Source organism: Cnephaeus nilssonii (genome assembly GCF_951640355.1).
Source record: "Cnephaeus nilssonii genome assembly, chromosome: 10".
Lineage (NCBI taxonomy): Eukaryota > Metazoa > Chordata > Mammalia > Chiroptera > Vespertilionidae > Cnephaeus > Cnephaeus nilssonii.
Genome location: NC_137081.1, coordinates 39,280,381 through 39,759,526, shown reverse-complemented (window position 1 = coordinate 39,759,526; position 479,146 = coordinate 39,280,381). Strand labels below are relative to the sequence as shown.

The following is a 479,146-nucleotide window of genomic DNA, read 5'->3' as shown; positions in this document are numbered from 1 at the left end:
CAAGCTACCCTTCACTTAAATACCCCATTTATCTTCTCCAAACACTCTCATCTAAACACCTCTTCAAATGTGGCATATAGAACCGACTTCAACATTCCAGCTATAAAGGGAGGAGTCGGGAAGTACAATTTTCTGCATTCTTTGAATGATATTTCAAAATTCAGTTTGATTAATATTTTTCTACCATCCCATGCTGTTTTTATAAACATTGTTTTTGCCAACTAAAAACAAACAAAGATATCCCCAAAATATTTGTTCAGTCTTTAGCATGCAAACAGCTATAAAACTCTAGCCCCTCCCATCTGTACTTGCACAGTTTAGTTTTGGAGACTGAGTGCAGATCTTTGGCATTTACTCTTCTTAAATACTATTATGGAAGTTTATGTACCAGGAGCCCCTATCCAATAGAAAGCAGGGAAATGAGAATAACATTTAAAACATATTCAGGGGTGAGAGGAAGGATTCCAACGTTTCTTGAAGCAACAAGTTCCTCAATTCCTAATTTCTCCCCTACAACTTCTCTTAGGCTTTTTATTAAATACCACATTTAAATATCTTCCAAAATTATATCACTTCTCACCCACAGTTTGCTTTATAGTGCACATTGCTCCCTGGAACTTCTGAAAAACTCCCTAAGCTAAGACAAACAGGTAATGCAATACCATTTTCCTGAAGCTCAGCAGGGTTAGGTAATTGACTGAACACTCCACTCCCTTTGCACCAAAACCTACTTCTTGGAGAAACTGCCTCCACACAGCTCCTGCTGAACTGGTGGCCCCAGGCAGTACTCTTCAGCTCTGGGAGGGCACCTGACCTATAAACAGTCAAGTCATACCTATTCAGAAATGACCTGGGGGCAAAACTCAATTCCAAAAAGCTGATCCAATCAGACAATCACCTGGGGAAGCTGAAAACAAAAGGAGGCACCCAGGGTGGTGGCCTTGGGTGATGTCACCAGTGAGCAGATGTTAATACCAGCCAATGGTACGCAGAAAACATCCCTTCACACATCCATTCACTCATTCATCCAGTAAATATTTACTAAGCATCTTCTCTGGTTTAGGGGCTGGGAATACAACATGAGCAACATACACCATACTTCTGCCACATGGATCTTGCATTCTGGTGGCTGAGAAGGGCAATAAACAATAAGTCAAACAAAATTTTATTTATTTATTTATTTTAATATATTTTATTGATTTTTTACAGAGAGGAAGGGAGAGGGATAGAGAGTTAAAACATCAATGAGAGAGAAACATCCATCAGCTGCCTCTTGCACACTTCCTACTGGGGATGTGCCCGCAACCAAGGTACATGCCCTTGACCGGAATTGAACCTGGGACCCTTGAGTCCGCAGGCCGACGCTCTATCCACTGAGCCAAACCGGTTTCGGCTCAAACAAAATTTTAGAAGGTGATAAGTGTTGGATAAATATAATGCAGGGAAGAGGACTAGAACTGCCAAGGGGGTGGGGTACAATTTTTAATAACAGGAACACAGAAGGCCTCACTGAGAAGGTGGCATCTGAGCTAAAGCTTGAAGGAGGTAAGGCAGTGAGTCTGTGGTCCAGAAAAGACACGTAACAGTAAAAGCTGAAGGAGCCAAAGGGTAGTGGGCTAATCACGAAGCAGACACCAAAAGTAAAGCAAAATCCGGCCACACTGAGAGCGGGGTATTCAAAATCTAGCTGGGAGATTTTAAAAACAAAGTGGTCCCGGTACTTCCCCAGGTGCACTACATAAGAATCTTTGCTAAGGGGGCGTCAAAATCTGTATTTTTAAAACATTCCCCAAATGATTGGGATGAGAACCCCTCTTCTAAAGAAAAGGTCCACCAATTCCTTCTGATACCTTGAGTTCTGAACATCCTTCAAAGTCTGTGTTCCAGAAAGCCAAACTCAATTCGCATTTCTCTCCTCCTAGGAGGCCTGATTATTCAACTTCTCTGTTATTCCTGGGAAGCCTATTATCATGGCTGAGATCTCAGTTTTTCTAATTTGCACATGTATACTTCGAAACTGAACAAACAGGAACCAAACCCCCGACACCCTATTCCCTGAGGACACATGTTGGGAGTTTCTTGCAACCAAAATTGCCTAACATACCACATGCACTACGCTGTGAGATGCCGGTGCCAGAACTGCAACACTGGGCTGGTGTTCATTCTGCGCTTCTTGCCTTTAGGGACAAAACAGAAATGGCAATTTGTGGTTCTTTCTTTAGCCTTCCAAAATCAATTTCTGAAAAATTGTGCCAGTATTGTATTTTAAAATCTAAAGGTGAATAACATTCATTTCATAATGTACATTTAATACATGATCAGTTTCTCAAGAAAATAATAATTTTATTTAAAAATTACTTTGAATAGTCAGCGTGTCAGTTTTCCCATTTGACATTTTAATTCTAAGCTCAAAATTTTTCTCTTTCACCGAGGTGGTTAAAAATATCTAACATATTTTTAAAATAGACTTTTATGGTTTGTGTTTTCGTTTTAGTTCTCCCCCTCCCCCCCTTCAATCATAATTTTTTATTTTATTTTTTGTAAACAGGCCAAAGGAAAGAGTAAAAAGCTGTGTTTGATTTTTTTTGTAAAGTCCGAAAAACCTTTTTCTAACAAAACTAACTTCTAGTTGTGGAATCATAGGATTTTAAAGCTGGAACATATCCTATCTATTTCAACACCCTCATTTTCCCGTGGCCCTGAGATACCCAGCAACACACCCAACTCTAGAGTTAGTTAACAAAACATCAAAGACGATATCCAGGCCTCCTGACTACTCATTACTATAAGCTGAAAGTATTTGAATACTTGCAATACCAACTGTGTGTATATAAATAGATGTTACATAATTTAGGCATAGTGCAAATTTATCTCTTAAACATCAATAGTACTTTAAAAGTCTTCTGAATAGCCCTAGCTGGTTTGGTTCAGTGGATAGAGCGCTGGCCTGCAGACTGAGGGGTCCCAGGTTCAATTCTGGTCGAGGGCACATGCCAGGGTTGCGGGCTCGATCCCCAGTAGCGGGTGTGCGTGCAGGAGGCAGACAATCAATGGTTCTCTCTCATCATTGATGTTTCTATCTCTCCCTCTCCCTTCCTCTCTGAAATCAATAAAAATATATTTTTTTAAAAAGTATTCTGAATAATAGAAAATGAAACAAAATTTCAGACTAAGGAAAGGTCCCTAATTTCAGCATTAATTTACTGTCACTCTTAATTAGTATAAGCTTTGTAATAGAGTTTAACAGGTGCCAAGTTAAAAGCAAATTGTCCAGGCAAATTGTTTTAAATACTTCTGGCAATGTATAATACATTACATAATGGAGTATAGTATTGCCAATTTTCATAGTTCTCACCAATAAATTTCATTTCAGAAAGTACCATTATATGACAATACTATATATGTTCAAATAGGTATTGTTGAGTCAGAACTCTTTGGTTGCAAGAACCAAAGCCAATTTGAACTGGATTGGAGTAAAGGGATGATAGATTTTTCTGGAACAGTGCTCTGGATTTCCTGGAATAATACTGAAGTAGCTCAAGAGCATTGAAGAAAGAACTGCATTTTGGGGGACTTCAGAGACCCAAGTAAAGTCAGCATCTTTCTCAGTCCCTTCTTGAAAACCTGTTCCTCTCTGACTCATCTTCAATCTGTCCAACAGCAGCAAACCAGTCTGTTTTACTAGAGAAGACAAGTCCCAGGTAGCACTGGGTGTATATCCTCTAGCTTATGGATAGCTCATGCAGAAAAATATCAGGGGTGGCTGGTATGTTGGGTCACATAAATGTTCAAACACCTGGGCCCTCAGAACAAGATTGGCAGGGGGTGTGGGGGAGTTCTGTATCATAACTAGAAGCTTCCATCATGGAAAGAAGTTTCCTTTGAAGGAGTTAGGGAAACAGCAGGAAAAGGGAAAAAAGGATCATCAGGCCGACAAAAAACACCACTCATCGCAAGATATGTGCAAGATAGGTTTAGAAAACCAAACCTCACACGAAAAGGAAATTTTTGTGAAATACTTTTTTTTTACCCACTCAAATATGAACATTAGAATGTAAATTATTTCTAGTCTCATTTTATATTAAAACCCTACACTCAAGTACCTTTTTTTTTCTAGTTTTAACGCACCTTTAAAACCCTACCCTAGAAAAGTCCTTCGATTTATTTAGGATTATGGTAGAAAAATACAATTTTGCTTGATCAGAGCATGTTTACTGATTACATGCATTACAGTTTTAAAATTTTCGATCTAAAAATATTTTATTCAAAGTTCAAGATGCATAAGCACTTAATTGTCCAATTCAACCTGCATAGTGACATATTCAGGTCTCATTTAGAAAGTATTCGTTATGGAGAAAGTTCTTTAGTCGCTGTTGCATGGTATTTTAGTATAGGGCTAGGTCCCAGTTATTAGTAAGACAGAAAAGAATGTGAAAAACAAGCTTGGTCCAAGTCACAAGGTTGCCTTTTGTTTTTCTAATATGCTCCAGTCACAGCCTGAACACAAAGGTCAAGAACATTTACCTCTGAGATCAAGCGATATGTGCTGCTCTAGACTTAAAATCTGAGGCCAGAGACTAAACTGTTTCTTGCTAGCTTCACTTCTCTCATGGTCAGAAATGGCGCTCTTGTTCATCTACATGTGAAGAAAACAACAGCTCTGTGTTCTTGAACAAAATAGAGACAAACCACATTTAAAAATAATCTCCCCCCATTGCCAGGTTCCTTCCGCTCTGTCACTCTCTCCAGCTGCTTGGAGATGTGTGTGAAATTCAGCTGTGACTCCAGCCGCTGAACAGCAGGCCACTCAGGAGAAACCCCATTGCATGAACTCGGAGGAGGCACCCGCAACACAAAAGCAAAGAATTGATTTGGTTGTGGGATAAAGTAGAAAAAGGCAAGAATTGCCTTTTGTATCAGTCTAACTTTTCCTCTCCTTCTGAATAAAACATTATTAGGCAACAAAGAGCCTTTAAACAATTACTTTCTTATTTCAACTGGAGATTTGACAAATACAGATTGTGTCATCCTGGGCTAGAGCCACTTCTCAGGGTGTGGAGTTACTTGATTCCGGCCCTGTGGATCAGTGTACTCAAAACATGTGACACAAGCTAGGTCCAGGCCTCACTGATACTATCTTAGATGCGGGGGGCGGGGGGAGGGAGAGAAAAGCATGTCTCTGTTTGGGGACTCAAAGAAAGGCAACCACAGAGTGGGCCCGGGTTGACCATTTTATTCCAAAAGTTTTCGTACAAATATTATGCAAATAAACCAAGAAACATATTCTATCACCATTCCTGATGAGGAGAAAAATTACAGCCTAGACGTCTCCATTTAAATGATGGCAGCAAATTTGGGACAAGAACCGTTGCAGCTGCTCAACTTACCTTCTCGAGAAACAATCCTGGAAGTCGTGTCTTTACAAAAATTATGCCTAGAGTCTTCCAAGGAAGAATATCTTACTATGGAACAGTTTTTGGAGATGCTGTGTTCCTGAGTGTATACAGGAAGATGTGTCATTTTCATGTCATGTGACCAATTTTTGAGCATTTTACTTGGAAAAGGTGAGAGAGAACACAAACATGGGAAAAGATGTTCAGTGACTTACTTGTTTGTGCAACCAAAAATGTAGCGTTGGTACTGCTTTAGAGACCTGGACAGTGAAGAGGATATTATGCTTGCTCTCAGTCTAATTGGGGGACAGGAATCCAAACAAACTTTCCAATGCCACATGGAACCCACTGCTAGAGTTGTCATTAAATTCTACACAAAATGCTATTGAGACCCCGAGAAGAGTCACTGCCGAGTTGTCTAGTGAAGGCTTCCTGGAGGCTTTGCCACTGGAACTGAGTCCAGAAAAAAGAGGATTATCTAGGTTAGAAAAAGGGAGAAAAAAACACAAGAAAGAGTGTATACAGTGGTTGAGAGGCACTAAAAAACATGCTACTTGGAGGAGAATTTTGAGTATTCTTGCCGTGGGTACATGAGCATAGAGGGGGCCATTTTAAGGGAGGATCCAAACGAGAAGAGCCAGTTGGCCTGGAGGTCAATTTCTCCCAGTGATACCAATAACAATCAAGGCTTAACTACAACAAGACTGTGCATACAGCCCACAAAGGGGTGCACCAAGAGTGTCCACCTCAGGTAACTGGGGAGGCTGAGCCACTGGGCCCTATAAGACACCTAGCACACAAAGCCACTCTATCAACACAGGGAAGCAGCCAAAATGCAGAGAATAAGAAACAGGTCACAAATGAAAGAAATGGAGGAAAGCAAACAACTGGATACAGAGTTCAAAACCACGGTTATAAGGTTTTTCAATAATTTTCTAGAAAAGGCCGATAAATTTAGTGAGACCCTCAAGGATATGAAAAAGGACCAACTAGAAATTAAGCATTCACTGACTGAAATAAAAAATAATATAAAGAGATCCAACAGCAGACTAGAGGATAGCAAGAATCAAGTCAAAGACTTGAAATACAAAGAAGCAAAAAACACCCAACCGGAAAAGAAAAAAGAATCCAAAAATATGAAGATAGTGTAAGGAGCCTCTGGGACAACTTCAGGCATACCAACATCTGAATTATGGGGATGCCAGAAGAAGAGAGAGAGCAAGATATTGAAAACCTATTTGAAGAAATAATGACAGAAAACTTCCCCCACCTGGTGAAAGAAATAGACTTACAAGTCCAGGAAGCACACAGAACCCCAAACAAAAGGAATCCAAAGAGGACCACACCAAGACACATCATAATTAAAATGCCAAGAGCAAAAGACAAAGAGAGAATATTAAAAGCAGCAAGAGAAAAACAGTTAGTTACCTACAAGGGAGTACCCATATGATTGTCAGCTGATTTCTCAACAGAAACTATGCAGGCCAGACGGGAGTGGCAAGAAATATTCAAAGTGATGAATAGCAAGAACCTACAACCAAGATTGCTCTACCCAGCAAAGCTATCATTCAGAATTGAAGGTCAGATAAAGAGCTTCACAGATAAGAAAAAGCTAAAGGAGTTGATTGCCGCCAAACCAGTATTATATGAAATGCTGAAAGGTATTCTTTAAGAAGAGGAAGAAGAAGAAAAAGGTAAAGATAAAAATTATGAACAACAAATACATATCTATCAACAAGTGAATCTAAAAATCAAGTGAATAAAAAATCTGATGAACAGAATAAACTGGTGAATATAATAGAATCAGGGACATAGAAAGGAAGTGGACTGACAATTCTTGGGGGGAAAGAGGTGTGGGGAGTACGGGAAGAGACTGGACAAAAATCATACACCTATGGATGAGGACAGTCTGGGGGGTCGGTGGTAAGGGCAGAGTGTAAGGTGGGAACCAGGTGGAGGGGAGCTATAGGGGGGAAAAAGAGGAACAATTATAATAATCTGAACAATAAAGATTTATTTAAAAAAAGAAGCCTAAGCACCGAACCACAGGTCGACTGGTTGCTACGACGTGCACTGACCACCAAGGGGCAGACACTCAATCAGGAGCTGCCCCCTGGTGGTCAGTGCGCTCCCACAGCGGGAGTGAAGCTCAGTTGACCAACCCATTCAGGCTGACCACCAGCCTGTTGGCAGCCACTCACTCCCTCAATAGTCTTGCAGGTCCAATGTCTGGAGAACAGGCCAAGCACTGATGAACCAGTGCCCCTGACAGGATCCCAACAGCACCACCGGCCTCCTGGAAGTCAGCCTGAGGCATCGTGGCTACTTCCCCTCCCTAGATGCTCCGCAAGGAATAAATGATATAAAAGCGGCCGCCAGGTGGCTCCTGACAACCAGCGTGAAAGTCAGTGGTTGGATCCAGATCCTAGGACAGCAAGGTTGTCCCACTGCCTGCCCAGGTGGCCGAGCACTTCCTGGGCCCCCCACACTCCCTCGGATGGATGCCAGATGCAGGGCTTACAGCTGGCAAGCTCCACTAAGGCAGCGCGAGCCTCTCCCAATCAGGACTGACTGGGTGTGAGCCCATGGCAGGCGCAGCGGGGCCGAGATGAGCAGGAGCGGCAGGCAGGAGTGGCAGGCTGCATTGGACTGCTGGTTTTGGCCCAATCCTCACAGGCCATGCCGAGGGACCCCACTGGTGCACAAATTCGTGCACTGGGCCTCTAGTAGATTATAAAAAGATCTTCAACATCACTGAACATCAAAGAAATGCAATTTAAAACCAAAATGATATATCACTTTACACCTGTCAGAATGGCTATCATCAAAAAATCAACAAACAACAAGTGTTGGCCAGGATTGTCGTAAAGGGAACCCTAGTGTACTCTTGGTGGGATTGCAAATGGGTTCAGCCACTGAGGAAAACAGTATGGAGGTTTCTCAAAAAATTAAAAGTAGAACTATCATATGACCCAGCATTTCACTTCTGGGTATTTATCAGAATTAACCCAAACAGTGTTTATTGCAGTGTTATTTACAATAGCCCAGACATGGAAGCAACCTAAGTGCCCAATTGATATACACTGCATAAACAAGAAGTGGTACATATACAGGGGTGGGCAAAAGTAGGTTTACCATTGTGAATAAATTATTATTTATTAATTTGTTGTATTACTTTCCATATGAACAACCGTAAACCCACTTTTGCCCACACCTGTATAAAATAGAATATTACTTGGCCATAAATGGAATGAAATCTTACCATTGTGACAACATGGATGGACCAAGAAGATATTATGCTAAGTGAAATAAGTCAGAAAAAGACAACTATCAGATGATTTCATTTATATGTGGCATATAAGGAATAAAATAAGTGAACAAACAAAACAGAAACAGACTGATAGATACAGCAAGCAAACTGATGATTGCCAGAGGAGAAGGTTGTGGGGGAGAGGGAGGGCTGGGTGAAAAAGGTGAAGGAATTGAGAAGTACAGATGGGTAGTTACAAAATAGTCACAAGGATGTAAAGGACAGCATAGGGAATCCTATATAATAAAAGCCTAATATGCTAAGTGTCGGTTGTCCAGTGACGGGTTGACTGCTCAACCAATCAAAGCATAATATGCTAATGATATGCTAAGGCCACTTAATGGCTTGCTATGACATGCACTGACCACCAGGGGGCAGACAGTTGACCAGTTGCTATAATGTGCACTGACCACCAGGGGGCAGATGCTTCTACCTGTAGATTAGCTTGCTGCTGGGGTCTGGCCAATGATGACTGAGTGAGATGGGCAGGACACACCCTGGAGCCCTCCTGTGATCCCTCCCCAGCCCGATCGTGCACCGGTGGGGTCCCTCAGCCTGTCCTGCACCCTATCACAATCTGGGACCCCTTGGGCTATGTCAGAGAGCCAATTTTAGCCTGATCCCACAGTTAACTCCTCTCAGGAGGGTGCCAGACGCAGGGCTCATCTGCTGGCAAACACTGCTGCGGCAGTGTGAGCTACTTCAGATCAGGACTGATTGGGTGTGAGCCCGTGGCAGGCGCAGTGGGGCTGGGATGAATGGGAGCGGCAGGTAGGAGCTGCAGGTGGTGTTGGACTGTGGGTTTTGGCTCAATCCCTGCAGGCCACCCAGAGAAACCCCACCCGAGCATAAATTCATGCACCAGGCCTCTAGTGTAATAAATAATATTGTAATAACTATGTATGGTACTAGGTAGGTACTAGACTTATAGGGTAGATTACTTCAGAAATTATATAAATGTCTAACCACTATGCTCTACACCTGAAACTAATATAAAATAATATTGAATGTCAACTGTAATTAAAAAATGAAAAAATAAAATTAAAAATGTGTGAGCTATGAATATGTGCATACTTTTAGAAATTTTTTTCATACCCTATATAGAATGTTATTTATATCCTGCTTTTTTTCAGAGAAAGAGTGGAAGGGAGAGAGAGAGAGAGAGAGACAGAGAGAAACATCAATGTGAGAGAGACACATTGATTGGTTGCCTCTTAAACGTACCCCGACCAGGGTCAAAATAACCTGCAACCAAGGTACATGCCCTTGGGCTGCAGAGAGCCTCTGGGCAGCAGGTGCAGAGTGGCCAGGACCCGCAGAGAGCTACTGGCGCCCGGATTTGTGTGCAGGGCTACTAGTCTATTATAAACATCATTTTGTACTAGTAAGATAAGTACTTAGGACTAGAATTGCTAGGTAAGAAAGTATGTGCACTTTGGAATGATTTTTGTGAAATTGCCTTTCATTGAGGATGTACCAAGTTATACCCCCCCCCCACCCCCACAGCACACTTGGTATAAAATGCTTGTTAAAAATTTCTTTTGGCCTGGCTGGTATGGCTCAGTGATTGAGCATTGACCTATGAACCAGGAGGTCATGGTTGGATTCTGGTCAGGGCACATGCCCGGGTTGCAGGCTTGATTCCCCAGTATGGGACATGTAGGAGGCAGCCAATCAATGATTCTCTGTCATCATTGATGTTTTTCTCTCTCTCTCTCATTCTCTCTCTCTCTCCCTTCCTCTCTGAAATCTCTCTCTATACATATATATACAGTGCGTGTATATATATATACACACACACACAGTGGCCAGATTATTATGATCTCTGAATACATAATAATCTGGCCAGTCAGTGTATATCCTATATAATAAAAGGCTAATATGCAAATTGTCCCCTTGACCAGGAGTTCGACCAGCAGGCAGGCCGACCAACCACCCATGTCCCCTTCCCCTGGCCAGGCTGGCTGACCCCACCCATGCATGAATTCATGCACCAGGCCTCATATATATATATATATATATATATATATATATATATATATATATATATATATATATATACTGAGTGCCCAGATTATTATGCATTCAGAAATTATAATAATCTGGCCACTCAGTGTGTGTGTGTGTGTGTAAAAGCCATTTTTTTGGCTTTTACCAGTCTGGTAAGTGAAAGATAGCATCTAGTGTAGTATATAATTGGGTGAGGACTGGCATCTTTTTTACTGGTTCAAGAGCAATCTATTTCCTTTTTACTATTTTTTATATCAATTGCTATCCTCACTCTAATTGTATTGAATAATTGGTCTTTTGTCTTGTTAATTTATAGGAATTTGATTCTGATTATGTTGTATAACTTAGTTCTCAATTTTTCAGTTTACATAGGATGGTTTTGTTTCCTGCAGAATTTCTGTGATTATTATCTATATATATAAAAGATTAAGTGACCATTACTACCGGTCAACCAGTCGACTGGTCGCTATGACGTGCACTGACCACCAGGGGGCAAACACTCAATGCAAGAGCTGCCCCCTGATGGTTAGTGCACTCCACAGCAAACCTCCCATGGCCAGCCAACCTCCCGCGGTCCCTCCCCGCAGCTGGCCCCGATCGGGACTGGGTGAGATGGCCCCAATCGGCCCCAATCACCAGCCAGGCCGAGTAACCCCACCCGTGTAGGAATTCGTTCACCGGGCCTCTAGTGTAAACATATTTACCCATCACTTCCTTATGGTGTCTGAGCTTTATGTTATACTTTGAAAACCCTGCCCATGCTGATATTATTTAAAACAATATTTTCCACTTTTATTCTTGTACTTTTATGGGTTTATTTTTATACCTAGATCTTTGATCTATCTGAAATTCACTTACATGCAGTGTAAAGTTGGAACCCAAATTTTTTTTCTAATTGCTATCCACTCGCTGCAACACTATTTGTCGAATAATTTTACTTTTCTGTTCATTTTGAAGTGCCATTTTTATCAACTCTTGTGTTTTGTGTTCTATTTCAGGATGTTTCTGTTGTTTTATTGATGAACATGCTCCAGCCTATTTTAAGTACTGTATTGTGTTTTATATAGTAGAAAGTCTCTTCTCATTTTTCCTTTTTTTCTGAAATTTTCCCAGATATTCTTGCATATGAAATTTTACACATGAATTTAGAATCATCTTGTCTAGTTCTAAATTTTAAAAATTATTATTGTTATATTGATTGGGATCAGGTAAAACTTACAGATTAGCCGAAACCAGTTTGGCTCAGTGGATAGAGCGTCGGCCTGCGGACTGAAGGGTCCCAGGTTCGATTCTGGTCAAGGGCATGTACCTTGGTTGCGGGCACATCCCCAGTAGGAGGTGTGCAGGAGGCAGCTGGTCGATGTTTCTCTCTCATTGATGTTTCTAACTCTATATCTCTCTCCCTTCCTCTCTGTAAAAAATCAATAAAATATATTAAAAAACAAAAAATAACAAACTTACAGATTAATTTGAGAACTGATAAATTTATGGTGCTGAGTCTTCCAATCCAAGAACATAATGTGTTTTTGATTTGTTTGAGTCTTCTCTTCCAGTGTCCTTCAGTAGTGCTTTTGGATTTGCTTTGTATTAATGATGCATATTTACAGTTTAGTCTTACATATTTCATTTTTGTATTGCTATTATAACATCTATTACTCTATGCAAATTACTTTCAAATTGATATTTCCAACTTAATGCTTTTTAGTTGCACAACACAAACATGTCCAGCTATTTTTTAGACATTTCTACTTGAAAGTTCTGCTGTTATTTTAAACTCAACAAGTTCCAGATATGACTCATCATTCTCCACTAGCCAAAGTGCACTCTGTCTTCAGTTTGGTATCCAGGCCTAGTACAGGGCTGTGTGCCTGGCACATAATCAGTTTATATTTATCTCCTGAGTTGAAACACTTGGATGTGTGCCGTCTCTCTCTTTTCTTATCCACCTCTCCCTCTCACACATAAACACACAAATACTGAAGGCCAGATACATAATTTATGGGACCCAGTACAATATAAATATGAAGAGCCCTTGTTGAAAAAGCAGGAAAATAGTGCTATTAAAGGTACTAAAATGTAAAGCTTTTTCCTTCTGTGGTCTCTCTTTCAACTTGTCCTGGTGTTTTTACTTGATATTTAATGCCATCCTATGTAAAGAAAAATACAAAAAAATTAATGATTATCTTGGATTTTACCATATGTATAATTAACCATATTACTCTCTAGAAATTTTTAATTATATGGAAATTTCATAAATGCTTAGAAAAAACTCATATGTAGGGGTACTTTTCCACTGAAACCATAAAAGCAACATTTTGAACTGAGGGACAAAAGACCTCCTCATGCACATAATAAGATGAGCTGCCACCTACTTAACATTTTCCTATTTATTATTGTCTTAGGTCATATGAATTTGGAGTCCACTATTTGCCTAGAAACTCTTCAGTGAAGCCTGAAATATGAAAATACTGGACATATTAAATGCAGCTAACACATGTCTTGGGTAGCTGGACATTTAAGTTGGTGTGTGTTAACTGGAAAGAAGGGGATAGTTGTTTTTTCATCTGACGTTTCCTCATCTCTTTTACCATTACTTACCAACACTGGTCCCACAGGCAATTAAGGTCCTGAGATAGGCTGGAGTAAGCCATTTATCACTGAACATTTTTAATACATTGGCTCATAGAAGAATAAAATAAAATCCTTGAGGGCACATACTTCCCTTTTACTTGTTGCACTTTGATGTACCTACTTTACTTAAAACAACTACTGGAGCCCCAACAGCGCAATGGAATTCGATGTAAAATGTAATCTATCCAGGAACATATGAACTTCTCTGCATATGTTTAAAGTTGGTCCACCCATTCCTCATATTTTGAGACACAAAGGGAAATGCCAACTATTCAACAGATTTAAAATTTCCAATTGGGTTATGGCCCAGTTCTTTCATCATATGCAATAATATCAGTGAAGTTCAGAAAAATAAACAGAAATAGACAATTAAGAAAGTTTTGTATATTTTTCTGTGCCGAGAGGGAGAGGGTGAGAGAGAGAGAGAGAGAGAGAGAAAAACTATCTCAGGTTTCAGTTTCTTTCAAAAGTCTTCAAAGGCTTCACATCTCTCATAATCACTTTCAAGGCCTGTCTTAACCTGGGTTCTCTAAACACAGATGCATCTGGAAAGTTTATTGGGGAATGCTCTCAGAAAATAGATCTGTAAAAAAGTGAGGCAAAGGGAAAAAGCTTAACTGCAGTTGGTTACAAAGGAGGCCTCAGCCAATTTTAAGGGGACATCTATGCTCCTTTTAGTTTTTTTTTTTTTTTTTCATTTTTATTCTGAAAACCCTCTGATGAGACAATCCAAAATGAAACATGAGCTAGTGCTGAAAGATGAGACTCCCAGGTCAGCAGGCTCTCCGTTACTAGGCGAGAGCAGAGAGTACGAATAGCATTATTGCTAATGACACAATGTGTCCAAAGTGGCTTATGTGCACAAAGGTGGAAGGAAAGTACGATACTGCACAACGCATAAAATCAGAACATGGAACATACGAAGCATGAACCAAGGTAAACTGGAAAGTGTAACGCAAGAAATGGAATGTCTAAATAATGCAGTGCTTGGTGTTTGTGAACAAAATGGACTGAAATGGGACATTTTCAGAAACCACTACAAAGTGTTTTACTCTTGAAATGACAAACTCAGAGGAAACAGAGTGACTTGAATACTGAAGCAAAACACAGCACAGCCAGGGGCTACAATGCAAGGTCTGACCAAATAATGTCTGCCAGACTTCTAGGAAAACCTAGTGACATAGCCACCATTCAAGTATATGTGCCAACTGCAGAAGCTGAAGAAGATGAAACTGAAAGCTTTTATGCAAGTGTCCAAGAAGAAATTAATCACACACCAAAACAAGACATGCTGACAAATACAGATGAGTGGAACACAAAAGTAGGAAATAAAGCAGAATCATTGGAAATTTTAGACTAGGGGTCAGAAATTAAGCAGAAGATTGGCTTATGGCTTTCTCTGAAGCCAACAACTTGTCCATCAAAATCACATGCTTTAAACAAGATGACTGTATACAAGGACATCACCAGATGGCCAATACAGAAATCAAGTAGACTATGTAATTGGAAGCAGGAGATGAAGAGGCTGTATTCTCTTTGCCAAAACAAGACCTGGAGCAGACTGTGGTACTAGCTGTGAACTGCTGATATCAAACATTAGAAGTAAATCTGAAGAAGTAAATCTGTCGAAACTGGTTTGGCTCGGTGGATAGAGCGTTGGTCTGCGGACTGAAAGGTCCCAGGTTTGATTCCGGTCAAGGGCATGTACATTGGTTGCAGGCACATCCCTGGTGGGGGTGCGCAGGAGGCAGCTGGTCGATGTTTCTCTCTCATCGATGTTTCTAGCTCTCTCTCCCTTCCTCTCTGTAAAAAATCAATAAAATATATTTTTTTAAAAAAAGAAGTAAATCTGTAGAAACAAAATAGAACATATATAACATTCCGGTGGATTTGAAGTCCACATAAAATATAGATTTGAATTGTTAAACTTAATTGAATAGGACCCAGAACTATAGCCTGAAACTAGAAATATTATTAGGGAAGAATGTGAAAAGACAATGCCAGAAGTAAGAAGGAAAGAAAAATCGAGATGGATGACAAAAGAATCATGAAAAGTTATTAAAGACAGGCAAAAGTTAAAGGTGACAAAAGTGGGTTAGAATTCTTAATACAATTTTTCAACGCCTATCATGTATAGGTAAAGAGAACTATTTACAATAGTCAGTGTAAGGATAGAAGAGAACAACAACAACAACAAAGAAAACAAAAAAAAAAAAAAAGAAAAAGAAAAAAGATTTCTACCAGAAGATTCAAGAAATAAAAGGGAAATTCAAACCTAGACAGGAATGCTGAATGACCAACAAAAATGCTCATTATCTGATCAGGAGAATATAAAGGGAAGATGCAAACAGTCTATTGAAAATCTATACTGCAGAGATAAAAGAATGACAGATACCTTTGAAGATGATTCTTAAGAAGAAGAACCTGTAGTTCTAGAAAAATGAAGTAAAAACTGACCTATAAGTATTAGAAAGAAATAAATTACCAGAGGGAGATGGGATAGCAATAGAATTATTTCAAGCCACAGAGACTGAATCTGTCAAAGTCCTAACAAGAATATGTTAACAAATATAGAAAATAAAACAATGGCCTACAGATTGGAAACACCAAGTAAATGTCCCACTCTTCAAGAAAGGAGATGGCAAGGAGCGTAGTAACTATAGGACCATTGCCTTAATTTCACACACGAGTAAAGTGCTCAAGGTGATGCAAATTCAGCCTGAAACATCGCTGCAAGTAAAAATGACAAAACCGAGACTGCCCTACTTTCAGCATATCAGGAGAAGGCAGGGTTCTTTGGAAAAGACAAGCGTGCAGGAAAACATAGAAGGCAGCAGGAAACGAGAAAGACTGAAGATGAGATGGATTGACTCCATAACAGAAGGCATGAGTGGCTGAGCAGGGTCTGTTGAGGCCAGGACATGGTGGACATCACTCATTCATAGAGCCACCAGGAATCAGCGTTGACTCAATGGCACATAACACATAATAAGGTGGACCAAATTGAGAGAAGGAGGCTAGGCCATTTTATCCCACATTAGCTCATCATTAGTCATGGGCTGCTCCCCGAAAGGTACACAACTTTAGGGGAGGCAGTTCTCTGCAGCGAAGGGCAAGGGCCATGGAAAGACACACCGTGAACCCATTGGCAGCTGCTAGGGCTGGGTGCATCAACCCTGGGGAGAGGATTGGCGTGGAGTGCCCATCCACGACAAGGCCCTCCATGATGTGACCTTTTCATTTTACTGACCTCATCCCCTCTTTAACTGCTTGGCCTTATTAGTTCCTTAAGCTGCCAGGCATGCTCCCATCTCAAAGCCTTTGTTGGGCCTCTTTCCTCTCTCTGGAACACCGCTGAGGAGATCCACAGTCTGGTTTGGCTGGGCTGGGACTGCCTTGGTTTTAGCAGCAGGATGCATCCTGGGAAACCTCTTAGTCTCTGACAAGCCAGGATGGTTGGTCACCTTGACCTCCTCCTGATACCTACATGCTTCACTCCCTTCCTCACCTCCTTTGCTCAGATGGCATCTTCTCTGACCATCCTATTTAAAATTGCACTTTTACACACACACACACACACACACACACACACACACACACACACACATTCTCAATTCCCTTTCCCTGCTTTTATTTTTCCCCCTTAGCCCCCTTAATACCTTCTAATGTACTACATCACTTATTTGTTTTATTTAGTTTAGGAACATAAACTCCATGATGATAATTTCTGGTACATAGTAGGCACTTGATACGTATATGTTGAATAGATGAAATAAATATTTCTAATATTTTATAGAAAATATACAGTTCCTGGTTCATATGAAATGTATGCATTCAATGATTAGTTACAATATTTCAGATGATAGTCATTTATCACTGGTAATTATTTGGCAATTATGCTGATAAAAGGTCAAATTGATCACGGAATCATTTCTTCGGTAAGTGAATGGAGAAAGGATTTAAAATTAAATCATTCTACTTGGTAGTTGATGGTAATGACATGCTATTTTAGAATTTGCAACTTGAAAAAATAGGCTGGAAAAAATGGGACAATCTAATTGACTGACAGTATTGCCCGCTGTGAAATTAATACATGGTACCAGACATTTCCTAAATGCATCTTTATAAGCAAATATTTAAACAGGAACAGAGGACAGCTCTGAGACTGAAATTTCACCAGACGTAAAGTCAAATAATTTGGTTTTACTTATCTTCAGTGATCTGTATTTTCTTTAAAAAATGGGGTGGAGCAGAGGAAGAGGACAGGTATTATTTGGAGAGACAAATACTAATTTGCACTTGAGAAATATTTTTAGAAAACATAACAGATATTGAAACACACATTCCCATTTTATAAAATGTACTAAATGCTTAAGAAGTTAGCCCAAACTATAGTTTCCTTTGCTCCACAAAATGTGAAATACAATAAGAAACATGGGCCTAGCTGGTTTGGTTCAGTGGATAGAGCCTCGGCCTGTGGACTCAAGAGTCCCAGGTTCGATTCAGGTCAAGGGCACGTGCCCGGGGTTGTGGCTTGGGGGCATGCAGGAGGCAGCCAATCAATGATTCTCTCTCATCACTGATGTTTCTAACTCTCTCCCCCTCTCCCTTCCTCTCTGAAATAAATAAAATATATTTTAAAAAATAAGAAATATGAAGTTTTCTTTCATGATATTTTAAGTGAACTTGTTTGCTTTGGGTTTTAGTAGAGAATTAAAATTCCTCTAAACCCATTCATCAACTGACCTTTATTACAGACAAATAATTATCATTCTCAAGTCAAAAATAGAAAATTATCCTTTAATCTTATATCTGAAATATTTTATCCTAACAAAATGTAACAAGTGAAACCGAACTGAATACATTATGGAATTATGATAGGAATTATGTATTTTGATAGGAATTATGTATTTTGCTTCCCATGATTTATACATAGATTCATTCATAATATAATGGAGCTAAAATAGATCCTGTATCTTTGTTCTATTTACAGAACAACAGAAGGAGCTAATTAACCCAAGTGCTTTATCTGAAAAGGTCTGTGGTTGCAACACAGTGCCCAAAGGCTCGCTTTGCTAATCAAACTTTTGTTTCCTAATATTGAAAAGGCAGCGACTTCAAATAATGTTTATTGTATCTTTGCTGCAATTCTACTAAAGACAAATGTATTTTACTTTGTGTCCCATTAGTAGGTTTGCATTCTCTTTAAAGTTATACATTAAACTCCAACATGGACTCAAGGAATATGTGAAGAACTTTTAAAAAAATTAATTAAAATTAGGCTAAATTGTGTCTAATGTTATGGGCTAAATTGTGTCCTTATAAAAAGAGGAAATTTGGACACACAAGCACAGAGGAAAGACCCTGTAAGGACACTATGAAGGCGCCCATTTGCAAGGGGGACTTCTGAATTGCCTAATCCAGAAACTGGAGAAAATAAATATTCAAAGGTCATGATAGCATTTATTGAGCACTTACAAAGTAACGAGGAGGTATAAGTATATCTACATATATCCATATGTAGTTTATACAAATACATAATAAACTACAGATTTTGATTTTGATGGGAATACAATTGAAAAATTCCTTTTATTTAGCTCAAATTTCTCTCTGAAATGCACTTTCTCACTCTTAATTACTTACTCCCCGCTCCATGTTATTCCCAATAGCATTATCACTCTCTTCGATGTCTCCATTTTATATTTTGGAGTACGGTTCAGCTAAAAAACAAAGAGGAACTTTCCTAAATATCAGAAAAGAATTTTTGTAGGAGTATATTTTAGGTTTACAGTGTTCAACAAGGAAGGTAAACATATCAATCATCTATTCTGATAAAGTCACAAGGCAATGAAATCTATTATCTTAAGACTATGACCCTCGAGTAGGTTTTTTTAAAATTTTGTTTTGGCTTTTGAGGACAATTGAGACCTATATCATAAAACTTTAAGTCTGAAGAACAAAAAATCATCAACTTCATGATGGTTTTGTGATTGGCAATGAGGATAGGACAGAGCAGAGGAATGAGGTCATGGGCAGTAGGACTACTGCTCAATGGCCTCTGGTTGCCCAGTGAGTGTCTGAAGGGTCCAGAGCATTTTCTGCTCAGTTGTACTGAGATTGTTCAATTATTCATCCAGCCATGTCATGCCTACAAAAGGCCCACCCTGTGCAGATGCTGGAGAGAACAGAAAAGAAACTGACATCCTGGGTCTAGGTTACGTCAGTCATGTGTTTATGACACAGGTGACATGACTGCAGTGGGGAAAGGTAGTCCTTTCCATAAGCTACGCTGTTTCAGCTGGATTTCTGATATGGAAAAAAAATGAATCCTAACTCTCTGACTCCCATCATACACAGAACTCAATTACAAATGCATTAAAGATCTAACCCTTCTACAAGTTTTATAAGAAAACTTAAGACAATATCTTCTTAAGCTTGGGATAGGCAAAAATTTCCTTAAAGAAATGTAAAAAATGGTAACCATAAAGGAGCAAGTTATAAATGGGATAACATTAAAGTGATAAACTTTTCTTTATCAAGTATTTTTAAGAATAAAAAGACAAGCCACATAGATCTCACATCTAAAATGTATAGACTTCTGGTTTCTGCTTTCACATGTAAGAAGCTGGGAAGTCACTACTCTACCCTAACAAAAGCAAAACGCTGAACAGACAGACAAATCATCAACTCTTTTTGGATCCACGAGAGGGGAGGTCACAGACCCTTGGGTAATTTTGATCTTCAGATTCATAGGATTACAATGCTAATTTCCTTCTCTGCACACAGACTGCAGTCCAGGTACCAGCAGTACCAGGTGAACAGTGCTGTTTTGAGTTATGATTGCTTATCTCCACTTCACAGGTCTACCTGAGATATGTGTCATTGACCAAAAAGAAGACAAGCCTAGATGCTCATCAGTTCTCTAGAACAATTAGCTCAGTCTACATACCACAGTTTCCCTCATATACATTTATAAAGAATGGACCAGTGCCCCCTCAGCATCTTGAAGTCCCATTTTAGCTGGGCCTTCAACGGTGCTCAACAATCATTCTATGAGTCCACTGTTGATGGTTCCCTCATTCTTCACCCACAACATTTATTTATATATCTTCACAAGTCTAGTTAAACCCCCTGAATTATATTACCTCCCCCTTGGTCTCAGAAGACAAACTTGCTTCTATTTTAAAGAGAAAATAAGATTTTCAGGGGAACAAGCATCCTTCAATTTCCTGCCCTTCCATGTCAAGTTTGTGACCCTACCCACCTCCAATCTATCCTTATTTCCTTGCCAATACAGTTCCACCTCTTTCCCTTGTATTTCCTAAATCTTATTTTTTTTCTTCTTCTGTTCATTTCTCTAACCCTGAGCTCCTAGTTGATAAGTCTGATAGACATTTCAGGTCCTATCTTACTTTACTCCCACCTCTTGGACCATTCTTGGGTCTTCTGGCTTGGCACCTTCTTTTCTTCCTGACCTTGATAGTCTGTGCCTTGAGCCTACTCTTCTTTCCGCACATGTTCTCCAGAGAGAATCCCATCTATTTCATGACTTTAAACACAGCATCTGTGTTATATGCTGAGGATTTCCAGATTAACATCTCTAGTCCAAACCTCTCTTCTGCACTCAACTCCTGTGTATCCAATTGTGAACTTGTCATTCTCTTGAATGTCTCACTTAACATGTCCAAACATGTTTTCTCCTAACGTGTTCTCCTAGCTTGTCTCTTAGCTCTGTAGCTCAAAATGGGGCACCATCATCTACCTAGATGTTTCAGCCAGAAATCTGGAAGTTATCTTTAGTTCCTTTCTCTCCTTAACTGTCTACACCTATACTGTCTAGTCTAATAGCAAGGCCTGTGATATTATCACCTCTAAAAGAAATACCAAACCAATCCACTCTGTCTTCACTCTACCTCCTACTTTTAGGCCACATTCATCTCTCTTCAGGGAAGAGATTCCCTGCTTCTATTCTTGCTCTTATGTCATATTTCAGGCCCTCATCACTTTTCTTGGATCACTGCCATAGCCTTTTGCCTTCCTTCACTCTAATCCCTTCTCCACATTGCTGTCTTTGGGCCTTTTTCATGTGCAATCCAGAATCTTTAGCCTTGCATACAAAGCCTTTATGATCCGGTGTTTATGTCTCCAAATTTATTTGCCTGCCTTGCTCCCTGTCTCCTCTCATACATGCTATATACTTTGGCCACTTTTATGCTTTTTCTGTGCTGTTGTCATGACAACCACCCATTATACATCTGCCTTACTCTTATTTGCTACTTAAGAGACTCAGTTGAGATTTTTCACCCTTCCAGAAAACTACTCTTGATTTCTCACAATCAAGAATTATGCCTCACCAGTGTGGCTCAGTGGTTGAGTGTCAACCTATGAGACCTATGAACCAGGAGGTCACAGTTGGAATCCTGATTGGGACACATGCCCAGGTTGCGGGCTGGATCCCAGTGTGCGGCTGGCAGGAGGCAGCCGATCAATGATTCTCTCTCATCAGTGATCCTTTTATCGCTCCCCTTCTTTCCTTCTCTGAAATAATAAAAATATATATATTTTAAAATATGGCCCTTGAGTTCTCTAACTTCTGTCATGGCACTTACCACAGAATCTTCTTTCTCTCCCACCAGACTGAGCAATGTGAGAGTAGAGACTCACATTGTGTATGACAGACACAGAGATAGTGCTCATTTAACATTGACAGAATAAATTAACAGATGAAGAATTCAGTTTTGAATAAAATTAGAGAAGTACAAATGTCTGGACATGAAATAAAAAGATAACAAAACTATTCATTCTGGAGGGAGTTATGAGGTGAAGCACTGAGTAATTTTCATTTTTCTCTTTATGTGCTTAATTTTCTTAAAAACAACAACAGTCTGCTGTATGGGACTTAGGAGACTAAGAGAGCATGGTATCAGAGTTATCAGAACTGGGGGCTTGCCTTACATTAGACTCCTAACTAATTGAATAATCCTGGACAAACCACTTAACTAATCTGGGCTTCAGTCTCCCCATCTGTAAAATCAGAGGATTGGCTAAACTTATTGTTCTTTTAAGATCTTTCCCAAGTCTAAAATTCTACTGTTTTACAAAAGGAACAAATATACAACTCTGCAATGGAAATCTTCTCTTTTAAAAAGACAATTTAATTTAAAGGAGTTCAATTTAAACTTCTGTTTTGAGACAATTTTCATATACTCTCTGAATGTTAAAAAGCAATTCCACAGTTCCTGAGGACCAGTTTAATAACTAAGGGTGGCACCACAGCAGTCTTGAATTTTCTCTTTGCAGGATATCAAAGAAAGTGTTAATTTGCTCTCTTGGCATGCCTGACTTGTAGCAAAATATGTCTGAATAACTGCATGTTTCTTTTGAGCTGTATTTTCCAAGCCAGTGTTCCAGGAGATGGAAATAGCTCACCTCAGTAGAGGTCAAGTAAGTTTGGGAAATTGCAATGTCCTAAAGCCCTTTTTGGAGGTGCACAATCTATTTTGGCCTATTGAAGGCTCAGGAAGTCCTGTAGTGTAGAAATGTGCTTAATCCAGCATCTCCCTAACCGATGTGAGCATGGCACACTTTCTTCATGGCACATGTGTTCATATCCCGTGGCAATTTGTTCAGATGGCACCAACTTGGGAAACTCTGATTTAGAGCAACCTTCTACTCTTCCTTTTCATTTTCTTGTTCATAAAATCCCTTGTATACGCAGATTGACTTACGCTAGGACTATTTTTTGGCTTGATAAGTGCCCTTGACCATTCCTTTCCAACTGATCGTTATCGCTACCTAATGCATCTTTCTGTTTTGGACTGCCTGAATGTGAAATCCAATTTCTTAAATTCCACCTTATAAACTTCCATTTTACTTTCATGCTACTGATGACAGTGGCTGTGACCTTTTCTTTATAACATTTAAAAACTTTTTAGAGATATATGGTTATAGAGCGTTTCCAGCAAATCTATTGGGCACTTAAGGTTTTCTAAGAAGTACATTATCTTAAAAATTGCTTGAATTTCTTTTTCTCTCACACTCGAACCACACCTTATTGGTAGCTAAAGCACTTAAAGTACAGAAGAATATATTCTTTCCATATCCCTTTGCACATAATAGATGCTATTCTGAGAAGTGGGTTGAGTGAACTCTGAGTATGGTATATCATCCTGCTGTCAGCAGTACAAACTGAAAATCTGTAAAATGTCTCTCTCATGTTTTATTATTCAAACAACAGCTTCTCACCTCTTTTCTAAGCACATCTACTAATGCTTCATCAATTTAGATCAGAGTTGAGGCCCCAAGCTGAAACATTACAAAGCTTCAATCACTTGTCCTACTTTATAGGGATTTATTTTTAAAGCAGGCGGAGAGCAGTATGTGGATGGCTGTGCTGCTGGACCTCACATGCTCAGCGTGACTGCAGACAGCTGCAACCAAAGTTAGCAAGAGGCTAACAGGCTCTGACCCGTCTGCGGAACCATCAATAATCTGCAGTGAGCACTGTGGGCTGTAGCCAAGAGAGTTGACAGCTGTCTCCTTAGGAGCATTTCAGAACAATTTCCGCGAGCCTGCCTGTAACCTCCTTTTAAAATCTTTTGGTTTCAAATTTTGGAAGATTGAGTGGTTAAATGTGGCTAATTTGAGTCATGTCATAACAACTCCATTTAGAATTCAAATGAAACAATACGTTTGAAAGAGCTGTGAAGTAAATACTGTTTAGAGAGAAAACAAGGTATAATATAATTATTATAATTATTATTATTAGCATTTTTAAAAAAGTAACAGACCCAGCTCTAAAAAGGAAAGTGTGGTTATAAGATATATGGGTAAAATAGACTGACCCAAGCCCTCCAAAAAAGTTATAAGTATTTTAACATATTATTTGTAGATTGGCCATTTTATAGGTGTAATATTTAAAATAAGATATTGGCCTAATAATAGATAGATTAATGGGATAGAATAAACAAACCAGAAAACAATAGTATAAGAATTTAATATCAGATAGCAGCACAAATCAAAAGTAGATAAGAATGTTTCTGAGTAAATAGTATGGTAACTGGATAGCCACAAAGATAATTATCCCCATCTTGTACTAGTGTTTCTAATAGGGATGGGTATATTAAAAGTAGAAAGCTTTTAGAGTTAAATAAATAAATGCCAACTTAAACATTCAATAATGGGAATCGCTTATGTAAATTGTGGCATGTTTATGAGATGAAATTGCAAAGAGCCATTAAAAATTATGATTACTGTCTTAATTCATTCAGGCTGCTATAACAGCATACCAGAGATTGGGTGGTTTATAAACAACAGAAATTATTTCTCATAATTCCAGATGCTGCCAAGATCAAGGCACCAGCAGTGCCTCTGTGTCTGGCGCCCGCTTCCTAATTCATAGACGCCTGTCTTCTCGCTGTGTCCTCACATGGTGTAAGGGGTGAGAGGGCTCTCTGGAGTCTTTTTTAGAAAGGCACTAATTTCATTCATGAGGGCTTCTCATGACTCACCTCCCAAGGCCCCCCCCCTCTCTCTTTTTTTAAAATAGTTTTTAAAAATATATATTTTATTGATTTTTTTACAGAGAGGAAGGGAGAGGGATAGAGAGTTAGAAACATCGATGAGAGAGAGACATCGATCAGCTGCCTCTTGCACACTCCCCACTGGGGATGTGCCCGCAACCAAGGTACGTGCCCTTGACTGGAATCGAACCTGGGACCCTTCTGTGCGCAGGCCAATGATCTATCCACTGAGCCAAACCAGTTAGGGCTCAAGGCCCTATCTCTTAATACCATCATATTAGGGGTTAGGATTTCAACCTATGAATCTTGGAAAACACAAACATTCAGTTACAAGAAATATTTGGCAAGCCTGGCCAGTGTGGCTCAGAGGTTGAGCATCAACCTATGAACCAAGAGGTCATGGTTCAATTCCTGGTCAGGGCACATGCCCAGGCTGGGGGCTCTATCCCCAGTGTGGGTTTTGCAGGAGGCAGCTGATCAATGATTCTTCCTCAATGTTTCTATCGCTCTTTTCCTCTCCCTTCCTCTCTGAAATAGACAGAGAGAGAGAGAGAGAGAGAGAGAGAGAGAGAGAGAGAGAGAGAGAGAGAATGGATATTTGGCAATAAAAATGTGTTATATAGTATTAAGCAAAAAAGGTGGACTATAGCAAAATTCATGCACCTATATTACTCACGATTAATTGCAAATATGTGTGAAGAAAATCCAATAGCAGTGGGTTAAAGTAGACAGAAGTTTATTTCTCTGTTAAATGAAAGTCCATTTGGCTGTCCAGGGCTGGTATGCTTATAACACACAGACATTAATCTTGTTGTTCCACTCTGCATGGACTCAGCCTCAAAGCTGAAGATGGAGGTGCCTGTGATTCAGGCAGTCGGATGGAGGAAGAGATTAACGAAAAAAGGCAAAGAGCACTGGTACTGTCTGTGAATGACAAGTCTCAGAAGTTGCCACATGGCCCTCCTGCATAGATACCTCTGGTCTCACTCTGTCAAGAGGCCACTCCTAACTGCAAGGAATGCTGGGAAATGTAATTTCCAGTCTGGATGGCCCTGTGTAGGGAAAAGTCAGGAGCTCTTATCCCCATAGAGGAAGGGAGTAGACATTTTGGAGGACAACCAAAAGACTCTGTTTTAACATCATTTTATAACTATATAAAAAAAGCAAAGAGGGAAACGAATGGAAAAAATAAACCAAAGGAAGCGAATATGTCACTGGAAGGAAAGACACCCAATTCCTACTTTCATGTTTCTTCTGTTGATTTTAAAGTCCCTGGTTGTGCTTCCAACAGGAGTTCTTTTTTCCTGGCCTCTTCTCTTAACATTGTCCTTACCTTCCCTGGCCCTGTTTTCTGGGTTTCCCTCCCCAAATACCCAAATTCTATATGCCTTCCCCTCTCTTTGATATGCAGAGCAGTCTGGCTCTGCCTCAGTTTTAGTCTTCAGTACGTATACAGGTGCTGAACAGCAAAAACACCTAGAGGGTTAGGGGATCCACTGCACAAGGCAATGATGTTTTATTATATCAGTTCTCAGATCTTTTCCCCCAAAGGAAGCTGTAGTGAGTACTACACCACTGTGCCCAGCTTGCCCACAAACTGAGCAAAAGTTGCCCTATTCTTAAATTAGAGCTGAGGCAGCAGGCTACAGGCTTGACCTCATTTCCTCTAAACCACAGCTGTTTGGACTAGAGATAAGCATCTGATCCAAGAAGAGCCTGGAGACAATAGTATAGGCCAGTGGTCGGCAAACTCATTAGTCAACAGAGCCAAATATCAACAGTACAACGATTGAAATTTCTTTTGAGAGCCAAATTTTTTAAACTTAAACTTCTTCTAACGCCATTTCTTCAAAATAGACTCACCCAGGCCGTGGTATTTTGTGGAAGAGCCACACTCAAGGGGCCAAAGAGCTGCATGTGGCTCGTGAGCCGCAGTTTGCCGACCACGGGTATAGCCTAAAGAAGTGACAATGGAGGTGAGCTGGGCCTGTTAGAGAACACAGTATTTTGAAGGCAAGCGGAAAGCTGTAGTAAGAAGTATTGGGGGTGGGGGGGGGGGTGGGGGGAGCCCAGGAGAGACCAAGGGGGAGGGGGTTGGTTGATCATAGCATTTCCAAGTGGAAATTTCTTCCCAGCATTTTCTCAGGAAATGTGTGCTTTTTTTTTCTTCTGAATTCTGAATCCATAGAAAAATCAGTTGAGAAACTGAGAAAACAGGGACAATTTACCAAAATTGTCCTGTGAGAACTAAAGCCCAACCATCAACTGGAGACATCGCTGGATTCATGGAAGCTCCTGATGTCAAGTCGAAAGCAAGTATAGGAAATGCTAACAAATAGAGTCAAATATTAAGGTTGACATTTCTGGGAACAGGTCAGGAGCATGTAGAATCGAGTGGTCACAATCCAACCATGTGCTTGTAGCCATGGCCATGTTATAAGTGTATTTTTATGGCCCCAACTTTTGTTATAATGATAAGTTATTCTTGCAAATTGAAATAAATTAATAAGTTTATTTGAAGAGTACACGTCATACAAATCCTATGAGCAGTGTTCTAAGACATGTGTTTTGGAAGCAAAATGAGTCCTTAATTGGTAATTTTCATGCATGATTCTATCAAATTTGCTAACTTGTTGGGAGATCAGAATGTTAGATAATTTTAATGCTTCCTAATAATGATCATTGGTATTTTCAGTGTTTGAATATTCACTATAGGCTACAGATCTTTGTAAATACTATAACAGAAAAACACAGAGAGAAAAAGATGTGTATGCTGTGGAATATTACTATATGAAATCAGAAAAATATCCAAGATCTGAATTACCTAAAGAAGATTGATTTCAACAGCAAAACCAAAATCAGGGCAACCAGACACAATATTTTCTCATTAAACAAGGAAATGAACTTTATTAAATACCATGTGCCCTGATGTTCAACTTGAGGATGCTTTTGGACACACTTTTAGCAATTTGACCAACATAAATGCAAAATAAAAATAATTTATATGTTGAACAAGCAATTAATTCTAGGTGCATTTTGAAGTTTTACTTTAACAGTGATAATTTTAAATATTAAATATTTATTTGGAAAACAGTATGGAGTTTCCTCAAAAAATTAAAAATGGAACTCCCATTTGACCCAGTAATCCCACTTCTAAGAATATATCCCGAGAAATCAGAAACACCAATCAGAAAGGATATATGCACTCCTATGTTCATAGCAGCACAATTTACAATAGCTAAGATTTGGAAACAGCCTAAGTGCTCATCAGCAGATGCGTGGATTAAAAAACTGTGGTACATCTACATAATGGAATACTACACTGCTGTAAAAAAGATGGAACTCTTACTATTTGCAACACCATGGATGGACCTGGAGAGCATTATGGTAAGTGAAATAAGCCAGTTGGATAAAGATAAATATTACATGATCTCACTCATTTGTGGAATATAATGAACAACATAAACTGATCAACAAAAATAGAGCCAGAGACACAAAAGCATTGAACAGAACGTACAACCTCAGAAGGAAGGCAGGGGAGGGGGGCGGGGTAAGTGATCAACCAAAGGACTTGTATGCATGCATATAAGCATAACCTATGGACACAGACAATAGGGGGTGAGGGCATGGGCTGAGGGGGTGGGAATGGCTGGGGAGAGGTCAATGGGGGAAAAGGGAGACATATGTAATACTTTAAACAGTAAAGACTGTAAAACACACACACACACACACACACACACACACACACACACCAAAACAAAACACAAAATCAAAACAAATATAAACTTGACTTTAAAAAAAAATCCACATATAACTTTTGACTCCCCAATAGCTTTACTAATAGCCTACTGTTGACCGAAACTGATAACATAAACAGCCAATGAACACATTTTATATGTTATATGTATTATATAGTCTATTCTTGCAATAAAGTAGGCTAGAGGGAAAAATGTTAAAAAATATATTAAATATTTATGGCATTCTACTATAATTTTTGAAATTGTTTTTATTTGACATTTATTTTGTGTTATCCTTCCCTTCTTTTAGTGTTTTATAATGATCAGGTAGAGATTATTTTTACTTGTTATATATGTTTACATGTTAATATATATTTTATGTGTGTTTATATTTATAAAAATGATATTTACATGTTTATATGTAGTTACACATTATATATATTTATATATTAATACATTAGGACTATAAGAATAATAACCATAACTTATTATTATATTACTTTTATAGAAAATCCTCTAAAATTTTGTATAATTCTTTCATAGAAAAATGAATCATGATTTATTATTATGATAATTTATTATTATTGAACAACACATAAATACTTTTGTGGAAAATATAGAAAACTTGGGATTTCAGGAATACGTTGGAATTTGCAGGAATTCTGATTTCTTACTTTTGCATTCTAAAGGTTACGGATTAAGAAGATCATTTCAAGAGTCACAGAAACAATGACAGAAGGAAATAAGCCACAATCAAGGTGAGAGGCAAAGAGACTACTACTGCACATGCATGAATCTTGCCTTATCAGAGTTGCTGTGAGTGTTCTAGTTGGCCAAGCCTCTTTCCTGCATATAATACAGTTCTCTTTATTGCCACATGTCACCTTACTATAAATTATTGGAGGTAATCTGAGCATATCAAAAGACCCTAACATGCACAGAAATTTAAGAAAAGTGGCAATTTTCAACTGGTGTGCCACAAGAATTTTTAAAACATGCAGTACCTGACTATTTAGTCAGAGGCATTGACCTCATTTTCCTTAGATTTTCAAATAAAAAATGACAACAGCGGACACAACAATAGCCATCCAATGTAAAAAAATCAAAATTACACCTATTTTTTTGTCAGATTGGTAAAAAATATTTTTTTGATGTGCTGCAGAATGTTAGTGATTAGTTTACATGTGCCATGAGATGAAAAAGGTTGAAAAATGCTGAATTAAATTGTCAATCAGGGTGTGATTGAAGAACATTAGTATTTACTTTCAAGTAAGTATAATCAATGAACAAGGAATGATTTTATTTCCCCTCTTGATTGAATAGCTTTATTTACATTAAAATATGGTATAATCCTAGGTTTATTAACTCAGAATACTCCACTACCTCATTAGCCCAGGTCTGGCCTCCGCCTGATGTAAGAATTGTTAAACAGGCTAAGGAATCATGCTGATTTTCCAGGTAGCACTATAAAATGTCTACTACACTTAGTAGGATATAAAATTATATTTGGTCTGAAGTCATTATCAGAAAGAAAGCCAACACTTCCAAAACAGAACTAAACATTGAAAAATTGTGCAGATGTATGGAATTCAGGAAACATTTAACAACTTCTATTATAAGTTATTCAAATGTGTTACTAATTGTGTTATCCTTTCTCTTTCCATAATTTGAATAGAGTTATTTCTTTATTCAATTTTTGTGTCCCTTGTTTTGTTGAGTTACAGCCAAAATAAATTTTGTATCTAGATCAAAATGCCCTAAAATGAAAATGATGTATAGACTCATTTCCACCTCTATTTATAATTATTTTTTTTCTTTTATTGAAAGGGCAATTAACTTCACTTTAAAATCATCTGTGTATCCACTATCTCAACATGACTATTTTCCTTTTGGAATATTAGTGTTTATATGTACACATAACTTACACATATTTCAATCTCAGGCAACTTTATTATATTTTAGTATTTCATTTTAATCATGAATGCAATTCTTCATTATTAGACTATTTACTGTTGGGATGCAAATGACCTCATACACTGTATGTAAGATTTCATCACACTTCTGTAAAGGGTCAGCTAGTAAATAGTTTAAGCTTTGTGTGTCATACAGTTTCTGTATAAATTATTCAACTGTTCTTTGTAGCATAAAAATGGCTGTAGATAATATACAAATGAAGGAGAGTGGCTGTATTTCAATAAAACTCTATTCATGAAAGCTGAAATTTAAATTTCACACACTTTTTATGTATCAAAAAAATATTATTCTTCTGTTTAATTTTTTCAAGCATTTAGAAATGTAAAACCCACATTTGTGGGCCATACAAAAACAAATAGTGGGCTGGATTTGACCAACAAGTCATATTTGACAATCTATGTACTGTACCAGATCCATAGCCTATCTAATAAAGAGGGAATATGCTAATTGACCATCACACCCTCACAAAGATGGTGGCACCACAGCCAATAAGGAGGGAATATGCTAATTGACTGCCACGCCCTCAAAGATGGCGCACCCACAGCCACAAGATGGTGGCACCCAGTCCCCTCAGCCCCACCGGGGCAGCAGGCGTGCAGCACGGCTGAGCCCGCCCCCAGGTGGGTCCGGCCGCTCTGCAAACCTGCCTTCAGAGTCCCCCAGTCCCCTCAGCCCCCCAGCTGCCCAGGGCTGGCCCGAGGCACAGGCAAGCCTTGGATGTCGGCTGCCCAGCCCCCCAGGGCTGTCCGAGGCTCAGGTAACCAGGGCTGGCCAAGGCTTGTGCTGCTGGCAGTGGCAGCAGCAGAGGTGTGATGGGGGCGTCACCTTCCCCTGATCGCTGGGTCACCTCCTGCCCCTGAGGGCTCCCAGACTGTGAGAGGGGGCAGGCCGGGCTGAGGGACCTCCCCCTCCAGTGCATGAATTTTCATGCACCGGGCCTCTAGTGTGTTATAATATTTTTCACATGATGTTTCTCTCCACTTTAAAATATATATATATATTTTATTGATTTTTTACACAGAGGAAGGGGGAGGGATAGAGAGTTAGAAACATTGATGAGAGAGAAACATTGATCAGCTGCATCCTGCACACCCCCTACTGGAGATGTGCCTGAAACCAAGGTACATGCCCTTGGCCAGAATCGAACCTGGGACCCTTCAGTCCGCAGGCCAACACCCTATCCGCTGAGCCAAACTGGTTAGGGCTCTCTTCACTTTTACTGGTTAGGCATGAACATTAAAATATTAGTTAGTAGTAGCCAGAAATCCAGTTTTATAGGTAAATCTCTGACAATTCTGAATTCATTTAAATATTCTAGTACTATGTTATCAGGATGAGAGGGAGAAAATAAATAGCTTTCATTTCAGTCCAAGTGGTTTAATCATATATAGAAATAAAATTGGATTAATAATGCTTCCTTCTCATCCTCAAAGGAGAATTAGAAGTAATGTATGATTTTTACATCATATAAGAGTAAAATTGCTATATAAATGTGGGATTTAATAAGGTATGTGGACCTGGTTTTAATCAAACCTAATTATGAATGTCTAGATTTACACAAAGGAGAGTACAGGGTTATTGCTGACTTTACTGGAGAGCACATGCTTGTATCTCTTTATTCAGCAAGCTCACTGAGTACCTTTAAAATATAATTTGGTTTGCACATAGCTTTTTCATAATTTATCTATCGTATAAAAAGAAGAATTGTAAAATACCACAAAATTATCTACAAAATTTTCACCCACCCACTTTCTACCATGCACATGAAAAGCACAAATTGAAATTTAAAAGGATATATTATCTGGTTCTTACTTGAGGGTGATCAGTAGAGGTCGGAAGGCCTGTAGCTGTTACCCTACAAAGATGTTTCTCCATGCCTCAAAGAAGCCTTTTGGTAAACACAGAGCAGAGTTTACCTGCATATTGAATTGTTACATTTAGGAAATCCCAAATGGCTAGAAATAATCCTTTTAGTTCCATCACTTCCTAAGTCTGTCTTCCTGATCCGCCTTTCCTATTGTCTGTCCTCTGCTTCAGTCATTCTCTAAGGCTTTTGAGTATGGCTTAAAATACAAGCCAGGGACTGAACTGACCATGGACAATTTGCTACCTTTGCCTTTGGAAATGTGAGGTTTGCAGCAGCTTCTATAGTAGATACCATATGTGGGTGCTTGCTATGAACTAGATGCTTTCTCATGGGTGGCAAAACCTTTGCTCTTCTCTTATATTTTAACATAAATTGCAAAGTGGAAAATCCTACGCATATCAAATGTGCGTATAAAGTGACTCATCTGAATTTGGGCTGGGTTCTACTTGTTGCTATGTGGTAGAGGAGCCTTCAAGTGTGACTTGGTGGTTTTGGAGTCAAACCTTGCCACATATTGTAAGAGTTTAATTCTGGTGGAAAAATCTCAAGCTTCTAAAATCTCCTTCCATGCTTCCAATGAAATATTTTGTATTTGCTCTGTTGACCTTCAATTCTCTTCATTTCTGGCTTAACTATAACTAGATCATGCCAACATAAAACTGACCTAGTCTCAAGTGGAATATTAATTTACTTTCTAAAGGAAAATTAGATTTTAAAATTCCAGATTTATATAGTTTTCCACAAAGTACTTTGTCTGACATTAAAGCTTACCTTTATTAAAGTCCTTATTGGCAAATGATTTTACAGATGTGGAAAGTACCACAGGCAAATAGAGTAACTTTTCTAAAAGTTGTCAGGGAATCCTGGATTCCTTGAATTTGAATATTTTGCTTATCCTTTTGAATTACTCCCCATCATAGATTTTTAAAATCGCCTTAAATTGGTGTTAAGCTAAATAGATTTTCCTTAAGGCTGAGTCCAATTTCTTTGGACATTACAGAACATTAAAAAATATACATAAATATAGCTCAACTTTTTTCTCTTGAAATTTTGATACTGAATTTCCTCTTTTATTTTAAAACATAAAATAGCCTCCTAAATATGCTTCCCTGATTGGAATTTGAAGGCTTTTTTCCCCTATATTCTATTTAAAATGATATTTCAGATGGTTTTGGAAAGGTTCACTATGACATCAACTTTTCAACAGGACTCACTTTTCATTTTCCAGATGAAATCACTTTTATAGAGTGAAATTCAGAAACAGACATAAAAGTCAGTTCTTATATTCAAGGCTTAGATCACTGAACCGTACACTCTTCGTAAAGCATATAAGAAATGATGTACATAGTAATATTATTTCCTCTAGGTAAATAATTTTGTATGCTTCTCTAGTGCCAGTAAGAAAGACTAGGTTCTCAATTTTTAATTCATAAGTTAGTACTAGTATTAACATTTTACATAGATCTCTAGATTGATAAAATGATTAAATATTGAGACTTTTATTAGATCAAGAACTAGAAAAGGTAATACACAGATACCTAGCTTTACAAATGTTTAAGGAAGAATGTAAACTGTGGCTATGTAGCAGTGCCTGAAAAAACATGAAGATGCACGACACTATCTAGAATATGAAGGTTATTGTTAATCAGAAAACTAAACCAAGGAAAGGCAGGAAAAAACCAGAATTGTGAGTCCTCATGAGTAGAATAAGAAGCAACCACAGTATTTTATTCATTCTTTCTAACAATAAGTAAGGATTTCTTGGACATTCACTATGATCAAGGCATTGTATCACACACTAGACATCCAGTCAGGCTCCTGCCCTCTATGAACTCAGGATCTAGCTGGAGAGCTCTTCATCTGTAAGAACAAAGCATCTCTTACCATTTGTAATGAATTACTCCTCATTGCCCAATTCAAAATTCAAAGGATGTCTTAACTACATTAGCAAAGGTATACAAATGCCATAGAAATTGCTTTGACTGTGGTATGAAATGGCTTAACTTTCAGGTTTCAGTGATTAAAGGTAAGAGGCTTTATTGCATTCAGATGTGCAGGCTGCTCGATCTGAGATTAGAAAAGTGTTCAGACATACTGAGATAAACTCAAGGAAGAGAAATGTGTATCTTGTCATACAGTAAAAATATTGACTTTATTTTTGAATTTATCGCTGATGCATTCTACTCGTCCTCTTGGTGCTTCAGTTTTCTCACCTATAAAATAAGACACTTGGATTTAATCTCTAAAACCCCTTTCTAGGTTTAATTCAATATACAGGGTGGGGTAAAAGTAGGTTTACAGTTGTTCACATGGAAAATAACACAATAGCTAATAAATAATAATACAAAAATAAACTCTGCTTCGAGTACTCACAATTGTAAACCTACTTTTGCCCCACCCTGTATTTCAAGAATTTAAAAATGAGAAGTTGGTTTATTCATCAGATGCCAAGGCTGATATAAATTGAGCAATTGTAGGTTCTATAGCTAAAATGGCCAGGAAACTATAATAAATAGGAAGAAAGGAACAGTACAGAAAGGAAGAATGCTTGTTCCCTAGGCTTAGGAGCCAGACAGCAAACATTAATAGCAATCCCTAACTGGAGCATGCTTGAGTTGAGTTTATTGGACATGCTTCATAACAAAACAAAACTCTTTTGACTCCATATTCCTTCCTGCCCCAACCCCATTTCTTTGCTTCCCATTCACAGCAAATGTACTGAAAAGAGTGGTCTTGATTCACTAGCTACATAATGTCATTGTCGTTGGGTTTTTGACCTTTTACTCCACTAAAAGGCTCTTTTAAAGTCAACTGCGCTTCCCATTTACCAAACCCAGGGATTAATTCTTTGTCCTCTTCTTGTCACCAGGAGTGACAGTCAACAACTCCCTCTGGCCTCTTCTGGTCCCTTGAGCCCGACTTTCCTGATTTCTGCCTACCTCACTGTTAACTCTTTGCAGTTCCCATCTCTACTTCTCCTCTGCCGGCTCTCTAAAAGTTGGAGTGTGATAGAATTCAAGCTTCTCTAACTATACAACTCTCTAGGTTCCTACATGATCGTATTTGCCCCAGGGCTTTATAAAGCATTTATGTTCTAATGACTTCCAAATATTTATCTTTACACCCAACCTCCCCCAAATTACAGATTTGTATGTTCACTGCACACTGCTATCTCCTCTTGGATGTCAATCAGTATATTAGACTCAACATGTCTAAAGAAAATGATGGAAATGATCGTCTATCACCATTTCTAGGAAAGCTGTTCCTCACTCAGGCTTCCCTATATTAGCAAATGATACCCATAAACCTCTTATTGCTAAGCTCAAAACTTGAGCACAATTGTTATTCTTCTTTCTCTGACCCTCCGTCCTCACTTTTACCCTACCATCCAATCTTTTGACTAGTCCTGCCAACCTAACCTCCAAAATGTATCCTAAATCCATTGGCTTCATTTCCACCACATCCACTCTGAAGCCACCACATATTTTGCACAGGTAATTGAATAATCTAAATGGTCTTCTTGCTTCTACTCTTATCAATCCACATTATTTTTTTTACTGAAAAGGTTAAGTTTGTATTTGTTTTTTGATTTGCAATTTATACTCAATTATATTTTAATTCCTCTATGCCTTACTATCAAAAAATAAGTTACAAGTCATCTTTTAAAAACATATTTTGAAATATTTGTTGATTTACAGATGAGCTGCAAAGAGCATACAGAGTTCCCATATACCCTTCACTCAGCTTCCCTAAAAGATAGCATCTTATATACAACCTCAGGACATTTGCCAAAACTAAGAAATGAACACTCGTACAAGACTATTAACTGAGTAGAGACTTTATTCAGATTTTGCCACTAATGTATTTTTTCTGTCCCAGGATCTAATCTAGAATGCCACATTGGAGTCTTCATGTCTTTGTAGTCCTCAAATCTATCACATTTCTCAGTCTTGCCTTAGTTTTCATGACTTTGACACTCTGACGAGTAATGATCAAGTATTTGGTAGAATGTCCCATGCCCCTCAATTTTAGTTTGTCTCATGTTTCCTCATGATTAAACTAGAATTATGGATTTGGGGTAAGAAATACCACAGTGGTGAAGTGCCTTCTTCTTTTATTTTTATTGTTGAAAGTTTTATAGATGTCCCCTTTTTCCCCCTTCGACCCCCTCCACTCCACTCCCGCCCCCCTCTCCAGGCCTTCACTGCACTATTATCTGTGTTGAAGTGCCTTCTCATTGCATTGTACATTATCTTTTAAAAATACGAATAAGGCATGATTTTTGCTTTATAGTGATGCTTATAATGGCTCCCTACCACACCTAAAATAAAATTCAAACTTCTTACCATGGTGTACAAGGCTCTGCACTCAGGACTTAGCTCCTACTTACTTTGTCAACTGCCTCTTGCTCTACTCTCCCTCTTAATCATTATGATCCAGCTATACTCGTCTTTCGGTTCTTCAAACAGACCACGCTCAATTCTACCTCAAGGCTTTTGTAGCTGTTTCTTCAGCCTGGTGTGTTTATTCCCTTCAATATTTGCATGACTTGCTCTTGCTTGTCGCTCAAATGTCATCTCCTAAGAGAGTTTTTTCCTTTTTTTTTTCTGTTTAAGATGACCTCCCTTTTAGTCCCTCTCTATTACATGATTTTTTTCTTTTACAATACCTATTACTATTTAAAATTATATATATATATATATATGTATATATATATATGTATATAAAATCTTGTTTATTGTCAGTTTTTCTCTCTAGAATGTAGAAAAGTAACTCATCTTAGTTGTTCATTACTATAACTTATATCTTAAATAGTTCTTGGCACATATTGATAATACTTGTCTAGTATTATAAATAAATGAGTATCACAAAGAAACAATCATAGACTTCAGATTGTAGAGCTCTATGAGTCTTTAAGATTAACTATTTATTCCTTCTCAGTGTATAGATGGGATAAGTTCCAGAAAGGTAAAGGACAGATAAGCTAGCTGGCTAATTATCCTAGTTAATGGCAAAGCCAGTGGTAGAATTCAGATCATTTGAGTCCCAGTTCACGTTTTAAAATATACTCCATACTTCTTCAGTATGTTTGCATAAGATTTCAGGTATAACTTTGGCTATCAGTGATTTCTAAATCATTTTTGAAGTCGTGTTATAGGTAATAATGGATTCATTCTTATCTTCCCCTTCTGTCTTATACAACTGGGCTCCCAGAGGAACTTATATAGTGACATAAATTGGTGTCACTTTAATTCATATCTTCCAGCCTCACCTGGGTTCTATAAAGTATTTTTGCTTATTCTTACTTGCCTTTCTTTTCTACCCCTTATATCAGCTGTCCCAAACTTTTAGAGTTCACTCATTTATATTGATTAAATGACTCCATCTTCAACTTCTCGTGAAAACAGAAGTGACCTGGTAAATAGTTTCTCAACTTCTCACAAGCCTACCCATAAATTTCCCTTTACTTTCTTTGATTCTTCTCCTATTTTTCCGAGCCTGCTATAAATTAGAAATTCTATTAAAAATGCTTTGATGAGGTAAATCCCCCTTCTCCTTCTTGGAACTCTGTTTCCCCTTGAGGTCCCTGTCACCATTACCTTCTGCTTTTCTTATTACCTCTCAGACCACATCTCAGACTTCACTGAGCTTATCTACCCCTTGTTTCACTCTGGGGTTTCATTCCAGTACTTTTCTAATGTTTAAATCTCTCTCCCTAGGAAACCTCATCCATTTCATATCTTTGCATAACACCTGTAGGTAGGATCCACATTTCCTATAGTGAGGTGAAGGTGATAATGGCTATATTTTCAGCTCCCATATTTCATCTGAACTTCATATTTGTATTTCCAACCAGACATGGTTATAGGAGAGATCTGCTTATCATGTGATGAGGTTCCCAAAGCACTATTTGCATACCACATCTGAGATTTGCCTGGAGATACCAGTTTTCAATCACTGCCATCAAACTAATCAGCAGATGCTTATTAAGAATCCACAACAGTCACAGGGTTGTGCTGGGCCCTTTATCTTCTGCTTCTAACATCTCCATCAGGGCCTGCCTGCTTCTGCCAACATTATTTAAATCAGTGAGAATTTTGATGAAATTAATCTAGAAGAAAAGAACATATAGGGACACAGCTCCAAATTCAGTTAAAAATATTTGTCCTTTTTCCAACAAAATTTATTGTTTATGAAAATTGATGTGCTCTGCATTGTTGCTAAACAAACTCTGAAGACGTTTCTATATTCCAATCTGAAGCAAATGAGCACATTAGAAAAAATATCAAAGGGCTGATGCTGTGCTATTGCAAGAACCCAAAATTCACGTTCTGCCTCTGGAAGCTGATCACTTCTGACTGGCTGATTCTTTTTTAAGCAACACGAGAAAGGATATAGTCTGGACATCAAAGATAACAAATACTAAATTGATTGATTTAAAAATGTTCTAAGAATGCTTGAAGCTGGTGCATGCAAAAGACAGAAAGAGCCAATGTAATATGTGGCATTGGATTTCAAGTTTAAGTTCAAGCTAAACAGGAAAGATCGATGAGTGATATTTGCTTTGGTTGTGTAGGTGGGGAATGCAGGCCCCCACACAGTGTGTTTGCTGACCTGAGTTTGAGGATATTAATGTCATGCCAAAAAAGACTCTGGAATGGAGTCTGGAGTGGAAGATGTAAACATGATTTCTGAAAATGGAAAGAAAAACCCATCATCCAGCCGCTATACAATATGTGAAACGTTGGTTAGATAAAAGGCAAGGTCTATTATGGGAAGAGATAATTACTAGTTCATGAAGGAAATTCTTCACCCTAGTAATGTTTGGAATTTGTAAACTTTGATATAGTTCAAATAGCATGATATCCGAGGTTTATTATCAAATAAGTATTGGGATACCTATAAATCAAAACAGGGAAAGTGCGCATTTCTATTATTCAGAGATGAGTAGCCCAAACATCACTGATTAGTTCCACTAAATCCAAGATTCGCAATCTTGAATGCAAACATGACATAAACCCAAAGTTTAAACAGCTATCTCATGTCCAGGCTCTTTTTCTATTTTGTTTTTATGCTGATTCCAAGTACAGCTTTTTTTTCATAACTTGCCAATCAGGGTATCTCCCTACTTTTCACTTTCAGTTTAATTTCTTTTATAAAACAATTCTGAGATGAGATATAATAAGAAACAAAGAAAAGACAAAGGAAATTCAATGACTAATTACTAATTAAATTAGAGGCTTATCTCCTTTCTTCCCTTCTAGCTGACTAACATCTATGCATTTATGAGGAGCTCAGCATGCTTTGCAAAACCCAAGTGCCACAATGAAGCTTAATCTGTTTCAGAGCTAGCTAAATAAAAGCACTTAGAAAACAGATGCCTCTTACCACATTTTCTGGCTTAATTTATGCACTTGTTTCTTAAAAGGGGTATATTATAAAAGTACATGCACATTATGCCATGTGTGATGAAAAAAATTCAAATCATCTCTAGGATTCAGACTAAATTTGTTCTATTCATCCTGTGAAAAAATTTTTTAAAGTCCATTTACTAAAGATTAGAAGCTCTTTAAGCTTAGTAAAATTACCTCTGTGCTCAGTCTTCTCCCTACATCATTCATCATTCATCTTCTCCCTTGAAGAAGGGAGACACAAATAACTTTTGAGAAGTTACAGTTTTGTTGGGCAAAGTACAACAGAATATTAGCCTTGAAGCAAAGCCTCCAGGAGCAAATGAAAGCTCAACACAGATGTTTCTCAGAGGTCTCCCTTAATTAGTTGATTAGTTCTGGTCACGTGAGCACACTGTACCTAAACATCTAGAAAAAGATGTGTTAAATGTGTCTTAAAAAATACTTATTGAACATTTACCTCAGTATGTGCAAGGTTCCAGGCTAAGTACTGTAGAGAATTACCAGGATAAGGTAAATTCATTTTGCATCAGGCAGTTCTTGAATCCCTGAAATGTTTCCAATGATTTCAGGTTACAAGACTATCTAATATGAAATCTTGATACTTATTTAAAAGAAAAAACAAAGTACATCTTCCAGAACATATTTCACCAATATCACAATAGCCCTTTCCTTTCTCACTTCTCACTCTCATTTATGCATGTAATGTTAATACATAGTGAGGTCCTATTGCAAAAGGCATCAAATTTTAAACCTAATGTTTAAATTGCATCTGTTATTTTCAGTGGTACATGGTCCTCTTTTTTTTTCTGTTCATTTAGGTGTGCAACAGAATTGCATCACTAGGATACCTAAGATAAAAATCACAGCTGAGTAAAATGTAAAGTTGAAGGTTTCTCATAGACAAACATATTCTTGACTGAATGTGTGTATTGACAAGTTTCAAGATAGCAAACTAAAAGGGAATTATTATCTACAGTTTTAACAATCTGGAATTTCAGTTCTTGGTTGAATTATTTAATACAATCCACAACATACAATACCAACCCCTCCCTCTTGTTCACCTGAGAATTACTAGGATAAACAAAAGACAGATTTTGCCATCAAAGAAGTCACAGGAAAGTGGGGGCTTGGACATTTATATAAATCTGTCTCTACATAAAAAATGTAATAAGGGTAAACAAAATACTGTATAAGCAGAATAATGGGGTCAGAGGATCATCTTGCTCAGTATGATTTATGGGGCAAGTGGCAAGTGGTTTTCTAATGTCTTCACAAACCACAAAATACTCATTAGGCATGCATTGGAAAGAGCCCAATTAAATAGGAGAGAGGAGATGGGAGTTAGGGTGTGGAAGTGGGAAACAATGGAATTAGATGACATTGCTCCAGTGACGTTATTTACTTAGAATGATGATTAGGGAATGTTTACAATTTATAAGCCAAAAATGGCAGTAGGCTATATACATATACTATTTTCTTGCTTCTAAGGTGCATATTTGTTTATAGTTTACTATTTCTGAATTCAAGAGTCATCTTACAATAAACATTTACACTTAATATAGAAGCTGTTATTAAACTGAAGTTACTTCTTATAATCAATGACATCTTAGATGAAGAAACCCTGGTTCTGTTACCCACCGGCTATTTAATCTGGGCTCTCTGAGTCTCATCTCAGCTTCCTCATCTATAAAATAGGAATGACAGTACCTCATATAATTTATGAAGATTAAACAAGGTAGTGTATGTAAATTATTAGCAGTACCTGGCACACAGTAGGCCCACAGCTAAATGTAGTCATAGTCATTTGTGTTGCTGCTGATGTTTACCAGTTCACAGGCTGAGCATCCTTCATAATGAATCAGCTATAAAATACTTTCTGTCAGAATTTTATCATTATACATAAAATACGACCATATATCAGTTACCAGCCTAATTTGAAAGAAAGGAGTTATGATAGGGGTAAAAAAGGAGAGGCAAATTAGGGGGGTGGGGTTGCCAAATGTTGCAAATCTTCTTTGGGAATGTAACCTTGAAGAGAGGAATTATTTCTCTGAAAGCACACTATTTCTCTAGTGCATCGTAAGAACGAGTCAATTTTCTATTGTGTGGAAGGATGAGAAAATTGTGGCTTCTCATCAAAGAATTCAATAGTGACAATAATATGATGACAATTATCCAATGACAATGGCAACCATGAGTGGGGAGAAAGTCTTCAGAAGAATAAAAATTATAATTAGTCTACAAGAAGGAAGATAGAAGAATGCAGAAAGCGGAGGGCTACTTACAATACTGCTGAGGTTACCTGGCAACAGGATAACTTTTGTTGTTGTTGTTAGAAAATGACAAAATAGAATAGCAAGAATAGGATGCAATACTGAGCTCAGGAGGCCTAAAATGCATGACTATCATTAGTTGCATTCATAGCAACGTCAATATAAAATGGGGATTTGTGGCACATGCTTCAGGGGATTGGTTGCATAAATAGGTCTGTGTGTGTATGTATTATAATTTTATAACCACATCTATAGGAAAAGGAATAGCCAAAATATAAAGAATTTAGATTGTATTGCGGGGAGGGGGGAAAAAACCTTAGGTACCACCCTCAACTAGAATGTGCAAGACAAAATATTAAACTCAAGGAGAGTTTCTATATAAACCAGATGTGAGCTGGCTAAATATAAGGCTTTCTTTTCCCAGTAATATTTACATTTTAGGAGGTGATTCATGAAATAAATTCTTCTAAGCTGTAAGGTACAGGGAGGACTAGGAATTTCAGCACCTGCTAGGTAGATAATTTTGAAGCAGAGAATCTTTGCAACAGCTGAGATGAGTTTTTATGACACACACTCTGTTCTCCTGTCCAGGGTCAGTGTGGCCAGAAGAAAACTGCCCTCCTTTAGAAAAGGCTAATATCTGTAGCAGCAGCTACAGAACAGCATATGCTGTCAATCCAAACCAGCGCGATGAAAATTATTCAAATCAATCAATTAAAAATAAACACATACATAATGCATTCGCCACCCAACTTTGTTCTGTTTTCCTGGCAGGGTTCATAATCAAGGGAGTTCATAATGTTCTTTAAAATGCAAATATACCTGCTTTTAATCTTTGAAGACCTTGCTAAATAAAAAAATAATAAAGTTCTACCAGGTGCAGTTCATGAAAGCTTTTAGATGGAAAGCTTCTGACTGACAAATTTCAGTGTCAGTCAAAAGGAGATCATAAAGAGAACAACTCCTATGTCTCCATAGGTACTCCAAGATCTTTGAACGTGCTAACCCAGTGTTCACTGGTGTGGTCCTTAATCTCCTCATACAGGCAAAGCAGAAATAAGCAAATGGCCAAATCATGCAGGAAAAATGTCAGGTACTCTCAATTTCAGTCTGTAGCTGAACCCCAGGATCTCTTAAGTTCTAAAACCTTCACCCTCATTATTCTCTAGGTCTGTCTTCATTGTGCTAAAAGCAATACAACTGAATTCTCTTACTTCTTGTCTAGAAGGGCACCAGCCACACGCCCTCTTCAGTCAGCAGGGATGAACAGGTACCTCGTGCTCCAGAAGCAGATCTCCCAGCAAACTGAGTCTCTACATCTGGAAAATATTTGCTTCTTAAAGCATCACTCCAACTGTGCGCTGTTGGCAGGAATTCCTGCTGCTCAGGCCTTTGGTATTTATTGGGAGAGCCCCGCATGCTGGTGCAAGGATGCCCAGAGGGAGTCCTGGAAAATCCTTTTGAGCTTCACAGCTGGGCTCTCTTTTCAGGCTGCACAGCTGGCATTCTGTTTGGGCAGTGTGCCCTAGCTTCTGTCTGCGGATGGAGAGGACACCCCCCTGTGATGTCTGAACACCTTCAATTTCTTCCACTCGTCAGCTGTTGCCTTTATGAGAAGAAATCTCGAGTTGATTGGTTCTGAAAAGCTTTCAAATTGCTAGCAATTCATTAATGCTCAGTCCTCAATTTAGTAGGTTTTCACTGAAAATACTATAGATTAAATGGGTAGTGTCTAACTCAGAAAATGGCATTAAATTTAAAATAATGTTATTATGTAGCAACTATGAAAAGATAATTAAAGTTGGATTTTCTTGAGCATTCCACTGAAATTTTAGAGGACTTTAAACTCATCCCTAAAACTCTTCCTGATGTCAAAGTTCAGGAAAGTAGTTAGATTTTATAAAGGACATCAAAATTGTCTTCCAGCCTGGTTGGCATAGCTCAGTGGTTGAGCATCACCCTGTGAACCAGGAGGTCATGGTTCGATTCTGGGTCAGGGCACATGCCCAGGTTGTGGGCTTGATCCCAGTGTGCAGGAGGCAGCCGTTCAATGATATCCTCTATTCATTTATGTTTCTATTTCTCTCTCCCTTCCCCTTCCTCTCTGAAATCAATAAAATATTTTTTAAAAATTGTCTTCCAAACATCCTCTCTAAACCCTTCACACTATTCTGTCTGAGTAGTCTTGACTTCATTCCAGGTCTTAGCCATGATATATGGGAGCCAATCAGGGTAATCCTGTGCCCTTGACGCCTTTATCAGGTGACTTCAGCCAAGATAATTAGCACATGAAATTTTCCTTGTTAAGTGGTTGGGGGAAGCCTGTCTCTTCTCTCATTTGGATGTGAATAAGAAGCAAGTGGCCCCATCTGATACTGGCAACCATGGTGTGGAACTAACCTGAGGGCAGAGCTGATGGATGAAGGAAGGTAGACTCAACGACCATTTCCCACAGAATCTGTACTCTGGCTGAATCTCATCTCCACCCCCACACAATTGGCTGGACATATGAACCCCAAATTCCCATGCATTGTTTAATTCAGTTTGGGTTGAGATTTTTGCTTATTGCTTCCAAAAGAATTTTAGCTGACATAAATTAAGGTGCAATCTGTATCCACAAATTTCTCGGGCCTTTGGTGGTAATTCTTTATTTTAATGCTATAATTCTGGCCCTCATCCTGGGAGACTGCTAGAAGTACCTCGAGCTTTCCAAGTTCTCTCAAATGGCCAGGGTCTTTCTCATGTTCTCTTGTCACCCTTTCTATTGTGACTGGGCCCACTTTTAATCAGTTCTCTTTCTCTTTCCCTCTTTAGTTTCAGAAAGACAACACTGCTCTTTCAAATCAGTTATTATAACAATCTCTACATTTGGGGAAGGCAGCCTTTTTATGTAATTACTAGAAGCCCGGTGCACGAAATTCGTGCACGGCAGGGGGTTGTCCCTCAGCCCAGCCTGTACCCTCTCTAATCTGGGACTCCTGGAGGGATGTCCGGCTACCCGTTTAGGCCCGATCCTGGTGGGATCGGGCCTAAACGGGCAGTCAGACATCCCTCTCACAATCCAGGACTGCTGGCTCCCAACTGCTTGCCTGCCAGCCTGATCACCCCCTAACCACTCTGCTGCCAGCCTGGTTGATGCTTAACTGCTCCCCTGCCAGCCTGTTTGCCCCCAACTTCCCTCCTCTGCCAGCCTGGTCACCCCTAACTGCCCTCTCCTGCAGGATTGATCACCTCCAACTGCCCTCCCTTGCAGGCCTGGTCCCTCTCAACTGCCCTCCTTTGCAGGCCGGGTGTCTCCCAACTGCCCTCTCCTGCTGGCCATCATTTGGTGGCCATCTTGTGTCCACATGGGGGCAGGATCTTTGACCACATGGGGGCAGCTATATTGTGTGTTGCAGTGATGATCAATCTGTATATTACTCTTTTATTAGATAAGATGGAGAGTATTGTTGTCTCTCTGTAACACCTCATTGCCTGAATACTGCACTCCCACCCCACACCCAAACACTACTTTAGTACCAAGTTTTGGGCTTTATCTTGACTAACCAAAAATTCGTTAAAATATTTTTTCCAAGAAATGGTCAATTTTCCCTAAAGAAGCTGCAGCCATTACCATTAATACAGAACACACTTCAGTTTTTTTATGCTACTGTATATGTAAATACTAGGCAAGAAACTGTGATTATGGCTGACCTTTTTCTAATGCCTAAAATTGATTTCTGCATTTTGAATAATAATGAATACAATTTGAGAAAACTAATAGAGGGTATGAACTGTCTTGTTGACTAACATAGCACAGTACAATGAATACTCAAAAGTTCAATAATATTACTTAATACTCAGGTATAAAGTCAGTAAAACAAATTTCTTATTTTATTGGGATCCTCTTTTGGATGTAATTTAGCAGATACAATCCTTTCTATACTTTCTATTACATTATTTTTTCATTAAGAAAGGCTTTGCTTAAATCTACTTACTCATCAAAAGTGCTTTCATCTGATTTATTGTTCCATTTCATCAGGGAACGTCTAGGCAAGTAAACATCATTGGGGAAGTATTTGAGTCTGGAAGAGAGTATTATGATTAATATTATGCTTTAATTAAGTTACATTGATATTCATAATACATCTCTATCTGGCTAATAAGAACGAGTATTTTCTTGGATAAAGAACAATGCAAATTACAGGCAGACAGTGATCAACTACTAGTGCTTGGTTTTAGTACTTCAGATAAAATGGATCATATTCTATGGGGAAATTATAGAACTAATTATAAAGAGTAATGATGCTCTGAAAAATAGATTCTAAGCTGGAGATAATTATAACAGTTACTGATAAGTCTAAAATTTTTAATATCTAAAACTTTTCATGAGTGGGTCAGATTTTAACACTGTCATTTTTCTCTTCAAGAGCCACCATGTTTGGGCAGCTTCCAAGATAACTCAATGTGCAACATGCAACATAAAGTGATAGGATCAGACACCATTTCTGCTCATGGTGAAGATCATGCCAGTAGGTCCACTTGTGAGCATTAACAGAACTCAAGTCAACCCAGCCCAATACGCAAAGAATCTTCCTTCCCTTACAACCAGAGGCTGTAAAAACAAAAGGAATTACTGCACAGCTTAGGGCTTCCAGGCTAATTACATTGTGCTCTCATGTCATCTCCACTTTTCCCACACCCTCCACCACACAGACATGTATCCATTCATTGAATCTTTGCCAAATACTTTTTTTCACACTACTCTCTATCTTGCTCAGTTTGTTACAGACACTGATATTCTTTGTGTTCCTCCCTGAGGGCTTTTAGTGACTGTCCTCTCCTGGCAGACTCTTCCTGCAAGGCTTGTATGGTTAACTCCCATTCAGGTCTCAGAGCAAATGTCACATTCTCAGAGCCTTTGCCCGGTGAGTCATACAAAGGATGCTCACATTTCCCACTCACAATCACATTATCCTGTTTTTTCTTATAACCAGCCAAGGTAATCTTTGTTTATTTGACTAATTGTTGTCTCCTTGTTCACATTCTAGATCGAAGCCAGTTTTCCCAGAGCAGAGACCTTGCTTCTCTTTTTCCTTTTATATCCCTAGTTTTTAGAAGGTACTTGAAAATATTTGTTGAATGAATGAAAAAAAAATGAGTGAATGAATGGAGGTACAAGTAAAATTAAGAAGGTAAAAATCACAAAAGTGCATCTTTAGAAAGGAGGAAGGGGTGTCTCCACAAACAGGCTTCATGAACTGTTTTTATGACGAGGATTATAAGAACCCCCTTCTCCCCCAACGCTGCCTTCTTGAGTTATTGGCCAGTGCCCTTTTTTGAGGATGGAGCCTGAAAGATTCACCTCAGCCCAGGAATAACCCCATCAAATAGATTTCTCTTTCCCCTCAATATATTCTGGCACAAGAACTGATAGAGAGACCACTCAACCATAAATCGATTTGTAGTGAGTGAATGATCAGAAAACACACAAAGCCTACAGAGGCAGGAGGCCTTATATTTCAGACTTTTGGGAGCATTCTGCTGCTTTTTCAATTTCCTGCACTTGTACCTATTAAAAGGGGAAACACTGAAGTGTTCTTTTGGGTTAGGTATTAGGACTACTCCTTGAAGTATACATTCATTTTTAATATTTGTCTGGAATAATCTATTGATTTTTAGGCAACAAAACAGAAGTGTGTTTTGTTCTTTTACCTTGATTTCCCCAAGTCTTAGATTTTCTGAAACCAATGACAGGGTCAGGAGGTGAACCCTTTCTTGCTCAAACTCTACTTCTCTCTACCTGCACATGCCTTGCACACCCAGGAACTGATGTTGGTAGGAACAGACACCAGAATATGGAGGAAGACCCTGGGAAAGCTCACCTGGATGTGGCAGGAATTCTTGAATGTGTATATGTGAAAATATTTATTCCCTGTCTTAATACAAAAAGATTTAGAGCAGTTGATACTAAAAGGGATAAATAGCTCTCACATTCCATTCAACCAACCAAATAAAGGATGGTGAGAACATAGAAATATTGTCAAGGCATATGATTTCTCTGTATCTGAATAATTCATTTACTCATCCATTTGTTGATCATCTATTTATCAAAGTAATGTTCTAAGAGTTAGAAATGCAGTTTTTTTTTGTTTTTTTTTTGCCTAAGTCATACTGTTAGAGGATGAACTGAGGAAACTAAGTAGTGTGACTGTAGAATCCCTGAGCAAATATACTTCTTCAAACTTACAATATGTCAGCCCTGCTCTCCCAAAGGGGAAAGTAGACAAAGAGGACCCCGAAGTTATGGAGCCAGTGCTTCTCAAACTTTAATGTGCGTAAGAATTACTTACGGAATTCTGTTAGAATGTAAATTCCGATTCAGTAGGTCAGGGTGAGGCCAGAGCCGCTGCTTTTCTAACACGCTCTTAGGTGATAATGCTGCTGCTGCTCTGCGGATCACATTTTGAGGAACTACGGCTTAGGTAAGGAAGATCCTTGCTGACCAAATTGGCTTTATAGTCCCTGATACGCTGCCCTCGTGTGGCTCCTGAAGTTATTGCCCTCTGTGCTAGCATTTTTATTCTTGAATTAAACATCTGCATTCTCTAATTACCCCAGGTAACTGCTTTCCAAACTTTAGTCTTCTCATACCACTTTCATATTTTTCCATACCCACATATCAGTACATATGTCCTCATCATTTCTAACATATCTATATCTAATCTCTAATTATTTTAATTAGCTTTCTTTTCCTTAAATAGATTTGTTTTCCAAAGGAAACTTATATCATTAACTTCAAATGAAAAGAGCAATGTCATTTTTCACAGTTACAAGGTAACTGTAAAAATAACTGAAAGGACAACAAAACAATGCTCACAAGTCCAAGCAGATGTCCTCCAAAGCTCCCCGCCTAAATCTTTGTTAAAGGGAGATTACCAAGTGGTAGAGTTAAAGACTGAGATCCCTAAACTGGCTTTAGCTCTGATGATATCAGAAGGATTGAAAAGGAGCTGAATACAGATTAAGTGTTGTTATGCAACTCGGTGTTATTTAATGCAGTGGATATGCACCTCCTAATCATCTCTTGGGAAACGTGCTGTAGATAATGGGTTAAGGTTCTCATTGTTCTGCATATTCATGTTATTTGCACTTGAAGTGAATTTATATATCACACTTAATCACTATCACAACAGGATTGGACTCTAAGGCAAAAGTATGTGTGAGTGTAACCAATGGCTTGGAGGCACTGTGTGTTCTTTATTAGGCAAACATGGTTTGTTTCTGTACCAATTCACTGTCAGGTTTCTGAATGTTACAAGAATTTCTACCTGGAGTCCTAAATAAGCTTGTTCTCATTCATTCATTCATTCATTCATTCCTTCAAGAAGTAGTAATTGAGCTCAAAAGTACAAAGTTCTGAAGAGGGTAGTAGATGAACGCCACTTCCCTTCAGATGATTGATCAGATCAATCCTGAAAATACATCTCCCTTTACTAGTGAATGGTTCAGCGTGGGCCAATGAGATGCACAGAGACTAGCGGACTGTAGGACATAAGCTTTTGTTGTCCTTGGTAGAACTACTGGGAGGTAGCTTTCCTCTCCTTTCAGACACAAATGAAGTGTGATTGCTACAGGTTACTGCAGATCACATAGCCCTCCGCCACCAGTAAGAGTAATAAGCCTTTGAGTGAAGCAGATCCTGTGGATGGTGGATCAGACAGAAAGAATTCAGGTCCTTACTGACATTGTGGATTGCAGAATCAACCTCTCAGGCCTGGCCAGGCCATCCTCCTGTGTGAGGTAATTGATTTCTTTTGTGCTCAACCCAGCATAAATTTGGTTTCCAGAACATGCAATCAATAGCATTCTAACTGACAAGAAAGATACAAAAGAAGTAGGAGTCATAGGGTTTTTAATTTAGCTGGGGAAACGATAACACAGAAAAAAAGTGAAATAGCAGTACATTTCAGTATAAATCAAGAATTGTATGGTCATAGTCTGATACATATTAAGCACCTAGTATGAGCCAAGCACTGTGCCCCATGTTTTACATACATTATCTCATCTAATGATTTTAACACGGTAGGTAGACATTGTTATCCCAGTTTTAGTGCTGAGGAAATAAAGGCTCAGACAACTGTGTACTGTGACCAGTTACACAGTTAGTGAGGTGAGAATGTGATTTCAAATTTTGTTCCTTTCTGTAGGGTGGCTGAAAGTAGAAAGTTAGGTAGAAGTCAGTGTAGCAGATTAGCTGGCCAAACAGTAGAAATAAGAGTGGCTTTGAGTTTAGATAGACTAGGCCTCTGCTTCTTACGTAGTATAATCTTGGATAAATTACCTAATTTCTCTGAGCCTCAGTTTTTTTGTTTAAAATATGGAATAATTATACCTACTTCATATGGTTTTTGCTAGAACAGGCAAAATGATATAGTTATAATGAGACCATGTTACCCAAATGGTAGCTGATGTGTGTATGACTGACATTATGGGAAGTGTTTGAAGAGGGTTTTATGGGAAGTGTCTCTGTGTTTGGGTATAACCAGTGTCCATTCTTAAAGAAATATTGTTGAACCCTGGCCAGTGTGGTCCAGCTGGTTGGAGCATTATTTTGTACACCAAAAGGTGGAAGGTTCAATTCCCGTTCAGGTCACACACCTGGGTTGAGGGTTTGATCCCCAATTGGGGCAATTGATCGGTGTTTCTCACATTGATGTTTCTCTCTCTTTCTCTAAAATAATAAAAGTAGAAAATATTTTTTAAAAGAGAGCAGAAAAACTTTAAAAAATATTGTTGATTCACAAGAAGTTGCCACCGGTACCCATTTCTAAGGTTTATGGTGCCAAGCTTTACTTGTATATCCTGCTACACGTCATTTTTTTTTTTTTTTTTGCTTAAAAAGTTTACTTTCAATTCAGTGTCCTTTGAGAAATATAAAATGGAAAGTTCAAATGTACCTAGATTTTGATTTTGAAGCAGTAGATATTTAGAGATCAGTGGCTAAATCAAGGCGTCCAAAAGCTCAGAACTCTTTCCCAATCATCTTCTGGGTACTCTGCTGTTTCAGGAGCAGAAGTTATCTGCCTGTTTCACAGGTGAAAAGCCCTAAGGCTGAGGCCCGTAGAAAAGATGAGAACTCAACAGAACTCTCTGCAGTCCCAGCCAGGGCTGAAGCACTACCTTCCTGCTGCTAAATGAAGGAATTTTCCACTCATACAATTTTTTCATTTATGAAATATGATCTTCCACAAACTGTGTGAAATGGACTTTGGGCCTTTTACCCTGCGTGAACTTCTCGCCCACTTTCCTGATCCTCCTGAATTTGCTCACTCTTGAAAGTGAACTTTTAAGTCCGAGGAAATGATTGTTTTTTCAATTGACGGCTGCTGCCCACAGAGTCTCTAGTTCCCTTCAGTGACTCAGCACCTTAGAGAGAAAAATTGTTCTGGAGGGAATGTTAAGACAGGCCACCCTGCTGTTACAGGAAAGAAAGAGATCAAATGCTGCCTTCAGGGGAAGTGGAAACACCAAACTTAAATATTAGAGAAAAACAACAGATGATGGAAATCCTGTAAGGACAGGTGAAGGAGAACGAAACCACAGGAAATTCTCCTAGTTATGAACAGGGCAGGTACTGTGAACAAAGGGGCCTTGGTGACTGCCCACACTGTTGTTGGCGGGTATGCAGAGCCTTCTTTGTTCTGATTCTTGGCTTTGTTTTTCTTTTGCTGAAGTTGAAAGTTTGTAGGTAGAGGAGTTTGTGTCATGAATGGATTCAATGTAGAATTTGAACTTGGAAAATTGCAAAGAAACAGAAAATGTCACTCTTACCTGCCTATCTGATTCATCCACTCAAAACCAAAGCAGCTGGCCTATTCCCTGAAAAAATAGTCCATTTTCGGTTGTCTATTTTCACAGTGAATTTTGTCAGAGCTGTCTCTGTACCTGGAACTTGAACTCTGTTATTCTTCTTGAAAACAAGTAGTGGGGGGAAGTCTTCCATTTGTCATGTTTTCATCAAGTCAGCAACCCTTGAATCACTATAGATTGTTCTAGAAAAACAGAATGAACCAATAAACCTCTCCTCTTCATTGTGTTGACTTGAAATTATAGTCATAACTTCCCATCACATCTTTGCTTTTATTTATTTATTCATTCATTCACTTCTCTCTTCCCTCTCTTACATGCTTTGAAGAAGTATATAAAAATAAAAAAGGAGGAAATCAATGCCTGAATAAAATCAGAGATCAGTACACCGAACATACATTCATACACTTGCTGGAGGAACACCATATATTTGGCCCAGAAATTTACAGCAGCTAAGACAGAGGGGTGTGTGTGGCCTGTAGTTTTAAATTGATAATATAAATTATAGCGTCCAGAAGATTACAACAAACTCCTTGCATAGAAAGATCATGGTGATTTTTGATCTGAGAAAAGAATGTTTCCTAAAGTGTAACAATGTGGTGAACAACTGTTTCAGCAGCACTTCTATATAGAATGCAATGATGGGTTTCATGGGAGTTTTACTTATAAGACCCCTCAATGCAAGCTAATGCTCTCATGGCCAAATTCAGCTCAGTAATTTTGTAGGATACAGCAGTAAGATTTGGTGGTAAAACGTCAAGTCCCAGAGAAATGATAAGACTATATGGCCATCTGGGAGTTTTATCTCAAAAATAAACTTTTATTTTTACAGTCAAGGTTTTTAACTGTTTTGGACAGCAGAGTTCAAGGTTATGCTCTGTGGAGAGATGCTCAAGTATAGATAATCTATGACGACAATGAAGGGCACATCTATCAGAGTCAGTTGAGCTGGTAGTAGAATTGGCATTTTCTTATGAAAACTAAGGAGTCCAACCCAGAGAAAGGGTTGGAGTGGAGACCCCTACCTCTGGGTAGAGGTGCCTCTGATTGTTTCAGATAGAAACAAAACAGGCTCCTTTCGCTTCAATGCTGGAAATTAGGAGAAGTTTATTTTAGGAATTTTTATGCTTTACCTTGCCCTAATTTTTGGAATTCAAAGGTACTATATGGCCATTACAAAATTTAGAAAATACAGAGAAACATAAAGACAAAAAAAATTAAAATTACCTTTCATCCAATCACTAGAGAGCATCAGCATTGACATTCTATTTTCTATATTTTTAAAAGTACAAAATTCGGATTTTAGTGTGTAGCACTTTTTCATCTCATATTACCTTACGTGCATTTCCCCATATCATCAAGTATTTGAAAATCATTATGTTTTGTTATTATTTGCTATTTCATTGCATGGGCTAAGCATAACTTAGTCATTTCACTATTTTGGGCATATTGCTTTTTTATTTGTTTTTTTTTAAACAAACATTCTGGTCAGGGGACCAACCCTCACTTGGCTTCTGCAAAGATAAAGTCTCTACAGTCAGACTGCTTGGGTTCAAATCTCAGTTTAACCACTGTGTGACCTTGGGAAAGTTACTTAACCTCTCTGATTCTCAGTGTTTCATCTGCATAGTGGGAATAACTCCGAAGCCTGTCTCCTAAGTTTTTATTGCAGATGTTATCTGTAAAAGAGCTATCACATAGGATGGCGAACCAAGTGATAGCTGTTATTATGATTATCTTCTAGGGAGCCTAACCAGAGTTGCGACATAAAAAATCCAAGTTCAGGTCTTGGGTATCAGATCCCAGCCTGCTTCTAAGAGAATTGGAAGCTTCAGGAGGAAGGGAAGAAGGTAGGCATTGCAATGAACATTTCAGTATTTAAAATAAAGGTAAAGAGGAAAGCAATTAAATACATTGGGGTTCTAATAGTACTATATTAGTTTGTTAGGGGTGCCATACACAGTACCACAAACTGAATACTTGTATTGTATCACAGCTTTTTGAAAAGTATTGTCTCACAGTTCTGGAGGCTGGAAGTCCAAAATCAAGATGCCAGTAGGATTGGTTTCTTCTGAGGGCTGAGGGAAGGATCTGTTCAGGCCTCTCTCTTTGGCTTGTAGATGACCAACTTCTCCCTTTGTCTCCTCACATCGTCTTCCCTCTGTGTGTGTCTCTGTGTCCAAATTTTCCTTTTTATACGGACACCAGTCATATTGGGTGAAGGCCCACTTTAGTGACCTCACTTTACCTTGATTACCTCTATAAAGGCCCTACCTACTAATAAGGTCACATTCTGAGGTCCTGGAGTGGGGGGACTTAAACATAGGAGTTTTGGGAGGGACACAAACTCTTAACAGGCTCCAAAGTGAGCTTCATTTTACTCTCCTCTTTGGAAGAAAATCACTTCATCAAGAAAGACAAGAACCATACCTGTTCTAACTTTTTAAATGGCCCACAGTAGCATCAAAAGCATGTGCGCACACTATAAGCTCTCTCTGACAGCCATGGCAGCTGGTGAAGGGGAGGATGTGGGAGAAAGACCTGGACTAGATAATAGAGAGGTCTGCAGGGCCATTTTGTCAAATTCTACCACTCAAATGGTCTGTCTCTTCATCAAGCAATTCTTCATGAGTGCTGAGGCATTATATTCTTAAGTTAGCTACATGAACATTTTACAAGACGTGCATTATACCGTAGCATGAAACTTAATACTGTTTCAAGCCTACAGGGACCTCACATCCTTGATAAAAATCAGAGAACAAAATTGAACTTCTAATGTGACCAAACAATGGCTTAAACAGATAGTAGAAAATCATGGAGAAAATGTTTTATTTCCTACAATTCAAAACTCAAGCAATAAGCTAATATGTAACTATACATTTAATTGGCTGAAGGAAATAAGCATTGTAGAAATAGATCATATGTAGGGCTCAATATATAGAACTGGATGTTCAAGGCAATGGAAACCTAATGGATCAGCAATAACTGAGAACAAATATCCTTGGGAGGGGAGATGGAGATTAAATAGAGCCTATTCTATCCGTGGTCGTTCTTCTTAAAACCAAGTAATAGAATCATGATTCAAGTTAACCATTCATGGATTTACTGAGACGCAGGACTTGAAGAGGCATTAACTGTGAAAGTGGCAAGCAAAGAACTACTGACAAAATTATAACTCAGAGTCTCAGGTCTTTGAAGATTGTCCTAAATTTCAAAACCTTTTACAAGGCAGGGACTCAAGCTCTAATGTCCAATCTAAAGGCTGAAAACTGATCCTGTGACACCCTGGAGCCTGACAGATTCAAAGGCTCCTCCTTCAGATTTGATTTTTGACTTCCCTTGGAGCAACTGCTCACAGGATGGCCTAGGATCTCCCTGGTTTGTGCAGGAGTTCAGCATGAAGCATGACTCTGGGACCATTTTACCTCCCGTGCTGGCCAGCATTCCTCCAGAAGTGGGGCTGAGACTAAAGAATCTTCAGAAAGGAGAGGAAACTGAAAGTAGGACAGCACTTAGAAGCACGTTCGTCCCAGTGGCTTTGCATATATTATCAGATGTTGTGGAAATTTCCACTTTGAGGAGTTTTAATGTTTGCTAGCCTTTCTAGTTGAAATATGGTTTCCTCCTTTTTATAACATCAAACAATAATGCCACAGGTAATTGAGGAGCAAGGCAGAGCAGGTTTTTGGTAATATTTCACCAGAGTTAGATAGAATTGGACAGCAGGAAATCATAGTGCTTTCTGAGAAATGTTTGCTTCTGGATCTTGCTTCCAAATTGCCATCAGTTCTGATGTGTGCAGACAATGAGGCTGTTTGGGAATCTTCCTCTTGGTTTAGTAAGAAGCCAAATGCAGAGACATTATTCCCTGGCCTTTGAAACAATGATATTTGTAATTAATGCATGATTTCTTTCAAATGCTCTCTAGTGTGGGTAATTTACATCTCCTCACCAGAAAACTTAAATGCAGAGGGATCTACCCAAATTTTAGTTTTACAGTTGTGATAGAAACACATAAAGAAGGGTATATAAATAAAAGGTCATGAGTACCTCCATGTCATAAATACTTTATTCTTAAGTTTATACTTCTCTCTCCATCACAAAGACTTGTGACATAAGGCTGAAATATGTGTGTGTAGCAACCTTCCTAACAGATACTTGGTATGAGTAATGAAAATGGCTTAGTGTCTTAATTTAATTATACTGTGTTTTTTTCTTTTAGTAAGGTAGCAAGGACTTTGATTCCTGAAAAATTGGTCACCGAATTCTTAATATATTTAAGAATAAAAATGAGTTAGCTATTGCCTTCTATTTGAAAATCAAAATTAGGATGTCTTTCCCCCAGTAATTTATACCATGCTATAAATAATATTTGCTTATATTAACAAGAAACTGACCTACTTCTTCTTTTTAACCAAGAGATAAAAGGTAACTGACTTTCCAATTACTGAGTACTGCTCTTGCTATCAACTTGTCTCATTTTATAAATATATTGAAATAATTTAAATTCCAAACCTAGGGGGGTAAAAACTGGTAGAATTAGAATTCCCTTGCTTTCTTATCAGGAGCAACAGGAAAGTATGCCTAACAACATAGCTGGTTCCTTAGCTTTAGAGTTCCAGAGGAAATATTTGGAAATATTTTTAATTAAAACCCAACAAAAGATAAATTGCAGAGTAAATGACAGAGAAAAATCAAATTCCAACTTTATCAGAAGGAACCCGTTAGGGAGATCCATTAAAACTAAGAATTCATGGCAACTTGCGGTTCTGGGAGACAGAAAGTGGGTCTTCTGCCACTCAGAAAATGTTTCACAGAAATATAAAATAAATTCAACAACCACGGATAGCTCAGTTAGACACCTTAGTTCTTTGGATGGTCAGGGACAAGCCATATGGACCAGCCCTATCCCTCCGTGGTTGGCACCTGGGCTGTGTACTGAGCTCCCCAAGAGCAGGGCCTACATCTACTCACTTTCAACGTCCCCGGGGAAAAAAGATATATGCTTATGGTAAAAATTCGAGTGTCACTGAAAATATCCAATGAAGAAAATGAAAGTAATCTATGGTCATTTCCTTAGAGATAATTTATTGTGTTTTTTAAAATATTTTTATTGATTTCAGAGAGGAAGGGGGAGGGAGAGAGAGATAGAAACATCAATGATGAGAGAGAATCATTGATCGGCTGCCTCCTGCACACCCCCTCCTGGGGATTGAGCCACAACCCAAGCACGTGTCCTTGATTGGAATCGAACCTGGGACCCTTCAGTGTACAGGCCGAGGCTCTATCCACTGAGCCAAACCAGCTAGGGCAGAGATAATTTATTGTTGACAGTTCGGTAGTTTGTTTTGTAATCTTTTCAGGGGCTATCTATATCTATGATTTACCTTTCTATTTTAGAAAACAAGGCAGAAATATTTTTATCTTAATTGCTGACTTGAAAATTCATCATACATTGAGGCTGCTAAACTATTTTAATAAATAATTTATTAAAAGGTGAGGCCAAAGCCTGGCTGGTGTGGCTCAGTGGTTGAGTTTTGATCCAGGAACCAGTTCGATTCATGGTCAGGGCACATGCCTGAGTTTCAGGCTTTATCCCTAGTAGGGGGCATGCAGGAGGCAGCCAATTAATGATGTTTCTCTCTCATCAGTGTTTCTATCTATCTCTCCCTTCCTCTCTCTCTAAAAATCAATAAAAAATATTTTTAAAAAAAGGTGAGGTCTTAGAGGTGCTGGCCAGGGTGTAAGTTGATAACTAAATTTCAGAAAATAGGGCAGAATTGCTTTGTGTGAGACAGGGAGAGGAGTTTTTTTTTTTTTTTCTTCTTCCAAACATGGGAAGAGGGCAGAGCTGAGAATAAATAATCAGGGGAAATAAATGAGAATTGTGTGAGACAGGGCCCTGCATGGAGGAGGAGTAACAAGAATTCACGGTACTGGGGTGCTAAGAAGTGTGTGGACACCAGCATTGTCTCATGGGGCTTCTTGCCATTTGGTTCATTTCTGGGCCCTCAGTGGTTTAGTAAAGACGGTTATATCCACAACATTTTTGGTGTGAGTAGGCTTTGACTGAAGCTATGTGAACAGAGAACATAGTACTGCACAAGTGCACAGTTCTGTAGCATTACGTACATTCACACCAGAGGAGACTGTGAGACATAAATTCCTTCCTTTGCTCCCGGAACCCCTTGAATTCACAGAACACTTGGGGAGGCTTTAGAATCTGTAAGAATTGAAATTGGAATTTGGTGTTTAACCACCTTTACCTCTGAGAGTTATATTACTCCAATCCAAACCATAATGGCAAGGCCTTTCACCAATCTTCTTTATAAACTAAGATGAACTTCCCTACAAAGAATGTCTTTTAGAGATCTCTCATGGTTTTGGTACTTAACAGATGCTAGGGAACATGACCCTGAGATTCTTCCTGCTGGTCCCCTCTTTCTATCAAAGTGATTCTCCTTGCTCAAGGGATAATACTCACCATCTTTAGTCTATAGGATATGACAGCTTTTGACAGTGACAGCTGCCCACCAGCATGGACACAGGCTTTCCAGTAATTTCCTCTCAACACACCTGAGAGCTTATAGAAGGACAGGGACCAATGGAAGGGAAGTCTAACATGAAAAATAATTTCCACTGCAGCTAAGTCCAGCCTGCTTTGGATCCTCTATGGGCCGAGCCATCTTCCTGACTTGTCATCAGCTTGTCTCCTTGTGGTCGGACACAGGTCAGGGCTCCTGGCCTCTCACAATCTCTAAGTCTCAAACCCAGAGAAAGAAGGAAGTTTTTTCTTACCTCAGTCTAGTTCCTGCTCACTAAATCCTCACTTTCTGTCCTAGAATGAATCTAATATCTTCCTAGTGTGACTGACAGCAGAGAACATCCTTCTCTTATATCAAAACCCAACTCATATTCAAAAGTGAGATCTGACTTTGTGTCCCTAAGAAGAAAATCACAGAGATGATGCTTTTCCATCATCTGGGTTAGATTGCCTTACTCTTGGTTAATGATATAATATTATTTTTATAAGGGAATACATATAAAAGAACTGTAATACAATATTCTATTTCCATTTCCTCATTTCACTTGACAATGTATAATATTCATCAATCCATGTAAGGACATACTCACATCATTCTTTTTAATAGCTGCATGCTACTCCATTAAGTGATTGTGCCATAGTTTATTGATGGACATTTTGGTAATTTTTAAAACATATTGCAAGCATTTATTTTAAAATACTTTAATAAATAATGTAAGTGGAATGTATACCCTACCATTTACTATCCAATACTTTTAAAGTTGTGGTCAAATATTCATAACATAAAATTTATGTTTTTGACCATTCTTAAGTGTACAGTTCTGTAGCATTAAGTACATTCACATTGTCTAGCAACCACCACCACCATCCATCTTCAGAACTTTTTCATCTTCCCCAACTGAAACACTGTATCCATTAAACATTAACTCTCCATCTCTCCTTCTCTCAGCTACTGGAAACCACCATTCTTCTTTCGGTTTCTATGAATTTGACTACTCCAGGTACCACATATAAGTGGATTCATATAAAATTTGTGTGTGTTTTTTGTGACCGGCTCATTTCTCTTAGCATAATGTTTTCAAAGTTCATCCATGATGTAGCATCAAAGTTCATCCTTCTTTTTAAAGCTGAATAATATTCAATTGTATATTTATACATTTTGCTTATCCTTTCATCTGTCAATAGACACTAATTGCTTCCGCATTTAGTCAATGTGAATAATGCTGCAATGAGCATGGATGCACAAAATCTGGTCAAGTCCCTGATTTCAGTTATTCTGGGTATATATCCAGATGTGAAATTGCTGGATCATATATAATTACAATGTTTTGTTGAAATACTTTGTTTAATTTTATGAGAAACTCCCATATATTTTTTACAGTGGACATTTGGGTCACTTTTAATAATATAAAAATAGACCTATACATACATCTCTGCACATTCATGCAAAGTACTTATGTAGGATTAGGTCCTAAGATGGCAGAAGTAAAATTACTGAATCAAAATACTTAAATAAATATTGCCAGATTTACTTCCCAAAAGACTGTATTAATTGACATTCTTACCTGTACTACTGAAACACCCTGTTTCATCATACTTTCAAAAATTTCACATGATAAATTTTTAATATTTGCCAAGATAATCAGTGAAATTATTAGCTTGTTTAAGTTTGTGTTTCTGTTATCATTAGTGATGCTGAGCATGTTTCCATTGCTTTCGGCCCATGTGCATTTGCTCATCTGCGGTTTACCGATTTACGTGCTTTGCCAGTTTTTCATTGGGTTATCTTTTTCTTAGTGACTGCAGAGAGCTCTTTGTAAGTTAGAAAATTAGCACTTTGTCCTCACAAATACTAGGCATATCTTTTCAAGTCCTACCTTTCTACCATAATTGTGGAAGACTTTTATAAATAATTTCAAAGTTTAAATCTGTGTAGTATTGTATTAATAGTTATTTTTTTATGGTCTATGGGTTTCATTTTATGCTCATAAATACTTAGGATATATTAAAATACTAATTATTATTTATTTTCAGTATTTTACTGTCTTTTAAAATTTAATTCATGGATCTTACTGGAATATATTTTGGTTTGAGAAGGGAAGTAGGACTTTGTGTATTTTCTCTAAATGGTTAATTAGTTGTTTGGATCCCTTTTTCTTCACTAATTCAAAGTATCAACATCGGCATTTACTAAAATCCCACATATTATTGTTTGTTTTTCTATTCTATTGATGGACCTCTTTTTTACTGTGCTGAAAACAGACAGTTTTATTCATTATGGCTGCATATCACCTTTAAACACATATTAAATCTATTCCTTCCTCGATTGCCCTTATTTTAATTTTGTTGTTGTTCTTGGCTATTTTCACTTACACATTTTTTCAGATAAATTTTAGAAACATTTGGTTAAGTTTATTAAAATTCCATCAGATGTCCCTGATTTTCTAGATTAATTTAGGGAAATTGATATCTTATAATACTGAGTCTTTTTATTTAGGAACAAGACATTTTTACCTATTTATTAAAGTCATTTTAATTTATGGTTATCTCTTGATTACTGCCTGTGAAAATAAGTCTTAATTTCAAGTTTTTGTTGAGAACCACCTGTTCTGTTTGATTAACTCCTTTGTTTTTCTTAACTGCTTTTATTCTCACCATCTATATCGAAACTGTAACTCATTAGGAATTTGAAAGCAAAAACTTTAGAATACAAATATCTAATTAAATGTGTACCTGAGAAGAATGTAGACAGAGATAGCAATACCCTTGGCAGCAGCTCTCCCAGATCGCGTGCCTGCCTTTAGTTTAAAGATGTGCCAAGGCCCCTCTTGAGGTGGGCAGAGGGAGAGGGCAGAGGGGATGGCACAGTAAGGAAGGGAGGAATAGTGGACAAATCCCTAGTTCCTGCAGAATCAAAATTTTCAAGTGCAGCTTCTTGATTTTATTTCAAATGTTGTACATTCTAGAAAATAAGATGTACTGATGGCCCAAAATGAATAAAAAGGGCCTCTAAAAACCAATATAAATATTTTGGGATATTCAGAGTGCTGTATATACTTCCTCCAGTTGCGTGAATAACTACCTCCTGGCAATAGCCAAAATTTCTTTCATTTTGGAACGAAAAATTAAAACATTTTAAAAAAGTGGAATGCAATTTCGGTTAATAAAATGTGAGGGAAATGAGTCAATCTCCCCTGGAACTATTTGTGATGCCTTTCTTTATTTATAAACACCATAGTGTAATATAAATGATTTTCATTATTTGCATCTCTAGAAAGATTGATAAAATTCCTTCAAACTATACACTTTACAGTACAAGTCCAAAGAATGAAATAAATACATTTTAAAGTAAACATGCAGTGAGTTTACAGTAAAAGGCCAAAGAATGGAATGAAAATATTTTTTTAAAAGACTGTCACAATCACCACTAGAGGGTACAGTAAGCAACCTTTCTTCCAGTTATTTGAGAAGAAGAATATTACTGAGAAATAAAAGGCAATTTAGAATCACAGTACTTGAAACAACCTCTACAGGTCATCTGGAAGAGAAATGGTTTTTGGGAAATGTTCATCAGACTTGACATCTAACCAAGGGCAGAGGGTATCAAATGGTTTTCAAGGGCAGAGTTTGACTTCGATAAAAGTAAAGTGAGTTTATCAAGGCATACAGAAATGTTTCTAAAGTAATTAAACAGAAATAAATAAGCCTGTTATACTTAACACGGAATTGCCCATCCACCTAGCTCAGCAAGTCTGTTGTTTAAAGCTCCTGAAATGTTTTTTCTCTGGAAAGATAAATTCCATGAGGGATTAGAAAACAAAATGATGACGTAGGCTTTCAGAACTTCAGCAAGATCCACGTTGGCAGTAAAAGAGAGACAACATTTTCAAACCAGCTAGTGCCCATTGGCATGAGACAGACGCAGAGTGTATGAATTCCTCATTTCAAATATTTTACCCGACTAGTGGAGCCCATGCTGTGAAAAATAAACACATTCCTCATTAGAATTCTAAGAGCAGTTTTTTGTTTGCTTAAGTTGGACAATCTCATCCAATGCATCACCTAATCTTTTGTAATGGTCCCTGAAAAAAAAAGGTCCTTTCCTTAATACATGATTTTCACTGTCTCCCATTATAAACATGCTTCCAACCTTCACATTCTAAGTATTAGTCTGTGTTCCAGAATAATTGTACTTAAAACACACCAAAGAGATAATAAGGTAAGCAAACCTCATTATAAGGAGGAAAAATTTAAGCCTTCCTTTATTAACTACTTTTTAAAGCATAATGTTGCTTAACAGGTACATAGAGCTTTACAGTATATAATTTAACTTTATAATAACCTTTTGATCTAGTCAGGTCTGTATTTTTATTCACAGTTTCTAAGTGACGAAACAGAGACTTGAAGCAGTGAAAGGCCTTCCCCAAAGTCTCTCAGTTAGTAGAGGATGGAGGTGGAAAGATGGAATTTTGGATTCCTTAATCTAGTCCTATTGCTACTATACTGTGGTGCCCATGCAGCTACAGTGAATCAGAGTCAGAAATCCTTCTAATGGCACATTTACATTTCTCTGAAAGTACTTTACACTTACTAAGAGAAGAATTTTCTATTTGTCTGTGAATGTTCTTGTGTTTGTGTCTAGAATGTCTAGTTACTAACCATTTCGACTTCTTAGTACTGTGATTTTAGTCACTTTAGTTTCCCAGGTCCATTTCATCATCTGGGTATGACAGCGCAGACAATATATCACCAAAGGATTACTATATTTCTCCAGTGGTTGAAGTCCTTTGGCCTTCCTTATAACATTGCCCTGTCTTGTTTTATTGATTACCTGGAAAACATTCTCAAAATGTACAAAGTTGTTGAGTGTATGCCGAAATCTTCTTAGCATTTGTTAAAGCATTTAAGAATAGTTTACAGTGTTTTTATGCATATACATACACACTATAAACTATTATGTACTCAGCAATTTTAATGCACATATATTGAATGTTAAAAAATACTTATCCTATATAATAAAAGCCTAATATGCAAATTGACCGGATGGTGGAATGACTGATGGAATGACTGGTCACTATGATGTGCACTGACCACCAGGGGGCAGATGCTCCATGCAGAAGCTGCCCCCAGCCCTCAGGCCCCAGGCTAGCCAAGGTGGGTGCCAATGGGGCAACCCCCCGCAATTGCCCCGCCAGTCGCCCTGCAGAGAGAGGTGACTGGTGGTAGCAGTGGGGCGATCGGGGGGCGGGGGGCGACACCGAGGGAAGCGACCAGCAGTGGCAGCAGGGGGTGGGGTTGGCGAGCGGGCAGCACTAGGCCAGACAAGGCGGGTGCTAGTGGGGGGTCCCCAATCGCCCTGCTGGTCACCCCACAGATTGGCCCTGATCACCGGCCAGGCCTAGGGATCCTACCCGTGCACAAATTGCATTCACCAGGCCTCTAGTATTTTTATATTTTAATATCTTGAATAGAAATAACACTAGATGTGGATTAAAAAACAATAAAAAATGCAATAATGTCTTCAACACCCTAATCATTTTAACATGATATGGAGATAGACTACTATAGACATATTTTTTCCTAAAAATATTTAATTTAAATCCCAATCTTGAATTCCCACTGGACCACTTTTCAAGGGATTTCCAAGATGTTGATTATAATTTCACATGAACTAAGATGTGGTGTTTCAAACCTCTATTATTTATCTTCAATATTTTTGCCATATCTATTATGTCATCTGTTCTATTATTTACTATATACATATATATGTATACATTCATAAAACAAAACTTGCTTCTTATTACTTTTCCAAAATATATTAAAATAAATTTCTAACTTTAAACTTTTAAAATATATTTTAATTATCCATTTAAAGTCATCATGGAAATCATAAATGCTATGTGTACCAATTTCACAGAGAATAAAGTATTTTGTGAGATACTATTTAGTAGAAAGAGTTCTGAGCTAAGAGGTAGAGGCCTGGATATGGTCTGAACATTACCATTTTCAAACTTTGATCACTGAGCAAGTCAGTTGACTTCCCTGAGCATGAAGCCTATAATGCTGTGAGGATTAAAGAATAATGAGGTAAAGGCCTTTGCACATGCAATGTCCTGAAATGTTAGTTTCCATCCCTTAAAGGGAATTCAACTGAATTAAAGACTATGTTTACTCAAGTTAAGACAGTATGATTTGATTCCCAATACTTTCTTCTCTGTGAAATTCTTATCCACATGACATGCAACAAAATTCTGATAAAAGACACAGAAGCTATTTCAGAGGCCAGGCTATTTTATTGATGAAACCAAGTGAGGAGGCAGATCTCCATTGTAAATGCTTTGTATGGAAGGTCACACAATTATTTATCACACTCTCTTGGGAACCCTATTGTCCTTTTCAAGACTGTAAGAACAAAGGCCCACATCAAAGGGGAATGGGGCTATTGTAGGTACTCAGAGATCTCGTGGAATGAATATAAGGACACCTAATGGCATTCAGCTAGCTCTCATGTCAACTAGAATTGGAAAACCAACCTTTCTTCCAGAGGCAACCTGGTCTCTCCTCTGTGTTTGTCTTGTTTCTGCTTGTTTGGGGCCATTTCTCATCACAGTTTTCTTTGCTCATTTATCTTTCTTATGACTCCAAAACGGCAGTAAGAGAAATCTGGTCCAGCTTGTACATTTCCATGAAGCCAGATGTCCCTGGCTAACCAATGGATGGCCTCCTTTGGGAATCCACTTCAGGAACAATGAGCTGTGAAGGGAGGGGAGATGCACTTCATTTACTCAGCTATAAATATATAAATTCTTTCCACTACCCATCCCTTCCTCCCAAGGTATTAATAACATTTTGTTAGGTAGTGTGAGGCAAACTGAAGATCAATAGAAACACATGATTTTAAGATTGTTTTATTTTTTTATGATATGTCATATGTCTCAAAAATATCCTGTCTGTACAATATACTTTAGTCTTTTAACACTGTTATTCCTGTGGTTTTGGCTCTCAAGTTAAATCTACAATCCTTTCTTGGGTTAGACCACATTCATACTTCTAATTTAAACACACACACACACACACACACACACACACACACACACACACACACACACACAAAACCTTTTCAGAGAAATTGGATTCATGACTCTGACTCCTCTATCTGGAGGAACATAGTTTCACCAAACCCGTCTAAAGTGGAAACTAAGGAAACAGTATTAACACTTATGTGATGGCTCACTTGCTATGACAATGTTGTGATAAAATATTTTGTTTCTTAAGCAGAGAATCAGTAGTTATTTCCCCCGAAATGTTGCTATCCCATCATGCAGACATAGACTAAAAATGCTCAATACCATTCATTAAAGAAGTGAAATTTTATATTTTCAGTATAATTTCAAATATGGAGTGAATTCAACACAAAATAACTTATACAAAATTTTGCTGGATTCTCAACACAAGACATGTATGTTTAACTCCTCTGGGGGTGATCTGGTTTCTGCTTTCTGAAAAGGGATCATCACATCATGTACTTTACATTTGGGAGACTCATGCGCTAGATATACCAGCCTAAGTCCCAATTACCTACTTTGAAATCATTATATAACAACTGCTTTTTGAAAACAGGGTTTCTCTGTGCCTAGGGAGAGAGCCAGGACTCTACCTAGTTAAGCCTAAGCTGGCCGACCTGGTGCAGGGGGATTCTGGTGTTGGTTTTGTGTTGGACCACAATCCTGTAACATACATCACTACACTGATGGTCTGTGCTTTCAGAGGATGCTATGAAGTAAGAAGCTTTGTTCCACTTTGAAACAGGTTTTTCCCCAAGAGAAATGTGTCTTATGAAATCAGGTATATTTTCTTGGGTGTCAGAATATATCATTGTAGCAAATGATTACAGAAATGTTATGATGGTCTTCAGGGCTATTTTCAAAAGTTGTACCACATGATTGTTTTCAATCATAAAAACTTAGAAGTAATATCAGTTCAAACTGAATATTGTATGAGAAAGAACTGCAGATATCCTGGAGCCCACAGGGGCTTTTTTTCCTGTCCTTAAAGGGAAAATGTAGGAAAATTGAAGGCATGTGATAGATAAGAGACTTGAGGTTATTTATCCTAAAGCTCTCCTGGGTTTGCAATGGAATTTCAAAATATGATTGTACCAATCTGAAAAGGAATTTAGAAAACAAAAATATAAAACGCATTTTCCAAAGTTTAATCTGTGTTTTTACAGCTAATACTTTCTGCACGCTGCTTATAACCCCCTTTCTTCTTTACCCTTAGGTTTGATGCTGGCCCTGGGTCCTTAAAAATCTTTTTTCTGTTTTAAGTCTGTTCTTAGCTGTGGCGGAACTTGTCTTTATATTTTTTAATCTCTGGACCATGAAGAAAGTTAGATTCTGGAAACTTGTTTATTTTTTCTGATTTTCTCCTTGGAGATTTATTTTATCAGCCATTACACTTTTCCAATCAAATTTTCAAAAGCCTCCAATGATTCTAGCTCTGATTTAACTCCTAATTGCTCCTTATACTATTAAAGCAAAGCACATTTTCTAAACTAATTAGACTTGTACACCAGGTGTGCTTTTTCATGGTGTCCCTGATATAAAGCTTGTTTCTTTTCCAGTCTCCAGTCTGAAATATTTCTACTTATCTCTATAGTCTCAGCCCAGAGCTCCTGCCTTTGAAAGCTTTTCTTGAGAATCGTCTTCTTATTTTGGTGTTCTTTGTCCCATTTTCTAATGTCTGGTCCTAAATAATCCTATTGTAATTTGACCTATCTCCTTGTTATATGCTCATGGCAGGCAGGGAACTTATTTTTTTTTTTTAAATATATTTTACTGATTTTTTACAGAGAGGAAGGGAGAGAGATAGAGAGTTAGAAACATCGATGAGAGAGAAACATCGATCAGCTGCCTCCTGCACGCCCCCCACTGGGGATGTGCCCACAACCAAGGTACATGCCCTTGATCGGAATCGAACCTGGGACCTTTCAGTCCGCAGGCTGACGCTCTATCCACTGAGCCAAACCGGTTTTGGCAGGGAACTTATTTTGAAATCCAGAGTGCCTAATGCATTGTCTACTGCAAATAAACATGTGAGGAACTCTATCTTACACTCAAAATCATATGCTGCAGTTTACATAAACATTTAAAATTTTATTTTGGACAAGAAAAGCTTTTCTTCAAATGTGTTTTTTAAAAATATATTTTTATTGATTTCAGAGAGGAAGGCAGAGGGAGAGAGAGAGAGAGAGAGAAATATCAATGATGAGAGAGAATCATTGATTGGCTGCCTCCTGCATGCCCCAACTGGGGAATGAGCCCGCAACCCGGGTTTTGCCCTTGACTGGAATTGAACCTGAGACCTTTTAGTTCACAGTACGACGCTCTATCCACTGAGCCAAACCAGCTAGGGCTAAGTGTTGTTTTTTTTAAAATTCTTACCCAAGGACATTCTTAGATAGTGGAAGTAGAGTGGGGAGAGAGACAGAGAAAGAGAGAGGAAAAAAGAGAGGGGGGGGGAGATAAAGAGAGAGAGAGAGACCAGTTGCCTTCCATAAGCTCCTTGATTGGGGGTTGAATCCACAACTCAGGTATGTGCCATGACCAGGAATCCAATCAGCAACCTTTGGGTGCACAGGAGAATGCTCAACCAACTGAACTACTTCAGCTGGGCAGAAACTCTTTAATTTACTGGAAAATGCGTTATCAAACCTTTTATTTAAATACAGTTGTCTCTGGAATCCTAAAACATGGTCTCTTAATCTTGGCACTATTGACAATTTTGACTATGTTGTGAGGAGTCTGTCCTGTTCATCATCAGAGTCCTTGGCATCTATCCATGAAATGCTAGTAGCACCCCTAACCCCAGTTGTGACAACCAACCATGTCTCGAGACCACCAATATATATATATATATATATATATATATATATATATATATATATATATATATATGTATATAGAGGCCCAGTGCATAAATTCGTGCATGGGTGGGGTCTGGCTAGCCTGGCCATGGGGAGGGGACATGGGTGGTTGGCCAGCCTGCCTGCTGGTCGAACTCCTGGTCAAGGGGACAATTTGCATATTAGCCTTTTATTATATAGGATATACACTGAGTGGCCAGATTATTATGCGTTCAGAGATCATAATAATCTGGTTACTCAGTGTATACTCTGGAGGGAAAAATTGTGCCTGGTTGAGATATCCAACCTTAGAAAGAAATTTCAAAGATTAGAAATCTAATCCTGTTAACTGCAAAAAACTCATGTAAATGTTTTAATTGACATTTTAGACTTTCAATTAGCTCACAATATAAACATAATTTCTCTTTAGTATTTACCCTAAAGTTTATATTTTTAACCACCCTTTCAACATGTATTTCAATTATACCTATTGTTGTAGTTATCTATTGCTTCTTAACAAATACCTCTGAACATTATAGCATAAAACAAAAACCATTTTGTTATGTGTATGATTATGTGAGAAATTTGAGTGGAGTATAGTAATGGTAGATGGAGATGCCTAAGACAGCTTACCTGGGCCAATTGTGAGACTTGGTTCTGCCTGTTGGTTGAATTTCTCTGTGTTGTTGTTTTTTTCCATGTTGCATCTGCTGGGACTAAAATGATCAAGACGGTTCTCTAGGTTATGTGACATCTCATTTTGGGGGATGTATCTAAGCTCATTAATAAAGTTTTGTTTTCATTTTTCTGGGATATTTTTCAGGAAATACGATTTGTTATCCTTGGGGGCATAGAAAGCTAAGAGAAAGTTTTTCCCTAGAAGGGTCCAGTCATGATTTTTGGCTTGTCATAAAGATAAACCATAAACACAGATGGGTCTTGGGAGTGGTTTAGTGAGGAGAGGGCATGGAAGGAGACAGGCTGGGTGTAAATCCCATTGCACCACTGTGGGGTTTGGTGTGAGTTCCTTAATCCTCTGACCCTCATTTCTCTTCTCTGCAAAGTGAATGAAATATGCTTACTCTTAAGGTTTTTATTAGGCATTGATTGTTGGAACACAGTCCTCTTCGTGTCTCATCATTTCACACATCTTGGAGACACTGACTGCTTTCCCTCCAGACTATCTTTTCAAGGTTGAATGTATAGCGAGCAGATTTGGAGGAAAGTGACTCCCTCTGTGACAGAAGGCAGATGTATTTCCTAATCATGATAATATCTACCTCTGGGGCAAAGTTCAGATAGGCTTACCGTCCATTATAAAAGATTCAGGTTTCCTAAACTCAAAGTTTCCTGTGCTGTGATTAACTAGTATGCAGGAGTGAGGTGGCCTTCTTCCTGCAATCTGTGGACATTCAGGTTTTAGAAAAGGTTGACACGCTGAATACCACTATTGCCATGACGAATAAGTCCTTTGTTTCTGATCGGGAGTCTGTGCTGTGAATTTGGTGCTGGAGGCAGGGAGGGTATCCGCAGCCTCAATATTTCTCCTACTCACTCTGCTCCCTTCTACTCTGTCTACTGCACTTCCTAATCCATCAGAATAAGTTTGTGTTCTTAATTCCTCTACCTATGTCAATAGCATATCCCTTAAGCAAAACATCATGATTAGGATCACCAATCTTGGCTCTCTTAAAGGAGAAGATAAAGAAGTCTAGAAAATTATTTTAGTCTTTTCTCCATAAAAAGTTGCTGACTTTTTTTTAAATTTTATTTTTATTTATTTTTTTAAAATTTGCTGAATTTTGGTGTAAAAAGCTGAATATTAACACTATTTTTTCCTTTTTGCATTCCTGTTTTAAAAATTCTAAATCTCCCCTAAGCAAATTTTATTCACAGAATAGAATTAAGATCAGATAAGAAAAATGCAGAACAGAAAATCTCATGAATATTTTTTAAAAGTACCCATTATTACTAGCTCTCAAGAACTACATGGAGTAACTCCTATCTCCCACTAATCTGTAGAACTGATCAGTGCATTGTGGTTGTTAGGCAGCACCCCTTTGCGTAGAAAGTTTCTTTGAGGTAGCTGGCTATTTCAAATCTTATATTCCTCCCCCTCCAGAAAGCTCAGTGTCCTTCATGCCAGGTAAAGAAAAGGAACACGTAGAAACCTACTGAACAAAATGAAGACATTCCTATATGTATTTCTACAAACATGCCTCTCTCCAGCCATTTCTGAGAGCTGAAATATATATCTTACTCAAATTCTCAATGTCATTGTCAGCTTTCTTAAGCACAACTTAGGTTGGCTGAAAAGCAGCTGAAAGAGAAGACACTGTCTAGCAATGTCATAAAGTACATTTTATTTCCATTTTTAGAACTGGGTGACTCTGGATTAATTCTTCCCAGTTTTGTGCAGTATTCAAATTAGAACTCATATCACCTGGGGGTGAATTTTATTTATGGACTTCAAACTACATTCTTTTCCTGGACCTAGAGCATCAATTCATTCTTTACAAGGTGGAGACAGGGGAGGTCAGTCAGTATGTCCACCAACAGCATTGAATCACCTCTCTTCTTCTCTCAGGTGTATACTGAAAGTCATTGGAGTACTTACTGTTCTCAATTTATCTCAATTCAACATATTGATCATTTACTAGGTAATTAGCATGTGTCTGAGCAACTGAGTGGAATATTAAATAAGTCCCTGGAGCTTATAACCTTGTTGGGTCAACTTGACCCCTGAATGGAAAATAATATAAAGCAAAATAAAAATTGTGCCAAATATACAGTAAACCAAAAGAAATGGAAGCATATATGTATACAAAGCTTTGTCTATAAATGTTTATAACAGTTTTACTCACAATATCCCAAAACCTGAAGCAACCTATTTTAACGTCCTATTGTTGTATAACATATTACCTAAAAATTTAGTGACTTAAACCAACACACATTTATTATCTCACAGTTTCTGTGGATCAGGAGTTTGGGAACAGTTCAGCTGGGTTATTCTGGCTCTGAAGTCTGGACTGAAATGGGAAGCTTTGCTTCCAACATGGCTCACTTGCATGGCTATTAGCAGTTTCTCATTGCATGGGCTTCTCCATAGGGCTCAATGCCATTGAGTTTCCTCACATCATGGTAACTGACTTCCTCCACAGTGGGTGATACAGAAGAGAGCAAGGAGGAAGTCCAAAATCCTATGGTACCTAGTTGCATGCCATCATTTCTGTTGTATCCATTAGAAAAGAGTTGCTAAGTTTAGGCCACATTGCAAAGGAAAGGAGAATTAGGCTCCATTTCTTAAATGAAGTGGTAGCAAAAACCTTGTGGACATATTTTAAAACCACCATACAACCTAATTGTCTATCAATAGGAGACTCCATAAAGAAATTGTATGGATATCATACAATGAAATACACTTAGTAATAAAAACTAATAAAATTTTGATACACACGGGTAAATCTCAGAATAATCATGCTAAGTGCAAACAATCAGACAAAGAAACATATTGGAAGATTTTATTTATATAAAATTCTAAAAACTGCACACTAAGGTGTATCTAGAGAAAGCAGATCAGTGGCTGCCTGGGGACTGGTGAAGGGAAGAGGCAGAGATTTCAAAGGAACACAAACTTTGGGAGGTGATGGATATACTCATTATCTTGTTGTAACAACTTTAGAGATATGCAAATATGTCCACTCATCAAAGTGTACGTTTTAAAGATGTGGAATTGATTGTATGCCAATTATACCTCAATAACGCTGAAAACATTATGGTAAAGACAAGAATTTCTTAAGTTCATATGCTAATTATATTTTCTAGAACTTTATTTTTTAGCTCTGTCTCTTTAGTCCCTAAATATCATTAATAAGTCTGGGACTTATTCATTATAGGATAGTTTTTGCATGGAAGGAATGTATTAACCTCTTTTAACATAAGGTAATACTTTTGGGATTCTGGGTTCTTACTCAGTTAATCAATACATTTCAGGTTATTTTTATTTTTAAGAGGCATCTTGAAGAGCTTTAATATATATAGCCAACATGTCTATTTTGCTTTGTGTGTTCATCCAAAATGAAAACTATTTCTTCCTCCACAAATATGCTCCTCTATCTCAATTTGTTAAATCATTCACCCAGAACCATGGTCTAGAAACGTACTACTTTTTCATTGATATTTTTCTTCCTCAACCCAACCCTCACAATTTGTTTATTACTTCAACAAATATTCACTGAGCAACTACTATATGTCAGACATTGTACTAGTTATTAAGTGCCCAGTGGTGAGAAAATGTACTTGATTCCTTCCCTTAGGTATTTTACATTTTAGTGGAGAATATAGTCTCCAAATCTGGTCAATGAAATGCCTCTTCTATCTTCTCAGTTGTCCATCCCCATCTTTACTGGTTCTGTTTAAAAATTTGTCATATCTTGCCCAAAGTAATTTTCTAATTGGTATCTCTTTTTTTCTCTTCTCAAACTAGTTTGTTCTCCATAGAGCTGCCAAAATCTTCTAAAACATATATCTGATTATGGTATTTTCTTATTCAGATCATTTTGGTGGGTCCATATTACCAGCTGAATGAAGTCCAAGTTCCCTTCATAACTTGACCATTACCTGCGGACTCAGCCATAATTTCACTAACTCACTTGCCTAATTTATTCTAGCATACTGTCCAACTCAAAGTTCCTCATCATGCTGTGTGCTCACATCTGCTTATGTACTTTGTTTCTGCTTGGAAATTACCTTTGGTCTCTCCTTCACCCAATACATTTCTGTGCATCCTTAAAGCTACCATTCACATGAAAATCCTTTTTAAAATCACCATCCATAAGTAGAATTGATCAGTTTATCAGTCTCTCAAACTCCCACAATATTTGTATATTTTTATAATTTAGCAATTACCAGGGTATTAGCGTAACTCAGTATTGAGGAAGAAAAAGCCACCCTACCTCCCAGCTAGGCCGTGGAGTTATCCTGCTGAACATAACATTATCACAGAATATCAAAATGATATGCGGTCACTGTGTGACTTATCCACATAATGAATTAAAACATAAACAAGAACCCTCCATAATCACATCTGAGCTTAGACAAGAACAAGGATACTGCACTAATCACAAAGAATAGCCACACACAGCCCCTCCCCAGCTAACATGGAGGCTGCTGGTTCTTTACAATGACAAGTTTAACCCCATTCCATTCTTCCTTTCTCCTACAGAAAAATTATTGAGATATCCAATGATAGAATTGTCCCCACTTTTTGACAGTACCTAACCCAAAGCAAATCTCTGCTTCCTTGAACCTTCCTCAAAATTATCCAACATGAGCCCAAATCCTATAAGTCCCCCTAACAGGCTCTGAGATTCCCTTTTATTCCCCATGGTGTAAGGTCTCCTTTGCTGCAGTAAATAATAAAGCCACCTTTGAATGCAGGTATATTTCTGGTGTGGTTTTTTTTTTTTTTTTTTTTTTTTGCTGTTCGGCATCAAAGCATTTGCATATTTGATCTTTTTACTAGACTATGAAGATTTTGAGACCTGGGGCATTTATTCATTCATTCATTTTGGCACTCCCTGTACCAAGCATAGTGCCTGACTATATAATGAGTGTATGCTTGTAGAACAACCGGATGAATGGGTATTTTATGATTGAAAGCACACACTTCAACAGATAGAAGAAGCTGCTCTCAAAAAAACATGTTTTTTTCTCATCAGAGTGTTCCGCTAGACTGCTACTGACTGAGTTTGCTTTTACACGTGATGGTGCTCCTGTGGTGTGGATGTGATTGCCTTTGGCCAGTTCCCACCCTCAGCAGAGCTTATGTCTTTGTTTCTGAAGTGGCAATGTCTTGTACTGTACCTGTACAGTTCTTCATGATCCTTACCACTCCCAGCATGCATAGCTACACTGCCCACTAGGTATGAAGATGCTGTTATGCCAACTATATATTCCCGGAAATAAGTCACAGTAGGAAAGCAGATTAGGACAGTTTAAAGTAAGGGGAAAGAGAAACTATAAAAAAGTAGAAAGAAAATTGATTTCTAACTCCAGTTAGACCTCATACTTGTTCTGACTTCATGGATGAGTCAAGGTATAGTATAGTTGTCCTCTCTCTCCAGAACTTATTTTATCTATAGATTTCCAGAGCCTCCTCAACTTTAATCTTATGGATTTTCCTGTTTTATGCTTTAGTAACATGTTATTCAAAGTGGAATAAAAAATGCTAGTTCTATTCAAGGCACTTATTCAATTTTGTGCAGCATAGCAGAGTGGTTAAAAACTAAGTTTCTGCATTAGAAAGACATGGATTGGAATCCAGGCCCATCAAATTACTGAAGTAACTTAATCTTTCTCAATCTTAAAATTTTCATGTGTAAAATAGACATGTCAATAATAAATACCTGATAGGATTATGGTAAGAGTGAAATGAAATAGCATATAAAAATCTCTTCCCCTGCACATAAATTGCTCAAAAGTTATAGCTGTTATTAATGTAATTAGATCATTATTTTTCATTAGCAGAAATGGCATTTCTCAATCTAGGATGGAAGTAAAATATTACATGCTATATAATATTATATTTATAACATACTATTTTATGCATTATCATCATTTATAATATATCATGTATATTATAGTTTATAAACTAAAATATAATGGCTTATATTAGTCAAACTTGTCATTTCCGTAATAAAAATTTTGCAAAACTGGTATAATATATCTTGCCTGAAATCAACTTCTAAATCTAGAAAAATAAATTATTCATAATACCTATCACAGCGGGAGTTTCAGTGATTGGACTGGATGACTTTCAAGATTCCCTGTTGTCAGAAAGAGAACAGTGAATTTCATAAACAGCAGGACAGACTAAACCAAGTGGGAAAAGAAGCAGAATCTAGAGGGATAAGCATTTTTGTCATATCCACCTGCAGATGACAAAAGGAAGTTCAGTGAAACTGAAAATGTTAACAAGAGTGATGATAGGTAATTGGTTGGACTAAGCAGACAGTTAGCAGCAGAGAATTCAGGAAAGAGTTGGAATACAGCAGAGCAACTGGGTTAAATATGTAAATAAGATACATTAGTATTAGCAGTAGCTAATATTCATGAATTCTTTTTCTATGCTAAGGGTTGTTCTGAGTTACACTTGTTAGTTCATTTAATCCTCATAACACTCCAATATAGTGAACACTATATTAGTTGTATTTACAAATGAGGAAATGAAAATAAAATGGAAAAAGGTGAAACTTGATTCCAAACAAAAGTCTTGGTCAGGCCTCTTTGGGTTGGAGTTTCTTCAGGTATATGTAATCTCTGCCATTGTATTATTCATGTTTAGAAGATCAGTTTGGATAATTTTAATATCTTTTCTTGGGAATGTTTTCTTACATGGCAGCCTAGACTTACATCCTAGCAGTTAACATCCTAGCAGTTAACTACCTGGAGACACATCTCTTATCAATTTAAAACCTCTCAAAGAAAAAAGATATATTTTCTGATAGCACTTGTATAAAAATCCTCATGTAGGGTCAGATTAGCCAGTTCGGGATCACATGACCATTTTAGATCCAATCACTCTGGCCCAGGGACTGATCATGTGCCCTCCTGAGTCAGATGGAATGGGGTGTGCATGGGAAAGTAGGGTTCAATTATCAGAAGAAAGAGATACGTTTTTGTTCATTCAAAACAGGATGTACATATTAGACGTGGTGCATAAAATAGGATCTCAGTTTCCGAAATGCAGGAACTCAGTAGCACATTTGACCCACAAAATTGAGAAGACTTACCTCAAGTTGAATGTATCTGATGAACTATGGAATAAAAGCCAAAATCTCTTGGACTGAGAACAGCTTGGTCAAAGAATTTTGGGTGTGATGAAGTCTGCTAATTGAGATCGGGTAATTCCATCTATAAAAATAAGATACTGTGAGAGCAGGGATAACACATTGCATTTTAAGTACTGAGAGTCTATGATTCTATTACAATGTAATATAGAAAGAATGCTTTCATTAGCAAAATGCCCCTGGTACATACACTCTCAAGGTGAATTTTTGTTAACTGATTTTCAAATTAGAGCAGGGGTCCTCAAACTTTTTAAACAGGGGGCCAGTTCACTGTCCCTCAGACCGTTGGAGGGCCGGACTATAGTTTTAAAAAAACTATGAACAAATTCCTATGCACACAGCACATATCTTATTTTGAAGTAACAACAACAACAAAAAAACAGCAAAAACACCCGCATGTGGCCCGTGGGCCATAGTTTGAGGACGCCTGAATTAGAGGAAGACATCACTCCTAGATGTCTTTTAAGATAAGCTTACTAACATCAAATTGTTTGGATCTCTGAATTAAGAAGTATTTTCAACATTCAAATGAAATAGAAATCTTGTTATTGTTAGTGAAAAAGCACTGGGATTAATAATTGTGTTTGTGTTATTCAACTAATAGGGTTTTCTGATAAAAGTTTGCTCCTTTAAAAATTCCAAGAAATTGGTAGTGACTGTCTGATCTATTGTCAGTGTAAGAATTCCGAGATTGTGTTTGAACTAAGCTGAAAGGAATGACTTTTCCAGGTACTTTATTCCAGTATTACCTCTTATAAGTATTAACTTGGAATGACTTTATTCCAGTATTACCTCTTATAAGTATTAACATGGCTCATGTTCTGAATCAAGAAGGGTTAACTACATTGGGCTCTGGTTCAGTGGGCTGCTTGGCCTTAGGTAAGTAATATATAGTTACCTAAGTTTCTATTTCTACAAAGGAAAATGGCTTATAACATATATTCCACAGAGATTTACTAAAGATGAAAAATATATTGTTTAGTGATAAATACATATATTATAAAACTATATTTTTTTATTGAGGGAAAGTAAAATTTAGGTTAGTGATCATCTTTAGGGAGGGGGAGTTAAGAGGATAACAAAGAGAAAGATTTCACAGATACACTAATATTAGTAATTATCTTGTTCTTAGATTGGATACAGGGCTCAGAGTATTTATTACCTTCATAATTTATTATCATTTATAACTTATCTAAGTATTATATAGTATATCTTCTGACTGTATCAAATATTACATAATAAAACATAAAATAATAAAATTAACTCCTTTCAGCTCGGCTGATGTGGCTCAGTGGTTGAATGTTGACCTATGAACCACGAGGTCATGGTTCGATTCCCAGTCAGGGTATATGCCCGGGTTGTGGGCTCTATCCCCAGTGAAGGGGGTGCAGGAGGCATCTGATCAATGTTTCTCTCTCTCCCTCTCCCTTCTTTTCTCTGAAATCATTAAAAATATATTTTAAAAAATAATTCTTTCAGAGAAAACACGCCAGCACCTTGAGTAAAGGGTACTCAGAAGGGCAAAATGATTCAGTTCAATTCCCTAACCCTGTACATCTGTGTTCCAAAGTAGACTCCTTTCTAGTTTATCACACACTAAAGGGGTTGCACAGAGTATTTTGGGAGACGGTTGACACAAGCTTACTCTGACTTTCTTGTGGACACATAAAATATAATTTAACTCATATAAACTCTTTTTTTTCAGTGCTTATGACATATCAGTCACTGTGCTCTATACTAAGGATTCAAATATGGAAAATGTCTCTGTACTTTATAGTGTTTCAAAAGTACTATTGGTCTTACAAGGTTGTACAAAGTGCATTTGAAATACAGGAGAAGTTGTACAAAGTGCATTTGAAATATAGGAGAAGGTGACAGGAGACGCAAACTGGGATGACAACAGTTCCTGGTTCCCATAGTGGCCGACCTTGATCTATCATCTCATCTAGCCATGCTATCTCTCCCTGGAATTTGATATGAATGTAAAACTATTGGTCATGAGTCACTTTTGGGTAGGACTCTGGAGGGAAAATCCAAAAGCTCTTCTGTACAGGTCTTTGAGGTTGTCCTGGTTTCTGTTCACCTCAAGGTTGAGTTGTTTAGCTCTTCCTGAGGTTCTGGGAGGCATCCAGAATTTTCCCAATAATTCTTCTCTTTCCATTCTTTAGTCACAATCCATTTCTATCCTTCACAACCCATGAAATTTGCCAGGTGCTGGAGGTTTCAGAATGGAGGCAGCATTTGTGCTGAGACTTGAAGAATAAACATGAATTTTCTAGCTAGACATCTAGGCAGAGCATATATATTTTTTATTTGCATGTTGGCTCTTTGTCAGTGCCAAATTATTTTCACCCAGGGTAGTCCTTTGGAATCTGACAGGTCAGGGTGAACAATAGGAACAAACACTACTGAGAATAAACTTTTGAAGGATCTAGGAAAGATTGAATTAAAATATGTCTCTTTTCTTCAGCAATCCATGTACTTCAAGTGTTTGAGCAGATACCAAGTAGAGATTTATGCTTTTGGTGTTGTCAGTTTAAAACTAGGTATTTCGTGCCAAGAGAAGTTTATACAAACAAATTATATAATTAAAAAAAACTACATTTTACATATCTAAAAATGAGAAAATTTAAATCATGTAACTGGAATACTCAAAACTGATCATTTATTTGCAAACATGACTGGGAAACTCAATAATGGATTAAATGTAACCATTATAGAATGCTTAGGCAAATATTTTGGCTCTAGTAAAGCTTATAAAATGTTAATTGAATTAAGGTCTCATTTGTTTATTACAAAGATTAGGTAAGCAGGTAACCAAATCAATCAATTGATTTACTTGCCTTAACCAAATAAAAAGTCAATTAAGTTGAAGGGAAAAAAGCCAATCATATAGATAAAACAAAACAAAAAAAAAATCAGCGTTGGATTAAAGAAAAGTTCTGTTTTGAGAGCAATTGGGTTGGCATAATAAGAAGGAACTGAAGAGCTGAAAGTAAAAACATGAAAAGTTTTGATTGTAAAAACTTTTTGATCATCTATTTTTGGTCTGATCATTCTACCCAGAGGGCAACTGGATATTTCTGCAGAGGCTTTGAGGATTGGGAGGTTCAGGGTAGTTAAAAGGAATCAGCAATTTTCCCAGGGACATAATGTAGCAGGCACTGACCTGCTCTCCCTCGGTGTATAAGCACCATGGCAGGAATTTGACAAACTAATCTGATTTGCCATGTAATTAGCAGATTTGAACACATGACCTCTCTTCAGACCCTCCAAAGATAACTAAAGGACTTACAGCTTTTTCTGTCTGAGGGATTTGGAGTGTTTTCTGACCAAATTCCCATTGGAGATTACTTTGACAATTTCTTAAACTTAGGATTTGTATGTCTAAAAATCCACAAGACTTCAAGTAGCTAACAAATTCTCAGAGCCTCTTAACTGTGGGAGGGCCAAGTGCTTCTCTAAAGAGCTGGCAGTTGTACAAATCTTACATTAGAATTCCGTCATAAAATGCAGAAATGGACCAGCTGAAATTAAGTGAGACATCAGCTATGTATACACTCAAATAGACTACACTGATGGAATCAACAAAAGCGGTTTGTCCTTAAATATTTAGAATTTGTCTGTGTAGATATAAACCAAAGGAGTCTGTCAACATGGCTTGTCTTCTGAGCTGTAATAAATAAATAAAGCCCAGGTTAGTGAGACAGGTATCCAAAGATTTGGATATCACTTTGTTTTTAAATGTTGTCGCTTTTAAAAGATTTACTTGGGAAGTAAAAAAAATCAATAATTATGCAACTGGTTGGAAAATTGAAAAGTCCCATTAAGCTTAAAAGGAAAAATAAGTCCCTGACCAACCTTCATGTCTTGCTACCCAAATAGAATCTCTTGACTTTCTAAGCTGCCTCCTCTATTAAGTCCATATTTCTAAATGACAAACGGGTACTACTATTTCTTCAAGTTATTAATGTTAGGCATCTTGTTATGATGTTATACTACCTTATATTTCCTCCTACCCATCTCCTATTATATACAACTATTTTAAATTAAATCAATACTTAGTGTAAAATCATTACAACCTTGTAAATACTAGTCACAGTAGAGCTAAAGCCTATGCTATATGCTATGATACATTTCTCCTTTTGCAGCAGTTTTTTACCTAGTCAATTTTTTTCATGAGTGGTGCTTGCTATCTACATATCCTCTCCTAACCTGTGCCCAACCAAAATGCTCCAGAAAATAAAGTGAACTTATTAATAGTTTTTTCCTGGAAGAAATCTGATTATGGTCTCTCTGGTCTCTTATTCCAATATGGGCTGCATAGCCAGTTACCTTGGAGTCCTCTGTTGCTTTATTGGGCTGGTTCCATTTTTCTCATATTTCAATTTTTTTTCTTTTCATTTTATTCCCTGAGTTTGCTGGAGCCCATTCTTCTGTGGCTCCTATTGAAATAATGAACGGAAGGAAAATACCTTATCCTCTGTATATCTGAATATGGCCTTATTCTTTGCTCATCTCGGAATAATTTGAGAAGGAACGCTTCATCCTTTTGAAGGTATTGTTCCATTGTCTTTTAACTTACAATGCTACTTATTAAGTTATAGGGACTTCTCTTCCTGGCACTGGAACCTTGGGCTGGGGAACTTGGTGTGAGTCTGAGACCCTTCCCTCGTAGGGGAGACCTCTGCAGCTGAGATATCCCTCCTGATTTTAAACCACACATGGGTGTGGAACCAGCCTGTTTTGAGTCTCCACGCCCTCCTACCAGTATTGATGTGGCTTCTTCTTTATATTATTAGTTATAGGACTTCAGTTCCTTGATTTCAGGCATTTTGAATGATGGCTGTCATATAATTTATTGTAATTTTGATGTGGTTGTGGGAGGTTCCGAGTACCACATATACCCATGCCTCCATCTTGACTGGAAGCCCACATTACAAAATCAGATGAAAAGGTTCTAAAAAGGTGGGTCTGACTTTTGGCAAGTTATATTATATTGGGTTTGAGTAGAGATCTAGCCATTTTACTAGGGAACCTCATAGTGCCAGTCCTCTTGATCTACATGGTTTCTCTCATAGAAGCCTCCTATCTTGTTCTTGGGACCAGATATTCAAGTTGCCAGTGTGGTACACAAAGATGTAATGGGAAGGGGCAAAGGGGGACCTAAGCACCTGTCAATTAATTCCCACCCTTTTTATCTGCTCCAATTTCATGTGGCTCTATTGGGATCATCAATCGTAAGAGACTTCCATCTGATCACAGAAGTGAGCATGTCACTCAGGGATGGGTAGTTATAGATTGTATACAATTGCTGTGTGGTTTTTTTTTTCTCCCGGTATAGATATGACCCAGGAAGGGATAATCAGATGACACAGAGCTGGAGGAATCATAGCCTTTCTTCGAATGATCCTAGAAATGTGATCTGGATGCCATTCTGAACTGCTAGTGGTCACATTACCTCCTCATGGAGAACACCTGTTCGAGGCAAGAGAAAGTGATGTCCAACTGAAATGAGGGATTAATGGAGAATTAATGTGGTAAAGTTAGTGTTTGAGTTCTGGGAACCAGTCATGCCCAAGCTTGCTTCACCTCGGAAACTTTATAGAGATGAGAAAATAATGAGACAGTCTCTCTTAACTTACACACAATTAAAATTGCTTTCCATTCCTCATAATCTAATGTGTCCTGACTAATGCAATGTTGTTCTATGGGGCATATTTAGGATTTTGGTATGAATAACTTTCCTTTTTTTTTCTGAATGGAAATAAGATATTTTAAAACAAGGCATTGGAGCTCTTATTTTTGTATAATACAAACATGGTTCAAACTGCTTTAAGCAAATCATTACTTTTATAGAAATAAAAAGTTAAGGCATTGACCAGGCACAGCTGGATTTAGGTGTTCAAAAAATGTCTTTAGATTATCCCTCTTGCTCTGCTCTGCTCTGCTTTCTGTGGCTGCACTGTCCTCAGACAATCTTCCTGTGTGGTGGTAAGATTCCATCAGCTCTAATCTTACTAGGTGTACCAGTTAATAATGCGGATTTTGTAATCAAAGAAAACACGATAATTTCAAGAGAAACATCAAAAATGCTTTATTCAAAGTAATGTCCATTGCTAGCTACACATTTCCCCCATCTTTCAGGTAATTTGTGGATGCCGTCCAATAGAACTTTTCTTGTTTTGAGGTAAACTATTCAGAGATCCAATTTTCCACTTCTTGGTATGTTTTGAAGTGCTGCTCAGAAAGTGCGTGTGTTATCAATCGGAACAAGTGGTAATCTGAAGGAGCAAGGTCTGGTGAATATGGTGGGTGGGTTACTTCCTCCCAGGCAAGATCTTTTAACATGTCTTTAACTGGTTTTGAAGTGTGTGATGGTGCGTCATCATGAAGCAAAATTACTTTGCTGTGTCTTCTGGCACATTCTGGTCATTTCACGATCAAAGCGTGGATCAAATTGATTATTTGTTGTCGGTAGCGATCAGTATTACAGTTTCACATTGTTTTAGAAGCTCATAATACACCACACCTTCCTGATCCCACCAAACGCAGAGCATTGCCTTCTTTCCAAAGTGATCTGGCCTTGCAGTCGATGTTGATGGTTGACCTGGATCAACCCATGATTTTGTGCATTTGGGATTCTCAAAATAAATCCACTTTTCATCACCAGTCACAATTCGATGCAAAAAAGACTTTCCTTCGTGCCAATGAAGCAACATTTTACTGATGACTTTGCGGTTTTCCATTTGTCTTTCGTTCAGTTGATGTGGCACCCAATTTTCCTTTCTGTAAAATCTTTCCCATTGCTTGTAAACAATCAGAAATTGTTTGCTGAGCAATATTTAATCTTTCTGCAAGTTGTTTTCGAGTTTGACATGCATCTTCATCCAATAATGCTTATAATTGTTGGTCTTCAAACTTTTTCGGTTGACCTGGACATTCTTTGTCTTTCACATTGAAATCACTTTTAAAGTGTTTAAACCAGCATTCACAAGTATCTTGAGATGGAGCATGTTCACCATAAGCTTCCCAAAGTATATGATAACCTTTTCTTTAAGATAAAGTAATGAATTAAAACTTCCCGCAAATGCCCCCTTTTTTTTTTTGGCATGAAATTCGACATTTTTAAGCGTAAAAATATCTATGATGTTAACACCTTCAGAAAATTTGACCTATGAAGTTTTGAAGCTTGTCAATACAACAAAATAGCATACATATCAAATCGCATATATATCAACATATGTGTAACTCCATCTATTGAAAAAAATCCACATTATTAACTGGTACACCTAGTTAAATCCTATCAGCCTAGAAAACCCTGAGATCAATCTTTTTCCAGAGTGACTCAGCCTGGATCTTGAACTTATCCCTGGACCAATCACTGTGACCAAGGTGAGGGGTGGTGATGATAGTGGAGTCAGGCCTGCCCAAACGTCATGGACACAATCAGATATGATTTTGAATGTAGTTAGAAAAAAAGCACAAGCCAAATCTGGCATAAAATGGTTAGACATGGAAAAAAAAACTTAGTAAGGATGAACTGAGGAGTGACTCTTGATAAAGTAGTAGAAAAAACACACACAAAGGAATGGCCAAAAAAAAAAAAAAATAGGAGAAAGAAATACTGAGCTGAGGCAATTCTCATGTTAAAGTTATAAAGATAGCAAGAAGAAATTTTTTATAAAGAATATGGGTTTAGACCATATGTTAAATATAGACAATGTTTTTATTGAAGTTAATTTCTTCTATATGATACTTCTCTCATCTACTCAGAAATGGCTAGGGAAGGAAATTTATAATTATATTTGCTGATCTATTCAAGTAGCATACATATGAATGATGGCCAACTGGGGAAATTGTGAACTAAATCACAATTTATTTGTAATAAAGTAGGAAAATATATTCATTGAAAGAAGAGTGGATATTTTCAGTGCTCTGGAAATAGAGTCCTAATTAATTTATAGATTTAAAAGGCCACTCTGACTCAGCCTCATAATTTGAGTAATAAAACTCTTCTAATGGCTTTATAACAGATTTATAAAATAAATGAGCAAACTTAATCAAACCACAGTGCTTGGCCAATACAAATGTTACTGTTGTCAGCAATGTACTCTTTCATGTGAGAGATTTAGTTGTAAATATGGGTGGCTACATCCTCATATTCCATGAATATATTAGCTGGATCTTCATAAATGCATTCTCTATGGTAGATTAAGAAAGGAATATTCTTAGCGATCAGCTGAAGTAAAGAAATGATTTTCTTCTTTTTTATAGTAATGAACAATAATTTCTTTGAAGTTCCATAGAAATATACAGATGAATTTTTAAAATAATCTCCAGGATATTATATTTAAAGGAGTTAAGTTTAACCGTTTATTATCACTTTAGTTGACTAGAACAAATATACAGAAGTGTCTACTTATTAGATGCTTTATGTACATGGGGCTTCAACTTGAAAATACTTACACAGGCAGACAAGGTTACTGATTTATGATTTGTATTTTAAAATTATAGACCAGAAAGAAAAATAATTGTAGCCTATAGTCTGTAGTTGTTTCCTTGAATAAACAGACCATGCAAAGGGGCTGCCTGCAGTGAGAGGGAGGAGTCAAGGAACCCCTCCTTCTCATAAGGCTCTAGTGAGGCTGACCTCGCCCATATGTACCTGAAGTTAATTCCATAACAGAAGTTGATTATACATTATTATGGGGTCATAAACTTTTTTTAGAATATGATGGACGTCACAGACCTAACCCCTGGTAAAATTTCATACTCACATACACACATAGTATATGTAATTTCTGAAGATCAGCTATAAAATCCATATTCTTTGGACCAGACTAAGTTCTCTTATATAGAGAGAAATAGATATTTCCTCTAGAATATGAGTTGAAATGAACATGTAAAACAAGACATAGATTAATGCATTGATTTAACTTGGGAAGTCACTTGTGTAAAAATTTGAAGAATTTGCCCTAGCTGGTTTGGCTCGGTGGATAGAGCGTCAGCCTGCGGACTGAAGGGTCCCAGGTTCGATTCCAGTCAAGGGCATGTGCCTTGGTTGCGGGCACATCCCCAGTGGGGGGTGTGCAGGAGGCAGCTGATCGATGTTTCTCTCTCATTGATGTTTCTAACTCTCTATCCCTCTCCCTTCCTCTCTGTAAAAAATCAATAAAATATATTTAAAAAAATAAAAATAAATTTGAAGAATTTTATTCACAAGAGAATTTGCTTTACTAAAAAGAGCTAGGAAAGGAGAAAAACTACACTTACTAGGTGAGGCATTTACCTCCACTGAGTCAAGGGAAAATGGAAGGTGGTATAGCCAACCAAGTACTCTGCTGCCCTAGAGGGTTTCAGTTTGTGGGAGAAGATGACCTGGAGGAGGATAGTGATAAGATTGTGTGAAGGTTTGGGGTTGGGACTTGAGAGTAGGAGATATTATTTGGTAAAAGTTATTTGCATTTTATGTGGAAGATATTGGGAGGAAATGAAGCAAAGGGGAGAGAAAAATTGTAAGGTGTTTACTGTGCATAAAGGAGGCAATACCTATATATTTTATGTAACAACTTTGAATAAATTTGCCAATTTTCAATAAACCTAAAAATGCAAATGCTCTACTACTCAGCATATCTCCTCCAACAGAACTCATACATATCTACAGAGAAATGTTTATAGCAGCAGTGTAAATAGTAGCAAAAATTAGGAAATATGGAAATAATATAAATAATAATATGAGCATAAATACATTGTGAAATGGTCACAAAGAGAAACACTACACACCAGTAAAAATTAATGAACCAGAGTAACATATATTAACATGATGCAATTGAAAATATGTTGAGTAAAAGTAAACAATTTAATATATTATATATACACACATATAAAGTTTAAAAATGCATAACCAAGCTATTAGAAATATTTAAATATTCAGTAAAAGAACAAATAAATGCATGGAAACAATCAAAATCAAATTAATGAAAGGGGTTATGTCTGGGAGGGTGGGCATAGTTTTCTATCAAAGATGTGTACACAGGTGGCTTCAACTCTATTAGCACTTTTTTCTTAAGGTGAGTACTGGGGATATCTGTGTTTGTTGTATTAGTCTTTGTTTCCAATTTCTCTCTCTCTCTCTCTCCTCATCCCCTCTCTTGGGAGCATCTTGACAATTCTTGGTTGTGGCCTTTCTATAAGAATTTTAGCATTTGTCAAATTCCTAGAAAAGCCCTGAGGGAAATTTGATTGTAATGCATGGAATCTATGCATTAATTCAGAAAGAGTTAGGACTCAAGATTTGAATTTTCCTATCACTAAGGTATCTTCTTTATTTATTTAGATGTTCTTTCCTGGCTTGCAACAAAATTTTATAATTTTCCCTATAAAAATATTAAACATATTTTATTAGATTAATTTCTAGGTACCTGATGTTTTTATTGCTACAGAAATTAACCTCTTCTTAAGAAGTATGCTTTTCTTTCATTTTTTTTTTACTGGTGTATAGAAATACAATTGATTTTTGAATATTGATTTTATATCCAGTCACTTTGCTACACTTCAATTTGAATAATTAAAAATGGTATTTTAATGTTATCTATGAATAAATAAAATTCAATTTGTTCCTTTTCAATCCTTACATCTTTTTTATTTATATTTATATTTATATTTATATTTATATTTATATTTATATTTATATTTATATTTATATTTATATTTATATTTATATTTATATTTATTTTCTTCTCTCACTGTGCTAACTAGGAGAGGAAAATATAGGTGGACTAGGATGAGGTATCTCAATGTGAGAACAAAAGTACCATGTTGAATATAAGTATTTATAATAGTTATATTTCTCAATACTGGTTTTTGAATGGAAAATTTCCAAAATTTCTCCATTAAGAATGATACTGCAGTAGTTTTTGGTAGATACCCTTATCAGATAAGGAAGTACACATTTTTTTACATGACTTTTCTAGTACCTATTTGTATTGTAGGCGGGGATGGGGAGCTTTAGCCGAAATGCTTGGACATTCATTTTTTATATCCAACATCACACTCACCCAGTTCTCAAGAAATGAATGTCATTCTTGGGAGGGAAAAGGAAGTCAGTGATTCAACTGCTCTTATAATTTGAAGTTTCTGGCCAGTACTCCTGCTAGTGATTGGGTCCCCAAGATGCTTAGTAGCCGAGTAATTGCTATTCAGATTTTTTTGCAAGAAATAGTATGCTAGGGACTAGAGAAATGGACTTTAAGGACAATAAGGACATCAATAAATAACATAGTTGTGAAAACCATGATAATTGAGAGACACTGTCAGCTAAATGAGTGTCTAAACTTCTAAGTTTATGGAAAAAAAACTTCTAGAGAAGGCATATACACTGAGTGGCCAGATTATGATCTTTGAACGCATAATAATCTGGCCACTCAGTGTGTGTGTCTATATATACTAGAGGCCCCGTGCATGAATTCGTGCATGGGTGGGGTCCGGCAAGCCTGGCCATGGGGAGGGGACATGGGCGGTTGTCCGGCCTGCCTGCTGGTCGAACTCCTGGTCGAGGGGACAATTTGCATATTAGCCTTTTATTATATAGGATATACACTGAGTGGCCAGATTATTATGCGTTCAGAGATCATAATAATCTGGCCACTCAGTGTATGTTAAAATTGTCAGTTAACTGGGATTCGCATATCAAATTAATAACCAAGCTTGGAGAAATATTTCACCTAGGTGTTCAGGATGGACAAGCTATGACATTGTGCCATCCACCGGGGGGCAATAATGTGATGCTTGGAGCCCTGAAGTTCCTAAATACTAGTGCTGAAAATGGAGTTGGGATCCAAGCAAGGGTGCCACCTTGAGCACAAGTAAGGTAGGTGTTCTTCCCTTCTGCTTGACAGGAGGCCCCAGATGACCACCTCTGCCCCCGTTCAAGCTGACGGTGTGTCAGGATGTGTCACAATAGGATCACAAATTTTTACCACTCATTACTGGGTATCTTTCAAACTCATGTATGGGGGGAATGATTCATGAATCACTCTCAGGCTGCTCAGAAGTTTGGAGATGGGAAATATCCCCATTTGTTACAATTGTGAAGAGATATATCACCTCCAATGGTAAGGAAACAACCAAATCACTTTCTAAACAGGACCTGTAGGGCACCAGGATTGAGTCCTCATGATTGCTTTCTGGGAAGTTCCCTTCCTCCCAACTCCAAAGTTTGTGAGTAGGGTGGGCTATGCATACCTGAGAAGAATTCTGCTCAAAGAAAGAAAAAGGAGAGAACAAACAGATAGAGTGAACTTCCTTCTCTGAAAAGAGCCAGAACGATGTAATTGGGACACAGAGTATTTAATTCACTAGATGGTAGAGGTTTAGGCTGGGGTGAAGGTTGGTTCTCTGTTGATTTCTATACTAAGTTCTGAGGCAGGACAGGAAGACATTGATGGGGTGGGATGGAGTAACCCAACATGCAGATCAGAAGCACAATGAGTATTTGTTTCCTTTTCTAGTGTGTAGTGGGTATGCTCATATCCTTGTTAGAATAATGCTAAAATGTAAATTTGAAAGTATTTAACCTACTCACTTTTAAAAACAAATCAATTACTTTAGCATTAAATTTTTGTCCTAAATTAATGTTTACCCATGTTTCTTGGTTGCTTTTTCTTCTCCCTTTTTCAATTCCTCATAACAAGGTGAAACTTGGTGGTTATGGAAGGATAAAAAGCTTTATGTTGGTAAATAAATAAGGAAAATTTTTATCACAGAATAGAAAGAAAACTACATGATTTGTGAGGCCTAGTGCAACATGAAAATCTAGGTCCCTTGTTCAGAAAGCAAGAAAAAGTGCCATTAAAAAGTACTGCTATATAAAGCTTTCTCTTTAAAACTATTTTATTTCCTATAAGATGTAATAAAGATAATTGTCATTTTAAGAAAATGGGGTGATCACTTGGTGAGATATGCAAATGTCTAATTATTCTGCTGCATAGCTGAAACTAATATAATATTATATGCCAACTGTAATTGGAAAATTAATTAATAAAACAAAATTAAGTTTCTCACAGTTTGGCTTTTGCTAATTGCAACTTCATGGTATATTTTAATATTTTCTTCTGTTCTCTTGTAAATTGATTGCTTTCTCAAGGTTTGATCAGATGGAGATAAGAGATTTATACCAATCTTTTTCTGGGTGCAAAAAATTTCAAAGGTGGAGTCTTCTGGTTCCTTTAGGAGGCAGATAATGACTGGTTGTCTCTCCCCATGCATATCCGATTATTTGTTTACTAGAGGCCCGATGCACGAAGATTCGTGCAAGAATGGGCCTTCCTTCCCCTGGCTGCTGGCACTGCCTTCGCTTTGGCTGGAGCAGCCTTTCTGCTCCAGCCCGGAGCAGCCTTTCTGCCTTCCCATGCTGCCCAGAGGCCCCGACTAGCTGGGGTGGTGCAGAATGCCTGCGTTGTCAACCACGCAAGCATCCCACCCCACCCCAGGCCACTCGGCACCTGCATATGCAAATTAACCCGCCATATCTGTTGGGTTAATTTGCACACTCACTCCTGATTGGCTGGTGGGTGTCGTGAAGGTACAGTCAATTAGCATGTTACTCTTTTATTAGGTAGATATTATCTGGTAGCCAGTGTTGTGATTCACCAGGACCTTCACATGTTCTTTGCATTCCCTGTTAAGGATGAGACTCTTTCTGAGGTAGATATTATCCGTGTTCTGCCTCCTCTAGGCTTCTTTCCTCTATAATCTGCCTGTATTGTGAGATGCGCTCTGGAGCTGACTTTGATAGTTTTGAATGTTTATTCCCTAATTACACATATATTAATGCCTGCAATATTCTTTGCCTCACAATTATGCTGTAGGCATGGGTAATAGGTGATTTTTATTTCCTTTTCTGGTTGGTTTTTGGAGGATGTGAGGAAACATTTGGATTTAGGTGGCCCTTATAACACAACATTCTGTAGAATTAATCTAATGTACCCCTTCCTCCCCCGCCACCCCAAATCTTACTCCTTCTTGCATCTAATTCATTCCTTTTGGATTTTATTTCTTCTTTTCTGTAGTACATCAATGAAGGCTCATTTATCAGTTTTGGTAGACAAGGTTATGATGAAGTAATTCCAACATGGATTTAGTACAACAAGGGTTTATTTCTTGGTCAAAACCATGTTCAACAGAAGTTGGAGGAGAGTTCTACTTATGGTAGTCATTCAGAGACGAAGGCTGATGGGACTCCATCTCAACATGCTCTTCCATGATAATGAGGAAGGACAGTTGAACACAGGTTCTAAAAATTCCCCCTGAAATGACATTTATCACTTTTCTTCTACATACTTTTTTTTTTTTTTTTTTTTGGTCAGAGCAAGTCACATAGCCATGAGTAACCTCAAAAGGGACAGAGGAGTGAATTATCAGCTGCTGAATCATTACACTAGTTTTCAATTTCTTCTTCATTTTAGGCCTCTAGGGATTTCAATACTTTGTTGAGAGCTCAGATCGTCATTAAAAAGACATGTTTATTATTACTTACTCTATATTTCTAGGTATTTATGGTAATTAGGAGGGTTTATTAAAAATGTTATTGTGGTACACAACACAGCCTTCAAATACAGCAGCCAACAGTACCTACCATTCTTTTATGCTCATGCTGCTCCTCTTCAAGAAAAGGAGTCTAGCCCAGCTGGCGTGGCTCAATGGTTGAGCATCGACCGATGAACCAGGAGGTCACTGTTCGATTCCTGGTCAGGGCACATGCCCAGGTTGCAGGCTCAATATACAGTAGGGGGTGTGCAGGAGGCAGCCAATCAGATCTTCTCATCATTGATGTTTCCATCTCTCTTTCTCTCTCCCTTCCTCTGAAATCAATTTAAAAATACATAAAAAGAAGCGGAGTCTATTTTCTCTTCTCTGAGTCTTATGAATAGAATGTGGTGGGAATAACACTTTGGGACTTATGAGCCAGGGTCTTAAGAGTTCTGGAAACTTCTGCTTTTATCCCCTTGGCGTCCAGCCACCATGCTATAAGGACATTTATGGTAGACTAATGAATTATTAGTGACTACAGGAAGAGAAGTCCTGGCTTATGAGTGGGCATCTTTGAATGTTCCAAACCACAGCCCCACTTAGAGCTAAATGCAGGTATATTTGTAACCCTAACTGACATCATGTGAAGCAGGACAACCCAGCTAAGCCATGCCAAATTCTTGACTCGCAGAATCATGAGAAATCATAAATTGCTGTTTTAAGCCATTAAAATGTAAGGTAATTTGTTTAACAACAGATAATGAGACAGTGCTATTTGCCAAAAAACATGAAGGATCTTTTTTACATGCAAATATAACATATTATGTATTTGATGCCTCTCATACACACAGAATAGTGGAAAAGACAAATGAACATATATAATTAAAATAAGATTTAGTAAATCTATAATAATAAAAGCATAATATGCTAATTAGACCAGATGTCCTTCTGGACGAAGCCGGGGCTGCAAGGAAAGCCTGGGTCCCAGGTGCCAGAGGGAAGCCAGTGCGGGGAGCTGGGGGAAGGAAGGCCTATTCTTACATGAATTTCGTGCATCAGGCCTCTAGTAGTATAATAAAACCATGCACAATAATACTATGAGGCTCATCCAAGTTAACCCTGATGGAGGGAAAAAGGTGTTAGCCACATAGAGAGTTATTCCTAATCTTGTTTTAAACTAACTCTCCTATTCCTTTTGGACAAGGACTATGTCTCATCATTTTGAATGTACACTGCCCTGTGTGCTTTTGGGTACATCGTTGGCACATAATTGGTGAGTGAACTTAATGTGGTCTATTTGCAAAAACCATGTAAATCCCATTGTTTTTAATCTCAGTTTACTAAGGGTATACAATTGATGTAGCATTAAAATACATTTTCCATGACTCAAGACTTGACTTCCCATAACTGAATAGTAGCATGGTATGATTTCAAGTGTTTTATGAAATAAAACTCCTAGTTTCTTCCTTCTCCTCTGGCTAGAGTTTCAAATTTCAGTGTAAGTATGCAATTGCTTGAGCTAAGGGCTTTGAGGCTAGCCAAATATACCTCCTCCCAGGAGGAGAGTGTCACTTTAAGCTGTGATGAGTTATTTCAACCCAGTATGGATTGACTTCTTATCATTGCAGGGAGCTTGTTTGAATGAAAAAGAAGCAGAGGAAGTCTTAGGATGTGAAGGAATCTGCCAAAGATGATCAATGCCTACTTACACTTTAGCTGAGGGACTGGTCCCAATCTTCTTGTTAAAAATGAAACAGAAAAAAGTAGAAAGAGAGTGCATATTGTCACACTCTGTATATGCCCACACATTTGCCCAAAGGACAGAATATCCAAATATCCATTTCTCCTAGATTCAAAATCTATTATTTTGTTAAAAAGTACTCTTTCAGAAAAACACACTCACAGATCTAGTTCTTTTTGGTATGTTTGTTTCTTAAAAACTATTTCAAACTAACTAATTTTTAGAAATTATGGTAAAATACATAACAAAATGACTTTAAGTATATTCACATTGTTGTGCAACTGTCAATACTACCTATCTCCAAACCTTTTTTTATTTTGAAAAACTGAAACTCTATATCCATTATACAATAACTCCCCATTTTCCCTTCCCCAGCCTCTCCAACCACTATTCTACTTTGTCTCTATGAATTTGACTACTCTAAGAACCTCATAGGAGTGGAATCATATGAGTGGAATCATAGAGTATTTGTTCTTTGTGACTGGCTTATTTCACTTTGCATAATGTCTAAAGATTCATTCATGTCACAGCATGTGTTAGAATTTCCCTAATTTTTAAAGCTGAATAATATTCCATTATATATATATATATATATATATATATATATATATATATATATATAATCACATTTTGTTTATCCATTTATTAGTGGATACTTGGATTGTTTTTACCTTTTGGCTATTGTAAATAATACTGCTATAAACATGGGTACACACTTATCTGCACAAGTCCCTGCTTTTAATTCCTTGGGGTGGCTACCCGAAAGTGTAATTGCCGGATCATATGGATTTAATTTTTTGAGGAAGAGTCAAACTATTTCCCTAGTGGCTGCACAATTTTACATTCCCACCAGCAATGCGCAAGAGTTCCAATTTCTCCTTATTCTTGTCAACACTTATTATTTTCTGTGTGTGCTTTTTTTTTTTTTTTTTAATAATAGCCATCCTCACCCTATGAAGTGATATCTCATTGTGGTTTTGATTTGCATTTCCCCGATATGCTGGCTTTTATGACCCTCTTTCAATGTTTGTATTACTTCTTCTAAAAGAGTCATTTCTAGACATAGAAAGTTAATGAACATAGAAAGAAAGATAACCCCTCTCTATCAGAAATTAAAAATGGATGTTAGTGCCTGATGGTGAAAACTCAAGGTATATATGTTTTTAACTTTAATACATATAAGAGTGAGGCTCTAAATTTCCCTTTATACCCCTTTAGGACCTGGAGTTCCTTGCATGAAGACTGGTTCTGGCAGCCTCCAGGGAACACCAGAGGCTGTGGGTTTGCTTGCCTCAAGCCCTGGCCTGGAGACCTTGATAGCCCGTGTAGAAATAGCAGGCTACCTGGGCCCTGATTGTAGTTCCATTGATATTAATCACTGCACAGAATTCTGAGCTGGGGAATTTGTGGGAGGAAATAATTCCTGGGGTTGCTGTTAATTCTGGTAGGAAGCCTGGGGAGCAGTGAGCAAAATAACTGTTGTATTCTGTTAACTCAGCTTAACCCTCAAGAGAATGACCTGAAAACCTGAGGTTTCTAAAGTCACACCAAGGTTATAGAATCTTTCACCACAGGGCCACAGAAGAGGAAATATTTATTATGTGCTAGGCATTGGATTAGATACTTTTCACATAGTAGCTTATAAATTACAAATTACCTTGTTTAAAAAATAATAACAAAGTAATTTGTCAAAGTCACATAGCTAATAATTGTCAGGAATGGAATAAAAACCAGGTCCAATTTTAAACCATGCTATCTCTGAAAATGTCTATTATGCAATGGACATACTTAAGGCTATTTTTATTATATTCCCTTTAATGACTGATAGGAGATCATCTTTGCAATTCATTCAGTAGATGAGTTTGGTCATCTTAAAAGTACTATGGAATTTTGAAATACTCTAAAAACAACCTGGTTGAGAAAAGATTCTGATTCTGGCTTGTGGCTTATATATAAAACGAATAACTAGATGTTCTATGATTTATTCACAAATGCTTGAGCTTGTCCAAGTTAACAAAATAGACTTGACATGGCCTTGTTTATCAAAACTAGATTCCTGAGAGTGCAAATCCCAGAAAAATTAGGATTTTTTAAAATCTTTCAAACTCTGTGCAGTGAGTTGAATATAGCAGGGGAGTGCAAATACCACTGTTTATGAATTTCTGTTCTAACAACACTTTGTTTACCTCACCCCATGTGTTGACTGAAAAAACATTTAAAATATATTAAAAATATAAAACCTGCCCTAAAATAATACCCCATCGCCTGTCATATGATAACAATGCTCAGGGGCACCTTTTATCTAAGGATTTCATAGTGCTTTAACTCACAGCCCATCTGTTTTGCTCCATTTTATAGCAGAGAAATGGAGGCGCCACGGAAATCACACAATATGTTGTTACAGTAGCTTAATAGGGAATTCTTCAAATTCTAAGCACTCAGCCTGCTTTTTCCTAACTTGGTATGAATCCACCAGACACAGGGAGCAAGGAACATAATAACTAATATTACTGAGAATTTATTAGATGCTAGACTCTGTACTAAATACTTTATAGGGGTTAGGCCATTTGCACCTTTAAGAATTCTATGGGTGCCGGCCTCAGCAGCACATATACTAAAAAACGAATTCTAGTCTGTAGAAGCTATTACTGTCAGATGGAACAACTGAAGACCAGAGAGGTTAAGTTACTTGATGTCAATTTACAGTAAGTGACAGAACCAGGATTCAAACTAGGCAGTGCCCATGTTCCTACTCATCACATGACATTGCCTTTCTACATAATAGGTCTTGTATTGTTAAATATATTGGAGCTTAGTGGTTGCAGAGAAAACAGTCATTTTGCTTCGAAATGTATAGAATTGTTTAGAACCAATAGGATGTATATAAATGTAAATATATATGTTTATATATTCCTATATAATAAAGAGGTAATATGCAAATTGACCCTCACGCCCTAGTGTCACAAGATGGGCACCCCCATGTTGTCACAAGATGGGCGCCCCCATGTTGTCACAAGATGGCCACCACAAGATGGCCGCCCCCATGTTGTCTCAAGATGGCCAGCAGGGAAGGGCAGTTGGGGGCAACCAGGCCTGCAGGGAAGGGGAGTTGGGGGGGACCAGGCCTGCAAGGGAGGGCAGTTGGGGGTGATCAGGCTGGCAGGGGAGCAGTTAGGTGTCAATCATGCTAGCAGGGGAGCAGTTAGGTGTCAATCAGGCCAGCAGGGAAGCAGGTAGGAGGTTATCAGGCTGGCAGGCACAGTGGTTAGGGGCAACCAGACAGCCAGGCAGGCTAGTGGTTAGGAGCCAGCAGTCCCGGATTGTGAGAGGGATGTCCAACTGCCAGTTTAGGCCCAATCCCTGCGGGCCTAGAATGGAGAGGGTGCAGGCTGGGCTGAGGGACACCCCTCCTCCCCGCCACAGTGCACGAATTTCATGCACTGGGCCTCTAGTGTGTGTGTGTGTGTGTGTGTGTGTGTGTGTGTGTGTGTATGTGTATATATATGTATATGACATAAATATATGTATTTATGGACTTGGCTTACATGATTGTGGAGACTTTCAGTCGTTGGGAAGTCCAGGATCTTTAGGGTAGGCTGAACATCCAAGAGAGAGTTGCAGTCCAAGTCCAAAGGCAGTCTTTTGGCAAAATTCTTTCTCAGTAAGAAGTAGAGTCAGGAGTTGAACCTAGGCAGGTAGTCTCACTCTGGAGCGGTGCTCTTCACCCGTAGGCTAGATTAAATGAGAGAAAGTGGTCTGTGAATATCAAAGATCCATACAAAATCAAGGTATTATGGTCATGATTATGATGGGAAGGTACATTAGAGGTCATCAGAACCCCTCATCTTGCTCCTAAGAGAACAGGACTGGTTAACCAACCTGCTCAAGTTTATAGGTGAGCTTCAGTAGAGTCTAAATTTGCTGTATTTTAGGCATCAATATCTTTAGCACCTTTGCGCCCCCGCCCCATTATATTGAGAGCATAGATTCTAATAACAATTGTGTTGCGATTCTGTTTCTTGCCAATGCTATCATAGTTCAGTGCATTGAAAGAAAGTGCAGGTAAACTAGAATAGGGAAGTACCGTATTTTCTGGCGTATAAGACGACTGGGCGTATAAGATGACCCCCAACTTTTCCAGTTAAAATATAGAGTTTGGGATATACCTGCCCTATAAGATGACACCCAGTGTATAAGACGACCCCCGACTTTTGAGAAGATTTTCCTGGGTTAAACCGTCGTCTTATACGCCGGAAAATACGGTAGATAAATGAAAAAGACAACAATCTATCAATTACTGAGCCTGCTTCTTGAAATAAATTTATTCCTGAGATTCAGCAAGTTTGTGTGGCTTCCTGACACTGTGGGCTGCGGTGAGCATATATGCACATTAAATGGCTGCCTCTACTTCTACCTCTATCACTGACCTATACGTCCAGCCCCTTGCAGAGCTCCCATGTTGGAAAAACATCCACCCACCTGGCCACACACCTGTCTAAGAGTTGCTGTGTTCCAAGATACCGACTGCAAAGACTTTATCTTAACCATGGAGAGGTGCTAAAATTTCTTTACTCCAGAAATGCCTCCATATCTTACTAACATTTCTAGTACCAAATAATGATTTGAAGAATGTACTTATTAGATGTAATTTGAATGTCCCTGGGCTTCACCAGCCTGTTGGAACAAATATCACTGAAGTGTTTACACCCACTTTTCACTTGGTGCTGGTGCCCTTGCTTGGTCATGTCCCCAGCTCCCAAGGCCTTGGTGGGCTCTGCCACGAGTACTGCACATGAGTGGCACTTCTGTGGCATCTGTGCTCTGCTGGGTGACCAAGTGTCTGGGGTGGAGTGATGAGACTATCTTTCCTCTTAAAATGACATTCAGGAACAGGATGGCAAATCAGTGTCACTTGGTGGCCAGTGTGTGACCGAATCAAGCACAGTAGTCTCTTTACTGCTCAGTACCAGGCCTGCACCTAGGGGTGCCATGCTGTTCTTAGTCAGTTCTCAAGGAGAAGGGACTTTAAGGAAAGTGCCTCCCTGGCCCACATAATCCATGGGTGGGCTTCCAAAGTCTAAGAAAGCCACTGGAGTTGTGTAAAAAAATGAGTATTGCAGGCGCATATGTACATTTTTCTGTGGAAAGGGCCCAATACTTTTAGCAGATTCTGAAAGGGGTCTTTGAGCAGAAAACATTAAGAACTGTCTCCCTCTAAAGGCCTTGCTATCAGGCTAAGCTCCTCAACCCATAACTCTGTCTTCCCTCCCTGGGGCTCTTTAGCCTTCACTTGGGGCAGGTGACAGTGAGAGAAGTCTTTTTGCTTTGTTTCAGCAAATAGATTTTCTCACCACCCTCCTTCCCCAAGCTCTCCAAATATGCTCCAATGTGCCCGAGCCCCCAGACGGTGGCTGCAAAAGACAGCCTTGCAATGTGAGTTTAATTAAATTTAGAAAAGATAATTTTGCACATTTTATTGCCAGTCCTCCTGCGTTTGTAACAGAGGTTGTGTAACCATTTTTAAACAGCCTTAGGGGGAAAATCCTCTTTCTTCGAGAGAGGGACAACTTATTCTGGGGAAATAGGAGTGGTAATGGAGAGTGTTGATTTAATTAATTTTACCGCCTGTCTGCATTGCCTGGGAACAGGTAAAATGACTAAATAAAATGATAACATTTCATCTTCATGATCCCCACTATAGAGTCGGGAGGACTTTACTCAATTGTGGAAGCCACTGTGCAAGGCCCAGGTCAAAGAATATGAATGAGGTTTTGAGATCCTGGGATCGGAGGCACACCTACCATGGGCCCTGTGAATCCAAGCTCCAGCGATGTTGGAGGAACTGAAAAAGCAAGGGAATGGTCCTTGCCTGGGAGAGGGCACCCCTATATTACCAATGGTGGTGGGAGAGGGAGAGGGGGGCCAGTATGAACTTTGGATGGAGGCATTATCTTCATAGGAGCCTTATATTTCTTTAATATGTATTGTTTCATTCTTAGCTCCATCCTTTTCCTTTTTCTTTTCCCCAGAGTGGCTCCATTAATGAACAAATGGCTTGTTTATCTTTTCCTGGAACATTCCATTTCCTTTCAAGTGTCTTTGGGGACCGCACAAAACTGTTCCCCACTTACCTGTGGGGGCAGCAAAACCACAGGCTTTCCTCCTCTTTGGGCAACTTTTGCTGTTAACGGTTCCCCGGGCTCCCCAGGAAGGAAATGAACACTGCATTGCCTTCCACACGTGCTGGATCCAGGTTTCCCACGGCTGCTGCGAATAGAGCCAGGCACATGCGCAATCGCTTCAGAGCCTTCCCTTTACCTCTGCAGCTCAAGCAGTGCCCCGCTCATCAAAAATAACTTCTGATCCTCAATGTCACATTGCTCCTGCCCCTAAGGATTTTGACTCATCCGACACTGTCGAGTTTCAGCATTACCTGAGAGCTCAGCCCCACTACCTGCGTTTGCTTGGAACAAACACGATTTTACCTGCTTTTTGAGACAGCGAGCGTGGGCGAGCAGGGCTGGGAATCAAACCCTGAGCGGGAAGGCCTGCGGGTGATTGCCTCAGGGCTCAGTCCTGGAAGTGAGCCCCCCAGCGGCGGCCCCACCTGCCCTGGGACTCAGAGGCCTTTCCATCTGATGCAAAGCCTGCTCCCCTCCTCCGCAGGCCTGCACTCACAGAGGATCCCTTAGCTTCCGGTGGGAGGGAGTGAAAGCGTGCCGGAGGCCTCCCATCACCTGTTGGTTTCTCTCTTCAGTGGCGAACTTGGGCAGAGCTGCCTAAGGGGAGTCAGGCCTGAGAGTCCTTGGTGAACGTGACTGCTTTCCTGCCTGTAGTGCGTGTTTTTCCGTTTCGCTTTAGTAGCATTGGAACAGAGGCAGAAAAGGGAGTCACTCTACTTTTCTCTGAGATAGTCAGGGTCAGAGAGCACGAGATGTTAGTTATCAGTGGCACCCCTGGATGAGAAAGCCCTTAGCCCAAGGATTTGTATCTGGCTAGCAAAATGGGGCAGAATTCAAAAGATGAAAAGGGAAAGTAGGGAGAGGCCCTCTCTCCTCTTTCTGTCTCATAAAATATGATCTCTCTCGGTTGCAGAAAAGATGATTCTGTTGTCTCCAGCTTTAGCAAGGATGGATGACTCTGTGTGAGGTCCCCCCTCGGTGGCTCATGAAGCTGATGATGATGATGCCACGAGGTCTCAGAGGAAATGAGATGGTATTATCACATGGAGGCTGGCAAAATTCACACTCAATGCAGATAAAGGTCATTGAACCAGCTTGGGACTGTCCAACATATGTCATGGTTCAGAAGCATTCAGGAATTTTTAGCACTAGTATCTCTACTCATCATTTATTATTATTATAATCTATTAAGTTGTGGGATCATGTTTTCCTAACCTTATTATCGTCATGATATAGCAAACATGTCTAATGCACCCAAATACCGCTACTTGATCTGAAAACCACCCTGACCTGAATTTAATACATGACAATTGCCTATGGTGATTTTTGGGGCTAACCATACAAGAATTTGTATAGATTATAGGCAGTTAAATGATTAAAATTATTTTGATCTAGCATTGGTGGTCTAACAGATTACTCTGTAATTTAGGAATTTCACATTTAGATGTGTAATTTTAGATCTTCTTCCAGACTTTATTCTTTTCCATCAGAATTTTAGTAATCAATGATAGCACTTTTCCCCTCACCTCTCCGTGAATACAGTGCCAGATGATAGTTCAAATGGTCTGGAGGTCTACACGTGGGTGGATTAGACGATGGTTTGAGGGAAGAGAGACTTCTTTTAACTAAAATATCCTCCCTCCCCTACCAATCATATATCTGGAAAGCTAGTTTCTTTGTTTTGTTCCTTGGGCTTGGGAGATGTACTTTGCCCTCAAGTAACAGTCATCAGAGGCACCCAATTTCTCTTGCCTTCCTCTCTGTGGTCTCTTTTCGGCTGGCTCTGAATGATTAGTGGACCTCAAACCTGACTTCTCATTAATGTCACCTGGACAGTTCATCTGTTTGTTTTCCTATCAATGCCAGGGGCTCACCACCTGAGATTCTGATTCAGTTCCTGGGATGTTAAGGCCACGGCTTTGACATTTTTCGAGAGCTCCTTAGGTGACCCTCACTGAGTTTAAGTCCTCTGGATGTCATGGTTTGTAGAATGAACCAAGAAAGTGATTATTTACTTAATAGTGATTCATAATATATGTCCAGAAGTCATTTGTATTACATCTTCAATTTGCAAACACTATGGAACACCTGAAAGTAAGAAAGGAAAAAAAATGCTGCATTCAAGCAGCTGAAATAAATGTCACAAAGTCTAAGAATGATTCCAGTATGCTTTACTCCTGGGAGCATCCCTCGGGCTGCTCTGGGAGCTCTGTTCTTATTTTGCACACAGTTCTAACAGCCTTGCCTCTCTGGTTCTCTGTCCACAGAAACTTCCAGGGGAAGGAGTGACTGCTTTGCAATTGGACACAAAAGGAAAATGGCACATCAAGAAAGTAAATCGTGGGACTTAGAGATTATTACAGTCTGGGACTTTTTAGCATGAGGGCAAACATTCTACACACCCAGCCACTCTGACTTTTGCCTCATCATTCATTCACATCAGGATTCACTGGAGTAAGGTTCCATGCAGGATGTGTGGAGATTACAAAGATGGACCCTTTCAATGAGTATCAGTGAGTCTCTTATTCTTTTCTTGCTCTTGAGTTGTTTAAAGTGCTGCTGCTTAAATCATGCTGCTGCGGCTGCTTGGTTTTGTATCATGGTTTCTGCTGTCCAAAGCATTTCATAGTTTTTATTACCATGGCCCCAGTTCAGTCATCCTTGTGACCTCATAACTGTCTCTCTGGTCTACCTAACTGTCTCCAATCCCTCCTTTTTACTTCTACAAAATAAGATTTTATTCAATGCGAATCTGATCATATTATTCCAATTAAAATCCCCAATTGAGGATTCGTTCAGACTTCTCAGTGAGATTCTCCATGACTGAACCACTTCTACCTCTTACCCTACTCCAACCCCTCCTGCTTCTCATTTTAAGCTTTATGAATTGTATGTGCCCCCCTCCATACACTGTATTTCATGCTTCGGTGCCTTTGCTCATGCCATTCCTTCTCTTTCGAATGCTTTTTTTTTTCTTGCCAGTTTAGCGATCCTGTTCTCCAGAAAGTTTTCCTTGGCATCTGCTCACTGCATCTGTGCCAGCCCCGCCAATTGGCCTAGTTTATTTTTTCTTTGCTTATTAGAGATTGAAATAATGTTCATATGTGTTGTATTCACAGACACTTGCTCCCTCCCCTCCCCCTTACGTCCCAGCATTTTAAGCAACTTGAAGGCAGGAGCCATTCTTAGCCATTTACTGTCTTTCCAGTGTCTGACATCAGCAAGAAGTGGCTGTTGAAGGACTAAACTGATAGCCCTTTCCCATTCATTTGCCCATTTTATTACTCATATGTCCTGTCTCAGCAGGAACCTCTGTGGTAGTTCACAAGCTCTTGTTTCCACAATGGCTTCCCAGGATGTGGGCCACGGACTCTTCTTTATGTAGTCCACCTTGTTCCTCTATTTATTTTGAATCACTAGGTCTTCTTCCATATTACAAACTATTTCTGACTTGTTTGTTTTGTTTTTAAGTAAAGATTATAGGTAGGATTTTGTTTGTAAGGGGGGAAAACTGGATTTATTCCTAGAGTATTTAAAAATCTTTATTGTTTGCCTAGAAGTATTTGGTTGTTTTGGAGATAGGCCTCTTTCAAGTCACAGTCTGTAGTTTGGTCTACTCAGTAGAATCTTTGGAAGTGTTTATTGCTTTAATCTGGATTTGATATGCAGCACTGTCTAGACCCAGGAGTCTCACAAGCATTCTGGGGCCAATAAAACTTTCTTCAGTTTCATGAGCCAGACTGTTCTTTGTCTTCTTCCTGTTACACTGAGTGGGTGGACAGAGGTGGGGGGATGAGGGAGAGGCAACTGCTAAGACAGATTTCTGGGCATCTCTTCTTCCCTCCTGAATAATTAATAATCTCTGGGGGTGGGGCCAGGAATATGAATTTTAAAAACCTTTATGGATGATTCTTCTACACATTGCTCTTTGAGAATCTGTGCTCCAGATTGTACTTTGCACCTCGGTGAAGACGGAGTGGTCAGTTTTTTGCCTGTAGACAAAGCTAAGCAAACACTTATTAGAAAACCCTGCTTTGTGGCTTGAGGCCAGTGGCAGTTTTCTCCTTTTGCTTGGTGTTCTACTTCTAAATCAATTTCAGTGCTTGACTCTTTAGTGTATTGCTTTTAAATGGGCTCATTCATGTTGAGTAAAAGCTATCCTTTTGTCTCAACAAAGGCATGAACTACCAGTGATCATAAAGCTACTGCATCTCAGGAGAACCTCCTACCAGGAGCTACAAGGAGGAGCCTACTGATCTTGTTTTTAATTTTTAAAAATTGATTTTAGAGAGAGAGGCAGTCAGAGGGAGGGAGGGAAAGAGAAACATCCATCGGTTGCCCAGAGGTGCCCTGACCAGGGATCAAAACCGCAACCTGGGTACATGGCCTGGTCGGAATCAAACCTGAGACCTTTCAGTAGAGGGGACAATGCTCCAACCAACGGAGCCACATCGGCCTGGGCGAGCCTACTAATCTTTATCTTGGAGAGCCAGAAACCAAAGTGCAAAGGGTTTATTCACTATAGAGCCTTCCTATTTATCATACAAGCTTCCATTTTAATGTTCAGTCCCATACACGCCTTGTTAATATTTAGTGGAAAGTGAAACAGTCCTTGGTATCCAAATGAGTTCGCTTAGGGAGAGTGTTTGGATGGTGTTCGGACTCTTCAACAGGAAAGAGCGCTTGCATCATTCTTTTCTCATTGGAAACTTCTGGGCCTTGTAGGTTAAATGCTGTCAGCTGCTCCTCAAGCAAAGTTTACTAGCTATTTGTACTTAAATAGCCAGTGCTTTTTTTCACTATAATCCTTCCCCACTGCCTAAACTGCAGAGAATAAAACATCAGACGAATATGCTTAAGATGACAGTCATCTCATAGAGGCAAAAAGGAGGGCGCATTTTCTTTCAGTTGGTGGCCTAATCATCAAACTACATTTTATAGTATAAATGCACTTCCAATCAACAGTGAAGGACAAATGTATTTTGATCTTATAATAATGTCATTTCTAGAATAAATAGGCACAATTTCTCAGTTTAAATAATGCAGCCATATGTCTCTATGCACTGGTAATGCAGTTCCCATAGAACTGGCATTTAGTAGTAAGAGACACAGAACTGGTTGAACACTAGAAGAGCCCAGAACAGGGGAGAGAGGTGGACAGAATCCATGTGAGAAGCATTGAGAATCATAGCCGTCAAGATGCTATTTACATTATTTAAGCAATTGGGTGTATCCTTTTTCAGAGTAAGCTTATAGTTTCTCAAAAAATCAGGAAAGTTTTCAAGGCAGAAAAATTTTTGAATAAAATTAGAACTCCTTGCTTTTTATTTTAAAAATGAATTATTCTTTTTTGATACTTATTATAAATTTATTACCCAATTATAATTTCATGGAATCTTTTGAAATTGCCTGTCTGTCATTCTATAGTGGAGATAATCTGTTTTGGTTATACAGTAATAGGACTACTGATTATACAAGATTCTGAAACAGTGACATGTGTTTTGTAAAAAAGTCAAACTATACCAAATATTATAAATAAAATGTAAAGCCATATAAAAATCTACAACTCAGGAGTCACTTCTTTCATCAGTCCAGATGACAAGTTTTATGAGATGTCTCTCCATGTATATATACAAACATACAGATATAGTTTTAAAATTTAGTACAAATGTGATCATACTGAACATGTTCTGTAACCATTTATTTCCCCTTCTTGGACACATATCATGAACATCTTATGTAAATAATTACAGAATTATGTCATCATTTTAAATGGTTGTGCTGTTTCCCACTGCCTATGGTTCCGTAATTTATTTACTCATTCTTTTTTTAAAATATATTTTATTTATTTTATTTTATTTTTTTTTAATTTTTTTATTGAGGTATTATATGTGTACATATCTTACCATTGCCCCCCCCACCCCACACCCATACATGCCCTCACCCCCCAGAGTTTTGCGTCCATTGGTTATGCTTATATGCATGCATACAAGTCCTTCGTTTGATTTCTTATCTCCCCCACCACTCCCTAACCTTCCCCCTACAATTTGACAATCTGTTTGATGCTTTACTGTCTCTGTATCTATCTTTTTGTTCATCAGTTTATAATGTTCTTTATTATCCACAAATGAGTGAGATCATGTGGTATTTTTCTTTTATTTACTCATTCTTTATGGGTAAATATTTTTTCACTATTTTGAAACATACTTGAGTGTAAATCATTTTATTTTTATTTTTTAGTGTGAATCTTTTTAAATTTACAGGGTTATATATTAGGATAAAGCATTGGACATAGAGTTCCAAGGCCAAAGGTTATGGATAATTGACATGATGATACATAGGACCAATCATTCTTCAGAAAAGTCAAAATAGTTTTCATTACTACCAAACAGTACATGAATGTGTCCCTTTCTCCACTCTCACTAATACAACATTCAGAAATTTAAAATTTTTTTGTTAATATGCTACATCAAAAATGTTTACTTTATTTGTATTATTTAGTGACAACAGACTTTTTTTCACATTTATTAAGCATTTGTATATACAGGGTGTCCCAGAAAAATGTATACACACTTTGTCTTTTTGTATTTTGTCTTTTCTGGATTGCCCTTTTAAAATATTGGATTGTCTTTCTTTTCTGAAAGAGTTCCCCCACCTTATTTTAAGAGTTCTTGGTATAACAAGATTATAAAACTACCTATCTCACATGACTTATAAATATTTTCCTTAGGTTGTCTGGTACCTCTATAATTAAGTTTTATATCAGAAAGAAGTTTTATTTTTTTATAACAGTATTTGTAATATTTTTACAACATAAAAAAGTTTTGATATTTTCAATTTGAAATTCTGTTTTTGTTATATGGACTATAAGACATAAAATTCAAACATAATTATAATATGCAAACACTTTGCATTTACTTTGGCTCAATTATTTTAGTATTACTTCTATTTGAATCATTGAAAATAGGAACATTACTTAGAACTAATGAATTTGCTATTTCTTCTTTACCTTATACACAGATGCATTTTTCTCTGAGTCTAGGTTAAAAATTCAAAACTGACTAATTTCAGAGTACCTTACTTAAAATTTAGAAATTTAAACGAGAAAATTGAGTTTATTTTCCACTTGTGAAAATCTGTCTAGCAAGCTATAATTTACAAAAGCTTTTTTACATGTTCAATTTTATTTGCTCTCAGAACCACCCTGTGGCTTGGATATTATTATATCAATTTTATACTATATATGTGAAGAACTGAGGCTCTGGGAATATGATATAACATCCATTTTCTGACATAAAATCACAAAACTAATGAGAATATAACATGGCCAGGACTTGAATTCTGATATTTTGAGAGCAAATTATGTATTATTCTCATTTATTTCTCTTCTACCTTAATTTTATTTGTTCACTGTAATAAAAATGAAATGCAGGTGCTTAATAACAAGCTTGTCCAATCATCTGTAAGTAAGTGACTTTTTATAAAGAATAATTGACATGAAGATATTTTCATTGTACCTACAGAATGCATTCCATCTGACAACCAGAAGTTTGATGCAATTTGAGCACCTAGTGTGTAGTAGAAGAATACATTTTATTGTCACTCTGGCTTTAGAAATTGTAGCCAAAGAAATGCGAGCAATTCCCTATAGTCACACTGCATAGCTGCTGAGAACCTGTACCATGTCCCTGAATTTCCCCATGGAGCTAATTACTTGGAGGAAGGTAGGAGGCAAAGACAAGCATCCCCTGTGGAATTTGTTCTTGGTCTACACAGCTTCTCCTCAGCCCACCTAGGTACCAGACATTGGCATTTTCCCAAAGAGGTCATGTCACCTCTGATATTGAGGGCTATCGTATTAACAAAACAAGCATCTGATGGAAGTAACACTGTAAGAGAGGCCAGAATCCACACAGCAGACCTACCAGAGGTGAAATGAAATTCTGCCACCTGTTATCTGAAGATGCTCATGCTTATCAAGGGTGTATGTCTGGATGCTAACTTAATCTTTAACTATCAAATAGTTTCTGGCCATCTCTCCCTCCCACAATAATCCTCTCTCCCATGGCACCCCTGGGTGTGGGTTCTTATTTCTCAAAACATCCCAAACTCAGTCTCCTCACTGAGTCTCCTTAGACTCCTAAAGAGAGTCTTACTTAGCATAAGATTTCCACCTGATGCTCTGTCAGTTCTTTCTCCTTTGTTTCCTTTCCCCCTCCCCATGGGAATCCCTTGATTCTCTTTCTCAACTATATTAACTGTAGTGTAGTTTTCCTTAAAGCAGTTTCTTAGAGAAAAATTCTGCACCACCATAACAATTTCTGCTCCAGAAAGTAAGAATTAGCTTAGAGCAGAGAAGGAACAAATCAGGGGCTGATGTGTTTGGTGCATAATACGAATGAAAATTTTGGTGTTTTGCTCTTAGAATCCTTCTATATAATAAAAGGCTAATATGCAAATTGTCCCCTCCACCGGGAGTTTGACCATGGGGTGGGGCCAGCCAGCCAAGGGCCCGCAGCCCCTCCCCCTGGTCGGCCCTGCCCCCAGTATTCCCCCCCTGATCAGGGGTGGGGCTGGTCCACCAACCACCCACAGTCGGACCCCACCCGTGCACGAATTCATGCACCGGGCCTCTAGTAGTTTAATATTGTTAGATAGGTATCTGTACAACTTTAAGTAATTCGCCTTTGTAGCTGCATTTCCCCCTGTTAATATATCATTGACTCATTTATTGCAGATCCCTTCCTCTTCCTATTTATGAGTGCATTTCACAATGTGCCTTTAAAATCTCATTATTTAGTTTTTAATACCCAAGAGGTTGCTTCTCTCCTGAGGAATAATGGTACTTGAGATGAAGAGAAATGCTCCTGAGACAGGGTTGCCAGACTTAGAAAAATATGCAGTCCATCCATTTAAATTTGAATTTCAGATAGACAACAAATATTCTTTTTTTCAAAAATATGTTTTTATTGATTATGTTTTTAGGGAGAGAGGAAGGGAGAGGGAGAGAGAGAGAAACATTAATGTGAGAGAGAAACATTGATTGGTTGTGGACATATCCTGACTGGAGACTGAACCAGCAGGCTGGGCATGTGCCCTGACTGGACCAGTGGCCTTTCAGTATATGGGGTGATGCTCAACCAACTGAGACACACCAGCCAGGGCAACAAATATTCTTTTAATATAAGTATGTTCCAAATATTGTATACTTATTTATGAAACATACTTATGCTATATGTAATATCATACTAAATGTTATTAGCATGTTATACTAAAAAATATCCATTGTATATCTGAAATTCAAGTTTAACTGGGTATTTTTTAATGTGGGCAATCCCACATTAGAGCAGTTTTCAGATTCTTCAGAGACCAGAGCTGGGCTATGTCAGAGTAAGCAGCACATTTTAAAACTTTCCCAATAAGTGGAGGGGGTAGAGTGGTGGTTCAAAAGGTTGCAGGTTTGATTTCTGGTCAGGGCACATACCTAGATTGTGTTTGATCCCTGGTTGGGGAGTATACAGGAGGCAAGCAATTAATATTTCTCTCTCACATTGATGTTTCTCTCTCTCCACCCCTCCCCTTTTTATCTCTAAAAAAGATTAAAAAAAGAACTGGCATAGGAAGGGGTATTAGTTCAAATATGTATAACCCCTCAGGATTGACCCACTCTGCTGCCTCAGAATCAGTGTGGATAATACGATATGTGTGTTTAATAATGTTTACAAATAATTGTTTGAAGCTACTCCTGACTTATTTTTGGATGTGATCATTTTAATTGATTGCTATTATTTTGTACTTTCTCCCTTAGGTGATTTTAAAAAAAATCTTTAACTCTATGAATCTAATCAGTAAATTCCTGAGTCTATTTAAATACTGACATTAAAATTTTTGAGTATTGCAGTAATCTCTAATGGAATAGATGATGATACAAGAAAAATGAAATATAATTGCCATTGGAGTCCATAAAAACAACAAAAACTTCTCCAAAGTGTTAAACAAACACAACTCTTTCATGTCCATAAGCCATGTCTGAAGGTCCAACCAAAGTTTAGTATAATTAGTATTGGTTAGAGTTCAAATTAGTCATATTAAAAAAAATCAAACAAATTCTGAATGCAACTGAAATCCTAATAGACTCTAAAAGTAACCTGATTATAAGTCTAGAATATTAAGGGAAACAATTTTCAAATAGTTGGATAAACTCTTTTGGTAGAGAAAGCCTATTGCCATGTATCACAGCTGCACTGCCATCCATTGGCCTTAATTTTTAGAAATGAGAATTTAGGTCCTACTCCTACTCCAATTCTTCTCATTTTTGAAAACTTACACGGTTTGGGCTTTATGGTAGGGGAAAAGGGAATCTATAATAACTTTGTTAGTACTTGTCTCAAAATTCTACAATGGAGTGGTAAAGTAAAGATGGCTACAAATTCTTTATCTTCTTCACGTTGAAAAGTGAATAATTTCCTTTTCCTTGCACCTGATTGGCCTTAGTGACTTACTTGATCAATAGAATGCACCATAAGTTTTGAGACAGTTTTACAAGAAGCCTTTGACTTCCACTTAGGCCCCTTGAAATCTTTGGGAGTTCAGAATTACTACGTAACTATCTGAGACCACATGGCTCTTGAAGACTACTCCAGTAGAGGTCAGCCTTCCGGCCATCTTCATCCAGGCAGACATATAAGTGAAGCCATGTTGAGCCTCTAGACCAGCCCACCCACCAGCTGAATATGACCAAGGGACCCCTTATTAGTGCCCCAAGGAAAGGAAGAACAGCCCAGCCTAGCTCTGTGGGAATTCCTGACTCCTGAAATTGTAACAAAATGATTGTTATTTTAAGCCAATACATTTTGGTGTAGTTCTTTGAGCAGCAAATAGATAACCAGAACAAAAGGGATGTACTAACCTTTACCCTTAAGAACAGAATGAGGTGGAAGTAAAGAGGGGTGGGGTGATTAAAGAAGATAAAGGGGAAGGAGTGAAATAAAATTCTCTAAAAAAAGAGTGTAATTGCCATGGATATGAATAAAAGATGGCCTAGGGATTTAGAAGACACACAGTAAGTTTAAAAAATTCAGTCCCAATTTTTTGGCAGGCTGCTACCATTATTTTGGGTTACACTCACAACTTTGGCCTGATTTCTTTGAGATTCAGAGGGAAAACAGCAGCAAAAGTCTCGCCTCATACAGATGCTGTGAACAGTAATGAATAAACATGACAAATAAATATGCTGGAAATGCTAAATATGTAAAAAGCAATCTTTGCATCTACTGAAAATCTTTCATCAGATGATTTCAAATTGAAGGTGTCTCAGGAGAAAATCACTTTGAAAATAACAAACATATTTTTATATTTTGTACTTTTATTGAAAAGGTACATTTAAAAAAATACACAGACATTTTACCATTTACAGATTGCAGATACAGATGCTCAAAAAGAGTTCACTCTGTTTTGTTGTGTTATGATACTTCTTACCCCTGATATCACAAACATTCCAGTTTTGTTGATATCAGCTTAGAAAGGGAGCATGGGAGCATGACCTGCAACATATTCAGTGAACAGAAAGACAAATTGTTCAATTATAAATTTTTTATCTTCTGTACATTATTGCATCAGGGAGCCACAAGATTATGTAGCATCATTACAAATGAAAACAGGTTAGAAACGAAGGAGATAATTACGTAGAAATACATGGATTCATTGTCTTCTTGCAGAATGCACAGGAGGTGCAAAAAATGTGCAATTTAGGAAGCTCTTTTCTGTTTGTATACATTTGCTTAGCAACTCAAACTGGTGAGGAAGCTACAAAATAAGTTAAACAAAAATAGCAAACAGGTAGTAATTATAGCTATGTTATATGGCTTTCTAGTTCATTTAAATATCACCCAATAAAATGGAAAATGAAGAAAAATACATTACTTTATCGCTTGTTCTCTTAAAGAGAAAATTCAAAGCTATTTTGCTTCCTAACATTTACACAGCAACTAAAAAGTGTTTAATTCCGACAAGAGATACAGATCTAGTACTACACAGGATACAACAGTACTTGGGTCTAAAACAGTACACAATCCCTGTCAACAATAGTACACCAGAAAGAAAACGTTGTGATCCATTGGTAGGATGGGGTCCACAAGGCAGCGCTTGTGTTCATCTGTTTTTGTGCCACACTAGCATGTGCCCAGTTGGATTCCAGAGTTATTTACAGACATGTGAGGAAGACCCTACTTTTCAAGTCTGTCAGGAAAATATTCCATATTGTTTCTAAGCCAGATCACACTCATGGAAAAATAGTCAGAGAATGATATAGGTCTATGTTTGTTTTTTCCTGACCAATAGAGTAGCAAGAAACCAAATATCTCAGATACACAGATTGAATGGGGCAGGGCCGGGGGAGGGAATAGGGAGAGAAAGCCTGTGCTGCTTGGGATTCCCAAAGGACAGGAGCGGGCCCTAAAAGCACGCCTGAATCTAGTGAGGGGCTATTCTTTGGAGTCGGGCTCACATCTTGTGGCTGGGTGAGGGCACTGCAACACAAAATGCTTGAATTGCTGAATCCTTTTGGCTTTTCTTCTCAGCGTTCCCACTTACTGGCCTCAACCGACGCGGGGCGTGCAGGCTTAGTAGGGAGCAAAGAGGATGGAGGCAGGTGTGGCGCGGATGGGCCCGTGGCCCGGCCTCAGGAGGGCGGGAGGGATGGCCGGCGCCTGGAAGAGCGAGGCGGACGGCCGGGGCGGCAGGGACAGCGCGGAGGACACCGCGGCTGCTGCCGCCAGGGGCGAGGACAGGAAGGCTGGGGCCAAAGGCTTCATCATGTCTTTCTGGAATGCAAGTTTTGCCTAAAAGGAAGGAGAAAACCAGGAAAGGGGTGGGGGGATTGTTTTGAATAAGCAACACAGATATATTTTTTGTAAGTTAAGCATGGATATTAAGAAGTCAAATTTAAAAAAATCTTTACTCTTGCCCAGCCCGCGTGGCTCAGTGGATGAGCGTGGACCTGCGAACCAGGAGGTCACCATGCGATACCTGGTCAGGGCACATGTCCGGGTCGCGGGCTCGATCCCCAGTGGGGGGCGTGCAGGAAGCAGCTGATCAATGATTCTCTCTCATCATTGATGTTTCTATCTCTCTCTCCCTGCCTCTCTGAAATCAATATATATATAAAATCTTTACTCTCAGAAATCAAGAAATGACCATTTTTACAAAACTGGTTTCAAAGGCTCCATGCATACCTTTACTTTGATTTGTTTCCATTTCACCTCTTTGTGGTGGTCTTTGCCCTTGGACACGAGGACATAGGAAAGCCCCTCTGAACAGACAGACCCTAAGGTGGTTTCGTACAGCTGCTCAGAAAGAAAAGCAATTGTCCCCAAGGGTTCCTGCTTAGACAATGGAACTCAATTCAAAATTCTGACGGTCATAATCCACAATGCAGCCTTGAAGAGGTTTTTTATCATTTAAAAAAAATTTCAAAGAATGTGCATGACCCTTCACCTCACTTCTCTTCCAAAAGCTGCACTGGGGTAGGTGACTGGGGTTCCGGACATTAGGGACTCATGAAGCGTAATGAAAACAAAGTCCGTTTACACCCCTCTCGCTGGCCAGTTAAAGAGCATTCCTTGAAAAACTGCAGCTAACTCAAATTTCCTTCACTGGGAATCACTGTAAGTGGGCAAGCAGCTTTCTCTGGAAAGGAATCCCAGGGTGGAATCTTCCTGTGAAGTAAGAAATCGATCCTTAATTTCTCTCTCTTGCCATCAGGAAGCGTTTTGAAGCTGGATTTGCTCAGTGCAGGTTACACTGCTCAGCATCAGAGGGAGGCTGTAGAGCAGCTGGAGGTAACCTGAGCAAGGCCTCCAGCTGGCCACTCCCAGCTTCACCCTCAGATGGAATGGCAGCCTGGGTCCCAGGGAGATTATGAAATCCAGTCGTCTGGGTATTTACATGGCATCTATCGCTGAAGTCCTTGGATAGTTTTTAAAAAAATATATTTTTATTGATTTCAGAGAGGAAGGGAGAGGGAGGGAGAGAGAGAAACATCAATGATGAGAGTCATTGATCGGCTGCCTCCTGCACGTCCCCCCGGCCCCCCTCCCCGCACAGCCCCCCCCCCTCCCCCCCACCGCCCCACACTTCGGATCGAGCCCACAATCCGGGCACGTGCCCTGACTGGAATTTAACCTGGGACTCTTCAGTTCGCAGGCCTATGCTCCATCCACTGAGCCAAACCAGCTAGGGCTCGTTGAGTAATTTTGCAAAAAAACTGACAGCAGCACATACTGAGAGCAGGTGAAACAGGCCGATTACCAACATGCCTCCTAGACATGGAAAGAGGGCAACACACACCTACTTTACTTACTGGGGGTAGAAGGGTTGAGGGGGAGGCAGAAGGAAAGAGGGAGGGAGATAGAGAGGGGAAGAAAGGGGGGAGAGAGAATGAGAGAGAGAGAGAGAGAGGAAGAGAGGAAGAGAGAAGTCAGAGAGAAGGGAGGCGGATACTAAATGGGTGAGTTTTAGTTTTCAGAAAGCAATCCCTTTTCCCAGGTCCAACAGTTATCACTTGTCCTTGTTCCTGAGCCTTTTTCTTTTCTTTATATGCTAAAGAAGGTCGTCTTTTCAAAAGGGCCTCCTAAAAGGGTGAGGTATTAGCTCTTGAAGAGGTTCAGCTTCTCTTCTCTAAGGAAGCTTTCTTCAAGGTGTCCTAGGGCAGGAACTAAGCAGTTCGTTCTAAAATTTCTGTCCATGCGGGCTGTTTAAGTTCCAAACCTTTCAGGACTAATTAGTCCCTAGGCACTCCTTACCCACAGAATCTGCCCAACCCAGCAAGGCTGCCCCGCAAACAGGTGAGCAGGCAAGGTGAACTTACTGCTAAGAGGCTTGGGCTCCGCTGGAGTTTGTTGTAGGGGCTGTATTTCGGCTTCAGTGGTTTCCCTGCAACTCGATCCTTATGCCTTCGGCTAGAAATGTGCTGAAAAAAGTTTGTTGCATTAGCTGAATCTAAATGTGAGTTCGATTTCATGTAAAATATATTTCCAGATAGAGGTAGCTGGTTTCACCATGATTATGAGGCTTTCATACCAGAGGTAGCTGGACCGTGTTCTAGGGTACAAATTCCAAGGTAGTGTGTGGGTCAAGACTTGCTCCCCACTCAATTGTAATGCCCCTCTCTCCCTTTCCTCTTTCTGTATAGATCTTATCCAACTTGGCCTGGTGTTACCACTGTGACTGTGGAGTTCCCCCCCCCCTCCCCCCAGATTTTGGGTCCTTGGATGATCGGCTGGATGGCCTACTTGTCTTCCAGAAGTTCCTGCTTGACTGTGAGCTACAGATGACTGCTGTACTCATCAGTCTGTAACACCTAGTCTGGAATCTGACATACAGTAACAATAGGTATGCAAATATTTGGCAGTGACTTTTTCTTCCACAGAGCACCTGTATTTTGCATATTGCATGCATCATATAAAGATTAGCTAATTTAACTGTGAGCACAGTGAGAACCATTATATAGATGAGGAGATACACAGTCAAGTGATGACCCCAAACAGTGACTACTAATTCAGAATACATTACCTGTTTGAGTTGAATTTCTGAATTAACATGAACATCACAGATTTCACAATGAAATGTCTTGTTCTGTAGTCCTGACCCCTTACTACCATTCTGCATCTTTAATCTTGATCCAGGTCTAGGATAGGACTTAATTGGACCAGCCCCATTACGAGCTTCAACCATGGTCTTGTGTTTAGATCCTAAAACAGAAAGAGACACATATTAAATAGTGACTTAAGAACTATATGAAGCTCTTTGTTTTCTTATTCTTGAGAGGTTATCTTCAGGTTGAATTTCCTAATGCTTTTATTGTTTAGTGACCATTTTAATTCTTATAAATTTAACATGTTTTCATTGTACAAAATGGGAAAACAGAAATAAAGATTACTTATATTTTCAAGACCCAGACATAATCAAAGTTATCATTTTAGTGCATTTCTTTTTAGTTTAGTTTATAGTATATAAAAATAAATATAGCCAATAATACTTTGAGAAATTTGCAAGGTGAAAGACAATTATTAAAACAACAATCATAAGGTATAAAAATGTCAAATCTTTATATTGTATACCCTAAACTAATATAACTAATATACTGTTGTATACCAACTATATTTAAACTTTAAAAATCAGCATAAAATACATTTTTTTTCAAAATTGGGATCATACTAATTAAATATTCTGAAAATTTCACATATCAAATTATAGACATATTTTCTTATAATTATATATTTTTAAAAAACACTTTTGTCTTTATTGATTTTAACTTTTTAAAAAAATACGTTTTTATTGATTTTAGAGAGAGTTGTAGGAAGAGGGAGAGAGATAGAAACATCAATGAGAAACATTGATTGGCTGCCTCCTGCATGCCCCCTACTGGGGATTGAGCCTGAAACCCAGGCATGTATCCTGTCTTGTGCATAGGAGTACCTCAACCCACTGAGCCACATCGGCAGTCTATAATTACATTTTAATGACTGAATAATATAATCTGTCATATTGAGTTACTGTAATTATTCAATATTTCCTTACTGAGGGACTTTTATTCAATTATTCAATATTTCCTTACTGAGGTTGTTTCTATTTTTTCCTCTTGTAAGTCTATTGCAGTGAACATTGTGCATAGATATACTAGTATGTCTTCATCCTCGTCACTTCCTTGTAGTGAGTTTGGGGAGGTATTAGGTACATTTAGAAAATATAGAACAAGTTTTATCGCCAATCTGCTTTTGCCTTGCTGTTTCTAAAGTCAGGCTTTTCTCAAAATCATACATCTGAATCAAAAAAGTAGAGAAGACACTGAACAAACCTAATGTTTGAACACCCAATGTATTCTGAAGGGAAAAGTTGGATTTTGTTATGTACATTATTTAAATCCCAACAATAGCCACTAACCTGTGTTGTGTGCCTCCAGCTGTGACAGGGAGTTCACAGCCACTTTGCATAGTGAACAATAAAGCAATTTTTTGGCTTTTTCTTCTTCTGATTCAGAGACAGTACCAGGGGCTCCATTTGTGCTCTTGGAGGGAGAAGGGTCTGCTCCCGGTGGCAGGGGTGGCAGGGGCGTTGTGCCAGATTTGAGGAGAAAGGAGCCACCTTCAGAGTTTGACGGCTGGCTGGAACTGCTGACTTTTAGCTTCCCTCGGTCTTCTAAGAGAGACACAGAGAAATGGTATTAAAGCCTCATGTATCATATCAGCACAGATAAATGAACAATAAAAGAGTTAAAAATAAGATTTTGATTTCTATATTTGGTTTTACCCCAGCACAGAGTTTAGTCTATCAAGTCTGATTAAAAGAGAATCCCATGCCACCAGTTTCCATATCAGGTCACTCCAAGGTCATGATGACATGAAAAATGACTTCATTCTCCCACTTGAAGAAGGTAACTTTCTACCTAATATCCTTGAATTGTAAATTTTGCTCCGGGATGTCTTTAATATATAGGGAAACCAGATACCCTCCAATATGATGACATGATCTGATAGTAACATGAAATAAGTCATTAGGCAACAGGAGTTTCATTCGACTACTCGTGTTTTAATTAGAACATGAATATAAAGTTAAAATTCAATTTTTACACGAAGTTAAACATTTCAAGTTTGGTGTGTGTGGCAGAGAGGAGGAAAGAAGCATGGTTTATTTTGGTTATGATTAGTTAAGTTTTTGCTGCTCTTTGGAAACGATTTATCTAAAATATAGGATGCAAAGATTCCATTATGCGTATTAACTACTGCCACTCTAAGTTATAAATTTCTATTTTTTTGTATAATATTTGTATAAATTTCTGTATAATATTCTATTTTTATCAAAACCCATTTTATTATTCTTTTTTCTGTGAACTGTTTTCTGCTTCCCTTAATTCTTTTTAAAAAAAATTTAACCTTGTTTTTGACAGTATTACAGATGTCCCCTTTATTTTCCCCATTGACCCCCTCCACTCCTTACCTGCCCCCCTCCCCCAGGTCTTCACCATACTATTGTCTGTGTCTATGGGTTATGCATTTATGCATATAAATTCTTTGGTTAATCTCTCCCCACCCAGCACCCCAAAATGACATTAACCATAAGTACAATATGAGGTTCAACCAAATAAGTTACAGACATCTGGCATTTTGATCATGCAGCTACTAAATGATTATAATCCTCAAGGCCCATATGCAGTCTGTATGAGGGGCCAGAGTGACTTTAACTCTTCAGGGTTCATTTGCTATTCAAGACGCTCTGTTCAGTGGCTCCTTTGGGAAAGAAAAGGGAACTTCTTAGGCAACGGCGAAATCCATCACAGGTTTAATCCTACTAGAGCTGGTGCTCTTAGAAAATGGCCATAGATATGCTAATAAACTCTCATTAAGAGAGAAAGGGAATTAAACCTGAAGATGTATTTGTTCGTTGCCCTCGCTAATTTGGAACTGTGTACCATGGGAACTGTGTGATGGCCAAGAGGCCAGGTGTCAACAGGGGAACAGCAACATGACAGTGTGTCTGTTCTGCATACCAGGCAAACCAAAGCTTTCACACACATCACAACTAAAAGGAGATCACATTTCTACTTAATTGATTGAGGGATCAGCTGTTGACTCCCATCCCTTTTTCTACCTTGGATCCATCCAGGTCAAGACCAGATATAGCAGGGATTCTACAGATGAATTCCAAGTCTGGATGGTATTTAGAATAAGTGAATGCTCAGATACTCTTTATCCTTGGATTCCACAATCTCTATTCCTTTCCAGAAACTTATTAAAACTTTAGGATGCCATGAAAAATGATGGAAAATATTTTAGATGTTCACTAAACTGACCTCAATAGTAGTAGAGAAGGAAATGGAATCATCCTTCCTAAATGAAAATAATGAGTAAATTAGATTGAAGATTATTTCAGGCCTGGAACTCTTTTATCTATAAGGACCCCTCAGACTAAAATTGCAATTTTATAGAACACACCAAGTGAAATTATTCAGTAATCTTAACACTTGCCCTTATGGCATTACTGTTTTTTATGATGGAAACTTAAGTTATTGCATAGCAAACTCTTTCCTTCAAACATTTCATAAAATATTTCATATAAATTTGACCTAAAGAATCTGACCTGTTTTAGTCACTTATTTTCTCTTTTTCATATTACTATTTTAATGTCCCTTATATTGATCTCCTCCATATGTTCCTACATTAACAAAGAATTTTACAATTTACAAAGTACTATCACTTACATTGTCTTCTTATCTCTCACAGCAAACTTGTGAAACAGGTAAGGCAGCAAATGATTATTCCTTTCTTAAAGGTAAGGAAACTAGGGCTCATATAGATTAAATAATGTCCCACAGGTTAGTAGGTGGCATAAATGAGCATGATGCTCTCTCTAGCTATTCATGAGTGGTAGTGAATTAATCTTCCTGCACAAAGGGAGGAGTTCATATGGCACTAACATGATAAAAGACATACAATAGCCACCCAGAAAGGTGAAAAAGCTGTTCCTTTGTTTTAAAATTATGGTTTAGTTTTAAGGCTTATTTTCCTTAAATGAAAATATTTACCTTATTCAACAATTATCCAATTCAGGTAACATTGAGAAGATGAACAAAATTACATCTTTTTATCTGTATCCCTATTTCTTTAAGAAAAATATAACATTTCCTTTTCATATCTCTTTTTCAAAAGCGGTCATTTATTCATTAACAGAGGCATATTAACAATATGCTAGTTGCTGACAATGTGCTAGACTGTAGGTATAGACTTGAAGAAAGTAACAGTTTAACATGGGAAATGAGACAGTCATTTAGAGATGTCTAATTTATGATGGAAACTAGTAAGAGGCATGAGAGCATAGAGCGGGGAAATGATTACTTCTGGCCTAGGAAAAGGGAGACATTTTTCATGAAGAAAGTGGCATTTTGGCTGGGTTTTGAAGGTCAGATTTAGATAAGCATAGAAGGGGGTGAAAAGGAGTGGGAGGTGAATGGGTGGAATAAGTGAAACATGAGGGAATGCTTAGGTGTTAGAAAGTGGGGTCTGCCTGGTGAATATCTGGTATCATCATAGATGATGACAACAATGCCTAACTTTGTTATTCCTCATTTTAATTGCTTGATATTTTTTATCAAATCCCATTATATTATTTCTCTTTCCTTACTGGCATTTTAAAGCCTCCTTATTTTGTGTATTAGAAAATTTAATTAATGTACTGTTTACTTCTTTTTTTTTTTTTAATAAGAGGCATGTCATCGGCAACTTCTGGTTAATATGAATTCCACTTTCAAGTATTCCCTCACATAAAGCAAGGCTCTGACTGTCTTAATTATTTCCTGATTACTCAAACACCTTTTCAAAGGTTTTATCCTCCAGGATTTTGAAGCAAAATTTGCTCAGCTACATCAGAATTGCCCTTTGTAACAGATATCCATAATTTATGCAGCCAAGTGCATTTATTTCTTCAAAGTAGCCTCCTTGGGAGGTTTCACGTTAATTTACTTATTTTCCAAAGCTCTCAACATTTTGAAAACCTTTTTGGGGGAGCTGTTTTCATATCCAGCTGATAAACCATGTGAAGGAAATCAGCTTTCAATATTTTTTACTCCAGAAACTTTACTCAAATCAACCCACCTATTCATCAAACTGAGCACTATATGACTCAAATACAGCCTCAGAGGACTAATATCCTAACACAGAAAATAAAAAGAACATACCCAATAATACATATTGGGCCAATCTGATGCCGGTGGGCCCTTCACGTACAGTGCCACGTCATCATGCCTAAAGCCAAATTCCAGAAACTCGGTGTCTTCAAGCACAGTTGATCACTGGGAAGCTTGCTAATTCCTAATGAACTACATTTCTATCTAATTTTTACATCTTAGCTTTTAGACTAATCCTGGAAGCAGTGAAAGTAGTCTATAAATTAAAGTGACTCTTCACTAAGTCAGAATCTGTATGAGCTTATCCTTTAAAAAAGCAAAGAATCTTATTCATTTTAAATAACTTAAGCCATGTCACTAATTTCTTAAGTTCAAAACAGTCCAGGGATGCAATTTTCTGCCAGGCTACAATCCTGGCTTAGGATATCCCTGCTCTCTCCATTTGAAAGCCTATGTCAATTGGGTCCTGGCCGTTGGACTACACCCTGCAGTGACATTGTGGCCCAATAATATGGCAGTCATTGCCCTCCTTGTCTGAGGTCTGCATGACAACTGCCCCACTGTCCCCTGCACCACTTTGTTGGGGAGCAGAAGCTGTCAGTGTCACACTCAGATAAAACAGTGGCACCTCCAAATATTTCCATGGTGAAAGCTGGCACTGATAGTAATGAACTTGTCACTTTTAGTTCTTTTTTTGGGGAACTTTTCTGAGAGTTTATTTGAGGCAAACAGAGGATATGCCCGCACTTGTCACTTTTCTAAGGGAGCACAAAAGAGGGCTTGTTTGCTAGTGTTTGAATCTAATGAACAGCTTTCTCCTATTTTGTGTAGTTTTCCAGCCATTTGACTCGTACAATAGAAAAGTCACATTTCAACTTCTTCAGGGTGAAAAATTGCCCCCTTTCCGATTTGTCACTAAGAGATGTGAAACAGTTATTTCTGAGGCAGCTTTATTATGGAAAATAGAATAACTAACTCATGCCACTCAAATCAAGTCCCTCAGGGAGTAGGTCCAGTAATGATTCCAAAGCCAGGAATAAGATTAAAAAATGAATTTTCTAGGTTGAATGAGGAGCAGGTTCTTTTTCTTCTAACTGAATGGCCCTTTACAAAGGAAACACAGGTTCTCAAGGTACAAGGAAAATGTTTGAATTCTGCTCCTCCCACCTCCTTCCTCTCTAGATGAAGAGTTTAGGGTTCAGCTTTGATACGCCAGGTAGGGGGAAATGCACACTGACAATGGGAAGGTCAGTCTGAGAGCTAATGAGGAAACTGAGTTTTTCTTCATCTAAAAAAATGTAACTTTGTTTAATACAGAAAATACAAAAAATTTACGGTCAGCAAACAAGCTTATTGCCTCAGGCTGTTTGAGGGAGATAGGGGTCAGGCCTCACTCTTTCTGGACCTAACTGGGGCTGTGCGGACATTCAGGGGCTGGACTGCCCAGGCACCAGAAAGCTACCAATCCTTTAAAAATATATTGCTAAAAGCTAATCGTATTTTTACATTTTAAATCTAGCATTTGTGCCTAGACTCAGTCTGCTGACTTACTACCAAGTTGTCAAAGCCAGCTGCATATTGAAGACCTACAGGATGCAGGAGAAAGTTTGCTGGCCATAGAAAGTGATATTAATTTAAGAAGCCTACGTCCCCAAAGGAGTTTGTCTGGGATTTCTCATCATGCTAAGTCCCTTAAGAATTTTGCAACATGGGGACTTATAACCGTGACCATAAGAGAATTGAGCAAGGAAGATATAGGATGTTGCATTACAAATTGTGAACCTCCCAACTATAATACAAAGCAAAAGACTAAGAAATTGTTTCTCATCTTATCTGTGGCCCGAGATACATAAACCTCATCAAGTCATCAGGAGAAGTTATCTTGCAAATGCCATGTGGAGAATAGGGGAGAAAAATGACAACCATAATCCTATCATACTGAACAAAAGTTTTTAACCTGGGTCTGTGGACTCCTAAGGGGCCAATGAGTTCATAGGATCCATGAACTTGAATGACAAATATATCTTTAAGTTCACTTATTTCTAACTGAAATGTAGCATTTCTTTCAATTATAAGTGAAGGCAACAAACTATAGCAGCTGTAGCAGTACCTATAACTTTGTCACCAAGATAAATCAGATATTTTCATTGGATATTATAATGGTCATAGGAAGCTTGAAATACCATTTATGCTCATCAACCCTTCAAAATTATGATAGGTATTAGTCCTATTGCTGTATGTTAATGAATGCATTGTATTAATTACTGTGTCATTATATCATAACAAGAAATTGATAACTACATTTCAATGTAATTTTTTTCTTTGTAAAATTACAAGTTTTATTTTATGGGTTTAAAAACATTTATTCTGGGACTAGGATTCACTAGTTGGCCATAAAAAGAGGTTAAGAACCTCCATATTTACTATCATTTCATTTTGCCTTCATTTCTGTCCTTAGCCACCATTTTAACCACATTCTACATATCCTAATTTTCCTTCCATGTCCCCAAGTTATTTAAACAGGATAGTCTTTCACATGTCAACTCCTGTGGAGTACTGGTCCCTTTGATGAGAGGATTCTCACCCTCCTCACCTCCACTCCCAAGCCAGGGTCCCTGTTTGCATAGCTACCTTCTCACCCACCAGACATAGATGCTTATGTCCTCTGCTTAGGCCTGCCCTTCCTTCCCAGACAAGGTCAGCATCCCTTTCTTTTCACGCATCAAACTTGTCATCACCTGTTCAGTTTCTACCCGTCTAGACATGCTTTCATGTGGGCAAAGCCCAAGTCTGCCTGACTCACTGTCATATACCCAGTCCTAGCACAATGCTGGATATTCCATGGGGGCTCGATAAATATATGCAAATACACACATGAGTAAACCATTTTAAACTTTCAATTTGATATAATTTGAAGTTTTTTGATTTAATGTATTGCATGCATTTTTCATGTTATTTTATTTACTGTAAAGCTGCATAATATTCCACTGGATACAAGAACTTTAAATAATTTTCCTCATACTGATCATCTTGTTTACAGTTTTCATTAACATAAATAATGCTATGATGGACATCTTCATTCATAACGTTTTATTTATTTATTTGCTTTGCATTAGGATTATTTCCTTGTTATTAATTAATTGGTCAAATGGAATAAACATTTTTTTTTTGGTTTCTTGATTTATCCAAGGACATTGTTTTCCAAAAGGGTTTTCTCAATTTGTAGGTATAGACTTGAAGAAAGTACCTAAAGTATATTATGCTTTAATATAAACAGAACATCTACTCAAGATTTTTCAAAGTACTTTAAAAAACTTTTGCTAGATGTTAATCATTATGTCTTATGGATGAGTCAAAGGATTGGGTAAAATTTTGGTTGAAAAGAATGAAATAAGTAACTTGCCGGAAGCTAGTTCCAGCATGTCATAATTGCAAGAGTTTCATTGAAAGGTTGATGGACCTTGGGGACTCAACAAGGGCTAAGTCACATATGTTATCACCTGTTGGGAATGGCCAAAGGCATTTCCCCAAACCAGAAAAGGATGATTGTTTACTGCCAGACAGCTCAGGGCATCTAAATCTACATGTTATTGCCTCCTACTGGCCAATCACCTGAACAGCCGTAGACTTTTCCCCAATCTGACAATGCTTCTGTATGAAACCCTACCCTTTGAAGTGTATATCTTCACCTTGCCTTAGGACAATTTTTGTTAATAAAAAGCAAGGGGTCCTGAGACAAGGAGAACTTAGCTCCTTTAGCTAGGCTCCTCTGACCCCCAATGCCTTTCAAAATTATCTTTCATCTCTGGGCTCTTACTTAAGTTAGACACAGCCTTTCTCCAGATTGCTGAACCCTTCTTAATGCCAGAACAAGAACCCTGGCAGTAACTTTTCCTAAACTCAAAATGTGGTACACTAATAATCACATTGAGTAAAAATATTTGTTAATAAAGAAGTAAGAACTAAGATATTGTGCTAGGAAAGACAATTTTTTTTTTTTTTTAAAAATTGATTTCAGAGAGAGGAAGGGAGAGGGAGAGGGAGATAGAAACATCAATGATGAAAGAAAATCATTGATCGTCTGCCTCCTGCACGCTCTCTACTACGGATCAAGCCTGCAACACAGGCATGTGTCCTGAACTGGAATATAACTGTGACCTCCTGGTTCATGGGTCAACACTCAACCACTAAGCCACACTGGCCAAGTGGGAAGACAAATTATTTTAACTTAGACACAAATTTTGCTGGTTAAATGGGCAAAAATCATCATAAAACTCTGACAGAAGTTCAAATATTGGGGATCAAGGGACAAAATAATCTCTATTGTGACAAGAATTTCTACTACTTATGTCATTTCATATTTGAAAGAAAATAAAGCACATTTTTTTAGAGGTTAAATAATTAACAGTGTACAAAAAAGAATTGTACACTAAGAAAAATTTTTTGCAAGAAGCTAGGAATACAATGTATGGAATGACCAGTTTCTCCTATTTTTATTACATAAATGCTAGCAGGAACTTGTCAGCCAGGGGTGTGTTTCTCATTCTGATTACAGCCCCTCCTCCCCTCCCGCTCCTTTGATCTTAGTAGCCAACCCTGGCTTCAGAAGGGCCACTTCTCCACATGAAGGACCCAATTTTCTCCTTCAACAAATGGAGATGTGCTAAATTGTCCCTTCTTCTATTACTATAGCTGTATATAGAGCAGACCGTCAACCTATGAGATGGGGCATCTAACTTATTAAATACGAAGAAAAAGGGCTAACCCATGACTTCTTGCCCTGTCCATATAGAGGGGGGCACCAGAGCTTCCCCCATTCAATTCCACTTAATGATATTCATTTAATACACGCTAACCATATGACTGCTGTGTACAGGATGAAATACCAGGAGCTGTAGGGGACATAATGGATGAGATACATTAAGAATGAGTAAAAAGACATTTCGTCCATTATACAGAAATGTGAGGAAGACCAAGAAGGTCCTTCTACATCTTTAAATGTCCCACTGGGAAAGTCGGGCTCATCGAGCCTTAATGTCCTGGAATGAAAACACAAGTGCAGTAATTACTATGAGACAATAAAGGAAGCACATAAAGAAGAATGTAACTGCAGATCACTGTTGCATGGCAGGATGGCATGAAATGATCCTAGAGTCAAGATAAGGACAGGGTCTGGGAATTTCTTTGAACAAATGGTTGCTTTTTATGGTTCCCATTTATTAAGTGTCTGTTAAGTGATAGGCATGGATCCAGGCACATTTATTAGTTCATTAATCCTGACAGCAAACTGGGGAGTTAAGTATTAGTCCTCCCATTTTATAGATGGGGAAATAAAAGGTCAATGAACATGACTTGGTCAAGGTTATATGGTCAGTGAGAGGTGGTGCTAATCTGACCTCAAGCTCATGTTCTTTTTACTATGCTATACATGCAAAGTAGGTAAATAACACTCAAGAATCATACCTTGGTTAATTAATATATCCCTATTCAAAGCCACTCAAAACTTTTTTTAAAAAACAAAACCAGTTGTAAAATAGGGTACATGGAAAGGGATAACACTTTCTGAGTTTTGAGACTTCTAGCAGTATTATCTAGTGAAAAATAATCTCAAACAGCCTTCAAAAAGCATTTGCAGTAAAGTCCACAAACCTTCATGCAAAGGTAACATATCATGGTAGTGAATTTGAAGGACTGCCCTGGGGAGACTCTGGCCTTGAAACTACTTCCTATGTGAATGACTCTGAGCCACTATTTTCCCTCTCTAAGTTTCACTTTCTAGCATTCACCCGAGGATTGTTATGATCATTAAATAAGATAGTATATATAAAACATTTAGCATATTAGTATCAGGCACATAATGATCATTCAGTTACACATTAATTATTACTAGTACTGCTGTTAAGATTATATTTTGCATATAAGCCTAATAAGCTTGGATCTGTTTTTCTAGAATATGCTCTATTAGGTGCAGCATAATGGAAGATGATAGCCAACCACCTCTCACTGATTGCAGCCAAAAGGGATAGCTGAAATAAGATACCACAGGAGGACAAAAAAAAAAAAAATCCAAGAAACTAATTACATCAATCATAGGAATATTTATTGGGTTTTACATTTGCAAAGCTTTTTCATGATTATTTCATTTGCTCCATCCAACACTGCTGTGATGCTGCGAGGGCTTTATTTGCACTTCGCAGATGAAAAAAGAGAGGCTCAAGAATTCAACGCCTTCTCTGGAGTCATAGCTAGTCAAAAGAGCAAAGAGTACCACAGTCTATAGATGTGCTTGCTGTCCAATAACATAGGCAGGAGTGGCTACTTAAAATTAAATATTCAGCTCCTCAGTAGCACAAGTCACACTTCCTGTGCTGAATAGCTATGTGTGGCAAAGGGCACTCATGTTGGACAACACGGATAACAGACCATTTTTATCACCTCAGAATGTTTAATTGGATAGTGCTGTCGATAGAAATGGGAGCACCAAACCAGTACTGCATAATACTATGCCCGATGTCTATAACAGTAAACCTGATTTTCAGAGAAAGAAGTCAGGAAAGATGAAAATACTATAGAAATGTTTCTATAAAAACACTTTAAGCTTTATACTATAAAGCTAAATTTGTATGACACTAGACTCTAAGCATCTAAGCATAATCAAAATTGGGCCCAGAATCCTCTAAAGTGCCTAATACCAGTGCCCATGCACACAGAATCTACAAATACTGATTGAGTGGTTAGTTCTATTTGATCACCCACCATTTCAGAAAAACATGTCATTTTAAGAGATTTCTTCCTGAAGCAAATAAGTGAAATGTCATAAAAATGTAAGTAATGACCTTTGCTAAAACTTCAAGGTCATCTATGGTTGTGCATTTATGAAATCATTCAATGTGCATACAAAGTCTTTTTATATTCCAATATAATTTACATGCAGAAAAGTTTTTTTCATGGTGATATAACCCTCAAGGAGATATCCAAGATTTTGCTCTTTTAGAATGTTTTATAACATATCCCTAGTACGTCATAAGTTAATAGATCCTCAGTAAATCATAAGTCAGTCTTAACTTTCGGTTTACTTTCTTAGAGCAACCGTGGGCACTTCTCTCAGATGTGGAGAACCTAACAATAAATGCTCAGTATTATTTGGAAGAGAAGAAAAAGAAAATGCTCAAAAGTTTCAGAAGTTAGTTTTCAGATCATGACACACTCTTAACTACCTAAGCGTCGTTAGCCTTGCCTGGCAGGTTGCTGTGTCAAATTCAAGGTGCACAGGCAAAGACGGAGGCAGCTTCATTTTTCAAATTGACTTTGAAAGTCTTAATGATATATGTACATTTCATGAAAATATGAGCCCTAGTATAATGGTCTGTTCTCCTTAGACAGATGGGACTCAATTTATGTTCTACATGATTGTACCCCAGAATTCATACTTAAGATGTTTGTCATAAATATAGTTAATCTATTATTTTATGAGGGATACTAAATCTCAGCCTCCTGGATTTGGATAGATGTATGCCAAATTTATGATGGTGCTCATCTATAAATGACAGACGCTGCCAAAGCAGAAAACTATCATTTTTTTCTACTCAACACCACAAGGTCCTGTTGCTGGAGACAGAAAGGGGGGAAGAGGCAGTTACAAAGACCTTGCTAGCTAATCGATGGAGTCCCGCGGCAGTCAGCGGAAATGAGAAGTTGTCATTTGGAAAACCTGGCCCCATTTGTAACAACACATAAAAACTGTGGAACACACAGGGGAACCCATAAAAATGACGAGGCGAGGGTCTGTGTTTGTATCCTTGGCAGAAAAACTCTTGGACAAAATTGAAAATGCTCTTTCATAAGGCAACAGGGTGATCATAAAAAGCTGAACTGCAGCCTTTCCAGGCAAATCACACGGATCTATTGGTTGATAACTGCTCTGGGTTCACACCCAAGAGGTTGGCACCATGCAGAGGACAACATACTGAACACTGAAAGGAGCTGCTTTGAGCTATCCTATCTTCTTTCCTTCCTTCTTAAGACTTTTCTGACATTGTCATCTCATAGTGTGCATGGTATGGTCATGGGCATGGGATAAATAAAATAATCTCCATGTCCCCAGTGGAAATATTGCAGATGGAATGGTTCCAAATGTTACTGAAAATTTGGATAGTGTTCAGAACAACTCAACTGGACACCCTAGGAGGCAATTCAAGGCTCCTGCCATATTGGCGATGCCCTTCCCAATGTTGATCTCTAGCTCAGTCAGTATATTTGGCTTAGACACATAAAGTCTACAGTTGTCAAGCTGGAGCTTTGAGAGCATTTGTCATTTACCTGAAATGAGTGTTTTCATTCAAATGTGCCCTTGAAAAGATCTGTAAGTTCGAAAGCTTTGCTCTATTATGGTTAAATGCTACAAACAACATGCTGCATAGGAATGAAAGATTATCAATAAAGCAATGCCTTAATGGCCCTTTCAATGCCATGGCTCCTACTAAAAAATATCAACAGTCAGCAAGCCATTTAAAAGTAACATATGGTCCTACCCATTAATTCTTTAAAAAGTGTTTTAGTGATCTGACTTTGCCCATTGGGATACTTGTATTTTCTCCCCAAAGTCAGAGAGAGAAGTTTAGAAGTAATGGGAATAACAGAATAAGCAAGGGGCAAGGAGCCCTTAGTTCCTGCTCTAACTCACCTGGGATATGAGTTGTGGACCTCACACAGGCCATTTAACCCTTCCAAGACCCCAGGTTCTTCATTATTACCTTGGTAGCAGCTCAAGGTGGTAACTATTACTTTTCTTTGTAGTCCAAATATCCAACACAATAAAAAACACACATGCTAGGTTAGAAATTCTTTTAGGGCAAGAAAATTTCTTTCTGTTCACTGTTGCATCCCAGTACCTAGCAAAATATACAGATGTACTATACTCCATAGTACAGTAATATATATTTATTTATTGAGGGAGTAAATGGATATAAAGTTACTTGTATAAATCAATGAGAGATGAATACTAATTTCAGCCCTACCAATTACAGGGTTGTTGAGAGGGTCATATTAAAACTTATATGTGACTGAATCTTATAAACTGAATAAATTTAAGGTGTTCCTACTGTTATATTTCAAGCAGAACATGCTGGTTCCATCATCTTTGCTCTTAATTGCATTTATAAAAATATATGTAGCATTTTAAATCATTCCATTGGCATTCATCTATTTAGACAGCAACTGATTAAAGGCTGTTTAGCTCTAAATAGCTTTACAAACTTTGAAGAACTAGAAATGTATTTTCCCAATCTTGATATCTAATTGATATCTATTGCTAAAGACTAGACATATGAACCATTAGGTTCACTATCAAAATATTTTTATCATTAGGTTGATTATCACAATATTTTATTATTTTCAAGAAATAAGGTTTTTCAAAGGCTCTTTTTTTTGAACCTGTTATGAGTGGTTAAATGCTGTCACAAAAGAACATTCAATTTGATGTATGGGGCATATTATCACAGGGAGGTGTATTGTCATATGGCATTATGGCACTTGAACTCCAGGGAGAAATTTGGGTAAAGTGTCTGGCCAATATGTTCTCACCATCTTCCTAAAGCTGCCTAATGCTTGCTGTGTTTTGACCCCAATTCTCCCAAAGCACATTTCTCCTCCTTCCTACTATGGTTTGAACTCCCATTAATGTGTCATTAAAAGTTGGGATAGATCCTAGGAGACCATAAAAGCCATTTCTTTGGATTTTACATCTAATTCTACGCCAACTTCTAAAATGTGAACAGGACAGCTATTCTTACTTAACTGCCTTGAATGAAACATTTTTTTTTTCTAATTGAGTGTATAATCTACGTAATACAATATTTGACAGAGTATTATTGTTTCATAGAAGCAACAATATCCTGTAAAAAAATAAAACCAGGTAGGAAGTCCGGAGATGATGAATCTTGTTCTTCCAAACCCTGGGTAACCTCCAGCAAATAACTGTTGCAGCAGGGACCTGGCCTCAGTTTGCTGCTTTGTAAACTGGAGATAATATTTGACCTTAATACCTGATCAATGTGGGTTAAAATTAATTAGATTATATAGGTGATCTGTTCTTTAAAAAAGTGTGATAAAATAATTCACTATTTATTACCTATTCATTAGATAACACAATTCAGTGATTCTATGACATAAAGAACAAAAAAATCTTTATTACCAAATTTGGGGTAGCTTCCTCCTAGGCTGCAGAGCTTTGGAACCAGTATTTACGGGACCTAACTAACAATAGTCTTTTCCTACATAGTCTCTTTAGCTAAAGGGGCTTTTCTAAACTTTCCTCTTACAGTAATGGAATTGTTCTCCAATGGCCTTGGGCAGCCCCAGGAAAGCATTCTGGAGTCTCTTCCTCAAAACCTACAGTGATGTGAAGAGCAGAAGAGAAGTGTGTCAGTGTGTGTGTGTGTGTGTGTGTGTGTGTGTGTGTGTGTAACAACAGAGAGGTTTCTAAAGAGAGAGGCAAACAGAGAAAGGGATATATTCTTTTTGTCTCCTTTAATAGACACTGGTCCTCAACTAGCCACTAAGACAAGATGACTCATCCTTCTTGGGCCCTGAGGGCAGATGTGAGTGTGTGAAAGCCTATTAAACATCTAATTTCATGGTGTACATGCTAGAAAAATGAATTTTTCCTCTTCTCTCTGAATCATTTAGTTTGAACTGACTCAGAAAAACTGCTGATTCACTGGAACTGTGAAATATGGACTCCTCTAAAAGGTACTTCTACTAGTGGCCCATTTCCAAGTACCAAAGCTTGTCTGTTAGTTAATTCACTACTTTGTACACAGTTCCCTTAAACTCCTAGAGTTCATTTGTAACTCTGAGGGGAACTCTACAAAGATCTTCAAAAATCAAAATCTTTTATTAATGAGCACGTTTTCACATTCATTTAATAATGCCACTCTCTCAGAAAACTTCACCATTTTGCTCCTCCATTCCCCTTTATTGTGGTAAAAGAATACAAAAACATCTATTAGTAGATAAGTTAAAAAATTCCTTCACTGACAAAATCTAGAGCAAAAATCAAACATAAAATGAATAGAAAGGAATCATAAAGTCAGTATTTTAGGTCCACTTCTTGATTTTTGTCTAAACACACTGTGACCAAGCAGCCCATATATACATATATATATATACATATTTACACGCACATATATACTTAAATGTATATATTTAACAACATGGAATGGTAACATATCAAATGCTTAGATTCCGTGCAAACACATAACCTCCTGTGAAGGAAACATATTCATATTATAAAAACAAATCATGGAGAAAACATGCAGCAGCTGAGAGGAGGAGAATGGGGGAGGGGCAAGGGACCAGGAGGAACACAAAGAATGTAAAGAACAAAAAGTGTCATTGACCTGATTTGTCAGAGCTGTTGCCTGTGAGTGGAGTGATGGAGCAGCTGGGGTTAGCCTTTGCGCTGTCCTTGGAAGAAACCATTTTGGGTTTAGTTTTCGTTGCCTCTAGTGCTTTGACCTTCTTGGCATGTTTACTTCCTTTGTAGTGGGCCTCGGCCTGGCTCTACAAAGGAGAACAAATCAGGCTCATTTTTATGGCTACTTACAAACACCACAATGGATGATCATGCAGGAAAATATACATTCAATCATATGCAACATGGACATTGACCACTCAGAACTCCATGTTTTGGTATTTAATGAAGTGGTAGAACAGTATCTAAGAGGTTTTTGCTTATTGAAACCTTCTCTATAACACGGAAGACCTGTGTCTTTGAGAACCAGAGGACAACAGGGCCAGGGCAAAATTGTGACAAAGGTAAGCTTTGTCAGCAGTGCCTTCCACACTGTCCGATGGGGTTACTTTTCAAACATTTTGCTGATAGCAAGGTGCTTTGAATGTCCTACCCATGCATATCCTTCCACAACCATTTCATTTTGTTTCCTCCTTCAACTAAAAACCTGTCTGCCCTGAATCTACTTTCTTCTGGACTCTGCTCTGAGAGCAAGTGATGTAACAAAGCAACTTGCCAGTGAGTGAAGGTGGCATTGCATTTTGGAGTCACCTACATGTGTTTCATATAACATTTTGATGATTTCAGTTCTGAAATAGGTGATATAAGCCAAAGGGGGTAGGGACAGTCCTTGTTTCTGATTTCTGATGTGATTCGGAAGTCGAAGCCATTATTGTTACAGTCACTTATACATGAAGCATGGGTAGAACTGTGACTTCAATATTGGATCAAAAGGAAGAAAAGAGATAAAGACAAGTGACTATTAAAAACCTTAAAAAGACAAAAACAAATTACAGCAAACCAAGAAAATATTTAGTCAATTTATTGACATTTGGAAAATTCCCCTCTGAATAAAGAACAAGGATTTTATTTTTTGGCATCAAGTACTAATGTAGATACTAATAAAAGAATATGTATATTCACTTTGATTTCATTTTGAATAGACCCTGAAAATATAAATACCTATTTGGTGAAAAAAAATTAAACATACATTATATGGCATATTAGCTTACTTATAAAAGTGAAATGGATACTAAAATTATCATATAAAATTAGTTTTTGTGAGAGGATTTCTAAAGTAATAACTCTTTTACATCAGTTCTCCTTAATATAACTTTATGTGTTTGGAGATTACTATACCAATGCTTTCATTCATTTTCCTCAGCAAGCAGCATAAAAGTGGTGTGTGCATGTGTGTGTGTATGTATGTATATGTGTGTGTATCTGTGTAGGTAGGTAGGTAGAACTGACAGTAGACAGAATGAGCCAGGTTATAATTCTATGTTTCAACAACAGATATATAAGTGATTTTTTCTAGTGTACTAGTATAACCCCAATCTCCCAAGGTCAGTGACCTGGTATTGACTGTACACAGTCCCTAACTTCCTGAATATTTATTCATAAGTGTTGTTTTAGATCATCATTGACTTATCATTGTTCTTTGTTGGTTTGCATAGGGACTTCTCATTATGTATTCTGTTGAGCTGTAAAAATCCCAAGGGAGGAGAAAAGTGTAACATTATTTAAGTATTATTTATTATCAACCAAGAATGGTTAAATCCAGCTAATATAGCTGGGTAGGTATAAACTAAGAAAATATACAAATAAACTTTTAAAAATTGACAATGTGAAGTTATAATAATAATAACAAATAATATTATTAAGCCTTTGCCAAACATAGTTCTAAATGTATTACATGTATTAGCTCATTTAATTCTCATAATACTTTGTAAGTTAGGATTATTAGCCAGTACATTACAAATAAAAAACGGCATAGAAAAGTTAAATAACTTATCAAAATTCACAAAGGTAGGTGTAGAAGCCATTTTGCAGATTGAAATGCTTACATGCTATTTAATTATATACCCATACACTATACATATACATACTCACACTGATGTAACATTACAATTGTATAAGGAGTGAAAAATTATACAAAGCACACTTTTAATCACTTAGTAAAAGATTATATTTTAATAGAAGTTTTTATGAATAGGGAATATCTACTTAATTCGTGGGAAATATACTAGCATAACCTATTAGGCCTGATCCTTCTGGTGAGTAGCTAAGAAAAGTCCCACTTTTTAGGTATATAATAATTTTTACAGATATTGGGAGACCTCCTCCTCTTCCCAAGTATACTAAATAGTGAGATGTTTACTTTATTGTCCTTTGTCTAAAGAAACTACAGTTCTCCAAATAAAACCTCCTAGCACAAGATAAGCAGTGTCATTTCCTCATTACTGGCATCAGTGCAGAAAGTTAACAGCATCAGTTAGCACTTGGGATGAAGATCCAGCTAAATGACACCTCACTGGATGCCAAGATGGAAAGAACTGTCCATGGCCATAATTCACTTTCCTTTTGAGTTGTGCACATGGAGAGAAGTACAACAAGGATTCTTAGCTTCTACTGATCATTGTTTGGGAAATTTCCTGGAATAAAGACAGTGGCAGGCACCACTCACTCACATCAGGCATCTTTTCAATGCCCCTGTGATATTCTTGGTATTAGTACCTTGCTATCCCCACTACTGTATCTGAGGCAGTGTCAACAGCTTCTAAATCCTTGGCAAATCTTCAAGTGAAACGGAGACACCATTAATTAGTAACATGATTAACCTGACTTAATTATCTAGGAATCTCCTTATTTGAGAAGTGAAAGAAATAAGGACAAGAGCCAGAAAACCCATGAACGAGGCAACACAATCAAGGTCAATCAGCAATGGCTCTTGCATCACTTCTAAGAGACCTGGTTGACCAAACTGACTTGTACTTTACACTTTAATGACTAACCAGCAGACACATAATTTGTCTGGCACTAGTGGCTTGTTTTCTGCTTCCACACCAAAAGTGATACTGTGCTCCCAACTAGAGTGATCAAAAAACCCTCTTGCCAAGAACTGCCAGAATTAGAGAGTTGTCTAAAGCACCATTCTGACCTCCATGCAAGAATTCATTGCTATCTAGCTTCTCCTCTCAGAGGTCTCTCTGGTAGCCACTTGACCACCCATGGGCAGAGAAACAGCATTGACAGGAAATGATTTTTTTTCTTTCATTCATATCCATTTTTGTTGCTAAAGCTGCTCACTTTCCCAAATCCTCTACAATTTTTGGGACCCTACTGGTGCAAACAAAAAAGATGAATAACGAGATAATGTATTGCTTTAAAAATAAAAATATAATGAGAAATTCTAAAATTCACTGTGCTCTCATTTCTAGTTTTTATTTTATTTCTAATTGTGCTTCAGAGTAGTGGCTAGGCTGTTGAAACATGTATTGAATGTGTTCACTTTGTAGAGAAACTGACAAAGTGGCTGGAAAAGGACGATGTCACAGGAGAAAGTCCTCAACTATTTATTTACCAATTAAACCATTTTATTTTGCACTTCAAAAAGTAATTTGAACTATTCCCTTATTTAAAAAAATTCATCATTAAAACTATTGGCATCTTTTTTTTCTGAGGCAAATTTCAATGTGTTAAGCAGTGTTATATGGGAAATAGCAGAGGCCAGTTAATTTTCAGAAAAACTCCATACACTAAAATGCCAACTATAACAGATGTCAAATGAACTGGCATAAAAAGAGGCTAAAACTAACAAAGGAAAAACATGGTTATTTATTCCACAAAGAATTATTTAGCACCTGTCTTGTGCTAGACATTGTGAAAGATTTAAAGCAAAGACCCCTACTTGCATGACTGGTAAGAAAAGACAAGCATACAAGTAACTAGAACCCGAAGCAGAGAGTGGAAGTGTAAAATGGGAGGTAAAGAGCAGCAGAGGCTTATGGGCAGCGGAGGAGAGGCAAATCTCTTCGGATTGCAGGGGGTCACCAAAACTTCATGAAAAAGGGACGTGAGAGCTGTGTCCGGCTCCGGGACAGAGTTCTGAAGTGGCGGTGTGAAAGGGGAGGCACGTCAGGCAAAGGGAACAGAAGGCGCTGGGCAGTGAAGTTCTGTGAACTATGCAATGTTCCTTGAGCAATCCGCCTTTCTGTGTCACAAGCGCACAGAGATAAAAGGAACAACAGGGAAGGGCTGCCACATTGTGCTACCTCAAAAATGATCTCCTATAAAACAAGAAACATAATACTGTAGCTGTCTAAAATTTTTTAAGAAGTTCTATTTGTAGGCACCTTGTATAGATGGTTATGAAGATGTTGCTTTTATGTCACAGATTTTATTCTCTAAACTATAATCATATATTAAAAGAACAAATTATTTCTATCGAAGCTTTCATAATTATTTGAGATAAAAGCATGGCATTTGAAATACTATAGTTAAACATATTAAGAAACAAACTAAAGATTACTGAGCAATAGCTAGATAATTACTTTAATCTTTGCTTTAATATAAGACTATTTTTAACTATTAAAATGCTCTTTGCATATACTTGTTGCACTGACAAGACCACACTCTCTCCGAGACGAAGCTACATCGTAAAATGCACTCAGAAGAAAGGCTTACGTAATCCAAAGCCTGCAGGTAAGTCTTTCTGTTTATATTTAAAATAAGGCCTGCAATATCAGTAATGACATACTACTGGCTTTGATATTCACTTCATTCAATCTTCATCTACTATGACCTGTTGGAAACAAAGTCTAGAAAAAATTATAACCATTATGAGTTTAGCTTAAAAAGATACAATTTCTTTGCTAATTTCTAATTTCTAGCTAAGTGAAACACTCCAGGTTTCAATGGCTTGTCCAGGGCCACTGCATTACGTTAACTCTCTGGGGGTGGAGGGCACTCACATGTATAATTCAGTGTGGATGGTGTCCTCTGATTCTTGCAAGGTCATAGTTCTGGCTGTGGCATGTCATATTTACTGGCTTTATAATATACTAGAGGCCCGTTGCATGAAGATGCGTGCAATAGGCCTTCCTTTCCCTGGCTGCTGGCACCGGTTTTCCTCTGGCACCTGGGACCTGGGCCGCAGCAGAGCCAAGCCTTCAGCCTTCAGCCTTCAGCCTTCAGCCTTCAGCCTTCAGTCTTCGCTCGGGTGGAGCCTTCAGTCTTCAGTCTTCAGTCTTCAATCTTCGCTTGGGTGGAGCCTTCATTCTTCTCTCCATGCATGCGTATGCAAATTAACCCAACACCGTTGTTGGGTTAATTTGCATACTCACTCCTGATTGGCTGGTGAGCATTGCAGAGGTATGGTCAATTTGCATCTTTCTCTTTTATTAGTGTAGATATGTAAAAAAAACCCATCAACTCCAAATATTTCTATATCACTAAAGACAAAAGTGGTAGCATCTAGGAAGAAAATTATGTGCACTCTAGACTACTAATTTTGGCCTAATTTAGATTCTATCAAATATCACAAGACAGAAGTAGCATTCATGGGTTAGAGCTGATTTGTAATGCCACTATTTGAATACCTGAGCATTATATTCTATTAGTTCACATTATACAACATTTCCATGTAGGCAAATTAACTCATTTCTTAAAACACTAAGATATATAAGTGGGCTTCCAGTTAATTTTTCCAGTGCAGCCTATTAATCAGCTAAGAGTCCTGATGCTCATGTTTCTGGTGCATGATTCACTGGTGAAAGCACTCTACACATGGAAACATGGAGAAACTATAAATGGACCTAACAACTATGACAGAATTTACATGATGAATTAATAAAACACTGAAGCTTGAGTTTAAAATCATATGGAATACAGCAAAGAGTGGCTTTTTAAAAAGTGCTTTAAAAAAATAAAATTGTTTCTTGTTGAATTCCAAGTGATCACAATTTTATCTCATTTCCCCAATGAGTTTTATATTTCAATTATGTGAAGGTGGAATCTTAATTTTAGGAGATTTCCAACAATCTAACATTCTTTACTTGTATATCCAAACATATACCCTATGTTTCCCGTTTAGAATTGAGTAGAGCAGGGCAAGGCATAAAAGAGAGTTATTTGAACTTGGCTTTGGTTTGAGCTACAAATTCTTTCATTTGCTCAACTCTGCTCTCTCTTCTTGTTCTTTCATTTAAAAATTAGACCATAATATATTTTTTAAAATTTATGTATTGACTAGAAGCCCGGTGCACGAAATTCGTGCACGGCGGGGGGTTGTCCCTCAGCCCAGCCTGTACCCTCTCCAATCTGGGACTCCTGGAGGGATGTCCGACTGCCCATTTAGGCCCGATCCTGGTGGGATCGGGCCTAAACGGGCAGTCGGACATCCCTCTCACAATCCAGGACTGCTGGCTCCCAACTGCTTGCCTGCCTCCCTTCCTGATTGCCCCTAACCGCTTCTGCCTGCCAGCCTGATCACCCCCTAACCACTCTGCTGCCAGCCTGTTTGCCCCCAACTTCCCTCCTCTGTCAGCCTGGTCACCCCTAACTGCCCTCTCCTGCAGGGTTGATCACCTCCAACTGCCCTCCCTTGCAAGCCTGGTCCCTCTCAACTGCCCTCCCTTGCAGGCTTGGTCCCTCTCAACTGCCCTCCCTTGCAGGCTTGGTCCCTCTCAACTGCCCTCCCTTGCAGGCCGGATGCCTTCCAACTGCCCTCCCCTGCTGGCCATCTTGTGGTGGCCATCTTGTGTCCACATGGGGCAGGATCTTTGACCACATGGGGGCAGCTATATTGTGTGTTGCAGTGATGATCAATCTGTATATTACTTTTTTATTAGATAGGATAGAGGCCTGGTGCACGGGTGGGGGCCAGCTGGTTTGCCCTGAAGGGTGTCACAGATAAGGGTGGGGGTTCCCTTGGGGTGTGGGGCAGCCTGAGCGAGGGGCCTGTGGTGGTTTGCAGGCCGGCCACGCCCCCTGGCAATGCAAGCAGAGGCCCTGGTATCTGGAATTTATTTTCCTTCTACAATTGAAACTTTGTAGCCTGGAGCGGAGCCAAGCCTGGGGCTCCGGCAGCCATTTCTGTGGCAGTTAATTCACCTTCTACAATTGAAACTTTGTAGCCTTAAGCGGGTGAGCCTGGACAGGGTGTGCGGAAAGCTTTGCTTCCCCTGTTGCCGCCGACAACCCTGGCCTGCTCTCTCAAGCTCCATTCTGCTGCCATTTGTTTGAATTTGTTTACCTTCTATAATTGAAACTTTGTAGCTTGAGTGGAGGCTTAGGCCTGCAACGGCTATGGAAAGCTTGGCTTCCTCTGTTACCTAGGAAACCTTGCTCTCTGTGGCTGTAGCCATCTTGGATTGGGGTTAATTTGCATACTCGCCCTGATTGGCTGGTGGGCGTGGCTTGGCTGGTGGGCATGGCTTATGTAGCGGAGTGATGGTTAATTTGCATATTACCATTTTATTAGAGAGGATTTTTAGAGAGTGAAAGGTGGGGGGGGGGAAGAGAGAAAAGAGAGAGAGAGAGAGAGAGAGAGAGAGAGAGAGAGAGAGAGAGAGAGATGTTGTTTAGTTTGTTGTTTCACTTATTTATGCATTCATTGGTTGCTTCTTGTACTAGTATGTGCTCTGACCAGGGATCGAACCTGCAACCTTGGTATACCAAAATGATGCTCTAAGCAATCAAGCTACCTGGCCAGTGCAAATTAGGCCATAATTTAAAATTATATCATTTTAAAAACAAATAATATATATTAGAGACCCAATGCATGAAATTCGTGCAAGAGTAGGCCTTCCTTTCCCCGGCTGCCGGCACTGGCTTCCCTCTGGCACCTGAGACCCAGGCTTCCCTCCAGCCACCAGCAGGCACCCGGACCCAGGCTTCCTTTGCAGCCCCAGCTTCATCCAGAAGGTCGTCTGGTCTAATTAGCATATTATGCTTTATATATATATATATGTCAAGGTAAATTTCATCCCAGAATATTAATTTCTTAATTCTATTTATGAATTCTGTAAATTCTAGAGACTGCATTTTGAAAATGACTTTCTTCCTTCTAACTTAATAAAAATAGGCTTATGTAGTTTTTTTCAATGTAGATAATAGATAATGAGTTTTATTTAATGTAGTTTCTTTAACATCACCACAATTTAGTCAAGAATGCAGCAAAAACTATCTGACATGCTTATCCTAAGAAATAAGACTGCTTACTTCTTCATTCTACATTATATTATATATTTTTGAAAGATATGTTTACTTTGTCTTCTGGATTGGGGGTCAATATCTGTGTTAATTTAATGATAAACATATGTGTAAAGTCCTAATATGTACACTAGAATTTAACTGAGGCAAAGTGAAGCAAATGAACCCTAGAGAAATATGCCCTTAATCTTTCTCCCAACTCATAAGGAAGAGTAATCATGAACTCCACACAGAATGACTTGACAAATCAGATTCTCTAAGTTAACATCCCCAAAGTGGGAAAATGAGTGCTCTGTACACTAACATAATCTTGATTATGAAATAATGGGAGTATTTATAATTTCTTAAAATATGTATTTTTCCTCCTAGAATTATGCATTTGGGAATGTAACCTGTTTGAACTTCTAAGTCTTAGAATTTTTATGAAGCATATGGATATTATCTTTTATTTTTATGATTCATTACAAAATATAAAGGATTTTTAAATTATTACTTGATTCTTGTCATTTATTTTATGATTCCCCCCCTAAGTATTTAAAAGTAAAAATTATTTACCACTCTTAAATTAATTTCACATTTATTAAACTGGGAAATTTTAGTTAATAATTCCCAATTATTTCAGAGTTTATAGCGATTTCACAGTTATATCCTAAATTTTTAACGTGTTCAAGAGTGCTGCTATCTTTCAGTGGGGAAATGGATTGCCATTGTGTGCTATATAAGAGCAATTTTTGTTACTCAGTGATAAGTAATGCAATATAATTCAAGTCCATGCATTAAAGCTGTGACTCTGCATCTAACTAATTCAAGTCTTCTGATGGTCTTTTAAATTAGCCTCCCAGGCTTCTACATATTAATTTTTAATCAGGCTACAAAGTAGTACATTTCCTTCCATTTCCATATTAAAAAATTTACATGAATGATACAAAACAAATCTAAAATTAGAATTTGCATTGTGTCTCCTAATATTTGATATATAATATCATTAATGTTGACCAAAGTCACAAAGTAACTGTAAAAGTGCAGTGCTTAGAAAATTGGTTAAAACAGGCTTTAGTAAGATTTTATATATATTTAATATATTACTTATGTATCATTCATTTGTAAACCTCTTTAACAATTAAGTTTTTCTAAAATTCATACTCTATAGCCCTAAACCAGTTTTTAAAACCCAGCAGATATTTGATAATTCAAAATTAAGTGAATTATATAAATGCAAATATTAGTACAATATTCTTTCAAAACATACAAATATAAATAACAGAAAATAAATAAACTACATTTATACCAGTCACCTAACCAACATGTAGTCATGTTTACACTAAAGTAACAGATTAAATTCAAAGTTTTAATTCCAGATTAATTTAACATATAAGAGATTGGTCTACTGGAGGCAAAACTAAAATAAAAATGCCTGTAACTTTTATTCACCCACAAATAACAACCTATTTTAATATAACCAGTAAAATGCTAAGTGGACTTCTAGTGTCTGATTCTCCCTAAAAGTTCTACTCAATAATAATCACAACAAAGGTTGTCCATATATTATACAATATGATTGATGTGATTGCTGTCTTACTCATCTTTGAATCTTCTGAAACACTTGCTACATGGTACACACTAAATAAAGAGATGTTGCATTGAATATAATAGATATGGGACAGAATAGGAATAATCTAAAAGCAGAAATTTAACGTTGAGGTTCTGTCCATTTATTCTTTCATTCAACAAATACCTGGCATCATCCTATGTGTTGTAGGTCTAGTAAAACTTACATTCTGGTATGGGGAGAGAAATAATAATTAATATATATATATATATATATATATATATTGATTGATTGATTGATTGATTTTAGAGAAAAAGGTAGGAGAGAGAGATAGAAACATCAATGATGAGAATGAGCCTGAACCCGGGCATGTGCCCTGACCCGGAATTGAACCCAGACCTCTTGGTTCATAGGTTGATAGTCAACCACTGAGCCATGCCGGCTGGGCAATTTATCCTATATAATAAAAGCCTAGGTGGCATCGCACAACATTGTCACAAGATGGCCACCACAAGATAGTCACCACAAGATGGCTGGCAGGGGAAGGCAGTTGGGGGCGAACAGGCCAGCAGGGGAGGGCAGTTAGGGGCAACCAGGCCTGCAGGGGAGGGCAGCTGGGGGCAACCAGACCTGCAGGGGAGGGCAGTTGGGTGTGACCAGGCCAGCAGGGTAGGGCAGTTAGGGGCAACCAGGTCTTCAGGGGAGGGCAGTTGGGGGAGATCAGGCAAGCAGGGGAGGGCAATTGGGGGCAAACAGGCCAGCAGGGAAGGGCAGTTGGGGGTGATCAGGCTGGCAGGGGAGGCAGTTGGGGGTCATCAGGCTTGCAGGGGAGGACAGTTGGGGACACAAGAATCAGGCCTAAACTGGCAGTCAGTCATCCCCCAAGGGGTCCCAGATTGGAGAGGGTGCAGGCTGGGCTGAGGGGTACCCCCTGTGTACAAATTTTGTGCACTGGGTCTCTAGTCTGTATAATAAAAGCCTAAGCAACCTTTACAGTGGAATGACCAGAACGTCCAGTTGCTATGATGCACACTGACCACCAGGGGGCAGATGCTCAATGCAGGAGCTGCTCCCTGGTGATCAGTGCACTCCCACAGGGGGAGTGTGGCTCAGCCAGAAGCTGGGCTCATGGCTGGTGAGTGCAACAGCGATGGTGGGAACCTCTCCCACCCCCGCGGCAGCGCTAAGGAGCAGTGAGCCAAGCGGTAAGGACTGAGCAGGCGGGTGGTAAGGAGTGAGGGATCCCTGATTGTGACAGGGATGTCCTACTGCTGGGGGATCAGGCCTAAACTGGCAGTTGGATATCCCCCAAGGGGTCCTGGACTGCAAGAGGCACAGGCCAGGCTGAGGGACCCCACCCCCACTCCAGTGCACAAATTTCATGCACCGAGCCTCTAGTATATTTTATATATTAAGTTCTCAGTGATAAGTGATATCTTTATGCATATGTTAAGTGGTGCTACAAAAAAAAATGAGAAAAGGTAAGTAGTATAGACTATTTGGGATAAGGTGTCATTTTAGGTATCAACAAAAATCTTTCTTTTGAGGAGGAATTTGCACAGAGACCTGAATGAAGTGTAGGAGTTGACCAGATAGATATCTGGGAGAAGAGCCTTTCAGGTCCAGGGAACAGCAAATGGCTATTATAAGGATTTTGACTTTTATTCTGAGTAGATGGAAAATCCCAGTAGTGTTTTGAACAGAGGGGTAACCTTGTTTGACTTTTGTTTATACAATGATCACTCTGGTTACTGTGTGGAGAACAGCTAATGTGTACCATGGGGCATTTGGGGTGAGGCGAAGTAGAAGACAGGCCATCACAATCATCTAGACAAGTGGTATAAAGGGTTCAAAATTAAAGCCCACTACAGGAGCAGAAAGGCTTCAAAAGAATAATTTTCTTAACCAGTATTATATTTGGCAGATCTACAATCTTGGACTTGACTCATTCATGATTTCTATAGAATTTTATTTGTATAACCATTGCTAACCATTACTTTTGTGTTCTTTTAAGTTTAAATGGTATTTTTTTAAATTAATTTTTTTTAGAGAGAGGAAGAGAAATAGAGAGGAAGAGAAAGAGAAACATCGATGTGAGAGAGAAACATTGGTTGCCTCCCCCATGTCCAGGGATCAAGCCCGAAATCTAGATATGTGCCCTGACCAGTAATCAAACCTTCCACAATTTGGTGTGGGATGTCACTCCAACCAACTGAGCAACACCGGCCAGGGCTACATTATTTTCTTTTTTGTCTAGGTAATATAATCACACAATTTAAAAGTATTTTAAAAAGTATAACAGTGAAAAGTCTACCTTTTGACTCAGCAACTAGTTGAGTATCCTGTGTATCCTGCCAGAGATAATTTAGATGCCTACCAAGCAAATTTATACATGTCTGTATTTTTCCCTTCTTCCATTTTTAGACAAAGGCCTACATACCACATATGTTGTTCTGCATTTTGCTTTTTCTCTTTAGCAATAGACCTTAGAGATTTTTTAAAATGAGTAATTAGAATGTTTTCTGATTTTTTAAATGGTTGTGTATATTTATTTCATTATGTGAATGAAGCATAGTTTATTTCAACAGTACCTTATTGATGGACATGTGGGTTGTTTCCACGGTTGTTCTGCTGTCCAGATGCAAAATAGGCATTGGATACTTTAAATGATTATTTTCTTCTTTCACAACTAGAAATAATTAGTAAGTGCTTTAATTGAATTAAAGCAGATATTAAATCTTTTCCTAGTTTCTATACCCTAATTTATAATTACGGATGTATTGCAGTTATATGTTCTCCTCAGCATATTTCTTGAAATCAGGCAACAAAATGTGCACCTCCTGCCCCAGGCTTAATAAAATGATATGAACACTGAAGAAAAGAAAGGGTCTGGAGATGGGTCTTCAATAATAAAAAGGATTTTGAAGGCAAGAGGCACATGTTCCTAAATGAAGAAAAGACTGATAAGAAAAAAAAATGTTGGGAAAAAACAATTTGTGGTTAGAAAAACATGAATGTGGGTGAGTGTAGAGTAGGAGTGGAAGAAAAGATTAAAAAAGCAAGTGCCAGATTATTTAGGCCTTAAATACTAGGTAGTGGGTGGTAGGTAACAAATAGCATACTTAATTACATAAGTAACGAGAAGCCACTGAAGCCTTCTGTCATAGTATAGTCCAATAGCAGCAAAGGCCTACTAGGCGGAAAGGAAAGAGGAGCATAACGAGAAGATTCTTACCACAATGAGTCAGGGGTAACGGTGTTCTTAAATACACAGATTTCAAATTTCAGGGGCATTGTAAACCAAAAAACAGAGCTTTTATAGAAAAGGAGCTATTCCTCCTATTAAGTCTCTCTAACTAAAGATTCTGTTCCTTTTTGCCATACCAAGTGTCTGTTATCCCTTCTCTTTTTTACATACGGTATATATTCAACCCTTATGACCCAACACTTCCTTATCATCAGTGCTTAAACAAGCTCAGATCTTCCCAACTCCAAATAAACCATCCCTCAACCTACCTTCACCCCCACCCTGTCACTCTCTCCCTTTCACAGACTGATTTGTTAAATTCATTTTAGGCACATCTCCATTTTCTCTTCCCTAATCAGTCCACCCCAGTCCACTAAAACAGACATCACCAAGACACCAATGCCCTAAATCCTAATCTTTTATGTCTTATCTTGTTTGACCAATCAGGTGCACCTGGACATGCTGATCTCTTGCTTCTTAGGAAAGCACTCTTTACCAGGCTTTACTCTTTCTTAGGTAGGTGTTCCTCTACCTCCATTTCAGAACCATTTGCAGGCTCATCCTTCCCTGACCAGTCATTGAATGTAGATATATTCCAAGACTCAGTTTTAGGCCTTCTTGTCTTCTCACTCCAAACGTCCCAGTCTACTCCCTATTCAGTCTCATCCACACTACAACCTTCCATCTATCTCTATAGCAATAATTTCCTGGTTTCTCTGGTCCCGATCTTTCTCCTGAGCTCCAGACTCAGAATATCTACTTCAATATCTCAAAGCACCTTAAACATAAGTTCAAAACCAAACTTTTGTTATCACTTGTCTCTGCGTAGTCCTCTTCTATCATTCCCTTTCTGCCAATAGCATCACTCTACATTGGCTGTAAGAGCCAAATCCAGGAATCAACCTCATTGTTACACTCTATTTACATTCTAGATTCAATCAATCCCTAAGTCCTATAGATTTTACCTCCTAAACATTTTTCTAATCAAGCCAATTCTTTACATCTCAGCCATAGCCACCCTGGTCTGAACTGCCATCATCTTTTGCCTAGACTACTGCATAGCCTCCTTAGTGATCACCCAAAAGCCCCTCTTGCTCTCTTACTATCTGTTCTCCACACAGGGGCCAGAGTGATATTGTCAAAATGCAAATCTGATCATGTCATTCCTCTGCTTAAAATACTCAATGCCCTTTCACTGTTTTTGGTTTAAAATCTAAAATCATCATATTCAAGACCTATGTGGCTGATTCAAGACCTATATGGCTGATAGGGCCTGTACCTATAAGATTTTGCTTTTCACTCAATCTTTTGCACTGAGCACACTGCCTGAAACATTCTAGGTGTTTGATAAATACTGATTACAGGGATGAATGAATGAATAAATGAACGGAGAAAGACTCTTTATTACCTGACAATAGAATTAAAGTAATGGTAGAGGAAGAAAAAATAATTGGAGCTTACTCTAAAAGTGTCAGGTCTAAATGACTAGGAAAATGGTGGAAACCATTAAAAAAAAAGATGCAGTTATGATGGGACATCAATTTAGACTGCTTAAGAGATACACAGTGGAGAGGTTCAACAAAGAACTGGAAATAAAATTTGTAGTTGAGGAAAGAGGCTGGAGCTGGAGACATCCATTTGACAATGACGTGATAAGATGATAAATAAAACTCTGGGGATATATAAGATTCTGGAGGAATTAAGTACAGAGAGGGGAAAACCTATTTTGAAGAAAGAATCTTGAGAAAGAGCTATATTTAAAAGGTAAGACGAGGAAGAAAAGTCAGAACAGGATAAAGCAACTAGGCCACCAGAAAAGCTGGATGTACCAGAGAGTAATGAAATAGAGGTCAAGGGAAGGGAAAATTCCAGAGGAAAAATAATTAAAAATACATACATGCAACTATCCAAAAGGAACGACTAGTATAACCTTACTGAGGATCAATAACAACCTTAATGCTAAAACACTTGTCTGTAACTTCAAAACAACCTCAGAAAATAACTGGAAAATAACAGGAGGTCTTTATGTGCTGGAAGAACATTTGATAATGCTGCACAAGAAGTGCAATGGTGGTCATGTTTGTGTGAAAAAAGGGCTTATTTATAGCTACTGCTCCGAGGAAAATTACAGCACCTCACCCATCACTTCAAAGAGCTGAGGAATGCAGAGCCATAGAGAGAACACAGCCGCCAGAAAGACTAAAAAACCATGTCAGGTTACAAAAATTACTCTGAATTCAAAAATAAAAATACTGACAAGTAGTTTTAATTGTTTGCTATGTACCAGGTACTGTGTTATGTACTTAAGAGACAGCATCTCTTTTAATCTTCATAAAACCATTTGAAGCAAGTATTATTAGCCCAAGTTTACGAAGACTCTGAAGAGTTAGGCAATTATGCAATATCACACTGCCAGAAATGGAAGACCCTGAATTCAAACGCAGGATCTTAGCCACTACACCATTGAAGCAAGCCCTAAGCCCAGAGTCCAAACAGCCTCCACTGGGGAAGATCCAAAACAGAAGACTCTCTCCCTTAGCCACCCTGGTAAGAGAGGATTTTCATTTCCTTGGAGTGAATGATCTGGAAGTGAAAAGCGGTCTGGGGATGTGACCTTTAACCTTTTGCACTCGGATGTCGAGTGTGACTGGACACGGTTAGCATTAGAATAAAGGAATCGAGAAAAAAGCAAGCGAGTGCAAAGGGTTAAGGTCATATAAATGACAGTGTTCATTGTAGAGAATGGATTCAGTAATTCTCAGCCAATCCTTGGGTTGTCATAAATTAAAGATTTAAAAAAAAAATCTCCTTAAGGACCATTTATTCAAGAAAATATATGTACTGTGCTAGGCACCAGAGAGTCAGCAATGCACAACACGTACTCAGTCCCTGTGCTTATGGAGCCAACAATCGTGTGCATGTGTGTGTGCATGCATGTTTGTGTTGGAAACAGATATTAAACAAAGAGTTACATAAAGATATCGTTACAAACTGTGACACATGTCGTAGAGGAAAAATACTGGGTGATATAAATTATTGGGAGTGGGGCGAGTTTAGACTGGGGGTTCTAGAAAAGCTCTTCAGGAAGAGACATTTAAGGTGAGCCCTGAAGGAGAAGTGTGGACTAGATCAAAAGTGGGAGGGACAGAAGCAGCTTGGTAGATGGACTGAAATAAAAGAGCCATTGTGAGTGGAGTCTGCAAACAATGGGGCCAGTGGCAAGAACTGACTAGAGATGTGCACAACTGGATAGAAACCTGAATTGGGAGGATGCTAGGTAACTAATAGAGTGAAGATATTGGTATCAAAAGCAGCCATAATCAAATCAGTACCTCTGACTTCCTCTAGATCAGCAGTTTCAACAGGTGTGCTGCAAGAATTTTTAAAACATGCAATACCTGACTATTTAGTCAGGGGCACTGATCTCTTTTCCCTTAAATTGTCAAATAAAAACAAATGACAACAGCCAACACAACAATAGTCATCTGGTGTGAATGAATCAAAATTATAGCTATTTTTTTGGTCAGATTGGCAAAAAATATATTTGTTGGTATGCTGAAGAATTTTAGCAATTAGTTCATATGTGCCATGGGATGAAAAACATTGAAAAGCACTGCTTTAGATTCTCAACTTATTTCTGCCTATGATTAGAAGCAGTGGATTGAAGTCAGGGTCACCAGTTGGTATGATTTTTGGGACCTGGGGCTTGATCAGTCATAACTGATCAATTGTGCACTTATTGGAAAAACAATTCTTAAATACAATGGTTCACTCACTTGTCTATTAAGATAACCCAAGGTCAGCCCTGGCCAGGTGGTACAGTTGATTGGAGTGTCATCCCGTGCATCAAAAGGTTGAGGGTTCGAATCCCAGTCAGGGCACATATCTAGGTTATGGGTTCCATCCCCAATCGGGGTGTGAAGGGGAGGCAATCGATTGATGTTTCTCTCTCTTCCGACCTCTCTCTCTCAAATCAATAAAAAAACATATTCTTGGGTGAGGATTAAAATTAAAAAAGGCCCAGGTCAGAACACAGAATCAGTGAATTATTGATCATTTAGTTAATTTGATAGTATAGGTAATTAAATTGGTTTATCATCTCTCAAAACAATGTCTATTTGGCCTGCAATATAAATCCTATATATTATCTAAGTTAAAACACTTGACTCAGAATATTTTCAGAGAAATTCTAACCAAGTCACAGAAATATCATGTGCTTTAAAAAAAAGGGATACTATTATATATTATTAAATGATTTATAATTTCAGAAAAACCTCATTAATGTAGACTAATTTGGATGAAAGGCATAATGAAATGGTATAAAAAAGTTGGAAAGTAGAAAAATTTTGAGGAAATGCTGTTAGTTGGTAACTGTTAGTTAAGAGAGATTCTTAGGTGATGTATCAAAATATATAAGAATTATTTTAAATTATATCATTTCTTGTATTTTAATGAATGTCTTTAAAGTGCTTAAGTAAGCTTGAAAAAAATGGTTCTGTTGGTATTCTAAATCTCTGTACTCTAATCTCCTTTGCAACATCCAACTGTATTTTCTTTGAAGAAAATATTTGGACCAGACAAAACTCCAATTCAGCCTATGCCTGAATTATCACAAATCCTTAACGATGGTAGTCCAAATTAACAAGAATTTCCTGCATTTATGAAAATGTATTCAAAAGGCATTCATTCAATGTCTAAATCTTTAGAAAACCAGCTTGAAGAGAACGTCTTTCAGATATTCAAGCTTTGTATTTTTAAATCTACATCTGCAAATTCTGTGATTTCTATTCTGGCATTTTACAAATATAGACATCCATCATTTCCCCAACATTGACAGATGTTAATGAATACCCCTTCTATGACCATCTGTGTAAATGTATAAATTAAATTTTAAAAAGAGATTTTAGTATTTTTAGTTTAAAAAAGCATAGCGAACATTTTGTTGGCTTAAACATTTTAAATTACAAACTATAACAAATATCCTAACTACCCCTTTAGTGAATCTATACTTTTCTATCCTTCTCCAATGATATAAGAAAAAGCCAATAAAATTCATGACATAAACAAATAAATTATCACATAAAAGGATTCCATAGATGTCTCTTAAATAATAATGCTACATCTTTCCAGAGCAAAAAGCAGGTAATCACTTCAAGCTCACAGTTCAGAGATAATGAAAGCTACATTTCAGGGAACATTCAGTGGGCATTATCAAAGATAAAAAGGAAACTATTTGTAGTATAAATCAGCACTGCACATCCCCCGTGCCACATGTAACACCCATTTAAAGCAGAAGTAGAATTCCATTAACAAACATTTACAAGCATCAGTGGTGTACTGAAGGTGGGGCAGTCCACCTTCAGGAAATGAGTTATACTGTCTGCAAATAATTTAAAAACAATAATAAAACTGATGAACAATCAGTTTGTTTCTTATTATTCCTATAATCTGGCCATTTTTAACTTTGTAATAAAATATTTCTTCTTGAAAAAATTGTTAGTCTAAGTTCTAAACAACTGCTGTGGTTACAGTTGAATTTTAGTAATATGTTTAAACTTAACCCTTTGCACTCGTTTGCTTTTTTTCTCGAGCTGCTACCGATGCTAACCGTGTCGAGTCATGCTCGACGTCCGAGTGCAAAAGGTTAAAAGTAGCACATTTTTATTACTTATCTTTTAAAATATATATTTTTATTGACTTCAGAGAGGAAGGAAGAAGGAGAGAGAAATAGAAACATCAATGATGAGATAGAATCATTGATTGCCTGCCTCCTGCACACCCCACATTGGGGATCGAGCCGCAACCCAGGCATATGCCCTGATTAGAATCTAACCGTGACCTCCTGGTCTGTTGGTCAACGCTCAACCACACAGTCACACCGGCCGGGCTGTGGCTTATCTTTTCATTAACTATATGAAAGTTCATACAGAGGACTTGCAGTGATATCAATAAACTCTGAATCCACAATGACTCTGCTACATCATTTACTTAGAAAATAAGTTCCTAGTGGTTAAGAATCACTGAAGCTCCTTTCAGATGCAGTTCTAGTAGCAAACCTTGTGTCACTCATATTCTAGCATTTCAGTTGTGGATTTGAAACAGGCGATGCTATCACAGTGACTGTATAGACAAAGAAACAGAACTTGAGGTACTGCAATTCTCTCGTTTTACATGACTGCCTAGAATTTTTATCTGTGTTTGAAATTTAAGATTGAGACAGTGACAACTGTGAGGTGTATTATTTTTGCTTGCTAAGTATAAATTTGAACTTACATATAACATATTTCATTGACTTTGGCTAATATCTTTAAAATGAAAATTTATGCTTCTTTGTAATTTTTATGTGTTTTAAAACTAAGGAATGAAAAAGAAAATATCAGTGGTACAATTTAGTAGCTATGTAAACTGTATCTTTTGTGTAACTCTGATTTCATTAAAATTCACTTATTTGTTACTATAATGTAATTATTCATTACTGCAATAGAATAATATAAGGTTCAAGTTTTTCTCATTTATAAATATGTTAATGTAATTAATATAATGTAATAAAAGGATTTAACTTTTACTTTTCCCCCTATTTTATAGTATAACTAGAGGCCCGGTGCACAAAATTTGTACACGTGGGTGGGGTGGAGGTCCCTCAGCCAGGCCTGCTCCCTCTCACAGTCCAGGAGCCCTCAGGGGATGTCCGACTGATGGCTTAGGCCTGATCCCCGAGCCATCAGTCGACATCCTTAGTGCTGTCATGGAGGTGGGAGAGGCTCCCGCCACCACCACTGCGCTCGCCAGCCATGAGCCTGGCTTCGGGCTGAGCAGCACTCCCCCTGTGAGAGTGCACTGACAACCAGGGGGCAGCTCCTGCATTGAGTGTCTGCCCCCTGGTGGGTCAGTGCACATCATAGTGACCGGTTGTTCCACTGTTCAATTGATTTGCATATTAGCCCTTTAATATATAGGTTTAAGTAGTATCCTATATAATAAAGAGGTAATATGCAAATTAACTCTCACGCCCTCACAAGATGGCTGCCCTATGAACAGACTGGCAGGGGGGTTAGTGAGGGACAACCAAACAACTGAACAAGCAGGCTGTGTGAGGTGACCAGGCTAGCAGGGGGGTTAGTGAGGGACGACCGAATGACTGAACAGCAGGCTGCGTGGGGCGACAAGGCTGGCGACGGGGCCATGAGGGGTGACCAGGCTGGTGGGGGGGCAGTTGGGGGGTGATTAGGCTGGCAGGCGGGGCAGTTGGGGGCGATTAGGCTGGTATGAGGGGCAGTGAGGGGTGACCAGGCCAGTGGGGGGGGGGAGGGCAGTTGGGGGTGACCAGGCCAGCGGGGGGGAGGGGCAGTTAGGGGTGACCAGGCCGGCAGAGGGGGACAGTTGGGGGTGACCTGGCCAGCAGTGGGGGGGCAGTTAGGGGCGATCAGGCCGGCACACAGAGGCAGTGAGGAGTGATCAGGCTGGAAGGCGGGGGGAAGTTAAGGGTGACCAGGCAGGCAGGCAGGCAGGTGAGCAATTACGAGCCAGCGGTCCAGGATTGTGAGAGGGATGTCTGACTGCCGGTTTAGGCCCACAGTCGGACATCCCCTGAGGGGTCCTGGATTGGAGAGGGTGCAGGCTGGGCTGAGGGAACCCCCGTGCATAAATTTTATGCACTGGGCCTCTAGTAGTAATATATTTAAATCTTTAAAACAATGTCTGAGTTTCTTTTCTGGTCATTATTATTATACATATAATTTCACAATTTTTCTGAAAGTGACTTTGTCCTTAAGAGGGGATGTTAAATATGGTCTAGTTTTGGAATCAGCTATGTTAGGTATATCACTGATAATGGAATATAATTATTATTTACTAGAGGCCTGGTGCATGAAAGTTCATGTACTGGAGGTGGGGTCCCTCAGCCTGGCCTGCTCCCTCTCATAGTCTGGGAGCCCTCAGGGGCGGGAGGTGACCCGGCGATCAAGGGAGGGCAACACCCCATCACACCTCTGCTGCTGCCACTGCCGGCAGTGCAAGCCGCGGCCGGCCCTGGTTACCTGAGCCTCAGGAGGCTCTGGGCAGCTGGGCAGCTACCATCCAAGGCTTGTCTGTTCCTTGGGCTAGCCATGGGTGGCTAGGGGGTTGAGGGGACTGGGAGACTCTGGAGGCAGGTGCACGGAGCAGCTGGGCCCACCGAGGGGCGGGCCTGGCCGTGCCGTGTGCCTGCTGCCCTGGTGGAGCTGAGGGCACTGGGTGCTGCCATCTTTGAGGGAGGAACAGTCAATTAGCATATTCCCTTCTTATTGGCTGAGGGCACCGCCATCTTTGAGGGCGGGACAGTCAATTAGCAGATTCCCTCCTTATTGGCTGTGGGAGTTGCCATATTTGAGGGCAGGGCAGTCAATTAGCATATTCCCTCTTCATTAGATAGGATAAGAGCTAAAAGTACATTGTATCTAAAGGAAAAACAAATTAATAAGAGTAAATCATATTCTCAGCCCCCAAGAACAGAACCTTAACAAAGTGATGTATTCTTGGGAGTTCTTATTCATCAGATCTGTTTTCTGAGCAGGGAACACAACATTTGCCCTCCAGGTGCTCTAGAAGACAGAACTAGAGTGAGAAAAACAAGTACGTTTCTTTCCCCTTCCTTCCTTCCACCCTTCCTCCCTCCCTCCCTCCCTTCCTTCCTCCCTCCCTCCCTCCTTTTCCTTTCTTCCTTCCTTTTTTCCTTCCTTCCTTCCTTCCTTCCTTCCTTCCTTCCTTCCTCCCATGTCTTCCTCCTTCCTCCTCCTCCTCCTCCTCCTCCTCCTCCTCCTCCTCCTCCTCCTCCTCCTCCTCCTTCTTCTTCTTCTTCTTCTTCTTCTTCTTCTTCTTCTTCTTCTTCTTTCTCTCTCTCTCTCTCTCTCTCTCTCTCTCTCTCTCTCTCTCTCTCTCTCTCATTTAGGTAAGATGAAATAGTCATTATTAGAATGGCTAAATCCTGAAATGTTACCAGTGGAAGCTGTGGAACATTCACTTTTTGAGAAGGGAAGAGTCAATCACCTTTAAGAGATCATTTTAAGTGACCATGGTTTCAGGTATGCAGATAAGCAAATGATTTTGGGAGGTTCATGGACCTCTTCTGCAGCCTGTTCATGGACAATATCCTTAATGAAACCCTATCTATTTTAGCTCTAGTATTTAATAATTCTTCAATATTCTCTCCTTCAAATCCTGATCATCTCTCAAGCCTCTCCCCTGGTTTCACCTCCTCCATGGGCCTCTGGAACTACAGAGATAGGTGGCGAGTGTCTAGTGGGGCCTGGCAGAAGAACAGGCACCTGCCAAAGGCTAGCTTTCCACTTGCGATTATTCTTCTAGCTTGGGTGCTGTCTCCTTTCCTAAATTTATATTACCCTATAGTTAACATCATACAGGTCAGCATTGATTCTATGTGGATTAGTTTTGTTTCCCTAGGTAATTAGATCTGTGAGAGTAGGGAACTTGTCTTATATTTCTTGAATTTTCCTTTCTTGGCAGGAACTATTTTGACACTCTTCTGTCTCTGATCAAGTTCACTGCTTCTTTACTCTCCTTGAAGAACTCCCATTAACCTGCAACACTATTTTCCTACAGTCTTCCTAGCTTGAAATTTTAAAAATTGACCAGAGTAATAAATACTTCCTCATATGCTATCCTTACACTCCCACCCTGGTGATGTATCATTACGTTTCTTATGGCCAGCCAGGTCTTCCCAAAAAACTGCTCTTTAAGCTGACCCACTATATCTAAAGTTCTCTGGCCTCCAGGGCAAATGCTGTCAATTATTTCAAAGAGCTGCCTGAGAAATGAAAGTAGCTAAACTTATGTTTTTTGCAGATTGTTCTGCACTGTATTTGACCAACTACTTGCTTGAAAGGAATGGAATAGACAAGATTACTTTTTGTTGAATGCATGTTTTTATGTTTTGTTTTGTTTTGCTTCTGTCTTACATAAGTAATACCTTTTTGGGGGGTGTAAAAGTTATGAAAATTAGTCAATTGTTCACTCAAGCATTAGAATAAAATACAATCTATGGGAAACCAAACATGTCCTAATAAAGTCTGAATATAAGCTTTAAATCAGCAACTAATCATTTAGCAAACCTATAGGTGTTCAGCCTAGAAATTCTACCTGATATCTAATTATATGTTGAATACATTTTTATATAAAGAATCCTAAACCACAAAAATTGAATGAAAAATTATCTTATTAAGGATTCCACAACCAATCTTAACTAAAGCAATGCATACTAAGCAAAGAAGGAAAATCCACAAGCTTTCAACAGTCTTTCCCTAACCCCCAAGGGGCAAGACAACTTTTAGATGACAAAATCACCAACAAAATGACTTGAAAAAAAATGGGGGGGGGGGGAGAGGAAGACCTATGTAATACTTCCAACAATAAAGATTTTAAAAAAGAAGAAGAATCTTTTACTTCCCCTAAAAAAGCTATAGAAATTTTACACAGGAAAACAGAAGACTCATAGTATTTTTAAAGGTATTGTTAATGTTTGATCAGCAAAGCAATGTGGAGTGGAAATACACCAAAGCTTGCAGTAGTGATGGTAAATTGTAGATACCATACTTAATGGTTTTCCTGATATGTGGGGATGGGTTTGGGTACTATCCTTATAACATCCACATTTACTGTTCTTTACAACATCATATTAGGCTGGTCATCCTACCTTTAAGTATTATTAAACACATAGAAATAGCTTGAGGAAAATGTCATATAAACATCTGTATGAGTCTTTATAAGTCATAATGCTCACTTTTTAAAAAACTTCACTTTTATCTTATTCTTCTCTTTCTTTCACTGATGAATTAAAAACCAGCCACAAATTATCCCAATGTCCATGCCAAATAAGGTAGTGCTGAAAAAGACTGACAATTTTGTAATATTACAGTACTGCTCTGGAGGCAAGTTTTTTTTTTAAAATTTAATAAGTAACTAATATATGCTTCAAAAAATGACTAAAATTTTAAAGAACTGTCAAAAAGCAGCTACCGAAGAAAACTTGTAGCACAGTATGTTCCTCCTCTCTGTAACCATGCTATATTTCTGTCATATCGAAGCAAAAAATGTTCATCATTTTGTCATCTCTGTCTGCAAAGCAGAGGATTACCTTCCCAGGATCCTGAGATTTATGCTTTTAATTACCTCCTATCTGCTTCACTACCTTCCATACCTAAGAATCAATATAAATAGTCTTATTTATGGGAAAAATGTAAAAAGTTTGACAAAAGCACACTATCACTTTCTAGATTTCCATTTGATGCTATCGATTCCTTCTTTCTTCCATACTTTTTTTCTTGACAGAATCAGTTGGTTTTTCAAACTTATGAAATTATTCATTTATCTTATCATTTGTATTGCTTAACAGCAGGTATAAACTTTACAACTCGCTTTGGAGTTCCAAACCCACAGATGAGATTAGTATCACTGTGGTTGGTATCTCTCTATTTAATCATCAGCTGCAGAATTCAGTTTAACGGTGGTTTTCTCCAAGCCCCTTCATCATCAACTCACTTTTCAGTGAGGACCCACTTTCATGGCTCATTTTGTTTCTGAAGGGGAGGTCACGATCAGCATAGGTGAGACCTGGCTGGCTAGGCACCTGTGTTCTTAAAAGTCTGCCTCTCACATTTTATCAGCACCAATTCTTAAAAAAATCCAAAACCCACCAAATATACATATAATTGCATATACATAATTAATATAAATTATATAAATATATTATAAATTAATAGAGAGGCTGCTAAAGGGCCTCAGGAGAAATAGAGTAGATGTTTATGGGTGGCCGACAGTGACTGTATATGAGAGGAGGCAACAGCTCATCTGTAGGATGAACATGTGTAGAGAGATACCTGTTGAACATACCTGATAGGGTGATGTAGGGAGGGTCAAATATTGAAAGCAAATATTCAGAGATTTCCTTGACATATTAGTTATCAAATGTGGTGTCCGAAAATTCAGGAAATATAATATAAACTCATTTTTAAAAACAGTGTGTTGGTTAGAGTTTCAAACAATATGCTTAATATGTTTTTTCCCCAACAAGGGAAGTGTCTCTGAATTTAAAGCAATGAATCCAGTCATTAACCTGAAAAAATCCCTCAAAACACTAAAACAAAAAAATGTAAAAAAGACACTATGAATATCCAAGAAAGAGCTAGAGGAGAAGGAAAGAGAAAGTAGAGAAGACTGAAGGAGCAACCTGATGGTCTGAGAATACGTTTAACACGGAAAGAGAAACACTGATAACTCATGGACAGAATTTCTAGAGTTAAAAGCAAGCACGAGGCAGCCAATAGCAAAACATAGACTCCCTTAGAAGAATTGATCCTTCAGAAAGGCGAGGAGTGCCCCTGTGGCCGAGGGCCTCGCCTGCTTTTGCTGCAAGGGACATCTTCAAATGTGGTGTCTAATGGTTCTTGTTTCCCGGCCATTCTGACTTCCCAGGGAAGGAAACACAGCTGCTGCAGGGACTTGCTGCCTCACGGCAGATGGTGGAGAGGTGGAGTGAGGGAGGCATGGTGGCCAAAGGAAATGGAGGGTCAGCCAAGAGCATGGGAAAGAACATTGATGTGGGACCCCAAGTTGTGGCTTTCTCTCTAATCTCATGACGCTGAGCTCTCTGCAGGATGACAGAGAATGCCAGGGCCTCTCGCAGAAACTGCACTAGTGCCTCTTAAATGGCAGATGGTGGATGGGCCAGTTTGTTTATACAATACAGAGAATTTGTATTATACGAACTGCTTAAAGAAGTCAGGAAGTAGGCACAAGCTTAGAACTAAAAAAAAAAAAAAAAAAAATGAGAGAGAGAGAGAGAGAGACCGACCTAGGAGGGCATACTTAAATAACCTTTTCCAATTGAAAACTGCTAAGATGACAAAGATGCAAAATGCCCAGGGAACTGGCATTGCAGACATTCAACTACACACTAATGCAGTAGTCACATGGGAACTGAAGGTGATCACTGAATAGTTTCACTTTCTAAAATTTAAAATTTCAGAGAGATTTAAAGTAAAGACTAGGATAGAGAGTCAGGTCACCCATAGAAGGTTCATACAAATGGTTGGTCCCTTGCCACTTTAACTTCTAAGCAAACCTTGAGTTTCTTGTCCATGTGTAATCAGTCTAACATAAATCAACGAAATGGCATGAGGTCATCTCCTTATGTCTTGAGACATGAGGAAATAGAACACAGCAAAAAGAACAGTGAGCGAAGATGAGAGCTGGAGATACTGGATAACCAAAAACCAAAACAAAGACAGAGAACAACACAACAACATTGAAGACCTAATCCTAGAGGAACCAAAAAGTAAAAGAAAATGTGAACGATAAGTGATTTGAAGTTTCTAATGCTATCCGAAAGGTAATATGGAAAATTTGATTAAGCCCGTGGGGTTAGCAATTAGGGACACTGCATCTCACGCTTAATAAATTGTGGTATTAATACTGAGTGTCAAAATTTCAGGGTCAGTTCCTATATTAGAGTATATAAAACTTGATTTAAAAGCTCATTATGCTTTCATCTTGATTTGCCTAAGAAGCATAAAGGATCCAGTCATGTATTAAGGGTATTTATAATTAACTGTTTGCAATAATAATAATAATAATAGATCATCTCTGTTTTCAAACATTTAAGAGAGTCAAATTACCTTGATTTTGTGTAAGAATCTATATAAGGATGAGTTTCCTTTATCCTTCTGCTACTATTCTCCAAGGAATTGAAGTTATATGCAAATTAGAAATTATTTGGGAAAATTATTGCCAACTTACAACCTAGCCAAAAAGAGAAATATTAGCTTCAAAAATATTTTAGAAGCCTATGTTAGGGACTAGTTTCCAGTGTTTTTGTATGAAAGACAAAAAACCCAATAATTTTGAGTCTTATTTAAAACCAACTACAGAAAAAGTATAGAACTATTTTCCTGGAAAGGGTTACCTCCAGCTAAAAGGTAAAGATTAAGATTTAGGCTTATCTATTTATGACCACACTACAGTCGCAATACACTCATTCATTCATTAGAAAGGCGCATTCAGGTTTAGGATAACCTCATTCCGTGCCAGCTTAAGCCATGTTGGGGGAAGTGGGGGCTGTCTACAGGAAACTAGGGATTCGTGAGCTGTACCCATTTGTGCAAATTTCTGGGACTCCGTTGGAAAGACTTATTATTTCTGGAATGCAATTTCTTGCCCCCTGGCAAAGTTAATGGTATTAATTTGTAAAGGTTCATTTGGGAAATGCTTGTGATTAATGCTTGCTCATTTGCATAACACTGTATTGTGTAAATAAAGCTGTAGCCTTTTGCTTTCCAACAGTGGAGTGCTACTGAGATGATAAAAACTGGACAAAGGGGGCTACTATGGGACCCTTAAACTAGGTCACATTGAATTTTAATGCATGAATCCTGCCCTGCTACATTTTATATGGGTAATGGGAAAATGCAGAATGCACTCTGTTTACTGTGCAAATCTGCCTTCCAGATTGTTCCATAACCATATTTTCTACACTGAAGAATGAAGGCAATTCAGTCTCAGGCTGATTTAGAAATGTTATTAAAGAAAATAAGGATGAGCATCTTCTTAATTCTTACATTAAAATGTAAATAGGATAATTATAAAATAATAAACTCTCCCCCAAATAAAAAATGCTCAGTTTCAGAGCCCAGTTATGCAGATTACAGCACCATTACTAAACACAGAGAACATGTATATGTGATACTTGTGAATTTGCCATCCAGATTATGTGATGTTACCACCCAGAGTCTAAGTATGACTCAGAAATTTTATTTCTTTCTCTATTATCAACAGAAATTTTGAGTGGTGACAAGGAAGGGGGCAGTCACATGCTCACGCATGTGCATTTGTCCATGTCTCTGTTAGTGAATACAAAGACAATTGCGGCCATGGAATGAAGCTCAAGACAAAGGTGCACCTACTCCCAAAGCAATTCTGGGGTGTAGAAAGAAGACTGGCCCTCATCCCCACCTCCCTCAGCCAACCCATGACACAAACAAAACCCAAAACTTGCAGTCATTCTTTCTTGGTCTTAACTGTCCCACCCATAAAATGGGGGTGTTTATACCCTGTTCTTCTAACAGAAATGCCATGGGAATGATTTTTAATCATGGAACTGGAAAGGTCCTTGTGAGGATCAAGTAGTCTATTTCAGTGATATCATAGAAGAGGAAACTGAGGCCCACAGGGTGAAGTGATTTATCAAGTCAAAACTTAGAACTTACATCACATTCAAATACTCTTAATCTAGTGTTCTATACCATGTGGCCTCTCTATGTATGGAGTATAAAAACACAGAGCTGAAGATCTGGAACAAGTTCTGGGAGGATCTGATCAGGTTGAACCTTAGATGCTTTCATTCACGCTGTTAATACATTTGCTGCTGGTCTCTGGAAAATAGTATGGTACTTGGCATAAAATAAAAGCTCAATAAATGCAAAGAAAACGAGCAAAGTTAATATGTGAGGCAACGTAATAAAATAGAAAAAGCTGTGGATTTAGAAGCAAGAGACCTGAATTTATGTCCTACCTCTGACATTAGTTGACTATGAAAATTTATGTAATTCCAAAAGACTGGAAATGACTTAAATGTCCACCAATAAGGGACTAGTTAGATAAACTGGAACATCCACACGTTGACTACTGTATTAGTTTTCTATTGCTGTTGTAGCAAATTATCCCAAACTCACTGGCTTAAAACAACACACATTTATTATCTTAATAATTCTGAGGAACAATGTTCCTTTGGAGATTCTAGGGGAAGATGAATTTCTTGATTTTCCAGCTTCTAAAGGCTGCCCACATTTCTTGGTTTGCAGCCCCTTCTTTCACCTTCACAGCCCACAATGGCCAGTAGAGTTGTCCTCACATCGTATCACTCTAACCTTTTCTTTTGCCTCCCTTTTCTACATTTAAGGACCCTTGGGCCCACAAGATAATCCAGGATAAAATATTTTATGGTCAACTGATTGGCACCTTAATTTTATTTATCACTTTAATTCCCCTCTGACATATTAGGTAACATATATTAGTAAAAGGTTCCAGAGACGAGGATGTAAATATCTTTGCCTAGCATATCTGTATGAAAACCGTGAGGAAGTTCTCTATGTTTTGATAGGGGAAAATTTTCTAGGATATATCTTTATGTAAAAAATACAAGGCAAAGAAAAGTACACTACCTTTTATGTAGAAAAGGGATGAAATAAGAGTATATATTCATACCTGCTTTTCTTTCTTTCTTGGTTTTCAGACCCAGGAAATATATACAAGAAATATGAAAGTGGTTACAGATAGACAGGAACAGCATGGAACACGGGAGGATGGGGAATGCGATGGAACAAGATTTTTCAGTGTATCTCTTAAAATTAATTTTACTTTTTGAACCATGTAAACATGTCATTATTATTTTTTAATTCAAGGGACTCATAATTGCCAAAATTCCCTATTATTCACTTGATAGTCAAGCCTTTTGTTTTGAAGAGTCTGTCATCAACCTTGTTTTTCTCTTATCAAGTTACCTTTTCTAATATCCTCAGTTGTCAGTGGCTTTGCATTGAGCAGTTCTCTAACATGACATTCATAGACTTCATGGAAATCTGCCTCTTTTGCAATATTTATATGAATTCACTTTGCAATCTGTTGCATTGTATTATCAGATGTTTTCAATATATAGCATTGCTGCACTGGGAATACTAGGACTAAATATGAAGCATGTCTTCAGGTGGGACTTTTGTAAGGAGTCAGTTAAGTAGGGAACATTTTAATTTTATATTCATAGTGTTACAGATATTTTAATTTCCCTATGTGACTATAGACATTTGTAAAATGTCTATTCAAAGCTGTTAAATATAGTTGGATCTATTTCAGTATTCATTGTTCTGTCTTTTCTTGCAAAAGTGCTTTAATTATTACACCTTAAATCTAATAGTAATATTGTACTTTAATATATCCCTAGTAGTTATGTATCTATAATTAATTAGTCTTCTATTTACAATGTATTTCATTTTTCCCATCACATTGATTTTTTTTCTCAGTCAGGTTTACTGAGTTATACTTTACAGACAGTAAAATTCCTTTTTAGGTATTAAGTTTTATGAGTTTTGAGAAACAAAAACAGTTGTATAATCACCACAGCAATTAAGATATACACTCTAAAAATTTCTTTCATGCCACTTTGTATTCAATCCCCTAACCCCACCATCAGTCCCTACTGATTTTATTTCTGTCTCCATAGTTTTCTTTTTCAGAAAGTTATATAAGTGTAATTATACAATAGTATATAGAGTATTTATTATTTTAGTATTTCCAATAAACATAAATCCTATAACAATGTTTTGCAAAATGACTTCTGGGGTGGAGTAACTCAAGAAATATCACATATGATATTGAATTTCCAGATTTGAATTTGCATTGGTCATTGGCTTTACTTGGTAATTGGGTTTTATTATAAACATTCTAATATTATTCATTTTTATTTCATGTTATTTTATGTCTAATTTGAAAATCAACTTTCATAAAATATTAATTTGTACCTTTTTTCTTGTTATCCTTCTTTAGCAGGATAATTAAACTGGCTACATAAAATAATTTACTAACCTTTTTCTATATTTTCATGTCTGAGAAAATAGAAATTATATAGTAAATTATTTTCTCGGGTACTTATGATTTGTCACACACACAAAATATAACACTTGGTAGCAAGAGTAACAGCTGATTTTCTTTAGAATTTATTACATTTTTTTCATACTTTCATTGCATTTTAAACTTTAAAAAATGTTTTCTGCTATTTAAGTATTTTTCAAAAGTAAACATAATTGGTGAGGTTAAGTATAAAATGGTATAGATGAGATTGATTACGTACAGAAAGCCTTGATTTTTTTTTTTTATATTAGCCCCTCTATTGCTCAAGTTTCTAGTGTTGAATCCAAATCCCTGGAAAACCTGGCACACTGCAGTAAGTGGGCCACCGAGAGGAGTGGCTGCTAGACAGTATGTAAATATGAAGAGATGTATGTATCCAGAACAATCAGACTTCCAGCTTGATAGACTACAGAGAGCAGGAAAAAGGTGATACTCACATCCGAATTAAAGCGAAGCTGACAGACATTACAAGAAATAACTTGTTTCTTCTTTGGGGGAATGGACACTCCAAATGTGTGGTTAATAACTGCTTTTTGCACAGGATCCATCTGAAGAGCAAATGATAAAATAATCATTTTATAACTTCAAAGGATAGAAAATAGTGTGAGCAAGTAAAAATAGCTGTATTATTCCTTAAGGCTTTCTCTTCGTTCCCAAACTAGGATTATAAAGACTCCCATTCAATAGTAATGTACTGTTTCCAGGAATTGAACAAAACCAAAAATAATAAACTGGTTTGAAATCATAGCACAAATCAAAGGAGAATCCAACCTTCCAATAAATCATATGCATCATAAGGAGTCTTGAAAAACTTTAAAAGAATCATAAAACAAGAATATTTAAAATCCAAAGGTCAAAGTTAAAATTAACTTGTTAATATTTTCCCTACATGAAGTGATAATACCTATGATAGTCCAAAATGGCCTCAATGACAATTATTACAGATAAATGTCAGTTTCTTAAATTTCGATTTATGGCAAAGTCATAAATTACAGGCTTGTCTCACAGCCCAGAAAATGTTTGTCTTTATTTTAAAATAATTTATTACTTTTCATATACTACAGGTAAAATTCATTCGACTGGAAATGCCCATAACAGATAGGTTAATATGCAACCCTTGTTTACATATTGAGCAAGTTTTTTGACTTACAATATGTGACTTTCCTCCCTTTGGTTTGCACATATACCATACATATTTAGAAAAACAAAGTGATGAAAGTACTTAACCACAGCAAATATATGGCACAAAGCTACAAAAACACATGGAGAAAGAAAACAACAACACTATTTGCAGAGCCTATAAAAAGAGAGACACAGCAGTGATTCTACTGTGTACTCCAGATAATAATCTCCAGCATTAACATTGAACAACTGGCAGTTCAAAAAACAATGCAGATGAAAAAGCATTGCTTATAAACAGATGTAACACAAACTGACACACCATCATCTAGGAAATCTCCTGAGGTTAGAGCTTAGGGTTGGATTAGTTGATATTTAGTAGAGGAGAAATTAAGATTATCCCTGGTCAGGAGTATAAATCAACTAAATGTAAAATTAGCAACTAGAAAAACTTAAGTGCAGTAGAAAGAAGGATGGATTACAGAATTATTGAATAGTAAAGTTGCCCATTTTTGCTATAAGTTTGAGATGACAGACTTCATTGCTACTATAAAAACAGTTAATGTGGTTTGGGACACTTAAAATTTCGAAGAGGGGAGTTTTCTGGAGTAATAGAACGATTCTGTAGCCTGATTGTAGTGGTGGTCACACAATTTATACATGTGTTCACATTCATAGAACTATACACACTCCCCCAAAGTCCATTTTATGTATAATAATTTAAAAAGTAAAAGAAAAAAGTGTTAATAGGATTATACTTAACTACTAAGTATAAAATAGAATTACTGGGAAATCTGGGGATTTGATTTGTTCAAGTCAAAATTTATTATATTAAATTTTATTTAATGAGAATAAAAAAACAAGCATCCATGGGCATTGAAATCTCAATGTTCACTTTCTTAGTTTACTCACAAGTGCATACACTTAAGTTTTATCTATTTGTAAAATATGAAACTATACTTTCTGATTTTTACCAGAAATAGAAATTAGTTTGGATACGAAAATAAAATAGCATACCTATGTTGACAGAATAAAAACTACACTGCTTTGCAAAGTAAAAAAATGAAAGCATTTTATTGAGATACTTTCTGTTCTCAGGCTCTAAAAAATACATTTGGTGATGCATAAACTGCATGGAATAAAACTATATGAATATTCTCAAACACTAGTTTTCACATGCCACTTTCATTACTTTTGCCATATCCATATACTATTGTGTTATTATTATTCATGTTTTTTCTTTAAATCAAAGTAAAATAGACTTTTTAAAAAACGCAGTAATAATTATGAAACCATAGTTTTATGTACATGCTTTCCTATTACTCAACATTAAAAATGAAAACATTCATCATATGAAATCAATACACATATCCTGATTATTCCCATATTATAAAATAGAAACACAGACGAAAGATACAGCTGCAAAAATCTAGCTCTAAGTTTTTAGTAAACCAAGATATTTGCTGACAGCTCCAACATGACCCTTGAATATAAACGTCCCCTTTACATTTCTGAAATTATCAACCTACATAATTTAAAAAATAATTCCTGGTGTAAATTTATCCTACTCCAATCTCATATTTGCGCATCAGCCTAAAATTTTCCATTTATATTCCCGAGGCAGAAAGCTTTCTGTCCTGACAGGTGAATTGTGGCTGAGCACTCCAAATACAAAGGCATGCCCAGCTGACATGGCTCAGTGGTTGAGCGTTGAACTATGAAACAGGAGGTCCCGGTTCGATTCCCTGTCAGGGCACATGCCCGGGTTGCAAGCTCAATCCCCGGTGTGGGGCATGCAGGAGGCAGCTGATTAATGATTTTCTCTCGTCACTGACATATATATATATATATATATATATATATATATATATATATATATATATATATATACACACACACACACACACACACACATACATATCCCATCCTCTCTAAAATCAATATATACTAGTATATACATATATATACAATACATATATACATATATTAGTATAATATATATAGGTACACACACACACATATATATATACTTTAAAACAGAATATATTCAAATACAAAGGCAGATGTGTTCCCAGTCACCTACTCCCTGATAAGCCAACTAAGGCAGTTCCTTCAAGAACCTCTAACCAGAATTAGCTTCTGTACTTTATATACATAATCCTACTTGTACCTATAAAATCAATTAAATAAACATAGCCCTTTTACCCTGTCCCTCATCACCTGTCATAAAAATTTCATCCTCCATGTTTGCCACTTGGAAGAGATAGTTTCCACTTCCCACTTGATTCTCTATTTTCTTGTAGGTAGTATTTCAGGAAAAGATCCACTTGTTTTTTCCCTGCCTAAATCTCTGCTGCTTATCACAGAGTTCTATACTTATATTTCTTATTCGTCAATTGGGGACATGATTTAATTGAAAGAAAACTTGAAGTAGGAGAAAAAAGATTGCTCCATTTACCAAATCATTTGATACCTTGAAACTGAAACTGTTTCAATTATATTTTGTGTATTTTCCATCTGATGTCATAATTATAAATACCCGAGAAATTTCAGTGAGGTCCAGACTTGTCAAGAACATAGAAAATGTTTTTAGATCTCTCTCTCCTTTTTAAAAGCATAAAGTCATAAAAATCTGATTATTTTCTTATTCTTTACAATATTCTAAAAGTTAGATGAAAATAACTATGATGTAAACTTATACTAATTAAAATTTTCCTCCCATTAGTGCAATGTAAGTTCTCATAATGAGATATGTATAACTCAATAAATGGTAATAATTTTATTCAATCACCAATTTTTAGGATGAATAAACAATCAATATGAATTAAAACATTCTCATAAATCCTAAAATGTGATACATGTAAGTGATTCAACTTAGTGTCATCAAACCATATATATATATATATATATATATATATATATATATATATATATAATAATAATTTCATATATAGAATATTCAGGAAAATTATTGGAGGTATAATAATTATATGACAAACTTATTTTTAAAGATTCAATAGACATTTGATTATTAAAAATGAGCAAGTGTCTTCTAACATTTTTATTAAAATGTTTATATCACTTTTAAATGAACAAATTCCTTCTTAAATACTCAAATTAAATTAGCTCATGTTAGTTCACATTGCACAAGAAAGTGGTCTGTGGATTGAGAAGATTGAGATTAATTGATAAATAATGCTGAAAACGCTTTTTTTAAAAAAGGAAACCCCTGTCTACCATATAGTTCTAGTTACTAGTATTCCTTACTTGACACAATTTATTGGTCCCAAATAAGCCCATTCTTTTCTAAAAGAGTAAAAGTTAGAAGTAATCTGCACTTTTAAGACTAGAAGCAAATTTATATAAAAATTTTAAAAATCTATTTTCTTTGTTAATCTCTGCTTTAAAAGCCTGAAATGCTTACTAACCAAAAAAGCAGCAAGTGTTAACATTTGCCACTTTGTCTAATGAAAATCATGTAGAAATGAAAGCAAAACCTATTAGATTAGTGCAATTAACTGGTAGGTAATAAAAATGAAAAATGGGGTTATGGCTGTTGCCAAGTATCAAGGAGATAACTGGAGGCTATGTAAGGAAAATTTAACTATTATAAAAAGGAAATTAATGAAGCTGACCTTATCATACTATCTATTCTATTTTCAGTATCAAAATAAGAACAAATAGTTATCTTTGGTGTAGTCACCAGATTATGGAACCATAAATGTGTGTGATTTTTTTAAAAGGTCATGACTTTCACTGAGTGTACCAGAAAAGTAATGTATGTTTGCACAGTGTAAGCAATCATATACAAATATGCAGCTCCAATAAAACCCAGCCGCAGGGGGAAACACTGCAGCACGTCACTAAGGGCAGGGCGAGCACTATGGGAGGGGCAAGAAACTGAGGGAGGGGCTCCACGACCAAAGGACTTCCTACTAGACTATCTCTAGATTCTCGACAGCATTGCTAGATGAAGCTTCAGGCATCAAAAACAGAATTACAAGCTTTTCAATGACCCCAATAATTTTCAAGAGGCCTGAAGTTTGAATTGTATTGTTGTAAGGGTCTTATGATTTCACTAGCTATCAAGTGGGACTGGGTATTGGGGTAAATTGAACACCGCCCAATTAAAAAGCAAAAAGGAATGCTCAGGAATTGTACAAGGCTTTCTTTATGTGGTGAAATGGCTGGATACCCATACTATCCTTAAAGATGGGGAAATTTCATCTTAAATTTTACCATCTACTTCAACCAGTGTTCTAAAAATCATTTGGTAAGCACTTGTTGTACAACTAGAGGCCCGATGCACAGAATTTGTACAAGGGGCTTGGCCCCCACTGCCGCCGCAGCTGCTGCCTTGGCCCTCGCAGCCTCAGCTTCATCGGGAAGGTTGTCCAGAAGGACGTCCGGAAGGATGTCTGGTTTAATTAGCATATTACACTTTTATTATTATATATTATAGTAGGCAATACTAGCTTTTCTATTAAACAGAAGTAGATAACAGGTTTTAGGCTTTTAAAATGTAAAAATCAATCATCCAACAAACATTTCTGGAAGCCTAATATGTTTCTGATGCTGTCCCAGACTAGATGGGGTAGGATGAGTCAAACACTAGAAGGACCTAATTATAAAAATTGAAAAGTGAAAAAGAGAGTGTAAACTCTATTAAATTTGAAGGTGGGAAAAGAAGGGACCACTAAGCAAAAAAAAGCGGCACAAGAATGTACATAGAAGTTTTTCTCCTCGGCCCCACCCCTACTTTGAGATTTCTCCCCTTTTCTGATTTTTCAACTTTAAGCACTCAGGATCCTCCCTTTAAGAGTGACGTAAGTGTGTTATCCTCCCAGGGATATTTGCCTTTTAATTCCTCCTCTAGTTGTGTAATAATACTATTAAACATTATCGAAACAGCAGCTTAGCTTTATAGAGCTCTTACTGAGTGCCAGAAACTATCCTAAGGGATTACCTGTGTAGTCTCCACCATCACAAGGGAGATACCATTATTATCCTCCTTTTACAAATGAGGAATCTGAGGCTTTGAGGGGTTTAGTAACTCGTCTCCCTCACGTTTGTAGGTCTGAAGCCAGGATTCAGACTCAGGCAGGCGTCTCTCCTCACCGTGTTCCCTGATGGAACACTGAGCAGGGACGATGGGTATCGTGCATGGCACTTCCCATAGGGTGTGAGATTTGCGACAAAAGGACGCCTGTGCCTAGAACTTTTGGAGCCTGGAAGGCAGCTGCGCAGTCAAACTACACATAAGGCCCACTTGGTGCCTAAATAGAGGTTTCCTGGAAAAGGGTCGTGGCTTTTCTCTTTTTGAGCTATTTATGCCCTTCTTAGGATAAACTAATTTCTCCTTGTGCAACTCGAGGAAAGCCATAAATAAAGAAGGAGCTGTTCAGTCCTCTTCCCCCAATGTAACTGTTGGGTTTACGCACACGTGTATGTGCACACAAACACACACACACACAGAGAGAACTTTCTGGAAATACCTGGAGATTACACATAGCAGTTGACCGTCATATTTTGCACCTGTCCTGGTTTTACTACAAAGACCTCACGTACTAAACCCTGGTGATTTAGGGCTTTCTGAAAGTTTGGCAAAGCATCGGTTTTTTGTAACTGAGGTATTATACAATTACAGTAGTACAAAAAGAATGACAACTTTTCATCCCTTCCTTTTTTTCAATACTGGATTTATAGAAAAGAATATGATAATGGGTTCTCATTAGAACCTCAAATATTCATGAAGTGACACATATAAAAGTGATAATTACGTCATGGAAGAGCAACATTTCTCTGAAGTTACTTCAAAAAAGGCTTTGCCTTTTATATTTAAATACTCTGGCCACATGCTTTTATATTACTGTTTTACTGTTCTCAAGTCCTTGAAAACTTAAATAGAAATAAAATAGACACAACTATCATAAAGACAATTTTTTTCTCAACTATCAAAAAATACAAACAACTGCATATCATTGGCGACATTTGCTCAGTCACACCACTTTGTACTGCTTTGGATTTCAAATCAGAAGGCTCAACAAAATAAACCACACAGAACATTACAGTGGGATTGCACGCTACTGCAAGACCTGCATTTTTGCATCTGGAATGTGTAAAAGCTGTGACTTGCCACACTGACACTGCTTCTCCTACCCAGGGCACCCTAACAGGGTCCCCCCTGAAACCATCATTGTCATTGAAAGGAAGACAAATGGCATGTCACTCTTTCCACAGACTGTTGATTCAGCCAAGACCCATATGTTTGGAGAGGTACTTCCCCCACGAATCCCCAGCTCATTGCTGAAACCACATATTGCCTGTGCCTTGCAAACAAAATAAAATATGCCCCCATTCTACTGGAATACGACTATTCTACCAGAAAGTTAATCAGCCATTCCTAACTGGCATAAAGACTAAACTAACACAACACATACTTAATAAAATAATAGTTCACCTTATACCAATATCTAAGTCTCAGACCTAACAATGTACTACCACTACTACCACCACCACCACCACCACCACCACTACTATTTTATCAAAATGTAGTAGGCTTTTAAGTATTTTGAGGCTGGCTGACAACTAAGAGTGCCTGATTACTGAGAACTGAAGTGGGATCCCATGATCCTTTTGCAGAGCTTCCCTAGTGGTGGCCAATATTCCCAATAGAAAATATAAGTGGGAGTCGGCCCACTTATTTGAAACAATCGGTGGAGAGCACAGATTAGGATCTCCTGCCCCCTTTTTCTGTAAAGGGATTTACAAAACTTGATATCTTTCACTCAGATTCCATATAGTCAGGCGAAGTTCTGGGATTCATCAAACAAGCTGTATATTCCATTGACAAAATGGGTAACTAGTGGAAGGAAAAAAACACTGTGATCTACTTTGAAGACCTATTTTGAAAAGAAAACTAAACTGCATTTCCAGTTGTGTTTTTTGTTGTTGTTTTTGATAAATTCCGTGTGTGTGTGTGTGTGTGTGTGTGTAGAATAAAAAGAAACAGAGGATGGGATGCTAAGAGATTTACGTTTTGTCATGAAATAATGTCCTCTTTGTAGACTGCTCTGATACTAAATGATGCAACCTTTTTAGAGGGTATTTCATATCAACTTAGTTCTGTTCTTGGGAAGTTTTGCTGCTTTCCAACACATTTATAAATAACTTTCAGTTTGCACAAAAACTATGCTTCTTGAAAATTAATTTATTTAACAAAAGTTTATTAAGAGGCTGTCATATACTCCTTTAGGAGCTCCATATAGAGTGGAGAATGGCCTTCAAAAACACAATATTCTAGTTGGGGAGACATATCTAAAGTAATAAGGTATTTCAACAGTGTAAGTACCATGAAAATAATTACAACAGGATAATGGGAATGAAACAATATTTTACTATGGATAATTCCCATAAACATTTTGGTTGTCTTGATATAACTGGGGTGCAGATACTTTTACATGTAAAACCATACTAAATATATAAAAATAAGAACATTATTCGATGAATTAGGGCAGTTGATACAGAATGCAAATGCATGCAACTTGTAACAACTGTAGAGTAAGGGGCATGTTCTTCAGCTTTCAAAGTGGTCTGCGAGACCTTTGCAGAAGATTTTATTCAAATAGCAAGTCCCAAGACAACCACTGAATCTCAGAGCCACCGCTGTCACCGTCTCCCCAAGGAGAAAGGGAGACTGAAGTGGTCTGCATGCTGGAAGTGTTCTGCATGCTGGAAGTTCTCTACGTGCGAGACGCATCTCACCTGGAGACCCTTCTAGTGGGTTTCTGTACAGTGTGATTGCCCTGGGACTTAGTGAATAGAAAAATGACCAAGAGTTACTTCTTTTGGTTTTTAAATAAGTACACGCTTTTCTCTAAGATCTGAGTTGTTGTGTGACGATATTACAAGAAAATAATGTTTTTCATTTGTAGCACTTTTAGAACTTTAAAGAGTTACCAAATGGTAAAAGCAAAAAAGCTAAAAGCAAATGAATGGGAGTTTCACCACCTCCCTCTCTTTAGTGGAACACCAGTTTAACACTTTTGACAGATAATTTTTAAATTGTTCTGGGTAAAAGGAATACTTTTTCAAGTTCTTTTTCAGTCAGTAGTTATTTTGTAAATGGGAGCTGCCGTAAGATTAGACCTGTGGGCTTTACTGAAGCTGAATGTCTAACTCTGACAGTGGATTCTTTTATGTAATAAATATGGTCAGTACAAATGTAAAATGTTCCATTTTCTTGGCTGGCTCCACATGCCTGGTGATTTTCCATGCTGCCAGGGATCAAGGGTGATGCAGCAAAGCTGTAGTTATGCCACTGGGTAATTTAAGAAGCCACATCAAAGAGCATTTCAAAAAGTTCAGTTTAACAAATAAGACTTTCAGCTATGTCAGCAATGGTTATGAGACTTAATTGAAGGTCCACTCATACCTCATTGCGTGGACACACACACAGCCGGCAATGTTTTGGGTGTTGATGTGCCTATGCAAACCTTAGGTGTGTAAGCTAAAGAACTGAAATTCAATTGCATATGTACCCATATCCAGGTTTAAAAATATATTTAGAAAGGTCTAATTGGTTGATGTGATGTATTAAGGGAGAGCAGACCACCCTCAACCCAATTGCAATTTCTCCTTGCAGTGTAGGTAAAAAGCAAGATGGTAATTATGAATTATGTCTCCCAAGGAAACCCAGTACTTTCCCCTTTGTTTGTTTCCATTCTTGAACAAGCAAATACTTAGATATGACTAGAAACCATTAGGAACAAGAGGTATTTTTCCATGAGGACACAAAAAAAGTTCTTGCAAGGGTTTCCATTTTATTAAGATTTGATGTTCCTATAAGTAAAATAATTTTTGGCCAATGGATGTGTATAGATATGAAAGATCTATAATATCTGTTAAAGGCAAGGTAACAACAGCATTCATAAAAAATTATTAAATGCCCTTTTGAAGTAGTATGAGAAAAGTTACAAAATTTTTAAGAAAAGTAAAAAACTATCAGAATCTTTCAGAGAATTAATAAGAATTCTATAGTGAGTTTTAATAGCACAGAAAAATGAAATGATGATAAATACTATTAATATTTTTTTCTGTGGAAAAGTTACTATCCTCAAAATATTTATAGCTTGTATTTCTCAATGAGATATATTCATATTTGAAAAAAACCCCAAACATCCCAAGGTATATATAGTTGACAATAAACTATACTGCCCACAGAAAAATAACAACAAAGTTAGTTAAAGTACACTATTCACAGTGACAGGAACAGGAGCAGGATTCACCAAGAAAATTTAAGATAAACGAGTCAGATGTTTCCTATGTTACTTAGTACTGTGACTCCTCAGGGTAAAATATAACAAAAAAATCATTTTACTGGACTAAAGAATATTTTTTCAATAGGTGTGAAAAGTACTAAGTAAGATATTCACATTAGTGATTATTCTACAGCACATTGGAAGAAAGCATCCATCCTGAAGTTAGCAAGGACAGACTAATATCTGACCTAGAAGACAGTCACCTAGTTCTTGCCCGTTCCTGTTGTTGAGTTTCTTTTTTAAATAGAGACTTTAAAACAACCCCCAAAACCGCCTCCAAGATTAAATTTCCACAACATAAAATTCATTGTCAAAAATAATTCTGAGAAATATTTTTTAAAACAGAATTTTTAATTTTTTTAGGAGAAAAACATGGCATACACATAACTAGGTTACTTGCCCATACTTATGACGGTAGCTTTAAAAGTTATTTTTAAAAAAGTTATTGGTGCTAAGTTTCCAAATCTAAGGAAGTAAAAATATGTTTGCCTGTTTTCTGGTAAACAGGCTAAAAAAATGTTACAAGGGCTTTCTAAGGGACTGGGGAAGTAATGAGCTTTCTTGATTTAAAAATCAATACACTTCCTGAACAGCCAAATGCATTAACTGACATTCTTTCAAAACCATTCTGTCAAAAGCTAAGTTTGAAAGGCTGTTCAGTAACTAATCAGATATATCCTGATACGGAGGTAAAACAGGTCCTTGACACAAATTAAAAGGTGTATGATGAAAAGACATTCCCACCAGACAGGCAGAAGTGAGAATCAGAAACCTGGGCCTTTTGGGAAGTATTTTTCGTTCTGCAAAGCAAAGCAGAAAAGAGGTATTTTCCCCCTCAAATGGAGGACAACACATTTCTTACTCTTGCACTGAGAAGAAACCTGATAGTTGAGGACTGAGAAGGCTCCATGCAAGGCACCAGACCTGCAATGCTCCAAGCATGAGCATCTTGGGCTCTACTCCCCATCCACTCTCCTTACAAGTGTCAGAGAACATCTCCATCTTCAACTACTTCTTAGTTTGTTTTAGTTGGAGTCCCAAAACCTTCCCTTCACCCTACCCCAAATTAGGATCCTACTAAAAACGCAATACAATGAAACACTGAAAGCAGTTCTGGTTCAATCCAATAGGCCAGGCCCCAGACCCACCAGCATGACTTTGCTTCAACTTCCTCACTTGAAAATGGGAACAGATTTGGAGAATTTTAATAACCTGCTTTTGAGCCTCTTCAGCTAAGACTAGAACCCACATCTCCTATTACAGTTCCAGATTTGCAAATAAAAATCACTTTTAAGTATAAATATATGCCAAACATTGCATAGGATATTCTTATTTCTCTGAAATTCAACTTTGACTGGGCATCTTGCATTTTATCTGAGCCCCCTCTCTGGTTCCCATTCAAGGCTGTCACAGCTATACCCACATTGTTTCTACTTGTCCTCCTTCCTCTTGCAGGCTCACTGTCACACTTACTATTTTAGGACTTTGATTAGAAAAGTGGTCCAAGTGGTTTTGTGGGCAGGTAATATAAAAATATTTTATGTCATTTATCCATTTTGCTATTGCCATTTTGTATGAATGTATATGTGTACACATTTAATTCTCCTCAGCAAAACATACCATACTTGTAAAGTAAAATAAGAACTTTAATAAAGTGCTTTCTTCTGCTCTCTGCAGTAATAGTTGCTTTATTGAATAAGGCTCTGTTAATGGCACACCTTGACATTTTACATTTATCTATCTGATTTATAATCATTTTCATCATTTGCAAGGGGGGCTATAGTTCATACCCAAAGTAATTTAAACTGAACTGTCTTTCTTAAGAATTTGTAAGGAAATGGAGTCACTTCTGGGTAAAACTACTTTATCCACAAAATTTATTTCAAATGTACATAAAGTCCTCTCTGCATCTACATATTCTGAATAGAGTGACACATATAAGATAAAAATGAATATACCAAGTGGCATCATCAAGTTAAAAATGTTGCCCTGGCCAGTTGCTCAGTGGTTAGAGCTTCAACCAGCAGACTGAAGGGTTGTGGGTTCCATTCCCATCAAGGGCATGTATGTCAGTTGCAGGCTTGATCCCCAGCACTGGTCTGGGCACATGTGGGAGGCAACCAATCAATGTGTTTCTCTCACATTGATGTTTTTCTCTCTGTCTCTCGCCCTCCCTTCCACTCTCTCTAAAATCAATGGAAAATTATCCGTGGGTGAGGGTTAACAAAAACAATGTGCTTATATTTCAGATACATTTTGGCCATGGATATGGCATCAAGATTTCCTAACCAAGCAGTAGAGAAAAACCTGCATGAACCACATAGCAAATTGTCATGAAACACAAAATCCCTCAGTAACATTCATGAAAGTTTTTACAGTTTTAATGTTATGAAGCAAAAATCATTTGTATTTACAATCTACCTATTCATTATGAAGATTTTTCAGAAATGTTTCTGAATTATTTTGTTGTTTCCTTCTGAAATTCAGAATATCAGGATGCTTGGCACTTAGAGTCTTCACAATACTCATTTGAAATTTTTATTCACTCCTCTGTCTTTCCCAACCTCCAATCTCTAACTCTTTTACTAAAATTGGACAAGTACCTATATCTAACAACATGAGAAATTATGTTATTTTAATTTAAAAGATTTCATGTGATTATTCATGAATCACAAAATTCCTGCCTCAACAATATTACAATAACCATTGTTGACAGTTATTAAACCATGCAGCAGGAGTGGTCTCCTAGAGCTGTGGTTAAAAGCTGGTCTCTGGAGCTCCGGCCAGCGTGGCTCAGTGGTTGAGCGTCAACCTATGAACCAGGAGGTCACGGTTAGATTCCGGTCAGGGCACGATCCCCAGTAAGAGGCATGCAGGAGATGGCCGATCAGTGATTCTCTCTCATCATTGATGTTTCTATCTCTCTCCCTTCCTCTCTGAAATCAATAAACATACATTCAAAAAATATATTAAAAAAATGCTGGCCTCTGGAAATCAATCATGTTCTTGGCAGAGAAAGAGTATTTCAGTGATAGGAAGGCTGAAACGGAGACTATAATCTTCTGTGATTACCGGTGAGGCTGAAGCAAACACAAAAAGGAGTCTATGAATTGCTGCTAACTTCCTGTGATGACTGATTCCCAGGAAATTCTGATATTACTCTTGCTCTGTAACACAATGATGGTTCCCCAGAATCTGGGTGTCACAGTGCTTCTGCAGAAGCTACTCACCTTTCAAAGGGGCCATGCCTGTCTCTCAGAAGACAATAGAGGGCCTGATTGCACAAGGAGCGATGAGCTATGTGCTACAGGCTGCCTTTATGGAAAGTTCTTTTATGAAAGAACTGATTTTAAAAGTATCTATTTTAAGCCTCTCCTCCCCCCCACCCCCAAAGGCACAGAAGTCTAAAGATTGATACATTTCTCTGCTGTTCCTAATAGCTATGGAGCTCTGACTATCTTGGCTTGCATAATTTTTAAAGTTTCATTTAGGCTAATACTTGTATTCTGAAAAAAAAAAGTTTACCTACATATATACATACCCTTAAGATCTATGCAATATTTTAGAATAGGATATAAAACTGCTAATCTGTTTTGAGTAAGCATCAAATTTAGAGTTAGATGTCACTGTTCAGGGCACAGGTTAAGTGGGTACTTCTGATATGATTGGTGATTTAAATTCAGGAAAAAAGAGGGAGGAGCAGTAAGGGGAGATCTGTAACAGTCAAAAAGCCAAAAAAAATTTTAGAATAAATTTTCACTATCACTACAGGAAAGATAACACAATATGTTGACTACTATGATGAGTTTAAAATATTTTTAAAAACTGCTATTTTAACTAATGTCAATTTGATTAATGCATAATTTGAGAAGAACAGTTCTGTGTTTGGAAATCAGCAGTATTTTAAAAGTATAACAGAAAACATTGTTACTTCTTAGGACTCACTGACAATGTGTCATAGGTACACAGTTCTCATATTCAAAATACCTTTATACATTGTCTTTAAAATCTAAACATCATTGAAGGTAAACAAGAAAAAATGTAATCCAACCAAACCAATTGCAGTTATTCCCAGCCTCCACTCAAAGTACCGTATTTTCCGGCGTATAAGACAACTTTTTAACCCAGGAAAATCTTCTATATGCCCAGTCGTCTTTACGCCGGAAAATACGGTACCCTCTCCTCAGTCCTGCTCCTAATTCAGTTGTAGCCTCTCTTCATTGCTTTCAGCAGTCAGGTGATACTGATCTTTAAGAATGCCCTACTATTGTCTCATTCGGCTAACATAAATTGAGCACCTGCTTAGTTCTAGGCATGGCTACTTTAAACTGAGTGTAAATTTCTTAATTCCAAAACCGTGTCTTGGCCATATGTATATCCTTACCATCTACTTAATTAGGATTGCTCCAATGCACACAGCTAGTAGCCTCAGGAGCCCCAGTGATAAACATAACTTGGTTTATTTAAGGTAGTTAAGAAAGAAGAGCTCAAAGTGACAGAAATAGCCATAAAATCTTAATATCATTTATAAGAAATGGTTTTGCTGTTTTAAGAGTTTTTAAATAAACATTATCTCACTTTATATACATGGGTATTTTAAATTACTAAAAATAGTATGGTGATATGTTATATAGTTATAATTTTTTTCTAAGCCCCCATTAAATTCCAGAAATTTTCTAGTTATTAAGTCATATCCTCAATTCTCCATAAACATAACTCAGATTTTAATGAGGTAATGGTATACGTTACATCATCCATAGTTTTCAAATGAGAAGTGGAGTAAAGTGGTTTTCTCAAGATAAAATAAAATTAGTCTAGATGCAAGTCTCTGAGTTCAGTGCTTAACCCCTATGCAATGAAGTTGGTGGCTCTACCCACCTCTCCACTCCACTTGGGCTCCTGCCACCCCAGATGGCATGAAGCAGAGTCAAGGTCAGGTAGGACTGTTAGAAGCTTTCTTTGGAACAAGTCAAGCAGCGTTACTTCTCTGAGAGATAATGCTCCAAGTTGCTTTTGGGAAGAGGTGGGATATACCCGATGAATGAGTGACTGACTAAATAAACGAATGTCACAATTTCCTTTAGAAGGTAAGTACTTCAAAAGTTAAAACTTAAGTATATGCCATGTGATAGCGGCTATTAGGAGTCATTTTAGCATCTAATAGCTTCAGCTCGTTTTGGGAAATAGAGATTTTGTGGCTTACATTATTATGACAATGGACCATTTTACATATTATGGAAGTTTGGTGTCTACATGAAGAAAACAAAGAAATTAGACCCAGACACATATTCTTAATTGTTGGAGACTTTCTGTACACCTCTAATTATATATAAATCCTAAGCCTGTAAAAGAGATCAGATATACTAGTATGTTCTATTATACCACTCAGATCCTGACTCTAGAAACTGTCCACAACAAGGGAAAACAAGTATTAAGACGGACAAGGAATAAAACCCCATCTTCTATAGAATATACTGCAAAGGAGGGTATTTCAACCTGACTTTAGGAGCCACAGGATTTATTGGGTACTTTATAAACTATGCCTCACATGAATAACCTGTGAGTAATACACACATTTAAGTTTAGGAAGTGGTAGGGTGGAAACCAGCTCTTGTCTAATATTTAGCTTTTCCCCTTTCAGTGGCAGAGCTGCCTGCTGGAAGAAATTAGAAGATTGGATTATATTCCTCAATCTTCTGATTTGTAAAAAAAAGGGTACAACAATGACACATGTAGCCTATTTCATATATGGATGCATTTTAAAAAACTAATTGTAGAATGTGTTTCAAATATGCTAAAGCCCGCCTGGCTGGTGTGGCTCAGTGGTTGAGCATTGACCTATGAACCAAGAGATCACGGTTTGATTCCTGGTCAGGGAACATTCCCGGGTTGCAGGCTCCATCCCCAGTAGGGGGTGTGCAGGAGGCAACCAATTGATGATTCTGTCTCATCATTGATGTCTTTCTCTTTTTCTCCCTCTCCCTTCCTCTCTCTGAAAATCAACAAAAACATATTTTAAAAAGTATGCTAAAGCCCCCTGATACTAGAATTCCATAAAAATTAAATGTTTATATAATTTATGGGTTTTTTTTCATCTTACTTCAAGCATCAGGACACAAAAAGGAGGGCAAGAAAACCCAAATTGACAGCTAAATCTCTGAAAAAAGTATTTTCCAAAGATTCCTACTGAGCTCCACAAAGATGTTGAAACTTCACAGATTGCTAAGTAGCACTTCAATTCATCTTTAGCACCCTCAACATCAACTATAAAAGTAAAGGGACTGGAATATCCCAAAAGATGCTTTTCTCTTTCCCAAAGAGATTTGAGACTTAATTTTGAATACAAGAATCTAGAGAGAGGGAGGAAAAAAAGATGCTCTGTGCTATTGGATGGGTTCCCCAGCTTTTGATAAAAGTTTCTCAGGGAACAGCACCATCAATTGATGTTTATAGAACAACCAATTCAGAAATACATATTCTGGGCTGGAGGGAATGTCCAATAATATTTTGCTACTTTTTATATTTATTAAACTCTTCTACTTTACCACAGGCACAGAAAAGCTCATTCATTGAGAGACCTTAAGAACAAGGTTGTTGCTGTTTTTACCTTTTTATATTAACTGACAATTTGTTAAGAATAATTTTTTTTTAAGAAGAGGGCCTGACATAGACACTTTTTCCAAGTTGACTCTACTCTTGAAAAATGCTGAGCTGGAACAGCAACAAGACTGAAGACCGGTCTTGCCAGAAAATCTGATGTACCCTCCAAGTACACATAATCCTTGAAACCCTAGCACTAAAGATGAAGCCCCAGAGCCATATGAGGTTGAGACTAGGATCATGAAAGGGACATGCAAGAGGACAGAGCATGGTGAGACTGCGGATGCCTCTTTTTTTGAGCTCCTGTGTCCTCGTACCCCATGAAGGCCCATCAAAGTCTTACTCTGTTGTTTTCAGGCAGCTTTAATTAACTGAATCGACTGTTATTCTCTGTGAGCAGACTCCTCTATTATGCTATGGTGAATTATACAAGAGAAGGAAGTAATTTCTATCAGACAGTGAATAGCTTCTGTCTTATTTGCTATAACTCCTCCTTAGCACGATGACTGGCACATGTACACATTCAGTAGGTGGTTATGAATGAATGCTTTGTTCAGGTACCCTGAACAAGTAATTTAATTAGGGAAAAAACACATATGACCACACATTATATAAACATACATGTACATCTACATACAAATAATACTGGCATTTTCTAAAAGGGTTTCAAGAGTCAGCAGAGAAAGGGAGATGTAAACACAAAGTCTTTAGTAGATAAATCTTGAGACTTTTGAATAAGGCAAGGGACATGAGTTACATTTAAAAAGGACACGTTTGCCCTAACCGGTTTGGCTCAGTGGATAGAGTGCTGGCCTGCGGACTGAAGGGTCCCAGGTTTGATTCTGGTCAAGGGCATGTACCTTGGTTGCAGGCATATCCGCAGTAGGGGGTGTGCAGGAGGCAGCTGATCGATGTTTCTCTCTCATCTATGTTTCTAACTCTCTATCCATCCCCCTTCCTCTCTGCAAAAAATTTATAAAGTATATTAAAAAAATAAAAAGGACATGTTTGTGGTTTCAAGGGGAAAGGTAGACAATAATGAAGATGTAGTACTATTTCCTTCTAGTGGTCATGTTTACATAATTTTTCACTATGTCACATTTAACAGGGATAAAAATTTTCTAGTCAGGAATCTATGCTTAAATATGTGTACTAAATCTTCATTAGTTTCGTACCACAGTTCAAAGATTTTCTAGAACCATCTTTTTTTTCTAGTGATCTGGGTAGTACTGCTGTTCACTTGCCTAAGTGCCATTTTAGGCCATTCTCTTCTTTTTCTAGTAAATTAGAGTAACCATGAAAATTTCAACTTGGTATATTTCAATACTATACATTTCTTTACCACATATAAAATAATATTATCCTTCAATATATTAAACACATCCTAAAAGTAAGAAATCAACCATATTCTCTCTCTTTTTATATATGACTGAGACGAATGTGTCATTTCAAGTAGTTAGACATACTAGTAGGAAATACGGAATATATAACTTTGTAGTGACAGTAAAGCATTATAGAATAAAAAAGAAAACTCCTCAGCAAAAATTCACATTTGGGTTGCATTTGAAGAGGGAGAGTATTTTTCTTAAATCAAGTTAAATAAAAATTCAAATAAAAGAAAAAATATGTATCCAAGTATTTAAATAAGGACTTAATTAAGTAGATAAAGGCATTAAAAGCAGATAAAAATGTTAAATGTTCTGCTTACTTCAGGTTTCCCTACAAGAATACTTCATAGGAAGCATGGCATGAATTAATAGCAAAATGTGACTTTTGACTCCCAATTCCTTTATTTTAGATCTCCTGGATATATATATTATTAATTCTATTACAAGAAAGACAAAATTTAAAAATTTGTTGCTATTGCCAAGCTATGAATGACCCATAATTTCAAAGAATCTAGAATGATAAAATAAATGGTAAACATACAGATCATTTCACAGTCTGTCATGAATGATTCAAAGAATCATATAGCAATTTGGGACTTCACACTTTTAGGAATAATATTTACTCTGTTCCATATATTTGTTCATGCATCAGGGGAAAAAATAATTTCAAGGTTGGAAGTAAAAATCAGATTATTTTTCACAAAAATATGATTGTTGAGTCTCTTGCAATAAAGCAGCAGTGACCTCCATTGTACTTGTGCTTTCCTGCAGAAATTGAAAAAACATGACAGAACTGACAAAGACATTTAAAATAAGCATAGAACACACCTGCCAATCTGCAGAGAAACTGACAGGTGACTGTGGTTTCGAGGCAGCTCTTGCCTATAGCTATAGCTCTGGGGAGTCCAACAAATACATTTGTACATGTTCCCAATATACGGCTGTTAAAAAGAAACTTGATCGACACATCATCACATACAATATATACATTGGACATGTGTCTTAGTCTGGTTGGGCTACCGTAACAAAATACCACAGACTGGGTGGCTTATATAACAGAAATTTATTTTATCATAGTTCTGGAGGAGGGAAGTCCAAGATCATGGACATATTCTGGTGAAAAGTTTCTTGTTGGCTTAGAAATGGCTGTATTTGCACAATGTACTTACATGGTAAAGGAGGGAAAGCTCTCTGAGATCTCTTCTTAGAAGGGCACTAATTCATTATGAGGGTCCCACCCTTATGACCTCATCTAACTTTAATTACTTCTCTAAATGTTTTCACTTGAGTGTTAGGACTTCAATATATGAATTTGGAGAGGAGGATACAAACATTCAGTCATTACAGCATGTGTGTATATGTCTTCTACTATACTTACTTTATTATACTAAACTAGAGGCCTGGTGCATGAAATGTGTGCACTGGGGGGGGGGGGGTTGTCCCTCAGCCCAGCCTGCACTCTCTCCAATCTGGGACCCCTAGGGGGATGTCCGACTGCCAGATGTACTGTGGGATCGGGCCTAAACCGGCAGTCGGACATCCCTCTCACAATCGAGGACTGCTGGCTCCCAACTGTTTGCCTGCCTGCTAGCCTGATCACCCCCTAACCACTCCCCTGCCAGCCTGATCGATGCCTAACTGCTCCTCTGCCAGCCCAATTACCCCCAACTGCCCTCCCTGACAGCCCCATCACCCCCAATACCCTCCCCTGCTGGCTCAGTAACCCCCAACTGCCCTCCCCTGCTGGCCTGGTCGCCCCCAACTGCCCTCCCCTGCCAGCCCGGTCACCCCCAACTGCCCTCCCCTGCAGGCCCGGTCGCCCCCAACTGCCCTCCCCTGCAGGCCCGGTCCCCCCCAACTGCCCTCCCCTGCAAGCCTGGTCACCCCCAACTGCCCTCCTCTGCAGGCCTGGTCCCAACTGTCCTTCCCTGCCAACCTGGTCGCCCCTAACTGCCCTCCCCTCAGGCCTGGTCCCCCCCAACTATCCTCTCCTGCCAACCTGGTCGCCCCCAACAGCCCTCCCCTGCCAGCCATCTTGTGGTGGCCATCTTTGACCACATGGGGGTGGCCATCTTGTGGGAGGATGTGAGGGTCAATTTGCATATTACCTCTTTATTATATAGGATTGATACTATCCATTGTGGTAAATACGCAATTTATTTCAATTCTGAAGAGTTCTGAAGAGTATCTTTTTTTTCCACCCCTCACCCAAGGGTAAGTTTTACTGATTTTAGAGAGGAGGAGGAGGAGAAGGAGGAGGAGGAGGAGGAGGAGGAGGAGGAGGAGGAGGAGGAGGAGGAGGAGAGAGAGAGAGAGAGAGAGAGAGAGAGAGAGACCAATGTATGAGAGAAGCTTTGATCGACTGCTTCCTGCATGTGCCAGGGATGGAACACAAAACCCAGGTATGTGCTCTGACTGGAATTGAAGCTGCAACCTTTCAGTGTGTGGGATGATGGATGATGCTCCAACCAACTGAGCCACACTGGCCAGTGCTGACGAAGTATCTTCTTAAGGAGAATTTAAAATTAAGTATTAACTCAATTGTTAAACACCAAGTATTATCCCAGTTGAACAATGATAAAAATTGGATTCACACTAAAGGAGATGGTAGATTCTAAATCTAATAGGAGAAATAAGTATATAAATTTTGGAAGCTACCAAAACATTATGTACAATAACCAGAGGATGTCCATGGAGCATTTGGCATTTAAAGTACAGTGAATAAAAAAATAATGAAAAGCTCTACTAGCATACAAAAATAATTATTTCTTGAACATTATAGTAGTTCAGTAACTATTTCCATCCTGTCTATATTTCTTGGGTTTATTTTCTTGTCTTTTGTAGTGTATTTATTCTATTTCTTACAAGTTTCTTGGGCCCTACGGTAATTTTATTTACCTTTTCTCTAAAACCCAGAACTCTTTAGTGTATAGACTATGTTTTCAATAAAATTTAGTAACTAATGACTTTGTTTTCTCACTAAATGCTCTTGAAACTGGGGTTTAGTATAGGAACTTAGTAGATACTTGCAAAGTTTCCACACCAACCATACAGAGGAAGCTGGAACTATAGCTGGGGAAAAGTTTGTAACTAATTATTGCCTTTAGATTAAAAAAGACAGTTCTCCGGAAAATAATAACAAAAGTAAACACCTGAGCCCATCACGCCGCACTTGGGAGTGCAGAAATGTTGGCATTCCCTTCGCTGGATGCGGAAACATGAACATTCAAAACCAAGGAACTGGGGACCTTTCCTTCTTCCTTCAAAAAAGGTATTATTATGCATGTGGGCCAGACAACAAGCATACACAGATAAATGAGATGTAGCTCCTGTTCTCAAGGACCTGGCATTCTGGTGAGCAAGATAGATAATCAGGTAATTAGACTGTGGTGGACCAACTACAATAGTGGACATTTAATCCAGACATGAAGAGTCACAGAAGATTTCCTGTGAAGGAGGTGATAGCTAAGTTGAGTCCTGAACAACAAATAATTGAAGGTGCAGTGGCAGGGTTTGAGGTGCACATCAGTGGGTAGCCAGGCAGAGAAGCCTATTAGGCTTCAGATATAAAGGTCCAGATCTTTGAAAATTTATGTTTTTGTTTGCACAGCCTTTTACCTATAAGTGGCTCAACACAGCGCCTCTCTAAAGTACAGCTGCTGAAGTGCCACGTTAACATCATGTTCTCCAGACATGCATCCTTGACATACAGCCCATCATAAATTATCAGTGATTGCCATTTTCCAGAGCAAAGCTTTTCATAACTCTGCTGGGTCACTGTCTAGAATGACTTCCTTACTCTTCACATATAAACACTGAGAGAGATTATGTCAGCCGTGGAGCATAAGGCAAGACAGCCACTAAACAAATGCTCTGCCGCACATCTCTTAATTGTGTACACTTCACGAGAAAACAGGCGCCTATTCTGTTTTGGAATCTGACAGAATCCCACTTCATTCTTGCTATGTTTCTGATGTAACATTATCATACTCCACTGTAAAAACAAGAGGAAACCATTACTTTACATACATCTATGTAATGAGAGAGAGAGAAGTATATATACTTTATATATAAATGCATACACACACTTTGAATAATTATAAAGGCAGTGTTTATTAAAATACACTTAATTTTCAAAATTGAGCTACAGTGTGTATACATTTTTTGAGATACTCTGCATATATATCATAAATTATCAGTGATTTCCATCTATACATTAAATGCACATAAAGAAAATAGCACCATGAATAATGCTGCAATGAACTTAGGGGTGCATATGTCTTGTGAATAAATGTTTTTGAGTTTTTCGGTAGATATCTAGAAGAGGGGTTTCTGGGTCACAGGGTAACCCTATTCTTAATTTTTTGAGGAGCTGCCATACTGTTTTCTATAGTGGTTGTACCAGTTTCCATTTCCACTAGCAGCGAATGAGGGTTCCTTTTTCTCCACAACCTCTCCAATACTTGTTATTACCTATCTTGTCGATAACAGCCATTCTAACAGGTGTGAGATGGTATCTCATTGTAGTTTTGATTTGCATTTCCCTAACAGCTGGTGAAGTTGAACATCTTTATTGGCCATTTGTAGATCTTCTTGGGAGAGGTGTTTGCTCAGGTCATCTGCACATTTTTTAATTGGATAGTATGGTATTGAGTCATATGAGTTCTTCATATATTTTGTTTAGTAACCCATTGTCAGAGCTGTTGTTTACAAATATCTTCTCCCATTCGGTTGGTTGCCTTTTTGTTTTGTTGGCAGTTTATTTTGCTGTGCAGAAGCCTTTTATTTTTATATAGTCAATTTATATATTTTTGCCTTTACTTCCCTTGCCTTTGGGTTCAAATTCATAAAATGTTTTCTACGAATAAGATCTCTAAGTTTAGTACCTATGGTTTTTTCTATGTAATTTATTGTTTCATATCTTATACATAGGCCTTTGATACATATTGAATTAATTTTTGTATATGGGGCCAAACTGTAGTCTAGATTCATTCTTTTGTATGTGGCTTTCCAATTTTTCCAGCATCATTTAATGAAGACACTTTCTTTTCTCCATGTGTTTTTTGGCTCCTTTGTCAAAAATTATTTGCTCTATAAACATGATGACAAAGACATAGAGAAAACCAAAGTGTCCTTCAATAGAGGATTGGATAAAGAAGATATGGCATGTATATAATATGGAATACTACTCAGCCATAAGAAAAGACTGCCATTTGTGACTAGATGGACCTTGAGAATATTATACTAAGCAAAGTATGTCAGTCAGAAAAAGCTAAGAGCCATATGATTTCACTCATATGTGGGATATAAAACTGAAATTCATAGACACAGACAACATATGGTGGTTGCCAGAGGGAAGGGGTTGGGGAGAGGAAAAGAAAATGGGGACCAAATATATGGTGACAGAAGATGATTTGACTTTGAGAGGTGGTCACATAATGCAATATAAAGATAATATATCATAGAAATGTACACTTGAAACCTATATGACCTTAATAACCAATGTCACCTCAATAAATTTAATAAAAATTTAAAAAATAGCAACACTTGAATTTCTCAACTTTTAGCTATGTTCTCAAAGTATACTGTTTTCATTCTACTGATAACTATGAGTTAAAAATATTTCTTATATTTACTAATATCCTTGTTTAAAAATAGTGATTAAAGTAGCATTCACCTCGGTTTTCAAAGAACAAGTGGATTACTGAGTAGAATATAGTTTTAAAATTGGCTAACAATGGGTCGGCTTTAGCTCATGGCAGACAAAAAATTGCCTAACAAGAAATTATAACTGTTTTAAAAATATCTTCTGCTTCATAGTTATTGTTTCTAGAGAGGTCCATATTATGCATTCAAACAAGAGGGTATGGGGGGATAAATGATGGGGGAAAAAATCCTTTCCTCTTTCTACTTTTGATTCCTGTGAAAATCATCTACCATGCTTCCAGACAAGAACACAAAAGATTTCTGATTGAGCTTTGTTCACAATGAAAGAGGTGGGAAGTGACAAGTACCAAAAGAGCTAATGACACAGAAGAGCCAGAATATGAGTTTCAAAGTTAGAAGATTCTAATTCAAATATCAGTTCTTCCTTTACTAACTCTCTTTCCTCCTCTAGACAATAAGAGATAATAATCATGGTCTACCCAAATATTCTACAGTCTGGGTTCTTTGAAGGATATAAACCATCACAAATATATAATAATCTAGTATAATTATTATTAGTGATGTAAATGGTTTTCTAGGAAAATGTTGACAGTGACTTTTATGAAATTACCATAGGAAATCTGTTGGGAAGAGTTCAGCACTATAATGGAAAAGCCTCTAGAGAAAGGGTTAGAGTAATTAAAACTGCAGTTTAGTGAAAAAAATCATAGGAAACCCTCCAATGATCCTAGAAATTCATTTTGTTACAAGATGATAGAGGGTCCCCTGTGATGACTTAATTTTTAACATACTATCAAAAAGGCTTTCTGTCTAATAAATGCTTTTGATGTAATACATAGAGAAAATTATTACTTAATATAGTTCTTTACTATATTTTTCACCTTAACCAAAAAGTATTTTCATTGGAAAATTACAAGTTTATTTTATTCCAAGAAAGGAAACAAAAGAACTTCTATTACTAGAATTATTCCTTGGATATTCTCAAATGTATCATAAGGTTAATTACTATGTATAATACAGAAACAAACAAAAGATAAGTTAGTACGAGTAAGCCCTACACAACATTATAAGCCATTATGACACTGTTTTTTATCTTAAAAAACCCTTTATGAACATATTCTTTCCACTTTTTTGTTTTACAATCCTTAAGAACTTAGAGGTATATGTAAGACACTTAGATAACTGAAAAAAGTGACTTAGAGAATAGTGTTAATTTGATCATAATTATAAAAAGACAACTGTGATTGTGTTCCTTTTAGGTATGCACATAACATACTTCTGGAAGGGAATAAGTTTGTTTGCAGGAGTAGGGAATAGTGAACGTCATATTTTGCTCTTTAAAATTTTTTTATCTTTATTGTTGAAAGTATTACAGATGCCCCCTTAAACTCCCCATTGACTGCCTCCACCCTGCTCCCACCCCCTCCCCAAGCCTTCACAGCACTATTGTCTGTGTCCATGGGTTATGCATATATGTATTTGCTCTTTGGATGTTAATGTTTTATTTGAATCTTAGAAATAAGTATCTATGCATTACTTGTATTAAAAAAATACAGAGGTGAAATACAGTAGGAGCCACTTGTGCCTACCCACATCTTCAATGCTACCTCCTGACAGCAACTGGACTTGTGCAATAGCTACAAATGCTGTCTTCCAAAGATACATTAATCAAAAACACTAACACCAGCTAAATGTTTTAAGAAGTAAATAACTGAATTTAGTGATGTTTGGAATATGCCACCTGTGTTTCAATAGAGTCTACAACAGTCATGCTTGAGTTCAAGCTCCCTGAAATGGCACAATCTTTGGGGTCACTTCTGATGGAGTAATGTGACCAGGGCAGGTGTGATCTATCTTACCGAGCTGTTCCACCGCACTACAAATGATGCTCACCTTTTAATGCCTTTTTAAAAGTACTGTCTGATTTGTCCCTGAAAAACCCAAAGAAGAAAAAACCATTCAACTGTTAACTTGGTAAGTCAAGGCCAGTTCTCCGTAAAGAGTTGGCTGATCCCCTAACTTCTAATTACCTTACCAATGCAAAGCCACAACAGAAGGCCTGTCAGCAGATTTTATTTACAGCCTCTGAGAAATCATCCTCTTGCTGTTTTCATTTCATACAAAAGATAAGTTTGCAAAAGGAAACATTTGGCAGTACCGCAGATGCTCGAGGTCTGGTGGTGTTGATAATGTAATTCTTTTTCTTGATTACAGCAGCTTCTATAATGCTGTATCCTTTATGTCAACCATCACGCCCAACTGATTGTATTTATTGACGAACAAGACATAATTCATGCAATCACCTGAACTGGTTTTAATCTTCTCTCTTACTATACATCTGTGATCGGATGATGGACTGATTTTTTTTTTTATGCTGAATTCTATGGTTGGCAGATGTCATGCTCTACTTCTCTAACCTGAAAAGTGTCTTTTATTCAGATTGAAGGTCAGCTGACCTGAATGAAGAACATTGGTAATAACAGGTAATTCTCTAATATTTATCATACATTTTATTTTATAATATATTTTTATTGATTTCAGAGAGGAAGGGGGAAGGAGAGAGAGACAGAAACATCAATGATGAGAGAGAATCATTGATTGGCTGCCTCTTGCACGCCCCGCACTGGGGATTGAGCCCACAACCAGGGCAAGTGCCCTGACCAGGAATCAAACAGTGACCTCCTGGTTCAAAGGTCCATGCCATCCGGGCTATCCTACATTTTAAATGGGATGTTAAGGTGTCATACAGACAACACATATGCAGATTTAAATGAATTTTTCTTGTTACTAATAGAGTCAAATTCACATAATCCACAAAAGGCTTCAAATAAAAATTCTGTTTGTATAAGAGTGTTTATCTAAAATATCTCCCAAATAAAAATATACCCAGGGAGATAAAGCATACACTTTTTTTTTCTTTGTAGTAGAAGGGAAAAATCAATGTGGCTCATAGCTCTAAATTGTGTTCTTGAGCATGTGAACAGCATCCCAGAAATAATATGGGTTCTCACACCACTGAAAAGTTATCAAAATTGTTCAAAGCAACAAGTGAAAATCTGTCTGTGGAAATACTTGTAAAATAAATATGCTGGCTATTATTTGGACTAATTCTCATGGGTGACACATTATCTTCCATAATACAGCTGAGCAGTATAACCAATATATGGTCTAAAATTACGCACTTTAGAAACAGGCCATACCAATTGCCTATTCACAAAAGAAACAGAGGAGGACACAAAATAAAAATGCATTTACTCACTGTGTTAAAATTTGGAAAGAGTCCAACAGCAGAACTACTGTCCACTGGAAAAGACATAAATGGTTTGATATCCAGTGAAGGCTGCATCATCAGAGTAGGTGTGCGCACAAGAGCAGGAAGGGTAGTAGTGTGGCATGTACTGCCTGCCAAGAACAAAACAAAAATAAATTCAATCTCTTGCCCACATCCATCTCCTTCTCCAACCTAGGGTGCAAAAATAAGACCGCTGATCCGTAACCTGCAAGCAAGAAAGGTACTCTAGAAGTAAGAAAATGGCACAAGAGGAGAAAATACAGTCAAAATGGGTTTTCTTGCTCATTGTCTAAGACTGTGATGCAAAATGCTTCCCTGTGGCAAGAGCTCAGGCTGCTCAGTCTCCCCTGAGATAAACAGTACACTGATCCTGCTGGCAGGTGGGGCAGAATGAGATCATCCTGTTGTCTAACCATTGTCTCTGATTAGCCAAAAATGTAGGAGAAGCGGGGAGGAGCCTCTTGAAGCCAGATGCTCTTCACTATACAGTTATTTGGTGACTAGTTGGCATGTTTTATGCAAATCAGAGATGATTATAGGCTTTTTACAAGGGGAAGGAATCTTGGATTCTTATAGTTACTGTCTGCTCCTAAGAAACTACGATGCAAACAATTTGTTCTCTAAAAAAAAGAAGCTGAAAATTGCCCTTTACTTTGTGGGAAAGGGGTAGTTAGTGAGGGGTTAAAGGGGTTATTACAACCTGGGTCTGTCCCACAGAGAGGAGTTGGGACAGGAACTCAAATTTTTATCTTCAGTCTTTATTTCTAATGAACCTTGTATTATTTTGGCAGCTATCCCTTTTAACAATGATATTAGCTATGATCTTTTTAGATATATGGCTTAACCCAGGTGTAGGAGATTTAATGCACTCCTCTCCGGTAGCAAGCATTCTTCTTTAACTGGTGGCCTCCACATACAGCAGGTAAGCTATTGCTGGCGCAGGAGGTGCTCTGCCAGGCAGGTTCTGGCACTGCTTGCCTTTAAAAAATATGTAACAGTTTTTTTGAGACCTATTTCACACACCAGACAATTCAAACACTTAAAGTGTACAATTCAATGGTTTATTTAGCCTGGTCAGAGTTGTGCAACCATCACCACAATTTCAGAACATTTCATAATTCCTAAAAGAAACTCCATACCCATTAGCAGTCACTCCCCATTTCCTCCCGACACCCCCAATTCCTGGCAGCCACTAATCTACTTTCTGCCTCTATAGATTTGTCTATTCTGGGCATTTGATTTAAATGACACATCATACAATATGAGGTCTTTTGTGACTGTCTTTTTTCACTTGGCATAATGTGTTCAAAGTTCTTCCATGTTGTCTTATATATCTGAATTTCATTCCTTTTTAAGGCTGCCTAATATTCCACTGTAGATGTACCACCTTTTGCTTATTCATTCATCAGTTGATGGGCATTTGGGTTGTTTCTACTTTTTAGCTATTCTATTAATAAAGCTGCTATAAACACTTGTTTCTAAGTTTTCATATGTTTTTAGTTTTTTAGGTATTCACCTAAGAGTGGAATTGGGATTGTTAGGTCATATGGTAACCATATGGTTTAACCTTTTGAGAACTTCCAGACTATTTTCCAAAAACAGCTGAACTATTTTACATTACCACCAGTCGGGTATGCAGGGTGGGGAACCTCTAGCCCATGGGCCATATAAGGCCTGTGAAATCATTTGGTCTGGCCCTGCCAAGGCATCAGGGGTGAGTTAATTAAATGTTTGACCATATATAGCAGGCTATTTTTCTTTTTTTTTTTTAAAAAATATTTTATTGATTTTTTACAGAGAGGAAGGGAGAGGGATAGAGGGCTAGAAACATCGATCAGCTGCCTCCTGCACACCCCCTACTGGGGATGTGCCCGCAACCAAGGTACATGCCCTTGACTGGAATCGAACCTGGGACCCTTCAGTCTGCAGGCTGACGCTCTATCCACTGAGCCAAACCTGTCAGGGCAGCAGGCTAATTTTCAATTGATAATTTTGTATGGCCCACGAATGATATTATAAATATCCAAATGGCCCTTGGCAGAAAAATGTCCCCCACCCCTGGAAGGATTCCAGTTTCTCCTGTATGCCTATATAGGACTCCAAATTATTATATGCATATAATCCCCTTCTTACTTCAAGAAGAAATGAACAGTATTGGAAAATGCTCCCAACTATTAAAATTTCCACCGATGTGCTTATACAGTGTCCCAGAATAATTAAAATTCCTGTTTCAATGATATTTTTGGTCATGAATTGCCTTAATGAACTTTGCATCGTATTTCGAATCATTCCAGAACATTACTGGCAATGGTGTTTAGTAGACTGTCATACCTCATTTACATTGATCCTAAAAACAGAAAAAAGAGAAAGGCACCTGAAGCATTTATCTGTAATGACAAGTCTTCATTCAGGTCAACCCCATCCATTAGGAAATATAAAGTCAGCAAAAAGAGAATCTGCCAAAAGTATAGATTGAACAGTAATGATTGTTTTCCTGATGCCAAAGTAAGGACTCTGATCTCAGCCTGGCATCCAGGTAAGCAGCCTGCATTTAATTATACTTATTCTTCTATGTAGGTAATATTACACTCATTGCTAACTTTCAGAACTTGTAGATACAAGATGATTATATCATATATCAAATGTTGAAAAGGCACTTATTAAAATACTAGAGGCCCGGTGCACGAAATTCATGCATGGGGAGGGGGAATGTATGTGTCCCTCAGCCTAGCCTGCACCGCCTCCAATCTGGAACCCCTCGAGGGATGTCCGACTGCCCATTTGGGCCCGATCCCGGACTGCTGGCTCCCAACTGCTTGCCTGCCTGCCTGCCTGATTGCCCCTAACCACTTCTGCCTGCCAGCCTGATCACCCCCTAACCACTCCCCTGCCAGCCTGATTGACGACTAACTGCTCCCTGCTGGCCTGATTGCCCTTAATTGTCCTCCCTTGCAGGCCCGGATGCCCCTAACTGCCCTCCCCTGCCAGCCTGGTCACCCCTAACTGCCCTCCCCTGCTGGCCTGGTCACCCCTAACTACCCTCCCTTGCCAGCCTGGTCACCACCAACTGCCCTCCCCTGAAGGCCTGGTCCCCCCCAACTGCCCTCCCCTGCAGGCCTGGCCCTCCCAACTGCCCTCCCATGCTGGCCTGATTGCCCACAACTGCCCTCCCCTGCTGGCCATCTTGTGGCAGCCATCTTGTGTCCACATGGGGGCAGCTATCTTGTGTGTTGGAGTGACGGTCAATTTGCATATTACTCTTTTATTAGATAGGATTTATTTTAAAAGCTTTGCTGTAAAATCTTAGCTAAGTTGAAAACATTCATTAGATCAACAGCCTTTTACAATTTACAATTATTATCATTGTTAAAGTCTAAAGTATAAACATTTTACAGAATTATTCTATTTAAAGCTGCCTCATGAACAAATGTATAATTATTTTGCCATGGTGGGTCTTCCCCCGAAAAAGAAAATTCTAAGCCCATGATGGTGGCTGGATAACAACTATGTAATACAAGGCCCCCGAGGGCCTGGCAAGAGTACTAACAAACTAAAATCAAACAAAATGGAACATGGAACTTGACAAACAGATTGCTCCATCAACAAAGGTCAGAATGTACAATGATCCCCTTATCCAATCAAATTTCTATGCTAATAAACTCAAGGCTTGAGAGCTACTAAACTGCCACCATTCATTAGCATAAAAAACTTAGCAGCTGTTTACCATTTCATTAGCATTTTAATGACAGACAATTTGCCATGTTAAACACAGATTGTTTTAAAGTGCTTCTGAATAAATATAAACTATGTTTTCATCAATTCCCTCACCTTAACCTTGCTGTTTTTACTTTTAAAACCTGCTTTTACTATTGCCTCACCAAGGTTGATTGCTTCAAAGCAAGTTTTTGCAAATGGGAAATGAATGGGACAGAGAGCATTTTCTGCAGTTTTTGAACACTTTGTCACCTTATTCCAGATTTTGCTGCTGCAGCTACTTTTGGGAAACATTTCTCTTCACCTTGGGATACCTAAAAGTCATTGGGAAATACAAGCAGAGAATAGGTGAAAATGCATTGCACCCCACAAGAAAATGCTTAATTTCTGTAAAACTCAGACTCACTGAGGGGAAAAAACATTGAAAATATAATGAGCAGGTATTTCAATATAAAGGCTGGTGTAGTGTATCCTTTACATCACTATTGTCATGAAACAGGACCAACCTTTGTTGTTTAAACTATTTGGCAATATGATATGAGACACCTCCTCTATGTAGCTCTGTTTGAATGCATAGGATATAATCTCATATCTATCATACTGAATCAAGTAATAATAGGGCTCCACCTTATTTGATAATAGGCTTTTTATACTAGTTGATGTATATATATATTTATCAATCTCTGTATGAAAATCAAATACAACATACAAGCACGCATACATCAAAGATCTAACATGGAAATGACACATGTCCTTATAGTCTCCCATAAGAATGTAATTAATCCTCTCTCATAAATTTTATTTTGATGGTAAAATCTAAGTTGTAGTCACCTATAGCTAGGAAATCAATAATATCTGAAAGACAACTCATTGCTATGATCATAAAGAAAACTATTATTTCAGCCAACTGCCTCTATAACATAATAGGTGCCTTATTATGTCAACAGATTATGTCACAATCCATCACAATAAAACCTCATTTGAGGACAAGGTGACACTTGAAATTATTGACTTAGTCTTTGACCTTTAGAAACATAATTTTGAAGGCCTATTTAGATTATAGCTGTGAGGATTCCTAGTGGCTCTTCTTTCTATACCATAACACAAACAAAAAACACACCTCATTCTTAGAAAGGAGAGTATGCCAAAATTGCAGAAAGTCTACATGGAGAAGCATTTATAGAATCAGATCAAATATGTATATATTCTACATTCTGCAGAAGTAGTTTCTTCTTATACCATAAGTATATATGTCTGCATTAATGAGTACTGAAATAAAAAAAAACACTTATCATATAAATATCTATTAGTCAGATATGATGTCAATTATAGGACTACCAAAGATTTCTTTAATGAAAGTAAATAAGTGGCATTTCAGATTTCCTACCAGTTTTCTCTTTATATTGCTTTCCCAGCTTTCTTGCCCCTTTTACTAAGTAACTTTCCCTCTTATCAGTATAATCTCCAACCAGCACCTCCTTCACCCCTTCTCTCATTATTTCTATTATCAGTCTGCATGTGAGGAAAACAAATTCACCAAGAAACCATAAAACATGGCAAGTAGGAGGCGACTATGTGATAGGAATGGGACTGATAAAGGGTTTTCCTTCTGAAAAGGCCACACAATAACATTTTCAAAGTGTATACTGTGTGCCAGCACTACTCTAAGCATATTACATATGTGTACATTTATACTATCCTAAACATGTTACATAACTGTATATATGCATGCGCACATATAAGTGTATATGTAATTATATATAAGTATATATACATATATACTCACAATAAACCATTAAACAAAGTACTATTATTAGCCTAATTTTTACAGATGAAAAACTGATGCACAAAGTGGTTAAGTCCAACCTCATCCATCAGAACATCTTTGTGACTTTGGAGTAAGCAAAGATTTCTTAAATAGGAAACAAAGGATGCTAATAAAAATTAGTAAGCATACTCTATTATTAAGAATAAAAATATAAGAATAAAATACTATCAAGGGAATGGAAAGGCCATCCATAGAGTGGGAGATGGTATCTACACTAATAAAAGGGAAACATGCAAATTAACCATCACTCTACTACACCCATAAGCCACGCCCACCAGCCAATCAGGAGTGAGTGTGCAAATTAACCCAACCAAGATGTTGGCCGGCCACAGAACTGGAGCAAGCAGGAGGCTTGGGTTGCCCCCAGCGATGGAGGAAGCCAAGCTTCCATCCTGGCCGGCCCTGGCCTCCACTCAAGGCTACAAAGTTTCAATTACAGAAGATAAATAAAACCTAGATACTTGCTTCCAGCCAGCCCTGGCTTCACTCAAGGAGACGCTGAAAAAAAAAAAAAAAAAAGAAAAAGAAAAGAAGGAGGGGCTGGGACCTTGGGTCGCTGGGGGGTGATCAGGCCAGGATGGGACAGTAGGGGCCGTTGGGGGTAAGCAGACCAGCAGGGGGGCCAGTTGAGAGTGAGCAGGCCATCAGTGGGGGTCAGTTGGAGGTGATCAGGACAGCAGGGGGGCAGTTGGGAGTGAGCAGGCCAGCAGGGGGGACAGTTGGGGGTGAGCAGGCTGGCATGGGGGGCAGTTGGGGGTGATCTGGCTGGTGGGGGGGCAGTTGAGGGCGAGCAGGCCGGCAGGCAGAGTGGTTAGGGGCAATCAGGCAGGCCGGCAGGTAGGTGAGCAGTGGGAGCCAGCAGTCCCGGATTGTGAGAGGGATGTCCGATTGCCGGTTTAGGCCCCATCCCTGTAAACTGGCAGTAGGACATCCTTTGAGGGGTCCCAGATTGGAGAGGGTGCAGGCTGGGCTGAGGAACACCCCCCCCCCCCCGCCCCGTGCACAAATTTCGTGCATCGGGCCACTAGTTTATTATATATACAAAGGACTTGAATCTAGAATAAAGAAATCCTGCAAATCAATAAGAAAATGGCAATATAATAGGAAAATTGGGCAAAAGACTTGAATGGATATTTCACAAAAGTAGGTACTAAAATGGCCTGTAAACATACAAAAACATGTTTAACTTAATTAGTCATTAGGAATATATGAATTAACCTTTTGCACTCGGATGTCGAGTGTGACTCGACACTGTTAGCATTAGAATAAAGGAATCAAGAAAAAAGCAAGCGAGTCCAAAGGGTTAAAATTACAATGATATAATGTTACATACCACAAGAATGGCAACAATGAAGAAAGACAGATTATCAAATGTTGGCAAGAATTCTTATCGGAAGTATTGTTACAACAACTTTTAAAAGCTATTCCACGATATCTACTAAATCTGAATATATACATAACCTGAATTAACAATTTCACTTCTAAGTATATACCTAACATAAATGTTATACACTTGAATATTCAATAGCAATACTATTTACAATAGCCCCAAACTGGAAATTAGCCAATTAACCCATCAACAGTAAAATAATAAATAAATGTTTTTGGTATTGTCACACAATAGAACAGTCACATAAGGAAATATAGCAATGAGAAAAAAATGATATGCAGGGTGGGGCAAAAGTAGATTTATCGTTCTTTGTATGGGAAATATAATCTATACTAATAAAAGGGTAATATGCTAATTAGACCGGACATCCTTCCAGATATCCTTCCAGACAACCTTCCTGACGAAGCCGGGGCTACGAGGACAGCCCGGGTCCTGGGTGCCAGAGGGAAGCCAGTGCCAACAGCCGGGGAAAGGAGGGCCTACTCTTGCACAAATTTTGTTCATCAGGCCTCTAGTAATTAATAAATGATAATACCAGAATAAACTCTGTTCTGCATACTCACAACTGTAAACCTATTTTTGCCACACCTTGTATGAGTACATGCAATAACAAACAGACTTTGCAAATGTAATGTTGAGAGAAAGAACTAAAGGAGCATACCAACATGCTGTGTGATACCGTTTATGGAAAGTACAAAATCAGGCAAAATGAATCTATGCTGTGATTCGTGGCTATCCTTGCAGAAGAATGAGATGGGGTGGAAGTGGAGTGACTGGAGGGGCTTCTATGGTGATGGGAATGTTCTACTTCATCTTAGTGCCAGTTGCACAGGCATGTATGTTTGTGCACATTCATTCAAATGTACACTTACGACATATGCACTTATGTATATGTTATACCCCAATAAAATTTTCTGAAAAGTAATGTATTCAATGCTATTAATTTTAGTAAACAATTTTGACAAATATAGGCAAAATTCCCCAATAAGAACATCTCTAAATACTGTCAAGTTTGTATAGTTTTAAGGTGGATGTGTTTTCTGAGTTCTTTTTTCCACTTCCAGCTTGATTTTAATTCTGAATGATTTGTGAGTAAATAAAAGTTCTCTTTAATGCTGATGCTTCCTCGCTGAATTTCAGACATGGATAGAGAAGACTGATACCGAATTCAGTGATGTCAAAAAGAAAAATGTGTGTCCAGAACTCTGAATCTACAAAATCTTAACAATTGGCAGTTTTGTGCCCGAATCTCCCTTGGGGTAGGTCAGGGTTCCCTCCAAAGAGCTCTGACAGCAGAATCCTGGCAGAACACTGCATTTAAAAATAAATCCTTTTGAGTACCACACTGAAGTTTATAAGCAAAATTGAAATGCTATATGTAAAAACAGCCGTGAAACCACATCATGATAGATTTTAAGCCACAGTGTCCTTTGGGTTTAGTAATATGCCAGCTTGTACACAAGATGATGAATCTTTCACTAAGATGCAATGGATAGCTTTTCCGATGCTGGCAGCAAAATGCATACAGCCAAGTGATGATTCATTTATAACGGAATACGTTGCCCGTGCACTGAGTTTCTTATATTTAAATCTTGGGGGAAAATGGGTAAAACTTATTTACTATATGTTACCAAATATAGTTTGGTTAAACATGTGACATACTTCACGAGTTGCAGAAGTTTTTTAAAGGTACATTGAAAAATCTGAAAATTTCAGAATTTAAGGAAAGAAGATAGTTGGTTTTTAAAAAAAGTCTTCAGGCCCAATTGCCTTCTTTTAAACTGCATTTAAGATATTTTGCCTTGTTATAGCTTTTCCACTTTTAACCTGATAGTATTAAGTATGACCGCACAAGAAAGGAAACTCTAAAAAGAAAGAAACAAGGTTCTGACAAATGCTTTGTCAAGTTTTTGTTTTTTAAAAATATATATTTCTTTATTGATTTCAGAGAGGAAGGGAGAGGGAGAGAGAGATTGAAACATCAATGATGAGAGAGAATCACCGATCGGCTGCCTCCTGCACACCCCCCACTGGGGATCGAGCCCGCAACCCAGCCATGTGCCCTTGGCCGGAACCGAACCCGGGACCCTTCAGTCCACAGGCTGACGCTCTATCCACTGAGCCAAGCCGGCCAGGGCTTGTCAAGTTTTTTTTTTAATTGTTTTTAATACACCTGACTTATCAAAAGGGAATGTCATGTGCTTAGTTTCTAAATTACTAGCCTTTAAAGAAGCCAAAATTATCTCCAGACAGGGATTTACTAAAGTTGTCTGAGGTCGAGAGGATTGGGAGGTCACAGTAGGCTGACGAAATTTTCTGGCAAAAAGACCCAGGGAGATGGTCCTGAGCTGCATTTGCCCAGTGACTCCTGTCTGTGGCATCGAGACACTTTTCTGAGGTCTGAAGCCTCCTTCTGTTACACACAGAGAAGCTATTTGCTCTCCCCGTACAGCATGCGAGGGACCTAATGGCAGCATAGCACTAGGACTTTTTTTTTTTTTTTTTAGAAACCTTCCTAAAAATACAGACTTTCTTAGGAAAAGCAACAGCTATATTTCCCAAACCACTGAATGCTTCTAGAGGAATTATACTTTATAAAATTTTAGAGGCAAACATAATTTAGGAATTCACCCTTCATTTTATGTAAGAAAGGTGTATTTTGGAGAACTTAATCCAGGCTGGTACCTGTCTGATTGTTAGGGTAGGTAGTTAGTTAATAGTAATAAAGGAAGGAAGCAAATGGAATCAGACATTAAGCCAGATTAACTAAGAAGCTAGAGCAGCCAGACACCCCAGGGGCTAGCCAAATCCCTGCCAAGGGGATTAACAACTTCCTTCCATCCCCCGACCCCCTGTGTAGGGAAGAAGGACTAGGTTCCCAATATCCCTGGAGGATAACTGGTCCACTCACCCAGACTATGTGGGGAAGGAATAAACAATAAAGAGGAAATTCCTCTGCCCAATAGAAACCAAGATGGTGCAGGGGAAGATAAGCGCATATGGAGTAGAAACCAGATAACAAGGCAAAACTTTGAGGCATGTGCAGTAGAAGGCAATATGGTGACATAAAGGGGCGGAGTCTAGCCTGGGAAAGGATTGGATTGGATAAGGGACATGAAACACAGAAGATACAGAAAAGAGATTGGTTAGTGGGAGGCTCCAGCATAAGCTCAGGAAAAGCCAGGAAAGAGATTGGATAGAGCCTACTCCTTCCCAAACCCAAGGATATATAAGTAAAGCTTAACGAAAGTTCTTCTGTTGAGGCCACTCTCTTTATAGCAGCTCCGTGGGTCCAAGTGCAGTAGCTCAAGTGCAGCCTTGGCAGAGGACGTGCAGATGGAAAAATGAGACCCAGAGAAGTCCTGCATCTCTGGGCCCTTGTCCTTCTGGGTGAGGGAAGGACCAGTGTGGGCTTGTGGCCCTATAGTGAGACAGAGCTGAGTCATCTGGTCATGGAGGAGACACTGGGCACCCGGGGGCAGTACTATGTTTTTACTCCAACAAATCTTACCACTGCACCTCATCCTCCTATGAGTGGGTCCCCAAAATACTTTTCTTGTGATTCCGTGAAAGAACCCTATTTCCACTGGCAACATGATAGAATCAAACCCAGAATTTCTTGCTCAGGGACACTGTTGGAATATTGAAGTCTGTAAGATCAAAGGTATGGAAGAATGATATATTACAGTTATCTTTTTAAAAAATTTAAGTAGACTGGTGTTTGGTCTGATATATATATATATATAGATTCAGAGAGGGAGAGGGAAGTAGATACATCAATGATGAGAGAGAATCATTGATTGGCAGCCTGCTGCACACCCCCTACTGGGGACCCAGCCATGTGTCCTGACTGGGAATCAAACCCAACCATGACCTCCAGGTTTAAAGGTCGACACTCAACTACTGAGACACACTGGCTGGGCTCTATTTATATTTTGACTGAAATTTAGAAGTATTTATTTTCAAATGAGATTTTAAGTTTAATATTTTTATAATATGACTAATAAAAGAAAGTAAATGAAACAGAAAAGCCCCAGCAGTCAGAGGCAACATTTCTTTCCTTTTTATAGAATGGCTGAAGATTGATTGCAACACCTCACTTTAAATAATCCTTCTAATATTCCCACTACACTTTTAACCATACTGTGTGGATCAATATAACTAGTTCAAATAGCCTCATAGTAGGATGCACACTCACATTTCTGTGGGTGGTTTTTACACTGAGGTTCTGTCAAAACTGCAAGCAAAATGCTATTTGCAAAGACACATGTATTATCTTTGTTGTTGAAAATATTAGATATTCCGCTCCCCTCTCCCTCCATTGGTCACCTCCTCCCCACTCCCAATGCCTTCCCAGGCCTTCACCACACTATTTTCTGTGTCCATGGTCCACGGCTTATGCATATATCCATATACGTTTTTTTGGTTAATCTCTTTCCGCTCATACCCTGTCCCCTCCCCTTACCTATGAAGTTCATCAGTCTGTTCCATGCTTCCATTTCTCTGGGCCAATTTTGTTTATTAGTTTATCCTGTTCATTTGACTCCACATATAAGTGAGATCACTAAGCAAAATAAGCCCATCAGACACTTTTTTTTTTTAAATAATGGCAACTGACCTTCCTGGGAGCAGATGGAAGCTGCAGGGCCTTAGAGGCCCCTGGCTGCCTTGAGGCCTCCCCTGTGCAGCTCTCACAAAGGGCTTTGCGTTAGGGGCTGCATTCCGCCACTCAGGAGGTCAGCTCACCAGCTCTAGGACGTGAAATATTTTGCCCCCTAGTCTCAGAGAATTTTAGTTCTTGCATTCAGTGTCTAGGCTATTTGCATTTAAGAGCCAAAAGGAAAGAAAAAGTTACAGTGGTTTACTTAATGGTCCTTTTAAAAAGGCATTTTTCCCCAGAAGCTTGCTCAACGTAAAGAAACAGAGTTAATATTTGTTCTGCCAGTGCTCTTTACTCCCACCTTCGTAGAGAAAAGAGATTTCCCTAGCTTAAATATTAACCAAACAATTCAAAGCTATTCAAAAGCTGTTGCCCATGTTTTTAAAAAAGTAATAAACTTCTAGATAGAAAGCACCATTGAGAATAAATAGAAATGGTAAAAATTGCTTTGTAACCCCTTTTTTCTTTTTTGTAAGTATTTGCCATAGCCACCAAATTCTAGTGGAGTATTATAATCACGGTGACTGTTGCAGAAGAAGACACTCTTGGTCCTCCATGGGTCAGGAAACTATTTTCACCCAGGAGCAGAGAGACGACACCCACCCAGCAGGGCTGCTGTGCAAGCAGCATGAGAGCCACCATGCAGCCCGGTGGAAATCTGGCGTGAGGTGACCAATCCAGCCATGCCAGGGATGGGGTGAGCAGAGATTGTAAGTAACAGGGAAGCAGAGGAGTTAGAATGGGGAAAAGGTGAGGGGGATTTGGAGAGGGAAGGGGTGGTGGTGAGTTTGAGCACAGATTCCTTATTTGGAATTTCCTAACATGTCACTCCCCAAATAATCTCCTTCCCTTTTATCTTGTGTGTGCGTGGCAGATATCTGTGCAGAATGAAGGATTGCCGAACAAAAACTCTATGATCAGGAGCAATCTAGTTAAGCAGGACATCTAACGCCTTCAAACAGAGGACCTGGACACCTGGGAGACAATGTGATATCACTCTTATCCTGAGAAACAGAATGTCCTGTGACCCAGGCGATGCTTGTACTCCGAAGCGTCTTTGGTGGGTATTGAACTGAATGGCCAATCCCTGGCCTGCCTTCTTGGAATTCTGCCATTGTCCTGACAGCCTAGAAATTGATGCTACTTGTTTCAGTGATGCAGGCAGCTTCTGGGGCAGGAGCGATAGGCAATAAGCATCAGACAGGGCCCTCTGAAGAATGCACAAGGATTTTCTGCATTGGAAGTGATTCATCATAAATGACTGCCCCTGTCCCTGCGTATCATGTTTATTCTTGTACCATTATACTGACTTTGTACCAGTTTTTCTTCTGTGGAATTTCTTTTTGGCTTCCAAAATGACTCCTCACTCACCCAATGATCCCTCAAAGTCAAAGACAATGGTATTTTAATAAGGAGCCATGTGGAAAATAGAGAATGAAATCACAGTACCCATCACTTTCCTTTTCAGGGATTTGCTTTATAAGGCAACAAAGGAATGGAAACATTTTCTAGACAAACATTTATTTTGACTCTTGGTCTCTTTTGAACTTCAAACAGCCTTTTAAGCTCTCTTTGTTTTAAAGGACACAAATGGAGAATAAACAATTCATAAGAAAGGACTTGGCACTCAATGTATTTAATTTGACAAAGCATATTTCCACTTAAAGTCCAAAAAAAGTACCCAAAGTTCCAAAATTGTACAATCTCTATTTCCAAACTTTGATTGACTTGTGACTGTCTATTTTTTTTCTTTAACACTCCCTTTCTCTGTCTCTGTCCTCTACATGTCTCCTGAGTTCTCCCTCTCACCTGTTTGTCTTTTCGGCCTCTCTCATCTCTCTCCAGTCTGTGGCAATTCTGTCTCTGTCTTTTTTTATCTCTTTTTGTGTGTTTGCCTGTCTGTCTGTTTCAACTTTTTGTCTTGGTCTCTGTGTCTCTCATCATAATATTGCCAGTGAACTAGAAAGCACTCAAAATTTGTCATTTGCCTTGCTTTGCAAGCTGTATTATATTAATTTTGTTTTCAATATTTGCATCTATAAATCAAAAGATTACGATTTTGATATAATATCAGAACAAGTTTGTCCCTGTGACAAGAGAAAACAGTTAAAGCCATATCTCTGGTAATGTCTCAAGTAGTCACGTCAGTTTCAAACACTTAAATCTGCCATAGAATGTAATGGAAGAAATTTATCATCACTGCCCTGAGTTGTATAAATAGGGGAGGGTAGGTGGGTGGGAAGTAATCAACCAAGGACCTTGTATGCATATATGCATGGCTCATGGCCATAGACAAAGGGGTGGTGAGGGCCTGGGGCGGGGTTGGGGGGGTGAGAATGGGGTAAGGGGGTGGGCTGGAGGGGGTCAATGGGGAACAAAAGGGGACAGATGTATTACTTCTAATAATAAAGAATTATTTTTAAAAAAGAGAAAAAAATACTCTAACTTTTCATTGGGGAGCACAGGTACTTTTCTATATTTTAAGTCCACTTCTAAACTATCATGTGGCTTACGATCACCCCATGTTTTTCTAATAAAGAAAATGATGCTCAAGAATAAACAATTCCATGACTAAACAAACATACAAAAAGTCTAATAGTGGTAACCACACTGAGCAACAGTGTCTGCTAAGAGTTCCCGCATCATAGTCTCTAGGACTTTGCACTGGCTTTCATCTATTCATTATTTGCCAGAATACACGGAACCCTCCGTGTTTACCCTTATAATCCACCAATGAGTAGAATAAAAGAAGTTGATGCTCTTTCAATCTTTTCCAAACCACCTGAAATCCCACTAGGGACCACGAGATACAAACATCTTCCTAGTGCCAAGAGTTTCTAAGCTCTTTCCTAACAGTAATATCTATTCATGTTTTAAAAATGGCAAAACTGAAAGAAAAAGCGTATTTTAGGTAGGGGAAAACTAAAGTGATAATATAAAAATAGAAACTAGAACTTCATAAATACCTATTGCATACACACAAAATACATCTATCTGCATAACAGACAATACTCCCTCTTGAGGAGCTAAACTTACCTGGTTTCCAGAGAGATTTCTATGTCCAAGGGTCTAAATAAACATGAAGTCATTGAGTTTTGACTTGAACTAGATGGAAGCTTAAAAACTTGAAACTTGCCTATCATAAAAATCACGTGACAGGAGTGCAAATAGCCCACGTCACTCAATGTTATTATAGGCTACCAGCCACTATTCTGTCAATCTGAATGTCCATTCTTGAACATGCACATTCATCACTTTAAATATACTTCCTGAAGCTAGGAGAAAAGAGAGGGAGGGTTCTAAGTACTTGGATTAAACATGAATCTCATTTTTACCTAGTAGTTATTCCGAGACAATCTTCAAAAGAAAAAGAAACCGTAGTTCATAAAGACAAAGGACATGTGGGAAATCAGTCGCATCTTCATTATATTCAGCAAAGTGACCCAATAGTACAATCTGAATAAAAACAAGTTTGGAAAACCAAGATGATATTGGACAAGGAAGTTGTGAAATTAGCAAATTCTGTTTGCTCTAATTCTGATATTTTTTCTACTTCTGAAATTTATTTTAATTGTTTTTACAATTTTGTCATGAAAAAGCTCCCTGAGGTGTAAATGCTAATCAATTTGCAAAGCTTACCTTCATTTTTAGGGTTATGTCCGTGGTCACTTCTGCATTTGAGTACTTTATGAGGTATTACATTGAGAGCTAAATAATTCCATGATTTCAACCTGGTGCTCCTGTGAAATGTGGTGCTAGGAAACAGAGACAGGCAGTGCATCCCAACAAATCAGAGGTCCTCTAATTGCCGCTTAGCTCTAATTACTATTGAGGATGGTGTTTGCAACTTGATTCCAGGGAGAGGGCAGACTAGGGCCCAACAACTTTGAACCAAATATATCCTAAAAGACTGGCAAGTCACTTTCTTTCAGGTAATTTTTCTGAGTATCTCCCAGAAATTACCACTTTGCCATAGTAAGAATGAAATCTATCAACACCCACTTCTCTTTCCCAGAAAAGCCATTCAATTCTCTCAAAAATATTTATGTATTTTAACAATTTGGATTTTTTGGTATCACTTAAGGGGATTTTTTTGTTTTGTTTTGTTTTCTAGGCTGGCAACTAAATCTTTATCTTAAAATGGTTTATATTTAAAAAAAGAAATGTGTTCTCGAAATATGGACTTTATTAATATTGTTAGTCCAGAATAATTTATTTGCATCTGTTAGGCATGAACAATTTGTTTCCTTTCCTGTGGATTTTTAGGTTTTAAATAAAGACTCACAGCATATTTAAAAAATCAGATAATTGGATGTTTAATTTGATAATTTGATTAATGGGGATGTTTCTGCATTTCAATTAAAAAACCTAATTTCAGTTATTTAGGGAATAATGGTGACATTAGCAGTTGTGCAGGCTTGGAACTAAATGATACATCATTTACTCATATATGTAACTAATTTCAGTCTCCAGCTTGGTGGCATCTGACCATGTGATCAGAACAGGGCTTCTGATATATCCATGTTACACCCGGTGGCTATGACTGACTGTTTTGCTTATGCTAAGCTTACTGTCATTGATACTGACGAGTTAGCTTAGTGGGCATCTGACTAAATGAAAAAAAAAACAAAAACAAAAAACAAAAAACAACACTTGAAATGACTAATGTTTGCAAATGTCAGGACAAATTTTACACCTTTGATTGTGCAACTTAGCACATTTGCTAACCACAGCCAACACTTTAGTGACGTACAGAATAAATTACACCCACACAAATTCAGCGATTTGGTATATCTGTTTATGTCAGATATGCACGGTAACTATCAGGGACAGGTAAACCTAAGGGAATAATTAGATGCAGCAATCAAAATGGTAATTATAAAACCAGCTCTTAGAAAAAGGTGCATATCTCCAGGGCCAATGATCTCAGTTGTTATAACAAAAGAGCATTCTAAATGGGACATAGCATGTTAGCGCTATACTTAATTTCCCCCAAAATAACAATTGTGCACTTCTTACTCACCTAATATTTATCTAGTTCTTCATGATTAAAACAAAATTATAGTCACTGCTGTGGTTCTTAATTTTTTATTTTATTAAAAAAAATCTATACCTAGGATAGTACTCTTCTAAGAAAACTCTTTGTTCAGTAGGGATTATGTTGATGCTTCCTTGAGGTATTTTTCTTTCATGGAGCTAGAAAAAATATTCCGTTTTTTTTTTCTTTTCAGAATATTTTTTCTAGAACATTTCCAGGTCTGGCACACTAGTCCATTCTCAAATTCCCAAATGCTTTACTTATACCTTTCATAGAGGCTTAGCTTAGTTCAATTGTACGAAAGTGTGGACCCCAGACCAGCAGCAAAATTCCCAGGCTCCATCTGAAACCTGCAGAATCACAAACTCTGGGGGTGGGACCCAACAATCTATGTTTTAATCAGCCCTCTAGGTGGCTTGAAGCACACTGGTGTTTGAGAACCACTGGTCTATGGTCATGAATGTACTAAGATCAGCAGGAGAATAGGGTAAGGGACATTTAGCCTCTAGGGGAGGAACTACAGGAGAGATAAAGGCTGAGCAGAGAAGTGACATGTAAGTGGTCCTCAAAAAAAATGGAAAACATCTGGATGAATTGGAAAGAGGCACTAGGCATCCCCCACTTGTCAAACTCATCACAAGGCCCAATAATTCCAAGATTTTACTCCATGAGTCAGCATCTTTCTTCAATCATTCCATTTTGAAGGAAAACAAAAAAGACATCTCATTCCTGTTAGCTTCTTTGTCTGCCAACAACTCTCTTTTTTCCCTTAACTTTTAATTCCTTTCAGAGTAGTCTATACTTTCTTTTTCACTTTTTACTATCATTTGACTTAATAAATCCAATGATCTGACTTCTGATTTCTCCAGCCTAATAAAACTATAGTTTTTTGAAGTTTGTTATCAATCCTTCTTGACCTTGAAACCATTGGTAGAATATGATTTCATATCTAAATGACCTCTTTTCCAAGTTCAACTTTTGTATTTCCAACCACTTGCTGTACCCATCCCACATGTATCCCATTAGCACCTACACTTCAATTTATACAAAATTATACTAGTCATTTCAGCCCCAAGAGATGTTCCTCCTCTGTGGTCCTTTTTTCACTGCCTGGAACCAGGAGTCTCCCAGTTACACAGACTCTAAATCTTGAAGCTGTATTTGACTTCTCCCTCTTCCTTGTCCCTGAATCAAGTTAGTTATCTTTATGACATCTTTCACCTCCTTCCCCCTTTCATACCCATTATTATTTCCTTTATTTAGGTTTTCATAGCTGTTCACTAGCATAATCATTTAATCACTGTATTCCCCCTGTAGTCAAATGAATTCTTAATAAAAATAGCTTGACTCAATCATTTTCCTACTCAAATGTCTTCCATGACTTCCCTTAGTGACTTATAGATTCTGAAATCCAATACACCTGTTCAGATCCCCACTCTGCTACTTACCATCTGGACAACATTAAATGAATTAATTGACTTGTTAAGCCCCAGTTGTCTCAGCTGACAGGTAGGAATAAAACAATAACCATATCTAATGAGGAGAACTGAAGGAACAAATACATTTAAATTCTAACTAAAATGCAGAGAACATTGAAAGATTTAGTACAGTGGTCAGCAAACTCATTAGTCAACAGAGCCAAATATCAACAGTACAACAATTAAAATTTCTTTTGAGAGCCAAATTTTTTAAACTTAAACTTCTTCTAACGCCACTTCTTCAAAATAGACTCGCCCAGGCCGTGGTATTTTGTGGAAGACCCACACTCAAGGGGCCAAAGAGCTGCATGTGGCTCGCGAGCCGCAGTTTGCCGACCACGGATTTAGTAAATAATAAATATTGCTATCACTATCACAAAAGCCATCACCATAGACTACACTCCTAACACCTTATTTCACTATCACCCTCCTCAAACTTAACTGGAAACTATTTTCTTACTCATACTTTCTAAAACACGCTAAACTGAATTATTCCTTAAGGACAAGGACCAAATCTTACTTTTCTTTCTGTCTTGGGCTCCGTAGGTAGACCTGTTCACTGTGTGAAGCACTGGCAGGTTCTCGCACATACACATTTTCTTAGTTCTATCACTTTGTTCATGCTTCCCATGATGCCCTTCCCTTTCTGTCCCCTTTCAAATTCTCTCCATTTTCAAGTGGCACTTTAAATGTCATCTCTCCCAGGAAGCCTTCCCACTTCCATCAGAAGAAGTATCTTGTTCTCTTCTGAACCCACAATGCATTTAATTTATGGTACTTAGGACATTCTATTGGGTATGTGTCTCTCACTCCCCACCCCCAAGAAGCTTTAACCAGTTAACTGCCACAATATTTTGAATTTAACTAAAAAAGGTCTGCCGCTTGCGTCTATAGATGCTTATGGCATACAAATGGTTAAGCTCCTCTGGGTTAGAGATCAGACTTGATTTATTGCTGTTTGCCTAGTGGCTTGCCCAGAGTAAACACTTAATGAATGTGTTGAGAGAAGAGTGAGGTAAAGGGAACAACATGTACACTCTTATTAAAAGAACTATGCCGCTGTATACTACCTGATTAAAAGTTTTCTCTTCCATTGATAACATGATGGTCTTCAAAGAGTGAATGGTTTATGAGAATTAAAGAAACAAGTTTAATAAGAACCCTTATAAATGGGGTATGTTCCTAACCTTGGGGTTAAAATTAGCATTCTAGAACTCAGTAGCATTTTCCATAAAAACAAAATCATAAATGGTCATTGGATTACTGGGATAGTTCTTAAAAGCTTAATTAAGCCACAGGAGAGGTGTATTAGATAGAACATTGCATTAGCAATAGACCCTCAATGCTGACATTATATGGGGTCTGGAAAAGGAATCAATATCCTATCAATGTTTGTGAAGATGTTCCGTCTTTTCTGCAAAACATAAACGCATGACTTTTCAATTCTTCTTTGTACTTTAAGACATACTCCAAAAGCCATAACCAGAAGCCAATTTTCTTGTTTATTCCAATGATTACTTTTCATTGTTAGGATGAACGTGATCTGGTTAAAGAATCAATTTAAATTGTCATTTACAAGTTGTAAATTTAGAAAACAAAAGCCCTCTATGAAATTGTCATTATATTTAAATTTTTAGAACTCAGAATTTGTTTTCTTTTTTACTTACAATTCTAAATTTCAGCTCCTCTGTCTGCATTCTGAATAATTTTAAATTGACTATGATGACTGATACTCTAACTTCAGTTCCTTTACCCATATCCCCTGACAAATACATAATGACCTGTTAATAAACATTTAATTACATTCATTAGGGAAGTTTGTTGTTTTAAAGTAACTCTTGAGTGAGTAAATAATTATTTTTTAATGGAAAAATGATTGCCTTTGCAATGATGTGAATTGCAGTTTCAGAATTTCACAAACGTACTTATTTAAAGTAGGCAAGTCCATAAAGAAGAAGTTATCTGTGAAAAAGACTATTGACTTTTGCCCCCCAACCCCAGCACTGTACTCAACATTATGGTAAACAGAAAATAGGGATCCCTGGTCCTTATGAAGATAACTATCTATTTGGAGAACAAAAATAATATATCTGAAACCATTTGTGGCTAATACTAAGACATAAAACTTAGTGTGGATTATGGGCATAGACAGAGAAGTAATATGGGCGAGGAGAACATAACCTCCAAATGGCAGGGATCTTCGTTCATTAATGTATCATAAGCACTCAGAACCGGGCCTTGCACATACTATGAACTAAAAAAAAAACAATGGCTGCACCAAAAGGAGAGACAACAGTGGGTTAGAATGGCTGGAGACAGTTACACTGGGAAGGCAGGACTTGACAGAGGCCATAAAATATATGACTCCTTGGTTCCTCCTTTTGCTTACCACCTACATCCAGACTATTAGAAAGCCCTGTTGTCTCTACCTCCAACATATATTCCACATCTTTCTGCTGCTCTCCATGTCCCTGCCACATTTTAGTCCAAGCCAGCAACAGCTAAAGGCTCTCAACAGATCTTTCTGGGAGCACTTACATGCCTCTACACTTGGTTCTCCACACAGCAGCCAAGCAGTTTAAAAATACAAATCTTATCATGTTACTTCAGTGCCTAATGGTTTCACACTGCACTTTGAAAAAAATCTTACCATGGCCAACAGTTAAACACATGATTAAGTCCCTGTTACTTCCAGAGCCTCACTTTCTATCCCTTGCTCGCTCCCCCACTTGTCTCCCATTCCCCACCAACATCTAAGCTTCCGTTCTCTTTCCCAACCATGTCCAATTCATTCCTACCAGGGCTTTTTTGCCTTTGCTGTTTCCTCAGCACGAACCTCTCTTTCCCCATTTCATTTGTGTCTCAGCTCAGCTGAGGCCTTCGCCAAGGCCTTTCCTCTATCACATTGCTTTGTTTAATTTACTCCCCTTACCTGTCTCTAAAAGTATCTTGTTCTGTTTATTTGTTCACTGTCACCTCTCACTAGAATAAGCAATTTAGATTTTCACAAATTTACTTATTTAAAGTAGGCAAGTCCACAAAGAAGAAGTTATCTGTGAAAAAGACTGTTACTTTTGCCCCCCCGCCCCAGCACTGTACTCAACATTATGGTAACAGAAAACAGAGGTCCCTAGTCCTTATGAAGGTAACTATCTATTTGGAGAACAAAAATAATATATCTGAAACCACTTGCGACTAATACTAAGACATAAAACTTAGTGTGGATTATGGGCACAGACAGAGAAGTAATATGGGCGAGGAGAACATAACCTCCAAATGGCAGGGATCTTCTATATTCCAGGTGCTCCATTCCCAGCTTCTCGAACAAAGCCAGGCCTATGGTAGCACTCAATATCTACTTCAAATGAATGAAAGAATGACTATACTTCCTCAGCCTTTTCAAGTATGAAGACACTTTTTAAAGATTAAATGGTTTGAAGAACTCCTCGTGTGTTATTACTGCTTTCCCCCCTTAGTATTCACTGATTACATACACTGCTGTCGTGCAGTTGGTACCATTTAAAATAAAGGTATTTCATTATCATAGTAGCGCTGACATACATTTGGCAAGAGTATGTTGGGTATGTGTGAGACATGGTGTTTATTGAATCTACCAAATTTCCTCAGCCCACAGATGTTATGGGACCCACTGCTATGCACACTTGATATAGGGGAGCAGAAGGAATGGCAGCTGTGCTCGTTAGGTTAGAACTTTCTCAAGACAGAGATAAGAATAAACTTAGTGTGGAGCCTTATCCTAACTAAGGATAAACTAACTTATTTTTAGAACCTTCTAATGCTAATGTAGATTTTATTGGTTATCTTTACTCATCTGTATAATAATGGCTAACACATAACATTTATTATATGTCAACACTGTTCTAAGCACTTTACACATATATTAATTTACTCAATTTTCAAATTAACACAGTAAGGGAGAAACTTGCTCTTTTCTGCATTTTGTAGATGAGGAAACAGGACACACAGAGATTATCTTGCTCAAGGTCACAAAACAGGTAAGTGGCAGAGCTGAGATTCAAAGGCATGTTGTCTGGCCCTAGATGCCATACTTTAACCGCTATGCTATGTACCCTTGCTTATAGAAGGAGCTGTCTTTACACTGGTAGAGAATCCCTTGCACCATATATAGCATATTTAAAAACTTACATATCAGATGTCAGCTACTTCTAAATATGCATATTCTGCTTCCAAACATTTTTAAGTACCCGCAGTTGTTTTTCTCATTACTGTCAAATAAAGGTCTGAGATTCTTAGCAGCAAGTGACTTCATGAAGCAGTTCTATATCATGTGGGAAATCATGAGGAAAATCTAAATCAAATACCAAATCTCATTGTGCCTTTAATATCACTGTGAAAACAGCATGATTTTCAAGGACACACTGTGAAGTCTATGATAAAATAGCATATCTTAAAATGACTTGAAACCAAAAATGGATTTCTAAGTGTTATTTCCAACTCATCAAGAATGTTCTATTCTGACATGTTAGGACATAGAGATTCAGACATCACCTTAATATATAAAGTCTTTAGGTGTGCAAACCTCAGAGATTTCTTCATAATATTGCGTCAGGCTATTTATGAAAAAAGTTCAATATCAGCTTATAGAACCAAGGCCAAATAACAATAAGACTCAGGTTGTTTTGTCATTCATGTAAGGTCCTTCATTTCTTCTAACCCCACCTACTGCTTCCTTTTTAAAGAGATGAATTAGATTTCTTACAAAACATGAATGAATCAAGGAGGAGTTGAGTCTACTGGACATAGCACATGTTGTGCAACATGACCCTTATATAATAAATCTTTCAGAAAGCAGGTCTTCTTTCCACATGGGGCTGTCTTCACTTTTCTCATGTGAGTCTTGGCAAATGGGACATTCTGAGTCTGACAGGCCACTTCTCTGCTCTTCAGCTGACAACTCTTTTATATAGATGTCAGCCAAAACCTTTGCTGGAGCACGTAGGGGATCAAAACTTTTGAATCACGTCCAGTCAAGAGAATCCATCATTCCTGAGCTCTCTGCCTGCCCCGTGTCCCAACAGCATCATAGCACTCCTGCAAGTCATCCCAGCTCCAAAGAGATGACATAAGAACACTGGATAGGAGGAGGATTAGCTGTCAACATGAGGCTGGCAAATATCTGCATGCAATTGTTTGAGAAAAGGGGTCGAAGATTCTAATTTAAATGCCTCTGGCATAAAGCCTAAACAAAAAGCCCCCAAACAAATGCTCGTTTGGGGGATAATGGAATCAGATGTAATCATTTCTCAAAGGATTCTGTGATTCAAAGAGATTAAAAAGCTCTGCATATGTTTCTGAAAATTGTATGCAAACTGAATATCTTTCTGTAAATCAAATTTGATTTTTAATGTACAAGAAGAGCCAGGGAATAAAGAACACCTACAGTGAATCTTTCTGTAAAGCAAATACTTGCTTTAATAAACTGCAGATGTAACCCAGAGTTTTTCAGTTTTTACAAAAGATTCAGATTATTCAATATCAGTGTTGTCTAAAATAAAACACATCATGATAGCATATGAATAGTGGCTAACTTCTACTAAAAATTTATAACATAGCCTGGAGGTCAAGTTCAGGTTTAACATAAACTGAAAAAGAAGGAACTCCAAAAAGTCCCTGCTCTTATGTGGACAGAACCTTAGTTATCCTCTGCTCCAAAGACCTCATTTTATGGATGAAGAAATTGAGGTTCTGAGAGGTTACATGACTTGCCCAAGGTCATTGCAATAGTTACAGACAATAACAGCTGTAAAAATAATGACAGCGATTATGATGATGATGACAGACAGCACTGTGATCTAGTGAGCATTTACTTGAGCTAAGCCTGTTAAAGACTTTAACCTCCTGTACTTTCACTACAGCCCTAGAAGAAGATTTTATTACATCTACTCAGCAGATGAAGCACCCTGTCCAGGGCTTCACAGCCATTAAACGAACAACTCAGAACCCTGTTTTAACTTGAAAGAATGTGCTCATAGGCACTAGTTTAAACTGCTTCCCAGAATACCACAGAACAGAGATCAGATGATTTTGAAGTATAAACAATTAAGAGGTTAGGAAAGATGTATGTACAACATTTAAGGTTTATTCATATATTTGAAAAAAACACACAATACAGTATTACTGGTAGACAGTCCTTGCTGATGCTACACTCTCACATATATTTACTACGAGTATAACTTGGGTATAAGTTCTAGAATAAATCTAGGTCATCTCCTGCTTGAATTATTACTCTTAGATAAAACGCTCTCTACCCAGGCTTCTCATCAGTCTGCAGGTCAAGGGAATAGACCTACACGGAGTCTATGCTCTCCCTCCCCAACTTCTAGATCACATTCTGGGTAACAGGATTCTATGTGTCCATGTCTTAATAACCCCAGAACCACCTCGAGGGGCTGCAAAAGTCTCTTTTCCAGATCTGTCCCACTAAGGTAGACAACACCTGCACAGGCCATGGCGTGGCCTCTGGATGGCTGTTTTCAGGAAATGTAGCTGGAGCTTGGCAGTGGGGCAGGGGGCCACACTCCTGTAGTACAGGGCTGAGCTGGGTGGGAAGAAAACGGGGTGGGATAGGAGCCACACTGTGATTCTACATTCTAGCACAGAATTTTGTGATATCTGGGAATTCTAAAACAATACCTGTCCTTCTTGTTTTGTTTTTTTTTTGTTTTTTTTTTCTTTAAAGACTATATATTTATCAATGTAAGAGGATAACATGCTTTATTTATCAGCTTAGTGGCATGCTTTTTAACTTAAGAGATATATTGTGCCCTGGCCAGGTGGCTAGGTTGGTTGAAGTATCGTCCCATATACCAAAAATTTGTGGGTTCTATTCCCAGACAGGACACATACTTAGGTTGCAGGCTTCATCCCTAGTTTGGGCACAAATAGGAGGCAAGCAAGTAATCTATGTTTCTTTCTCACATTGTTGTTTCTCTCTCTCTCTCCCCTCCCTTTCTTGCTCTCTCTAATCCTCTTCCTCTCTAAAATCAATATAAACATATCATCAGGTGAGGATTTTTTTAAAAAAAAGTAAAGTCCAAACTGAAAACCCTAAGAGTAGGATTTACCTAGAGAAAAGGGAATGAAGTAGGAGAACAGGAAGAGCTGGTTTCAGGTTTAAGTAGAGGGAACTACATCTGAGGAAGGCCTGAAGCCAGAGCAAGCGTGGTCAAGAATTTCAGGATTGACTGGAGCAGGTCTCTGGAGTGAGAAATGTCCCTGAAAAAGTAAATAGAGACCAGACCGATGCAGGTCTCATAAGTCATGTTAATGTGTTCAGATGACCTACAGGTAGTGAAAAGTCAAACCAGATTTTAAACAAGGTCATGACATGATGAGACTTGCATCCTAACCACTGCAAGTCAGGACTTTGGGTTTTCATTTTTCAATACCACTCGCTGAGACTGAGAGTCCAGGGCCTTAGTGCTAGACTCCTCTTCCCACTGTGTCCTGCTTCTTTTCTACCCCAGGGAGGAAGGGTGGACAGACAATAGCCATGAAAGAGGGAATCCCTGAAGGAGGCTCTCATTTATAATTCCTCTGTAAAAGATGATCATTTGCTTAAAATATGTAGCTATCATAAAGTTACCAGGACTATTTGATAAATGACCACGTGTTTGAATTTGAATAGTTACATTTGATTTTCGGGTGTCTCAAATATAACAGCAAAGATTCAGATTTAGTCAATGTATTAAGATTTTGCTCTCAAGTATTTGATGTTAACCTAATAGATGTTGATCCTTTCAAGGTAAAGAAAGTTAGATACTGGCTAACTCATATTCTCTCTAACATATCTCCTCAAACTTTACACGTGCGTTTTATAGGACACCTATATCAGAAACGAATCCTTATCAACATATCTCAGTTGTGTAGTCTTTTCTCAGCTTCCAAGAATTTCACATGTGCTATTACCAGGATGAAAAATTTAAATAATAAAACTTAATTTCAGATAAAAAATAATATGATTTTTATTTTTTATTTTGTCAGACTAAACTTCATCTGCCTTTGTGAAGTTAGCAGCTACCAGGAAAAAGCAAAATAAAAAACAACAACAACAAAAAAAACCCTAAAGTATGGATTCAGTTCTTGAAAACATACTTTCCAAAAGTACAGTGTATCATTTTGCTCAATATTGATGAATACCGTATGTATTATTCACTAGCTATATCATATGTAGTACAGTTGGTTCTTTTTAAAAACAAAAATCTAAAATTTAGGTGAAAAACAAAATTTAGGTAAGTTACTTTTGAATTTTTTACAATTGTACTATGTGAATTTTTGAATTAAAAAAATAGAAATCAATACTATGTAAGGAAAGAAAGAGAAACAGATGAGAAGGTTTTAAGGGCTCTATCAATATTTTAAGCAAGCTGATATAGAAAAGTCATGTTGCATCAGCAATGCCAAGGTTACTGACATATAATGCCTATGTGGCTTTGGATAAAATTCTTAATTTCTTTATATCCCAGTTTATTTGTGAATAAAAGAAATAGGGTCAAAACAAACTCATTAAAATGCCATAGAAATTGAGGCTTATAATGAGCTCTGACATTCACTTGATAGCAAGTAAAGCATTATTATTAGATTCACTGTATTTTATCTTTACACAGACCTATATTCTTATGAACCAAAAAGAATGATTTTTTAAAAATCACTCTTTTACTGTAATGCCATTTAAAATTGATTACAATATCTTTCCCCAGTAGGAATGGGCAAAATAATTTAACAAAAAGAGGGTATTTTTACAGAAGTGTTACCTATCCCTGGATTAGGGGGTTTGAATCTTGCATCTTCAGTTCATTAATAGTGGGGCAAATATACGGTACAATATATTATTGGGAAAACAGAACTGTGCCTTTCTGTTGATAAAATATGGACCAGGACTGCCAAGAATCAGACAGGCAGCATTGTCCTCACCAAGAACACTATACAACAAAGTGAACTTCTCTGTTTATCCTTCTCAAAATTGTTAGGAGTTCTTGTAGTACAAATAACAAAGTAGAAAGTCCTTGGAGCAGTTTGCCTTTATCCTGAACAAGGAGTAGACTGGACTAAAAAATATCCTTTAGCGAACAATGATAAAATCTGCTGGGTAGCCACAAAAATAATGACTATCAAAACACGCCCGTTATTGTCCAATTAATTGTAGCTAGTTACAGGAAAAGACCATTAACAGCCACAAAGCCTATAAACAAACGAGATGGGAGTGATGCTAAAAGAAACTAATTTAAAGTATACTTTCACACAGAGGAAATTATATTCTTCACATGGCATAAATCATTAACATTTATAAGTACAGAAACAACTACCTACTATTTTCCCTTATAGTTCAAAAGAGTTGGGTAATGATGGAGGATTATGAGGGAGACAAGTTAAGTAGGCAGGTTAATGAAAAAGAAGTGGGTTTTGCCTGAGGAGCTCTTTGCTTCACCTGCTCCCCTCCTCGTTCCTTCTGGAACTCTCTTTCGTCCTGCCTTCTAAGATATATCTCTCTAGGTCCTCTTCTGGCCTCTTTGGCCAAGTTTCTCTGTCTTTTTGAGGTTCTCTCTTCCTCCTCCAGTCCTGTGCATGTGCATGTTCAGGTTTCAACGTTGGTTTCCTGTAGCGGGTTCTCTACACCCTCTCCCTGGATGATCAACTGCAACTCGGAGACCTGGCTTCTGCCCAAGCCCCAGGTCTGTACAGCCACATACCTGCTGGGCATTGCCAACTGGATGCTCCATAACCATGTCTAGAACCAAATTTATTTGGACTGAGAGACTGTACTCTGAAATGTGATGCAATGAAGTTACTTATCCTAAAGGAATTACTTGAGATAATTGAAGATATATTTGGAAGAAGAAGAAAGCCAGTGGCAAAGCGTAAGAAAGGAAAAGTGTTAACAGTATTTCCTATAAATCTTCAGTGAACAAGAATTAATATATTTTAGCAATGCTTTTAACCATCTGAATACAAATTAAACTTAACATTATTTGAACTTTATATTCAAATAAAGTATGGCCCTTTGTTCTCTTGGGTTTGTTTTGCCCCTCAATAAATGTTAAAACTAGGTTGAGAAATAGAAGTAGAAATGCTGTTTTTATTTTCCACTTTTATTTTCCTTAGATCCATCTTTCAGGCTGCTGCCAGAACAATATATCAAAAATCGAATTGAACCACATGACTATTCTGCTGAAAATCTTTCTTTCTTTTTTTATCTGTTCATTTATTCAACAAATATCTGCCGAGTTTCAGGACCCATCTGTCAGATCAATATAGCACTGGGAATGTGGCACAAACAGGCCAACTGGGATTCCAGGCCATGAGCTTTGCTTTCACCATGTGATTTACACTGATTTGGCTTGTATGGTCCTCCACAAAGAGACCCCTAACTATCCTCTGAATTTCATTTCTCACCATCCCGGTCTCAAACGTTGTATCAGCAACACACATCTGTCTCTAATTTCCTGTATACACTGTGCTATTTCTCACCTCTGTGATTTTCTCCCACTGACGCCTTACTCTCCTCCCCACTTTCATCTGCCTATTGCTATTCATTCTTTAAAGAGAGGAAATCTCTCTTTGACCAGCCCAGGAATGTGAAGTATCCCTCTATTGTGTTCCTATACCTATATTTCCCATCACCAGACCTACCACATTGTGCTGTGATTTGTGTGTGTAGTGTGTATATAATCATTTTAGGCACACCAATTCTAGACAAATATTTATTTTACAATTGCCAAACTCAACATACTGATTCATATATTCTATAATAATTTCAGAGAAAATCAGTGGTAAAGGGATGTTGATTTTACAGAGAATTATAATTTTGGGAAGAGGACAGGAGGTTGAAGTTGTTTGGGTAGCAGCTCTAATCCCATATCAACAATGTTCCAGTAGTCTCTGCTACATTAGTATGTTTGCCTTCCTGGTCGCGGTATTAATAATTGTGTTGTGATAAAGGTGATCCTTTTGCTAGAATTGGGGGATTAGGAAAAGCTCTCTTAATGGATGGCTTCAAGCATTCTCCTATGGCAGTGGTCGGCAAACTCATTAGTCAACAGAGCCAAATATCAACAGTACAATGATTGAAATTTCTTTTGAGAGCCAAATTTTTAAAACTTAAACTTCTTCTAATGCCACTTCTTCAAAATAGACTCGCCCAGGCCGTGGTATTTTGTGGAAGAGCCACACTCAAGGGGCCAAAGAGCTGCATGTGGCTCGCGAGCCACAGTTTGCCGACCACAGTTCTATAGGATATGAAAGATCCAGGAGAGAACTGGATATGAAAATATACTGAGGCAGTAGAAAGTAACCATTACCTGCAAATGGTAATTATGACAGGGAGAAGAAGCTCCATACCATCAGGCTACTGCAGTAAGAACTAAGTCTTAGGAGCGGTATCGGTGAAGACATTGCTTCGGCATATGCCTGAGATTTTGCTGCCTGTGGATTCCTCTAAGATTTCTATGTTTTCCCGTTTTACCTTGAAGTCCTTTATCCATTTTGAGTTTATTTTTGTGTATGGTGTAAGTTGGTGGTCTAGTTTCATTATTTTGCATGTATCTGTCCAATTTTCCCAACACCATTTATTGAAGAGACTATCTTGACTCCACTGTATGCTCTTGCCTCCTTTGTCAAATATTAATTGAGCATAGTGGTTTGGGTCAATTTCTGGGTTCTCTATTCTATTCCATTGGTCTATATGTCTGTTTTGTGCCAGTATCAGGCAGTTTTGAGAACAGTGGCTTTGTAATGCAACTTGATATCTGGTATTGAGATCTCTCCTACTTTGTTCTTCTTTCTCAGGATTGCTGCAGCTATTCTGGGTCTTTTTTTATTCCAGGTGAATTTTTGGAGAGTTTGTTCTAGGTCTGTGAAATATGCTGTTGGTATTTTAATGGGGCGTGCATTAAATCTATAGATTGCTTTTGGTAGTATGGACATTTTAATGATGTTGAGTCTACCAATCCATTCACCAATACAGCTCCTAGGGCAATGGAAACCAAAGAGAAAATAAACAAATGGGACTACATCAAAATAAAAAGCTTCTGCACAGCAAAAGAAACAATCGGCAAAACAACAAGAAAGCCCACTGCATGGGAGAACATATTTGCCAATGTTATCTCTGATAAGGATTTAATCTCCAGCATTTACAGGGAACTCATACAACTTAACAAAAGGAAGATAAACAACCCAATCAAAATATGGGCAATAGACCTAAATAGATACTTTTCAAAAGAGGACATACAGAAGGCCAAGAGACATATTAAAACATGCTCAAAGTCACTAATCATCTGAGAGATGCAAATCAAAATGACAACGAGGTACCATCTGACACCTGTCAGAATGGCAATCATCAACAAGTCAACAAATGACAAGTGCTGGCGAGGATGCGGAGAAAAAGGAACCCTCGTGCACTGCTGGTGGGAATGCAGACTGGTGCAGCCACTGTGGAAAATAGTATGGCAATCCCTCAAAAAACTAAAAATGGAACTCCCATTTGACCCAGTGTTCTCACTTCTAGGAATATATCCCAAGAAACTAGAAACACCAATCAGAAAGGATATATGCACCCCTATGTTCATAGCAGCACAATTTACAATAGCTAAGATTTGGAAGCAGCTTAAATGCCCATCAGCAGATGAGTGGATTAGAAAACTGTGGTACATGTACACAATGGAATACTACACTGCTGTAAAAAGGAAAGAACTACCATTTGCAACAGCATGGATGGAACTGGAGAGCATTATGCTAAGTGAAATAAGTCAGTCAGAGAAAGATAAATATCACATGATCTCAGTCATTTGTGGAATATAATGAGCAACATAAACTGATGAACAAAAACAGATCCAGAGACAAAGAAGCATCAATCAGCTCAAACCTTAGAGGGAAGATAGGGGAGGGTGGGGGTAAGGGGGAGAGATCAACCAAAGGACTTGTATGCATGCATATAAGCCTAACCAATGGATACAGACACCAGGGGGGTGAGGACATGAACAGAGGGCGGGGGAATGGGGGATAAGGACACATATGTAATACCTTAATCAATTAAAAAATATAACAAATAAATAAATAAAGAACCAAGTCTTTCCTCAAAGCCTGCAGACCCCTACAGGAGACAATAGGCAACAGGCTGGCTATCCAGGGCCAGTTGGATTGAGGGCTGCTCTTTATTAAGACCAAGAATAGTGGGGCGTAAGACAAAGCTACCTCCTTAGATGAGATCTTGGAATAATTTTTTTCCATTTCAAGGAACTTCTAGTTTTTATTTGAGTAGATTACATAAAGTTGATTGTATATCAGATCCATAAATTCACAGTGAAACTCAATTTTCTCTATTAACATATGCCAAAAAGTACATGAATATAACTCCTTTCCATGTTTAAGACCTATTACTGTAATATAAGAGCTGGTGTCTACTTTAAATAGAAACATTGTATATGTCAGTATATTTCTAGTAGAAAATATGTCTATGCTCTTTTATAATTACCAATCTTGGGAAAAATCAGGTTAATTTAAGGGTTTATTAAAACCTTGGAAGTTGTATAACTTCTTATATTAGAAAAACACAACTATTATTGCTTTTAAAACTCCAGTTTGGATAATTATATTTCAGTATTTTTAGTAAATTACTAAGACGAATGCTAGTTATGTCCACAGTAAGAAAAATAATGAATAAAATAATTGTTTTGTGGTTAGTACTGACAGTCTATCATATTTTTAAAAAAACACCCAAATAACTGGTGGTCATGAATAAACGTGAGTGTGTTTAATTTCTATAAGTTTTCTTGGGATTATATATTTAACTCTCATAATGCTGTTGTTTTTTAAATTCTCACCCCAGGACGAGCTTTTATTGATTTTAGAAAGAGAGGAAGGGAGAGAGGAAAAAAGAGAGAGTGCGTGCGCGCGCGAGAGAAACATTGATGTGAGTGTGAAACATCACGGGGCGGGGATTGAACCCACAACGTGGGTATGTGCCCTGACTGGGAATTGAACTGGCGACCTTTCAGTTTATGGGACAATACTCCAACCACACCAGCGGGGTTAACCCTCATAATGTTTTTGAACTGACATATATGCATTTTCACCTTAAGAAATTAATGTTTAGTTATTTTTCCTGTTTCAGCAATTACTCATTATTTTATTACATATTAATATTGATATTATTATTGGCTAGACTCCTTAGATATTATTTACTTTCCTTAACAACAGTTCTCTGAATATGGGATATGTGTATGCTGGCATCCATATACACATGGATCAATTATTCATATCATGTTTTTATTTATGTATGCTGTACATTTAAGTACTATAGATATCCATTCATAAGCTTAAATCCATTTATCATTTATTGAGATACTTATTAAGCATCTAGTATGGGCCAGGCACTTTGTTCATCCTGAGTAAGACATTTTCTCTGCTCTCAAGAAGCTAGAAGGGAAAGCAAAATAAGAACACGTGACAAGGGCAATGAGTGAGTTATATACAGGGTGATGTGTAACTCTCCTTTCTGAGTGCACACAAGTTAAACCATAGCTTAAAACTATGACAATAATACATAAAAACAAACCTATGTAGTAAGTATATTTATCTTGCCTTCTCAAATCAACATCATCAGAGGCTGTGGTGGGTATCTGTCTATAGGTGTGCAGTCACTCTGAGACCATCTATGAGGCATAGAAAGAAGGTATTTTTATGTTACTATCCAACTTACTTATCTATGTATTCATAGATCCTCTTCTCAGATACTGAGAACTATTTAAGATGAACTCAAATCATCAATATCATTCATTCTCAGTCAAAATTATTCAGAATTGACTAACCTACAAACCTAGTGGAAAGCAGTCCTTTTACCCAGCAAAGTCATTAGACTCTGTTCCTGAAGCCTGGCCCTCCACTGTTTGTTCAGCTGATCACAAATCAAAGGTAATTTCATTCACATTGCTAATAGACTTTGCTCCAATGGGTGTTAATTCCTGGTTTGGTATAGTTTCTTCTACCTAAGGAAAGTTTATTTGACCTCTTGCATGAAACTTTAATTAGAACTATTATCGGAATAAGAATATTCCCTTACTCATACACCCACACACACACATTAAATCTAGAAATGCATAAAATTTTCTAATTACCTATTCCATATGAGCATCAGGATGGATGTGCAAAAGAAATTAAAGTATGTGTTTAACTTACCCTGACATACACATTAAATTACCCGATAAATCTGGGCACATTAGGAGAGTCCCTCCTAGTCATTATTGTTGACATATCTTAGGCTTGCAGAATCCCACTAATAGAAAAATATGTATTTCAATGAAGACTAAATCCTGGATAATATGGAGAACAATCACAAATAATTTGACTTTTCTGTATAGCAATTTAAGCAGCTAAATTTTTGCTTCTTCAAAGCTTCTTTGATCACAATTCTTAGCATATGTTGACTGTTATTAGTTACTGGTATAAAATGAAAAATGAGAATTCCAAACTCGATGTTTTTCATTAATGAAGACTAAGTAACCATAAACCAAAGCCAGATAACTAAAAAAAAAATCCTACTGGTTTGCTTAAATTATAATTGGAAGAGTTTTAAATACCTGCTAGTTACTGTTTTAATCTGTTGCTTGACCAAGCAAGAATAAATATATACACAGAGAGACAGAGGTTGAGATAATGCTCATATCTCAGTAAAATTCATATTATAAATTTTAACACATAACTTGTAAAATATTTAAAAATCGGTCGATAGTTTCATTATTTGAATAATGTTTTATCCTAAAGTCCAGTAAAATGTATACATTTTGTTTTAGAGTTAAATTAAATGCAATAGGATTTGATCTGTTCTTAAAAATAATAACCAACAATTTTGAGCAATTTTCTATGCAGCAGGTGCTATGCCAAGTGATTTATATGCATATATAATTTAATTTTCATTAGAACCCTATCAGGTGGACTCTATTATTTCCATGTCACAGAGAAGGTTGAGGAATTTTAGTGAGTTAAGTAACTTGCCCTCTTACTGTTAATAAGTGACAGAACTTGGACTGAAACCAAAGAGAGATTCCAGAGCCAAATTCCAGCTTATAGTTGGTCTACTGTGGATTAGAAATTAGAATGTGTGGAATGGAGTCTCAGTGTCAATTATTAGCCTTGAGACTTTAGGAAAATCACTGAACTTCTCCAAATTTTAATTATCCAATATATAAAATAGAGCCCTGACTATTCTCACAGAGTTACAATGAGGATTTAAGACAGAGAAAGCTGTACACTGCTCTATGAATATCATTTTATTACATTGTAATATGTTAACATTTTATAACTCTGAAAGCATTTTGTAGGGCCAAACAATGAGATTAAACCAAATATCTTACTAGAGATAGAGACTTTAGGAAGCCACTGGAGCAATCTTTTCTTCTACTCCAGGAAATGTTAGGCAGGTTGCTTGCTCAGGATGGCACAGGGCAAGTATTAGACAAACAATCACCCTTTGGGGATACCATGATACATACAAGGGAGATCAGTGTTATGGGCTGAATATTTGTTTTCTCCCAAATTCATATCTTGAAGCCCTAACCCTCAATGTGACTGTAGCTGTAGGTAGGGCCTATGAGGAGGTGAGAGTTAAATGCCATCACAAGTAGGGAGGGACTAATCGGGAGACCCAATGCCTTTATAAGAAGGGGAAGAGACACCAGAGGGTTCTTTCTCTGCCATGTAAGGACACACAGAAGGTAAAACTAACTGCAAACCAGAAATACTTTTTACCAGAAATTGAATTGTTGGGAACCTTGATCTTGGACCTCCTAGTCTCCAGAACTATGAGAGATAAATGTTGCTTGTTTAAGTGAACTGGTGTATGGCATTTTGTTATGGCAGCCCAAGACGACTAATACACCAGTATCATGTTCACCCTTCATGCTGCCAATGTCACCCAAAGATCAGGGCCAACTGAGAGCTGTCCAGCTGTCAGCAGTGTGTTCTAATGGATCACATGAGGGGTGGACAACCTGCATTTGGGGCCCATGAATGTAAGAATGTCCTAGGCAAGCTTAGCATAAATCAGGCGTAGTATAAACTGCTTTGCTTAGAACAAAGCTGTCCAAGCTCAACAGGTTACAGTAAATATCCTCAGGGAAACAATCAAACCAACCCCGCAGAAGAATGAAAAAAAAAAAATTCTGAATGGTGCAGTACTACATCTGTGCATATATAAATTACTGCTAATAGCTTGAAACTGACTCCATGCAAAGAACAGATAGTAGAAAAATTCTGATTAACAAAATTAGAAGTGAACCAGCAAAAGAATTTCTACATTAGAAATAAGGAACATAGTTCACTTTGTAAATTTCCCCTTTTTTGACAGAGCACAGCTCCTTCTAAATGAATCCACCAGAGTTTCCTGAGCTAGAAGGAAGCTAGCTGCAGCCATTGCACATAAAAACATGTACACTTTGGGAAATATTACTTCTGCAGCTTGTTATCCTTAGGATGAATACAAACCTTATTTCTTGGGAGTTGGGTCTTAAGTTACAAGAAGATAAACAAGTTTTCAAATACAAATATAACTCCCCAGGAAGGTCCAATCCTAAATCCAGACTAAAGCAAAAGACATAGTTGATAAAATTCTTCCACCTACCTTCTCCTTTCTTGCTAATCACCTGCCAGATGATTTAAAGAGGACATCATTTGGAGATCATTTATTTCATGGGAGGTACTACTCAAGGTACTTATGGCAGGCTCTGCTAGTTTTCTTGCCAAACTCCATGATAACAGAAGTATTAGTTTAGCAAATTGCTTCCCAGATAAAGAAAACATTTCCCAGCTCCCCTTGCAGCGAGCTGGAGCCACAAGACTAGGTTCTGTCCAATGAAAGATGAATGGAAGTGATAACTTCTGGGTCATGCCTTTAGAAGGAAAGGCGAGCTTCCTCTAGACTTCCTCTATTACTGAAGCATTTCCGTATAATCACATTGGTAGTAAGTGGTAAGGCTGGGATTTTAATCAAGTGCCTTTCCCCATTAGATCTTTTTTATACTAATAGAGAAAAACTTACCAATTTATAGAAAATGAGTATCATGCAGCTTTCTAATCCCTGATGTATAATCTCATAGGATTACAAAAAGGGTTCAGTTTCTTTGAATTAGAATCAGTGCTACAAACTCCTACTTTTCTAATAAAGTGCCTGACAGCCAGTTACCTATTCCTCCAGGACCCATCCCTCCTAAAATGTTCCATTAGGAAAATTATAGAGAAAAAGTATGCTGGTTCTCCAGGACCGTGAAATGAAGGACTAGTCAGAACGCCCTTACAATTTACAAAATAACACACTATAAAATCACAATAATTCAGAAACAGATCAGAGGGGTTTTGGTGTATATTTTATTCCGTAGTATCATCCTCAACTAAACACATACATTTGTTTTTAGAGGACAACATGTGTGCAGTCATTCAACATTTGACAAATATTTATTGAGTGCCTGCTCTATTTCTGGTACTTCTTTAGATATTGGGGAAACAGCAGGAAATAAACTAGACAAAGTCCCTGCATGTATGGGTATTATACTCAAATGCATCTACGGTAAGTAATGCCCTACACAAATGAACACAGCAGGCTTTCCATGTGTGCCAATAATTTGTATTTTTAGAATAAACTTTGTTTTAGAATAATTTCACCTTTACAGGAAAATTACAAAGGTAACACAGAGAGTTTCTATATACTTCTCACTCAGTTTCCTCTGATGTTAACATCTTATATTACCACTGTATGTTTGTCAAAATTATGAAATCAATATTGGCACATTTCTATTAACTAAATTCCAGCCTTTATTCGGATTTCACTAATGTTCTTTCTCACTCCAGGATCCAAACCCAGAAATACCACATTACATGTACTCACCCAGTTTCCTTAGTATCCTTTAGTCTGTGACAGTTTCTCAAATGTTCCCTTTTTTATGGTGATCATGACAAGTTTAAGGCGTGCTGTTCAGGTATTGTGTAAATGTCCCTCAACAAGGTTTTTAAATGCTCTTCTCATGATTGGATTGGAGATACGAGCTTCTGGAGAGAATACCACAGGGGTAAAGTTCCCTTTTCGTCACTTCATACCAAGGGATAGATGATACTAATGATTTATCACTGGTGATGTTAACACTGATCTCCAAAGACTCCTAGCTCTGTTTATTGGAGAATGGGATTTAAAACACAGATCTGAGCATTGGATGTCTTCCTTGCCATTGGGATGTTATTTTCCAGGCCCTCTCAGTAAGTAATATGATTTTTAAAATGAAAGAATTCTTTTTTCTTTTTTTTTTTAATTATTGAATGTATTGGGGTGATATTGGTTAATAAAATGACATAGGTTTTAGTTGTACAATTCTAGGATACATCATCTGTATATTGTATTGTGTGTTCACTACCCCAAGTTGTTTCCTTCCATCACCATTTATCCTCCCTTTACCCTCTCTACCTCCCTAATTTTCCTTTCCCTCTGGTAATCACCATACTGTTGTTGTTGTTTTTGGTGTGTGTGTCTATTAGCTTTTTTTTCTTTGCTTAATCTCTTCACCTTTTTCACTCAGCTCCAAGACCCCTCCCCTCTGACAGCTTTCGGAATATTCTCTGTATCTATGAGTCTGTTTCTATTTTGTTAGTTTATTTTGTTCATTAGATTGCACTTATAAGTGAGATCATGTGATATTTGTCTTTCTCTAACTGGCTTATTTCATTTAGCATATTAAACTCCAGGTTCATGCTGTCACAAAGGGTAAGAGGTCCTTCTATTTTTACAGCCACATAGTATTTCATTGTGTAAATGTACCACAGATTTTTTATCCACTCATCTACCGATGGGCACTTGGGCTGCTTCCAAATCTTGGTTATTGTAAATAATGTTGCAATGAACATAGGGGTGCATATATTCTTTCAAATTAGTGTTTTGGTTTCTTCAGCTATATTCCCAGAAGTAAATTGCTGGGTCATAAGGCAATTCCAATTTTTATTTTTTGAGGTAATTCCATACTGCTTTCCACAGTGGCTGCACCATTCTGCATTTCTATCAACAGTACACAAGGGTTCCCTTTTCTCCACATCCTCACCAATATTTGTTGTTTGTTGATTTATTGATGATAGCCACTTTGACAGGTGTGAGGTAATATCTCATTGTGGTTTTAATTTGCGTTTCTCTGATGGTTAGTGACGTTTAGCATCTTTTCATATGTCTGTTAGCCATCTGTATATCCTCTTTGGAGAACAGTCTATTCAGGTCCTTTACTCATTTTTTAAATTGGATTCTTTGATTTTTTTTGGTGTTGAATTTTATACATTCTTTATAAATTTTGGATACTAACCCCTTATCAGATGTATCATTTGTTCTCCCATTCAGTGGGTTGTCTTTTCATTTTGTTGATGGTTCCCTTTGCTGTGCAAACTCTTATTTGATGTAGTCTCATTTGTTTATTTTTTCTTTTGTTTTCCTTGTCTAAGGAGATATATCAGAAAAAATATTGCTACCAGAAATGTCCAAGATTTTACTGCCTATGTTTTCTTCTAGGATTTTTTATGGTTTCAAATATAAACATTTAAGTCTTTAATTCAAAAAAATTAAATAATTTTTGCATGTCAGATCTAATGAACTCACTTCTAAACTCTACATTAAAATACTGCAAATTTATTTTGCAATACATACACACATGCATATGTATATATACATATATATACATACATACACATGTACACACTAATTTAGAAGTGGTATTATAATATTAGGTATAGAATTCTTTAAGTGCAACAACATTTTTGTTTATATTCTAAGATGCTAAATCTTAAGGAATTTACACATGAGCAAACTTATTGTAGCATAAATGCATTTTGGAAGGATCCTTAAAAGAGAGAGGGCAGCCCTGGCTGGTGTGGCTCAGTTGGTTGAGCATCATCTCATGTACCAAAAGGTCACTGGTTTAATTCCCAGTCAGGGAAGCCAATCAATGTTTCTCTCTCTTTCTCCCTCTCCCTTCCTCTCTCTAAAACCAATAAAAAACATTTAAAAAAAGAGAAGACATAACCTTCTTCAACCTGTTGTCTAGTCTGCTGCTTGGCACACAGCAGAGGTGACTAGTGCTTTAGTAGGAATTTTGAGTATGAGAACCATCATTTAGGATCAGTAAAGCATTAAACCTGGACTCCTTAATGGCTTTGTGAAGTCGTCATATGAACCTTGGATTGCAGACATCCAGACTGCTTTTGTGTGGGAGAGAAATAAACTGTGTAAGCTATTATTATCAGAGCTCTGTTTCTGAGTGAAATGTAATTCCTAACAATATAGTTTGTTTGGAGAGGAGGCAGAGGGAAGTAGTATTTACTGAGAACCTGTTATATATAAAGCATTTTATTTATATACCTTTTAGTTCATGTAGTCATCAAAACAACGCTATCCTTACAGTTGAGAAAATTAAAGATTAGAGACACTAAAACTCTTGCTTAGGTTGACAAAGCTTAGTATTGAAACTAAACCAGAATTTAAACCTGTTTTCTTATCACAACATGCTAAAATGACTTGCTTATAATAGGTCCTATGCTGAAGACTAGCAATAGGCACAAACACATACGTCACTTAACAAGTAATAGAGAACAAAACTTAAATAAATTTATACATATTTAAATATGAAACAAAACAGATGTATGTATCCATAGTATGTATCCGTAGTTTGAGTCCTACTTCTCTCCATAATCAGTACATTGAACAGTAGAAGTGGCAATAGGGCCGTTTTTGAAGTATAACCTCAGAACTTATTGTCCTCAATCCACATGTAACTATAGTTTTTCTCTCTGACCTAGAATGGGAAACCATTCAGACCATCCATCAATCTATCTACCCACTTAAGCATTCACATTTACTGAGTATCTACTATATGCTTATAAGAAAGGGTTGAGGGCTACTGCCATCTTTGAATAGAGGTCAGTAGATGCTGCCAAATATCCTACAATGTACAGTCCCCCCAACAAAGAATTATGCAGTACAAAATGCCATTAGTGCTGAGCCTGAGAAACCCTATTCTATTGTAATTGCATATTCATATTTATTATTTTGATTCTCCCACTAATATGTAAGCTTTTGGAGAACAGGGATTGTGTCTTATTCAACACTGTTCATACAGGAAGTAACAGGCCTCACATCTCATAGTACTTTACCTTCCACTCTGTAGCTACTACTGTCACCTCTATCATCTCTCCCATGTGCCTCTGTAACAGCCTCCTACCTGGCTTCCTGGCTTCTAATCTTTGCCCTCTCCAAGTCTTTGCCATACTCTTCTAGGGTGATTTTTCTAGAATACATATGTGAACAGTGCACATGCTCTGCTTGGAGCCATGACTTAGCTTCTCACAAAATCCATAGTCCTTATGTCACACAAAACCTTTTCCATTTGTTCCAACCATCCATTGCATATTTCATCTCAGACTTATTTTACAGCTGTACGTGACCTCTATTAGGTCTGGAGGCTTTGTGCTGACTTAACTCCTACAGGCCAGTGCTCTTACACCTTCCATCTTCTTCTCAGTTGGAGAATGATATTCACACTCAGCTCAAGCATCTTCTCAGTAAAGTTTTATCAATCTTCTTTCTCCCACCCAAACCCAGAGAGAACTGACCACTCCTGTTTTTGGTGATACCCCCTACCCTGCCTGTACCTTAAACAAGTTTCTTTAAGAAGTTCAAAACCTCTATATTGCATGCATTCATTCTTACAGATGTTTCTTTGAACCTTCAGCTCCTTGAAGATAGGGGCTGCTTTTTATTTTTCATATCTTACTGAAACATGGCACATAATAGGAGCTCAGTATATATCAGTTGAATGGATCTAATGCAAGCCTCTGTTATTACCAGTGAGGAAATAAGACACAGAGAAGTTAAATCACTTATCCAAAGTCACCCACCTAATGAGTGGCAGAGTGGGAGACAGAAACTGTAGATATTGTCTGGCTTTAAACTAGGAATCATAGCACTATCCTAGGATGCCACCCAGGGCCCAACATTGTAGGTTGCTGACTTGGTTGAATAAAGTTTAATATCGAATATTTCAGGGAATATATTTGATGAGAAACTACTACTGTTTTTTTTTTTTTCTGGTAGAGAGAAATGTGAGTTAGATAATTTTAAAATGATGCATTGTTTGATTTTTTTTTCACCTTCTTCTATCCTCTCTGTCCCTTCTACCTGGTTGACCTCACCAAGTAGCATTTACTTAGGTATTTTCAGAGTTCAAAATCCCTAAGTGTATATCAACTGAAGATAAACTATTATCACATTCTTCTTATTGACAGAAAGAAAAGCAACAACCCCTGTCTCAGATTAAGAATTTACTGTATTTCATACTTAAATAATCAATAGTAAGCTGCAACTATTTTTGTTCATCTTGCCATTTAAAAATAAAGACTAAAAAAAGAAAGTGTAATACATTCTAGGCTCCCTTAGAATTCTGTGACTAAGTTGCCCGATATGAGGAGACTGGCTTTGTATTAGGTTAAGGTATTTTTTCTAAATGACCACAAAGATAACTAGCTTGTCCCTTTCACTTATGATCACAAATAAAACAGAGCATTTAACCGGTGAATATTTTTATTTGGAATACTTAAATAGTTCTCAGTATATAACATTAATATGTAAAGGCCCTAAAGAGTCCATTAAAACTCTGCACAACAAGCTGCATTTTAATAATGCAGAGACTATGTGAGACAGAAGCTAATTTCTGCCACTTAGGTAACATAAGCAGAAAACAATTTCCTGAAAGAGCTGAAGCTTATACGTAAAAGAGGTTTAATATGCACATGTCTCACAGATGGCAGAACTTTACATCAGTCCCAAAAGCCCAGGAAAAAGGAAAGATTAAAAAAATATCTCCAAACCCGGCTTCTTTCAAGTCTTCTGCTCAAAAGAGGCTCAAGGATACTAATGAATATTCAGCTTCTAGCTTCTTCTAATAAATTCCATTTCTAAATCCATGAAGTAAAACAAACTTGCCCTGCGTTTAGATTCTCTCAGAAGATAAAGTCGTCTTTCGTGTTCCTTTAGGAGTGGATGGTGTTTGAACAGGAAAAGACTTGACAAACCAGGGCCAGGGGAAAACCAAGAGCCATTTTGTCACCTTCCGTTTCTAAACTCCATTGGAAAGGTGAGCATTTTGCAGACCCTTCTCAATGGATCAGCAAGACTTCTCATATAATGAAACTTTGTTCTGCTTGGGCAACTTTTCATTTCAAAGGGTGGGCAATAAATAGGGAAGATTTATATTGAACATCCCACCAGCCAAGACCTTGTCCTGCCATCATTCCTCATGCAAGCAGAGAGGTAGGGTTCTGTCAGACCTACCCAGCATGCTTGCTAAAATCATCTTCCAACTTAGCCTCTCTCTCGGAAAGGAGCCCGAGGCTATGAAACCCATCAGTCATCACCTGCCACACCACAGTGATGCTCTGAGCAGACATCCTGGGCTAGCATAATTGGCTTGACAGCCCTGAGGTCAGCCTGCCTAGTGACTGAAGAATCTTTTCTTTCCCATCCTCAAATGGTATCATGCACTGTCTTTTGTGTACATGGATGATGTTCCTGTCCAACCATCAGTGGTGGTGGATCTGGAAAGCAAAAGGTGACCATACAGTAGAGCTTTGCTTGAGGGCTACACATAGAAGGAATATGTCATAAAATGACAGGAATTCTCAAAAAACCTTGTCCAGCACCACACAGAGAGCTCTGCATTTATTTGTATCATAGGCTTGCAGAAACCTGCTTCCATCCAACCCCACACCTCCGGCCTCTCTGGTATTTTCCTATTTTGGTCTTAGTTTTCAGGCAGATTTCTAGTTTCTGGAACAATTTTATATATTAACTGGTACCCGGTATATTTACAAGGACAAAGACACATTAAATAATAATCACACTCAAGCACATTGGGAAGAATTAAGAAAGGCACGTCAGCTTCAGTTTTGAATTTTCTCGTTACTTGTCAGTTTGCTTCTCAGACTTAAAGTCAGGAGGGAATAAAAATCATCATTCCCCTCTCGTTGCTCAATGGCATACATGAAATGAATAGGCTGCTTAACTCCCGACTAACTGGCTCAATTTCTGCCCGCATCAGCAGTGAGCCAGGGACTGAATGATCCAGCTGCCTGTCCATTCTCCCATCAAATTCAAACCAAGTAGAGCTGTCCAGACACACACACCTTTCCGAGGGGAAGGGAGGCGGCCAAGAAGAGACCAGAACAAGGTTGAGAAAGGGAGCATGTTTCTATAGTGGGCTGATTGGGAAGCTGTTTAGACATTTCTTCAGTGCACAGCTGTTTCCTGTCCCACATGGGAGAGAAATGGCAGTGCTCTCCCACCCTTCACAGCCCAGATTACATGTGTATTTCCTATTTGTATATTTCCTTTAACACTGGACCTCACACAGGAAGAATGTTTTACTGTAGGGTCCCAGAATTTAGAAATAATTAATCAAGCCTCACTTTACCTAATACTATAAAGTATATACTTATATTTTGTTTCTTGGAGGGAATGAGCCACTCTGGGACTAAAACACTTTATCTTTGTAGTAAGTAGCTAGATAATTAGAGAATCTCTAAGATCTCATTAAACCTTAACTTTCTGGGGTTGCTGCTACCATCAGTCATCATAAGTGCGAGTCTAGTAAAACATGTATCTGAAGGGAAAGCTGAAATAATCAAATAATACTTATGTAGTATTAACCATGTAAAATCCTCAGAGGGTGCAGAAAGGTCCTATAAAAGGCAGAAATAAAGCCATTACTTATTGAGCACTCGCACATTCTGGATGATAAAATAAAGGTGATAATAATAGCAACCGTAACTGCAGTCACAGGTAAAATAGGTGAAATGGGTGCAAGTGGAAGACCTAGTTGTCAGGCTTTAGGCTTGAACCCCAAGGGTACCCTGTCCTGTAATTCTGTGAAACACATTCTAACATCATCCCCATCTTACAAATGACCGATGTGCGACAGAGAGATTCACTCACTTCACCAAGGTCACCGAGGTTATGGAGCATGACTTCACACCCTGGTGGTCTGGCTACAGCGTGTGTGACCCTCTCTCAGTTCTGAGCCGCCATGTAAGACCCGTGTCACGTGTTAAAGTAGCTAATGGTTTCCTTGTTATAGGGGGAGGTTAGGTGACTTCTCGAGGGTTACACACAGATGCCACATGCCAGCAGGAATGTTAACCCAGCCCTTTTTCTTTAAATTTAAGTTCTTTATTGTTTAAAGTATTACATAAGTACATAAGTCTCCTTTTCCCCCCATTGACCTCTCCCCGGCCACCCCCACCTCCCAGGACGCGCCTCACCCTCACCCTCTCTCTGTGTCCATAGGTTATGCTCATATGCATGCAAACAAGTCCTTTGGTTGATCTCTTACCCCTTCACCCCTGCCTTCCCTCATAGGTTGGACAGTCTCTTCGATGCTTCTATGACTCTGGTTCTATTTTGGTTCCTCAGTTTACGTTGTTCATTATATTCCACAAATGAGTGAGATCATGTGATATTTATCTTTCTCTGACTGGCTTATTTCGCTTAGCATAATGCTCTCCAGTTCCACCCATGCTGTTGCAAATGGTAAGAATTCCTTCCTTTTTACAGCAGCGTAGTATTCCATTGTGTAGATGTACCACAGTTTTCTAATCCACTCATCTGCTCATGGGCACTTAGGCTGTTTTCAAATCTTAGCTATTGTAAATTGTGCTTCTATGAACATAGAGGTGCATATATCCTTTCTGATTGGTGTTTCTGTTTTCTTGGGATATATTCCTAGAAGTGGGATTACTGAACCCAGCCCTTTTTAAACATGTACTTTCTACTATACTAGGCTAATATTTTCCTTTTATAACTGTTGTCCTTGTAGTGATAGTTTAATGATGCATGTTGAATTAGATAGCTGACTATAATTCGATCTGCTTCAAAAACAAGTATCAGCAGGTCAATGCAGTTTTTAGACTAGCAATAAGTATTCACATCACAGTGCAATCCTTTTTTGCTTGTTTGTTTTTCCAATTGGCCAGAGGCATAGCTTCCCATAAGAATCAATCCCTATTACCAAAGGAGGATGGCTGTAACTAAGGAGGATGGCTGTAACTAAGGTGACCATTTATCCAAGTTTTCTTGGGACAGTCCCAGTCTATGCCTATTAATAGCATCCCCTTTCATTCTCAAAACTGTCCTGGCTTGACTGGTAAATTACATAGCCACCCTAATTATAACTAAGATGGGCTAAAGCATGGCGCAGAACATTTTAAAAATGTTGACAGTTGTTGATATTTTGGTAGAACCAGTTTAAGTTAGTATCTTATTAATTACAGCAGGGAAAGAATCGCCTTCCTTAACACTGGGCTTGCTGTATCCTCTTCAGAACTAAGTGAACTTTGGTTAGTGTTTTTGAATAGAAGGAAGAATGTCACTGAGACTTCATCAGTCTAGTCATTGGAATGCAAGCAGTATGTTTTTATATATGCTCAAACTTTCTTTATAATAATATGAAATTCTTTTATGCTAGTATTTTTAATTCTTTTCATTGCTTATTTTCTATTTGTTCCACATAATTAAAAATGATCACTCAGTCCTTTATACATTATCAGTATAATGTGGTTTCAAACATTAAGACAAAATATGAACATTTTTATTAAAAGATATTTTACTTTGAGCGAACATATGTTTTGTCAACTAGAAAATACTGATAGCAATTAAAGGGCTTCCGGGTTAAGACTCCGAAGCAGGTGGTTAGAACCCAGTGAAAGGCAGGGGGCTGGGTTGGCTAATACTTCTTTTAAGATTTTCTTAAAAGATTTTGTCTTATGCTCATCCCCAGAAAGTTGCTCTCTTAGGGAAACTTTAACGTAAGCCCTCTAAGTAGGACTAGTTGCAAATGCACCTGAAGATTGTTGACCTCAGCACCTGGTGGGACCCTATTTAGGGTGGAGAATAAAGCAATTGCCCCTTCTCTTTCTGCTTTGGCTTATCCTCTGCTCTGCCTACTGAACACTAAGAGCAGATTCTCCTTGGGGGTTCACATAGGTTTTCACTCCTGTCCTCATACATTGAGTATTATAGAATGTGTGAGTTTTCCCCATTCATAGCTAAACTGAGGCTCAGGCAACCTTTCAGGAGTTGACCAAGTGTCAGAGCTGGAGGCTGAATCTCCGGTCTCTCTCCAGGTCCATTACACAAGGTCACTTGGATGGGAAGGTCCCTGATACCCCATGACTCTAGCCACCAGCTTTTCTTTTTCCTTAGTGGAAAATAAGGCCCAGAACCTGCCCAGTGATCCATAATGTGAAAATATAGTAGTGTTAGCAGTAATGAGATTAGGTGTTTTAATTGCAACAGGGAACTCATACAACTTAACAAAATGAAGATAAACAATCCAATCAAAAAATGGGCAAAGGACCTAAATAGATACTTTTCAAAAGAGGACATACAGAAGGCCAAGAGACATATGAAAACATGCTCAAAGTCACTAATCATCCGAGATGCAAATCAAAACGACAACGAGGTACCATCTCACACCTGTCAGAATGGCTATCATCAACAAATCAACAAACGACAAGTGCTGGCAAGGATGCGGAAAAAAGGGAACCCTCTTGCACTGCTGGTGGGAATGCAGACTGGTGCAGCCACTGTGGAAAATAGTATGGCATTTCCTCAAAAAACTAAAAATGGAACTCCCATTTGACCCAGTGATCCCACTTCTAGGAATATATCCCAAGAAACTAGAAACACCAATCAGAAAGAATATATGCACCCCTATGTTCAAAGCAGCACAATTTACAATAGCTAAGATTTGGAAACAGCCTAAGTGCACATCAGCAGATGAGTGGATTAGAAAACTGTGGTACACATATGCAATGGAATAATACGCTGCTGTAAAAAGGAAGGAATTCTTACCATTTGCAACAGCATGGGTGGAACTGGAGAGCATTATGCTAAGTGAAATAAGCCAGTCAGAGAAAGATAAATATCACATGACCTCACTCATTTGTGGAAAATAATGGACGACATAAACTGATGAACAAAAACAGATCCAGAGACAGAGAAGCATCAATCAGACCGTCAAACCTCAGAGGGAAGGCAGGGGAGAGGAGGGGGAAGGGGGAGAGACCAATCAAAGGACTTGTTTGCATGCATATAAGCCTAACCAGTGGATACTGATACTAGGGGGGGTGAAGGCACGAGTGGGGGGTGGGGGGCAATGAGGGGGATAAGCACACATATGTAATACCTTAATCAATAAAGAACAAACACACAAATTAAGCAGGAACAGTATTTTTTCTTTTTTTTCCCATTAGGAACAATATTTTTTCAAGAATGAAACCACTGAAACCTGTGTATATTCCATTTATGAAGAAATAAATAGCTGTGAACCCCTTTAAATGAGGCAAACCTGGGACTGGCAGATAGATTTCTCTTTCTCTGTCTCTGCTCTTCATGTAAATCTCCCAGCAGTGAAGCAGTTAAGAGCTCACCACACCCCTTTCCTCTACTTGTTCACATAATGTCTCTTTGGAAAAACATCAACTGTTTCCCTAAATAACTGCCGTTTTTATTAATTCCTAAGTATAGCACTGACCACTGTAATTTAATAGTCTCAGTAAGGTGGATGGCAAAAATACACAATTCAATCAACAATTATGACGCAGGCTCCACTTTTTTCCTAGAATGCTTTCTTTTAGCAATAAGTACATCTCATTAAAAAAACTCAGAATGAAAGCATGATACTGTGATTAACCTCAGGTTACTTTTACAATAGCAGAACTGAACAACAAATTTCACCCTGTAGAAATGCTAATAGTAATTGGGAAAAAGAATACTGAACAAAAGTACACCATACGATATTTGGACAATGTTTTTTACAGAAAAAAAAGTACTATAAAGATTTCTGAAATTGTGTTTATCTCATAGTCCAGATGGGGTTGTTGCTTTATGTTAATTATTAACAAGAAGATATTAAACTGAAACTGTACTCTAATTGAAAGTTGTATGTCTAAACTGTGTATGGAATGCTTTTGGCAGCTTTCATCAGATATTTTACTCCTCTGTGTCTTCTTTTATTGATAATAAGCTCTAAAGCCTTTTTAAAAATCCCTGAAATCTTACATTAAGTATATTAGAATTGAACACTGAATATTCATGTGAGAATATTGTCTATTACAATCTGCTTGGAAAGTCTAAAACCTAGGTCTTCGCAATGAGCTTTATTTACTCAACCCACCATAAAAAGTTAGAGTTAGAAGGGAAAACAGAGGAAGTATTTTACCTGGGATTCAAACACATTTCTCTAAAATATTAATACCACTCTCCATTATGATAAAAACGAGTTACTTGCTATCAGTGGGAATAAAAACTTGGTTTGGGACAAGAAACCTTTTCTTTATAATAAACACTGAAACATAACACCAAATAACCCTCAGAAATTATATTTAAAAAAGAATACTGAAGTATCTAAAAAAGACAGCACTCTATTAATTTTATTCTGTTCGCTGAGCATTTCAAATATTTTCTATTTAAATACTTTCTCTACCTAAATTATCAGCAATTATAGAGTTATATAATCTTTGAAATTAAAAAAAATCCATCATGAATATATTTTATTAAGTCTCCATATCTATTTCTAAAATATAATTTCAATAAGAATTTTTATTAGGAATATTTTTTAAATTATTGAATTGAAAATGCCCTCTCATTTATTATAATTCTACAAGAATCTGAGTAGTTCAATGTTCATGCATGTAAATAAGAATAATTGCTTAAGTTCTGAAGAGGACACAGAGAGCCCAGTGTCAGGAAATGTGAATCTTTCCTTGTTGTAATTAATAAGACACTAACTTAACCTTAACAACTGTCAGCATCTTTCAGAGTGTCTACATTTTTCTACACCATCCTTTAGCCCATCTGAGTTGTAACTAGGGTGGCCATGTAACTTACCATTCAAGCCAGGACATTTTTGAGAATGAAGGGGATGCTATTAATAGGCATAGATTGGGACTGTCCCAAGTAAACTTGGATAAATGGTCACCGTAGTTACAGCCATCTTCCTTAGTAATCTTTCAGCTGTCATTCAGTTAAACAGCCCATGTGTAGAGTCACCCTCCTCAACTTAAAATCTCCACTTCTAGAACACACAAGTAGTGATGGGAAAGAGAGAGTGCGGAGTAAAAACAACCAGGCAGATTTCTTTTAACTTTGAAAAGGAAAAGCAGGCAAAAAGCAAGAGCAAAGAAAATAAGATCAGTTACTAGGGGAGGGCAAAGGTTAAAAAGTTTACTCTGCTGCCCCCGTTACTTCTTGCTTTCTTTTCAACCCTTAGCTTACTAGTATAGGTTAGTAATTTGTTTTTAGATTAATTTTTATTGTTATTAAGCAGCTCTAATTTCACATTACTTTGCCAGTCACACAACTAAATCTAAATAAATATTACAATGAGAAGAGGTTAATTCCATCAGGTTCCATTTATGAACAACGCTCAAAGGTACAGTAAAGGGGTCCAGTGCCCTCAAATGGCGGCTGTGCTCATTTAGTCATTAACGCATCAACATCCACTTTAAAATACGTACGTTTTCTTGCATGTGTTACAGCAGGGAGGAGACTTCACCACTACTGGTTTCTAGTCTTCTTTGTGATTGCCTATATCCAAGCCCTGATGTTCCGAGTGTTAGCACAGAGAACAATACCCTAACATAGGACTAGAGCCAGCTAATGGCACTTGCCTAAGGTTGACTCAGTTACTAAAACGATCATCACTGCTGTAAGCCCTTTGTTTAAACTGATGTTATTTTTGACATTAGTGGTTTTGAATCTAGTTCAGATAAAGAGGAGCTGCAGTGCCAAAATATGTTTAAGTAGGACTCTTACCTCGGGACAATATTGTATACAGACCATGATACGCAGCCACTGCCTCAGGTGACAACAGGTGAACACTTACTGTAAGTTAGAAATGATTAGCAGACTTTGCAGGTCTGTGTTAATATAATAAAGCAAATTTTATATTAACATAAAATGAATGTCTATGAAAAATAATAGCCTGATTTTTATCTTCATTTAATTTAATATTTATCACTAAGCAGAGAATTTATACTGTGAAAAAATGAAAACTATCATTTAAAATTTTATTAAAACTTAAAATTACTAAGATTCAAAGAAAAAAAATGATACTAAGTATCTGATCTTTTTATTACTACATCCAAAACAGAGAATTTGGCTTTCCTAAGTGAAATGGCTTTCCTAGGCCTTTTAAATGTAAATTATTAGGCTTGCCAGCTGATGTGGCTCAATGGTTGAAGTGAAGGTTCAATTCCTGGCCAGGGCACATGCCCAGGTTGCAGACTCGATCCCCAGTAGGGGGCATGCAGGAGGCAGCCAATGGATGATTCTTTCTCATCATTGATGTTTCTATCTCTCTCTTTCTCCTTTCTTCTCTAAAATCAATTACAAATAAAAATAAAATACATTAAAAAATAATTATGCTCAATGGGGGTTAACACCTATGTCCACCTTCATCTAATACTCCTTCCTGGAAAGCTTTCTTATGTGCTCTTGTGACTAGGGTTCCAGATATGATTTAGGTTCCACCAATTAGGAATGCTCAATTGGGTCACCCGGGGGGAGGCATCTAGCTGGAACAAAGGTGCAAGGTGGTGATGTTAGCCAATCCTGGCAGCAGCAGCAGCTCCTTTCAAAGCCCAGTTCTGTGACAGGGCTGTAGGAGTCAGATCCAGAAAGTCTAGCTAAAGGTTGGCTGTTTGTAGCTACCCAAAATATTCTGGAAGTCATTTAATATGTACTAATATAAGTTCCTTTCTTATTGAAATAGTTGATGTGGATTTGTTCTCTATAGCTGAACCCCAACCAATACATTATCCAAAGTGGGATAAATTTATTCTAACAGAGCTTTGGTCTTCTCACCTTGGCCTACCTCTTACCTTTCTCTAGTATTTTAGCAAATTCTGAGCACACTGGACAACTCTCCTACTTCCCTATACATTTTATTGCTACTCTTAAAGAAAAAAATGACTCAAGTTGTTATGTTCTGGAGTGTTAGTTTGGCCATTTTTCCAATCTCCCATCTCCACTGACATATGTTTAAAACATATAAATGTGTTTAAAATATGTCTATCTACCTCTCTATCAATCTATCATCTATCTACTTATATTATATCTTTTTTATCCATTCATCTGTCAATTGACACTTAAATTGTTTCCATATCTTGGCTATTGTAAATTATGCTGCACTGAACAGACTGGTGCATATATCTTTTCAAATTAATATTTTTGTATTTTTCAGATAAATATCCAGAATTGGGATAGCTGAATCATACAATAGTTCTATTTTTAATTTTTTGAGGAGCCTCCATACCATTCTCCATAGTGGCTGTACCAATGTACAATCCCACCAATAGTGTATGAGTTTCCCTTTTCTCCACATCCTTTCCAACACTTGATATTTCTTGTCTTTTTGATAATAGCCACATCGAACAGGTGTGAGGCATTATCTCGTGATTTTGATTTGCATTTCTCTAATAATTAGTAATTTGAACATATTTTCATGTACCTCTTAGTCACTGCAAGTTTTCCTTGGAAAAATGTCTATTCAGATCCTCTGCCCAGTTTTAAATTGTGTTTTGTTGTTGATTTTTATGAGTTCTTTATATTTTTTGGATATTAACGCCTTATCAGAAGTATCATTTGCAAATAATCTTTTCCCATTCATTTGGTCACCTTTTCTGGTTGTTGATGGTTTCTTTTCCTGTGTAGAAGCTTTTTAGTTTGAGGTTATCCTATTTGTTTATTTTTGTTTCATTTCCCTTGCCATTGGAGTCAAGTCCACAAAAACATTTCTAAGACCAACGTCAAGGATCTTACTGCCTATGTTTTCTCCTATGTATTTCATTTCTCTTTCTGATGGTTTTTTGTTTGTGTTTAGAAATACAATAGATTTTTGTGTATTGACTTTGTATGCTGAAACTTTACTGTTTTCATTTATCATTTCTAATACTTTTTGGTGGAGTCTTTAGGGTTTTTTATTTGTAAAATCATGTCATCCACAAATAATGACACTTTTACTTCTTTGTTTCCAAGTTGGATGCCTTTTACTTCTTTTTCTTGCCTAATTGCTCTGGCTAGAACTTCTAATACTATGTTGAATAAAAGTGGTGAAAGTGGGGAGCCTTCTGAGTCATCCTTTCTTTCTTTGTGAATGGCTGCATATGTTTGCAGCTGAGAAATTTTATTAGTCTTCTTCCTTTTAGTAGAATTTTGAAGTCCACCAGCCACCTTTCACTTAGTTCTCTCTTGCACCTTTCAGTCCAAGCTGGTGGTGTTTCTGCTGATATAATTTTCTTAGGAACTGTATGGATCTCTGTGCATGGCACACTAATGTTCTCCATTAGAAATAAGTCACATCTACAAATCTTTTTTGAGATAATTCCTTCTCTAACTCTGGTTCATATTGAGATGGCTGAGGGCCACACAGATTCCTAAGAGCCCTCTAACTTAATGAGAAGTTCTGTGAGGCAAAACCTTAATCTCTTATTATTGAACACGTACCTTTTTTAAAAAAAATTTCTTTATTGATTAAGTTATTATATGTGTCCTTATCCTCCCATTACCCGCCCCACCCACATGCCCTCACCCCCTGTTGTCTGTGTCCATTGGTTAGGTCTATATGCATGCATACAAGTTCTTTGGTTGATCTCTACTCCTTACCCCTCCCCCCTCCCCTACCTTCCCTCTGAGGTTTGATAGTCTGATCGATGTTTCTCTGGATCTGTTTTTCTTCATCAGTTTATGTTGTTCATTATATTCTGTAAATGAGTGAGATCATGTGATATTTATCTTTCTCTGACTGGCTTATTTAACTTAGCATAATGCTCTCCAGTTCCATCCATGCTGTTGCAAATAGATACTTTTCGAAAGAAGGCAGAAGGAAGGCCAAGAGACATATGAAAACATGCTCAACGTCACTAATCATCCGAGAGATGTAAATCAAAATGACAATGTGGTACCATCTCACACCTGTCAGAATGGCAATCATCAACAAATAAACAAACAACAAGTGCTGGTGAGAATGCAGAGAAAAAGGAACCCTTTTGCACTGCTGGTGGGAATGCAGACTGGTGCAGCCACTGTGGAGAACAGTATGGCGTTTCCTCAAAAAAACTAAAAATGGAACTCCCATTTGACCCAGTGATCCCACTTCTAGGAATATATCCCAAGAAACTAGAAACACCAATCAGAAAGGATATATGCAACCCTATGTTCATAGCAGCACAATTCACCATAGCTAAGATTTGGAAACAGCCTAAATGCCCATCAGCAGATGAGTGGCTTAAAAAACTGTGGTACATCTACACAATGGAATACTACGCTGTGGTAAAAAAAAAAAAAAAAAAAGGAGTTCTGAACACTGATCTTTCGAAGATTTTAGCAAAGAGTTGTATAGCCATGCTGTTCGCCATTTTTTTTTTCGATACCATGCTTTCAGAGGCACTTTCTTGATTTTAGTATCTTTTGTCATCTGATAATTTCCCACATTATCATGTCCTGGTTCCTTTTTGTTTAACTTTCAATTGATACCTCTCTTCTTACATTTGCTCTAAGCAGCATGAAACAGGCCACATCTTAAATACTTTGCTTGGAAATCTCCTTAGAAAGACATTCCAATTCATCTTTTACAAGTTCTGTTTTCTACATAACTGAAGGACACAATTCAACTAAGCTTTGCTACTATGTAAGAAAGATCACCATTATTCTAGTTCCCATGAACATGTGCTTCACTTTGTAGTGTAACCCCACCAGCAGCATCTGCAATGTCTATATTTCTACCAAGAGTCTGTTCAAGGGAATCTAGGATTTTTCTATCATGCTTCTCAAAAGTCTTCCAGGCTCTACCCACTTCTTGATTCCAAAGCCAACCCTCCATTTTAAATTATTGTTATGGCAGCATCCCACTTCCAGATACCTAATCTATTTCTGCAGAGAGATCCTATTTCCCTTGGCTCTTGTTCTTTTCTTAGTTCTTGTGTTTTTAATCACAACTGGTGTTTATATTCTTACTAGAGGCCCGGTGCATGAAATTCGTGCACGGGGTCCCCTCAGCCCAACCTGCACCCTCTACAATCCAGGAGCTCTCAGAGGATATCCTACTGATGGCTTAGGCCCACTCCGCATGGTTCTCTGCTCTCTGCGGGCCTGGAGGTTTCCCTGCAGCCATGGAGATGAAGCCTGCTGTGGCTCTCTGCCTGCTGCCGCCATGTGCCATGTGAAGGAAGCCCCAATGCCCTGCAGTGTGCTCTGTCTGCCGGGCCTGGGGTCTTCCCAGACATGGACACACTAAGGAAGCCCCCATGCCCTATTGTCCAGGCTCTGTCTGCAGGGCCTGGGGGTGTTCCCACCACCACTGCCCACTAAGGAAGCCCCCAAGCCCTGCTGTCTGGGCTCTGTCTGACATGTCTGGGGACTTCCCTGCCACTGCCCCACTAAGGAAGCCACCATGCCTGGCTTTGCAGGGCCTGGCGTCTTCCCGATCACCGTGGCGACCAACGGGAAGACGCCAGGCCCTGCACTCCGCCGGCTCCTTGTGTGCAGGGCCTGGCGTCTTCCCGATCGCCACGGCGACAGGACCTGCTCCTCCGCCAGCAACCATCGGGAAGACTCCAGGCCCTGCTCCTCCTCAGGCTCCTGGCATCTTCCAGATCTCCACGGCGACCATCGGGAAGACTCCAGGCCCTGCTCCTCCGCCGGCTTCGTATGTGCAGGGCCTGGCGGCTTCCCGCTGCAACAGCACTAAGGAAGCAACCATGCCCTGCTCTCAGTGCTCTGTTTGCTGGTGGGACAGGCCAGACACTCCAGCAGCGGGGCTGAGGGGACTGGGCGCCGCCATCTTGTGGGTATGGGGGCTGCCATTTTTGTTGCGGAGTGACACCTAATTTGCATATTACTCTATTATTAGATAGGATGGTGAATTTAGTGCTATCTTAATACATACAGAAACACTTTAACACAGTGCAGTAGTAGCCAACATCTAAAAAGTATATATTGCTTTGTTTGTATTTTACAGATAAAATATATTTACATTAACACTTATATTTGGATATAGGCATAGCTTAACATAACGTCAATGACTAAAAATGCAAAGTTCATTTGTATCCTTCACAGTTTTCTCCCTAAAGTCAGTACTTCATTCTTGAAATTAAGCTTCCATTAGTCTTTCACGTTCCTTCCATCATTTTTCCCATGGTCACACCATCTGAGCTTATTTGTGCCGACAAATCCTGGGTCCTATGGATACAAACTACATCCTAATACCACCTTATTTTGCATTTTAATGTGGCTTGGGAACATTAGAATTTTTCATGAGATACAAAGTATGTATTATGTTCATGTCTTATAGTTAGGGAGAAAAATGGATAATATTATTGGTTCATAGGCTTTTTCTCCTCTTAGTTTGACTTCAATTTTTCTTGCCTGATATAAAGAAATCAAAACATACAAAACTCTTTGAAAATATTAATTCAACTTTTCACAACGTGAAGAAGTAAAAATCATCTTTACTAGAGCACAAGCACTGGAAATGTCAGTCCAAAGAAAGAAAAATTCCAAGTTAGGAAAAAGAACGATTTATAGTATAGTTGCCATGGTAACTGCAGTGTTCCCTGTTGCAAACTAGGATGTGGTGAGTAAAGTGTCTCTGTATTAGATTCTTTAGAATAAAAGACATATTCCATAAATTCAAAGTTTTGAGAACTCAAAAATAATATTAGTAAATTTTGAAATGCTTCAATGAGATACCTTAAAAGTATAACAAACCTAAAGTCCATTAACATGAGGTACTTTTCCTGATATACCTGAGAGTACTTAATTGCTTCCTCTGCCATGGCTGTTTCTGGGGCTCTAGCTTCTGTGCTTTGTAGTCTGTATCTTGCTCCACTCTGGTGAGAGATACCACCTTAAGTGGTGTATGGACTGAGTTTTTCCATGAGTGACATGAATAGTTGTTATATCATGAACTCACCATAGAATTTTTCTTGTTCTATATTCTCCCCATCATGGCATGGTTCTAATGTACTTTGGTTTTAAGTGTCCAAAACATGTTAGTGTCCAAAACTTGTGAGAGCTTTTCTTTGTTGACTATACATTTCGATAGGTTTCTGTATGTCAAAGATAAAGTCCATTTTCAATAAACATAATCTGTATTATTCTAGTATGTATTTATTAAACACAAAACCTATATGTATGGACTATTTGCACATGATGCCTTAAAAGCATAAATCATATATTGCACATTATCACAGTTTTGAATTTGGGTTCTGAATATACCATAAAGTTGTACTAAATGCCGTAATAAATTTCATGTAATTAAGGTTTTGTCTTCATAACAAATTTAAAAAATTCTGACATCTTATAATACCTAGTTGTTTAGCATTTTGAAAAATTAGCCTTAGGATTAGTTTTCATTCTTCTAAAAAGAGTTCACTAATTCTTATGATTCAGAAACTTTATTTTGAAAAAAAAATTTGTACTCATTCTTTTAATAAATTAATGGGACACTTTACTATAAGCAACATTTTATATTAAATGCTTCAGATATTTACAATGTAAATAAGGAAATTATTCCTGAGGACACACTGCAAAGGATTCTAAAATGTGCTAGGAATTATGGTTTCAATCTATTTATAGGAAAAGCACATAATTTGACATAATGTAGAAAACAAATGAGTAAAAGAATGTTTTGATGATTGTATTTGTAAACATTGTGTGTGTATGAACAGATAACAGAACACTCTGTAGGAATGAACATTAGACCTATTTGAGTAACAGATGGTATCTGACTTTTCCAACAGACTGCCTTGCTGTTATACTTCTATCTTCTGTAGTATCTCTTGAGTGATCTAATTCTGACAGTAAATTTCATGTGGTTCAAAAAAATACCCACTTTATGGATTTAGAGACTGAATTCCAGGAAGGATCAGGGACTTGCTTAAAATTATGCTGTTTCAATTTCAAAGCTGAGATTCAACTCAGATTTTCTAATTTCAAAAACCCAAGGTATACATTCATTTGCACATCTTAGCACCGAATGCATGTGGATAGAAAGTATTTAACATAATGAAAATTAATAGCAGCAGAGTGAAAATTCCTGATAAACTTAGGTTGTATAGGGTCATATATATATATATATATATAAAAGAACATCCAAATGATTAATTTCAACTAATTGCCAAAATTTCTCAGTCGCAGCTGCATAGTGAGCAAAACTTAGAGAAATTCTCTTTAAACTTCCTTACTTAATATTTTCCCCAATAATTAAAAATATGAATACTTTTACAGGTTTATATAAAAATATGATCCCCTAAATTTTTGTCTGTTAAAGTATCTCCATTAAAGGAGATTCTACATTATTTAAATATTATGGCATTACATGTCAGTACAATATTTTCCCCAAAGTAGGGATGCAATAAATACTTTGGATGACAAAACCAGGTCAGGAGCATTTCTTAAAAACCACAAACAAGTATACCAGTAGAGATTAGATTCACCAAGGGATTCGGTAGGATAAATGTGGGAGAGCAAAGCAGTCTCTTGTAAATTCAAATGCCATTCTGAAGACTGGTGGTACCCAGGTTTGACGACTTTGTAAAAACAGAGTATATAATGATTCAGGAAGAAACTCCTTCTATGGTGACAGATAAGCACCCTTCCCCCAGTAGACAGGGCTGTGAGATTAAGCCACTGATTTGGTTCTGGGCTGCTCATAGATTCCTCATGGGATGTGGACTGCAATGACCATTTTGAATATGCCTTCCCTGAGGGACAAGGGAGGCATCAGGAAATGTGTCCACTAACTTATATTGATTTCACTTATTGTGCTTTTTGTTGGTTTATTACTAACCCTACATGAAACAACTCTAAATGGAAACTGAGCCTTCATTTGGGCCAAGCTTCCAGCCCAGACCAGATTCAGGGAGCCGCCTTATACAGGCCGACCATCACCAATAGTGAATGTCTGCAAAGATAAGGCTTATAGAATAACAGATCAAATCTGCATTCCAATAATGGTCTCAAAAAAGAAACAAATTCCAGCATTTTGGAAACCAAAGACACCACTACAAAGCAATGTGTCATTTCTTTTTTTTTTTTTAATATATTTTATTGATTTTTAACAGAGAGGAAGGGAGAGGGATAGAGAGCCAGAAACATCGATGAGAGAGAAACATCGATCAGCTGCCTCCTGCACACCCCCCACTGGGGATGTGCCCGCAACCAAGATACATGCCCTTGACCGGAATTGAACCTTGGACTCTTGAGTCCACAAGCCGATGCTCTATCCACTGAGCCAAACCGGTTTCGGCTATGTGTCATTTCTTTAAAATATTATTTTAATATGCAATTAAAGAGGGGCGTTTAGCATTTTGACTGAAAAACTAAAAATGTAAATTGGACACTGACAAGCTTGACAATATAGTAAATTACTTCTGTAGGCAAGTCAACCAGAGGAAATGTAACAATATTCTAATCAAAGGAGCATTGCATAGCTTCCTAGGTGGCCACTCGGAATGAGAAAATATTTATTTGGATGTGTAATCTGGGGAAATTATCATGTATCCTTCTCTCTATCTTTGGGTCAAATATTTTATCTCTCAAATCTTCATGCAGGTCTACTCCTTTATATTGAAAGAATAATGTAATTCCTTATGTTGGTTCTACAGAGGGGCGTAGCCATTGAATTGCTTAACAAAACTAAAGTGACTGCCTTGCATTTCATTTTGTATGACACTGCTTATTTATACAGCACTCTTGACTACTACACTGGGAGATACTTGAAGCCAAGAACCAATCCTATATTATTTATCTCTCTTTCTCCATCATAGAAGCAAGAACATCGTGAACACCTAGAAAAAGTTCCCAGAGTTATACCAACTTTCATAGAAAGACCCACATTTCATTTAGAAAAAAACACAATAGCAGCATTTAAACTCCCACTAGAGAAGGGGATGGTGAAGTGCAGGAGAGTTTCTCAAAAGTTTTATAGGTATACTAGTGGCCTGGTGCACGAAATTTAGCCCAGCCTGCACCCTCTCCAATCTGGGACCCCTTGGGGGATGTCCGAAAAACCGGCAGTTGGACATCCCTCTCACAATCCAGGACCACTGGCTCCTAACTGCTCACCTGCCTGCCTGCCTGATTGCCCCTAACCTCTTCTGCTTGTCAGCCTGATCGCCCCCTAACCGCTCCCCTGCCAGCCTGATTGACGCCTAACTGCTCCCCTGCCGGCCAAATCACCCCCAACTGACCTCCCCTGCCGGCCAGATTGCCCACAAATGCCCTCCCCTGCTGCGACCTGCCTCTTCCACGTGTGGTGGTGGAGACGCCGGGACCGGCCTCCTCCACACCACGCGGAGCTGCAGGACCCCTAGGCCTCACCATGTGGAGCGGTAGCTGGGCCCCACCTCTGCTGTGCACCTCTGCTGGGCCATCTTGTGGCAGCCATCTTTGTGGTGGCCATCTTGTGGCAGTCATCTTGTGATGACGTCGCACAAGAGGGATACCTAGGCTTTTATAAGTATAGATGTGGATAGAAAACAAAGGGCAAGGTGAAAGTGACATTATTACTACATCGGGCACTTCATTCTTGGAAGAATGAAAGCACATAACCCACTTGGGGATCCCAGTCGGAACCTTTGTCTTTGAAGATACAGGACAAAACTGCATATTCTTACAATCCTTTGAAAGCATTAGAATCTCTGGGTATATTTCTTTAGCAACATATAGAAACTACATTTAGGTTTGGCACTGCTGCCACGACATTTTAGCTTTATGCTAAGGAAAAGGAATAAGGGGTTGGGCTGGGTGAAGCAAGAATAAGAGATTTTGAAGTTCACTAAGCAAATTCTGAAAATATCCCGAAGCAATAATGAAGTACTCATTTCATGTATAAAATTTGTACTTATAATTTAGGATTGTCATTTTTTAAGCCTTATGAAACTGGTTAACAGGTATGGAATAAACACCTTTTCTGACTTTTAACATAATAGTAACTAGTATATAAAGTTTCTAAGTTTCAGTATGGTAACAACTTTGCAGTTTTGTGTTGCTAAGTATTTTTTATAGATCTGGCATTATGAAAAAATAGGACCAGATATAAAAGAACGAATCTTGCCTTGTGCCCTAGGGACTGGAAGGATCCTCCACTTTCAAACTCACATTTACCACTTGAATTTGTGACACAGTTGTACATATTTCTGGGTTACTTGAGATTCTGTATTAATTGCAATATATCCATTATAAATTTACCTGGGGAACAATAGCTACAACGTTCCTTGGAATTCACAGAGCCAGTGATATTGTTATACTAACATTTCATGATCAAAAGAAGAATTTTTAGTTCTTAAACATCTTTCCTCCCAAATATGCCATGAGGACAATTTACTTTTCAATTGTCTGTTTCTCCACTTAAAACTATGATCTGCTCATCTTTTACTATGAGAAGATCCAAAGAGTCAACAACAACAAAAAAGACATTTCAGGAGCAGGATAAAAATAACTCAATTTTTACTATCTAATGGCAAACATTGACGTGAGATTTATGTAAAGTTTATAGCATCAAATGTAATTAAATGCCTCTTAGTAGTAGGTTCTACAACAAGGAGGGAATATAACAATAGTAGATATATCAGGATTTTCAGGATTATCGGCCATTGGCATATTGTTTAGACTCACTCTAGAAGTAGTTATTCTATTCTCTAAACTACCTGAGACTTCATTAACCTGAGAAGATTTTGTTGAAATACTTGCTACTATCCACTAATAAAATGTACAGGTGGGAACCGACTATTTCTATGAGCTTATTTTTTTTTTAAATTTCTTTATTGATTAAGGTATCACGTATTTGTCCTCATCCCCCCCTTCCCATCCCACACCCCTCCCCACGCATACCCCCACCCCCCCTGTTGTCCTTAACCACTGGTTAGGCTCATATGCATTCTATGAGCTTATTTTTAACACACTGAAAAATTATAGGTTCAGAGTCTCATTAATCAAAATACAACACTCAAGCTTTCTTTTATTTTTCTAAAGTGTTACAATAATTATAAACATTCTATCAGCAAATTACCTAAGGCTGCCAAATTGAAATTGAATTTTTAAAATATGTCAACATTTCTCTATTAGCCCATCTAGTTATAAATTACTTCTTCTTTTTTTACCTTCTGCAATGGTAACTGCCCTGCAATTTTTCAAGGGGAAATACCCTATATATTGCCAACAAGTAAGAGTCTAGGAAACCAAAATGATTTTTCAATTGGAGTAATATTTTTTAAATGGAAGTTGTCATAATTGAAATGTTACAATAGAGAATAAAATCCTGATGTTGTAGCATAAATTACATATTTGGAAAATTCATGTGTTGCCGACAGACATGTCCTAAGCAATAACTCATTAAAGAAGTGTATTTTAATAAACAGTTTCCATCATTGATTAGTATTTTAAATATTCTTTATGTGCAAAGATGCTAACATTTTTCTTAACTATCTCTAAAAATCAACATGATTCCACAGGTATCTTCAACCCAATGTGAGATTAAACAATGTGATTCTTACTATTTAATTTTTTAACTCGTGGATTTGAATTGCTAGAAAATCGGTTGGGCTTTAGCTAACAGTATTGTCAGGACAGAAAAGAAGAAATGAGCATTGGTTCTGGTGTGAGACAATGTGGATTCAAATCCAACTCTGCCCTTTTCATCTGTATGGCCTTAGACACATTAGTCTATGTAAGCCACACTTTCTTCACCTACTCAGTGATGATAATACTGCCCACCTTTATAGGGCAGCATTGAGTATTAAATGAGACAGAGTACCCAGGGCAAAGTACTGCACTCAATATAGACTGGTGTTAGTACAGCTTTCCAAGGCACCCCAAAATAACAATCTGATCGTGTTGGGACCTGGTTCAGAGTATAAGTTTAGATCAGTAAAGCTTGGATCTTTTTTTACAAAATATATTTTTATTGATTTCAGAGAGGAAGGGAGAGGGGGAGAGGGGGGGGGGGGAGAGAGAGAGAGAGAGAGAGAGAGAGAGAGAGAGAGAGAAACATCAATGATTACGGAGGATCATTGATCGGCTGCCTCCTGCACACCCTACACTGGGGATCAAGCAGCCTGGGTGGGAATCAAACCGTGACCTCCTGGTTTGCTCAACCACTGAGCCATGCTGGCTGGGCAAGCTTGGATCTTTTAAAATAGGGTTTCTGGAATCGCAACTTTTCAAAAGAAATGGTTTTCAATTGCAACAACAATGCAATAGCCAAGGATCTTAGAACAACACAATCTTATTTTGTAACATTCAGTGTATCATTGTAAACACAGAGCATTATCATACTATATTTTTTTTCAACCATAGTACACCTTCAAGATTATTCTATATTGGTTTCAGGTGTGCAGCACAGTGGCCAATCACAAAGTATTCCTTCCGACACCTACCAGGCACCACGCAGTCATTGCAACATTACTGACTATATTGCCTCTGCTGTACTTTACATCCCCATGACAACTTTGTAACTACCAATTCATGCTTCTTAATCCCTTCACCTCTTTCACCCAGTCCCCCAGACCTGCTCTGGCATCTACCAGTCCCCTCTCTGTGTCTGAGTCTGTTTTAATTATTTTTATTTTGTTTTTAGATTCCACATATACATGAAGAATATGCATACCATACATTATAATGATATTTTATGGTATTCAGAAAATCTCATACATAATTTCATGCAATTGTAGCAACAATTCTATGAAGCAGGGCAAGCAAATAGTATCTCCAGTTGACCCTTGATAAAGGTGGAGGTGGGTTGATAGCAGCTGGTTACTTGAAAAAGCTCATAGGGCCAGTCAAGTAATGGAGCTGCAACTAGACTCCAGCGCCTCTCAGTCCAGGGCTGCCTCCCACTTTCTTCCACATGAACCACATTAATTCTTTACTTATGGAAGAGTAGAAAAATGCCATATGATACACCAACATTTATGGGAAGTTAAGCACAAGTCTCCCTTCAGAACATGCCTGTGGTCATGTGTGATCAGTTTTGCAGTCATGTCCGTTTAAAACTCTTATATCAAAAGCCTTCTCTAAGGATTAGCATTGTGGGAGTTACCAAAGGGAGTTCATAGAGACGCTGCGTTCAACAAGTTTAAAATCTAACTGGAAAAAAAATCATAAAAAGCAAATAACCTACAAGTATAGGGCAGACTATAAAAAAAAAAAAAGGTGTACATTTTCCTTGACTGGTGTTCTCAGGGGTTAGAGCATCAGCCTGCACACTGAAAGGTCAGGGGCACATACCTAGGTTGTAGGTTCGATCCCCGGTCCTAGTCGGGGCGCATGTGGGAAGCAACCAACTGATATGTCTCTCTCACATTGCTGTTTCTCTCTCTGTCTCCCTTCCTCCTTCCCTCTCATCTATTTTTTCTAATCAATGGAAAAAATATTCTTGGGTGAGGATTAACAAAAAACAAACAAAAAAACCCACACAAAATAACACCCCCCCCCAAAAAAAAAACAACACAAAAAAACACACAAACAAACAAAAAAGGACCAGCCAACACACCGTGTTTTTTTGTTTTGTTTTGTTTTTTTTTCTACCTTAACTCCTTATTGCAGAACAACCATGAGCTCCCAAATTCATCAGAATTATTCCACCGAGGTGGAGGCTGTGGTCAACTGCCTGGGCTACCTGCATCTGCGGGCCTCCACACCTACCTCTCTCTGGGCTTCTATTTCGACCAGGTCAAAATACCAGCCCAGATGTGGCTCTTGAGGACGTGGGCTGCTTCCGTGAATTGGTGGAGAAGAAGCTGGAGGGCGCTGAGCGTCTCTTAAAGTTACAAGGCAAGCATGGTGGCCGCATTCTCTTCCAGGACGTGCTGACGCCTTCCCAAGATGAGTGGGGCAAAACTCAGGACCCTATGGAGGCCGCCCTGGCCTTGGAGAGGAACCTGAACCAGGCCCTTTTGGAGCGGCATGCCCTGGGTTCTACCCACACAGACTCTCATCTCTGTGACTTCCAGGAGAACCACTTCCTGGATGAGGAGGTGAAACTCATCCAGAAGATGGGCCACACCTGAGTAACATCTGCAGGCTGGCTGGCCCCCAGGCTGGGCTGGGCGAGCGTATCTCTTCGAAAGGCTCACCCTCAAGCATGACTAGGAGCCTTTGGAGCCCAGAGGCCTCTGAAGGTCTCTCTGCATCCCCAGGTGTCTGGCTTTTGCCTGAGCCTTTCCCTGAAAACTACTAGTCATTCTTTTAACCACCCTGAAGCCCTCTCCCATGCATTGGACCAAATGAAACAATAAAGCTTTTTGCAGAAAAAAAAAGTAAAGTGAATTCCCAAGAAAGGGTTAATGGTGATTAGGAAAACGCAGCTATCTCAAGAAGTGGTGCAACTAAAAAAATAATCATAATTCTATTCCAATAAAACAGTTGTCCTATTATCTAGAACTTCTGAGTTAACTGACAAGAAATAACTGTAGTTGGAACCTAGAACTCCCACCAACCCTTCCTACAATTTAAAAACATTTATGTTTATAATTTTTATTGAATTTTATTCATCATATAAATCAAATGCAAATAATATACCAGTAGGTCTTAATATCCGAAAAGGTTTTTCGAAAGTAAATATTTTTGCATATTGTAAATATTCATAACAATATTATAAGGTTTATTCTGTACAGATTTTTTGCAAAGTGGAACAGCAACTGTTTTTAAAGAAACTTTCTTGCCTGCTTATAAATAATATCCTTTTTCAAAGTGGCTTCTGGGGGGGATGTCTTAAACTATGCTTCCAAAGAGTACTACAACATTTAAAATTGTAAAATATTACTGTGACTACACATACCTTCTCACTTAATCCAACAACATTTTATATTCAGTAGCACAAGGGAATAGTATTTTCTTCTCATACAAGGTACACAATCGTGAAGTGATTTGTTTTCCACGATGCATATTTTAAGAAGTACTCATATGATGTTATTGTGTTTCAGGCTTTACATCTGTTGAAACAGTGTACCTAATATCATTAATATAGCAAAACCATTTCCCCCATCTGAAGGCTTTTGAATACCTAATGGAAACATGTTAAAACATGTTTTAAATATAAAGTATGATTTTTAAAAATGCATATAGCAATGTATTTGGACATATTCAATGTTAGTAAACACCTTTTAAATATAGAATTTTAAAATTCTACCATATTCCACTTTGCCTACCATTCTTAGGATGACTAGAAATATTTTATGATTTTCCTTCTTGTGATGTTTACTTTCTGATTAAAATAGGTCCTCAAGACACACTGCTCCCTGTGCTATTTCATCTATGTCATATACTCTGGTTTATAAACCGTCCAAGTTATCTACCGACTGAAGAGTAGTTTTGTAAACATGAAACAACTGAAAATTTCATCAGAATAATCATTATAATAATTACTTTTTTTTTAAATGGAAGAGACTAGGAGGTGATTTGGGACTTGAAATGTATTTGTGGGTAGTCAGTCATGGAGGTAGGACTTAAAAGCAGTCATTCACGCTGGATCACCAAAGCAATGATCATATACAACTGTTTAGGGATGTGTGCATTGGCAGGCACTTAAATGAATACTTATTGTGTGATTTGACTCAATGTGAAAAGTGAATGGCTAAGAATCTTTATCACTGAGATGAATTTATTTTCATATATTATCAAATAAGCTTAATATTACAGGGACTAATTGCTAATTCATGTCCTTCAGTATAGTATTCTCAAGTGAATGACGGGGTCCTACCCAGCAAACATCAATGGTATCAGTGGTCTGCAGCCTCAGTATCCCAGGAAATCAGGGCAGCAAACACCATGAGAAAGTCAACTTTCCTTCCTCTCCACCCCGATTTTGGACCAAGACCTATGAAATCTCCTGACAAGAACATCAATATCTAGGTGAGGAGGGCTTTTTGGTACCAATGACTCTGAATTGATTTGTAAACCACCTTTGGAAAACAAGGATCCATTACTTTGGAAAGCTGAGTAGAAATTATTATTTTTTGTAATAGCATTACAAGTATAAGTAGTAGCTAGAAGTCAACACCTTTGTAGATATAAACTAAACATATCTGTTCACATTTATACAAAATTATCTCTGCTGTGCTTGCTGGTCAGAGTTGATCAAACCATCAACTAGAGTAAATCATGTTTCAGCTGGTTGTGCAGCATATGGGTTGAAACTAGAATTTGAAAAGGACTCTCCTTGTTCAGAGGGAAGAAAAGGTTAAGAGTACCCTGTGACACGTGACCTGAGCTCCTCCTTAAAAGGTGTCCAGAGTTGAGGGCTGACCAACAACCCCATATTTTTAAGGCCCTGTCATTTCTGTAGGGCTGGACGGTAGTGTCTGTTTCACTAGGACATGGGAGTCACAGATGTTATTGAAATGCCTCATTAGACATTTGGCAGTACAATATTGCTTTCAGAAAGTACAATTTCTACTTTTTGATTCTCCGTATATTTCTTCTCTTTGGCTCTGAGAAAAAAAAAGTCTCCTTTATACTTTAGGAGCTGTGGAAATCTATAGTTTTCTAAACTCTAGATGGGAGTTCAGGGAGATTACTATTGATAAAATATGCAGATAATTTAAGTTTAATGGCTGCTGTGCCATTCCAGGTTTTCATTTTTCTGTTCTTAAAAGAGTGTTCTCAGAAAAACATATTATTTTATAAAAATAATTGAAGTGCTTCTTCCTGATTGTAAAAGCAGTACAGCTTAATCATAGACATTTTGAAAAGCACAGGAAATGATAAAAATGAAAATGAAAATCGATATTTCTATCGCCTGGCAATAACTACTTTTGACATTTAGGTATTGGTTGCATTTTCATAATTTCCATAGATTCCAGACAGAGTGAAATCTGGATGGCCCGAAGGAGACTTTCTCAGACTGAAGCACTCTAGGAGGGCACACACATGGGAGTCTGTGCAGTGGTATCTGCTGGGTCCTGGGTCCACCTCACGTTGGGATCTGTGGCTTCTACTTTGATATCTCTTACTATTTGCTTACCTAGATTCACTGAACCAGATTGTTTGGTTCCCTATGGACCTGGTTTTTGGCTTGTGCAAGAAGGATGAGAATGTGGGCATGATCATACTTAATAAGCAGATATATGTGTGGTGTTGGCCAGTACTCTGGGTGAGTAGGGATGGGCCTAAATATTTCAGACTCAAAGTATTGATAAATGCGCCACAGATAACAAATGTGGGGAATATGGGCTAGAAAACTAGAAATAGGGAGGAGCTAATAAAACAATACACAGGTGGAAACCTTGAGTGCTCGCAAAGGAACAGCAGGTCATAATTCAGGGTGTGAGGAAGTGACTAATGAATGTTAAAAAAGATTTCAGTATCTCCTAGTGATGATGTCAAAATTTAATATTCTAAAGTCTAGGGTGAATTACTTTGTCCGGAAGAGAGGATTCTGTATTTCTGGTGACTGACAAATGCCATTTCTATTCACTGCTACTAGCTTATGGGGATGGAATTTTCCATACACATTGTCTTGAGACACGAACTTTGTGTGTCTTCTCAGAAATCCTTAACTGCTCCCATTTTTATTCTCTTTCTTGGTTTGCACCCTCCACTTTCAGACCTGGACACTGTGACCCAGAAGTTCAGGGGTCGCATCTTCCCGGGGTATGAACCTCAATCAGCAGAGAGCAGGATCCGCGTGTGAATCTTTCTTGCAGCCTGTCTGAGAAGGAGCTCGCATGCCTAGCCAACCCACCTGCTGACTGAGCTGCCCTGTCCTTTCCAGATTTATTTGGGCATTACAGATGGCATTGCATCTCATTGCTTTGCAACTTCCCTTGTCTGACTTCCCCTTCCCCCTTACCCATACTCACCTAGGCCTGCACTCACAAATAAAATCAGAACTTTAATTCTTGCCCCAGGTTATGTTTTCTAAAGCAGTGATTCTCACATTTTAGTGCAGGCACAACTCATGCGAGGATTTTGCAAAATAAAATGCAGATTCTGTGTCAGGAGATGTGGGATGGAGCCTGGGATGCTACATTTCTAAAAACTTCCCAAGTGACATCCACAGTGTTGGCCCCTCATATAGCAAGGTTCTAGAAGATACAGCATAAGAGAGAACTCATTACTACCTCCATGGAAGCTTTTTAGGGTTCAAGACTATGTGTGTGTGTATCTCCTCTCTCCCACTGTTCTATCCCCTGAATATACAAAAATAACTAGAATGTAGGAAAATATTCAATAGATATTTGTTGACTGAATAATAAATGAAAGAATTCTCCTTCATGACCAGTAATTCCTAGTTATGGTACCTTCAAAATTCTAGGGTGAACTACATTGCTTGGAAGTGGGTTTTCTGTGTTGTTTAAAAAATATATATTTTTTTTTATTTCTAGAGAGAAAGGGAGGGAGAGTGAGAAAGAGAGAAACATTGATGAGTGAGAGCAAAACATTGATCAGCTGCCTTCTGCATGCCCCCCACCAGGGATTAAGCCACAACCCGGGCATGTCCCTGACGAGGAATTGAACCGGCAGCCTTCGGTGCACAGGATGACGCCCAACAAACTGAGCAACACCAGCCAGGGCAGTCAGTTTCTGTATTTTTTATGACTGGCAAATAAATGTTTGCCATGGACTGAATGTTTATGTTCCCCAAAATTGTGATAAATAAATATCTGTTATTTAAAAGCCACCCAGTCTATGGCATTCTGTTATAGCAGCCCAAACGGACTAAGAGAATGTTGAATACCAAAGCTATCTATACACTTAAATGACCAGCATCAAGGGATTAAAGCCAAAGGCCAATTACATGTAAGAGTTACATTTTAGAAACTGGCTGCTGGTTTGGAGGCACAGATGGACAGTACTGAGGTATCCAGTTCAGGAAAGCTTGTTTCCGGAGGCCAACCTTCCTTTCGAAAGCCTGGTTGTCTTCTGAAATAGGTGCTAGAGAGCAAAGAGAAACGAGCTCAAGATCCACTACACTGGCAGCATCTCATGCGTGCTCACCTAGCACTTCATTTTTCATTTAATACCTTTTATTATAGAGGGCAAATGGCAGTTTTCTGTTGAATTTTAACATAGTGCATCATGTATAATTCATAAAAACTGCCAGTAGCATCAACATCCTCCTTTGGTGTTTGTTCTACTTAAGAAATGTGACACATTTCTGTGATGGGTGTTATGCCCATCATTGAATGTAACTGACCTTGTCCTACTGTCCCTTCCATTGCTACCAACAATCATTTGGACATTTAAGACGTTTTAGCTAACAACATCAGCAGCTATTCTTGTTACACTTTTACTGTTGTCATAGAGACACAGAAACAGCTGAATAGGGCTTTCATATATGGTGTTCCTGACCATGGTATTACATATCACTGAATTTGTTTCTAAATGATTGCATCAAGGTCAGGTCCTTCCCCTTGAATTTTTAAGGTATTTCCAAAAATCACAAGAATTTCTACCAGAAACTTTCTTTTACAGTGGTTCTCAAAGTGCGGTCCTTGTACCAGTACCATCAGCATCACCCAACAACTTATTAAATATACAAATTGCTGAGTCCTGTGATGGTTTACTGATAAAACATTTTTTTTTCCCCTGGGTGAATCTGTGAGAATATTTCTGGAAGAGATTAGCATTTAAATCAGGAAACTGAGTAAAGCAGATTCACCCTCACCAACGTGGGCAGACATCAGCCAGTTTGCGGAGGGCCCACATGGAAGAAAAGATGGAAGAAGGGTGCATTCTTTCTCCTAGAGCTGGGACGTCCATCTTCTCCTGCCTGTGTATCTCCTCCTGACGTGCACATTGGAGTTCCTGGTTTTCAGCCCTTCAGACTCTGGCTGAATTATACTACTGGCTTTCCTGGCTCTCCAGCCTTCAGAGAACAGATCGTGGAACTTCTCAGCCTCCATAACAACGTGAGCCAATTCCTATAATAAATATCCTCACCTCTCTCTATCTCTATACATCATCTCCATCTCTCTACATATCTATACTCTCAGTTCTATTTCTGTGGCGAACCCTGACTGATAGAGGCCCCATTGCAGGTCCATTACCTCAGAAACTCTGTAGTCTGCATTTTAACAAGTCCTCTAGGTTATTATGATGTATGCCAAAGTGTAAGAACTACTTCTCTCCTAGATATCTTCCTATCTCTAAAGATAGCTTTGATGAGAAATATTAAGATATTCAAGAATCCAGAGATACACTGAATACAGATGTTCTCCATAAGGACATTTAAAAACCTAAGGTATAGAACAGCATTTTTAGAATTGGGCATGAAATATATATATATATAACCATGGGAGAGATACTTATTAAAAATATGTAAGTCTTAACCTCACCCAGACCTAGTGAATCAGTGTCTGAGTTGGGGCTGATTGCCTCTTAAAGGGCATGCCAGATAGTTCTGAGGCATTAATTACGATAGCTTCTGTTAAAATCACTTATCTCTGGGTGATAGGGCAAAAGAATAAGATTTATTTTCTATGTACTTTATGATATTTTTCAGTTGGATGCAATAATCATACACTATTTTTATAATAGAAAAATAGGAACGAAGCAATTATTTTAAAAGGTTAAAGCAGACAGAATAGCATCAGCTCATCTTGGAGACAAGGGATTTGTGTATTTCCCTTGCATTACTTGTATCAAAGTGAAGAGCTTAGACCCTGGAGTAGTACTGCCTGGGTTCAAATCCTAGAGGCTTAATTGCTGTGTAACTTTCCTCCTAAAAGCATCAGTTTCCTCAATAGTGTCTATTTCATATTGTTGTCATGAGAATCAAATGAGAGTACTTAGTACAGTGCTTAGCACATAATGAGAATTCAAAACATTAGCCATTAGTAAGATAAGCATATCTATGGTTTATGGCTATTCTTAGCTCTATTTTCTATGTCATGTATTAATTAAGCATTTGTTTTAATTGTAATGCTTAAAAAACTGGCTATGACTCAAAGTGGAAGCCTTCTGTCTCTCTTCCTGGACAATAACTCCTCTGCTTCACTGTGGACCCCCACTCCTCTCACCTGGCTCCTGTCCTTGCCATGACTGGACTCTCCCTCCTCTGGACAAAAAGATATAACTTAGCTCTTTTTCCATCCAGTGCCCCATGCCTTCATGTTTCCCCTTTTGCCCTTTCAGTTTTATGTCTGTTACCTTCACCGTATTTATTTGACCCCCGAAAGGTTGCAACTGCCAGTTATCTCTGTGTATTTCAGAAATGTTTGCTAAATTCTCTGAGGTTGAAAGTTCAGTGTCACCAGCTACTTTTTTCATCTTGGACATAATTAATGCTTTGGGTTTCTGAAGCTCTGTCAAATAGAACACTTCTGAGTCTGAGATTAAGAATTGATTTTTTAAAAAATTATTCCCGGGTTTGTACATCCAGGGCAGGGCCTGATGCTGTGCCTGGAGCAGCCCCGCTGGGTCCCCCTGCAGCTAATGTTTGTCGGTCTGGCAGCCGCCCAGCCACACTTCTTTTTTTCAAAGACAGATTTGTATATGCCAAAGGCTGAGCACCTGATTGGGATTTTTTTCTCTCTCCCAGATTTAATCAGAGAACCGAAAGCATTGAGAGAGGAGTCCAGGAAAAAAATCTATCAACTTTCTACTTTCTGGAGCACTTTTAAAATATATATATTGATTTCAGAGAGGGAGAGAGAGAGATAGAAACATCAATGATGAGAGAGAATCATTGATTGGCTGCCTCCTGCACTCCCCACACTGGGGATTGAGTCCACAACCTGGGCATGTGCCCTGACCGGAATCAGACTGCAACCTCCTGGTTCAAAAGGTCAACACTCAACCACTGAGCCATGCTGACTGGGCGCTGGAACACTTTTATATTGAAAACAAATACTTTAAGGCAGTGATTTTTAAATTTTAACATGCATAAGAATCCCCTGGAGGGACACTACAAGTGGAATATTGTGTCCACACCCCCCCATTCCTATATTTAAATACTAGCCCCTAAGGTAATAGCATTAGGGGGAGGGGTCTTTGGGAGACGATTAGGTCATGAGGGGAGGGTCCCATGAATGGAAGTAGTACCCTTACAAAAGAGACCTCACAGAGCTCCTGGGACCCCAGACACCAAATCTAGCACTGAACTTGGACTTTCCAGCCTCCAGACTTGTGAGAAATAATTTTCTGTTGTTTATAAGTCACTCAGTTTATGGTATTTTTTGTTATAGCAGCAGAAATGGACTCAGACAAAGGCTTAATAAAAATTTGCTGGGTCCCACCTCAGAATTTCTGATTCAGTAGGCCTGAAAAATGCCATTTCTAACAAGTTCCCAGGTGAAGTGATGCTGCTAACTCAGGAACCTCACGTTGGGAACTACTCTTCAAAGAATTCTATCTAATAAAGAGGGAATATGCTAATTGACTGCCCCACCCTGAAAGATGGCAGTGCCCACAGCCAATAAGGAGGGAATATGCTATTTGACTGCCACGCCCTCAAAGATGGCGGCACCCACAACCACAAGATGGCGGCACCCAGTCCCCTCAGCCCCCCAGCCGCCCAGGGCCAGCCTGAGGTGCAGGCAAGCCTCAGATGGTGGCCGCCCAGCCACCCAGCCGCCCAGCCGCCCAGGGCCAGCCTGAGGCTCAGGTAACCAGGGCCATCCTAGGCTTGTACTGCTGGCAGTGGCAGCAGCAGAGATGTGATGAGGGCGTTGCCTTCCCCGATTGCCGGGTCGCCTCTTGTCCTTGAGGGCTCCCAGACTGTGAGAGGGGGCAGGCTGGGATGAGGGACACCCCCCCCCCCCCCCCGCTCCAGTGTCTGAATTTTCATGCACCGGGCCTCTAGTCTATTCATAAAAATCTTGAGTATTTAGTCTCCCTAAAAGAGGAGGGAAGTTAGTATTTAGCTATGCTAGGAGCCCTCCACTCACGCTTGCCTCTGTTTTTCTTGCTCTCTCTCTCTCTCTTTTCTTTCTTCTGCTTCTTGAACATTACCCAGATTTGCCAATTCTATTCTAATCTGAGAAAGTTATCACTCCCATACTCAGTAAATTTCAGAGGGCTTCATCAAAGAAGAATAAAAGAAAATTTTAAGCCTTGCCTTAGAAAGTCTGAATACCAGTTAACCATTGATTATAATTTTAACAACAAAATATAAAAATTTAGCTCTACTAATAACAACCTCTGTATTTTACTTATTTTACATCTCACTTACCTTTCCATAGTCAATATCTGTGGTTTATTCCCACTTTAGGCTTTTGCACTTATAGCTTCTCCTGCCCTAAATGGCACTCTATTCCTTTTCTATTCCAGCCCATACTTCTTTCAAAACATAGCTTCCTAAGATTCAAGGCCTCCAAAATGCCTCTCTTTTGCAATGTTGACTCACACAAATCATTCACTTTGCTTCCGGTGGATAAAAACAGTTTGATATTTCATTTTCTAGTATTATCTAGTATCTTCTGGCCAATTTTTCTTATTTTTAATTTTGCTATCTTCCTCTTACCATGGCACTCTTCTCCTAAAACCAGGAAATTATAGGGAATCAAAACAAAGTAGCAACAGTATCTCCTTTCATTGCCTGACTTTCTCCACAAATGACGCATTCGATAGAGGCCAGGCCACCTCTGCATGGCAGACCAAGGGGAAACTGACCTGGCTTTCCTGCCTCCAAGTTAAGAAGTCCACACTCCCGCTACCAGCAAAGACAAATTGCCCCACATTATCTTAGCTTTAGCGGCTCCAGATCCTATGTGCAATGTGCTCATTCTTCCCTTCCATGTAGAACAGACACAATTCCCATGCTTAGGAAGGTAGCACAACCAGAAGAATGGTTGCTTTTGTTCTGAGAATGTATATGCAGCTAGTGTAAAACAGCACCTGGTCTGTTTGCTAACACAATATTATAAAAGTTAAACATAATTAGAAAAAAAACAACCTTAGGACAAAACTCAACCACAAATTATCACCTCACACTCGTAATTACCACAATAATTTGAGAGTGGGATAGATGCCCAATGACTCAGGCCAGCCAAGTTAGATTTCCCTGCTGTGCGCATGAACGTTTCAGGTGCACCTTAACACTTCATTACTATGACTATCAAAAGCTCAGCAAGGGCCCCATGAACATGGCAACCACCAATAAACTCAGGGACTCACAGGCTTCCAGGAGCAAAATATAGTCAGCATTTCTTTTAGGAAATGATTTATTCAACTAGATCAGTGGTGTTCACATTTTTATTATCTTTAGTGACTTTTTTTTTTAACTTTGATGTTCAACATGCATACCCAAAAGCTTTGGCAGAAGCTGAGTCAACAAGCTCTGTCTGATTTCTGTCCCGTGTCCCACTCAGACAAGTACCTCTATGAGGATCTCCAAGCACCTCCTGCAGACCTCTACCACCCACAGAGCAGAGGTGGAAAAGCAACAATGATACCTTATTGATTGATAGCAAGAGAAATCACTGAATATTAAGGCACTAGGGCACAGTTCCAAATTTTTCTTTGCTCATTCACTCGAAAGATAGATTTATTTATAGGGAAGGAGGCACACACTTTTTAAAAAATTAATTAGTTAATTTTTAAAAATATATCCTTTATTGTTTCCAGAAAGAGGAAGAGAGAGGTAGAAAGAGATAGACACATGAGAGAGAATCATTGATAGGTTGCTTCCTGCACTTTACCCACTGGGAATGCAGCCCGAAACTGAGGTATGTGTCCTGACTAGGGGATCAAACCTTGACCTTTTGGTTCATGGGTTGACTCAACCACTGAGCCACATCAGCAGGGTGAGACACAGTCTTTTTATAAACCAGCCCGAGAACAGATTTCTATTAATTCTAAACATTTCAACCTGGTTCTTTGAAGGCTATTCTCTCCAAAATAGGTAGTGTGAATGAAAAAAATACATATAAAAATAAGTGAAAGTCCCATTAACCTTAAAAATTACTAATAAAGCTTCTCTGAGCACAAAGTGAGTATTGTGGCGTAATCAAGAGACTCAGAGTCAGAAAGATATGAGATGGAATTCCAGTTCTGTTATGTACTATGAGGCCTTGGCAAGTCTCTTAACCTTTCTGAATGTCTGTTTCTGATTTTTAAAAAAATGTTTTAATGCTGATAATAGTGCATTTCAGAGTGAATGTGAGGTTCAGATATTGACTAGTCAACTTCCTGTTTGGTCTCATGAGTGATTAGCTAGGATTAGAACTTCTTTCCCCTTGAAACTAGCTAGACACGGAAGTGAACATTTCCTGTTCACCTGGCTGAGATTTCCCCTGGTTGCAAAATCCCAACTGTAAATTCCCCAGCTGTAACTTGTCTACTCCTTCCTGTAAAAGACTACGGCAAAACCACTCTGTAGAGACACACTCTGATCTTTAGATCTAGGGTACTCTTCCTACAGCAATAACCTGAATAAAATCAATATCTTTACTCTATTGGTTTTTGTCTTTCATATCATATATGTACAAATGCTTGGCACACAATTGGTCCTCAGTAATTGGAAGTTTTTATGAAGGACCTTCGATAAATGGTGCTCTGTTTATAACCTATGGAGGGCATGGGGATGAGCAGAAGGCATCATTTGCATTGGCATCTGCTGAATCTAGTAATTCCATACATTTATGACTTTAAAATCTTAATTTTGTTAAATTTTCCTGACTCCCATGATAATAAACTAATTTTGGCAGATCATTACTCAATACAAGGTGGGGAAAAGTGTGTTTACAGTTAAGAGTACTACAAATGCAGAGTTTAGTCTTATATTATTATTTATTAATTATTGTATTATTTCCCATACATCCAACTGTATGTAACCCTACTTTTGCCACACCCTGTATGAATGAACTCACAAACTATTTTAAGGTGAACTTTATAGTCATTCAGTCATAAAAACTATAAATAGAGTTGAGTTATAATTCTTTCAGACTTATTTGAGATGGCTCCATCCCCATAAAACCTTCTCTAATTTCTGCAGTCAGAAATAATCTCTAGTCTCTGTGGTTCAGCTTGCATTTTCCTGTACTTTTTCTAATACTATCTTTCACATTAAGCTCTACATTAGTCTGAATAGTGTTCATGTCTGATCCCGCCCCCTAGGTTTTATGTTGCTTGAGACAAGGTACTATGTCTCACTTTCTGCGGCACAATGTCTTAGGCAAAGTAGGTACTCAATTAGTGTTTGCTGAATTGAGTTTGTATACTCTTTGATGCCTTGGATCATGCTAACCAGGCCATTCTCTTAACACAAAATATGCTGAAATAAAATGAAAAAATTAGCATAGTTTTGAGCACTTCTTCATAAAATGTCAAAATCCAAGAGTAGATGAAGTAATCAAGCCAGGATAATAGAGAATGGAGTAAAAAAATAGAAGGGAAGTGAAAAGATAATGCTGCATTGAGAACTCTAACAAGGTAAAATTACACAGGAAACAAATAAATCCTGAATAACTTTTAAATAGAGAAGATATTCCAACTCTGCATATCTATGATACACAAAGGTTTACATAAGGCAGACTATAGTCAAGGTGTTTAGAAATTTCACCTATACTGCAAGTTAGGAAAATGGTAAGGTTGGGATACACAATGTTCCTTTCAATAGTAGGTCACCAGGGGAATGCTAATAAATGTTAACAACCTGCTCTGAGGGAGAGGGAGCTCTGATTTGTAGCACTGACAATTTCTCCGGTGGAAATATTCCCATCATGGCTGATATTAAGCTATCAGCATGGTACTTAATGCAAGTTTGGGAAGGGATGCACACAATTGGCTCTCCCAAGCCATTGAGAATTGGTTCCATGCCAGCTCCTTTTCTCCTCACCTGCCTTCCTTCCTTCCTCCCAATGACAGGGGAAAGGGCAGCAGAAGAACAGGGCCCCAACAGGAGTGTTGCTCCTGTGTTTCCCCTCTGGGATTATGTTTTGGAGACAATGGATCACCCCTAATTTATACCCTCCATCTCCTTTTCACTGCAACCGGAAAATTCAGAAATCACTTTGGAAATAAAATGAAAACCTACCATCTCCTGTTTGGCCACTGATGAATATGTTGAAAGACTTGCTTCATGATAAATGTTACTCTCAAGTTGACAACATGATGTGAGTTTAGCCTCTCTGAATCTGACAGAAACTATAAAATTATACAAGAGAATTACTGAAGCTACAGAATTGTCAGGATTTTTTTAGCTTCTCCACTGTTCTATTAAGCTATAACCTTCTAGCTACAAGTTACAGCTCATCAGTTGAGCCAACATTTGCTTATTATAAATCTAATGCTTTTTTTTCTCTTAACACAAAGTATGCTGAAGTAAAATGAAAAAATTATCATGGTTCTGAGCACTTATGCAAATTAGTAAGGGCTCAAAGACCCAGAGCTAGGAATGAATCAGATCTCAAGATGTGCAACAATTAATAAAAATGTAATATAATAGCCTACCCCCAGAACTTGTTCAGGGTCATCACCACCAGATGCATCATCACCCTGACATCTTTCAGCCTAGCTCGGGCTGGTGTAAACAATGAGTCCATGAAGTGTCCTTGAAGAACATGCAGATGAAATCCAACTTTTTGCAGCATTTACTTTATGGCACATAATGACACTGGAAAATCCCTATGAAAACCTCCCTGGAATAACTCAGAGAGGTACCAAAGTTAAAAATAAACCTTATTTTCTAAGTTTAGGCTAGAATGGCTAAGGAGGGCGTCCACCAAGGAAGATTTAAAGGCGTTATTTTGGTTCCAGCTCTATATTTAAGAATCTTACAGGAGTTATTTATGTTCTTATTCTGCGTTTTCAGAACCTTGTATTATTTTAAACGGCATATAAGAAATTTAAGTCACAACTAGTTGGATACTCTGTCCATGTCCCTACTTCTATAACTGCCACACCAGAGTGGGGTCTGGCACGATTCTCTGTAACTTGCACTGTCAACTAACTAGAGACAGAAAGCAGACTGGCCCAAACCCTGGAAGAGCAGCAGCTGTGCAAAGTCTGGTGTGGCTGGCAGACCGCCTGGTGAATGGACAAGCTCACACAGCTGGCGCCAACAAGGACCAGTTTGTGCGTTACCGTCATTATGGAGGCTTCCCTGGGAACCCTCAGAGGGCAGACACGTGCTAAATTCCCAAACATTAGATTCATGTTCACTTGTTCCATTTAAAATATAAGCACCAACAACAGGATGAACTTGATGGCAGAATAACAAAAATAAAATCCATCACCACAGTTTCTTCAGGAGTGGTTGTGTGGCTATTTCTTTGCCTACTGAGAAGGACAGATGTAAGAATGACACTTGAAGAAAGAACTGTGAAGAAACTTGTTGCCTGATTATAAAGTGTGTATGTGTATGCATGTATGTGTATAAATATATATTTAGATATGTGCATGTATACACATATGTCATGATTTTTTAACTTATAATTCAGCCATTATTTCTTTCGTGCCATAAGCTGTGATAAATCCTTTGTGGAAGTTGGAATATGAATGAATATATAAACATGTGAATACATGTGGTCAAATAGTATGTTAGGATAAACTTTAGTCATTACCACTATTAACAGTAATTACTTATTCAGCTCATACTACTATGTGTGCAAGGCACATGATGGGCAAGAAGATAAAGACTAAGGCAAAGCTCCTAACCCCAAAAGTACTGAAATCTAATTGAGATAATAGGGCTGCTACATAAAAAAATAATAAATACACTATACTATAGTCTATTATAGTATATATATAGTATATATAATGTGTGTATGTGTATGCATGTATTCTGCCAGCCTGATCTCGCCCCCAACTGCCCTCCTCTGCCAGCCTGATGTGTACCCTAACCCTAACCCTAACCCTAATTATATATACACCCTAATATATATGCACACACACACATTATGTGTGCAAGGCCAAATAGTATTTGTCCTGCTTAAGAAAGAAAGAAATTAAAACAGGAGGTGCATCTCTACAACCACATCTTCCTAAGAGTCCAAATCCCCTCTCTAATTCATCTCTGCTGTTCCCAGTGAGGCTCAGGCAGACGCACAGCTCCCCCACCCCTCTAAATCCAGGGTGATTTTGTTTAAAACAACATTCCAAGAAGGTTTCTTTCCAGATATCATTTTGATGTGTATCACAAATGGGAGAGTTGTTGTTTTCTTATCATGGACTTTATTAGTGCACGTTTTAAAATATCAAAATTTTTCTTTTAGTGGGCTTAGTGACAAATTTTACTTCACAACTTAGAATGTACACACACACACACACACAAAAATAAAACTGAAACATGTTTCACAGATTATTGATCCTTTCTATGTGTGATACATGCTATTTTCTTCTCTATTTTGTTCCATTTCATTTCTTAAAAACATTCTTATTATAACCCGTTAAATTAAATTTAGCATAAATAGCACTGTTTTAAGGGAACAGTTCTAATTTCCAAGGGATAAATGTTTTAATTTTCTGAAAGAAACCTATTCTTTTAAAAGCAAAGGCAATTGGGCCCATTTCAGGTGGATGATACAGCATACTGCTTCTTATCTCCTAAGTATTTGCTCAGAAATTAAAAATATGTAGAGTTATGATTCATGAAACTCCTTCAGAAAGGGAAATACACCCCCCTACTTGTATTCCCAGTAGGAAGATATCAACCCATACACATAAATCAAATTTCAAATGCCTTCAGTATTACTGTCTCCAAATTCTAAACATGGGCTTAACTTATAATTGAGCTTCTCTCTAGCCTTGGTTATAGTGAACTTTAAAAATATTTTTATATGTGCATATAATTCACCAATTCTGAAAACTGCATCATTATAAATCAATGATGACCTTAATTTCAGATTTCTACTCAGAAAGAAATGCATTGTTCAGGAAAAAAAAGGGGAGGGGGAGAAAAACCCCTCTTACATTAACTGATATCATGGTTAATCCCCAACGTAAACAAAAAATTTGGAAAGCAAAACATTACTATTATTAATAACTCTGCTCAAACAATCAAAATTGTAAATGGAAACTTTTCCAACTTGCCAACATAACCTTTAGGCTTATTCATGCCATAACATTTCTGCTGGGTCTTAACATTCCCTAGGGAAAGATTAAGTAAATTATAGGTGTTTCACCTTGTCAACTTTGAAATAATACTTAATTCTTACTGTGTATTTGCAGTGCCACATCCATTGGAGAGAAACCCTACCTTTAACAGATAGTTCTCTTCTAGCCACAATCGTATCACTTCCCAGCCTACCTATTAATATCCAGCCAATTAGAACTTGGTGAGCTTCATGCAGGTTTGTGACTGTGCTTGAAACGTGCAATTTTAACTAATTATAGAAATTCTGGGCAGGAAGCCCTCTGAAAAGATGATTGGCCTCATTCCTTTCTTATGAAACTTTGAAACCACCCCAAACCAAGAGTTCTTGCTTCTATTTTAACTTGAAGAGAATAAAGGATGTTAGCAGGAACAATCACTCACTATGTAACTGGAACCATCGTAGGTCCTTTACATATGCGATCTCACATAATCCTTATATTTTAATGCAGTAGGAATTATCTCAATTTTATAGAGGGGAAACTAAGCCTCAGAAAAACCAAGTAAGTTGATCCAGGACCTGAAATGCATGTTAGAGCTGGGATCTGCCTAAGAGTCTGACTCCAAAACCTAACACGTCTCTGTGACCTCTCCCAGCAGTGGGCTGCCGCTGGCCGCACAGGCCCAGGAAGAGCTGAGGGTGCACAGCTCCTCCCAACTCCACACTCAGTAAGGCCACATCAATAGGGTGAAAGCAGCCATGGTGGAGTATTCATACTGTGCAAATGGGCAACATTACCTATCAGTGTCTCTTCAGAGAGTCATCTAACAGCACACTACTACCTCTATGTAACATTTAAAAAAATAGTTCACAAATGTCATGACTGGATGTTTCTAATGGTCAATCCTTTTTCATTTTCACAAACATAACAACTAGAGTCGTGGTATAAACTCTTTCAGTATGTGCTCCCCACCTTTGCCTATCATTAAGAAAAAATGTCAGCGTTATCTAAAAGTAGTTGCAAAAATATAAAAATCCCCATGTCTCCATCAACCAAATGTAATAATTATCAACATATGCCAACCTTATTTCTCTTTCCAAACTTTTCACTGGTGGAATCAATGGTTTATATGAAGTGGTGGATTAAAAATACAGGACATTTGTATTTTTGATCCAGTGTTTAGACCGTCGGCATGTGGACCAAAGGGTCGCTGGTTGGATTCCTGGTCAAGGGCATGTACCTCAGTTGCAGGTTTGATCCCTTGTCCCGGTTGGTGAACATGCAGAAGGAAACAAGTCAATGTATCTCTCTCACATCAATGTTTCTCTCTCTCTCTCTTCCCCTCCTCCCTCCCTTCCACTCTCTCTAAAGATCAATGGAAAAAATACCCTCCTATAAGGATTTAAAAAACAACACAACAGGACGTCTGTATTAATATATTTAGCCACTCTTGGCAGAACCCAAGAGTACAAGTGAAAATATTATGAAAGTTATAGCAAATGATTAGCTCTTATTCTGAATAGTACTATAACCACTCACTAGCAAGAATGACAACATACTATTATCTATAGTATGTTGTGCCTGTCAAGCACGGGAGTTGCCAGCAAGCATTTCAGGATAATTTCCAGAGCTATTATTAGATATAATATGGACTTTCCTACCTAGTTCTCAGCCTGGAGATTTCGGGTAGATGCCTTGGTGATTACGGCAGCAGCAATGCTCGGCATCCTGACAGACAGCCTCTCCGGGACTGGCAGCAGCAACTGACCAGGGTTTTGCAGGAGGAATTTTTATTTTTATTTTTCAGATACTTCAAAACAAGGACAAGGTCATTCTCAATGCCAGAACTTCTAGCTAAGCCATAACTTTTCCTTGTGTGTCAAAAGTACTGAGAGAGAAAAGTAAAAGACAAAAACAACAACAAAACCCACAAAAAAAACTTGTTACTAAGAAAATCAGCCTTTAAAATTAGGAACTGTGGATATCCAGAATGTACTGTTAAAACTTACACAAGCATCACCACCAGCACCACCCAAATCACAGGGATGATTCAGTTTGTACTTGCTATCCTCTAGGCACTGAGCTAAGTGCCTATGTTAAACTTTTCAGTATTCAAGTTTACACATGAGGAGGACAAAAGAACGAAAAGATAATAAACTGGACCTGGTTATAACCTGTAGGTGGAGTGGGGACCAATTTGCCCTCAGGCAATCTGATTCCAGGTACAATATGCTTGAAAAAAAATTCTCTTGATCCTGAACTTGGAGTAGTAATAAAATGTTGAATCTTTATTAGCACAAGGGAAAATATCTATGCTCTCTTAATTTCTAAAAAGATCTTGCATATGATGATGACACTGGATTTTGCATAGTTAGTAATGTAACATTTAGATTTATTAGCATTTAAAAATAGTAGTTTTTGCATACTCAAAGTTAGATGAACAGCAGTGGAATTAAATTCTTAAATCAAATATATATATATATATATATATATATATATATATATATATATATATATAATTTTGTTTTGTTAATCCTTACCCAAGGATATTTTTTCAATTGATTTTTAGAAAGTGGAAGGGAGGGAGGGAGGGAGGGAGGGAGGGAAGAAGGGAGAGAGAGAGAGAGAGAGAGAGAGAGAGAGAGAGAGAGAGAGAGAAACATAGATGTGAGAGAGACACATCGATTATTGGTTGTCTCGTGCATGTACCCCGACTGGGGCTGGGATCCAACCTGCAACCCAGCTACGTGCCTTTTACCAGGAATTGAACCTGTGACCCTTTGGTGCACTGGCTGACACTCTAATCACTGACCAACACTGGCCAGGGCTTAAATCAATTATATATTTTTAAAGTAAACTTAAACCTATATCATGCTGATAAGAAAAAAAATCCACATATAAGCAAGTATTTTACAAATATTCTGACTGTATATAGAGAGACATATTCTAAGGACAAAAAGAATTGTAAGAAATCTTGAACCTGGCACAGTAAGATTGTTGTTGGTAGTGGTATTGGTGTGGCAGATCTGAAGCTATTTTGTATGCATTGTAGGACTGAGGAAATGAATAAATACAGGGTGGGGCAAAGTAGATTTATAGTTGTTCATATGGAAATAATATAATAATTAATAAATAATAATACAAGAATAAACTCTGTGTTTCACATACCTACAACTGTAAACCTACTTTTTTGCTCCACCCTGTATATTGTGGGGTATGAGGATTCTAACTTGAAAGAAGAGAAATCCAAATATGGAATGGGGGAAGGAGAGAATAGTGCTGGAATGAAACTGATAGTAGCAGCATAGAGGTACTTATACTATATAGCAATAACAGTATACACACACACACACACACACACACACACACACACACACACACACTAGAGGCCCAGTGAACAAATTCATGCACCAGTGGGGTCCCTCAGCCTGGCCTGTGGGATCGAGCCAAAACCAGCTCTCCAACATCCCCTGAGGGGTTCCGGATTGGGAGAGGGTGCAGGCCAGGCTGAGGGACCCCACCGATGCATGATTGAGGCCGGGGAGGGCCATAGGAGGTTGGCCAGCTGGGGAGGGACCGCGGGAGGGCTCCAGAGTGTGTCCAGCCCATCTTGCTCAGTCCCAATCAGCTGGACCCCAGCAGCAAGCTAACCAACTGGTTGGAGCGTCTGCCCCCTGATGGTCAGTGTACATCATAGTGACTGGTCAACTGGTCGACTCTCTGCCCCCTGGTGGTTAGTGCACATCATAGCGAGCAGTTGAATGGCCTTAGCATACATTAGCATATTACGCTTTGATTGGTTGAAAGGACCACCAGACACTTAGCATATTAGGTTTTATTATATAGGATATAGGTATATGTATGTATATATGTAGGATGTAGATGTATGTGTGTGTATTTTCTATTATTCCCTGAAAAGGCCTAGAAGTGATGACACTCTGGTAGCACTGAGCAAGCCTAGTGTCCAGATGTGGGTTTTAGAGCTAGGCCTCCTGGAACAGGAAAGTACGAGTTAAGCCTAAATTATCTGGATATGCCATAGAGAATGTGTACAAACTGATAAGGACACATAAAAAAGAAACAGAAGCCAACTCTGAAAGGCTCCCACTGGTTAACTTTGGTACAATTTGAGCATCAAATAGATAATGAGAAGAATCCTATATAATAAAAGGATAATATGCAAATTGACCCTAAGGACAGAACGATCAGGAACAACTGTTCACTATGACATGCACTGACCACCAGGGGACAGATGCTCAACACAGGAGCTGTCCCCTAGGCCCGATCCCCCAGGGAGCAGGCCTAAGCCGTCAGTTGGACATCCCCTGAGGGGTCCCGGACTGTGAGAGGGTGCAGGCCGGCCTGAGGGATCCCCCTGAGTGCACAAATTTTCATGCACCGGGCCTCTAGTAGATTATAATAATATTGAATTCACAAATACAGAGTGGTATTAAAATATTTTTAAGGGGAGAAGGAGAAGCAAATAAATTAATAAGTGTAAAAGTAAATAGTAAACCAGAATACTACAACCACACAATAATAACCAATTCAGGTAATAATCGTCAATGGATACTAAAACCACCAGGTAAAAAGTTAGGGAACAGGAAAATCACACAATCTCAAAATCACTGTCCTACCCGTATACCGATTATATTTGAATTTAAAAGGGAAAAATTTGCTTTACAATGGAAAAATCATACAGACATTATCTTTACCTTAACATCACCAGTAATAGAATACATACATATCCTACATTTCCTGAGAAGGACACAGAAGGACACATTATTACCTATGTAGATATGCAGATATCCCGCCCAAAATGCTTAATCTGAATCTAGTCATGAGGAAACAGTCAAACAAATCTAAAATGAAGGACATTTTGAAAAATAAATACACTGAACTTTTAAAAAATATCAAAATTATGGAGAATAATAATATCACCAAAAAATAAAAAAATAAAGAGCTGGAAACCAGATAAATTTAAAGGAAACTAAAGAGAGATGACAACTAACAGTATGTCAAATCCTGGCTTGGATCCCAGATTGAAAAGAAGAAGAAAGTGACTATAAGTGATATCATTAGGACAAGGGGAAATATGAGAGAATGCCTGTTATATAACAGTACTTTTATCAGTACTGCTCTACCAATACTCCCTACTATTTTGCAGAGAATATTCGGGTTTCTTAGAATATCCATGCAGACATATTTAGGGGTGAAGTGTCTTGATTTCTGCAATAATTCTCAAATGCTTCAGCATGAGAATATATACACATATGTAGATTAATGATATATAAATGTCTGAACATAAGTATGTGAAACATAAATCAATATTCTATATACTTTAGAGAGTAAGAGAGCTAATGCCATGTGTAAAAATTAATAGTTAGAAAAGCTAGGTGAGGGGGTATACGGGTGTTCCTTGTACTATTTCTGCAATTTGTTGTGGTTTAAAATTGATCAGAGTAAAAAGCAAATTGGAGATATGAGGTTCAATTTAAAAATAATGATCTGAAAATTGCTAAGTGGGGAGAATATACGGCTAGGGAGATAGTGGAAGTGTAGATAAGTACCTCACAGGAAGAACTTAGGGTGAGCATTGAATTGGCCAAGTAAACTCAGGAGGTCCTATTTGGTATTATGACTGGTAAATTGAAAAAAAAAATTACAACTAGGAAAAACTTTTTAAATAACATTTTAATGTTAGCTTGATTGGGATTGAAGTTTTCACTTTTAATTTGTGAACAAAAGCATATGATAGCCACCACCTTAGGCCAGTCAAACTCATGGATTATTTGGTCACAAATTCTCCAATTTCTAGTTCAAAAATTATGAATGCATTTTATCCCTCAAAAGATAGATATTGCCTTAAACTTTTGTTAGTGCTCTATTAAACATGAATTTTCTGAAATCCTCTTAGAATCTGTTTATTTTAGAGGTCTGTACCATCTACCGTGGCAATGATTTCCATAATGTGACTACTGCATGAAAAGGTGATTCTTTTTATTTACTACATTTTATTTGCCTCTTTAGAACTCCAAAGGTTTTCTTTTGTGGTGCTTTTAAGGGATATTATGAACATGTGTGTTTGGTCCTATTTATATGCTACAAAATTTTATAATCTTCAATCACATTCCTTTGTTTTCCCAGCCTGAAAAAAAAAATGCTATCCCAATCTTTTTAAACAGTCTTGCTATTGCCAATTTGATGTCACTTCACTTACTTTTGTTTTTCTTCAATCTTCCCCAAGCAGTTAGTTTTTACTAGAGGCAAAACAACAGGAAGAAAGCATATTTCTCTATAACTCTCTGTACAGACGAAGGTACGTTCACAGTTTCATTGCTGAGACCCTGATGATGTCCACCAGTTATTTATTTTTTTTAGTGAAACATAACGTTTGTTTGCAACTGTACCTTAGCTTATAATTTCTAGGGACAAATTGCAGGGCCCCAGACCTGTGCCCCACCTTCTGGAAGAGGACTGCAGAGATGGGCCTTGTGCAACTGCACTTGTATACACATCCATGTGCATTGTTCTCTCTGTGGAGAAGTCAAAGGTTTTCATTTGATTATTAAAGGGATCGTAGCCACATTGGGTCTAATCTGTTCCCTCTGTTTCATCGCACTGCCTTCGCTTCACGTCAGCATCCTCCCCCTGAATACTGCAATGTTTTCTGACCTGCTCTCTTGCTTATGTCTCCCCCTCCTGCACCCCTGCCTCCACAACTCTGCCAAAGTGATTTTTCATAAACATAAACCAGATATCATATTCAACTCTGTTTCTTATTAAATACTTAACCGTGTGTTTATCACAAGGGGTGTACAATAAATATCACTGAATAAATGAATGGATAAAGGAACTGCTGCTGACCGTCTGAGTCCTCAGCCCAGGACCGCACAATAAACCTCCCTGACTCACTCCCTGGGACACACTAAGACCTTTGAGCCTCGCCCTAACAGGTTTGGCTCAGTGGATAGAGCGTCGGCCTGCGGACTGAAGGGTCCCAGGTTCGATTCCAGTCAAGGGCATGTACCTTGGTTGTGGGCACATCCCCAGCAGGGAGTGTGCAAGAGGTAGCTGAATCGATGTTTCTCTCTCATCGATGTTTCTAACTCTCTATCCCTCTCCTTTCCTCTCTGTAAAATATCAATAAATTATATATATTTTTTAAAAAGATCTTTGAGCCTCTGTATCTGGCACAGGATTAGGTGTAATAGAATATACTCCGATATTTTAAATTAAAATCACAATCTGAAAGTATATTACAAAAGTATGCTTCTTGTTTAAATGTCACAGGTAAACAGATTACCATTAGGTTACTAGGCATGTGGTACTGAGTTGGTTTAGAATGGCCGAGAATGTCTTCCTTTGTGGAGAAGATTTCAAAGAGCTACTACAGAAACGAATATACTATTTAACATACTATTTAGTATGTAAGCATAGACAGAAGCAAAGCGGTAACCTGGATCCTGGTTAGCAGAAAACTTTTAGGGATTAAATTTTTATACCATTTTTTTCTCCCCAGGTATCAGTGTGATATGTCACAGCTTTGACTTTTTTTTTATATGTATATTTTATTGATTTTTTACAGAGAGGAAGAGAGAGGGATAGAGAGTTAGAAACATCGATGATAGAGAAACATCGATCAGCTGCCTCTTGCACACTCCCTACTGGGGATGTGCCCGCAACCAAGGTACATGCCCTTGACCGGAATCGAACCTGGGACCCTTGAGTCCACAGGCCAATGCTCTATCCACTGAGCCAAACCGGTTTCGGCTCAGCTTTGACTTTCAGACAGGAAAGGACTGCCTGCCCTCCAGGTCAGGCTGACATAACTCATCCTGGAGTCCAGCAGCACGAACTTCCCATACCGCACTTTATCTACCTGACAACAGAACACTAAACAGCTGTGAACTTCTATAGTCTAAAACCTTCCCCAGAGAAAACGGACTACACTCAACATAGTGCCTCACTATGAAGATTCTAGAAGACCAAAGAAGTAGAGTGAGAGATTTCACTTCTAAGGATTGTGTGTATGTAATATGTTTTCAAAGAAGAAAGCACGTTTGAAGTATGAAAAGGAAATACATTTTGATTCACATGTAGCTCCATTATACCAAAGCCTCATATTTAGAACACTGGCCTATGGGAAATTTTTGCTTGACAAATAGGGTTTATATATTCAGGGGCAATCAGAAAAAAATGGGCATATATGAGAGGTGACATACATTTTCAAGATAAGTAACATTGGAAAATAAATGAAAGTAATAGATATTGCCAAATCCTGACAGGATAACAGGAGACTCTCATGCTTGAGGTTGGTGCGTAGGTTGTGGGGGTTCTTGGTGAAAGGAATCCTGTAACAAGCTGTCATTTTGAAAGTGGCACTGCGTCTTTTTCAGTCATTTGGCGATATCAGTAACTCGCATTTATTCCATACACAGCGGATAATTCATTGCCTTTATCTTAAGTAGAAGAAAAGCAAATTGATAAGGTAGGGAGGTGAGAAACCAAAACACAAAAGTCTTTTGTGGTTATCTACATAACATTATAAATTGCCTTTGAATCAATTAGTCACAGCATAATACTTGGTGGAATGATAGCTAAACCATTCCCTATCTTGCTAGATAGCTAAGGGGCATTACGTCTACTAGACAATTGATACAGTCATACCCTGATACAGGGGAGAAGTGATTAAGGCAGAAGAGCAGCATAATAGTTATCTTCAGAATAAAAAAGGCAAACATTTGGAAACAATGCCTATTGCTTCACCTTTGCCATTGGTATTACTCAAGGATGAAAATACAGAGACATACAACAATCAAATGCATAATATAGAAGAGACACATACACTTGTTGAAATAAATCTGACTTTAATCTCTTCAGAATGCATGTTTTCTTCCAAGACATTTTACCATTGGAGGAAAATCTGGCAAAAGAGTCAAATTACACAGGTTGTCTGCAAATTTAGATAACTAACATGGAATAAACATTATTATCATTATTATTATTATTGATATATAATTAACATATAACATTATATTAGTTTGAAGTGTACAACATTTGATATTTGTAGGGTAAGCTTACTTTTAAATAGTATGTAAGATACATTTAAAAATAATATGTTCAATATGTATTTTCAGGTAAAGGATCTCTAAAGTAAAGTAATGCATTTAATGGTTAATCTGGAAAAAAAAGTTAACAAATATACTAACAGTGCGCCAAACGTCTGGAAACACAGGGAAAATAAGATATTTATTGTATATAAAGTTTATATTTGTATATGTTGCTATATATCTGGAGTTATTTCACCTAAAAATGTGTTTGGAGGATAAAAGAAAAGTACACCAAGTATATTATTTAAAATGTAAGCTAATGTACAGTATAAAAATAAGCTTATACTCTTTCCAGCCTCATGGACACATTATATTATAGAGCGCATAAATCATTCAAGCCTCTTTCACCATAAATAAATAAATAAATGCAAAAACAAAATCCCAGTAAGACAGTCCCTGAGACTAAGAATGTTTTATGAGAACTCCAAATGCGATCTATAAGTTGATAAAGGAGGATGTGACTATTGCTCTGGAGAGGTCTCCGAGGTCTGGGCGCTAAACCATCAGCATGGTACCACGTGCGTGGGCTGGTGTTAAGGTAGGTGCTAAGGTCTGAACTCCATCATTGTCAATATGTTATTAAACCTGAAAAATATTGTCCTCCTCATGGAATATTATTACTATAGCTTCCCTTTTCTTTATCAGGAACAACTCTTCTTAAAAAAAAAAAAAGAAAGATTCAGGAAAAAATGAAAAATATATTCCATAGAAGTGTCATTACTTAGAAAAACAGGTAGAGATTCATTGGGCATGCCCAAACTGTACTGCTAGGGAAATGTTCTAGTCTCAGATTAAAAATAGGCTCCTTTTCAACGTGTCAGAGGATGAGCTAATGCTTACCCAGATAAAGCATTGTAAGGTGTGGGTTTGCAAACATGATAAGGGCTATGACCTCCTAAATAGCTATAGAGTCCATAGTTACACCTGCTAAAATATATAAACAACATCAACCACTATTAGGACTTTTTCATAATTATGTGGTTTCATTATTCTAACAGTTTCAATGAGTATTTTTTCCAGAGCACAGGTCTACACTATTAGTATAATGTACATGTTCAGTGATGTATAAAACCATAGTTTCTACTAAGCCCCCTAATTCAGAGTCATGTGGTTTATCCCCAAACAGTGTTAACAGTGTGCTTGGAGCTGTTTCATGTGTGTTCCAAAGAGTTGAACAGTTTGTGCCAATGGATTCTGGGAAACGCTGTTTTTACAAGTGACTGCTTATGGGACTCCTATTAAATAAAAGCACATATTACTAACAGGGAGGCTTTAAATTGCTTGCCTGAGCAGCCAGGAAATTGGGCATTATGGTTATTACCACAACTCTCATAGTCACCCTCATCCAAAACAGTGGAATTGTTTGCTAGTCCCATAGCTCTTGACATCCTGCCATTGTAGTTATTTGCATAACTACTTCCCAACTAAGCCTGAACACTAAGATATTTTATTAATTTCTCAACTGCTACATATACTAGCATATAGTAGATGCTCAGAAATCATTTTTTGAATGCATGAATGATACTAAACACAGTAACAAATACATCATATATTTATTTGGTAACCTCAACAGTTCAGAATTCAGCAAAGCACCAGAACATATGTCTCCCTATTCCCCCAAAAGCATCAGAAGATTAAGGATTCTTAAGACAGTCTCTGAGGTCTCAAAGACAGATGTAGTTTAGAAAAAACACTAAGTCAGAAGCTTCCCAAGGTTGAAAGCCCTTTCTACTTTGCTCACCTTGATATCCTCAGGGCCTTTATTGATGCTCAATAAAAAATGTGTTTAGTGAATGACTACAGCCTTTTCTAGCCTATTCTGCATAGACTAATGAAAATAGTTGAATTCAGAAATAGGAACCATAGCTGCTATAGACATGGACAGCTGTACAGATGCCAGCTGATGTCATAGAACATGAGTAGACCATAAAAATGCACGGTCAAAAATGCAAAAGTATGACAAGTTGGGACCGTTTATTTTAAGAGCAAACATCTCAGTATCTCACTAGACAATGTGCACTACTATTGCAGAGTCCAACAATTAAATTTGCATTAGGATCCTGACTTAAAATAACATTTTAAAAGCCAATAGATGTCTAGAATAATAAAGAAAATACAAAGGAATACAAAGCTCTAAAGGAACACTTCCATCAATTATTATTCAAATTAAATACTGGGTGGGGAAGATGTTTGGAAATGAGTTCAGTTGACCATGTATGCAGGTTGAGCTCTCCTCACAAATCCTTTCTCTACTCTTTTTCTGTTCTGTGTGGGAAGAAAAGAGAAGTTGGAGTATTTTTCTCAGTCTCCCTCTTTGCCTGCAATCTGGCAGTGGCATCTTTCAGTGATAACAGCTCCTATTGAGCAGTCTCCCTTTCAGTTTCCAAGTTCAGCTCTTACCAAACTTAACCTCCATTACCTCCCCTTCTTCAAGAATGGGGGAGCCTATGGTTGGTAAATTGGAAGCTTGACATCTAGTATTGATTCCCATAAACCTTACCACACCTCTGAAAACAGGTCTTTTATTAAATTCTCTTTGAAAATTCCAGCTGATTGTGCTTTCTTTGTTCAATTAGAACTTTTTTTAATTGATATATCGTAGAATAAACTCAGGTCCTTCTTACTTTGTATAGGTTTAGAACCAATATGTTAGGCAGAAGTCACTTATTAAACTAAACTAAACTACCTCTATTTCCTCCAATCATATGAAAGTACCCTGTCAGGCTCAAGAGGATATAAGACAAAGATACTATGAACATGACCGGCAGTGACAAGCATTCTCTCATTTCAGGAATACCTGAACTAGTGAACAAGTCCAAATTGGCCAGTGCTTTCCCCACCTCTGCCAAGGCCACTTTAATCTTTCTAAAGGGATGAAAAATAATTGGCAATGCTTCACCAAATTATTTTTAAAAGATTTAGACAGAAACAGTGAAATACATGTGAGTGAGAAGGGGTAAAAACAGTTTCAACAGAGAAAGGTTATGGATCTGACTCCGCTAATTTTCTAGTAGTCTACAGAAGAACTTGTATTTGGCAACCTAGAGATGCAAAAATTATTAAGGGGTGGAATAGGGCATTACATGACCTTCCTGCACAGGTTGGCAGGAGCCTACACCTGGGCTAGGGCTCTTGCCCACCCTACCTGGAAGACTGGAAGAGAGGAAAGCATAGGTAATGAATGGAAAGAAGTACTGGATTGTGTGTGTGTGTGTGTGTGTGTGTGTGTGTGTGTGTGTGTTGATTTCAGAGAGAAAGGGAGAAGGACAGAGAGAGAAACATCAATGATGAGAGAGAGTCATTGATTGGTTGCCTCCTGCACTCCCCACACTGGGGATTGAGTGCTCAACCTGGGCATGTGCCCTGACCAGGAATCGAACCATGACCTCCTGGTTCATAGGTCGATGTTCAACTACTGAGCCATGTAGGCTGGGCTGGATTGGGTTCTTATTCTAACTTTCCTAGATGAGACATCTTGTTAAATCACTTTGGCTATCATAAATGAAATAAACAAGGATTATGAAAAATACCATATTAATTAATTCCTCATGATGCTGTGGTTCAAACTAGATGAAGATTCTAACCTATTAGATTTTAAGTTTGGGGGAATTATTTCACTTGTCAGTCCTCAAAGGGGCTATCTTATAAATCTTGGCAATTCGGCTGAAACATATGTCTCCTACTATTCTGAAAACTGATTTTTCCACTGTAATGCAGTAATTGACATGAGACAATTCTATGTGAAACAGAAAATACCTATTGTGCACCAGAACTTCCAGGGTGTCATTTAGCAAATATGTATTCTTAATCCAACTTTGCAGCTTAATGGTTTTTTAAAGACAAAGCTTCTTCCAAAATCCTCTTGGAGTATGATTTTTAAAGCATATGAAAACAGAATCTGAGCCAATATATTTTATTCCAAATGAGGCTCTTTGATTTCTCATATGCTTTTGAAATATGATGTTTGTATACCTTGTGAAATTCTGTTCTCTCAGCTCCCTGGAAAGCTAGGAAGAGTCTTAAATAATAGTATCATTGGTGCTTTCTGAGTTCCACTAATTGTGGTCTATTTCTTTTGGATCAATGTGTTCCCTAACTATAGCATTCTTTTCACTCTGCTCCTCAAACTTTTATTTTCTGTTGTCAAAGCCAAGAATTACAAAGCCGGACTCTGGAGTAGAGAACACTACTTTATGGTTATTCATTATTAAAGGATTTTTATATCACAGAAAAGTAAGCATATTGTTGATGAGATAAATTACCAAAAAAGAAGATAAGCTGAAAAGGCAGGGAGAATATATTGCACATTTCAGAGTTGCTCATTTACTCTATTTTGCCACATTGAAATTCGTATAATGAAAGCATCCTCCATCTTCATAGAATTTTCATCTGTAGAGGTGATTCTTAATCTTATAAAGAAAGCAAAATAATCTGGGAATGAGGCTGGCAGGTTAGAGTTTTAATAGTATATCACAAACGCAGAACAATCAGCTGGTGGGGGAGGAATAGGCAGAGGGAAAGGGAGAGGGAGAGGGAGAGGGAGAGGGGGAGGGGGAGAGGGAGTGGGAGGGGGAGAGGGAGTGGGAGGGGGAGGGGGAGAGAGTATATGAATTGTGAATGCTCCTTTCAAGGAAACAAAATCTTCCACAGCGTTGTATCAATACTAAAATTTACCCAATTCCACATGCATTCTCATGTTTGAAATACTGGCTGATTGTCACTATTTCCTTTCATTAATTTCTCTAGCCTATGATTCCATGCAAGTTGGTGAATATCTAAAAGCAAATATCATCTTAACATTCTAGGCAAAAGTGATGTCACAAACAGACATAAATTTCAAATGATATTGCATTCTCATGGTACTCGGGGAAATCAAACAATGGCTTTACAGCTAAGTCCAAAGTAAACATATTTGAAGAAAAACATATTTCAACAGAATGGACAGAAAATTAATCCTCCTACATTTAACATTTAATATATTACATTAGTGTCTAGACATGTCAAAAGTCTAATTTAGAGAAACCAAGATGGTGACATAGGTAAACACCTAAACTGCTGCCTCGCACAACAACTTCAAAACTACAACTAAAAGACAAAACGGACATCATCCAGAACCACAGGAAGGCTGGCTGAGTGGAAATTCTACAACTAGAAGGAAAGAGAAAAGCACACTGAGACTCAGAGGAGCTGCAGGAGGCAGAGGTACTGAGATGCATGCGGAGAAGACTGGCAACTGAGTGCGCGGCTGGCTTTCTCAAGTGGGAGGGAGACAAAAGCTCCCGACTGCACTGAACTCCAGTTCTGGGCGAGACTCTGGGAACCCAGACTCATACGGGGTGAAACTGGACGGTCAGGAAAGAGAAAAGCACACTGAGACTCAGAGGAACTGTGGAAGGTAGAGGTACCGAGGCACACATGTGCAAATGAGTGTGCGACTGGCTTTCTCAATCGGGAGGAGACAAAAGCTCCCGACTGCACTGAACTCCAATTCCAGGTGAGACTCTGGGGACCCAGACTCATTCGGGGAGAAACTGGACTGTCTGGCAGCGGGCAGAACTCGAGGGCAGCTTTCTCACCGAGGTGCTTGCAGCAATTACCACGGGACACTGAAACACAGGGGCCTATTAGGGCAGGGCTGACAGGAAACCAATGTGGTCTGCTCCGCCCTGAGACTCCGCCCCATCCAAGCTGAGCACAGAGGCTTTTGCAAGTCTTGTCTCATAAGGGTGTCTCCAGCACAGAAGTTCTCCCAGCGTAGACACAGCTGATCCTCACAGCCAATTGGCCTGGAGGTCAATTCCTCGCAGTGATACCAACAACAATCAAGGCTTAACTACAACAAGACTGTGCACACAGCCCACAAAGGGGTGCACCAAGAGTATCTACCTCAGGTCACTGGGGGGGGGCTGAGCCACTGGGCCCTATAGGACACCTAGCACACAAAGCCACTCTATCAACTCAGGGAAGCAGCCAAAATGCGAAGACAAAGAAACCGATCACAAATGAAAGAAATGGAGGAAAGCAAATGACTGGATATAGAGTTCAAAACCACGGTTATAAGATTTTTCAAGAATTTTCTAGAAAAGGCCAATAAATTTAGCGAGACCCTTGAGGATATGAAAAAGGACCAACTAGAAATTAAGCATACACTGCCTGAAATAAAAAATATTATACAGAGATCTAACAGTAGATTAGAGGATTGCAAGAATCAAGTCAAAGATTTGAAATACAAAGAAGCAAAAAACACTCAACCAGAAAAGCAAAAAGAAAAAAGAATCCAAAAATATGAAGATAGTGTAAGGAGCCTCTGGGACAACTTCAAGCATACCAACATCCGAATTATGGGGGTGCCAGAAGAAGAGAGAGAGCAAAATACTGAAAACCTATTTGAAGAAATAATGACTGAAAACTTCCCCCACCTGGTGAAAGAAATAGACTTACAAGTCCAGGAAGCACAGAGAACCCCAAACAAAAGGAATCCAAAGAGGACCACACCAAGACACATCATAATTAAAATGCCAAGGGCAAAAGACAAAGAGAGAATCTTACAAGCAGCAAGAGAAAAACAGTTAGTTACCTACAAGGGAGCACCCATATGACTGTCAGCTGATTCTCAACAGAAACTATGCAGGCCAGATGGGAGTGGCAAGAAATATTCAAAGTGATGAATAGCAAGAACCTACAATCAAGATTACTCTACCCAGCAAAGCTATCATTCAGAATTGAAGGGCAGATAAAGAGCTTCACAGATAAGAAAAAGCTAAAGGAGTTCATCAACACCAAACCAGTATTATATGAAATGCTGAAAGGTATTCCTTAAGAAGAAGAAAAAGGTAAAGATAAAAATTATGAACAACAAATACATATCTATCAACAAGTGAATCTAAAAATCAAGTGAATAAAAAAATCTGATGAACAGAATAAACTGGTGAATATAATAGAATCAGGGGCATAGAAAGGGAGTGGACTGACAATTCTCGGGGGGAAAGGGGTGTGGGGGGTGCAGGAAGAGACTGGACAAAAATCGTACACCTATGGATGAGGACAGTGCGGGGGGGGGGGGAGGGCAGAGGGTGGGGTGGGAACCGGGTGGAGGGGACTATGGGGGTAAAAAGAGAACAATTGTAATAATCTGAACAATAAAGATTTATTAAATAAATTTAAAAAATCTAATTTAGCAGAGGATTGCCTCTAAGCAAAAAAAGAACAAATACAAAATTTAGATTTTACTTGTTTTGGATTTATGTCAATTGGGGTGGTACTGGTTTAAAGGATAACCTGAAGTGTTTCTTTTTAAAACTATTATTAATATTCATCCCAGAGAGGCTTCTATATTTTATGGACAACTAGAGGCCTGGTGCATGAATTCATGCACCAGTGGGTTCCCTTGGCCTGGCCTGCAGGATTAGGCCGAAACTGGCTCTCTGACATCTCCCGGGGGGTCCCAGATTGTGAGAAGGCACAAGCCAGATCGAGGGACCCCACTGGTGCACAATCAGAGCCAGGGAGGGACTCGGGAGTTTGGCCAGCCAGGGAGGGACTGCAGGAGGGCTCCAGGGCATGTCCAGCCCATCTTGCTCAGTCCCGATCAGCTGGACCCCAGCAGTAAGCTAACCTACTGGTTGAAGCATCTGCCCCCTGATGGTCAGTGCACATCATAGTGACTGGTCAACCAGTCAACTATCTGCCCCCTGGTGGTCAGTGCAAATCATAGCAAGTGGTTGAGCAGCCTTAGCATTTTATTAGCATACTACACTTTGACTGGTTGAAGGGATGACCAGACACTTAGCATATTAGGCTTTTATTATATAGGACAGTGATGGGAAACCTTTTGAGCTTGGTGTGTCAAACTTCGCCAAAAAACTGAGCATAACTCGGGTAGTGTGTCACTTTGAGGAAAAAACTAACTCCAAGACTCTAGTCGCAAATGTTTCATCCTCAGGAGCAGCAAATGTTTCATCCTCGGCATGCAGCCACGTGCCATCAGAAATGGCTATGCATGTCAGTGCTAACACGCGTGTCATAGGTTCGCCATCACTGATATAGGATAATACTTTTATCTATCAAATTTAAAAATCTTTTTCTATAATAACTTTAAAAAACAGTAACTGACACAAAAGGCACAACACATAGAATTACAGTTACTAATTGGCATATATGTATCACATAATAGGCAATGTGCAGGTTTTATGTATATTATTTGAATTGATTCTTATGATACTGAAATTCCACAATGTGAACCTTATGATCCCTGAGTAAACTAAAGACAAGGAAACTGAAGCTTAAAGAGAATAAACCATTTGCCAAGGGTCACAGAACAAATAAGAGAAAGAGGTATAATTCAAATCCAAGCACATCTTGTTCTCAAGTCCCTCCTCCTTATTTCCTCTTATAATTAAAAGAGTAAAAAAGTACAACAAAAGACCATATTTGACTTATTAGGACATAAATACTGGTTTCAAATATAAGTACTAAGTCAGACATAAGTTGCTTCATACTGAAAACATTTAGAAACAATTCAGCAAAATTTGCACTCTACAGGTTTCTTGAGTCTGTAATCTGGAGCAGTTTCTCCTGCTTTTTTTTTTTTTTCTTTTTTCATTATGGCATCCCTAAGGGGACTTCTTGACATTTTTTTTCTTAATCACCGCCCTCTCCCCCCGCCCCCAGTTAAAGTTTAATACCATAGATATACCATATGTCTGCTTATATATTATTTGAGTATCTGTGCTCTATACATAAAAAAGAGTTAATGTATATTCTTTTTGCCTCCTGGAATGAATTTTTGCCCATTGGAGAGCAATGAGAATACATGATCTAGAGGATGTAGCTGTTTTTCATTATTACTCCCAAACCTCTCAACTCACTGGCTATTACTTAAGATTGCATGGGATTAGGGCTTTAGATATTTAGCTTTAAGTTTTTCAGGATGTTAAAATGTAAATACATGGAAAATGTTGATGAACCACTATAAGGTATTTATATCTAGAATAGATATAGAGATTGGAAAGCTAGTTTGATAGGGGAAAGAGGGAGAATGTGAGGGCACTTCCTCCTGGAGCAGAGAGAAGGGGAAGAACAGAGAGCCTCTGCAGCTGAAATGCTGTCACAATTGTGCTTCAGTCTAGTCTTGTTGAACATGTTGACATGAAGTAAGTCCTTTAAGATGCTAGCTCCCATTCATGATGAATAAGAAATCTTAGTCATGAGCCACCTTAGGGACCATCACCCTACTGATTAATGTGTAAATATTAGGTTTCCTGCCTGTGAAGAATTTGCTGTTTGGTTCCTTTCAGTCCTGTTTGTATACTCCCAACTGCTACGTGGCCAAGAACAAGTAAGTTTATGTAATGTTCCAAAGAAACTGCTAGACACCATGGCTCATTTTAACCCAGGTATGAATAGAAGACAGAGATGAATTCACAAATACTTCTTTCACATGCTCTGTAAAATATAACTTTTCATTCCCAGAGGCCAAAATGGTCTTAACCATTGAAGTAATTATAGCTCAAAACTATAATTTAGAGTTAGCTCTGGTTGACTTCAGATTCACAGAGGAAAATAATTCACTCATCTTATTGGAACACTTATTTCATAAAACTCACATAATTTCAGCAATCCTGGAAAGAATGATGAATCCAAACAAATCAGTTGATAATTTAATAATACAATAGTAATAATTGTCTACCATTTGTTGGTCACCAACTTAAATGCTCAAGTACCAGTTGACATTTATAAGTATTCCCTATTTAATCCTTACAGCAATCTTATGAGTTAAATACTTGTATCTTCATTCATAGAGGAAATAAGTACAGAAAGGATGGGTGATTTTCTTAAAACCTCTCAGAACTAGAGGAAGAGAAATGCAAATTCCTGTCACAATGCTTTGCCACCTCAGCCACAGAGAAATTATCTTAGACTCAAGTCTGCAAACTCTTAATTTCCAATTAAATGAAGAAGTCTTCGGCAAATGGATATGGTATGTAGTATATTGAGATTTTGCCTGTGAGAAGTTACTATGTAGATGATTTCCATTGAAGGATTTTTTTTTTTAAGTAAATGACTTCAAGATGGGTATTTGTCAGAATTTTATGACTTTGAAGGTCGTGAAACACATGCATGTGTATCAGGAGCTTGGTAAATAATAAACAAATGGTGGCTACTGCACACAAGCACACTTTCTAGAGGCCGGGACCCCTGCCCCAACTTGTCTACATAACCCATTCTCCACCAATGGCAATGAGCCTTATGACCTGAAGGGAGCTACCAAGTGAAAGGATGGCCCTTGTTTGGAATCTCCAGTGTATTTTATACATGTATATAGTACCTCCAACATGACAAGATAATGAAAACTAAGAGGGCAGAAGTGAAACAGCAAAAATAAAGTAAAACTCTAAAAAGTCATTTTATAGCAGAGTTAACCCATTGGTTAGAAGTAGTGTTGAGGATCTGGAACCTAAACTTGGGTCTTCTAATTTCTAAACCAGTATTTTATTCTTAACAGTATACTGCTACCAAGTGGAATAATAAGTAAGCTTGAAATTAGAGCAAAAAGTGACCCATAAAATATATAATCAATTATGAGAATTCTCTGTGCTAATTGACCTATTATTTAAACTATTTAAACACACAAACAAGTAAAAACATAATTTTTCTCTTAAACTACTAACATAGTTATGTTTACTATGTCCCAAATGGGTTATCAAACATCCCTAAGTAGTGATATTATGACTAACTCAAAAATAAAGGTTAAAATTGTTCTCACAGGGGAAATAATGTGTACAACTGGTCAAAGTATAACCACTGCAATAAAAGATGTTTTCACTTAATTTCCTGGAGATTTCAGATGTTTGTTTAGCCGTTATTAACTGGAAAATTCCTCAACTCATCGTGCACTTACTGACATATTCTATTAGGCAAATGTTTGTTTTCCAAGTAAATAACCCATGGCATAAAACTCAGCCAGTGTGTCACAATATTAACTTAAGAGTAAAAGAAGCATTTTATCAATAAAACATTTTAAAAGTGTTTATGTGGCTTCCAATGAAATTCTTATTTAAATATACTCCTCTATGAAGTGAGAAAGCTTTCTATATCAGATCTTCTTTGAAAGGTTTTGCCAGATTTCTATTAAGACTAATGCAAATGATATATTTTAAAAGATCTTTTATAAGATATACTTGTAGTATTACTAAAAAAATATGCAGCATACCGATACTTTACCCTTTCAGTGTTCTATTATTGGAAACTAGTTTAAAACTGGCAATCTGGGTATTTCTATATACTTTAAATATTAATAGAATGATAATATAGAATGAGCCTTTTTAGAGGACATAGCATAGAATTTTAACAACATATGGAAGTCAAACATATTTTTAAACCAGAAATCATGTTAACATTTAGATCATGAAGACTTCTGTTGTCTATAACAACTACTGATTAAATCCCAAAATGTTAGCTCATTCTTATGGAAGGAAAAAAAACGTATAGTTGCTCTAATCATGACTGCCTCTTTAATTTACACACACATTTCCGAGATCATTCCAAGTGGCCCAAATTCATCACTTAAAACCCAGTAGGACAAATAATACTAATTATGGCATTGCCCAGCACTGTGTGAAATCTGTACAAACCTGGAAAATTTCAGACAAAGCCAAGTTTACCTCCGTATATATTTTCAAACACTTCAGCACAAACCTACCATTTGTAAGTTATGTTACTTACCTAGAAGCATGTTTCTTAGCAATAGTCAATTCAGTCGGTCTGTAATTTCTGTATCACAAAGGTATCAAGAGCAGAGAAGTACTTTAACCTGTCACACGTTTTATTACAGAAAGAGTGGGAGCCTTCACAAACTCTTCCTTGTCTCCTAAGCCGGCTGGAGTACTGGACCAACTCCACTCCCTCACTGTGTACCTCTGTTGAAACTAACAAACAATACAGTGACTGTCAGTAGACACTGCCTCCTCAGCCTACAGAGCCAAACTAAATTATGGAAAAGTAGGTTATTTCACTGGAGTTGGAAATGTAAATTCTGAGTTGATCATGCTGTTTCGTTAAAATTCCAAGTAATATTTTCTACCAAATTCACAAAGAAAAATTTGTTTTTTAATTTATGCAAATGTTATCATAAAATCATCTTTAAAGAATGTAACTATTCTCTTTCTCCAATATTTTTCTTTAATAATTTAATACACATTTGACTCTTAACTGGCATATAAAAAGGTGTGGGGTATGTATCTGTTATAAGTGAAGCAGATGTTCATTATTGGAGGGATGATAGCAATGTCAGGTTTTCTTGGAAAGCAGCCTTCTTTTGCATTATAGGATAAAAGAATGGTAACCATAAGTAGAAGAAGCTGTGGTACATGTAAAAGTTTTGTCTATCACAGGCCCAGTAAAGCAACTGAAGGCAGAAGAAATTGCTAAATCCCTCTGAATAGAAATTTCAAAATGATGCGTTGCTGGTGTGAATAATTCACAGGTCTGTGTCATTGTTTATTGAGAGTATTTTTTTTTCTTTCTTAGTGATACATAAAGTAATGTGACTTACAATAACAAAAAATCTTAGATTCGACAAGCTATGATGTTATTAAGAAATAAAACAATCATTCTTAGTGACAGCTATTTAAAAATTGATGATCAATGTATTGATTTAAAGCAGGGTGTTTTTGTTGTTCCAAGTGTGGTGTGAAGACTGTAAAGAATCGCTGGGATGCCTGATATCTAAATCCAGCCTACCACCAGGAATGCTCAGGACCTACTCAAGAAGGCAAATAATCCCTTCCATCAATATTTACAGGGTAAAACAAGATTATTGTTAGAGTAATAAATTTGACAGTAAAATAGTAGTCAAGTTTTCAGGCAAATTTAAATTGGCTAGTTGAAACAAGCGAATATTCTAGAAAAATTAATTGTACTGGACAAAAAGGCGTTCCTAAAGTGTCAACTAAAATTTTTATTGGTACTTCATCTCATAATAAAATTGTGCACCATATAATGAACCTAAAACAGTAATATTATGGTGCAAAAAATTAAAATTTAAAAGCCATCAAGACTACATTATAAAATTTTCAAAAGCCTCCTAACATTTAAATCAAAAAAGGAGGGGATAGTAGAGGAATATCATGTAAGGAAAAATATCCTGTAAGTAAATTACATCTAGAAAATTAATACTTTAGAAAGTTAATTGTAAGGCTAAAAGCAAGACACCCATGAAAAACACACAAGGTGACAAAACAAGCCAGAGGAAAATCATTTGGGCAAAAATTGAAAAAGGATCCCCAGTCAAATTTATAGAAAATATTTCTTTATTAACTTTTGGTCGAGAATATGTTTGTATATTTTCAGAAAACAACTCCGAGACCATGTGGATTCCAGCAAGAGAGGAATCGACAGGACTACTCCAGCCATGAAGACAGAAGAGAAGCAGTCCAGAGACGGAAGACGCTGATGTGGCCTTCCCATACTAGCAGTTAGCAGCTGTGCATCACTGCAGATTGCCCAGGACCAAACCAGAGTCGGACCTGCATTACCACCATTTGTCCACCATCCAGAACTGAAATGTCAGTGCTGACATGTACACATAAGGAACTGTTGGACATTGAAATTGGGTCTCAAAAGAACTGTTGGCCCAGAAAGAAACTCACTACACACTGATTCATTTGCCTGTCACCATAACCATTATTGCTTGTCTCATTTTCGGTTCTTATAAGTGTATTTCTAATAGCACATGATCTCACTCATCTAGGGGAAATAATGAACAACATAGACTGATGAACAAGAACAGACCCAGAAACAAGGAGGCATGGATCAGACTGTCGGGCCTCGGGGGGAGGGTAGGGAAGGGTGGGGGTAAAGGGGGAGATCAACCAAAGGACTTGTGTGCAGGCATATGAGCCTAACCGGCGGTTAAGGACAACAGGGGGGTGGGGGAATGTGTGGGGAGGGGTGTGGGATGGGAATGGGGGGACGAGGACAAATATGTGATACCTTAATCAATAAAGAAATTAAAAAAAAAAAGTAGGTGCCTGGGACTACTGGGGATCTATTGAATCAATATCTTCAGTTTGAGAACCACTGACCATTTCACCTTCAAGTAAATAGCAATTTAATAAAAATAGCACCATTGGAGGATTCCTATCTGAAAAACTGCCTTTGATTTCAAATCAATTACAATAAACCTTTGGTACAGTTTAAATGACATAAAACTATACAAGGACAATTCTGAGACAGCTTATTTCCACAGGAAGTTTTTTTTATTTTATTTTTAAAAAAAATATATTTTATTGATTTTTACAGAGAGGAAGAGAGAGGGATAGAGAGTTAGAAACATCAAAGAGAGAGAATCATGGATCAGCTGCCTCCTGCACACCCCCTACTGGGGATGTGCCCGCAACCAAGGTACATGCCCTTGACCGGAATCGAACCTGGGACCTTTCAGTCCGCAGGCCGACGCTCCAGCCACTGAGCCAAACCGGTTTTAGCTCCACAGGAAGTTTTAAAAATCAAAACACCAAACTGCATAAACTTTCCAGTGTAATTTTGTGAAGACACAGGCGAAAAGCCGAAGGCAATAGTGGATGTACATCTGACCAGGCCCAAGGCAAGCAGTGCTTGATAAGAAGACATGATGCGGGGAAGAACAAGTACGTAGAAGCATCACATCTCCACATCTGCAACTCCAGCACCAGCCCAGCACCGACTGCATCCCCTGTGTGCTCCTGCAGTGGTGTGAAGAATTTGGAAGAGGTAATAATAGAAGGCCAAGATATAACTGACTGACTGGAAAGTCACCCAATATCACAGAGTCTGTTTTCTCAGTAACAGAGTAAAATTCTACGGTCCATTCCACCTCTAAAAGTATGTGATGTTTAAAAACTTTTATAAAAGTAATAGGGTGTGGTTTCTTTCAAAGTTTTATTAGGGTAAACCTCATGAAAGCAAATGATTGATTAATCAAAGAGAGAAAGCATCTGTTATGGTTTGAATTGTGTTCCCCAAAATTCATATGTTGAAGTTTGGTATCTCAGAAAATGACCTTATATGGAAATAGAGTCTTTACAGAGGTAATCAAGTTAAAATGAGGTCATTATAGGCCGGCCCTAATCCAATATGACTGATGTCTTTATGAAAACAAAGACATTGAACACAGATAAGGTACAGAGGGAAGACAACATGAAGAGACACCAGGGAAAGCTGGCCATCTACAAATTAAGGAGAGAGGCCTGGAACAGATGCTCTCTTCAGAGGAACCAACCCTGCCAACACCTTGATTTTGCGTATCTAGCCTCCAGAACTGTCAGACAATTAATTCCTGGGAAGCCACCCCATTTGTGGTACTTTGTATGGCAACCCTAGCAAATTTATACAGCCTCTTTATCAGATGCTTGATATTAAGCAGAGGCTAACTTCAAAAAAGGGTTGGGGAGCTGATCACCACTTACTCTTTCTCTGAGAAGTGTGAATAGCAGGAGGAGGAGCTATTTTTGGAAGGTTACTTAGAACTCAGACGTGTTATACTGGTACTTTTTAAAAATTTTCCTTAGTCAAGTTGGTCATGCATTTGTCTATTGAAGTAGATTCCGCCCACACCCAAAGAACTTGCTGTTGTTTTTTGGCAAACTGCTTTATTTGTTTCTTGTGCTTTCTACTCTACTAATGCTATTTTACCTTTATTAACATCTGCTTCCTGACTTAATTAATTTTGATACATTTTTCTAGTTTTTAAGATGTATACATGGCTCATTTATTTTCAATTTTTGTTTTTTAATATTAAAACCACTTAAGAGCACAGTTTTTGATAAAAAGCTTTCCCTTCCATTAACTTTTAGATAATGTATCATTTTAGTTTTGATTTTTTCCCCTCTTTTCTCTTTACTTGATGGTTGAAAGAACTAAGAAATAAAAATAACAAGATATATTTTATTCTGTCTTTAGTATTAATTTAGTTTACTATAAATTTAAGTCATTGTTTTAACTATTTTTGATCAATTAACTACACATAAAGAGATTAGGGTACTTCTGAAGACATCAGAATTGCTTATCTTTTGAGTTTTAACTTTTCAATTGTTTTTTGGTGTGTTATTAATCATCTTTCAATTGTCTATATGTTTATAATTTTATGGTAAAATGGCAACCATTTACCTACTAGCACAGGTTTAATCACTGACTTCCATTCAAGGAAAAAAAATATTTTAGAAACCTACCGCTTAAAATAATCTGTCATTATCATTTAAAAGCATTAACATTTAATAAGCAGGAGTCAGTTATGTGTCAGGCACTCTTTGAGGTGCTTTATATTCAATTTTCATCACAACTATTGTCCAAATGAAGAGACTGATACTAAAAGAAAATAAGCAAATTGCCCAAGGTTATAAATCTTCTAACCCAGTGCTCCGTCCAAGCTTCCTCCTTATAAAAACCAGTGAATTGAGACAGTAGCAATTTCCAGAGAATATAAAATATTTCTTTCTTTTTTTGGAATTGAAAATATAAATCACTTTTAAGTAAAAGAAAATGTGTTTCCAAAAAGAAAATGATCCTGTGTTTCTATCTTTTTTTCCCTTCAGGGGAGATTTTAATTTTTTTTTTTTCCTTTTAGGGGAGAATGGAAGTACTTAAGAGTAAATCACTTTATTTTGAACTATACCATTATCTCAGATTTCATTATCATGCTAAATATTAACTTCTAGCAGCACATCTTATATATTAATTCAAGAATCCTCATATTTAGTGTCTAAAATATATGCAAAACTCTTTAATACCATTCATTTTTAATACTTAATACTTAGTACTTAGTTTTTTCTTAAGACCCCCTAAGGCATTAACTATTATCATTTCTGGTAAAATTATGCTCAACTGAGGAAAAATTGTAGCCTAATCAGATTTTCAATTTTCTATGAGTGCAGTGCTCTATAGATGAAAGATAATTACCATTAAGCAGGCTGCCACTTACTTGAACAGAGTGAATATTTAGGGAGTTATATGAGTTCTTAGTCTGACATCCAAATGGACCCAGAAAAGAAAAAGAATAAAAAGAGTTAAAATTGTTGTAGGAGTGAAGGTTTTCATTATACACTAATGCTCAATAGCATAAGAAACATGTTAAATGCTCAACAGAACAGGAATGGGTGTGTCGATATTATGAAATATTATAAAATACTAGAGGCCCGGTGCACGAAATTTGTGCATGGGGGGGGGTGTCCCTCAGCCCAGCCTACACCCTCTCCAATCTGGGACCCCTCGAGGGATGTCCGGCCCACCGGGATCGGGCCTAAACGGGCAGTCGGACATCCTTCTCACAATCCAGGACTGCTGGCTCCCAACTGCTTGCCTGCCTGCCTTCCTGATTGCCCCTAAATCGCTTCTGCCTGCCAGCCTGATCACCCCCTAACCACTCCCATGCCAGCCTGATTGATGTCTAACTGCTCCCCTGCCAGCCTGTTTGCCCCCAACTTCCCTCCTCTGCCAGCCTGGTCACCCCTAACTGCCATCCCCTGCAGGGTTGATTGCCTCCAACTGCCCTCCCTTGCAGGCCTGGTGCCTCCCAACTGCCCTCCCCTGCTGGCCATCTTGTGGTGGCCATCTTGTGTCCACATAGGGGCAGGATCTTTGACCACATGGGGGCAACCATATTGTGTGTTGGATTGATGGTCAATCTGCATATTACTCTTTTATTAGATATGAGGATAGAGGCCTGGTGCACGGGTGGGGGCTAGCTGGTTTGCCCTGAAGGGTGTCCTGGATCAGGGTGGGGTTCCCTTGGGGCGTGGAGAGGCCTGAGCAAGGGGCCTGTGGTGGTTTGCAGGCCAGCCAAGCCCCTGGTGACCCAAGCAGAGGCTCTGGTATCTGGAATTTATTTACCTTCTACAATTGAAACTTTGTAGCCTGGAGCGGAGCCAAGCCTCCTGCTGGATCTGTGGCTGCCGCTTGGATTTGTTTACCTTTTATAATTGAAACTTTGTATCCTTGAGTGGAGGCCTGGGCCGCCAGAGTGTGTGGAAAGCTTAGCTTCTTCTGTTGCCGGGGAAACCCAATGGTAGCCATCTTGGCTGGGGTTAATTTGCATACTCGCCCTGATTGGCTTGGCTGGTGGGCGTGGCTTATGTAGCAGAGTGATGGTTAATTTGCATATTACCCTTTTAGTAGAGAGGATATTTAATGACATGAGAAAATATTCTCTATATGACAAGTGGGGGAAACTATGTAGAACTGGATATACAATAGATGTCATATATGTAAAAGAAGCCTGTTCTATATCTATGTGAATGTATATGTGCACATATACAGAAACATATTTTGAAGAAAATATGCAAACCTCATTAACATTGCAGGTTCATAGAAAAAGTTACACTATTCTTTATTCTTTTCTTTATTGTTACTTTTTTTGGACTAAGCTGAAAAAGCACATACCACATTTTAAAATTTGCAGTGGGAGAGATTTGGCTATTTAAAAGATAATTTAGCCCTAACTGATTTGGCTCAGTGGATAGAGTGTCTGCCTGCGGACTGAAGGGTCCCAGGTTTGATTCCAGTCAAGGGCTCCCTCGGTTGCGGGCACATCCCCAGTAGGGGGTGTGCAGGAGGCAGCTGATCCATGTTTCTCTCTCATCTCATCGATGTTTCTAACTCTCTATCCCTTTCCCTTCCTCTCTGTAAAAATCAATAAAGTATTTTAGAAAAAAATAAGATAACTTATATAACTGATAAAAACCTGGAAGTAATAGTAGCTAATTTAGATAACCTCACTTAAAAACCTTAGTAGCTAAATGTTGAGAACTAGTCAGGTTCTCAAGTTTCTTTTGGGCCTAGTGATCCTCTGATTGGCCTGGAGTAGACACAGGCAAGAGACTCACATCGATCACTGACAAAAGTGCAAAGGTATAGCATGTAATCTATATATATAAAAGCCTAACATGCAAATTGTCCCCTTGGGAGTTTGACCAGGAGACTGGGAGTTTGATCGCTCGCTATGACATGCGCTGACCACCAGGGGGCGGTGTGGAATGAAGAAAGGCCCCAGCTGGCGGTTGGAAGGCCCTGATTGGCCCTGATCGCCTGCCAGGCCTAGGGACCCTACCTGTGCATGAATTTCCTGCACTGGGCCTCTTGTGAAATAAACAAGAAGGAATTAGGATAATGGCAATACAGTGAGCTTCAGCCATCAATCCCTAAAACTCTGTGACTCAGTCTCTTCTCCTGTGGTCTATAGATGACCATTGAGAGCCTGAAGAGAGGTGATGCAGGGGATCCGGCCTATGGATAGGCTTACGTGCCTGATTTCTCTTAAGGCATTAAATCTTTTTAACCACTATGGTAGCATTGCCATTTCTACCCAAGTGTTTAACTTATGCAGAGGAAATAGTTTATATGCTGAGAAGCTATGGCTCCCCAGAAACCTTGTATAACATGGCTCTCATTAAACTATTCTGTACCAATGTCCTCAGAAAATTTCCATGACAACATCGTGACATATAATTAACATGGTTTATACACATCAGATCTGTGCACAGCGGGACACATCAAAAGAACTCTTATCTCATCAATGGTGCTACCAGATAGAGCACCTGCTCCCCTCCTATACCAGAGAGCAGATGTTCAAATAATGCAATGGAGGTTTTCTTACGATAGATGCTCAGCTGTGTCAAGCTTTTCAATTGAGTTACATTAGAAATACTATCATTTTTTCTTCTTTTAAAAATCTCTACCTGCCAAATAGGCATCCACGCTACCTTGCTTATTTTTATGCAATGCCAGCCTGTCCTCTCAGGTGGAGTTTGCCTAGGGCAGCAAAGTGCTCTGCCACTGTTTATCCTGAGTGCACGATGGCCAGCTGGGAGAAATGGGCTTTTTCTGCTTTGCCTAGGGCATATGCTTGGAGGGAGACGGATGAGACCATCACACTTTGGACAAGTTGGAAAATTTTGTAGTGAGATGATATTCAGTAAACAAAAGTGTTTATGTACATCTAACTCGGGGAGATAAAATCCAAGGGATTTTAAAATTTGTTCTCCATTAACATAAAACCTCTTTTTTAAAGCCATTTAAAAAGTCACCAATGGGCTTTGTTTTCTTTCAAGAGCTGATTACAGTAGGTGTTTGGAAACAAAACTGGAAATCATTAAAAATATTCTCTAAAGGTGAATTCACAGGAGTCAAAACTGCTGAAATATAGTTTTAGAGGCATATGGGTACAGCTACCCTGCATCTGATCTGCATTGTTAAATTAGCTATAAAATATGTTTAGCATTAATATACTTTTCCAATGTAATTCACATATATAAACTCTAAACCATATTAATAAGGAAAAAAATAAAGAATGTTGTCTTGTCCTGGGGAATGAGTTTACTTGCTTTTACCATGCAGTTTTAAGATTTACCTTCTCTGGGGTTTTCCAACTTAAGAGAAAATGGGGGGGAAAATGTTGGACAGTTAAAAGGGGAAATGTCGAGCACAGCCAGTGTGGCTCAGTGGTTGAGCATCATCTCATGAACCAAGAATCCCCTGGTTCAATTCCTGGTAAGGGCACATGTCCAGGTTGTGGGCTCCAGCCCAGCAGGAGGCTGTTTCTATCTCTCTATCCTTCTCCCTTTCTCTCTCTCTGAAAGCAATAAAAACATATTTTTTTTAAAGGAGGGGAGATATTGATACGATTATGAGCTAAAACTCAGTAGTAAAGACAAAAAGTATACTAAACAGAATATCAAGAAGGAGCCCTCAAGTATGTATACATTATACAAAGCATAGAGGTGACATATGGAACTACTAATCAAGCGTCCTTAGTAGTAATAACACTAGCAACAAACACTTCAGTGCCAGGTCCTTCTCTAAATGTTCACCTGTATCAACTAATGTAGTATTACTCTACTTTCTTAAGTGAGGAAGCTGAAGCACAGAGACAGTAAGTAATTTTATCTGAGGTCACACAGCTAGGCAGTTTGAAAGTGGGGATTTGAAAGCAGAAGTTCTGGCCCTGCAGCTGGAACCCTTAATCATAGGTTGTTTGCCCTCTTTGTAAGTACTCTGACCAGTAGGTCTCAAATCAGTTGTTCATGAGAGCCAACTCAAGAGCATTTCAAAGCATACCAGCTCCTTGGCTCCACCCGCAGAGATTCTGATATGATGAGTCTGGGTGGGGCTTGTTATCAGTATACTGTCAAAAATGCTCAGGTGATTCTAAAGTGCTGAGAGGCAAGACCACTATGCCCAGGTCACCTGGCTATTTAGTGGTCCAGCCAGAAGCAAAATTCCTCTACATTATGACCGCCACTTTCAGCAAACAGAGGGGGGAAATGAAACACATTTTTACTCTGGAGTGATGAATTTGAATTTCTTAAACCGAAAAGCTGAGGATCATAAAACGTAAGGATGGTGTTACTTTGGGTGGTGATTAAAACTAAGATGAACTCTCAATTTTCTGAAATAAATGTGTTAATCAGAAACTGGTTTCCAAATTCCCTTTCTTAAGTGTTGTAGCACTACTATAATTTAGACACCAGAGGTCCCTGCTATACAATTTAAACTCTCTATATAGTACAGAGCCCTCCTGAGAATCAACTTAAGGCAAAATGTTTGAAAGGAGGAATGAAAGCAGTGTGATATCTGTTCATACTGAACAAATCAGAAATCTGGGGAAAAGAGCCCCGATTTGTAGTGCTTACCAAATCATGATGTAAACACTCGCACCACTGCCAATTTTAAGTTACCAATGTGACATGTGCAGCTGGGAAGAGATGCTCAGAAGCACACTGTCACGAAGTATTTCCACCATATGTATACGAGACACAAAAACTCCAAGGAGCATATGTAACACTCAAATGTAGTTAAATATTTAGGGAGCAATGGGTCCAGAATATTTATCGCCTTTGCTTTATTAAATACTAGTAGCCCATTTGCAGGAAAATCCTGCAAGCGGCTGTTGCGGCCGCGTGTGCGGCCGCTGCCACTGCCTTTTCGGCCACCGCGCCTGCACCCGCTCGCCACTGCTGCCCGCCCCGCTCCGCCCCGTTCCACCCCGCCCCGCCCCGCCTGGGCTTTCCCTCTGGCAGCCACCTTGCTTTCCGCTTTTCCTCCCTCTTCCTTCTAAGTTGTCTTCAGTCTTCACTCCTCCCTCCCTCAGCATATGCAAATTAACCGCCATCTTTGTTGGGTAACTTGCATACTCGCCCTGATTGGCTGGTGGGCGTGGCTTGGGCGTAGCGAAGGTGCGGTCAATTTGCATATTACTATTTTATTAGGTAGGATAGATCATTTAATGTATATTTATATAATTTAATTTTTAACAACACTGTATTTAATAACTGGCTTGTAAAATTGCTGAAAATTTAATAATCAGCTTCTGCATTCATTCAATCACACATTTTTCTTAGAGAAGGGCAATATTTAAGTAAATAAATTGTCAACCATAAGTCAATTTTCATGGTACATAGAATCTACCTGGGAGAAAACAAACCTTCCTCTTTTATTTGGCTTTCTCAGGAATGAGAACTCTTAAGTCTTCCAGGATAAATCCAGCCTTCATTGTGAGCAACAGAGCATAAAGGTTAAGAGCATGGGTTCTGGGTTCAGAATGCCTGAGTTTGAGTCCTGGCTTGCCCACCTATGATGTTAGGAAAGTTACTTCAAAAGTGTGGCCATCTGTAAAATGGGATGATACTAGCACCCACCTCACAGGATTGTTGACACAGTTAAGTAAGTCACTACATGTAAGACACTGAAAACAGCACCTGGCACACAGGGAATGCTCAGTGAATGTTAGCTAGTACTATCACATGAAAGGGCCTCCAAGTACGTAAACTATGCGTATTTAAGATGGCGTCCTAAAGTTCCCTGAACACACCAAGAGCTTAGAGCATCCTTGCCTTCTCTCTTCCTCTTCTTGCCACCTGACATGATGAGCTGCCATGTCTTTTAAGCTCAGCTCAAAAGTGTTATTTCTCTTAACCTTCTCTGATTAACTTGCACCATGGATGATTCAATAGCCCCCGACAAGAAGATACTACATTTATTCTTAACATGTATTTAATATGCTCTGAGGTCTAACATTTGAAGGCCAAGTGCAGAGGCTTGCATAGTATGAGGTAGGGTGAGGGCTTCCGTTTCCCAGCCTCCTCCTTCTTCACTGGTCAAACCCTTCTCACCAGAACTTGCATATCCATGAGCAGCTTCCGGGGTAATAGCTCAAAATCCGCCTTGACTGCCTAATTATACACAAACCTGTGCACAAAAGGTTTAGTTCCTAAAGTTTGGGACATGTACAAAAGTTAAAAATTATACTAAAGTTAAAATTATTTAAGTTAAGGGTTACCCATACTTCTGAGTCCATGTCTTCCCTCTATTTCCCACTGGCAGAATCTTAAAGGCATTTTGCTTTAATATAACAGGACCTGCAGAGCACAGGTTTAGGTACATACTAGGTGATCAGTAAGTGTCCGTTGTATTTCATTTTCATTTATTAGAAAAGTCCTACGTTTAGGAAAAGAATAACTTTGGTGTCTTCTGTCAATTTAATGTTGTTTGCATAATAAAGGAAGCTGTAAGACTATAAATTCCCTTTTCCTTCCAAGAGTAGCTCTAAAATTTTATTTAAATAATCAACTACCTTATGTAGATAGATTAAAGGGAAGAAGGAAGGGAGGGAGGGAGGAAGGGAAGTTAACTTTCTCTTTCTTAAAAGAAGTATCTCTTTAAATATACAATCATTGTTGCATTTTATTTCTAGCAATATAATGAACTGACAGATATCCTAAAAACCCTCCCCTTGTATAATGGATAAAGATATTTTAAGAATTCTTTCAGATGCGTAAGATACTTAGCAAGAATGTGAAGGAAATCCACAGAGGAAACAACCACGGAGACCAGCTTTGTGAGGTGGCACTACGGCCAGGGCTGCCCCAGGGACATTTGCCGTGTGGGCACCGTGAGTCCTGGGTTCAGACAACTGAATGGGAGCAGAAATCAAGGCTTTGCTTCTCTGCAAGGTGGAAAGCTGAAAACGAAACTCAAAGCCAAATCCTTTGAAAAGTAACCTTTCAGAAAGCCCACTTGACAGCAAAGAGAAGTCGCCAGGAAACCTGTTTTGTCCAAAGACTGGGGAGAAAGGTTGGCTTTCTGAGAATTTATGACCACAGTCCTACCATTATGAGGGTCTCACGATGTAGACATTCATTGCCTGCCTGGCCCAGGAAACCCCAAATCACAAAAAGTATCTGGTCCAGGATTGGTTGCATCCTAGAGCGTCTAGAAGTAGCTAAAACGATACTCTCCGGAAGGATGAGTCCTCAACCCGGGCCTTGCAGGGCTCCGACAGGGAAAGACCAATGAAACCTGAGCTCATAACTACAAATTATAAAATACACAAAGAAATAAGCCACCATGTGCAAGAGACGGTGACAGAAGTAGCATACTTTAAACTTCTTCACGGATCTCTTAGTTTTTCAATACAGAATATAAAATACTAGTGTATCTGAAATATTTGAAGAGTTATAGACTGCCGATACCATAATGGTCATTAAAGGATTCAAATGACGGGCATTTATGTTGTATATGGATTTAGGATGTAGAGAGAGACTCTGAGAACGTAAGTGTGGAATTACGGAAGTTTTAAAATAAGACTGCATAGACTGAAAAGGCAATTTTTCTTTCAAACATACCAGCTGCCTATATTCCTTCTGCCTCCTTCACCACCTCCCCTCTCCTCCATTCCCTTCAGGGGGCTTGGAATGTTAACAGACTCACCTCAGATTAAGGACAACGCTAGCTCCATAAGCATCACTGCCAACAATCACTCATGTTGCTACTTATATTTGAAGAGATTATTATACAATATTCATTTAAAAACATACCACTATGACATTTTAAAAATTTTGATAAAGAACCATGCTATTTCATTTGAATATGGTAGTCAATAAAATTTAAATTTACAAACCTGCTTTTCAATCAACTAGAAACCACACATACTTTTATCTGAAAAATAAAATGTTGTTCGGTATTACTATCAAAAGACGAAGTGAACTGTCTCAGCCTTAGAAGCACGGTGTTTCAAATACTGTATACAAATACTGTAAACAAATACTGAATACAAACTCAGTTGTATGTTCTTATTGTTTTTACAGAATTAGGTCCAGAATAATCAATTGCCTTTTTAATGCCAGGAGCTGCTTGCAGTGTCATTATTATACATTAAGAGGCTAATACTGCATTCTGTTTTTATACATATTTATTTAAAAAATATTTAAATAAGCATCTACTTTGTGCCTGATGCTGTGATATGCTCTGTGGATAATTAATGAGCAAAAGTGGTCACAGCTCTGCTCTTGGAGAGCCACAATCAAGTGAGGAAGACAGGTTATTACTAGAGTAATGACCAAATAATTGTAGAACTGGAACCAGGCAGCTATGACATATTTTTCTTGACTAGAGTTAACAAATACATTGGTCTTAAGAATTTTTGAAGGGATACTTACTTTCGCAAAAGAAAAGGGGCAATAAGTAATCTGTTCTTATTGTGAATACATTCCTCTTTTAAATATAATCCAAATTTCATGTGAGAAATTTTAACCTGAATCTCATTCCCACTGAATCTTCTTAAAGTCATTATCAATTTTGCCAATATTTAAGAACGTTTAGGATCCTTTCATTATAATCTCAAATGAAAAATTGCTGAATTTATTAATTTCTACATTTTACAAAATTTTATTTCTTTACTTATAAAGCAATCCAAATTATATGGGACATTTTAATGGATTTTGAAAATTTCTGCTTTTCAATGAGTTATCATAATTACATTTTAAGCAATGTTTAATTTGATTCTGAATCCAACTGCCTATTAGAGAAAGATGGAGACAAAGGCCAGCACATTGCGGGTACTGGTCTCAGTCCCAGTGAGGGAAACTCGAACTGTTGGACAGGGCTCACAGGTAAGGAGAGAGCCTACAGACATCATAATGCCCAATTACTGACTACAGCCTTCATAGTTCTCTAAGTCTAACTCAGTCAAAACTAATTGTAGGAAACTCTATAAGTAGTCAAACAAAAAACAAGATTTGTAGGTTTGGTGACTAAGTTCAGTAATTTGATCCTTTGGTAAATTCGTTTTTTAAAATGATTGGCTTTAACCCTACTGAAAGGTCCCAGGTTCGATTCCTGTCAAGGGCATATGCCTGGGTTGCAGGCTTGATCCCCAGTAGGGGGCGTGCAGGAGGCAACCAATCAATGATTCTCTCTCATCATTGACGTTTCTATCTCTCTCTCTCTCCCTCTCCCTTCCTCCCTGAAATCAATAAAAATATATTTAAAATGATTGGCTTTAGTCCAATTGGCCTAAAATTGCCTATAGCAGGTCAATCTGACTTGGTCCTAAGTAATTAGATAAGAATATTCTGGCAGCTTGAAGCTAGACTGGAGCCAGAACTGAAGGGTGAGTGTGCATTGATCAGTGGGGAGAGGGAGGTAGAGCAAGGCAAGAGAAGGGGGAAGGGCTGGTAGAAAGGCCTGACCGGCAGGAGAAATCAGGTTGAGATGAAGTCAAGGGGTACTCCCGGAGGTCCAACTAGGATAAATCCTATAGGGTATTTTTAGGAGTTCTCCCTTAATCCTATGTCACTGGGGAGCAGTGATGGTATTTCAAAAGGGAGTAACATGATGAGATTGGGTTTTGAAAAGAAAACTGGAGAACAGCTGGGGTGTGCCCCTGACGATCCAGCAGGAAATGACTGCAGTGCTTTGCTGAGTGATGACAGTAGCCTGGCCTGGGCAGGAGTGAATAAGATGAAAAGCAGTACACAGAACAGCGTAGTGGTCACAACTGGGGTGATTTTGCTCCACTGGGTCATCTGGCAATGTTTGAAGATATCTGTGGTTGTCACACTTGGGTGGAGGCCAGGGATGCTGCTGAGCATCCTACAATGTACATAACAAAGAATTATCTGATCCCAAGATGCCAATCGTGCCCAGGCTGAGAAACCATGGACTAGAGAAATACGGGGTAACATGAACTTCAGGTCAGAAATTAACTTTCAATGTGACATCAGACTTATCAAAAGTGAAATGCAATGAACACAAGAAAAACAACACGTGTCAGTAACTACTTTAGAGACAACAAAATGTAAATGAACAGGTGCAAATCAAAGCAGTCATTAAATGCATATGTATAGTTATTAAAATGCTTAGAAGGGATGGGAGCTGTAAACTGCATTCCTGGTTTGACAGAAATACACACTGACTAAATCTAGCATTGTGTGCAAAAGAGGCACACACTTCACTCTGGTGACAGTCAGCAGGATCTAAATTTAGTTTATACTCTTAGTGCATTAAAATAGCATCAAGAAGCGCAGGAAGTCTAAAACCGTCACACTCCACACTTCTGTCTATACTGCTCATAGCTATTTGCCAAAATCCCTGTTGCTAGTGTGATTATAGCCTATTAAAAACATGTCATCTGCAATGTTCTCCGAAAAAACAGGAAATGGAGTTAAAGCAATGATTCCAGATGAAATCACTGGCAACACAAATATCGTATCTTAACTTTCAAAGTTTTATAAGAAATTTTTGAGGCTTTTTTTACTGTTTACTAGAAAAGTTAAAATGCTTTCTCTCAGAGTTCCAGTGTCACAACAGTAAATTAGAAAACCAAATAAATATTATTTACTTGAATATAAGGTCTACTAATTGCCTATCGCGTGACTTGAGTAAAAGTTGAACTGTGGAAGGGCTGAGCAGGCCTATTACTGAAATGGGAAAAGATTAAGATTGTATCTCATTGCCTTAAGTTATCTGTTTAATCTCTCTTGTATTCAAAATTTGATATTTGAAAATATTGCTATGTTTTCTAAAATTTTAATTCAAGATGTATTCCCCCTAGTAAAGTACTCTCAATTGTTGCACTCTGTATTCATCTAAGCAGATACATCATACCACTAGAAGAATGAACCTAGAAGGAGTTCACAATTAATGTCTTAAAGCAAGAATGATAAATAATTGTATATTTTTTCTATCAAGGAGCCATGAACCACAATCATCATCATCATTATCATCATATTATCATCAGCTTCATAGTTACAGTCAAATTAAATAATGTTATTTTTTTAAACAGAATACATATGATTTCCTCCCCTCATGCCCATATTATTTTCCTTAGATACATGGGATACAAAATGGATTTGCTTCAGTCATTCTGTCTGCTCACACTTGTGCTGCACTCTTCATGCCTATACTCCTGTGCTTATAGCTAAAAATAAATCTTTAATTAGGTAGATGGCTACTAGAATAAAGACTACATTTCGCAGTCTCTCTTGAAGCGAGGTGTGGGCCATGTGACAAAATTCAGGACAGATAAGGTTTCCCAGTGTTTCCTTAGAGGGAAAGGAAGTTACTGTGTGCTTCTTTCTTCCTATGACTGACATCTAAGAAGCCACACAGGAAGGACACTGTGGTGCAAGTTGTGCGCTGAGGATGTCACAGCAAAAGGAAGAGCTGGGTTCCCTGACACGATGGAATGCCATACCACACACGGATGAGCTCCGAACTAGGTTTAAGTGAACAAGAAATACATTTCTATTATTCAAACTGCTGTTATTTTGTTTATTCTGTCACTACAGATGACTTCAATCCCCACTAATAGAATATCTTCCCAACCTCACTTTTCTGGCCTGCTCTGTCTTACTGCAGTTCAGGTTATGTGTTTTTAGAGACTCTTTCCACTGCCCATCCCCACAGAAATGCCTCTCTGCATTGAACTAGGCCTCGCTTTCCACACATTTCCACCTGCTTTTGAACTTTAACAATACTGTGTATAAAAATGGATGAATTTGAATTTAACCTATGCCTCCATGACTAGATGATAAATTCCTTAAGATTAGGAATTGCGCATTCTACCTCTTGGTATTCCCAATACTTTGTAAGAGTTCGTAGATGCTTTAGTAGTTTAATATACAGAAAGGGGAAGGAAAGGGAAGAAAAGAGAGAGAGAGGAAAGGAGGAAGAAACAGAAGAGGGGAAAGAAAGAGAGGGACAAAGAGTGAGAAGGACAGTCCAACACATGATTAAAAGCAACACAGTAATGCCCTAACCAGTTTGGCTCAGTGGATAGAGCATTGGCCTGTGGACTGAAGGGTCCCAGGTTCGATTCTGGTCAAGGGCATGTACCTTGGTTGCAGGCACATCTCCAGTAGGAGGTGTGCAGGAGGCAGCTGATCGATGTTTCTCTCTCATCGATGTTTCTAATTCTCTATCCCTCTCCCTTCGGTGGAACAACCAGTCACTATGACATACGCTGACCACCAGGGGGCGCGCATGGAACATGGCAGGCATCGGCCATGGCGGGATGGTGAAATAGGTGAGCGGGGTTGCCAGACCAAGGCGCGGTGCTGGTCATGGTCATCAGGGCAAGCCTCTGGTGTTTACTGAAAATTCTTTGCTCCCGGGTGCTGTGGTCCTGCCCACAGCGGTCCCACCCGGCGCTCACACCTGCTGCCAGCACTGACCCTGCTCGCACCCACAGCTGGCGCCGGAGCTGCCACTCGCACCCACCACTTGCACCTACTGACGGTGCCAGCCCTGCTTGCACCTGCTATTGGTGCCAGCCCCAATTGCTCCACGCCATCAGCTGGTGCGAGCAAGGCTGGCGCCATCATCACACATGGGAGCAGTGGCAGCAGCAGCAGGACTGCTGGCAGAGAGGGGACTGGGGACCGTGGTGGGAGGGGCCGGGCGGGGGCGAGAAGGATGGGCCAAGACCCACCCCTGTGCCCACTGCAGCCTTGCAGCCCACCATTCCTTTCAAGGTGCATGAATTCGTGCACTGGGCCCTTAGTATTTAATAAAAACATTTGCATTTTCACACCTGTGGGCCTTAATGGGACATTATAGGATCTATTTAAGCACTTATTTGTTCAACATTATTGAACAACATTTTGTAAAGCTTAACTGGGTAGAAATTTTGGGGGGTAAGAAATGGCTCAACCTGACACAATAATTCTCCTTGTGTCTAGGACAGTGGTCGGCAAACTCATTAGTCAACAGAGCCAAATATCAATAGTACAACGATTGAAATTTCTTTTGAGAGCCAAATTTTTTAAACTTAAACTTCTTCTAACGCCACTTCTTCAAAATAGACTCGCCCAGGCCGTGGTATTTTGTGGAAGAGCCACACTCAAGGGGCCAAAGAGCTGCATGTGGCTCATAAGCCGCAGTTTGCCGGCCATGGGTCTAGGAGATAAGAATCTCCTCAAACCTCTCTGCTGTTATTCCTTGCAAAAAGAAAAAAAAAAAAAACCACAAAAAAAACCTGTTAATAAGAAAGGAAATTGGATAGGGCTTAAATTTTGCTAGAAGCTCAAAATGATTACCATCTAAAACTGTCTCTTGAGTCTGAAGAAAAGCAAGAAACCATCTACAAACCAGGGTCAAGTTAGGACAGAGGTTCTCACTGGTGCTGACAGATTAAGAAACTCAGTCTTGGTATGGAATTTGCCAGACTAGAATTATCTACTTGCTTGAAACAAAATTAGTGCCTACATTCCCTTATGCATGCAGATTTCTTAGTCACAGCTAATTAATTGATTTTGAACTTCTGAGTCTTGAAGGTTTTGATTGTGTAATGTTTCTTATTTATGTTTTTGGCTACCTCACCAATCTAAACCTAATTCCTGATTTCTCTCCATTTTGCTTTAATTTTGTTTGAAACTCATGACTTTAAAGTGAATTTTGGCTACAATTAACCCTTGTTGACAAGAAATAACTCAAACTTATTTTTAATTTCCTTTCTTTTTTTAAAATAAGCTTATTACTTTGGAGTGATTTTAGTATAAAAAGAATATTTTAAAACATGAAACACCCATTCTGACCAAAAATCTTAGTAAAATATAAATAGAATGAAAGTTCCTTAATTTTAAAAAGGTTATTTATAACCAAAACAGTATGGTACTGGCATAAAAATAGACTCAAAGGCAATTGGAACAGTAGAGAGATCAGAAATAAACTCACAAATATACAGTCAAGTAAGCTATGACAACGGTGCCAAGAATACACAATGGGGGAAAAGTAGTCTGTTCAATAAATGATATTGGAAGAGCTGGATACCCACATGCAAAAGAATAAAATTGGACCCTTATCTTACATTGTGTACAAAAATCAACTCAAAATGAATGAAAGACTTAAATGTATTTGTATATAAAACCATAAAACACCTACTGGAAACATAGGGAAAATTCTCCTTGATATTGGTCTTGGCAATAACTTTTTGAATGACACCGAAAGCAAGGTTACAAAAGCAAAAAATGAATAAGAGGGACTATATCAAACTCACGAGCTCTTATACAGCAAAGGGAAAAAAATCAACACAATGGAAAGGCAACCTAAGGAAATAGAGAAAATATCTGCAAAACACATAACTGATAAGGGTCTAATATCCAAAACATAATAAGGATTCAATTTATAAAGTTAAAAATCAGGCAACACAGCTATCCTATATAATGAAAGCCTAATATGCTAAGTGTCTGATCATCCAGTCAGCCATTTGACCAATCAAAGCATAATATGCTAATGATATGCTAAGGCTGCTCAACCATTCACTATGACATGCACAGACCACCAGGGGGCAGATGCTCTGACTGGTAGGTTAGCTTGCTGCTAGGGTCCAGCTGATCGGGACAGAGAAAGACGGGCCAGACACACCCTGGAGCCCTCCCACAGTCCCTCCCCAGCTGGCCAACCTTCGGCGTCCCTCCCTGTCCCATCGTGCACCAGTGGAGTCCCTCTGCCTGGCCTGTGCCCTCTCATAATCCGGGACCCCTTGGGGGATGTCGGAGAGTAGGTTTTGGCCTGATCCCACAGGCCAGGCCGAATTCGTGCACTGGGCCTATTAGAAGTCAGGATTGTATTGCTGTAATTATCTTACCTAATAATAGACAAACATGTAAATTGACTGTACCTCTGCTATGCCCATAGCCAATCAGAGTGAGTATGCAAATTAGAAGGCCAAAGATGGCGGCTACCTGGCTCAGCGGGACAGGACGCCTGCTATGAGAGGGAGGGCGGGGGGCTAAGGGATCTACAGGAGCAGAGTGCCGCAGCGAAGACAAGACTGCAGACTCCTGAGTCTGCAGCAAAGACAAAGAAGGCAGACTCTGGCCAGAGCGAAGGCCTGGGTCCCGGGTGCCGGAGGAAAACCGGTGCTGGAAGCCTAGGGAAGGAAGGCCTATTGAACGAATCTCTTTGTGCAATGGGCCTCTAACTAAAAATAATACATAATGTTACAATAGAGCATTTCACAACTTTTCACATCCATTATCTCAATACTCATAAAAATCCTGTGAGAGATAAGAAGCAATGAAAGTTGTCTTTTTTTAAAAATAGATGTATAAACTGAGACTCAGAGATGGTTAAATTTTGTTCCCTAATTGACACATCTACAAAGTGGCAGGGTTCAATCTAAGACTTCAATTCTTGATCTCATAATGTTGTGCTTTCTAGTTGAGCTATTTAAAATAACAGGTAGCTAGAATAAATGACCTATGTTTCAAATACCTGAATGTGTTTTATTCTGACTAGACTCATTGTGACTCTAAAAAAAAGTGCATTGCTGTTTTCTTTCAAACTTCTTTATTTTAAAAATAAATGCATTTCTTGAAGTCACTAACAGGACAACATTGCCATTTATTTATATTTTTCCACAACAAATAATGCATGAACAATGTTTAATACCTTTTTACATATAGCAATAAATTTCAAATGTGGGGGGGATTATGCTTTAAAACTAAACTAATATTACTGAGCTGTTCAAGGACTTATGTTTTGAAGTTCTCTAGTTGATTTTTCTAATTTTAGGAAAGAAAGCATTATTGGTTTTTCTTTCTAGTGGTTATACACTTAGAAGGATGAAAGGCAAAGAGATATTTTAGACTGGCTAAAGAAACAGGTTAGAATACTTTGCTAATAAAATAAAGAGTATGACTACTCTGTATACTTAATATTCTTTGATCACTATAGAACATAGCTCCAATTTCCACCTTTAATTACAATGAGGGTACCAGGAAAAAGAGTTCATATGACTTAATTGACACAACCTACAATATTGGGGAAAAACATAATTCAGGTATTTGTGAACCTGATGATGATTCACCCTTGAATGTGGGAAACACTTGCTGTTCCATTGTTGATGGCAGTGTACATGGGTACAAATTTTATGAAAAAAATTTGGTGCCTAAAATGGGCATTTCCTAAGACTCTGTAACTCAATTAAAAGTAATTACTCAAAGGAAACAACATATAAAGATTTACTTGCAAGGATATTTGCTGTAGCATCCTATATAATAAAAGGGTAATATGCAAATCGATCCAACAACGGAACAACCAGTCACTATGATGTGCAATGACCACCAGAGGGCAGACGCTCAATGCAGGAGCTGCCCCCTGGTGGTCAGTGCACTCCCATAGGGGAGTGCTGCTCAGCCAGAAGCCGGACTGATGGCTGGCAAGTGCAGTGGCGATGGCGGCAGCGCTAAGGATGTCCAACTGATGGGGAGCGGGCCTAAGCCGTCAGTCAGACATCCCCCAAGGGCTCCTGGACTGTGAAAGGGCACAGGCCGGGCTGAGGGACACCCCCCCCCCAAGTGCACGAATGTTGTGCACCAGGCCTCTAGTAATTTATAATAGTAAAAAACTTAACTGTAAATAAATGTCAAATAATAAAAAATATTAAATTATCCAAGGCATATTAAAAAACTGGACACTTTGGGGCCATTAAAAATAACACTGCAAATGAAGAATTGTTGTGAGTTGGTATTTGGCCAAGCAAACCAATAATATTCAAATCCTATCCTTAACCAGTCACCTCTCACCTGGTATGCAATTGAAGGACACATATGCGCAGGTGACAGGTCAGACAAAGGAATACATTTTGCTAAGGTTCCTGTAACTTTTAATACTTCAGTGTCAGCAGGAATATTTCTTTCTGACACATTTCCCCTGCATCAGCAAGATCTGGCTCTACTTATTATAGTGTGCACTTTCCTACCCGTTCCCTCTTTTGTGACCCTACACCCTTCAGTCAGGGTTAGAACACAATTTTTGAATTTCCACCCTGCCTTATTTGATGATTTCCCCCCTCTGTTTCCATGTGCCAGGATATATTTTTTATATTTCCCATTATTCTTGTAACTATAAGGTAACATCCTTTTATAGTTAAAACAGATCTCTTGAATCACTTATTTCTGATCCCCTATGTTCTGATTCCAAATTCTAGCAATAGTTTCCTTGTTCATCCACCACATTCTGAAGGCTTTTTGCCTTTTCACTGTGGTTTACACCTCTGTCTCAGAACAAACCTATTTACTAGAATTTAGATTGATTATGGCACAGGCCTGAATAATCTCCTTCTTAGTACCCCTTGGGTTTGTGATAATTTCACTGAGTTTTCATTCTTCCTCAACCCAAGAAAAAATATACACTTCCATTAGTAATGGTCCCCAATCCTATTATGATTATTAACTCCCCTGCCCCATGAGGTTGAATCAACACATTGTTTCTCGGAAGTTCATAGCTGAGATCACAGCTCAGGTAATGTAGGCTAAAGGCCCCTGATCAGGAAGGAAATTCATCCCTAAAGGGGTGGAGAGCAAATGGATGGTGGAAAAACAGCTCATGTTGCAGAATCTCAGCTTTCTTTTCTTATTCTCTCTTTTTGAATGGTTTCTAATGATTTATAATGCAAACAAATAATGAGAAATAATTAAATGGGACAAAAAGTACCTTCTAAATAGTACGTCAAAGAAATCCCATTCTTGTAATAATAATAAAAAAAACTACCCCCCATAGTCACACATAAATAAGATGGGAGGGGCTAGGCAGTTAATTTATCTTTTCATCTCTATTTTTTTTAAACAGTTTACAAAGAAAAAAGCCCATGTAATATTTTACCACTAGAGAACATTCATGTTCTTTTCTTTTTTAAAAATTATGGCTACTTTACCTTGACCACCCTAAGTAAACCCTGTTAAAGGTCTAAATTATTTGTTTTCCATTTTCTCTGATTCCCCAACCTCATCATCTTTTAGTACCATTCTCATGTGACATTCTCTTATTTTTAACTTTAAAATAAGAAATGTTACACATTAAAAAAAAAATAGTTTCGTGAATTTGTAGAACATGGACCTTACTTACAATCTTATCACCATCCTCATCATCATATATAAATCCCGTTTTCAAGCCCAAGGTTTCTAAAACCTCACATTTATACTCACAGTCTGGTAACAGATGCCTCCATAAGCAGATCAAAATAAGGCAAAATGCCAGTGACTATTTTGAACCATTCTAAATGTGTGTTCTACTAGTATATCCCCTTTGTGCTTAGATTAGAAATAATTCCTAGACAGGCACATAATCAGAATTCAGCTTCCTGGTGGACCATGGTTGTATAGCTGCTTCCATTTACCTTGGTAAACAGTTACACCTTCACTCTCTGCTTAGCAGCAAATAACAACAAACACTACATCATAAATGAAATGAGAGACTGAAGTCACTCAATTCACCTTCTAAGCTTCCTTCACTTTAAAATGGTGAAATAAAATATTCATGTGCTACCATTATGTGGTGGAACAAAGAGAGAGGCATTTCCTCTTACTTATTTTAATCCATAATTGCCCACAGCCTCCTACCAAGTCAATCATTTATACCTGCATCTACCTCATACATGAATGAGGAAGGTAGAAAAAATAATGGTCATGGAAAACGATGCTTGTCAAATAACATTAGAATCAACAAGTGAAACACTAATCAATCTTCCTGACAGCATGACAAATATACTGAATCACATTTTAAACATTCATTGGCACCTGGAACAAAAACACCACCGAGTTCATCCACAGAATAACCTATTTTCCCAAGGGATGTCCAAGGAGGCCCAAGGCAACCTAACCCTCCCGAGAACTGAGGAAACTTAAGTGAATACTGAACGCAAGTTTATTTTCTGAATTAAAATTTTAAGCATTTTAAGTGAAATAGCAATACTGAAAGTAATTTAACATCTTTTAAGATAATTCACACTGCTTAATTCATTTAATATAATTATCTCTTAACAATTTTATAGAGTCTCTATTTTCCTAGAGCTCTTTAGAAATGACAAAACACCCTTCCTTTTACCATAATTTCCCCCTTGTCTATATCTAATTGAAGAGCTTTCTATCATGAAACTTGAAAAATGGATAATTACTGCTCTGGGGCCTCTCATCAACTATGAACTTGGGAATTAGAGTTTCTGGCCTTACCTAATGAAAAGTGGCTGAATTAAATTTTCTTCATCCAACAAGTATCTTTTTTTTTCTTCCTTTTGGTAAAAGTTTCCCAGAGAAGCTCTCTTAATAGCCACTGGCAAAGCCCATAATTCTACTACTGAAACAATGAGATCTATTTTCCAGATCATCAATCTTCATTCTCCAGACAGATACAATTGTTTGAAGAGTTGCAATTACATTATTCCTTGGTGCTTCTTCAGCCTCCACATTTGACTGATTCCACAGTTAACAATTAAAAGGCCAAAGGAATTGAGGATTAATTTTTATCTCTAATAATAAAAAGTTCATTGCATTGAATTTCTTGGTATCAGCATCACTGCCCTCCTAATTAAAAGTGCAATAGTTATATAATTTCGCAAAAGGAAAAAACGGGAGTCGATGCCCATTCATGGACTATATAATCCAAGTTTAGTAAATGCAATCATCCTGACTGTATGGACAGGACAATTTTTTAGTACCTATAAATAAATCACTTTGAAGTTCTAGACTTTGACTATATAGCTAAAATTTAATCCATCCTCTGATGTTAACCATTACATGATTTTGAATAGCAAATTATATTCAGCAAGAATAAGGTCTGGTAGATTCTGAACCAAATGTAGATCATCAGGATGAGCTATACACAATATCATCACATATGTTCTCCTTTAGTTGGCATCAAAGGCCAATAGGGCACAGTATCCAGCAGCCTTCTAATAATCAGAAAGGGAGCAGAGGCCACCTCTTCACATTTTCTTCTCTTTCCTTTTGGCACTATGACTCCCTTCATCCACTATGTTACAACCAGTTCTGCTCATGTTGGTGTTCCCCCTCATAGCTCCATCAAGAACTGCCTCCCCTCATTGCCTGCACTAGTTTCCATTTCCACAGCCCTCCACTGGGACCCAGGAATCTGAATTTTTCATGGGATTCTTATGAGATTAAATGGAACCCCACTGATGCATGCTTGCTCACAATAAATTCTTAATAAATGACAGTTGTACTTGTTATTGTTGTACTCCATCAAATCCCTTTCTACCACAAGTCTCAGTTTAAGAACCCTAACAAGCCCGGCCGGTGTGGTTCAGCATTAAACATCAACCTATGAACCAGGAAGTCACTGTTGGATTCCCCATCAGGGCGCATGCCCAGATTGAGGGCTTGATCCCCAAGTAGGGGGTGGGCAGAAGGCAGCCCATCAATGGTTCTCTCTTATTATTGATGTTTCTAGCTCTCTCTCCATCTCCCTTCTTCTCTAAGATATATATATATATATATATATATATATATATATATATATATATAGAAGGATTTGAAGATGGCAGTGTAGGTAAACACCTGTACTTACTTCCTCCCACAACCACATCAAAATTACAACTAAAATACAGAACAACCATCATCCAGAACTGCTGGAAAGCTGGCTGAATGGAAGTCCTACAATTAGAGAAGTAAAGAAGAAAGCACACTGAGACTGGTAGGAGGTGTGGAGGCACAGAACAGGATGGTCCCGCACCCACATGTGTGGCTTTTTTAATCTGGAGGGAGGTTGTCTCTGTGGAGGCTGCCAGGAGGAGCAAGGGGTCCCAGCCCCACATCAGATCCCCAGCCCAGGGTCCCAGAGCTAGGAAAAGAAGTCTGTAAGGGCAGTAAGAACTACGGGCTGTAAAAACCAGTGTGGATTAGGGCTCAGTGACACAGAAGCTGCTGGAGACCCAGCTGTTCTTTTTAAAAGGCCGGCCCCATGAGCTGAACTTACAATGTCCTGCTTCCTCTGAGCTCCAGCACCAGGGCAAGTCTTTGGGGAACACAGACACATACGAGGAAGAACTGGATTGTCTGGCAATGGAGCAGGAACCCAGGAGAGGCTTTCTACCAGATATAGGTGCTTGCAGTGGTCATTGTTCCTATACAGGGACCTCCCAGGTCACACGGCTGACTGGCAGCCATTTCTGTTTGCTCTGCCTAGGTGATTCCCTAAGACCCTGCCTCCAATTTACAACCCAACCCAAGCTGTGTGCAGCAGCTTTTGCATATGAATGGTCTGTCCTTGCTCAGGTTAAAATCTCTCAAACAAGCTGCAGCTTGGTCAGGAATTCCCAAACCTATCAATAAAAGGCCCAAGACCAAGCACCAGCACCAGCCTGCCTTGCTTCATAGCAGGGCCTCATCTGGGCACTTCCAAGCCCATTACAAAGGGAAGGAATCTGCAGATCTCTCTGTAGCTCCTGCTGGGTGGCCCCAGGCAGTAGCTGACTTTGCACCTCCCTGGAGATCCAAGAGTCAGTGTACCCAGTGGTCAGTGTCAGACGATACCAGATTACAACTCTACACATCGATAAGCAACACACTCAAGGGGCAGACTCAGTGAGCACCAAAGCCCCACTGAAGCAAGTCTTGCTCTATAGGGGTGTCTCCTGCATAGCAGCTCTCCCATTATAGTTGCAGCTGGTCCTCACTGCCATTTGGCCTTGAGGTCAATTCTTCCCACTGACACCAACAGCAATCAAGTCTCAACTACAACTGACTGTGCTCACAGCCACAAAGGGGTGCACCTAGAGCTCCCAGCTCAGGTGACTGGGGAGTCTGAGCCACTGGGTCTTATAGGGTACCTACTACACAAGGCCACTCTACCAACTCAAGGAGATATAGCAGCTCTACCCAATACATAGAAACAAACACAGGGAAGCAGCCAAAATGCAGAGACAAACAAACATGTCACAAATGAAAGAAATGGAAGAAAGCAAACTACTGGATATAGAGTTCAAAACCACAGTTATAAAATTACTCAAGAATCTTCTAGAAACTTTCAAAATACTGCAAAGGGCCAGCCAGAAATTAAGCCTTCACTGACTGAAATAAATAATAATATACAGAGATTCAACAGTAGAGTAGAGGATTCTGGGAATCAAATCAATGATTTGAAATATGAGGAAGCAAAAAACACCCAACCAGAAGAGCAAAAAGAAAAAAGAATCCAAAAATATGAAGATAGTGTAAGGAGCCTCTGGGACAACTTCAAGCGTACCAACATTTGCATTATGGGGGTGCCAGAAGAAGAGAGAGAGCAAGATATTGAAAACCTATTTGAAGAAATAATGACAGAAAACGTCCCCTACCTGGTGAAAGATATAGATTTCAAGTCCAGACAAGAGGAAGCCAAAGAGAACCTCACCAAGACACATCATAATTAAAATGCCAAAGGCTAAAGACAAAGAGAGTCTTAAAAGCAGCAAGAGAAAAGCAGCTAGTTACCTACAAGGAAATGCCCATATGACTGTCAGCTAATTTCTCAACAGAAACTATGCAGGCCATAAAGAAGTGGTAAGAAATATTCAGTGATGAACAGCAAGGACCTACAACCAAGATTACCCTACCCAGCAAAGCTATCATTTAGAATTGAAGGTCAGATAAAGAGCATCACGGACAAGAAAAAGCTAAAGGAGTTCATCACCACCAAACCAGTATTATATGGAATGTTGAAGGGTATTCTTTAAGAAGAGGAAGAAGAAGAAAAAGATAAAAAATATGAACAACAAAATGGCAACAAATACATATTTATCCACAACTGAATCTAAAAATCAAAATAAATGAATAAGAAATCTAATGAACAGAATAAACTGGTGAATAAAATAGAATCAGAGGCATAGAAATGGAACAGAATGACAACTCTCAGAGGAAGGGGGGGGCGGGAAGAGATTAGACAAAGATCTTATATGCATATATGCATTACCTATGGATATAGACAATAGGGTGGTGAAGGCCTGAGGGGTGGGGAACTGGGTGGAGGGGACGATGGGGGAAAAAGAGAAACATCTGTAATAATTTCGACAATAAAGATTTATATATATATATATATATATATATATATATATATATATGTATGTATATATATGTGTATATATATATATAAATATTTGTATATATGTATATATATATATATATATATATAAATATTTGTATATATGTATAATAGAGGCCTGATGCACGAAATTCATGCAAGGGGCTTGGCCCTTGCAGCCGTGGCAGCTTGCCTCAGCCCTCACAGCCCCAGCTTCTCCGGAAGATTGTCCAGAAGGATGTCCGGAAGGTCGTTCAGCTGTCTGGTTTAATTAGCATATTACACTTTCATTAATATATATATATTTTTTTATTTTTTTTAAGAGCTCTAACAAGATGTGCCTTCATAGCAGGTGCTTAAATCTGGGTGAACCCAGTCAGTTCCTTCAGCACTGATTTACAGCCAGGTGAAGATTACTCTGATTAACTTCACTGCTGGCAGGGCACCTATGGCCATGTTCCAGCAATCGGCACCTCTGTCATTGTCTCCTTTGGTGGAAAATGAGATCTGAAGTGTTTAATTTTTCAGAAATATATTCCAAACCACATCAATTTGTGCTATACAACACACTTTAAGTTCTTCAGTTATTATTAATCAAAGCCTTAAGAATTGCTCTTGAAAATTCTAAAAGAAAAATTAGTAACACAGAATTTAAAACCCTAACATGACTCAAACATTCAATCTTCCATCTTTAGTCTTTCCCCTCGGTGCTCACTAGAGTTTCCTCCTTGCCCCTCTGTTCACAGGAGTAACCACTTGCCTCTTGTCATGCAGGCTTGTTCTTTTACCTTCCAACTCAGTACCCTGAGGGGCCCATTGCAAGCTTGGACCACATAGACCCAAGTAACTCAGGGAGGTCCCTGCACCAGCAGCAGCCCTCACATACCCTCTGTTCAGTAATATTGAACCAAAATGTGCTTTTTCAAGTTTGGGAAGTGTTCATTTAAAACACCTCTCGTCAGGTACAATTTTTCCAAGAGACAGGAAGTGCACAATTTGGTCTATTTATGAGAATATCCCAAGAGCAATGGTCCCTAACCTATTTCTGCCAAGGTACACCCACAGGATGACACAAACTCCCATAGAGGGGAGATGTGATGCTCATCCCACCCACCCTGCACTCTGCTTTTGTGAGTCACTCTTTCACATCAGCTGGGACACTGAATGACTGCAGTGAGGAGGGGGGAGAAGCCACTCTCCACGTCTCAACATCTGTAAGACTGTTCCCTAAGTATATGAGCAATAGGGAAATATGAATTATGGTCTTTCATCCTTTACTGGCTGTCTCATATGGCCAAATAAATGGACACATCTTAAAAATGGAGAGAATAATGCAATAATGAATTATTTCCTATGCAGAAATGCTTAATGAATAATTTAGAAGCATTTTACAATCTCAAAGTTCTCGGAGCTTGATAACTAATGAAAATAACCCAGAGTTCCATTGGCTAAGTTGTTCACATTTGTATTCTGCTCCACAGAGCTGTCCCTGAAACTGATAAACATGTAACAGCATTCAATATACTTTTCATGAAATAATCACTGGTACAAAAAGATTGACAGAACCAAGAAAGCAATAACCGCCTGTCTTCGTAAACAGACGTTTGGTGGTTATATCTTCTTCAGACCCTAGGGACAAAACCAAACAAATGTGAAGTAACCAGGTTTTTGTCTGACTGTAATATTAATCTTTGGATAATAAGATACCAAAAGGCAGAAAAAGAATTCTACATACTGAATCCTCAAGTAACACAAGTTTGCAGAGTCAAAAAAATTTACCTTGCCGAAACCGGTTTGGCTCAGTGGATGGAGCGTCGGTCTGAGGACTGAAAGGTCCCGGGTTCGATTCCGGTCAAGGGCATGTACATTGGTTTTGGGCACATCCCCGGTGGGGGGTGTGCAGGAGGCAGCTGGTCGATGTTTCTCTCTCATCGATGTTTCTAGCTCTCTATCCCTCTCCCTTCCTCTCTGTGAAAAATCAATAAAATATATTTTTAAAAAATATTTACCTTTTTTCTTATGAGAGCGATGGCTAAAAATATTAGCCTGATAATCAGTGTACTCATTTACATTCAAATATAGAAGTTTACCTATTTTAGTACTACATTCAAGGATGAAAACTCAATGAAATATCTAATTATTGTTAAGAGAGATAAATGAGAAAATATTTCTTAACAATTCAAATTCATAATTATTCTTAAATTCTGTACAGTTTTTATGCATCATTGTCAATTCATAATTAAGTTGATCTGATAACCAACTCATAGCCACATAGATCTTTTATTAGGTCTAAAGTTCACTGCTGTACTTCACTTAAAAAGAGTTATATAGTTAGAATATTTAAATTGGTATATTTAGAATAGGTGAAGAGATGACAAGTTTAATGGCAGACTATAGAGAATTTGGAATAACTCTCAGTTTAACTGTATTAACACTTTTAGTTTAACCTGGATTTACATTACTGTGCAAATATTAATCACTAACTCTAGCAAGTTATGAAATTTGCTTGTAGAATATGTATTTAAATTCTTTAAGAAAATAACCTTTGACTCATTCTATGTTTTTTAAAAATTATTTTCTCCATATTTTCTTAGGGCCATATTACTTTTGTTTTTATATGTGGTTAATTTGGGTAGGTTAACTGTGTTAGAAAAGGATGCTACTAAAGTCACAACTCATATTCTCATAGGTCAGGGGGCTTTACTCTCTTTCATGGACTGCACCCTAACTAAGATGGTCATATAATTTATCATTCAACCAGGGATATTTTTGAGAGTAAAAGGAGGTATGATTCATAGTTATGTTGGCTGACATAATAGGCAAAAATTAATGCAAAATGGGTCAAAACCTAAATGTAAGAGCCAAAATGAAAAAAACTATTAAATGAAAACATAGGGTTAAATCTTCATGATCTAGGATTTGGTGAAGGATTCTTCTATATGAAACCAAAAGCACAAGCAAGGAAAAAAAATAGACAGATTTGACTTAAAATTTTTTAAAAATTGTGCTTTAAAGGGTACCATTGTAACCGCACAGAAACTTAATTTCTTTAATGTTACCTTTTCTCTTTTCTTTCCTTTTGATTTAAACTGACCTCATTGACACCCTGACTCATCCATCTTTCTCTCCTTTGCACGTTCATTCCCTTAATTATTAAGCCCTCAGGACAATGAGGCTCTGGTCAGCATCAAATAATCTTAGGAACAAAGACTTGGGTCTATTGACTCTAGAGACAGAGTTTCAATCAAACTAGAGATAATATCCAAGCCTCAGTTGTGTTTCAGTTCCAGGCCCAGAAAAGCAGAATGACCCCACAGACCACACTCTTATGAAACCAGACAAGGTAACACCGTGGCCGACTCAGGACCACCACCTTCTACTATGTCCAGCTGCAATGAGCTTTTCATCTCAGCATACATTTATCTATATAATAAAAGCCTAAGCGACCATTACGGCGGAACAACCAGAACGACCAGTCGTTATGATGCGCACTGACCACCAGGAGGCAGATGCTCAATGCAGGAGCTGTCCCCGCTGGCGAGTGCAGCGGCGGTGGCAGTAGCCTCTCCCACCTCCACAGCAGCGCTAAGGAGCAGTGAGCCCAGCAGTCAGGAGCAGCGAGCAGGCGGGTGATAAGGAGTGAGGGGTCCCAGACTGCAAGAGGGTGCAGGCAGAGCTGAGGAACCCCGCCCCCACCAGTGCATGAATTTTGTGCACTGGGCCTCTAGTACATTAATAATAGGCTTTGAAAGTTTAATATGATTTTTATTTTGAATAATATCTTCAGTGCTGGGACCATCTACAGGTTCTAATCCAGCAGTGTGAGGAAGGAAATGTGGACAGCAGAAGTCAAAGAACAATGTCCAAGCTCAGCATAAGTACCGACAGGAGGGTCACAGCCAGGACCAGTGAGAATCAAAAACCAAAGCAGCATTGCCATCTCTCACTGTCCCAGTCAGTATAAGAATTTGGTACTTTCCAAATGACCCTTCGGTTGGGGGAGCCCCCAATGAAGGGAGATGAAATGTCCCATCACCTTGGAGTCAGATTTAATTTTGTTTATGAAAATAAACATATGTGTGTTTTTTCCCCCACAACTGATTTTGTGAGCTGAAATTCACACCCACCTCACTACCTCTATCCATCTAATCATGACTATAAGCTAACCCTTTTGGCTTCTCTATAGTCCAACTGGAGATTAGAATGTAAGATGCCTACCAATACTGTGGTTTTAAGATGATTCTAATCATGAGAATTTATGTCCTCTTTTCCCTTTCCAGTATATTGAAACAATATTTGGAAATCTGTTATTCCATTTCTAAGCTCTGTAAGAAATGGAATCATTAAAAAGAATTTGCTAACCAGTTAACCATTGATGTATATGAAGAGAGTTTTTGGCCAGTATTTTAAGAAGGAAACATAGTTTGTTCAGGTGAGGGTCTATCTTCCAATAAAACATGGCTAAAGCAATAAGCATGGTAAAAATTAAAGTATTTATGTCACAAAGCTTTTAAAATGGTGTTTAAATAGCCATCATATACATTGAAGATTCTTGAAGGCAATTATTATTTATCCACTGTGACACCTCACAAAAGCATTTCAGCACCTGAGAGGAGAGGATAACTTAGAGTGTCAAATAAATTCCAGAATCATTTATTCAAATCAAATATCCATTTTTACATCAAGGGCAACTACTTCCTCATAAAAGAACAGTGTAATATATTACCTAGAAATGAATGTTACATATTTATAACTCTGGCTGGTAAATCCCAGTCATACTATTATTATGCCATTAAAGTGGAAATATAGGGAATTGAAAAGAAGAGTGATCATAATAAAATCACTTTATTCTGCACATAACACCTGAAATTCAATCTAGTACAACTTCCAAATACCAGAAGTTTAATGTTTATGATCTTTACTGAATAATCTTCTCTTTCTTTGACTAAAGTCAATAAAAAGTCAACTCTAAAGTTTTCAGTAGAGCTAACAAACACTGCACTCAACTGCAAGGTCACTAAGATAAGAATAAAGCCAAGGGGTCATCTTTATGTTACTATGAAATAGCATTATAAATATGCTAGAAAGCCCTTTAGTTTGGAGGAGACAAACCTTTTTTTTCTTGTGGTAGAATATACATAAAAGCTACCATTTTAACTATTTTAAAATGTCCAGTTCAGTGGCATTAAGTACATTCACATTGCTGTGTAACCATTACTACCATTCATGTCTAGAACTTTTACGTCTTTAACTAAAACTCAATATCCACTAAACTCCTATTCCCCCCTTGACCACTGGAGGAGACAATTTTAAGTAATATATTTTTCAGAAACATGAAGTTTTTAAGTTGGAATTACAGTCTTAAGTAGAAGTCCTCAATTAAAGGGCTCTAGATTCTGTTCTTTCACCTTAGAGACAAAGATTGAATACTGCCATTTGTTGAAATATTTCTGGCAATAGTGACACATCCCATTGTAGGCCTATTTGTTTATGTTACAGAGTAGTCATTGAATTTGGATTTTGTCTATGCAATTATTTTAAAACTAGAGGCCTGGTGTATGAAATTCAAGCACGAGGGGAGAGGGGGGCAGTGGTGTCCCTCAGCCCAGCCTGCACCCTCTCTAAACTGGGACCTCTCAAGGGATGTACGACTGCCCTCTCACAATCCAGGACTGCTGGCTCCCAACTGCTCGCCTGCCTCTGCCAGATTGCCCCTAACTGCTTCTGCCTGCAAGCCTGATCACCCCTAACCACTCCCCTGCCAGCCTGATTGACGCCTAACTGTTCCCTGGCTGGCCTGATTGCCCCTAACTGCCCTTCCCTGCTGGCCTGGTCACCCCTAACTGCCCTACCCTGCTGGCCTGGTCACCCCTAACTGCCCTTCCCTGCAGGCCTGGCCTCTCCCCGCCCTCCCCTGCAGGCCTGGTCTCCCCCAACTGCCCTCCCCTGCTGGCTTGGCCTCCCCCCCAACTGCCCTCCCCTGCAGGCTTGGTCCCCCCCAACTTCCCTCCCCTGCTGGCCTGGTCCCCCCCAACTGCCCTCCCCTGCAGGCTTGGTCCCCCCCAACTGCCTTCCCTTGCTGGCCTGGTCTCCCCCAACTGCCCTCATCTGCCGGCCTGGTCACCCCTAACTGCCCACAACTGTCCTCCCCTGCAGGACATCTTGTGGCAGCCATCTTGTGTCCACATGGGGGCAGCCATCTTGTGTCTTGGAGTGACAGTCAATTTGCATATTACTCTTTTATTAGATAGGATATCAACGGAAATACTACAAATATACAGAATAATAGAATCTCATATGATTTAATAATTCCTGCTTTTAACAAAAGATTCAGAATGTGAGTATAAGGATATCAAATGGTGCATTTGCATACCCACAGGACAACACTGATCTACTCGAACAGGAGGGTGTTTTGTATAATTTTCCTAAGGATGGTTACAGATCTAGAGATTCACCCATAAATCTCTGTGGTCAGGTGACAGCACTGTGAGTAGATGAATATATATAATTGTATATCTAAACAAAGAAATTCTATCATTAGCATTAAAAATAATTTTAAAAATAAAAAAGAAATAATCCTACCTAATAATAGAGTAATATGCAAATTGACCGTACCTTTGCTATGCCCACGATTGGCCAGGAGGCGCGGTGGGGCGGGACTCGGGGTGGCCGGGGGGGCCGATTGGGCCGGCGGGATGCTGAGCTCGCGTCGCCAGTGTAAGTGCGAGCTCAGCATCTGCACCATGGCTGTGCTACGGCACAGAAGGGGCCTCTGGGGCAGCGAGCCCACATCCCGCCGCCGACCATCAAAAGCAGGGAGCTGGGTGTCGCTCCAGCACCAGCGGACAGACACCTAGCTCCCCCGTGATCGAAAGCGAAAGCGGGGGAGCTGGGTGTCTGTCCGCTCTGGCACCAGGCCAAAAGCTTCCGCCGGAGGCTTTTGAAAGGCCTGCTGCACCAGCGGACAGACACCCAGCTCCCCTGCAATCGAAAGCGGGGAGCTGTGTGTCCGCTCCAGCACCACCAGACCCCCTGCCATCAAAAGCGGGAAGCAGGCTGCCAGCAGTGTCCACGGAGCATGCTAGGCTTTGTGGGGCAGTGGATATGGCCTGGATGGCAGGTTAGGCCTAGGGGACCCTACACGTGCATGATTTAATCATGCACTGGGCCTCTAGTTACTTATAAAGGTCAATAAGGAGAAAATAAACCAGATCTCACAGAAAGTTACCATTTTAGGCAAAGAAACTTTTAAAAAGCACCTGATTCAGATAACCTGAAGGAAGGAAGTCTATTATAAATGACCCTTTTCTATTTGTAATTAGTCCTCAAATTCTTCAACCCATCACTCCAAAATGTAGTCCTATATAATGAATAAATATGTGCTGACTAAATCCTCACAGGCCACATTTGATCCACCGAGTCCACATTCTATTGCTGGCATGCTATGGAATCTTTTCCACAAAACCTTTTCAATGCCTGAGTATAGCATATTCATTCACCCTAGGTTCTCTATCTTTACTCTCAAATTCAAACTACCAACAGCAATATGTCACATGCCATTCATTCTCTGCCCCCGTGAAAATTCTGCTTTTTTCCAATGTGAACTCCGGGTCTTCAGATTATATATACATTTGTGATAATGGTAGCTAGTAAAGTATAATAGCAAAGGAAGGTGATCCACTTTCGTGGGATGCTGAATGAATTCAGTTGGAAGAATGGTAGGACTGAGAAAGCAGAGACAATGTGGTCCAATTTCCATGGTGATCATAAATGCTCATCTTGGTATCATCTGACTTATCACATTTACCTCATATTTTAGAACTAAAGATGATTGCAATACTCGCCACCTTCTTAACTTTCTAATATGTTATTAATATTGATACAAGATGTTATGATTCATACACTTTGAAAATCTCACATGCAGTTCAGAAATCCTCTCCACCTGGTTTCTGGCAACAATATTAGTCACCCATTGATGAATATGTAACAGTGCACCAAGAATAGCCAGGGTAAGGATTCCTCTGAAATTATTTTCTTTCTTCACTTTAATGCAGCCTCTTCTTAATATGCAATTTATATGTGAACTCGAGAGTTCCATTATATACTTATACAATAACAATAGCCAACAATTATGGAGAGTTTATAATATACTGGGAACTGTCCTAAGAGTTTTACATTAAACTGTTCATTTACTCCTTATAACAATCTGTTCAGGTAGCAACAATTACTCTCCCCATTTAATATACTGTGTAAAAAGGTAAAATACAGATTCAGAAACAACCAAGGTCCCCCAGACTTACCCAAGGTCACTAGAGAAGGTACATTACACTCTTAATTGGTAGTTTTAAATGTCAATATTGTTTTTCCACATGTAACTTTCTTTCATTTTCCAATTCTACCTGTTTATAAAATTTTAAAGAAGTAAATGGAAGTGTGTATTATTTCTCTGAAAGCCCTGGTGTTTGTTCACCTCGCCTGAGGTTTCTGCCATCTCAAGGCATTGGCCTCTGTGAGCACCTTGCATTTTGAATTCAGTAACTGGTATCTCACATTTTGGGGCACATCTATATATATATATATATATATATATATATATATATATACACACACACACACACACACACACACACACACACACACACTAGGGAAATATGCTAATTAACCAGGATGCTGTAACACAGTGATGGCGAACCTATGACACGCGTGTCAGCACTGACATGCGTAGCCATTTCTGATGACACGCGGCTGCTGAGGCGGCCGCATGCCGAGGATGAAACGTTTGCTGCTCCTGAGGTTGGAACATTTGCGAAATAATGTTTTTTCCTCAAAGTGACACACTACCCGAGTTATGCTCAGTTTTTTGGCGAAGTTTGACACACCAAGCTCAAAAGGTTGCCCATCACTGCTGTAACAGGTCGACCCGACAGGAGGAGGTTGCACGCGCAGCATCGGGGGCGGGGCGGCAGGGGCTCTGCGCTCCTGTGCTGGGGGAGGGCCTGATCAGCAGCGCCTGCGGCTGCTTCAAGGGCTGGAGAGGGAGGCAGGGCCCGACAGGTGGGTTGCGCTGCACGATTTCGAATCGCGCGCTGGGCTCCTTGTATTTTACAAGCAGTTCACTGCTGAACCTCATACAAGGGTCACTTGACTTGGACATTTGGTAGTCACAGTTCTGCCTAAATGACTTTTCAGTGTTTAAAGCCAAATTTGGGGAATACCCTATAAAGCCCAAAATAGGCAAAATAAAATGTCAAACCTAAAAAAATGGGTGTATCTCTTGCTCCTCTAAGTATCATTATAAAAGCATCCCATGGAAAGAAATAGGCACTGCTCCAATTCCATCATCATCAGTCTCCCAGAGATGAATCCTTAATCCACAAACGGGAGCAAAAGGGAGCAAAAACCAGCTGTGTCTAACAGTGTTTGAGATAACTTTTACCTTTCCATTTAAAAGAAGTGATACACCCTGTATTCAAATAATTTTAATGTTAATTTTTAAATTCATGCTAGGGCAAATCTATTCATATTACCCTATATTTTAAGATTTGTAACGCCACATGACTGCTTTGAATAATTTAATCAAAATATAAAACTGTATTGTTACAAGTACTTTATTTCCATTTATAGCTATTAATGTAATCACTAGAAAACTTATGGGTGAAAGGAAGGCTTGCTTTATTTATTAATTCACTTAGAGTCATCTGGATTCATTTACTGAAGAGTGATCCAGGTGTTGAGCAAATGCAATTGCAAGATTCAGGACAATTTTATTACTGGAGCACTATGGTCCAAGGAATTTTATGACAGATATTAAAACTGGCTTTGGGTATTGTACGTGATGTGCTTATTAAATATTAAGACTGATTCTTGTAAGACACACATACAAAAATGAATCGCCTTAATTTATAGTGATACCATGTAAACAAATGCAAAAATGTTCAAATACAGAGAATTCTCTCTCAGACAATTTCAATTAAAGATAGCTAGAATGGGTTAAGTGTATGTATGTGAAATTAGGCAAATGGGACAAAACTGATTTTTGGGTAAATAGAATACAATTCTTATTGTTTTTGTTTTGACAGATTGAGGACCTTGGTGCTATCTGTGATTCTGCTCTTTCTCTCACATCCCCTCTGGTCCATGAACACAGCACCTTCAAAAGAAATTCATAAGGTAATCATTTACTGTCACTTTCACTGCCACCACCCTGGTCCAAACAACAGGAATTTGTTCTCTGAATTATTGAAATGGCCAACTAACTGTTCACGTTCAAATCTTTTCAACATAGTAACCAGGAAGATTATGACAAATCATTTTATAGTCCTCCCTCCCCCGTGACTGCGCTGTTCTTGCAAAGTTCTGAAGATGCCCTGACCATTTCACTTGCTATCTTCACTCTGACCTCATCTTCCCCGCCGGCCATTCTCTCTGAAGCGGGAGCACTGGCCTTCTTGCTCTTCCTCGCACATGTCCGGCATAGTCCTGCACTTGCTCTTCCTAGTCCTAGAATGCTCTCCCCTCAGAAACTGTAGGACAAGCTCTCCTCCTTCTTAAGGAGACAGGCTCTCCCTCCTATCAATAGCAACACTCCTCCCCAATATACACACACTTCAAAATCCCCTCCCCCACTTTGTTTTTTCTTCTTAACATTTATCACTCTCTAACATTGTATGTATGTCGCTTACGAACCTTATTTCTTGCCCGTCTCCTCATTAGAATGTAAGGTCCAGGAGATTTTGTTCACAACTTCCTAGCACCTATGACAGTGCCTGCTACATAGGAGGTGCTTGATCAGCTTTTGTGAAACGGGACAAACGGATGAGTAAAATCAAGATCAACAGAAAATATAAACTGTGACAAAATGAGAATATAACATCTATTATAACTTTCCTGCTTATATCTTCTCTCCCAAACCACGCACATGCAAGTCATCAGTTATCACTGCCGACATAACACATACACACAGTTAAACCTTGAAGACAATCTCGCTTAGAAGAATAAGAATCACTATTATGTGGTAACACCTCATGCCAAATCCCTGCACTTCTTGTGCACCAATTGATCCCCTCCACCACACTGGCCACATGCCGCCATTGTAGTTGATACCTTCAAGTTCACATCTCACTTCTAACTGCTGGTCATCTCAGAATCCTACACCACCTCTGACTTCCATTTATTGTCTCCTTTTTAGTCTAATCATCTAAGTCTAAGATATCATATATAGAGTAACAACCATAGACCTATAGATTTCTTCACAATCATAATATTTTAGACGAGTGTTTGCATGAGGACTGTATGTGGCTCTTGATAGAGGAAGCATTGGGACCAAAATCACATTTATAGCCTGATCCTTGAATTAACAATGCACACTAATGTATTCCCTATCCCTAAAACTTTCTAAAATACTTTAGTTCAGAATCTATTGCAGTTTCATATCATAAAAGCTAGAATACATGAACAAAATCTCTTCCACTTGCTAAAATACTAAATTGAAATTGATAATGGAAAATCTCCCTTTTAATTTATAACAGGTAAGTAATGAATTAATTATTATTATGTTTTGCTTTTATTCTTGCTTTCACTAAAAATTTTGGAGTGGTATGTACATTCCAACAATTTATGCCTTGCCAGGCCGGTGTGGCTCAGTGGTTGAGCATTGACCTATGAACCAGAAGGTTATGGGTTTGATTCCTGGTCAGGGCACATGCCCAGGTTGCGATCTCAATCCCAGTGTGGGGTGTGCAGTACGCAGCCAATCAGTGATTCTCATCATTGATGCTTCTATCTCTCTCTCTCCCTCTTTCTTCCTCTCTCTGAAATCAATAAAAACACATTTAAAAATAATAATTTATGCCTGTATTTTGTCTGCTTTGCAATATTATTGAATTCCGTCTACACAAAAGAACCACCTCAAAAAATGTTGTGTAACCCCCCACATCAATCCTAATAGACATATTTTGCTAAGTTCAATGTATTATGTTTGTAATGGGTTATATCTTCTTTCTTTTCAGGGGTTAAATTGGAGAGATGAAGTCACCATTTTCTTTTATCTTCACCAAACTAATCTAAAGGACTATACATTCAATGTTCTGGTGACAACACACCAGTAGAGAAGGTTTAGGGGTAATAATAGGTACTCTGAAATTATCATTTAGGCTTGAATAATGGTTTTAATAATTGAGTAGGACATATTTTTCCATTATTGAAATCTCAGTTATGAAGAAATATATCTTCAACAAGTCTCATATGCTTATAAACTATGTGTGTAAACCTTGACCTTTTTTCCATTACCGAATAATCTAGACAGTTTCCATATGGCCTGAGGAAATATTTTAGGAGTATTAAAATTTTCTTGAGTTAAGTCTAGTACTCATCTGACACCATACATAGTTATTACAATATTAACCTGGGTGATCACTTTGTGAATTATATACCTGAAACTAACATAGTATTGTATATCAACTGTAACTGAAAAAACATTTTTAAACTTCTTGACTTAGATTATGTTCACTACATCAAAATATATACAAGTTATTTATCTGATTTACGTAAGAATCCTGGCGCAAATCGTATATTCCAAAGATGTCTTTTACCTCCTTCCCACATGTTCTTCTGGAACCTTCACATCCCCCATCAAAAGGTAGACTTTAATTCCTCTCCCTGTGATTCTGGAGGAGTCTGTGACTCTTAACCAACAGAATACGGTGGAAGTGGCAGTGACTATCTTTCTGCAACAAGGTCAGGAAAGGTGATGCAGCTGAGAGAGAGAGGCTGGAACACTAATACTTGGCTCCCTAAGCCACCGTGGCCCCTAAGGTGGCCATGCAGTGAGGAAGCCCAAACTAGCCTGATGGAGAGACCACGAAGAGAATCCCTGAGACTACACTGGCAGGCGCAGAGAGATGCCCAACCACGCTCCAGTTGTCCCAGCTCCAACTACTGCCTCCTGTAACCTCATGAAAGCCCATGGACTCTCACAAACTGCCCAGCTGAACTTTAATCAAATTACTGACCCACAGAAATTCTGAGATATTACTATTGCACATTAAGCTACTAAGTTTTGGGATGAATTGTTAAGCACCAATAGTAATGGGAGCAAACTGTGGTGAAGTGTTGCAGCTATGGTTGGGGCCAGATCCAAGTTTTGTGGAGAAAGAAGCTTACATAAAGTTAGAGATTCTCTTTAAGAGAAGGAATATAAAATTACAAATATAAAACCAACCAATGAAAATAAATACTTGTTTAGACTGAGATAAAAAAATTCATAGCAAGAATCCCAAATTTTGAAAAGCTGACAAATACCATGAACATCACAATATATATGAAAAATATGTGTGTTAATTAACCGCCTGGCACTTATCTGTAATACACTTAAAACAAATTTTTATTGAATTTATTGGGGCGACATTGGTTAACAAAATTACACAGGTTTCAGGTATACAGTTCTATAATACATCATCTGTATATGGCATCAAGGGTCCACCACCCAGTCAATTCTCCTCCTATCACCATTTATACCCCCTTTACCTTCTCCTACTTCCCCCCACCCCATTTCATTCTACTGATCACCATATTGTTGTCTGTGTCTGTTTTTGTTTTGTTTTGTGTTTTTGCTTAATACTTTCATGTTTTTCACCCAACCTCCCTCCCCTCTAATGGCTGTCAGTCTGTTCTCTGTATCTTTGAATCTGTTTCTATTTTGTTTGTTCATTTATTTTGTTCATTAGATTCCACATGTAAGTGAAATCCTATGATATTTATCCTTCTCTGACTGGCTTATTTCACTTAGCATAATACTCTCTAGGTCCATCCATGCTGTCCCAAAAGGTAAGATTTCCTCCCTTTTTACAGCCATGTATTATTCCATTGTGTAAATGTACCACAGCTGTTTTATCCACTCATCTACTCATGGAAACTTGGGTTACTGTAATACTTTATAACTACATATTTTGAGCTGTTTTTATACACTGATTACTACTTCATATGACAATTATAAAGTATTTTCTATTGACTAAAAAGATATCTTTCCTCTAGCATGATTGATTAAACTTTATTATTAATAGTTTATGAAAATTATATATGTTTAGCATCATATATACTACATTAGTGAATATATATAGTATATATATATATATATATATATATATATATATATATATGTGTGTGTGTGTGTGTGTGTGTGTGTGTGTGTGTGTGTGTGTGTCTGTATATACTACATACACTAGTGGCCCGGTGCATGACTTTCATGCACTGGGAGGTGGTCCCTTAGCCCAGCCTGCACCCTCTCGCAGTTCAGGACCCCTTGGGGGATGTCTACCTGCGGGCTTAGGCCCGCTCCCCGCTGGCAGTCGAACATCCCCCTAGGGATCCTTAGTGCTGCCACGGAGGCGGGGAGACTTCCACCAGGGCCGCTGTGCTCACCAGCCCTGAGCCCTGCTTCTGGCTGAGCTGTGCTCCCCCTGTGGGAAGCGCACTGACCACCAGGGGGCAGATCCTGTGTTGAGTGTCTGCCCCCTGGAGGTCAGTGCGCATCACAGCGACTGGTCGTTGCACCGTTCAGTCGATTTGCATATTAGCCTTTTATTATATAGGTTATATACATATATGTGTGTGTGTGTGTGTATAAAAGCCCAAGTGACCATTACGCCTGGTCGACCAAATGACCAGTCAACCAGTCGCTATGATGATGCACCAGGGGGCAGACACTCAATGCAGAAGCTACCTCCTGGTGGTCAGTGCGCTCCCACAGCCAACCTCCCATGGCTGGCCAACCTCCCTCGGTCCCTCCCCCTGGCCGGCCAGCCCCGATCACTGGCCAAGCCGAGGGACCATACCTGTGCACGAATTCGTGCACCGGTCCTCTAGTGTGTGTGTGTGTGTGTATATATATATATATATATATATATATATATATATACACACACACACACATATATGTATATACACACACACACACACATACATATATATATATATATATATATATATATATATATATATATAAAGAACAAAATCCTCCACTTAAAATTTTGCATTTCAGATAACTAAAAGATTTTTCTACCAGTCAGCAGCTTCTGGCTATGTAGTTTTAAAACTTTCTTTCTCTTTTATTTTACATAGTTTGTTGCTATAAGATATATTCATTAATGCAAAGGATATTATTATTTAATGTAGAATGCACTTATCTAAAATTTTATTTACCCACAGCGAGTTAACTCTAAAATAATAAGAATTTTAGCTTCACTTGTTTTTAATAGTAGGTTTAAAAAGTGTTTTCCTTACTTTATTATGAAAAGCTAAATATATATTTCTTTCATTATTGAACAAGTCTATCTTCTGTACTTTAAGCTATACTTAAATGTACTTTCACATTTCATTACAACCTAAATCATCAAAATAAACATTGAGGATTATGAATGATTTGGCTTTTACATGAGTGCCTCTGTATATCATTTCTTTACAAATCACTGGTTTTATTTTAAAGGTAATCAATCATAGAATCCACAATAACAGAATAGGGAGATGATGTGGGAAGATTACAAATGTACTCACACTTTGTAATTCAAAATGTCAAAAAAATATAACTTTTTTAAAAATAATGACCAGTTCTTTCTCAGGAATCCTCCTCATTAACTAGCATATTAGGAGCTTCCACCCCTAACCACGCCCTGCCACCACTTCCACTTTCTTGGGCTTCTACATGTTGCCTATGAACAGCATGATTTAAGTGGGTCTCTTCTTCCTGCCCTCCCCCCCCCCCCGCCCCATAATCTGACCCAAGTTTCAAAGCAGACCAAGGGTAAAGGCCCCTGTTTTGGCTTTCTCATTGACACATTTAACACTACCACTCCCATTCCATGAGTCAACCAAGATGGGGAGGGGCAGCCATTTATTCATGGGCCTCTCACCTCCTCTCACTTTGCCTGTCTTGTTTAGCCCTCACTACAACTAAATGAAAGGGCAGGCTCTTCACCTCCTTCTTCATTATATACCCTCTATAATACATCTTACCCTCTCCTGGAGGTGGCAATGTTGTACTGCCGTTTCCCCGGAGGCCACAATGGCAGCTGAAGTATAAGAAAATACTAGTTTACTGACATCTGAGCTTCAAGAAGGAGGCATGAGCTAAGCTACTGGTAAATGTGTGGGCTGCAATACCCACTCTCTATGACCAGCAGTAGTTTGTATTCAGACTGGCTTTCATACTTATAGGACACAAAAGATTTTAACTGTCACCAGGTTTACTTAGATACAGCAGAGTAAACACAGCATGCCTGTATGATAGCATCAAATATATCTTCCATAGAACTTCTTACAGCAGTCCAGGTATTGCTTTCCTAATCCCATTAAGATTACGCTCAACTCAGTTGTAAGAAATGAGATCTCCTAAAGTGAATGCAGGCTACTCTGACACCAGGAAGCCTCGTACGTGAAGGAAACCACACCTTATAATTGCCTGTGAGTGTATTTTCCAAGTCCCTATAACATACTAGTACTAGTATACACTCAGTTATGGGGAACCATCCAGGGAAGCGAATGCTATGTTTTCGCCAACAGACTTTCATATACTTGTGATCACATGGGCCCTTCAGTTTGTACATCAACTAACAGTCCTCTTAGTCCCAATAAGGTGTTGTCTTCAAAATAATACTGAACATAACTGACATGCCACATTCATCTTAACTAAGTATGTTTCCAAAACACAATGTTGGCAGAAGGTAAATCCAAAGTCATCAATCATCTCATGCAAGACAGGCTTAGACTTGATAATGTCCCTCAAAAGGTGAATCTAAAAAATATATTGATAATTTAAAACAATGACAATAATTCCTAATTTGTGGAAAGAAAATAGCCTGAAATAAAAATACTGGTCAAGAGTGGAATATAAACTTCAGAGAGAATGTATATTTCAGGATAATGGGAAAGGTATTAATTTCAGACTTTAACTATCATGTTAAAATATATGAAGTAATCACTAAAAGAGCATATGTATAACATTGAACTTTCAAACGTGTAGAAAATAGCAATGGAATTTTTAAGAAAAGATGAAGCTCATTCTAATCAAAAGCATTAAAAAAGAAGGAGAAAGAAGAGAAGGAGGAGGAAGAGGGGGAGAAGGAGAAGGGGGGGAGGAGGAGAAGGGGGAAGGAGGAGTCTATTTTACTAATTTAAAATATATTAAAATAGACTCTAATATGAATTATTCTACTTAAAATATCCATCAAAAAATATCCATCAATTTTATCTTTTCAAAAAGGAACACTCAAACAATGTAAAATATAACTGATTTATTGTTTGGTATACAGAGCTAAGCAATCTTAGGATCCTACAGCATAAACTATGTTATAATGTAAACCTCGGAAATGATCCTATATAATTGGAAAATAATATCTGAAAAGTACATAATTGCTACAGTTTAAATGACTACTTCTAACCTTTTAAGGATTAACCATGGGAAAGAAGAGTAATTCTCACCAACCCAAAATATTTATAATCTACTTAAGTAGACTATAATTATATAGTCTTTCTGCTTGGATATACTTTTATTTTTATAAACTTAGAATTATATACAAAACAAGGATAAATTGGGAATTATATGATTAAAAATGTAATTAATGAACATGTTCAAATAAAAACTGTTTTGAATAACCACCATGCAAAAACACCATGTCACACCTAAATTCTATATACTTAAGCCATATGGTGCACATCAAAGCTACCATAAAGTGACTGAAAAGATTTATTTTGAACATTGAGGAAATCTTACTTGTGAGCAGATGCCTAGACTAGCTGGGAGGCAGCAGGTTTTCACTGGATGACTAATCACATCACTGGGGGCATTTTTGTGAATTCTACAAAATGGATATTTAGTAGTAAAATGCTTGCAGATTGATAACAATGTAGGCACTTCAAGATATTTCTTAAGAGCATAACAATCACAGTACATGCCCTGAATTTAAAAAAAATATATTGTTATTGATTTCAGAGAAGAAGGGTGAGAGAGAAAGAGAGAGGGAGAGCAGAGGAGAGGAGAGGAGAGAGAGAGAGAGAGAGAGGAGAGAGAGAGAGAGAGAGAGAGAGAGAGAAAGAGAAATATTAATGGTGAGAATCATTGCTTGGTTGCCTTCTGCACATATGCCCTCCCTCCTTCCCTCCCCACCCCCAGCCACTGCAACCCCAGCATGTGCCCTGACCGGGAATCGAACCATGACCTCTGAGTTCATACACTGATGCTCAACCACTGAGCCATGCCATCCAGGCAGTGCCCTGAATCTTAAAACACAGGCAGTTCATCCCCATTCTCAGAGAGAACTGCTCTCTTGTCAGGTTTGATTCTGTTTTCAGACAAAAATGAATGAGAAATTTGCCTGAATAAAATGCACACAATCAAACTCTTGCAGTATATTTATCTCATGTTCTGAAAGCAGCTACTTGTGAGAAACCCAAAACGCATTACAAATTTTCTTCTCTTTTTTATAAAACTATGAATGCAGTTAATCTTCAAAAATGTATATGAGTAAGAATGTAGCTATGAAATGAAGTCAAATGAAAAATATCCCTAGAATTTTTCAGCTTAAGTGGTTCTTAAAGAGTACTAAAAATGTAGTCTGAATCTCTCGTTTTGGCAAGAAGGTAATTTGAAGTCCAGAGGGTTATGTGACTTATTCAAGGTCTCAAAGTCAAGCAGTAGCAGGCTCAAAATAAAAATCCAGAAAACCCAACTCTCATCTGGTGCTCTTACTGCCACTATAGTATCTTTTACATGGAAGGGAGCAGTCACTGTGTAAGATCCACATTTGGATTTTAAAAAGTTATCTTTCTCAAAGGTAATCAAAACAGCATTAAATATGGGTAAATATTATTAAATAGTTTTTGTTTTAAGTTTACTGTTATCTGCTTTCAATATGTTGTATTCCTTCCCAAAGAATTGATGTCAGCAGAAATCTGTAAAACTGGTTAGCGCCCTGGCCAATGTGACTCAGTTGGTTGAGCATCATCTTGTACCCTGAAAGGTCCTGGGTTGGATTCATGGTTGGGGCACATACCCAGGTTGTGGGTTTAATCCCCAGTCAGGGTGCATACAGGAGACAACTGATCTATGTTTCTCTTTCACATCGATGTTTCTCCCTCTCTCTTTCCTTCTCCCTTCCTCTCTCTCTCCCCTCTCTCTAAAATAAATTGAAAACATATCCTCAGGTGAGGAATAAAAACAAAAAACCTGGTTAGCCAACTAAAGTCTTTTATTTCTAAAGATGGGAAGACTTTTGAGAAGACTTGGAGACACAAAAAAATCAATGATAGTTTACTGTATGAGTGACAGAAAGCATTGTGAAAATACTATTCAAAAACACTCATGTTATGTATTTATAATTTTAAAGTCCATTTATGAATTCTTGATAAAAGATCAAGTTAAAAATCCATTAAAATTTATTAAAATCAGGGTATCACATATAGTTTTTAATTTTTTTCTTAAATCCAACCACCAAGGTAATGTCTTTTAAAAAGATTTAAGTAGTTTATACTTTAAATTAGTGTATGGGACAGAGAATATGTTAACCCTTTGCACTCGCTTGCTTTTTTCTCGATTCCTTTATTCTAATGCTAACCGTGTCGAGTCACACTCGACATCTGAGTGCAAAAGGTTAAATTCTAATGACTAGCAGTTAAAACATGACTTCAAAGAAAATTTAGCTCATATAAAATATTTACACTGGAGCCAAAACTGGATTAAAGAAAATCAATGACAATATTCTTCTATCCTATCTAATAAAAGAGTAATATGCAAATTGACCATCACTCCAACACACAAGATGGCCACCCCACGTGGTCAAAGATGGCTGCCCCCATGTGGACACAATATGGCTGCCACAAGATGGCCGGCAGGGGAGAGCAGTTGTGGGTGATCAGGCCAGCAGGGAGGGCAGTTGGGAGCGACCAGGGGAGGGCAGTTGAGGGCAACCAGGCCTGCAGGGAAGGGCAGTTGGGGGGGACCAGGCCAGCAGGGGAAGGCAGTTAAGGGTGATGAGGGGTTATGGGGGAAGGCAGTTAGGGGTGATGGCAAGGGAGCGCAGTTAGGGGTTACCGGGACAGCAGGGGAGGGCAGTTAGGGGCAATCGGGCTGGCAAAGGAGCAGTTAGGCATTGATCAGGCTGGCAGGGGAGTGGGTTAGGGGGTGATCAAGCTGGCAGGCAGGCGAGTGGTTAGGAGCCAGCAGTCCTGGATTGTGAGAGGGATGTCCGACTTCCCGTTTGTTTCTGTTGGGCCAGAAACAAAACAGGCAGTTGGACATCCCTCGAGGGGTCCCAGATTTGAGAGGGTGCAGGATGGGCTGAGAGCCACCCCCCCCCCGTGCACGAATTTAATGCACCATGCCTCTAGTAGTCTAATAAAAGGGAAATTATTTTTTGTTCAAGTTTCCTGAAAATCCCAAAAGGAAACATTTAATTCTCTAGGACATGCTGAAAGACATAGGTAGAAAGGCAACACAGCTAGAGTTGAATTAATCAAGCAAACATCATTGACAATCAGCAGAACTTTCCTGGTGATTAAACTCAGTTTGAGACACCTGGGGGTGGACACAATCTAGTCAGAGATTCCATGAAAACAGAATCTTAAACAAAATGGTTTTAGAAAACTGACTTTGTAAACAGTTGTCAACCTTCTGGCATTTTCAAGACTACAGAGAAAATCTGAGTTAAAAATCAAGATGGTAAGTCTTGCATTTTCTAATTTAGAGATATCATATTAACTAGTATAGCTTCTTACCCAATGTCATTCTTATTTTTCCAGTTGAATAAGGCTTATATATGAAATACTCATCTTCTCTAATTTCCTAACTATTCCAAGGGTCCCACAGATATTAGCAATCAGGAAGGCAGAAAGGGGAATACATAGTGTTCCAAGGCTAGGATTGCTTTAATTGTGAATTCTAAATGGTTAAATCTTACCATATCTGGATTCTTGCTCAATCTATTTAACACCCAATAGGAACATTCTAAAACTAATTGCAGTCCTTATTAGAGTGACCATACATCCCAGTGAGACAACCTGAGTTAAGCCTGGATCCTAGCTTAAACATTAATAACTCTCTTATAATGTTCCCATTTTGATGATAAATTATATAATCAACACCTAAAAAGAACTTAAAATCGCCTCTTCCCTTACTCTCCAAATTCCTAGGAAGACTTTCTTCCATGTCATTTGATGCTAGCAAAGGAGTTAAATGCTGACCTCACCGTGATAGGAACATTTCACTTTACACCTTGACTTTTTGGTCCTACGCACTGTCCTTTCCTTCGCTACTTTCTATTACTAGTATAAATTGTGCTTCTTCCGATGACAATTGTACATTACTCTTCTGACATTTCCCCACCAGTGCTTTGCTAGCTTGGAAGCACAAAGCTAATTTAAAATACTAAATCTATGGAAGATGTTTCAAAACCACTAACTTACAAATCAATTATTGCAACCCAGTTTATGTGTAACTTGGGTGCAGCTTCTGTACTGATGAAAGAAGAATATAGGACAAACGTTATGCTTAGTAAATGCTGCTGAATAAACATACAAACGAATAAATGAATGAATGAATAAGAGAGGAATTTATAGACAGGAGATTTAGTATGAAGTAATGAAAAATTCTTAAGCTACAGAAAGAAAGAGACAGGATGGCAGCAAGATAAAGAAGTGTAGACTCAAAAGTGTAATTAAGTTTCAAAGAATCCCTGCCATGCACTGGTTTTCCACGATGACCAGAATGTCCTAAGGCAGCAAGAGTTATAAACCAGGTCTACTGGGACATTTTTTCTTTTCACTGTAGAAATGTAACTTGGACTTTATCATGGAATCACTAGTTTCAATGGATTAAATTTTTAGAAATATGCATTAAGCAGGCTGAAATGCAAGCAAAATATGCATACGTTGACTTTTAACCTGTAATGTTCAGATCTGGCTGGTATCACTTCTCTTTTGCACAAAAGGGGTAGCCAAGACTGCAAATTTAGAAAGGTGTACCTCTGCTTTTATTTCTTTTTCACAATTACCATGTTTTTAAAGTATTGTGCCAGGCTCTGTAGCACCCAAAACGTCATTTAACATAGCAAGTGTGTAAGACATCTTTCCCTGCTCAATTTATCATTTTTATAAGGCAGAGAAAGATGGAAATTCAGAGAATATTTGCATTAGGTCAACAGTAATAGTGTCCAGTTAGCTTAGCCAATTAGAGTGTGGTGCTAATGAAACAAATATCATGGCTTTCCTGTATGAATTCAGAAATACAAACTTAATCTGGTAGGCAATGCATATGATCAGCAATTATTCAGCTGATCATAATAGGGAAGGGTATATATTATAATCTGGGAAAATCGAATAATATCATCTTAATTGCAAACAATGGCATATTTTAAAGACCAGCAAAATAGCCAATTTAGATGAGTTTAAAAGACTGGTCTAGTTAATCAACAGTCAGCTGATCATAACATTAATCAAGTCCTTCATGCCACATTTCTGCAAGCTGACATTGAATTTTGAAATAAAATCACTCCTACTTCAGCTCAGCTGGGACTTTGAGCTTATTAAACAAAAAGAATGAGTTAAATTAACATTCAAACTCAGCATTAAACCCCCAGAAGCAAGGGAATTCATGATAAAATGCCCATCATCTCATCATGACTTTGTATTACAACCCCAAAGGTAAGATCACCAAGTGCTATGAGTTTCTCAAGCAGAGAACTAAATGTATGAGATTAAAGACAAGCCCACTGCACAACAGAAATGAGCTCAGTGCTGCATGGAATGCTGTCATGTTTGTGGAATTGGGGCATGCTTACTATTATTTTATCATGGTTTTTTGGTCTTTCCTCTTTTTTCTCTTAATATGTTCATGTGGATTGCATTGAGCTACATACTTTGGAAATTCCTTTCACAAAGCTGAAGTCCCTTAGGCCCTAGTGTTTTCACATGGACACTCAAGACGAAGACCACTGCAAGTATGTTATAGGAGGGACACTCACATGTACAAGCGTGTATACTTGAGGAACATATTTCCAGCAAGTTCTGGAAGGAAAATCACACATCATCAGGAAGGCTAAGGCTGGACCCTGGGGATAGTTATAGAGGGTCAATGCAACACCTTCTCAGGACTTGACCAAACACTGGCTTTTCACCTTGAACTTATAGGGAGCAAACACTTGGGAGGACAAAGGGCAACGGGCTTGATAACCATCCATTACCTGGTGAAATGGCTTCTGCTTTACATTTTTCTCATCTGTTAACTGCAGCTGGAAACCATGTAGTCATCATCTGACAGCCCTACAAGCTTTTACTGTGGTAACTTTTTATCACATTACATTCCTCCCATTTTCCCACCATTTTTTTTAATATTTCATTTTATTTTTATATGCATATATCTATTATTCTCAAAAGTAAACTATGTAGGTGATAAAATATTCAAAACTACAAAGGGGTATAACAGTTAAATAAAAGTCTACTTCAGGCTGTTCTACACACTGGCCTTCAGATTTCTCACAGAGTCCAGTTTGGAGAACAGCCTGAGGGAGGTGGAGATGCGCTATGCCATGCAGGTGGAACAGGTCAACAGGATCCTGCTGCACCTGGAATCAGAACTGGCCCAGACCTTGGCAGAGGGGCAGCATCAGGCCAAGAAGTACGAGGCCATGCTGTACATCAAGGTCAAGCTGGAGGATGACATTGGCACCTACCACCACCTGCTGGAAGACACCCTGGACAACAGCAACTCTGTGCAATCAAGACCATGATCTGCAAGATGTGGACAGCAATGTGGTATCTGAGGTTAACACCACAGCTCTGAGGCATGAAAGCAGAAGCGGGGCACCCCTTGGGGGGCATGATGCTAATAAAAAGTTCAGAGATCACTGAAAATAAGTCTACTACTTCAAACAGTACAAAAGAGAAATATAACTTTGAACTCAGTCCCTAACCTCCCCATGAAATTCACTTATCCCTTTTCTCTCTCTTTATCCTCCTCCCACTCCCTTTTCCTCTCTCTATGTATATACACGTATACACACATATTAACACACAAAAACACATATATATTTTACATAAACAATATATATTTTGTTCTGCATATTGTTTGTTTTACTTATATCTTTATACATTGTTCCATATCTGTTCTTATAGATGTTCTTTATTATTTTAAAGTAGAGGCCCAGTGCACAAAATTCTTGCATGAGTAGGGTCCCTAGTGGCTGTCGGCTGCCGGCCAGGGCCTCCCTTTCCCTGGCTGCCTGCTGCCACCACCGGCTGGGGTGGGGCCGGCCGTGTGGAGGGGCTGCCGGCAGTTGGCCGGCTGGCCCCACCCCCTGGTTGAACTCCCAGTCGAGGGGACAATTTGCATATTAGGCGTTTATTATATAGGATTACTGTACATTGTCTCCTATGGTTGGAATGTTTGTGAGCCCCCCAATTCATATGTTGAAATCCTAATGCCCGATGTGATGGTATTCAGAGCTAGAACCCTTGGGAAGTGCTTAGGTCATGATGATAGAATCCTCAGGAAAGGGATTTATGTTCTTATAAAAAAGTCCCCACAGAGATCACTTGCTCCTTCACCACATGAGGATACAATGAGGAGTCTATGACTTGGAAGAGGGCCCCTGCTCACAATACTGGCACGCTGATCTTTTACTTCCAAAACTGTGAGAAATAAAATTCTGTTGTTTATAAACTACTCAGTGGTATTGTGTCATAGCAGCCCAAACAGGCCATAATTATTACCTTCTATTGCTGGGTATTTTTGTTTATATTTTCCTACTACAAATAATGTTACAGTAAAATCCTGTATGTATTTGTAGATAGGCACATGAAAGAAAATGAATTGTTCTATGCATCTTTGTATACATATGCAAGCATATATGTTGACTAAATCTGGGGTACTAAAATTGGCTGGGTCAAAAGATATGCATGTTTTAAGTTTTGAGAATTATTGCCATATTGCCCTACAAATACATGAACCAATTTATACTCTCCAGCAATGTATGAGAGTGCCCCATGCCCATACATGCTAACTCATCTATAATAATAAAAGTGTAATATGTTAATTAGACTGGACAACCTTCCAGACAACCTTCTGGATGAAGCTGGGGCTGCAAGGGCCAAGGCCAGCCGCTGCAGCTGTGAGGGCCAAGCCCCTTGCACAAATTTTGTGCATCGGGCCTCTAGTCTTACCTAATGAAAGAGAAACATGCAAATTAACCATCACTCTGCTACGCCCACAGCAAATCAGAGTGAGTATGCAAATTAACCCAACAAAGATGGAGGTTAATTTGCATATGCAGGTGCGGAGTGGTGTGAAGCCTGCTATGAGGGGAAGTGGGGTGGCGGAGGGAGCTACTGTAGTGGTGCTCCTGACAGAAGTGAGGACTTGCTGGCTCCAGGCGGCCCAGGAGCGCAGACGTGCCGGCTCCCAGGCGGCCGGGGAGCGGAGACTTGCTGGCTCCTGGGTGGTGGGAGTGAAGCCAGGGGAAGGAAGGCCTATTCTTGTACGAATATCATGCAACAGGCCTCTAGTTGTATTATAAGTCTTGATCTTGTCCATCTGATAGGTAAGAAAAAAAGTGTCTCACTGTAGTTTTAATTAAAGAATGAATATTTTTATAGACAATAATATCAAATAATTTATTGAGTTCTTCACATGTTCACAGATCCTAAATTCAAGTGTCTGATACTATATTCAAGTGTCCCATCCATTAGTCAATGTTTTAAATATATCATTTACTATGTGCCAAGCGGTGTATTGAGAATTATGTATTAAAAGAATTGGGACACAGTTCCTATCTAAAAGACAGCCTAGTGGGAAAGAAACACAATTAGAAAATAATATATATGCACATGTATACTGTTTGGATGTAGAAATTATTAACTCTGGGTGAAGAGCTTGTTCTTTAAATATATCTTACTTATCTAATTTATTTTTACATTTATAAACTGCATGGAATACAGTGATAAGGGATATAAATATAATACTTTGGTCAGCAAGAAATATGATTATGGCAATTACAGCTAACAATTAAAAGTTTTAAAAAGGTGAAATTATTTTAATTGGCTCATCCATACTTTTAATCTATACTTATTGCAATAATTTATACTAGTACATGCAGAATAATTTATAAAACTATCTTGTTTGCTACTTGTTTTGGGGACTTACAACTTTATCTAAAAAAGAAATCATAGCATTTATCCACCAATTTTGCAGATATTTTAGCTCTCCTTTTGATTAATAGAATCAAAGCACAAACTTTCCCCTTCTGCCCTTCCTCCTCCCTAATTCATTGAACTTTAAAATGTTTAATATCTGGTGATTCTTATTGTTTAACTTGTTATGCCATACTTGCCTTCAAGTTTGAGGTGTGTTAAATGTAGTCAATTATATTACACAGAAAGTATTCAGATACTATAAAATGTGATACTAATGTCAACATCATTCACTGGGAGACTACTACTTGAGCTTTTAATTATTATTCCAAACTTACTTAAAAGCTGTCTTCCAATCAACAAGAAATACTTACAATTTTATCCATTGACTAAATTCAACTCACTAAATATGCTAACTTTTCACATTTTTCCTTAATTTCCAAACTTCATCCCATTGTTTGTAGTCTACAGGTAACCCCTTATTCAAATGCAGCTGGGCTGCCCACAGACCTAGGCAGAAGAAGATGATGTGATGTAAGGGGTGTGGTTGGAGGGTTCAAGAGATCTAGGTTCTGCTCTCTTTGGCGAGTCACCTTTTCCTTGATTTTGATTTATTTTTAGTGTAATGAGCAAATACTACTTTACTTCCCAGAGTTATGATATGGATCAAGTAAAATAATAGATGGAAAAGGATGAAGAATTATAAGAAATTGGGTTCCCTAATCCCCTTTCAGAATCTCCCTTGCTTTCCCATGCAGGGTGATTCTTTATGTGGCCTTCTTCTACCCAAAGCCTCCATGCTGTGCCCCTCCATTTGGAATTCCTATGCTCCAGGCACATATCTCCCACCAATATTTACCTGCTTTAGGTTTTACCTCTCAGACCCTAATTTTTACTACAAGGCAGCTATAATATAGGAAAGAATAACTTCTACATAATAATAGGCTACATTTATTGGGTACTTAGCACATGTAAAAGCATCAAGTCATCATTGGCAACCCCACAGCTTTTACTGTAACTCCTGATTACATTATATCCCTTCGATTTTCCCTCAATTTGCCACACTAAGAACTTTATATACATTACTCTAACTTAATCTTTACAATAAATCTATGCAGTGACATCTATTACCATTATTGTTTTATAGGTGAGGAAACTGAGACTTGCAGCTATGTTGTGGTGGAGCTATGCTTTAAACCTCACAGAAAGCCCTCCCACAGTGCAGAACTAATGTGATGAACAAATGGTCTTGCTATACTAAATATTAATTTAGAAAGCTCTTATAATTAGAGAGTCTGAAGTTGAAACATCATCTACTTTAACCATCAATCCAAGCCTTATCCTCCTTTTCACACACCTAAGTCACCTTCTGCTTCACAACCACCAATAAGGGTCATGCACTACGCCCAAAAAAGGAATCTCTTCATATTCAAAGAGCTTTACTGGGCAGTTCTTTATAGCAAGTGAAAATCTTTGCTCTTGAAAAGCCCATCCATTGCTCTCAATTTTAACTGGAAGCTTTATTGAAAATCTATAATTCGAATGTTATAATATAACAAATACTCTAATGATCTCTCCTTGACATGGTGCTCAGTGCACGTGGGCCATGGTGGTCACTCTCAAATGCAAGTACCTAAAGTTCTCTGCACTTCTCCCAAAGTCCAGGCATGCTCTGGTCAGTTGAGCAAACTTCATTGTTACAGATACTCTATTTCTTCTACTGCCACCTAAGACACCATTAAGATGTGGGGGGGGGGGGGGGGAGTCATATCATGCTTTTGACTCATATGTGTTTATAGTTCATCCATACCCCTGCATCTTTTCTCACCCCCCCCTTCCATTTAATATCGTTGAAATTGGCCATGTTGGGGTTGGTCCATCTTTTTAAAACAGTGGTTCTAACTGGAGCTGTACATTGGAATCACCTTGAGAGTTTTACAAATATTGATTCCTGAGCTGCACTGCCAGAGATTCTGATTTATTTGGTGTGGAATATGGCCTAGGTGTCGATTAAAGAAGAACAATGACAAAATTTACTGATAGGGATCTGATATTGGTTAAATCAGTTGTAGCTGAAGCAAGAAATAAGTGTTAGAGATCATTCCCAAGCCATCTCCATTTTCTCCTTACATCAATTAAAGCATTATTCACAACCCATTATAGGATTTCTAACTATTGTGTACATAAAGTGACATCCACTGTTTGCTCCCCTAATGTGCATAGCAGTGGTTGTGTACTTATATCACACAAAATCCAAAAGTTGCAGTTAAGCAAGAGTTAACTAACTTATCATAAATCTAGTATTATCCATTGTGCACCAATAAAAATACAGAAAATGCAGAAAACTGCCAGAAAAGAATGTCCCTGTGGATTCATTTCTGAATCTTACTCCTGGATATTTTGACTTTTTTTTTTCTTTTAAAATTCTGGTTCCCCTTTCTAGTAACCCTCAAATGAAACTTGAGTAAAAAAATACCACTTTAACTTGCTGGAAGAAACAGAAGGTTTTGAGAAGTAAAGTCATTCCCTCCATCATCTTCTAAAAAACCAACACTACCAAAGAGTGAATCAGAGAGAAAAAGGAAAAGTTCTGTAGATCTCCCACTGAAACTCACATACCATTCTGAAATGTCAGCAAAAAGATGTTCAGCGAAATGTCCCAGGGGTGTTGCAGACTCCCTGACGGAACCAGAAGATAGAAATCTCCTCACTCTGAAAGAACAGAATTCCCTGGGGGAGGCTGCTATTTATTATTCAATTGCCATTTGCCAAGAAAATATAGCTATGGAGCAATTTCACCTTATAGAAAATTAAAAGATAGGATCTCTCAAACTACTAGCCACTTTAACTTACTAGTGCCTTTTTAAAAATTTGAGGACAATTGAAAAGAAAAAAATAGGTTTTGAAGATAATTTGTGATTGAAATTTAGATTATGGATTCACATTGGTATTTTATCATAACAAACGGACTGCACAGCCAAATAGGACTGATGTAAGGAGGGGGACATGGAGACTAGAATAGAATGATAATTAAGGTAAAGAGGAATCGGCATCTTTTCCCAAAGAACACAGTGTTGATACTAGAAAAGGTAACAAATATCATTTTAAACAATTAAGAAGTAATGGATAACATTTATGACTACACAAAAGTAAGAAAACAGATTGATGGGTGTGTGTGTGTGGGGGGGTAAACAATATCTTCTGAGATCCAAAATCGTCATATTGAAATAGCGGTATACTGTTAATAAACATAAAAAATGGAAGTAAATTAGAATTTGTCCTATAGGACAAAAGACATTGAGAAGTGTCCTAGATCATTGGGGGTGGCATTTAATTGAAAAGAAGATATGGGTTACTGAACACTTCTGTATTGGGCTGGTAGAGTTAATTCATTTCCAAAGCTTGGGTTAACTGCTCTCACATTCAGCTGATCAATTTGGACTCAAAATAGTTTTCCTGATTTGACATGTCATGTAACTGATGGAGAGAGAACTAAGGTGGCATTTTAGACTGGGTACAAAAAAGTTAGTTTAAAGAATTTACTGCAAACATCTCCTCTACATTATTCACTAATCAACTGCAAGATAGCCTAACCTAAATTCTGTTACAGTATATATAAGTTGACTTCTATCTATTTTTTTTCTCCTTTTGAGAAACAAACTTTACAGTGATGTCTAGTCATTCCTGGTGGGAATGTTTACGAAAATAGTGGAGAAGAAGGAGATATTAGGAAGTGAGAAGAGAAAAGAAAAATAGCGCAGAAAGCTGAGTGAGCAAAGAGGGTTTTATAATACAGCCTTGGGTGAGATGCAGAAGATGAATGACCCTTTATTCCTTATTCTCCTGTGGGGAGGTTGCCAGATGTGTTAGAGTGACATTCAGAATCAGGACAGAATGTTGTACTCTAATCTGGTGACATTAAAATTGGAGTAACTCGGGGCTGCGAACAGTGTTTTTTGATAAATAGTTTAGCATCTGCACAATGGGTATTACACAATGTATTGCTATATTAATACATTGTTAAAAATTAAATTAAAAAACTGGCTATAAATATTTTTATATCCTATGAGGCACATAGTAGGTACACAATAAATATTAAATTTATCCTATTTTACTCAGCTATGGTGTATGAATAATTAAAAGTGTCTCATAGATTTTCCTCTAAGTCCAGTTTGTAAGTTACTCTGCCTCTCTGAGAAACATAGGAAGTGGCAGTCGAAAGAGTCCTAAAATCAAAAGGACTATGGACATCTGAATAAAGTCCAGATGGAGGGATGAAGGGGCATTGAGGAAGGGACCTCTCCTATGGCATCTTAACTAGAACAAAATAAAATCAATTTATATGCATCTCACACCTGTTGAGGGAGGACAATCCTGAAAATGTTCTAGTTGGCCAGGGATAACAGCTGGAAATTGATTGCAAAATTCTCAATGTTATTTACTAGTATTTAAAATGTTACTGACATGACTTAATGTGATGCCTTTATTGGTTTATCTAAATATTTACAGGAGGCTTTCCTATCCTTACTAGTAATTTCTGCTTCACCCATCCTATTTTCTATACCATTTTAAGTTTCTCAAATGGAAATGTTCTTATCATAGGAGTTTCCAAGCATAAACTCTACCAGTAGAAACTGACTGCTTGGACAGGAATTCGAAGCCTCCATTTTGGCTTAGGTAGACCCAGTTATCTAGCTAATTATGAGAGACTCACCTTAGTTAGAAATTAGGTAGGGTTCCCATACTGAGTATAGTACACCCAGTCAAATTTGAATTTCAGCTAAACAATGAACAATTTTTAGTAAAAGTATGTACCAAATATTGCATGGGATATACTTATACTAAAATTATTTGTCACTACAGCAACATACCTCAAAATGATATATAGCCTGGCCAGGGTTGCTCAGTGGTTATGCATGACCTATGAACCAAAGGTCACAATTCCATTCCCCGTCATGCCTGGGTTGAGGGCTTGATCCCAGTGTGGGGCATACAGGAGGCAGCCAATCGGTGATTCTTTCTCATCATTGATGTTTTTATATCTCTCTCCCTCTCCTTTCCTCTCTGAAATCAATTAAAAAAAGAAAATATTATAAAATGAAATACAAACTATATAAATAGTGCAAACTAATTACTGAACATATATATTGGGAAAGCTCAATGAACTTGAAGAGTACTTTAATTTTAATCATGTTTCTCAACTAAAGCAAGTTTACTACATCTGCTATATTTCATAATTAGTTATTTTTTAATTTGCTGAAGCAAACGCCAGATTGTTATCTCTTGATTTACAAGTGAAAAGATGCAGGTAAATCACTGAGCTTCATGAGTATCTTACATCCTCACCATAACTTTCTAAATCCTATTTTTTGTGGAAGAGAAATTAGTGCTAAGAATTCAGGCAAATATGCTAAATTATCCCTCACTTCCTTTAGTAATTTTTCTATGATCTATGTACTATGATAAGTTTCACTATTCTAAGAGAATATCTTAGAATTCTAAGATATTCTAAAACTTCTTTAAAGGTTTTGTTTTCTAAACATATTACATCATCAGGAAATTTGAAGAGAAAATCTTGATGACCTTTTAACCTTCTAAATCTCAATCCACAAACCAAATTTATTTTATGGGCTTTGGGAAAGTGAGAAATATGAGATACTTATTTATAAGTCAAAAGCTAAAACAAAATCCCCTTGACAAGCTAATGATGACTTGTGACATGAAATTCCCAAAAGAACAGAAGAAAAATAAGTTGTTTAAAATTATGCTTCATCTAAAAGCAGAAAGTATTTCATTATAATGTCACATATTATATATCTCTGCATTTCAATAAATAACATTTTATCTTGAGTCCTTAATCAGGTATAATCATTAACCTAGGCAAAGATCTGAGAGTTAACAAAAAAAAATAACAAAATTCAATATTTCAGAAGTGTTTACAGTTCTATTGTCAAGGCCATGTGAAAAAAAAGTATAAAAACACTATTCCACCAAGTACCCTAGTCCATTTATATATGTGTGTGTGTGTGTGTGTGTGTGTGTATGTGTATATATAAGGCATAATATGCTAATTAGACTGGACAGCCGAAAGACCTTCCAGACGACCTTCTGGATGAAGCCGGGGCTGCAAGGGCCGAGGCAAGCTTCCATGATTGCCAGGGCTGAGCCCCTTGCACAAATATCATGCCTTGGGCCTCTAATACATATATATATATATATATATATATATATATATATATATATATATATATATATAATGCCAGCATGCAAAGAATAAACACAAGAATAAATAATTCATTAAATGTCATTGGCAATTAATTTTCACTACCTCTATTTCAAAATGCATTATGACCAATAAAACTTTCAACGAAGTTTATTTTCTGATGGAAAGAACAAGACTAAGAAAATCATTCTTATAACATGCACAAGTACATTTCATCTATTAACACTCTGTGAAAACACTCACTATTTTTAATATTTATATAATGTTAGCATTTGAGGGGTTTTACTTTTCAAAATGAAGCAGTTTTAGAAAAGACGACATTTTTCAACATTTTTAATGTATCTTGACACTGTTTAATTTTATTTGTAACTAACCCTCCTCATAGCACATATAAAGTGTGGGTAGTTTTTATCAATTATAATATATATAAAAAGCTTGGCATTCTCTCCAACAGTGTTAAGAAACAAGCAGGTAAGCCTAAAGATGGATTGCATAATATGGTCAACACTAATAGAGTGGTTTTCTACAAACACATTGAAAAAGGTTGAACAAACATTTTACATTTCAGAATATAGCTATTTTAATTTCACATGTCCAGTAAGCTCCAAAGAGGGAAATGTTAGCAACTTTAAATCTGTAGGTCCTGGATTAAACAACATAAAGGAAATTTGGAGAAATGACAATGCATTCAGGAAGTAGACTAGTTTGAAGGTAAAGGTCTCTCCTTGAGGTTCTAATTAGGTGCCCCCCCCCCCATCTCAGTGTTTTAAAAATAATTATCTCATAGAGACACCTTAGCAGAGGCTATCAGCTTTGACAGAATACCAAAATCCTGGCGGTGAACCATAAATTGACCATTACCATAAAAAGAGCTGCTAAATGAGAAACCATGTGCTCAGTATAAAACTAATTTCATGCTTTCAAAAGCACACAGTGGCTTCTAGCAAGATAGTGGCCCTGGGACTTGCTGAGACAGATTGGCGAACACAAACGGTTTGCTCCTGATGCGTCTGCTTAGCCAAGCTTTACATGTACTGGCAGTAAATGGGGTTCTCGAATCTTCTGTCAAACAAATGCACACTTATCAATAACTTGAGAGCTGAAAGCTATAAAGCAGCTGCCTCAAATAAATTTAGCAGGAAAAACACATAAACATACACACACATATATACGCACCCCATGTGCCACGCTAGCTTCCAACCAAATAAAAATAGATTTCCTTGCAGTCCTAATGTTCTCAACAGACACATAATAAGAATACTGCCATTCGGATGCATCCTAACTCTCATAGTCCTTTCTTCTCTAGAAACAGCTTCTCACGGTGCAGGAATTACAGTGTAGACGAGCCTAAGCAATAGGACTCCAACTACTCAGAGGCTAACTTTGACTTTGCTCTTACATAGTTGGCTTTCAAATACTCGATACTTACAGAGCCACATCAGACCTCTCTGGGCAGGATGATTTAGTAGCTTAACTTCCCAGGTGAGTGTCGGCACTTTAGTTACACTTAAATGATAAAATCTGCTACATTTAAGATGTCACATCTAATTAAAACATGCTTTGGGAGGTAATGCTGCTAATTTTCTCCTCCTCTCATTCAGTATACCATCTCTAGAAACCAATTACTGTAGGCTGTCCAGTGCACGACAGGTCATAACTTTTAATTATTAATAATGTCAAGCTTAACAAGGTGCCAACTCCAGTATGTAATCTATTTCACTTACTTTGTCAGTTATCGCCTCACATCACTTGTTTCCTCCTGTATATATTTCACGTCAAAGATTCTACACTACAAAGTACATTTAGTTCCTAGGCTTCTTCTTTTTTTTTTTTTTTTAATACCTGAAGCACATAATACCACTGCTGACTACCTGCTTAATGCAAGGATAGCAAATCACACAATATCACTGACTTGTTCCAAATGTTTAAATACAAAGGAAGTCACCTACTGGTAAGATGTCCTTGGCAAACAGCTAGCACAGAGAGAAAGGAATGCTGTCACACCCATGCAAGGAGTAACTTCCCAATAACATTAAAGAATCATATATTTTGCTCTTCAGTGCTGCCCCTTCGGATCTGTCAGCGAGACGTGATGAACACAATTGATAACTCCACAGGATTCAACACAGCGTATGAAAGAATCTGTTACTGACACCCCAGATCCCTGCGTCCGACTTGTAGAATAAAAATGCTCACCTCTGCTAGGAAGTCCACTCCACATCCTGGCAGGGCTTTCACCGGCTGCAAGAGCAACCAAGTTGGATAAACAAAACTTCCAGTAGGAGACCGGCGTGAGGCACAGTGCTCCCAGGGCTTGGCTCCAGCCCTGAAGATCTGTGTGACAGTACCACACTATATCAGTGCAGCTCCGAACCTTCCCAGATGCTGGCTTATTGCGCTGCTCATTGAAAATCCTTCACACGCTGGCAACATTTTAGGGAAGGACAAGCACTCTCAGAGTCATTTGTAAAGAAAGCAGAGCAATTTCAATTCCATATCTCTGCGCGTGCTGAAGCCAGCAGCACTGTCAACCTCCAAGTCTGAGGTGGATTTAAGCCGAGAAACAGGCAACCTAAGCCTTCATTATCAATGCATGAAATCAGCCACTGTGATCAAATTCAAGCAAACCACAGAAAGGATATGATTACGAAAGGCTCCACAGATTTAGCACCAAACCTTGTGGAATGAAGACTCATCTACTGAAATTGTGTAAATGTTAAAAATAGCTCTGGCTTTTCAACAATGAGCCGGCTACAGAGAAGAAATCAGTACTCTATATTATAAGGACTTATCATAAAAAGCTGCAAAAATCAAAATAGCTGGAGGTTCCTGGGACTTCTCTATAGACAAATGAAATCACTAGAGGCTATTAACAATTATAATGCCAAAAATGACCATATGTTTGACACAGATATCCATTAAAAAGCAAGTTTAAATATATTTTAACCCCTACCTGCCTGCCTTTAGATTAAAATTAAAATAGTAGTAAAAATGTGCAGGGTTATGCTAGCAACAGGGCAAAATACAACCAATTTTACTCTAAAACAGATTCCTAAACAATAAAAATTTAAATGTATCCTGTGTAAGAAGAAAATAAACATGCAAGTTAGAGATTATTTTTAATACTATAGTATTTGCCTGCTTATTTTTAAAAAGTCTATAGTTAAATCCATATATCCCTACTCCACCCACCCCAAATTTATATCTTTACCTTTCACCATCCTTCCTCTTCCACTACTATACTGTAAGATGCGAGAGCCAGTTGAAATAATCTTAAAGAGGAACAAAGTAGCTATACCCCAGAAAGTAGCAGCAATGATATGAAATCACAAGATGCCAAACTTTGACCTGTGTATGCGAAGTACAGAGCATAAAAGTCATAAAATATTTATTAAAAATCATTACTGGAAAGAATTCCTAGTAGGCATCATTGATGAAGCACACATTCAAGGTTCCATTCAGATTTCTTTAAATGGGTTTTAGGTTCTCATTAAAACTCTAAAGAGGAGCAAATCAAGATCCAATAGAGGATCTTCTGTACATGACTGTTTGGTTCTAGTAATACTAGCTCTTAGGTGCCACATTTACTAGTGCCTACAACCCAAAACATCTGTGTGAAAGAAGCAATACTCCACCAAATGCATTTACATAACACAGCACTTTGGAGCAATGTTAAACATGGAACACCCATGGGCATCCTCATCATGTCTCTATGTGCAGAGCTGACTCCTTCAGGCTGCGGGTTAGACTCCCTTCATTGTAGACAATTATGGATATAATACATGAGTGGACACACATACAAATACGCGTGAGTATGAGTGTGTGTGTGTGTGTGTGTGTGTGTATTCCCACATCATAGAAGAATGTCCTTCTACTTTTGCTGCCTGAATTCCATTCACTTGTGCCTCATGAAGCCCAAGGACAGCATTTGAATGTACTATGAGAAATGGCTGGCACTGGTTATCACTGATTCAGCCACTGCTCAGTGTTCTCTGTTTCTCTCTCTTTCTCTGTAGTTCTCTTGTTTTAGGAAGTAATCCATGAGAGATTATGTGCCTAAAATCCTTTTAATATTCCCATTCCTGCAGCTTCTTAGTAATAAAAGTTTAAAAATGAAAACATAATACTAGAGGATAGGTCCTCAATCTCTTATCCATAACCCTCACTGTCAGATGCATTTCAGAATTCAAATGCTTTTCAAATTTTAGAACGATAATACTCTGCATATAACATGAATTATATAATGCCTCCAATGGGGTCTGGGGTCATACTCTATAATCAGATACATTAACATTTCTGTAGCAAAACATGTGCTTGTCCCCACTAGATGGGATAAATAAAGATTATCATCAACTTCACATCAGTTCAAGTCAAGTTTTGCCATCAATATGAATTACAAAATCTTCATATTTTCATAGCTTCTTGGATTTCAAAAATTGTAGGTAAGAGATTATAGACCTGTAGAAGTGTTTACCTAAACTGTTATGAGGTTAAGGATTGGAAAATGGTACCTAAGCAAATGTTCTCTTGCTTGGGCAAGAGATTTGAAGATTAACATTGCTTTAACAGGATGGACAAAAATATATGAGAGGAGATGTTATTAGAACTGAGACACAAAGCAGAGCAGAGATGTGGCTATAATGCAAAATGACAAAACTAGGACATAGGAATGAAAGGCAAGAAGAAGCAATTCGGAATTACTGTGTCAAGAAAATAACAAAACATAATGATAATATCAACCACTCATTGATTACCTAATTTATACCCAGTAATGTGAAAGGCACTTGAAATAAATATTTCTTTTAGTAACCTACTTTCTAATTTTCAAAAGGAAATTTAAAAGAAAAAATACATTTCTAGAATGAAGCATAAAACATTGGGTGATCTCACCCTCTTTTCAATGTAACCAAGAGCAAAACATCCATAATGTTAAAAACATATGTATGAATGTCAGAAACAACAACAAAAAATAACATTCACCTTATGAAGTAAAAGGCCTTGTTTTATTTTTGTATACTATATACAATTTGGTATAGTAGTTTTTCAAAACCACTTGTAGGAAATAAAGGTAGTATTATTCTTTACCATCAATATTAAAAAATTTTAATTTCAAAATCTATTTTTAAAATAGTCCTAAGAAAATATTATGTTGTATTTACTTGGAATTTTCCTATACATTATGTACTTTTTTATATTAAGTACAAACTTTAACATAACATTGACACTGTATGGACGTAAGACTTTGGACCTATACCATTCACCATCTTCTAAGAGATCTTGGTCAAAGGGTACAAGTTGTAGTTATATAGGATAAATAAGTCTAGCTATCTACTATACCAGATGATGACTAGAGTTAATAATACTGTATTGAATACTGGAAATTTCTAAGAGAGTAGATTTCAGGTGCTCACACTACATATTAGATAAGTGACTATATATACAATTTTTATTTAAAAATAAAAACTACTAGGTATCCTTCCTCCCCCAAAAATGAGAGCATTTCTTTAGTGCCTTTTGGGGCTCAGACTTGGAGTGGAGAGGAGTTCTACGGGCAGTTATTAGAACACTGGTCTTCCTATTCATGCAAACTACAGCAGAATGTATGGCTCTAATCTTAGTTTCTAGAATATGAACACAAAGTCATTTTCCATGTGATGGAGAAACTGCATTTATTCATTTTTCAAAGAAACTGCATTTATTCATTTTTCTTTCGTTAGCAACAACATAGTGTCCTATGGAATTATTGCAACTTCTGAAAGTACTAGTAACTGATTATCTATAGTGGGAAACTTGCCATGATCAAAATCAGCCTCTCCGTATACCTTTTACAGCAGGTCCACATAAGAAGAAAGTTAACTTCCAGCATCCATAGGGCAAGATCTCTGGATTGCAAGGCAGGCTCACCAGAGGTCTGGCTCTGGAAACAAAGTCAGTCAACATGATGTAAATTCTATCACTCAGCCTATAAAAAATATGCAATAACCAGCCCACCTAAATCCTCCAAACTCCTGTGTAATCAGGAGAAAAAGCAAACATATTTCACAGTTGGCCTAAGAACCAACCCCATGTCTGTTGTAACATTCCACAGGGATGCCTGACTTGGAATGATGTCCAACAGCCTCTTGCCTTTGATGCTGTCAAGGTATGAAAGGAGAACATGTGTGTGAAGAAAGTAGGTCAGTCAGGATGACACCACATTCACCCCACAGTGAGGAGATACACTCACTAACTTAAATTTCGATTGAGCCCTCTACCAAAAGCCTTTCTCCACAGATTAGTTTAAAACAGGTAACACACACACACAAAAATAGGTTACACTTCTATTCTAAGATAGCACCAGGATTTTAAGTGGGTGTTCCATGATTCAAATCACTCAGCCACCTACACACTTACCATAATTGTCTAAGATTCCATTTCCACACAGAAAGATAAATATCACATGATCTCACTCATTTGTGGAATATAATGAACGGCATAAACTGATGAACAAGAACAGATTCAGAGACTGAGAAACATCGATCAGAACGTCAAACCTCAGGGAAGGTGGGGGTCGATGGGAGTAAGGGGGAGAGATCAACCAAGGGACTTGTGTGCATGCATATGAGCCTAATCAATGGACACAGACAACAGGGGGGTGGAGCATTAGTGGGGGGTAGGGGGTAATGGGGGAATAAGGACACATATGTAAAAAAAATTTTTAAAAATAAAAATACATGAATTTTTCCTCCTAAAAAAAAAAAAAAGAAAGGTGCCAGCTCTTAGTTTTTGAAAGCTAAAAAATCAAGACTTGATATAAAACATGTATCTGTTAATACAAATAATATATGTAAAAGTTCATAGTTCAAAGCATTCTTAAAGTAACAGACTATCCGCCCTTCCCTAAAAATGGGCCAAACGCCCCTGTTAATTCTTTTTTAATAAAAGTTCCAATCAAAAACCTTTACATATCAATTCTTTGGAGTTCCATACTTATATAATTGATTCCCATGTTTTTTAAAACTACATGTACAGAAAAAATACAAAGCTGTTCTTTAATGCCTTTTTTAGGTCTACCTTAGGTGTAGTTCTAGATTTTTGAAACCACCCAAAATTTCTGGAGCCCTATCTCAAAGCATTGTGAGGGTTGGAGTTACGATTTGAGCTTTCCTATTTCCAAACTGCTCTACTTTCATTCATAAAAACCCCTCAATCTCAATAAACCCTACCATATAAGTCTCAATTCAATTTACCTGGGGAGTACAGATATGGAGCACTAACTATTCTTTTTAAAGAATGACATTCGGATTTGGAAAAATACTTGGAAACTTAATGGTGACCAATCCTGGGTAAGACGAATAGTCAGAAAATAATATCAATATTCATTCTACTGTATCATCATTGGGTCTGAATTACTCTAAGTAACATACAATTCCTGGGCTCTCTCACAGGATCTAGAATTTAAACTAAGTAAATCAAATGCCCTCTTTTCAAGGGTCCAATTTGGTATATTCTAACCAAGACCCTTTGTCCTTTTAAATTGGTTCTTTCATAGAAACCTGTAGGAAGTCATATGGGCTCTACCTTAAAAATGGATTGTATAATAATTTTTCCATGAAAAATAATTTATGGACTTACAATTAATAGGTCTAGGAGAAAAGTGCATTGTAAAAAAATCAACCCACCTGCCTCCACACTAAAATGTTTTATTTACTTAAAGTAGAAACTTATTGATAATTCATCAATAATTTGTTATACTTTCACCATGGTAGATACATTTTGCAAAAAACGTCTTGGTTAAATGATAAATGGCAAACTAACTCATCAAAAATGAAGAAAAAGGAAGCATTTAAAAACCATATGTCTCTATTGTAAAAGACATTATCATATTGATGGATTCTAGCCCTACCTCTTCATTGATCTCACAAACCTAAGTTAGCATTATTAAATATCTCTTAAAATGAACTACACCTTTTCCAGACAGAGGGCAATATTAGATGTTTCAGCAGTAATTGTTATTCCTGAAAACTGAAGAAAATCTCCTCTACACCTCTCTCTCTCTCTCTCTCTCTCTCTCTCTCTCTCTCTCTCTCTCCCCCCTAACATCTCTCACTCTCTTAACACTCTAATACACACATCCTGATATTACCCCTATATTCAGCCTAATACATAGAAGATGCTCATAAAAAGTCTGTCTGTCAAATGAGCATGCTCCTGCCCACACATGCATGTCACACATGTCCTCACCTCTTTGTATTTCTCTGCTTTCCATACCCATTAACAAATTCCAGCAAAATGTTACCTGATTAAAATGAAGAAAATATCTCACTTTCAATATACTTGTGGCACCATCTTGTGGTGAACCAATATTGTTACAATTTCGAGTTTAAGTTCTAAGGTTCAAAAATGTCTGTGAAAACCCATTTGAGGATACATTTTAAAATTTTATTTTATTTACTTACTTATTTATTTAAATTGAATTTATTGGGGAGACAATGGTTAATAAAATGATATAGGTTTCAGGTGTACAATTCTATAATACATCATCTGTATACTATAATAACTATATATACTATAGTAACTATATTGTGTTCACCACCCAAAGTCAAGTCTCCTTCCATCACCATTTATTCCCCTTTACCCTCTTATACCTCCTCCTACCCTTTCTCTCTGGTAATCACCATATGGTGTGTCTATAACTTTTTTTTGTTTTTGTTTTTGTTAGTCCTCACCTGAGGATATTTTTTCCATTGATCTTTAGAGAGAGAGTGAAAGGGAGGGAGGAAAGGGAGAGAGAGAAATACAGATGTGGGAGAGACACATGGACAGGTTGCCTCCTGCACATGCCCCAACTCAGGCAGGAGATCTAACCTGCAACCAAGGTATACGCCCTGGATGGGGAATAGAACCTGTGGTTTGTGGGCTGACATTTAAATCACTGAGCAAAGCCAGCCGGGGCAATGTATTTTTGGCTTAATCCCTTCACCTTTTTCCCACTCCTCTGATATCTTTCAGTTTGTCCTCTGTATATATGAGTCTAGTTTTATTTTGTTTGCTAGTTTATTTTGTTCATTAGATTTCACATATAAGTAAAATCATATGGTACTTGTCTTTCTCTGACTGACTTATTTCACTTAGCATAATACTCACCAGGCCCACCTTCTTTTTTACAGGTGAGTAGTATTCTATTGTGTAAATGTACCATAGCTTTTTATATCCACTCATCTATTGATGGGCACGTGGGCTACTTCCATATCTTGGCTATTGCAAATAATGCTGCAATGAGCATATAGGTGTATATATATTCTTTCAAATTAGTGTTTTGGGTTTCTTCAGATGTATTTCCAGAAGTGGAATCACTGGGTCATAAGGCAGTTCATTTTTTTTTTATTTTTTTTTAGGTAACTCCATACTACTTTCCACCAATCTGTATTCTCATCAACAGTGAATAAGGGTTCCCTTTTCTCCACATCCTCACCAACACGTTGTTTGTTCATTTATTGATGATAGCCATTCTGATAGGGGTGAGGTGATATTTCATTGTTATTTTAATTTTCATTTCTCTGATGATTAAGCATCTTTTCATGTGTCTATTGGTCATCTGTATGTCCTCTCTGGAGAAGTGTCTATTCAGGTTTTTTAATTGGATTGTTTTTTGTTTTTGTGTTGATTTAAGTTAATTCTTTATAGATTTTGGATATTAACTCCTTATCAGATGTATCATTGGTGAATATGTTCTCCCACTCAATGGTTTGCCTTTTTATTTTGTTGATGGTTTCCTTTGCTGTGCAAAATCTTTTTAGTTTGATGAAGTCCCATTTGTTTACATTGTCTTTTGTTTTCCTTGCCCAAGGAAATATATCAGAAAAAATACTGCTACTAGAAATGTCTAAGGTTTTACTGCCTATGTTTTCTACTAGGATTTTTATGGTTTCAAGTCTAACATTTAAGTATTTATCCCATTTTGAGCTTATTCTTGTGTATAGTGTAAGAAGGTGGTCTAGTTTCATTATTTTGCACCTATCTGTCCAATTTTCATAATACCATTCACCAAATGGACTATCTTTACCCCTTGTATATTCTTGCTTTCTTTGTCAAAAATCAATCTGGGCTTTCTATTCTGTTCTATTGATCTACATGTCTGTTTTTATGCCAATATCATGCTGTTTTGATTACTATGACCTTATAGTATAGTTTGATACCAGGTAGCATGATTCCTCCAACTCCATTCTTTCTTAAGATTGCTTGTGGCTATTTTAGGGTCTTTTGTGGATCCATATAAATTTTTGGAATATTTTTCTAATTCTGTGAAATACACCATTGGTATCTTGATAGGGATTGCACTGAATCTATAGATTGCTTTGGGTAGTAGGGACATTTTAATGATGTTACTTCTTCCTATCCATGAACACGGTACATGCTTCCCTTATTTGTATCTTCTTCCATTTCTTTCTTCAGTGTCATATAATTTTCCGAGTACAAGTGTTTTACATCCTTGGTTAAATTTATTCCTAGGTATTTTTTGAAACAACTGTGAATGGGATTGTTTTATTAGTTTCCCTTTCTGATAGTTTATTATTGGTATATAAAGTGCAACTGATTTCTGGATATTTATTTTGTATCCTATTACTTTACTGAATTTACTTATCAGTTCTAGTAGTTCTTTGGTAGGAACTTTACGGTTCCCTATTATAGTATCATGTCATCTGCAAATAGTGACAGTTTTACTTCTTCATTTCCAATTTGGATGCGTTTTATTTCTTCTTGTTGTCTGATTGTTGTGGCTAGGACTTGCAGTACCACATTGAATAAAAGTGCTGAAAGTGGACATCTCTGTCTTGTTCCCAATCTTAAGGGAAACACTTTTAGTTTTTGTTCATTGCATATGATGTTGACTGTGGATTTGTCATATAGCCTTTATTATGTTGAGGTATGTTCCCTCTATCCCCACTTTGCTGAGAGTTATTATCACAAATGGGTGCTGGATTTTATCAAATGCTTTTTCTACATTTATTTATATGATCAAGTGATTTTTATCCTTCATTTTATGTGGTATATCACATTTTTGATTTGTAGATAGTATACCAACTTTTCATCCCTAGAATAAATCCCACTTGATCATGTTTAATGTATTGCTGGATCCAGTTTGCTAACATTCTGCTGATGATTTTAGTATCTATGTTCATCAGGGATATTGGCCTATAATGTTCTTTCTTTGTGGTATCTTTATCTGGTTTTGGAATTAGGATAATGTTTTAACATTGGCCTCATAAAATGTGTTTGGGAGTCTTCACTACTCTTGAATTTTTTGGAATAGTTTGAGGACAGGTGTTAGTTCTTTTCTGAGTGTTTGGTAAATTCAACTGTGATGCCATCTGGTCCAGCACTTTATTTTGTTGGGACTTTATTATTATTATTATTATTATTATTATTATTATTATTGCTTCAATATTGTAATATCTCCACTCAGATTTTCTGATTCTTCCTAATTATGTCTTAGAAGATTGTATGTTTCTAGGAATTTATCCATTTCATCTGGAGTGTCCAATTTGTTAGAATATAGTTGTTTAAAATATTTTCTTAAAATCCTTAGTATTTCTTTTTGTCAGTTGTTACTTCTTTCATTTCTGATGTTATTCATTTGAGTTCTCTCTCTTTTTTTCTTGATAAATTTGGTTAGAGGTTTATAAATTTTGTTTATCTATTCAAAGAAACTGCTCTTGGTTTCATTGATCTTTAATATTGGGTTTGTTTTTTGTTGTGTGCTTTTTTGTTTTACTCTATTTCCTTTATTTCTGTGCTGATCTTTATTATTTTCTTTCTTCTATTCACTTTGGGCTTTGTTTGTTGTTCTTTTTCTAGTTCCTTTAGGTGAAATGCTAAATTGTTTATTTGACATTTTTCCTTGTTTCTTGAGATAGGCCTGTAATGCTTCTTAGGCCTCCTTTCACTGTGTCCCAGAGATTTGGGGTCGTTGTGTTCTCATTTTCATTTGTTTCAAGGTATCTTTTGATTCCTTCCTTATAGTCATTGTTAACCCATTCATTGTTTAGTAGCATGTTGTTTAGCCTCCATATCTTTGTGTGTTTTTCAGTTTTTTATCTTGCCATTGATTTCTAGTTTCATACCTTATGGTCAAAGAATATGCTTGATGTGATTTCAATTTTCTTAAATTTATTAAGATTTGTTTTGTGTCCTAACATGTGGTCCATCCTAGAAAATGTTCCATGTTCACTTGAAAAGAATGTATATTGTGCTGCTTTGGGGTGAAATGCTCTGAAGATACCAATTAAATCCATTTGACCTACTGTGTCATTTAAGACCACTGTTTTCTCGTTGGTTTTCTTTTTTGAAGATCTGCTCCACCCTCCTTCTGCTGGAGCCCAGAGTGAGTGGCTGGGAATGAGATTTTGTGTGCTGGCCTTTTAAGAGAGCAGCTGTGTCTCTAGCAGACTGTCGTCTTTCCCTGGTAGTCAGATTGCCTGCTGATTTTCATGGCCAGACGTTATGTGGGCACCTATTCCTGGCTCTGGTGCTCTGGGTGGGGAGCCCAGCTTGGGGTTGAGAACGCATTCTTCTCAGGGGAACTTATAGCCTTAGATATCCCTCCAAAATCTCAACCACTGCCCATGGGAGCAGGGCCAACCTTTTCACATCAATGCCCTTCCTACCAGTCTCAATGTGACTTCTGTAAGTCCTTGGTTATAAGACTTGTCTTCAGCTAGTCTTCAGTTGGTTATTCAGATTGATTGCTGTATATTTTAGCTGCAATTCCACTTTGGTCCTGAGAAGAGGTAAGTGTAACATCTATCTACTCTGCTGCCATTTTGGATCTGCCAAATTTTACAATTTAAATACATAGGAGATGCAGTGGGGGGAAATGGCCTGTGTATTTTAAAGCCCATACACATATTTTAATAGTCATAATACCTATCACAGTGTCCTAACCCTATTAGCGATTTCTTTAATGTAGAATAGGAATAAAAATAAGAGATCATTAGAAAAGAGAAAGCAAAAACACAGTTGAGGATCCTGGAGGATCCTGGAAGCATCAAAGAGAAACATAGAATATGGCAACAACAACAAAAAAATACTCCACACTACGCTCCAACTGACAACCCATCTCCTAATCTTGTTTTTCATTTCCCCCTCCAAACTATTCCCTCCACTTCCTGCTGCAAAATCCCCTGGTTTTATCAAATTTACCTTCTTCCCACTGCCTCCAAAGGGTCCTCAACTTAAAATCTACTCAAGCGCAGTTCAAAATTCTTAAGGCCAAATAAAAGATGCCACTTCTCACATCAAGAGGCAGAGTCTGTTCCCCATCACTGGAATTTGAACTGGTTTGTGACTAGCTCTGACCAAAAGAATGCAGTGGTTGCAGCTTTTGCTCTTGCTGTCTTGAAATGCGGCTCTGTGACCTCTGTGTAACAAGCCTTGTCTATGCAACTCAAAGACAGGGTCTACTGGTGAGCATGATCCAACCTACATCAACACTAATTGCAGACATATATTAAAGGCGTCTTAGGCCATCCAACCCAATCAGTGTGCTGGCTACCTGAGTAATGTCTAGTGAGTCCAGGACAAGAAATGCCTAGTTGAGAAAAGCTCCAATCTCTGACCCATAGAATCATGATTAAAATAAAGCATCATTAAAAAAAAAATTCTAATGACTCCTGCCTACCTTCCAACTCCTTTTGTTTTTCTTTCTAATTCTTTCACTCAGTTTTAACCAACTCTCAAGTTTGTAGACACGCCAAATTTTTTCTCAATTTAAGATTCTAAACATTCTCTTTACTGCCTTTGAATCACGCTTCTCCAGTCTCTTTGCTTTACTAACTCCTGTTCTGTCTTAAAAGCTTAACCTTAAATGTGATTCGAAATTCTTTTGGAATTAATTTAAGGTGAGCAAGAAAATGTGCATATTAGTTAATATGCAACTGGGAAAAACAAACATTAGCTAATAAGGAAATAGTCACGAATTCTTTTCATTATTACTTTTTGAAAAATATGTTGTAAAAATTTATGAGAGGTAATGTAGAATTCAAGACAGATATTAGACTTTGAATCTTTGTGTGGCCTTAGGAAAGGCCTCCAAATATCTCTAATTCTGTTTCCTTATTTACAATATGAGGAAAATTATTTCTACCTTATTGGGCCGTGAGGACTGAAGTCATTATTCAGTAATTTCATATAACCTGCATCTCCAGTGCATCTCAAAATCAAGTACAGATGTGTCTCTCTTACCACAATTCAGCAGAACCTTCATATTCTGAGCTTGATGTTTTATAGTTTTAATTAAATATTACTTGTGCCAAAATAGTGTCAAAGGCAGGATCAGAGATCTCCCCCTAAGAGAGAATACCTTCCCATTATGAGGAAATGTGGATCCCAAGAGCCCCAGAACACAAGTAATCCTCACAACCATAATCCTTGGGGCAACTTGATTCTCCACGACAGGTGCAAATGCTTCTTGAGGATGTAAAAAAAATACAAAGTTAATATTTATTACTATATTTGGTGATTTACCTGTTTCTGATGGGAAGGAAGAAGGTATCAGTGTATCAAGTATTGCTGAATGATGTTTAGGGAAAGTCTCTAAACAGCAAAAGCTGGCCTTACCACATAAACAGGCTGCATCCGAGAGAGAATAAAGGTCCTCTGTTTTCTGATTCAACTTCCACATCAGGTACCCTATCTGAGCAGTAAACTGTAAGCACAAACTATGCAATTGCTGCTCAGTCTAACATTTATCTGTAAATGAAAGGCAATAACACCATAGTGAGGAATCAGGCCACAGAATTAGGCCGACTTATTCTAAATCCAGCTGTTATCTGACCTCTTTATTCCTCACCCACATTGTATGTCATAATAATAGTACCTTCTTCATAAATCTGTTATGAGGATTCAAATGAGGTAACCTCCTTTGCACAATACCTGGCATAAGGTGAGCCCCCATTCATCCATGTGACCGCAGCCTCTCAGTCCACCCTCACTGTTTTCATGCTACTGTAGAAGGTGCAAAGTTGCTTATAAAGCTCACAGTTAGGGGTGAGGATTGGCTGATGGGGTTAGGGGGCTATGCACTCTATTTCCACAACATCATCCCTCTCTTTCCATGGATCAGTGGGTACACACAAGAAGGCTGCCTTTCTCTTTTCTGACCGTTTCCCAATTACAGGTTTATTTAAGGTAGAAGCTCCTTTTCAGGTATAACTCCCCCTCAATGTGTTAGATTGGTGTTCTCACTATTTCGGAACAGGAACAACTTCATCATCTGAGAACCTGTTAGAAATTCAAGTTCTCAGGTTCCGCCCCAGGCCTACTGAATCAGAAATGCTGGGTATGGAGCCCAGCAATCTGCCTTTCTAACATACTCGGCATTTTAACAAACCTTTGCAGGTGATTCTGGTGCAAGCAAAAATTTGAGAACCACTGGGTTAGAATATCAGTCACTCACACACCAACTGCTTTACAGTTTTTAAATTCAGGTTCACCTCAGAGAACAAAAGGGTGAATGTACTAGGGACTGATGGAGAAATTTTACAGCAGTAGGCACCCAGGATAAAGAATAGGGGCAGCCTTTGCCAGCAGAGGGAAGGATACATAGAGAATAAATAATGGTCAATTTTATCTGGACTTGGAAGTTGTATGTGGGTCATGGAAAAATAACCTCTGGGCGGCCATGTGGTGAAACAACACCAAGGCTGGGCTGTCTAGACTCGATGGTGAGGCTCCAGGTCGCCATAAACCAGCGTACAATAGAAAGAGAACTTAGGAGACCTCTGAATCCCAGCAGCTGTTCCATACTTTTTCATATGTGTGTTTGGGCAACTGTGTTTTTCCTATGCCTCAGTTTCCACAGGACAAGGAAGACCCTTTCATTCTAGCTACTTCCTACTTGGACACAGGGATCTTCTCCCCTTTTTCCAATCATAATTCACTCCAATGATAATAAATGATTTATAATTTATTCCTGCATGCATTTGCTTTGATATCCCTTTGCCTGGAATGTTGTTTTTTTCTTGACTAACTCAAAAGTTGTTTTTGAATATTAACCTCAAATAACACCCCTAGGAAGTCTTTCCTGACCTCTATAAAGTTAACTGTTCCTTTCTCTGTTCCACACCTAGCTTATATATAGATCTATTATTGTTCTTAGCATACCATACTATCATTAATTTATTTAGATATCTAGGTTCTCTTGACACTTATCTTTAAAAAAAGGAGATTGTGTTTTAGTAATAATCTCTTTAAAGTAGACATGATAATTTTTAAAAAGCCAAACCCCAAAATTTTTGCTCATTGTCATCTCTGATAATGCTATTAGAAGACTGGACATTTTTAGTGGTCACCTTTATTATGACTTTTTTAACTGAAAATTGTATTGAGGTAATTATAAATTGACATGCAGTTGAATAAATACAGAGAGTTCCATTGAACACTTTATCCAGCTTCAGTTGATGGCAACATTCTGTAAAACTGCAGAAAAATATCATAATCAGGATGTTGATATTAATACAAACTACCAAACTTCTTCAGATTTGTCCAGCTTTGCTTTCCTTGAGTTCATTTTTTTTCCTCTTTTTTCTATCTTCTTGAGGTAGGGATGTATTTATTGGAGATCTTTTATCTTTTTTTTTCAAGATAAAATAATTAAATTTAATTTGTACATACATACATACATATGGGAATCCCACATACATTGGGAGGTTCACAGACAGAAAGGGAAAATGAGGCATATATGACATTCTATTTTAAAAAAATTATCTTTGTTGTTGAAAGTATTACAGATGTCCCCTCTTTTTTTCTATAGACCCCTTCTAGACTGTACCTATCCCCCACCACCTATCCCCCACCCCAGGCCTTTACCACCCTATTGTCTGTGTGCATGGGTTATGCATATATGCATATAAGTTCTTGTGGTTATTCTCTTCCATCCACCCACCCACCCCCACCTTCCCTCTGAGATTCATCCGTCTGTTCCATGCTTCTGTGTCTCTGGATCTATTTAATTCATCAGTTTATTTTGTTTTTTAGATTCTACATATGAGTGAGATCATGTGATAGCTGTCTTTCTCTTGCTGGCTTATTTCACTCAGCATAATACTCTCCAGGTTCCTCCAGGCTGTCTCAAAGGGTAAGAGATCCTTCTTTTTTACTGCTGCATAGCATTCCATGGTGTAAATGCATCACAGCTTTTAATATAAGCACTTATTGCTATAAATTCTTCTCTTAGCACTGTTTAGTTCTATCCCAATTTCACTCAGCAGCCTCCATGCTCACTAAGCCCACAGAAAATCAGGAGACTGCCTCGGGTCCATCTGCCCACCCTGGTTAGGAGCTGGGAACACCAGGGTCTTACTGTATTTGTATAACTTTTGAGGAACAGAAGCATGCAAATACTTTGTCTAAAGCCACCTGTGGTTTCTACTATTTCCACCCACCCCCTGAGACTGGATGGGGAAAGGAACAGGGATCCTTCACATACAGGCTAAGTTATCTCAGGTCTCTTTGCTTCCCCTTCGATTCTCTTTTTTGCTGCCCAGAGTATTCTTACAATATTTGGTTGGGGACAGTGCTGGGAAAGGGATCTTGCTGCTACTTATCATTAATTTTTTTCTCAGGAAAAAAAATTATATTCTCTCCTTCTCTCTCTCTCTCTCTCTCTCTCTCTCTCTCTCTCTCTCTCTCTCTCACACACACACACACACACACACACACACACACACACACACGGAATGGTTTTAGTTGCACTCTGAGAATCATCCTGCTCCTCCAGAAGCTGAGATCTAAAGGTTCTGTAAACACCCTAACTTCTATACTGGAAGAATTGCCAGTGGTTAGGTATCAGTCACTAATTCAGAGAAATGGCTCAAGTCTCAATCATCACTCCTTGAAGCCAAGTCCTACCCCTGCCCTGCCAACCCCAACAATATAATAATACTGACAAAGAGGAGGGGAAGTCACCTCTAAAATTAACAGTGATGGGGAAAATTATCTCTACTATTGCCTCTTCTGTCCTTTGGGGAGAAAATAGGTTTTTATTTTCCTCCCTCTATTAACTGGCTAGGGCTGTTGTAACAAAGTACCCAAAACTGGGTGGCTTAACAACAGACATGGGTCATTCCACAGTTCCGGAGGCGAGAAGGCTGATAGCAAGGTGTTGCGGGTTGGCTCCTTCCAAGGACTCGGAGGGGAAATCAGTTCTCGGCCTCTTTTGTTGGTTTGCAGATGGCCCCCTTGTTCCTGTTCCTGTTCATATCATCTTCCCTCTGTGTGTGCCTGTCTCTATAAATTCCTATAAATTTCCCCCTTTTATAAGGACATCTATCACACTGGATCAAGGTCAACCTAATCCCAATGACCTCATTTTAAATCAATTTCCTCTGCTAAAACTCTACTCTATCTCCATATAAGGTTACATTCTGAGGATTAGGACTCCAACATATTTTTTGAAGGGGAAACAAAATTCAGCCCTTAACACCCCTATAGCCAAGCAACTGGCATAAAAGGGAGACTAGCATTTTGTTCCATAATTAGGTGCCTGCTTTGTCAATGGACTTGCCAGTCTTCCCTATGCTACTTGAGCAGAGAAGAGAAATACAGAGGAGCCCCCACACCCCACTCCATCTCTACCTGCCTGGGCCTCACCAGCTCTGACTTTTCAAGAGGAATGTTAGTTGTCAGATTGGTTCTGCATATGACCTCAAGCCCTAATAGTTGGTATGTAAATGAGAAGAGAGGACACATTATCGTCATCTGCCACAATGTGGGAAAAAGAGGTACATGTGGTTGGGGAATGGGGCCTTTTGTTTTCAACTAGGGGTGAGCTGGGAGATGCAGCTCAATCTCAGGGACTCCCAATCCCCAAGGGAACACAGGGTCTGTTAGGAGCACCATGACCCACAGAGACAACCAGAATAGCAATCATTTACCAAGAACAGCATCGCAGCCTTGCCAAGTCTATAAGGCAAGAACAGTTCCATCCCACCATTCCTCCATGTTTCCTCACCACCTGGGTGAAAGGGCAGGTAGACAGAGGAGCAGAATGAAAGCCAATTGTGCCCCAACATTCACTCTAAACTCCAGGGTCTGGCTAAGCATATCTTAATTTGGTTATGGCATGGAAGTTTTTATAAATAGAACCAAATCTTCTAAATCAAACAGTCCCTCTGAAAATACAAAATTGAGAAGATCTGGGCAGAAAAGGTGGTAAGGAAGCTGCTACCCAGCAGGAAACAGACATGTGATAGATCAAAATTGAGGAAAGTGACTGAAAAAATAAAACCATGTCAGGCTTGCTTCTCATTGAGTTGAGACTCTAAACAGTAAATAACATGCACAGGCACAACACTAAGGTATAATCCACTTAAGTTCCTGCTGTTTCACTTAGCATGATATCATGGACAGTTTCCCCTGTCATTAGGTATTCCTCAGAAAGGTAATTTTTAAAAATATGTTTTTATTGATTTTCAGAAAGAGGAAAAGAGAGGGAGAGAGAGAGATAAAGACATCAATGATGAGAGAGAATCATCGATCGACTGCCTCCTGCATGCCCCTTACTGGGGATCAAGCCCACAACCCAGGCATGTCCTCTGACCAGTAATCGAACCATGACTTCCTGGTTCAGGGGACAATGCTCAACCACAAAGGTACACCGGCTGAGCTAGAGAGATAATTTTAATGACTATGGTTTCTGTCATCGTTTTATAAGTGTACTATTAGGTATTTAATCTTCCTCCTACTGGATATTCAGGACACATCTAATATTTTGGAATCAGTATATGAAAATTGTCCTTTATGCCCAATATATAGACTTGAAAATCTGTCTAATTTTCTTATCCATTTTTCTATATATTAATATACTGTGTTATTTTAGATGATGATCTATGTTTTACTTATAGAATACATCTATAATTATTTGTATATATCTTTGCTAAACTTATTTTATGTCAGCCAGCTAATTTCACTAGCATGGGAGGACAATAGAGAAATTAATGAATCGAGATTTATATGTCTGTTTTCAAGATCCATCAAAGTGAAAGAGTTTGCTATGCAAGCAACCATTCATGACCACAAACATATGACAGCACACAGGTCTGAATTTAACCTGAGTGTTACTGCATGGCAGGAAACAGCAGGAAAATAGTGATGAAGAATAATCACCTCACTATTAATTAACTATGGTTGGAACTCTAGATCTGCCATTTCCATGCCATATAAACTTGGACAGGTGGTTTTATCTCTCCATTCTTAGTCTGTAAGTAGTGAATAATCATAGTAACTACCTCAGGGTTAATGAGAGGATTAAGTGAGAAAATTCCAGTAAGCTTCTTAGGACCAGAATATGGCCCTTAGAAAATGCTCAGGTAATGTTAGCTACTAATATTACTTATCAGAAGCTATAGGTTAACTTCATTTTAGGCATGGATATTTGGATGTAATTCAAACCTTTACTCAGGGTTATTTGTTCCTTGATTTAGATATAAAACAGAAATCAGTCTTACCCTAACACCAACTATATTTTAATATGTAAATTAATTTTTGATATATAAAGTACAGATACATTAATGTTACCTGTCAATATTTATACTGATTATAATTATACATAAACACAAAATGAAAAAAATAATTTCCCTACTAAGCGTGCATCCCATAAATTCCTGTAAGTCTTTCACCGCATGACCAGTATCGACTGGGGAAATAATATAATGAAATTAAATTGCTATAAAGTAGTTAGGTTAACTTGAAATATAAAAAAAATATGTATCCACAGCACACATACAAAAATTTACCCTGGAGTTTCATGAGGATCATGTCATAACTTCACAAAACCAAGAACCATGGAACAGCCCCGCGCGAAATTCCAACATCATCTCCCTTCAGGTCTGCCTGTCACCAGAGCAGACACGGGCTAGAGTGGAATTGGGAGCTCTCCCTCCACAGGCAGGAGGAGGCTCATCTTGGCCTCCCAGGTGAACCTGGGTAGAAGGTTCACTTTTTGTAGAATCTTCACCCTGGATAACATGTCTTTAGTTGTGTCACGGTGAAGATATGCCATCCCAGCAACGTGGAGGAGGAGGAAGCTCTGCCCAAGGATAAGATAAAAGATTTTGAAGACTGTGTAGAATTCAGGGCAGATGCAGAAATGCAAAAACCCCAAAGCTTCTGCCTGTACCCATCCCACGGGAAAGGGTGAGAGGCAAGAGGCAGGGAAGTGCTGCGGTGGTGCGATCTCAGAGGTAAGCCTGGCTGGCTTTGGCAATGCCCGTTCCTATTGTTAGAACACCGCCCGCACGAAAGCGCTGTGGCTGGCAACTCTCTAAAAGAATGTAACGAGTCTACCACACAAGATTAATGCTCCTTTCCTGCATCGTGGGGTGTTATAAATAGGGCTGCAGCTTTTTATACACTATCAAGTAGTATGCTACCCAATAGAAAACAGGCAGAGGGAACCCAACATAGCCTAATTTTACAGAGAGCAAAATATTGACGTCACTGATCCATTTTAAACACATTTTAAAATACTTTAAGAAATGCTTACACACTGTGGGGGTACGGAACCAAGCCAATGGCCCAATGCACAAATTTTGTGTGTATCTATATATGTATCTGTGTCTAAAATAATATGTATATGATAATAATAAATATATACTGAGAAGTAACAAACAGCTCTTGGATTTTACCTGTAGGGAAAAGAATACAGATTATTATGGGGGTAGCTTTACGGTGAAAGGTAAATCTTGCTCTAAAGCCTTCATGTTCTAGAACAGAAGCTTTTCTCCCGGTGTAATCGGAGCCCGTGGCCCTGCTGCCTACCTGTGCTGGTGGCGCTGGGGCTGGCCAGCAGCGGCCCCGCACCCTGAGCCGGGGGCTGTCCATCGCTCAGCTGCTTGACGCGCTTGCGGTGGGATTTGCCGTTGTAATGGACCTGGGCTTGGGCTGCAGAGTTCAGCTGGATGTTGCACACCTCACAGAAGGAGAACAGGATTTTCTTTTTCTCTTTACTGAACTGGTCCTCAGGCCGGTCATTTTTTATCCTCTTGTCTTCAAAGCCCCGCAGAAAAGTTGCCATATTCATAATTCCATCTTCAGGGTAGTTGTCAGGGCTTAAGTAGTACTTCATACCTGAAAAAAAAAAAGAGGTATCACAGCTTGTGAAATATGTGCCTTCTTATTTTCTAGTATGATTGCAATTAATTTTCACTATATGGCTGAAGCTAAAAGTCTCCCAGCTACACAGTGGTCACTCAAGAGGACCTAACTGAGCAAATAAGGTCTTTGAACATGAACTCCCTCTATCTGGAGCACTTTTACTCCACCTTTACCCCTCCTCCCATCACTTCTCAAGGCCTTTTCTCAACCCTGGCCCACCCCTGAGATCTTAGCTGGAGCAGCACCCTCTCCAGGAAACCAGCCTGAGCCTGGAGACAAGGCAGATCTCTGGTTCCATGCTTGAATAGTGCTGTGTGGCCTCCCTTCATAGCATCTATTACCCGTGCATTTTATATGTGTTTGTGCAATTATTTGGTTTATGTCTCTTCTCCAATAGAGTGTAAATTCTCTGAGGGCCGTAACCTCATTTCTGGATATCCCTTAGGCCTAAAACAGACCTTTTACATAATAGGAATTCAAATATTTATTGAAGAAAGGAAGGAATAAATGATGTTATGAACCCAGAACTGTGAACGGTGTATGTGTAGACACAAAGATATATATATAACAGACACACAGATACACACCTGCAAACAGACACAAGCCCTAACCAGTGGAGGAGGCAAGTAACAAAGACCAAAACACAGTATATCTGCAACCTTCTGTTTGGTTGTATTCCAAAAGCCAGTGGGAATTTGAACATATTTTCTTCTAGATGTAGTGAAACAAACTGTATTTAGGTTTCCAGAATAGCCCATAAATATCAATTTAACCTTTTATGAGGTTGAAATGCACACCTTAAATACAAACTAATAGAAATGCAATATACGATAAAGTAATATTTGAAAAAGAGTAAAACAGATTAAGACAATTTCTTTACTTTTAAGTGCTTAAGTTTTTCATTTATTTAGTTAAGGGTATAGTGATAGATTATAACGTAAGTGAAGATTTTAAAGGAGACTTTTTAGTACCTCAAGGACCTTAGCTGATGAAGACAGCCTTGACTTTGTATCTTGTTCAGTTCTACTGTAACATATATAATGTCTTCATTTTAGCAATACCAGGATTACCAGGATTTTCATACTTAGTGTAATTATTGCCAGGTTTTTGATTCTCAATTAGAATAAAGAAAATGACACTCTCATGGAAGAAAGAGGAGTACAAGAGTCTGGGAATACTGGTCAAAACCTGAGGAAAAGGGGGATGCAAGAGAAAGAATTGGCTGAGGTGGACAGTACTGTGCCATGAAGGATTCAGATAAACACAGGATCATGGCTTGTGAAGGATTTCTGCCTATGGGAAAAACACAAGACGTTGAAAAGTATTGGCTTTGAGAAGTTGTGTTGATCCAAGTTGGCATGGAGCTCTAGGGTAAGGAAAGAGCAAGTAGACACCAGTCCACATTTGGAGTGTTCACCAGTTGAAAATGAGTTATAGCACTGGGTATGACCATGAAGACAGATATTGATTATATTCATACAGCATGCCAGAAAGAACTCCTCATTTACACCCATACGCCCTATAGCAGTGGTTCTCAACCTTTCTAATGTCGCAACCCTTTAATACAGTTCCTCATGTTGTGGTAACCCCCAACCATAAAATTATTTTCATTGCTACTTCATAACTGTAATTTTGCTACTGTTATGAGTCGTAATGTAAATATCTGTGTTTTCCGATGGTCTTAGGCGACCCTGCTAGTGGTTCTCAATTTGTATATTCCCTCTTTGTTAGATAGGATTACTTTATGTTCTCTCTTAAAATACTAAAATGTATCTTAAGAATTAACTGAACTAATTGATAAAGAGATAATTTTTAGGGAGAAACCAAGATGGCGACATAGGTAAACACCTAAACTATTGCCTCACACAACAATTTCAAAACTACAACTAAAAGACAAAACGGACATCATCCAGAACCACAGGAAGGCTGACTGAGTGGAAATTCTACAACTAGAAGGAAAGAGAAAAGCACACTGAGACTCACAGGAGCTGCGGAAGGCAGAGGTATGGAGGTGTGCGCGTGGAGAGGGCTGGCAACTGAGTGCGTGGCTGGCTTTCTCAAGCGGGTGGGAGACAAAAGCTCCCAACTGCACTGAACTCCAGTTCCGGGCGAGACTCTGGGGACTCAGACTCATTCGGGGAGAAACTGGACTGTCTGGCAGCGGGCAGAACTCAAGGCCGGCTTTCTCTCAGAAGTGATTACCACGGGACACTGAGACACAGAGGCCTATTAGGGCAGGGCTGACGGGAAACCAATGCGGTCTGCTCCACCCTGAGACTCCGCCCCATCCAAGCTGAGCACAGAGGCTTTTGCAAGTCTAGTCTCATAAGGGTGTCTCCAGCACAGAAGTTCTCCCAGCACAGACACAGCTGATCCTCACAGCCAATTGGCCTGGAGGTCAATTACTACCAGTGATACCAACAACAATCAAGGCTTAACTACAACAAGACTGTGCACACAGACCACAAAGGGGTGCACCAAAAGAGTCCACCTCAGGTAACTGGGGAGACTGAGCCACTGGACCCTATAGGAAACCTAGCACACAAAGCTACCCTACCAACTCAGGGAAGCAGTCAAAATGTGAAGACAAACAAACAGATCACAAATGAAAGAAATGGAGGAAAGCAAACGACTGGATATAGAGTTCAAAACCACGGTTATAAGGTTTTTCAAGAATTTTCTATAAAAGGCCAATAAATTTAGTGAGACCCTTGAGGATATGAAAAAGGACCAACTAGAAATTAAGCATACACTGACTGAAATAAAAAATATTATACAAAGATCTAACACTAGATTAGAGGATCACAAGAATCAAGTCAAAGATTTGAAATACAAAGAAGCAAAAAACACTCAACAGGAAAAGAAAAAATAATCCAAAAATATGAAGAGAGTGTAAGGAGCCTCTGGGACAACCTCAAGAATACTAACATCAGAATTATGGGGGTGCCAGAAGAAGAGAGAGAGCAAGATACTGAAAACCTATTTGAAGAAATAATGACAGAAAACTTCCCCCAGCTTGTGAAAAAAAATAGACTTACAAGTCCAGGAAACTCACAGAACCCCAAACAAAAGGAATCCAAAGAGGACCACACCAAGACACATCATAATTAAAATGCCAAGATCAGAAGACAAAGAGAGAATATTAAAAGCAGCAAGAGAAAAACAGTTAGTTACCTACAAGGGAGCACCCATACGACTGTCAGCTGATTTCTCAACAGAAACTATGCAGGCCAGATGGGAGTGGCAAGAAATATTCAAAGTGATGAATAACAAGAACCTACAATCAAGATTACTCTACCCAGCAAAGCTATCATTCAGAATTGAAGGGCAGATAAAGAGCTTCACAGATAAGAAAAAGCTAAAGGAGTTCATCATCACCAAACCAGTATTATATGAAATGCTGAAAGGTATTCTTTAAGAAGAGGAAGAAGAAAAAGGTAAAGATAAAAATTATGAACAACAAATACATATCTATCAACAAGTCAATCTAAAAATCAAGTGAATAAAAAAATCTGATGAACAGAATAAACTGGTGAATATAATAGAATCAGGGGCATAGAAAGGGAGTGGACTGACAATTCTCAGGGGGAAAAGGGTGTGGGGGTGCAGGAAGAGACTGGATAAAAATCATACACCTATGGATGAGGACAGTGTGGGGGGGTAAGGGTGGAGGGAAGCTATGGGGGGACAAAAGAGGAACAACTGTAATAATCTGAACAATAAAGATTTATTAAATTAAACAAAATGCACCAATGGAAAAAAAAGAGATAATTTTTTAAAAGAGTTCATCATTAATATATCATTCCCTGTCTAGAAAAACCAATCCATTGTAAATCAAAGAAAACAAATAACTTTTAACCTGGCAAGGCCAGGTCAGACACACTGTCATTGAATCACTGAAGTCTGAGTGTTACATTTCAGCTCAAGCAACCAAGATCCTTGACTCAGCTGAGGACTGATGATACTTTGGTCTTAATATTTAACATTTTGGACATGGCTGGCCTTGCCCAGTGCTAATTAACACACTGTAGTTCACAAGAACATGACGTACTTCATGACTTTTAAATTTGAAATCTAAAAAAAAAAGATTTCTTTGTATTATCTTATAAAAAGATAAAACCTGTTGAGTTACCTGTGCTTTTCTGATTGCTATTTGTCCTAGAAATGAATCATGCTTTAGATTTATTTAAATATATATTTATTTTAAGTAGTTAGAAAGAAAGCTTTAAAATGAAATGAGGCACTGTAGGAAAGAAGTCCTGCCTGGGTGATGGGGAATGTGTGTTCTGTCTACCAAGCCCCAATTTATTAATCCTAGCTGGGTAAGATAAAAGCACACAGAGAACCAAGGTAAAAAGTTGACTTCTTGGGTATCAGGCTAAAAACAACAACCTTTCCTCAAATTCAATTTTTGGGAAAATTAAGAGGTCAGTAGAGTATGTTCATTTTTTGGTATGTTTCAGTATTTATGTTATAATAGAATTCATATATGGGAACTATGGTGGCTAAAAAAAAATGAATAAAATAAAGAATCTTAAAAAATAAAGAGCATAAAATAAACCAGAGGAAGCAGCATTGATACTTCTTGCTCAGGAGAGTGACTCTGGAGAATTCTTTGCTTACCAGCCCCCGAGGTACTCTGAGCACACTTCTGCAGCATTTTAACTTCATTGTATTGGGCTGAAATTATTGCTTAGTGCTTGATTTCAGTAGGCAGTTCATCTATCTGAGATGTTTTTCTGATAGCCTACTGACACCTTATTGAATTATATCTAGTAAAATAGATCTTAATGGGGTGCTCTGGCCTAAAGTGAATCCCAAGAGATTTTGACACTAATTGCTGAATAAGAGAAACTGACATTTTAATGTTTCTAGCAGTTTGTTTCCCTTGAGGAAAAGATTTAAATTCAGCTTTGAGGGAACACTGCTCTTTTGTTTTGGGGAAAACCTCTTAAAGGATCATCCAGTTAAGTGGAGATGTGAAAGTAAACCATAGATTCTGGAGATAATATGGTCCGAGGAGCTTAATCTGCTTTTCATAATTATATAAAAAGTTGTTTTCACTGCAGCACAGTATCATCTCTGCAAATTATATTTTCTTTCACAGATTTTTTCCCTCTGTAAGTCAATTTAAATGTTATTGTCCCTAAAAGTTTTTGTTAGATACTGGGAGATGTGTTTTCTTATTCAAGCACTTCACTAGAAGAGATGGGTGGGGAATGGAATCCAGTAAGCACATGAATGCCTCTTACCTTAGAAAGAAGAATAACCTAAGATTGCTGATGCTCAAACTGGACTACACCTTTTAAGCCCCATATTTGTGATCACTTCAAATTAATCAACTCAACTTTGGGGAAAGTACTGATGTTCTGAATTATCTCATGACCTAAAAGGAAAAGACCATACCTCTGTGGATGGGTGCAGGATTGCCACAAAGGAAGAGATCTTTCCAGTGTCCGTCTAAAACAGTGGTTCTCAACCTTTCTAATGCCGCGACCCTTTAATACAGTTCCTCATGTTGTGGTGACCCCCAACCATAAAATTATTTTTGTTGCTACTTCATAACTGTAATTTCGCTACTGTTATGAATCGTAATGTAAATATCTGTGTTTTCCGATGGTCTTAGGCGACCCACAGGTTGAGAACCGCTAGCAGGGTCGCCTAAGACCATCGGAAAACACAGATATTTACATTACGATTCATAACAGTAGCAAAATGACAGTTATGAAGTAGCAACAAAAATAATTTTATGGTTGGGGGTCACCACAACATGAGGAACTGTATTAACCCTTTGCACTCGCTTGCTTTTTTCTCGATTCCTTTATTCTAATGCTAACCGTGTCGAGTCACACTCGACATCCGAGTGCAAAATGTTAAAGGGTTGCAGCATTAAAAAGGTTGAGAACCACTGGTCTAAAATGATTCACAGGAGCAGGAAATAGACCGGTAGAGGGATGAGCCTGTAGCTGACTGTCACTGGGCCTTGGGAGACAGGTGACTGTGATCCAGATATTAGAGACTTGTCCTAGGCATTCCCTTTGTGGGAAAGTTAATGGATCCCTGAACCATGGAGATGGGCCTGAGCCTGAGCAGAGAAGATTGCATAACAGAGATGCCTATGAGGGGGCAGGGAGGGCTTTGGTCTGTGAACTCAGAGAATCTCCCTATCTAGTAACAAGAATGGAGTTCTCCACTTATATTTTCTTTCCTTTATTCTTTTGAAATCCTAAAGCCATGAGTGAAGTCATGCAAACATCACAGCTGCTCTTTCTAATACTGTAGGAAATTGTGAGAGTCTGGAAAGGCACCCAGGGTTACAGCCCTGCATGGGAAAGCAGCAGCGGGAGGCTGCAGATGTTACTGACAAAAGAATGATGCAGTGGTCCAGACCAGGCAGCTGGTTGAGATGTTGAATAACAACTGACTTGTTGGCGTATCTCAGGTGTTCAAAAAAGTGGGCAAGAGGGCAAGCTGATAACATATTGAAATTCTTGCATTAAGTAGGGAAAAGGTTTGAACTATTTTGAATTAGGTAATATAATAGGTAAATAGCCCGAGGCATTCGAGTTACCCAACTGTAAATCAAACAAGGTTATTTTATTCTCTTTCATTATTGTAGATCCTAAGCCAATCAGATGCCCAGCACTTAAAAGGTGTTCCATGAACCTTTGGCAAAATAAAAATATGGTTATAATTAATTCAGCTTCTTTATGTTGTATCTATATGAGATAAATGTTAGCTGAACCTATTACAACTAGTATTTCATGACATATGTAATTCAAATGATCATGCTATATGCCTTAAACTTATACAGTGGTGTATGTCAATTAAAAAGAAAGAAAAAAAATCCCATAACCCAGCAGAGCAAACGAATAAAACAGCACACACACACACACACACACACACACACACACACACAACAGTAAAAGGTCAGCTTTGCTACCTCAAAATTATTACCTCAAAGAGATAATTAAATAATTTTAAACTAATAATATAATACAATTTCTATTTCCATACCTTAAAATTTATTTTTAATGATGTTTTAGGCTTTGGCCTTGGGCAAATATTGATTTTAACACAAAAAGGTGTGCCTGTAGCTATAAGAAAGAACAATGCTTATTGACTGGGCTATGTAGACTTCTTCATAATGAAGAAAGCCAATTCCACTCACCCTCTGCTCTACCTGGCACCCGAGAATGGCATGAGACAGCAGAACACAGGAGAGAGAACCTGAAATCATAACCGAGCATGGAAACCTGGGCAAGGGCAGACGCTGCAGCCTGGTTCCTCCCACAGCAACCTTAAACCCCTTTATGAGCAGACAGGCCCTGGAGCCACTCCAGCAGGTCTTCCTGTGAAGCAAGAACAAGCTCTCCTGGCTCCTTGGGTACCTGCCATTACACCTTCTGTGGCATGGAAGGGAACTTGAATAATTCCATAGATTGCTCCACACAGATCGGACCCATCCATCAAGCAAGTAATATTCTCAGTTCATTGAAATCCCAGGTCATCTTAACAAATTTACAAACAAGAATAGTGTTTTCTGGCTTTTTCTATGTGGGAAAGTGTAGTTAAACTGAAGAGACCATGTCACAAAGTCTAATCTCCAGTCATACTCTCTCTAGATATCATCTAGACACATTTTTGCATTGATTGCATTTTTACTCATTATAAAAGTAATTTATAACACTCTAGAGATTTTGGAAAATACAAAGAGCAGGAAATAATTAGGGGAAATTTTTCTATGTTCCTACCATCAAAGTTAACCATATTTTGTTATTTATTTCTAGTCTTTTTAAATGCATGTATTGTTTTCACATAATTCTGGTTCAACAACACACACTTGCTAAAAGTTCAAATATATAAATATGTTAGAGCCAAACTTTTCAATTGATTATATTACCTACAATTAGATTAACAAGAAGTCAACATTTTATCTTTCCGATGAGGATCAAAGGCACTTGTACCAAGTGTTCTGCGGAAGAGAAACAGTGCTATGAATGCCTTCAATAGGGACTGCCCTGGACAAGGCAGTCTGAGAGGTCATGTTTGAACTAAGAGCTAAAGAATGAGTAGGAGTAAAGAAGAGAACGTTCCAGACAAAGAAGATGAAATGTGCAAAGGTCCAGAAGCCCCGTCCCTCCGGAGCAGAGAAAGAGGAATGAGATGTGTAACACAGCGGAGGCACTAAGTAGAGGCCAAGCTGGAGTGTCAGCCTAGGGAAGGTGCAGAAGTGTTTTACACCGGAGGACTGACAGGAACAGGTTTGATGTGTGAGAAAACCACTTGGACTTGAGAGTAGATAAAACGTGTGGTGTACAGTAGGGAAGTTTCCATGTGAATGTAGACAAATTCCAAGGAAGAGAAAATGTGGATGAGCCTGGAGATGATGGTGACAGCAGAAGGAAAAAGTGAAGAGGTTCAATAAACCTGAGAAGAAAAATCAACAGCACTTGGTGATGGATTAAATGGGATTGGGGGAGGGGGGCAGAAGGAGATATTGGTGTCAAGGATGATTCCATGATTCTAAACCCTGATCACATAGTAGAATGACCTGCGACAGGTTTTTAAAAGACTGGTGTCAGGGCCCCGTTCTTAAGAGATTCTGATGTAACTGGTCTGGGATCGAACCACAGCCTAATATGGTTAACTTTGATGGTAGGAACATAGAAAAATTCCCCCTAGTTATTTTCTGCTCTTTGTATTTTCCAAAATCTCTAAAGTGATATAAATTACTTTTATAATGAGTAAAACTTCAATCAATGGAAACCTCCCCAGGTGTTCCTAATGGGCAGCCAGGTTTGCGAACCACTGCTGTAAAGATCACAGCTATTTGAAAGTAATCTCTGCCCTAGTCTGGGGGCCTGCTGCGCAACTGTCAATCAATTTTACCCTGACAACAGCTAGGTGTGGAAAGGGCATTTGATTCCTCCATTCCAGAGAGAAGCAGCAGCACTTGTGGGCCCCATTAGACTGCAATCCCCAGAATACTACATAGCAATCCCCAGAATACAGATAGCCTCCCCAGAACCTTCTCTGCAGGTCATGAACGATTCTCTCTCATCTTCAAGACACAGGTGTCTCAGAGGACTGGAAGGATGGAGCTTTCTGAACCACATCACATTCAGGAAGCTACCGCTCTATAGTCAATTCTCAGATGCTAGCCTAACTCTCATTTTCTAATACGCAGAATTTCCTCTTTGGCTAACACACTTCCATCCTATCTTCTTGGAGCAGTTTTCACTTAATTCCCAAAACCTATCTAAAAATGAATTGAATGTGCCATGCCCTCCTTTAGACCTCATCCTTGACTGTAGGCAACTTCTCTGCTAATTCCCTTTTACTCCAGTTAAGAAAGCTTTTTATTCTAAGTATCACAATAGGATAGTCTTTCTAACCCTTTCTGGGAACTTTGTTGATAATACTATTTAGAAATATTTTAGACATTTTAATTCAAATAACTTATTCCCAAAGAGAGCTGTTTTCTTAGGAAATGTATCGGCATGGAATTTGTAGTAAAAATAACAAACTTATATAAATTAACTATGTGATTAATTAGCCAAGTCAGGGAACTTTTGCCCATGAAAAATGGAAGACAGGTGGACAGGATGCCCACTCAATAGATGTAAAATACAAACTAGAACTGTCTCAGCATATGGTCATCCTATGCTTACAACATATTGCTTTATGACATGAGGCCTTTAATGATGAGCCAAACCCAAGAAAGCAATAATTCAGTCTAGGCTGTTCAAATATACTTTCTCCATACTCTTTACATAAGGAACAAACCTTGAAATCTTATGTTTTCCCTAAAGGACTAATAACTAGATTTCATTGTTACTTTTATATCTTCTAGAATATACCTAAAATATGTATGTCTTGAATATATCTATAATTGAAAATTTAAAAGATATGTCTTCTTTTTGGAAAACAAAACTGACAAAAAAAATGTTAACCTAATAGTGTTTTAGTATTTTTTAAATTACTTTAGCATTTTCTCATTACGAACTAATGATTCATTCTCACCAATTAAACTTTAGATTCAATTCAATTTTAACCAAAATACCAAAAAGATTATGTTATGAAACTGACAGCATGATTCTAAAATATATATGGAAGTTCAATGAGCCAAGAATAGCCCAGGCAGTTCTGAAGAACAATAGAGCTGGAGGGCTTACCTACCAGATACTACAGCCTTTTATGAGTCTATAGCAATGAAAACAGTCTAGTTTTAAGAAAAAAAACACACAAATAAACAATGGGATAGTCTAGACATACCACACACACACACACACACACACACACACACTCACACACACACTCTCACACACACACACAGTATATATATATATATATATATATGTATATATATATATATATATATATATATATATATATATATGCTGTCACCTAATTTATAATAAAGATGATAATGTAGCAGTGAAAAGATACTAAATGGAATGGGTTGACTGGATATGCATAATGGAGAAAAAGTATCTTGATTCCTACACTTCACACTATATAACAATTCTAGAAGGATTGCAAATCTAAATGTTTCAAAAAATAGTAAAGTCTTTAAAGGAAAAGATAAAAAATAAATGTTTCTTCATCAAATTACATCATTGAGATATTTAAAAAGCAACTCACAGAGGCGGGAAAATATATTCCCAATATACTTATCCAATAAATGCCTTGCATCCAAAATATATAGGAAAACTCTTGCAAAGCAATCAGATAACCAATTGAAAATGAGCAAAAGCCTTGAATTCACAAGAAAACAATAACCAAATGACTAATAAACTTATAGAAAGACACTCAACCTCATCAGTCATTAGAGGAATGCAAATTAAAAACACCATGTAATACCACTATACCCACTAAAATAGTTGAAATGAAATGACAGAAAATACAAAGTACTTGATGTGGATATGGAGCAAAAAAAGTCAAATATGGCTGGTGAAGTACAAATTGGTACAGCTACTGCGTAAAACTGGCAATATGTACTAAAGCTGGGCATATGAATATTCTATGACCCAGCAATTCTACTCTCATATATTGAACAGGAATAGGTAGTTATGTTCACCAAATGTACAGTATTCACTAGAATGTTCATAGAAGCACTAGTCACAAGAGAGCCAAACTGAAACATATCCAAATATCCCTCAACAGTAAAATGGGTAAATACATTGTAACATTCAGTATTAATTCCCACAAGAGAATAACATACAGCTGTAAGAAGGAATGATTTACAACTACAAGCAACAACATGGATGAATCTCAGTAATATTAAAGAGAAGAAGCCAGACCAAAAGATTACGAATTATATGATTTTATCTACTTTTATGAAGTACAAAACCATGTAAAATTAATGTATGCCATTAGAAGTCATCACCTTAGAGGTGGTGGTACTGGTGAGGGGTGGTCAATGACATAAATTACCGTATTTTCCGGCGTATAAGACGACTGGGCGTATAGAAGATTTTCCTGGGTTAAAAAGTCGTCTTACACGCCGGAAAATATGGTAAGCACAAAATTGTGTATTGTGTCTTGAGCTGGGTACCAGTTACACAGGTGTGGTCAGCTTGCAGAAATTCATTGTGCTGTACATTTATAAGAGGTATACTTTTCTATATGTATATTATACTTCAATACATATTAAAAAACTAATGTGTTCAACATAGAAAATTTGAGAAATATCATTAATAATGCCCCCTCAAACCCACTAACAGAGATACACATTTTAATTTAGAGTATTTTTTCTAGATTTTAAAAAAATGACTATATATTTATAAAAATCTGATTACTATACATATAATTTTGTATATTGCTTTTTCAGTTTACATATCATAAACATCTTTCACGCATTAAATACTTGTCTTGAATATCAGTCCTAATGACAGAAAAATATTTACACTACAGAGATAATTTAGCCACATTGGAGTCTCATTCCTATGAGGACTTGAGTAGGACCAGGGAGTCTTAGGTAACCCCTAAGTGGCAGTAGCTTGTAATAGGGTAGCTGTTTCTCCCAAACACCTTCAGATTAGAGAGAATGAAGGACCACCTGAAACCATTTCATTTCCCTTAGAACTTAGGGAGGTAGTAAGATGGTCTTTTTTCCACTTTCTGACTATTTTAAATATTTCTGGAAAAGATTTTTTTTTTTTGTATCTGTGTGTTTATGCATATCCATGATTAGTGCCTTAGGATAAATTCTGAAAAGTAGAATTCCTAGGTTCACTGTTAATACATATTGACAATTTGACTTCTAGATAAACCATACCAATTTACACTCCTGTCAGCAGCATGAGAGAATATTTATTTCCTGCACCCTCAACAACACTGAGAGAGCCGCTGAGAGAACTCCTAGTCAATCTGACAAGCACAGCGTGTTTTCTAATGCACTTATGTGATTATTTACATAATTTGTCAGTGTTTCATATGCACATTGACTATGTATTATAGCCTTTATTTGTGAATTTCCTATTCATGGTCTCTGTTTTGTTTTTGTTTTTCAATTGGAGCTTGTCTTTCTTATTGAGTTTAAGAGGTTTTGTTTTGTTTGTTTGTTTGTTTTTTGTCTATTAAACACATTAACTCTGTCTCTCATATATTGCAGATATCTTTTCATTTACCTTTCATTTTGTTCATGAAGATTTTCAGATTTACTTAACTTCTTATTTTTAATGCCATCAAATCTATCCATGTTTTCATTTATGACCACTACCTTTAGCTTAGAAAAATCCTGCCCTGCCATGTTATAGAAATTCTTAATTTTTATATTAAGTAGTTCCCCCTTATCCATAGGAGATACAGTCTAGACTCTCTAGTGGATGCCTGAAACCACAGATAGTACTGAACCCTATATGTGCTATGATTTTTCCTATCCATACACACTTACAATAAATTTTATTTTATAAAGTAGGCACAGTAAGAGATTAATAATAAATAATTATAAAATAGAACAATTATAACATACTATCATAGAAGTTATGGGAATGGCTTTGGGGCCAATATTATTAAGTAAAGTAATGGTTACTTGAACACAAGCACTGCAATACTAAGTCAGTGGATCTGGTCACTGAAGGCTACTAAGTGACTGAAGGGTAGGTAGCATATAAAGCATAGATACACTGGACAAAAGGATGATTCATTTTCTGGGCAGGACAGAGCAGGCTGGTTTGCGATTCACTGTTCAGATTGGCTCACAATTTAAAACGTGTGCACTGTTTAGTTAATTGTTTATTAAATTTTCCATTTAATATTTTCATGAGCAACTGAGACTGCGGAAGGCAAAGCCACGAATAAAGGACTACCATAATTTCGCAATTGCCATTACAGTTTTAAGAATAATACATTGATTAACAAGAAGCAGCCTAAAAACCAATATGATCTATGTTAATGGAGTTAAGGGCAGTGAGACAATGTGTAAAAGGCCGTGGCCTCTATTGCGTGGCTGCATTGAAAGGCAAGGATCAGGAGTCAGATAAAGCAGAAAAGGTTCCTGTTGGACACTCGCAGAAAATCCTTCCTAAAGACTGCAGTGATGCGCCGTACTCCTCTTCAGCTTGTTAAAGGGACTGGGATGTATCTGGGAGACCTTTCCCGGGAATCTGATCAGAGGCAGGAGGACAGGGCTTCCCTTCTCATGCTCTGACTCGAAACAAGCGGAGCAGAACTCACGGCCAGTAGATAACCCACACCCAGCTTCTCCGGTCACTGTCGCTCTTTATTTCACCCACAAAAGTTGGACACTAGAGGTTTGTGGAACAAAGCTTAGGTATCATTTTGTCATTTGTTCTTTCAAAAGTCAAAGAAATTCCTATGACAAATGTGCAGCAGATGCAAAGCTTTAACATCTGTGGGGATTCAAAAATAGAATATAAGTTTTCCTACAAGGATTCCAGTCCTGATAATTACTTTTTCATATGTGAAAGCATCACTGCTAACAATAATATAATTTTCAGTAACTTCTTCTCTTGTAAGGGTTGAATACTTGTTCTGGAATAATTGAAAATGCAATGCTATATGTGTGTGTGTGTGTGTGTGTGTATATATATATATATATATATATATATATATATATACACACACACACACATACATATATGCTATATGTGTGTGTATATATATATGTATACACACACACACACACACACATATATATATATATATATATATACACACACACACACACACACACACACACACACCTACATACACACACATACACACAAACACACACACATACACACAGGTAATAGTTAATCTGAAGACATCAGTGAGTTCAAAGCCAGTACCTTCCGTGAGTAATTTTATCTGGTCCTTGGCCGGTTCTTATCTTCCCCTTGTAGCTACCGTATTACAAGCTACTGCCACTAATAAGGAACTAAGGTAGATTTAGACAAAGGATTGTGTTCTATCGGGTCAAAGCACACAGCATGTGTAATGTACTTAAGAGTAACATGAGAACAAAATAGCAATTCCCAAGCCTCTTTTAAGAATTTAGAACACCAGGTCTTGATTCAAAGCTGACAGCTTCTGTGGGTGCGATATGGCTTCCTGGAAATGAACCCACAAGCCCAGTTGGAGAAATTAATCCCAAAGGTACTACAGGCAGAAAATGACTCAATTACTGAGAAGAAGGTCAGGTACATAAAAGATGATAAGAACAGATCACAAAGACTCAAAAATTAGAGCAATTGAGGTTGTCAGGTTTTGATTGTAAGAATCAAAATCAGAAACTGCTCAGAAGAGAACAGGAGAAAATGCCTTGTTGAAAATCAGTGTCCTAATGTTCTGGGGGCAAGACCAAGCCTCCAGGTTTCAAATGAAAGAGGAACCTCCAGGTTCATTATGTCATCACCCCACTGCTAGTTGGAATTGATGTGAAATAGAGAAGGGCTAGGAAGATGACCTAGAAAAGGACTGTGCAGAATAAGAGTCTGATGACAAGAAAGTTGACTTTGCTTGAACTTTTTTTTTCTTTAACTTTTAATTTATTGTCACTTCTGACTACCTGTTCTTTCCATATTGATTTTCTTTTAAATGGTCTTTTGCCCTTTTAAAATTGATCTTTAAAAATGTTTCTTTGCCAAATATATCCACTGCTTGTGATGTTCCATTTGATGACATTTAAAGTCTTTGTGTTCTCACTTCCCTTCTGAAAGAAATGACTGATTTTGACTTAATTCTACTATAGAAAATAACTGCAAAAATAGGGAAGGCCAAATTTATTTGTTGACCCTAAGAGTAACGGCTAAATTTACTCTATAAAATGTTCATGAAGGATAGTCCCCAAACTATTTTTAGATAGATTCTTAATTGCAAAGTTGTTAAAAATCACAGATTTACATTCAGAAAAGAATTCGGAAAAGGACAGCTCGTGTATAATTTGTCCAGCCAGTCAAATAAGTCTTTATCTACTGGTGACTACAACAGGTTGTAAACTAATTTCATGTTTTCAAATACAGGATTGTGTACAGGTATTTTTGATTTATAGGTAGCTGGCAATCAACCATCCTACCTGCATAAGATTGTGGAGAAAATGACAGGCAAGATGGGGCAATGCATGAGGCTACTACCTGGATTTACCAGTTTGAATACTTGAAACACTATTGTGTTTACATCAACAAGTAAAATTCATGTGGTGCTATGTCACCAAGAAAAATTAAGGAAGAATCTTAAGCTTTTTTAAAAGGAGCATCCTTCATAATTTCCACAAATGTCTGTCTGTTGAAAGATGCATTAAAGCATCTATCAAACTCTTTCTTCTTTCCCTCTCCTCTCACCTCAATGACCCAGATGAGGAATGTAAAATATATCAAAACAGTAAACACATTCATATCTGTTGGAATAATTTTAAAAGAACTCATGCCAAATACATAAGAGTGTTTGCCTCTTGGGGGAGGGGAAGAAGGCATATGGGAATAAAAGGAAATAAATTAATACAAAAAAAGGAGCCTCTCTCCAACAAATGATGAGTGAAAGCATGCTCTGACTTGAGGAGTGTGATTAATTCAATTCTCTACTCCCGAGGTTAGGAAATATCTTTTTGTTTTGAAACCACAACGTGACAATGAATAATGTAGTGTTATGTTCCATGACAACAGGTTCATATAAGTAAGATTCTCAAGTAGCTCTAAGAGGGGCATTCAAGTGCTTAGTCTGGTTATGTTGCTCCTCCCAAGTTTGTCAGGGACTGGACAAACTTGAAAAGAGACAATATTTGCTTTTGAAGAATTTCCTACTTTGGTGTTATTATTGACTAGAGGCCCGGTGCATGAAATTCGTGCACTGGGGGAGGCGGTGTCCTTCAGCCCAACCTACACCCTCTCCAATCTGGGATCCCTCGGGGAATGTCTGACTGCCTGTTTAGGCCCGATCCTACAGGGATCGGGCCTAAACAGGCAGTCAGACATCCCTTTCACAATCTGGAAGTGCTGGCTCCCAACTGCTTGCCTGCCTGCCTAATTGCCCCTAACCGCTTCTGCCTGCAAACCTGATCACCCCATAACCACTCCCCTGCAAGCCTGATCGATGCCTAACTGTTCCCCTGCCAGCCCAATCATCCCCAACTGCCTTCCCCTGACAACCCGGTCACCCCCAAATGCCCTCCCCTGCATATTCCCTCTTTATTATATAGGGTTTTTTCTTTAACATATTGGACAGCCCTAATTGGTTTGGCTCAGTGGATGGAGCATCGGCCTGCAGACTCAAGGATCCCAGGTTCGATTCTGGTCAAGGACATGTACCTTGGTTAGGGGCACATACCCAGTGGGGAGTGTGCAGGAGGCAGCTGATCAATGTCTCTCTCTCATATATGTTTCTAGCTCTATAGCCCTTTCCCTTCCTCTCTGTAAAAAATCAATAAAATATATGTAACAAAAAAAGTAACATTTAAGACTTCTCCATATCTGCCTGGCTGGTGTGACTCAGTGGTTGAGACCACAGGCTGCCGCCACTGGGAGGGGGATCGTGCCATGGGGGTGTGTGCCCCTCGCAGGTTTAGACTCAGCCCAGGCTATGGCTGCTAGGAGGGGGATCGGGCGGTGGGGTGCACGCCCCTCACATGCTGAGACTCCAGCCCATGCTAAGGCTGTTGGGGTGAACGCCCATCACAGGCTTAGGCTTAGGCTCAGCCCAGGCTACGGCAGCTGAAAGGGGGATCGCGCCTTGGGGGTGCACGTCCCTCAAACTCTGAGACCCCAGCCCAGGCTATGGCTGCTGGGAGGGAGATCGTACTGTGGGGGTGCGCGCCCCTCGCAGGCTTAGACTCATCCCAGGCTATGGCTGCTGGGAGGGGGATCTGGCCGTGGGGGTGCGCGCCCCTCGCACGCTGAGACCCCAGCCCAGGCTATGGCTGCTGGGAGGGGCATCGCGCTGTGAGGGTGCGCACCTCTCCCACTGAGACCCCAGCCCAGGCTATGGCTGCGGGGAGGGGGATCGCATTGTGGGGGTGCGCGCCCCTCCCACTGAGACCCCAGCCCAGGCTATGGCTGCTGGGAGGGGGATTGCACCCTTCACAGGCTGAGACCCCAGCCCAGGCTATGGCTGCTGGGAGGGGCATCGCGCTGTGAGGGTGCGCACCTCTCCCACTGAGACCCCAGCCCAGGCTATGGCTGCGGGGAGGGGGATCGCATTGTGGGGGTGCGCGCCCCTCCCACTGAGACCCCAGCCCAGGCTATGGCTGCTGGGAGGGGGATTGCACCCTTCACAGGCTGAGACCCCAGCCCAGGCTATGGCTGCTGGGAGGGGGATCGCGTTGTGGGGGTGCGCGCCCCTCACACGCTGAGACCCCAGCCCAGGCTATGACTGCTGGGAGGGGGATCGGGCTGTGGGGGTGCGCGCCCCTCGCACGCTGAGACCCCAGCCCAGGCTATGGCTGCTGGGAGGGGGATCGGGCTGTGGGGGTGCGCGCCCCTCGCACGCTGAGACCCCAGCCCAGGCTATGGCTGCTGGGAGGGGGATCGTGTTGTGGGGGTGCGCGCCCCTCACACGCTGAGACCCCAGCCCAGGCTATGGCTGCTGGGAGGGGGATCGCGTTGTGGGGGTGCGCGCCCCTCACACGCTGAGACCCCAGGCTATGGCTGCGGGGAGGGCGATCGTGCTGTGGGGGTGCGCGCCCCTCGCACGCTGAGACCCCAGCCCAGGCTATGGCTGCTGGGAGGGGGATCGCGTTGTGGGGGTGCGCGCCCCTCACACGCTGAGACCCCAGCCCAGGCTATGGCTGCTGGGAGGGGGATCGGGCTGTGGGGGTGCGTGCCCCTCGCACGCTGAGACCCCAGCCCAGGCTATGGCTGCTGGGAGGGGGATTGCACCCTTCACAGGCTGAGACCCCAGCCCAGGCTATGGCTGCTGGGAGGGGGATCGCGTTGTGGGGGTGCGCGCCCCTCACACGCTGAGACCCCAGCCCAGGCTATGGCTGCTGGGAGGGGGATCGTGCTGTGGGGGTGCGCGCCCCTCACACGCTGAGACCCCAGCCCAGGCTATGGCTGCTGGGAGGGGGATCGGGCTGTGGGGGTGCGCGCCCCTCGCACGCTGAGACCCCAGCCCAGGCTATGGCTGCTGGGAGGGGGATCGCGTTGTGGGGGTGCGCGCCCCTCGCACGCTGAGACCCCAGCCCAGGCTATGGCTGCGGGGAGGGCGCCCCTCGCACGCTGAGACCCCAGCCCAGGCTATGGCTGCTGGGAGGGGGATCGCGTTGTGGGGGTGCGCGCCCCTCACACGCTGAGACCCCAGCCCAGGCTATGGCTGCTGGGAGGGGGTTCGGGCTGTGGGGGTGCGCGCCCCTCGCACGCTGAGACCCCAGCCCAGGCTATGGCTGCTGGGAGGGGGATCGCGTTGTGGGGGTGCGCGCCCCTCACACGCTGAGACCCCAGCCCAGGCTATGGCTGCTGGGAGGGGGATCGGGCTGTGGGGGTGCGCGCCCCTCGCACGCTGAGACCCCAGCCCAGGCTATGGCTGCGGGGAGGGCGATCGTGCTGTGGGGGTGTACGCCCCTCGCAGGCTTAGACTCAGCCCAGGCTATGGCTGCTGGGAGGGGATCGCGCTGTGGGGGTGCGCGCCCCTCCCACTGAGACCCCATCCCAGGCTATGGCCGCTGGGAGGGGCATCGTGCAATTGGGATTTAAGCCCTTTCAGGCTTAGACTCAGCCCAGGCTAAGGCCGCTGGGAGGGTTTCGCGCCATGGGGGTGCGCGCCTCTCTCGCAGGCTTAGGCTCAGCCTAGGCTATGGCCGCTGGGAGGGGGATCGTGCCGTTGGGGTGCTTGCCCTCGCAGGCTGATACCCCAGCCCAGGCTGACACCGCTGGGCGTGATCGTGGTGTGGGGGCACAGGCGCCTCCGAGCTGGACAACCTGCATTGCGAAGGCTGGGCGGACTGGGGGACTCCGGCAGGGATGAGAGGACTGGGCGCCGCCATCTTGTGGCCATGGGCGCCGCCATTTTTGTCGCGGAGTGATGGTTAATTTGCATATTACTGTTTTATAAGATATGATTGCTTTTCTTATACTCTCAAGCCTACCCTTGAGTTAACTCATATTAAGTTGTTATTGACTGATAAAGACCTCTTTGTCAGAAAGAAAGAAAGCTCTAATGAAGCAGTGCACATCAAAAATACCCAGGGGGCCTGGCCAGTGTGGCTTAGTTGGTTGAACATCTGTCCCATGCACCCAAAGGTCACCGGTTCTATTTCCGGTGGGGGTACAGGCCCAGGTTGCAGGCTCAATCCCAGTAGGGGGCATGCTGGAGCCAGCCAGTCAATGTTTCTTTCTCACATGGATGTTTCTCTATCTCCCTCTCCCTTCCCCTCTCTCTAAAAATCAATAAAAAACAACAACACACAAACATATTAAAAAATATCCAGGGAGCTTTTACCAAAATCCATAATATCCAAGCTTTACCTCTGTAGACACTGATGCTATAAATTTGGAATTTGTGTAATTGGTTAGAATGGGGAAGAAAAAAAGTAAAGTATTTATTGGAAAACTAAGAAACATAGGTGTTCAGCTGGTCTTGAGCACTTATCCAAGTTTGTATTTCCACTTCTCAGTCCCACAACACCAGATCTAAAAATGTCTAAGCCATTTGAACAGAAGACCAGTACCACTTCATATTGTACCAGTTACCCTTCTCAACCTAGCAAATGCTCCCAGCATCATGTGGAAGAACGTGACAGCTCTGTCAGTCACTTGATAGTTGAGTTACCTTGAGAAACCATGCATCTGAATGGGCATCAAATTTCTATTCTGTAAAGGGTGGAGAATGAATTCGAGAAACTCTAAAATTTCTCTGTGTTCTAAAATTCCAAAAGTTTATACAGCTTCATGTTTATCTTTTTGTTGTTGTTGTTGTTTTGTAAATATATTTTTATTGATTTCAGAGAGGAATGGAGAGGGAGGGAGAGAGAGAAATAGAAACATCAATGATGAGAGAGAATCATTGATCGGTTGCCTCCTGCATGCCCACACTGGGGATCGAGCCCACAACCAGGGCATGAGCCCTTGACCAGGAATCAAACCGTGACCTCCTAGTTCATAGGTTGACACTCAACCACTGAGCCACGCCGGCTGGGCTATTGTTTATTTGCTTTTCTTATAGGAGAAAATCATAATGTTTACCTTAATTTGTTGGTGATATTTGATGTCTTGGAAAAATGATCTGCTCTGATCCTTCTGATCTACATACAAGTCACCCTTCTCGGAGAAACCAAGTACTGCTGTCGGTTCTGGGTTTGCATAGAGAATATTCCTTCTCATCTCACTTGGTGATTGAGTGGGAGGCAGCAGGCAATATTTCAAAATGCAAACTGACATTTAATTATACAGAAATTTCCTTCCGCGATCTCTTCTCTTGCCAGGCTGATTCTGATCTACTTGTATGTTTTTTCTTTTTATTGACTCCCAGTTTTCCAGCCCTTAATGAGAACAATCGAAAATGAGCCTCAAACACTAGATTTATAGTCTTGCTACTTCTTCTTGTACCCAATAAAATCTCTAGATGACAGTGTCATTTGCAAAATGATGTTTCTTTCTGAGACATATCTGAATCCCTAACATCCATACTGACATTCTCAAAATGTGACTATTTCCCAATACCTACAGCAAAAATAGAGTATTTGTACAACTGTCACTTAGAATATTAAGTGGAGATTCTGGTGAAATGTGGGTAGAAATGGACAGTTCTGTTTTAGCTAATTAACACTAAAATGATTTAGCAATGGAGATAAGCCAGGGCCAGGACTACAATGAGGCAAGTAAGACACTTGCCTCATTAATAAAGAAAATAACAATCAAGATAAACAATATGTTAATGCAATAGTTTAGATTAGTAACAATGTGTGGCAAGCCATACTGGAACCTGACAAAAAGAAAACACTTTTTCAATACTGACCTTCTCTTTATGCAAAATATTGATTTTTGTTCCTGGTAAATTTTCTGAATTAATTTTGATTTTTTTGAAACATAGATTAAAAACAGTATTTATATTGATTACAATTTTGGGGCATCCCCTTAAAGTCTTAAAGTTTGCCTTCTTCATTTTACCTTAGGTCTAGCTATTGAATAATTTACCTTCTGCTTCAAGCCACACATGAATGTTACTGCATCTTGTTCTTAATAAGGAAGGACCCCATAACAACTCTAATTATTTACATTAAAGTTATGATTTGTGTGTGTGCCTTTTCTAGGTGATTGAAAGCATTTCAATGATTTATTCTAAGCAGTGTCTATAGAGGTAGGAAATTTTCTTTTTACATGAGAAATATGAAACCTTGAAAAGTGAAAATAACCTGACAAGAGACATGCCCCATGCACATTCTATTAATAAAGGAGAGGGGGAGGGGAGAGGAAGAGAGAAAAAAAGGAGAGAAAGATAGAAAAGAAGAGAGGAGAATGAATACATAGCCCAGGGATGTTTAAACTCGGAGTGCCTAAGGCTCACCTGGCACACCTGTTTAAAATGTAGAGTCTTATGGTGATCCCTATAGATTTGAATTAATAAAGCTCCCAGAATCTGCATTTTAAGTGATTCTAATGCAGGAGTTCTAGGGACCACATACTGAAAAATGTTGATGAGAAGCACCCGACCTGGCAGAAACTGGGCTATGTATTTGGAACACATTTTCTCATAATCCCTGAATAAGCTTAAAGGTCAAAATGAATGCTCCTTTCTTACATATGAGGAGAAAAAGTCCAAGATGATAAGACAATTGCAAACTCAAATATTGAATGAGTGGAGAAATCAGAATTCAACCCAGATCTGTCTAACTTCACACTTCAGGCTCTTTCCACTGAACTCTATGCCTTTCATGAGAAAGAAAAGGGATATATCTGTTCAGTGAGTGCTACCACATACCAGGGGCACCAGATTGGACCAAGGAATCCAAATCAGCCAAAGTGCTGGTGGCCAACCTGCAGTGGCAGGCAGCTGGGACAGGTGTCAGAGGTGTGCACAGGTGAAAGAAGGGTAACAAATGATGGAGTGGGGGCAAGGCAGTGTAACTCAGGAGGTAGAAAGTAATGTGCACATGCAACTGTTTTACTTTGCAGTTTAAAATTCAAAATGAGAAGTGCAACCATTACGTCTATGCTTCCAATTATATGAGGGAATGATATACTGATAGATGTGACAATAATTTACTTTGGTGAGGGAAGAACAGTATCTTGTTTTCTAGTTTGAGCCTACATTTGCCTGTTTTCTATGATAAGCCTACATCCCTGTAATTATCCCCCACCCTGCCTTTCGGTGCCTCTGTCTCTGATCCTGAACTCAAGCTGTTCTTACTGGGCCAGTCTTCTGTTTTTATACTCTTAAGTCAGACTATTTGAAATCCTTCTCCAGGGAAATCACTTTGGTTAACTCAATATCATCCCAAACTTGACACCTTACCATTATGCCCATCCAGCCTTCACTTGTGTTTACACACTTATTATTTATGTACCCGTGCCTGTGTTGTTTGGCCTAAGAATGTACCTAGATCATGGCTAGATTTGTAAACAGATTTTCAGTTTCTAGAGGTGTTTAAATATTCTAAAACTTAATTACAGAAACTCTGTCACCTAATAAAATGCCATATATATGAAACAATGAACACTTAGTAAAGAGAATGATAATAAAAAGCTACGATTTTGTAGGGCAATCCTATATAATAAAGAGGTAACATGCAAATTGACCATCATGCCCTCGCACAAGATGGCCATCCCCATGTGGTCACAAGATGGCCGCCCCAATGTGGTCACAAGATGGCTGCCTCCATGTGATCACAAGATGGTCGCCCCCATGTGGTCACAAGATGGCCACCCCGTGTCATCACAAGATGGCTGCCCCCATGTTGTCACAAGATGGCCACCACAAGATGGCCAGCAAGGGAGGGCAGTTGGGGGTGAACAGGCCAGCAGGGGAGGGCAATTGGGGGGGACCAGGCCTGCAGGGGAAGGAAGTTGGGGGTGACTGGGCCTGCAAGGGAGGGTAGTTGGGGGCTACCAGGCCTTCAGGGGAGGGCAGTTAGGGATGACCAGGCCGGCAGGAGAGTGATTAGGTGGCGATCAGGCTGGCAGGCAGAAATGGTTAGGGGCAATCAGGCAGGCAGGCAGGCGAGTGGTTGGGAGCCAGCAGTCCTGGATTGTGAGAGGGATGTCAGACTGCTGGTTGAGACATCCCCCAAGGGGTCCCAGATTGGAGAGGGTGCAGGTTGGGCTGAGGGACAAACCCCCCCCCCCCCAGTGCACGAATTTCATGCACCAGGCCTCTAATAGCTCTACAATGCCATCACTCACCTGTCACTTAAATTAGTTTTTCTCCCCAAAAGAATATATTTATACACTTCTAATATTTTTTATTTTAAATTCTTTATTGTTTAAAGTATTACATAAGTCGCCTTTTCCCCCCATTGACCTCTCCCTGGCCGCCCCCAACCCCCACTCTCTGTGTCCATTGGTTATGCTCATATGCATGCATACAAGTCCTTTGGTTGGATATTTAATAACCATTAGACTCTTGCTATTTTTCTAGATCTGGTTGGGAGGAGGGGTAGAGGAGAGAAGTACATGCTATAGTCTTGAGAAAATTAAAATCTTATTGAGAAAATTAAAAACCAATGCTCATATAATTTTAGGCCAAGTTGCATTAAATCTTCAGTTAGAATAGAGGCAAGAGGGATCGATATGACCTCAAGAGTTGTCTTGGATGAGATGAGAACACTGTTGGGCAGGATCGGATTGTATGTAAAGGAGAATAAATTGGGCCTAAAATACAGAGAGAAATGATGGCTGAAGATACAGTCAGGGGTGTCATCAGCCTAAACAAAACCTGATGTCATGAAATTTTGTAACAAGGAGACTGTGCAGAGGGAGTTTAAAAAGGAAATGAATGAGTGAAAAATAAAGAGAGAATAGTTTAAAATCTCAGATCAAAGGATGCTGACTAAGAAAGGAAGAGGCTGTAGGGAGCAACTAAAATTGTTTTCTAGAAAGAAAGATTTAAAGGACTTTGAAGACAGAATACAAAGAGTCTGCAATTAAGGAGAAGAAGGGAAACTATGACAGTGAGTTTCCAGAAGAAGGAGACAGGGATGGGATGTAGAATAGAGTGGACAAGGAAGTTTTAGAGCAGTGGTTCTCAACCTTTCTAATGCCGCGACCCTTTAACACAGTTCCTCATGTTGTGGTGACCCCCAACCATAAAATTATTTTCGTTGCTACTTCATAACTGTAATTTTGCTACTGTTATGAATCGTAATGTAAATATCTGTGTTTTCCAATGGTCTTAGGCGACCCTGCTAGCGGTTCTCAACCTGTGGGTCGCCTAAGACCATCGGAAAACACAGATATTTACATTACGATTCATTAACAGTAGCAAAATTACAGTTATGAAGTAGCAACGAAAATAATTTTATGGTTGGGGTCACCACAACATGAGGAGCTGTGTTAAAGGGTCGCGGCATTAGAAAGGTTGAGAACCACTGTTTTAGAGGAAGAGGAAGCCTTAGAGGGGAGCTATGGATGTAGAGAACTGCTGGGGAAAGTTGGAGGCCTAGGAGGGAGCTCAGCCCATCTGGTTTCCATCCTTTTCATTATGTGGTAGGTGAGATCAGCTCTGGAAGGCAAAGAGGAAGTGGAGGTAGATGAGAATGCCCCAGGTAACAGTGGTAGTGAGTTTTACAGGGTGTCAGTGCTATCTTACTTATCAATGATTGCACTCTGCTGTGCTATGTGTGTTAAATCTTATATGTGTACGTTACTCTTATATAGCAAGATTTTAAATTTTACATAAAATTTACAAATTGTATGTAAAGAGATAGCTATACCTTCTCCCTTAAGATTACAAAGTATAAACAATATAAAGACTAGATACATTTAAGGATCTGGAAGGAAATCCCAGTTTTCACTTTTTTACAATTTTTAAAAAATTGTGAGTCAACCAACTTATAAAAAAAATTAGTAATTGAGGTTATTACACAATGCTAAGAAATAAAAAAGCAGTGGTGTTAGGCACTTGGGTTGGCAGAGCTTTATAAGTAACATACAATTTTACAAGTAATATCAGAGAGATAACATTAACTTCTTGACAAAAGTAACCATGTTTTAAAGTATGGAGCAAGCCCTACTTTAATTGCAAGTCTCTATGACCTTCCATATATCAGGAAGCTGTTCAAAAACTGCAAAGTAAGTATGAAGCATCTCTGAGCATAATCACTTTTAGATTTAAACCAAAGAACAGACTGCTACACACCATGCTAATTTATTTCCATCTTTCCTCCATGAGACAGAAGCTATGAAGGATATAACTTAGTTATCCCTACTGGGGGTATTGGAAAACCCACCCACATAAAAGGGTGAAAAACAACTAATATTAAGCTTGAAGGACATGTACAATCTTGGGGAAATTTGTAGGCAATTTCTAAATAATCATCAGCTGACTAGAAATCAAACTTCCTAGTATTTTTTTTTTACCTTCTTTAAAGGATTGCTTCATTATGTTTTATGTGTATTATAATTTCAGGAATAGTGTCCAAAGTTGCTTCTACTGGTATCTCAATGAAGTGAGAGATAGATGCCTGGCTTTCATCTCTCAAGGCTTCCTAAATCTGTTCAGTTTTGTGTGATTGGAGTCAGTCATGGAACTGCTTGAAGCACAAAAATTTATTTTAGCCATCCTCCTGGGCTGCTATTTTACCAATAAAGCTTCAGTTATCACAAATTATAGTTGCTCCCATTAATGGAGAGGGTCACTTTACAAAAGAGTTTACTGATTTGAAGTTTTTAATTTACTTGTCTGAAGATTACTTTATGCAAAAGTCCTGACATATGGACCGGAATATTCACTTTTAAAAATATTATATTAGCTCCTTTGGGTCCTAGATGAGGGAGCTATCCCACTTGGGGAACATCAGGGTTGTCTTCATTACTTAGTACTGAAAATGGCATTTCTTATTGGCTGTGGGTTTCCCCCCTTCTCGTGCACATGCATGATAAGGGGAAGGAAGGTCTCACCCAATGATGTACCTACCATCCTTCCTTTCCTTCCAGCAGCATGCTATGCCATGCAAATGCACTACACCAGGGAAGCAGCCTTGAAATGATTCATTAAGAAAAATATTAAAATAAAATTGTACTTGTCTCCCCCCATCTTGTGGGGAAGGGGAACAGCTTGCCTCATTAAAAATTCAGGAGTATTGCCTTGGAGCAGCCTAACTAGTTTTGGAGTTTCTTATTTAGTCAACATGCAAATTACAATCTCCCTCAAAAGACTTGAATTTGGACAAAGAATGATGATCAAGAAAATGGAAATAATTCCATTTTCATATATGTACAGGAAATATACCTGTATCATTTAGATATAAGACTACATTGTCACTCAAAATCTCCACCCTATTCAGGCTGAACAGAGTGGGGGGAGCACACCAGCATTAAAAGCCAAAGGTCTGCATTGCAAGTCTGCCTCATCCTCTGCTCACTGTGTCTTGACTTAAGATATTTAACCTCAAAGCATCTGAAAAGTGAAGACAGAATTTCTTCAGAGGATTCAAGTAAAGTTGAAACACAATATCATATGTAAAATGACTAGAACAACTGTCTGGTACACAATGCTTAATAAATGTTAACTACATCTTATTATCAGTGTATCTTTGAGAATGGGGTAAAGATATCCCTAACCTGAAACCCTTCTTATAATAACTAATTATTTCACATAAATATTTATCTCTACAACATGATCTCTGATCTTAAGTGACACTCCTTTTTTCCATTTTGTTATAAAAATTTTAAAGCAGAATAAAGAGAATACTTTTGATATCATCCTCAGTTTTAATAATTACCATGTGTTTCACTTACCATTTCTCCTCCCCCATAGATTATTTTAAAGCAAATCCCATAAATACCATGTCATCCAAAGTATTTCAGTATATCTCTAAAAGATGTTCATTTAAAGAAACACAATACTGTTATATACCCATCAATATTGTTAAATAATTCCTTATTATCATTAAAAATCCAGTCAGCATTCAAATTTCCCCAACTGCCATATGCATGTTTTTGTGGGGGAGTTGTTTGTTTGTTCATTTGTTTAAATATGTTTTTATTTATTTCAGAGAGAAGAAAGGAGAGGGAGAGAGAATTAGAAACATCAATGATGAGAGAAAATCATCGATGGGCTGCTTCCTGCAAGCCCCCTATCCGAAACTGAATCCACAACCCAGGCATGTGCCCTGACCAGGATTCGAACTGTGACCTCCTGGTTCTCGGGTCAATGCTCAATCACTGAGCCACACCAGCCAGGCATTTTTATTTTTTAAATTTAACATTTTGTTGAGTCAGGATCTGAATAAGGCCCATACACTGCAATTGGTTGATATGTCTTTTAAGATTATTATACTCTGTAATTTCTTGTCATGTCTTTTTTTATCATGCAATTTATTTGTTTCAGAAACCAGGTTGTTAGTATGTTAGCACTCTCCACAAGCTAAACTTTTCTGATTGCATCTCGATGGTGTCTTTTAATGCATATTTCTGGTTTTCTTTTCTTTCTGTAAACTGGTAATGAGATGTTGTTATCAATGGAGTGTCCTCTGCATCCCCACCTGTGATTGGTGAAAGTGGAGTTCTTAGAGGGCCATGGGGAAATGAATTTCCTGAGGCCCCCCTGGGAGGATACGGTATCATAGAAAACTTTGATGATGTAAAATTAAGGTTCCCTTCCAAGGTCCCAACTCCCTCTGTCCCACCATGGAAAAAGTACAATCTTGTCTTCAGTGGGGCTAGGTTTAAGGACAATGCCCAGAGTCTCCACTCCATATTAAAGCACAGTACAATCCAGCATCTAGCTAGGTTAGCTTGTGTTTCCAGCTGCAGTCCACTGTGTGTGGGGTCTGAATGGCCATGGCTATGAAGCTGCTTAAGGCCACATGACTATGGAGGTGCATGGGTGAGTGCTGGTCACAGACCCAATCAAGAAACAAGCCGACAAGAATAAGCAAGCAAGCAAGAACAAAGCAAGACAGAAGAGAGGAACTTTTCCGGATTATAAGGAGCTTAACCAATTAACCCTTCAAGATTCCAAGTGCTTTCGGTGGCTTCACCTCCCTAGCAAATTATCTTTTTCTCAGGTCAGGCTAACCGGTGAACTCCTTCCCTACATTGCCCCAACTCAACGCACATGTGTCCATCACCCCCTTTGTTGGATCCCTTCTCTCAGTGATTTGCAGGTAATGAACCCATGGTTCCCTGAGGAGTGTGATGTTGCATGCTTATGATGTCTGGCCTCCCCTTTGCTCTCTTTCTATTATTAATATTAGCAACTAGCTAATTACAATAACAATGTAAAGGCCTGATAAAACTGAGGTCTAATCTTTTTCATAAGTAGGTCAGGGATGATACTGTGGCGTTCCATCAGATAGCACATGATGCCTTCTGGTCTCTTTTTGTGATGTTAGCAGCTACTTTGTGGGCATTACCTGAATCCATTATTACAAAATGAAAATATTCTAGTTATATCATTCATTCTCCATTTTGTTGTTGTTGTTGTTGTTGTTGTTGTTAATCCTCACCTGAGGATATTTTTCCATTGATTTTTAGAGAGAGTGGAAGGGAGAGGGAATGAAAGAGAGAAACATTGATGTGAGAGACACATCGATTGGTTGCCTCCTGCATGCACCCGGACCAGGCTGGGGAACCTGCAACCAAGTGAAATACATGACCAAAATGAAACCCAGGATCCTTCAATCTGAGGGCCAATACTCTATCCACTGAGCCAAACCAGCTAGGCTCATTCTCCATTTTATTGGCTAGTATAGTCCTACAAAAAGAAAATCCTCTCATCAATTCCTGATTATCAACTTTTGATCTCCTGAAAATGTAGAAAAATTGCTTCATTTCTTCCCTTTATTTTTTTCAAAATACTGAGTTCGTTTGCTAGCATTCTGAACAGGTGGCCATTGAGGGGTCTAGTTTTTTTTTCTTTAAGTATCATTAGAAACTTGTGTGTTTTAACATATCTGATGTGTTTCAATCCATTACAGAGATTACTCTACTGATGATCAAAGTGTTACCTTTGCTTAGTGAGTCCTTTTGACACAAACCTAGTAGTCTACATTGTTCTTACTTTCCACCTCATCTTTTATTTCCTGTTCAACCATTTCTCTAAGGACCCTACTTCCTCTTAGGTGGAAATGGCATTTAGATACGTGAGGGCTGCTCATTGTTATGCAATTAGTTTCTAAGCCTTTTCAGTGACAGAACTAGAAAATACATTTAAAAACTGTATCACAGGATCATACTGATGTTGTAATTCAAATTCAGGACTAGAAGATTTCTGTTAACCCTGTTCATCTTCAGTGATCTTCATCTTTTTATCTTCCTACTCCAATGTCTCAAATTCCCATTTTCAAGGGCACCAACATAATTACTCATCTATTTTATCTCACTAGTCTCAGGATTACAATATGACTTCTATTCTGTTTGCATTCCTTTTGTTCTTAGGATACATACCCCTAGTTATAGTCAAATTACCATGATTTAAAGTTTTCAGAAGTTCTTTTCTGTGTGGTTATGCTACAAATTTGTTAAGTAGGTTATTGGTTTCACATTGTTTTTGACTTTTAGGGATTGCTTTTTACATTTAATTTTTTTAAATCCTCACCTCAGAATATTTTTTCCACTGATTTTTAGAGAGAGTGAAAGAGAGGACAGAGAGGGGTGGAGGGAGAGAAAGAGAAAGAGAGGGAGTAAGGGAGAGAGAGAGAGAAAGAGAGAGAGAAACATTGATGTGAGAGAGACACATCAATTGTTTGCCTCCTGCACCCACCCCGACCCGGGCCAGGGATTGAACTTGCAACTGAGGTATGTGCCCTTGACTGGGAATCAAAACCATGACCCTTTGGTCTGAGGGCCAAAGCTCTAACCACTGAATAACCAGCCAGAGGCTACATTTACTTTTTAAATAATTATTTAAAATATTTACATTGCTCCAAATCATATCTACAAAAAAAGGTATAGTCAAAAAATTATATCTACTACTTGTTCCACCTTCCACTATAAAAATTTTATTTAATAGTTCATCCATTCAACTTTTTAAATAAATATACCTCCTTCTTGTAAGAATGATAGTGGTAGTATACTATGCATACATTTATCCAGCTTCTTTATTTCAATCAATAGTTCGTGCATCTTTATCACTTTCATTAATTATTATACTTAAACTGCTTATGCTAGTTAAGATAATGTGATGATCATCAGATATTACTGTCATGTGTGTGAGATTCAGCAATGTAGTCTACATTTTTAAAAAAGGCCTCCTGTTTCAATGTCTAATGACCCAGTAATGATCAGTTTAAAAAGCATACTTTTTTACCTCCTTCACATATTTTTACTCACTTTTGGAGGTTAAAAGGTACAAACTTCCAGTCATAAAATAAGTCTTTGGGATGTAATATAAAGCATGGCAATAATCCTATCTAATAAAGAGGGAATATGCAAATTGACCATCACACCATAACAAAAGGGCTGCACCCACAGCAGAGGTGGGGATCCTGTAACACAAGATGGCTGCGCCCACAGCAGAGGCCAAGTTCCCGTAACGAGCCATAATGAGCAATCAGCAGGGACCTGAGGCTGTGCCCCCCACCTGGTGGGGCTTGACAGGGGACCTCAGGCTGCGCCCCTGCCCCAGTGCCAGGCTGGGGGATCTCAGGCTGCACCCCCCATCCGGCGGAGCTTGACAGGGGACCTCAGGCCATACCCCCCGCCCCAGCACTGGGCCAGGAGACCTGAGGCTGCACCCCACGCTCTGGCGCTGGGCAGGGGGACCTGAGGCCGTGCCCCTGCCCCAGTGCCAGGCTGGAGGACCTCAGGCCATGTCCCCTGCCTGCGGGGCTTGACGGGAGACCTCAAGGAGCCTCCCCGCCTTGGCCCGGGCAGGGGGACCTCAGGCCATGCCCCCCAGCCCCGGCACTGGGCCTCGCCCCCTGCCTGACAGGGCTTGACAGGGGTGGGGCCGGCCAGGTATGGATCTAGCCCAATGTGGGTGGGGCCAGCCAGGTCTGCGTATTGCGTGATTTCGAGGCATACGTGGGTGGGTGGGGACTTGACTCTGGTTCCTGTGGTATGCCCCAGACTCTGACAGGAGGAAGATTTTCATATACATTTTACTAATTTTCTTTTATCTCTGACACTATTATAGAGAAAGGGCAAATAGCAATATTAAAATATTTCCTCTAATTAATTCCCTTTTAATGTGCACAAATTTCATGCACCGGGTCACTAGTAATTAATAATATTATATTACATATTTAAAAGTTGCTAAGAGAACAGATATTGAAAGTTCTCATCACAAGAAAAAAAAATTGTAACTATGTGTAGAGACAAATGTTAACCAGACTTATTGTAGTGATCATTTTGCAATCCAGTTGACCCTTGAACAACATGGGTGTTAAGGGTAATAACCCCTGCACAGTAGAAAATCTGGGTATAACTTTTGACTCCTCCAAAACTTAACTAGTCATCTCTTTGTATCATGCAAGGGATTGGTTCTAGGACCCCCTCTCGGATACCAAAATCTTCAGGCACTCACGTCCCTTATATAAAATGTCCAAAGGGCACAGGAATTGCCTTTGGAATATACATAGAATTGGTCCTCCATATCTGCAGATTCCAACCAGAGATCAAAAATACTGTTTTCATTCCATAGCTGGTTAAATTCATGGATGTGAAACCTGGGCATATGGAAGGTTGACTCTATATTTATTTTAAAAAATCCACATAAAACTGGACCCATGAAGTTCAAACCATGTTGTTTAAGGGCAATATATACAAATATTGAATCATTATGGTATACACATGAAACTATTATAATGTTATATGTCAATTATCCTATATAATAAAAGGCTAATATGCAAATTGTCCCCACAGGCAGGAAGGAGTTCAACAGACCAGGGTTAGACATGCGCTGACCACTGGGGGTGGCGAGGAACATGGCAGGCGTCGGCAATGCGGCGCTGGCAGCAGGCAGCAGTGGAGGCACTCCTGGCCCCAATGGGCCCCAACAAGAGCGGGACCACGGCGGGATGGTAAAGCAAGTGAGCAGGCAGCACCAGGCCAAAGCAGGTGCGAACGGGGGGCCCCAATCACTCCGCTGGTTGCCCCACAGATCGGCCCTGATTGCCAGCCAGGCCTAGGGACCCTACCCATGCACGAATTTTGTGCACTGGGCCTCTAGTACCTCAATAAACCAGCATATCTTACACCCTGCTTTGCCCTGCACACTGGCCTGCTCCACCCTCATTTAAGGTGCCAGTCAGTGTAAAAAGGAAAACTCATAAAGCCATTTCTCTTAAAAATTGACTGTTTCTGTTAGAGCCAGTGTTGTATTCCTTTACATGAAAATCTACCAAAAATTTGTATATGAATTCTCTTATCCCATTTAAGCATTTGTAAGACCAAATAGCCCATTAATTTAAATCTTGCAAAGAGCTCTAGAATGCATGTCATTTATTTTCATTTTTACCAGTTTCTTGTTTGTAGAAATTTGATAATGGGAAAATTCGGTGTCCGAAGAACTGAATAAAAATTTTAGCTAGCTGCTCAATAGTTGGATGACTTTAAGTAAGTCACCTCATCTCTAAGAAACTTTAGTTTTCTCATCAGTCAAGTGGAGATAATGTTAACAATGCCAGAGTGTTGTTGTGAGAAAGAAATAATTATTTGGATGCAACAAATAAACCCCAAAACACTCTGCAAATGTAAAGAATAATAAACAGGGAATTAAATGGCTGGTTTAAGATCCTATCTTAAAGCTTTAATTTGTTTAAAATGATGACAACATCTGACTATGAATGAGAGTTTTATAATTATCTAAGCTAAAGTCTGGAAACTGACTTTTGCCTGAACAGAACTCAGTTATAAATATCTGTCTTTGGATTTGACATTCAATTCTGAGATGAATCGAACATTCTTCAGAATTTTAATCTGACATCCAAGAGCTAAAACTCTGAAAGCAGATAAAACATTTTGAAGAAAAAAAAAGGCAACCTGTTAATCTCAAGTGACTTTTAATTCCAACTCTGATTATTCAATATAGAAAACCCATGTTCAGATAGAAATTCATTTTTGAAAATGCATATCCAAAGCTTTTACATAATCTAAGCTGGAGAAGAAATGGATCTATATTTTATGTTAAGGGGAAATAATACACTAACATTAATCGCATTTCCTCTTAAAACTTTTAAACAGACATTAATGTCATTAAAGAAAGAATATTATAAGACCTTTGAATGTGATTCAGCAAATGATAAAACAACAGGAATAAATAAGAGAGTTATGACACTACATTAAAAAGCAGCTATATTCATAGTGGCCTTCTTTGGCTGTTACAAATCATACCCACTGAAATTATTCATCCTTGCTAATGAACTCCAAGCATAGTTTCTGTTTATTATTGAAGCTGAAGAAATCTACCTCTCTGTTTTTAAACAGAAATCTGCTTTGGGGGTGCACACTGAAGAGTTATACCTAAGTTCACATGTAAAAATAAAGAATACTGTACATACAATTTTTAACGTGAAACTTCAATTACATGTTATTTTCCTCTTTCCATTTAAATCCTGCCAACAGCTATATGTCTAAGCCACCCGTCTAGTCATGCACAGCTCACTGCGGGAGGGGGAGAGAGGGTAAAGGAATTTCGTTATTAAATTTGTCAAGCACATGGCAAAACGGAAAGAATAGGTTAATGAGCCTCCACATAGCCATCATCTAGTATTTAACAATATCAAGAACTGCCACATCTACAGCATCTTCCCTTTGTTGCTTTGTGGGCGCCTTTCAAACAAATCTCAAACTTCAAGCATATTTCAGGATATATCTCTAAAAAGGATGGGCACTTTCTTTACATAACTACAATGTGACTTCCACCACAACAAAACTGCCAGTGGGCCCTCGATTCATTTGTTATCCAGTTCATAATCAAAATTTGCCAGTTCCTTCGAAATAGTCATCTTAGAGATGATATGTTCAAATTAGGACCAAAATGAAGTCTACACATTGCATTTGGTTGTTACTTCTCCAAAGCCTGTTTTAATCCAGAAACACACCTCCTCCAACTTTCCCCGTCCACTGACATGGGTTTTCTCTTGTTGGAGAAACCCTCCCTTTCTTTCAAATATACATTTCTTAAGTGCCTATTTCTTGCTAGGTGCTATTGCATTTAGCACCCAATTTAATTTCAAAATATCCCAAGGGGGTAATGTGGCAGCCACAGCTACTTGTCTATCAAAATTTGGGCTTTCTTCCCCAGGATCTGAAGTTGTTTCTGGGAAGCAGCTGCTCACAGAGGCCGTACTAAGGAGTGATCATTGGAGCCAGTGGACTAAGGCTGGTGTAAAGCACTTCTTGGTGGCAAATGCCCCCAGTCACTTCCCCTTACCTAGTGTCAACCGATGGTTGGTAAACAGGAGCCCCAATTTGGGATGCAGCAAAGAAGGTAACTTTTTTCAGTGCAAAACAGTTCAGCTGTGATACATCATGGCTGTGAGGTGGCCCTAAGCCAGGTTATTCAGCTCTGCTCTGCTCCTCCCTGTTCTCCTCTGCTCTGTGCTGACCTGCTGTGCCCTGCACACTGGTCTGCTCCACTCTGCTTCAGCAAGAGATCTTCAAGGTTTCAGGTTAGCCAGGGAAATGCAGTCTTTGTTGGGAGAGAAAATGTGCTCTAGTGCCAGATGAGAGCTGACCTACACAGATAGAAGTCCCCTCCCCTGATCCCTGATTGGTCCATCTTCATGCAAATGAGGACTCCAAATCCTCCTCACAGTGATTGGTCCAAAAGGCACTATCCTGATTGGTCAAAATAGAGCCACTCTAGTCAGTGAAGATGTTTGGGGAATATAGCTGTGTAGCACCAATTGGATGAGGAAAGCCTCAGTCTTATTAGTTGAAATAGGATTCCAGAAACTCCTTTATAAGGACTGGCTCAGGTAGCAGCAACACAGCTCAGTGCAGAGGTAGGTGGGTAGTTCGGTGAAGGCTTCTCCCTGAAGTGCAATTTGTATGAGAGGCCCTGTGCAGAAATGACTGCTAGGTCGGTCCTTTCTCTTCTTTCTCTTTCTTTCTTTCCTTCCTTTCCCTTCCTTCCTCCCTCCCTCCCTCCCTCCCTCCCTCCCTCCCTCCCTCCCTCCCTCCCTCCCTTCCTTCCTTTCTTCCTTCCTTTTTTTTTTTTTTTAATTTGAGGCCAGTTAAACACCAGGAGTCTTTTTTAGTAGGTATCTTCTTCCTCTAAGTGTGTACTAGGAATGTGCTCCCTGCAAGATTTGTGGAAATATATGTTCATAAACACATCCTCCCAAGATAACGTTCGTAACTTCCGTCTCTGTGCTAAGACATTGGGAAGGCTGGATTCACTCACCCTCTGCTCTCCCTGGCACCACAGTGCAGCATGAGACATCAGAAAACAGGAGGGAGAACCTGAAATCATAACCGAGCATGGAAACCTGGGCAAAGGTAGGCTCTGCAGCTGTGTTCCTCCCACAACAACCTTAAACACCTTCCTGAGCAGGCAGGCCCTGGAGCCACTCCAGCAGGTCTTCCTGTGAAGCAAGAACAAGTTCTCCTGGCTCCCTGGGGTACCTGCCTCTGGCATAGAAGGGAACTTGAGTAATTCCATAGATTGCTCCACACAGATCGGACCCATCCATGAAGCAAGTAATGTTCTCAGTTCATTGAAACCTCAGGTCATCTTAACAAGTTTACAAACAAGAATGATGTTTTCTGACTTTGGCTATGTGGGAAAGTGTAGTTAAACTGAAGAGACCATGTTACAAAGTCTAATTCCCAATCATACTCTATATACCATGTAGACACATTTTTACATTGATTGATTTGTTTTTTACTCATGGTAAAAGTAATTTATATCATTCTAGAGATTTTGGAAAATACAAAGAGCAGAAAAGAATTAGGGGGAAATTCTCTATGTTCCTACCATTCAATGTTAACCGTATTTTGTTGTTTATTTTTAGTCTTTTTAAATGTATATCTTGTTCTCACTGAATTCTGGTCTGACAGCACATACTCGCTAAAAGTTCAAGTATCTATCTATATATAGTATATAAAAAGCCAGCGACCATAAGGGCCATAACGACAGCAACGACTGGTTGCTATGACGCCCACTGTGGCCAGCGAACCAGCCTGATCAGGGGGTGGGACCAGCCAGCCAACCTCTCAGCCCCTCCCCACTGCTGGCCTGCCCCTGATCGGACTCTCCCACCCCAATCTAGAGCGCCCTCTCCCTTCCCCCTGCCCCAGATCAGCCCACCCCACCACAATAGGCCCACAGCCCCTCCCCCTGGCCACCCCACCCCTAATCACACCCCTCATCCCAATAGGGGGAGGGGCTGGCTGGCCAACCACCTGCAGCCCCTCCCCCCACCTGGACCCACCCCAGATCGGCCCCCCTCAACTATGGCCCCTCCCCCAGGCCGCTGGCCCCCAATAAACCCCCCAACTCCAATCAGGAGCGGGGCCCACCGCCAATTGCCCGCAGCCCCTTCCCCCAGCCAGCCTGGCTCTGATTGCCCCGATGGGGGCGGGCTGGACGGCCAACCTCCTGCCATCTCCTCCTCCCGACAGGCCCAGCCCTGATCTGCCCTGATTGGGGCTAGGCCTGCCAAACCCCACCCATGCATGAATTTGTGCACTGGGCCTCTAGTATAGATATATCAGAGCTGAATAGTTATCTTCTCCCTCAGGATCTATACTAGAAATGTGATTGATAAATACATTCTCCCAAAACAATGTTCTTAACTCCCTTCTCTCTGCTAAGACAATGGGTCACATTTCTATGATATCACTTCTTCCATTTTAGTTGTATCATATCTGTCTTCAATCCACTACATGGTAAATACCAGCAGGATAGAAATTATGCCTTATTCAACTTTGAATCTCCAGGGCTAATAGCACACTGTTTAGTATTTAACAATTTGTGGACAAAAAAAATGAAATAAATCAATTACATATCCCACTTTTTAAATATGTTTAAGAGGCAGGTATATCATCTATCTGAGAGGAACCCCTCTAAAGCCTCCACAACAAAATCACAGCACTAGAGAGGAACTGAGGCATGGAAAATGGTGATACACAAAGTAATAAAACACATGAAGAAACTGAAGGGAAAGGGTAGCAGAGGGAAAGAATCCAAGGGAAAATGTCATACTTTCAAGTAAGAAATTTCTCTGAAATACGAAAACATAAAGCAAACCAAATTGCAGATAGTAAGAGGTCATGGATCTGTCATTTTGTTTTTGCACAGGAACATCTCTGGCTGATTAACAGTTAAGCCATTTTTCAGTATTACCAGGGTTGAGGTAACACAAATCAAATCAATGTTTAACAATCTTCATTATTTATGAAGGGGAACCCAAATCCCTTACACTTCAGCTTAAGCACATTTCTTCTTTTCCATCATGAGAGGTGAGCAGCTGGCTGCCATGCTAAGCAGATCTCTTTATGTACTCTGAGACCCTCCAAATATGCACTGCTTATTCCAATCCTTAAAATATGCAGTTCTCTTCACACCCTTCCCTTGTGCATCCTGTTGGGAATGTTCCTTTCTGTAATTCATCATTTTAAATCATCCATTTTTTGCTACATTCCTTAACCTCTTCTGGGTATCATAACTTCACCTCTCTGCAGGCGCCTTCTGTTAATGTATCTAGTTCAATTGACTACATTAAATCCTCCTCCCTCTCAAATTGGCATTCTACTTTCGACATCTTAACAGAAGGTCTTATTTTAGATAATAATTTAACTTATATTTCATTCTTTGTTTTGAAATGTCCAATGATAAAATTAAAACTGTCTCAGTAAGAATCAGGAAACCAACCTTAAAACAGTCTGCATATGTCTTGGGAAGATGTGCCTTCCAGGAGATAGGTTGGTGAATGTTTAGCATAAATTAAACCTCACAAAATCATTCCTTGAGTATTTCTGCAAGTGTTCCGTAGCGTGTTCTGCCATCATGTCACCCTCTGATACTTTAGAATGGTTGAGCCTGTTTGAAGCTGAATAATACCAGTTCAAACAACCTGCTCACAATTTACAAATCTGAAAACTGTGTCTGGTAGGTAAAGTGACAGGTCCCAGAGAAAGCGGACAGCAAGAGTGTTCTCCATGATACTACACTTACAGAGACACGCTGACAGATAAAACTGCTAGTGAAATAGAGCTAAAACAAAAATGCCTTTTTTAAGCTTTGGAAATAACAGTAAATAATCCATATAATAAAAAGGTAATAGGCAAATTGGCCCTAATGGCAGAACGACCAGGAACTACTGGTCACTATGATGCACACTGACCACCAGGGGGCAGACACTCAACACAGGAGCTGCCCCCTGGTAGTCAGTGCTCTTCCACAGGGGGAGCGCTGCTTAGCCAGAAGCTGGCTCATGGCTGGCCAGTACAGTGCTAAGGATGTCCAACTAACGGATTAGGCTCACTCCCCACTCCCTGCTCTCTGAGGGCTCCTGGGCTGCCAGAGGGATGTCTGACTGCCAGCTTAGGCCCGATCCCCCTGGGGAGCGGGCCTAAGCCATCAGTAGGACAACCCCCAAGGGGTCCCAGACTGTGAGAGGGCACAGGCTGGGCTGAGGGACCCCCCAGAGTGCATGAATTTTCGTGCACCGGGCCTCTATTAACAATATAATAGCTAACCCTTCTATAGCACTATGTGCTAGTAGTCTTATAAATACTTTACTTGTATTAACTCATTCAATTTCAGAAAACTCTTATAATATAAACATGTTTTTGCCATGTCATAAATTTTATTTATTGTAGAGCTTCAGGATCGGAGGTTAAGAGCTCAGAACTTTTTTTTAATTTATTAAATTTATCAGGGTGACATTGATTAATAAGTTTCAAATGTACAATTCTATAATACATCTTCAGTATATTGCATTGTGTGTTCATCACCAAAAGTCAAGTCTTCTTTCATCACCATATATTTGACTTTCTTTATATTCTTCTATTTTCCCCACCCTCTTCCTCTCTGGTAACCTCCATACTGTTGTCTGCATCTATTAGTGTTTTTGTTTATTTTGTTTGTTGCTTTTTTTCTGTTTTTATATCCCACATATGAGTGAAATCATGTGATTCTTTTTTTTCTGTCTTATTTTTCTTAGCATATTTTTTCAAGATCCATCTATTTTGCCTCAAATGGCAGTATTTCCTCTTTTCTTACGGCTGAGTAGTATTCCATTGTATACATGTACCACATCTGCTTTATCCAATCACCCACTGAAGGATGCTTAGGTTGTTTCCATGTCTTGGCTGTTATGCATAATGCTGGAATGAACATAGGAGTACATATATGTTAATGAATAAATATTTTCAATTTTTGGGGGGTGGGAGGGAGGGATACCCAGAAGAGGAATTGCTAGATCATATAGAAGCTCTAATCTTAATTTTTTGAGGAAGCTCTACAGTGTTTTTCATAGTGGCTGAACCAATTTACATTCTAATGGAGACATTTTTTAAATCATCCTCATGTTACAGACAAAGAAACTGAGGCCCAGAGAGCCCAAAGTCATGTATGATTTGACTGGGACTTAATCCCAGGGCATCAGGCCCCAAAGTTTGTGTCATTAATCCAAAACTTATATTGTAAATTACTCAGAAGATTCATCTTTGTGACATAGGAAATATGTGTCCTAAGTAAATATGTGTCCTTTAATAAATGTAAACATTTCTAAAATAATATTTTATCTTACTTAAACAAAACCAAAAAATAGAAAAAGTAATCAATGTGGTTTCAAGGTGGCTGTTCTTCCCATCCATGGCGAATGATAAACTACTAGAACATTTTTACTAGCACATGAATGTGTATGCCTGATACTTGAACTAAGATTTCTCTAAATCTAAGTAAATAAAAATTTTACTATAAACATTAGCTGTTTATATGAAATTATTTTAATACTAAGCTAATTTTTAGACAAATGCTTTGCTCTAATGAATGGAACACTTCAGAAGTAGAAGCATACATTTTATAAAATTAGATTTATAAACTGTATGTTATATTTTGCACATTATCATCATTGGGCTATGACCAATATACATATTTAAAATACCAGTGGATATAAAAATTGATCAACAAATATAAACTTTTTAGCATTTACTGAGTGCAAGGCCCCGGGCTAGATGGAAAAAGTGTCAGTCTCTATTTTCAAAAATATTACCAGTAACAAAGCATCTGATAAGAACTAAATATCCATGTGAGTTGGGCTCATTTAATTATAAGAATAGAAGTTCTCTCAGGTTATGCCACTTCATAGGGGTTGACAATAAGCTGGTGTTTAGAAATAGAGAAGATAGGTGTTTCCGTCATATAATCAAAATGCACAGAAATCCAAGAACCATTCAGCTCAGGCTTGGAGAGACAGAAATGAGTTCAAGAGTAGAAAGTCATTTGGGATTCAAAGAAATACAAACAACTAGGTTACACACATGAGTCTGCTTATTCTTACACTGCTTATTGCCATCTTTAATTCTCTCTGTCATCAAATAGAAAAGTAGCAGAATTTACAATATCTAGAACAAAAGTGAGACAAACTAGAAAAATTCAGAAGTCAACCCCAGCCTATCATTAAGGAAATCATTGACTCCTTGTAGATCTGAAGTAAATTATAAGAAGGGAATATTTATTATCTCAAAATGATTACCAGATGATTTAATGTTATAATTTCTATCTAGAACCTTGTCTGTATACCACTGTCTCCTGATAAGTGAGAGAGATAATGAAAACAAGTGAAATAGAGAATGTGGCCAAAGTTAGCTGATATTGTTTTGCCTGTTTATTTTTATTTTTTTAAAAAGAAAAAGGAGAGGGAACTTATTTTTTTTTAAATATTTTTCTACTGATTTCAGAGAGGAAGGGAGAAGGAGAGAGAAATAGAAACATTAATGATGAGAGAGAATCACTGATTGGTTGCCTCCTGCACACCCCACACTTGGGATCGAGCCTGCAACCCAGGCATGTCTTCTGACCAGAAACCAAACTGTGACCTCCTGGTCCATAGGTTGATGCTCAACCACTGAGCCATACTGAGCCATACTGGCAGGGTGGGAACTTGTGTTTATTACACAACACAATTCCTTGGAGGCCAGGTAATAGAGTGGTTATAGATGTGGACTTTGTAGCCAGGCAGCTTGAATGTCCAACCCTAACCCTAACCCTAACCCTAGCCCTAACCCTAATTAGGGTTTTAATCTCAGTTTCATAGTCTGAGTTTGATACCCACTGACACATTTGTGGGGCTAGTCACTTAATCTGTTGGTGCCTCTGTTTCCTTAATGTTAAAATGAAGATAATAAGAGTACCTAGTGCATAGGGCCCTATTAGGATTAAATAAGTCAATATATTTAAAGACTGGTTAGCTGATGCCACTATTCCTCCTGTTCCTCCTGTTCCTCCTCCTCCTCCTCCTCCTCCTCCTCCTCCTCCTCCTCCTCCTCCTCCTCTTCCTTCTATTACTACTACTACTACTATAATTAAAAAGATATACTAATGAAGATAGTGTAATTTTAGATAATGGACAGCCATAAGGGCCACTGGACAGTAAATAATGCATGTACAATTAGCTCTCTAATTTATGCTCGACACAAAAATAAACTCCAAAGAGAATTTTCCTTATAAAACAGAAATGTCATAACATTTTTTTTAAATGTAGGAGAATGTCATTATTAACTTGGTTGGGGATTGGGGGACAGAAACTTTATACCAGATATTAAAAGGATAAACCACTAAGGAAATGATTAAATTTGATCACACTAAATGTTAAAATGTTTTTTAAAATACCACAAGGTTAAAAACAAGCCAGAGATTGGAGAAAAGAAATTTGTCAGGATTAGTGTCCAAAATATAGAAAGAACTCCTGCTATTCAATAATAAATAGCAAACAACCCAATGGGCAAGATGATCAACATCTCCAGAATTTTTCCATCCCAATCTTTCCAGGTCAGGAGGACTAGAGCCATTAACCTTTAATAATGTAACCTGACATTTCACGTAATTGACTTTTTTTGAATCTCACTTACCATGTCTTGGTGATGTTTTATAACAACAACAACATCTTAGTAAAGACTGGACACAGTTGTATGAGATTCTCACATATTAACTCAGAACAACTTCAAAGCTATGATTATTATTCCAGTTTTCCTAATGTGCCACAAAATGACAGGCCCAAGATCATCCAGAAGAGTCAGGATTCAAATCCAAGTTACCCGGTTCCAAGATCAGCTCTTCATTATATGTTATTATTGCCTATGAACATATGACATTTGAAAAGACGCTCAATCTCACTAATGACCAGGAAAATGCAACTTTGCAGCACACCATTTCACAATATGTGCCGAATGGCAAACATTTAAAAGCCTAACAACAATGAGCGCTATGGGGATGGGGAGCCATGGCGATCTGTGATCTGCTAGAGGGCCTATAATTGTGCAAACACTGTCAGGTGCATTGGCTAGTATTTATGAGAATGGAATATGTGTATTCTCCATGCTGTCACAGGTTCACTTCTAGATATATGTGGTAGAGAAAATATCTACCAAGAAAATAAGTAGAGAAAGTACCTTTCAACCATAATAATAGTAAAAATATATATTAATTATATAAATATCCAAGTGAAAAATTATGTAAATTTGTATAATCATAAAATGGAATACTATTCAGCAGTTGATATGAATAAATGGGAACTATATGATATAAAGAACTTTATAATAGATGAATCCTAAAACAGAGTCTCAAATTAAAAAGTTGAAGGATGATACAGTTGGCTACCATTTATATGAAGTTAAACACAATGAAGAAATATCACATATATTCTTCAATGATACATGTGTGTACAGTAAAGTACACAATCATGAATAGAGATGATAAACACAACTCTAAGGCATGGTTACTTTTGGAAAGGGATGAGGCAGGGCACACAAGAGCTTCAACTGTATCTGTAATACAGTGCTGGTTTAAAACAACAACTTAACTATGGCAAGTATGTCTAGATTTAATAAAACTGGGTGGCAGGTGCATGGTGGTAATCTAGTTTATATATTTATATCTACATTTAAAGTGACTCACAATAAAAATATAAAAACAAATGAAATGTGGCATAACAGAGAACATTCCACAAATTAGTGACAAAAAAAAAAAAGCAATTGACATATATTTCATCAAAGTTCTTTTTTGAGAACACATTGCTCCATAGGAGCATCTGCTGTTCCAAGTCTTTAACTTTGATGCCTCCCATTTAGATATTTAACAAAATAAGTTTTCTATTACAGCAATGACATTACAGTTTTGCATAAAATAACCAAGTAAGAGGAATTGCAAAACACATTATAATTAACAGGAAAACATAATTAGTGACAAAATGTTTATGATAATATCAGCAACATGTTGGTCTTCACCCAGAAAAATATGCCATAAGACAGATAACACCAGGTGAAATATGAAAATAAAATATGTTTTACCATTTTTATAGAGTGCTGGCTGTCTTCTGCAGAGAGATGCTATAGAACTATGATTAATGCCTCTGGAATATCAAAGGTAAAGGTTCAGGGAGAAAAAAAAAGCCACTTTGTGTGCAACTATGTGTTAATTCACTGGCACATTACTCTGAGCATTCCTATTCCACCATCTAAATTCCAGAATAAACAGCGATCTTGTTATAAATGTGAGGTGCAGGTATAGGAAAGAACAGATCAAGAAGTATAACATAAATGTACATTTAAGCACTTTCACATGCTCTTATGTTTTACTTTATTCTGTTCTGTTACTATATGTATTCTTAGTCTACTTGAAATTTATTTTTGGTATGAGGTATGAAAAATAATTCTAACAATATTTGCCCCCCAAATTTGGACATTTGTCCCCAATGAATTTAAACATTGCTACATTCTTCTATCTACTTGGGTCTCTTCCCTATGCCATTCTGCTATTTATTTAATTTATTTATTTATAAATTGGTCATTTGACTAACTAGAACTTTTAAATCAACAACAGTATAAAAGTAAAAGACAACAAATAAAAAATTATGGCAGCAAATATGAGAGACCAATGGTTGATAACATTAATATGATAAATCATCAAGCCAACAAAAACAACTTCTGAACTCCAACGGAGGGCATGGAAAATGAGCAAAGGACATGAGGAAAAAGTCATAAAAAGAAGAAAAATAAATCACTAATATAAACATTGAAAAGTGATTTTCACATCTCTATTAAGCAAATAAACATAAGTTTAAGAAATAATGCTCACTAAACTGCCCAATTAGAAAAAACTTGTTTCATAAAACAGGTTTTTAAGTCCTCAAAGTTTAAAATAATCAGAGGAGAGAGGCACTCTTACACACCCCGGGAGGTATATAAATGAACAGAATCATTTTTTTAAACAATTAGGAATATCTAACAAGAGTCATAAAACAGTGTTTATTCTTTGATTCAGCAGTTTTCTTTAGATTCTAGCCTAGAAAATAATCTGAAATTTAGTAAAAGATTTATGTACAAATATAGTCACCCTAGTTTTATTTTACAAAAAATAGAAACTAGGTAAATATCCAATAAAATAATGAATATATAAATCATAGAATAACTAGAGTATTAAATATGCTAGCTATTTAAAACAGTTATTTCAAAACTGCTTAATGACATGTGTAAAGTCTTAAGATATCAATTAGGCAAATAAAAAGGAACTTATAAAAAGTCCTTTATTTATTTGGATCCTAATGAGTAAAAATACATGAAGGGGGGGGCAGAATGTAAAGTCACATAATGATCATCTCTGAAATTAGTGGGATTATGGGTGATTATTATTTTCTTCATTTCCTTAGTTCAAATACAACATGTTTCTATTATCTAGCTAGATAGGAATATAAATTTGAGAATGGCCTATGTTTTTAAGATGGGTAAACTATAAACAAATATTTAGTTGCTATAAGAAGCAATAGAGAGAGGGAGAGAATAAAGGTGTTAAAGAAGGGAATAGATGCTATGAAGATACCAAGGTAAAGGAGCAACAGGTGAAATAAGTCACACAGATGAAGACAAATACCATATTGATTTCACTTATATGTGGATTCTAATAAACAAAAGAAACAAAGAAACAAAACAGAAACAGAGAACAAACTGATGGTTTCCAGGTAGAAGGGAATTTGGGAGGCTGGATGAAAAAGGCAAAGGGATTAAAAAGATACAAGTTGGCAGTTACAAAATATTCGTGGGGATGTAAAGTACAGCATAGGAAATACAGTTCATAGCACTCTAATAACTATGTATGGTGCCAGGGGAGTACTAGACTTATGGAGGGGATCACCGTATTTAGTTATATAAATGCCTAACCACTATGAAGTGCATCTGAAGCTAATACAATACTGAATGTTGACTGTAATTAAAAAAAAAAATTTTAAAGAGATCAGGTGGAAAGACTTGCCTAGGAGGAACATCATTCCTTTGATACTTGTGAGGAGGAAGTACCAGATAGGGGTAAACAGATTTATTAGCAGGGAATGAGGACAGGAAATTCATGGAGCTCACAAATGTTCACCTTTACTACCTAAATCAAGAATGAGGCAAGCTCATAAGCCAAGATTGAAATGGGCAGAGGGTAGTTAGGGAATTTGAGAAGACAAATATAAGGATTATAAAAGGGAGATGGGAGAGGGAGCAACTTAAAAATAGTGAAAAAATAGTGTCCAGTATTTCTGTAAATACCTAAATAGCTATATATTACGATCATGATATTATTTAGCTGTGGGAACCAAATGCAGTTACTATCTTGTCAATCAGAGAACAACTTTATGAACATATCTATGCTGTATCTTTATTAAATAATTCAGATTTTTTAAATTAATTTAACACCACTCCAGCCCCTAACCAGCATTCAATTAACAGTCCTCATGTTATTTTATATTTGTTCCTATAACACATTTAGGAATCCTTCAATCTGGAAAATTAAAATCCATTTGCTTCTAGGCCACCGCTCTCTCTTGATACTATTACACTGGCTAACCTTTCACAGGCTCTTTAGCTGGTGCTCCTTCTTCTGTCTGATTATAAATGCTAAAGTATTCCAAGACTCAGACACTGTACCTCTTCTCTACATTCATTCATTCACAAGGTAATCTCATCCAGGCTCTTGGCTTTAAACACTTTTTGTATACTGATAACTTGCTTATATATTGTATTGCTCACATGTGAAATCTCTTTTTGACTGAACTATACTGAAATCATCAGTTTCTGTACTGGGTTTCCCCCAACTAGACTTAAAGTTCTTATGATTGACACCTTAATTTGCTTATATACACTAGCATCTCACTCTTTCACCTGAACTTCAAACTCATAGAGAACTGTCTACTCAACACAAATTTTCAGGACACACCAGGATCTCCGCTTCTCACCACTTTCATTCTAGCTCAAGCCTCAAACATCTCTCACCTAGAATGTCTTGTTTGGTTTTTTTTCAAGAAAGGTACCAATGGCCCAGGTATAATTTATGGAAGATTTTTCCTTTTCTCTTCTTCATTAGCAACAAAATCCCAAAAGTATGATTTCCAGATTCACTTGAAGAAACATGAACATATGATGGGTCCCAGATGGTGCTCTCCAATTTTTTACACACAAAATAAAGCTTTCACTGTGAAGAAACACAGTGGTCATTCCCAACTCTGTCAAAAACAGAAGAATGACATATATCTGTCCTTACACATTCATAAGCAGAAAGTGCTCAATTTCAAACAGGCAAATAAAATGCTCACCTTTATTTAGTCTTCTATTGACATACTACCTTTTATTACTCTTCTGTTGCACATTATTTCTTAATTATTCAATATAATCAATGAAAGCAAGTAATAAAAAGTAGCACAATGTGACAGGCAAAAAGAACACTGCAATATGGCAAAATAATTGTTTCTTGAATTTCATGATGCATTCTTTGCCAATTTCTCATCTGACCCTGTTGACTCAACAAATATGCCTGAAAGGCAATTTTCTCATCTACTTACATAACCTCCTCAACACTCACTTTTGTATATGAAAGCAGAAAAAGTTCTCTTAAACTACATGTAAATAATAAAAGTGAGCCAGTATCAAAATCATCAATCTCACTTGCAATGTAATCACATGAAATAATTGGTCTGGGTCACTCACCTGTATGTCAAAGATCAAGACAATAGGGAGGGAGATAGTCTCTGCAGAGGCTTCCCATAGGAGCAAGGAGTTCCAGCCCCACACCAGACCCCCAGCCCAGAGCTGGGAAGAGAAGTGCCCATAACAAGGGGCTGTAAAAACCAGTGCAGACTGGGGCTCAGTGACACAGAGGCTGCTGGAGACCCAGCTGTTGTTCCTCTTAAAAAGCCAGCACCATATATTGAACTTACAAGGTCCTGCCTCCTCTGAGCTCCAGCACCAGGGCGAGGCTTTGGGGGACACAGACACACATGAGGAGGAACTGGATTGTCTGTTATCCGGGCAGGAACTCGGGGGCAGCTTTCTCCCAGATGAAGGTGCTCGCAGGGATCATTGTTCCTATGCTGGGACCTCCCAGGTCACAGGGCTGACTGGCAGCCATTTCTGTTTTGCTCCGTCAGTGGTCAGCAAACTGCAGCTTGCGAGCCATATGCGGCTCGCGAGCCATGGTTTGCCACTCTGTTGACTAATGAGTTTGCCGACCACTGCGTAAGGCATTACCCTTACCCAGAAGTTTTTTTGTTTTTTTTAAATATATTTTATTGCTTTTTAACAGAGAGGAAGGGAGAGGGATAGAGAGCTAGAAACATTGATGAGAGAGAAACATCGATCAGCTGCCTCCTGCACACCCCCTACTGGGGATGTGCCTGCAACCAAGGCACATGCCCCTGACCGGAATCAAACCCGGGACCCCTCAGTCTGCAGGCCGATGCTCTAGCCAGTGAGCCAAACCGGTAAGGGCCAGAAGTTTTACCTCAGGTTAAAGACATTAGTACATTATTAAAATGTTTTTTAAGTGTTTTTCCCTAAGGCAGTGGTCAGCAAACTCATTAGTCAACAGAGCGGCAAACCAAGGCTCCTGAGCCACATGTGGCTCACGAGCCGCAGTTTGCCGACTATGGCCTAGGTGATTCCCTAAGACCATGCCTCCTCTAATTTGCAACCCCACCCAAGGTGTGTGCAGCAGCTTTTGCATATGAATGGTCTGTCCTTGCTTAGATTAAAATCTCAAACAAGCTGCAGCTGGGTCAGGAAGCCCCAAACCTATCAATAAAAGGCCCAAGACCTAGCACCATCAACAGCCTGCCTTGCTTCAGAGCTGGGCTTCATATGGGCACTTCCAAACCCAATACAAAGAGGAGGAATCTGCAGATCTCTCTGTAGCTTCTGCTGGGTGGCTCCAGGCAGTGGCTGACTTTACACCTCCCTTGAGTCCCTAGAGTCAGTGTACCCAGTGGTCAGTGTCAGGCCATACCAGATTACAACTCTACACATCCATAAGCGACACAGTCTAGGGCAGTGATGGGCAACCTTTTGAGCTTGGTGTGTCAAACTTTGCCAAAAAACTGAGCATAACTCGGGTAGTGTGTCACTTTGAGGAAAAAACATTATTTCGCAAATGTTTCATCCTCAGGAGCAGCAAATGTTTATCCTCGGCATGCGGCCGCCTCAGCGGTCGCGTGTCATCAGAAATGGCTACGCGTGTCAGTGCTGACACACGTGTCATAGGTTCGCCATCACTGGTCTAGGGGAAGACTCAATGAACACCAAAGCCCCACTGAAGCAAGTCCTGCTCCATAGGGGTGTCTCCTGCATAGCAGCTCTCCCACTGTAGTTGCAGCTGATCCTCACAGCCAATTGGCCTGGAGGTCAATTCCTCCCAGTGACACCAATAGCAATCAAGTCTCAACTACAACAAGACTGCTCACAGCCCACAAAGGGGCAGACCTAGAGTACCCAGTTCAGGTGACTGTGGAGCCAAGCCACTGGGCCCTATAGGACACCTACTACACAAGGCCACTCTACCAACTCAAGGAGACATAGCACTTCTACCCAATACATAGAAACAAACACAGGGAAGCAGCCAAAATGCAGAGACAAACAAACATGTCACAAATGAAAGAAATGGAAGAAAGCAAACTACTGGATATAGAGTTCAAAACCACAGTTATAAGGTTACTCAAGAATCTTCTAGAAACCTCCAAAAAACTTCAAAAGGCCAGTCAGAAATTAAGCATACACTGACTGAAATAAAGAATAATACACAGGGATTCAACAGCAGAGTAGAGGATTCTGGGAATCAAATCAATGATTTGAAATATGAGGAAGCAAAAACACCCAACCAGAAGAGCAAAAAGAAATAAGAATCCAAAAATATGAAGATAGTGTAAGGAGCCTCTGAGACAACTTCAAGTGTTCCAACATTATCATTATGGGGATGCCAGAAGAAGAGAAAAAGCAAGATACTGAAAACCTATTTGAAGAAATAATAACAAAAAACTTCCCCTACCTGGTGAAAGATATAGACTTACAGGTCCAGGAAGTACAGAGAGTCCCATACAAGAGGAACCCAAAGAGGACCACAACAAGACACATCATAATTAAAATGCCAAGGACTAAAGACAAAGAGAGAATCTTAAAAGCAGCAAGAGAAAAGCAGTTAGTTACCTACAAGAGAATGCCCATATGACTGTCAGCTGATTTCTCAACAGAAACTATGCAGGCCAGAAGGGAGTGTCAAGAAATATTCAGTGATGAACAGCAAGGACCTACAACCAAGATTACTCTACCCAGCAAAGCTATAATTTACAATTAAAGGTCAGATAAAGAGCTTCACAGACAAGAAAAAGCTAAAAGAGTTCATCACCACCAAACCAGTATTATATGAAATTAGAGGTCCGGTGAATGAAATTCGTGCACAGAGTGGGCGGGTGTCCCTCAGCCCAGCCTGCACCCTCTCCAATCTGGGACCCCTCGAGGGATGTCCGACTGCCCGTTTAGGCCCGATCCCTGTTGGGATCGGGCCTAAACGGGCAGTCGGACATCCCTCTCACAATCCAAGACTGTTGGCTCCCAACCACTCGCCTGCCTGCCAGCCCGACTGCCCTCCCCTGACAGCCCGATTGCCTCTACCTGCCCTCCACTGCTGGCCTGGTCACCCCTAACTGCCCTCCCCTGCCAGCCTGGTCGCCGACAACTGCCCTCCCCTACATGCCTGGTCCCCCCATAACTGCCCTCCCTTTCAGGCCCGGTCACCCCTAACTGCCCTCCCCGGCAGGCCTGGTTGCCCTCAACTGCCCTCCCCTGCAGGTCTGGTCACCCCCACCTGCCCTCCCCTGCAGGCCTGGCCACCCCCAACTGCCCTCCTCTGCTGGCCATCTTGTGGTGGCCATGGGAGCAGCCATCTTTGACCACATGGGGACGGCCATCTTGTGTGTTGGAATGATGGTCAATTTGCATATTACCTCTTTATTAGATAGGATGTTGAAGGGTATTCTTTAAGAGGAGGAAGAAGAAAAAGATAAAAAATATGAACAACAAAATGGCAACAAATACATACCTATCAACAATTGAATCTAAAAATCAAAATAAATTAAAAGAAATATAATGAACATAATAAACTGGTGAATAAAATAGAATCAGAGGCATAGAAATGAAACAGATGACAATCTAAGAGGGAAGGGAGTGGGGGGGGGGGGGTCAAAAGAGATTAAACAAAGATCTTATATGCATACATAAATTCGTGCACTGGTGGGGTCCCTCGGCCTGGACGGTGATCAGGGCCCATCAGGGCCAGCTGACCGGGAGGAGGGACCACCAGAGGTTGGCTGGCTGCAGGAGGTTGGCTATGGGAGCGCACTGACCACCAAGGGACAGCTCCTGTGTTGAGAGCCTTACCCCTGGTGGTTAGTGCGCATCATAGCTACTGGCCAGTCATCTGGTCATCTGGTCGTAACCATCACTTAGGCTTTTATATATATACCAGTGGCCCGGTGCACAAAATTCATGCACATTAAAAGGGGATTAATTAGAGGAAATAATTTAATATTGCTATTTTCCCTTTCTCTATAATAGAAGTGTCAAAGATGAAAGAAAATTAGTAAAATGTATATGAAAACCTTCCTCCTGTCAGAGTCTGGGGCACACCACGGGACCCAGAGTCAAGTCCCCGCCCACCAACATGCACCTCAAAATCACGTGAGACCCAGATCCGGCTGGCCCCCGCCCCCATTGGGCTAGATCCAGACCTGGCCAGTCCCACCCTTGTCAAGCCCTGCCGGGCATGTAGCCGCAGCTCCCCTGGCCTGGCGCCAGGATGGGGGGGGGGTGGCCTGAGGTCCCCCAGCCCAGACCGGGGCGGGGGGGGGGGGGGCGTGCCTTGAGGTCCCCTGTCAAGCCCTGCCAGGTAGGGGACATGGCCTGAGATCCCCTTTCAAGCCCTGCCAGGTTGGAGGCATGGCCTCCCACATCAAGCCCCACGAGGCTGGGGGGCACAGCCTCAGGTCCCCCATCAAGCCCCACCAGCAGGGGGGTGCAGCCTCAAGTACCCAGTCAAGCCCCGCTGGGCAGGGGACGCGGCCTGAGTTCCCCTGACCCAGCACTGGGGGTGCACCTTGAGGTCCCCCGTCAAGCCTCACTGGGTGGGGAGCATGGCCTGAGGTCCCCTGTCAAGTCCTGCCAGGCAGTGGGGCGCAGCCTCAGGTCCTCTGGCCCAGTGCTAGGGTGGGGGTGCAGCCTGAGGTCCCCTGTCAAGCCCCACGGGGGTGGGGGAGGGCGTAGCCTCAGGTCCCTGCTGATTGCTCGTTAAGGCTCCTTAAGGGAACTTGTTCTCAGCTGTGGGTGCAGCCATCTTTGTGATGGAGTGATGGTCAATTAGTATATAGCCTCTTTATTAGATAGGTCTTGAGGCCCGGTGCACGAAATTCGTGCATGGGGGTGTCTGTCCCTCAGCCCAGCCTGCACCCTCTCCAATCTGGGACCCCTCAAGGGATGTCCAACTGCCCATTTAGGCCCGATCCCACCGGGCAGTCGGACAGCCCTCTCACAATCCAGGACTGCTGGTTCCCAACTGCTCACCTGCCTGCCTTCCTGACTGCCCCTAACCGCTTCTGCCTGCCAGCCTGATCACCCCCTAACCACTCCCCTGCCAGCCTGTTTGCCCCTAACTGCCCTCCCCTGCAGGCCTGGTCACCCCTAACTGCCCTCCCCTGCAGGTCTGGTCCCCCCCCAACTGCTCTCCCCTGCAGGCCTGGGTCTCCCTCAACTGACCTTCCCTGCAGGCCCAGTCACCCCCAATTTCCCTTCTCTGCCGGCCTGGTCCCCCTCCAACTGCCCTCCCCTGCAGGCTTGATCACCCACAACTGCCCTCCCTTGCAGGCCTGGTCCCTCCCAACTGTCCTCCCCTGCTGGCCATCTTGTGGCCATCTTGTGTCCACATGGGGGCAGCCATCTTTGACCACATGGGGGCAGCCATCTTGTGTGTTGGAGTGATGGTCAGTTTGCATATTACTCTTTTATTAGATACTAGAGGCCCAGTGCACAAAATTTGTGCATGGAGGGGAGGGGTGGGGGTATCTCTCAGGCCACCTGCACCCTCTCCAATCTGGGACCCCTCGAGGGATGTCCGACTGCCCATTTAGGCCCGATCCCAACGGGCAGTCAGACATCCCTCTCACAATCCAGGACTGCTGGCTCCCAACTGCTCGCCTGCCTGCCTTCCTGATTGCCCCAACCGCTTCTGCCTGCCAGCCTGATCACCCCCTAACCACTCCGCTGCCAGCCTGATTGATGCCTAACTGCACCCCTGCCAGCGTGTTTGCCCCTAACTGCCCTCCCCTTTAGGCCTTGTCACCCCTAACTGCCCTCCCCTGCAGGCCTGGTCCCCCCCAACTGCTCTTCCTCCCCTGCAGGCCTGGGTCCCACCCAACTGCCCTTCCCTGCAGGCCCGGTCACCCCCAACTTCCCTCCTCTGCTGGCCTGGTCACCCCTAACTGCCCTCCCCTGCAGGCTTGATTGCCCGCAACTGCCCTCCCTTGCAGGCCTGGTCCCTCTGAACTGCCCTCCCTTGCAGGCCTGGTGCCTCCCAACTGCCCTCCCCTGCTGGCCATCTTGTGGTGGCCATCTTGTGTCCACATGGGGGCAGAATCTTTGACCACATGGGGGCAGCCATATTGTGTGTTGGAGTGATAGTCAATCTGCATATTACTCTTTTATTAGATAGGATAGAGGCCTGGTGCATGGGTGGGGGCCAGCTGGTTTGCCCTGAAGGATATCCCAGATCAGGGAGGGGGTTCCCTTGGGGTGTGGGGCAGCCTGGGTGAAGGGCCTGTGGTGGTTTGCAGGCCGGCCACGCCCACTGGCGACCCAAGCAGAGGCCCTGGTATCTGGAATTTATTTAATTTCTACAATTGAAACTTTGTAGCCTGGAGCAGAGCCAAGCCTCCTGCTCGCTCCATGGCCGGTAGCCATTTCTTTTGGGGTTTGTGTTCTTCTATAATTGAAACTTTGTAGCCTGGAGTGGAGGCCTAGGCCAGCCAGCGCTGCAGAAGCTTTGTTTCCTCCATTGCCAGGGGAAACCCAAGCCTCCAGCTCTTTCCAGCTCAGTGGCTGCCACCATTTCTGTTTGGATTTGTTTACCTTCTATAATTGAAACTTTGTAGCCTTTAGTGGAGGCTTAGGCCTGCAACAGCACACGGAAAGCTTGGCTTCCTTTGTTACCTGGGAAACCCAAGCCTCCCTCCTGCTCTCTGTGGCTGTAGTCATCTTGGTTGGGTTTATTTGCATATTTGCTCCTGATTGGCTGGTGGGTGTGGCTGGTGGGCATGGCTTGTGGGTGTAGTGGAGTTGGGGTCAATTTGCATATTACTCTTTTATTAGGTAGGAGGATATAGATATGCATTACTTATGGACACAGACGATAGGGTGGTGAAGGCTTGGGGCAGGGCAGGAACTGGTAGAAGGGGAGAATGGGGGGGGGAAGAGAGACATCTGTAATAATCTCAATATAAAGATAAAGAAAGAGTCAGAAGTAGGTTACAAAACAGTGGAGAGAAAAAAAGAGAAATAGTTTAACTATGAATGGGCAGGCATTATTCTGTGTGTGTGTGTGTGTGTGTGTGTGTGTGTGTGTGTGTGTGTGTGTGTATAGATAGAGAGAAAGAAGAGTATATAACAGATAGGAAGAAATAGAGTACCTTTTCATGTCCCTGCATACTGCATAATGGGAATGTTTTGTAAAAAAATTATGAAAATACAGACAGTTGGGTTAAAATTTTCCTTTCCTACATAAGAGGCAGGTACCTCCAAATGTCTTAATTAAACACATACAAATTAAGTGTAAAAAATAGCCTATGATAATTTAGCAGCAGGATATGGAGATTCAGTCAGTTTAGCATTCCACTTTATTAGTTAGCAGAATGCTATTTTTCTTTCAGTTTAAAATAATCTGATATAAAGAACTATTTTTTCTTCCACTAAATGGCTCTTTAAATCAGTACTACAATTGATTAATGTCTCTTGATTAAACATCACCTAATTTTAACGTAGAGTTTAACAGACAAATAACTTCTGAATGTCACAGTTAAATCCCTTGCTAGTGTGTTAGTGCCATACATAAACAAGAAATACACCCTTGCCAGAATGTTCCAACTTTTCCAACTATCTACCATAAAGAACTGACACAGTATATGGACACTTCAGGTCAGTTCACTCTGCCTTGCTCTCCAGAACCGACTGGAAGAAGGTGTACCACGCAAAAATCAATGGAAAGGATACAAATGTTCTCCTACTCAGTGCTAGCCCTAATTCTCATCAGATTTCATCAACCCCAAGATAAATCTGGAGGAACATCAAACTCATCCAGGGGCGCGACTCTTCCCCACAGTTACACTTCCAAAGCCTCTTCATCAGATGAAAGGTAACAAAGGTGGGCTTTCTTTTTAGCACTCACTAATATCTAGGTGTGTTTTATGTCAGCATCTCATAGGTATGTGTGCATAAATATATGCATTTATAAATACACAATACAAACACAAATTTGCTCCACAATCTAATATCACCTTGTTTAATTTTTCTTAATGAAATAAAGTCTATCTCTGAGTATCCTAAATCAAATAAAGTATAGCTTTGAATATCCTTTTGCCAATAGACAGTATTTGTTAGTTCACACCCCTTCCTGCCATGGTCTTACAAGAGCACCAAGAAATGCAGCAAACTTTAGGATGAGCTATGGCCTCAGTATTTGTGCTCACCACCAAGATACTAGTGCCTAAATCCCAAGGACAGGTCAAAAGTAGTTGGATGCACTCTCTCCATGCCTGTGGCAGACCCTGGAGTCTTTAAGTGCTCAGAATAGAATCGTCTCCCTCATGACACCACCTACCCTGACAACTCCTCCCCTCTGCCACATTACCCATGCATCCTCCATGGGAGTGAGGGTGGGCTCCTGCCACTCTCCTCTCTACTTTACAACTCATGAGTCCTTCCACTTCTTTCAAGTCTTGAAATCTCATTCTCTCTTGGGCAACCCAATTTAATGCTCCCTCAGAAAATAAAACCCAAAGTTGCTCAGTTTTCTCCTTGGAGAGCGGAGTAAAATGTGAGATGCTCAGACTCCTAAAACAAATCTTGGCCTCTTCTTCTTGGTACATGTTAGTCAACAACAGCTGAGATTGCTGAGATTCTATAAAATTTCAAATTCTTTCTGGACACTCTGTGATATGTGAATTGTACAATTTCCAGAATTAGACATATAAGAATTAGACATAGTACTTTGGGTATTTCTCCCAAAATGGTATCTACAAGTCAAAGAAAAATGTACTGTGAATATTTTTGAAAATGTAACTAGCATACTGTTAAAAATAAGTTTAGTATATGTTTCCAGACTTTTCAAATGCCTTGGGAGTGTATATATATATATATATGTATATGTATATATATATATATGTAAATGTAGATATATTTATATATAACTTAAAATTTTCTACTGATATATTTTCCTGATCTGTAAGAGCTTTTTAATAAAAATTTGATGCTTTTCTATAAAAGTTACTTAAAAATCTCATTTCCAGTTAACTATGTGGCTTTGGTTTTATTAATGAGAATTAACATGCAGAAGATGTCATCAAGATTTTCCAGTATATCTACATAAAGTTTCACAGGGTATTGGCATAACTCCTAATCTTTTCTGGCTGTGGCCATAGTCCTTTACTTTTTCTTAAATGCATTTATTTGTTTTTCTCTCTTTTTATTATTCCATTTACCAAAAGTTTATTTGATTTTAAACCAGTCTTAGAATCACCAATTCTATTGTTTTTCAGTTTACCAACATTAAATTCTGTTTAACCTTTATTATTATTTTATTATTACTGCTTTAGTTCAATTTATTGCTGTTATTCTGTTTCAAGATTTTATTCCTTCTAAATATCTAGAGTTGAATATTTCACTAATTTACTTTCAAATTTTATTTTTAACAATAAATCCTCTTATTGTTATGAATTTATTTATAAATACATTTTGGCTGCAAAGCATAACTTTGATATGAAATTTTCTTCTTTATTTTCTTAAAAGCCTGTAGTTACATTTTTTTATTCCCTTTTTGACCTGGAGGGGGGAAGAATGTTTGCTTTTTCCCCTGAATATTCTAAGTTTGGAAATGAGTTTTATGAATAGGGTCTCTATCTAAGACATTGAAACCCTAATGATATTATTAGCTATTGATAAGTCTCAATGTATTACTGCATGTCTCTTTTACATATGGCTAGCCCAGAAATAACTGCAAATTTTCCTAGTTGTGCATTTCAGTCCAACCTATCAAAACTAATAGAAAATTTCAAATGGAACTATTAGAAAATTTTTCTACAGAACAGTTTTTCCTTTTTCTACTCAAAGCACTTATTGAAGGAAAGACTGTTAGTCTTTACAGGAAGTCCTTGCAGGGTGCTGCAACTGGTGAGTGGACACAAACTCCGGTTGTCAGAGCACCCTTCATCCTTCCTCCCTTTGGCACTCTGTCCCTCTCTTTCCGCCAAGCTACACCACTTTTAAAGTAGTAATCACAAACTCAGCCACTTGAGGTCAATTAAGGTCCTTGTGACTAAAAGTCTTTAAAGCCATTTATTATCAGAAATGCTCATGTTAATTACTTTAAATAATCTGTTAGACATTTGGGTTTCTTCCAACAAAGGAAGAATGGGGAGTTCAGGAGTTTGGGAACAGGGTAGGGACTGCTGAGCAAATACGGAAAGCCTCTAACTCAGAGTTCGGTTATTTTTACATTTTATATCCCTTGGTCAGAAACCACACATGAAACTAAATACAATACTCTTGTTAAATGACTTCTACTTCTCATGAGAAGACTTTAGTTTCACATGTGATCCTTTGGGCCTCTGGCAAAGATCAACAAGAGAGGCAGTTTTAAGAAGCCATTCCTCATCTAGCCATTTTAGTAAGATGTACTTTACCCAAGATGGCATAAATGATTACCTGTTTGCCCCTTGGTATGTGTCAGATAAACCAGAGCTCTCAGTTCAGCCTTGACTATAGTCCTAACATATATGACTAATGATATATTCCAAGCAGAAGTCCCAAGAAAGCATCTTATCTTAATTCTTATTAACCTAATGAAATGGTATAGTTCATAATTCATTAATCTGACTGGAGTGACAAAATAGGCTACAAGAAGAGTGCCTCTATCATGTCCAAAGAGACAAAGTTGAGATGGCTCATTAGTGATAACATGTGCTTAAAATTCACCATGTCCTGCTAAATAATACAAAGTTTCCCATAAAAAAGAAAAAAGTAACAGCAACACACACATTATGTTCCTCCTTTTGAGAAAAATATTCACCTCCAAAGAAGCATAAAGAATTCTTTTTAAGTGATTAAAATTTTTGGTTTTCCATGAGAGAAAATTTTATACACAATAAATTTCTACAATATACACTGAGTGGCCAGATTATTATGATCTCTGAACACATAATAATCTGGCCACTCAGTGTATATCCTATATAATAAAAGGCTAATATGCAAATTGTCCCCTCGACCAGCAGGCAGAACGGCCAACCGCCCATGTCCCCTCCCCCTGGCCAGGCTGGCCGGACCCCACCCATGCACGAATTCATGCACTGGGCCTCTAATATCTAGACTAATAAAAGAGAAACATGCAAATTGACCATCCCTCTGCTACGCCCACCAGCCAATCAGGAGCGAGTATGCAAACTAACCCAACAAAGATGGTGGCAGCCATGGAGCTGGAGCGAGCAGGAGGCTTGGGTTGCCCCTGGCGACAGAGGAAGCCAAGCTTCCAGTCAGCCCTGGCCGAGGCCAGGGAGGAGTGGCTGGGGGCGTGGGTCGCTGGGGGCAACCCAGGCTTCCAGCCTGCCCTGGCCTCTGCTCAAGGAGTGGCTGGGGCCCTGGGTCACTCAGGGGCATGGCCAGCCTGAAAATGGCCCTCAGCCCCTTACCCAGGCTGACCACACCTCCAGGGGGTGAGGGTCCCCACTGGGGGGCTTGGCCAGTCTACAAACAGCCATCAACCCCTCACCCAGGCTGGCCAGGCACCCCAGTGGGGACCGCCACCCTGAAGGGGCTGTGGCCAGTCTGAAAACAGCCCTCAGCCCTTCACCCAGGCTGGCCACACCCCGTCAGCAGGGACCCTCACCCCATGGGGGCATGGCCAGCCTGAAAACCACCACAGGCCCCTCGCCCAGGCCACCCCACACCCCAAGGGAACCCCCACCCTGATCCATGACACCCTTCAGTGCAAACCAGCAGGCACCCACCCGTGCACCAGGCCTCTATCTATACTAATAAAAGGGTAATATGCTAATTAGACTGGGAGACCTTCCAGGAGACCTTCTGGATGTTCTTCTGGACAAAGCCATGGTGGCGGGGCAGAGGTAGAGGCGGTTAGAGGCCAAGAGGGGAGGGCAGCCGAGACCGGTTTGGCTCAGTGGATAGAGCGTCGGCCTGCGGACTGAAGGGTCCCAGGTTCGATTCCGGTCAGGGGCATGTACGTTGGTTGCGGGCACATCCCCGGTAGGGGGTGTGCAGGAGGCAGCTGGTCGATGTTTCTCTCTCATCGATGTTTCTAGCTCTCTATCCCTCTCCCTTCCTCTCTGTAAAAAATCAATAAAATATATTTAAAAAAAAAAAAGAGGGGAGGGCAGTTGTGGGTGATCAGGCCAGGATGGGACAGCAGTTGTGGATGATCAGGCTGGTGGGGGGGGGGGAGGCGTTGGGGGTGATCAAGCCGGCAGAAAGGGGGGCAGTTGTGGGTGAGCATACCAGCAGGGGGGCCATTTGGGGTGAGCAGGCCGTCAGTGGGGGTCAGTTTGGGTGATCAGGCCAGCAGGGGGGCAGTTGGGGGCAAGCAGGCCGGCAGGGAGGGCAGTTGGGGGGCGAGCACACTGGCACAGGGGGCAGTTGGGGGTGATCAGGCTGGCAGGGGGGGAGCATTTGGGGGCAAACAGGCCAGTGGCGGGGGGCAGTTGGGGATGAGCAGGCCAGCAGGCAGAGTGGTTAGGGGCAATCAGGCAGGCAGGCAGTTGAGAAGTTAGGAGCCAGCAGTCCCGGATTGCAAGAGGGATGTCCAACTGCTGGTTTAGGCCCGATTCCTGTAAACCAGCGGTAGGACATCCTTTGACGGGCCCCAGATTGGAGAGGGTGCAGGCTGGGCTGAGGGAGACACACACCCGTGCATGAATTTCATACACACACACACACACACACACACACACACACACACACACACTGAGTGGCCAGATTATTATGCGTTCAGAGATCATAATAATCTGGCCACTCAGTGTGTATTACACTGAGGTAATGAGCTAAATAAAAGTCTACTGAGCACAGTGATTTACAAAAGACCATGGGAAAGGGTGGATAAATAGGTGTTGTCCTTCTTCTCCAGTTTCCTCGGGCCTTCTCTTCAAGGAGGATTGCCTGTCACTCCCATTGACTACACACTGCCCAAGTGGGAGGCCATTCCACAGTTTACAGTTATTAAATTAATGGGCCTTTGTACATCCCTTTACTCTCAACTAGCTTTTAACTAAAGGCAAACAGACTAACATGGAAAACCAATTTCTTCTGGTAACGTACTTTAAAGTTCAAGAATAACATGAGGTAATAATGATGAAAATTGTATACTCTGTCTGACTCAGTAGAATACTAATTGTCATCCTCATCATCGGCAGCAGCAGCAGCATGGACCTTGGTGTCAAGAGTGTTTAGCAGAGTCCTGCACTCATGGAGTGTGCCATTTCTAAGCCATGAAGGACATTTGTGTTCTCAATGCCATCTCCACATACTGAACCTAACTCCCCTAGACTTTTGAACTTCAATATGTAAGTAAGGCTGCATGTGAATACCATTTGGCTATAAAGGACAGAGTCAACCTAGATATCTCCCCTGAGAGTGAAAAGCCAAAGATCCCAGACCAGTAAGCCTTAAAAAATTAAGTCATTGGAATACCTTTTCCATTCTAAAAGATTACTCTCTTGCACACAAAAATGAACATACCAAAACAGGAATTCTAGGTTTATGGCAGTAAGCCATCAATTTCATTTAAGGTCTTGGATCATGTAAAATTTTTTTGAAAAAGGGGATATGAAGATATTAAAGTTCTGCTTATAAATATATAAGCTTGGAGGTTATGAGGGGAGAAAAAAGATTTCAGCACATGTATGGAAATTCTCTCCTACAGATGGTCTCTCCATTTGAGAAGTTAAAAAAAATAGCAATTCAAATATCTAATACTCGAGAGCTCAAAAATTCATAATGAGTTAAAAGATAACTTTGCACTGGTCATATAAGCTTAGCCAAAGAAATATTCCAATTTACTAACCTTGATTACATAAGTGAGATAAAGTAGTTGAGGTAAGGAGAGAGGGAGATCCACTCTTCTGCCTGGATCTTGTCCCCACACATCAACTTGTTCAGTTATAATCAAATATTGGCTAGAGTTGCTATGCTCTATTACACAGGTGTAGTGCAAGCGCCTCACAAAAAAAAAAAGTGAATTTTCATTATAAATAAAAAGATGAAGATGCTTGCTATGACTAGACACATTTGCTTTTACATCTGGCTAGCTCTTCCAGGCCAACCAAGAACACAAAGCTGAGTGCATTTTTAACTACTTTTTAACTTTATGTCAAAGTTTGTTTCACTAGCAAGTGTGTCTGTAACATTTTCCTTAACCCTCCTTTCTCTTTGTTTCCATTGTTTCTCTTTGTACAGAGCATCCTGACTTGGATAGTTTTTCTTGCATTTTTATGGCTCATCCTGTCTCCACCTCCCTAATCCAACACCCAGGCTCAAAGACCTTCCTATATCAGTCACAGAAATAGCACATCATTTATCTTCTCACATAATGATTCTCAAATATTTGCAAATCAAATGGTTTGCAATTATTTTTAAATCTTGTATTAGGCTCGGAAATCTTTGGATGCAAGTAACTGAAATTCCAACTCAAAGGCTTGAGCAATAAAAGTTATTAAAACAACTTATTGCAATAAAAGTTATTTTTTTTTTTTAGAAAAAGACAAGTAGGGTTATTTGTTCATATAACCAAAAACACCAGTGACAGAATTTGGCTTGATCCAGTAGCTGAACAATGTCACCAAGACTATCTTTATGCCCACCCTCTGACCTTAGGTATTATATTCACCTTCAGGGTTGTTTTGATCTCAGATGATCTGCAGTACCTCCTAAGTCTACAGCTCCAATTGCTTTCAGTAGGAAAGTCATAGTCTGTTTCCCTAGTAGCTCAATTAAAATGCCAGTATTGTCTAGCAGGGATGGGGAACGTCCAGCCCACGGGCCATATAAGGCCCTGCCAAGACAACCACAGACAGGACTCGAAATTCAATACGTTTATGAGCTTTTCTCATAGCAATACAAATTTATGTTAAGTGAATTATATTAAGTGAATGATGTTATAAATATCCAAACGGTCCTTAGCAGAAAAAAGGTTCCCTATCCCTGGTCTAGTGGTACACATCAGGACCACGTGACCACCACTCAAATGAATGGCTGTGGCTAAGGGGATGGGAAACAACGACTGCTTACACTCATCAGGGACCTTTTGGAAATGATGTTTGTCAACCAAACTTCACAGGTGGGAAATCTGAGACACAGCATTCGAAAGAGAGAGAGGATGCTCTGGAGTCAACCAACCACTGACTGCAAAACTGAATCCTGAATGCATATCAGGCTGTGATTCTTCTGCACCTTCTATTCCTTATAATATCCCACACGGAATAGAGTAACATTCTCTAAACCACAGGTACAATATGAATGGTGGTATTAGTAACACACAAACATACAGAGAATAAATGCTGAATAGATGTTTGCTAGATCAATACATTTGGGAATCACAAAATGAGAAGAAAATAAAATTTATGAATCATGTTTAAAGAAACCTGTCATTTAAAAAAGTCTTGGTGACCACAGGCCCATGTTTTGCTTTTCTTATTATTGTTTTCTCACTTCCAAAGCACCATACATTTAGAATCATACTTGGAAAGGACACTTGTTTTTCTAATATTTTCATTGTGATTTTATAACTTTATTGGAAGATAAAAATATGATTTTTACATAGGGTGGCCTTTTGTCCCTGAGTAACTGTCAATAATACTCACTTTCACTCTCAGGAAAGTCCTGCTTTGGGCAATAAATTATTGTTCATTCCAATTTTAAATAAATGTCAAACATTTATATTACATTCTGAAAGAAATGTGAGATAAGAAAACTATCTTATCAAATAAAATTAAACAGGCATACTCTTCATGTGGGTAAAAAAATGTTGATTTTATCATGCTGTAAGAAATATAGTCTCACTTCTAACGTCTGAGAGAAAACTCATTTGAAACCACAGCTGTTGTGCTTTAGGGATGTGGATTAAAACTCATCATTATCCTTCTGTTAATACTCTTCCCTGGACCAATCAGGGGTTGAATGGTGTTTACAGACCCTGCACACCAAGCTGACTTGAATGGCCTTTGTATTGTAATACAATCAGATTATGTCTAATCCAAATGCAGTGTGTCCTTTATAGGACAGACAAATCCTAATCCCCAGTTTACAACAGCAAAGCCAGTCCAGTTTCTGATGGCTACTATTCGTTTCCTTAAAAAAAAAAAAAAAAAATTAAAAAGTGACAAAAATTAAAATGGATTTTAAATTCACTCAGTCTAAATTTAATGTAAAAATACGTATTTGGAGGTTTTGAGCTGTGATTAAAGCACATTTTGATAGCCTAAATTATGTTATTATAAAACACAATGTTTTTCCTTCTAAAGAATACAGATTAACAAAATAAACTATCCCCACTATTGTACAAGAATGAAGTCAAGCTGAAAAAAACATCTCATTTCCTGTTTTCTAAATTACTTGAAAGTTTATCTTGAAGCTCAGATTATGCAGTTAGCTTCCCTTATACTTTATCAGTTAAACCTTTAATTTTATCAGTTAAATCTTTTAAAGCAGAAGACCCCACAAGATGACTCACCAAACCATTCTAAAATGAGCCTTTTTGCCTTTTGCCATGTCATAAAACTGTTGTCAAGTCCTGCTTCACCCTGAACCTTTGAGATTAAGTGCCTTTTTCAACGACATGAGGGGGTGACGTACAGGTGGAGACAATACCTCCTTAGCTCAAGGCTTTCACCATCGGGCAGCCCCGACTTTCATCTCCTTTACTGCCATCCCCTTCCTCTAAGGACCCTAGATCACTGTTAGCCCTGATGACATCTTCTCCCTCAGCTCTGCAGGCTTCAGTGAGACAATTTTGGGGACCCTCCTTTTTAAATGTTACATGGTCTCTGCCAGCCATATGACATGGAAATGAGAGTCTAATACTAGAAAACAATGGGTAGACAAAAAAAAACGTTATTGAAGAAAAAGAAAAAAAAATTATCCAAAATGTAGCTACCACCCTCCACACGACAGCGTCTGGGATTTGGAACTGACAAACAGAAATGGAATTCAATGTTTAAAGGAATAAGGGAGAAATTTTTCTAAAGGCATTAGGAAGGAAAAGAGTATTTCCACAAAGACCGATTGTGCACTATTTCTTAAAACAACTCTATAAAGCTACAAATAAAACAACAGCAAAACAGGCAAGGGTTTCGAAGCACTCATGGGTTTTCTTCAGGGATAGATGTGGAAGGCAGGCTTGTTAAGAAGAAGGAAAAGATGACATTTCAACTCTAACTTGATGATTGATTTCATTCCTGTTAAAAAAAACAAACTCAGACCCGACTTTCCCCAGCCCCATCTATCTCTATAAAGCAAAGAGCTATTGATAGCTTTGCTGAAAAGCAAAAATATTCCTGAGAGGTGCCTTTAGAGTATTTAACACCCTCTCTTAAAGCAGGGGGTCAGTAGCAAACTATTTCCCCACAGTACACACAATTGATCTATATCTATAATGAATGTATGTTTTTAAAATCTGTTTTGTAAATTATTCACAATAAAATTCTTACCTAGATTCCTCTCACTGCCTAGCACCTACCCACAAAATACATACTAAAAATAAATAACTGCTCTTGCATCTATAAATAACGTAACAAGAAAGCTAAATTCAACACTAAAAATTCATAAGGCATACACCCAAGACAACTTTAGCTGACTTCTGGCTTGTGTATCAATTCAAAACATTCAATTCCTTCATCCATTCAATCTTTATTAAGTTCCTACCATGTTCTAAGTGCTACAGTAGACAGAAGACAAATTGGAAACTTGCCTTATCTGGAGTGATGTTAAAATCTAACAGACGTACAATTATTTTAGGGGACATAATGATGTAATGCATTATCAGAAGCTGATAAATTCTTCAGGCTGCCTTCAATTTACTAAGAGCCCACCATGTAGCACACACTGTGTTAAGCACTAGGGATGCTGTAGTCAACAGGAGTAAATAGGGTGGGAGTGCGAGGAAGAAGGGAGGCACAAGGATCGGCAAGAGCAAACACTTGCAGGTGTGGAAAGAGTGTTACTAGAACTGCAAGCAGTTGGGTATTTTGGAGAGAGAAAGCATGAGAAGAGGGGCTGAAGAGAGGGGTAAATAGAGATTCAGGGAGAGTCTAGGTCAGAGTGGTCCTTATATGCTTCCTCTTAAAATTAGAGCTCTATGCTGTCCACAAGGGTAAGTCACTTAAGACTCTGAAGAAAGGACCTCTCTTCCACTATTTCAAATATTTAATAGCTAATTTCATAACATCACATGTACCATTTTAAGGAAATGATGTTTTAGTGGGAAATTAATGCTTTGCATTTATATACTGTAAATATAAATGATGATTTGTTTGAAATATGTAACTTTGATATGCAAAAGATAATAATTCACAGTGTTAATATTAAATATTCTTTCAAAATAGACTAAACATATATGTTAAAATCAGAATTGCCTCACATTTCCTCCCCCCCCCCATTATTAACTGCTACTGATTAAATGCTGCCTTCATTGAGGCTGAGTTGGACGCACATATTGCCTTTCTTGTAGGATGTTATTAAAATATAACATACATACATACAAGCAAAAGTTGTTAGGTTAAAATATATGTAACCAGCATTAAAGCAAGAGATGGAATCTCCCCAAACTCCCAGAAGTCTCTCCAGGCCCCTGATAATCATTTCCTGCCTCAAGGGTGGGAAATGTTTTTAAACTTCCTAAAAGTGGAATTGTTCAGTATTTATTTTTTGTGAGTTTTGTCTATGTTGTGTGCACTTATAAATTATTCATTTTCATTTCTCTGTAGTATTCTACTGTATGACTATATCACAATTTATTTATCCAGTTTACTGTAAATTGACATTTGAATATTTTCCAGTTGTGGTTATTAAAAACTATGCTGCTATGAACATCTTGCATTTTGGGGACATAGGTATACATACTTGTGGAACTGAGGGGCCTGCCTTATTTAGTATTGTTCATTTTTTTGTAACATTAATACTTTGAAACACAGGGTAAATATTAAGATAGGGATAGGTATGAAACCAAAGAAGAATATAAGAGGTAAAAATACAAAGAACAGCTGGACCGAAATGTAAATGCTACTTATTATTTATTAATTCTTTCACCATGAGCCCATCTTATCACATATCATTTAAGGAGGAAACTCTTTATTTAAAGTATAACATGATATATAACTGAAACTCCTCGTGAACACAAACAGCAGTGTGGTGGTTGTCAGATGACAAGGGGTAGGGAGAGAAGGAGGCCCAAATATATGGTAACAGGAGAAGATTTGACTTTGGGTGGTGGGCACACAGTGCAATATACAGATCTTGTAACATAGAAACCCACACCTGAAACCTACATGTTCATGTTGACCAATGTCACCCCAATACATTTATTTTAAAAAATTAAGTATAACATGAACTCATTTCTGTTTTGTAGCTTGATTAAATAAACTTTAAAAAAAATAAATCCTTTACTCAATTTTATCTTTTAGATAATTTGCTTCAACATTAAACTATCATTTGGTGAGTGGCTACATTACTGCTAAAAAGGATGTGCCAAGGGAACCTAAAAGGAAACATTTAGAGAAGAAATGACTCTTGGTTTTCATGAAGGTTGAGAGTTTGAAAAATACAAATCACTTCAAGAAAAACTATATAACCTTTCCTTTAAACAGGCCTACAAAACCAAATCACAGGCAACTGTATTTCTGAAAATATTTCACGAGACGTGCATGATTTGAAATATATGGGCTTTATGGATTGCCTGGGCTCTGTGCCTGGATATTTTCCCAGAGATCATCTCATGTTTTTATTCCTAGGATCAATAGTGTCAGCAGATGTGAAGGCTTGTTAGCCAAGTACAGGGATTTAAAAAGAAAGAAAGGGATGGAGGTAAGAAAGAGGGAGGGAAGAAGGGAGGAAGGGAGACAGATAAACAGAGAAGGAAGGGAGGGAGGAAGGGAGAGAGAGAACAAAGGAGGAAGGGAAGAAGGGAGAGAGAGACTCAAGCATTTTAAAAATCCCCAAACAGTAAGTCAAAGGATAGGACAGATAAAAAATAAATTATAAAGGAGTGGAAGTGTTTGAACAATAACTACACAGAACATTTTACTGAGTGACTAGGTTTTAGTTAAGAAATACAACCAGCTCTAAAGCATACACACCATTCCATATCTTTCCAAGTCATTCTAAAATATAATAAAAAATGAAATGTGAAAATGTTTCTGATAAACAATTCCATAAATTTGATAATATTTCTCCACATAGCTGAAGACACTTTGTTCGCTGAAAAGGCATTAAATACTCTCTCAGGTCTTCAGTGGTTAAAATATCTTCTTGTAAATGTCTTCAGGAACACAGTCATGCATCACTTAATGGTGGGATAATGCTCTGAGAAATGTGTTGTCAGGTGATTTTGTCCTTGTGCTAACATCATAGAGTGCACTAAGCTGGAATTGCCTGCTACACACCTCTGCTATATGGAATAGCCTATTGCTTCCAGGCTACAAACCAGTACAGATGTTACTGTACTGAATACTGTAGGCAATTTTAACCCAATGGTAAGTATTTGGTTATATAAACATATCAAAACACAGAAAATATGGTATAAAAGATCAAAAATGCTACACCTGTGCAGGGCACTTACCATGAATGGAGTTTGCAAGACTTGAAGTTGCTGTGGATGAGTTGGCGAGTGAGTGGTGAGTAAATATGAAGGCTAAGAGGTTACTGTGCGCTATTGTAGACTTTATAAAATCTGTGCACTTAGGCTACACTTAATTTATAAAACAAGAGATTAAATCAAGCACAAGAGAAATGATACAATCAAAATATGCCATAAACATGAGATGAATGAGGTTGCTGCCAGCGTAACATAGAATACTTTTTACAGCACTTTTTTTAATGAATAGAAAAAAGTACACTGCAAAATTACTATAAAAGTGTAGTATAGTAAATACAGAAACCAGTAACATAATCATTTGTCATCTTCAACTATTATGTAGTGCACATAATTGTATGTGCTATATTTCTATACTACTGGCAGCATAGCAGGCTGCTTTACACCAGCATCACCACAAATATGTGAGTGATGTGTTGTGCTAGAATGTCATAACGGCGACATCACTACAGCTACAATGTCACTAAGCAATAGCAAGTTTTCAGCTTCATTATACATAGTATTACTAGTGGCACAGTGCACGAAATTCGTGCATAGACGGGGGGGTTCCCTCAACCCAGCCTATACCCTCTCCAATCGGGGACCCCTTGGGGGATGTCCGACTGCCAGTTTAGACTCACAGGGACCGGGTCTAAACTGGCAGTCGGACATCCCTCTCGCAAGCTGGGACCACTGGTTCCTAACTGCTCACCTGCCTGCCTGATTGCCCCTAACCTCTCTGCCTGCCTGCCTGCCTGATTGCCCCTAACTGCCTCTGCCTGCCTACCTGATCGTCCCTAACTGCCCTCCCCTGCCAGCCGGATCTCACTCTCAACTGCTCTCCCCTGCTGACCTGATCTTGCCCCCAACTGCCTCTGCCTGCCTGATCACCCTTAACTGCCCTCCTCTGCCGACCTGATCTTGTCCCCAACTACCATTCCCTGCCAGCCTGATCTCGCCCCTAACTGCCCTCCCCTGCAGGCCTGGTTGCCCCCAACTGCCCTCCCCTGCCGGCCTGATCTTGCCCCCAACTGCCCTCCCCTGCCGGCCTAATCTCGCCCCCAACGGCCCTCCACTGCTGGCCTGATCTCACCCCTAACGGCCCTCCCCTGCTGACCTAATCTCGCCCCCAACTGCCCTCCCCTGCTGGTCTGGTTGCCCCCAACTGCCCTCCCCTGCCAGCCTGATCTTGCCTCCAACTGCCCTCCCCTGCTGTCCTGATCTCGCCCCCAATTGCCCTCCCCTGCAGGCCTGATCTCGTCCCCAACTGCCCTCCTCTGCCGGCCAATTTGGTTCTGATTGGTCGGTTTCTATGTCAGTCAGCATCAAAAGCTCCGCCTCCTGGGCAGCCATTGGCTCCTCACACTTCACCCAAATTTGGTTCTGATTGGTCAGTTTCTATGCCAGTCAGCGTCAATAGGTCCGCCTCCTAGGCAGCCATTGGCTCCTCACAGTTGACCTAGATTTGGTGCTGATTGGTCAGTTTCTAAGCCAGTCAGCGTCAAAAGGTCCGCCTCCTAGGCAGCCATTGGCTCCTCACAGTTGACCCAGATTTGGTTCTGATTGGTCAGTTTCTATGCCAGTCAGCATCAAAAGCTCTGCTCCCTAGGCAGCCACTGGCTCCTCACACTTCACCCAGATTTGGTTCTGATTGGTTGCTTTCTATGCCAGTCAGCATCTCTGGGCCTATCGACAGGGCCTGATCAGAAAGGCGGGGCTGATCAGCAGCCCTGGTGGAGGCCTGGAGAGAAATGGAGGCGCGGCTGCTGGCCCGGCCTGGAGAGAAAGAGAGAGGCAAGTGCTGATCAACAGCTGCCACACAGGCTACAGATCAGACCCTGCTTCTCTCTTTAGGCCTCTCTCTGGGCCTGATTCACAGCCCCCTCAGCAGTCAGTGCTGGATCACTGCACCTGCAGCCACAGCACTCAGCGTTGGATTGCCCCGGCAACCCAGTGATGACTGCAGGACTGACTTCCAGTTGGTCGAGCCTCTGGTCATGACAGACCCAGGGTTTTTATATATTAGGATGGTGCCACCGTTGTATATGTGGTCCATCATGGACTGAAACATCATTATGCAGTACATTACTTAATGTTAATTCACTTATCAGAGAAAAATTAAATAAACAAACAACTGGACATCTTCATGTAAAAAAAAAAACACAGAATCTAGACACTAAGATTACACCTTTCAGAAAAGTTAACTCTAAATGGATCATGGACATAAATGCAAAACACAAAACTATAAAACTTCTAGAAGATAACAGGAAAAAAATCTAATTGATCTTGGATTGGGCCATAAATTTTTAGATACAATGCCAAAATTATAATCCATAAAAAAATTTTTTGATAAGTGAAACTTCATTGAAATTTAAAAATTCTGCTTTGTGAAGACATGTTTAAGAGAATGAAAATGTAAGACTGGGAGAAAATATTTTCAAAACACATATCTGATAAGAGAACTTGTGTCTAAAATATACAATGAACTCTCAAACTCAACAATAAGAAAAGAAACAACCGAATTAAAAAAGGGCAAAAGATCTGATAGACACCTCACCAAAGATTTACAGATGTGAAATTAGCATCTGAAAAGATGCTTAATACCATATGTCACTAAAGACATGCAAATTAGAAAACAAAGATACATTAGTATATACCTAAGAGAATGTCTAAAACACTGACAATGCCAAATGTTGGTGAGAATGTGGAACAAAAACCCTCATTCACTGCTGGTAGGAATGTACAACAACTTTGAAAGACAGGCAGATTTTTAGAAAACTAAACATAGTGTTACCATAGGATCCAGCAATCACTATCCCAGGTATTTACCCAAATAAGCTAAGAACTTATTTCCAGACAAAAACCTACACACTTATGATTATAGTGGCTTAATCATAACTGCCAAAACTTGGAAGCAACCAAGAAGTCCTTCCAGAGGTGAATGGATAAAGAAATGGTGTTACATAATGGAATATTATTCAGCAATAAAAAGAAATAAGCAATCAAGCCACAAAAGGCCATGGAGGAACCTTAAATGCACATTGCTAAGTGAAAGAAGACTATCTGCAAAGCCATCCTATCTAATAAAAGAGAAACATGCAAATTGACCATACCTCCACTATGCCCACAAGCCATGCCCACCAGCCAATCAGGAGCGAGTATGCAAATTAACCCAACCAAGATGGTGGTTAATTTGCATATCCAGACACAGAGCGAAGACTGAACACAGCGTAGAAGGAACCCAAGCGCTGCAGAAGGGAGCGAAGCTGTGGAGAAGCAAGCAAGTGGGGCGGCAGAGAAGGGAGAGAAGCAGTCGGGGCAGTGGAGAAGGGAGGGAAGCAGGCGGGGCAGCAGAGACCGCCGCAAGAAGCCCTATTCTTGCAGGAATCTTCCTGCAATGGGCCTCTAGTATACTATATTATGCCAACTACATGACATTCTGAAGAAGATTACTGGTTCCCAGTGGTTGGGGAAGGAAGGGAGAAATAAATAGGCACAGCATAGGGGATTTTTAGGACAGTGAAATTATGTTGCATGACACTGTGTAATGGTGGATAACAATATTCATTTGGCAAAACTCATAGTACAGTACAACACACAGAATGAACCCTAATGTAAACTATGGACTTCTGTTAACAGTAATGTATCAATATTGGTTCATCATCTGTAATTAACATACCACACCAATGCAAGATGTTAACAATAGGGGAAACTGAGGAGTAGAGGAGAGGGAGTATAGGGAACTCTGTACTTTCTCCTCAAATTTTTCTGTAAACCTAAAACTTCTCTAAAAAATAAAATATATTAATTTAAAAATTATATAAAATGATACTTATTTTCAGGCAGTTAAAATATCTGCAAACATTCAATTCAACTCATGAAATGGAAAACAAGAGAAATTGTACTTAAACCCTGAACTAAAGATGCCTAGTCTATTCAGACTTCCTTTTCCAGATAGCATCAGTTACTGTGCATTTACAAAGTGCCAGGCATTCTGTTACAGATTTGTATGCATTAGCTAAGTTAATCCACACATAACCTCAGGAGGTAGATATTGTTATCCTTGTTTTTCAAATAAGGAGAAAGGAACTTTCCCAACTCACATAGCTAGCAATTGGTAAGCAGGCAGACTGACCCCACTATGCATCCTTAACCCAGTGCTACACTGCATTTTACTGCAAAGTGGAGATTCAATAAAATTACATGAACATCTCCCGAGGATTCCAAATGTATCAGATTAGATCACTTAAAAAAATAGGTAAAAAGGGCTTATCATCTAAATTATGTTTTATTTTATTTTTTTAAATATCTGTGACCTCCATATACTACTTGGCTATCCTTGCATGAAATGAAAGTAAAATCTCTAATTTTCCAGAAGTAGAAATGCTTGCAAGCAGATACCAATGCTTTTATGACCTACAAGTTTGATCAAATGCTCTTTCCAAGAGAAAAAAGAGAGGTGAGTTTTGGTGTAGCAGGTAATAAGTACAAGGGCCAAGGGTCCAAGACCCCTGTTGTGGCTCAAGCTCTGCCACTTCTGTGCCAAGCATGTCTGTCTCTTGGAACCTTAACTTTAAAAGATTGATAGACAAAATCTCTGAGGACCTTCTAGTTCTCGGATTTGTGCATTTTGGAACGTGGAGATTATTAATTCTGTGACAGAGAAAAACAACTCAGTCATAAGGCATTAACAAATTATGATAGGGCGTGGAGTTTCAATTTAGGCAAAACTGCCTTGATGTAATGACCAGCCGTGGGCTTGAAGTTCTGAGGCAGAGCCTCTTGCAATAGACAAGTCTCTGAGTTGTTGAACAGTTAATTAATTAAACTGTGTTAGTGTTAGGAAAATAAGTTCCAGTTGGTATCTTGGTATCTGGATAACCAAGGCTCTATGCAAAACTGAAGAATAATAAAAATCTGACTTAGTGCTGTGTTTACAAAGGAATCGCCCTCCTCCTACGGAGTCTGCCTGCTCCCTCACTTCCCTCCTTCACTGGGCTTGCATCCCAGGATGTTCCTTGAGGTTGCCTCTGTGCTACAAAATATTCACCTCTTTGAAAAGTGCAGTCTCATTGCAGCTCCTCCAGGATTTAGAGAAAGCAAACAGATTGAAATTAATCAGGCTACAGTATAAATGGCTGAAAGGAGCTTAACCCTTCCAGGGTCAGTATTCGCATTTTCAAAATGTTAATATACATACACTTTTCAAAAGTGGAATCTGGGTAAGGAAGAGGAAGTTTTGTGGGCTTTTAAATTTTTTGATTAGTCTTTCGGAAAGGAAAGAACATGATTCTAGGACATCCTGCCGTTTACTCACCGCACCTTAGCCTACCAAATCAGAAACACAAAAACAGACACTAAGCACTATTCATCATAGCTAAGATCTGGAAACAGCCCAAGTGTCCATCAGTGGGGATGAGTGGATAAAAACGCTGTGGTACACTTACACTATGGAATACTATGCAGCTATGGAAAAAGAAACATCTCTTACCTTTTGAGATAGCATAGAGGGACCTGGAGAGTACAATGCTAAGCAAAATAAACCAGTTAGAGAAAGACAAGTATCACATGATCTCACTTATATGTGGAATCAAATGAACAAAATAAACTGAGGAACAAAATAGATCCAGAGACACAGAAGCATGGAACAGACTGACAAATCCCAGAGGGAAGGGAGGAGGGTGGGGGTGAGAGATTAACCAAAGAACTTATATGCATAACCCATGGACACAGACAATAGTGTGGTGAAGGCCTGGGTGGGGCAGGAACTGGATGGAGGGGGGCAATGGGGGATACTGGGGGGCATCTGTAATACCCTCAAAATAAAGATAAATTTTTTTTTAAAAAAAGTGCAGACAGATCTTGAAGTTAATTTGTTTGTTGTTGGCATTGATGTAACAATTATAAAATTTGGGAAAGGAATTATTGTAGCTACAAATGAGTAAATATGAACGTATTGTTGTTGTTGGGACCCAGGGTTTTTCCTTTGTGGGACAAGGAAAATACAGATACAGATGAGGGAAGGAGAAAAAGAATGTTGTGGCGTGAATTAGAATTAGAGGCATCCTTAAGAACCTATCTGTGTGTGTATTTATTTACTAGCTCTGTCCACTGAATAGCTCTAAAGCAATGATACCACCAACTGAAAACAATGATACCCTGTTAGCAATAAACACATCCAGTTCCAAGATATTGGTTTCTAAATAACATCCCCACTAAAAGAAACCAGGACATTTTTGGGGAAATTGCTGATTTCTGGTTTGGAGAAGGGAAAGTACAAAGGAAGCCTGAAGCCTCTTGTTGTGGTGAAAAGAAGAAAGGTGCTCAAAATCTGACTGGAAAGGTCTGCATGTGGGAGCTCTTACTAATTAAATTTGGGACAATTATTGTATCGAAATGTATAATGAGAGGAATAGATTATAACATAATGAATTTTTAAAAGTTCCTTGATTCCACACTGATTTTTTTAAAGTGGGGAGAGAAAATAGACATTTTATTTACAAAAGTAAGACAGCTAATGAGTATAGAAAAAAAAAACCAGAGAAGTAGAAAGTCATCATTTTCACAACCATCATAGCAATAACTGATTCTGGAAAGATGCATCTGTGGATGCTAATATCATTAAGTGAAAGGCTACTAGGAAACAAGATATTCACTGAATCTCAAAGTATCTCTCCACAGATTATTTATTGATTGCAAAAGGAAAAAAATACCTTTATAATGGGGAAATCTGGCAGATACACCTTTGCCAGTGATCAAGTTTAATATCATCATAACATCCTGAGCCACCTGATATCATGCACTATGAAGGACACAGCATCACCTATGGAGCCTTCTTGCCAAATATATTTAACCCAAATCTAATCAAGAGGAAACATCAGACAAATTCAAACCCTCAATTCTGCAGAACAATTGGCTTATACTCCTTGGAAATATCAATATCATAAAGAACAGAGAAGGCTAAAGGACTGTTCTGAGTTAGAGGAGACAAAAGACATATGACCATAAAAAAAATCAGCTATAAAGGACATGATTGGGACAATTTTGGAAATTTCAACATAGGGAGTATTATGTTAGAAATTTCCTGAGTGTGTGAAATGTCATGATGTCTACAACTAACCTGAAATGCTTTAGCAAAACAGAACAAAACCAAGTATCCTACATAATAAAAGGGTAATATGCAAATTAACAATCACTCCGCTACGCCCACGATTAGGCTGGCGGGAGGCGTGGGCGGCGGGACTCGGGGTGGCCAATCAGGCCGGCGGGAGGTTCTCCGATCGCCGGGTGGCCAGAGCCAAGGCCTGGGTCCCAGGTGCCAGAGGAAAACTGGTGCCGGTGGAAAACTGGTGCCGGCAGCCAGGTGAAGGAAGGTCTATTGCATGAATCTTTGTGCAACGGGCTTCTAGTCCTCTCTAATAATAGAGTAATATGCAAATTAACCATCACTCCACGACAAAATGGCGGCCCCCATAGCCACAAGGTGGCGGCGCCCAGTCCTCTCAGCTCCGCTGCTGGAGTGTCCAGCCTGTCGGCAGGAGCATGAAGCTGGATCCGCCTCCACAGGGGTTTTTGATCCGCCCCCAGACATGGCAGTCAGAGCCTGGACAGCAGGGCATGGAGGCTTTGGCGGCACCAGGGAAGCCCCAGGTCCTGTAAACAGAGCCAGGCCGGGACAGCAGGGCATGGAGGCTTCCACGGCAGTGGGGCAGCCCCAGGCCCTGCAAACAGAGCCTGGACAGCAGGGCATGGGGGCTTCCTTAGTGTGTTGGTGTCCTCAAAGCCCCCAGGCCTGGAAGACAGAGCACACTGCAGGGCATTGGGGCTTCCTTCGCATGGCGCATGGGGAGGCCGGTAGAAAGCAGAGAGCAGGGCATGGGGGCTTCATCTCCATGGCTGCAGCGAAACCTCCAGGCCCGCAGAGAGCAGAGAACCACGGGGAGTGGGCCTAAGTCATCAGTAGGACATCCCCTCAGAGCTCCTGGATTGTAGAGGGTGCAGTTTGGGCTGTGGGACCCCTGTGCACGAATTTCGTGCACCGGGCCTCTAGTCCTATATAATAAAATGCTAATATGCAAATCAACTGAATGGCAGAATGACTGGTCGCTATGACGTGCACTGACCAGGGGGCAGATGTTCAATGCAGGAGCTGCCCCCTTGTGGTCAGTGTGCTCCCACAGGGGGAACGCCACTCAGCCAGAAGCCAGGCTTATGACTGGTGAGCGCAGCGGCACTGGCAGGAGCCTCTCCCACCTCTGTGGCAGTGCTAAGGATGTCCGACTGCCAGCTTAGGCCCGCTCCCCATCGGACATCCCCCGAGGGCTCCCAGACTGCAAGAGGGTGAGAGGACATAGGCCAGGCTGAGGGACCCAAATCTAATCAAGAGGAAACATAAGACAAATCCAAACCTTCAATTCTGCAGAACAATTTGCTTATATGAATTTCGTGCACTGGGCCTCTAGTGTATATATATAAAGAAGAGAGAGAAAACAAAGTTGACAAATTATTATCAATCAGTGACTCTACATGAATGGTTTCATAACTTGTCTGTGTATTTGAATTAAAAAAAAAAAAAGTTAGGGAAGGGTGGGAACCCTGAGGTAATACGATACTTTTATATGTGTGTTGGCTCCATAACTTTGTACTCCATATTCTTCAGGTGGGGCCTGGACCTAATGAGGTACATGTAAATTAACAGGTGCACCACAGTGCCTCGGGGAGGCTGGTGGAAGTGCAGGCTGCGAGAACCCCAGCACAGGTCTTTGGAATGTGGCACTTGACGGAACACTGTCCCTTCCTTACTGTGGCCTGCAGGGCCCTGCACTACCTGCCCCTCTCACTCTCAATTCCTACCTCTCTGCTTTATACATTATTGCCTCATCCCCACTTTCCTTTCTCTATTTCTCATGTCCATCAAGGTCCTTCCTCCTTGGACTTTGTGTTCTCTGTGCCCTTTGCTCGGGAAGCTCAGCCTCCAGACCCTCCCGTTTCTGCAGCATTCAGATCTTGTGGGTCTTGGCCCAGGGGTCCCCTCCATCTGGGTGTCCTTCCCTGACACCAGCTCTACGGCAGCCCGCCATTCCCCGCATGCGCTCTCAGAGCACCCTGTTAAAAACTGTTTTTCAGGCACTCGCCCCATGGCACAAGTTAGAAATGATCATATTTACGCATTTATTTATTGGTGTTTTATCTGTCCTCCCAGGAGGGGGCCTTGTCTCTCTTGGTCACTGCTGTAACCCAGTGACTCGATCAATACCTAATGTACTCCATAAACACTTATGGACCTAATGGACCGATGGTGCTAAACCACTGCAAAGCTCTGCAGATTAAATGCTGTATTGCTTCCCCCACAATATTTGCATTTAGAGCAATAAAATGAAAATGCAAAATAAGAGAATTTCAGTCCACAGCCTTTCATATTTCTTTTAAAAGACTATTTCAAGATACCGGAATCAATTCTTTTGTTTCCTATTGAAACAGAAGCATCTTTGCAAACAATCACAAATCATAGCAAACTGGACCTTCCTGTCCTTGTACCAGGGGATGTAACTGCTGCTTTGTTTGCCCCCAGAGCTCCAGTCACCGGGCGGAGGAAAGCATTAAACAATCGGAGGTGGGAAACAATTCTGCCTTTCCACTTCATTAAATCATATATCTTTTTTACACGTGAGCCACCAGGCTATAAATCATGTCAGACAGAATGAGAGCTAATTAAAGGGTCAGCTGAGCATATCATTTTGAATTCCTAGGCACCCAAAAACTGAGATTGCCAATAACTGTGATAAGACCCAGAACCATTTGCTAACTAATAAAGCAAGGACTTTCAAGCTGCCAGCTTGCTAAGCCATGTTTTCACACGTAAAAGAATCTATATAGAATATAATTCTTATATGGTAATGAAATTTTAGTCCATTTATCCCAGGGTGCTCCATTAAAATATACCCAGATTTTATTTTATTTTATCTTTGGTAAGGATTACAAAGTCAAAAAAAAAAAAATACCAGTGGATTGTGTTACATTCTAGACTGAGGTTCACTCCTGAGATAGGAAATATTATTGTTTTTAATGGTATTTAGATAGCATCTTTCTTCCAAAGTACATCCAGGGAAAGCAGGTTAGTAGAAAGAAATTCCACTCGTCAGGAGGGAAAACGAAAATGGAGTTAGACCAAGATGGCCAAGGTCACTAAACAAGTCAGTAACTGTTCTGAGAGCAGAACCTGGAGACAGCTGACTCACCGTGGTTTTCCCTCTTCCAAATACACGGCTTCATTTAGAAGGTATTTTGAGGGTATTCAAGTTTATGTATTTTATATTTGCATTCCTGAAAACAAAGAGCTTCCACATTAGAAAAAAAAACTGACTATCTTACTTAGACACTATAATAAATATCAAAACTATTTATTTTCCTTCTTTTAAAGATCTTTATAGTTATAAATGAAAGCTTGAGATCTAACACAATGAAATAGCACAGTCAGATATAAATACTAGATTATAGTTTTTAAAAAGAAGAAAGATACTTTCTATCATTCCTGTAATTTAATAACTTAAAAAATAAGGTGCATTTTCAGAGGTTTTGCATTGTGATTAGAATTTTACCAACTTTAATACTACTTCAGAATCACAGCTGAAATTTCAAACGTTAAATACACCCACAGGGTATGTATTAATTCTTTAAAAATATAAATCTCCAATATTTCCTGTTCAAGTCCTAGGGTAGAAAAGAACGTTTCTCTCTGTGAATACAGAGGTGAACAAGGTGAGAATTAGTGAGTTATACACATCAAGTTTCCAAAGCTATGCCTGTTTTTAAAGCCTCTTTCCAACATGACACACATTTCTCTCTGTGTCCAAGTATAGGGGGTGCAAAAAAAAACCCAACAAAACAAAACAGAAAAAACCCCAACCAACCAAGCAAACAAAAAAGAGCTTGAGCACTACATACAGCATTCAAAAGATTTCTTGAATCTTTCCTAATCTTATGTCTTGAACATGAACTTCTGATCACAACAATGACACTTCAGTATGTGTGAAACCAGAAAAACTACACAGGAAATCCTGTCTGTGCAACAGATCTGTCTTTTTATCCCTCATACCAAAATCTTCATGTACACGGAGTGCCTCACTTGTGATGACGTGGAAAGTGTGGTTAATTTCGTTTGCTGCTCTTCATCCTAATATCACTACTATAATACATAGGACACCATCCCCTCTGCAGCTCCAAAGAAAATGCTTACTGTATTGCCATTTCCAAAAGAAGATTCCTTAGGAAAAGGAAAGCACAGGGATATAAAGCTATATATAGATAGATATACAAATAACTATATGGCTAAATCTACAAGCAAAAAATAACAAATGAGAACACTGGAAACTTCACGCTATCTCTGGTCTGCTCTATTTGAGTACTCTTCACTCTGCCTTAAAAGAGAATCAGTAATTTTATTTTACATGGCTAGAATGCTGGAATCATAGAAATGAAATTACGTTATATAAAACTACCTTTAAAATATATTTTTCACTTAAAAATAGTATGAACCAATAATAAATAGACTAAGAGCTAAATATCAGTTATTATTGTAAAAAATAAAATAAAAAATGGCATGTTGCTGTCCCTTTCAAAAGTCAACACTGAAGTCCTTAAGTATCTAGAGGAGAAAAACTCTCAAGATTAGGCATTCCTACCTGGATTCTTTCAGATAACTCTTCCCCTGAAGAAGATTCATGCCTGAATCTATAAGACAACTCCTGAGCTGTAGTCAGCTAATGGCCTCTTACTTATACTTTAAAATTCTTTGGAGACATATTAAAGAACAACTTCAAACACTCTAGTCACTGAACCATCCCACAATTCCTGGGTCTGTTGCTCCCATTAACCTCCCAACACACCTAACCCCATGGACCTTACCAGAGATAACTGTGTGCAGATGAAGTCCTTCCCATCACCCAAACCAACTCAGAGCTCGCACCCATTAATTTTCATGGAAAATCATTAGTCAATGAAATGGAAAAATTTCCAGCCAATGGATCACAAAATAAAATGGCCTTTCTTGACCAGTGAATAAATATCCTTATACACAACTACTTTTAAATTGAATATTCAATTTTAGGGTACCATCTGAAATGATGTGAGGTAAAACACAAAAATGGACATCTTGTGACATGTCCCTGTGTAATTCAATTCTTTATCATGTAAATCTTTACAGACATTCAAAAATCAAGTGTTTCAGATGGCTAACTTATATCAGTCTGGGTCCCAGTGAGAAAGAAGTGCACCATTCAAATTGGGAATATTAGAAGAGGGTTTATGTTTAAAGGACTATTTATACGCATATAGTCAGGGTACACAGGAGCCACAAGGATACTCAGGAACCAGGGGTTAGAGCAGAGGAGAGGGCAGCTACTGAACCTGGAAAGGAGAAAAGACCATGGAGGAAGCCACCTTGAGAGGAGCAGTGACCAGCAGGGGGCACAGCCAGTCTAAGGTGCCTTTCTAGGGGAGATGGGGGGCATATACTCTGATCTCACGGTCCTGCCTTCGTCCTATCTCCTGTCAGCATTTTCCATTAACCAAAACCAACTACAAGGCAGAGGCCAAGGGATTCTTTAGATTCAGTCCATGCAGGTCAGCCTTCCAGAGCAGAGAACTGATTGAACAAGGGTGAGAGTGGATCTAGAGGGGCAGACAAAAGATATCCATATGGGCAGAGACAGACCACACACACTCCCATTCTAAGATTAAATTACAGACATATTTATAAATCCTAGAGAATAAAGGCATTCACACAATGCAGGAATAGATGCATGTTCCCTAGAGCAGCCTGTCTTGTCGCCCGGAGTCCCTAAAAGGCACAGAAGCACAGAAGCACTGGCAGTGCAAGGCAACATCTCATTGAGTAAGAGTTGCTCATTCTGGCGACACAAAGTTAAATCCATATTCAGGAAGATTTTGACATAATGTTCTCTGAACACTATGCAAAGGAGTTTGGGTTGTCTATGCACAAAACTGAATCACAGAAGTTCTTTGATCAGAGCAATACCATGATTACATTTTTGTTCAGAAAGATTTCTATGATGGCATTGGGGTGTTCAGATTAGAAGAGGAAAAGAATGAAATCTAGGAGACCATTTAGAAAGCCATTACAACGATCCAGGAGAGAGATAAATTCAGTATTGTCATTCTGTGGCTTATACTTTTAAAAATCCCTGGTGCCTAATATTTTGTGATATATAAGGCCAAATACGAAATTTGTTCCTTCAGTTTTGAAGTTTCTATATTCTCTCACTGATTCCTTTTGCTTCTCTACCTCCCAGGACCAATCATTCATTGAGTCCTAGTGAGTCTAACTTCTACCTTTCCTCTCATTTCTGCCAGTGCTTTGATCAAGGCCACATTTACTGGTATAACACAGACCAGCATTTCATAAATTATGTGCAAACTGTTCTGGAGGATTCCATGAAAAATACAAGACTTCTGGTCAAATATTTTGGGCAAGTCCTGGGATAAACACATTTGAATCATTTGCATATATGGCTTGTGAATTCCTAGAGAGGGGTTCCTCCTTTCATAAAAAATCTGGTGACATCTCCATACACAGCGGTATACCTCAAAATATAGATAGCAAAATGCTGGCATGGACAAACTATGGTTGTCCCGGCATTTCTGTAAAACTTCAAAAAAAAAAAAAAAACCTTCAGTTAGGCGGCTGACTTTTTTTGTATTTATTGCGCCCAGGAAAGAGATTACATAGTGCAAAGCAAGGAAAAGGGTAATCAATTCTTGCAGTTTGAGTTTCAAACATTAAGGGAGCGCATGGGCAACAGACTTTGAAGAATACGAGTAAGAGCAAAGCTTCCTACATTCAGGCTAGATAAAAGGAAGGGAGAGGGAAATAGTCAAAGGGTAAGTGAGAGAGTTTCAACTTACGTGGGTACCTGAAAAGGGGACCCAGGTCCCAGCCCATTCACCAGCTCTGTGCTGAGCCATGATGGAGGGAGAGGTAACAGAAACTCCAGAAGATTTGGTGGAGCTAAGAACCAAGGGAATCCGTGCCTTCCTGGGAAGATGGAGCCCTGAGAAAAAAACAAGACTGTAAATAAAATGGCTAAAATATAATTTCATATCTATGTTGGGATTTTTCAACCTCAGTACTATTACCATTTTGGTCCCAATAATTCTTTGTTGTAGAGACTGCCCTGCGCATTGTAGGTTGTTTATCAGCATCCCTGGCTTCTATCTACTAGATGACAGTAACGTAATTGCCACTCCCAGTTGGGACAACCAAAAATGTTTGTAGACATTGCCAAATGTCCCGGGGTTAAATTCCAGTTGAGAACCACTGGTCTGGGTAGATAGAGTCCTGTCTCAAAGAGTTTCTACCAGGTGCAGTACAGGTTGTGAGTACCTAAATGAATCATTCTGGAGGATCCAGAGCATGGACAATGTACTAGAACATGAATAAAGAAAAATAAATGCAATGGCAATGGATGCTAGAGAGGACTGATCATTCCCAAGGACAAAATGATGCACTCCCCCAGATGCCTCCACATTATAGCTGTGCTGGTTAAGACCAGAGATACTGAAGCATACTAGGAGGCAGGCTATCTAAGTTCAAATCCCAGCTCTAACCATTAAGAGCTTTTTGACTTTGACAAATCACTCAACTTTCTGAGACTCAGTTTCCTTGTCTGCAAGATGAAGATAAGAGCATATACCACATAGGGTTACTATAGTAATTAAATGTGTTAAAATTTGTAAACTTCCTGCTCTTTACAATGAAGTTTTGAATGAGTGGTGCTTCTTACCATGTTTATAAACATGCCCTGGGATTAAATCCAAGTCAGAGAAGAGTGTGACCCTGGATTGTAACTAAATTTCTACCATCAAATCCAATGAGGCTCACAGTAGAAACTGAAATTCATAGTTGGTCTCTCTGTATCCAGTCTAAGATTCTCTGTCTCCACCCTTCAATGTATCTTCATACCACCATTGGTCATCATGTTAAACTTCCAATCTAATCAGACAATGAGTTTCCCATTTTCCATAGTTATGGTCACACAGAGATGCTTCAATAATTCAAGGCTTTGTGGAGGACAGTATGGCATGAGGATCCAACGGGTTTCTGTAGGAGATTTTTTATAAAAATTCGATGTGCTCCTAAGATGTGTTTGAAACTCACGGGCCTACTAGATGGAGATTCCACCAGATGGCAGCCAAGGCCACCCATGAATAGCCCTTCCCCATCCATCCAGCTGCTCATCAACACAACCCCATGATCCAGCTGGAGACAGTCACTGGTACACAGTATATGTGCTTGGAATATGTTTCTCTGGCCTACAGAGGGGATCTTTTGATGTGAAACATGCTCAGATTTGCATTTTTGAAAGAAAGGCATGACAGGAGGACTTTTGAGACTTTGGTACTGGGTTGGGGGCAGGGGGTTGCTTCATGTGCTGTAGGACTCTTAACCAAGGCTGGGGGTCCCTATGTAAAATGCATAGCTTCTCTAGATGATCACATTCCCCCACAAAGTTCTGCCACAGCACTGGGGCACTCCAAAGAAGCAGACCATTGGATCAACTAACCTTACAAAATCAACCTCTTTTTCTGCTCTTTCATATTTCCCTGCTTCCCCTTCGCATAAGTCCCTGCTACTCTTCCCTCCCAGGATATAGTGCCCTCAAGGGGCCTTCAGAACACCAAAGCCAACCTCATTTCTAATATATAGGCAACTTCTGCTTTCACCTCTACAATGCAACTCTCCCCTGAGGCACAAGGAGCACAGAGGCCTGGCTGCCTGATGCAAAGGGCAAGGAAATGCACATCTAGAGTGAAACACCACTGTGTCACAGTGACTCAGCACTCCACCTGTGTGTGCATCTCAGTGCATCACAACTTCTCTCTTTATACTTTTCTAAAATAAGTTTAGAATAGTTTTTTTGGTCAGAAAAATATACTATTTAAAGAAAAATCCAATTGGTACACACATCTATGTTGCAGAACCATCATGCAAGTTAAACTATCGCATAGGTAGGTGACACAAAGCAGTGCCTTGCCCAGTAGCTGCCTTCTCCCTTTTGCAAACTTTCAACCTGTTCACTTGGTGATGAAAAATACCGCTATTACCTCGGAGGGTCCCCATTCATTGCCTTCATTCGTGCAGTTCAATGCCACAACCCATCAGATCACCTCCTCCTCTGTCCCGTTTGGCAGCCAGTCTCAGGACTGCTGCTGGTTTCCCATCTGTCAAACCCAATTTATCTTCAACACAGAAGCAGGGCCTGGAGAGTGGACTGAGCAAAGACAACGAAGGCACACTGGGTTCACCCTGGATTTGACTGACTTTGAAAGGAGAAGGAGTGCTAATAACAGGGAAAAGTCTCTAGCAGGGACATGCTTCCTGGCTTTGCAAGAGTTTGGCTAGAAGTGGGCTTCCAGCCTGGGAGATAACAACCCCATACAGTCAACAGCTTTTGTAGTTTTCCCAGCTACAAGGATTCCTTTAACCCTAGCAAAGGGGAGCAAGGTAGCATCCATTTTGAACAATTCTGTGTAGTGTGCCCATACTTCTTGTGATGACAGATTGGTCCAAAGAAGATACCTAATGCAAGCTAACCAATTAGATAGAATGGTATATGCCTGCATAGCCTCCTGGAAAATGGAAACCAATGAAATTGCCTTTCCCATTTCCTAGTTGTAATCTAAGGTAAGGCATTTAACCTTGCTTGGTCTATTTCTTCATATGTAGAAAGAACAGTTGAACTAAAGATGTATAAATTTTCTTTTTGCTCTTACATTATGGTTTTCATGATGAAGGTGGGTTATAGAGTCAGTAACGCCTGGGTTCAAAATCATGGTGTGTCAGTCACTAGTCTTATAACCAAAAAAAAGCTCCTCAGCTTCTTAAACATCAGTTTCATCATTGTAAAACAGAGTTGATAATAGTACCTACCTTGTTATTAAATGATATAATACATGCTAAGTGTTTAAAACACAACCACACAGTAAAGCAGCCTATGTCCTCTAGTTACTATCGTTATTGTTGCTATTTCTATATGAAACATAATTTATATTTTTTAAAAGGAAAAACACCAACCAATGTGAAAAACACCATAATTGTTCAGTCAAATGAACTTTGAATAAGATCAAGTCATTTGGCTCAACGTTAGTGCAAAGAGCTGGGGAGAAGAAGAACAAAGAATCAATATTACTCTTCAGACATGTGAAAATGTACAGGATATTTAATTATGACCCGAGGAAAAAAGCTAACACTATTTGTCTCCAGCTCTATCACAGAACTTAAATAAAAATTTAATAACAAATGGTATTACAAACAGCATTAGGTAAAATCATAACTCTCTAATGGATGATAAGGTTTATAAGCTACTCAACTTGGAGAACCATGCTGAAGATTTATTTTTCCATTGTCTTTCTTTGTAAACTTGTCTTGATGACATATACAATATCAATGTAGCTGGGATATTCCTTCCTTCTTATGTCAAAAGCATAATGCTCACTACTGCAACACCATATAAGATTGGTTATCTCAGATCCAATTGATTTTCTCACTCCAAAAATGACCCTAACACCCCTAAAGGTGGTAATATTTTAAAACTCTCAGAATAAACTAGGTTGTCTATTGAGAATATTTTTCTCTACATAAATGGTACACTCCAGCAGCAACTTATTGACACAGATTTACTTATATATGTAGCCTTATCCCAGTTGTGGCCTTTAGTGAATCACATGATCTGACAGGGTACAAATGCAATGAATTGAAAAAAGGTAAAAGAATAGAAGACAAGTGAGAAAAAATGATACTAAAAGAACCAGTGCTGCATAATGTGGTGTAACATAATGGCAGCCTGGAGAGATGGAAAATCTCAGCAGTAGGTGAGCTGCAGTTGGTGAAGGAAGTTGACCCAGGGTACTTCAGCCAGAACAAAAATGTCATTCCACCTGTAAAACTGAAAGCAAGTGCCACAGAAATCAACAGGGACAGGAATCAAAGATAAAGTCATCATACAAAGGGTATGTTGTATCTGCCTCTCATATAAAAAACTGTATGGATCACATGCATCACATATTTCACACGTAAAGATTGGCACTCTTGTTCCATTTTCTGAGCTCGTATGTGCAAAGCAACATGTGCACAAATGACCCTTTCAGATGGTCACACCAGGAAACTGGCAAGAGTTTCCCTATTTGGGGGATCGTAGGGACTCCGAAGGAATGTAAGGACTAAGTCATCCATTATCATTTACAACTTGATGTCAGATGCCCTAGAATCCAGAGTATGTTTAGGTGGTCCTAAAAATCTCTGAACAAAATAAATCACTGTCATCTGTCCCATTCAGTTATGTTGGCACTATCAAGAGTTGTCATGTTGTGTGGCTGGCAGGACTTCTTCAAAGCCAACTGGTTCTTTTGCAAGATGATGAGAGAAAAAGGGAACATGTCAAATATTCTCTTCTTAGACAATCTTCTCTCCACTGACATACTTGCATATGAAAGTGACTGAATGCATACTTTTAGTTGACTGTGCAAAGTCACCTTCTTGGAGAAGTTAATGACTATCAGATTAGTAATTAAAGCATATTTATATCCCATACTTGGTGTTATTCCGTTACTTTTATAATTACATTTTAAAGCCATATTCTTTTAAAACATCTAGAATGACTGTTTTCAGAATTTGGAACTTAGGGTGTCCAACAACTTCAGCATCCTGAAGTCATTTCAGAAACAAAAGCACAAGATTTAATTTAAATCGTTCTAATCACTCAGATGTCTAATCAGGTATGTTGCTCCCTTGTCCTGTTCAAGTGGGATTTGGATGACATAGGTGGTTATATTAGAAGGTTGTTTAACCAGAAATGAACTTATAAAGACTTTAACTGACACAAGCATTCCCTATCCTGTTTATCTATATGTGTGGCTCTAAATAACCTCTCAAAATATTTGGGAGAGGGGGAGTAACGCTCTGCTTTATTTCACCGATAAAGTCCAGGAAGCTGTCCTGAGTCACCTCAGGCATGTTTTCCTTTATAGATAGGCCTCTCAGTGAGCCGAAGGGCTGGCCATGTGCCGAAAGCAGAGAGGAACTTTTAGTGGAGAGTGATGGCTCCACCTCATTACTGTCCTCAGACTTCAATGTGCACATGTAACACCTCGAGGTTTAAAATGGAGATTCAGATTCAGCAGGTCTGAGGCGAGGCCCAAGATTCTGCATTCCTAACAAGCATTCAGGTGACGCTGATGCTGCCATTTGGATGCACCGACCTTGGGAGCTAGGAACGCCCTCCTTGGGGAGACCCCAGTTCTGCTCTGCCACTACTGGGCTGTGCCACTCTGGGCTCATTAGGTAACTTTTCAGTGCGTTATTTTCCTCTGAAAAACAAGGTAAGGCATGGAGGCTCTTACCAAATTCAGGGAGTTGGAAATAATGTGAATGAATAAATTCAGATGAAAGCATTGAAAAAAATTAAAGGAGCTACTCAGTTAAGAGTCTTTAAAATCACTGAAGGACATAAAGATAACTCTTTCCCTGAAACCAGCAATCTAGATGTTGTTGCTTCTGTTGCCAGTTTTGTGTCACACTGAGCATGCTAGTCTTACATTCCCCATCAAACTGCTGCTCTAGGTGCCTGCCCTCTGGCCAAGCTGCCACTGATCAGCTGGCCTTCTACACAAAGTAATTTCTGAGTGGCCCCTGGTCTACACTCTGTGGGTAGCACAATCCTCTTGATAACTCTTCTTCCAAAGACCCAGGTTCCATTGACATAATCTTAAGACAATAATTATTGAATTAATTGTAGGAAAGATAAGAGGACAAATTTCCATGCCTGTACAATTCATAATTTATAGAATTTTCTCTCTTAAAATTCACCTACTGATGCTTATTTTGCACATGATGAAGGTGAGAGCCAATAAAAATAAATTCCTTCCCCACCCTAGCCAGTGTTGCTCAGTAGATAGACTGAAGGGTCTGGGTCCAAGTTCAATTCCGGTCAAGGGAACATGCTCAGGTTGTGGGCTCGATCCCCAGTAAGGAGCATGCAGGAAGCAGCCAGTCAATGATTCTCTCTCATCACTGATGTTTCTATCTCTCTCTCCCTTTCCCTTCCTCTCTGAAATCAGTAAAAATATATTTAAAAAAAAATAAATTAAATAAATAAGTTCTTCCTCAATATCATAAAAATAATTAAGTTTGGAGATAGGCATGCAAACAACGTATTTAACTTCCAGTGCAGTTGAGTATGATTGATTCTACTCCACCTTGGAGAATATTTCTCTAAACTCTTCTTTATTCCCAAGCTCCTAGAAAGTCACCTGCAGTCATGCTTGGTTAGGTGTCAGCAGATGGTGGCAGTGCCAATGGAGCAGAGCAATGTTGAAGCAGAGGAAAGGGAGAAAAGCCACAGGAGCGACGAAGAAGCATTCCTCATGGGAGGGACTGGAACACAGAGCCATGTGGCTTCAGTAGCAGGTCACTCCTCTGACCCCTCTGAGGAGATTCAGGAGTAAATAACGGAAATATTGGGTCACAGAGGTACTCCAGAGATGCTGCTATCTGTCTTCATCCATTTTAAACAGAACGTATATTTTCAAGTAAAGACAACAAATAAGCCACCCTGTAAGTAGAATAACTGCTGGCCATATGATTAGGAACAGCTTGGATCCAGGGTCCTTGATGGCATCCAGCTCTAGAAAGAAGCGTGGAAGCAATAGAGTGTGCCAGGAGGCGAGATCTGGACCAAGGAGGAGGTATTGCACATGAAGGGAGCCAGCCAGGATGCAGACTGATTAGCTGTAAAAAAAAAGTGGTCATGGGTACCAAGCAAAGAATGAATTATGGAGTTGTGTGGAGAGAAATGGGCTCGGGGCAGATTTATTATGCTCCATTTCCACTCTGCTAGCAGGCTGCACAGAGTCTCAGAGGTGCAGATCTACTCAGGATGGAAATTTCACATCCAGGGACGCTATCTCAAATAATCTAATTTGGTGAGATGAGAAAATCATATCTCATAAAACTATCATCCCCTTTCGAAAGCCCATATAAAAGTTCACAGGCTGTTGAGGCATCTAGCCATAGCACGAGCTTCTGTTATAGGCCATATGGAAACAACGGACTTACAGATAAAATTATTTTCATAAGAAATGGTACTCACTTGGTATGTGCAGTGTGTTCTTTACAACCTGAACTTCATAAATTTTTATAAGGTGTTTGTTTATTGTCAGGCTCAGGAGCTGCTATGTCACCATTGCTCAGTCACAGCTTTTTCAAACAAAGGAATCTTAATCTATGTGTGATACATTATATAGTACTAGAGGCTGGTGCACAAAACTGGTGCACAGGTGGGGTCCCTAGGCCTGGCCAGCGATCAGGGCCGGTCAGGTTTCCCGCCTCCCTGCCTCCTCCTTCCCTGGCTCCCTCAGTGCCCTGCCACCATTGCTGGTCACCTGCCATGTTCCGTGCTGCCCTCTGATGATCAGAGCACCTCATAGCGAGCGATTGAACTCCCGGTCGAACTCCCGAGGGGACAATTTGCATATTAGCCTTTTATTATATAGGATTAAGATAGGTGACCCCACACCTACTTCTAGTGTCTCTTCCATAACATTTTGTGCAAATTTATAATAATAAAAGCATAATATGCTAATTAGACTGGACATTCCGGATGTCCTTCTGGATTAAGCCACGGTGGTGGGGGCCGAGGCAGAGGCAGTTAGGGGTGATCAGGCAGGCAGGCAAGCGAGCAGTTAGGGGAGATCAGGAGGCAGGCAGAGTGGTTAGGGGTGATCAGGCAGGCAGGTGAGTGGTTAGGGGCGATGAGGCAGGCAGGCAGGAGCCAGCAGTCTCGGATTGCGAGAGGGATGTCCTACTGCCAGTTTAGGCTCAATTCCAGAATCGTGCCTAAACCGGCAGTTTGACATCCCCCAAGGGGTCCCAGATTGCGAGAGGGTGCAGGCCTGGCTGAGGGACCCCCACTCCTCCATGCACGAATTTCGTGCTCCAGGCCTCTAGTGTTAAAATAAATATATTCCCAATCACTGAAATGGTTTGCCCTTTGGGCCATTGTACATGTAGAAGCAGAATGCCTCCCCAGGAGATAATATAGGAGATAACAATGTCAGACCTTATGGATCTTCTCAAGAGAAAATTACCTGTTTTCTTATGTCTCCCCTTCCTACTGCCACTCCTCAAATTATTTTATCAATAATGCCAAGAAGGGAACAGATTGTAGTGATCAGCCAAGTTGAGCTTCTACTCAATGTTGGAATTCCTTCTGTCTTGTTTCTGGTGGCTGATCCTCTCATATGTCACATACTTGCACTTGGAGCAAGCATGAAACTTCAAGGCCATTACTGGATGCTTTGAATCATTAGAAAGCTCTCTCTTATATCTAGTTGAAATCTGCCTCCCTAAGGTCCCACCCACTGAATCTGGTCATGCCTGTTGGAACTTGAGAAAGGTGAATCTACTTCTTTGTCCACATGTTATCCCTTCACGTCCTTGCAGGCAGCTGCAATGTCTGTTCAAAGCCATCTTATCTGGCACCAGATGGTGAGACACGTGCCTTGTCCTGTTGCTAAAGGTGGTTAAGAAATGACAGCATGGGGGTCGGAAGCTTGTGTCTTTCTTCATTCGGAGCCGCTTATAGTGGCATCATCCAGTGCTGAAATCATGCCCCTAGTGCATACTTTCTCATGGTCAGAATAACAGAAACAAAGAAGTGGGCTAGACTGAGAGGACTTTGAAGTGCTACAACCTACCCAACTAAGCACAGCCCCAGAGGCTATTGCAAATCCGTCCTGTGGAAGGCCTCTCAAGAACCATTACTAGCCCTCTGATGCTAATAGTTCATATGCTGCTTTTAAACTATTTCCTAATGTTTTAAAAACTTGCCATGTGACCGGTAATTTTGTTATTTTTTAAAAATTTCTTTATTGATTAAGGTATCACATATTTGTCCTCATCCCCCCATTCCCATCCCAAACCCCTCCCCACGTATGCCCCCACTCCCCTGTTGTCCGTGACCACTGGTTAGGCTTATATGCATGTATACAAGTCCTTTGGTTGATCTCTCCTCCTTTCCCCCACCCTCCCCTACCTTCCCTCTGAGGTTTGACACTCTTATCAACAGTAATTTTGTTTTGAGAAGATCCATAAGGTCTGACATTGTTATCTCCTATAGATCTCCTATATGCATAATTCACTCTTACATTTAATTTGATTGGTGACAAGACTTTTCAGATAGGTATACCCTTTGTTTTTTTTTAAATCCTCACCTGAGGATATTTCCATTGATTTTAAAAAGAGGGAATTGGAGAGAGAATGTGAGAGTGAATTATGCATATAGGAGAGAAACATCAATTGGTTGCCTCCTATACCTGGCCTGACTAGAAATCAAACCCAGAACCTAGGTATGTGCCCTGACCGAGAATTGAACCTGTAACCTTTTGGTGTACAGGACGATGGTCCAACCCACTGAGCCACACCAGCCAGGGCAGGTAGGTAGACCTTTTTGCCAATCACCCATCTTCACCCACCCCTGCTCCCTTCAGTTAGCAGGGAGCTTTCCTTATAGTTGAGAAAAGGAGTTGACATTGAGGAGGGCTGAGTCAGGCTGAATGTAGAAATCTGTCATAACATGACCTTGCAATGAGGAGATACTAAACTGTCAACTTTTATGCCACCTTACCCTCAATCACTTTCTGAGGTTTTCTCAATAACAAAAGGTTCTTTAACAAGAGAGAATGCTATTGCTGGATTTTAAAATTAACCACGATAGAGTATTCACAATATAATACTTAATCACTTTTAATGGCATATTTATCATTATTTTATGTAGCTTCACTGAAACGTTGCATAATTTGTTTTTAAATGGGTCCATTGAAGTACATACTCTGGAGACTCAGAACTGTTACACATACACAGTAAACAACTGTTCTTGCTACAATTCTTGATAATTCAGAAACACGATTTCAAGAAATCAAATATTTCCAAAGATCAGGTTGCCTTTTTCCCATGCAAGCCAAGAGCACATTGTACTGTTCGTTTTCCAATGCAGTATAAGAGGAAGACAACAGATCTGGGAACTTGTGAAATTCTTGACAAATTTAAACCTTGCTTATGTAAGCTATACACAGGGAGGCAAGAAATACTTCAGGGATTTGAAAGGACTTAAATGGGATCTCGCTGCCAGGACAGCAGCAGTTTGAATATGAGCCATCACATCTGTCCATTTGGCATGGTCCTTTGAGTCTCTAGTTAGCAGCTGTGGAAAAGGGACAGCAGAAAGAGACCAGAGAGAAAGGAGCCTGTGTTTCTCACCATAAAACCACAAAGACAGGAGAAATGGCTGTTCTCAGGATGCAGAGAATGAAGAAGCCTGGAGAAGTGAGAGGGAAGAGACATTGCTGACATTCAGTAGCCATGGTGGTCTCTGTACCACCCATATGGGCACTGCCATCAATGTGGTTACCAGAACCACTGGGGTTGTCTGAAGCTGTGAGACATGTAGGCAAAGGCAATGTTCCACACAGCACTGGCTAGAGAACGTCACTGAGACACCATCATCATCTGGGGAGCCAGGGAAGAATTCTGGCTCCAATACCTTACCTCCCACCACTTCCCTTTAGATTTTGTAGGGTTAGGTTTGGGCCCTGGAATCTGAGGTCACAGGGATCCTGAGGAAGGTGGTAGGTAGCCCACATTGCCACGGACAACCATGGTGGACTAAATCCTGTGGGCAAAGGCCAGGGGGTAGCCAGTGAAAGAGCAGTCTGGTTAATTAGAATTCACAATGGACAGGCTCCACAGGGTGACTCTGAGCAGCTAAAGGAAGGAATGTCCTGTGGTTTTACAACATGGAAGAACTGAGCCTGAGATCTTTTACTGGTCTTCTATGACGAACCACAGTAATTCTGATATGTATCTCAAGTTGAGAGCTAGTGCTAATTTAGAGAATGAGCACCCATTTCCAAGTGTGGTCTGTGAATCAACTGAGATAATTATAAAGTATTTAGATAAAATGTTTAAATTCCTGGGTCCTAACTTTGACCTGGTTAGTCAGAAATTTTAAGGGTGAATTCCAGGAAACTGCATTTCTTTTTGTAAGCTCTCCAGATAATCTAGGAAGTGCAAGCATTACTAGAAACATTTGTAGGACCACCCTAGTGACTACATGGATGAGACACAAGGAGAAGGCTATACAAAAAAAGGAACAAGCCCAACCAGTATGGCTCAATGGTTGAGCATCAACCTATGAACCAGGAGGTCAGGGTTTGATTCCCTGTCAGGGCATATGCCTGGATTGTGAGCTCAATCCCCAGTAGGGGGCATGCAGGAGGCAGCGGATCAATGATTCTCATCATTGATGTTTCTATCTCTCTTTCCCCCTCCCTTCCTCTATGAAATAAATAAAAACATATATTTTTAAAGGAACAAGACTAATACTTCAGCTTCCACATTCTGTGTAGGGATAACCTTATTCCTGTGGAAGTGGGATTGATGATTAAGAACCATACATGAAGCAATTAGATAGCATATATGGACTTAAACTCTTTGATGATTCTGCATGAATTATGCTTTTTTCTTGCTAATTATTTTTGTCTAAATTCTAACTTAGAAAATCCAATTTAAGTATTAAAATAATTTCTTTGAACCCAGGAGGATTCAAGTAATTATTCTATTGCAATTCAGGTGCCTAAGAAGAGACTGTCCTTGAATGAGCCCACCCTGGTTACACACACTATAGTTACATAAGCTGGCTCCTACACCTGAGTCACTCTCTGATATGGGTCATTTTCAAACTTCTAGATTTACACATGCCTACCAAGTTCATGGAGCACATTCATGCAGAAGCTACATTTTTAAGGTACTTTTAAAGACCACTTGGTCTTTCCAAAAATCCTAGAGCCCAGGTTATTGGTTTTGTTATTAAAAATTTATCAGTGTTTCACATGATTACAAATTTTCAAGAGTCCTTGCAGTGCTTACAATTCCATACCTCTATTCTCCCTTTCATTTCATTGTTCTCCTAAAGTAAACAAGGAAAAGTAGATGAGAAAAACATAATAAAAAATGCAAAGTAAGTTTCAAACTGAAGGCTAAAAAATCTGAGTTGCAAACGTTCTCTTGGCAAAGAAATCAGTGTCCCTAGAAGGTAACAGATATTAATTATTAAACTACATAACGTCTATTAATGGCTATTTTATGAGTACTGTAGGTACCAAGAACTTGGTTAATTGTGTTATGTGTATTAGCTCATGTTACTTGACAATAATCCCATGAAAAATTCACTCATATTGGGAAGCTAAGACACAGAGAGTTTGAGTAACTTGATCGAAGTCACACAGCAATAAGTGGAAGAAGTAGAATTTGCATCCATGAAGTCCAACTCCAGAGCCTGAACTCAACCATTAGGCTACACTAATTCTACCTACATTAATACAACTCATGCAGAGAATGAAATGTGTTTTATCATCAGCATTTCCAGATATTATTTAAGACTATGTGCAATGACCAATTTATTTAAATAAAAATATTTCATATATATAAAATCAAAATGCCTGGATTTATATACAAGTAAGTTTATTTGTGTGGCAGGATATGAAGAAGTTAGGACAATTCCTTGGCAAGTGGAATGGGGATATTGAGACAGACAGCTTATTTAAACTGGCCTCATCCAGCACCCTAACTCACCTGCCTTCTTCTCCCTTGCGCAACCATTCCCTTAAGCATTAAGCCCTTGGGACAGTGAGGTTCTGATCAGCATCAAATAATCTTGAGAACAAATCCTCAGTCTGTTGACCACAGAGACAGAGTTTTGGTCAAACTAGAGATAACATCTAGGCCTCAGCTGTTGTTTCAGCTCCAGGTCCAGAAAAGCAACAAAACCAGACAAAGTGACGTTGCCATGGCTGACATCAGAATCAGATGCAATGACCAATGACCCCCTAGTGTCAACCAATCAGTAGAGACCACAACACTGATGAATTGGCATATTAAAGGACACACCTGGAAAGCTGATGAATTATCCTCCCCTGAGATCTCCTCTAAAATTTCTGCCTTTAGAAAACATATAAAGACCAAGGACCCAGTACAGGCTCTCTCTCTAACATGCCCACACTTTCTTTCTTCAGGTATGTATCTTTGTTTTCTTTCTCCTAAGCTCTAAGAGTCCCATGAGACTTGCAACCAGGGTAGCAGTGGGAGAGGCAGCTTGTCCTGGGCTAACTCCCTGAACCTGTCTCCAAGAGCCCTTCTTTTGCCTCTGTAAGTTGTTTCCTGAGTCCATGCAGCCCAGCTGGCTCACTTCTTCTGCCTCGTGACACTCTTTCTAAAAGGCCCGAAGCAGCTCTCTGAGCAGCCCACTGGGATCTTCTCTTTAACCCTTTGCACTCGCTTGCTTTTTTCTCGATTCCTTTATTCTACTCGGGATTTAATTTTTTAAATACCCCAGATTTTACAAAGCGCGGCAGTAGAATAAAAAACTGGAGTTTCTTTTCATACAAACTTATTTATTTGGATTTTTTTATATTTCAAATTATTGATACATTCAATAACCGTCACACTCGACATCCGAGTGCAAAAGGTTAAGTGTACTTCTGCTTTGCATGCTAAATAAACTTCCTCTTGCACTAGAGTTCTTAGCTCTGAATTCTTTCTTTGCTGAACTCGAGAACGGAGAGCTGACGTCACTGGTAACATTTATACATAAACAATAACATTTTATACTTTGTATTTTTATTCTCGGCATTATATTTTTCATAACATATAGGTAATACCTCTCCCAAATTCTATAAGGAAAAGTTTTTCCATTCTAAAGTATCAAATCTAGATCCTGGCCAGCTATCTCAGCTGGTTGGAGCATCATCCCGATACACCATGGTTGCAGGTTCAATCCACAGTCAGGGCACATACAAGAATCAACCAATGAAAGCATAAATAAATGAAACAACAAATTGATGTCTCTCTCTCTCTAATCAATTAAAAAAAAGGATCAAATCTAAGGACATCACCCAGTCCACCCAATTTCTATGTGAACTTTAAATTCTAGTGTTAATATCAGTAGAAGTTTTCTACCCCTTACTTGTAATGTTTAATCTGCCTAGGCTCAAATTTAAATATTATAAAATCTCTGAATCCTATTTTTCTAATTTATCAATAAGGATTTTGCATATAGATCCCTTTTAACATTAAAGACAATGATTTTATTTGACTGCATAGTAGTCATTTCTATATCCCTAAGTAGTATTTCAGAGGAATAACAACCAATTAAGCCTGAGATGAACTGACCAAGAGTCCAAGCCTCTAGATTCCGAAAACCTTATGTAATAGAGTAACAATCAGACTGACCTCTCTAACAAATAAACGTCAAATATCACAGATCTCTGTAGAATTTTACACAATTTTAACATGAGTATATTAAAGCTAAGATTTAAAAGAATTGGCAAATTAACTCTCACAATGGGCCTCTTCTTAGAGTAACTCAAAAGTCCTTTTTAAAAGTTCATAACATCTTCTTAATTGTGTTGCTAAAAAGAACACATCACAATATGGAAAAATAAACTTTAGTTAGGATTTAATTGAAAAGAGTAAATAATGCAGAAATGAAATGAAACATTTTATTCCAAGAGAAAAGGATGCGAACTGTACCCATCTGCAGTCCTTTCACATGTAAAGGACATCAGCATAACAACTGCTGATATTCGTGCCAGGCCTAGAGAAATTAATAAGCACTCTTGTTATTTATTTTCAATGCATACATAAAAAAGGAATGTGGGCCTTCAGTTAATATTGCTTATGTCCATTTATTCAATCTTTGCTTTGCTGATATAAGGATACCATAATAGCATAATGGCTATTCCAGAATCTCAGCCAAAAAGAGAAGAAAAAGTTGATTAGTTTTAGTCTGCATAGCACAGAATATCTGTGTGTGTGCTTTTTTTTTAAATCCATCTTCCATTATAAAGTAAAAATGTAAATGTGTAGCACATGCATATTTATTTCCAAAATAAAATGCTCTCTTAGACCCGTGAATTTCAAGCCTTTCTATTTGTTGGTGACAGAACTGTCTTTATTAAAGAGCTAGTTATTTTTCATGAAGTGGATATAAAAGCCTGGTCATCTTTTTGTATCAGTTTATATGTATTTTAATCCGTCTCTGCTACTTATGAGATCATAGAGTTGATGTGGCACCAAATGGATCAAAACTATAAGGGTGATTGCTTTTTATTAATATATCCGCCTTCTGTGTTTTTTCACTGACTTGCAAAAAATATGCTCATAAATTTCTTTTCAAACTGATTATACTATGCTAAATATGTTAAAGGTGAACAGGGGGTGATGAGAGTGTTAACTGGACTAAGACAAGATGACCCTTACATGATTGAGGGATATAAATTGTAATAGTGTGATTATCGTGATAAACAACCACTGCTCTCACTTAAACAACCAGATGTACACAGCACCCCTCTGCTGGGTCTTACCAATTCCTCATAACCAAGTCAACCCATTTCACATACCAAGAAATCAAGGCCCAAAGAAGTTAAGTAACCTCCCTGAGCTCTCAAAGCTGGTAAGGAGCAAAGCCAGGGTTTGACTCAACACATGCTATGTTCCTAACCACCAGTCCACACTCGCTTTACAGACCAGATGCTGTAGTTCTCCACCCGGGCTGGAAATTAGAATCATTTGGGGAGATTTAAAAAATACTGATAAATCATTCCCTCGAGATGAGCTAAGAATATCACTATTTTTTTAAAGCTCCTGAGAGAATTTTAGTGTGAATCTAGGGTTGAAAGCAACTGGATTAGCCAACGCCAAGGATGGTGTTTTTTGTTGTTGTTTTGTTTTTTTTTAAAAAAAATATGAGTCTTTCTCCAAGTAGTGGAAGAACAACCAAAGCTCCAATTGTTTATCTAGAACAGAAACACTAAATGGGGGCATCCATCCACACCTACATCATCAGACCATGCTTGTTTCCTTCCCAATCTGCCCTTTCTGCCCCACATGAAGATCACACCTGACATCTTAGTGCTGAACAAGACCCAGGAGACTGCAATCCACACCCTGTAGCCATAAGTGAGGAGCCCAGGAAAGTAGCAGCGTTGCCTAGTGTCTCCCAGCAGCAGTAAAGGCAGAACGGGAGCTGCAGTCTCCTGCGCCCAATTTCGCTGCTCCTTTCACAGAAAAGTTTTGGAAGCAGCAGGCAAACAGTTGGGGCAAGGAGTCAGCCAAGGCATCTGAAGAGAATGTCAAGAACCAGAGAGAGCAAAAGAAAGAAAAGGTCATAACAGGATGAGAAAGGAGAACAGCCACAATCTGAAATTGACTGACAGGTAAATGAGAAGGGCTATATAATAAAGCAATAAGCTGGCCAGAGAACAATAGAGAGAACTGGCCATTGCAATGCTGTATCAGCAACGCAAGGGGAAAATACAAGAGAATCGCCACACTTTCCATTCAGCCGTGGGAAGCATGCTGAAGCCTAAAGTACTTTCAAAATAGAAAGTAATATCAAAGCAAACACTGACTGGAGAAAAATCACTAAACAGAGAGGTAGGGGCTGCCAGAAACTCCCAAACCTGTGAAGTAGCATCTACTACCATTGCCACTCAAAGTGGAGTTGTTGGATCAGCTATGCCAACATCACCCGGAAACTTGTTAGACATGCAGTATCCGGGTGCTTCATCCCTAACCTTCTGAACCAAGATCTGCATTTTAATAAGATCCCCTCATGATTAAGATGCATAAATAATCTTAAGAAGCCCTGGCTCTACTCTACGAACCAAAATGAGGAATAAAAACAAAGAGCTATTACAGGCAGAGATGGGAACTAGAGAACTAAGTAGAAGTCAATCTGATTGAATTATTGGTTAGTGCCCCCACGCTATGCCAGGCCCAGAGCTGGGCATTGTAGGTAATAGATGCCTGAGGTCAGGTGTGGCTGGCATGGTCCCCTTAGGGGAGAATGCAGAAAGCACATATATGTGAGGAAGACCATGATGTGCTCCAAGAGGAAGCCAAGCAAAATGGTTTGGAGGAGCAAAAACTGAATTCCCAACGAGATCAGAAAGTGTACAGCAACTGCACTGACTCTCTGACAGGCAGAAATGGTTATGGGAAAGTGGGAGGCCCTGTTTCAGGCCAAGGGAACAGCATAAGCAAAGATGCAGAACTCACAGGCCTGCTGGGTGTTAAAGGAACATTGCCTTCCGCCTAGAGCAGTGTTTTTTGAATTGTTTCAAGCAGACTCAGGAGTCTGTGATGATGCCTCAGAGACTGCTAATAGGTTTCCTCTAATCATCCATAAGGGTAGGGAGGGGAGGCTGATGAGATTGCTGGGGCCCCATTTTAACCACACAAGATTTTTTTTTTAATTTGTATTGATTTCAGAAAGAAACGGAGAGGGAGAAACATCAATGATGAGAGAGAATCATTGACTGGCTGCCTCCTGCACACCCTCATACTGGGGATTGAGCCCACAACCTGGGCATGTGACCTCCTGGCACACAGGTCAACACTCAACCACTGAGCCACACTGGCTGGGCACATAAGATTATATTTTAACAGTGGATTCCACCATTGACAAATAAAAGTTGATACATGTCACTGTGCCAATACCTAGGTACTTCTAAAATGATTACCTATAGCTGTGCCTGGCTTGTAGCAGGCACTCAGATATCCATTGAATAAATTAACTAATGAGTTAATGAATCTATGAGATCAAAGTAAAAAATGTGGAGCTACTGTGGGTCTGGACTGACTGCAAAGGGTCTTAACCATCAGAGGAGATGTGTATATGGCATTTGGTTGGGCACTGGGGAAAAGTTCATTAGACGGTGACTGAAGTTAGCTCTGCTTTAAGAAGCTTATTCTGCAAACCAAGTGTAAATGGTGTAAATGGACTGGAAATGAGAGAGACTGGAGATGGGAAACTAGTCAGGAAGACATCATGGTAGTCTCTAAAAAGAGATAAGAGGAGTCTGAACAAAGTCATCACCAAGGGAATAAAAAGACGGGAGAACATCATGAAGCGTCATGGAAATGGAGTCTCTGGGATTTACCTGTGTATTGTATGTGGAAAGCAAAGATATTGAGAAGGCTCTGGGTGACAGGGAGAAATACAGAAATTAACAGTCACCCCTGTCCATGGAAGGAGAAAGATGTTGATTAGACTTTAGATCTGTTAGATTTGAAGCATCTGAGAGTAATATAAAAGCCATCTCGTAGGTAGTTCAAAATGTCAACATGAAATTTAGGAGGGAAAGTAGAGATAAGGAGGTTACTTTAGGAAAACAATCTAGCACTAATAAAAGGACACCACAGAACCAAAAGCAAAAAGGAGATCATCTATAAAACAAAGGGGACCAAGAGAAATATACAGTACTAAGAAAAGTGAAAGAGAAAAGGCAGGCTAGAAAGACCATATTGAGACACATGGGGAACAGAGACAGGAGCAGGGGAGGTGACAAAATAGACATAGTGAAATGGTGGGTTTGGGGGAGGGGGGCTGTCACAATGAAGTCCTCGAAGCAAATGAAAAGCAGTGGGAAAGTGGGACAAACGATCATTGTTCTTTAAATCTTTGAAGACATAGGATCTTATAGAAACAGGAGACAATCAATTTTGTTTTTTACTTCTGTTACAGGTGTTCGCAAATAAGTCACACCTATGAGAAGCAAAACAGTTGCTTGTATTTTTAATATTAATTGTTGCTAAAAATCAAGCGATAATATCTTCAAATTCAGCTGGCAGAAAAAAAATCTAAAGGGTGGGGGGTGGGCAGTTCAAGGGTTTAATCAGAGAAACTCCACACAGCATTGTTCTATAGAGACATCTCCCCTTTGAGAGTTGTGTTTGTTCTGCAGGATTTTTATTTTCTGTCTGAGCCAGGTCACTAGCCTAAGAAAAAAGATTCTGAGAACACTTGATATACTTTGATAGATCCTCATATAATAGTTACACTTCGTATAGGTTTCCTCCAACTGCTCTCGGGTCTTACTAATTGGCTATATTTGGATGACAAGTACTAATGACAGTTCCTTCTCTGGTTTGACTGTAGAGGAGACACCACTCTTGCTTTCCTTTCTACCTCAGTTCAAGGATACATTGGGCGGAGGGGGGGGGGCACAAAGTGCAATATACAGATCTTGTATCATAGAAATGTACACTTGGAACCTATGTGATCCTATTAAATAATATCACCCCAATACATTTAATAAAAATTAAAAAATTAATTAATTAACTATGTGATGGGGAAGATGCTTAAGAGATTAAATGGTTGTTTTTTTTTAAAAAAAAGAGATTAAATAATTGAAAAATTTAAAAAAGAAGGATACATTAAGTTCACAGTTCTATTTTTGCTTTGGGAATCTGTTTATTGGTCAAGTGCTGTACAGTTCAAATTTTTACTCCTATAGCTGCTATTTAGTGGTAATAATCTATAAAAAGATTATTACTTAGGTAATGTAAAATAATAGAATGCAAACAAATTATATAAGGAATGATACTGAAAAGTATTTATATCACTAGGATGATTCCAGAGAGGTAATTTTTCCTTTGTTAGGAGGATTCACCTTCTCAAAAGAATTTTACTACAAATGCAAGAGAGGTCAAGGAGAGCTACAGGAATAGCTCTTTGATTTGTGGTTTTCATTCCGAGCTTCCTCCAATCACTTTTGGAAATGAGGAGGAACGTAAATTATAAATCCACAAATATTTGATTTATGGGAATATAGAATCTGAACTACAACCCACACTTTGACCAAATAAGCATTTTTCCACCGTAAAACCCTCAAGCAACAACAGAACTTGCAATGCAGTGTTTCATTCTCAGGGCATTTATCTAATAGAGGGAAGGGGTGGTGCATACTCACTGCACATATGGCATCAAAATAAGATGAAAGGACTGTGAAAAGCAGTGAAACCAGGCCCAGGAAATTCTTTCAAGCCAAAACCTTGAACTTTATCTAAGATGTAGCTTATTGACTTTATGAAAAGCCTTCTTTTTAATTTGATAAGTGCATTTCCTACTGCTTCATGCCATTGTTCTGAAGCTGCCAGTTTCCAAGCTTCAGACTGGACTCCATAAAGCAAATGCTTTATTTCTTCTTTCTGAGCATCTTTTGCTACATCTTAACAAAGTTTGCATTCATCCTGGTGTGGTGCTCCTGAGCAAAGCAAAACCAAAAAGACCTGCAAACCACACCTCTGCGTGAAAACGACATTGGCTAAAGCCATGAACTTGAGAGCATTCCAAAACTGTGTTTCTTTTGTACCCATGGGGGCTGAGGGCTTGGTTGGCAATTTATTTTCCTTGAAGAATCATGACACTCCCCATCCAGGTTCACCATAGAAAATGTTTGTCCTCCAGAGCCTGGGAAAGCATTCCGGAAAGCGTGGTCCTGCCAGCTCTCCCCACCGGCCCCCGCAAATAACAGTGTCGAAACAGATGGTCCTCCCCTCCCCTTCTCCTTGTCCCTTCCGCAGCCCCACCAGCCCCACAGCGTCCTCCCATTCTGCGCGGACACCTTCACCCGGCGCTCTGTAGCCCAGACCCCCCTCAGGGATCCCAGCAAGCCGCAAACTTTGGGACCTTTTTTTTTGCCTCTCAGTCCCCCCCCCCCCACCCCCCCCACCCCCGTTTCACCTTCAACCAGCTGCAGGGCTCTCTTGGGACCCCAAGCTTCTTCGACTGCTACCTTCCTCCCACACCTCCTTCCCCCCAATATCCATTTATCCTTAGAATGAAGAGAGAGATGCCTGCCCCAAACTTCCCGGCCCAGGCGGCGGAGGCACTGCGGCTAACCACAGAGGGGCACTCTCCTTGCCCTCTTCCCTTCTCCATCCTCCCCTCCGTCCTTAGGAATCACAGCCCAGGAGCCCGCATGGGGGATGCCCACACCCCTCTGGCTTCCAGGACCTACTCCTAACTCCAGGGGCTCGCAGGAGCCTCACACCCCCCAGCCCTGGCTAGCGGCAGCTGGGCATCCTCCTCTACAAGTGGGACCGCGGGACAAAGTGGGAACTCCATCGCGAGGGGGGCTGCGCGCCATTCCCTGGGGCGGCGCCCAGGTGCGGGCTCAGCCCGGGAGGGCGGGCGGGCGCGGGGCGGGCAGGCGGCGCCGGGGCGCGCGGCGCCGGGCTGGGCTGGGCTGGGCTGGGCGCCCGGAGCTTACCTCGGAGCGCGGGCCGTGGCGCCGGGGGCAGTGGGTGCCCCGCCGGGGAGCTGTTGCTCGCGCTGGCGGCTGCGGCGCTCCCGCCGGGGCTGCTCCGGGGCTCCGCGCAGACGCTTTCCCGCGATCTGCGGCAGCCCGGGCGGTGGCGGAGGCGGCGGTGGCGACAGCCGGGGCGACAGCTCGGCCCGGCGCGGTCCCGAACAGTCCAACTCTTGCGGGCGCCGGGCAGAGGCGCCCAACCGCGGCCCCCGCGCTGAGCGCCTGCGCGCCCGGCCTCGCCCAGGTGAGGGGCGTGAGCCGCAGCGGCGGGGCGCGCCCGGCGCGGGTGGCGCTCCGCCCGGCCCGCCGGCCTGGCCGCGGACCCCGGGGTGACACACGCCACCGCCCCTCCCGCGCGCCGGAGCTGGCGACGGGTTATCAGACCGGGACTTGGGAGGCTCCCACGCTGTGGCGAATGAGGCGGGACCGCTCGGGGGCTCGTTGACACTGCAGAGTCTCCCGCAGCATCGCCGCCTCTAAAGCCCGCCTTTCCAGGCGTGCGCGCACCGCCGGGGGAGCCCAGGCTCGTCCCGACCGGGGTCCTCCTCGCGGGCTCCGGCCTCGGGACTCCGGTCTCTGATAAAATTCTTGGCGAAGGCAGAGGTCTCCAAACCCGGATGCCAGGCGGCGCGGTGGGGCGGATCTTTCAAATATTAGGCAAGCCCGAGTGAAACTCTCTCCTTGGAGATCCTCAGACCGACTATTTGTTTTTCCTCTTTAACGGGCTCTGGGCTGGAGGATCACACGGAACAGCCTGGGCATTTTTGGCGGAGCCAGGAAGGCCCAGGGCGCGGAAGGCATCGCAGCCTCGCTGAGGATCTGAAGGACTTGTGGGTGGGGGGGCTCCAGCTCTCCGGATTTCTTTTCCGTGTTTATTTAAGTTTTCAAAACGAAAACATGTCATCGGCTACCCTGATGGAGGGCATCTTCTGAAAACAGTACAAAACATGGCCAGGTGCTGAGTTCTGAAAGGGAGAGCGCTTGGAAGGAAAACATTTAAGGGGAAAGGAAAAATAATTTTAGAAGAGCGGTTTTCTGAGATTACTTCTTTGGCTGGAGAAGTGCAAGAGTAATAAAGGACAAGAGAGCTGTGTTAGCAGAGATTTTTTTTTTTTTTTTGACCAGATGACTTTAAAATATTATTCTTTGGTTTTCTTCTGAGATGATTGACACTAACTCCATCAATAATTAATCCAGCAGCTGTTAATGTCTTGGCATGATCGTCCAGAGTAAATATCTTAGCGTCCAGCCAGAGCCAATGTGCTCTCCAGGGTGGGCTTGAGATCTGACAGACACACATGCACACCATCCTAGAGCTTTCAGGAAAGAGCAGTTTCATTACTCGCCTTGGAATGTAGGGTTGTTGCAGGCACCCGCACACCTGAGCTACAGGATGAGAAGGAGCAGTAATCTGGCCGTTTTTATGTTTTCAGAATTCTAAATATGTGCACACCCAGGTAGGCATTCTCACTCATTACAGAGGGCAGACACTCACTGGTATGTTTATTCTTCAAACTGTACCCTGTTTGAAATTGCTGCAGGAAGCAAGCACCAAAATTAAATCATCCCCCAGGAGAACACGAGCTATGATAGATTGCTTAAGTTGTCATTTATAAAAATTATAGCCTTTAAGGTCTCTTGCCATCAGTAAAGGTTATTTTGAAAAGAAGTCTTTCATGAGTCCCTGAAGGTCAGTAAGGTGGGGTTCTGGCGGACTAGGACAGGCAGGAAATTCCAGAAAGCGAAAGCCTTCCATGAGAAAAAACACCCAGCTTCCAGCGCCCTGCACTTCAGAGTTGGGAACAGGGTGGTTGCTACTGGGCTCAGATAAGTATTTGGTATCTCCAGACACCCCAGGTCCAGAGTACCTGAGAGGGGCCCTTAAAGCATCAAGTCAACACCTTGGATTGCACTTGGAGGCAAATGAGTAACCTCCGCGGAGTGGAGCACCTGTGAGAAGTGTTCCCTGTGGCTTGCACAATTTAGCAGCATGTGCGTTTTTTAATGTCCTGCAAAGTACAACTATATCCCTCTCTCCCCCCTGTCTATTTTTAATCACCTATGGGTGGAGAATAATTTGAGGGCTGCTTTCCTAACAACAGCTGAAAGAAGCATTAAATCCATGCAGACCCCTCCCAAATTTCCCCCCTGTGCCATAACTAAGAACTGGGCCTCATGTCCTCGGCCAAGGCCAGATTGCTAGTAAGGCCTCTGGAAGGCCAAGCACAGGAGCAGTCTCGGGGCCTCCCTTCTAAATGCACTTCAACATGGATTCAACATTAAACTGAAAACCACAAGATTCAAACATATAGAAAAAACAGCTTCTCTTTAGGTTTTCTGGTTGCAAATGTGTGTCTATTGGATATCTTGGCATGGCCTGTGTCTTTCCAGTGCTATCTAATGTCGGGGATTCTCAAGCCCTCCCACCACCATTTCCCTAGAACCGTAATTGCTCATTCCTGGCAATAACAGAGTAAACCAACTTTGAGAACTGTTAGCCTTAAGTGAGGAGCTTTGGGAGGGCTGTCAGGTTACCAACACAGAGGTCCCCGAAACGTGGAGGAGGAACGTAGCAGGCAGGGATTAATTTAAGCCTTTTCCTACTGTTTGTGTTTATGGGGTGTGTGGTGCATTGGTTTCTAAACATTGATTATCATCCACAGACAAACTGCTTTTAACTGTGTCCATAAATTCAATTTTCGGTGGATAAAGAACTTGGTGATAACAAGAACAGCGTCAACAAATCTGAAGACTTGCTAAGTCAGTTTTACTCAATAAGAAATGGGTAAGAGCTTACACGGTAAGATGCTATGAACAAGGCATTACAGACTTTTAGATTGCTCTGCGGACATCAGCAACACTCGGGTAGCGAGGCCGGAGGCTATATTTTGAAAACCACTCTTAACATGGAAGAAAACTAGGAACTAGGAATAGAAGACTCAAATTCCAATTTCAGCTGTCAATTTTAAGCCTAGAGACCTCAATTTTTTCATTTCATTTATAAGACAGGACTAATTCTATCAGCATTGTCTCAATGCGTTACAGTAATAGTCAAAAGACATATGGTGTATGAAACATTTTGGAAACCAGGTATA

The 479,146-nt window shown here is 39.0% G+C and overlaps 1 protein-coding gene and 1 pseudogene across 4 annotated transcripts; one reads left to right on the top strand and one right to left on the bottom strand.

The window, feature by feature from the left end:
• Positions 1-111,354: 111,354 nt before the first annotated feature.
• Positions 111,355-372,680, bottom strand: ZNF385B (zinc finger protein 385B; the record flags this gene model as incomplete). Of its 3 annotated transcripts, none has more annotated exons than XM_079782702.1 (9): positions 111,355-111,573; positions 113,601-113,702; positions 114,305-114,483; positions 115,676-115,930; positions 130,811-130,973; positions 161,822-161,932; positions 188,738-188,880; positions 352,770-352,907; positions 372,372-372,678. In XM_079782702.1, the coding sequence occupies 9 exons, from the start codon at positions 372,676-372,678 to the stop codon at positions 111,355-111,357; spliced, it is 1,617 nt and encodes a 538-aa protein (XP_079638828.1). The 3 variants fall into 3 exon arrangements, with proteins under 3 accessions (XP_079638828.1, XP_079638830.1, XP_079638829.1); XM_079782704.1 differs by lacking the exon at positions 352,770-352,907 and adding an exon at positions 165,771-165,809; XM_079782703.1 differs by lacking the exon at positions 352,770-352,907 and having other exon boundaries at positions 372,372-372,680.
• Positions 252,595-253,051, top strand: LOC307106503 (ferritin light chain 1-like; annotated as a pseudogene). Its single transcript has one exon. The product of its transcript is annotated as a ferritin light chain 1-like (transcript).
• Positions 372,681-479,146: the final 106,466 nt, after the last annotated feature.